Source organism: Ambystoma mexicanum, chromosome 6q (assembly GCF_040938575.1).
Source record: "Ambystoma mexicanum isolate Mex_15411 chromosome 6q, UKY_AmexF1_1, whole genome shotgun sequence".
Taxonomy (NCBI): domain Eukaryota; kingdom Metazoa; phylum Chordata; class Amphibia; order Caudata; family Ambystomatidae; genus Ambystoma; species Ambystoma mexicanum.
Window position 1 is genome coordinate 164,771,652 of NC_090937.1, and position 576,716 is coordinate 165,348,367.

Consider the following 576,716-nt stretch of genomic DNA (forward strand, 5'->3'; position numbering starts at 1 on the left):
GTATCACAAATGCTTAGTCTGACAACAGTTCAATTATCTGGCACAGTACTGATTAGTTAAGAAACACAGACACTTTTGTGCATGGGTACCTGGGGTAAGAGGTGATGGAGGTTGTGACGTTCTCTGGCCATGGAGGGGGAAGAGGGTTCCTTGAAGGCTGCCAACTCGAAGCAGCGAGGAACGAGCATTCTATTTTTAGAAGCTGAAGAGTGTGAACATTTGCAGAAGCGATTCAGCAATTATAATGGAGGGAGCTATGAGGTCTCACAAGGCTCCAGGCAGCTTGCACCAGTGAAAGGCTGCACTGACCACATCCACATTCAGATGATCCAGAGATGTTTCTGTCTGTGAGAACCTTAATGTGAGACATAAACCATCATCAATAAGTGACATTGAATACTACAAGTAAAATATCAAGAATCGCATTGCCGCATTTGAGAGGGGCATCATTCAAAGGTCCCAAGAGCGGCAGCTCAAGAACAAAAGAGTCAATTTACACCAGATACTACAATTTCATCACAGTGATTCCAATCTTCTGTTTGTCCTGATGAAGGCTTTGATAAATTGAGGGGTGATTAAGTCAAATCCCCCCTCCCCTCTTTCAAAGTTCGAAACACACGTTTGTCGACATATTTCTGTTTTATAGTTACACAGTGCATTAAGTATAGTAATGCGGATCTGAGACGGGCACAAAAAGGTATGCAAGCTGTTTATATCTTATGTGTTTGCCGATTTCATTTGGCTAGAAACTTCCAAGATGTATATAAATATTGTACATGGCCAGATGCGGGGAATTTAGGCTGCACGTCCAGACCAAATTCTGTTGTTATTGTGCCACCACTGTTTATATTATCTGTGTTACCAGTTGATTTAATCACTTTTACCAACCCCATCACAATCATTTGTGAAGAATAGTCCACTGACAGTGGAAGCAAGACTGTTATTTTTAGTAAATACTATTTTTGTATATCATGAAATCATTTATTTTTCTGTATTTAATTTAGTGTATAGACATATGCTTTTGTACATTAGATTTGGGTATGTCCCTGCAGCATCAGAATGGTTTGAGATTGAATTAGATTGAAAATGAGAGTTGATTTGTCAGTCAGCCACGTGTCTCCCACAGGGTTGTTTTATTTTCCCCTTTTTTTCGAGCCTTTACGTCTGGGCTCTGCTAGGCCTGGAGAGGGGTTGACTACTGTTTACGACCCCTTGCTCTTCGATCTTGCATCTCAATGTAGAAACACCAACATGCAGTATATCCGTATTCCATAACACATGTATGACATTGCAGCATGGAGCACATGATGTTAGCACAAGGCGATATCACCTAATTTCTTGCAATGTGTGGTTTTTCCTACCAGAGGCCGGAGGATAAACACCTTTTACGCATCTATTATCTGATTGCTTATAATGCATTGTTTCCCTCATTCAACCCCAACTCATGCATGCATGGCCTTTTTAAAATAGGAGGCATTTAAAATACATTTTTACAATTTTCATCACAATGATGTCACATCCACTAGCTTTGTCCTCATATAGTTGTATTTGACGTTTTCTATAAATCATCATATGGGTGCACGTACACGTGCACTCGTATACAAACGCATCGCCCCCTATGCATATTCTCGCTTCTAATGATCATATATACATACAGGCTTTGATTTTGGGCGTTCGTGGACCACGCAAACGGAGACACCATTTGCAAGAAGGGATGATCTGACATGAACTCAAAGGTCCTTGGCGTGCTGAGCGCGTCTCAGCACACTTCGTGGAACGCCAGAGGTTAATGAACAATCACGAGGATTATTTAAGCAAATCTTGTTCGTCTGGGTGCACCTTCGGCGGGGCGACCACAGAACACTGCCTGCTGCACTTTGAGCAGCGTCCCATGTACGGCTTGCCATAGGTCGTAGAAGTGAAAAAAGCACGTGTGTGTGTGTTTACAGCGCGAAGTCCGAGCTGGCCCTGAAGAGTAGTGTCCTTGCCAGGCACGAGTAGGCCGGCGGTGTCGGAAGCATAGACCTGCTCGCTACGCCAAGGAGCAGACATTTTAAGGTAAGACGCAACCTTTTTAATGGCGGAAAGATAAACGTGATGATGAAACATTATACACGAATGCCATGCACAGTAAACACGAATGCCACGCCATGTTTAACCCTTAGCTAACATGTAACCTCCTACAGCATGACAAAGGAAAGCACCAGGGTAGTTTTTGCGAACTACCAAACACTTGAATCTCGAATAGCTAAAAGGTTTATGTTGGGTTTTCTGGGTTTATCCAAATCATGTTTTTAGTTGCATTTGTATCTGACCTATGTGTTGTTTTAAACGAATGTGTCATTCGTGTTTAAATTCACGAAGCTTTGCATTGATACTCTCCCAGGTCTGAGAAGCGAACCTATGTGGCAGTGAATGGAACTAACAGACTAATTGAACGAATTAACGTGTATTAACGCAACCTTGTTGCATTTCTTACTGATGCATGTATAAGGCATATTGCAAACAAGATATAACAATATTCACCGGACCTAGTATTCTTTACTTACCCAGCACTTGAAACCGGAAGACCTAAATGCTGGCATTTTTTACTGGGTGATAAAGGAAATGGCAACAGTACGGCTTCTGTAACAGGGGAGGACGAATTTCACTCCTGAATGTCCAAATTGGGCAATTTACATGCATGCCTGGTGGCCTGGCTGTTAAAACCGCGTGCACACTTAGTCATGAATATCCGCACTTTCCGCATTGCCCATGGTTGATTACAGGGCCTGCGGTAGCTATGGTTAAGTTGCTCAACCCATAGGAACAACACTTTTTTGGCGGCTTATGACTTTGCCCCCCCCTGGACGAATCCCTACTAAACTTTGAAAAAAAAATTATGTGGTCCTGTCAGAATTTTTCTGGGAAGTTTGGTGAGGTTTCGTCAAGGGGGGGAAAAGTTGTTGGGGGGTCCCAAAATTTCTGTTGTTCCAATTGATGCAATGGAAAAACATTTTTGCTCACATCTACAGCCCAAACCACTAGATGGATTTTCACCAAATTTGTGGCAGGGGTGACAGCTTGGTCCCCAAATCGTGCTTTTGTAAATTTGGTGCAAATCCATCCAGTAGTTCTTTTTAAAACGGCCCAAAAGTAGGTAAAAACAAATTAGTGATATCTGGGTTCAGTCCGCGGACTCACTTCCCTGTTTGGTCCGGGCAGGCATCCGATTGGCCTAGAAGGCAACCTGATGTTCGCAGACATCGGGCGCACCCACTGATTGGATGGTGAAAAGCGTGAAGTGCGTTGGATTTTTGGAAACGTCTGCCATGTTGGATTCCAGGACAGCCGCCGGTGTCTGTGATCATTGCGGTAAACACATATTAAAAAACATGACATTGCACTTGTCAAACTTATAAAACAATCTCTGGGGAGGTGAGGGGTGATGAGGATGGGATGGGATATGGACGCAAGAAGCCAAAAAACAGGTATTTTTCATCTCCGTGGTCCACAAACATTTGAGATGTTCGGGGACATCTATGCCTATTTCTGCATTACGAGAGATTAGTGAAAAGCAGTTTATGGATTGCTTATAACGTTGGCGCCACTCAATGAAACTGCATGAAATTTTGGAACTTTATTCTAGAACTGATTCTGAATTGTTTTGAAGCTATTTTGCCAAGAATCAACAAAATTATAGGGGGGGGGTCCCAAAATATTTTAAAGGCTTATAAATGTGGTGCCATTTGACGAATTTGCACAAAAGTTAGCAAAACGACTTTGAATCTAGTAATACAAGTTTTTTTAAAGTTTGGTGGGATTCTGTCAAGAGGGGAAAAAATCAGAGGGGGGGTCCCAGAATAATGTAAAGGGTTATAAATGTGGTGCCATTTGACAAATCTACACAAAAGTTTGCAAAAGGATATTAGATCTAGATATAAATGTTTTTCTAATGTTTGGTAGGATTCTGTCAAAAGGAAGCTAAATTAGAGGGGGTCCCAACATTTTTATATGGCTTACAACTTTGTTGCCGTTTGATGAATGTGTACAAAAGTTTTCAGAAAGATTATAGACCCATTCTTCACTGTTTTTATAAAGTTGGAATAGATGTTGTCAAGTGAGGGCTACGTTATATGACTATTGTATGTACATACATTTTGACACTTTTGGAGAAAAAAAAAACACGGACAGATTTCCAGCAAACTCGTGTAAGGAGCATTGGCAAGGACCTTAAAGCATGGTTTTGCAAATGTGCCTGTGTTTTATTTTGGACAAGTGTCATACTGTAGGTACAAAAAATAGGTTTATAGCCCTGGTGACTGAGGTATAGCCTGTGGCCATGTGCAGTGGCCAGAATGTATGGGTCATGGCATAAGGTCATGACCCGCACAATCTGGCTACTAGCCATGACCACGAGCGACGACAAATGGGGTTAAAGTGGCCATGTCCACCTTGGACCGGCCATGCGGTATCGTTATTTGAAAGTGGGATAGGTTTGAAAGAGAAAAAAATGTGCTTGTGTTAGTATGGTCACAGGGTTCTCTCATCGCCTTCTGCAGGCTGCCACGTAAAGAGAAGAGGGGCTCTTTACAGAGCCCCACCTTCCCTTTCCATGGTGGCCATCTTGGAAAAGGATTTTCCTTCCTACAGCGGGGTGCCGCAGGCGTCCCAGTGTAGGCAGAAAAATCAATTTTTTTTAGCACCCCGGGTTCCCACTTTGGGAACTCGGGCTGCTAATGGCCTTCATCCCCCATTGCAAAGGTTGCAAGGGGGGATAATGGTCCAGAGCCCTAATTATCCACCCTCGCTTCGATTGGACTGATACCTTGGGCTGCCGGGCCGTTATCCCTGTTCCACTCTGTGGAACGGGGAATGAACACCACATTACACCAATAGCATAACCCAAAATGCTCATAGAAATGTTGGAAAATCTTATTGAGTCTATGTACTTTACTGAGAAATGTAAAGTAGATGGAGTCTATAAGATTCTCTTTTAGATCTATTTTTTATCTGTGAAAGGTGGTTCCTAAAAGAACCTTTCTTTTCTTCTTTTTTGATGTCTTTTTTTTGTTGCAGGAGAGGTTAGAACGTAAGGTGGGGAGAGAAATTGTAGAAGAAGCACCAAGCACTCATACGGAGGGACAGGTGGACAGGGGAAGATGTTGTGCATGTGTTACTTCTATGGTAGGGGCAATGTTGCTCATGCTCCTTGATTACAGCTTCAAAAGCACTTCAGAATTGCTTCTTCCTGTTAAGTGGTGTGTTTCAGTATAAACAGAGGACTGCTGTCTTTGAAATATATGGATTAACAGCCACTTTTATTGCTTGCAATGTAGCTGGTGGGATTTTGTGTCTCACAGAAGTAGGCTGTGTGGTTACAGAATTGGTTGAGGAAGATGAGGTGGATGAAGACAGCCTACTACTTGCTAAGAAAGGAACAACCTTTCTGAGAGCATTGCAGTGGTTGCATTTGGTGTGGCTGCTCATGGAGGTGGTCCCGTAGGAGCACTGTCCAGGTAGTTCGCAACTGAGTACTCAGTGCATTTCACTTTTGTAGCTTTAGCCTTTGGTACATTACCAACAGTGGTAAAGAACTGCTCCACCCATGATTCTCTCTAGGTGCTAGAGGTAGGCACTTCCTCTACCTCATCTTCTTGGTCCTTTTCATTGTCTCTGGAAGTACTGCACTTTTATTTTGTGTAGGTCCTCCAGCCGGTGGTGGCTCTTGGGGAATAGAGATGGCAATAGCTGATGCCATTTTTAAGATAAATACCAGTTTTGCTAATATTCTTCCAAGTATATGCTTTGTACTAAATTGTTAATGGATAATGAGTAAGTATAGGTGTAGAAACTGTGCAAGGATAAATTTAGAGCGTCAAAGTTCTTAGATCATTAGAAAATGCAGTTCAATACTTTCCTGTAAGCACGGACCCGATCGCGAAGCGCCAACGTGTTCGCAGGCCCGTCATCATGCCAGGCGTGAGCGCATTGTCACGTGGCACTTTCCGGAAGATCTGTGATGATGTCAGATGTTCGCAGACGTCGACGGATGCAGAAACAGTGAAAAACGTTGCAAAAAGTGTATAGAAGTGTTTAGAATGATGCTAGAAGTTGGGTAATGGCAGAGTTTTAAGGTGAAACTTTGTAAATTGGACATAAATGTTTCTATATTGGGGTAAGTATGATATTAGTAAGTTGTAGGAAAATAGCATGCACTAGTAAAAACTCATGAAATTCACTGAAAAAAACTTTGCTAAAGGGACGTTAAGGTTAAGTTGCACTGATAAAAACCTATAAAATTCCCAATCAGCCCTGGCATCTTGTTACCAACATTATAAACACAAAGCGCTGTAGGGACTTTTCATCAAAATGTATTTCACATGTGATGTCATCTGTGATGTCATCAATGACATTTGTGATGTCATCTTTGATGTCCTGGGTGTTAGTATTAGCAGTACACGGTGGTGGAGTGAGTTATGGTTGCTTAGCTTACCATAACTCGTACATTTCTGAGGTTTTTCAGTTTTACTTAAGTCCCTTTAACAAAGTTTTTTCATTGAATTTCACTTGTTTTTATTAGTGTGACTTAACCATAACATCCCTTTAATAACGTTTTTTCAATGAATATATATTTAGCTGAGTCATTATCCATAAATCCTAAAGGCAAATAGCACTATGGGGCAAAAGTACCCCTTGGATCTGGAAAATGGTACAATGGGTAACACACTCATTGCATTACCCGCGTGGAGGTTCTGTTATGCTCATAAGAGGCACAGATACACTTTTGGAGCCATAAAGAACACACATTGGCATGGCCAATAATTTTGGCATTTACTGCTGTTCTTTGCATTTGTAGACATCAGGGTGCAGGGAGGAGAGTGCAAACTTACAAAGTAGAATGCAATAAGGGGCACAGTTGTGCAAGAGACTGAGAAGGAAGGAGAACAGAACAAGGGAGGAAACAATTGAGAGAGGGTGGCATTGATGATGAGCAAGAGGAAATATGTGCGTGAAATGTTGAGAGTGAGAAGAAATAACGCGAGTGTGTGAGAGGAACGATGAGAGTAAGAAGATAATGGAGGTGGAGTGGGTGGGTTGGAGAGAGAGTTGCTGCTATGTGCCTAGCAGGATTCTCTGTAAGGGGGTGCTTTTGAGGGTACAGGATTTGCAGTGTAGTGAGTGAGATATTAGCAAACATCAGCAAGCTTTGACTGCTGCGCTGTGCTGATAACGCTGTGAGCTCTGAGGCCTTTGCCAAGTTTACTGAGCCACTGCAGTGAATCCAAGTTACACCCTGCATTTGGTTACGGTGGAGAAGTAAAGTCATGCTGGTTGTCAGTTATAGCAGGCCCAGCATTTATTGCTATTGCTGCTCCAGCTGGTCGGTTGGTTTGGAATTCCTCAAACCAATGACTTCCTGTATGTTTCTATGCTTGCCTTGCTCCTGCTTTCTCCCGCTTGCTGTGTGCTGCCACTTGCCATTGATGGTTACGATGATGGTTACAAATATAAACTATATATTGTAAAACATATACAGGAGAGATCTAATAGGCCCTATTAGGAATTACAGGTACTGTTAGAACTGGCAGCTAATCCCAGACTAAAGCTCATTACAGCATGCTTTTTGTGGCATTTTGACAGTCAGATGCTGTCCCTCCTGTAGTACTCATTTCTGCACTTCAAGTTCTTCAGAGTTCGGGGGCCAATCTTCACGGGTTGGCTTGGATCTGAGTGTGACCGGATTGGACACTATCCAAATTGAAGGCAAAGCCGAAGCCCAAATAAAAAAAACAACGGGCCAGATGTGCGAGTGAAACACTCTAGCTCCCGAGTGAAGTATCCCAGGCACACCTTCCAGCCATCTATCAGGTGGGTCCTTTGTAGTCAGAATTGCTGAAGTGCTCCTCATCAGTGGATATTCTGGACCTGGAAAGCTCAGAGGTCGGGAAAAGGCCTGTTGACACTATCGGTGAAATGGTTCTGCCTGGTGGGGCTGCTCCGAGTCTAGGGCAGGTGTGGAGGAGCAAGGGGTTGAAGCTGTCACCTTTGAGCTGTTGGTTTCTCTTCACAATGATCAGACATTACCTGGACATCTCCTGGGAGAAACAAGGGAGCTTGATGCAGGATGCATGGATATGTTGTTCCCTCCTAGACCGGAAGTAAATGATACAGTAGGATCTGATTCAGCACCCCACCTGCTTCCTACATCTCAGTCATCACCTTTTCAGGTTAGCAGGCAGCCCACCCAGAAGTCATACATATCAGACAGGCTCCTGAGAAGTCGATTGGCAGGCTCTTTGAGGAAAACTGTCTTTACTCTGAGACTAAGGGGGCTGTAGATATTATGCAAATACTGAGTTTGGTGGTGGCAGTGGAGTCTGGTGACGCACATTTCTCTGCTCTGTGCTCTCCGAGGTTTGATGTTAAGACAAATTCTGGTATTCCTGCTTTTAAAGATATTATTTTTGACCCATGGAGTAATGTAAGGGCTGCAAGTCAAACTGTTAGGAGTTTGGTACATACAAGCAGCCAGTGCATGGTTAGCAAATGCCAAAAAACGATATCCGAGCAGCAGCTAAGCAACTTGGAGGGGCCATTAGAGGAGCAACGGAATCCTCCACCCTTTAGTGTGCAGATCAAGAGGAGGAGGTGCTGGAGGTCTGTAGTTTAGAATCAATATCCCAACCGTCATTCTACAATAACCATGCAGGACAAATTGTGGCAACATTTGTTTGGGATGGAAGCTGCCTTGGGGGAGATTAAGCAGTTAATATCTATTCAATCAAACTACTGGTTGTTGTCCAAAGTGGGAGATCCTACAGTGTTGTGCATGCTGTACGCTGATGATCTTGTCATCTTTCATTTTACATACAGTAGGATAAAGGCAATGTTTGAGAAATTAGTAGAGTAACAGTGGTAAACGACTTGGCCATAAACATGGGGGAAACTAGGGTCATAATTGTTGCGCCCAAAATAATAAAATGACCAGTTCTCAATTCTAGTCATGGTGTCTTAGAAAGAGTGGGTACATACCCATACTTGTAGCTGGAAAAGAGCCCCTCTAGATCTTACAGTCACATAAAAGAAAGTAAAACCATCAGAGCTAAACGCTTGACTAACCTGATTGTTAAGTTTGCAAACCAGGCTGCCGGATATGCAGACTGCCGGATATGCAGACTGCAGGAAATTCTCTGGAAGGGGTTCTTACACTGTCTGTGCACTATGATGCATCATGGCTTAGCTGCATTGGCTATGGGCGATCAGCATTGGTTGGACCACATTGAGGGATACTTCTGGAGAAGGGTCCTCGGTCTGTCACAATCAATGCCTACTGAGTATATTATGTTGGGAGTATGCCCTGGTATCATTAAAAGGCCAGGCTACTATAAGACAGGGTATATTATATCTGTAAATGAATTCGACTCGAGATGTCAAATATTGGCACTGATGGCTACAACAAAGGGGGATGTAGGGAAATTCAAAGGGAACAACTTCACAAATTGTATGACAAAGTATTTCTCTAATATTGCATGGACCCCCGATTTTAAACATGAGACTAGCTTCCTCACTTTGAAAATACGTAAGTAAAAAAAATATGACAGTGGGCTTTATTAAGAATTACGACCATCTTTCCAGTCTGTGAGATCCTATGTGGACGTGGCAAACGTAGCACACACCTATATTAGGGCACAGAGCTATGTTTTAACCTGGCCAAACCCTGCTGTCAGAAATGTTCTATTGAAACTCAGGTCTTATCAACTTCCTTTGTTGAAAATACTCGGGGCTAGGTATAACATTCCATGCCAGGAACATACATGTTGTATTTGTAAAAGTGATGCACTTCCGGAGACTGCTTAACACATGTTCACTGAGTGTTTAGGCTTAGGCCCAGAAATAATGTCTACGCTCGGTGGCTTTGTATACAGATATGAGTCAATAAAAACAAATCACTTCTGGACATATTGTTTAAATACTAACAATGAAATGGTGCACTTAGCCTTATTGAGGTTATGGTGTGATATAATGAAATCACTGCTGAAGGTTTAGTGTATGCCACTCTTAGGCAATAGAACCTAAACACTGTTAAGGGACAGCTGGTCACCTCAGTGACATCAACTGCATTAATTCTGGGGTTTTAAAATTGGAAGCCATGGTGACTTGCTTTATTTACTATTTATAATGTAATTGTGGCTTACGAGCGACTGTTGAGGCGACTCTTTCTCATATAAAGAGTATCTATGTATAGTGTTCAGTATATTATGACGACGATGATGTTTCATGAATTGGTAATGTGTTTTATATGGTTAAGTTGTTTTGCTGTTTAAATTGTGTAACGTAGTTTTAGTTGGATCCTTTGGAAAAGTATGTAGACATGTTTAAATACTAAATACAAATAAATAAATGAACATCTATTCATATAAAAGAAGCACTTGTGGAGAGCCAGTACTTACTTAAGTCTCCGCAGCTGCTGGCCAATTGATTGCTCAGAGAAGTGTCAATAGAGAAATGTAATGTAAACATAGGTAACACAGCAAGGGATCTGGGGAACCCTCCAAACGAATCACTCATCTCCAGAAGTGGTGGGGCGAGTGGGAATGCGCAAATGTCATCAAAGTCACACTGAAGCTCCTGCTTCCACAGTCCAAACTCAACCCTTGCTACTGATTCTACACAATAACTAATATTTCATATCTCTGGTAGAGTTTTGGATCTGGTTGCCCCAACGATGCTCATGGCCAGTGCCACCGAGAATGAATCTTAGTTGGCTTCGGGAGGTTTGGGGAATTTAAAGACTCAGACACAGGCCACTTCTGGAAAGGTTTATTATAGCGCATTGAGGTTAGTCTTGTGAGCCCCCAACGACAATCAGGATCCCAATATTACCATCTAGTGGGGGGTATGACCCACTTAGAGCATGGAAGAAGCAGAACCTAATCATGACTTTCAAAGGCCGCATCCATGGGAATAAAAACTCTTATAAACCAGTTTTGGCAGTGGTGATCCGAGAGACAATGGGGCTAACTGATATTTCTTTTAACATTTTTAACCATTTTCAGATTTTGTCTTATTGTATGTATTGTGGGGGGTTTAACATTCGTTTTGGTTTTAATAATGCACGTTATTTTTTAGCTTGCCTAATTCAGTGCAGAGATGCCTTGGTGGGAAAGGAATTGAATTTTTTCTTGATGTTAAAGCGAGTAGTGTCATATTTATGATTCATGGTTCAATCGTATAATCCTGGCTCAACTACAAGCCATTGAGAATGCCCATGAGTGCTGCAATAGACCCTCAGGGGCTGCTGCTCTCTTGGAGGTTTCTGGGGTTGGTGTTATTCATTTGCCTAAGCCGGGTGTAGGAAAATGTGAGCGCAGTTCTAAAGTGGTCCTGTCTAGACAGGCAACTGACAGGGTTTATGATTTCACCGTGCTGCAAAGACCAACCCACTTATGACTAGTCAGTCATCAAGAGGACTTCAGGGGTCAACACACCCCAATAATAATGGGGTAGTAGGGGTATTCTCATGAAACACAGAAGGGGTGACCAACACATTATACAATACAGATTGGGTGGATTATTTAACCCAATTTGATATTATCTGCTTACAGGAACCCTGGATAACAGCTGATTTTCTCCTACCTGGGTTTCATGGGCATGCATTGAGAGCTGAGAGAAGTGTGAGGGACAGAAACATGGGAGGCCTAACTACCCTAGTCCGTGTACAGGGTGAGTTACGGACAAGTTGGTGCAAACCCAATTTTCTATCTATGGTTATAGTCTTCCTTGAGTTTGGTTTTAATCTTTACCCAAGATATTTGTGGTACATTTTTATTTACCTTAAAAAAACAGGATATTAATAAGTTGAGGTAATTGAGAGATTCCCGAACCCAGCTTTCCATCAAGGGGGAGACATGCAGTATACTCATCATTGGCTATTTGAATATAAAATATGGCCCTATGCACATGATGCATAGTGAATCACGCCTTGTGGAAGACTTGTGTGGGGTCCTTGGTAGGAGCCCTGTCTTTGATACTCCAAATGTGAGGGGGTAGGCCTGGTTGCCGACTTGTTGGTTGAGTTCCTTTTGGTGAAACTGAATTGAAGACAAGTGGGTGATACCCTGCCCATGCATATATTTAGAAGAGTGACATACTCCTCAATTTTAGATTATATTCTGGTTGATTGTTATCTTTTTAAATAGGTCAGAGATTTCCAGCTGGAGAGCAATAATCGCTCACTCACTGGTGCTATCTGTTGATTTATTTAGTGCCCAGCCTTTAAATGAGGGATCAGAGGATAGGAAGAGAAGTCGGTTTATTGGTCACCTAAGTAGCCTGAAAGTGTGAAATTGTCTAATCTTGGGTGGCATCTCAGCTATCAGGCATCAAATACTCTATAATGATGTTAACAGGGAGGTGTTGGTTGTGAAATTCTGGTGTCTGGTTGAGAGGATTCGAGAAAAATTATGCAAAGGACCTGAAAGGATTTTAAAGAATTCATCCACTACACACATGCATGCTGCATGGTTTGATGTTGATTGATTGCAGGAAGTAGAAGGGTATTTTCAAAAATGTAATTAGATGTGGAAACATTTTGATGGGCCAAATTTATCATAACAAAATAGCATATAAGACATTTCTAAAAAACAAGACACACCAACATCAATTTAATCCTGCTAAATTTGATGAAGCAAGAGGCTTTCACAAACAAATGTCAAGTTTATGCAGCGTTTATCGATTTGAAGTTAGCTTCTGACTCGGTAAATAGGAAAAGGTTGTGGACAAAATGATCAACATGGCAATGCCAAAAAGACATCCTGGAACCTATTCAGCAATTATATTTGAACACTACAATTCTAATAAGAATGACCAAAGAAGACCTAACATCAAAACCGATTAAGACCTAGAATGGCTTAAAACAAGGATGCACTTTGGCAGCTACCTTGTACAATTTATACACATCAGACTATGAGGAACATACATATTCTACCTTAACGAATCCTCTAAAGATAAATACAGAACCACTTTGAACACTGATGTACGCAGACGATATTACCTTATTAGAAAGAATGGTGCATGGTCTTCAAGTAAGCCTGACAAAGATGGAGGAATAGATGAAGATAAATGAAATAAAAAACAACAGCACTAAGACTAAAATATTTATACTAATTCAAAGAAGGAAAAAAACTGAAAGCTCGCCAGTGGTTGTCCTGGAAAGTAAAACCCTAGAAGTGGTCAAAACTATAAAATACCTCGGTCTATTGATTAATCAATCAATAGATGAGAAGGAGTGCAATGAACAACTCGAGACAGAGGCACTTTCACTAGCATGTCAAGGTAGATTTTCTCAATGTTAATTTGGTACATTTTCACTAAGACCAATTGTTGCATTTTTCAGACAAAAAGTGGTACCCATTTTAAGCTATGGAGGTGAAACAATGCTAAACCACCAGCACACAGAGTGGCAAAAATGCGAGCCGATCTTTTGGAGAAAAACCCTTCCAAATGCCAGGAATCCGCTTTGAATTAGCACTTCAATCATTCCAATCTATAATATTATGGAAACAACTGGATTTATACAGGAAAGTGATTACTCTGGAACACATACCAGCAACAGAAATACTCTGGACAAAAGACAAGGGCACAAACGTTAAAGTTTTGGATAGCTGGAAAATGGACATGGAGAAAAAGATGGCAATAGAAGAGATAACTTGTCATGGTTGGCACTCTGTCAAGAGTGGCACCGGGCACCCAGGTAGGTTTTGGGTGGCTGTGCTGATGTAAGGTGACAGATAAGCAGACACAGCAGGAAGCTCAACAAGAAAGAAGAATAGGTAACAGTAGCTGGGAACAAAAAGGGGCAGAGAATACAAAGGTACAAACAAACTGGATTCCCTCTTGGGGTGTATGCAGAAAATGGGAGAGTGTTCCACGGACCTTTGGAAACTCCAGCCTTCTGCACAGATTGCTATTATAGGAGGCCCCTCTGTATGCTCATAGCTGGGAACAACAGCTGTGGGTGTCTGTACAGAAACAGTATAACTGAAATGGATAACTTAAGGGAGAACCAAAGACTCAAGGAAGAGAAGGACAGGGATCAAGAACAGGGGTTGCAAACAAGGAAGAGAGTAAGGGAGCAGTAGCCAGGAAAAAGGGGGGCTGCAAACAAGGAAGCAGGGCTGGAGTAATGGATGGCACAAGGTGCAGGCAAACTGTTGAGGACTGCAGAGAACTGTAGTAGGCTGCAAGGCAGGAAGTCCAGAGGAGCAGGACAGAGAGCTGTAGTAGGCTGTGGACAGAGAGCCCAAAGGAGCAGGGCAGCAAAGGAGCGAGCCCAGAGGAGCAGGGTAGCCGAGGCAGGGAGCCCAGAGGAGCAGGACAGAGAGCTGTAGTAGGCTGCAGAAAGAGAGCCCAGAGGAGCAGGGCAGCAAGGAGTGAGCCGAGAGGAGCAGGGCAGCGAGGCAGGGAGTCCAGAGGAGCAGGACCGAGAGCTGTAGTAGGCTGCAGACAGAGAGCCCAGAGGAGCAGGGCAGCGAGGCAGGGAGCCCAGAGGACCAGGGCTGCAGGCAGAGGAGTGTAGCAGGCTGCAAGGCAGGGAGCCCAGAGGAGCAGGGCAGCGAGGCATGGAGCCCAGAGGACCAGGGCTGCAGGCAGAGGAGTGTAACAGGCTGCAAGGCAGGGAGCCCAGCGAAGCAGGGCAGCAAGGAGCGCTGGCATCAGAAGCCGGATGAAATGGCAACAGGAACAGCATTCAAATCGTGGCTCAAGGCAAAAAGGTGCTGGGAGAACTCTTAATGCAAGAGACTGAGCTTCTGCAGGCAGCTGCTTAAATACAGCCCTGCCCTGTACTGAGGCAGGCTAATTGGCAGCACCTGGAGCAGCACACCTGAAGGCAATCTGCCTCCTCCCTCTCTGGTCCTGAGAAGGTGGAAGCAGCACAGATCGCTCGGGCTTCTGGGGATCGTGGTTCCAATACTGATGAATGGGAATAGCCAGGAATTGATAACTGTAGCAAGGTGCATTATGGTACATGTAGTTAGCTGAATTAAATAAGAAAGTACCAAAGTCGTGCAAATGGAAATTAAGAACCAAAGTGTGAATAGCGGTTGTTCAAAGAGTATTATGAAGATAAATGAGTTCCAAATAGTCCATGATGGTTGCCAATGTGTGCCCCAGTGGCACAGGCATGAGAGTATGCCCCTCTCCATGCCCCTCTCCAGGCCCCCTGAAGACTGACCAACAAGAAGAGCAAGTCCAAGGCCTGTCACACCGTGAGAGAGTCTTATACTAAAAAGACACATCATGAAGATCCAAAAACTGTTTAAGACTGCAAGGTGAGAGTTGTTCAGAAACTTTGGGATTGAATGCAGAAAAGGCAAAGTCTTACAGGCACAAAACACAACAGTGCGTTCATGAACTGAGGAACTGTGAGGATCTGCTGCAGGCTCCATGGTATATATTGCTTTGAAAGTAGTGGTCTTCCTTAGGGCTGGCAATGGTCCAGTGCTGAAAGGTGGAACCAGAGATACAGCTGAATTTGTTGCTCTGGGAAGGTCTTCCAAATCTCAGATCTATTGGTAGTCGGCGTGATCTTTATATTTGAAGACAAATCATGCAAGACAGGAATTTCACTGCAAAGTGTAAACAGGGGTGTCTCTTTGTTCACAAATGGATCTTCAATGGTATTCAGATACCTGGACTGGTTCTTGAAAGGAATGGTATCCTCTAAGCACTCGGTTTCTCATTGGATATGATTGAAACTATCACCCCTAGAGGATAGTTTTAGGGATGTAGATCAGGAAGAGAAGGTGCTGTGGGATCTGGTCATGTAGCAGAAGAAGAGGATTCAGGTGCAGTGAGCATAGCTGCGGAGGAAGCAGAATTCGGGGTATCGAGAGCATCAGAAGTAGTTTTACCTTCAGAAAACACAGCGGCAGGTCCTTCAGAAGCAGCATTGGCAACATCAAGATTAGCAGCAGGGACTTCAGTAGTCACAAATGTTGCAGGGACACCATGAATAGCAGGGAGTTCAGAAGCCACAGCAGCTGGGAGATCAGGAATAGCAGTAGGAAGTTCAGGTGCTGTAGCAGCTGGGAGAATAGGTGCCACAGGAGCACCAGCGGGCAGGGACGCAACTGAGGCTGATGGAGTAGAGTCTGGTAGTTTAGGTGCTGCAGCGGCACCAGCAGGAACAACCGGAGCTGTAGCCTTAATAGAAGAGCTGTTAACTGGCTTAGCAACAGGTACTGTCCTTGCAGGCAGAGAGGAAGGGGGTGCTTCTACTGCAGAAAGAGTGATTTGAGATGCTGCATCAGTAGCAGATTCAGGAGTACTCGCAGGAGGAGCAGCTGAGATTGGGCTTGCAGATTCTGTAACAGGTAGCATGGCTGATGTAGGATCAGGAAAGGGTAGGCTTTCTGATGGCTGGCCTTCAAAGTCTTGTGTGCTCAAGTTGATAGATGGATCTGGGGTATTGACTGTTGGCAAAGCTGGATTCCAGACAGGTACTGGGTATAGTTCAGGATCTGACTCATGGTCTGGTGCACAAAAGTCCATACAAGCAGAGTACATCTCTGACTTGGTCCCTTCAGTAGAGGCTCTAAGTGTGAGTAAAGGACCGCCAACAAGGGTAAGAAAGGGACAATCCTTTGACTCAGCAGGATCTCCAGTCAGATGATTACACTTGATTTGTGGTGTAATGGCAGTGTGAGCGATTCGGCCCACCGGAGGAGTTAATCCTTCACTATCTGAACAACAGCCTGAGTTACTGTGGCTAGTAAGTGAATGAGATGGTCAAGCTTTAGAAGGTATGCCTATGCCAAGTTCAGATCTTCCATCTGCTCTGTATAAGTCTGTATATTCTTCTGTGTTACCATTCCAGGCATTATCATGTCAATCTCTAAAGACAGAATGTCTGGTGTTTGGCATAGTGTCAGATGATCTGGTAAATTGTGTCCCTTTGCTAGATTCTTACAATGCAAATAGACAAATTCATCATAGAGGTCTTTGGTTTGTCTTTTAAGGCGCAAAAGCTGTTCTTGTAACTGGTATTCTCCATTTGCCAGTTCTACAACTTCAGAATCTGGTTTAGCAGAAAAGACAGGTGTTGCAATGTGAAGACTGACCTGGGGGTTATCGTGGTTAGTAGTTACAGGGGAAGTATTAAGACAACCGATGGTCAGTATTGGTCTTTTGTACCCAGGACCAGCTGCACTAACCTCAGGATACTGAATGCCTTGTCCGGTTAAATTAGTGTTTACAGCAGTCTGGGGAGGTTGTGTAGCTTGCCAGGCTGATCTTGAGCATTTCACTTTGGCAACAGCGTATTCTGGTTGAGAGTCTGCCACAATGAGTGCAATGTCTTTGGCTGTAGTAGTGTTAAGACATTGGTCCAGAGACAGGGCAGCCTGGAATAAAGGAATACAAGGTTTGTGTACAGGCTGAATGTCAAATGCAGTGTCAGAAGAAATGCCAGAAAGCGCATGAGTGTTTTCCACTGGTTGGGCTAACAAAATCTGCAGGAATTCATTTTCTTGCTGTAGTTTTTCTACAGATAGGTACTGCGGATCATAGTTACAAATGTCATAGTAATTATACATAGAAGAAGGGTCAGCGAGCCAGTGAGTGTAGTACTGTGCTTGCAAACCTTTGTTTACTAGGGCTAGTCTGTCTTTTAAACTTGGGTTTGTGTTTGCTGTCCTTAGGAAAACTTTATATTTCTGCAGAGGTTTCTTGAAAGGAAAGGAAAGCATCTTTGGTCTGCGTGTGCCTTTCCTGCCCACGGAACAAGAATTTATTAGCTCTTGCATTCTGTCATGGTTGACACTCTGTCAAGAGTGGCACCGGGCACCCCGGTAGGTTTTGGGTGGCTGTGCTGATGTAAGGTGACAGATAAGCAGACACAGCAGGAAGCTCAACAAGAAAGAAGAATTGGTAACAGTAGCTGTGAACAAAAAGGGGCAGAGAATACAAAGGTACAAACACACTGGATTCCCTCTTGGGGTGTATGCAGAAAATGGGAAAGAGTGTTCCACGGACCTTTGGAAACTCCAATCTTCTGCACAGATTGCTATTACAGGAGCCCACTCTGTATGTTCATGGCTGGGAACAACAGCTGTGGATGTCTGTACAGAAACAGTATAACTGAAATGGATAACTTAAGGGAGAACCATAGACTCAAGGAAGAGAAGGACAGGGATCAAATGTCTGGTAACCTAAGGGAGCAGTAGCCAGGAAACAGGGGGACTGCAAACAAGGAAGCAGGGCTGGGGTAATGGATGGCACAAGGTGCAGGCAAACTGTTGAGGACTGCAGAGAACTGTAGTAGGCTGGAAGGCAGGGAGTCTAGAGGAGCAGGACAGAGAGCTGTAGTAGGCTGTGGACAGAGAGCCCAGAGGAGCAGGGCAGCAAAGGAGCGAGCCCAAAGGAGCAGGGTAGCGAGGCAGGGAGCCCAGAAGAGCAGGACAGAGAGCTGTAGTAGGCTGCAGACAGAGAGCCCAGAGGAGCAGGGCAGCAAGGAACGAGCCCAGAGGAGCAGGGCAGCGAGGCAGGGAGTCCAGAGGAGCAGGACCGAGAGCTGTAGTAGGCTGCAGACAGAGAGCCCAGAGGACCAGGGCTGCAGGCAGAGGAGTGTAGCAGGCTGCAAGGCAGGGAGCCCAGAGGAGCAGGGCAGCAAGGCAGGGAGCCCAGAGGACCAGGGCTGCAGGCAGAGGAGTGTAACAGGCTGCAACTCAGGGAGCCCAGCGGAGCAGGGCAGCAAGGAGTGCTGGAATCAGAAGCCGGATGAAATGGCAAGAGGAACAGCATTTGAATCGTGGCTCAAGGCAAAAAGGTGCTATGAGAACTCTTAATGCAAGAGACTGAGCTCCTGCAGGCAGCTGCTTAAATACAGCCCTGCCCTGTACTGAGGCAGGCTATTTGGCAGCACCTGAAGCAGCACACCTGAAGGCAATCTGCCTCATCCCTCTCTGGTCCTGAGAAGGTGGAAGCAGCACTGATCGCTTGGGCTTCTGGGGATCGTGGTTCCAATACTGATGAATCGGAATAGCCTGGAATTGATAACTGTAGCAAGGTGCATTGTGGTACATGTAGTTAGCTGAATTAAATAAGAAAGTACCAAAGTCGTGCAAATGGAAATTAAGAACCAAAGTGTGAATAGGGGTTGTTCAGAGAGTATTATGAAGATAAATGAGTTCCAAATAGTTCATGATGGTTGCCAGTGTGTGCGCCAGTGGCACAGGCATGACATATCTTCAGAGATGCTTGTACAGCTACCCCAACACGCCAAATGTAAGATTCAAAGAAACGATTGGATAAAGACCTTAGTGCAAAGATCACTCTACAAACGCAACCTGACTCGCGAAAGCAAAACTAGAAGTCTGAATGAGCTGCCGGATTACATATCCCTCTTTCCCGAACGAAACATCTATGACTTATTTATGAAATTTCACCTGAATATTCTCCCTACAAGAGAACTACAAGCACAGAGGAAACAAAATTCACCTATGAACCAAACCTGTTGATTTTGTAGCCAACAAGGACAAATAGAAACATTATATCACATAGTGATGGACTGCCCGGCACTGACTGACAAAAGGAACCAGTATAGGGATTATTTTGGAATCTCAAAAAAACAGATGGAACCAAGAGAAAGATGGACACACATCTTGTGGACCAAGACAAAACTTTAGTCTTCAACATTGTACAGATTTGGACCAACATAATGAAGACCACAAACATGGTCCAAATAGAAAGTAGACATCAACTAAAGAAAACAGAAAAAAGTAGAAGTCATAGAACCGACTAGAACCTTATAAATGTAAAGTAAAAAGAGATAAATGAGAAGTTTGGCAACAAACATACCATATTAAATTTAAAAAAAGGAGCGAATATTATATAGAGACTCAGTGTCACCTCTTGGCAACAGTGGTCTTCAAAAATGACTATACACTATTTTGAAAATTGTTTGCAAAAGGTTGTGACCTAGGTCAGAATTCCCATGGAGGGATAATTACTAAGGACACGTGGGTGTTGCATTTTGATGGGATCTTTTTTGATAAATCTAAAAATGAGCTCCAGTGTAGAGTGGGTAACCTTAATGGTGAAATAAATGTTACAAATCCAGATATCTTAGAAGTAATTGATCAAATGAAGTGTGGTAAAGTGGCAGGCCGAGATGGGCTAACTTCAGACATTTTTGTAGCTTTCCCAGACTAGCAGGGGCCTGAATTGGGAATGTTATTTGCAGCTGTTCCAGAGGATGCCAAGGTGCCTGCCCTTTATCTCCTCGAAAATGTTCTCGAAGTGTATTCTATTTCGGCTGGAGGATTGGGTTGCTGAGAAGAATATCTTGTCATCTTTCCAGGCAGGCTTCAAACACAGTTTTCTGACCCTTGATCACTGTTTTGTCTTGATTATTCATAAATATTGTAAGGTCGGGGGAGACCTTGTACGTCACCTACCTAGATCTTGAGAAGACATTCAACTCAGTTGACAGGACCACTCTTTGCTATAAGCTGGATGAAAGGGAGGTCCCATCAGAGTTACTGAAGTTGATTCAAATCTATTTTAGGTATACCAAGACATCAGTTCGTTGTAAAAGCTCTGGGGGAAACACCCCCTACTTTAACACCAACAAGGGGTTAAAGCGGGGATGCCCGCTAGCTCCACTGCTGGGCACACAGATTTTGTCCGATTTTCTTCCGGACAATACTGCTGGTAACATCCTCTGCCCCGAATTAGAGAGGGTGATGTATAGTGTTTTATGATGTGCAGACAATACTGTGTTACTGGGTTTTACTCCTGTTTCCCTAAAATTGGGTTTATCATGTGCTAATACATTTTTTGAGAATAATAAACTAAAACTGAATAAAATTCAAACACAAATGATGATTTTCAGTCAGCTGGAATATAAACATAAAACAACTAGAGTAAATTGACTCATATCTGTAAATAGGTCTACTGTTCCCTAGAACTGACAGTTGGACTGGTCACATAAAATATCAAGCATAAAGGGTCTCTCTCAGGTTAAAGCGATTATGGTGATTTCACTATGTGTTTAAGGCACAGAAATTGGATAGGTGTGTGGATGTCTATAAGATGAATGTCACTTCACTTTTGTCATACGGAAGTGAAGTCTGGTGTTATCAGGATTGTAAACCTTTGGACGTTGTTCAGAATCATTTTTTGTGACAACTGCTTAGCCTCCTGCCTGGTTGCCCAAACAGTGCTGGGACCTCAGGGTATTCCTCTTTTAGCGCAATCTAGACTCCTATCCTATTGGGCAAAGCTTAAATTAGGTTTTAGAGACAATTTTAATTTGCCCTCAGGATTCCTAGAGTTGTAGGCCTCAGTGAGTGTGGTGAAATGCTTGTGGTTCAGGACTGTGTATAGTCTCTGGCAGGAGTTTCTGTCAGTAGTTGGGGAAAAACCTCAGAGGTAGGCTACTTAAAGCAAGTCAAGGCAAGCTTTCTTACATGGTTAAAGGGAAAGGCTCTTGAATCAGAGATGGTGAATTCTAAACCGTTATGCTCTTTGGCTTGGTACACTGATTTGAAGAGCTTAAGCAATACTAAAATAAACCGCCGCTACAGTTAGAAGGCTGTTCGTCCTGGCATGTCTAAATGTACTGTCTCTGTCCAAAAGGATGAGTTGGATGAAAGTGTCATGCAAATGCAAGTGTAAGACAGGGTTTGATGAGAATCGTGCCAACTTCTTTTCATCTGTCCTCATTATCATAATGTGAGGAAGGAATAGTTAAAACCACATTTTTAGGAGTAACCATGCTAGATCTACTAAGGTAGAAATGTCCTGTATTTTACATTCTGAGCATATTCCTTTTTTATATAATTTGGCCACATTTTTTAAAAGAGCCTTAAACTTGAGCCTGCATATCTTGAATAAGACGGGTGAATAGACTTATGTTTTTGTCCACCCTGGAGCCTAACTAATTGTTTGTTTAAAATCTTTTTTATGGCTGGTGCTTGATGATATTAAATTAGGGTTTTGTTGCAGTATTTATTATGTTTGCTGATTGTGGTTTGTTTGGTAACATTAACGGAGAAATGCAAGATAAAAACATGAAAAAATGTTGATTGATTTAGTGGGGGTAGCGAGAGTATGGGTCGTGTGATTGGGGATAGAGAGAGGTGGGCAGATGGGGAGTAGAGGGAGTGGGGGTACAGTGGGTGGCGTACAGAGAGTGGGGTAAGGTGCATGGGGTAGAGAGTGGGGTAAGGAGGGTGGGGGTAGAGCATGTGGGTGGGGAGTAGAGAAAGTGGGGGTAGGGTGGATAGGGGTACAGAAAGTGGGTGAGGATGGGATGAGGCAGAGAGAGTGGGGGTATTGGTGGTTTGAGGTAAATAGTGTGCTGGTAGGGGAGTTGGGATTAGAGAGAGTGAGTGTAGGTTGGGTGGGGTAGAGAGAGTGGCTGTAAGGTGACTGGATGGGGTAGAGAGAGTGGAGGCATGGTGGGTTGTTGGGGGTAGAGAAAGTGGGGGTAGGGTGGGAGGGAGTAGAGAGAGTGGGCATTGGGTAGGTGGATGGGGGTAGGGTGGGTGTTAGGGGAAATGAAGAGTGATGGTAGGGTGGGTGGGGGCAGAGAGTGGGGTAAGGGGCATGGGGTAGAGAGTGGGGTACAGAGGGTGGGGTAGAGAGAGGTGGATCGATTGGGGTAGAGTCAGTAGGGGTAATGTAGGTGTGCATAGATAGAGTAGGGGAGGTTGAGTGGGTAGAAGCAGAGAGAGTAGGGGTACAGTGGGTGGGTGTAGGTGTGGAGATAAGGTGGATGGGTGGATGGGTGGGGATAGAGAGAGTGGAGTAAGGTGGGTGGGAGAAGAGAATGTAGGGTAGGGTCAGTGTAGGTAGAGAGAGTGGGGGTTGGGTGGGAGGGTGTCGGGTGGGTTCTTGGGGAAGAGAGAGTGGGGTTTGGGTTGATATGTGGGGTTAGGGAGAGGTAGGGATAGATCCAGTGGTGGTCAGGGTGTGTGGGTTAGAGTGAGTTGGGGAGGTTGCGTGTGGGGGTACAGTGGGTGGGAGTCGGTAGAGAGTGGGGGTAGGGTGGAGAGGTGCAGAGAGAAAGGGGGTAAGGTAGTGTGGGTAGAGAGAGTGGTGGTTGGATAGGTGAATGGGGATGGAGAGAAGAGTGGAGGCAGGCTGGGTGGGGTATAGAGGGGGTAGGGTGGTTGGAGTAGAGAGAGTAGGGGGTTGGTGGGGCTAGGGTGAGTTTCTTGGGTGGGGGTTTGGTGGATGGGTGGGAGTAGAAAGGGGGTAAGGTTCGTAGGGGTATGGAGAGTAGGGATCATAGAACCAACAATAAAACAACCACCCACTCAAAGCCAAACAGAAACTTACTAACAACTCCACCTCCTCTTCTCCACACCCGCATATCTCCCACGCAATACACATGCCTGAAAGGGCCAGCTAAACTACACACAAAGCACACAAACCACACACCCACCGCTAAGCACGCCACAAGACCAAACAGTTGCAAACAACAAACAACTCAGACACTGGACACTACCCCTCCGGACACAACAAGCACAGTGCACGCAAGAAAGCACAACCAGAAAGCTGACATGCACAGATGCCAGTTTCTCCTGGTTCTGCGAGCATCAACAGAAGAGCACAACCTCTATCGTATCCCTCTTCCCCCACTAACCAACCCCACCCAATTTCTTATAGAAGCACATGAGCAGCTGGAGAGCATGCAAATGACAGCATTGCGTGGTGCAAATCATCTTAACATAACTTCTCATTGGGTAGAACGGCAGAGGAGTTCAATTATACATAAGGCTCCCAGTTTTCCGATTGTACTGATTTTTACACATAAATGGAGGCAGAATTCACTCTGTTTCCTTTCTCTATGTATTTGGAAAAAACTGAAAAAAGCAGAAATTAAGCTCTCTTGCTTCGCTATCCAGGTTGTCACTCATGCCTTTCATCCCAATATCTGTAAGTAAGCCATAGACGTGTTTTAAAAGGGAACTTCTTTCCATTACCAGATGTTTAAATGACTGCAGCAATGTTTTTGGATTGTGACTTGATGTACAAGAACGCAGCCCTGCAAGCATCCCATTACAGGCATCAAACACAAAGAAAATTCAGTTTAATACATGTGGAAAAATACCATTTGCAGAATTTATTTTTACAGATAAGATAAGCAAAAAATAAATATGGATAAATACAGAGGCAAATGGCTTGCCTTAATCATACAGTGGCTCACAGCTATTTTAAATGAAGTCAAGTTAGTGTGGATGAACTCTTGCTTGGTGAATGGAATGGTTCACGAGCTTCGATCTTCCTCTTGCAGCAAGTCATCAGTGGGTGGATTTCTGGAAAAATCTGCTGTATTTGCATTAGGCAATCCATACGAATGAAGTCAATGAGCCTGGATTAGTGAGTAGCAGCTGTTTATCGAAATTAAGTAGAGCAAGTGTAACAGCCGGCGTCCGCTTCATGATGTGGCACAGTTCATATTTCTTGGGCTGATCCTGTAACACATGTCACTCCACACCACAAAAAAACAACTGCTGTTGTTCTGGACCATCGAGAAAGAAAACTGCCAGCAATATGTGGTCGGAGTAGCTATGTCGCAAAAGTTATATTGTCTTGTCCGGCCCATACCATGAACTGTCTGAGAGGCACTGATGCCATTTCTGCACTTGCTGCAACTTGCACCATAGAGAATAAAGGGGTCATGTGCATGGCAACCCCTTGATCCCTCAGAACCCTGTGCAGTGCATGGGAGTCTAGTGGCTACCACAAAAACAATGCCCAAGTAAAGATCTGTTAAAGGCGGGTCTTAATTTGTGTGGCCTTTTTCCAAACTTCACTCCTTCTGTAGTGTTGACCATGCCAAAGCACTGTTGGAGCCATTGGGTTCAGAAAACTGTGCCCGGCACACTCTCAGGCAAATGCTCTCGACACCATCTGCCAGAACCAATAGCAGGTCTTTGCATGCAGACACATTCAGCTGTGAAGACCTCTGTTTAGCATTGGCAAATGTGTTTGTAATATTTATTTTTACGCACAAAATGTTCACCATCTCTTACCTCTTCAAATTATATGTTCAAGGGATCCAAAACCCTCTATTGTAATTTAGGAATGTGTGAATAAGTTGCTCTGTTCAAAATGGATCCAGTATTAAGGGCTCATTTCCACTATCCTGCTAAAGTTGGGGACCCCATTTTTTTTTCTCAGTAGCCATGACTTCTACCACAATGGTATCTCTTCTTTCAGAATACCTGTCACATCTCTTTTCCATCCTCCAAAAAATAGAGGCGTCAAGGGTGTGACAGTCACAAACACTGTCAAGATAATGTTTCTTCTGCTTGCACTGATGCACACACATGCGCAAATCTACTGCTAACTGCAGGGGTTTAACAAAATCATGCTTAAAATGTTCAGAGTTGTGGATCTATTTTATGCAGAAACAATTTAGCATATGGAACTCTTTTGTAGAATTCTTTGCAAAATGTGGGTTAAATGGGTAAAAACAAGTTGCTTACCCGCTTAAATTGTGACTTTATTTTTTAATAGGGATCACTCAGTACTCTTGGAAGTGAAGTTTAAAGAGAAGAGTTGAGAAGCTTTGCGCATGAGCAGAATTCTAAAAAGTCTTGAGTAGTTATGGAAATGCAACTAGTAGGACTTGTTTAGATTGGTGTGACAGTTTGTGTGATCGATTTCCCTCAGCATCATTGTTTACTTCGGTCTGGGAACCCCGATTACGCCTATGGTAGCCTATTGAAGTTTCCTAGATGAGAAATAATTATTAGTTTACTCAGACAGATGATATATTGTGGCGCTAAGCCACTGTTCCAAGGGCTTGAAGGGAGGGAACCGGCCCAGCAGCCCAAGTTAACGTCCTGAGCGAAGCGATGGCCATTAACAAGGGCTACCAAAGTGGTAATCCGGGGTGCTTTGAGAAACCTGAAGGTGTCTCCCTAGCTAGTCTCCGGGGATGTGTCATAAAGGTGGCCAGGACACGACTATCGCTATTGGATCAGTTCCTGGGGGATGACCAGTGAGGCAGAATCATCTGGATGGGGAGGTCCATGGGGAGTGGGACACCGAAGGGTGAGACGCTAGTACCCCCTTCTTCTTTCAACACCTTTTCCTCAGCCTACCTCATAGGATATTCCAAAACACTGCCCCCCCCTCCCCCTTATCCACACAAACACTTTCGTACAACACGAAAGACAACATACTAACACTAGGGCTGTTTTCCTGACGTGTCCCAATACCAGGCAAAGTCAGGCAATAGAACAGAATTACACAAACCTGATGGCCCTTTCCCTTCCCCACAGGGATAAAAGGTGGAGCACAAGAGCAGAGGACGAGCAAGGCAGACCGCACAACGTGAAAGCTAAAAAAAAAATAGAGAGTTGAGGGGCTTGAAACATACAGAAATAAATCAAGTGGAACATAAAAATAAATAAGAAATTAATTCTTCAGTGTTATAAAAACAAGACGAAACAACCTAAAATTAACATGCATAACATGAATAATCAGAAAATGATAAGCACGTATGCAAACGCACCACCAAATCTATTTGGGCTATGATTAAGCAGGTAAATAGTCAGCTGTGAGGGGAAATGCATTCTTCCATATCAGCCAATGAGTGGAAGAAATACTTATTAATAGTATACCAAATACCAGCAGTGTATTCTACAATACTGCATCCAAACATTGACAAAGCAAAAATAGGTTACTGCAAATGGGATTTAGCCGACATCGAATGGGCCATTAAGAAATACAACCATTTTCTAAATCAGCAGACCCTGATGGTATTCCAGCATGTGTTTATATATCAGATCCAGATTTCTGGGCTCCTATCCTCAAAACCAAATTTGAATTAATTTTTAAATCGAAAACAATTCCTGAATCATGATTACTCTCATTAATTGCCCCAATTTATAAGAAAGGCAATCCAGCCATACCTGATTTTAATAGGTCTATTGCACTTACTGATGCGTCTGCAAAAGATTTTTCAATCTTGGTTTTAGATGAATTAGAAAAGCACATTCAAAAACATGAAATCTTATCTAAATTCCAATTGGGATTTCGTAAAAAATGGGCACTGTGCTTAATGCCACCGTGTTGGTGCATATCCTTGAGCAAACAAAGAAAAAAGACTTGAATCCAATGTATATGGCCTCCGAGGAAATGATGGCAGCATTTGATTGTGTTGTTCGTAATATCTTGTGGAATAAAAAGGCCAAATTGTGTATTCCGGAATCTTTGATTCTGATTATATCATTGCTACATCAGAACACCATGTATAAGGTAAGAATCAGTCAGGATGGTGCACTTACAGATGCAATTCCAACGTTCATAGGCGTCAAGCAAGGATACAATCTGGCGACTACTTTATTCAACTTATACCTATGTGACCTTGATGATATTCGGTCACAACTGCACATATTGCCAGTCAGATAAGGTAAGATTTGTATTAACTGGATGTCCTTCACGGATGACCTTATTTATATATATCTTATCTAGCTAAACACAATGTACATCCAAATCCAAATAAATCAAAGATTGTGGTTTTCACTGGGGGGAAGAAAATAAGATATTTCAAGTGGTCAATTGAGGCTATCACTATTGAACAGTCCTTGCAAATTCTGTAGGTTACAATCTTAATGACACCTCCTCATTGGCCATGTGGAGAAATACTTTCGCCTAGAAGTCAAGACCATTACTTTCTCAGATTAAAGTTATATACAGTAAATACTGTACATTTTCCTTACTTCCACTAATTGATTTTTACATCTTTAAGGTAGAGCCTGTACTATTATATGGCTTGGATATGTGCCTGGTAGATATCTGATCGTTTTTTTAAATGTTCTTCAAGGTAAAATCTGGAAACAAATCTTCCGGTTAGCTGTTTCCCTGCCGGACTCGATAATATGTCATGAACTAGGACTTAGCTCACTGCCCTCCAGATATAAATGGAGCATGTTAATTAATTATACTAATCGATCCTCCATCAAATTCATTGTATATTGATCTTCTTGAAATGATGAATGATGAGGGTTCACATTCTCTTGCAACGTTTCCATTATGGTCAAACTGGATGTGTCAAATCAGGATCTGACTCCCGACCGGGATTTGTAAAGATTTGTATTTGTAAAGAAAAACTGTATGATCTAGACTGGCTATCTACTGTTGATGACTTAAAGAAATACAGTCTGTTTAAGGAGTATGCTAAGTTTGCAACAAAAAAAAGAGGTCCCCGATGTGCTTACTTGAGATGCTTTTCATGCAATAAGGCCCATATTTTATACATGTGTTTCAAGCTAAATTAATTCCACACTCATGAAAGAACTGTATATTGGGGTTCCGATGCTCTGGTAAAACGAACAACACAGTGCAGATTTTCATCTTGCAAAGATACTAAAGAAACCCTGATAAATATGGTTATATCATGTCTATTCTTTAGAGAAGCCAGATTGCTTACACTAGGGAAGTTCATAAATGATGAATCACTATTTTCAATGAATTTACTGTATATAAGAATGATGTGGGGGGGAAACATATCATTGATTCTAGCATTGACTAGGTTATTGAAGATAATGAATGATGAAATAACTCTAAAAGAAGCTGTTAATATGACCAGATGAAATACTATTCTGAATAATGTAGGTTTTAAACAAATGTATGTGTATGTTTTTTGCTACTTAATATTTCGAAATTGTATAGAATTTGGGTTGACAAATCTAGAAAGTAGAGATTTTCTAAAGTTGATTGTTAGCACAATTATGTAATCAGAAAGTGTATCATTTTAAAGTTGATGGTTAGTTTAGCTCTGAAATTAAAGTGAAGTACTTTACAAATATATGATATGAGCTTGCAAATCTACTTGGAATGGGAATTGCAACTATTATACACTTGCCTATTTTGCACATATCATTTGTGGACACTATGATATTGCACACTTGCTTATTTGCACATAATATTGGAGGATATTCTGATAGTTGTATTTGCACAGCAGTTATGAGGTTGCTTTTAAATATGGAATTTGTGAAATTGTGAAATTTTAAATTGTAAATATATGAGTTTAAAAAATGTGAAAAATAATGTTAGACATGTATGTTGTAATTTTAAAATTAAAGTTAATATTTGTAAAGGTTTGTAAAAACCAAATGCAAAAAAAAAGAAAAAAGCTAACTCAGCAAGCCAGTTCAAAAGGAGGCGAAAGACGGCGAATACCGCGAGGGTGGCAAGGAGAGAAATGACCTTGCCCTTTTCGACCCAGGCCCGTGAAACCTCAGCAGATGGAAACATAAGACCTTGAACAAAAGTCAACGTGTGTTGCAGCAGATGTCTGCAGTATGCATGACCCTCCTTTGCTGATAACCAAGCGAAGGAAGGACGTTGGTCTTGGTGGTACCAACCTTGACTCCAAGGATAAAGAAAGGGAAGCGGTTCATCACATCTGTGAGTAGAGGGGAGAATCTATAAGAAACGGACCTGTGTTGAACGAAAAGAAGCCAACGGCTAATTTGAACCTTGAAACGCTTGATGATACATTGATACATTGATAAAAGAAGGGGAAAACCAGCAGCAGAGTGAAGCAGGAAACTGTAGGCGATTACCCGAAGGTAGAAACTACTGTAACCAGAAGCCCCTGGGAAGAGGCAAAGAAAGGTCAAAGTGGTAACACAGGGGTCTTGTAAAATCCTCTGTACCGTCGAAAGTCTTTGACCAGCAGATGATTGCGAAAGCTAAGGGAAGTGAATCATGCATGGTGAAAATTAGTAGATGAACTTCATATCGGAAAAAGCATTGAGAGTGAACCCAGCAGAAGGCAACCGACATTGAAGGGTAAAACCCGAAATCCTGTTTAAAAAGACATTAAGATTTGTGAGAGCGAGAAGTATTGGAAGACCAGGGGAAGCAAAGTGTCCCCCTTGTCATTTGGGATCTGAGCCCGGCTGAGGGAGACCCATGGGTGGAACGCTATTACCCAAAGTTCACTGAGTAGGCAACTGTCTTGTCAATTTGTTGAATGCAGTTTCTGAGGGATGCGCACCCAGAAGAGGGGGACCCAGAGGTGAAGCCATCACCTAAAGTGTTCGTAGAACAAAACATTTGTGTTTGCTGAAAGCATCAGGCCTCGAAGCCGAGAGAATTTTATTGAAGGGAGACTTAACCATCGAAGAACTTGATAGCTGATACAGAACTGTTAGCATGTGCTAGGCTCCAAAGTCTCACCTTGTCCCGGGCTAAAAACTTGGGGAATAGAGACATCCTGATTTATTATTTGAAAGGTATACCGTCATTTCATCAACAGGCATTTTTACTACTTCATTTTTACGTGGACACTATTACGAAAAAGTAATCAAAATTTTGTAGGGGTGGGAAAGGGCAGATAAGGGGTTTGGGGGGGTTGGGAATAGTTAAAAATAGGTAGGGGAGGGGACCCCCAACAGGAATAGTTAAACATAGGTGGGGGAGAGGGGCTGTGGGGGAGGGGGCCCAAACCAAAAAAAATGCAATTACTTTTTTCGTAATAGTGTCAACGTAAAAAAGGCAGTCGTAAAAATGCCTGTTGGCAAAATGACATGGAACCATTTGAACACTGTTTCCTTTGTTTTGATACCCTATCCCACACTCTTTGTGTGATTAGTTGTAAGCATTTGGCAATAGGTTTTTCTTAGTATAGGTCCTTTTATTGTGACATGTCACTAGGACTGCCTTATTTTTCATTTCATGGTTGGCACTTGCTCCCATCTTAGATTTAGGTTTAGTTTAGGCGTTTTCCACCCTGCATTTATAGTTCAATAAACACCCTTGAACTGTGATCACTTGTGCCTGTCTTTACTGTTGGCACCATGAGTTCCTTACAGTGCTAAATAAATGTATTTTCTTTCTCTCAACGGGACACGGGTAGAGGTAGCATGCTTGCGACCAGAAAAGAGAGAGGGGACAAAGCACTATGCGGGTTGGATGTGTGGAGAGCGGGGGGACAATCTATTCAGGATTGATAGCACAGCTATCACATATGTACATTTAGAGAAGGAGGATAGAGGGAGCAGAAGCCAGCTAACAGTAAGTTTTGAATATGGAATGGTGAAGTCAGAAGACAAATTGGGTGGGGAGCCAGGGGAAGCGGAATGGGATACCATGGACAAGGTAGGAGATGAAGGTGCCCCAGCTGTAATACCAGAGCATGTGGAAAGTTTATGAGGGCCTCTATTAAGGAACAGATATGGGAGTATAGCATTGACTAAATGGAAGGTGTTGGAAAAGAGGAAGGCGTGGAAGATGTTGAGACACTGACTGCATAAAGGACCAGGAAGGGAACAATATATTCTGTGGCCACATATGGACAAAAACAATTTGATAAAAAGTTTACCGTCTCCTACTGGGGGAGCAGCAAAATGGATTGATGCATTTGAGAAACAAACCGTGGGCATTACACTAGAGGCGGGGGACTTGAAGAGCTTATTTGTTTCTATACTAAGAGACCAGCCCGACAATATTTGGGTAAAAGTGGGGTACACAGGTGTGCGAATGGGAGATGATATTTTTAATGGTGCACACTTTAACGACATCAGTGCACAGGTGTGGGCTGCATTGTGCCGCGCCTACCTCAACAAGCCTGATCTCCAATCTATCATACTACGTACAATGGGAGATGATGAGGACCCCACCAAATATATTTTATAGACTCAGGAGATGTGGAAGGGGGAAATAGCTGAGTCATGGTATCGGTCAATACCATTCTTTTACTTCATGATGAAGAAGGGGCTTCCTAAGGAGGTCCAAACTTCACTTCTTAGGATAGTGAGGATAGAAGCAAACGGGTGGGCAGAGATTCAGTCTATAATTATACACCACTGCAAGTGGCTGAGCGGAAAGGGAAGGGAAATGGCCCAGTGACTTCAAATTGAAGCAATGACACTGGTCGAAAAGAAGTTAGCAAAGATATCAGTGGAAGGGCCCATGATAGCAGCATTAAATGATCCACAGACAGAGACAAGGACGGTACAGGAGGGTACAACTGGAATGGTGGATTACAACCACAATATCAAAGATGCCCCTGGGAGGATATCAATGGGGAAGGGGAGGATTCACTGGCCTAGGAGGGGGTAGGAGAGGATTCAGGAGTATGGAATCAAAGGGGGAATTATGGGACAATGTTGGACATGTGGAAAGATGGGACATTTTTCATGGGAGTGTAGAAGCACGGTAGGTGGAGGTTACAATCAACTGCTCCCGTATGCTCCTGGAGCACCAGACCCCTAACAGTTCCCACCTTATACCCCTGCCCCAGTTCTGTACGGAGCACATCAACCACAGGCCCAAGAGCCGCTGGCTCCACCATTCCTGCAGCTGCAAGCTCCAGTCCCCAACAGTCAGGTGGCATACACTGCCCACCCGACCCTCTTCAGGTCCCTGAAATACCCAATAGTAACGCAATTCCCAATGACACAGTTAAACACTACCAGGGAACGAGTGTACTAGGAGGTGATGCCATGGTTTTCCCAGGGACACACACTTATCCAGACTAGGAAAGCTCACTGAGAGTTCTTGCATGCCCAGTCCTGTCTGTCACTGCCGACCCAAAAGAGGAACCCTTGGTGGGCATGGAGATAGATGACAAACCTTTTATTAATATGGTGAACACTGGTGCCATCAAATCGTGCATTATGGGTGGCGTTTTCCCTTATCAGGCGTGAGCATGGATTCACAGAGCTTCTCTGGGGCAGTGAAATTGGTTCCTTTTATGGAAGTATTGGCCATCAAGGTGGGGGTGAAGACACTGCAACCACCCTTGCTGTTGTCAGAAATGTCTCCCATCAACCTGTTGGGACGAGATGTGCTCTGTAATTTGAAAAATACCATCTCATTTACCGAAAGAGGAGTGTCTTACATACAACCCATTGTGATAATTCATGCTCTAGGGAGTGAGTTAGCAGCCCAAAGAGTTCCTATACACCCAGATGTGTGTATGTATAGAGTAACGTGCTGTTGAATGCAATCCATGGCATAGACAACAAGTGTTGGCATACTTCTTCTGATTTTATTTTCAGGCCTGAGCTGCCCCAAGAACACATTGCAGGGACAATTATTATGCTGGACATTGAAGGAGTATTAGTGTCGAAGACAAGAATTTTCTTTTTAGCGGTAGACACTGAGAGCGTGCAGTGGTGAACGGTGTTGAGTGTTAACTGACTGATTCAGATTTTTTTGAAGACAAGGAGGATGAAGGAGAAATAGTACTAGTATATGTGTTCCAAGTGAAATAATGGTTCAATTTTGCCAGGTGCCATGTCCCATTGTTTGTGGCAGGGGGTGTCCTTTCCTTTGCACAAGAAGAATTCACATAGGTCCCAGATGTTTTATGGATGAGTAATCCCCATGATGTAGGGCTTTTGCATTGGGTTGCCCCAAAACAAATTACCCTCAAACCAGGTGCAGTATTGTTCCGAGTGAGACAGTAACCAGCATCAAAGGAAGCGGAGGAAGGAATAAATGACAAATGTAATGAACTTTTACACCAAGGGATTATTGTACCTTCCAATTCACACTGTAATACGGCCATTTACCGTATTAAAAAATCAAAAGGGTCCAGTTGGAAAATCATTTAGGATGTCCGCCATTTGAATGACATTGTACAAGCAGTATGTCCAGTTGGCCCAATCTCTGTGACAATATTATGTAACATACCCACAAAAGCTACCCATTTTGCTGCCATTAACCGAAAAACAAAATCTTTCTGGTTCCCCTATATCCAGACTCCGAGTATCTCACAGCATTTACCCATGGCGGGAGGAAATTTCATGTTAAAAGGTTGCCTCAGGGGTATTGTGAATCATCCAGTATTTTTTAACAGGATTCTACATGCTGACTTGGGCAATACACATGTACTCAGTACCATTATTCAGTATGTGGATGATTTCCTAGTATGCAGTACAAGTGAACATGAGAGCAGAACTATCAGCAGGAGGATTTATACCTAGGTCATCTTCTCTCTGTTCATGGGAAGAGAATAACGCCTGAGCGTGCAGCTGCCATGTGCAGCACACCCCAGCCAATGACAGTGAAATACATGCAAATGTTTGTGATGCTATGCAACTACTGCAGAGCATGGATCTATGATTACACCACTAATACACAACCCTTACTGCAGGTGCTCAAGAAAGCCCAAAAAGCACTATAGCGTGGGCAGAGGACATGCTCACTACCTTTAATGAGTTAAAAGAAGTGATTGCCACAGCTCCAGTGTTAATGACTCCTGACTCACTTAAGAATTCTATCTCTTTTCATAGTCAGATGGACAAATGATGACAGCTGTACTGACACAGAAGAGCACATTGGGCACACACCCCTCGCATAGTATAGTCGTATGTTAGCTTCAGTCATGCAGGGTCAGTTTCCATGTGAGCCAGCACTCACTGCTGCTGAATTTGCCATAGAGAAGTCTGTGAAGATCACCATGGGGTGCTCAGTGATGGTGTATGTAGAGCATGCAGTTTTTGCCATTCTATAAAGATTGAAATCCACATTAACTATGCAGCGGGCATCAGCATATGAGATTACCTTTTCCATCCCCAATATGTACATCGTATGGTGTAAGAAAGTGAATCCTGCTACCTCATTGACTGAACCCCTTAGTGAAGATGACGAAGTATATGACTGTGCCACGTTTGAGGGAACAGATAATGAAACCCCAATAGCCTTGGATGACAGAGAAGTGTTTTTTGTTGATGGGTCATTGACGATTGAGCAAGAGACAGGGATAAGTCATACATGAGCAGCTGTGGTTTATCCAGTAGATGGAAAGTATGAAACACTTATTCAGAAAAGGCTGCCGATGCATTATTCAGCCCAAGCAGCTGATCTAATAGCACAAATTGAGGTTCTGGAAGCATCAGACGAGTGCAGAGTGATGACTTACTCCGATTCGACATATGTCAATACAGCAGAACATTCTGGTCTAGCACGATGGAAAAGGAGCGGATTTAAAAGAGCAGGTGGGTCCTGTATGGAATGCATTGTATGAACAGTAAGGCAGATATGTGTGACCACAGTTCAAGGGTGTTTATTGAAATTCAATAAGGGTTTGAAAAACGCCTATCTAATCGTAAATCTACAGATGAGAGCTAGCTACGACCATCAAATAATAACGCAGTCCTAGTCAAGTCTGTCAAAATAAAAGGGCCCATGTTAATAAACCTATTGCCAATCCCTACTTCTAAATACAAACAGTGTGGGAAACAGTGTCATGCAAAAGAAAGACATGTTCACAAAATGATATGTCAGGATGTTCAGGCTGTTGGCCTCCCTTCCCCATGTTTTCAGCATGGGACAAGACCTACACTCAAGCTTAGCAAAGTCTCTGGCTTCTCTAGCACGAGGATACAGTTCCATCATTAGCATCAGGGCCTTTCAATCCTTCCATGCGCAAGTCTCTTTCCCTTTCAAAGTTGCTTCTTTCAGAGGGCCTCATGCGACAAACAAACAATAACGTCTTATCCTCTTAGGTTTTCACAAGTACTCAATTTCTCAGGTGATTCACTGTTCACCTTGGATCCCCCTCCGCTGGGCTCAGATCCCCTTTTGACACAATGTTCAACTTTTTGGGTGTATTTCTGTGCACGCCGGATCCCCCTCAGCCGGGCTCAGATCCTCTTAACACAATGCTCATAGGATATTTCTGTATCCAATTTCTCAGGTGATTCACGGCTCACCCTGGATCCCCCTTAGCGGGGCTCAGATCCTCTTTTACAGACTGTTCAATTAGTCTCCCTCACCCGGGCTGGGACCGATTTGAGGTCATCAACTTTCCTTAACTTTCTTTAACTTTCTTTAACATCGAAGACCTATGATTTCACTTAACCTGTTGCAGGACCACTTCAATTCCATATTCTTTGTTGCTCTTTCGCTTTTGTCACCTTTTAGTTGGATACCTTACAGAGACTTTCAAATGAACACCCAGGCAGTGCCGGCCCACTCTGTGTAAGGTATTGTATCTTGGCTTCAAAATTCAATCACTCATTTGTTCTTCAATAAGACTCACGTTTATATTCACATATGCTTCATACACCAGTCTCATCAGCTTTCACTATATAATGTTGCTGCTTGCAACCTTGGCTTCAACACAGACTGGTCTGATATCAGTCTCCGCTCTCATCGGCTGTGCTGACTTTGCTGGCACTGCTTTGTTGTAGGAGCCAAGGACAGTAGCATGGCAGCAAGCAAATCTCCATGCCTTGACTATCAGCGGGGAGAGGCCCGAGTAGCTCTGACACACAATGCAGTATTATTCAGCGTTGTTTCCTGTTATTATGTTTTCCACTCTTAAAGGTTCTTGAAAGTAACTCCCTCATTGAAGTGGTCAAGGGCACTTCCCTCCTTGTGATCCCCTTTAGCTTTACCATCTTTCACCTTGTTTTAAACTGGTATCTTGGAACTGCAGCTTCCTCGTGTGTGTTGCCTGCTCAGAGTGTGCTCTTGTTCTCTGCCTTTTATCTGTGTGGGGAAGTGTAATATAAGTCAGGTGTGTGTCATTGTCAGTAGTTGCCTGACCCTGCCTGACCATTGTATTGGGACATGGCAGGTACATGGCTTGGGTGTTAGTCCATTTTCTCTTATAGTGGTCTGTCATGAGAAAGTGTTCATGTTGGAAAGGGGGGGGGAGTTTGAGTTCCTAAGTATCATACTTGGTAGGATAGGGTAAAGGAGTTAAAGGGAAAGGGATACCGCATCTCACCATCCGGTGTCCCACTTCTACTCCCCGAAGTCCCCTCACACAGGTGATCCTCCCACACTGGTCCACCGCCAGGAACTGGATAAAAAAGCGATGGCCGTGTACTGCCAACCTGGATGACAAGATCCTCAGGGACTAGCGGGTGAGACACCTTCAGGTTTCTCACAGTGCCCCATACAACATGCTTCCTTGCTGGACACAATAATATACCTACTATCTAGGCCAATGTTAGTGGTGGTGGTGAAGTGCATGCCCCACACTAACAACAGTGATGATATTTATCTTGAGAATGCCATAGTGGAGGCAGCTGCTAAACATGCAGCTAACTTCCAATACCTGACATCACTGAATACCCAGAAATTGCAAAAATGGCAAATACACAAGTACAGCTGCCACCACCATAAAACTCTTTACCAACGGCAGAAATAATCAAGTTACAGGGGCAGGTTCAACAAGATGAGAAATTGTTGTGGTAAAAGAGGGGGTGTGCGCAATCCTCAACTGACAGGTTATGGAGGCAGAGCACTAAAGGGAAGGTAGTAATGCCTTATGAATTGATGGTGATTGCATTTGAGCAGCTTCATTATCCTTGTCATGTGACCAAACAACATATTGCTGCAGTACTACAGGAGGACTGGTTTGTCCCCAATCTGCAGGAGCTGCTAAATATATTCATTTTTAACTGTACAGTGTGTCAGAATTACAGTACTGGGCAAACACTCTGGACAATTAGAGGCCCCTTGCCCAGTCCTACTGGGCTGCTCAGGAGCTCTACATCGACTGCACTGACATAGGGAAACGCTGCAACACATATTGATATCTCATTGTGGTGGTGTACCCTGTCTCCCATTGGGTCGAGCTTGGTCCTTATACACATCCAGATGCTAAATAGGCCGCCAAGATCTTGGTGAGAGAGGTGTTTCTTCGATGGTGTGTGTGCGATACATTAAAATCTGATAACGGTGCACACTTCTTTAACACGATTTTTAAGGAAATAACGACCTTAAAGGGCATAACACATAAGATTTGTTCAATTTGCCACCCCAGGCCAATTGCATATCTGAACAGATGAATGGCCCTTGAAGGCAAATGTATCTAAGTTATGTGTTACCCTCAGGAAAAACTAGGTCTATTGTTCGCCCATGGAGATGTTTAGCATGTGAAGACAACCCTATAAGGATCACCATCTATTGTCCCACAAGATAGTGTATGGGCCGGCATATACACACACCAGTGTCACCTATTAGAGGTGTATCTCATGCTCATAGGGATGCATCCATCTTGGGAGACGTGTTTAAGCAGTATTTGTCTGTGTTTATGTGTTCAATCAAACCTATCCCTCAACAGATAGCACCATGATGATCAGAAGAAGACACCAGCGCTGCACCAGACCCTGCGAGCTTGCTACCTATTCAGCTATCACCTGGAGAAAAGGTATACATGCAGAACTTTGTCCACATGTGGAGTGAGCCCAGTAACAACAGTGCATTCACGGTTGTGTATGTGACTCCATTTGCGGTCAAGGTGAAGGAGCTGTGGTATTGGGTGCACTTTTCCAATGTCCGACAGGCCTCCCATATCGCTCTTCCCGTATCTGTCGTAATACCAGCATCAATTCAACAATAATTTGTTTTTTTTTCTCAAAACGTGTATGAATAATTGACACAGTGTTAAAAATCCAACAGATGTAAAAGGAAAAGTGGCCCAGAATGGCATACATATATAACAATTTGTTTCTACAGCACACCAAGCATGCCTCCTTGTTCCAACAACTTTTCAGTGCACTTACATTTATGCAAGTGTTGGTACCTTTAGGTCTAGCATGAATACGAAGGCTACACATGGTTTTCCCCCGCATGATCAAATATGTATATCACTTTTAAAAGGAAAAATGCACAGTATTATGATGATTACAATTTCATAATGTATAGAGTAGTAATTATAGCTGTAGGGCTTATTTTTGGAGTAACACTGTATATGAGTAGTGGTATTGTTATATGGTAGCGGCATATAAATGGGGGTGTTGATGCTGTGTTGGATGATGCCATCATTAGGCTCCAGCTCTGAGCTGTCAATTTAATTTTCTTTGTCGACTGATACTTGCTGGCCCTGCTGCCTTGCGGCCTCGGCAATATCCACTTCCATGTTCTCTCCCTCCCTTGTCCCTCCCTCCCCTGACTTCTGATTGGGTATCCGGCCCTACCTAAGGGATCCCAGTACGGCAGCCCAACTGCTTGTTGCAGCCCCCTGTGTTAAAGGACCATGAGGCACAGGACAGCTCCCACATAAATGCCCCCAGATGGTGTCTGCTGGAGTCAGCCGGGGAACAAGGAGCCGGCAGCTGTCAACTTGCTGTGACAAACATGGTAGGTGTGGTGCAGAGAGGGGGGAGAAATCTCTGCAGACCACTAAACTGAACCACCATTCTAATTACTCTTATTTCTCTTATCTCACCACCTGAAAGCATCTCAGTGCACTGTCTCTTTAGCCATCACTCACATCTCTCTATGAAAGTCTAATTTTGCATTACTGTTAAAAACTAGGCCTTTTTCCTCTTTCTAGGAAAGATGAATCTGGGTGTTTTTTGCATGACAGGCACTTATACTTTAATGCCTTGACTTGCTCTATCTCTGCACTTCCTAGTGCTGACTAATGTTGGTTATTGTTGGCCTATTGGTTTCTGTGATGTGTACCTGCATGTGACTCCTGTCGGGCTCCTTGTGAACCCTCCCGTGCTTCTTGGGGTGCGTGGTTCTGTGCTGCACTTCTTTCTCCTTCCTCACTCTCTCCGCTCTCCTCCTCGCACCCTCTATGGTGCTCTCAATTTCTCCCATCTTCTCAAACTGCTACTCTATCCCTCTCACTATCCCTCTCACTAAGTCTGGAAGGAAAATATTCAAGAGGAATATCCTGGTCTCCAACCCCGGCCTCCCTATCTCCGATACCCACATCAGCACTTCCTTCAGACAGACTCTCACTGACATCCTCTCTGTCATTCCCTCTCCATACCTATGGACTCCTTATATGGTCTTTGTTCTCTCCCGTTTCTCCTTGCTATCCCATTAATGGTGGTCCTCTTGGCCTCCTTCCATTCCTCTAAATCCTTCATTAATGTCTTTCTAAATGGTACCTTTCTGGTCCAGGGCACTCAGATCAATCTCCTCTTTTTCGATAGGCATTTCCTTATCAGCTTCCTACCTTCTCCTGCTACTCCTTCAAATACTTATTTGGCTCGCTGCCACCTCCCCCCCCCTCCGCCTCTCTGGCACCTACCTCCTCCTGTAACCTGGCCCCTATGCCACCTCGGTCTAGTACCTCTGCCCACTCTTGGGCCCCTCTACCACTTCTACTGGGTGTACCTCACTCCTGTACCCCACCCCAGAAGTGTTTCCAATGTGGCAACCTGCTCCACCTCGCGAATCTAAACTCTCGCTCTACTGTCAAACAGTCCTCTAACATCTGCCACCTCCTCAAAGACCTTGAACTGGAGATCCTCACTCTATCTGGGAATTGTACGAACAGACTGCATCCAAAAGTTTGCATGGAAAGTAAAGTCCTAAAAATGCTACCACCAAAGGTTCGAACACCAAACATTTGAACCTTTGGTGGTAGCATTATAGGTTAGTACAAAAAATAAAAAGACTGCAGGGGCTGTGGGGGTGTCCTCACAATACCCCGCTCAATACACTGTGTGGTATAGTTAGCGGGGTGTTGCGGGGGACACCCCCGAAATAAATAAATAAACTGGGGCTGCCCCCCACAACACCCCGCTCACTGTACTTTACAATATAGTAAGTGGGGGTTATGGGGAAACCCTTGCAGCCCCAGTAAAAAGAAGAGAAAAGGACCCTGTGGCACCGGTTCCCGATAACGGAAGTGAAAGGGAACTGGCACTACAGGGTCTCAGCGTGAAGAAAAAGGTAAGTAGGGTAAGTTTATGTTGGGGATGTGGGTGGGGGTGTGTTGAGGGTGTGGGTGGGGCATGTGTCGTGGGTGTGTTGTGGTGTAGGTGGGGCGTATGGATATGTAGGTGTTGTGTACATGTGTTCGCATGGGAAATGTGCTAACCTTTGGTGGTTCGCACATTTCTCATGCAAACTTTCCGGCCGCGGGAAAATCGGCTGCGGTCGGATCACGCAGATACTCTATCTGAGACATGGTTCATGGCCAGCTCTGTCACAAGTTTTGACACTCTCCTCCCTGAGGGCTACTAGATCCTCTACGGGCTAAGAACCAAACCGTGCCTAGGTGGAATGGCCCTGAACTTTCCAGAGTGAGTCCTTGCATCTGTCATTCCTATGGAGGCCTAGTCCTCCTTTGAATGCCTGGTCTGCAGGCTCTCTAACTCTCATGGCCTCTCTCTGTCTGAGGCCCCCATCTACAGAGCACCTGGCCAGCTCACCCTCTTCCTCTCAGAATGGACTGATCTCTCCTTCTCATTCCTTGCCTCTACCTGTCATGATCTCTGCTTCCAAAAGGTCAGGGTTTTCCCAACTCCCTTGGAAGCAGATCCATAACCCAGGTTCCGAGTGCCAACCAGTCCCAATTGGGACCTTTTGGACCCAGTCCTGGCGCCAGTGGTACCAGGCTCATAAATATGCCCAGTCCCAGCGCTGGAAGCGCCGGGCTCATAATGCTTGGGTGGACTTACCTGCAGCAGACCGTGCTGCTTACTTGCCTGCCAGTTGAGCCTCTGTTCCTCTTCTGTTTGGAACTACTTTTCCTGTTGGGTGGGGCTGGAGCCACTCCCTAGATTCAGAACACTGGAACTCTTCTGGAAGACAGGAACTCTTTTTTTATCAGGAACTCTTTTCTTACTTAGGCGTGGCTGTGGAAGGAGACACCTAAGCACTACAGGAGGCTATTTAAACCACACCCGGTGGATGAATCTTGCTTTGCGTTATTCTGCACCCTCTGCAGCAGAACGCTCATCGTGTCTTCTGCATCCGGTCCTGGGCCTAAGGAAAAAGGCTTACCATCCTGAATCCAGTCTTCAGCAACACCTATAAAGACAAGAAAGAACAGGTTAGCATTCCGGCATCTGAAAGGCAAAGGCTTACCTACTCTTCGTGCGCTCCGGAGGTCTTCACACTGGATTCCAGCATCTGAAAGACAAAAGCTTACCAACTCTTCGCACGCTCCGGAGGCCGTCGGCGCTGCATCCCGCATCTGAAAGACAAAACAAGGTGCGTTTAAAGACATTGGGGAACTTTAATACTCACGTGCCATTACTCCTTTCCACATCTAACCCAGTGGGTATCCCGGCACCCTGCAGCCGCTCCGAACTTGTACCTGCAAAATAAAAAGACAGTTAGAGCGCTTCGTGAAGCTGGCAACAAGCGCTTACTTACGTGCTTCCAGGCGCTTCTATTCATCACACGGGCTCCATCTTCAACTCACTTCAGCCCGTCATCCGCCATCGCCGGAACCCTGCAAAACAAGAGACATCATTATTAAAGACTTTAAAGACATTTGAGTTACTCGAAACTTACCGTTCGTGCAGTAAACGACGGACAGCAGTCCTCTGAAGTCAAGAGGCCTGCGCTACCTATCCAGTGAAGAAACTGGTTACAGCACCCTGCCCCGAGGCAGATGGAGAGCTCGGCATTCACTTACCTAAGGTGAGAGCGTTAACCTGTGGGGGTCTACAGGAGAGGAGAAGAGGAAAGAGATAGGGACACCCCAATAACCCCAGTTCATTAACCCCGTATTTTCTATCTGCAGACATCTTACTCTGCACGTCAGGCATACAGGGCACAGAGGTCCAGCCCAAAGAGCCAACCGGGTGCTGCACATCACCTTTGCAGATACGGTAGTCGCCCAGTCAAGACCGGCGCCTCTGCGAGAATCAGGTGAGCGTTACAGAACGCAAAGCCTACCGCAAAACTCTCGCCCAGGCGCTATGGAAACCTCGGATACTGACCACCTAGCCCGGTTACTTGGGGAACTAAGGGCAGAAGTGCATGCAGCTCGTCAGGAAACGAACGCTCTAAGAAGGGAACTAATTATTTCCAAGGAGAGAACGGATGATCTTGCTAGACAATTGCTACAGTCACAAGCCGGACAGACCCCGCTACCCGCATCAGGGGCAAAACTTCCTTCAACATCCTCTATGAATCCAGTGCAGATCAACCTACCTGGGAATGTACCTCTGGCTCTGCGCGAACGATTTTCTGGTGACCCAAAGAGGTTTGCGGTATTTATCAATCAGTGCCGGTTGCACTTCTTATGCCGGCCAGCAGCCTTTCCAACTGATCAAGCTAAAGTAGCTTTTGTACTTTCGTACCTTAGTGGCAATGCGGCAGACTGGTCGATCCCTCTAGTTAATCAAGATGATCCGGTTCTCCATGATTTTCAAGCCTTTCAGCTTAGTATGGAAAAACTGTTCGCAAGACATGCACAGGGGCAGGCCTTGGACAATGAGCTTCTTTCGTTGCGACAGGGTAATCAAGACCTTTTGGCTTATATGGCATCTTTCAATAGACTAATAGTGGAAACTCAATGGCCTGAGGACAAAAGGATTACGCTGTTTTATAGAGGTCTACGTGGAGACCTCAAAGACGTTTTAGCCCAAGTAGTGAATCCCCCACAAGACTGTTCGGATTACATAGACTTGGTCGTTCAAATAGATCACAGACTGCAGAACAGGAAAGCCGATCGTTCCAAGTTTGATGCTCGAGTATTTTCCAAACCGCCAACTCCTTCCAAAGGAGTAGACTCCGGGGAACCCATGCAAATAGGGGGTCTGAAAGGTCCTCTAACACAAAGGGAGCGGGAAAGGAGAAAACAGTTGCAATTATGCCTATATTGCGGAAACTCAGGGCACTTTCTTCGAGACTGTCCGGTGAAACCTGCCAAGAAGGCAGTAGGAGCAGCAGTTACCACAGTTACAAACTCTGAGCAGGGAAACGACCTCGCCCGACAAGAATAGAGGTCCTCTTGCCGAGCGTGAAAACCAGTTCCGTGACCTCGCATTTCGTGATACCTATGGTCCTCATTAGCCCTGATAATCCGAGTCGATTACATGCAATTGAAGCTTACGTCGACAGCGGTGCCATCAGCAATTATGTGGATCATGAAATGGTTTTGAGGATGAATCTAACTCTTTGTCCCAAGGCTGTAAAGGATGTCATTACTACGGTGGATGGTACGGAGATAGCCTCCGGGCCAGTAACGCATACCACTCAAGAGGTGACGCTAGTAAGTCAAGATGGACACCAGGAGAAGATCGTGTTCGATGTGATCAAGGCCCCTCAGTTCCAGATTATTCTAGGAATACCTTGGTTAGAGAAACACAATCCTCTGATCGATTGGCGAGCAAGAACGGTCCAGTTTCCAGAATGTGTCTCTACGTGTCACCCTCCACCTGGTGTTGCACTGGCAGCAATTTCTTCAGAGACTCCCCAGTTACCTCCCGAATACCTAGAATACCAAGATGTTTTCCGGAAGGAGCAGGCTAACTCTCTACCTCCTCATAGGTCTTATGACTGCCAGATAGACCTGATACCTGGATCTACTCCTCCTTGTAGTAGAATTTATGCCCTCACCGAGCCTGAGAACCTTCACCTTCGACAATACCTGGATCAATACCTGGCAAATGGGTTTATTCGTCCCTCCAAGTCCCCTGCCTCTTCAGCTTTGTTCTTCGTTCCAAAAAAGGAAGGAGACCTTAGAACTTGTATCGATTATCGCTCCCTGAACCAGATCACCGTTAAGAATAGATATCCGTTACCTTTGATCCCTGAACTCCTGGACCAAGTCAGAAAAGCATGCATATATACAAAGCTGGATCTTAGAGGAGCTTACCACTTGGTACGAGTAAAAGAGGGCGATGAATGGAAGACGGCCTTCCGCACCAAGTATGGGCTATTTGAATATCAGGTCATGCCCTTCGGACTTTGCAATGCCCCGGCCGCCTTTCAATATTTTATGAACGATGTCCTCAGAGAGCTCATAGATGTGTGTGTTGTTGTTTACATCGACGACATTCTCGTTTATTCGTCATCGGAATCTGAACATCGGAAACACGTGAAAATGGTCCTCGAAAGATTGCGTCAACACAAACTTTTCGCTAAGTTGGAAAAATGTGTTTTCAACGTGACTGAAGTTGAATTCTTGGGATTCATATTATCACCTGGCGGAGTGCGTATGGATTCAAAGAAGGTCGATGCAGTTCTCAAATGGCCATCACCATCCTCCGTAAAAGGTGTGCAAAGCATGTTAGGCTTCGCTAACTTTTACCGCAGGTTTATCCCCGAGTTCTCTCGAATAGTCCAGCCCATCACTGCCTTGTTAAAGAAAAACAAACGTTTTGAATGGTCTAGCGAGGCGGAACAAGCTTTCCAGGATTTGAAGACTAAATTTATCTCTGCACCAATCTTAAAACACCCTCGCCCCGAACTCCCCTACATCGTGGAAACTGATGCTTCAAGCCTTGCCATGGGGGCAGTTCTATCACAAAATGACCCGGTAACCAATCAGTTGCATCCCGTGGCATTTTGGTCCCGCAAATTCTCGCCTCCTGAAGTCAATTACACGATTACTGACAAGGAACTTCTGGCTATCAAGTCTGCCTTTAAGGCTTGGCGGCATTATCTGCTGGGGGCCCGACACACCGTTACTGTGATTAAGCATCACCGAAACCTGCAATATTTGAAAACCGCAAAAGCCCAATCCTCTAGACAACTCCGTTGGGCATTATTCTTTGCCGAGTTTGACTTCATAATTACCTATCGACCTGGTACCAAGAACGGTAAAGCCGATGCCCTTTCTCGGATGGGAGTGGAAGAACACTTGATCAACCCTAAACCTGTACCAATCATTCCCGAACAAAGAATTCTGGGTGTAATCACCACAGAATCCATAGAGGAAGTTAAGGATAAAGCCAGGCAACTTGTAACTCCAGCAGACATACAGAATTGGCATCTGCAGGGAAAGGACTTTGCAGTAAAGGACAACTTATTGTATTTCCAAGAACGATTATACCTACCCAGCACAGATTTACAGAAAAAAGTAATCTCTTGTTATCACGACTCTTTAATGGAAGGTCATCCCGGTATAGCCAAGACCTCAGAAAAGATCAAGCGCTACTTCTGGTGGCCATCTTGGAAAAAAGATATCAGAGACTTTATAATGTCCTGTGGAGTATGCGCCCAAAACAAGAGTCAAAAGGAAAGACCAGCAGGCCTCTTACGCCCTATTGACATCCCACCTCGCCCTTGGCATACGCTTTCTATGGACTTCATCACCGATCTACCTCCATGCTCCGGATACAATACGATTCTAGTAATCGTGGACTTATTCTCCAAGATGGCGCATTTCATTCGGCTCAAAGGCTTGCCAACAGCAGCAACTCTGGCCCGAGAATTTCTCGAAAACATCATCTGACTGCACGGTTTTCCTTCGGTTCTAATTTCGGATCGAGGTAGTCAATTTATTTCTCATTTTTGGCGAAGTTGCTGTCGGTCGGCCCAAATTGATGTGAGACTATCGACCAGTCACCACCCTCAGACCGACGGACAAACCGAGAGGACCAATCAAACTCTGGAACAGTATTTACGCTGCATGCTGCAACAAACTGAAAAAACTTGGAAAGATATCCTTTGGATAGCCGAGTATGCCTACAATAACTCTGTCCATTCGGGAACTGGGAAAACCCCGTTTTTTCTTTTGTACGGCAGTCACCCTCGAACCTCGGAGTTGGATCCCCTCCAAGATCTTGAAACACCAGCAGTAGACTACCTGCATTCTACAATCACCCAAGCCTTTAAGGAAGCTGTTTCTCACCTTCAAAGGGCTAAAGAACAATACAAGAAAGGAGCAGATCAACATCGGAAGGAAGCCCCTCACTATCAAGTAGGGGATCAAGTCTGGTTATCCACCAAATATCTATCTCTAAAAGGGCCACGCACATTCAACCCAAGATACCTTGGTCCCTATTCCATCACTACCATAGTAAACCCAGTAGCGGTCAAGTTGGACTTGCCCCCGCACATGAAGATACATCCGGTCTTCCACGTCTCTCTATTAAAACCCATGCAACCTCAAACCCGACTAACCAAATCTCCAAAACCTATCCTAGTTGATGGAGAACTCGAGTTTGAAGTCAAAAGCATTCTGGACTCCAAGATCTCCAAATCTAAACTATTCTACCTAATTGACTGGAAAGGCTACGGCCCCCAAGAGAGATCCTGGGAACCTGCTGAATATGTCCACGCTCCTCGCCTAATCAACAGATTTCACCGAACATTTCCTGACAAGCCAAAACCCCCGGAGAAGCCCGGTTTGTGAGGAGCCTTGAGGGGGGGTACTGTCATGATCTCTGCTTCCAAAAGGTCAGGGTTTTCCCAACTCCCTTGGAAGCAGATCCATAACCCAGGTTCCGAGTGCCAACCAGTCCCAATTGGGACCTTTTAGACCCAGGCCTGGCGCCAGTGGTACCAGGCTCATAAATATGCCCAGTCCCAGCGCTGGAAGCGCCGGGCTCATAATGCTTGGGTGGACTTACCTGCAGCAGACCGTGCTGCTTACTTGCCTGCCAGTTGAGCCTCTGTTCCTCTTCTGTTTGGAACTACTTTTCCTGTTGGGTGGGGCTGGAGCCACTCCCTAGATTCAGAACACTGGAACTCTTCTGGAAGGCAGGAACTCTTTTTTTTATCAGGAACTCTTTTCTTACTTAGGCGTGGCTGTGGAAGGAGACACCTAAGCACTACAGGAGGCTATTTAAACCACACCCGGTGGATGAATCTTGCTTTGCGTTATTCTGCACCCTCTCCAGCAGAACGCTCATCGTGTCTTCTGCATCCGGTCCTGGGCCTAAGGAAAAAGGCTTACCATCCTGAATCCAGTCTTCAGCAACACCTATAAAGACAAGAAAGAACAGGTTAGCATTCCGGCATCTGAAAGGCAAAGGCTTACCTACTCTTCGTGCGCTCCGGAGGTCTTCACACTGCATTCCGGCATCTGAAAGACAAAAGCTTACCAACTCTTCGCACGCTCCGGAGGACGTCGGCGCTGCATCCCGCATCTGAAAGACAAAACAAGGTGCGTTTAAAGACATTGGGGAACTTTAATACTCACGTGCCATTACTCCTTTCCACATCTAACCCAGTGGGTATCCCGGCACCCTGCAGCCGCTCCGAACTTGTACCTGCAAAATAAAAAGACAGTTAGAGCGCTTCGTGAAGCTGGCAACAAGCGCTTACTTACGTGCTTCCAGGCACTTCTATTCATCACACGGGCTCCATCTTCAACTCACTTCAGCCCGTCATCCGCCATCGGCGGAACCCTGCAAAACAAGAGACATCATTATTAAAGACTTTAAAGACATTTGAGTTACTCGAAACTTACCGTTCGTGCAGTAAACGACGGACAGCAGTCCTCTGAAGTCAAGAGGCCTGCGCTACCTATCCAGTGAAGAAACTGGTTACAGCACCCTGCCCCGAGGCAGATGGAGAGCTCGGCATTCACTTACCTAAGTTGAGAGCGTTAACCTGTGGGGGTCTACAGGAGAGGAGAAGAGGAAAGAGATAGGGACACCCCAATAACCCCAGTTCATTAACCCCGTATTTTCTATCTGCAGACATCTTACTCTGCACGTCAGGCATACAGGGCACAGAGGTCCAGCCCAAAGAGCCAACCGGGTGCTGCACATCACCTTTGAAGATACGGTAGTCGCCCAGTCAAGACCGGCGCCTCTGCGAGAATCAGGTGAGCGTTACACTACCTCTCTTCTTCTCATCCTCTGAGATCTCAACATCCACCTGGATGCTTCTAAACCATCCTCTGGGCTCTTCCACAACCTTTGCAACTCTCTCTCCCAATCCATTCTACCCTCTGGTCCAAAACACTCTGCCCGACACACCTTGGATGTTCTCATCTCCTCTGAAATCCCCCTCTCTATCCCTCTCATGACTCCTCTCTCTTGGACTGACCACCTTCTCCTCTGCTCCCACCTGAAACATCTTGTCACACAGGCAATGCCTACCTCAGCACTGTCTCCTACCTTCCTTCTCAGTCTTTCCACCCAAGAGGTGAGTGTCAGTGGATGCCTTTGCCTCTAGTTTCTCTGCTCCTCCTACTCCTATGGCTGACTCACATGTTGACATAGCTCTCTCTAACCTGCATCTTGCTATCTCCAATACTCTGGGCATCCTTGCCCCTGTCATGAAAATCCATCTGAGCTCTACCTCCAAGTGCAACTGCTAGTATGACACTGGCCTTGCAGCCCTGAAATGCAAGTGCAGGGTGGCTGAAAGGAAGTGGAGGGCTTCGGCACACCTTCTGACAAACTGGCTTGCCACCTACTCCAAAGGCAATACAGACTCTCTGCCCTCTCCAAGAAGATGGTCCATATCCAAGCTTGCATCTTTGCGGCTTCTAAGATCATGGCCAAACTATTTGAAACCTGCAAGGAGCTGGCCAACGCTACTGCGGTCTCTACTTCTCTTGTTCCCTCGCAGGCCCCCTGTATGGCTCTGGCTTCTCATTTCACCACTAAAACTCAGGACATCCCGTCCTCGCTTTCCTTTTCCTCTCCCTCTACCTCTCTCAGGCCCCGTTGGCCACCTATTTCTTTCACTTCCTTTTTCCTCCTTCTCTATGACAACACCTGACAATGTTTCTAGACAAGTCTAATCGATTAAAGTATCATCCAAACATGCGCTCCCCTGCTCTTCCAGAACCATAAAGGACCACATTGCCATCCTTGCTCTAGCTTTGGCCGATTTCTGCAATCACTCTCTTGTGACTGGATCTTTCCCTTCTCCCCTCAAGCACTCTCTTGTGCACCCCCTCCTGAAAAAGCATTCTGCCGATCCTACCTGTCTGGCAGACAATCGCCTGATTTCTATCACTCCTTAACTGGGCAAACTCCAGGAAAATCTGGCCATCTCCCAGCTTACTCTCCACACTGAATCTGTTGGTTGTCTCCATGAGCATCAGTCTGGCTTCACAGCAGCCAGAGGCCCGTAAACGGCTCTTCTGAACAGCAGTGATGATTTTCTCTCTTATCTTGACTACAACTTTCCCTCTGTCCTCATCCTCCTTGACCTTTCCTATGCTTTCGACACAGTCAACCATGCCACCCTGATCAATCGACTCCGCGAGAACCTGGGCATCACGGATCAGGCCCTTGCGTGGCTTACTTACTTCATCCTGCATCTACCCTCCCAAGTCCAACTTAGGTCCTTTCTCTCCACCACCTCTCTCTCCACATGTGCTGGATGCCAGGGCTCTAGCCTTTCACCCTGGCTCTTCAATGTCTATCTGGCCCCTTTGGCCCACTTGATCTCCACCTTCTCCTCTAACATTCAGTGTTAAGTGGATGACACTTAGCTCTCCATCAGGCTTTCCTCAGCATCCTCTCTTCCCTCACTCATTCCTGACTATCCATGATTCAGGATTGGTGCACCTCCAACAATCTCTGCCTTAATGCCAGTAAGATGGATATCCTTCTCATTGGGACCCCAGATCCCACTTTCACTCTCACACTCTGGCCACCCTCCTTGGGTCCTCTACCCTTGCATTCCTGTGAGGAAAAACCTTGATGTCATCTTCGACTCCACTCTCTTCTTCTCTCCTTACATCACAGACCCTGCCAAAAAGGCCCACATCCAGCTGCACCTCCTCAGAAGTATTCTACCTTTTCCCACTTTCCCCCAGAAGCTCACTGTCTTCAGAGCCTTGATTCTCTCCAGACTGGACTACGCCAACAGCCTCTTTCTCAATCTACCTACCTCTACTCTTCGCCATCTGCAGCTAATCCAGAACAGGACTGCAAGACGTATCCTTGGCCTCAGGCCCAGGGACCATATCTCTACAGCCCTGAAATCTCTCCAATGGCTCCCGGAGGCTGCAAGGATCAAGTTCAAGAACCTCTGCATCGCCAACAAGGCTTTCTGAGGTCGGGGTCCACACTACATGCAACTCTCTCTTCTGAAATGTCTTCCTTCTAGAGCCATTCACTCAGCTACCTCCAACTCTCTGAGGGTCAGACGCTTCACCAGACCGAGAGTGGGGATAGATCTCTATCCTCTGTTGGTGCCTGTAGCATGGTGCATCCTGTACTGCAACGATGCAGAATCCACAGGGATTCCAGAAGGAGAATGTGGAGGTGGAATGGGCACTCTGAGGACAGTTGGAGACAGAGAAGCATCTCCCTCCAGAGACTCCTTCCCTATTTTATATACATATATACTTATATTCATATTTAATATATAATCTAATTGTAGCCTAAATAAACCTTATAAACTATCTCCATAACTACTGTGGTCCTGCTCTCAATGCTACAATTGGCGACGAGGAAGTTTGAAAACCGTGTGCCTGGAAGAGCCTGGAGCAAATACAGAAGTTTCCAGGTGAGCGTGAAGTAACTGTGAGGAATTGCAGTGGACTATATGAAATTGACAAGCCTTCGTATATGGTATTGTGTAAAGGCTGAGGCAGACTCACAGTTCACAGTTTTACCTGCGCGTGTACGTCTCAAGCTGCGAGCGAATATAAACACTGCTTGCAAGCCGATCGCGAGCTCCGTGTGCCGAGTAGCTTGCGGTTTGGAGTAAAGGACTTTGTGCGTCGTGACGTGCGTCACGTTGTGGCGGCCATCTTGGGTTTGGCAGATGAATACTTATATGTGAAATGCTCGTGATGCTGTAAAGGTGTGGCAGGAAACTATGAAATAAAGTGATTTAAATTGTCAATGGACAATTTCCGTGGTAGCGCTGACTATAGCGATAACTTTGAAGAATATTAAAAAAATAAATAAATTAAAAAAAAAGATTTTTATTATATCTTGATATTCCTGCTCCTACTCGTCGCAGTACTTTTCATTGGACATTGCACAAATGATAAGGGACATGACAAATTAATAGGATTGTAGTGTTAATGAGGGTAACAAGAGCACATGTGGAAACCATACTGTGTTTTCATTAAGATTGCTGGAGTAACCATTGGGGACAGGGGAGCAGGTGACCAAGTTAGAGCTATCAACATGTCAATGCACACTGTCCCACCACCCGCCATGTTTCTACTGGAAGCTGGGGAGCCCAATTTACCATGGAGGAGATGGTTAAAATCGTTTGAGCATTATGCCTCAGTTGTCTGTGGGACAAACTATAGTGTGGAGAGAAAGAAGTCATTATTACTCCACTGTTTGGGGCCAGCAGGGCAGGAAAAGTATGAGGACTTGCCGAGTTTACCTGGTGATGATGAAGGAGACTTGAATGAATATGAAAAGTGCATTGCAAAATTGAACAAACACTATGAGAAGAAGCTAAGTACCATTCTGGAGAGATATAAATTTGGAAAAAGAGCACAAGAAAGTGGAGAGAGTGTCGAGCAGTTCATAACAGTCCTAAGGAAGCTAGCAAAGAATTGCAAGTTTGGACCACAGCTTGATGAGAGGCTAAGGGATCAATTTATGTTAGAGTGCAACAGTACCAAGATCAGGGAGAGACTGTGGGGAGAAGATGATCCTGATTTAGACACTGTTTTACGTATAGCCAAGGAAGTGGAGCATATGGAGAATTGTGTAAAGACACTAGAAGAAAGAGTGAAAGTTACCACCGTGAAGTCGGAAAGTTCGATAAATGCAATTCAGATGGCAAAAGCGGATGAATCAAATAATCAAAATGCTGTGGTGAGACGGAAAGAAGAATCTAGAACACAGAGCATGTATAGGCATGGTACTGATATGAGAAGTGGCAGTGAGACAAGGAACAGAGGATATGCACGTGGTTTTGGAGTGTACAACAGAGGACGTTATGTGAATAATAGACGTCCTCAGATGAATCAGAGAGGAAGAGGAAGAATCAGGACATGTTTCAGGTGCGATAGTCCCATGCACTGGGCTAACAGTCCTGAGTGTCCAGCTATTCACATAATTTGCAAAAACTGTAATGGCAAAGGTCATTTTGCCAAATGTTGCAGATTGGATAAAGCAAATATGAACTGGATTGGTGGTACAGAAGAAAATGAAGAGGAAGAGTGTGTATTTGCTGTCAGTAGTACAGTAAATGGAATGGAACTAGAGAGTCCGAAGACCATCATCAAGATAAATGGTAATCCAGTTAAGATGATGACTGATTCAGGAGCAAAGTACACGCTACTACCTGAAAGAATCTGGAGGAAAATTGGTCCGAGATGGCTGAATGAGCCTGACATCAAACCAAATGCTTATGGAGGAGTGAAGATTGACATTCTTGGATGGTTTGATGCGGAAGCAGCATTTAAAGATAGAGTCGCCAAAGTGAAAGTTTATGTGTCAAGAAGAGGAGAAACGCCACTACTCAGTTGGACACATCAGGCATGGTTGAAAGTCAAATTGGATGCCAGCGCTGAAGAGTCAGTCTATATGATTGAATCCAGTGAATTGTCTACGGAGGAAGTGAAGAAGGCAGTATTCAGAGATGAAATAGGCTGTGCAAAAGGGATTATGCATAAAATACAGCTCAAAAAGGGGTGTGCACCAGTTGCAAAGAAACTAAGAAATGTTCCGTTGGCAATGAGAGATGAGGTCAAAAGTGAATTAAAAAAATTGGAGGAACAAGGTATAATTGAAAAAATCGATGCTTCAGAGTGGGTATCACCATTGGTTGTTGTGAGGAAGAGCTCTGGAAAAGTAAGAGTATGCATCGACCTCAGAGAACTGAACAAATGTATCATCCCTGAGAGGCATCCGCTTCCTAACATTCAGGAACTGTTATCGACGATGGGTCCGGCGAAAGTGTTTTCAACCCTTGACCTCACTTCAGCGTATCATCAAATTTGCTTGCATAAAGACTCAAGACAGTTGACAGCGTTCATAACTCCAGAGGGTTCATATCAATACAAGAGAATGCCGTTTGGCCTTATATCGGCAGCCTCTGTATTTCAGAAGACCATGCATCACCTCTTTGATGGTGATAAGGGTATTGTATTTTTTCAAGATGATATCCTCATATTCGCGGAAGATCAAAGAGAGCATGATAGAATTTTGGATGGAGCATTAAGGAAACTGCATAAGATGGGCATGACATTGAGTAGAGAGAAATCGAAAATCTACAGGGAGCAAATTGAGTACTTGGGCCATGTAATATCGGAGCGAGGCATTGCACCTAAACCTGATTTATTGTCTGCCATCAATGATATGGCTCAGCCCAGTAACAAAGAAGAATTAAGAACCTTCTTGGGAATGGCTGAGTATTACTCTAAATATGTTAGGAAGTTTGCTGATCATACGGCTGCGTTGAGAGATCTCACCAGAATGAATATTAAATATGAGTGGAGAATTGTGAAAAAGATTTCAAGTACATAAAGAATGCTCTCACAACTGCACCGGCACTGAAGAATTTTACAAGAGGACAGCGAACAATTATCACAACAGACGCCAGCAATGTGGGTCTAGGTGTGGTTTTAGCACAACTGCATAATGGAGAGGAGAAGATAATTGCGTTTTCCTCGAGACTATTACAGGGAGCTGAAAAGGCATATGCGACTATTGAAAAGGAGGCTTTAGCCATAATGTGGGCTGTGGACAAGTTCAGGAGTTTTGTGTGGGGAACACAATTTGAGGTAAATACAGATCACAAGCCACTTGTGGAGTTATTTATGAATAAGGGTTTGGACAAAGTGTCAGCAAGGATACGGAGATGGGTGCATAGGATGCAGGAGTTCAATGTGGTGGTCAAGTATATTCCAGGTGTGAGGAATTATGCTGCAGATTGTCTATCCAGACTCACAAATACCCAAGAAGATAATAAAAAGGATGATGAAGAGAGTCAACAGGAAATGATATGCATGGTTCAAGATACAGCTATTGCCAAGGAGGAATGGCTTACAGGAATGAGTAAAGATAGCAAGCTACAGTTTATGATGGAAAATATGAACAAAAGACAAGTTCCTATTTCCAAGGTCAAGGAAGCAGATGTACAAGGACTGTGGAGTATCAGGGATGAATTGAGTGTACAGGATGGATACTTGCTTAGAGGGGATAGATTGGTTCCACCTGAAGATCTACGGAAGAAAATAATTGATCTAGGCCATGAAGGACATCAAGGAATTTCCAAAACTAAGTCCAGAATAAGGAACACATATTGGTGGCCGGGATGCGATGCAGAGATCGAGAGAGTCACAAGAAACTGTATCCTTTGTAATAAATCGGATAAGGGTTGTATGAGTAATGAATATCCAATGGTGTTGACTGATGTGCCGAGCAGACCATGGTTGAAAGTGGGAATTGATATTCTGGGCCCCATATGGAGTGAAGGCAGCCAGACATTTTGTGTGGTTATGATTGATATTTTAACTAGATGGGCAGAAGTAAAAATGATGTCAAGTGTCACTACAAAAAACATTATTAATTTCATGGAAGAAGTATGTAGTAGGGAAGGATATCCGGGAGTTATATTAACTGATAATGGCCCCCAATTTGTCTCAAAAGAAATGGAAGACTATTTAGTAAAGAGATCAATTAATCATGTGACCAGTTCGATTTATCACCCACAAACCAATGGGATGGTTGAAAGATACAATAGAATACTTAAGGATGCGATTAGATGGGCATGGGCCAATGGTGTGTGTTGGAAAGAGTCAGTTAAGAACGTCATAATGGCACACAGATTTACACCGCACAGTTCGACAGGTATATCACCTTTCGAATTGAGCAGGGGTAGAAAGGCTATTACCAAGCTCTGTCCTGGATGGATGGGTGAGGTGATAAGTATGGAAGTTGGAACCAGTAATGCTATAGATAAGATAAGGCAGAGACAATTTAGAAACAAAGTTGAGCATGATAAAAAGAGATTCAGGTGTAATGAAACACTTAAAGTAGGAAGTTTAGTCAGAGTGAAATTACCTGAAGCATTGAGAGTGAGAGGAATTAAATGGTCGGATCCTATTCAAGTTATTGAGGTATTTAAGCATGCTATAAGAACAAGTGATGGTAGGGTATGGAACAATGGAAGAGTCATGGAAGTGATGGGGAAGAATGATGGTGAAGGTGCAAGTAAAAGTGGTGATAGAAATGATATGGGTGACATTAGACAAAACAAGAAATGTTCCTTACCGATGAACTCCATATATGCCTTGAATGTAACACAAGCTCCGATGTCAAGTTTTGGGAGAAGATACCGAAGACCGGAACGATTAATGGACTATGGAGAGTGAATATTGTTTAGAAAGAAAGGGGATGTGTAGCATGGTGCATCCTGTACTGCAATGATGCAGAATCCAGAGGGATTCCAGAAGGAGAATGTGGAGGTGGAATGGGCAATCTGAGGACAGTTGGAGTCAGAGAAGCATCTCCCTCCAGAGACTCCTTCCCTATTTTATATACATATATACTTATATTCATATTTAATATATAATCTAATTGTAGCCTAAATAAACCTTATAAACTATCTCCATAACTACTGTGGTCCTGCTTTCAATGCTACAGTGCCTCCATCTGGAACGGCCTTGCTACCCCCCTCAGACCTCAGCCAGACCACCTGAAGTTTCAGAAGCAGCTCACGACCTTCCTTTTCTCCACTACCTTCTCTCTCTCGCTTGCTTGCTAACTTACCTGTCTGTTGCCCGACTGGTTGCTTGATTCCCTCAGAGTCTCACTGTGTACCAGGCTCCTCCAGGACCAGTCTTCTTTGAACTGCCTCCTGGCCTACCACGCACTTAGGGGCTGTAACTGTAACACCTAAAGCGCCCCTGCCTCTTTGCACTTACCCAGAGTCGCACTGCCCTGGTTGCACTCATTCAGAGCCATGCTGCCCTGATTCGCACTTGCCTCTATCCTCTCCCTTGCAGTTCCCACTCTGCTTCCCCATGCACTTCTCTTTTCACACTTGCACATTCTAAATGACACAAGGCCTAGTAGGATCATTGTCTTGTCTTCCCTCTGTCTTCCCTCCTTTGTCTTGTGGTGGCTATAAACGATTTTGTACAGGCGCGTTATTAATGCCATATCATATCATATCAATGTGAGAGGGAGTACAAAGCAATTCCCTCCTTTGTCTTGTGGTGGCTATAAACGATTTTGTACAGGCGCGTTATTAATGCCATACCATATCATATCAATGTGAGAGGGAGTACAAATGAAATATATTCTATGAAAATGTACCCTGAAGGATCACTAAGAGCACAAATAATGAGCGCTGCTATAGGACTGAGCAGAATTAAAAGAGATGTGGGTACAAGAAGGAAGTATGATGAATAGCTATCCCTCCGCAAATACCTCCCATCTCGAGCACTCCGCTCCTCTACCTCTAACTGGGTGTAGATCTCTGTCTTCGGCTGGGGCCTCCCTCTGGAACAGCCTCCCTGCCACTCTAAAACTTGAGGAGAACCATCTCCGGTTCCGTAAGCACCTCAAAACCTTCCTCTTTGCTTCTGGCTTCTCCTCCCCTCTCCCCTGTTGATTCTACCCTCCCTCGGCACCATGCACCTGGCCACCCTCTTTCCTTTGGGCCCAGGTACCTGCTCATCTCGCCACCCTCACGCACTGCCTCCGGGCCACCCCCTGCACTGGGGACTGTATATGTACCCATACAGCCCTCCCCTTTTCTTCCTACACTTTCAGACCTACACGGCCTGCTGCCATAAACCCAGCACTTGCCACTTGCTGGCTGCACTCCCATTGTTTGTTGCCTTTTTATTTATAATTTTAATATTATTTTTGTTTTTTTCCTTCTCACTCCGCACTCTCCTTTTGTTCCCACTTCCATGCACTTCTCCCCCTTCTCCCTCTACCCTGCACTTGCACGTTCTCAATGTCACTGGGCCTAGTAAGATCGTTGTTTTTGTTCTCCCCTGTTCCCTTTCCCTGCCTGGTCGCACCCTGAAACACTTGTTTATGAGCGCGATAGAAATAAAATATCAATCAATCAATCAATACAGAGCTCTTGGTTTAGATACATTCGAAGATTTGCATCCTCCTGAATTTAGTAACATGTGGTATAACAACATGCACTCAGTGGGGAAAGAGAGGGCAAATGGAAGCTGCTTCATCTGCTCCTTGATCCCCCACGCATTGGGGCACCCAAGATGTCAGTACCCTAGGAAATGTTGTTGTTAGGCGCTCAGTGTTTATTCCATCTAGCACTATGCAGAGTGCAGAATTTGATCCAGACACAATGGGTATGACTCATGTTAAAGGACAGAGATAAGGAAAGGTGTGCTAAAAACATCAAGGACCCACAACAAACGTTGCACCCACTGATGAAGATGGACGGTGTACTGTTCACATCGAACCAATGGGAAGAAGTGGTGATAAGCTGTAAAGCAGGAGGGCTGGTGGGGTTTGTTGAAAAAGTGATGAGAGAATTAAATAACTTGTGTAAAGACATCTTGCTGGCACACTCATCCAAACTGATGTGGATCGAAGCAAAGGAGACGCCAGTAAAGGCACAGCTGCAAGAGGAATACAAGATGTGCTTCTAAGTGGTCTGAACAGTTTCTGCAGGAGACAACCATAAAAGCAATAAGACTTTGTACATTTCAGACCTGAAGAAAGGTACTGCAGCACTTATTAACATGTAGTGGGTGTGCGGTCAGCAAGGGTACCTGCACCTTCAATCATCATGGAGGGGTAAATGTTTGTTGACTACCCTCCATTCAGCCATCTTTTCGGCTTCTGAAGCACATTTCATGATAACACCTAATACAGTCACAATGCAATCGGAACAACCTACACCCCAGCATCGCAAGCAAGATGAAAGAAGCACTCGCTCAGAAGACAGAAGAGGGGGTCAAACTACTTACTCAAAGATTCTTCCAAATTGTTGACAGAAATTCCTGATAAATGTCGCCTGTATAAAAAAGCTGAGGTCTTCTTATAGGCAATAGAGTTACCAGGGGTCCAGGCTGCAGGATATGTAAAACAAGTTGAAGACACATATGGAAACTTAAGGTGGAATTGAAGGTGTTGAAAGGTTTGACAATATGTTCATGTCAGCGCCATGCCAGATCGGAGCATTGTTGAAGATCTTGGACCCCATTGTGGTGCCCCTGTTGGTGATGTTCTGCACGGGCCAAATTTTTATACGATGCTATGGAAAGACACTTACAAATAGTGTGATGATGATGCCTACAATTGGGGTAAAGAGCACACCTTGTGGTACAAAAGATGGGCATGCCCAAACATATGACCCTAACAAACCCTGTATGGTGCAGAATGAATGCAGAATTGACCACCCACAGGGATGGTAACAATGCCCCTGTCAGACCCTGAGAACTATACCGAACACTGGGTTAACTTGGGAGGTGATGTAGGTTGCACATATATGAGGAGGCACAAAGTATGGCAGTGGACTTTGTTAGTGTAGGATTAACTAATGGGCACATGCTGGGATGCATGCCCAGTTTCTCTGCCCCCCAAGAGGTTTAGATTGAGAGTCATACTTTAGGAACATTTTGTAGATACTAACACAAGGTAGCAGGGTCGAGGGGGAGGTATACACAAGGGATGATTGCATATTGGTGCTTGTAGTAAGTGTAGATATTGTAGTAATTAGGTATTTCTAGTGGCAAAATATACACTGAGCCGCCGCCATTTTGGAAGTTAGGCCTCACTGGCCAAGACCTCAAACCAGAGACTAATAGGTGCGAACCCCAGCAGTAGTGCATGCTCCTTATTTTGCTCTCATCCCAGGCAGTAGACATGAAGGACATTCTATCAAGAAATAGCCTTCATTGTTTCACACTGCAGACCCACGTATCATGAAAGGAATGCGAACAAAGAGCGCAGGGAGGTTTGCGCCTGTCCCTGAAGGACAATGCAATGGGAGGCAGGGCAGTGATCTTGAGCTGCCAAAACACCTATTCCAAATTTAGAGTACCCGTGCCCCGAGACCCACCACCATTCTATTTGAAATACCAGATGCTCAATTTTGGAGCCTTGAATCCCTGAACATTCCATTATTTTGTGTGTTTATTGGGACGGGCTGGGAAGGGAAAACGCCAGGTGGGGAGCTGAGGCAAGAGGACCCTGTGATTTGTATGCATAGGGTGAGAATAACACATTTAGGATATCTATGGGGAGGCATGAAGGGGGAACTGGAGTGTCTGGGATCGAACCAGGTTCCTCACATTTCAGAGAGCTATCTTGACCTTGAGAATATCCACTGGGCTCATGTCTAATTACCAGATGCTCATCACATGGTCAATATGTGGGAGAGTAGCCTTTCTAATTAATAAGCCAATAGTGTTGCAAGGCGCGAAGCCAGCAAGGCCCAAGACAACATGGAAGATGATCGACACTATGAGCAATGGCCAATTACCTGGTGCATGCTATGAGATAAAACATATGTATATATGGATTTACCAATGATAATGATGAGATAATACTGTATAGTGTACGCGTCATGGGTGACTCTGCGGCCCTTTAAAATGTTTTGTCTGCTCGTACCAGTCAGTGCGCTCCATGGCAGTAGGGTTTGAATACCCCTTCTGGCATGTATTTTCGTTTATGAGAATTAAACTTTGGTATTCTTGCAAAAGGTGTATAGCACCTGAACACATTGGGCCTTATTACACGGACGGCGGTAACCATGGTGCTATTAGCGCCATGGTTGCCACCGGTATTTTACCGAGTCCGCCCTGGTGAATGGTGGAATTACCGCCCTATTCCAAGGTGTGTGGGGACGGTAATTCCCCATTCACCATGGCACTTCCCCATTCCCATTTTGGCCCCATAGGGCTCAATGGGAATGGGGAAGGCGGTAATTACGGTACCGCAAATTGCCGTACCGTAATTACCTCCAAGGTCCCTTTGCGGGCCCCGACCTTAACGGCTGGTAAAACCAGCCGTTAAGGTAGGGTCCCACAAAGGGACCTCGTAGTAAGGCGGTAAGAGTTTACCGGCACTGGTACCCTTACCGGTACCAGTAAACCCTTACCGCCATCCGTGTAATGAGGCCCATTGACATTAAAACCAGCAAAGTGGTACTTGGTAAAGCAGTGACAGGTGCAATACAAGAATCCAGACTCACTCACCTGTTATCAAATGTTAAATGCGGAGTAGATTCTTTTCTGAAATGCTTTGAAATTGTGCAGGATAAAACATATATTTATATGGGAGATGGTTTCATGTAACACAAGCTTATCTCCTACACTAAGTTAAGCCATCACATGTCTCAGGCAGCAAAATCCCAAGTTTTAAAAGTGTGTGAATGGGTTAAGTTGCTTTTGAGAAAGTTGCCTGAAACAGGACACCCACGTATTCACCAGAGCAGAATGTATGTTATCACAACATGGTCGTGTTTGGCAACACAGCCATTCATAAGCTGAGTTATTTGCTCATTGTACTTCAGTTTGTATTCACAAAAGTCAGCATTGCAAAACTGTGCATACTCGAGTCTGGGCCTGTTCTAACTGATCCTTTGCCTCTCTTTGTGAGTCGATCAGCGTCTGAATCCAAGAGTCAAGGGTAGGTACCGAAGTAGATTCTGGAAGAACTGATGGTAAAACAGACGTGTGATAACCTTGACTGCAATAGAAAGGGCTGATCTGGAGAGCTGAATGATCTGAGTTATTGTAGGAGAATTCGGCTAAAGGTATAAGGAGAGACCAATCATCTTGAACCTTGGTGGCAAAACAACGAAGATATTGTTCCAGGGTTTGATTTACTCGTTCCGTTGCCCCATTGGTTTGTGGATGATAGCCTGAAGAAAGGGCACGTTTGATTCCTAGAACACGACAGAGATGTTTCCAGAATTGTGAAATATACTGAGGTCCCCGATCCGAAATAATCTTGGAAGGAAGGCCATGAAGACGAAAAATATGTTGCAGGAAATTTCCAGCAAGTTCTGAGGAAGATGGTAGTTTATACAATGGTGTAAAATGAGCTAGATGAGTGAACAAGTCAATGGTTACCATGATGGTTGTATATCCTCGGGAAGGTGGTAATTCAACAATGAAGTCAGTGGCAATAACTTCCCAGGGTCTGGTTGGCAACGTAGGTTGTAGAAGCAGACCCGCCGGCCTCTGATTATCGTATTTGTTCTGACTACAAATAGCACAGGTCTTGATGTATTGAACTACACTGGACTTCATCCCTGGCCACCAGAACTATCTTTGTATAAGACGGAAGGTGTTGGTTACTCCTCGATGGCCGGAGTGAAGAGTATCATGGCATAGACTCATTACCTTCTGTTGAAGTTCTTTTGTCGGAATGACCACTGAATTGTTCTTGAATAAATATCCTTCCTTGATTGTCAGACGCCAGGGATTTTTCTTCGAAATGTCCTTCCAGAGTTCAGATAATTGAGTCTGTGCTCTGATTTTTTCCAGGAGATTGATCGCTTGAGCTACAAAGATTGTGGGTGGAAACATTTTAGGATATATCTTATCCTCCAAGGGAACGTAGTCGGGACGCCGAGAAAGGGCATCGGCAATCAAGTTTTGCGATCCAGGAACATGTGAAATTTGAAATTGATATTGAGCAAAGAAGTAGGCCCATCGAGCTTGTCTACTGTTCCTGCACTCCATGGATTGTAGGACCTGAAGATTTCGGTGATCAGTACGGACTTGAACTGGATATTTAGCACCCAGGAGTAAATGTCTCCATTCAGTGAAGGCATGAGGAATAGCCAATAACTCCTTCTCCAGAACTGAGTAGTGAGTCTCGCTGGTGGTTAGGGTCCGTGAGAGATAAGCAATGGGATGTTCCAACTTATCATCGGATTCTTGTTTTAAAACTGCTACTATGGCGTAATTGGAGGCATCAGTTTCCACTAGAAAAGGACGATTTATGTCAGGTTGGGCCAGGATGGGGGCCTGAGTGAATTCTTCTTTCAAGCGTTGGAATGCCTTGTCTTGTGGTATAGACCAGTTAAATGGAACGTCTTTCTTCAGGAGATTAACAATGAGTTGAACAATCTTGGAAAAGGTGGGAATAAATTTCCGGTAGAAGTTGGCAAGCCCCAGGAAGGATTGTATTTGCTTAACAGATGTTGGGGCGGGCCAAGCCAGTATGGCCTTCACCTTTGAAGGGTCCATACTAATTCCTTCTGAACTGAGGACAAATCCCAGATAGTGAACTGATGTAACATGAAACAAACATTTTTCTGGTTTGGCTAAGAGTTGATTTTCACGGAGACGTTGAAGTACTGCTTTTACATGTTCTTCATGTTTCAAGGAGTCCTTGGAGAAGATCAATATGTCATCCAAGTAGATGATAACATTGAGAAATAACATGTCAGAGAACACCCTATCCATAAAACGCTGGAAGACTGCGGGAGCATTAGTCAGACCAAAGGGCATTACTATGTATTCAAAGTGACCAAAGGGTGTTCTAAAGGCTGTTTTCCATTTGTCTCCTTCCCGGACACGGATCAAATGGTAAGCACCTCGGAGATCCAGTTTCGTGAATATCACTGCACCTCTCACAGCTTGAAGGATATCCGAGATCAGGGGTAGTGGGTATCTGTCTTTCAGGGTGTATTGATTTAGGCCCCGATAGTCCAAGCAAGGTCTGAGCTCTTTGGTATCCTTTTTAGGAACGAAGAACAATGAAGCACCAGCTGGTGATTTTGAAGGTCTTATGGTGCCGTTCTCAAGATTAGTGTCTAGGTATTCCCGGAGGGCTCTCTTTTCGGGTTCTGAAAGGATAAACATCCTACCAAAGGGAATCACAGCTGAGGGTTCAGTATCTATGGCACAGTCTTCGGGTCTATGTGGAGGTAAGGCTTGAACAATGGCAATAGAGAATACATCAGCATACCCTTGATAGATCTCTGGAACTTGTACAATATTGGAAACCATGAGTGGTGTCTCTGGACACCTTGGTAGACTTATAGGAGCTGTGACTGAGGTATCCAGGTTTAAACAATGGTTCATACAGAACTCCGAGCCCAGGAATAAGGATCCGGCCGTCCAGTTAATATATGGATTGTGCCTTTGTAACCAGGGCATGCCCAGAACCAAGGGGTAATGGGCTGATTTTATAATGTCAAACTCAATCCTTTCTTGATGATGATTTATGGAAAGATGGATCTCCCTTGTTTGCAGACTTATGGGTCCTGAGGAAAGAGGTCTTCCGTCAATTGCTTCCACTGGCTGTGAAAAACTTCTTGCTTCATATGGAATGTTATGAATTCTGACCCAATCTTGATCAATGAAGACTCCCATTGCTCCGCAATCCAGCAAGGCCAGTATGGGGTAGACCTTGTCCTTGGATGGCGATAAAAAGGCCTGTAATATCACCAATTTGTTTTGTCCAGGAGAGTTCAAGGATGGAATTGATGTGGAGCAAACATCGCTCTCCCGAAACCTTGCTCCATTTAGGATCGGGAGCTGGCGTTTCCCGAGCGTCGGGGAGAAGCCAGAGGACACTCTTTAACTAGATGTTTATCTGAGGCACAATACATGCATAAGCCTGTGTGTATCCTTCTTAACCTTTCCAGCGGGGAAATTGGTCCACGAAAGGCTCCAAGTTGCATGGGTTCAGAATCAGTGCTCGGATTCTTGGCAGATTCGGTCCTTGTAGTATTCTCTGGGAAGTTTCTTTGAATTGAGACTTTACTCTTTTTCTTTTCGGCCTTTCTTTCTTGGATTCTGAAGTCTATTTGCATAGACAAGTCCAGGAGGGCCTGGAATGAACTAGGACGTGCCACTCTGGCTAATTCGTCCTTAATCTCTTCATTTAGACCTCTGCGAAACAAGGTAAAACTGGCTTCCAGGGGCCAGTACGCCTCTTTGGCTAGCTGTTTGAATCTGGTAACATAGGTCAACATGTCTTGGGATCCTTGTTGGAAGTCAAGTAACTTCTCTTGAGCACCGTGGACCAGCTCTGGACGTTCGAACATGGTCTTGAGTTCCGCGATGAAGCCGTCATAATCATCCAGGAGAGCATCCCCTGAATTGAGTAAAGGAGTGGCCCATGTAAGGGCATTACCGGAAAGATGCGATATTATGAAGCCCACCTTAGCCCTAGAAGTTGAGAAATAGTAGGGCTTGAAGGTAAAATGTACCAAACAAGAATCCAGGAATCCACGTAAGGTCTTTGTTGAACCGTCGTATTTATCAACCACTCCTCCCAATAATACGCTGTCCTTGATCGCGGAGTCACCTGACAAGACAAGCTGTTTTAGCGCTGCATTCTCGGCTTTTAAATTCTGCATCTCTGTGGAAAGTTCTTGCATTCCGCGCATCAGGTCCTGAATAGCATTCTCCATGGTAGAATCCGTATTGATTGTTTGGCGTCTCAAACTGTCGGAAATCTCCCCCCGTCTCACCTGTGATCGGGATCTCCCTTGTTCGGCCGCAGGACTCTTCCTGTGGATGGTTAGGGTCTTGAATAGGCTCGCCCGAGGCTCGTCAGGTTGCAGGACGCGTTCAGAGTTCCGGGAAGTTCGTGGTTCCAGGGTATCCAGGATTGGCGACGAACGAGTAAGTAGGGGAGGAAATCCAGGAACAGGATAGAAGGCAAGGAAGGAAGTAAGAGGATCAAAGGAAATCAATGTAGAGAGTAAGCACACGTCGGGTCACTACCGAAGATAGTGTTGAGACGCGCGGACCCGCAGGGGCGTGACCAATTTATAGTACGTGCCACGACGTGAAAGCAAGTGCGTAGCACGGAGCTTGGTACGGCCATGTTGGGAGGAACCAGGAGTACAAGCCCTTCGTGACAATGACCATGAGGTCCAGAAGGGGCAATTTCGCGGGGTCATGACAATAAATCAACAAATCGAAAATGATTCGGTAAACCCTTGAACGAGTTGGAACCAGGAGGAATCTAAAGCCCAAAATGAAATCACGACCGAAGAAACCCAATGTCGGACCCAGAACAAAGGAGACTCAGAGGAATCCTTTCCTCCATTCTGTATGTTAGAAGAACAGTGGATCAAACTACATCCTGATCTCAATAAGAAATCATTCAACCATCTCGGGACAAGAAAAGTATCTTTCTCATCTAGGACAAACGTGTCTTCCCCAACTCGTAGGACTTCTCAGTTCAGAAAGCCCACTGACCCCGCTCAGAGGAGTAGGAAACCCAGTGGAGACACTATACTGAGAAAAACCAAGCAGCTGAGACAGAACGAAAAATCTTCCTCCGATAATTCGAAATGTCAAACCATCCACTATAAATCCAGAACAGAGACCTATCACAAGTTGACAAGGACCATGGACAAGCTAACATGGGAACTAAAACTGGAACAGCGCGCCGGAAACCATGATGAAATAATCCTCAACCGAAGAGGAGTTTTAAATCTATTCAGCCTTATTCCCACCCTTGGACAAATCAAATCAGACGATCTGAAGATTGTGGACCCGAGCAACAGTCACCGAAGAGCAAAGACTTACTTATACATTCTATCAAGGAGGGTGAAAACTCCAATAAGGCAAGAGTCTAACGAATTCTTGAAACTGGGCTACATACTGACAGAACATATAACTATGACACACGTACCACAATTGGCAGTTTACCACAACACCGCCACAGATTTCCATGCTCAAACCCCACCATAATGAGTCACAGAAAAACTACAGAGGAAAACGCCATCAACCAGAGAAGTCTAAAGAAAAAAGAGAACACAAAACTCACTCTACATCTCACATGGAAGCCAAAACTGATGAAATACCAAACTCAACTCGGAGCGAAAGACGCATAAACCAAGATGAACACGCCAAACTCAAAGCAAAATCCAATGCACGTCACGCAAGTAAAACAGAATCTGCCCAAATCTAGAAGCTCGAAGCTCCTGCAACCAGAAAATGGAGAACACAAGAGCACCAGAAAATTTACAATAAAAGGCCAACTCCAACTGGGCATATGGTCCTGGCTGCCAAAGGCCCTGACCTTAACTCGCAAGAAATAGCAACTCGCAGGTCAGCTACTCCACTAAAGTGACCATTCGTCAGCTGACCACAACTCAAGCCATTTAAAACTCTGTTCGTGCAACACGCAAAGCCATCTACATCTTTCGATGCCATTTGCCTCCAAGAAACTTGGCTACTAGACAAACCAGTATTGGATGGGTACGATCTTGTTCTGGCACCTGCAAAAAAAGGCATACTAGGCCGCCCTTCATCAGGCCTCCTTACGGTGTAATGGAAAGGGTCTCAGGATAAAAGTCCCATGATAAAAACTGAAAAATCAACAAACGTACAGAGGCCGCCCAGAGAGGCCAACAATGGTCCAAGTTAATGGCCTCAAGACACTTGATAAACCTCAACCCTATTTTCGATAATAGAGATTGTCTCGCAAGTTAGGAGCAGGGAGATTTGCGAGGCACTATAGACTACATCTATGTATCCCGTCCATTCTTGGAAATGACAAAGTCTTTTGAGGTTCGAAACACAGCGGAAATGACCACAACCAGTTAATAACAACTTGGTCAAATTACTCCAAAAAAACGAAAAACAGTGCCTTGGGGTGGAACCCAACAACCAGGGAAGCAGCCTAAAACTTACTGCAGCCTCAGTCAGAGAACTAACTAGAAGATACACCACCAGCGGAAGTCCTGAACGAAAAACGAAAACCGACTACGTGTCCCGTGTAGTCCCCTACATTACTAAAGGAAAAGCAAACCTACAACCTACATTCCTCACAATCACTCAAACGACATGCAGTTAGCAGCAAAAAGGCGGGAACTCCAAATATTTAAGAGACTGGCTAAGTTCATGCCACCCGATCAGGTGGAACAAAAATACTGGCAGCCACAAAAGCCTACCGGAACTGGGCAAAAAATAATTGTTTCAAACTATACAAAAGAGACTCTGAAAACATCCTGAAAGCAATTTGCGGCAACAAAGCCAGAGATTTCTGGTCACTTCTAAGAAAAACAACGCCACGAGGAATAACTTGTGAATCAAAATGGATCAACCACTTTGCATCACTCTTTAAACCTCTTCCGCAGCAGAAAATCCAACCTAGGGCCTCTAACACCTCCACATGACTATCCCTCAATGATCAATAAAAAATTCTTGACCAACTGAAAAAACTCCAAAATTCCTGAGCCGCCGGGCCCGGTGGTATAACCAATATGGACCTTAAAAACAATCCCATGGAATGGGCAACCCTTCTAAGAAAAATCTTCATGAGATGCGCGCAAAAGATGTCCATTCCACCATCTTGGACCAAGGCAATAATTGTGCCTATTTATAAAAAAGGGAACACCAGCGACCCCACAAATTTCCGCCCAATAGAGCTTCTCGACTGTATTGGGAAAGTCTTTGGAGGCCTTCTACTGAAAAGATTCCAAGTTTGGGCAAAAACCGCACCATGCAGCGACATCTTTCAAACAGGTTTTTTAAAAATGCAGGTACAACAGCCAACATACTTACAATCAGCATGCAAAAAAGCAAGGTCTTAGAGGGAAAACCAAGAATATTTGTGGCTTTCATAGACTTATCACAAGCCTTCGACCTAGTGGACAGAACCTGACTCTGGTCAAAACTAGTGGAGTGGAATTGCCCAAATGAGATTCTCTCACCCATGAAGGCATTACATACGTGTCGGAGTGTGACTAACTCAACAAGGGAACCTCTCTGCAGAAATCTCCACTGGAAGAGGAGTCAAACAAGGATGCCCACTCGCTCCAGCTCTGTTCCTAGCCTATATGGGCGACTACGGGGAAACTGAAGACCTCTCCAGAAAATGTCCACCAAAACTGGCTAGCGTAAAAATTAGCTGACTTTTGAACGCGGATGATCTCATCCTCTTTGACCAGACCCCAATCGGTTTCCAGAGACAGATAAACAACCTGCTGTGCTACACCACAGAAAACAATCTGAAAATCAACAAAGAAAAAACAAAAATAATGATTTTGGAGAACACATAAAAAAAAGAAAAACCAAGATGGTATCTCAAAGAATGTGAGATAGAAAAAATGAAAGAGTTTAAATATCTTGGCGTAACAATTGACAGTTCAAAACAAGAAACCTCAATGCAGGAAAACTTCAAATGTAAAATAAAAAAGTTGGTAGCCCAAGGAAAAACAATCGACCTGAGATTCGGTCGTTTCTCAACCATTCCAGTAATTCAATTTTACAAGATGAAAGTTGTCCCTTCAATCACATATGGAGCCGAGGCGATGCTCTTAATACCAAAAAAAGTTTGGCCAAGGTTGGAAGCACACTTCTGGAGGACAGTTCTGTCCCTGCCCAAATCAACATTGATGCCTGCACTACGGCGAGAACTCAGTCTTTTGTCCCTTTTGGGAACAATAAACAACAACTCCCTACTTCTTTACCGAAAATGCCTTATTCAAAGCAGCCAAGAAATGTACGCACTGATAGGCAAAGAAATGCAAGAAGAAACGGTTAAAATGCTATCTACCTGGAAAAACGATAAAATGTCCCTTCTGAAATCTGTCGCCTGTTCTGAAGAAGACCTCATTACAAATCCAGTCAGAGTGATCCAAAAGTTGAAAAATCTAGACTGGTCGGCAACCCAAGAAGCTGCGGCTGCAAACAAACTCATTACTCAGCTACCACAAACGTTGTGCAAGCTTAACGAGCTACAAAGATATAGCAAAATTCCCAAGCAGACCAGCCCAAAACTACCTTTGCAGGTCCAGACTGAACCTACTGGAAACAAATGAAATTCGGAAAATACAAGGTATCTTTACCACTAGTAAGTGCCGCCTATGCGGTTCAGAAAATGAGACGATTCGCCACCTGCTCTTGTCCTGCCCAAAAAAACAGTTGATCAGATCTTCTTACCTCAAACAATTTCTTACCGACGGCCCCCAGTTGGAAGAAGAACAATGGTGGCACAGAATGATTGGCGGAGACAGAGCAACCTGGCAAATAGGACTAGTAAAGATTCTTCAACAGGCCATGAAAATGATACCTTGACGTCATAACGTTTGACTCTACATACTTTCCTTTTGTAAAAATCCAATTGGATTATACAGAAAAAAATTATAATAATGCTTACATCCTGTCTTGACGTAGAAGCACCTTAGTTATTACTTTAGGAAAGGAATACACCATAGCACTAACGGTAGTTAGGTTTACACCTTATTTTTTTTTTAAATATGTATTGTGCAATACTTAATTATAAGCTTTTAGCACAGTTAAAAGAAACCATTCATAAAACATCATCGTATTTAAAATACTTAGGTAATACATTTTATCAAACAACACTTCAATAAAATCATTATTTAAATCCCAATAGAAAAATACTCCCTTTTCCAACTGTCACGCCCTACCTTCCTGAATCCCTTCCACATCACCTGGAACTTGGCAGTCTACATGTTCCATATCATAACACCTTCTCTAATGAAAATCAGGCACCCCATGGGGACTGACCTGAGAACACGCTGTCCTTCCTGCCCCTTGCAATATTAGCTTAACCTTGCTTTGGCACCATTTTGGAACTGCAAATGACTGCAGACACTGACCCACAGTTCTGTGGTTTTAAGCATTTTGGAAGCAAGAAGGGCTTGCTGCTCCACTAACCATAATCTGTATGTGCTTGAAAGATACAGTATCGTTCTGATGTTATCACAGACTAATTAATTTCCGAGTTCACTGTTCCGCAAACTACCGCAGTTCGTCTTTTTTCGAGTACATTGCTGTGTAAAAGGAATACAGTTGGAATTATCTGAAAGGTTACCTTGTTCTGCACAAAAGGCTCTTAATATTCTTCCAGTATTACATTGCAGAAAGTATTTCATGTACAGTTGCCCATTTCCATATCATCAAAATCTAATCATATCGAGGCATGCTGGGACTTGGAGTCATGAACTGACTTTACAGGCAAACGCATACCTTTGAGGTCTGAGGAAACGCTGCATCTCTTCAGGGAGAGCAAGCCCAAAGAATTCCACTTCATCCTCCCTCTGGAAGGCACATTTTATAGGGATAGGACCAAGCCATTCGCCTATGGCTGTGCCCCTCATGTGTTATGCTATGCTAGTAGGCTTGTATACAGCATCAAATCACCACCGTAATAGTTTCAAAGTGCCTGTAATAGGATGGATAGTTTTTCCAACTCAACACACTAGAGAGACACCTGCTGGAGGGAAGCACTGCTTTAGTGAGGTCATAGGCTACGCTGCTGGTACGGAAAGCATCCGTGGCCTTACCAGAATTACACATTTTGTTTGTATTGCCTTGCTCATCCCTCCTACTGAGGCTGCGGAAAAATTCAATGTTAAGTCACGTGTAATTTACCTATCTTTCTAGCTGTCACATTATTTTGTTTAGATTTCATAATAGCTACATGGGAACCCGTCCTGATATTGGAATATATTTCAGAGAGAGAGTAGACTGATCATATAGAGACCAGTGGCTGAGACACTGTGTCCCAAGTCTTTGAGAAGCACAAATATAATTGAACTAGCAAACTCTAGACTAGTGAAAGCCAGTCAAAAGAAGACTGATATGATGATATGTGCTCCTTTTTTTGGTTCAGAACAGTAAACATGGAGCAGCTTTATCAGCATGTTCTACATGTCTAGGCACTTCTATTCATGACATAATCAATTTTTTTGAATGACATTTATAAAATCATAACAATAAAGCCTGCCTGAGATGGTTTCTATCAAATCCATCATTTGACAAAGGAATGGGGATAGATTTTTCACAGCTGGGTCAGTTAGAACCAGAGGTTTACTACTAAACACATTTCCTGGGTGAGTGATTATTATCCAAGAAAAACTCCGATTTCAGAACGTGGGAAAGGAGAAGTCCCAAAAACGATAACGAAAATCTGGGTACCCAACATTTCCACCAATACCCAGGTTGGTAGATTGTGTATTGTATTACCCAGCTTAATTCCTGGGAGGATCCCATCAGTCACACTGGTAGAAACCATCAGCTTTTCCACGAGCTTCTGGCCCTCCCACATAGAGGTGTCCTCACAGCTCTGTGTAATATGTGATATTGCATCCAGCGGAGAACAAGCAGGATGCAAATACAATATATTTGGGTCAGCATTTTATTCAGGTTATGAATACAGTTTAGCCAAAGGGGTAGTGACGCCATTTTGACAGACAGCATGAATAATCCTCAAAGTCTTGAGGACGTTTCAAGGGTTTCTTTAGTAGAATCATAGCAGTATGGACGGTTTTTGGAGTAATTGTTAGAAAAGGCAAATAAAAAGAAGGACCAGCTTCAAAAAGCGTGTGGAGAAGTGGCGCTAAGGCTGTCTCTCTCTCTCTAACCTCCTGTGGGATTCCCACCCTAGCCCAGGCTCCCATAACCCCAGTCTAGTGTTATTGCTCGGTAACTCCTACTGACTTGGGCTGATCTAACATACAGATGGCTTCCCTAAGGACAGACTAACTAACTCCCTCAGGGATCTTCTCCCTAACAGTACCCTAGCAATGGTTGGTTCTAGTAGATGGGGTATGTGAGTCATCTGATTTTAAAGCCCTGTCTCCTTTCTATTCTCCTTCCCCCCTAACTTCCTCCCTGTCCAATTCAACCCACCTGCTCTCCCCCAAGTCATTCTCCTCGATGTCTCTGATGTTTCTTTTTCCTCCTCCTGCCTTCACCCTTGGATGGTACTTCTCATCCCACTCTACTACTACTACCACTCCTCCCACTACTGCCACTACTAGCTTCTCCACACTACTACTCTTCCTCTTATACTCCACCACTACAATATACTTGTCATAATAGTACTACTCTACCTGCGCTTCACACTACTGTGATCATCACTCTCACTGCTACTAAATTATCTTCTACATGCTACCACTACCACCACTCTTGCTACTACTCTTCATTCTCTGCTATCCCTCTCAACTTGTACTACTCTACCTACTACTACTGCTACTTTTGTCGCCAAATTTAGGAATATGGTGCCCTACCTTTGCGATACTCTAAACAAGAAACCCAGGGATATAGTGCCCTGCTCTCCCCTTTTCTATCCCCATTTGCACTACTCTATCCCTCACCCCACTTATCGAATACACCCTAATCCTTGCACCACACTTCTACACCCTCCCTACTCACCTCACTGTCTGCTAAGACTGGCTTCCACTTTCACTCCAACACTATGTTCTGTCTTTCTCATTCTCAACTCCTAAACTTCCCCTCCCCACTCCCTGCAATGTAATACAATACAATACACTACACACCACTGATTCCACTCTGTCTCAAATAGATCACCTTTTCAAAATCCACCTCTTCAACACTCAGTTCTGCCTTCTTTTCTCTGCCAGGTCTCTTGGTATTCCTCCAACTCACCTGTGACCTCACCTATACAACCCAGACTCTACCTCCGCTGCTGTCTGTTTTTGTGATCTGAAGTGTGAACTGATGTCACCAATCAATCTTTGATTGGTGACATCATCTCCAGTGTCCATCTTAGATGGGTGGCATCAATTCCTGTGGCCATTTTAGATCTGTTACATCACTACTTGTGACCATCTTCGATCAGCCCCATCTCCAGCTGAAGGCCAAAAGAGACTCCTCTGGGAACACACATCAGGAAGAACTCCCCTCCTCCCAGGAACACCAGGGATAATAGCAGAGAGACCAACCACTGATGGACTGCGCGATCATGTGCTGACAGTGTGTGTCATCCCATCAGAATGCCCTAGGGGCATCCAGCTTGGGGTGTGTCAGTGAAGGGCAAAACTCTGAATGGTGAAGACCAGCCATTGACCAGCCCCTTTGCATCTTAGACTATGAGCCTTTGCCTTCCTCCATGGTGCACCCGTGAGTCCTCGTAACTCCTAATTACTGTGCTGTTTCTCCACACTGTGCCACGCATCTATAATTCATTAACTCATGCTTCCCCTGCTGCTCCTTCTACTCACCTCTCCCTATGCTTTCTCCAATCACGCTACAACTTCCTCCTTTCCTGTCCCTATTATAAAACACACAACTTGAAACTCACTATTTCATTTATCTTCCGCCTCCTTCTAACAAACTATGCTGATGAACTAACCATACCTTCTCTAAGACATATACACCTTACCTCTCTTCCTCTGAGACTCAACTCTACTCTTCCTTACTGCATCAACTAAACATTGCACTCTGAAATGCTCAGTCTATATGCAACAAAACGTCCTCTGTCACTGACTACTTTCACTTCAGTTCTCCTCCCCTAGACCTTCTTGCTATCACTGAAACCTGGATTTCTCCATCTGACACTGCCATTCTGGTGGCACACATGACTCAAACTATCCTTCAATCACTCTCCTCGACTGACTGGCAAAGGTGGAGGCATTAGATACCTACTCTCTTCCCACCACAATGCCTCACAAATTTCCAATGCCACGTCCTCACTTCCTTTGAATTCACAATTTCTACTATTCATGCACCTCACTCAGTTTCCATCACCTCCATTTATCACCCTCCTGGTACCACTGTACAATTCTTTGATGATTTTGGAAAACTCCTTGATTCTCTTTCCACTAAACATGACCCCATTCTCTTAGGTGACTTCAACCTTCCCTCTTCAAATACTTCTCAGAAATCTGAACTTCAGTTTTTTCCTAGTTACCATGCTCTCCACTCTATCCATAATCTACCTATCCACACTGGGGATACCTCTTTGGATCTCTTATTAATCTCCAACTCACTCTCAGCCACTAATACTGTAATAATAATAATGTCACACCATCCATATCTGATCAATCCATCTTTTCCACCACCATCTCTTTTCCAGCCTCTGACCCACTTCAGTGCTTGCCTCACCTATTACTTAAAGGATATGTACAAATTCTGGCATTCCTCCCTTTCTCTCTGACCGACAGTTCTCATTCTCCTCCTTCAAACCTGATGCCTCTTCCATTAACACCGCCTCCTCCAGCTTCCAATCCCTACTATATGACTATTTCTTCTCTCACCTCCCACTGCTTACTTTCACCCCTAAATCTTAGAATCCTCAATCATGGGTCACCACATTTATATGCTCTCTCATCACCGACATGTGTCAGCTGCTAAGCAAATGGAGGGGTACCCAATCACATGAGGACCTACAGTTCTACCTCTCTGCCCTGAACTCTTTCAAGTCCTCTTTTGACAGAGCAAAAAGGGAATTCTACCTAACCCTCCTTGACTCTCACTCCAATCATTCTTGCCTACTCTACCATCATTCTCTGCCTCTATCTCCCACTTTTGTCACACTAATACTGAAGAAGTCCTAGCTTTACTTATGAAGGCTAACCCCTCTTGTGCCCCATCAGACCCTCTTTCTCCTCAGCTATTGAAGCCTATTACCCCTTTATTGGCCTCTCACCTCGTTAAATTCATCAACTTCTCCTTCAAATCTGCTCACATTCCCTCTATTTACAAAACTACCACGGTCAACCCTTTCCCAAAGAGGCTGACCCCGACGTACCAACTAACTTTTGCCCTGTGTCTCTCTGCACACACTACTCTAAAGTGCTTCAAAGGGCTGTGTTCAACCATCGTACCAGTTTCTTAGAAATCCACAACCTCCGAGACCCCCTACAAATAGGTTTGCACTCCTGTCACTCCACGGAAACTGCTCTCATGAATGTCTCCCACTGTATCGCCTCTGCTAAGCACTCCAATGTGTTCTCTTTCCTAATTCCTCTTGACCTGTCTGATACCTTTGACACTGTCAAAAACTCTGATCTTAGTAAGACTCTCTTTTTTCTAGGGATTCACTATCTAGCCCTTGCCTGAATTGAATGCTACCTGGCACCCTTCCAATTCCTTCTCTCATGGAACAACTATACCTCTCAGCTCACGCCTCTAACAGTTGGCGTTCCACAAGGCTCTTATTGGGACTGTTCCTCTTCATACGCTGCACCTCTTTTTCCTGGGGCACTAATATCAAGAGTTCCAACACCAACTCGTTGTGGATGACACCCAAATCTTCTTCTCTTTTCCTGAACACTCCTCTGATCGCTCTATCAAAATGTCCAACTCTCTCTCTGCCATTAAATGTTGAATGACTTTGCACTCTCTGACGTTAACCTCTACCAAAGCAGTGGTGTTCTTCCCTGCCAAGTGGTCTCTCTCATCTCTTCCACTGATTATCCAGTTCCCACCTGGCACTCTCTCTCCACTGCTCTTCTTCAGCTAGAAACCTGCGCATCATCTATGACCCTTCTCACACCTTCTTTACTTTCATTGCCAAAACTGGAACGATAGCTCACCTCAATCTCCTAAATGTTAGGAACATTAGGCACTACCTTCCTTTCAACACTGCCAAGAATCTCTTAACCACTCTTGTCTTCTCTAAACTGGATTACTGGGCCAGCTTCCTCTTTGGTCTCCCCAAATATGATTTCTGTCCTCTCGATAATATCATTAACTTTGCGACCATAACTCTCTTTGAACTCCCTCACTTCACACCTACTTCATTGTACCATCACAAGGCTGGATGACTGATGATGCAAAACATGGTCAGAATCAAATTTCTTCTCCTGGTTCACAAATCTATCCACGGTAAGGCACCACTGTATCTATCCTTCTCAATCCAACTCTACAAGCCTTCTCATAATCTCTGCTCTGCCTCCTCGACTACCATTGTGGCTGCTTGCTATCCCTGTTTTCCTCTCACTTCCCTCTTTCTCTCTTCTTGCTCCACTTGCATGGAATTATCTCCCCCTACATATGAGATGCATTACACACAGATTTTTCAAAACCAAACTGAAAGCATATCCGCTTGCTTCTGAGCTACCTTCTAAACTACATCTCATCTGCCTTCTAGCTAACATTTTTCCCTTGCCGCTAACCTGCCTCTTTCCCTCACTCTCTCTGCCTCCACTCTAACACTTCACCCATCACGGTCACATTCAGAGCACAGCTGGCCGTACAGCTTTCCTGTGCTTAAAAATGTCCAATGTTGATTGTCCTTTATCTATGTATGTGTGGGTTGTCCTTAATCTATGTAATTAATATTATTATTATTTTTTTGTGTATTGGCATAGTAGACCAAACTCATAGGCATCAAGGCGCTGTTACAGACATTGCATGGGTTACAATAGACACAGAGGAAACATTAACGTGCAGAGTCAACGGTGAAGTACACAGTTCAGTTACAAAGGTAAAAAAACAATCAAAGTGCTATGTCCCGGTGTTTTATGTTTTTTTGGAAGGCCAGAAGGAGGTTTCTGCTCTAAGTTGGGTAGGTAAGGCATTCCAGTGTTTAGCTGCTACCAGTGGAAAGCTGTGTTCTCCATATTTTCGTAGTTTGAATTTGGTTGTTAGGAGCACGTTAGATTGGGAGGTTCTAGTTGGTCTATTCGCTTGAGTTTTCTTACATTTCTTGGTGAGGTATTTAAGGGAAGTGTTGGCTAAGCATTTGTGTATGATTCATTTGTGTATTTATGTCCACTTATGTATTGTCCTTGGTGACTGTTCCATTTACTGCCCTACACAACCTGGTTAGAATTTCCCTCAAACTCATCACATGGTAAGAAGCTCACAGTTTCCCATACAATCTGATTTCTTATCTATTGTATGTTATTTTGTGACCATTAATACATTTCTCCTGCCTGTAAATAGATACATGAATGAATAAATAAATACATTATAGTGCAGAACTCTGTATGCAGGGACTGCCTCACCCTCTTACCCCCCAAATTGTTGGCAGTGTTCAGCTTAATCCCTGCTCCAATCAGAGGCTGCCTTATCCCTAGAAGAAGGGCTACACAGCTGTCTTTGGGACAGAATGTGACACCTATGCAAGAAGTCCTCCTGGAAAAAGTAAAAGCTTTGGCCACCCAAGCCAAATGAATGGCTAAACGATACGGATGTTTTTCCTTGATCCTGCTAGTCAGTTATTACAAGGGCAAGGTAGTGCCAGCATTAATTTATGGGGCAGAAGCTGTACCCAAAATTCCATGTAAACTGTGGCCTAGGTTGGAAGGCTTATTCTGGCCAAAGGTGTTAAACCTTCCAAATTCTACTGCTATATCAACCATACACAGAGAAGTAAGCCTTCCCTCGTTACATGCTACAGTGGAGTGGAACAGCTTGGCCCTTTTCTCCAAAATCACATCACCTTCAAGTCCAGTCATTTTCCAAATCATAAATCAGGAACTCTCGAGTGGGTCAAGTAAATCACTAACCCAGTGATTGAATAAAATAAGATCAAAACTTCAACAATTCTGCTGTTCTGAATTAGATCTCAGGTCAAAACCGACTAGGGTCAAAAGGAAATTCATGGACAGTGATTGGATCAGTACGCTGGATTCAGCTGCCTCTTGCAAGTTTACCGCCATCTTACTCTTGAACATCAAAAAATTAAACCAACTACGAGACTATTTGTCAAAGTTTCCAAGCAGATCCTATCGAGACACCTTCCTAAGAATTGCTCCCCGCCAACGAGATTAACGCAATATGGGGCAATTCGGAAGGAACTATCTGCAGATTTCGCGGCATAGTGGATGAAGTCCAATACATTAAGCATCTAGTTCTTTATTGTCATGGCTTGACGAAGGAAAGGGAAAAGCACCTGGCACCTCTGGTGCAAAAACGATAGACTTACGATGAGGACGACCGATGGGCGAATTTGATGAATGGGGAAAGGACAGCATGGGTGATAGCAGCGGTCTCAATTATACACAGCAGACTCCTTGCAGGAACAGAGATATATGGAACACATAGTATAAGAAAGTGGGAATTAAGGTTTAACTACACTGTTAGTATGGCGTAAAGATTTTTCTATTGCCCCCTTTTTTTGTTTTTTTCTCCACTCGATCTTCATTTATGCTGTATTTTCCTCGCTGTCCTCCTCATACTTTGGCGTTTGGTTTAGAACTGGTAGAAAATCAAAAGGATGCAGATGGAAAGAATACAAAGGACTCAGAGAGACTGAAAGAGTGAATGAGATTATTGCTTCTGTTGTGTTCGTTAATTTGTAAAAACTGTAATCAATTAAATCAAATAATAAAAAATAAAAAAGAAGGGCTACATAGCTGGCATGCTATAAAAGCCCTTCTAATTCCTTCCCCTTTTCCAGCATGGTTTTACAAGTATTTGGTGTTTTTCTGCCATGCTGTGGGCTGAAGGTTTGATGTTCTGCATTGCTAATGATATTTCTGCTCTGCTGGGATTTTGGTCTTTACTGAAAGGTTGTGCCGCATGACAGTCTGCTTGAATGATTTCAGTTCTGGCATTCCAGTTGTATGGCTACGGTCTGGGTTTTCCTGGCTGCTTGCTGTGGTATAGTGGATATGTAGTTCTGGGAAGACAAAAAGGGAACTGTGGTGAACAACTATACCAGGAGGCATTGATAGCATATGAGTGGCACCAGTGTTGTCATTATTGGCACAAGAGGGGATTTTTCAGGGACCTGTGCCTCCACAACTCTTACTTTGCATACGAGGGGCAGGGCTTGTTTTGAGTATAGTTTTTGAAAGCCCCCTTCTCCAGGCTGATAAGAGTCACTCCCCCACCCCTTTGACAAGGTCAAGGCCCTGACCCTGTCACTCCCTCTCCTTTGAGTCTGCTTGTTTCCCTCTATTTACAAACCCACCCCGGCCATCCTTCTCATAAAATAACAAGGGGCTGACCCGAAATTATCGACTAACTTTTGCCTTGTGACTCTCCATCCACACTACTCTAAAGTGCTTTAAAGGGCTGTGTTCAACCATGATACAAATTTCTTAGAAACCCACAACCTTTGAAACCCCCTGCAAATAGGTCTCTACTCCTGTCACTCCACGGAATCTGCTCTCATGAATGTCTGTTCTGTTTGAGGAAAGTTATCATCACCTACCAATAAGGAAATCAGCAATTGATCGATTGCTTACCCAATTATTTACTCAACTAAGGATCCACAAACTTCATGAACCGAAGAGTAAATAAATTGAAGGCAAAAACTGAATGACAATTAATTCAGTCATGCAATGAAATAAGGATCTAAAGGCAACAATTTAATGACATTAAAGCCTATTACATATTGAACCAAGGATCCTCAAACTTAATGAATAAGGAAGACAGCAACTGAATGATTTCCAATTCAATTGTCCTCCCTACATCTGATCCATTAAACTAATGAACTTGCATCCATAAACTTCAAGATTGAACCAAGGATCCACAAACTTTATGAATAAGGACGACAGCAACTGAATGATTCCCAATTTAATTGTTCCTCCTACATCGGATCCATTAACCTAATTAACTCAATATAGGATAGGTTTCAAAGAACTGCTAAAGACACAAGTGTATACATACCACAATTAAAAGGCATCAAAATAAAGTACAACACTTGAAGTAACTACAGTGAGAACACTGTCCTTATTTGGTCTATGTTTAAAACAGTCTTGTTTTCTGCTAAAAATGTTCTTCTACCCCAATGTACCTGGTTTAGCAGTGTTTCCTCAATGGTTCATTGACAGATCCTCATGGGTGAACTCCCTTAAAAACAGGAGCCAGACAGCGTTGAGATTACATGATGAAAATGTGAACACTGTCGGCGGGACAGCAGCTTCGGCCTTGGTGGTGCTTGTTGACGATCAATCGTGGATGTCCTGCAAGGTTGAGGCATGCAGTGCACCTCAATGGCAAGAGTTAATTTCCACAAAGATGACTTGACAAAGAACGTAGGCCTGGCAGCAGGCGTCGGGTTTCGGTGTTGGCATTGACGATCTGGACTCGACCACGGCTGGCTTTCGGATCTTCATTGGCATCTTTGTGGACTTTGGGTGGCGGAAAACCCACCGGCGGATTCTCCTCCGTTCGTCAACGACCTCAACTTTCTGCTGCTGGCAAGGGAGTCCTTAGTTCCAAATGTCTTAGGCAAAGGCTGGAGCGTTGCTGTTCCGGTCGTCGAGCAGCACTGCATCAAGCTGTCCCCGCTTCGGGGCAAAACGACTCAACTGGCTTCCAGGGGTTATGGCAATCCTCCGAACCCTGGTCGATGACGATGGACTTCAATGTCTGAGTGATTCACTTCGAGATTCCTTGGTGGTCTCCGTCTCCGGTCGACAGTCGTACAGGACTAGCATCCAGGGTGCCTTGGTGAAGATTAGCTTTTGCAAGATGTTCCCTCGTAGCTCGGGCAGAGCTCTCCTAGCCAGGTCCTCTCTTGGACCAGTATTTGTCAGACACAACAGCTTTTGGTTTTCGACAATGGTAAGATGCAGCAAAACCTTCTTCTTCAAGCTGGGCTTCAAGTTTATGCATCAAGTTTAAACTTCGCTTCTGAACAATTCTGGTAAGTATGAGGTCCCCGGATGTACTGTTCTGGCTCTCATTCATACAACTGAGCCAGGCTCAGGCAGTCAATCGTTCAGAAGGGCATTCAGGCAGACAGGCAACCAATCAGGCGCTCACAGTGCATTCATGACATTCTCTTCAATCCAGACACTGACAACAAGGAATGTGGATTGGGGCAAGCAGACAACCTTTCAGCATACCACACTGAATTCATACAAGTTTCGTGCAGGGCTGTCTAATTTATTGTGTCACACACCAGAAACCAGACACCCATAACATGAAATGTATATTGGTGACTTTTAAGCTCACCTGGTCTCTGCTGTTATGTGGTGACTGGTGGTAATAGGTGATGCTGTTTGGGACTGCTCCTGCGTGGAGAATAGGGGGTGTGAGTATGCCATCTTGTGCACCTGATCCCCTTACAGACCCCTTCTCCCAAATTCTGGTACCCGTAGGATGCGCTGTCCCTGGAAAGCTCACCTGTTGATTAATTTTGGCCAGCACTCCGTTCTGCTGCTTCTGGCAGGGGTGCTTGTATGATCTGGATCAAGTTCCTTCACTGGTCCCTTGCACGTGGTAGTCGAGTCCTGCTGTGACTAAGCCACTATACTTCAGGTAAGTGTTTCTGTTTGCCTTTTTCTTTCCATGTCTGTTTTTGTTGTATTGTAAAGTTTGTTGTCTTGTATTGCTGTCTGTTCCACTTATGACGTTTGCTCTTTTGCTTTCTTCCCTTGCAGGTGATGTTGCCAGCCCGGCAGAAGCTGCAGAGCTCGAGGCGACAGCCGGAGGGAATGAGTGTAATTGGGTTTACCTTCAGCTTCAGTACCTGACAGGCAGTCAAACCCGGTGCAACCTGTGACCCAGTGACTGCAGCCACAGTCAGGGGTAGACCATCAAAAATGAACCCGAACTCCACTAGATCATTCCCAACAAGATGTTGGCAGGCACGTTGGCCTGTACCAGGATGGGAAGATATGCTGTCTTGTCCGCAATCGTGATGGTGACTAGGGCTACAGGAGATAATTTGGGAGGGCCACCAGCTAACCTGGTAGTTCTCAGAGGAGCACCTACATAGTCCTCTGGCATGAGCAGGGTCCTGTCCACCACTGTCAACCTGCGCGTGTTTTGTGGGATAGTAGCCAGTACTTCTGCGTACTGGTCCCAGGCCCCAATGGACACTAGAGAAATCTCTGCAGGAGCACCAAATGTGATTCCTGTAGAGGAGGGGAGGACAGTGGCCTCCACCTCAGGTATGAAGTAAGGCTAGGTCAGGCTGACAGCTTGTACTCCAAGTGACTTACCTTTACACTTGGGGTCACCCTTCTTGTGGTCAATAGCCCCATAGCCCCAACAAGTGCCAGGAATGCGAGGGACGGTACTGGAGCCACTGGGAGCCTGCTTTACAGCAGGAGGACCACTACTCTTACTTCCACCTACATAAGACTTATCCCCACTAGACGTTTGGTTCTTAGGAGAGGAAGATGTTGGTATATTTGACTGTGATTGCTTCAGGAACTCCTCAGACTTCTGAGAGGTCCTTTTCTCTTTGTCCTTGTCCTTCCCACTGGGTTACGGGTCACCCGGTGGGAGACCCTCTTTTCAGCCAGCGTGGCCAGCTTAAAGGGATCTAAAATGTTCTGGTCAGCAAAATACTGACGCAGCTCTGGTGAACAGGTTTCAGAAAAATGCTCAAAAACAAAAGACGGGACAATTCAACACCAGTTTTCACCTTGTATCCATCAATCCATCCCATCATATTCATATGTGCAGCACTCATCCAGTCAATCCAAGACACATTCTCTCTTTTCTTATATTCCCTGAACCTTTTAAGGTATTGGGTAGGTGTCTTGCCTAACTTGGCAAGCAAAGCAGTCTTAATGCGCTCATACTGACCCCTCTCTTCCACACTCAGTTTCAGAATACAGTCATAACCAGTCTGAGGTACTTTACTTAACAAACACTTAGCCCAATCTCTTTTACCAATATCATGGATTCCACAAGCTATTTCAAATGCTTCAATCCATTGGAGAGTATCAACAACCAAATCTATCATAAACTTGGGGGCAGGGGGCCTGACACTCTCAACTGGTTTGGCTGAAGTCTCCACTCTAGCTTTCTCTAGCTGGATTCTCTGACATTCAGTGTCCTTGCTTTTAAGTTCAATATCCCTACCTTTGAGTATCATTTGCTGTGCCAACTCCTCCTTCTCTAGTTCAGATTCAGTGTCCAACTTTTTATATTCAAAGGCCAATTTCAACCTCAATAATTCAAGTTCCAAGGCATTCCCTGAAGAAACACTGCTGGGTTTGGAATAGAGGCAGCAGGAGTGGTGGCAGTCCCAGAAACAGATTAAATGTCAAACCCCAGGGCAGGATCCTCAATGGTTGCATCCCCCACTTCATAAAGAGCATCACAATCAGTCTGGTAGTCCACCAGAGCAGCTATCAGCTAGGTCCTAGACTTATCTTCAAAGTCTAACTCCCTGGCTTCACAGGCACACTTGAGAGCCTCTAAGCTCATCCTAGTCAATTTACCATTGGCAATAGATTCCATTGCTTGTAATGTAGTTATCTAGTACACAACTAAACCTCAACAAAGTGTGGCTATTTTGTAGTGGCACGGTTACACACAGATTCTTAAAACCATTAGCATCCTACCGCCGCCACCAGTGTAAAGACTGGACGAGGGTTATCTGCACTCCTACCCTCTTTATGGCAGAGTAGAAGCACAGACACCCCAGCCAAGGTTCTCTATGTGGTAGCAAAGGAGGAGCAACCAAGGCTTAAGCTTTCAGGAGGTGATATGGGCTAGTTCTTAAATACAGTGTAGGCTCCAAGCCCCCACCAAGGAATGTCCACACTATGTTAGGTGATAACCCAGTTCTTTCTATAAATAAAGTAAAATATATATACACAATCAATAACACACTTTGTACTTTGGCAAATTTGATATGATAAATATGTACAATGTTTATGTGGTACCACAGTTAACTCTTGACTCCTTTAAAATGCACCAACTGCTGACAGTTTCAATGGCAAACAAATCAACCAGTAATGTGTATCAACATCAGACAAAGGAAGGAAGACAGTTAGGTTAAGCAATGCAGAATAGTACTTTAGCTACTAAGTCACAGTTCTGTGTGAGGATCTGCCCACCTGGGCAACCTGTAAATAAATGTATCATCAAGCCCAGTCCATATATGTTTCAAATAGTCGTGTTTCCTGCTAAAAATGTTCTACTACTCCAATGTACCTGGTTTAGCAGAGTTTCTTTGACAGTTTGTCGACGGATCCTCGTGAGTGAACACCCTTTAAAATAGGAGCCACAGGGCGTCAAGGATCCTCAAAGAAAATGTGAACACTGTTTGTGGGACAGCAGCTTCAGCCTTGGAAGTCCTTGCCGACGATCGATCGTGGACGTCCTGAGAGGACGAGGCGTGCGATTCACCTCGATGGCAAGAGTTAGTTGCTGCAGAGATGACTTGATGAAGAACGAGGCAGTGGGTGTCGGGTGTTGGTGTTGGCATTGACGATGGGGATTTAACCACGGCTGGCTTTCGGATCTTTGTCGGCGTCTTTGTGGACTTCGGGTGGCAGGAAACCCACTGGTGGATTCTCCTCGATTCATCGATGACCTTGAATTCCTCCGGTGGGACAAAGCATTCAACGGTGATGGCAAGGGAGTCCTTCGTTTGAAATGTCCTAGGCAAAGGTGGGGCGTTGCGGCTCCGGTCATCGAGCGGCACAGCGCCAAGCTGTCCCTGCTTCTGTGCAACACGACTCAATGGGCTTCCAGCGGTTACAGAAATCCTCCGAACCCTGGTTAACGATGATGGACTTCGGTGTCTGGGTTCTTCACTTCGAGATTCCTCAGCAGTCCCCGTCTCCAGTTGACAGTCTTTCGGGACTGGCTTCCAGGGTGACTTGGTGAAGATTAACTTTTGCAAGATGGTCCCTACTAGATCGGGAAGTGGTCTCCTAGCCAGGTCCTCTCTTGGAACATTCCTTGACAGACATGACAGCTTTCGGATTTGGATGACGGCAAGCAGCAGCATAACCTTCTTCCAGCTGGGCTTGAAGGTTAAGCATCAAGTTTCGACTTCAGCCTCTGAACAATTCTGGTAAGTAAAAGGTCCCCAGATATACTGTTCTAACTCTTATTCACACTACTGAGACAGCCAATCATTCAGAAGGGCATTCAGGCAACTAGGCAGCCAATCAGGCTCACAATGCATTCAGGCCATTCTTTTCCATCCAGACACTCACAACAAGAAATGTGGATTGGGGCAAGCACCCAGAATTTCAGCACACCACACTGCATTCATACAGTTTTGGGCATGGCTGTCTTATTCATTGTGTCACACACCAGAATCTAGACACCCATAACATGAAATGCATATTGGTCACACACTCCATTCACCCAGGTCCCACTCCAAGGGTGTACCCACAACATACAGTCACTGGGAAGGCTCCAGCCATTCTTGCCTGGACTTCCCCATAATACCGTATATGGAACTTCCACCCAACAGCCAGTCATGGGAAGAGACAGAGTCAGAGCATCCCAGGACTTTGGGAAAACAAATTAATAGGCAATAGAAACCATGAGGCCACAGGGGCCATCTTGTCTCCTATCAGGAATCAAATGAGTCCTATGGCAGAGTCTGCGTATCCCAAAATGGAGGATATGCAGAGCACCTGTCAAATTCAGCATGGAGATGCCACCAGCCCATACCCTGCTCTGTGGGCCACACACAGGTGCCCATAAACATACACTAGGGGCACAGGGTTGTACCCCCACCCATGGGTGCCATAAGGGTATCCCAATGGCCTGTTCACTACAACCAAAAAGAGGAAGGTCTGCACTGCCAGGAGTCCCACATGGACTCCTTTGCAGAAAACAATACAGAACACACATGAAAAAGGAGTACAGGACAAGGACTTGGAGTCCCTGTCCCTCCAATGCATTTCCAGCATCACACTCTTCCGATTCTCTGTGTCCTGGATCAACAAAACCTCTGAACTCACTCCTCTAACTGTTGGTGTCCCACGAGGCTCTTCCTGGGTCTGATCCTCTTTACACTCTAAACTTCTGCTCTTGGAGCACTAATATCTTGATTTCTCATAGCAACTCTTTGTAGATGTGTAAAGTATCTGAGCCGGACAAACGTTACACTTAAAGTAAAAGTCCTTCATTCAGGTCAAAACAAATGAAACATGACACACCCAGAGTGATCCATGCGTTTTACTGGGTCCTCGAAATTTTGTATCTTCGGTAAGGGTGTCTCCTCTCTGCCTCCTGCAGCTGGTGTCTCATAGGCCCAATGATAGCTTTTGCCCTTTTCTTCAGCCCGGTCCCACTCCTTAGAAAGTCAGTTTGGGAAGAGAGAAAACAAACATCACTGCCATTGAAGTTAACTTGTCCCTTACTGCCCCCAGGCCAATCAGATTCTCCATAGCATGCCTTTGTACATGCTGTAGCCCAGATGACCCGGTCTCCTCCCCTACGGATGTTCCCATCCATTAGCCGTACGGCTCCAACTACACCCAGCTCCAACACAGAGGGGCACCCGATATCCCAACCGGAGCAGGGACAACTGGAGTATCATCATGGAAGGGTCCATAGGAAACAATCAGTCTCCTCCTCCTAGCCCGTAAGTAGGGTTTTCTACCATAGCAGCTGCAAAAAGGCACTCCGGGCTGATTGATGTCCGGTGTGCCAGAACAGTCCCCTGATAGAAGGTCCAGGGGTGCCTGCCAGCCAGGTATTAGCATGAGAATCGGGACACCCCCTGGTTAGTTCTGTATGTGGCACATCTGTCACAAACTCACAGGATGACACCCAATCGTCTTCCCTGTGCCTGAACTCTCCTCTGATCTCTCTATCAAAATGTCCAACTCTCTCTCTGCCATTTAATATTGAATGGCATTGCACTCGCTGATGTTAAACTCTACCGAAACAGTGGTGCTCTTCTTCTCCGCCAAGTGGTCTCTCTCATTGCTTCCACTGACTATCGCGTTCCCACCTGGCACTCTCCCCTACTCTTCTTCAGATAGAAACCTATGTGTCATTTATGACCCTTCTCACACCATCTTTACTTTCATCTCCAAAACTGGATTGACAGCTGACCTCAATCTTCTAGATATTAGGAAAATTAGGCACCACCTTCCTTTCAATACTGCCAAGCATCTCTTAACCACTCTTGTCTTCTCTAAACTGGACTACTGTGCCAGCTTCCTATTTGGTCTCCTCAAATATGCTTTCTGTCTGCTCTAAAAGATCATTAACTTTTCTAACAGAACTCTTGTTGAACTCCCCCACTTCACACCTACTTCATTGTGCCATCACCAGGCAGGATGACTGATGATGCAAAACATGGTCAGGTTCAAATGTCTTCTACTGGTTCACAAATCTATCCACGTTAAGGCACCACTGTATCTATCCTTCTCAATCCAACTCTACAAGCCTTCTCATAATCTCTGCTCTGCCTCCTCGACTACCCTTGTGGCTCGTTGCCATCCCTGTGTTTCCTCTTGCTTCTGCTCATTCTCTCTTCTTGCTCTACTTGCATGGAATTATCTTCCCCCTACATCTCTGAATTATTCCACACAGTTTTTTCAAAACCAAACTAAAAGCTTACCTCCTTGCCTCTGAGTTACCCTCTTAAACTACATCTCATCTGCCTTCTAGGTAACATGTTTCCCTTGCCTCTAACCTGCCTGTGTCCCTCACTTTCTCTGCCTCCACTCTAGCACTTCACCCATCATGGTCACATCCTGAGCACAGCTGAGTTTGGGAATGTCCTGCTCAATGCAGCACATTGTTCTTTGAGGCTTACCAGAGGATGTGTGGCCATTTTGGAGTCCATGATTCACATGAATGTTTATGGCCCAGTTTGGCATTCTAATGGCTATGGCCTGTAGGCGGGCTCTGCTAGTGTTTACTATACTTTGGGTGGGGTCTTTTTTGGTGTCACTTTGACTGCACCCCCGGCACCATCACACTCAAGGACACTCTCCACCCCCTTCTCCAAAGTCCCTGTCACATACATATCTTCAGGGTTGTCTGATGTTAATGGGTTGTCTCCCTATATTTCGATTAAACATTCCAAAGCAACCAATTTCATTGTGGAGCTCCTCAATCCAACCATCTATAGTATTATCATCTCTCCTACCTGGGCCAGCTGCAATGAGCGGTCGCACTGACAGAGATCTGTAGCAATTTTTACGTCTACTCGTAGACTTGGTAAGACTGCCATCTCAACCTTGTTATTCTCCAACCAATAATCTCAACTGAGCTTTAGGTTAAATGTTCTTATCCCAACGAAACAGGTGAACAGGACCAGGTGTAGATTGTTAATTTCCTCTGGAAAGACAAGGTTCATGCAGATAGTGGTCTGCTGACTCCCCTCCCAGAGTCCAGCACGGCTTAGTCCGGTTGAGCCTCCTCGATGAGACAGGTTTTTGATCTTTCCTGGGTGATCCTGCTTCAGGGTCTCTGCTTGTTTTGCAATTGTAAGTAGTTTAATACTCTGACTCCATCCACCAATTTTCTTTGATGTCCTCAATCTCCCCAGGAACACCATAACTGGTGTCCTTGGGCTAAGCCAGAGGAAAGGCGAGCCTGTAGCTCACCAATGAAAAGCGGGTTGTGAGGACAGCAGGTTCTCTTTCACATGGCTGTTTCAGTGATTCTTTCAAAGTTTTTAAAAATGCTTCAGCTCCTATTTCAGTAATAGATATACAGGTGTTATGAGAGCTCAATTCTGAAAACAGAGGAAAAGGTATAAGTATCTTGTGTTCCACTAATCAAAAAAACTAGCCACCCTTCTCACTTGTCTCCTGCCAGTTTTTTCAGTCAAGGCACCCTCCATCCTCCTGCTCTGAGTCCACTGCAGTGTGACACCGATAATTGATCTGGGACTGGTCACCCCTGCTTAGGTGAAGTCTGACCTCCTCCCCAGGGGGAAATCAGGTAACAGGACAAGTAAAAGGATGAGAAGAGTGTGGGAAGTTGGTCTGGCCTGGTGATTATAAAACCATGCTGTTAGTAGCAAAGTTTTATGATCATGAGCTCTCACTCTAAGTCTTAATTGTGATCTTTCTGTCTGATATGAGGCTATTCTCCTTCATGCACTCCCAGGGGACTCTGGGGAGCTCTTAATTCAGTTATGGATGGGGACCCAAAATTCCCATCAGGACAGAGCGATGTGTTTTCTCTCTCAGTGGAGAGATAATAGTCCCAACAGGCTGCTGTTCAAAATATGGGTGCTTCCTACAGGAATTGGGAGGCCAGGTAGGGGATGGACCAGATGACCAGATTATGCCGGTTGTGAGTTTCAAACCGGTGAGATTTTGGTAGGTGCATGGGACTTCCAGGTTGCTTTCTTGGTATTGGCATTAACCCTGGGTTGCCTAACCAAAATGAGCCTTCTTGATACAACTTTTGAGACCACCAGAAAGCAGGGATCAAGAAGATTGCCAAGATAATATGTTTAGTTCAGCACTTTACTCAGTATGTACAGGGACTAACCAAATGAGGCACTGAAGTCACTTATCCTGAAAGGACCGGTCAACAGTGATCCTAGCATGGAGGTTCAGTGTTGCTACTTGTTGCCAGAGGCCACCGGGCCTGGAGGCTCTGGTGTAAGATGTTCAGTCTCTAGAGTAGTGGGGAGATTTTGTAATTTCCTTGATCTAATGCTGCAAGATGTCAGGGTCCCTGAACCCTCTTCTCTGTGTCCTTATGTATGCCTCTTCCTCCTGCCAATTGTTGGTGCAAAATTCATTCTCAGACCAGGCATTCAATGCTCATCCTCAGGGTAATTGGTGGTTGGACTATCTTCCTTCAGTCTGGTGCCAACCCCTCTTTTTTCCAGTCTTTAGGTACAGGCTTTCCAGGATCTCTTGCTCCTGAGTATGGCCAGTCCAAGTAGGTGTGGGACCTGTTGTGTCATTGTTGTTAGTGGGAGGAAAAGATATATAGAGGCCCTCAAATTTGCTGTGCAATCTCAGAAGACGTGGCCCACTTCCCATCTGTAGGCTGCTTGCACACACCTTGGCTGCTTCTGTTGTTCTTCTAACCACCTGTGCCTAATCAGGGCTCCCCGAACCTGCTGGAACCTGTATCCTCTGGCTAGCTAAGCCCTGAATGTGTTTCCTGATTCTTCATGATTGCAGCTGTCTTCAATATCCTGTCCTCCCCATTACCACTTTTCCCTGATCTTACACTGGATTCAGTTTGTCCCCCGGGCCCTTTGCTTGCTTCCCTACTCCTCTTCTCTCCTTGTGTGACCGCCACTTGCTTCTCTCCCTCTACCATCCAAAATGCCTCCCTCTGACCCTCTGTTATTGTTGTCCATACTAGGACCTCCACATTGCCACCTCCAAATTCTGCTTCATCTCCTCCTCCTCCTCCAGTTCCAATCATCTTTGCCACCACCCACCTCTTATATTTACCACCCCATTCTGCCAAAGTAACTCTCTCCACTGCCTCTCTGCTAACAACCACCTCAAACAACCTCCTCTGTCTCCTCTCTAAGGGATTCTCTCCACTATGTCTCCTCTGACAACCACCTATGATAACTTCCTGCTCTTTTTGAAGTAATTTTCTCTACTACGATTCCTCTAGCAACTATCTTTGACAACCTCTGGCTACTCTGCTTGGTGAAATTCTCTCCACCGCCACTCCTCTGCCACCTCTCTCCAGCATTTATACAATGTTTGCTGCCATCTGATTTCCCTCTGACTCTCACTCACCAGCCCCCTTCTTCTCTTCGGTCTTCCCATCAGATCACCAGCTTCTTCCCCTATAGCCCACAAGCTAGCTACTACCTAACTTGCTTTGAAAATGAGGGTCCCTTTCGCATGAGCAGGACTTGTGTTGATGGTCTGCAGTTTTGAAGTTGAAACATGGATGACTATGTTAGTCAAATGTTTCCCCTCATCGTGGGCCAGAATGAGGCTGTGGGGACCAACCCACAGCTAGATCAGCTGTGACAGGCATTTTCTTTGTCTCCAGTGATTGTTTAGTACCAGGAGACTGTGTAAAGTGGCTGTGTGATTGTGGGCTGTAAGTACCTGCATTACCCTATGTTCTGGAATGTCCTTTTGTATGTTCTAAAATTCTCTTGAGGTTCTGTCATTCTTACCCACATTAATGGGTTGACAGGTGTGAGAAATCAACTGAATTCTCCTTAAGGGGAGCCCCCCAGTCTAGGGAGTTGAGCCCTCTCTGCAACACCCTTCCTAGGGATAGGGGCAAGTTAGACCTCACTGGGAGAAACTCCCCCCTGGGGGACAAGGATTCACGTTCCTGTGAGGAACTGCCTTCATCGGTAGACATGATGGCATATATGGGTCTGTCAAACCCTGTCAACTACCATTTTTGTGTCAAAGAAGAAGGTGGTAAAAGTTGCTAATAATCTATCTGTTTAAGAAAAAGTGACCAATCAACTGAAACAAGTGGATTGAAAGAGGAACACTTGTCAAGGCCAAAAGGGAGACGAGTTGCGAGAGAGGAAGGCATCTCCAAGCAGGGGAGCTACCCTGGTAACGTGCATATAGGAAGAGGCAGAGCCACAGGAGGACACGGAACCTGCAAAATCCAAATTGGTTGGGAAGCAACAGAAAGAATGCTGAGAAGCAAGCCTAACTGAGATCCTGTTAAGGGACGGGTTGAATGGGGCTTGAGAATTGGTAGTGGCATGACTGCGAGAGAATTGTTGTGTAAAGCTGGCCCACGCAACAATGTCGATACCACCACAGGTAGTCTAAAACAAACAGAGCGGTTCCCCGTTGAGACTCCCAATAACAAAGGGGAGGAGCAACGAGCATATGCGAAAGACGCTGAGGAAGAAATGGTGGAGAAACAAAACAGTCGCCAGACCCGTTAGATCCCTGAAGGCGTTTCCTGGTTAGACTGAAGGCAACAGGGGGACAGGGCAGGCACAAGAATATCACAAATTAGTATTAAATAACACAAATAACAAATCTCAGCAGATAAATCTTTCGAATGTTAACTGTGATAAGGCAAAGAGAAGAGCAATATCACACTCTTATGGAGAATTGAATCAAAGTGGAATATTACTGTTGAATGTGAACTGTGACAATCTGAGAAAGAGAACAATATTGATCCCTGAAGGAGAGAAGAATGAAAATGTGATATCTTTGTTAAAACCAAACTGTGCAAATACAAGAAAAGGAATAATAATGATCCCTGAAAGGAGGTCAAGGAGAGTGAGAAATGTTTACCTCAACCTTGATATGATATGATATGATACGGTATGAGTCATTTATAATGCGCATGTACACACGTGTTTCTAGCCGCGACAACACAATGTAGGGATGACAGAGGGAGGACAAAACAAACAATATTACTAGGCCTAATGCCATTCAAATCGTGCAAGTGCAGGGGGGAAGAGGGAGATGAGAAGTGAGAGGGGGAAGGAAGGGAGAAGTGCAAACAGGGTAGCATTGCTCTAGATAAGTGCAGCCAAGGCAGCAAAGCTCTGAGTAAGTGCAAGGAGGCAGGGGACTATCGGGTTACAGTTACAGCCCCTATGGCCCGGAGGCAGTGCAGGTGCTACTGGTCCTGGAGGAGCCTGGTACCCTTTGATGTTTCTGAGGCTACCCAGACAACCAGCCAGCCAGCAGACAAGGCGGTCAGCAGAGGAGCGAGAGAGAGAAAGCAGAAGCGAAAAGGAAGATCTTGAGCTGCTTCCGGACCCTCAGGTGGTCCGGCTCAAGTTTTAGAGGGCCAAGGAGGCTGTTCCAGAGGGAGGCACCTGCAAAGGAGAGGGATCTACCACCCAATCTCTGCCTGGAGAAGCGACTGACCCTAAGAGAGTTTGAGGTGGCTGAGCAAAGGGCTCAAGAAGGAAGATCTTTAGGAAGAGAGAGTTGGATGTAATGCATGCCCCGGCCTCAGAAAGCCTTGTCGACTATGCAGAGGGTCTTGTGCTTGATCCTTGCAGCCACCGGGAGCCAGTGGAGAGATTTCAGGGCTGGAGAGATATAATCCCTGGGCTTGAGGCCAAGGACAAGTCTTGCAGTCCTGTTATGGATTAGTTGCAGAGGGCAGAGACTAGAGGAAGGCAGATTGAGAAAGAGGCTGCTGTAATAGTCCAGCCGGGAGAGAACCAGGACTCTGGATACAGTGAGCTTCTGGGTGAAAGTGAGGAACAGATGAATACCTCTAAAGAGGTGCCACTCAAGGTGGGCCTTCATTGCAAGGTCCGTGATGTGAGGAGAAAAGGAAGAAAAGGAGAGAGTGGAGTCGAAGATGACACCAAGGTTTTTTGCCTCGCAGGAAGTTGCAGGAAGAGGGCACAAGTGAAGGAGGGAAAGCGGAAGCAAGGGTCCCAATGAGGAGGATCTCAGTTTTACTGGCATTAAGGCAAAGATTGTTGGAGGAACACCCCTCCTGAATCGTGGATAGAATTCAGGAATGAGCGGGAGAGGAGAGGAGGCTAAGGGGAGCCTAAAGGAGAGCTGAGTGTCATCCACACTGTATGGTATGGTAATGTTTATATGTAAGGTGTCTATTCACAAGGCAAGTGTTGCAAGGCGCTCAAGGAGGGAGGAAACAGGGGAGAGAAACAACAGTCATTCAGAGCTCTTGAGTTTCTGAACAATAACCAGTCTGCCCAGGCAGATTAAGTGCATGTAATACCATCAACAATGTAGATAACTACAAATAGGTCTGACAACGATTCTGCAGTTTTTCTGCAGTTTTTCCAAGAGCATAGGTGCGCAACCATGCAGGAGGGGAGACAGGAGGTGGAAAAGATAAACGATCTTCAAGGAATGATGCGTTCAGATCGTGCAAGTGCACAGATGGTACAGGAGAAAGGGGGTAGTGCAGGGAGTGTAATCCAGATGCCTCAGTTGGTCAGAACTGGGTAAGTGCTGAGAGATATTTTGTTTGTGCTTTTGTTTTATTATTTAGAACACGCACCAGACCCGAGAGTATCAGAGATGCCATTCTCAATGGTAATGGACCGAGTGCAATATCAATGAGGCATATGAAGGCCTGGGGGCAAGTGATGGAGGACTGGGTGCCTGGGACCTGTGAGATTCTGAGGTACTCCCGGTGGCCAGTTGGCATGCTGTGTGGAAAAGGAGGGAGAGAGAGGGATAGAGCAGAGAGAGAGGTTAGCAGGGTAGAGGGAGAACGAAGGAAGAGGAGAAGAGGAATGTCTTAAGGAGTTTTCGGAACTTAAGGAGATTAGGCTCATGATGGAAGGTGGAAGGGAGGCTATTCCGAGAGAGGCATAACACTGAAAGTTAGAGGAGAATGTTGAGATGAGGTGGGCCAAAGGGGCCAAGTATATGTTGAAAAGCCAGGGCTTAATGGGCTTAAGTATTTTGAATAGAAGACAGAAGGATACAGAGATACCCGAAGGAAGGAATAATACAAAGTGAAATACTCTTTGTCCTGGAAAGAAAGAAAGATAAAACCTGTGTCCCAAGCAGAAGAGTGGGTCCTAAGAAAGAAAGAGTGTGAAGAGCTGAAGACCAGGGATCTTTATGATCAATAAATCTGAACCAAGTAAAACCACATCTAAAGTGAAGACATAAGAAAATAATGAACTGATAAAAAAGAGTTACCAAGAACTACTGAAAAATCACATATTGACAATACAAGTGCTGGAAGCATGGAGCAGGAGAAGGGAGATATTCACCTTCATTTTTTTATTTTGTTTGGAATAGTGATAGGGTCAGATAAGACTTTGTTTTTGGATGGTGGACAGATTCTTTTTGGACATTGGAAAAGACAACTGACAAGCACCTTAGTTATTATTTTAGGAAGTGAATACCCCATAGCAATAAGCATAGTTAGGTTTACACCTTATTTTTCAAAATATATTTATTATGCAGTAGTTAATTATAAACCGTTAGCACAGTTGAAAGAAACCATTCATAAAACATCATTGTATATAAAAAATCCTTAGGTAATATATTTTATCGAACAACACTTCAATAAAATTATTATTATTAAAATCCCCATAGAGAAATACACCCACTTTCTAACCAAAGAGCACCACCCCAATCAAGAAATATTTTCCAATGTCAAAACACGCACATAATAAAAAACAAAACCCCCCTTACGTAGTAGCACTCGTTAGTAGTACCTATTCCAATACACTCTCAGTGACCAAATATTTTAAAATGTCCTTCCAAATCATAAAAACTGCCGATATGACAATGGATTCCCGCCCCCATACAGTGTAGACCAAAATTGATCACTACTGATATTTTCTATCTTTGTAACAAAGGCTGCATACACTTTTATATATTGCTTTATAAGGGCAGGGCATGCTGTTGACAGATGGCGACTTGACTCAGTATCATTTTGGGACATTCGGCATACACCTGTATTATTGACCTTTTTGTTCCATTTATCAGTAAAATCCCTAGTCGGTAAGATATTAAAGTATAGTTATAGAATAACATGTTTAAGTTGCACTTAGCATAATTTTACAAGAGGCCCACGTGGTTTAGTGACAGCAAAACTCTGATGGGAATATTCCAAATATCATTTCTTCGTATTTAATGCATCAATATTACAAGACCTATCCCATAATCTGGCCTTCTTTTTAATTTTACTTTCGTATTCGGGATCAGTCTCCAATATATCCTCATAAAACCCTAAACCCACACGGAATGAGGCAGCACTATCTTTCAGTTCGAGTACACATCGGTTTGTTTCCTGGTCTTTCAACTTAGAACCCAGTTATTTTAACAAACTATTGGAGTTCAAGTTCAATTGCATTATTTTTGCAAAGAGAAAAACTCTCCGAACTTGCCATAAAGAAAAAAGCAAACGCTGCCCAAAATCTAGCCTGAGCGCCTCTATCGGTACCCCTTGAGGCATATTAATGACAGTACGTAATATTTTTGCCTCAGTGTAATTTAACCAAATCACCTGCCTTACAGGCAAAACCACTGTCGCATATAGAATACCCAGGATGATAGCGGTGCAAAATATTTCTAATAGTCCTGTATATTATATCACTCATTATGGATAACATACTATCTTGCAGTCAGCCATTTATTCCAGGTTTTATCTAGTATGTATTCAACACAGTATTACATAGGGGGGTTTATAATGATCGGGAATCCCAGACAGATGTACTCATTAACATTTTTCAATGATTGATCCTTTAATTTCCACACCCATGGCCTCTTCCTAGTAGCTTTTTTTCCCAAACACATGTTTTTGGTTTTACTTATGCTAATCACTATCTCCGTTTTTTTCAGCATAGGTCACCATTGTTTTCAGGGACCGCTGCAGTCCGATTACAGTTCGGTCAAATAAGATAATGTCATCAGCATAGGTGAACCAAAGAAGGGGGATACCATTCATTTTAGGTGGGAAATTATGTATTTTCGTAAGATCTTATTTCATGTCTGCAGTATACAAGTTGTAGAGTAATGGGGCCAATCCACACCATTGTTTAAGGACCCTATTTGTATGACAATAGTTAGTATATACCCCCAAGGTATTTAGGCGGACCGTAATTAAATTGTGGGTGTACAGTTGTTGTATGAAGTATAGTAGTGTCTTATCGATGCCCATAGCATTCAGCTTTTTCCAGCAAATTGTACGTGAGACCAAATCAAAAGCCTTACTAAAGTCAATATAACAGCAATAAAGGTTTGGCCTAAGTTTGTCATTTGTTTGTGCAATGAGGTACTGGAGTATGGATATGTTGGTTATCGTGTTATACCTTTCTGGAATCCTGCCTGAAGGGGACTGTTCATGCATGTCTTTAATGATCATCCCTGTCCACAATAGGTGGTTATCTTGACTATTTGGTCTAGCATTTGTTTCATGGTACCTATTTGTGTAAGTGTCATCACAATACATATCCCAACTCAGAATTGTATGATCACTTTGGGAATTAAACTTTGTCTTAATGAGGGTGCATTTTACAGTCAGCACCTGGGAACATAAGACATGATCAATGTGTGAACTATGCACTCCATTTGACCAAGTAGAAGTAATTTGACCCTTAATAGGATCCTCAAAGTGCATAGTAACTAGGTCCTGGGTTTTCACAAAACTAGGTCAGGGCAAGCTTGATGCTCTTCCATTATACAAAGCACCACTTAGGCTGCTGTGTTAAAATCACCAGCTAGAATTATGGAACCCTGAGGCAATTATTTCCCTTTTTTGGTCCTCCCACTCCTCACCATCGTTTATCTCTCGCTGTTCACTCCGTGGTTCATGTGATGCAATTTTTCTGAGTGCATCTTGTAACATTAAAGTGGTAATCTCGTGAGTTTCCCTGGGGGTTCTCCCAGTAAGACAAACATTTTCTACATCAACAAGATCCACAGCCCACTCCAAACTCCTCAACTTTACATGTGGTTGCTTTTTCCCCCTAACATCTCTAGCTTAATGTGAATGCACCCTTTTCCCCCCGAGAATCCTACAGCTCAGGAAAGAACTCAAGAGCCACCTCTTCAAGGAGTCTCCTCAACATCACCTAGGCCATCACATCACCTCTCGCACCACTTAACACACTAGACGCCACCTGCCTCTCACTTCCCTGCCACCCGGTTCATCTGTATCCATCCTCTATCCCTCTCTGTATCCTAACCCCCTCTGTATATCTGTTCAGTTTTTACCACTGAAAAGCGCTCTGTTATGCATCTGCAATGTTGTACACCCCTGTCAAGTGCTCCATTAGGTATCTGTATTGGTGTATACCTCTGTAAAGCGCTCCATTGCTTCTCAAACTAGGTCCAAGCTCAATAAATACAATAATAATAATAATAATAACAGTACCTCCTCCAAATAGCATTTTGAACACTTCATTTTTGGCTTCCCCCTGGCAATCTATCGCTTTGAGCAAACAAATATAGATTAGAGGCTTTTTGCTTGTGAGAATTCTATCACCCTCCCTGCTGCAAATCACCATGTGAGATAAATAGAAGTTTTTCAGGAGCAGGAGGCACCCCCTTCTTCTGAGAATATTTCTTCTGAGAGACTTTCTCACCAGGTGTGGGGAGGTCAACGTCACAATAATGAGTTCAATCAACAAAGGGTTGTTCAAACACATGTACACAGTTCCTTTCCAAGTTACGCAAACTCTGGTCCAGCTGTCACACTTTGCTAGGCCTCTGAGGGTTTCAATTCCCCAAGCTCAGCCCCCTCTTGAATTCAAACACAAGTTCAGTTGTCAAGATATACCTATACTATTATATGCAGTTCTTTCATACACATTTCACGTGTGGGGTACAATCAGAGACTTTTTTTTTCGAAACTGCCAGGTTCTTTGCTTATCCTAGGTGTGACCACTCTGACCAGTATCCCCTCTCTTTATTTCTTGCTCTTTCCATTTAACCTCTCACCTTCAGGTGCCTACTGCACACCTTTCTTGCTTTTCATTGTTTCTTTTACTTTCGTGTGCACTCTGGCACCTTCCTCTGCATTTTTATCTCGGTGCCGTGTGTCTTGCACACTTTCCACACTTTCCTTTCTTTAACGTGCACACTGGCAATTGGGTAATGGACACAATTGCATATGTTTGTTCTCTTCCAGTGCCTCTGCACAATTTACATACTTCCATTTCCTTAACGTGCACACTTGCACCTGTTCATTTTCTTCCTGTGTCCCTGTTGTGAGAAACCTCAAGGTGTCTCATCCGCTAGTACTGGGGATCGGTCATCCAGGTGGCCAGGACTTGGCCATTGCTATTGGATCCAGTTCCTGGGGGTGGACCAGTACGGGAGTATCACCTGGATGGGGGGGTCCTTGGATAGTGGAAGTGGGGCGTGGATGGGTGATACATGGTACCCCCTTCCCTATAACACCTTTTCCAAATCCTACCCAGTAGGATATTCAGAGGCTCTACCGCCACCATTTCCAGCACAAACACTTTCCTACATCTGGACTAACACCTGAGCTGTTTACCTGACATGGCCCAACACAAGGTTCAGGCAGAGACAGGCAATTGACAATAACTACACACACCTGACAGCCCTTTCCCTTCCCCAAAGGGATAAAAGGTGGAGCACAAAAGCACACTTCAAGCAAGACCGATTGCACAAGGAAGCAGCTGTTCCGGACTGGCAGTACAAATGGAGGAGAAAGGCGTAGAGACCTGGAGGGACGACCAGAAGGGAATTGCCCTTTTCAACTCAGACCCGCGAAGCCTCTGGTTTGGAAAACATGAGACCGGGAAATCCAGCTGGCGTGTGTTGTACCGGTGTCAATGGGACACAGGGCTCTCCCGCGATGATAACCAAAGCAGGAAGAAGTGCTTGCCACCATGGTGCCGTCCTTGACTCCCGAGACAAAAAAATCCAATCGTTCAGCCCAGCAGGTGAGTCGGAGAACACGGATAGTAAAAAGAGTGGTCCCATGTCGCGGTGTCGCTCAGTCGAGGGACTCTGACTGATACCTTTCTGGGTTATGTTGTTTTGTTGGAACTACAAGAGCCAAGAGGTCTTAGAAGAGACCTATGTGAAGTGACGAAGTGGTCCTATGAGGGTTGAGCAAAACCCCTTGTACACTTGAAAGTCTTTGACACATTGAAGAAAACTGATTGAACTGTGGAACTGGCAAATGTGAACCTGACAGAGGAATGCCTGCAAATTGGGGTAAACAGTAATATACCTGAGAACATTGTTGACGACAAGTGTGAACCCAGCTGAGGGATGTCCACTATGGATAATTGGTTAAGAGGTCATTGAGACTGTTGAATGATACGATTTTGAGTGAAAGACCGTAGTGAACCCGATTGAGGGAGGATAATGTAACAAGAAGGATCAGAGCCCGGCTGAGGGGGATCCCAGGGGCGAGGAGCAATCACCCAACGTGAAAGATTGCAAAAGGAACTTTTGTTTGTTATTTTGGGACAGACAGCCTTCTAAGGCAAGATACTTTTGCAGGAAAGAGACTTGGCCACTGAATTTCCCAGCATTAGTGAAAAGAAATGTAACCGTGTGCTGGTTGAGGCCCAGGAGTGTGTTGTGCTCAAAGGTCCTGCCTTGTCTCATGCTAAAAATGTGCAGAAGGGAGATCCAACCATAACATCCTGACTTATCATTTGATGAACACTTCTTTCTTTTCTTGAGAACATTATCTCACACTATTTTGTAAATTAACGGTAAGGATTGGCAATAGGTTTTTAAGTGTAGGCTCTTTTATTTGACATAAAACGCCACTAGGACTGCCTTATTATTATTTGATGGTCGTAGCTTGCTCCCATCTTAGATTTAGGTTTAGCTTAGGCATTTTTCTCACCCATTGTACAGTTTAATAAAGACCCTTGAACCGTGGTCACTTGCATCTGTCTTTACTGTTGGCACCATGAGTTCCCTACACTGCACACTTTTACGTTCTTTACATGTCTTTACTTTTCATCTGTGCCTTGATCCCTTTTCCTTCTTTCTGGTGTCCTCAAATGGCTTTCTTAATCTTCCTCTTGCTTTCCGCTCTCTGCCACTTTATAAACTTTTTATCGCTGTTCCTTACCGTGCTGCTTTACAAACTGTGTCTTTCTCCCGCTGCGCTCCAATCAACCTCACGCTCCTGAGTTTCTCTCTCACTGACATGAAACTCACCACCCAGCGTTGCATTGATCAGCAGTTTCTCTGGATACACAGGGTTCAGGTCAGGGTCTCACCACCTGCCCCTCAGATACCTTGGGACAGGTCCCAGTCCCAAGGGAACAAGTATTTCTCTGGACAGCAACAGCAGGGCGCAAGCTGCTTGGCTCGGGATCCTTGGAGGCACTGCTCCCTAGCCATGCTGCAGTCCCTTCCAACACTGGGCCAGAGTCTCGGCTCGCCGTTGTTGACCTGTAGATGCATGGCAAATAAATTAACATGAATCCCTGTGAATTATGCATGTTTTTTTTCTGTGCAAAAGCTCGAGACATCAATAGGCGTTCCTACATCGCCACCTGCAGAATATTTTGGAGAAGCAGAACAATGTCCCGCAAGAACTGCTGGGGGATGTTGGAAGCAGACTTTACGCTCTGCCATCCACGCCAGTGCCTTAAAAGCATGAACGTGGCATGGTTCACAATTTACCGGAGCTCGTGCCTCTGAAGATGCCCCCATTTCACTGGATCGTGAAAAGTAACCTTCTCACCTGCAGTGCCCTCTGCCAGTAAAAATACACCTTTTCCTTACGTTCTGATTTAATCAACTTTGATCAGGGGAAAAAATGCAGAACAAGCTTCTCTTCAATGTGATGATAGGGTAGCTTCTTAAGCAACAAAACAACTCGTATTTATATATTATGTATATGATCTTAGTGAAATCAAGGTGGCATTTCCTGGGAATATTGATTAACAAATTAACTGATGCAAAACCGTGTTACCTGAAGCGATCAGCGACAAAAATAGACTTGGGAATTGTCCCATTTTGGAATATAATTGAAGACAGTGTAACGTCCTACCTCTATTGTTAGCACGTTCAGAGGAACAGTCCTCTTTCACTGCAGTTGATAGTGGGCTGCGCCCCACGTGATGCTGGGGGCGGGGTTACCGCCTCCTAGGCAGTTCGATGCTTGATTAAAGTCCCGTTAACACCCCTGCGTGTTCGCTCCTGATTTATTGATTACGCATTGCCCGCCGATTACATTTACACGTATTCTCTGAGCGAGAATACATTGCCGGAGGCTAACAATGGCGACGAGGTCTTCCTGAAACGGTGCCGGAGCCTGAAGGTCCTCTCAGCTGGGAGTCGCCGACTCCAGGACTCCTGCCGCCCGACTTGCAGCACCGGAGCCGTTTCACGACGCACGCGGCGCAAGCATCCGCTTGGAACAAGAAGCCCCGACTCATCTCCAGCATTCCATAGAGCAGGTACAATTCGCCAACCCACGTGTTACGCGCGCCGCGTAATACACGTGGAAACCTGCCGCAACATCGCGTGCATCCCGACACGCGTTTGAAGTACTGCAGTCAGGCCCAGCACGAGGAATTCTGACGCAATATTAACATCAAGGGCCAGCCACGCGTGCGTACCCTACAAAGCACGCGGCCCGCTTTGATACACACGGCAAGGCTCGCAGGCCCAACCACGTGCGCGTGCGCCTGATAAAAGCACAGTGCATTAAATCTCCTTCACATTAAGCCTCATTATAAAGCTGCACGCTTCTTAGCAGTCAGTCAAGGCGTTACTGACAGGGATCAGAAAGCAACCATGTCTGATGATAACCCGGACAGTGGAACCCTGAGCCCCTCATCCAGCTCCACACCGCGCCAAGCAACTCACAAAGAGGATCATGGCTCTGAATCACTTCATCTACTGGCTGTGCCACCATTTGATATGACAGACACCAGCAGCCTCGCTCCCAGATGGGCCAGATGGCTCAAAGAGCTGCATGTCTACATAGACGCATCAGGGGTAAGGGAGGAGCGCCGACTCAGAGGAATCCTACTCCACTCCCTAGGACCAGTTGTACGGGACATCGTCTTCGAAATGCCTGAATCTAACACAGACACGTTTCAAGGTATCATTGATGTTTTAAATGCATACTTCGCACCATTGCGAAACGTCGATTACGAACGACATATCTTCCACACCTCCACACAAGACAGCGGTGAGAATATGGACAACTTCGTAATGCGTCTCAGAAAAAGAGCAAAATATTGTGAGTTTGACAGATATTCAACGGAAGAAGCAATAAAGTCCCAAACCATTGCCGGCTGCGCATCTCAGGAATTCAGAAAGAAATTATTGCAAAAGAACAGGACACTAGAAGAGATACTACAACTAGCACGAGCTGATGCTGCCCTCGCGCAACAGACAGAATCACTCGATAACATCAAAATCACACAGTCCGGTTCCACTGCATCGTTATGCCCCATCAGAACATCAAATACATCACACCCTACGGAACAAAAGAAATGCTACAGGTGCGGTTTCAAATTTCCACATGTCGGTCCATGTCCCGCCATCGGACACAACTGTGACAAGTGCGGAGGTGAAAACCACTTTCAATCCGTGTGCAGAAACGTAAATTTCTTCCAGCCGACAGAAATACAGAAGAACACGAGGAGGCTAGACCGACCTTCAACAAGAGAAAGCCCGAGATCTCGCAGGAGACAGTCACCCACAGTATCCAGACACCATATCCAAAGCTCATCCCGTGACACGCCACGAGAAGGGAGAAGGCGAGAAGAAAGAAGAGAACACGCGAGCCATACTAGCGCCAGACATGACTCACAAAGGAGATCTTCCAGACAGAAAATCAGACACCTAGAAAATTCGCCTCTCAGAAGACGAAACTCGTACTCATCATCATCCAGCGGGGACAGGAAAAGGGGATACGTGCACGCCATTGGAAACAGCGTTGCTGCGGAATACAGTCCCACACTGCTACTACAAATAAATGGACAAAACAAAGAATTCCTGATCGACACGGGGGCAACAGTCAATGTCATAAATAATGAGACTTATGAGCGCCTCAACGACAAGAAATCATTGAAGGAAGCAGACACGCTAATATATTCATATGGCTCCAACAAGCCTCTCAACTGCCAAGGAATGTTCATGGCACACTGTCAATACAAAGACAAGACTCAAAAGATTAAAATATATGTCATAAAAGGGGACGTACCAGGTGGCAGCATCTTGAGTTTCAAATCTGCAATTCAAATGGGACTCATTCAAATCATGTATCAGTTGATGTCGGCATACACGACCAGCCCCAAGGACATGATAAAACAAATGTTTCCCTCCCTATTTAAAGGGTTGGGAAAATTAAAGGACAAACAAGTAAAGCTACACATTAACCCTCAAATAACCCCGACAGCGCAGCACTACAGGGGCATACCCCTAAACATACAAAGACACGTGGAAGACGAGATTCAGTCACTATTGCAGCAAGACATCATAGAGCCAGCATCGGGACCAACACCCTGGGTGTCTCCCATTGTACCCGTGCCGAAAAAAGACAACAAAGACAGCATTCGCATTTGCGTAGACATGAGGGCCCCGAATGTAGCCATAGAGCGAGAACGGCATCTAGCCCCAAGAATGACCGACATGATGCACCTACTGCATGGATCCAAGGTGTTCTCCAAGTTAGACTTAAATAAGGGATACCACCAGCTCGAGTTGCACCCAACTTCAAGGTATATCACCACCTTCTCAACGCACTTAGGCTTGTTCAGATACAAAAGACTCAGTTTTGGGGTATCATCGGCGGCCGAAATTTTCCAAAACGAAATCCATCAAGTAATAAAACATATCCCCAACTGCCTAAATTACTCCGACGACATTCTAATTTTCGGCACCACGCAAGAGAGCCATAATGACACACTGAGGAGAGTTTGCATGGCACTAGAAAATGCCCACCTCACACTCAATCCAGACAAATGCGAAATCAGTAAATCCACTCTTAAATTTTTTGGACACATCTTCTCAAAAGATGGCCTAAAACCAGACCCAGAAAAAGTTCAAGCACTAGTGGAGACTCCCACACCCACATCAGCCTCAGCGGTACGCTCATTCCTGGGAATGGCGAGCTACTGCACCCGATATATACAAGACTTCGCCTCAGTGAGCACACCCCTGCGGCTACTAACAGGGAAGCACGAAGAATTCAAGTGGTCGGATACATGTGAAGAAGCATTCCAAGAAATCAAGAAAAGAATCGCAATGGCCTCATGCATGGCCTATTACGACCCGGATTTTGACACGGAACTCACAGTAGACGCTAGCCCAGTGGGACTAGGAGCAATCCTAGCACAATCCAGACGCGGAGCATCACCGGACTCACCAAAGAGAATTGTAGCCTATGCCAGCCGCAGCCTTTCTAAGACAGAATGCGCTTACTCCCAACCTGAAAAGGAGAGTTTAGCGGTAGTGTGGGCGTGCGAGCATTATCATTTATTTCTGTATGGTCGACCATTCACCATAGTCACGGACCACCAAGCTCTCACCACCATCTATGGAAAACCGACAGCAAGAATGCCACCACGAATCGCCAGATGGGGTTTGAGGCTACAAGAGTACTCGTTCAAGATAATACATCGACCGGGCAAGGACAACAATCCTGCAGACTTCTTATCCCGCTACCCACTTCCAGCTCAAGATGAGCGCCAATCACACAAAGCAAACCAATACCTAAGATACCTGATCAGCAGCGCGCTACCCAAATGCATCACCACGGCACAACTGGTGGAAGCAACCCAGAAAGACATACTGCTCCAGACAGTGCAATCGTGCCTAAAATCGAATCAATGGCAGATCAGAGCAAAAGGGGCATCTTCCTTATCCACGGAAGAGGAACTACACTTCCGCACATTCAAGCTTATCCGCCACACACTATCCACATCACCGGAAGGTCTACTATTAAAAGAAAACAGAATAGTCATTCCAGAAACCCTCCAAGATCAGGTACTAGACATCGCCCATGCAGGACACAGAGGAATAGTGTCGACCAAGAGGCAACTTAGAACAAAGGTATGGTTCCCATCCATAGATGAACGGGTAGAACAACTACTACGAAAATGCATAGCATGTCAGGCAGTGGCCCCGCGCACGTTCCCTGAACCTCTCAAAACATCGGAGATGCCGCTGCAAGTGTGGGATGAGGTAGCAGTGGATATGTTTGGACCGCTGGCAAATGGCAAATACGTGCTGGTGATCATTGATGAAATGTCGCGATTCCCCGAAGTACATCTCATCCACTCAACCAGCGCACAATCCGTCATACCCGCACTGGACAAGACGTTTGCCGACTATGGCATCCCCTCCAGGGTCAAATCTGATAATGGACCTCCCTTCACGAGCCATGACTTTGCCATGTTCGCAGAACATCTAGGTTTCCAACACCACAAAGTCACACCACTGTGGCCCCAGGCAAATGGAATGGTGGAACGTTTCATGGGAAACCTTAAACGCACCCTACAAATCTGCTCCATTACAAATGGATCATTCATGCAAGCCATCTGCACCTTACTACGAGAGTATCGAAACACACCGCATAGCTCAACCGGTGAATGTCCATCAATGCTCATGTTCGGGCGCGTCATCAAAACAAGACTTCCACACCATGTACGAGCAAAGGATGAGTCCACGCACACAAAGAAGGCCAGAAGCAAAGATCAAGAAAGTAAAGAAAGGATGAAGAAATACACAGATGCAAGAAGACACGCTAGACCCAGCACTCTTTGCATTGGGGACCAAGTACTAGTACGGCAAAAGCAGATCACGAAGGACATGCCTGCTTTCAAACCAGACCCCATGACAGTGACTCACATCCATGGGTCAATGATAACTGCCGTTAGCCCAAGTGGCACAATCACCAGAAATTCATCCTTTTTCAAGGCGTTCAACAACACTGACACCACCATTGACTCCTCAATAACAGCAACAGATGACTCGTCAAACACGGACTCTGAGTATCATGAAGAGGAAGGAGACGCTGACGACAGTGGCAGTGAAAGCGACAGCACACCAACAAAATCAACCCAGGTGCGCAGCCCGTCCAAGAGGGTCATCCGCCGACCCATCAGATGGATTGAAGAAGTTAATTGAATGTTGTTGAAGTGTTTAGTTAAGGTGGGGGGAGATGTAACGTCCTACCTCTATTGTTAGCACGTTCAGAGGAACAGTCCTCTTTCACTGCAGTTGATAGTGGGCTGCGCCCCACGTGATGCTGGGGGCGGGGTTACCGCCTCCTAGGCAGTTCGATGCTTGATTAAAGTCCCGTTAACACCCCTGCGTGTTCGCTCCTGATTTATTGATTACGCATTGCCCGCCGATTACATTTACACGTATTCTCTGAGCGAGAATACATTGCCGGAGGCTAACAGACAGGCTTAATGCATTTGGCCGATATACTATTATAAGAAAACGAGTCAGTAATATTCGACGTGGTATATCATTGATATTGGAGATATCTGTGTATTATTTTAGTCTTTCTACTAAACCGGCTTGGATGTTATAGATATATGTGTGTGGAATTCTTCATGTATGGAAGAGCATACACACATGTGCTTTACTTACTCTGGTGATATTTGTGCTTGATTGATTCATTTTGCAGTTTTGCATGGATGAACTTGGTTGTTATATGACTTAATTGTGTATTTTTTTTTACATATCACTATACACATAACACGATCTCAATAATGCCATGTTATTGTTGTCCCCTCTTAATACTTGTTTGAAAAATACACTAGAAAATGTCCATGCCAGTTTCAGCACGCACCCCGAAAATGTCCATGCCAGTTTCAGCGCGCACCCAGAAAATGTCCAGGCCAGTTTCAGCTTGCACCCGGAAAATGTCCAGGCCAGTTTCAGCTTGCACCCGGAAAATGTCCATACCAGTTTCATTGTGCACCCAGAAAATGTCCATCCCAGTTTCCCTAAGCACCCAGAAAATGCCCATGCCATTGTAGCACCATTTAAGCACATTACCATGCTGGTCCCACATTACCCCCAGGAAATTGCCTGGTGTCGTTTCACATTGACCAGCCCACCCAATTAACATGTTTTGGCAGGTTACACTGACAGGTGTGTCTATAGATTATGAGAGGTTGTTGTAAGCACATAGACCACCTCTTTTAAACTGTTCAGGAATGGAGCATCTCCTCAACTGTATAATTAGAAAGCAATAATTTGTGGAAAGCATTGCTCAACATTCATTCCACTGCTGCCAACCACTGAGAATGCACCATGTCATTTTCAAGACAGGGTCTCAAACATCAACACTGCCCAACTGTGATACACACTTGCACGACTGAAGGAAACACAAAACAGTAAATACCCCAAAATATGGGTCCCGCTATGTAGTGAATCAAAGATGGAATTACTCCAAGAACGGCCAATTGGTAAAGATGATTTACAGAAAGACACTTGTTTTCCAATTGTCTTTTTCCTACACAGATATTCCGAAGCCAGTTAATCTTCCAGAAAAATCAGCTAAAGTGCCATTAATTAAAGATCCATTAAAGTAGTGTGTTTAAATAATTTCATTTGTTTTATGCAGTGCTGCATTTCAGCTTTTTCCTACTACTAAAATGTGTGCTATTAGATGCTATAATTGTATAATGAAATGGTTCTCATCGTATTCACTCCATACCGACGATGGGCTGAGTCGGCTCTACCAGAATTCCAACTTGTGAGTGTAGGCTTGCCCCATGTCAAAAGCAAGGGCTGATCCAGTAAACTAACTAACACCCTTTAAAAGCTCTGAGCCTCTGCTAACATGCATGAAGGGCTGCAAAGGTATACAGTATTATTTATGAGACAACCCTTCCAAATAGTTTGTGGACCAGCAGCGCCGCAAATGTAGCAATAGTTTCAGGTACTACCATACACAATCATGTTCCATTCAAAGTTCCTTCATCTGCCCAGATGAAGACACTTTCATAGTTCATTAACACAGCGCAAAGTATTCGAGCAGACAAAAAAAAAAGCCATTTAGAAAATAATTGGAAGAGACAATATCAGCGCATAAATACAAACAGTAGATTCAGTATCCTAGATGTAACATTGACATGACTCGTGGATGCTTTGCAAATGTAACCAGGCAATTGGATGCGTTGCGGCACCTAGCAATTTGTAATCAAAGGGTACATTGAGTGATAAGATTTTGAAGGGAGAATATTTTACTCCCATTTTCTTTTTTTTTAAGTTGGAAGGAAAATATTTTTTTAGGGAGTGGACTAGTTATTCCATTTTAAATGGGGAATATTTCAAATAACTTTAAAAAACAGGTATGTGTAATACCTATTTCTTTGCACCTCGTAGATCATGCAAAGAGGTATTTGTTTCTTTTCGGATCAGGCAGTAATATTCAGTCACCTTTCTGTGACTCCGCTCTGCTGGCACCACTCATATCACACCGAACATATCCGTGGACTGTGTTGGTGGAATTAGGGTGCAGGATCCTCTTTGTGTGTTGTTTCCTCTTTTATTGTTCGTAGTGTTTATACTCCTTATTGTTACATGTTGGGAGTATTCGTCTCTTTTTATGGAGTAGAATTGTCTCGCACATCACTTATCTGTGGGGCTGCGTACATTTCTCATAGCTATTCCGTAGCCTAAGTTTGCTCTCCAAGACACCAAAGCCTGCGGACACTTTCACCCATGATGATTTGGAGGAGGATACAAAATACTACCTTACACACCTTCAATAACTTCACTGGAAGCTGAGGAAACAACAGTTGAAAGACTTTCGGTACTTTGTAGCAGACAGGTAAGGATTAAATAAAAAAAGAACCCTAACCCAAACTACAACTAATATCTCACCATTGATAAATCACAACACAATTATGTGCTTCACCTGCATTTGGAATTCATTGGACTCATAAGTCCTTGTAAGACTCACTTGGCCTCCTAAATCATTAGTGACCTCAGAGGAACTTGTCCAAACTCTTTCCCCCTAGTCAGAATTAGATTGCTTGTGTGCTTCACTATCACTTCTAGGCACTGAATGTACTCTCCTGCCCCAAACCAACGCTCACATTATTCATTTCCTAGTAGTCCCTGATAGCAAATGTCACTATCATTGCTAAGTCCTCCCTAGGCATCAGACAAGCCCCAAGCCAAACTCTCTCATCAGCTGAACAACTAGCATTCAAACTTCCGCTATCACCCTCTCCAACCACCATAACCCACTTGATCTACAGACCCCCTGGCCCACTCTCTTTCCTTTGAAGAAGATCTGTCACTGCTGCTGACAAAGCTAAACCAAACTCACAAACCCTCCTCCTCAGTGACTTTAACCTTGCACTTTATGACATCAATGACACAAATGCATCAGAGATCAGCAACAGCATAACCGATTTAGGTCTCACTCAAAGACTTGCACAATCCACACACTCCAAAGGGCCACAATTAGACTGGATAGTTGATTGCAACTGCAACATCCCTATCATTTCTAACCACCCTCTTGCATGGACCGACCATAATGCCATCCTCTTCTCCATTCCGAGAGACACCCGCAATGATGAGAAAACCTTAGCGCCCCTAAGACTAGCAAGAAATACACGAAACATAACAGCCTTCAACTTACACCCACTTCTACAACCGCTCTTACAGGCGGACATTGCCCTCGAGCCTAACAAGGACCCTTCTCATCTAGTTATCTTCTACAATACTACCATGCTAAACGCCATCAACAAAATAGCACCTCAAAAGCTTTTCAAAGCCAAACTCCTCGCCCACCTCAATACCTGGTTCACCCCACAACTGAAAACATTGCGGAAAAACAAAAGAGCTGCTGAATCCAGTTGGAAAAATGTCCCATCAGCTCTCAATAAAGAAAACTTCCTATCAGCCTCTGCCACCTTCAAATCTGCCATTTTCTAGCCAAATCAGACTCTTATAATGAACATATTCAAAATATCAAATCTAATACCAAAGAATTGTTTAACATTCACAGAGAACTAGAATCACCCACACCCGCTCCAACAACTTGCTCTAAGGACGCCATTTGGTGTCAGAACATCCAAAAGGCACTATCAGAAAAAAGTGAGCTCCTACAAAGAAAAATTGAAAATAAAAAAGCAAACATAGCCAATACCCTGCCAGCACCCAGAACAGTTATACCACCTCCTGACCAACTCGCCTTATTCAAATTCGCCTCACTTAGCATCAAAGAAGTACAAGAAATAATACTAAGCCTAAAACCGCCAAGATTCATGGGTGAAATATTCCCTGCACCGATCATAAAAGAAACAGTGAAGGAGATTGCCCTGTTTATCACCTCTCTAATCAATGCCTCCTTCAAGTCCAATACTATCCCCACTAACCTCAAGGACGCTTGGGTTATGCCACTCCTCAAGAAACCATCCCTCGATCCCAATAATCCCTCCAACTACAGACCCATCACCACATTAATAACAAGCAAATAGTGGGCCTACTTTACGACAGGCTATCTTGTATATGTGACAAAACATCGGACTGACCCCTTCTTCAAAAATGATGCTTTCTACAACATAAAAGAGAATATGACTATTGAAAAGTGTGTCTTAAGGTCAGATGTGATAACAGAGATATTCATAACTGTCTGGAGTGTGCTTCACTAAGCTTATTCTAGTAAAGATGTAGGTGGGCATTCGAGATAAATTCCTTATTTCAATTCTTTCATTTGCACCTATTCCGTGGAGAAAATATTTTTTTTAGTTGATTACTTTCAGCATCCCTTTGTACACTATTCATTGCAAAAAACCTATCACTGTTACACAGGTTAAGTTTACTGATGTACCTCTGATAGCTTAATAGGAACAGGGCTGTCCATTTTTATAAAGGTGTGCTCGCGTCTATTCCCTGCAAGGTAATTACAGTGTCCATTAGGTTGAACAGTAAGTGCAGGAAGATATATAATAGTAATGATGTAGTAAGACACGTAGAAGTGACTATCCTATTCATTGTCAGCACAACAGAGCCTCACTTTTCACAAGCAATTACGCTATTTAAAACGGTCTAAACAGTAGTAGTGCATACTGGATCTGCATAGTATAATACGTAACATCGGATGCATTAAATCCTGCTTCTGTCCTTTACGACCACACGGGCATGCGTGACTGAAGTTTGCCGCGATTAGGCTTAATTGTTTAAAAAATGATGTTACAAATTTAAATACCTGTAGTGGGAGGGGAAACATAGGTAGAACCGCCGCCATCATTCCCTGCTCTATGTTCAATGTAATAGAAAATTGACTAAAAATCTCTACGCTTTATATGCGTAATCACTAGAGCCCATTTTCGCAAAAGGTCCAATGGTTCTTTCAACCACCATTTTGGTTTAACTCAAGATGACAATTGTTAGTCATAATTATGAAGCAGACAATTTCCATCAATGTATTTGTTTTGGATAATGCCTGACTTTGGAAGTGGCTCATGTTCGCTTAGTACTACGTGCTTGTGATGGGTATGTGTGAAGAATTATCTCCTGATATCGGCAACACCGGCACGATTGATAGTAGTTCAACCAAGACTTCGCCCGGGCAAAATGAATGTCATTTTATAGCAGAGGCTGTCTCTCAGGACTTTGCACCACTGTGTTGGTTAGGCTTCCTCTTACTACTGCCAAGAAAAGTCATATAGTCAGCGGTGTATCTTACTATAGTAACCTTTGCCCATGCGGCCCTCTAATACTAATTCAAACACGAGCATCTCACTGGGGCTATTTAAATAAATTGTACCTTATTGCCACCAATGGACAAAAGGTCTATGTATTTCAAAGTTATATTCAGGTGTTTACTCATTGCCAGACTACTGATGCATTAACAAATCCCACTCACTATGACTGTTGAGACCATTTTTAACCATATCAAGTTTAAACATCATTTTTTTCCCCACTTTCCTTAAGGCAAGGTCACAGTCTCCACCTCTTACAGAGGGTCCTATGGTTTAGATAACAAACCACTGGAGGTCAGAGAGTGTATGGTTTAATTTTCAAAATGTGACACCATAGGCTTGTCTTCAACTTTATTTTTTAGACTCAGTGCTCACAGATACGTTGCCTTATCTGGCGTTTAGTCTTCCCCACATAGATGAGATTACAGGGGCATTTGATGATATAAATAGCCCATTGGTCTTACAATTAATGAATGATTTTAAATGCCGTTGTAGGCCACATAAATCAACAGTTTTCATATCCTTCATAAGTGAACAGTCGGAAAATTTGCCACACTTGAAATGTCCAATTAGAGGCAGGAGGTCCCACAGGGTAGTTTTCCCGACTGGCGTTCTTTTTTCCTCATATGTATGTACTAGAGACTCTTTAAGATTGTGCTGTCTTCTGAAAGCAAATCTCAGTTTCGATGATTGATAATCTTGTATGTTTAGAAAATGACCGTTTTTTAAGATTACTCTTTTCAAGTTATTGCTTATCGGACTAAATGTGGTGACACAGGTAATCTCATCTACTTTTGTTCTTATATTTGTGCTCAGGCTCTGGGCACATTGGGTATGTCAGGTGTCGTTTGTGCAGTTTGTATTATTTGAGTTGGGTACCCCCGGTCAATCAAACGTTTGGACACATTTTGTCTGTGTCGTTCGTATTCATCAGTTTCTCCGCACTCTTAAAAATTGACCGATCGGTAAGTTGTTTTTCAAACTCATTGGATGAACGCTGTCATATTGTAAAAGCGTGTTTTTGTCGGTTGACTTTATAAACAAAGTCGTGGTGAGTGCACCTTGTTCTGATCATTCAATTTGTAAGTCTAGAAACTTCATTTTGTCAACATTATAGTTCATAGTAAACTTTATAAATGGATCTTGTGCATTTCGTCAAGTAAAAAAACATTCCAAATGAGCACTTGGCCGTCTCCAGACCAGGAAAAGGTGGTCAATGTGTACCACCATTCACTCAATCTGTCTATAAATGGATTTTGTGTACTGTAAATGCACTTCTGTTCAAGATGATCCATGTAAAGGTTAGCAATGTCTGGGGCAAAGGTTGCCCCCATACTTGTCCCATGTCATTGGTTATATAACTCTCCCTCATAGAGGAAATAGTTCTCTTTGAGTGCAATTCTAAAACATTTTAAAAGAAAATCAGTCAGGACCGAGCAATCCGTCCGCTTATTTAGATATTCTTTCAACACCATTAAACATTATAACTGTGGTATGCTCGTATTTAAGGACTCACCATCCTTTGAAACCACTAGGTCATCTTGACCAATTTTGATTTCTGATAGAATATGAATCATTGCAGTGGTGTCTTTTACAAAAGACTGCATCTCTTGTACGATTGGTCTCAAAAAGAAATCATAATATATTGAGAAGGGTTCTAGGATAGACCCTATGGCCGAAACAATTGGTCTCCCTGGTGGATTGATACAATATTTATGTATCTTCGGGAGTAGATAGGTGCAAAGTTGGACACATGTCAAACTTCATGTTTCTTCTACAGGCTTCAGAGGTTTGCAGAATACATACTATTGGCGGGTTCATAACTGTGTATTAAGGAATTTAGAATAGCGCAGAAAAAGCAGCACACTCACACGGCATCCCATACTCTGGGCACTGGTTTCCTTATACATGCAGACAAACATCCTGAACAGCATGCCAGGAAAGATAGACACAATACAATAAAGCTTTAATTGTGGCACAATGAAATCAAGGGCCAATATATGTGCTATGGTCAAGCATTTCTACACTGTGCACAAGCTTTTAGGCAAAAGTATTTTATCAAGTGACCGAGGACACCAAGATGGAATGTCTTGTGATGATCGTAACAGAGACAATGGAAGGAAAAAAACATGTTAAAATTGCAACTAGCATTGTGAATCTGAGGTGATTAAGAACAGACTAAACAAGTAACTCACCCACTGAAGTGTGCCTGAAAAAAAACATTTAATGTGCCTTGCAATTATTGTATAACATTCCAGAAAGACAAATTATTTGTTATGCCTATTCTTTCTTATTTAGGGTCACTGCTCAGTGTTACCCTTGTGGCACCCTGTGTTTTTTTAAAGAGGCCTGGACAAGAAAGCCAGCCACTCCAGAAACAAAGAGCCGCATGGCGCTGGCCACAGCCCAGGAATTTCAATTAGAAGAAGAAAAAAGGTTTTATTTGTATGCGTAGCAGGGGAGACCACAGTGGTAGCAAAGGAGACCCAACTTAAGGGGTCGCAGTTGCTACAATGAAAAGCCCCCAAATGACGTCCCTGTGACAGTGTCAGGCTGCTGTAGCCCAAAGTTCTCAGTGTAGGGTGATAAAGTCACAAGAACACACAAAAACAATTGCCCTCTTCATTCACCCTTAAACCAAAGTTTTATCCTACCGGGACTGTCTGTTGCCTTGACATGGCTGGTGGTCCTGTTACCCTGTAGGTGCTAGATTCATCGCCCAGAAACCTCCATATGTATCCTGCACTGCTTCTTCACCTCCAGCTGGGTGAATGTGCTATACACATGTGTTGCAAGAGAGCACATATTGAGCATGTCTGCATGTGCACTCCTTGCACACTACACTTTCAAATGAAGTTTCTTATATTATTACGTTAAACAAAGAGGTGAAGGACTGGCCACCAGGGGGCGCACGGATGATCTCCTATCCTGTGTGAGCTCTGTCTCTGTAGGTCTGCGAGGTGACCTGAGCCCCCACCCTGCGACCCCCCCCACGTAGATAAACCCGAGGAACGGGCATCGGAACACCCCCCCCCACTGGCCAGAAGAAAACTCGATAAAAATCGGACTCAGGAAGCCGGAGAAAGTGCTGTGTGAAGTCTTATGTTGAGGCCGGCGCAAAAATGAAAGTGAACTAGCACAGAACGTCCGCGCTGGAGAGGAGGGGAACGCTCAGCCTGAGAGGCCCCGGCCAGCGTGCCCTCCCTGGCCCCCAGGCCGCACTTCTGAAGTGCCTTTGACTCCAGACCAGCGCGGGCCCCACGGCGACACACTCTAGCCCGTGGATTGCTGGAATACGCGGAGGACCCTGCCGGGAGGTAAGCTGCTCCTCCAACTGAACACAGCTCGCACTCCATGCTGCGGCCGCGGTGTCCCGGAGCGCCGTGGCCTGTGGATGAGGCCCCGACACTCAGGGAAGCTCTGGGGGCACACACACCAGTGAGCCCCCTTTACAGACATCCTGCGCTCCACAGCCCGTGAATACGCGCTTTGACACACGCGCTTTGACACACGGTGCGGACCCACTGCAGGGCCCCCATGCAGTAAACAGCTCCCTCATCAGACTTCTGAGCACCGCGACACATAGACGCGTGGCCCGACCCGCGGAGCGGCAACATGCGCTCGCTGTGGGACCCCCTGCCTGGTGGGGCAACACGGTCCCCAGTGTCTTAAACCCCACAGCTCAGGCCACCTTAAAGGGCATATAGACCTGAGGTCTGCCACATCCTCCAGACACCTCATCAGGGGCAACAGATTACAGAAGCTGTGAACACGGAAACCGGACTATCAGGGTAATAATATGGCAATGGTCCGAATGATTGGTCCGTGAAGACTTCTGCCCCCCGGATCTCCAATAACAAATGGTATATCCTGGAGCTGCCATAACCTTTTCTCACACCCAAACTGTAATGATGCACTTTATGCGCTGGCCATAAGGAGGTCATCACGCTGCTACCTGGGAGATGGAGACACATGGAGCGCAGTGAACACCGACACCATAAAATCTCCCACCAGCCCCCCACCTGCTGTGGACACACAACCCCTTTCCCCTGCACGCCAGGTACCCCCTCAGTGCACGGGGCAAGGGTCATTGGGACTGAGGGTAGGGCCCCCGAAACAGGGGCATATGCCTTCTCAAGTACCCAGTATTGAATGGAACTGAACCCAGGGAGACACCCCGTGATCTGCTCTACATAGAGGTCCCTGCAACTCACGAGGTCTACCCACAGGAGCGAGTGGACAACACGCCTGTCTTTCAGGAGGTGAGCAGTACAACAGTGTGCATGCAAACAACTAAAATATTCTGGAGCCACGTGGTGTGACTCGAGTGTGAGGCCCTTGCGTCCTACCCACACCACATTCGAACCTGAGACAACGAGGCACAGTTCCCAAATATATGCAAGCCAAAATAAAGCTAGCCACGTACGCTTACGCTCCCTCCAACCACACACCCACCACCCCCAAGATGGCAACCGAATCCGTAGCACACGGTGAGACAGCAGCCAAAAAAGGTGACATAGCAGCCCTTCTCATGGAGATAAAGAACATGGGTGCCAATATAGGTGGAAAGATTGACAAAATCACCCAACACATAGACAAGATTGAAGACAGACTGGAGGGAGTGGAAAATAACCAAGCTTCCATAGATACTCTAGAAACACAACTCGAACACGGAATCACAGATCTTGAACTGCGAGAGGAGGAGTACAGACTGAAAATGGATGATTTGGAAAACCGAGAGAGGCAAAACAACCTATGGTTTTTCGGGATCCCTGAACAGGATGGGGAGACGGAGGAAGGCCTAAAAGCGATGCTTCACGATATCATCAAAATCCTGGCAGCCGATGACGAGATTGACGAACCAAGAACTGAACGGATCCACAGAGTGGGTGGTCCACCAGGGGGCACGAGATCGGTCCTCGCCCGCTTCCACAGATACCAGGACAAGGCGAAGATTTTCGAGAAGGCGAGATGTGGGGGTGTGATCGCCCTTAACGGAGCTCAGGTAACCATATATCAAGACCTATCCGCTATGACATTGGTGCTGCGAAGGATGTGTGTCCCTCTGACGAAATGGCTGAAAGATCGGGACACCCGATATAGGTGGGGATACCCCTTCTCGCTCTCTTTCGAACACGAAGGCACGAGAATTAGATTACAATCAGAGAGGGAGATAAAGGCATGCATATCCAACCTTGTTGATGCCCGTGAACGAAGGGAAGATGGAGACGCCCTCAGGGCCGAAGGGCGAGAGTGGAAACCTCGAGGACCTAAGAGACAGAGGGTTAGCGGATAGATACAATTTCGTCGAGGTAACAATTCCCGAGGGGGACAAGTGAACTAGACCAGCAGCAACTATTTTGACACTATGGGTGCATTTTAGACAGAGGCTGCTTCCAATCCAATGCAAAAAAGCAATTTTCGATGGCTGTTTGTTGTAGCTGAATGGGGGGGTTGGGGTTGGGTCTCAGACTAATGTGGTGTTTACTGTTAACAAAAGGACCGCGAGACGATGGTCCCTACTGGTGGTTCGTTGCTAGTTCAGTGAAGCTAACTGGACCTGCTCGGACGCCGTCATATGGGGGGGAGAGAGAACGAGGGAGGGAAAGGGGGGAGAACGCAAGATGTGAGGGAGGGTAAACAGGAAACGGGAGAAGGAAAGACCGAAAAAAATGTTTCAATTACTGCCAAGGAGAGGAAAACATTGATGCTGGTTAGAGGCATGAACCACGGGGAATGGCCGCTGATTATTATGAATAAACAAATGTTACAAACAGATGGCTACCCCTGAACTCAGCACACGGGACCCCTTGAGAGTGGGGATGCTTAATATTAAGGGGCTTAACTCACCTACCAAGAGGTCTCTAGTATTAAGGGAATTCCGGAGAGCCAAAATGGACATTCTATTCCTGCAGGAAACCAAGTATATGAAGGGAGTGGAGAGGCCTATCCTAGGGAAACATTTCGGCTTGGAGTTTTGGGGCTCTGGACCATTGCGCAAAGGGGGTGTGGGAATCCTTATAAGAAAGGGAATTGAATTTCAGGTCACAAAATCCTGGTCAGATGCGGAAGGGCAGGCCTTATTGGTGGTGGGAACCATTGGGAGAGTGGAGGTAACGATAGCCACAATCTATTCCCCGAATGTAGGGCAACTCAGATTCCTTTCCAGAACCATCCCCAAAATAATGTTGGAGGCTACGGGACATATTGTACTGGGTGGAGACTTTAACCTATGGGCTGACCCCAGCCTGGATAGTAAGGCGGGTAATCCAACTGTCAATAGCGAAATAAGAGGGGACCATAATGATTATGTAAGCATGATGCAGGTATACACGCTGGTTGATGCATGGAGGGAAATGCGCCCTGACGCACGAGGATACACATTTTACTCTCCTCCACACAACACATTTACTCGAATAGATTATATCTACCTCTCACGGGAGCTGTACGACATCACATCACACTCTGAAATCACCCCAATAACATGGTCCGATCATGACATGGTCGCAGTTGCTATACAGTGGGAAAACTTACCGATCAGGGGTGGGAAACGGAGGTGTAATGAGACCCTGTGGAGGGACCCTGTCTTTAGAGAAGAGTTTGAGACAGAGATTAGAGAATATTTCAAAACTAACAACACTGTGGAGATCTCCAAACGGGTAGTGCGGGAGGTGGCCAAAGCAACCTGGAGGGAGATCCTTATACGGGAGGGGGCGCAGAAGAAAAGGGAAGGACACTCATTATTGAAAATAAGCTTCGGAACAAGATATGTCGATTAGATAAGGAAGCCAGGGAAGGGGATACCACAGACCCCGATAAGATCCAAGAAGCTAGAAAGAAACGGGAGGAAATTCATCACCCGGAAAAGGGCCAGATAACACGCAAATTACACTTATTAAAACAAAAGTTTTACGAAAAGGGGGATAAAGCTGACTCACTGCTGGCTGCTAGACTCAGGATGCAACGGGCAGAACGGAGAATGAAGGAAATAAAACATAACACCCCTGTCCAAGGGCAAGACAAACCATCCATCCCTGAACTGTTCGCAAACTTTTATGAATCCCGATACTCCTCTGAAACAGACTCAAACTCGCAAGAGATAGATAACTATCTCGCTGACACCGATCTTCTCAAACTAGCTGAGGAAGACTGGGCCCACCTTGAGTCGGAAGAGGAAGTACACAAAGCGATCAAAAGGCTAACATTGGGCAAATCCCCGGGGGAGGATGGATACACAGCTGGCTTCTATAAGACCTTCAGCACCCTCCTAGCCCCATTTCTGACTGAATTATTCAGACTCCTTCGTCCAAGCACTTATATCGGTCATCCCCAAGGAGGGTAGGGATCCCAAATGTTGCGGGTCATAGCGCCCTATATCCCTGCTGAATCGCGATGCCAAAATGTACACAAGGTTACTGGCTGCCAGGCTGGAGACCCACATGCCCCATCTTATTCACCCCGACCAGGTCAGATTCATAATTGGGCGACAAGGAGCAGACACCATGCGGAAAACTCTTCATTGCAGCCTCCCAAACTATGACCGATGAACCCGCCTTGCTTTCCATTGACGCTGAGAAAGCATTTGATAGGGTTGAATGGGAATTCCTTGCTGCAGTCCTCTGTGCCGTGGGTATAGGACCGAGATTTAGAAAAGGGATAAAAGCGGTGTACAAAGCACCTAAAGCTGCAGTGTCAGTCAATGGGGAGTACTCGAGATGGTTTGAGTTAAAACGTGGTACCCGACAGGGCTGTCCCCTCTCGGCCATACTCTTTGCCCTTTATGTAGAGCCCCTGGCCCAGAACATTAGGAATGACACCCAAATTGAGGGAATGAGACTGGGACGGCTGGAATATAAGGTGGCGCTGTACGCTGATGACTTACTTCTCCATGTGATAAACCCTAACACATCCATCCCCAGGGCACTAAGCCTAATAGACGCATACGGCCAAATTTCAGGTTTTAAAATCAACAGGTCCAGGTCGATACTCTTCCCCCTACTGGGATCAATGGAACTGAACAATGAAATATATGCTCCCCTGGGCCTTACGATAGAGCATGAGAAATTGAAATACTTAGGGATACAGGTCATGAGATCTCTCCGAGATCTATATGAGGCTAATTTCCTGGCACTTCTCCAAAAATGTCATGCTGACCTCGCCAGGTGGGATACATTAACCATTTCCTGGCTGGGGCACCTAAATGCAATTAAAATGACATGTCTCCCGAGATTTTTATACCCCTTTCAAATGCTCCCCATCCAAATGCCGCGCCAATTCTTTACTGAAGTCAAGAAAGCGATTATGAAGTTCCTATGGCAGGGGAAAAAAACAAGAATTGCGTACACTAACTTGACGCTACCTAAAGATAAGGGTGGGGTGGGCCTCCCAGATATTCAAAAATATTATGAAGCGACCCAATTACGAATCCTCATTCCCCATCTCCGTGATCAGAAAACGCCCCAATGGATTGCCATGGACAATCACTATCTGTCCCCGGTGACAGTCTCTGAGTGGCTATGGTCCCCCAGAAGGAGAGTATTAAAGAAGTCTAAAGCACACCCGATGTTTGAAACCATATGGGGAATATGGCGAGAAGGCAGGGACATGAAAAACATCACTAAGTGGCCATCGCCACTAAGTCACCTGTGGTCCCCTGGCATCAATGACCAGATTCCTAACATAGAGAGATTTCAATCCTGGTATGAGGCAGGCCTGGAGAGGGTGGGGCAACTTCTGAAAAAGGACTCATTTATCACACTCCCCGCACTGGAGGAGGCGCTCGGAATTGGCACACTATCTGTATTCCACTTCCTGCAAATTAAAGGGGTCCTGACAAAGCTCGAATGGAAGGAAAAGCTTGAAAGGGACCTCACCCCATTCGAGACGATATTGGACTCTAGAACCGAAACGAAGGGACTGATTTTGACCCTATATAGAACGCTTATAGAGGCAGGGGAAGGATCAACAGAACCTCTTAGACTGAAATGGGAGAGGAACATTGGGGATAGTATTGATCCAGAGATGTGGGACAAAATATGTCGGGCTGCACCCAAAGCTTCGATCTCATGCCAATTTAAACTGCACGCGATTAAACTACTTAACAGATGGCAATATGACCCGCGCAGGCTCTCCAAAATGTACCAGTCATCTAGCCCACTATGTTGGAGGGGTTGCGGATCAACGGCGGACTATTGGCACATGTGGTGGAACTGCCCCTGAATCCAAGTGTATTGGAATGAAGTCCTGGGATGGATTAAGGACCTATATGGGATCCAGAGGATAGCGGACCCCCTCCTAGTACAATTTGGCTTTGAAAACATTGAGGATGAATGGAGGAGGGTCACAGATATAGCTGCACCGCTGCTGCTAGCTGCGAGGGCTCTCTTGGCCACGAAATGGAAATGTCCCACAGTCTCAACCGAAAGAGAATGGGTCAATGTAGCCTCTAACATGTGCACCATGGAAAAGATCACGTCATCCATTCATGGGAAATCCGCACAATGTGATATCCTATGGATGGAGTTCCTTAACAAATACATGCCGGAAATGGCACATTAACGGCCACAGGTCCACCAGCCCCATAACCTCACATTGCGAGAAAACACCTGTCCATGGAATGCACGATCCAAGACAATGAAAATCCATGCTAACTCTCCATACAAGGTGGTCCCCAAAGCTTGCTACATCTACTATGCAACTCACCACGCAATAAAAAACACATTCCTCGGCGGCAGACAATGAAATCCTGTAGGGTGGGAGGAGGGAGGGGAGGGAAGGGAAAACAGGGACTATTGTTGATTATTGACAATTACTGCTATTTTAAGTGGAAGTTACATGCGAATGGAAAGTTCACGAAAGCATCGTTGAAATGAAGATTTGGATTGTGTTATCATTGCTTGGTGACAACACCATCTTTTTTTTTTGATTTTTGTTTTGCTTTTTTTTATGCTTGTTAATTTCTGATGGAAATGCTGTAACCTGTTAAACATAAAATCAAATAAAAACAAATTGAAAAAAAAAACAAAGAGGTGAATAAGGGCCTCATTTCAGTTAGGATCCCTATGAATTCAAAAAGAAAAAATTTGTTTTTGAAGTCCTTCCGCCTTCAGAAAGAAATGATTTATGTTATGGTAATTGGTCCCGTAATGAAAATAATTTCTTTTTGAAGGCAGAGTCACTTCAAAATAAAAATGTCTTTTTGAAGTCACAGGGGACCCCCACACAGGTGACGTAGAGGCCTCAAGGCAAGGTATGAACATGAAGTGTGTGTAAATGTGTGTGTGTGCATGTAAGTGTGTATATGTGAATGAGTGAGTGCACAATGCATGGGTGGCTGCATGGGTGTGTGTGTGAGTGTATGGTGAATGCTCTGATTCCTTAACTGTAATCTGCATTAGTCTGAGTCCTACTCTTCTTCCTCACAGTACTTGATTTGAGGCACTAGCCTCATACACAAGAACTGGGATGAGGTAGATGAATGTGGATATAATGCCTTGTTTAGCTACCTGTAGTCTTCATTACTCCTAATCCCACTGTTTCTCCTTCCAGTACTTACCTATGGGGCAAGGTGCCTCATAGGAAAGTAGTGGGGCAAGGACGAGGGATGTGGAGGTAATGGTGTGTGCGTGTGTTTAATGCCTCAGTTACTTATTGGTAATCTTCATTACTCCTAGCCCTACTCTTTCTCATCCCAGTACGTGTCTATGAGGCACGTTGCCTCATACACGAGTACGGGGATGAGATAGAGGGGTGTGGATGTAATGCCTGGTTTAGCTACCTGTAATCTTCATTACTCCTAATCTAACTCTTCCTCTTTCCAGTACTTACCTATGAGGCACAGTGCCTCATAGGTAGGTGCTGGAACGAGGAAGAGGGGCATGGAGGTGACTCTGGGCAAGGGTGCTGAGTTTGGCGGTTGGGGTGGTAGACTAGGCCATCCCAGAGTGTGGCACAACCAGTGATTTGTTGCTGAGCATGGGGTGGGTGGCCCTCAGTAAGTCTCACAGGGTGGCTCCCAAATTTCGGGCTACGCCACAGTGAGACTGGTGGTATTCACAAATACAGCCTCTTTTACTGTTACGTTTATACCCGTAATGAGGCTCTAACCCCTTTGATTACTGTGATTAGGTGATCTCATATTGGCAGGGTTAGGTCTGCTGGGAAGGAGCGCCTCCACCCGAACTGAATGAACCATCACTGGTCAGTTCCATGAAGATTTTTTGTAATCACAAGAGACGGAATATAACTAAATGAGAGATCTAGCAGACAAAGGCGTGTCCAGGGAGCGTCCCAGAGGTGGCATGATCTACCCCTGCAATTTTATTGGCCACCCCAGGTGCTACCAAACTATCATAAACTATTATCATTATCTGGCGGGACTTTTATTTGAAATGTATGACGATTAGCCAACCTTTCGTTTATAGGTGCCATTCAATCTTAAACCTGAAACAAATAGTAAATTAATTCTATTCAGGGGGGGCGGGGAGGGGTGTGTGTGTGCGCGCACGCATGTGCTCGTACTTCATGCCACCCCTGCATAAGTTGGTGCCCCACTTGGACCACCCTTGTCAAAAGGGTCTGGTCCCGCCACTACTAGGAGAATAAAAGAGTAGACGACTTGGGTGGGGTTCCTCCCAATTTCAAGCATACTGAGACTAATGTGTTACTTTCATTAGTCTTTTAAAATCCAGCTTTACTTAGCTTCTTTCAAAGAGGAATCATATTTAGAGGGTCATAGCCTATATAACTTGGGAACTGTAAAGTATTAACCTCACACAAGCAGGGTAATTTATAAGAAAATACAGCCTAGACTTGCAAATGATATGTTGTGGAGATCCTTATAATTGCCGGTTAGTTGCCTGACTGTATTCATTCTGAAGTGATTACATTTGCATTTTTGTTGTCGGCTCGCAAGTCTGCAAGATGACATCACAATTATAGATGCCTTTGCTCTGCCAGTATTGTTAAATTGACGACTTCATGCGGGACATTGTGCATAGAGTAGAGGCTCTAGAGCCGTGAGGACAAGGGTACAACCCAGACCCATGGGAGCCTCTGCGCGACGGACACTAAAAAGCTTGACGCAGATGATGAAATTTCAAGAATAATCTCACACAAAAAATAAGGTACTGTACGTCTATTATACTTCCTGTCAGATGTTTATCCATTTTCGGCTTTTTTGGCACAAACAGTATTTGCCAATTTGAAAGGAGATTCTTTTCTGTGACCTAGGCTTGTGCAAAGAAAAGAGCGCGACTTGCTACTATTTCCTGAACTTTCTGTCAGTGAGGTTTGCGCCGCTTCCTTCTGTGACAGTCGCTCACAGAGCGGATTCAAATGTCATCTCAGTGAGCTTACTTCTCAAGTATAAATTATGAAAGAACAGAAGCAAAGTGTGAGTCTCAAAAACGCCGAAGGCAGTGCTTGTTGGCAAACTATTCAGGTCTGACATTCACCCAACGTTGTTGCAACAACAACGTGTACCAAGGAGACGGTAGGACAACACAACTGAAAATAAACATGAAGTACGGGATAGGGGGCCTCAGGGGACTGGCGCACTGTACACCTTGGCGTGCAGTAGACTAGTCCCATAGCAAGCACCAGAGGTCAAATGATGAACTTAGATGCGTAAACACGATAAGGCTCCACTGCACGTGCCCTGCTACTACTATCAAGTGGGAAACTGCTGGAATGGACATCACCTGGAAACGGAAGTGCTATTTCGAGGAGAACATTAGTTATCTGTGGGTATACACTTTTTTTTTTTTACCAGAAAACGACCATTTCATTCCATAAACCCCGAATGCAGAATGCACATTTCCCAAGCAAAATTAGTGAATACTTTTTGATGCCACATTATAGTATCTCAAATTGTATATGCGTCAACTGCTAGTTCGTATTGTGTGGGCTAATGGGAGAAGAGATACGAGTCTATTGACCGGCAGTCCCTGACAAACCCTTTCTACCTCCAAAATGTTGTTTCTTTCTTTCTTTCTTTCTTTCTTTCTTTCTTTCTTTCTTTCTTTCTTTCTTTCTTTCTTTCTTTCTTTCTTTCTTTCTTTCTTTCTTTCTTTCTTTCTTTCCTTCTTTCTTTCTTTCTTTCTCTCTTTCTCTCTTTCTTTCCTTCTTTCTTTCTTCAGTCAAACGGTGGATAAAATCAAATAGACCACTCACACCTACAGAACTGCCCCCCAGGCCAAATCCATTGCACCTCGCTCACCACACAATCTATATTTGACTTCCAAAAGGTCTTCCACGCAGACATGCCGACACACTGACCCAACCGATAAGGACATATACTTACTGAGTATATGTCATAACTTACTGAGTACGAACTATGTGCTCTTTCACCCACAAAAATACTCCCTAATAATGAATTACTCCAAAAGGATGCAAGGAACTTCTGCCATATGTCATATCTGGCTCGCAGGGCAGCCACACCTGCAGTAAAGACATTCACTGTCTTACTTCAAAAGCATGTGGAAGGTACATTAGAATTAATCAAGTAAGGCAAAAAGGCCATGCTTACCTTTCTTGAACTCCCAGTGACCTTTGTAATTTCCAACTGCCTCCTCCTTCACCAAAGACTGCAGTCAATAACAGATGACTTCAACACCATCTGAAGTGGTTTGCCTCCATCCTCTCTGGTAGCACTACTACTAGGCTGGTGCATCTAATGTCCCCGCCTCGCCAGAGTACAAGAGTGAATAGGGATACATTGGCACACTCAGCCCTCACACTTCTACAAACCTAAAGACAACGCCATCATGAAGGTAAAACAGTGACAATCAAGAGAGATTCCTCCTTTGCCTTTTGTGGTAATGCAGTAAAGGTGCAAATCCAGCACTGCCAAGGTGGGCACACCTATCAATTATGTAACTGATGGGGGGACTCAGAGGGGAAGAGGAGGGGGCACTCCTGGGCAGTGCTTTAAGGGGGGTAAGAAACTGAGGGGGGGCCTCATTTGGGGCGTGGCCTAAGACATGATGGGCGTGGGCTAATTAGTGGGCGGGGCCTACCGCCTACAGACTTCAGTGACAGATCCTACTGCTTTTTACAGTGGTGGCATGGAATTTTTGTGACTCTAAGGCAGGCTTCAGGACAAAGCATGCAACACATTAGTCTGTCTATACAGTGGACTGGTAGGTGATTACTTTAATTGGACTCAGACCAATCCACTGAACTGACCGCTACTTGACTCTGACCAGCACTCTTGCCCAGACAACTCTTAGGTGAACCACCAGTAAAAACAAGTGGCAGAGTGTAACACCATCACACAGCATCTGCTGACAATTTGGTGTTAAGTTACCATTCACAATTATTCAATTTTTACATTTCAACATCTTTCCATGTTGTGCTGTTTGCATGTTTTGTATTTCCCTGTGATGTCATTGTTATGGGAATCATTATTTTTGAAACTTGAAAAATCGTACACATCTTTTTGGTCACAGAATGTTGGCAAGTATGCGATCCTTCTCGCATGCGAGGGAACAAACAGTAGAAAGTTTGGAACAAAGAAAATAAATGCTCGCACGCATTTTCTTTCATTTATTTTCCTTGTTCCAAACATTCTGCTGTTTGTTCCCTCGCATTGTGCGAGAGAACAAAGAGCAGAATGTTTGGAACAAGGACAATAAATGAAAGAAAATGCGTGCGAGGCTCGCACGCATTTTCTTTCATTTATTTTCTCCGTTCCAAATTTTCTGCTGTTTGTTAAAAAGGAAAATAAATGAAAGAAAATGCGTGCGTGCGTGCCTCGGATGGTGGTCGTCGTCGCAGAATCCAGCGGCAATGCAGGTAAGATATGTCGAACCCTCCCGGAATCTAACTTCCTCTGGTAACCCTCGCGAGGGGTTGCCAGAGGAAGTTAGTTTCCAAGGTGCTCTTCTGGCAGCACTGCAGCAGGCAGCTGTGACTGGCAGAAGTGTCAGCCAGTCACAGCGTCGCTCAAGCTGTGACTGGCTGGCAAGTCTGTCAGTCACAGGCTTGCCTGACTCTGCCATGCCTGACCTCTTGATGGGAGGCCGGCGGCTCATCTCCCGTCGCGTCCGTGGCGGGAGATGCACCCGCCGTGGCTTGGAGGGATCGGGGGGCCCCGGCAGGGCCCCAGCTCAGTCTCACTTTTTGGAGACTGCCGGGGCCCGGCCCCGGCAGGCCCCGGCCCACTTTAAGCACTGCTCCTGGGGGCTAGGACCTCACTGACTGCTGCACTGTGTAAATTACACACAGGTGCAGCCGGCGAAGTCCATGGGGATGAGTGGGATTAGGGGTATAGAGTGGGGCATGGGAGAGAGGGGCACGCAGGCGATAGGGATAAGGGGCAGAGGTAGTAGGTAGAAAAGGTAGTGTAGCTAGGTGGTAACAGCACAATAGCCATTTTGTAGTATAGGCCTCAGGTAAGTAAAGCATTTTTCTTTTCGCAGCCACAGGCCTCATGTCCGGGGTAACCATGATTTTCTCTAGCGTTCAGCTACAGACGTGTGCCAGAGACTTGTTGCAAGTTGGCAGTTCCCAGGAGAATGTAGCCGCAAGGGAGTGGGACCAGTAGATACTTCCGAGGCCAGCAGGCTAGGCACCTGGGTGCTCGCTGGGAATGTGTAGGGTGTTACAGAATAAATACAGTCAAATAAATTCCAACCACAGAGGGGTATGCGGTTTCAAATAGCCCCTTGGCAGATGATCATGGGAAGAGGGTTGTGGGGCAAGGGAACGAGCAATGGGGAACCAATCCCCAGGAAAGGTTTTGGTGCCCGTAGAGTTCAACAGTGTCTTGTTTGCTTGCTGATATCTATGGGGCACCTCATTGGTCAAATGCTGTGTGAATGTCTCCACTTTGCCAAGTTCAGGTTGTTGTGTGTTCGATGAGGGATGTCCAATGGCAGATGAATAAAGTTACAGTGGTCTGCACAATCACGTAATGCTTTGAGACGTAATTGTGGGATGTGTGGCAAGGTTTGTGACGTCACATTGGGAATGTGTTGGACAATGTGGGCAAAGAGGGCATGAACCAAGTACAATCCTTCAATGTATGCTTGGATATAGGGGACTGACGTAGTCCCACTAATAAGCATTTTGCAAGGTGTTTTAACAAACGTTTCATCTGTGTGTATGCAAATTATGTCAGTTGTGCATTCAAGTTTTGCCCACTGTGGGCGGCGTTCACATCTCACTTCACTCAGTTCAGTTCCACAGGGATGTCTGAACCGTGCTTTCCAACTGTTTTCTGGGCCTACATAAATTGTGTTACTTTCGGCCTGGTGTACTCTCCTTTTTGGTTTACTTTGTTGTTCCAGTTGTTAGTTGCCTTGGAGGACCCCTGACACAGTAATGCATGCTGAAGGAAGGCTATACTCTCAAGAGGGGTGTGAAGATGTACAGATAGTGACCCAGATAGTGACCCAAACAACACCGTATCACAGTACAAAATAAAGGGAATGTCCCATCAAGGTTCTATAAAAATATAAACACTTTAATAAAATGCACCATTTGCAAGTAGCACAAAAAGAGATTACTATGTAAAAACCCACCCCAAAGGAGAACAGAGAAGATGCAACAGACTGGAGAAAGTAGCACTCTGAGCGTAGTTCCTGGGTTGGTACTACCATAAAATGGATATTGGGTTAAAAACAGGAGCATCATGACCTAACCAGCAGTCTCTAGGGTCCAGGTAGACCACAGGGGCAGTTTGGTGTCACAGCACCTGCATTCAGTACTTGGTTGGTGGACGCAGCAGATCTGGATTTGAAAGTTGATGCGAGTGATCAGACTCAGTTGGGCATGTAGGGTCATGGAGGCCCTTGCAGCAAGTAAGTGTTGAGTAGAGTCGAATGCTGGTGCTTTGTGCAGTCAAACAGCAGTGGTTCAAAGCTGTAGGTCGGGGCAGTCCCAAGAACACATCACAGTCAGCCAGACCAAGTCAGGATTTGGGTGCTGGGTGAAGTCGGCGAGTGAGGCTCTAGCAGTACAAGTTCCCTTCCAGAGCTGACTCATAGGGGCTGACACATGTGAAATATAAATAGGGATGAGGTGGCCATATCCTATATATTGCCATGCACTAAGCCTAAACTCAGGCATAGCTTAGCCTCTCAGCAGCATGGTTTGGTTACCGGGCCATTTCCTAAATGTAACCACTGTGCTGCAGTGACTTTGCTGTCACTGCAACAGTCGAGTGGGCTTCTTGTGACCTTTGACCCTGCCCTGAACCACGAGAAGAGCAGGTTCTGTGGATCAGGCTACTGATGCAGCAGGCCACATGTGCACTATGCTTTAGGCATGTAGTTCCGACAAAGGGGGAACTGTTTTTCAGTTCACCCCTTTGGAGAAGCAATCACCCATATCAATTAATGCACTAATAAAAATGAAAAAAAACAGAGCTTTGCACCCTTGCCAGATAGCAATTCTACATGTGCCCCCAGCCAAAAAGGTTGAGACTCACACTTCTAAGCATCTGGTTCATCATCCAGGCAAAAGTATCTTCTGAGGCCATCTGCATTGGAGTGCTGCGCTCCCGGATTACGTTGAATGTCCATGAACAATCGCTGTAGAGATATGGATCATCACAACACTTTAGGTTCTCTCCCTACATGTCCATAAACCAACTCAGAGGTTTGTGGTCAGTTTAAACACTGAAGTGAGACCCAAAGATGTAGGGCTTAAACTTACAAACTGCCCAAACTACCTCAAACGCTTCCTTTTCAATTTTGCGCCAGTTGCGCTCTCGCTTGGTCAAGTGCCTAATTAGGTACACACAAGGTTGTTCGAGTGCTTCAGAGATCAGTTGTGCTAACACTGAACCGATGGAAAATCTGCAAGAATATGTCTGTATTATAAACTCTTTTCCCAAATCTAGGATCTTCATTGTGGGGGCCTGGCACAGGCCATATTTCAATCTCTGGAAGGATGACTGACAGGCAGGGGTCCAAGTGCAATTTTTCAGCAGCTTCTTTGAGGTAATGCCTTTCAGTACAATGGGCCAGAGTCCCACTTCCCTTAATGAAAGGCTGGTAATAGCCTGTGAGTTCCAGAAAGGTCCTCATTTGAGTATGGGTGGTGGGGACATCCCAGTCCATGACCGCCTGGATTTTAGCCTGGTGATGCTGTTTCTTGCCACCCCCAATATGGTGTCCTAAGTAAGTCACAGTACCTGGAGTCAAGCCAACCTTCGGCATGAAGCACCTGTTCCAGGTGGGACAGATAATCTTCCTGGGTGTTGCTGAACACGGCAATGCCATCGAGGTAGGTGACACTGAAGTCTTCCAGCCACTTTAGGACCTGGTTTACCATCATCTTGAAAGTGGCAGGGGCATTCTTTAGTCCCAACTGATAATGCCCATTTGGGGTGGAGAATGCAGACCTCTCTTTTGCAGGATCGGTCAGACCAACATGCCAATACTTGGCTGTGAGGTCGAAGGTACTCATGCACAGGGCCGTGCCTAACCAGTCCATTAACTCATCTCCCCGAGGGATGAGGTTTGTACCTATCTTCGTGACAGAGTTGAGCCCCTGACAGTCCACACAAAAAATGGACCTTGATCTTCCCACTACTGGACAGGTACCACTGGGATAGCCCAGGAACTGCGGAAAGGCTCAGTATCCCCCAAGGCCAACATCTCAGAGACCTCCTCCTTATTGGTATCTTGTCTGAAATCCAGTGAATCCTACTCTTCTCCGGTTTACTGGCCCAGTGTTGATGTCAAGGACGCACCAATCGATCTTCCCAGGAGTCAGGGAGAACACGCCTGTTTATTAATCCAGCAACTGCTTGCAGTCTTGCCTTTGCTGTTCAGTGAGGTCTGGAGAGAGTTGAACTCCCTGAAGAGACCCATCTGTGGGTTCTGCGTGTAACAAGTCAGGAGGGTACCCATTGCCAAGCTATAATGGGGCCTTAGCCAGTTGGCGTGAAAGACCTGATGCGTCTGCCTCTGAAGTCTTTGTGTCAATGAGGTAGTTAACCTTACTGACCCTCTAGCTCCATGTAGGGCCCAGTCCACTCCTTGTGCAAGGTACTGGGTTCGATGAGTTCCATGAGCCAGACTATCTGGTCTGGCGTGTACTCTGTCATGGTCGCCTTCTAGTCATGCCAATGATTCATGAGCTCCTGTCTGGCCTTCAGGTTCTGGGTGCTCTGTACTTGGCCATCCGGAAACAGAGGCCGAGCACATAGTGAACTATGTCGTGGGAAGGCGTTCTGGGATTGCCTTGCCTTCCTTCCTGCACCAGGCTTAGCGTACCCCTAACGGGATGGCCAAACAGGAGCTCAAAGGGACTGAACCCAAAACCATACTATGACACCTCCCACTAGAAGAAAAGTAGGCATGACAGGAGAATATCCAATTTTCTCCTGAGTGACTCTTCCAGGACACATATGATGCCCTTGAGTATCTTGTTGAACTGCTTAACAAGCCTGTTGGTTTGTGCGTGAATGCTGTGGAGAACTCATAGGTCACTCCACACTCACCCCACACTGCCCTCATATATGTGAATATGAAGTTGGATCTCCAGTTAGAAATAACTTCCTTAGGGAAACCCACGTAAGAGAATATCCTGATGGGAGCCTTCACGACTACGGGGGCCTTGATGCTCCTCAGGGTGGCAGCCTTGGGGTACCATGTGGCAGGATCAACCATGAAGCAGATATACTGGTTGCTGTAGGAGGTTTGTAGATCCAGAGGACCCACATGTCCATACCTATTGTCAGCAATGGATGACCAACCAGGAGCAGTTGAATGAGGAGGGCCTTGGCGGCTCTGTCTGCCTTGTCGGATGCTTGGCAGGTGTGGCAGGACCGGACAAATGATTTTATCTTTGACACCATCTGGGGCCAATAGAAATGGGCCAAAAGCCTAACGGCTGTCATAGTCACCCCAAGGAGACCTTCCAACAGAATGCCATGTGCCAAGCAAGTCGCACATGAACCTTCTGTGGCACTGGGGAAAACCCAAACAACCACTGGCCACCACCTCATAAAGCTTGTGTTCACTTTAGAGGTACACTTTAAATATTACAGGGGCGTCCCCTTGGGCTTGCTTCTTTGCCTGTTCATGCAGATCTGCCAAAGATGGAAAGTTGCGCTGGACCTGGCAAAAGTCTGCATGACTTGATCCCACAACTAATAACAAACACTTAGCACGGGGGGACCGGTGAGGGCTGAAGCTACTGTATCCTCCATCTCAGGTTCTGGTTCTAAGCCTTTAGGCAACCCTGAGGTTACTGATTTGGGTGCTGCCAAAGCAGGCACATCAGTGGCTATTAGATATACTGTGGCAAGATCAGGTGTCTCTGTGGACTCTGAATCTCGACTAGGTAGTACCGGCAGAGTGAGTCTTAAGCCAGAGTCAGCCAGAAGAGCACCTGCACCCATAACCGCCAGGGCTAATAACTGTGCTGCTTCCTTGGCGTTTGATTGTGTGACTGCGGTGATGATTTCATCATCATGTTTATCTTTTACTAACAGACAGTGACGCAGAGTTGAACAGTGTCTTCCCTCCTACTGTACTCCATAATAGCCAGTGTGTACCAGGTGAGAGCATGGATGATATGTTTCTGTCGCACCCACTGTCGTCAGGCAGCGATGATACTCGCAGCATTATCACTAAGTGCTGGGCGTTGCTCCCATTAATAAACACATAGTCCAAAAAGATGTCTGTATTAGCAGGAACCTAGGCCTCGGTGGGAGACCCAGTACCTTTCCCACTCAGAGATACCAGGGTGCGTTCTGCCAACCACAGGCCGAGAGCAAATGAATCATCTAAGAATCCCATTACTGACTATTTACTCTTATTACTCTTCTTCTATGAGCACAGCACTATGGTCAGCTTGGGCCTACCCTTGAAGGTGGGACTTCCCTTCCTATGTTTCCGATCTCCACAGGTAAAGCATCCTTGAGGGGCTGTGAGTGCAGATGCCCCAGTGCTAGGGAGCCCTCACTTCTCCTTTCTGCCAGAGTGGATAATATTGGTAACATGATTCTCCCCTTGGACTTTTGGGGACCTATCTTGGCAAGAGGGTGTGTAACTTTGTCCTCTTCCAATTTCTGTTTCTCGACCCCTAGTCATCTGGCTTGGATACACTAACCACAGGCTTTTTCTGGACACGAGTAGCCATGGGTATCCACAAACCGATCGGCAGGCTTTGGAAGCTCTGGAGGGTCTGTGATAGTCTTGTCCACTAAATGCTGGTGTAACTCCATCTCACATTGTTTAAACATACGTGCACATGCAATCAGATTAAACATGTCCATAAACATGTCAACCCTCTTACTTTTACGAATTGATGCATACATTACTCAAAGGTTTGACTCCCCTTCTTGGTGAGTTGTCTAAATCTCTTGAGGTACTGCTCTGGGGTTTTGCAGAACTTCTGGAGGGACTCAGCCTTTATCTTGTAGTAGATAGGCTGTCCTCCAGAGTCAACTGAATAACAGCATCAGCTCCAACCATCGGTAGATGGCTCATAAGGGCTGCACCCATAAACTCCTCTTCTACCCCCTGGAGGCAGAAAGCTAACTCCAGCTTTTCAAACCAGTCAAAATACACTACCTCTAACCCTCCTAGTGTGGTTGGTGTAAGTCCTTGGGTAGGTGGCACCTATGCTTTCCTTGGCAGCCACCGTTGATGACACTTACTTCTTGTTCACTGGATGTTTTGGAGGCCTATTTCTGGGTCTCAAGCTCCATCTTGCACTGCATCACAAATTCACTTGGCTTTTTCTCAGCCCGGGCCTTGTCAGCCTGATGTTTCCATTCCTCCAGTGATATTCTCCTTTCCTCCAGATGAAATAGCCTGTCAGGTTAGAGCACAGCAAGATGCCCGGAAGACCTGACTGAAGCATGGGAACCCACAGATGAGAGGCTTGGGACCAGTAGGAGACCACCATGTCCACCCAGTGAGAGTAATGCTGAGAAGCACTATCACTGTCGCTCTCCTAAACAGGTTATACCTCTCCATGTTCATGGACAACAGGGCTAGGGGATCCATCTTATCACTGGTCCCTGGACAGCCCTCAATCACTCTCGCTTCCTCATAAGCTTGCAGATTTTCAGCAGTTTGGCCCTCTTAACCTTACAGCCATAAGAAGACCCCTTTCTCGAAAGAGGTCACACAAGACACTTGCTGTCAAGGTCTGCACCATGCTCATGTCGAGTTCCATGGTTTTAAAAATGCCTTGGCAGTAAAAACTAACGTTAACTGCACACACGTATGTTAGCTGGTTGATCTGTAGGAACGGTCTGCCACCTGTATGAGAAATTGGATTCTGCATCGCAGGAGTACAGGGGTCAGTGGGGGTAAAATGGCCCACTCAACATGCACACGTCTACAAACCAAAACACAATGCAATTATAAAGGTAAAAAAGGGACAATAAAGAGATGTACCTCCTTAGCCTGTTATAGTAATGCAGGCAGAAGGAAGACTATACTCTCAAGAAGGGTGTGAAGGTAAACTAGAAGTGACACAAACAACACAGCATCACAGTCCAAAATAAAGGGAATATCCAATTAAGGTTCTCTATAAAAATATAGATACTTAAATAAAACATATTATCTAACATTACTTTCCAAAAATCCACCCCAAAGGAAAGAACAGAGAAGATGTGACAGACTGGAGAAAATTGCACTCTGAGCGTAGTTCCAGGGGTGATAGTTAAGATATTATTATTATTATTATTATTATTATTATTATTATTATTATTATTATTATTATTATTATTATTATTATTATTATTATATTTGAGTGCAGAACTAGCTTTGAGAAGCAACTGAGTGCTTTGCAGAGGTATACATCAATACAGATACATAACAAAGTGCTGTAAAGAGGTGTACAGCATTACAGATGCATACCATAGTGCTTTTCAGTGGTAACACAGAACAGATATACAGCAGGGGGTAGGATACAGAGGGGGACAGGAGAGGGGTACAGCAGCACCAGGTGGTGGGGAGCAAAGGGGCGGTGGCATCTAGCAAGTAAGGTGGCACAAGGAGTGACGTGATGGCCTACGTGTTGAGGAGGAGACAATCCTTGAAGAGGTGGGTCATGAGTTCTTTTCTGAATTTTAGGAGTGTCGGGACCAGTCTGATGCTGATGGGGAGGAGGTTTCATAATCTTGGGACATAGGCAGAGAAGGCTTGTTTTCTGGTCCTTTCCATTTTGCAGCAGCGGATTTCAAGTCTGCACATGCCTTGGCATCTGGTGGTGCGCTGTCCACCAGAGATGCTGAGTTTTTTCATGATGTAGCTGGGTGACTTGAGGGTGACTGCCTTATAGCTAATGCAGCAAACTTGAAGGTGTTTCATGCATGCATTGGGAGCCAGCGAAGGTCGATGAGGGCTGAGGTGATTTGGTCGTTTCTGCTTAGACATTTGATGAGGCGTGCGGCTGCGTTAAGGACACTTCTCAGGGGCACAAGGGAGGATGACAGGAGGTCTTCGAGGAGTGCATTGCCCCCATCCAGGTGGAATAGAACCAGAGCTTGATCCGTGGATCTAAAGCTGTCTGCAGGGAGGAAGGGTTTGCCTTTTCACAGGAAGGAGAGCTGATAACAAGCTGAGTTTTCTTAGGTATGTGTGTCTTGAAGGAGAGGAGTTTGTTGATGTGGAACCCGAGGGACTTGGCGCAGGAGGTGAGCTTGGGTGTGAAGCCCTCAGAGTTCGTAGTTGATAGCCGGGTATGTTTGTCTGGGTGTTTGGTGTTGTTGGTAAGGAGTAGAAATTTCGCTCTTGGTGGAGTTGAGCTTCAAGTATGCACTGGACATCCAAGATTGGATCATCGAGAGGCAGGTTTTCAGCATATTGATGTCCTTCATGGAGTCGATCCTGAGGTATAGCTGTGTTTTGTCAGCATGTTGGTGGAGGTGGATGTTGTGTTTAGCTAGGAGGGCTACCAGGGGCTCAATGCGTTGATTGAGGATCTCTGGGGAGAGTATGGAACCATGCAGGACTCCACAGGTGACGAGTAGCATTGGCGATCTAGAGGAGTCCATCTGAACAAACTGCTTGTGGTTGACGAGGTAGGACTTGAACCACCATAGGACAAGGTAGTTCAGTGTTAAAGTACATGGATTCAGTTCTTGGTGAACTGATGCATCAGACCAGAGTTTAAATGCTGATGCAAGATGATTAAGCTCAGTCAGGCACAAAGGATTGTCGCGGCCCTGCCACCAAGCACTGACCGAGAAGGGTCGAATATTGGTGCTTTGTGCGATCAAACAGTGACGGTTCAATGATGCAGTTCAGGGAGGTACCAAGAAATATTCACAGTTGTCCTGGCAGAATCAGGATTTGGGTGCTGGGAGAGATTGGCAACTGATGTTGCAGTGGTTTGAGTTGATGAGCGACGGTTGTTGAAGTGGTGATTGAGAGTGTGTTGATGTGCAGTTAATGAGGTAGCAATTCTCAGGCTAACTGGGCCAAGCCATGGTTGTAACCTCCGGTTTGAGTCAGCGAGTGACCCTGCAGAGATTCGGGTGCTGGCGCTGACCAGTCGCTTCGTGCATAGCAGGTGATGTGCGTCGCCAGGACACAATGCACTGTTGCGCTGGTTTAGTTGCAGCGCAGTCGTTCAGCTTGTCTCAGGAACACAGAAACCAACACCAGCTCCTTCCCTAATGCTCAGGATGTGGGGAACACTTAACAACCTATTCGGTGTGAGAGAACAGGGAGATGCGACTGGTCAGGTGCTCCAGTTGCTGTGAGACCTTTGTAACAGACTAGAGGAATGGATGCTCCAATTCAGTGTCTGCCCTTCAGGCACAGCAGATCCATAACAGAATGGTTGGTCCTGGTCCACAGCACTGGTCACTCCTGATGTTCCCTGGAAGTGGTTAGAGGACAGATCTTCCTTCTTCTCGGACAGCTTCTTGACCTCTGGCAGGGGGCTTTGGACAGTGCACCTGTCCCAAAAGACGTCCAGGGGAGAATGTTCAAAGTGTCTCTTCTGCCTTAAAGGATTCTTGAGGACATGAGGGAATTCTGCTGAAAGGGGTGTGATACTCCTTCCTTTAAAGCCAAAAATCCCTGCTCCTGGCTGGAGTCTACTTTGCCCTGTTGATCTTGTGCCCAAACTGCTTTGTTACAGAGGAAGTGGAACAGACAGGAGAGGGACAGAGAGACAGCGACAAACAAGATGGTGGAAAGCTTCCCCCAGTCTCCAGAGCACTCCTGCCTATTCTTCTCCCGCCTCTAGCCTCCTACTGACAACAAAGACCTTTGGATGTGTAGCACCATGATGTGAGGCTACTCCTCCTGAATGGGTGTGCTCCTTTGATACCTGGGCCCAGGACATCTGCCTGGGCCCTCCCAAAGGGATTCAAAGAAAAGCTTGGTCCTCTGGGTTTCTGTCCTGCCATGTGGCAGTATTGGCCCGTCTGACCTCAATACACATTCTTTTTCACAGCAGAGCTGATTCACATGGACTGACACATTTAATTCTCAATTGGGATGTGGCCGCCATGGTCATAAGAATCGCCTTGCACTATCCTTAAACTCAGGCATAGCTTATTATTGGAGATTACCCTGCCACCAGCATGGGGTACCCATGACATTCTACTTTCGGTACAGGGGGCATATCATAAATGTTGCTCCATGCTGCAGAGATGTTGCTGTCGCTGAAGCGTATGAGGGACATTGTGTGACCTTTGAACCTGTCCTGTGCCATGAGCAGAGTGGGTGCCGCGGCTCAGGCTATTGATGCTGCCATCAACAGACCTTCAGAGTGAAAATCACCTCTACTTCAAGACATTTGCTGATGAAAGATAGATATAGCTGTGTGCCTTGGGAAAGGATGACCAACTTTCTTTTGTCACAAAAGGATTGGAAGTCATTAGAGCTTAGATGAGTGTGAATAGTCTGGGTGCAACAGTACCAAAGCTGACATACTGGTAAAGGGCATAAACAATGCAAGAAGCAAGCTGACATGTTCTACCCAGTGCCCACATTCCTCATTATCCTGTGAGGTTGCAACTTGAGCATTCACTGACATCAGTGCTATGGTGCAGGCCTTATTTGTCCAAATGAGTCACTTACAAAGGGTCTCCAGAAATGCCCTGTGAGTCACTAACCCCACATAACAAATTGATGGTGTCAAAAAGTACATTTAAGAAGCATGCCATCAACAATTGGGATTAAAGAAAGGGCATCAATCTCCACCCCAGTAAAGTTTACTGCCTTGCAGCTGCATGACCAGGGAAGATAGACGCTTCTCAGTTATGACAGCCGGGACTCTGAAATGCATGGACCCCAGCACATAGGAAAAGAAAGACTCACCCTGCACTTCTATGCTGAGTACCTAACTGCTGCTGCACCAATGCAAAGCCTATTCTTTCTGGGAGCAACATCACATGACTTTGGACCCCCGCCAGCTGACTGCTGCAAAGTACCAAAAGGCAATTAATTTGGTGGAACGTGCTATAGAAAGCAAAATAAATGCAATATTCTTCATGTACACTATGCTAGGTACTCCTAGTGGGGAGTAAGTGAATTATGGATCTTGAGTTTGATTACCATGTTAGCACTTAGTCCTGCTGTAAGTGTCTGAGTTCCAAAGTTGTGCTTGTATGCTGGTGTTTTCAGAAACTAACCACTCTTACCCCTGCCCTGGTGGACCTCTGTAACCACTTGTTCACCACTGGCTCTTTCCTTCAGCAATTCAAGCATCCTCTTATGCACCCTCTCCTAAAAAAGCTGGGTATAGACCCTTCATGCCTGGCCAACTATTGGCCTATCTCTATCACCCCCTTCTTTGGAAAACTACTCATGGAGAAGCTGGTCATCCTGACCCACCATACTGAATCCATGACCACCAATCTGTCTTCGGAGCATCCAGAGGCACAGAACATGCTCTCCTGAACTCCTGTGAAGACCTGCTCTCATACCTGGACTCTAACTCCCCCTCTGTTCTGATCTTCCTTGATCTGTCTTCTGCCTTTGACTCGGTCAACCACTCCATCCTCATAAACCATCTCCATGATACACTGGGCATCATGGACTGGGCACTGGAAGGGACTAGTTCTTTCCTCTCAGACTATCCTTCCCAAGTGCAATTGGACCCTTTCCTCTCCTCCACCTCCCTCTCTACCTGTGGTGTTCCTCAGGGCTCTATACTATCGCTATGGTCCTTCAACATCTTCCTAGCCCCTGTGGCCCACTTGATCTCCACCTACTCTCCTCACTTCTTAATGACACACAACTTTCCATAAAGCTTCCACCTGCTACCTCCTCTCCTTCCTCTTTCATATCTGAATGCCTCACTGCAATCCAGGTGTGGTGCTCTGCCAATGATCTCTGTCTCAATGCCAGCAAGACAGAGATCCTTCTAATTTGGATGCATGCTCCCTGCCGCCCACCCCAACTCTCTAGCTGCCCTCCATGATCCCCCTGCCCCACCCTCATGTGAGGCAAAAAACCTTGGGGTCATCTTTGATTCCTCTCTCTCTCTTTCTCCCATCACATCAAGGACCTTGCCAAGAAGTCCAACTTTCAGCTTCACCTCCTCCGAGGAATTCTCCCTTTCCACATCTTCCGCCAGAAGCTCAACATCTCCAGAGCTCTGGTTCTCTCTAGGCTGGACTACTGCAGCAGCCTCTTCCTCAATCTTCTTCTTTCCTCCCTTTGCCACCTTCAACTAATCCATAATAAGCCTGCCAGACTTATCCTTGGCCACAAGTCCAGGGACCAAATTTCTCCAGCCCTAAAACCTCTCGTCTGTCTGCCATTGACTGCAAGGATCAAATTCAAGTGCCTTTGCATCATCCACAAGGCAGTCTGGGGCCTCTCTACATCCAGCTTTCTCTCCCCAAATACCTCCCTGCTATAGTTCTTCGGTCCTCTAGCTCCAACTCTTTGCAGCCAGGCGTTTCTCCAAGCAGAGAGTTGTAGGTAGTTCCCTTTCCTCAGCAGGCTCCTCCCACTGGAATGTCACCCCTGCCCCCTCAGACTTTAGCCGCATCTTCTTAAATTCTGGAAACTGCTCAACACCTTCCTTTTCTCCTCTTCCTTTCCCCTCCCTTGCTAATTATCCATCTGCCGGTGTGACTGGTGTTGGGTCCCTTCTGAGGGATACAGGGGCCAGACCTTCACCAGCCAGTCTCCCCAGCATCCCTTACCAGCACTTGCCCTCATGCACCCTTTCCCGGACTAGCCTGAATCTGGCACCTTGTCCATTGCACATGCCTTAACTTCTTATCACCTAATGTCCGCTGGCACTAGCCCTTGTACCTACCTCCCCTTCTTGCCCATACCCTCTGGGCCCCCAAACCTGCACTTCTCCCCCTACTGCAACCCCCCTGCACTTTTTCACCTTTGTTCTATGCACTTGCACAGTATGATTGTCACAAGACCGCTATAACCGTCACTGTTGTTATTGCTGTACTATGTTACTATGGTTTCTTTTTCCTGTGCCCCACCCCCATATTTGTCTTGTGGCGCCTGGATACACTTGTGTATAGGCGCCAAAGAAATGTCCAATAAAAAATCAAATATAAAATAAAGGTCGAATTATAGATGAACAGCTGCCTACTATGGGTATATAGATCACCTAGGCGTTCAGTGTCATTAGATAGACAACATTTCTGTAGCTCGAGTTGCTTATGTCCCTTTGAACGTCAAAATGTAATACATTTCAGAGTTGGATATTTAATTCTCTCCTGTTTTATGTTGTCTACGGCCTTCTCCTGACTCTCTTTTGTATCCACTGCCGTGTCCTGACGGACAAGGGTTGAAACGGGCAAAGGAAAAAGGAAACAGGGATGTGTGGGCAATGCAGATGTGGATCTCCCTTCCACACCCACTAACACCAGAACATTCCAAGGCTTTCTGCCTCACCTCTATCCCTCTACCCCTCTACTTTCCTGACAAAAATAAAGTAATACCTGGCAGCTTGCAACCCGCCCTTAATTTCAAACTGTTTTCCCTCCAATCTCAAATAACTCAAACAAAATCTGGTGTGTATGACTCCCCCCTCTCTCTCACCCGTTTCGTTTGCTCTCCTCCGAACCAAAACAGACAATGTGTATGTCTAATACTTGAATTGAACTGTTCCAATTTCTTGTGCGTCTAGACTTATTTTAGTTTAGCTATGTTTTTACCACAGGATGCAGGGGCGATACCCCTTGCTATCCCACTAGTGCCCTACTCGGCCCCACACCATCCCCACCAATATTGCTGGATCCCCACCCACCATGTTCATTTTGGCGGGAAAAAAAAGGTACAAAATTAGAGCAAACAAAATCGATCATTTGGAGGGTCAAACAAGAGACCAAATGCCGACAATAGCTGCCATCTTGCCACCCACCTACTTCACATTTACCATCCCCTCCCTCCAAGTGAGGCTTGTCGACAGTGCAGATGCAAGTGTCATGTGTTAAGTTATAACATTTATTGTCCTCACACGAAGTTGCGTAACTTCAAGTATATTTATTGGTAAGGAGAGTTCACGTTCCATTAACTAGTTACATCATAACATCATGGTAGATTTGTTTAGCAATGGTTTCCACACAGTCCGAGTAGCGCCTGGGCCATTGGCAGTGTTGGTTCCTCAACACCTTGGATTTATCAGGCTTGTGACTACTGCACTTTCAGAGAGCCACACACCACACTTGGCACAGTGCTAGCGTTTCACTGTTATCTTCCTCAGTGTACGCAAAGGAGCAGAGTAAATGCTCTTTCACCCATGCTGCGACATCATGGCAGGACATTATGATTTCCACAATACTCTGCCATGACATCACAGCAGGAGAAAACAGATTTGAGAAGCTACTTTTGTTGCAAAGGGCTTCTTAAAGATGTCATGCAAAACAATTGCACCCCAAACTCTGCGATAGTTCGATGCTATTTCCAAATCAGGAGACTTATACCTAATTGAGCTTCTTCTGTGTCTCAACCATTTAAACCTGGTATGGACGATGGAGATGGGGTGAATGGATCTGGGGGTTCTGGAGGTGTAATGAGACACAGTATTCTGGATGTTGCTAGTCTACCAGAAAGATTTGGGTACATCATCTAGAATGTATTGCAGCAGCAGCCAATGCATCTAGTTCATGGTAGAACAGACGTAACAGGTGCAATATCTAGCTGCCTAGATGCGTCTGCTGTATGTATTTCTGAGACAGATACAAACACACGATTTAGCTTGTGTTCACCCTTTTATCTGCGTTTGATGAATGTAGTGCAGCCGGTGGAGTACATTTCTGGGTGTCTTTGGTTCAGTGCCTTCTCCCTTATTCAAACAATGTGCATGTGAGATGAGCAAGAGTGACAGAGTGTGCATAAGACCTGTATGAAGGTGGATAAGATGAGGGTCAAGTCAACGTTCGGGTATTAGGGTATTCATCCCTCTTAATCATAATAAGCTGTTCTTCTGCTATTGGTCTGTGTGGTCGAGGCAGTCCGTAAAATGTCATTGATTGTCTTTTTCTTTAGGTTCCATCTTCCACCCAGGAATGTATGTGCTTACTGTCAGTATACTTTGGAAGTGTCTGTACTCTTGTCAGATACCCTGTCACACGTTGATATTAATTAAAATGGCAATATATCTGATGGCAATGCTGCGTAATGTCTCTGAGGGATCTTGTCATCCTGTGAGTTTATGAATCTCATGGTGGATGATGAATGACTGCCCTTAATCTTCACCGGTACTGAGGTCCAGTAGGGTCAGCACTGCAGGATCCCTTCAGCTAAGAAGGGGAGATCATGAAGTTGCCTCGTATCCTAATGTTACAGAAGCATGTCTTGGGCATGATAGGTTGAAAATGTGGGGATAGTTAAATAGCTATGGAGGGTCATGAGACATTTATTTATTTATTTATTTATTTATTGGTCTGTAAGGTACTCCTTTGCAGTGGAGTAAGGGGTGTGCCAGAGCTGTGTCCTGGCACCCCTTCTCTTCCGTTTTTACATCAATGGTTTATATGAGCATCTACTGAGATCCTCACCTGATGTTCCCAGGATGAGTGGCTGGCCCCTGCCAGTCTTCGTATATATGCAGATGATACCGTTTTGATGGCGTGCAACCCAAGAGCTTTGCAGAGGCTAATATCTGGTTATGTCTGTTGTATGGATAGCCTGCCCCTGGTAGTAAATACAATGTAGAACTATGTACTGTAAGAGTGCTGTGCTCCCCAGAGTTGACAATTTCGACTAATTGGGGGTGAGACTCTCTTCTAACTTTGGCCCTACCCCTTATGTGAGAAAAAAGGCTACCCGATTGAAGCAGACAATGGGAGGGGTCATCCGATCTATGAGCATGTTTAAAGCCAAACCAATTGACTTATTATTGAAACTGTACAATGGTGAAGCAGCCTTGGTCAACAGATATGGGATGGAGTTGTGGAGATACATCAATGTCACCTCCATTCAAGTAGTGGAGAATGATTTTTTTTCCAGAAAATGTTGGGCTTGCCGTACTCAGCTCTGAATTCTGGAGTACATTTACAACTGGGTTGAAGGTTGATTGGTGATGTGATCTCTTTGTAGCCTGCTCTTCACTGGCTCAGGTTATGGGGTAATGAAATAACATTCCTTATTCACAAGCTGATCAACTTTATGATTACTAAAGTCATCAGTGGTAAGGTTCTGTGGCTGTGTGATATTAGGAAACAATTGATGGAATTCAACACCACACATGGGTTTCCACCACCTAATGTCTTATATCGAAGTGAAGTAAGATTGTTGACCAGCCGCGTTCATGATCATGTTGGGTCAAAAATAGAAAGCATGGAGATGTTAAAACCCAAGAACAGAGGGTTAATGACCATTATGTCTCTGGTATACAGAAGTACTTACTGTGGGCGGAATCCCCAGTGGACCATGTCCTCATAATAAGGGCATGGTTTGACCGTGTTTTGTTATGGGTGCTGGTGGCAGTATGGTTTGGGGTGGGTGCTGATCTTACTTGCCCTCTGTGCGATACCCCACATAAGGACCTTGCCCATCTGATATTTTCTTGTCCTGCGTATGCAATAGTGACAGGCTCTGTGTTACAACCTTTGTTTCATTAATTGGGTTTTGTTTCGATATCGGCCTGCCTTGTTCTGTTTACTTTGGGTTGAATCTATACATGTTGGTTGGTCTCTCTGAACCTATCTGAAATTACCACTTTACATTAGAAAGTGTTTGCTTAGGATTATGATATGATATGAGGATTTGTATGGTTGCTAAACATTTTATGACATTACAATTTGTATGGTTTTTAAACAATGTACTCGTGTAATTTGCACTGATATGTATTTTATCTGTTTTTTTTTTTTATGGAATGTACATCTCCGAAAATAAACATGATAATGATGATGATGTAAGGTGCTACCTGCAAAAGTAGTCACTTCATAGTGCCTCGAGGGAAAAGGGAGGGAAAGGGAAAGAGAGCATTGGGTCTGAGCCTTCAATGCCTGCGAACGGTCAGGAATAGTTAGATATTAAGGGGATCCTAAGGCGAGACGTGAAGTACAACCAAATGAAGATAACAATCCAAAGACATGGTATTTCATATTCTGAATGTTGGTTATTTGATTCAGTATGGTTTCTTTTACATGTGCTATATGAAAACTTTATTGGGATTTAATCCAATACCTTGCATACTCCTTAGTGCATTGTGATTTGTAGATACACCTAGAGGTTCATTTGCTTGGGTGTAATGTACATTCACACCCAGGAAAGATGGTTTGACCAATCCGAATCTGCCTTTCCGGGCAGTGATTCTGCATTCACCTCCCATGGCATTGAAAAAAAGAAAGTCACCAAAAATAGCCACCACCATAAAAATCGGAAATGACCCTTTTTGGATCACAGCTGCCCTTTGTGACTTTGTTTTCAATGTCGCCGTCATCCGAAAAGGGATATATGTATAGTGGCAGCCATTTTTAAAACGTGTCTTTCATTACGACAGGAGATGTGCTCACTCTGACACCATCTCCCATGGGAATAAAAAAAGAAGAAAATGAAATGATCCGCAACCTGGTAAATCCCGGGGTGCGAATAACTTTCTCACCCACCACTTTGGCATTTAACGTTTAACGGCCCACAGTTCGAGGGCTGTTAAATACCATGTCTGCCCCAGCAGCGTGTGTGAAAGTTATATTGTGATATGCAATTAGTGGAAATTGTCCAAAGACTCTGGTATCTCCCTCATATGTAATAATATGTACAATGACTTAGTTATTGCATTCATGTCAGAGGTTCATTTACCAGGGAGTATTGTTCCTTAAACTCTCATGCAAAGAGAGATAAAGCTTCTTACAAGTAGTAAATGCTTAATCAATCAATATCTTATTGTTTGTTCAGCTCTTATTGTTATAATGCATCCTTTATTAATACTCCCTGCTAACTTCAAGGTTCGTTTTCTTTAGCCATTGCATTTTCAGGGTTTCGTTCTTCTAATCGATATGAGTCATACAAGTCAGGGTGATGTTGTGCATGTGTCAGTGAAATAACTTCTTCAAGACTCCCCAATTTAGAATAATCTAAATGTATCTATTGATATTGTGTATGTTCAATTATTACTTGCTGATCTTTCCATTCTAATTGTGTCAATAAATATGTTGTTTCCATAATATACTCAATTCTACCAGCACTGTGACCAGATTGCATCTGATTGCCCAGAGTAACAGACGGGCTTCACTTGTAGTGAGTTTTATCCACCATAAATCCGATATTTGTTTCTTAATTTTTCAATCATCGTGGAGGCGCCATTGAGTATAGGACCTGCCGCAATGATTTTTGCAATGCAAATTAAATAAGCATTGGTTCCAAATGTCCTACTGAGCAAATTAGTTACAAGGAATGATGGCAATACATAACTGCAAAGGCAAATAAGTGTGAGCAGGAGCAGACGTCAAGATGATTCAGCGTGATAAATGGACCATAAATGCAAGCATAACAAAGAATAGCATAATGTACGTCATTGATGTGTTCCTCAACCATTTCCATCACAGGAGATGACTGCCATGCATTCACAATGTGTTTGGGAGGTTGTCGTAAAGAGTCACAGCAGCCCTGTTTAGTGACTTGCCCCGATATGTCTTTCTTCTGACACTCGGAAATGGGAGGGAGAAGGAATTAGCTGACATTAGAAAGCAATATGAGCAGGACTTGATGATTTTCTTTTGGAGTGTTAGAGGGGTGACGGTATGCCATAGGTCTGGAGAATGCCCACCCATTCTGCTCCCAAGTGCCCACAACCCTCTCCCCAACTGATGCAGCACTCATACAGGACATTCAAAAGATCTCCAGATTCTCCAACTCAAAAAGCATGTCACATGTTTCGAAACAGAATGTCATCAGCACCAGGGCCCTCCCCCAAAAACCTATTGCCATTGTTAATTGGGTGCTCGGAGTGGTAGGCAGTATGTATCACCTAAACTCATCTTACTCTATTGGGCCTTCCATGTCAGGTGGCTAGTCTACCCCTACCCCATTAAACAATCTATTACATTATTGCAGTGTAGCAGGATTACCATTGACCCTTGTCTCCAGTCATCCACCCATGGATTTCGGTCCCCTGATTGGATGGAACCGGTCTCCTCAAGCCTAGGACCCAGTTTGTTTCTCACCGATTCAAGGTGATGTGAAATGACTTTGTGTTCCCAATGTATCCGTTAGCAATACCATGTTTGCCTGTGAGAGTGCTCTCCTCATTGCAACATTGCTAACTTGTCTGTGAGAAAACAATGCAGTTCCCCGTAAGGCTGCATTACGATTGCAGAGGTTTATTAGCAGTATATTAGACCCATCCTACCCCATCAGGTGCAACTCTAACAGATCTATTGGGACATTATCAATAGCTCTGAGCCTCTTATACCTTTAAGTACAAATCAAAAAGAGGAACCCACCACTAGGTCTTCCAGCCCTCCTTTTACTTGCAGGCTGCTGGAATGTTGCAAAGCCCCGGATACTGGGAGCAACGTGGGTCCATGTCTCCTAAAGCCCAATAATATTGTGTGTTTGGATGAAGGACAGCCAATCCTCCTCCACCATGTACCTAGACAGCCCTGCAACATTCCACGAGAGCAGAAGGATGTGGTCTGATAGAATGTCAACCACCCCACCACCCGGGGACCAATTGAACCCACCACAAAGTGGGGCAACAGGTGTGGGGGCGCTAGGTGACACCGGGATGGGGTGTAAATCCCATCGATCTATATCACCCAAGGCCGAGACGTTATGAATGGAGGTAGTGGAATGTGTTACACTCATAGAAACTTACACTGTTGGTGGGCGACAGTCGACTCCCCTTTGATCCCCCAGTGGGGACACCAGGAATTCTATTGCTCTGTTTGTTTGCATCATGGTACCAAGGGGCCACATTATTTGCTATCGGTGTGGTTCTGTTGGCAAGTGGTGCAGGGTTTGTTCCTCCATTGGAGCAGCCATCTGTAATAGATGTGATCTTTCAGCCCCAAATGGAAGAAGTTTACTCCCAATTCCATTTGGTAACAACCCATTTACAATACTCCTAGGATTTAAAAAGGATAAGGTTATTTCTAGATGTTTCGGTGGGAGGGACATCTGTTCGAGATTTGAAAGCTCCTCAGTCAGTGTTCCTGATTTCAGGTGTATTTTAATAGTCTCTCACATCATCACCCCTTTTTCTCTCACAGTTATAGATATCCTCTCTGAATTTGGAACAACACCCCTTCCTTGTACGAATCCAGTGGATCACCTTGTTCATCAGGCTCTCCCTGGATTCACAATTTCCCATTTTAATCCTTGGAACATTAAGCATAAAGAATGGGGAGCCCTGCTGGTGAATCGAGTGCCCCCCCTGGAGGGCATACACTAGGTCGTAAGGTCGCAGCATTTTTAGGAATCAGATGAGGGGTCACCTGCGCTAGGTTATGTATAGGTATCGTAATTCGTGTGCCTTAATCAAATGCACTATATTAGCCAAGCCGTCACCTGGACTTTAGGATTTTTCAGAGCACTTTGCAAAATGTTTGGAGTGGTTGCTGGTGCATTTTTCACATTCGCCCTTAAGGAGGCCTTCCTACTTTCCTCCATTAAAATCTGACCCTCTACCAGCGTCTTTAATGTTAATGTTAATGTTAAAGGTATTTGTACCGCGCAGTCAGCGCTCAGGCTGATCTGCAAACAAGAAGGTGGGTTGTTGGGTGGTTAGTAGGGTGGAGAGGGAGTAGGAAAGTGAGAAAGTGGTGTCCTGTTGGCAGCTCCAGTTTGGTTTTCACCGAGCGCCGAGCTTGGGTGCGAATATCGGATCGATGTGAGACATTGTGTGCTTTTGCTGTGACTTATGCCTTGATTGTTTGTTGTTGAGATGTGGTGAAGTGCATGTGGTTTGCTGTGCGAGAGGGTGGTTGTGTGGATTTTTGGGTGAGATAAGTATGCAGAAGTTTGAGCTATTGGGTTAGTGGGTTATTTACAATCTCTGGCTCCCTTCCTGTCTATTCCTTTGGTGATCCCTTACTGCCTGTGTTTCCTTTGCAGGCCTAGATAATATTGACATATACTCCTTCCTCTTTCATCCTGATCTCTTCCTGCTCGTTCTGTGGTATGATTCTATCTTTCTATCTATAAATTGCCTGTGTTTACTTTGCAGGCCAAGATATTATTGGTTTTTGGGTGAGATAAGTATGCAGAAAATTGAGCTATTGGGTTAGTGGGTTATTTACAATCCCTGGTTCCCTTTCTGCCTATTCTGAGTCGGTGATCCATTGCTGCCTGTGTTTACTTTGCAGGTCACTACATTATTGACATATCATCCTTCCCCTTCCTTTCTAATCCCTCCCTGCTCGTTCTTTGGTATGATTCTAGCCTTCTATCCTTCAAATGCCTGTGTTTACCATGCAAGTCAAGTCCATTCTGATCTGTCCCTGATCGTTATTGAATCTGCAAGGTTTTGAATCTCACTGGATAAGGCCAAGTGGTCAGACTGGGTTTTTTCTCACTAGCGACTCCATAAATATAAACAATTTGTGCAATTAGGACAATTTGGATTCAGGCCACTAGTCAGCACCCTGAGGGGCTTAGATAGTACTGGTGGACTATTATGCCTCCTTCCATCGTTCAATGCAATAATGGATGTGGATGGGGGGCCCGGTAATGATTCATCCAAATAAATGAGTAAATAAAACCTATTAAAGTTTGGGATAGCAATTACTGTATCAGAGGCGGGAAGCAGATCAGTTGTATCCTTATTACAAACAGGCTGCAGCACACTGGCAGTGGCATTCTTGCTCATTTTAGGATGATCATTCTGTTCTATTGGAATACTATATCTCTTAACCACCAGTTGTGCCAGGGGTTTGGTTGTCGTATGCCCTGGGAGTATTTTCCCTACTTCCACCAGGAGGGGCAGAGGGGTTTTCAGCATAGTCATGCTTTTGTTTTCTAGATTCTGCATGGTTTTCAAGGACACAAAGGCCTTAGGATTAGGTCTGGTGTAGATAAGACGGGGTTTCCATTTTGCACCCTCACACACCCTATCTTACCATAATTCCCTTTATCAGCCACAGCACAATTTGACAATACCACAGAGGAGTTTTGCCCCCTGCCTCTCCATTTCCCAGCAGGATTACCCCCCCAAACCCCTCGCAGTTGCAATCCTTTGTATAACAGGAGGAGAGAGGACCAGAGGTTTGATGTCACAAAATAAGGAAGCAATCTCCTGAATCATGGCATTTGCTTTCTCAATGTGGGAGGTCGTAACAGAGGCCCTCTTTCCTGGCTGCAAGAGCACTGTTGATTTTGCAAAGTTATATATGTCTATGAGTATTATAGGTATCACTCAGTTAATCCACTGGAACTAATACAAACAAACAAATGCATTAAAAGAAGGGTTCACTCATAAAACTATTCAACATTTATAAGCCTTGCAAATACGTAAGACCAACAAAAAAGTCCAGTGTCTCCAGAAATGTATGCAATGATTATGCTACATTAGTATCCAGAGGGATTAAAAGAGATTAAAAGTTCCTCCAAGGAGAGTGATATAAAAGCAGATACACAGTAAATGAAGTGTAGAGGAACGCCCATTTGGCCCACAGGGCTACCATAGTCTGACTCCCAGCCCTCAATGGAATAATGCACTACTGTAAGGACTCCCATGTTAAGATGGGGTGCTCGTGTTAGACTGGGAGCATAATCAGGCAAGCATAACCAAACAAGGCCTCTTCCCCACACAGAAGAGCAAAGTCCTTTGGCCTCCAGAGCACAGGAATCACAGGAGAGCACTGCTCACAGCCCGTGATCCAGGCAAGGCTGGAGACTATTCAATCCAGAAGAGTCGGCCAGGCGGAGGGACACAGGGCATGCCAATATCAAGTCAATACGTTCATATGGACCAGAGGCATCACCAACGATATTCCAAGGCTCTAGAGAGCATCTGGGGTGAAGGACCGAGTCGATAGCAACCCCATTGTGCTCATACCCAGTGTGGCATCCCGCTACGGGTAGGAGGGGGCGTGAATGCAGGTGGAGACTGCCAATCAATTCCGCCAGAAAAGCAAAAGCAGGAGAGTAAGGGCAAAGATTAGAACAACAGCACTCTGCCACCCTGTGACTCACATGAGCCAGCAATGTTTTGATAAACAATGTTAGGGGGGAGGAGATTACCTTGCTTCACGCTGATGAACCACTCACTTTGTTTCACTCCCCCGGGATCACTGTTCACTGTTTGCAGTCCCACAGGACTGCAAGACTGTCCTTAACCCATCCTTTGGTGTGGTATTCGCAACCAGAGGGGTTTTTGAAGCAAATGAACGCTGGGCAGGTGTGAGGAAGACAGCCCCTCCTCCTCCAACTTGCAAGACTGTCCTGAACCTGTCCTTCGCCATAGGATTTGTCGCCGGAGGGTTTTTTGAAGTAAATGAACACCAGGCAGGTGTAAGAAAGGCAGCCCCTCCTCCTTCAACTTGCAAGATTGTCCTTAACCCAGACTTCACTGCAGTATTTGCCGCTGTATGGTTTTTTTAAGCAAATGAACGCCGGGCAGATGTGAGGAAGGCAGCTCCTCCTCTTCCACCTTGCAAGACTGTCCTTAACCTGTCCTTCGCTGCGGAATTCGCAGCCGGAGGGGTTTTTGAAGCAAATGAATGCAAATGAATGCCAGGCAGGTGTGAGAAAGACAGGCCCTCCTACTTCAAATTGCAAGACTGTCCTTATTCCCAAGAACGGCCCACAGGTGATACCCCTCTTCCTTCCCTATTCTAGAATGTTCTTGAACTATGACCCATCCTAAAGTGGATACTAAATTGCTTGCTGGCGGCTATTATCTCAGATGCTTCAGTTGATGGGCCCCTCTCAGGGGAAGGGGATCTGCGGATAAGCCCCTTCAGGAGAATGAAGCGCAGGAACACCCCAGATGCCTCAGGTCGTTGACCGAAAGCCTTGCACACCAAGTGCGTGAGAGCAAGTCATTGGGGTGTGCACGCAGACCCAAAAGGGTGCATGCGGCTCCTGCTATACACAGTGCACAAGACCCTTTCAGTATCGAATGGGTGCGCACAACCCCCGTATCTGTAAGCCGAGCATGAGACTCTACATACGTGTTAGTCACTGGTGCTCCTGGTGGTTGCCCGAATAATGAGTGGCTTTATGCTTTCTTGACTGTTCAGGCCCTCATGTTCATGGCGATGGGGGGGGTCATTCCTGGGACCCTCTCTTTGACCTGTCGACCAATCCTCCATACTTCATCATACTCTTGGTAGCCATATCTTTGTTACTCCTCCAAGATGTCCATGTTAATTTGCATGAATGCCAAAACTTCAGATCATAAAGTTGCATTCTCCTTCTGGGTTGCACTATACCTATTTCCATCCATATGTCTTGTGTTGTTGTCGAATGGGTTGTCAAATGTTATCATCTCAGTAGGGAACAGTGGACATTCCTTTTTTCTTGTCCTCATGTGAACTCTTCCGTCTACTATCTTGTCCTTTTCTCTCTCCGTTCTCATATCCACCATCACCCTCTTACATGTTGTCTTCTCAGTAGTTTTGCGGCATTGTGTAATGCAGATCCTCACCACACACAGTTCCAAAAGTACTAGTATTAGTGCTTCTAGTAATACTTTCAGTCTGTCTGCCTGCCATGATGGCATCCAGGACTATATGTATGACAACAAGCTCTGTTTTTTTCCTGTCCCCTTGGCTTCTTCCTCGATCTTGGCGTGCAGCTTCGATAATCTTGTCACTGCTTCTGTCAGTGTGCTATTCTCTCCTTCATTTGCAGGCACAAATGTGCAACAGGATCTCCCGATTTTGGTGAAAACTCCTCCTTCCATAGAAGTGAGGAGGTCTAGAACATATCTGTTTTGGAGGGTTATTAACCTTACTGCTCAGAGCTCTTCTTTTATTGCATTGTAGCCATTTAGTGTAGAGTGGATTGTCTGCATCAGCTCCCATCTGGTTATCTGCAACCATTTTGCATTTGTATCTCTCTGGACAGCTGGAACCACTGACGCAAAAACATATTCGTCCCGGTGAATAACTGATGTTCAGGTGGTTCTGTCAGGCATTAACTTATTCACTGACCTTGACTCTCAGGAACCACGTTGCTAGTACTCCTTTTAGAGGAAAAAACTAATGGTATAGCCTGATTATAAAACAGAGTCTAGAGTTTGCTTCCCTTCCCAAGCATAGGGGGCTTTAGGAGAGGTGATGGGTTGTTCTGTCCTCTCCCAGTCAGTAATCGATATAAAACAATAGACTTAGAACATTATAATTGAGATGTGAAGGTTGAGACAAGAAGAGATAAGGAAATGCATAAGATAAAGGTCACAGTGCATATGCAATCTCTTCCCCCTGTTTAACAATGGATTACTTGGAATAGGGGGAGTGGATGCATGTAATTTAATAAGGGCTTTTAGCCTTCACTTCGCCATTCTAACTATAAAAGCCTGTGGGCTGGTCCATTCAACGTATTGTCCCAACAAATAGACTATAACTTAAATGCTAAATACTGATTAAATACCTAATATCTGGAAGTATCCTTGGATGGAAAACACAGAATGTAGGAGATACTCAGCACATCTCTGGACCTGGAATTGGAATGTTTTCAAGACGCAGGACCTTTGCTTGCAATCCCTTTTCTACTGACCACATCCCCGCAATACTACATGGCAACCAAGTTAATGGTGGCCATCTTGGTGAGGTCAGAAACAGCTTTTAGGGCTGCCATCTTAGTGAGGTCAGATACCATTGATTCAATGGCCATCAGGATGAGGGTAGCAGACATCATGGCAACATGATTTCACGGCGTCGACGGTCTGACATAGTAGACTTGGGTGGTGGCCAGATAACTCTGCATCCACAGAGGTTGCCACACATGCCCTGGGAGCAAGGTGCAGTGGCGGACCTGGTCAGGCAGGAGTTTTGTGACAGCATGCCCCCTTCTAACACCCCTCCGCCGGTAAAGGGACTGAAACACCACCCCCGATTTGTATGGATGCATACAGTGGAATCTAGCAAGCAAAGCAGGGGCAAATACGTCCCTGGCAGGAACCCATGTACGGTCCTCAGGGCCATATCCAACCAAGTCAATCAGATAATGAACCGACCTACCTCGACCCCTTGAGTCCACGATCTTCTAGACTTCGTATTCTTGCTGAGGTCCAACAGCAGGAGGGAGCAACAGGCGATGGTTACCGTATATTTGGCATATAGCTACAGGCTTCAACAATGAGACATGAAAGACACAGTGTATATGGTATTTAGTCAAGAGTGTTAGATCCATTGTCACAGAGTTGATGATTCTCTTGACCAAAAAGTACCTATGTATTTGGGTTTCCACTTGTTGGTGCTGGAAGGTATATGAATGTGTTTGGTCGACAACCAGACACTTTTGTCCACGTGATAAGAGGGGGCGATGAGTCTCTTGGAGTTTGCAGATTCCTCAGTTAATTCTTGAGCGTGTTGAAGGTGTTCTCGGGTTATATTAAATCCTTGTTGAAAGGAACGCAGCCTTTCCACAGCTGCCGGGATGGTTGAATCCTAAAGGGTTGAAACTGGAAGCAAAACAGGATGGAATCCATAAGAAGCGCAGAGCGGTGAGTCAAGAGAGGATGCGTGATGGGAATCATTAAATGAGAATTCTGCTAAGGGTAATAACAGAACCCAATTTGTACTTTGGTCTGTGGCATAGCAATGGATGTGCTGTCTGATGACTTGGTTAATCTGTTCCATCTGACCATCGCTTTGAGGATGTTAAGCAGAAGAAAACTGTAGTTGTATCCCTAGTAACTGGCTGACTTCTCTTAAGAATCAGGACACAAATTGCGTACCCCTGTCCCTTATGATAGATTCTGGGAGTCCAGGAATGCAAAATACATACATCATAAATAGCTTTTTAGAGATGTCCGAAATGTGAGTAGATAATGTAGTAGTCACTTTACTTCCCCTACTGCTAATTTCTGTCCCCTGTCATCCTTTCCATTTTGTATATCCAATTCCGTGCACCCACGGTTAACAAGGGTAGCCTACACCTGATGTTTTTTTTGTCTATGGTCCTTATTCCGAGCAGGGCGGTAACGGATACCGGGCACCGGTAAGGAGACCGGTGCCGGTAATCCCTTACCGCCCTACTACAAGGTCCCTTAGCGGGTCCCTTCCTTAACACCTGGTCTGGCCCGGTGTTAAAGAGGGGACCCGTTAAGGGACCTGGGTGCAAATAACAGGCTTGGCATAAGCCAGCCCGTTATTTGCGCCCTCCCTATTCCCATTGAGCCCTATGGGGGCTCAAATGGGGAATGGTTTGGTAAATGGGGATTTACCGGTCCCCCAAAGGTCGGAATGGACCGGTAAGTCCCCATTGTACCAAACCGGAGTCGGTACTGGTAGGGGAGGCAGTCATGGCGCAAATAGCGCCATGACTACCACCATAATCAAAATGAGGGTCTATGTGTTTCTATGGTGTATATTGATGTCCCCCACTCACTTTTCTAGTAAGGGCATTTGTGTGAACCCTATCTCCCCATTCACTCCTCATGTCAATTAAATCTGCCTATCCGATCTCCCAGCTTCTGCAATGTGACCGTCTCCCCCTTCTTCTGTCCTGGGAGATTCCTATGTCTCTGCACATATGGGAGCAAGTTATCAAAACTGTGGGATATGCCTCTGGTCTCTGTCACCCTTGTATTATTTGTGGGCTCAGTATGCTAAATCATACTTGAAGGCACCACCACATTTCCTAGTGCTACTCTGGTTGGCTTGCTTTTGGACACAATGGGCCTCATTACGACCCAGGCGGTAAGTTACCGCCTGGGCCGTGACTTTACCACCATGGCGTAAACTACGTTTACGCCATGGTGGTAGGCGGACTTACCGCCCCATTCCAACCTTGGCGGGGCGGTAAATCCCCATTTTCCCATTTTCCCTTCCCCATTCCCATTTTGCCCCATAGGGCATAATGGGAGTGGGGAAGGCGTTAATTACGCCACCGTAAATTACGGTGGCGTAATTAACTCCATGGTCCCTTAGCGCCATGGATTTTAACACCTGCTGAAAGCAGGTGTTAAAACCTCCATGGCGCTAAGGGACCTCGTACTCAGGCGGTAAGGGTCGGCGCTGTTTACGCCGCCGTAAAACCCTTACCGCTTGAGTTGTAATGAGGCCCAATGTTATCAAGTAACTGTTATCATGCCCAATATCTCACAAGTGGACATACTCACTCCGAAGCATGCTGAGTTTTCAAACCCTGAACAAGCTCTGAATCCCACCTGATCTCTTGAGCGGAGTTTGGCTGAAAGATTGTATGTCAATCACTGGTCGTAGTGTATGAAAAGAAGTAGTGGAACTATGTTCCCTGCTTGCCTGCCCCTGCTCTCCACAAACCCCATCACCAGCCCCCACCCACACACAATACAAACCACCAAACAAATGTGGCTACTGTTAAAGGGAACGTTCAGTGCACTGCACTGAAGTGCAAGTAGCAACTTCATCCTACTCTTTTATTATAAAACAAAACCATTATGGAACCATTTATTTTTAAAATAAATGTCTAAGAACAGTAAAACTGAATTAAAAAAATAATAATTGAGGAGCAGTGCTCACAATCGCTGCCACCCACTTCGACCACTGATGGCAGTGCAAGAATGACATTTCCCAAATGTTCTTTTTTAGGAACATTCGGGTCACCCAATCAGAGTCCTGGGAATTTGGAGCAACTTTCATGGCTGTCTGTGGAGTTTGGGCTTTCATGAAAATGTCAGGCAATTTCTTATTCCAATCGCTGGTGCTCTAGTGCCCAGGATTCAGATGAGTTGCTCTTTGCGTTCCTCCAGATTGAAGGAAGAAGTGGATGGACAGCTGTTGAGATGAGAGACACATAACGAATGGGAAAGCGAGAGAGAGAAAGGGCTGGATTGGTTTTTTGTTTGTTTTCGCTGTTTCTGTGCGTTTTATATATGCATTTATTTTTTGTGTATTGATTTGGTTAGTGTTTCTAAAACCCCTTATTTCGTTCATCACCTGTTGTTGTGATTTGATGTTTTATTAATTTCTCCTTTGCTTGTCAGTATTGTTCCTTGGGGGGTGATGATGATGAAGCAGCTTTCCAGTAGTGGCACAACCTGGCTGGACTTTGATACACCATACAAGTATACCTGGCAGATGAACAAAGGCAATTCCTTGGGTTGTCCTTGCTGCCCGCGGCTGGTGATGTAGTGGTGGCTGGACCCACTCCATCAATTGCCATGAAAATGGCTGTGGAAAGACAGGAGTGAGACTGTTGGAGGAGCTGTGACAGGCATTGTTTGAACAGCTGGTGCAGCGTGGAAGGGTGCCTGCAGAATTGAAGGAGTTGGCTGAGGACGAGAAAGATGAGGTGGAGCAGAGTGTCTGACGGGGAGAAGCCACAGGAAAGAGCAAATCAGTGAGATGTTACTTGATCGAATGGAATATATTGCACCTAAACCAAAGGAGGCAATATTTAAGGACATATTATCATGCGATAACTGGCAGCATTATCACAATGCGCATTATAGGCTCATTATAAATGCCCAATAAATAAATACAAATACATTAAAGGCAATTACATTAATCACCCATAGAATGGCAACAAGATTGTACTGAGACATCCAACAACATGTGACTCCACAACCGTGATCATTGGTGTTAGATGCCCTTGGGGCATCTTTTATGTTGCTTTAACTACAAGAAAAGTCAAAACAAGGTGGATGGAACAGAGCCATCAGACCCATTCACCTGTTGCGTAACATTTTGAAGAGGCACATCAGGTTATAGCTCAAATGAAGTTCAAAATCTTAAAGCAGGTTAGGTCCCCCAAGCGAGAAGAGTATCTGAACACTTTACTTCACCAGAAGGAGATATTCTCGATAGAGCGACTAGAAGCCTTGAGCTCAAGAGGGATGAATTTAGAATTAGATTTGTCATGTTTTTTTAATGAAATGCACTCAAATAAATTATGTTTATACGATATGTTGGTGAATACAATTGGAGAAGGGATATTACTAGCGATGGGATCTGAATACATGTAACAATGTGATAAATGGAATGTATCATTTGGAATTTTGGTGGGTAGTAATAACGAAAAGAGGACATTTGATTATGCAATGATGCCCGTAAACAGATGAACATCAACAAAAATATTGATTCCTATAGCCAATACATGACAGAACAACAACGGTCTCCTCACGTCGTGTGATCCTTGCTAGATTTAACATTAGCTATTATATTCCAGTATGATTAGGTATACTATCTATGAATGTCCACAATATTCTTACCTTAATTTTGGTATTGACAATACCATAACATCAAAAGTTTAACAATGCAGTTTGTAAGGATCTCAAATATAAACTAAAGATGGCCGCCGGCAGACCATATTGAACTGCTTATAGTTTCACAATCCGTGACTGACGTGTCATCTAGTATCTGTTGTATAATATAAGCACAGCTACTATCTGTTGCATAATAGGAGAACAGTTACATTTTGAGCCAAGTCGTATGTGGGTCTCATGATGCACCACCTGCAGGAATTAAGGGGTGAACTATTTCAGTATAAACATTAATGGTGTGATTATCAGATGCACCCTGTCCACGGGGAAAGTGATGTATTGTTATACATTGTTGGAATGACATTGAATTTCATTTAAAGATGGCTGCCATTATAATCAAGAGGCATAATCACATTGAATTTATGACGTTGGACATCACGAGCTACGCAAGTGTCACGTGTTGTACATCTGCCAGTATTTCATGCGGGTGTGGGAGGGGAGGCTGTTTTCACAGCCGTCTCCAAATTCCTATATCCTGCATGCTTTAATTAAGGTTATGAAGTCATATTTGATTGAGGAAAGATCTGTGGCTCATTTTAAAAGTATGTAAGCATTATTGGATGCCCCTTGTCCAATATAGGCATACTAGTGGGCAAATCTGTTTATACCAAAAGAACAACGCTTCTTGCTTTTGATCTGGGAGAGACTAACACTGACATTTTGTTGGTACATTGACCCAAGTAATACTATAGTGAAGCCTTTTCCCGACATTGGGATTGTCTGATGTTTTTGTTACAGCATGTGGTGTTTGAAACAGACTGGAGAGGAGGAGGCTCAGTCTGCTTGACACAATTATTTGGTGATCTGATACTATTGATTAATCAGCTGTACATATTTTGACCATATACAAAAATATCTCTTTGAATAATACAGTGTTTGGTTGGCTCTTGACAACACATGAGCTTGGCTCTTGACAACACATGAGCTCACATGTTAGTGCACAGAATTCACTAAAATGTAGACTGGTTTACTTTGTTTAAATGAGTGATAGGAAATTAGCCTAAATGCTATCCCTTTATATTTATTAGATCATTTGAAAAAGACAATACTTCAGCCTGATGAAGGGATTTGTGTCCCAAAACATGTAGTGAACATGGGCGCATTTCAAAGGAAAAACACATCCTTTTGATATTGAATTGTTCTCGAATGTGTTGTAGAATTGTTTTTGATCATATTAATGCATTTCCAAATAATAATTCATTAACAAGGTATCAACAGATGATGTTGTTCATTTAGAACAGAGTAGTGCTTTGTTCTTCTTCTGTAATATGAGAACATGTTATGTTTGAAAACATTTGAGAAACTGATTATTACTATTTGTGAAAAAGTGTAATTTGGTCCTTATTTCGTTTTCCAATAAATAACTACTTTTCCATTATTGAAAATATTTTTAAATCTGAGAGGATTATTCCTCGAAAGAGTGACTGGATAACTTGTCAAGTGTTTGATGAGCCAGGTATGTTTACTTTAGAGTCTCTGTAACCAGGGGCATATCCAAGGCACCTGAAATTATAGATTATTGTACCTCGAAAATGTTGTAAAAAATTGGAACATAAGCGTGTAAAATAGTCGTGCATCCCCTCCCACATATATACAGAGACGACTTTGCGCATCCTGTGCCCCCAGCCCAGACTTCAATTCTCAGTGCACCCATATCCACCCACAACTTGGACAGCAAAGGTGCAGGACGGCACTTTTGGAAAGTCTAGACAATGCTATTCCCAAATGGATCATCAACTATACAGCATTGCCATTTAGTTTCCACCTAGCCCAGAATGCATCACACAATGCCCTTCTAGGCTAGCTTTATCAAGGAATTGGTAGGGCACACCTGAATCTTCTGCCTGGTATGTCATCAGCCCACGAGCTGAGGAAAGGTTCAGGAGCACCATGCCAACTTCACTTCACCTGATGGGACATTTTAGTAATTGGGGAATGATTGGATGGTCCCCCTGTAAATAATGTTAATTCTGTCATTCTTTGTTTGATGTCCTGTTTTCTAATCCTGGTGTGTTATTTGTTTTTATTTCGCTTGAATTATGAACAAATATGAAATTCACATAAGTACAGAAAACTTACTCCATCAAATATTGTGTGACATTTTTGTCATAAGGCATGTTTGTTTTTGCAGTGTAATGTTTGTCGAGGAGTGCATTTGTTTCCATTTGTTTGTATGCCATGCTATGTTTCTTAATACCTTAAAAACAAACAGAAACATTGAAACTTCTACAACACAAGCAATGTAAAAATGAGTTGACCAACCTACACAAAATCTTATAAGTTGTTGGGGTTTCTTGTCTGTATAATGATGCCCATTCTATTAAAATGTGTGTTTTTGTTATCTGTTCTCGTTTCTAAATACATAAAAACAAGCAAATAATTCAGACAGACAACAAAAAACTAGCAGAACAGCACATAAAAGATGTATTTTGAGGTGCACTTTGCGTTGATGTTCAATCAGAGTCGACTTTTTGTGGGCCTTGCTGAGATGTGTTTCAGTTGTTCGGCAGCAAGCTGCACCATGTGAAGGTATTCAACTCACGCTTGACAGTGGATGTCCTTTTCAATGTGCCTGCCAATGTAGGCTTATGTCTCATGCTGTACACCTCTTCCAACTAGCAGAGGCTTAAATTATGTCGAGAACTTGATGCTGCTACAACTCTACAGAGTCTGAGAGAATGTTGAACCTATGCTGTTGAAACTCTCCAAAAAGTGTCTGAACATAATTTGAGAATGCTAGGCTGCTGTGACTCTTCAAGGAAAGTCTGAAAACTTTTTGAGAACGTGGTGCTGCTGCAACTCTCCTGGAAGAGTCATACAAAGTGGATAAGTTGGTGTCTATGTGACTGTGTTGAGAGTCTGATAGATTTAGAGAACTCCATGCTGTTTGGATGTTCCACATCAAATCTGAGAACTGTTTGAGAACTACTTGATGACGATGTGCTTCTCCAGGAAGAGTCTGCATGCATATGAGAACTTCCTTCTATTGAGACTTTCCAGGGAGATTCTGAACACGTCTGGAGAATATGGACATTATTATATCCTCTATGAAGGATTAGAACAATGTATGGAGTGTAGTTCTCACAATATGTAGAGTACAGTGAACCGTCAACAGTGTTAGCATGTTCTTGATATACCAGTGTCTTACCATAGTCAACTGGAATGTCATGCTTCTTCATCTTAACAAATGTCAGTCATTGCAAATGAGACACAGAGATCCTTCTGATGAGTTCAGACAGGACACTAGCACAATCACATCTTAGAACTTCGATAACCCCCATGCAAGTGATTGCAGCCATACAGACAGCTTAGAAACCCAATGATTAAGTAGCATGTCACCCTGCCCCATCATGCAACAGGTATGTATTCACCATCTGTACTTTACTTTAATCAATTTATATTGTGCAGCCATGAACCATAAGGCGTGAGGGCGCAGAAAGAGACAAACCATGCAAAGAACAGAAAGGACACAATTCCCAGCAGGTTAGAGAGAGCCTTTGGGGGGTATCAAGTCAGTGGTCAATAGAAAAGCCACGTTTTAAGGGCTTTCTTGAAAACTGTGAGGGAGGCATGTTGTCTGAGAGTTCCAAAGTTTGGGTGTGACAATAAAGAAGCCCCTTGTTCTCAACCTTCTTAAGTTTGCATCACGGAAGCACCAACAGGCTCTGGTTGCATGATCTTAATGGCATGCTGCTGGACTTCTCCAAGATATGGTCTTGCAAGTAGGTGGGCATAAGACCCAGTCTACATTTAAAGACAATCGTCAATAGTCGACAGGGAGCCAATGTAGGGTGCACCTGGCCACAGATACATGATCATATCAGGCCAGGCCAGCGACAACTCTTACGGCTCCATTCTGGACTACCTGTAGTCTGCTGGAATCAGCTTTGTAGAGACCAACCAATAGACTACTACAGTAGTCAATCTTTGCCCCAACAATAGCTATGGCAATAGATTCCACATTAGCTTGTGAGATGAAGGGTCTCAGGTGGGCTAATAATTTCACATAATAGATGGATGATGAGATGATATTATTCACATGGCTCTCATGTTAAGTGACTGATCTAATATCACACCCAGTATTTTTAATTTTGGTTGACAAAGAATCTCGACTGAACCTAACCTAAATGATTTATATGCAGGAACAAGTTTGACAAGGTAGTTAGAGTTCCCCACTATCATCAACTCTGTTTTGCTTTTATTCAAAGCCAAATTATTGCTCATCATCCAATTTTCAATTAATGTGAAAATTCTGTTCAGCTCTTGTTCATCCTGGGAATGCACGGCAGAAAGTGGGACCACACACTGTGTGTCGTCAGCATAATTCGAAAAGGAGATACGTTCCTCTTCAAGCATTTTGAAAAAAAAGGGCTGTATAGATATTATAGAGACAGGGAGACATGCTGGCTCCTTGAGGAACCCTGAAGAGAACGGAAATTGGGGAGGCTTTGGGTTCCCCAAGGCAGACTCTACTATGTCTGTTAGTCAAAAAGGATTTAATCCAAGATGCTGCAGAGGGGGAGAGGTTGGCGACCTCCACCATGCTAGAAACCATGATGGTATGCTTGACCAAGTCGAATGCCGCAGACAGATCCAAAGAGACTAAAAGAGAAGCTAGACCGTTATCCATGCTTCCTAAAAGTCTTGCCTTTTGGTCCAACAGGGAAGTCTCAGTGCCGAAACCCTGTCTGAACCCTGACTGATAAGCGTTGAGGATAGGGTGCTGGTTTAGATGAAGTGCAATTTGCGAATACGCAAAACACGGTCAAGGATCTTCAAAAGAGAAGGGGTATTGGTAATTGGTCTGTAGTTGAGCAGGTTGTCTGTGGCAAGGCCAGGCTACTTCAGGATGGGGGTGACCCAGGCTTGTTTTGAGTTATCTGGGATGCATCCCTCTGATAATGAGGTATTAACAAATTTGCAAATTGCTTTTATGAGGAGTGGGGGGCAAGACTTAATGATCAAAGAAGAGCAAGGATCCCCCTTGCATTTCGTTGCCTTAAGTTGTTCAACAATAATCTGCAGGTCATCTTCGGTAATAGGGTGGAAGTTAAATTCAGTGACTGATAGATTTCTGACGTATGATATATTGTGGGAAGTGCTAGAAGTGGTGGATTGTTTTTGGACAATGTTGACTGTAATTCCAAGGAGTTTATTGTTCATTGCATTTTGGACTTGTTGACACCAATTGGCATCAGGCGGCGGGGACTGGTCCGACCAGGGACATGGGTTAACATGAATCTCATAACATGAAACATTGGCAGCTGAAACCCAATCGAGAGTATGGGCCAGTTGATGTGTAGGTGTGTGGATTTGTTGTACAAAACCCACATCTGAGAGGGCCAGTTCTAATTCTGCGGCTAAAGCATCCTCAGTATGTCCAAGCCAGTAATTAAAATCTCCAAGGAGAATAAAATGGGTATTGGGCTTTAGCAGTGGTAGGAGATAATTAGAGAGGGCGGAGGTAAAGTTAGCAGTGGAGGAGGGCGGGCGGTAAATGAGTAGAAGATTCACAATGGATTTGGTGCTCATATCAATTTTGATGTGCATGGACTCAATGCCTTCAATGCACTGACTTTGTACTACCTAGACCTAGAGGGAATCTCTGAGGATGAAGGCGACCCCGCCACCTCTCCCTACTAGGCGGTTGTGGCGAGACAAGGTGTAGCCATCTGGTATGGCTAAAATGAGGGAGAGGCCAGCAGATTGGAGGCCCAGGTTTCCATCAGAGCACATAGATCTAAATCATTATGTTCAATTTAATGGTTAACTTCAAGTACATGCTTAATCAGAGATCGTGCATTCAATAAGAAGCAGTGAAGTTTAATTATGGGTAATGATTGCTTGGCTGCGAGATTTTCTGGTGGGGAGGCGGGTTGGATCTGAGATGGGGGTGAGCAGAAGGCAGAATCAAAAGTTTGTGTGTGCTTTACCAAATTACCTTATGGTCAGCAAGCTTCACGTCAGCTGTCAGTGCGGCGGCTGGAGAGGAAGAGCTAGAAACTCTGGCAAGCATCGCGGGTGGCAAGGGGATTGCAAGGGAGTACCTGTCAAAGCTGTCGAAGGGGATGAGTGATCAACTGGTGTCTTATCCGCGGGTGTAGACGCCCGGCCTGATAAAATAGTGTGTGCTGCAGAAATGGCCGCTAGGACTTCCTGGATGCCCATATTGGCCAAGCGGAGAGGAGCCTTGGTCACGTCGGTCACGGACTGCCACAGACCTCCTTGACACTGGCACATTCACACCGAGTTTAAAAATAAATACGGCGGGAAGAACTACCGGTGATGCTGGTAAATGGAGTTCCCACGGGTGCGTTCAGAGAGCAATACAGCCTATGATTCAAATCGCACTTGGATAGAAGGGAGCTTGCAATGAAACACAATAAAACACAAGTAAAGCACAGAAATAGAACAAACACTAAAATTAGGAAATCTGGAAAATAAAACGCACTAACACGAGCGATGAAAGGAAGCACAAGTTAAAAGCCATGAGGTATAAAATAACAGAACGGCGTAAATATAAAACATGTTTGGCAGTAGGAAAGGGTATCTATGAGGAGGAGAGAAAGAGGGGGCTATATATGTGCAGCCACAGACTGCCTTGACGCTTTCGCACCGGCACATTCGCGCCGAGTATAAAAATAAATACACCTGTGAGTAAGAGAAACAAATATACATGGAGCAATCCAGACTATGGGCTTCATTACGAGGTGGGCGGAATGGGTTTAACGGCACCAGTAATGGTGCTGGTGCTGGTAAACCCATTCTGCCCTATTACGAGGTTCCCTTGTAATATGTAATGTAATGTAATGTGTATTTCTATAGCGCCGGTAGCCCACAGGCATCAGGGCGCGTTTACAGAGACAAACATAGACTATTTGAAAGGCTCCCTAGGCTGTTAAAGTCGCTGTGCTGTGAAAGGTTTACTTAAAAAGGTGGGTCTTCAGGAGTTTACGAAATTGTGCGTGATTCTCCTGTGTTCTCAGTTTCAGAGGCATGGAATTCCATAGCTGAGCTGCCTGCACTACAACTGACCTGCCCATGGCTAATTTCGATTTGTGTTTTTGTATTACCAGAAGGTTTTTTCCTGCTGAGCGCAGTAGTCTCTTTGGTGTATGGATAACTAAGTTCTTTTTTAGGTAGGGGGGTGCGTTTCCAAAAATACATTTATGCACTAGGGTGAGGGATTTAAACTTGATCCTTTCTTCAACTCCAAGCCAGTGGAGTGATTTCCTGGCCTTATTAACATGGTCTCTTCTGGAGAGATGTTTGATTAGTCTTACGGCGTCATTTTGAATGACTTGACATATTTGCAAGTCTTTAGCATGGGCACCTCTTAGAAGGGCGTTACCGTAATCCAACCTTGATAACACAACTGCCCTGGCTATTGTAGCCATGTTGTTTTCACTCAAATAGGGTCTAATGGCCCGCATGAGTCTCAGATAGTAGGCTGTATTTTTTCGCACAAAGTTGGTCTGGGCCTCTGAGTTGACCGATGAATTCATCATTAAACCCAGCGTCTTGACCTTGTCTGATACTATTATGTTGGACTCCCTGATCTGGAAGGATTTATTCTCCTCTCCCAGTTTATCTAGTAATCGGCTGGATCCGAACAACATAAGTTCCGTTTTGGAATCGTTTAGGCACATCCAATTGGATTGCATCCACTCATTAATTTGACTATATATTTCATTGATCTTAGCACTGTCTGCCCTATGTGAACATTCTAACTCTATTATCAGCTGCGTGTCATCTGCGTAGTTGGTAAACGCAACTCCGGATTCCGTTAGAATATCGCACAGAGCACGCATGTACAAGTTAAAGAGCATGGGTGATAGACTGGCGCCCTGTGGCACGGCAAAGAGTATTGGACTGGGGTCTGAGAAGTTGTCGCCCCAGTGGACTCTTGCACTACAATTTGTGAGGAAGGATACCAGCCACTTTAATGCCATGTCAGAACAACCCACGGTATCTCGCAATGCTGTAGCCAACAAGTCATGGTCGACCATGTTGAATGCCGCACTGAGGTCTAACAACATCAATATCCCAAGTTTACCTTTGTCCATGAGATTTAACATGTGGTTTTGCAGGTCCAACATGGCCGTTTCTGTGCTGTGCGCTGCTCTGAAACCAGACTGTTGGCGGTGTAGAGACGCATGGGTCTCTACATGTAGCTGCAACTGCTGGGTGGCGATTTTTTCTAATATTTTAAGTTTAAAATTGGTGTTGGTGATCGGCCGAAGGTTACCCAGATCTTTAGGATCCAATCCTACTTTCTTCACTACGGGTGTGATGGTGACCTTCTTAATTTCCTCCGGAACTGTACCCTCTGTAAATGATGCATTAATAATTCTTAAGAATTATGTTAGGTGGTGGAGCATTTTCCGCGCAGGACGTAGGCTTCATATGTCCCACCACCTCTAAAAGCTCTGTTTCATTTATGGGAGCAAATGTGAAGGACTCCTGGCCCGGATTTTTATTGGTCTCCTTGAGGTTGATGTCCAGTTTAAGTTTATTGTTAGCATCAATGATATTTTGCCTAGCTTTGGTAATTTTGGCCAGAAAAGCCTTTTGAACCCTGTCACAATCTTCTTTCGAAGGCTGTAAGGGCAGAGTAAGAATTTCCGGCTTCTCTACGCTCTTTAATATTTCAATTAGTTTGCTGGTCTTGTTTTCTGCTAGTTCTATTTCCGCGTTAAAATAATTAGCCTTCGCTTGTTTTATTCTATCTTTATACTTCTTGTTTACTGTTTTCCATCTCTCCTTGTTTTCGATGGTTTTGTCTGCGTGCCACTTCCTTTCAAGTGTTCTTTTTTCAATTTTAAAGGTATCTATATCCGGATTGTACCATTTCTTGTGGTTGCCAATCTTCCTAGATAATTTTGTTTTGAGTGGCGCTATTTTGTCTACCAACCCTTGTATGTGTGTATCATATTTCTTGAGCAGAACCTCACAGCTATCATGCTCCTGGAAGGAAGCAATAATTCTTTCTAAGCAGGGCTTAATAAGGTCGGGAGTCAATTTTTGAACATTTCTGCTTGTGACCTTGATGTGGGGGTTGTGTATAATCTGGGGTGCTTGGAGTTCAATGTTCAATGTTACTAAACGATGATTGCTCCAAATACATGGCTCTGTCTTACAATTTTGGCATTTTAGGTTATTAGCTATGACCCAGTCAAGTTGATTCCCTTGGGGTGTGGTAGGCACCTCGTTCACAACCTTGAAATCGAGGTTGTTTAGATCTTTATCCAGGGATATGGCTTCCTTGTCCCTTTTATTCCCTCGCCAATAGTTGACGTCGCCTACTACCAACGTTGATACATTAGTGGATTTCAGGTTAGCTAATTGCGAACATAGTTCATTAGAGAAATCTGTATTAATTGACGGGGGTCTATATACCACTATTAAATTGAGACAGCTATTGGGGGTAGCTGTCAATTTCATGTGGATGGTTTCACAACCATCGCAGCTAAAGGTGGCTTTAAACATCTTTAATGTTTCCTTGGCTATGATGGCTACCCCACCCAAAACTTCTTCTTTGTTTACATTATAAATGATGTAACCATTGGGGACAGCGGTTTCACATGTGGGACCAATTGGGTCCTTCAGCCATGTTTCAGTCAGACAGCATAAATCAAGGTCATGTTCCCGGATTAATTCATTTATGTTGTGTGCATGTTTCACCAGCGAGCGAGTGTTAAGCAAGCCCACTTTTAAGTGTAAGAGTGGCGTGTTGGGGTTTTGTGTCGCCAGCTCGTTTACCTGATTATTATCATTATTTCTGGTAGTCCCGTCTGGGGCACTGTCTATTCCTTCCACCGAATTATCCATTATGTTGCAAACAGTCACACAATAGGATAGAAGATTGAAAAATACCTTAATATAGATGTCAGAGGGGTGGCAGAGCAGAGCACACCCTGAGCAAACCGGGATAACAGGCCCATACGCGCTGGCGCTTACGCACCTGATGTGGAAATAAGAGCGCGCGTGGACTACAAGTTTCCTGGGACTTTTAGTTTGTGTTGTCTGCTATTGTTTAGCAGCACGCGATCAATGTGAAAGTCCTGTCCTGGCCTCAATTCGATTTTAGCAGGTCCTTGCTTGGCTGGAAGTTCTCAAACAATGTATACAATAAAATTACACAGTTTTTAAAAATAATTAGAACCAATTGCGATTAAAATTTCTAAAATATCTAAAACACAAACAGTGCTGCTTTAATGCTGCTTTAAATGCACTTAATCCCCTATATGCTGGCTGGCATAACAACGAACCCTATCTGACCTTAGTCTGCAAAAGAAATGATTAAGAAGCAAGAGGGAAGTAGGGAGCTCGGTTTTATACAGGAGATAACCGGCCCCTACGCGCCGGCGCTTACGCGCCTGATGTGGAAATAAGAGCGTGCATGGACTACAAGTTTCCTGGGACTTGTAGTTCGCGTCGTCTGCTATTGTTTAGCAGCATGCGATCAATGTGAAAGTACTGTCCTGGCCTCAATTCGATTTTAGCAGGTCCTTGCCTGGCTGGAAGTTCTCAAACAATGTATACAATACAATTACACAGCTTTTAAAAATAATTAGAACCAACCAATCTAAAATATCTAAAACACAAACAGTGCTGCTTTAAATGCTGCTTTAAATGCACTTAATCCCCTATATGCTGGCTGGCGTAACAACGAACCCTATCTGACCTTAGTCCCTTGCGGGACCCGCTCAGAATGCCTGGTCAGACCAGACGTCCTTTGCGTGTCCCGCAAGGGACCATGGAGCTAATAACGGGCCTGTTATTAACGGGCCCGTTATTAGCTCCCTCCCCATTCCCATTGAGCCCTATAGGGGCTCAAATAGGGATGGGTTTTTTGAATGAGGAATGACCCGGTAATTCCTCATTCAAGGAACCCGCTCCCAGACGCGAGTTTGGAGGCAGCCATGGCGATAATAGCACCATGGCCACCTCCAAATTCGTAATGAGGCCCTATGTCAGGAGCATGTTCCATGGTTTTGTCTGCTTACCTTCAGTGTGTGGCACTACAGTCACCCAGAGGCAGATAGAGGTGTGGTTGAGAAGAAGGGAGAGTTGCCAAAGGCAGCAGCATCCAAGTGGTGCCCTTGCTAGCAATGCCATTTCAAGAGATGTTCCCGAATGTGCATTCAGCATATGCTTAGTATTTAGATGGGCTTTTAAGCCTCAATGAATTGCATTTTCCAAACTGCAATGGTGCCTTGCTGCAGTAGTGTCTGCACACCAGCATGCTGGGTGCTGCAACACTGCCCCTTATTCCTTGAATCAGGGGTCTCAGAAGGTCGACAACTGGTATTCAACATACTCCACCATGCTAACTATGCATGTATCCTCATGAAAGCTAGCAGCTGGTCCATCACTAGTTACATTATCTCAGCCTCACTAGTCAATTAATGCACCCTCACCATGTTGAACAGTTCCATGTTGATTAAGTACTTCAGTGGTAGCACATCACTCAGAGACAAATTGTTCAGGCTTATGGAGTTGGAGGAATCCTCAAATGGGTGCAATACAGAACAGACAGTCTTATACTAATACAGATTTATCCTGAAAAATAGCCGCTACTGTACTTGCATTAGTCACTGGCCTCACTATATTGCTTGCACGGGCAAACAGGTTGACACTCATGTCTTTAATTGGTGCTGTGGCAAGACATGATGTACCTGTAGTTGGTGCAATGCATTGGTGCCTTGCTGCAGTAGTGAATGGTTTGGTAAATGGGGATTTACCGGTCCCTTCAAGGTCGGAATGGACCGGTAAGTCCCCATTGAACCAAACCTGAGTCGGTACCAGTATGGGAGGCAGTCATGGCGCAAATAGCTCCATGACTACCACCATATTCGGAATGAGGGCCATAATCTGTGGTGATGATGTTAATATGGTGTGGTGATTATTTGCTTGACTGCTACAGCTAGTCCTTATAAAGTTGTTTTCATTATGTTCCATCCAATTGAAATAATGGCTACAGTATGGGACTGTAGACAATTGGTGCTCTCGTTCATCCTAGGCTTGCCTCAGGGCACTTCTTTTTTCACGGCATGCAGGTGGTAACATACTAGTAGTTTTTTGTTGTGTTGTATTGTATTGTAACATTCATTTATATAGCGCTCTTTCCCATTTGTATGGCCTCAAAGCTCTTTGTGGTAGGATCCCCCTCGGGGACTGAAGTCCAGTATGGGAAAGTTCTTAGAGGAAGCTTAAGATGTGTGTGTTCATTTGACCAAGATTAGGACTTAGGAGGGCTAGCTAGGATCCAGTAAGCAACCCGGGAGCACAGACATGTACATAGAGGTCACGACAGAGCGCTAGTGCAGGAGAGTCGATATACATACCCAGCCAGACCACAATGTGTTCTAGGTTGTCACTGTATTCTAATGGCTTAGGTGTTGAGGTGGGTCCGGTGTTTCAGTGCAAAAGCGTTATGTGACCAGCTAGAACAAATTTGTCATAGTCGTAGTTGTGTTTTCAAAGTGCGTGGATGGATAGCCATGGCTGCCTCAGGTGTCCACCGAAGTGGTGCGTTCATACATACCTTAAGCTGAGGTGGAGCTTATCTTTCGTGTCACTGTGTCATCCGATCGTCTGTGGGGAAGAAAAAGCCAGCTACCTTTGTAGACATTATTAGGCACTATGGACAGGCTACCATCAAGTCTACGAAGTCTAATAGGCTGGCTGTCCTCGAACATCTTTATAAGCAGGACAGACAGACAGGCTACCATAGAAATTGGGATAATGGGATTCTCTAAGCGCAATAGACAGTTTACCTATATAATCTTACTACATATCTTCCGAGTTTTGTAAATGCTAACCAAAAGAGTCAACTAAGTGTAATATCAAGGATACCTGCTTATCAACACTGGACGCTTAAGTAGTTATAGGTGCAATGGAGGGTTACCAACATATATCTTCCAGCATCAAGGGCGGGCTAAACATTATAAGGCATACATGCTCTAAGATTAACTCATGTGTTAACCTGCATGTGTTTTCTTATAGATGCAATCACAGGCTACCCGCATATCTAGGTACAACCCAATGACTGTCTTACAGGAATTGAAAGCGTATGAGTGGGCTAATATCAAGAAATGATCAGGTCCAGAAGCAAGGTCCTATGAACTTCAGAGTGCTGGGGATATCCTCATAAAACATCTGCGTAAATGGACAGGCTAGCGAGAGAGTGCTACACCATTCCTGGAAGATGTTCCACAATGTGGCATTACATTAAAGACCCAGACATCGGAAGAGTGAACTGGTTTGGCAAAATGTGAATTGCACAAATATGTTGGTGTGGGTTGAGTTTTGTGAACGTTTCAACCTTTTTGTCAGATTTGAAAAATGTGGTTCAACTGAGTTCGTATATAACCTAGAATGAAAGGGGCTGGAAGCCCGAGGTTTGCAGGGGATAAGCATTATGCAGGCAGCATACTAGGAAAACAGCATGCATGCTGGGATTTGTAGTTTTGAAGCAAGGGTTATGAACAACACGAATAGCGTGAGAGGTGTTTAGGGTTGTGTTAATGGTTGGTGAGGGGAAGCATTATGAGGCATCATCTTTGTAAAAAGAAGCATTTTTCTCCTATGTCAAAAATGATTACATTTTTACCCTGTCTGACGTGTGTATAGTGCAACCGCAGTATTTTCTGTTGCAACATAGCAAAGATGTCTATGACGCAATAACGTTTAGGAACTTGTGATTAAGATATGCAGCCCTATGGGAGAAACAGTCTGGGCCAAATGTCTAGAGGTTCTTGAAGAATTCTAAAAGCTTTCAGTTATGATTTTAAGGGAGGCTTGATGCTTCTTGAGACAAGAATGGACTTTTCCGGGAGTTATCTGCATAACCCAGCAGATTCGACCCTTCTCTGTGTATGCTGAAGTTGCCTTGTCCTGTTAAAGGGTGCAGCAGGGTGACCTTGAAATTCCAATGGTGTGCAGAGTGAATTTACCAGTTGGTATTTTCAGGTTTACCCGGGGCATAATGGCCATTCAAATAGTCTGGTTTCAGCTTTATGCATATTTTGTGTGTGTGTGTGTTTTGTGGATTGCTACATGTCACCTTCTGAATTCTTCAAAGTGCTTGTTAGGTTTTGTAGATGGCATCAAGTTAGAAAGTTACGTATTCGAAATAATCTTGATTGTTTTATCAGCTGATGGCTTAATCATGGCAGCATAGAAAAGCAGCCAACAGAGTCTTCTCCAAATGGTGCGAGCCAGTATGTGGGTGAAAGGTTCGAGGGGCTGTTCCTCCCCTATGGTTATGGTATTATAAATGCAAAACTAAAGGTATCAGAAGACACAGAAAAAGGAAAATGTGGACTGGCTTGGTTGCTTGTGACCTAAGACAAGTGAGCTGTCTGTAGTGTTTACAGCTCCTGGTCCAGAGCACAAGCAACTTGATGGTGTGTGCAGCAGTTCAATAACCCAAATGATCTAATTATGCTTCATGGAAGGAGGAAATGGAGCATTTTGGACTGTTTGTGTAATTGAGTTCTGTTACTTGTAGTGTTATCTTCCCATTATAATCCTGAGTCTGCAAGTGGCAGAATGCAAGGCAACAAGTCAAGGCCTGGTGTGCTATTCAGCAGCGTGAGTGGGCAGATTTAAACTTTTGTAACTGCTCCTTCGGCTTCAGTTCGAGGAATAGTCAGACACCTGCTTTTATCATTATTTGAAACAGATGAGCGACTTATTATGCATTGAACTCATAACATGTGCAGTGAGTGCCACAAAAATGAACGCTTTTCTAGTAGTGAATCAAGGAAAGAACATTGTTAAACGGTTTTAAATGTTGTTAACCGATACCTGGGCTCGGTGCAGCTTCACTGGAAGCACTCCATCATCGAGAATTCACTTTATTAATTGGCATCTTTGTGATATGATAATGATATAAGTCATTTATAACGCGCCTGAACACAAAGTTGTTTGTTTGTTTGTTTTATTATTTATAATGCGAATCATACCCTAGGGTAACAGGGCGCAACAGTTACAAGTATATGCGAAGATTAGTTACACAAAAATGTATACAGTTTACGTACAGGTACTAATTACAAAGGTGCATATACAGAGGGTGCTTATTTACAGATATGGTATACAGGAAAAGAATATGCAGGCAATTTCAAGAGATCATTATATACAGAGTAAGATCAAGTGAGCGGAGATAAGTACAAGGATACCAGCAGAGAAGTGAAGATATCATATCACATAGTGGGTACCTTAGCGGTAGCCAAGTGTTTCTAGGGGTGACAAGGCCAGGGAGGGAAGACAGAGGGTGGACAAGACAAACGATCTTACTAGGCCTTGTGTCATTCAGATCGTGAAGGGTGAGCTGCTTACACTTCTGGGTTACGGCACCATGGGGAAGCCTTGGGAAGTGGGAAGTCATTCCTGGTCGTCCCTGGTGCTACTGGATGTTGCTGCAAGTTTAAATACGGCTGGGGGTGGGGAACTGAGCCTAAGTAACTTTCTACTTAGAGAAGTCCATTTCTCTGTAGACAATGTTAGGCATCAACAGAGAAACATGTTTTCAGGAACTAAGGTGTGGTTCTGAAGTTCACTGCACGTTTCTTCATTCTCTGAAGTACCTTTCTTGCATGCAAAGAAACTGTCTGACATGTCCACATATGGGTCCTCAACAGCATTACAATTCCTTTGATATCTACCGCCCAACCATTCAGTGCTTAGTTGGAATCAACCTACATGTAAATGTCAGGGTGAGCGTGCATGCAAATGTGGCCTATCAGTGAAAGTCACATGGTGACAGACACAGTGCAATGTCAATGCGCATGTGCAACATACTGGGCAATGTTCATGTGCAGGGCGCTTACCCGGACACTTCGCCATTTAACAGCAATGGTATTTTTAAATGCAAACTCCAACCAAGCTGAATCCAAGCTTATATGCAGAAAAAACACTTTTGATGTCACTCATGATGCAATAAGTGATGTCATATGTGATTTCATCAGTGATGTCATTTGTGATTTCATCAGTGTGCCTAGGGCCACCCAATGAGGGCATCATAGTTAAGGTGGTGCAGATTCTGCAGATTCAGCACCTGCCAAATTTCAGGAAATATAAATTAGCACCTTAACGTCAATTCAACTAAAGGTTTTTCATTAGATTTCAAGGGTTTTGTTGCACTGAACGTATTTACCTTAACTGACCTGTAACTCACGTTTTTTTACTGAATATATGTAGAGCTCATGCATATTTGTTTTTCACATCACTTTGCAGCCACTAATGTTCTGACATCTGAAATGTGGGCGCATCATAACCCTGGCATCATAACCCTGGCGGTAGACGTGCCTGTAAAATACCAGAACCCGTCAATGAGGAATTACCGGGTAATTCCGACATTGCCAGACTTGGTAATTCCTGTATTGCCTGGTCAACAATGGTGCATCCGACATGCTGTGCTCGTGGGTACCGCTCTGCCCGCCAGGTCAGACCTGGCAGGCTGGCAGATGCCGTGGAGCACAGCTCGTAGTATGGCGGTCCAGGAACTACAGTACTGGCATGCTTACCAGCACCGTAGTTCCCGGACCGCCATGCTTCTAATGAGGCCCAGTTTGAAGAAGAGAATGTGGCTACCAGCACTCCAACAAGTGGAGTACAAAAGCAAAAGTATGTTGTGTTGACTATTGCACAGAAAGTGGACATAATTAAGCACTTAAAGAAAAATAGAAAGCACATGTTTTATGCAGGATCTGTGCTATGTCATCTACAATCTATGACATCAGGGCCCAGAAATCTGAATTAGTCTGGTTAGGTTAGTAATTAATTCAGAAACAAGCAAAGCAACAGAAGTGCATTGTACATTACTCTTATCACAATTGGAGCCAATGGACAAAGTTATGTATGAATGGTATGCGCTGCAACTTGCAGAGGGAGTGCCTATACTTGACCCACTGCTCATCAAAAACGTGAAAGCTGTGTATCAACAAATGGAAATCAGTGAGGATTATTTTATTTTCAGATGGATGGTTGTATTGCCTCAATATAGTATGAGAAGAATCCAAGTGATTTGCCCGCGGCTGAAATTGCTGCGATAAATCGTTCGCATGAGAAAGGTGCGAACTACCAAAAGTTTGCACCTTTCTCATGCGAACACACATTCAAACACACACAACACACCCATAAAGTCCCCCGCCCACACCCCCAGCACACCCCCACCCACACCCCCAACATAAACAAACCACACTTACCTTGTCTTCACGCTGGTTCCTGCAGCGCCAGTTCCCTTTCACTTCCGTGATCGGGAACCAGTGCTGCAGGGTCCTTTTCTTCTCTTCTTTTTTTTAAACGGAAGACTGCGGGGGTGTACCATAAAGTATAGTGAGCGGGGCGATGCGGAGGACACCCCCGCAGCCCCTTTTTCTTTTTTCAATTATTTATTTATTTATATATTTTTTCAACGGAACGCTGGTGGGGTGTCCCCCGCAGACCCTGCTCACTATACCATGAAGTATAGTCAGTGGGGTGATGCGGGGGGCACCCCTGCACCACCCATTTTTTATAATACTACCACCAAAGGTTCGAACTTTTGGTGTTCGAATCTTTGGTGGTAGCATTTTTAGAACAAAAGGTTCATGCAAACCTTTTGAGTCGGGAAAATAGTCCTAAACCGTATCAGAAGGCTTGATATGTCTGGAGAAAAGAACTCTGCTGATCATGAGGTCGCTTAAACACATTGTACATGTGTCTCGATGTTTGCTGTGGAGCCTAGTTTAACTACAGAGCAGATTTACAGTGTTGACGAAACAGGTCTTTTTTGGCGTTGCTTGACAATGTCCTTCTTGGTGGTGCAAGTGAAGCTGGTGGTACTGGTTATAAGCATAAACAGGCTTAGATGTGCAATTGCAGCAGGCACAAAAAGAACCAAGCTGTTAGTGGTGGGAATATTCAGACGCCCAAGAGCATTCAAGTGAGTACAATGCCCCGCCTAATATATGGCTAGAGAAGAAGACACCTTTGCACTGGTTCCATCAGTTCCAGCAGTAAAGATCATATGAGGAAACTTGGAAAGTTAGGAGGTGCAAAATATCCAGCTTTTAGATAACTGCAGAGCTCACCATCCTACAGAACAATTCATCTCTGGAGATAGTATTACCATCTTCTGCCTCCAAATATGACACCATTCATATAGCCTATGGATCAGGAATGTTACAAATGTGAAACCCCTTAATCAAAGGAGGTAGTTTGCTAATTGATTAAGGCTCGATACAGAATTGAGAAAATTATGTCAAGCAGTGTTGTTTGTTTAGGGTTCTTTTGATTAAGAAAATGTTGATGGTTTCAATTTAAGGTAATAAAGACATTTACTGCAGGAGATTGTGGATGACCTTAAATATTCTGGCACCACAAACACAATCACTGAACTCTGAAACACTGATCTTGAAGATTTAATGTACCTTGATCATGACCTTAATATTACCCAAGCCCTTAATGATGCTGAAATTTAAGATAATGGTCTGCATCCCGAGGGACCTACCGTTTCTGAATAAGACTCACAGACCAGTACCACATTGCATATTCTAATGTGCCTTGGGCTACTACTGCACAATGACTCACAACTTTCTTGACATTTCCTGAACAGCAGTGTTGTTATTTTGCTAAGGAAGTGATGTGGGTCCATATTGTTCACAACAATTTCCCACAGGGAGGGTGATATACTCAAGGCATTTCAAATAGCATGGGCTAAACGTTCAGACCCATATGCACCATCAAAACCAACATCAGGATCTATTTATGTGGGTGTTGCACAAGAGGAGTCACATTCGTTTGATGTGTAGGACCCACAAGCAGGGCCTCATGTCACTGATGGAGAGAATTCACAAGAAGAGCAACATGTAGCACTGCTTCCCACTAAGTCAGAGAATCCTCATGAAGAGTCAGGATGCATTGAAAAAGAGGACTTCTAACAAAACACAAGATTTCCCATTGATATGTGAACTGGTCTCCTCAAGAATCAAGATAAGCTACTCTCAGCTCGCCCAGGTATAAGTAGATCAAACACATCCTGGTGTTACAGTCATATCCTTACTTATGTACAGTGTTACAGTACAGTACAGTATTAGATTACAAATGATCCGTACTTTATCACATTGTATAACACAGTCATTGCACCTTGTTACTATATAGTACAGTACCACTGTAGAGCAAACATGTGTAAACAATCTTCTTCCAAGGGTAGTGCTTTCTAACAATGCAGCATTACACAGGTTGCTTTGAAATTACATTCCGGTAAATAGGAATTCATGTTTACAATAAAAAAAAAAAGAATTGTTATCCACCAATAAAAGAGACATGTATTAGTAATTGCAGTCGTCTAAGAAAAGAAAAGCAAATGCACTTGATATTTAATCCAATTCAGGTACCTATACACGTTTCATTCAGTAGGTCTGACACAATTAACCGGCATACACATTACATTAAATGGGACGTTGCATTAACCAGCAAATGTGCTTCTTCAGCATCAACTGGATATAAAGATTACATTAACCAGCCCATTTGATTTTCTAGTGTATTTACTTATTGTGCATTTACTGCCTCTCTGGGTGCCAGATATCTGAGCTTTAACAGTATTTAATTAACCTTGTCTTTCACAAATTAATGAATTCATCAACTCTATGGTATTTTTGGATTTGGATTTGTCACTCAGATGGACCAACCTATCTTAACAATACAGTCATTGAAGATGTTGATCTTTTTCACTCAAAGGGTTACTGAAGAGGAACCTGCCCTCATGGCCCATTACCCATCCATTGCTGTCTGTTGCCCTGCCCAGAACTGTCAGAAACGCTGTACATGTATACAGCAAGAAGCACAAAGGAAACAAACAAAAGCTCATTGAGATCACAGCAGGAAGCATGTATGGAGGAACCTTAATCATTATCTCTCTGGCACCAATACAGTGTTCGGGCCTCTCTACTATTAACACCAATGTAATCATAAGGAGGCACATTGTCAGTAACCTGCCCTAACGACTGGTAGCAATGACACTGCTGTGGTGTCCTTCTGACAGTGTCAACACTCTTCAGCTTTGGCAGAAGAAGGTCACAGAACACAAGTTGGCAGAAAGAGTGGAGACCAAATGCCACCTTCATGCATTGAAGGTCACCTTTAACCCTCCCGGGAAGTTGTGCTTATGGATAGAGGTTTCTTTTAATCCTATAGATGTCTTGTTGTTATTCATCCGTGGTGTGTTTATACATTAAATTGAATTAAACAAGTTAATTGAGCAGATGCCAATCTGAGCCTATCGAGTAACACTATTAGTTAGAAGCATAAACGTTGTGTGTAATCTCATAGCCATGTGTTGTCTACTGCTGACTGCCAAAAAAGATGTTGAAAAACCACTCTGAGGTTCAAAGAGATGTGATTCAAGTTTTCAAATGTCTTTGAATCTCTTTTTCCGCTGGAATTGTTGCTGAAACGTGACACCGGCAATTATATTAAATGCCATGAGGGCATAGAATGTACTGGGCTAGCCTAGGCTGTAGATAACCATGTCCTGAAAGATCAGCGGTACAATATGTTTAATAATTCACCTGGTGTTGGTTTTCAATTGTAACTCCTAAGGCACAGGAAGATTCACAAAGACCTCCTTGTTTGAGCATCCGATGCCCATGAGATGGATATAGGTGGCAAAGACATGATGACTGCACTGACTTCTTTGGTGTACCTGTTTTCATGAATGAATTTGCTCTGTTTTGGGAGCAGCTTGTCAAGCAGTGATTTGAGGTAGAACTTGATTTTAGATAGAATTTGTAAAGCGCTGCCAGCCATGGGCATCTAAGCAATAGGAAACGTAGACCAACAGAGATCCATAGAGAGCGATGCAGGATTTTAGAAAAGGAGAGTTTTTATTTCCTGAAAAAATGCAAGTGGTTGTTATTGGCCTGGATATTCTACGGAAGCTCATTCCACTGAATGGAAGCCAGGAGCCAAACGGACCTACCCATTGCTCTGTAATGCTTAGCCAGAGGGGGCGTAGTTAGGAATTTATAAGCCGAATGAACCAAATGACTGCACCAGTAGCATTTAAATGGAACTCTATCATGAAGATTGAATGCATTAACTAGTATAGTCAAGGCTTTAAGCTTGACTATGCAGGGTGTGACAAAATGACTACTATTGTGTGATGTACCGGTATGGGTAGTGGCTAAACTGCCTATTCAGCCTCACAGTACTACAAGCCAACAATTATCCAAATCATAAAGGTGAAACAGGCACAGTTAAAGAATGCACATAATTAGCCTTTTGTGGTAACATTGTCTGAGGGCAGGCTATTCTATGAAGAGGGATGTCAATGTAATAACAGTAGCAGCTCAAACAGCAAATCTACAGAGTAAAAGAATGTCTAATCAGTATTCTATAAATTAAAATACCTATATGCAATTAAATATATGGAAAGGCACTAACAAGAACCCACCCCTGTGTGGAGAACACAGAAAATGCAGAACATATATGTGATGGAACTCTGGGCACTGAAGCAGGGGTGAATAATCATGAAATTGCAACAATGCTGCTTGAAAAAAGGATATATCTTTAGAAAAAGGTTAAAAAGTGGTGTATATCAGTTACAAATGTCCCAAAAGTGCGCCAGTGGTCTTTACCTCCAAATAGTACCTTATTCTGTTCTTTGGTGGTTCAACAGATTTTACCTGCGCTTCTCGGTTTTGTTCTTGTGGGTCTAACTGTGTTTGAGTGCTATGAGTCATGTTGATTCAGACAGAAGCATGGCATTGAGTTGGGTTCTAAGTGAAGGTCTGTGCAGTTTGATGCAGCATTCGAGCTGTGCCATTTGAAGAGTCCACCAGGAGTCCACAAGGGTCGATTTGAAGGTGAAGCTGATTTTAGATCATGGCTAACACTGGATCGAGTCAATGAGTGACATGATACTTACAGCAGGAACGTTGTGGTTTGATGCAGAGGTCCTGATGGCTCAATACATTGCTTGAAGACACAGCAGTTTGAAGACTCCCACAGCAGTCAGCGGATGTTCAAGTCAAAGCATGAGGGCTAGAGGACCAGGAGAGTCCTTTTTACCCTTCACTCCCAGTCCAGGGACCTTGGCTGGCATCTGCAGGGATTCCTTCACCACCAGTGGGGAGCCTGCTGCAAGGGCAACTGGTGGAGTAGCAAGGCTGGGTCCAAACATAAGTAACCCCTCGTTCCCTGGGTATGGTTAAAGGACATAGCTCTCCTCTGTCTTACATGCACCAGTCTTCACCATGTGAATGGACAGCATTCCCAACCGGGTCCAGTAACTTCTTCTTGTTGTGTAGGAAGTCCAAAATTAATCAAAGAAGGAGTTGAAGATCCCCACCTTGTAAAGGTAAAATGCCACAGCACATTAGACAAACACAAGCCTGCTGTGAGGGGCCCAAACCCTGTCACTGCAACTAGTGACTTTTGCCTTCACGCATCATACGCAAAGTGCTTTGTTCCCCAGGAAGTGAGGGGAGAGAAAGTGAAGAGAGCCAACAAACAAAATAAAATCAAGATACAGTCATGCTCCTCAGGTTCCTTTTGCCTTCTCTGGCATTTCCAACCCCACTGCCTTCTCAAGCCAGCAGCTTCAAAGGACCTTTGGTATGCAAAACCTGGTGACTGGCTGTAATTTGTTGTGTGTACCTCTTTGATGTATGCCTCCCAGAAGAAATCTGGGGGAGGGTACCTGGGAATCTAGGGGAGGTGTTACTGTGCTTATGAGAGAATTAAAATAGAGCAGATGTCTGTCAATTGTCTCACTTGCTGAAGTGGAGGCAGCCAGACTATCTATACATCCACATAGCCTTCCAACAGCTGTATTGAATTTACAGGGTTGACAATTCTATGATACCAAATTCATGTGGATTTTAATAATTGTTTGCACCATCAGTCACCTTACCAAAATCAGTTATGACTTATTCTTAGAGTTTACCCTCCCCGCCAGATGGATAAGGCTGCAATTATAAGGTTTTGGATTAGAGGTGCACAAGTTAAATGCATCCTCTGTCTGTGGGCTACAGCACATGTCAGAATGTGCTTGTGAAATTGATCCATCGCTGCGTCCCTAAAGAACAGGTGTTGCAGATGCCAAGAGAATGCTGAAGCAGGGCACATGCATTCATTATGCATTTGACACAGAGCTTTATGGAAGCGGGTTCTGATTAGCAGATCACCTTTTCTGAGACAAAACTACCAACATCATTGTATTATTTAATACAAATATAAAAAACGAGGGGATTCTACTCCCTTACCAGATAGCAATCTGTCACACAGCAACACTGAGCAAGTGCAGTTTCCTTAAGATATCAGTTTTGTGGTAATTTCAAGGAGTATTGGTGACAATACATGGAGCAGAATTCGGAATTACATTAAGACATTTCAGGAGGGGCCTAAGGGACATGGTACTGCAATTATCTAATTTACAACCATTGCTGGCTATGGGAATGATTTGTTTGTTAAGCTTTATTTTTACTGCTTTCAGTAAAGCATGTTTCATGAATTCATCTTAATTCATAAATACAAAATTATAAATAATTTCAACAGCAGAATAAATATAAAGATAATACATCACAAATCACAGAAAATGAATGCAAAATAATGTATCGAGTAGTTTAAAAAATATATAGCTCTTCCTTACAAAGCATGTAGGGATAGTCCACAGCAGCATATATGTGTCATGCGCCGCCTCACCTGGCGCATTTGGCCACACAGACGAGTGTATTCCCGTTAGCACTTTCTCTTTCTCCCGGGTGCGGGTATGGGTCTAGTCTTTCTTTGTTTACTTCTGCTCTTAAGCCCCGCCTTTCCGGGCTGACATTGCGTTGCAACTCACTGCTTTCCTCGTGAGTCTGACGCTGTGTAACTTTCCTCTTACCTTCCGTTTTCCTTGCCTTCCGTTCCTTCTGTGGTTTCCCTTGTTTTCTCCCTCCGGCCCCCCCTGGCGCAGCTTCCCCTCCTTTTCTCTGGTTCCTCTTTTCCCCGGTTTTCTACCGTTCACACGGCCCTTGTTACCTTCTTGCGGTTACTTCGGCTGCTTGCGGTCCGGAGCCTTTTCCCCTTTTTGCTTCCTCCTTGGGTCTCCCGATTTGGTTTAGCCATTCCTCTGGACATTTGCAAGTTTTCCACGATCAGCCTTCTCTCCTGGTTCCTACTTACTTCTGCTGCTGCTGCATTCTGGGAGTCATAGTCCTTCACCGCCAATCCACAGCGAATTCCTTACATGCCATCTTCAAGAGGTTTTCTTTGCCGGCTGGCCTTTTTTCCTCTTGTTGGACTTCGTCGGAAGGGGGCCCCTCCTGCTTGCCATCACAGAAAGGCAGCAGAGTGGCTTCTGACCGAGGGAGACCCTTTCTCTTTGATCGAAGGTCTAGGAGCAAGAAGAAGAAAGAAGGACGAAGACCGGACAACACCGTTACCTCAGGTGAGAAGAAGGAAGAGGAAGGGGATATTGATTCCTGTAGTGGCTCAGAGCATAGCACTGACTCAACTCCTGAGACCAGTTCCGAGCACTTTGAGAGTTTGCAACGCCCACGAAACATCATCATGGCTACTGCTGAACAGATGCAGGAGGTTGTGGCTGCCCTACAGAGCCTTACCCAGGAGGTGCAGACTCTGAAAAAAGAAAATGCTGATCTTCGACAATCTATGGCTACTCGTGAATTACTACGTACTGAATTACCTCCATTACCACTCACATCTGGTAAATTTGATGGATCCCCCCAGAGATACAAAGACTTTATGGAAGCCTGTGTAATTCACTTTACCTTTCGCCCTCAAACTTATGTGTCCAGCAAGGCTCGTATAGGTTTTCTAATATCGAACCTAACGGGCAACGCTCTGGAATGGGCAGCACCACTAGTAACCAGTGGTAGCCCGTTACTCCAGGATTATGGTGCCTTCACCGCCCTATTCAAAACCATGTTCGAAAGACAGGAGACAGCCCAGGTAGCCGGTGAGGAATTGCTGGATATCCGACAGGGTACGGCAGATCTACTGTCCTACATTTCGTTGTTTAAACGAACGGCTGCAGAGACTGGATGGCCGGATACGGCGCAATACACTATTTTCCGCAGGGGCCTCAGGGAAGAACTCAAGGATGAGTTGGCGCGGTCCCCAAGGCCAGCTACTCTTTCCGATTTGATCTCCACGGTTCTCCAGATCGATTTTCGACTAAGTGAACGACGAGGTGAACGGCGCAAGAATCGTGGTCTGCCTTTTCGGCTAGAATCTCCTACCCCTATTCCCTCCTCACCTTCCACAGTACCCAACGAAGCAATGCAGATTGGAACCATGAGAGGTCCTTTGACTGCAGAAGAAAGAAAGAAGAGAAAAGACAACAACCTTTGTATGTATTGTGGTTCCGACAAACACATACTACGAGATTGCCCTCTTGTTCCTCCACGGCGCCAGGGAAACGAGAAACCTCGTAACTAGAAGGGGCGAGGCTCCGAGGTGTACCAACAAGTCCCTACGTAACATTATCAGTTACTTCCACCTTATCGTCCGATGACAACCGGCTTATGGTTATGGGAATACAGCTATTATCCAACAAAGAAAGGCTAGAGGTGTTAGCTCTAGTGGATTGTGGAGCGGCTGGTTGTTTCATGGACATATCCTGGGCCAAACGGATGGGTATGGAAACACAAGAAAAGGAAGAGAACCAAAAGGTGGAGGGTGTGGATGGAAAGCCATTATGTTCTGGCCTCATCACCCATTCCACCATCCCGATCATTATGATAGTTACCCATCACGAAGAAACCATCCAATTCGATCTCATCAAGGCTGCACATTTTCCAGTCATACTGGGAATCACGTGGTTACGCAGACACAATCCGGTAATAGACTGGATGAAGAACCAAATGGCATTTTCTTCTGACTATTGTAGCCAGACCTGTCTACAGAAAAGGCACTATACCAAAGTTGACACTACTACTGCGGACCCTGTGGTCAGGACGGCTTCCAAGATTCTCCCCATTCCTGTAAACCTGGAAGATCTCAAAGAAGTTTTCAACAGTGAAGGTCCACAAGCACTTCCTCCTCACCGGCCAGAAGATTGTTCTATTGATCTTATCCCAGACGCTCTAGTTCCTTTCGGAAGAATGTTCTCCCTCTCTCTTAAGGAAAAGGAAGTCCTGCGGTCATACCTCGATGAAAACCTTGAAAACAGCTTGATACAACCTTCCCGTTCTCCGGCTGGGGCCTCGCTATTTTTTGTCCCTAAAAAAGATACCCATGAACTTCGTCCCTGCATAGACTTTCGCGGTCTCAACAGTGTTACCATACAGGACCGCTACCCTATGCCACTGATAAAGGATGTACTAGAAGCGGTACAAGGCGCAGTCGTCTTTTCTAAACAGAGCATATCATCGTTTGCGAGTCCGTGCTGGAGACGAATGGAAGACTGCGTTCCGTACTCCTTACGGATTTTTTGAATACCGGGTCATGCTTTTTGGTTTGGTGAACGCCCCTGCAGCATTCCAAAGATTCATGGACCGTATATTTTCAGACCTTCCTTTTCTCAATATCATTATATATCTGGATGACATTTTAGTATTTTCCGCCACCGAGACAGAACATAAGACCCATCTCCGACAAGTGATCCAAAGATTGCATGAACATCATCTGTTAGTTAATCCACACAAATGCATCTTTCAAGCCTCTGTAGTTCCTTACTTGGGCTTTCTCTTGTCCCATGAGGGAGTCCAAATGGATCTACCGCTATCCTGGAATGGCCAGTTCCCACCTCAGTGAAAGAAGTGCAGAGATTCTTGGGTCTAAGTAATTTCTACCGAAAGTTTATTTCAGGGTTTTCAAGGACGGTTCTACCCATTACCTCTCTTCTCAAGAAAGACGTTCATCCATTTATGTGGACGGAACAAGCCAATCAAGCCTTCGTCCAGTTAAAATCAGCCTTTTCCTCGGCTCCCATTCTTCAACAGCCCGACCAGACCCTACCTTTCATTGTGGAGACTGATGCATCAGCGGCAGCTTTAGGCGCTGTTCTTTTGCAAGAACATAAGGGCTTGGAACACCCGGTGGCCTATCTATCCAAGACACTGACACCCAGCCAAAGGAACTATTCTGTTCTTGAAAAGGAACTATTAGCCATCAAAATGGCATGTGAAGAATGGCGTCACCTACTCCAAGGCTCAATTTGTCCATTCACTATAAGAACGGATCACAAAAATGTAAAAGTCCTGCAACAGATGGAGTGTGTCAACTCCAGACAAGCCAGGTGTGCACATTATTTTTCCCAATTTGACTACATCATTACGTATTTGCCTGGAACCAGGAATATCATGGCAGATGCTCTCTCACGAAATCCTATTGCAGGTAATCTTCCACATAACATGCCAGAATACATGTTCTCCCCCAAACAAGTGGTTTGTGTAGTCTTGTCGTTTCTTCAAAATGTATAGGCAAAATACCGCCTCCTGTGCCTCTTCGCCTCTCAATGTCACCAGCAGAGATGGTTTGGTGTTTCAGAAACAAAGATTGTACTTGCCTGACTCGTCTACCAGGCTACAGGCTTTGAGATGGTGCCATGATAATCCGGTGGCTGGACACCGGGGTGTCGCTGGAACCATCGATCTACTCCAACGACATTTTTGGTGGCCCGGTATGCTTAAGGAGGTCCAGAGTTATGTACAGTCTTGCCCCACCTGCAGCAGATCTAAATACGATACCAGGAGACTGATCGTTCTGTTACAACACGATTCCATTTCCGAAAGACCTTGGAACACAATAGCAACAGACTTTATAGTCGAATTACCACCTTCAGAAGGGTGTACATGTATCATGGTCACAGTCAATACTTTCACCAAAATGGCACATTTCACCCCACTTCCCGGTATACCCACTGCATCCGAGATGGCTACCGTCTTCATCCGTGATATCTTCCAGCCAAGATAATATCGGACCGGGGAAGTCAGTACACCTCACATTTCTGGAAGACACTTTGCAACAAACTGGGAGTACAAAGGGCTTTATCTTCAGGTTTCCACCCCCAGACTAACGGCCAAACTGAGAGAACCAATGCCATGTTAGAACAATACCTCCGATGCTACATCATTTCCCAGCAGGACAATTGGGTGGCATTGCTACCATTGGCAGAATTCTCATACAACAACAGCAGTCATAGTGCCACTTCTCTTAGCTCTTTTTTCTGTTCTTATGGGATTCACCCCCAAGCTATTAATCCTGACAATTTACAAGCCACTGCCATTCCTTCTGTGGAAGATTTACTCGTCAAAATCGCTGACGCGCACAAGACAGCCTATCAAGGTCTTGTTAACGCTTGTCACCGATACTGCGACCAAACCAACCCCCATCGACTCCAGTCTCCCTCATGGCAGGAAGGGACCAAGGTATGGCTCTCTACAAGGTACTTACCCCGCTGGCTGAAGAGATCTAAGCTATCTCCCCGATATCTGGGTCCTTTTTCAATCTCCAAACGGATAAACCCTGTTGCTTACAGATTACGCTTACCTGATCACATGAAACATATTCACCCGGTATTCCATTCCTCTTAACTCAAGGAATGTAGGGCGGATCCCTTTGCTCGGTCTATTCCGACCATCACGCCTTCCAAAGACGCCAACCCTGAAGAATATGAAGTGGCCTCCGTGCAAGATTCCAGATATAGAAGGGGCAGGTTGGAATATCTCATTCATTGGAAGGGTTTCCCCCACTCAGAGGACTCCTGGGAACCGGCATCACATGTCCATGCCCCTGTTTTGGTCTGAAAATTCCATCGATCCCACCCTGGCCAGCCGGGTGGTATCTCTTCGGGAGGGGGGCAAACTGTCATGCGCCGCCTCACCTGGCGCATTTGGCCACACAGACGAGTGTATTCCCGTTAGCACTTTCCCTTTCTCCCGGGTGCGGGTCTAGTCTTTCTTTGTTTACTTCTGCTCTTAAGCCCCGCCTTTCCGGGCTGACATTGCGTTGCAACTCACTGCTTTCCTCGTGAGTCTGACGCTGTGCAACTTTCCTCTTACCTTCCGTTTTCCTTGCCTTCCGTTCCTTCTGTGGTTTCCCTTATTTTCTCCCTCCGGCCCCCCCTGGCGCTGCTTCCCATCCTTTTCTCTGGTTCCTCTTTTCTCCCGGTTTTCTACCGTTCACACGGCCCTTGTTACCTTCTTGCAGTTACTTCGGCTGCTTGCGGTCCGGAGCCTTTTCCCCTTTTTGCTTCCTCCTTGGGTCTCCCCATTTGGTTTAGCCATTCTTCTGGACATTTGCACGTTTTCCACGATCAGCCTTCTCTCCTGGTTCATACTTACTTCTGCTGCTGCTGCATTCTGGGAGTCATAGTCCTTCACCGCCAATCCACAACGAATTCCTTACCTGCCATCTTCAAGAGGTTTATTTTGCCGGCTGGCCTTTTTTCCTCTTGTTGGACTTCGTCGGAAGGGGGCCCCTCCTGCTTGCCATCACAGAAAGGCAGCAGAGTGGCTTCCGACCGAGGGAGACCCTTTCTCTTCGATCGAAGGTCTAGGAGCAAGAAGAAGAAAGAAGGACGAAGACCGGACAACACCGTTACCTCAGGTGAGAAGGAGGAGGAGGAAGGGGATATTGATTCCTGTAGTGGCTCAGAGCATAGCACTGACTCAACTCCTGAGACCAGTTCCGAGCACTTTGAGAATATGACGTCTACTGTGTACCATAACCTGGATTGAAACAATGCAGATGATAAATTAGCTATTCCCTTGTTCCTCAATGAAGGGTTCAAATAACTCATTTGAATGGCAATACATCCTGGGCATTGCAATAGAACATGTTGAGGTTTTCAGGGCTTGATCTTAATTATTTTTTTTTGTTAGGTTGTTTTAGCTGCTGAAATATCAACTTTTCAAACTTTCATTTTTTATATACAAAATCCTTTTATAGCGAACATATACAAGTCATCTTAAAATCACAAAAACCTAAAAATCTGCTTCACATAGATAAACATAAAACCAAATACTTAACATGTATCCACATTAAAAGTAAAAACAACATCAATTAATCTCCACACATGCTGAATGTAATAGTACTTAATGTACAAAGAAAACCCACAATTCACAAGACACATCAAGGTTCTACACTGTTATATCATTCTGTTTTAGTTGGTTTCCTTCTCTGACCGGTTTTGCAGTTCTAGGTTTGTTAAATACATTAGAACTGCAAATACAACTGCTTGATCTTAATGTGGGGAAGAAGTATTAGCATTCTGGATTCCACTTTTTCCTTAATTATGAAATTGGCAAACTGATTTACTGCAATTTTAAAAAAGCGAACAATATTATTATTGTTATATACAAGATCTAAATATTGCCCATAGTATAGCGAGATTTTGACAGGCGCATAGCTTAAAAACAGATCACAATTAAAACAATTGTATAAAGATGTTTTCCTGATGCCATTAATAAACCCATAAATGTGTTGTTTATGCTATTCGGGTTATCCCACAATGCAGATTAGGCAATTTCAAAGAGGATGTAACTTACATATCTTAACCATGATACTTGCAGGACTCCACTTTGAAAGAAGGACATCGTTCAGCACATTTATATAAACCAACAGTTCCTCGAGAAGCATGAATTTTAAGCAATGCTTGACCGGATTTACTGCAATAAGTCGTTCTATAGGGAGCCATCCTAATTTGTACTGGGTGGGCATATTTGCAGCAGACAATTGAAGTCCCAGAAGTTGTGTTAAAAATGTATGTTTACTGCTTGTCAGAGATTTACAATCCGAATAGCCCCAAATTTGCAACTCATAGATGCAGTCTTATCTAAATGTTGCCTTATAAAAATGGTCGTTGCTGGTTTAATCAGCCTGCCCCCTTATTCTTTTTAAACAGGATTAGGGAAGCAGGATTACGTCTGATTGTACACGTTGTTCCTGCCATGTTCCGTTTCTTTTGAATCTAACATAATTCATTAATATATAGTTCAAACAATGAACCTTTCATTTTTCCCACACCCTACCATGGACTCTGTTAGAGTGGTTGATTACAATCCCTTTAGTGTTGCATTAATCACTAAATACCATTTGCTTTTTGAGGCAATTTACTATTTTTGATATGAAAATTGCATCGTTTGACAAAAGCAGAAACCCTAGAGGAAGCCCATTCAAAGAAGGAGAACCAGCTGTAAAATTTGAGACCTGTACTGCAATGCCACTGATGAAAAGGTTAAGTAAGAGAGGGACCCGCATGCATCCCTGCCTTACCCCCTTTTCAATTGGAAAGGCCATAGTATGTAATTGTAATTTGTCATTTGTAATTTTGTAAAATAGTTTATTCTCTCTCAGCCTAGGTTATGGCAAACATTATCCTTGCTATCTGTATATAAATGCTAAATTATCCTCAAGATACCAATTGGTGTATTTTCTTTTTCTGAGTGTACCCACAAATCACTACTTGCAACTGAGACAAAAGCAGTCTTTAGGTCAATAAAAGTGAAGCAATGGTTTGTCTTTTTAAGAATGAGACATTGTACCATTTATAGAAAGCACCTAGACGTCTGCTCTGTTGTACCCACTCCCTTCTGAAATTCATCCTGTAAATTGGAAATTATGTCATTTCTTATTACCCAATGTTCTTAATGATTTAAAAATAGCTTCCCAAATATTTTTCCCACAGAATCCATGAAGAAAATTGGAATGCAATTTGCAGATTTATCTCTCCCACAGTTGCAGATTGTTTATAAAAATGAATGATCTCCTCATTTTTCCAAGAAGAAAGGATTTTGTTGCCAATCATTATAGCATTAACTACTTTCCTCAAATAAGGAGCCCAGATGATGTCTTCAATCTTGAAGGTATCTATCTGGATGCCATCAGGACCGGGGGTCTTTGCAGATTTTTCTGCGCAAATCACAATTTTAAACTCTTGAGGTGAGAACACTTAAGACCATTTGCAACAGAGGTTTTCAATGCCACACACACCAAAAATGCACCCTGTCTTCAAGATAAAGGTTAGAAACGTGCTCATACCAGCTTGTCTCATGAAGGCAGGCTTCTGAACAGTACTTTCTCCCTTACACCCTCTGTTCACAAACTCCCAACATACTACAGTCATATTTCTCAAATGATGCTGTTAAGATTTCCTAGTTTTTAAATGCATGGGCTTTTTTCTCAATAATGATATTATTATAAACACATCTTGCAATTAAAAATGTCTTCGCCATTTGTAGGACTATTCATGTTTAGCCTTGAAAATAACCTTTGTTTGCATTGTCTGCAAGACCTTTCATACCAGGACTCCCTATTGAATGTTTGTTGCTTGATCTGTGATAAGAAAGTAGAGATATGATAAAAGATGCAAATTTGCTACTTTAGAGTCAATTACTAACTCAAGGTCACACAGATCAAAGGACATTACGGGTTCAGTAATCGGAAATGGCTCCACATACAATGTTGGAAGGGGTATATTCTGATCTAAATTATCCCATCTAAATTGCTCTATGATTATTTGAGCACTGTGTCAGAGTATCCTTCGTAGAGAGTATGAGAAGCTGACATACTAGTGCACAGTTATTTTGGAAGAGTTATGCTCTAATCTGTCTTAGTAGCATAACATGGATCTTGATAATGAAGCAGTTGCTTTAGGTCAGGCTAAGTGATGGCTCAAGACAGTCGGCTATAAGCCTTTTTTCTTGATATTACTAAGAATTCTGTTTTTTCTTGGTTGAGAGAAAGTCAGTCCGTTGCTTTACATCCAAGTTTCAGTGGTCTCAAAAAGCTGATTTACATGAATAAGAGACTGTACAGAGATATCACCAGACCGGTTGAAAAACATCAGAATTTCATTGGCATAGTTTTGAAAGGGAACTTGTTGCCTAGCAAAATGTTCATGGGGGGCTTCATTGCAGTAGTATGGCCTGGATCCCTCTAGATCTTCACCACTTGTGTTACAGAGAACCAAGATTATTCAGGATTTGTCTTCCTGGTGTCCAAAGTACCAAATTAAGGCAATTTGTTTAACGTAGCCACTCTAGGGTGAAAGAAGTGGTCAGCAATACATCATTTTGATTTAAGCTGTTGCTTTAAACTTATTTTCTCAAAACGTATTGGTACAGCTTTGGACAATGATGGATATTTACCAATCCAGGTGTCCTGATCAAATAAAATAAAAATATAGATTAAATATTCTATCAATGTGTCAACATCTGATATAGGCTTTGGAATCAAGTAAAAAGTTATTAGGGACATGTTCATCTTTTTGGTATCTTTAATTGATCATTTAGATGTTCACATGTTGTCTCATGTAGAAATATTTGTGGTTATGAAGCTAGTGTTTGAATTTGAGTGAATTGCCTAGAACCAATGCGTTTGCTGAGCAGCACTTTATCACTGGTATTCATCAAATGGATGAATGGTTCACCCTCTTCTGTCAACTTCAGATTGTGTTTCCCTCTTATACGAGCTACGGGGACATTTGGCTTCAACATCTAATGACTGAGGAGAATGTTGTGAATTTCCAAACCCCTAGCTGATTGTCTATGGCAGAACACGTCATTAGCACCCGTGGGAAAGGTGCAAGCCAATTGAGTGGCAAGGAATACAAGAAGAATCTCCCATAACTGCCTGCCCTGACGCCTCTCTCTTGCTTGTCTGCCTCTTGCTCTGCTGCTCCTCGCAACAAGAATGCTGCCTGTTTCCAGGTCATGACAATTGTAAATGGATTAGCTTGCTTTACTATTTCACATGTCAGCCATTTTGCTTTATAGACGTTTATGAAAAATCAGCACACTTGTGAATTGGGTGAAGCTGATTTCCCATGAAAAAAAACAAATAATTTTTTGGGTGATGGGTTGGGGTTCTAGTAGTATTAAGCCCTGAGCTAAGGGGCGGGTATGGGCACTAACTGCTCTGAGCCCTCTGAAGCTATTACTATGTCCATGGCTACCTGGCTCAGTCTGGCAGGCTCTTACAGGCCATGTCCACCCTAATGCTATAGCAACATCTGTCAACATTAAATGCATCACGCTGGCTATTATTATTTGTCCATCCCTTGCCTACCAACTTGTGAAGTAAATGATGTTCCTGAAGTTCTTCATGAGCAGAGTGAGAGTAATAATTCTGACTATCCTGTAATTATAGATAGTACAGATTTTTACAGCAGTTTTCATTGTTTATTTATTTTTGGAATACTTGGAATCCTTCTGTAAAAACTTTGGAAGTCAAAAGTAGAAGGCAGTGAATTTCTGAAAATTATGAATTCTTTTAGCACTTGTAGAAGGGGAACTATGTTCCCACTTTTTTCCTAACAAACAAAGAAGGGAAGGGGAACTTTAGATAGGTGTTTGAGGTTACCTCAGAGGTATCCTTCCTTTCCTCTCCTTCCCCCAGAAGCTCACTGTCTCCAGAGCCCTGGTTCTCTCGAAGCTGGACTACTGTAACAGCCTCTATCTAAATCTGCCTGCCTCTACTCTCCGCCCGCTGCAAATCATCCAGAACAGGACTGCGAGACTTGTCCTTGGCCTCAAGCCCAGGGACCGTATCTCTCCAGGACTGAAATCGCTACACTGGCTCCCTGTGGCTGTGAGGATAAAGTTCAAAGCCCTCTGAATTGTCCACAAGGCCTTCTGGGGCCTTGGGCCAAAATACCTTCAACTCTCTCTTCCTAAATATCTTCCTTCTCGAGCTCTTTGCGCATCCGCCTCCAACTCCCTCAGGGTCAGCCGCTTCTCCAAGCAACGAGTTGGGGGGAGATCTCTCTCCGCAGCAGGGGCCTCCCTCTGGAACAGCCTTCCTGCCTCCCTGAAACTTGAGGAGAACCATCTCCGGTTCCGGAAGCACCTCAAAACCTTCTTCTTTGCTTCCGCTTTTTCTTCCCCTCTCCCCTGCTAAATAACTGAAACTGTACTGAAGCAGCAACTGGGCCACTCACCAATCTCGGTCCTTGGCCCAGCCACTCTCCCCTGCACTGCCTCCCTGGAAACCCCTGCACTTCGGGACTGTCTCTGTATCCCTACAGCCCCCTTCCCTGCACTTGTCTGCACTTATACTGCACTTGCCACCAGCTGGCCCTTACTATTTATCTTGTATTTTACTAATCACTGTGTACTGCACTTTCCCCTCTCCCTTTCCCCCTTGCACTTCTTCCTGTCCCCTCTACCCATGCACTTGCGCGATCTGAATGACTCCTGGCCTAGTAGGATCGTTTGTCTGTCTCCCCTTGTTCCCCCCTCCCTGCCTCGTCGTGCCTTTAAACACTTGTGTATGGGCGCGTTATAAATACCATATCATATCATATTATATCATACCTCTCCCACTTCCAATACCTGCTTACTTCATGTCCTCTGCATAAATGTTCAGACACGGATTCAAAATAAGTGGTAACTCAGATTTGGGAAGGATTGACGGTATAAATAATTGTTACCATTTTTTGACTTTTTCTTGTCGTATGGTTATTATCTAAACTTTAAAAAAATAAACAAATACTGAATCATTGACAAAGTTTTAAGAGCAATACAAACATTCAGAGAGATAAAACACATCTAAATACGAGAAAGAGAAACTGTTTGCTGGACTACAATGAATATCATGGAATATAATTTGCACAATAGCTGCCATAGTAAACGAAACACATGCCATATAAATATACATTAATGATTCATGGAATTATTTGCCTGTAAAACGGGGATTTGCGTGCCATTCTGCCCGCAAACCCCTGTCTGACGAAATCTCCGTTTTACATGCAAATAGTTCCATGAATCAAGGATTAAGTGTATCATTTTCACAAAACATATGCAGTTGTATGGAGGGGGCAGCATACGTTTGAATTGCAATGCAACATTGTCACCTTAGTGCAATTTCAATCGTTTGTACCTCGAATTGCAAAAAGTGATAACACAGACAAGATAAGCTTGCAACATTTTTTGCACTTTGTAGTGCAAAAAGCGAAAATGCCTCCTGCAAGTTATTTTCGTATGATACATTTAAAGTCGATTCTAATTGAATCTGCCTTCTTTTAGCAAGTGCTCAAAATAGGCAGATTCCATAGAAACCATTTGTTTTTGTCCGGGTGTTGAACCATGTGATTTGTGAAGGAGGAACAGTGATTCCATTCCGTGACACCACTCTGCAGCCATGAAAAGGCCCCACAGCGCAAAAAGGGATGTTAAGGCAGATGCCTGATTTGTGCACCTGTCTTTTGCACCACTTTTTCCGGGCACTCTGAAAATGTGCCCCTAGGGTTGAATGCAAATAGGCAGAGATGTATTCCTTTAAGCCTTCGGTTATCTTTGTGTTTGTAATTTATGAAAGTTATCTATGAAAGAAATTATATCATGAAGTAGAGATTATGGCACGCCTTATGTCAACTGGTTATTACATTGGTTGGCTTAACATGAATAATGTGCTTGATTTTAGAATTGCATTGAGATGCTTTTTATCTTCAATGGATTGGTGCAGGGTAATGATTTTTATGAGATTGTGTGTTTTTTTATTGCAATTCTTCAGTATAATGTTCTCAGTGACTGAATGGCTGATTACATGCAAAATAAGGTACAGCCGTCTGTACATTATGAGTATGTTTATATTCACAGATGAGTTCAGTGCCGTATTAAGCATGGGAGTGGGAGCCGAGGGCCTTTTGCTGGTGCCATAATTCCCATGTGACTTTTAATATTCTCATTCTGTGTATTTTGAGGATAAGTTATTCTCCATAATACCAAAATGAAGGTTGTCAAACATAACAGATTTATGTTTAGATTATCTAAAATAACAATGATGTGTCAACTGACATTTTTGGTGTAACCAGCATTTTCATAGTTACTTCGTTTTTTTGCTAATGAGGCATGTGGTTAGTCCTAAAGGAAACGATGCGACTGAGGGCAGGGTTGTGCCTCAGGCCAAAATAGTCCTCCGAGTTGGAATGGTTCTTGTTTAGGGATCGGTCAGGAGACCAAAGAAAGGGATTGTGTGTCAGGGCAAAATGAGCCTCAGAGTAAGAACGGGTCTTAGTGAGGGATTGGTCAAAGGGCCAAATAATGGGACTCAGAGTAGGTTTGTGCCCACGGCAAGGAAAGCTGGAATGGGTCTTGGGGATGGATGTACCCTGAGGTGAGACTGGGTCAAATAAGAGGGAAGGGCCTTGCAGGAGGATGCTCCTTTGTGTGGGAATGGCCTTGGGGCAGATATTGAAATTAGAGTGTGGATGAAATGTATGGGATACATGGACATGCACTATATGTCTAATACGTTGCACCTGACCTTACACCTCTAGAACTAATAGTTCTTAGAAACATATGCTAATTTCTATGAGAATTGTACACTCCCACCATTGTCAGAATCGTTAGCAACCCTAACAATGTTATGGCAACTCTTTATAATGTTCCACAGCAAAGGATCCATTCAAACAGACCAGATATATTTTATTTCCATTGTCCATTTGGTGACCCCAAGCAAAGAGTTACATCCCTGCTTCCTAAAGAAAAATAAGCATCGGCAACTCCAATAGTTTTATTTTGCATAGTGAAAATGCTTTCTGCGTTGACAGCTATTGCTAGCAAATGTGGTGTGATGTCATTGTATATTATGATAATTGGTATTTCCATCACACATATCTCCCATGTGCATATTTATGTAGAATTAGCACCCGGGCAGGGGAGCCGACCAATCAGGTTGCTCTGATCGCAGACTGAATGCCCAGATCCCAGCCCGCATTCCATTTTTTATTTTTATTTATTGAGCTTCCTCGTCCTCTCCCCAAACCCTTTCCTCCCCTCCCATCATTGCTTCCTTCCCTCCCAACAGCCCTGCCCCACTTATCTGACTCCTTTTCGGCAGCAATTAAACCGCTCCTGCTCCAGCCTCCTGGGGCGCCATGGATATCGCATGTGCCGATCTTAGGTAAGTATTTTGTTTGAATGAACAGGACGCCACATAGCATCCCGTTCTTTCAAACAAAATATATTGCTGTCAGTACCCCGGGTTTCTGGATTCAAATCCTGGTGTGGTAATAGCAATAATACCCGACCCGGCCCGCTCAATGGGGTATTATTGTGATATTACACGCTTGCTCGGGTGGAGGGAGTGTGATATTGCATTGCTGTTTTCTGCCAGACCGTAGTCTGAGTGCAGGGGTGGAGTGCTTTTGTTTCGGAACATGTTATAAGAGGGAGTAAAATCTGATGCAAGTTGGTATAATGGGTGAGTATCTGGTAGGATCTATTTTGTTGCAACCTCTTGTATGGATGTGTTTCACAGAAGAGAGTAAGCTGTGTCAACACCGGGCTGGAGGTATCTGAAGTCGTCCTGGGTATTTCGCGTGAGCATGTGCAGGGCTATAGGGATGTGATGTGTGGGTGGGGTAAGACCTATGTGTGCAAATAGCATTAGGTGTTGTGTGCATGTGTGTGTGTGTGTGAGAGAGAGAGAGAGAGAGAGAGAGAGAGAGACAGAGAGAGATGTTCTGCATTTCAGCTGCTGGATTCACATTACTATAGATCGGAGGTCTGCAAACTTTGACATTCCGGAGGTGTTGGACTACACATCCCACTAGCCAGAGCCATCATAGTCAATGGGGAGGGATCATGGGAGTTGTAGTCCAAAACATCTGAAAATCCACAGGTTGCAGCTATAGATGATATGCCCATGAGTCGCAGTTGAGAGTATCAGTCGGTCATGTTAGGCATGCAAGGTTCAAACCACAGAGAGAGAGTCGATAAGTGTCAAAGAGAGGACTGGTGGGGGGTGGTCTGTACTTCTGCTCTCTATATGGTAGAGGGGAGGCACAGAGGACCCCAGCCTAGATTCTCTATTCGGTAGCTATGTTCGAGCAATCAAGCAATCCTCTTCTTGCCCTGAAGCTAGCAAGAGACATGAGACTTCTGCTTGCCGGTGGAAAGGCTTGAGCCTGTTGACATGGAATACCTGAGGGGCTACCCCAGAGGCTCCTATGTCAACCAGATAATTGACTTCGCCCATCTTGGAGATGATCCTGAAGGGTCCAGTCCACTTGTCTGTCAAAGCTCTAGGCTTGGTAGGCTCCATCACAAGGATTTCCTGCCCCGGCGTCCAATCCACTTGCGAGGCTTTATGGTCATGCCAGTACTTATTCAATTCCTGGCTGGCCTTGAGATTTGCTGTTGCCTGACCCATCATCTGTGTCATCCTCCGTCTGAGGCCTAACACATAGTCCCCCACTTGCTTGGCGGGACCTGGAGGGGTGGCTTCCAAGACTTCTCTGATCAAGGCGAGGGGCCCCCTCACGGGATGTCCAAAGAGTAACTCAAAGGGGCTGAAACCAACACCCTCTTGAGGTACCTCTGTGTAAGCAAACAGCAGGCATGGCAGGAGGAGATCCCATTTCCTCCTTAGGGGTTCTTCCAAAGCCCCTAGCATGCCCTTGAGGGTTTTATTAAATCTCTCAACCAGACCATTGGTCTGGGGGTGGTAAGAGGTGGAGAACTTATAGGTTACCCCGCACTCTTTCCACATGGTTTTCATGTAACTAGGCATGAAGTTGGATCCTCTGTCAGAGACAACCTCCTTGGGGAATCCAACATGGGTGAAAATGCCCAGGAGAGCCCTGGCAACCACCTTGGCAGTAACAGTCCGAAGGGGTATTGCCTCAGGGTACCTGGTGGCATGATCTACCAGACCAGGATGAACCGATGTCCTCCTGAAGTGGGAGGGTCAAGGGGACCGACGATGTCGATGCCCACCCTCTCAAATGGTGTGCCAACCACTGGCAATGGCTGCAGTGGGGCAATGACACTGCCTCCAGTCTTGCCAGACAACTGACAAGTTGGGCAGGTCCTGCAGTGGGATTCCACCTCTGCTCCCATCCGTGGCAGTAGAAATGGGCAGAGAGCCTCTGCTTAGTCTTCTTGGTCCCAAGATGACCAGCCAAGGGCACCTCATGCGCCAACTGCAGTAGGAAGGGCCTGTAAACCTGGGGTACCACCAACCTCTTGAGGGCACCAGGTTCAGGCTTAGTGGGCTCACTAACAAGGAGCTCACCCTCCCAATAAATCCGGAATGTCCTAGGCACGTCTCCTTGTGCCTGGGACAGGGCCTGTTTCCTCAGTCCCTTGAGAGAGTGGCACTCTCTCTGTCCCTTACAGAAGTCTGCCTGGGAGGCTCCCCCTTCAGCTAACAAGCATTGAAGGTCGGGGTGATCCTCCGGGTTGAGAACCTCTCCCACAGGAGAGTCTTCTGTCTCTTCTCCCACAGGAGTTGAGTTTGGGTTTTCCACTGGACCCAGCCCATCCGGAGCATGGATCCCAATGGGTGCTGTCGGAACAGCAGGAAGAGAAGGTGTTCCCTCCACAGAGGTGGCCTCCTTGGTCTTCCTTCTTCTTGCCTTAGGCCTCGCCTTTGGCTCGGGTACCTGACTCACAGCCAGACCCGGTGTCACCTGTGACCTAGTGACTGCAGCAGCAGTCATGGGAAGACCATCCGAGATCAACCCCAACTCTACTAGATCATTTGCTAACAGAATGTTAGCAGGGACATGGTCCTGAACCAGGACAGGAAGCTTTGCTGTCTTGTCTCCAATCATGAGAGTGACTAAGGCTACAGGCGATAATTTGGGAGGCCCACCAGCTAACCTGGTGGTTCTCAGAGGAGCACCTACATAGTCCTCTGGCTTGAGCAGGGTCCTGTCCACCACTGTCATGCTTGCCCCAGTGTCTCTCAAACCAGTAGAAGGCTGGCCATTCAAGAGGACACTTCTCAAAAACCTACGGGTGTTCTGTGGGAGAGTCGCCAGTACTTCTGCATACTGGTCCCAGGCCCCAAGGGACACTAAGGAAATCTCTACCGGAGCACCAAATGTGATCCCGGTAGAGGAGGGGAGGACAGTGGCCTCCACCTCAGACACGGGGTAAGGGTAGGTCAGGCTGACAGCCTGTACTCCAAGTGCCTTACCTTTACACTTGGAGTCACCCCTTCTGTGATCCAGAGCCCCACAGTCCCAACAAGCGCCAGGAGTGCGGGGTACGGTACTGGAACCACTGGGAGCCTGCTTTGCAGCAGGTGGACCACTACTCTTATTCCCACCCACTGATGACTTATCCCCACTAGATTTTTGGGTCTTGGGAGAGGAAGGTTTAGGTTTACCCGACTGTGACTGCTTGTGGGACTCCTCATCTTTCTGAGAGGCCCCCTTTTCTTTGTCCTTGTCCTTCCCACTGGAGTCCTTAGGGGACACTCGGTGGGAGACCCACTTGTCAGCCAACCTAGCCAGCTTAAAGGGATCCAGACCGCAGCTCTGGTGAACAGGCTTCAGAAAAATGCTCAAAAAACAAGAGGTGGGACAATTCAACAAAAGTCTTAACCTTGTATCCATCAATCCACCCCATCATGTTCATGTGCACAGCACTCACCCAGTCAACCCAAGACACATTCTCTCTTTTCTTAAAATCCCTGAACCTTATAAGGTATTGGGTAGGTGTCTTGCCAAACTTGGCAATCAAAGCAGAGTTATACACTCATACTGACCCCTTTCTTCCACACTCAGCTTCAGAATACAGTCATATCCAGTTTGAGGCACTCTGCTTAACAAACACTTAGCCCAATCTCTTTTATCAACATCATGAATCGCACAAGCCATTTCAAACGCTTCAATCCATTGGAGGATATCTGAACCCTCCACAAATACACCAACCAAATCTTTCATAAACTTGGTGGCTGGGGACCTGACACTCTCACTGGTTTTAGCTGAAGTCTCCACTCTAGCTTTCTCTAGCTGGATTCTCTGACATTCAGTTTCCTGGCTCTTGAGTTCAAGGTCCTTATTCTTGAGCTCCACTTGTTGAGCCAACTCCTCTTTCCTAAGTTCAGCATCTATTTCCAACTTGCAGTATTCAAAGGCCAATTTCATCCTTAATAACTCAAGCTCCAAGGAATTGCTGGGGTTTGGAACAGAGGCAGCAGGAATGGTGGCATTCCCAGAAACAGATTCAGCAGAAACCCCAGGGGCAGAGTCCTCATTGGTTGCATTCCCCCCCTCATCAAGAGTTTCACCATCAGTCTGGTAGTCCACCAGGGCAGCTATCAGCTCAGCCCTAGACTTATCCACAAAGTCTAACTCCCTGGCTTCACAAGCACTCTGGAGAGCCTCCAAGCTCATCCGAGTCAATTTGCCATTTGCAATAGACTCCATTGTTTGTAATGCAGTTATCTTGTACACAACTAAACCTTAATTTAATAAAGTGCAGATATTTTGTAAGTGGCACGGTTATACACTGATTCTTAAAACCATAAGCATCCCACCGCTGCCACCAGTGTCAAAGAGAGGACTGGTGGGGGGTGGTCTGTACTTCTGCTCTCTATATGGTAGAGGGGAGGCACAGAGGACCCCAGCCTAGATTCTCCATTCGGTAGCTATGGTCGAGCAATCAAGGCCTAGCTTCTCAGGAGGTGATGCAGGCTGGTTCTTAAGTAAAGTGTAGTCCCCAAGCCCCCACAAAGGAATGTCCACACACTGTATTGGTTAGAACACAGTCTTTATATAATCAATATTCAAGGTTATGTACACTTATCATAATAACTCACTTTGTACTTAGGAAAATCAACAATGGCAAATATATACAATTCTAAAGTGGTACCACCCTTTGTATTAGATCTCATTAAAGTGCATCAACAATACTGTAACAATGTCACACAGATCAATAGAGTGAAACCAGCAATAGAGAGAGGAGAGAAAATAAGATGGTTGAGCAATAGGCAGAATACTGGCCCCTACCACTAGACACAGTTCCGTGTGGAGATCCCCCCACCTGGGCAACCTGTAAAATAAAGATATAGCACAAGCCCAGTCCATATATTGTTCTGTAAGTCTTATTCCCTCCTATAATGTTTTTACCCCCCCAATGTACCTGGTGGAGTCGAGTTCTTCGAAGAGGCGTCGACAGATCCTTCTTGAGCGACCCCCTTTCAAGCGGGAGTCACGGACCGTCGAGAGGCGTCGAGAAGCGTCGAGGAACTCGGCGTTCGGCGGCGGGGAATCGACGGCCCTTCTTGAATGTCTTCCCTTTCAAGCGGGAGACACGGGGCGTTGAACGTCCGTCGAGGAACTCGGCGTTCGGCGTCGGGGAATCGACGGCCCTTCTTGAATGCCTTCCCTTTCAAGCGGGAGACACGGGCGTCGAACGTCCGACAACAAACAGGGTAGAACGGCGTTGATGAGGCGGCAGCTTCGATCCAAGCGGTGCTCTTCGACGACGGAGCGTTGGCGTCCTGAAAGGGAGAGGCGTGCGGGGCACCTCGATGACAATTGTTCTGGACCGCAAAGATTGTGGAGATGGGGGCCCAACAAGGGCATCGAGTCGTTCGAGTCTTTGTGGTCTTCGGGTGGCGGGAAACCCACCGGCAGGTTTCTCCTCGGCGCGTTGGTCGTCCTCGACTTTCTCCGGCAGGATAAAGCGCTCGACGGTGCGGACGAGGGAGTCCTTCGATTCAAATGTACTTAGGCAAGGAGCGGACGGCTCCGGTCGTCGGCGGCACGGCGTCAAGTGGTTCCCACGGCTGGGCAACACAACTTCGACGGGCCTCCAGCAGTTACACAAACCTGCGAACCCTGGTCGCCGGCAATGGACTTCGGCGCCGGCGATGTCCGGGTGCTTCACTTCGATCTCCTCGGCGGTCCCGTCTCGGGTCGGCAGCCTTTCGAGGGTCTGTCTTCCATGGTGCTTCGGCGAAGATGGAGCGGTGCTCGATGGTCCCTCGGAGCACGGGAAGAGGGCGCCTTACCAGGTCCTCTCTCTGGTCAGTCTTCGACGATTTCGGCAGCCTTCGGATCGGTCGAAGCAAATGCAGCAGCAAGTCTTCTTCTTCCAGCTAGACATCGAGGATCAGCAGTTCCAGTTACTCTTAGAGTGGAGACTCAGCTCCAGAACGCTTCTGAACAATTACCAGTGGTGAGAGGTCCCCAGATATACTATTCTGTCTCTCACCCACACTGCTGGCACACATTCAGCAGCCAATCATACAGAAGGGCATTCATGCAGTCAGTCAGCCAATCAGGCACACAGTGCATTCAGGCCACACTCCTCCCTTTCAGACACTCACAACAAGGAATGTGGATTGGGACAAGTACCCAGCCATTCAACACTACACGCTGCATTCAGGCCAGTTTCGGGCAGGGCTGTCTCAGTCTTTGTCTCTCATGCCAGAAACCAGACAACCACAACAAGGAGTGTATATTGGTCACACACTCCATTCACCCAGGTCCCACCCACAGGAGGTACCCACAACATACAGTCACTGGGAAGGCTTCAGTCAGTCTAGCTGGGCCTTCACAACAACACCATATATGGAACTTCCACCCAACAGCCAGTCAGGGGGAAGGGACAGAGTCAGGGCTTCCCAGGACTTTGGGAAACAAGGTAACAGGCAATAGAAAGCAAGAGGCCACAGGGGCCATCTTGTCTCCTATCAGGAATCAACTGATCCCAATGGCAGGGCCTGGGTATCCCAAAATGGAGGACACCCAGAGCACCTGTCAAATTCAGCATGGAGCTGCCACCAGCCCATACCCTGCTCTGTGGGCCACCCACAGGTGCCCAAAAAACATACACTAGGGGCACAGGTTTGTACCCCTACCCATGGGTGCCATAAGGGTATCTCATGGGTCTGTTCACCAAACCAAAAGAGAGAGCTGCACTGCCAGGAGTCCCACATGGACTCCTGGGCAGAAAACACGACAGAACACACGATAATAAGTAGTAAAGGACAAGGATTCAGAGGCCCTGTCCTTCTGATGCATTTCCAGCATCACAATAAGGTGGCTGTGCATTACTGACTATCTTAGCCGCAAAAACCTGGAACAACATCCCAAAAGAAATAATAAACACTGAAGATCACCTAAAATTCAGGAAATCACTAAAAACCTGGCTCTTCAACACCACAGACTAAATCTGGAAACCAAAACCGGAAAAAGGATGACTAAACCGGAAAGGAAACGCACATCCCCGACCCGAGAGGGCGGCTCCCACGGCACATGGACGGGTGACACCGGATAGACTGGAACACAGGTGGCACGCACTGAGACTGAGTCAACTATCCTAGATAATCACAACAACACTTTCGCCCGCCCGTTAGTTATCGCCAGGTACCACAGTGGTGTGGAATTGTCGAAATATTGGCAATCACCACACTACCTAAGAGGTTGACATTGGCAAGTGTGCACTAGCCACAGGAGTATGAAGGGAGGCTAAGTGGAGCTATGAGAGAGCAAGTTAGAGGTGGGGGGCCAGAGGAGTAAGGAACCTTGTATGCCAGTCAGAACCAGATCAGGACAGAGCCGCATCAGGGGAGACTACGCAAGCCGAGTGCCTCAACGAGGATAGAGACGCAAACTAACCAACCTTACTAACAATTTCCCTTTCTACATACACCTCTCAAACTCCAAACCAAACACAACCAAAACCTACAGCACAACAAACCGCACAAACTTCACTACATGGCAACAACAAAACAAAAACACACATAGTCTTGCACAACAGTACACGACGACTACCGGCCGCAAACACCCCAGGCCCAGCCAACGGACCCACCGGGCTGAGGCCGCCAACAGCACATCACTGCTCTCTTGCACTTTTCCTGCTTCATCCCACTAACTCAACCCCCCCTTCTCTTTCAGAGCCAGCAGAACGCTCGGGGACCACTCCGGTGGTGATAGTGCGCGGTACAAATATCCTTTAACATTAACATTAACATTATCCTCCAGCAATCACAGTAGTGCTTTGCAGGGGCTTGGGATATTTTGATCATCCATGAGCGTTCTGCACGGCTGCCCCTCTGTTGCACCATAAGGGCCTTCGTCTTCTTAATTGGATTTGATGGTCAGATCCTCACAGAACCCTACAAACCCATGTGTTGCCACGATTTTCATTCTCTTACAACCGCCCAAAAATGAATTAACAGAATATATATCTTGCTTTCTGACAACTTTTATTCTAATCCATTCCATTTTTTCGAAGGATGTTTTCCCGGCCAGCATGAGATGGGTGCTGCTACTTCTGCGTTTAAGAAGCATTCAGCCCCTGCTCTACCTCACCCTACTCCTTCTTCATTGACTTTATTCCGGCAGTACTTTCAAATCCCAAAACCCATGCTTCTATATAACGTTTAGGGCCTGATTCACAGAATATTTGCACGGTTCAAAGTGACTTCGGACTGCCGACACACACCCAGGTTTTTGGGACTGTGCAATTTGTATTTTTACAACAGTTCCATGAATCAGGGTTTGTGCCGGCAGTGAAAAGTCACTTTTCCCCTTGAACCGTGCAAATATTCCATGAATCGGGCACTTAGTCTTTAAAAACCATCCCACGATGTAATGCTGTAGACAGAACACATCCCTTGTTCTCCTAAGTATTTCCCTGCTCTGCAGAATCAGCGAAGAGGCGTTGTTTGGCCTGGTTATACTTTGGATTTCACGCAGGAAATACGTTGGGCACTGACCATCTCCCGACTGACACCCTCACCAGGCCCGTCTGACAGCTCCCTTCCAACTAACTGGGCCACCTATTGTCACAGGGCCCTATCTTAAACCACCTCAAGAAATGTTTTTCCAACAAATATTCTGTTTTGTATTCTCCCACAGTCAGCATAGAATGCGACCACAATAATATGTATCTATTTTACCCTAACATTTACCTTGGTCCATTCCAAGAGGTAGGAATAATCTTTTGCCAACAAAATTAGCTTGTTAAATGCCCAGCAGGCATTGTTACAGCCTGGTCATAAAGAGGAAAGGGTGAAGGTGAGTACAGCTCTCCACACCACCTACATCAGCCTAGTCCGGCCTAACTGTCTTGTCTCCACAGGATCCTTGAATGCCATATCCAACCACTAAATCAAACACTTTTGTGTCCCTCACAGCCAATGGCATTGTGTGATGTCTTAAATGGAAGGCATTTCCAGATTACCCTCAACGTTCCCATTGGCCCTTTTATGAAGCCTAGTAGGATGTCTTCAATAAGTGCAGCAGTGGGCGGGGCATGTAGTGATACATCATAAAAATTAATCTCAAACAAGTTTGCTACTAGCAACTGAGGGGTTACAGCTGAAATAAGCTTCCCATAAATGACCTCGTGTGCTTTGATTTTCTGTTCTGCTCTGTTCATACAACCTTTATTCGACGTTAGTCTAGAGGTACAACATATAAAATCAAGCATCATATAACAACATCATTCCAGCATATTTAAAAATACTTTAAAGTTATCTGTGCATACCAAATTTGTAAATGAGAAAACTTAAAATAATTAAAGAAATAACCATCAATAGTACCTAAAATCTTATACTACACAATCCAAAACAATTAGACAAATACAGTGCTAAGAGAATCACAACCATGTTGCCCAGCTGCATAGATTAGGCTGAGTTGCAATTTCTTCATTTGCCTGGCTCTGACGCTGCCCAATGAATGTATTTAGCTGCCCAGTGCACCACTTCAAGATTATCAGTAAGCTTGCAGTGTTTCCTTGCATTAGTGGTGCAATGACTGGCCCAGGAATTTAAAAAATGGTATAACTAGGCTCTTCTCATATAATAATATCGCCTATGGCCTTACCCCACGACCATATATATGGCGATATTATTGGTGCGGATAATATCACCTGATACCCTTTTTTTCATCGAGCTATTGTATTGTTGTGAGTATGTCTTGTACAATTATGTAAGTTAATTTTCCCTTCGCCAGCAGTTAAGGCTGTGGTTAACAAGTCTGAATACCCAAGATGGTGAACCCTGATTGTACTAATTGACCACCCCTCTCCGCAAGCAAACACTATTATTAGTAGATACGAGGGGCAAAGATAATTCTTGTGACTTACAATAGGTTGTGATCTGGAAATCCCCAATTGAAATTCTAACACAGCCTGGTCACCAACACCTTTCAACAATATACTGTAATTAGGACAGAGAGGAACAAGGTTGTCAGAGACAAAAACATGGTCAATCCATGAAGATGATTTGCCCCTTCTCAACGATACCACCCTCCCTGGATAGTCTTGACAGGAAAGAAATAGCAGGTTGCATTCCCAATAGTTAATAAATTGATTCCAGAGGAGGGCGTTATTAATGGAAGACCTATTAGTAGTATTAGTATCGCCATAGCTAGGGAGCCCTTTATCTTCTCCTAAAAATTCTGCACATTTTCTATTAAAGTCATCTATGATTAAAATCTTGTTCTGATGAACATCACCTATCCACGTGGATAGAATCTCGCCTATCTGCTCCTGAAGTACATCTATGGCTTTTTGAAGAGGATTAAAGTAAACAGTCACTAGTAAATTTTTCCTGCAAGTCCACATTGTGCCCAAAGGTTATACTGACTGCTATCAATAAGTTGTTATGGAAAGCTATAAGGCTTGAGGTAATATTTAACTTGAAATCTATCACCACCACCACACCCCTCTTGAGTCGCCCCACCATTCCCCTCGAGGCCATAGTAAACACATTATTGAGCCTTCCATTTCGAGAGGATATGCTGCAATAGAATAACATCCATATTAAATGTATAATCACTATTAAAAGGTTTAATTATGTTTGTAAAACTGCAGCAGATCCCGGAGGAAAATGTTCAAAGTCTATAGACTAAATGCAAGTTGGAGGGAAAGTTAAGCCCAGTTTCTTCACCAAGGCTTTCATAAGGCAAGACCAATCCTCCTGTCTAACTGGCTGCGGTAGACATTGTGTTTTGCTTGCCATGAAACTGCATTGAGTTGGGAAACTTCTGCAAAGTGGACTATGTGTATATAATTGTGTCTGACATTGCAGCAAAAATTGACAGCAAGTTAAATCCAATAAAGAAGTGGTGCATTAATAAAATCGTAACTTGTGGCGACGTGAAAAAACGAAGAACCTTTTCAACTTGATCACCAGTGTGTATTCGTGGATTTTGCGCAATTATGTTCATGGTAAACGACGAACTTGGTCCGCTCCTAGCTACAATGAAACATCCCAACTGCAAAATTACTGTAACACCTACTATATGACGGAAAACCGGGCACTCATTTCAATCTGGGTAGGTTTCACTCCTCTGTCATCACAATAACATGCACTGTACGCCAAGGCTCCACAGTATCATTCTGGCACTTCGACACATGCATACATGCCCTGGCAATCGTGCTAGAAGAATATCTCAAAAGATGCCAACTCTATGCAGATGGTCTGCAAATGCTTTTTGAGATACAGGACACTGAGGAAGACAAATGCCATTTTGCCCATTGCCTTTCAACTATCCGCTCTTTGGTTGGCAACAAACACATTATGCCAAACTACATTACTAATATCTAGCAAATTGACAAACTTGATACTCTAATTCACATGACCAGTTTTCCTCAGAACTCGGAAGCTTAACACCTGAGGAGCCTTTTTCGGTCATACATGTACTTCATGCCCAATATAAATGCCCTCATCCTATCAACCCACTACCAATTTCCTGCCCTGAAGACAATTTCTGAACCATGAAGTAGAGCAAGCACAGGAGTAATACTACATGAATTGGACTACTGCAATAAAATCTATCTGGGCCTGCCCAAACACAAACTAAACCAAGAGCACCTCATAGGACTCATTATTGGCCTTAGGAAACAAAAATACATGTCCACAGCCCTAAGCCTGCTCTAAAAGATCGAGCTAATTAACCTCTGCTAGACTCACTAGATCTTCTGGAAGAAGATCCACATGTTCTAATAAAATATTTAGAGCACTACTCACCCTCATGCCTCCTCAGATCAGAATCAGCCACAAATGATTGCAAGTTAACACTGCAAATAAAGCTGAACTGTGGCTATTCACCACTCAAGGCCCATCTTTCTAGAATGACACCCTGATGAATACAAATAATGTAACCAACCCCCAGTATATATTGGTGCCAATTGAAGAAAGCGCTTCACAAAAATGCAGCAGTCACTTAATCCATCTAGATCTGCTTCCTCACTAAGATACTTTCCTGCAGGCCTGTGCAACTTTCTTACAGAAAGACATACTGCCTTGCCCTAAAGTGATTATATTTAAGCAGGTAGCACCTGAATAGATCCAATAAGCCAACACACAAATAAATAAGCAGAACCCACAGCCTAATTGCTGTGTTGGCGGGTTGAAATATATTCACCCCCACCCACTCTCCATAGAATATTACTTTTCAGAATTAAATGTTCCCCCAGAGGAATAATTCTGAGATACATGATTCTGGTGGAAGTAGGTACTACTTTCTCACCCCCTCTGAAATTAATGCTCTCTTTCATTCGGTTAATAGACTTTATCCTTAAGTCAAACAAGCTTAAGACAATGTAAAAGAGCAGAATGTATGCGAAAAGCCAAAGCATAGCTAATTGAGCTTTCAAACACAGATGTCTGATCTAGTAAAAACTCCTCCTTTGGCATTTACAGACAACAGCCCACCAATGAACTCTGCTGGACTGTTTGTATTATTTTAAATGCACATTTTACTTCTGCACATCAAGATATGCCAAATTGCTCAAAAAGCTCAGAACTATCCCCATTATAAATGCTGATAGTTTGAGTCCCAACTGCAGCATTTTTAATAAGATTTTTAGATTTATACAGAATAAGTATAGCACAAATCCCAGGGAATCTGTGGCACAGCACATCTGCTGTCTGTGTGGTATTACTGAGGAGTGTACTCTGACATGGAGTCCACTCTTGCACTTGGAAATAAAGAGCCTCCCTTCATAGTGGACAGTGTATTCTGACACAAAGTCTCCTCTGTCAAGAGGGAGGTTTATTCTGATTAATAGTCTCCTACTTAGGAAGAAAGTTCATTGAAATGCAGGTTCTTCCCCTTCAGTTGGCAGTTTTATGCAGCTATGCAGTCTCCAAATTTAAATGGAATGTTTTCTTTGGATACAGAGTTGATACCTTTAAGGGAGAGAGTGCATTCCAATAAATAATGTATCTATGCAAGGAGAATGTATAATTTCGATAAAGAGGCTATTCCTTCCAGTGGAGAGTTTACTAAAGATGTGGGGTTACTCTAGTGGAGATTCTCCCCCTTTAATGGAAAGGATTTTTCTGATTCAAAGTCCCTACCTTGGAGGTGGAGGGGTTATTCTGATGCAGACCTATACATTTAATGGGGAATATGTATTTGCATATGTGGAAGGGAGCTCAGCCAATCAGTTTGCTGGAACAGTGAGTGAAATTCCACTGTGTACTGCCTGACATTTCCAGCCACCCAAGGCCCTTCCCTGGTTGGCACCATCTTGATTGTGGGGAGGCAACAGGCAGCCTCCCCTCGTCTGCAACATCCTTCCCACCACCAAAAACAAACCTTACCCTCTCCCCACCACACTCCATTCTTCCCAATTTACCTGCTGGACCAGAGCTTTGTGCTCCAGTACTGCGGTTCCTCCCGTCTGCGGCCATGATCAAAGAAATGGAAAAGGGACTATGACCCTTTCCTATGGTGACAGACATTTATTTTACTTTTTTCACGACAATGGGCTTGCACAATAGGCACAGAAGCCATCTACCCAATTTTTGTTTAATTATTTGCATCCAAGATTAACCCCAGGGTGCAAGTGGCTATAACCCCCATTGTCAGGAGTGTCCACACACCACACTGAGGCCCTTACCCTGAGTAGGCTCAGGCTGGTGGGCCATTACTGACCATGTCTGCTCCCTGACATGGAGGCAATTGCTATATTTTCTGATATGAGGTATCCCCCCTTGAAGTGAGTTTATTTATTTTATTAGAGAGGGCCTGATTTACAAAGCATTTTTCAATGGGGGTTTCCCATAGAAAAAAACGTTTCAAAATCAGGCCATGGGTCTCTTGCAGGTTCTCCTCCTTCAAGCGTGAGGTTTTATTCTGATTTTGAATCCTTACCTTCCAGGGTGATTATTTATTATAAAATAGACACCCCTTGAAGGGGCAGATAGTAATCTAATACAAACTATTTTACATATGCCCCTCCCATTAAAGAGAGATGTTTTATTGTGATAGAGAGTGCTAACCTACAAAGGGCAGAGCTTAATCGATTACTGAGTCTGCCCCTTCAGCGGGGCTAGAGAGATTGTGAAGGAGTGCCATCTGGCAGGAGTGTAGAAGCCATAGCCTTTTCATTTGTATTCATTATAAAATGATATAAGTAGTTTTGTCTCAGAAACAGTGCCTGCTAACCAGGCTCCCCATTCAGAAAACGAAAGTGCAAGCATATGGTGTACACCTGTGCCCTGCTGAATTAGCATATTGATCTGCAGTGCCTACTCTTCAGTGGCACAGGGCAGGTTCAGGTCGCAAGTGCCCTTTTGATGGCTGACGTGGCAGCCCAGTGCACCCCTGTTTCCCAACTACATAACTGTGAGCATTATTATCCTGTGACAGCAGTAAACATACCCATTCCTGACTTTGGGGTAAGGTGGCTAGTATGTCTCGTGCTTATTACAGTCATATCAATTTGAAATCATACATGTGAATCCAGCTCAGCTGTGAAAGGGTTATGTGTATTGTGGTCAAACAGCATGAACCTGCCTACTGACAGGGATGCAGAGTGAATGGCTATGCCTCTCTGTTAATCCTTTGTGAGGGCAGTTAACACTTCTCTCCAACAAGACAGCCACCCAGCAGGAGCAGTTCTGAGAAACAGGCATCAAAGGGCACACCCATCCTAAAAGGGCCTTTGATGCTATTGTCAAGAAAAGAGACAGAGTTAATGTAGACAGAGAGTTCAGTATAGCTGGAAGAGGATTCTACCATCTTGTTTCTTTCTGTATCTCTAGTTCCCTCCTGTCTCCCCCACTTCCATTAGCACACGGCTCCTCGGGTATGAGGTTAGAAGCCAAAACTACTTGTCTTAAGAACAGGGAATGTACGCCTACACAGAGGTTTACTGTAGTCCAATCACCTGTGGATTTTTTCCTTTAAAGGAATGGTTCACCCAAAAAATGTTATTGCAAAAAAAGATGGGCAATAATTAAAAAAATCGATTGCCACTTTTTTTTTAAGTCCCTATGTACAATTTTGAGAAAATGAAGCTCACAATTTTAAAAAGGAAGCACATGGGGGCATCCATTTTGTGAAATGGATGCGCACCTGTGCTTGCTTTTGCGGCACTAATGAAGGAAAAGCCAGCCAGCTGTAGTAAACAAAAGCTACCACTGGGTGGCTTTTCTTTCATTGGTGCCGGGACTCGGAGGACGCAGACCGGAGACTACAGGCAGAAAAGCTGCAGCTGCTTCTCGGTAAGTGCTATTTATTTTTTAAAACATAAGCACTAGGAAAGAAAAACCGCAGTGTTGGGTATTTTGTGTAGATTTGGGGCCTGGCGGTATTTTCTTACCGCCAAAATAATTTAGCAACAATCACTACTTGTACTCAGATTAGGTTAAGTATAATAATAACACGGTGGATATGCATTATTTCAGTACACAGACATGCGTGGTTGGTATGCGTGGTTGGTGGTATTTCTGGTGAGCATAATTCATTTGTTTTATTTTTGGCCCCAATATCCAGAACCCCTTATTTTTGTTTAGATTGTTCGTGTGATCACTAGAGAAACCTCAGGCCTACATTTCAGAAATACCACATTTTCATTTTTAGTGTGCCACCATGGGCAATTCTCACTGAATTATTTACAACAGCGAGCTAACATGTGCTACAACACTCACTATTTTATATACATTAGTGAACTATGTCCCGGGTCTCTATTTCTGCTGACTCATTTACCTTCAGCAGGCTATTTCACACACACAGTTATATATAATTGCTCATACTGAATGAAATCATGCACACAGCTGCAGCCAAGTCTTATTTTTAGCTACCTTAAAAATGACAATTGCACTGTCTAAACATCTCCCCACATCATCAGCACTGTAATGGTAAATGCACAAAGGAAAGAGAAAATAAAACACACTACCCGTCAGCTTTCAGAAATTTTTGTGTATTATAAAAATTGCATTTAAACACGATCTTACTCTTTTTACAGAGATAAATGAAATAGCACAGTCAACATTATCTGTAACAAAATGAGAAGAGGGCGACGAGAACAGTCGCAACATTCAACCTGATGATAAGACAGTGGAATTCTTTCTTCTACACTGACTGAATAGTTTCGCACTCATGCACACTGCCCCCGTACTTTGCAATGTATAATTACCTAATCTGTTCAGCATGTGAAATTCTTCGGCTGGTCGCCTTCTGGATGTGGCAATTCCCTCTTCAAGCACCCCCAGTGAGAACAGGCATCTGCCGTCACTCAAACCGGGGATTATTGTCTGGGATTCCCAGTCTCTGCAGCAGTGCAGCTGGGATCTGATTTTTCAATCAGGAACTCCACAGCCACCAGTCAGGTCTTTCTCCGAGCTGTGTAAAAATGTATTCTGCCTTCTTCTCCCCCCAGATTCTACAGGAAAACTTGGTTACAGCCTCTAATATGATGCTTGTCCAATAAGAATCCCTCATGTTCTATCCTCCTCCTGCACACAATAGAAATCTTTTACAGTAAGCAACTGTAACAAAACTGATTTCCTGCTATTCGAGTCTTTGTTTCCTGCAAATACTGTGGACAGAGCAGCACAGAGCAGCAAAAAGAAAAAAAAATATGGATGCGCATTTAAAATTACTTTCAGAGCCTGTCTCATTTTGCAGTGGAGAACACATTATTTTATTAATGAGTTAGCATGTTAGTTTTTTGTTAATGAGGGTAGTTCATTAATCCTCAAATGTGTCTCCTGCAACAGAGGAATTTCAGGTAAAAAAAATATATGCTTTTAACTGTGAAAAAAATTATTTGCATTTTATATGTAGAAATCGTTTTTGACTGCATCGCCTGTTTTCATTTACATGTCCATGTTATACTGGCAACACATGCCTTCCTGTACCACCTTATAGCAATGCACCAAACCCATGCATTGGTGCTGCACTTCAAAAAACATGATATACATTGATCCTGTACAGTGGTGCTGTGCTCTGTGCTCCCAAAACACGCTAAACAATCCTACATTTCAAACACAACCGCGTTGTGTTTCTGCCTGAAGCTGCATTCCCATTTGGGGCTTTCGGGCTCCCCGTAGGGAAAACAGCTTTAGGCAGAAACACCTCGGCATGGAAGCACAACACTCCCCTGGGGGAGCTCCGGAGACCCAAAGAGATAGCCACGGCAGCAGAAACACAAAGCTGTTGTGTTTCAAAACGCTGCAGTTTTTCTTTCCAAGTTTCTCAGGCTCCTCCGAGCCGGAGGAGCCTGAGAAACTTGGAAAGAAAAACCACGGTGTTTTCAAAAACAATAATGTTGTATTTATGTTTGCAGTAGCTTCAAAAGCTACCGCAAACATAAATACAACGTTTTTAAAGCTGCGGTTTTATTTCTAAGTTTTCCGGGCTCCTCCAGCCCGGAAAACGTAGAAAAAGAAATGCAGCTAGTGTTTATTTTTATTAAAAAAATAGCACTTACCGAGATGCAGCTGCAGCTTTTCTGCCTGTAGTCTCCGATCTCCGTCCTCCGAGTCCCGGCACCAATGAAGGAAAAGCCACCCAGTGGTCGCTTTTGTTTACTACAGCTGGCTGGCTTTTCCTTCATTAGTGCCACAAAAGCCAAAGCAAGCACAGCGGCGGGCATCCATTTCACAAAATGGATGCCCCCATGTGCTGTCCTTTGAGCTTCATTTTCTCAAAATTTTACATAGGGACTTAAAAAAAAAAAGTGCCCATCGATTTTTTTTTATTATTGACCATCTTTTTTTGCAATACATTTTTTTGGGCGAACCATTCCTTTAAAGAAGGGGTCTCCAATTCCTTCAAATTCTTTTGTCTCAAATTTTCCACTGAACAACCTATCCTTTTGAATTCCTTAGTTGCTTATTGTCTTCTTATTGCCCTTTCACCCCTGCCTTCATTACCAAGAGTGCTGCATCTTTCTATATTTTTATTCTATGTGTCAGTAAGATAGCTCAGCGGGTTGAGCACTTGCTGCTGCGATCTGAACATCGCAGATCCGAATACCGGCAAAGCCAACTCATCCTTCCGAGGTCGATAAATGAGTACTAATTTCGGTTGGGTGATATTGTATGTAAATATGTGCTCTGTAAAGCGCTTTGGATTAAGGCGCTATATAACACATCATTATCTTTGCATAATATGTATTCTCTCATACAGGGATGGGCCTCTACAGTGCTTTAATAGTTATTTGTACATTGGTGTGCTTAATTAAAATGTACATATTTTTATAGAACCATGATTGAACATTCCTTTATTTTGGAATGTCATACTTTGCTCATTGATTTGCTATTGAACTACATTCCCACCCCATTTAAGACGATAAAGCCTTCCTTCGGCCCACATTACCACAATAGGCGAAGGAGGTATATCTCTTGGCTGTGTCTTTTTGTCTTCATGATTTGCATCACTGTTCGTTTGCAGAAGTGTGGGGGTTGAGAAGGTGGTTCAGCCACTGCCTATTGTTATACTCACTCATAGCAGAACTCATTTAATCACAGATATATTATTTTTTTTTATTCTGATACAGAGCCTTCCCCTTCAAGAGTTCAACACTATTTGAAATCAAATACTACCCCTTTCTGACTGGTCTTTTCCAAAATCCTCTCTGGAAGGGAAGATACACTGTGAAAAAATAAGCAAGATGGCAGAGGGCTTCAAAAGTGGGAGAGTTCTGTTCTTGTCATGGGGATGAATATTTCTCATGAGAAGATAACATTCCCGAAGAAATAATCCCCAGGGGGCTGTTTATCAGAATAAGGTCATCTGGTATTGTTATGGGTGAGGGTTTATTTTGTGTCTATTCAGTAAGGAGAGTGCGCTTCCAGGGACGTCATTTAGGAGTCGCCAGAGGACGCAACTGCGACCTCTGAGGTCTCCCTTGCAACCTCTGAGGTCCCCCTTGCGACCTCTAGAAAAAAAAGAAAAAAAAACTTTTTTTTTTTGTAGTAATGCAAGCTCATGGGCTGTGGCCAGCACCTTGTGGCTCTTTAGTTTTGGAGTGGCTAGCTTTCTTGTTAAAGCCACTTTAAAAAAAGAAGAAAAAGCAGAAAAGGAGTAACGTAAGTCTAACACTTTCAGAACTGACCCTAAATAAGAAAGATTAGGAATACCAAATAATGTGTCTTTCTGGAATTCTATACAATAATTGATAGACTAATTAAAGGTTTATTTCAGGGACACTTCAAGGGTGAGTCACTGATTTAGTCTGTTCTTAAACGCCTCAATTCAGCCTTTCATCCTTTTGAGGTGAATAAATGAGTACCTACACAGGTTGGGTGATATTGGGTGTATATTTTTTCTATATAAAGCGCTTAAGCGTAAGTGCTATATAATAATACATCATTATCATTTGGTCATGGACGTCTGCTTGCATTCACAGTAATTTGGTAATATGGGCCTATACACACTGATCTTAACGATACATATGGCGATCCATTCTTGTATGAAATGTACATCACATTATAGTGATATCGTAACCATGTTTTTTGTAGTGTACAATGCTATGTGATTGCACTTCTTGTTTTGTCAACGGGTGAAAGTTGCGTGCCATCGCATCCCGTGATATCACTTTGGGGTGGGATCAAATGACATCACTTCCTGTGATGTCACCAGGGGGCTCAAGGTTCGTGTGATGTCACTTCCGCTACTCCTGGCATTTTGGTGAAATTACGTCCCTGTAGTGCTTCATACCAAGAATTGCGCGTTCAACCCTTTACACATTTCAGTTTTATTAATGGACTTTCACATGTGTTGCTTCTCTGAAGCACAGGTAACTTAAAAAAGGGTCATTTTTGCCATCATCCATGATTTTTTTAAATACCCTCCTTAATGGGAAGCCCTTGTTCTACAGTCCCAACCAGCTGTACATGAAACACTATGTGGAGACAAATGTTCCTGCTTCGTCTGCAAGTTGTACAGCCCTGGAATCGGCCAGCTTCTCCTTCAAGTGAATCCACTGTTTGTTTCGACAGTGGGCCGCCCGCCAGTTGCCACCAGTAGCATGTCTTTGTAAAACTGCACAGAGAGATCCATTGACTTTGCCAAACGAACACGAACTCCCAGCCTGGCGCCTGGCGCCTGTACTTCTCAGGAATACTATTTATTCCAAACAGAAAAGCGCACGTTTCCAGAAACCTCAATGACGAAACATGGTGGATGCTATTAGTGGGTTTTTTGTTAAACGTGTTAAATATATATATGTCATGTATAGACAAGCTCTATAATGGTTTAAAATGGCATCTTACAGGCGTTTTATCTGAGAATACTGTTTGCGGAAAATGGTTTCTGCTTTTATCCAGGCCAACTTTGTGTATACTGCTTTGTGGAGAGTAGGTGTTGGGGGCCTTTGACTCAGCAAGCCATATGTCCACCAAGCTCCTGCAGTTGGTACCCTGTTTTCTATGCGCTTTTTTGCTCCCGGTTTTATGAATGATTAATGCAATGTTTGAACAGATTTTTGAGCTCGAACTCTTTCTTTATTGTCCCACTTCAGGAGTGAATGAAGTGCAAGTAGGGTGCCCCCCCCACATTGTCGTTCTTTCCCCTTTAAATCAATACCACTGCCTTATTCCTTGCTGCATGATGTCTGCTTTTGCAAAGGAATTTTTGCAGAGCGATGTTTGTAAGCATTTGTTTTTTTTTTTCCTGTTTCAGTTCTTGGGGTACCTTCAATATATCACCAGGCCCCGCTGCAACACGGGATGGGTTTTCTCCATAGCCAACCTCCCCGAAGCTGAAGAAAGGGCCCCGGCAGCAAAAGGGAGCAAGTAACCCTGCTGGCAGCACTTCAGCGGCAGTTGGACGCGGGAATATTATCACACACGCATAATTGCCCTTTACACAATGTATTTGGCAAACACCTTGTATTTAGAGCCCTTTAGGATAAACAAGACAGGGTCACGTGTAGAACCAGCCCCATTGGCCCCAGCAGACTTAACATTGCTGAAAGCTAATTGGTAATTCCATTTATCAAAGGCGCCTGTGTGTGAACGTGGTACTGCCCACCACGCCACGCTTTTATTCGTATTAATCTCAACCTTCATACTTGCTTTCCGCAGGCTAATACTGTTCCGCTGTGCGCAAACAACCACGTGCGGGTAAGACAATCTTTTCAAATATGAATCTTCGATTTGATGAACTTGTGCACTATTTTATTAGCGAGATCCACGGCACTGCCCAAGATTGATGGAGCGTTCGATCTAGTGCTGCAGGGACACAGTAGTAGCACTAGGGCAAGCTAAAATGTTTGGAAAGAATAAGGAAATGCACTGGGGAAATGCCTGACCTGGTAGTAATACCATACAAAATGGCGCTTGAACTGGTACCGAGATTTTGCAATGAGTCCCCTGGCGTTTTAACCTTTTAGGCCATGACGGTGAAATGCACTCTGCGATATATACGCTAGTTGCACGTATTGTCATAGTTGTGCTTAATTACACGCACCTTCAAGATCTGATTGGGGATCACCCAGTAAAGAACCTAAGACTAAGTTCTGATTGCCAGTAGGTGTGCAGTTTTGAATTCCTGCCAAGAGGAAATCAAGACTCTTGCTGAGTTCCCAGGGTGGGTTTGGCTAAAAGGTCTAGTGGGAATATGTTTGAGGCTTAGAGGCAAGTGCATGTGCCAATCTGGTGAAGATTCTTTTTTGATAGCCTCCATTTTGATTTGGCAGGTTAATGTTTCTCCACTATATTGTGTTTATTTCATTTTAAGAATCATATAAAAATGTTTTGAGACAGGTTTTCTTGTGATGTTAATGGCATTTGCGAAAAGGGTGTGCCACCTGAAACCTGTCATGACCATAAAGTATCATTGATTTTTGGTGGTCCCTTTCATGGTCTGAAATATACATCAAGGATGTGATATTGAAACCTCAAGTGATTATTTGCACACATTGGTAAGCATTATTGGCAGTGCTGCTGAAGACTAGTGCATGCATTGGGATACAGCTGCTTGATAACATTTGCATTTTGGCACCCACCCCCTTAGTTACAGCAGTGTGGGTCACCATCTTTTCTAATCTGACACCATCAGGAGGAGAAAACATGGGATGTTTACTCAAACATGCATGTGTCAGCAAAGACACAGTGATTTGTGTAACTTGGAATAATAAAGTTAAGGGGCCAATTAAACTCGGCGTGAACTGTTGTCAATCCTTCTGATTGTTGGCTTCTCTGGGGGCAACTGAGTGCTTGCAGCCTGAGGCTAAAGCACTACACCCTCTAACTCCTTCAGGATACCCCACTATTATAGTTAAGAGGTAAATACCTCTTAATAGTAGGCATGAATAGCAGCTAATCCACAGAGTAAAAACTCGATTCTAGTGGAATGAAATTGGCAGGCTTAATGTGCATCTTCAACTGCCACCAATATTCTTTGGATATGTAAGTATTTATTTGAGATGTCGTGGAGTTGAAGAGGTGCAATCAAACGCTTCCTTTATGCATAGATCCAGGGTAGGAAACGGTCTGGAACAAGACATAGGTGGTCATTATCAGTTTGTTGGTATCCCAATGGTAATTCCGGCGGGATTCTGGCAAACAGACCTACTGCTAGTGCGCCTGATATCCCGGTATTTCCAGGTTATTCCAGGTGCCAGCAACGGTGGTTCTTCCCCATTCCATAGGACTCAATGTGGGGGCCTGATTCACCTCGAGGTTACCTGATCTTGCCACCTCTTTTACCAGTGCTCCTCCAAACCCCCAAGGCGGAGAGGGTTCCCCAGTATTTGTATTTCTCCATTTCCAGCACCATGTAGATCACTGACTCGAAATCCATGCCATTTTTAGTTTTGAACTTTGATAAGTTAAAACTGCCCTACTCGGTCCCTGCTTCTTGAAAGTACTTCAGGACAGGTCGGTGTCATGTTGCTTTATCATATTTGTTAAACAAATTCCCACAGATTATGGCTCATATTGCGCACTACAAAATTGTGAAAGACCTTCCATAATGGTCGATCAGCACATTACAGAAGGAGAGTACAGTGATATTTTCTAAAACATATTGAGGTGGACCAGTGTGTTTGCTGCTTCACTAGGGTGAAGGACATGATATGGCTTTGTTCATAATAATATTGTAATTGGTCTGAGCTTCTTCTGCATAGCAAATACAAGATGTCAAGATCAATGCAGACTTCCCCTCAGGAATCTTTAATATCATTCACACAAATTCACGCTGTGTATATAGACCAAAGTGGCACATTTACAAATGACGGCGTAGAGTGGAGACAAGTCCGGGTGTAGAATGAGAAGTACGTGAATACTTCAGCAATTGTGGCATTAAATACATCCATTCTGGTGTCATCCCATTGCTATATTTAATGACCTGACAAAAGTCCTGCAGACAATCATACAAACTCACACTGAAGAAGAGTTTATTTGTATTGTTCTTTTTATTGAAGACCTGGGGCCGCATTACAAATTAGGAAGTCTGGAAATAAAGGTAGCAACGTACTGGCACCCTTTCTGGACCGCCAAACAGCAACTATGCCGGTAGGGGCCACGGATCTGCCGGCGTGCCTGACCTGCCAACATTTCTGGCCCCTACCGGAATGGTTTTCACTGAAGCACCGGCATTGTTAACAACAGGAATGGGGATTTGCCGGTCTGCCGTCACTTTTGATATCCCGATTGCACTGGCATATCAGGCAGCGGAAACAGTGTTGCAGAGTTGGCAGCAACCCACTGGTACTACCGGCAGGTTACCAGCAACATCGGCATGAGGCCCACAGTGTTTCAATGCAGAACACGCACATACGTACAGCAGTGGTCAGGACAGACCTCTGAGCAGTTGCGTTCCAAAAGAGATTGGGATACGGACAATGATGCATGTGATGAATGGGGCAAGGTAGAACATGAACTACGGATTATACAACATAAATGTGACAGGCCTGGAATACACATTTAATATATATATACTATGTAGAAGGGGATGTCAATGAATTTCCAAAGATAACAGGGGAGATGGAGAATGTGGTGGGGGTGGTGAATTTGCTGAAAGAGAGGCACATCTTTGATTGAGAAGGATATGAAGCTTGAGGGCTGTATTGAAGTATTGGATGCTGGTAGTGATGGCAATCTTAGGTTAGAGAGAGTTCCAGTCACAGGGGTCTGGAAGTTTAAAGTACAAAAGTGTGAGAACGTTCAGTAGGTTGAGGAATAGCAAGGGTGAAGTGGCTACAGGGTGGGTAGTAGCAGGTGAGAGAAGTCCATGAATTAAATTGATTTAAAAAGCAATAGTACACGTTTGTAAAGACACTGGTTGTGCAGGGACCTGTCTTTACAATGCAGTGAAAACATTGATGCATTTGCACCTTTCTCTTTTGCATTTGCCAGTGCATGAATCGAGAGTGCTGCATGACTCAGAAGGAAGCCAAAGAGGAGGTGGCACAGGGTAATGGAGGCATGGAAATATTCCAATATGGAGAGGCCATGGGTGTGGAAGGAGCAGAAAGGCAGATCAGGGTGATTGACGTCTGGGGGCAGGGGGAATCAGAGGCAAGGCGAATTGAACAAGGGGTTGTCGTGGAACCCAACTCCCTCACCGGTATAATGACAGAGGACAGCGGAAGGGGTTGGACCCCTGTAGAGATGTTGTTTAATAACAGGGCTCGCGCTTGCCGTCACTCGCTGTTCCGCATCATGACTCACCGAGATTCTATTGCGGGCGCGAGGCGAGACGCGAGTGACGGTTGGCGGAGCCACGGATTGATGTGTGCTCCCTGCGGGCCTGCTATAAAAATAAAGCTTATGCTTTAATTACTTACCCGCCTCGACCCAATCTTTTCAACCCCTCTTCCCGCTAGAAGAATGCTAAATGTGGACCACTGCGTAGGTTGTATCGCTACTATGCCACCAATGTAGTGCATGTCAAGGGAGACGCAAGAATGGGAAACACATGGTGTCTGTTATGCAAAGAGAGGCATGCAGAATGAAGTCAGCGAGTAGAGGTGGTAAAAGAACAGGAGAGGTATACAGGATGGAATAGAACCCCGTATAAGTGGGTTTTAAGTTGGTGAGAGAAGAAGTAGAGAGAATGGCCGTAGGGGAGTGTCAGCCCTTTTTGTGCATAATCTGTATGGGCTAAGCTATGACTGGGAGGCAAGGTCGCTTCAAGACAGAAACTTGCTCAGGGTGATGATGAAAGTGTCACCACAAAATGTACCTGGGCCATCTTCACGTACTCCTGTAATACTACAACACTCAGGCAGCCTGGCAAGCACACGTGTACATCATTCCTGTAATGTGAACTGCAAGTATACACTTTGTAGGAGGAACATCAAGCACATGACCTACACATTCATCATCATAAATACATTGGGCCTCATTACAACTGTGCTGGTCCGGTAACAATGGTGCCGGTAAGCCTATCAGCACCGTTGTTACCGGACTGGCACAGTACAACTCTGCAGGCAGGTGCCGTCCCGCCCGCCAGGGCAAGGCCTGCTGAGCGGGGTGGCGCCCGCTCACAGAGTTCTCATGGGAGCACCAGCACTGTTGTTAGCAGTGCTGGTGCTCCCATGTCCCCATTCCTGGCACTCCATGGGAATGGGGACTAAAAAAATGACCGGCACATGACTTCCCGGCCACCGGGGTTGTTATACAACAGTGTTACAGGGAAGTCAGGCTCGGGTAATTATTTTCATGTCTGGCGGCATCACGCCGGTATCACTGGTAGGGTTACCGCCAGACCCGTAATGAGGCCCATAGTCAATAACATCTCATAATGAGCACATGCCATTGTGGTTGTTGTGTCTGTGTTGCCCATTTTCTCTGCACCGTTAGTTCCTTCTTGAGATTGCTGAGGTCAGAGCTTTATTTTATGGGCAGATGGGCCTTGGTTCATGTGCCCACACCCTCTTGACCAGGCTCTCCCATCTCTCACTGATAACATTGTATTTGTCCTTAATTGCTCATGATAAACGTTGCCCCTTGTCTCAATAAATAACTGACATTGGGGGTCATTACGACCCAGGCGGTAATTACGCCAACTTTACCACCATGGTGTAAACTACGTTTACACCATGGTGGATGGCGGAGTGAGTGGGGCGGTAAATCCCCATTTCCCATTTTCCCTTCCCCATTCCCATTTTTGCCCTGATAAGATAAGACGCGAGGCTAGTAGAGGCTTCTGGATACCCTGAGTGGGGTGGGATGGTAATCCCTAATGTCAGCAAAAAAAGTGCTGGATGCCCAAAGTAAATGATTGAATAAAGTCAACAGAAGTGGCAGGTGACACAGGATTGGCAAAGAGGCACATAAAGGAGAGACAGGCAGTAGGAGGGGGCTCATGGGAAGTAGCCCGGAGGTTGTGCCTCATTCAGACCCGTAGATATAGACTGAAGTTTATACATCCACCATGATTCTTTGAAATTCAGGGAGTTTGTGATGTTACTGGTGTTGTATACTTTGTCTGCAACCCACCAAATGAAGTTGTCTGGGCCATGCTAGAATTCAAGAAAGTGCGGTACTAGTGGTGCCGTGAGGGTTTTGCAACGGATTCTGGACCGGTGTTCACCAATTCTTTAGTGTACCGGTCTCGATGTTTGTCCCACATATCGTAGCCCACAGGGGCATTCTATGATATAGATCACATTGCATGATTTGCAATTTGAGAAGTGCCTTAATTTCCACTCCTTGCTGCCTATGTAGAAGGAGTTCATTTTTTTTGTCAGTTTGCATACTGTACAGTTTCCGCAGGGATGGTGCCCATTGATTTCTCTTTAAATTCTGAGATGTCTGTGCAGTTTCTGCGGACTCTTAAAAACTGCCCATATGGGAGGTTATTTCTCAGGTTACGCGGGTGATTACTTTTGTAATGAAGCACTGTATTGCAATCGGTCTCTTTTTAAACATGGTGCATTCCAATTTGTTGTTTTTGGGTCTAATAGTCAGATCCAGGAAATTGATACTTATATTACTGCTGTTGATAGTGAATTTAATCTCCTCCGTGCAATTATTGATCCAGTTAAAGAAGTCAGTGAGGGTGTTGTTCTCTCCTTTCCAGATAAAAAGAATGCCATCGATGTATCTGTGCCATAGCAATATGCTGTCAAGAAATGGATTGCATGTGTTGAGTACATGGTTATATTCATATTCTACCATGAAGATGACGGCCATCCTCGGGGCAAATGCCGCCCCCATAGCTGCACCACGGATTTGTAAATAGAAGGTCTCCTCAAATTGGAAAAGGTTGTTGCTAAGGGCTAGTTCCAACAGCTCAACTATAGAAATAACATTATAACAGCAGGGAGAACATGAACCATACCACTGAATCAAGCAAATAAGCAAGAAGAGCAAAGCAGGCTGGAATGTAATTCACCCAGCGAGAAAGACTGTCTGAATAATTGTATCCTACTCGGATACGCTGTATCGGACAACCAAAACTCCATAGCTTGGAACCGAATCCCAAAAGGGGATCCCAGGAAGAAGGGAAAAGTACAGAAAGCAATTGAAGAGTTACACAACTTAATCAAAGAGATCTCAAGAGACTATTGGAGAATTTCAAATCCATAAATAAGTCTACAGATTGTTACTAAAGTACGCTCAAGGAGAAGGGAACCATTCCCTAGATATATGTTCGTTTTCATAGTGATAGTGTCAGGTAGGAAAGTTTTGGACTATGGTCTATTTCCTTTGGACATTCAAGACTGATTGACAAACATCTTAGAAAAATAGGCAGAGACCACCCATAGAGATAGGGAAAGCTAGGCCTTATCCTTTACTTTAATACAAGTTTGTGAATCATGTCCACAACGTGCCTTTGTACTTTTTCTGCCTCGCCACAAATAATGTCAGGAGTGGGGTCCCCACCAACTGATAGAAGCTGGTGACCCATAACATTCACAAAACTAAGTTCAAAGGCAATGGACCGCCGCATAGCCACAGCATAGTAAATAGGGTTTGACCTACAAAGAACAAGCCACAGATCTTTACCTGTCACATGCCAATTGCCCTGAACAACTGGAGCCAAGCATCATGGAAAGAAACTGTATTGAGTTACTTTGCAATGGACACGTAACAAGCACAGGTTACAACCTGAGATTTGAGTCCTAAAACAGTGGTCAGATTGGAGGCTGTCTCCAATTCTGGCACTTCATCGCTGCAGGCCAATATGAGGCAGCACTGGCAACATGTTTGGGGACACGACCACATGCGTCAACAATAGGTTCACTCAGTCTTACAGTCACAGTCCACACAGTTACCAGCATTACAATGTAAATGACAATTTCAAACCTTAATATGACCCCAATGCTGCAAACTACAGAAGGTAGGCTCAACCAGACTCACCCTCCAAATTGTCGTCCCACCTTGTCTATCGCATTTGAGAAATGCAGAAAGCTCCATAAGCCATACAAAAGGACACATCAGATAAAACCTAACCGGTCAGCAATGTTGGCAATGCAGCCGAATGTGCATGATAATTAAATCTGTTTAACATGAGACATCTCCTGGCCTGTGTACTTTCTGCAACATATGTGACAATGTTTACAAACCAGCAGGAAGGGGGCACTGTAGTTGCTTTCTGAATGCATTCATTTTGCACACAGCAAAGTGAGGGCCTGACTCTGAACTTGTGATAAACTGTGTGTGGAAATACGACATTCTCCCCTCCAGTTTCCAGCACCATTATTCTGAGGTGGGTGGAAATATTGGAGGGGAGATGTCACTCTTTCAAGCAGCAAAAGCTGCTAACAGCATACATTGTGGGGGAACTATGTGCTCTGGTAACATTGCGAGCATGTCTTAATAGACTGCCACTTTTCTAGTTTAAGAACGTTTTCTTAAACTTTCATTACATTAGAGAAGTGGTGGAGCAATCTAAGAAATGCATTGAGAACCAGGATTATCGACCCAGCCCTTTAAATCGAGGTAGCAATACTTTTACATGGATGGTGTAAGAGATTTTGTCTTATTGACGTAAATTCGGGATTTAGCGGTATTTTCTTACCATAAAAATATTGGCTGTAATTTTGGCAGTAATCTAGCCTTACATTTAGAGTGGGTTTGGTATCACTCTATTTTAGTGACTATCTTGTTAGCTTGTATTAGGGGTCATTTTAGTGGTATCATATTTCGTGGTATTTTTAGAATGATCTTATTCCTGTGGTATAGTGGTAAGCATTTTTTTATACTATAACCCCATCATAAAACAAACCTTTCCTTTCTATTAGAATGTCTTCTAGTCGCCTGTCGAGAGCCCCAGACTTAGAACACTACAGAGAACCCAATGAGTTTATTCAAGGTGCCACCTATAGTTTGTGGCTGATATTACTGGTTTATGTACATCCAGTAATCTATGTGCCGGATTAGGCACCCCTTCCCATCAGAATGCAAGGGAGGAATCACTCATCACATTGCACACAACTCTCTACTTTGTAGATGTCTATTACTAACTTTCTCCTGTTTGCTATTTAGTTACAATGATAAATTGGTAAATACACTACTGCACTGGTATAAACATCACTTTTGCGCTTCATATATAAATGACTCACAGATGCATGAATGTCACCAAAGTCTCAGTTTATTTTTTTTATCTGCACTTTGTTTTACATGGCATTTACAGACCATGAAATCTTACCACATGATATTTACAGCATCACCTGCAAGATAAAAGAACAAAACAGAACAAGCAGGTATTTTGCAAACATACATTTTTGTTATTACACTTTGAATATAGAGAGAGAAAAATAAACATACAATTATTTCTAACCTCTCTGCACTGCCAATGGATTCTAGCAATACACATGCCCCATACATTTTTTTTATGTGTGCTCTGAATGCCTGCAGTTTCAAACTGGGCCTAGCTCTGTTTCTCTACTGTACATTGTATGCTGGCAAAAATGCTGTATTTTGTATGCTGGCAATAAAATCCCATACATGTTCCTACAATAAGGATGCAGAAGGTACTCAAACATGAATAATCAAATTAACTCAGGAAGTTGGCAAATCAAAATGGTTTTATTTGCCATTGTTTAAAACATAGAGTACAACGGACATCAACGGACATCGCACAGCATGATCTCAATGCATTTCATAAAAAACATGGGTAGTAGTAAAAACTTGTCATTGCTGATGGCAATCTACGTGGCAAACTACAAAAATCTATTGGGGAAAGTGATTGGGTCTAAAGGAACATCTAGGTATACGTTCCATACTTGCCTAAGAGAGTGATAGGGTCTTAAACATAAGGTGGGGCAACTAAGCCCTCCCCTTAAACAGTTCGCTATGAACGTCATCAAATATACAATGTCCCATTGGCTACACAAACTATAGGGCTCTTTACTACGTGGCCATCTATAATTGGTTGGAACCCTTACATCCGTCAGTACTTTTCCAAATCCGCCAGCAGCACGCAGGCTGGCCTCCATGTGCTGGTGGGTTGGTCTTTTGGCATCGCACTTCCATCCCAATACAACAATTCAAAGTATACCCTACAGTCAGCTTCTACGCTACAAAAAAATCATTTCAGAACCACTGGAATTTGATAACCAATCTAAGAATTTGCAAGATAAATTCCTTAAATGGGGGTACTCCCAAATTATGCTAGCCATGGCCACGACTAAAGCTTCCTCTATCCCAAGATCGCAAACATTGCAGCAATCTGTGAAAGCGGACACCGATCCTCTGGTGTATGTCACGACATATTCCCAACAGAGATATAAAATCAAACAAATCATTAAAAGAAATTGGCAAATGCTCAAGATGGACCCATTACTAGCTCAACTATTTGTGTCTGAACCCACGTTCGCATATAGAAAAAGTAAATCTATTAGAGACTTTTTAGTCAAGGCGGACAACCTACCACCGTCAGTTCACACAAATCCACACAAAGGCACTTTACCATGTAACAATTGTCAACATTGCCATAACATAATTAAAGGCTCTAGTATCAATCATCCTCACACAGGCAAATCAATTTCATTGATTCATACCAGTACATGTGACACCAGCAACGTTATTTATGGGATAAAATGGTATTTTTTATGTTGGACTTACAACTAGAAAGGCGAAATTGAGGTGGACTGAACACAAATCTAACAACCGATTGTGTTCAGTCCACTCACGAGTAGCAGTAGCACAACATTTCAAATGATTTAAACATTCTGTTGCACAAATGAAACTTATGATCCTTGAACAAATAAAATGCCCAAAGAGGGGAGGCGACATCCAGTTGCTGCTTTGTCGAAAAAAGAGATAGAGTGGATTGACAGATTCGACTCTCTTGAGCCAAAAGGCATGAATAATGAGATTGATTTGACATGTTATATCTGAATCACGTTTTCTCTTGTTTGTGTTTGCCCTCAATGATTTAATTTCTTCTGATTTTTTTAATTTTGATTTTTGAGTGAAAAACTCATCGATGTAAATAGGGTCTGTTTCAGTTTGGGTTTGTGTGTATCAGTTTTTTATTGAATTTGTTATTTGAAATATCCAAATGAACAACCATGTCTTCAATGGCAAGGCTTGCTTTTTTCCTTTTTTAATCATTTGTGTCCTCACGATATATGTGTTGAAGTATGGGTTTATACCCTTCAAGCATTTAGTCATCTATTGCCAATCTATAATAGCATTGACACCTCTATCTGATTCAGTCTTTTCCATTCTCTGGAACTATTTGACGGAGCCACCTCTGTGTGCCATTTATATACAGTGTTTAGTTGAGGATTTTTATACTTGATTTTGGCGTTCATATTATTTTAATGTATGTTTTTTTCATTCTAGGTAACTTCATGTAATTTACACTACACATTTAGCAACGTTCACTTTTTTCTTTAACATATCACGTGTATCCTGGCACGATATTTTTCATTAGTTATTTTAATCTTTGATACGGTTTCGTACCCTTTAAAGTGGCTGTGACGTCACGAGATCAGGTGACTATCACGTATAGTTTTCCTCGCGTGCATTTAGGCCATTAATGCAATAATGTGTCTGCATTTTCACTATTGAGTCAGCGCTTTGAAGTCATTTACATCTCTGTAGTGCTTAATCACGAGTCTTTACTCACCTTCGTCTGTAGATTTGATCATATACAGGATATCCACACATTACTTACTGACCACATGACCATCTTCCGGTCATGTGACTCACTTAAAGAGTGAATTTAAATGCGATGTGGGATGGGAGGCTGTTCCAACAGCCGCTCCTTCATTCCCGCATCACATTCTGGATAACCGCCAGACAGGTCAGCTCAGCTTGTAGCCACTGGGGACTTTAGGACATCTTTGGATTGCAATACTGTGTAGTTTATTCAGATTGGAGTCTGAATATATTCTCACGGCTTATTGTCGTTTTTTTCTGTTTTCGTTACTTTTAGATCTGTCTAATATTGCTCGAAGCAGTTGGAGAATGGAAGTTGTGGCTGCCATTCAAGGCACATATAATTGTGTATAAATCTGATGACTTACGATTCTGGCAGAACTGTGTTTGTCACGTTCTGGAGTTGAGATTGAATTACGACATTTTCAGTCAGAGGTTAGTCTCATTAAGCACTTGTTTTGCCATTAATAGTACATGGTTGTTCAATTGAACCATTATGATTGGAACAGTTACACTATATATACTCATTTCATTGTATTTCTTGTAGAAATTGAAGCAATACAATCAACATCCACACCGGAAGAAGGGGCTGATACCCTGAAACGCGTAGTGTTTTCAATATGATTGTGTGCATGTATTTTGATGCTAGTTACAGAAAAAAATAATCATCTGTGTAGTTTTGGAATTTCATTTCAGTTTGCATACTTACATTTCAACTAGATTTCATCCAGACTTTATTTTTGGGTATTTTCATCAATATTTTACCTATTTTTGTGATGACATTATTCATCGAAGAATATGTCTAATATATTCATTAATAATTTTTGTTGAAAAACCAAGATTCTGTGAATGGTATTTTCTTTAATTATTCAAACTACTGAATCCTATGCCACATGCATTTAAGTGAGTTGGAAGGGTCTTATTCCCAATTTGAGTTACCAGGTTTTTACCTCCGTGTTTTCTGAGGCTACAATTTCCTTTTGGTGGGTCGGTCTTGACCATATCTTCTCACCCAATCAGCATGTCATCTATCATCACCTCTTATGGTCTGCACGTCAATTACAGCTTTGAACACAGCTTTGGAAATGTTCCTTGCTCTGGAGAATACGAGAGAGTATAGCATGATCTGTCTCCCTGCGTAGGTGTGGGTCATCACGATTGACCATTTTCAGCCATCCATGTGACTGAAGACCATGATTTTGCAGTCTGGCGTATTTAAAATACTACTATTTAATGAACCTCTGATGTCTTCATTGTTTTCGTGCCCGTCTTCTGAACAGGAGTTTGTTCTTTCACACGTTTGTAGCTAGTGTCTGATCATTCCAGCCTAGAGTGGCCTTGGCTTTTTTGAGGCCTGTCCAGCCTCACCATTCTTTGATTTGCCTCTGTAATTCAATTGCTTTTCAGCTGCGACGCACTGGAAAAGTCTTCCTTTGTCTGGTCAGCTCTGCTAAAATGCGTAGTGGAATCGTCTATTGTTCACTCACCAGTATATATATATATATATATATATATATATGTTGTTGCATGCCGCAATCTATTCACTACATAGCTAGCCTCAAGAATACTTTTGTCTGCTGGGGTTTCTTTGCATCTGTAAACATGTAAAATGATGTGATATTTTCATCACTTTTGTAACATAAACATATTCATCTCAATCCCGAAAAGCTACTTATCTTTGATACTTTCTTAATGCCTATAGAATATATATGATCTCTTGTCTCTGCATCTCTTCTGGGTTCATCGGTCTTACTTCGTATGACATCACCAATCTGCTCTTTTGCTCACTTTTCACTCTTCTTCTGGTATCTCATTGAAATGGCCATCATATTGTCATGTATGTAGGTATGGTTTTCTCAATGGGAACCTTGCTTCCAGGATGCACATTGGTATTGGTATCTTCACTGACAATGCACATATTTCACATTCTGGTTCCAAGCATATAGGCAACATGGGTGCGATGTTTGATGTGGGGGTACTTGGATCCTTCTCTACACTCCCCCCTCTGGGCGATTCATCAACAACTCACCCATCATCCTTCACATCTAGACATCCTCTTATGAAGCAATACTTTTCATCACCCATATCTTTATTACTCCTTTCCGACATCCAGCTGATTTTGCACATTTTTCTTTGTTCCAGTGTAAGTGATTTCAACCCAGCACTCCACCTAAGTTAATGCCTAGTGTGTGATGCACAGTTGGAACCCTTAATTATATATGTTTATGTCTATAAGTTCTTTTATTTCTGAATGATGTACCCTTATATCACGTCCCTTTCTTTGAATCCCCCCATGGTCTCACTGTACCAGGAATCAGGCTGTTTTGCAAAGTTAAAAGATGTATTTTATGGATTTGAACAATATATCATACTATTAATATTTATACAATGATCACCATTGGGTGATGTCACAACAATCAACAATCTCTTTAATAAGGATGAGCATGGATAAGAAAATAATGCAGCAGAGAATAATACTTGATATGGATAGGAAAACAATGCAACATAGAATAATACTTGGTATGGATAGGAAAACAATGCAATGTCACTTTTCCCCCTGATACTATTCGACACCCCTGCACCCCAATATGCAATATAGAGATGGAAGAAGAGCACACAGGTTTCAGGAATAAACACTCAACAAATGCAGTTTCAATCCCAATTCCCCCAGCAAGTATAGAGAGAAACAGGAATGATTTCAAAACAAGTTCAAATGCTTTTGAATGTGGGTTGGAATGAATGGGAAAAACACTGAAAAATGGTTTGTTTTGATTCTCTAAATGGGATTCAAAACTAGTGGGAGCCGCTTTGTATAGTTTCAGGTAAACACTAGCAATAAGGATTGAATAACTAGCAGATTGAAAACTGAATTCTGAGGTCGGATGCAAAGAATAGCTATTGTACACATGATGAAATTGAAAAGCAATTCTACACATTTGAAAGCTGAGGATGTTTGCTTCAATTTGACACTTAAATTGTGTTTCTAGCATGCACGGTTCAGACGTTATAAAGGTTTTAGTAGAGGTTGTTTTTTTTCCCAGAAAAGAGTCAAGATTTCAAATGAAAGATGCGCTTTTGAATCCACAAACAAGGATTTCTTTACACTAGGGAGTCTATGAAGCCACAAGCTACATGACAGCACAGCCACCGATACATTGATGCCCCCGGATTGTTTCTACCTGCCGAGACGCTTACCTTTCTTCAGCAAATATATTAGCGCAAAGATGAATTTATCACTACAATTAACAAAGGACTATATGGATGAGGGAAAGATTCAGAAAAGACAAAATAGATTCTAAAATGCAGTTCTGGATATGACAGAATTGTTTTGGATTGGATTATTTCAGAATAAGATACTGGCGATGGACAACTCTATGTTATAGATACTCACAACTATGGTTTGAACTAGGCCTGTCAATGATCTGGTCAAAGGGTTCTGGACTGGAATTCTGCTAGCCCGCCGGACAGGATTCAGGGCCTCGGTTCTTCACTCAGCACGGCACTCTGGAATGGATCTGACAGGTTGGTTCTGGGTTGCAGCTATCAGGTTTCAGTTCTGCTCTACTGGTTTGGATCTCTAGGTTCTGGCAAGAGTTCTTGGCAAGAAACAGAAACAACATTGCCTGGCTGTTCTATTGGTTTTGTTGTGTTCCCCTTGGAAGTCTGGGGTTGAAATCAGGTTTCAAGATTTTAAAGGTCAGATGAGAAAGGTTCAGCTTTGGAATTGGGCCTTCTGCTTTCAGAATTCTGGAGTCTTGGATCGGGGTTCTCCTGCAGAGCGCTTCGCCAGTAAATCAAATGAAGGGTGAATCTGTGTGTGCCTCTAGGTCCTAAGCAGTCTCTATTTATGTATTTCCCTAAGAGGTGGGTAGGCTAAATTATACTAGGCACACGTTCTAGGAATTCTATTGGTTAGGGTCTGTTGTCTCTCCTGATTTGAGAAGGAACACATGGTTTCATGATGATGTGGCATTTTACAATCCAGGGTGTACCTCCCCTTTGTTTCAGTACAGTAAATGTATTTTTCACATAAATCATATTTACAATATCACCAACTTGCTAATAATACATATTCACATCACAGCTTTAGTAGAGCATGTATACGTCCGAGTCCCAACTCAGTGAGAGCTTTGGTTCAAAATTGACAGTTTTTCACGCTTTTGGTTGGGGACCCAGTGTCAGATCAGTCCACATTTTTCTCCATACATACGCATGACATCTGGGCATAATCCTGTGAAATTTCATATTCCTAGCATTATCACAATTGCTACAACATCAAAATATTGGTAGTCCTGTCTCTGAATATCGCACAAAGTTCAGAGTAGTTTAAAACGGTGAGCAGCATTTTCATATTAACAACCTATAAATTACAGATTTTTACCAGTTTTACACAGTTCTCTATGAGTCTTTTTTCGACAAGATATTTCCTTGTGAATTAAGATACACAAATCTGTCTGATCCCACCCCCATGGTTTGCTGGGCCCAGCGCAGTCCAGGGCTCTCTTCCTGCTGGCATTTGGATTCTGTTGACACCTGAATTTGCATTCCCTTTCAGTCCAGGAAGCCTATTGTCTGTGCCAGAGAAGTAGAGCAGAATCTCCTCCTTTTTTAATTAGCATCTAAATGATAATTCCTGGGCAGAGAGCAAAAGGGAAGGCACCTTTGTTTGGGGCAAACTGTGGAATGTGCCTTTGAAGTCCAGTGTGGCTGGCCTCAGTTCACTGTAAAACACTTTGTTCAAAATTATCTTTTGCTAAAATAAACCTTACATTTTCAACAAATATACACACACATCTGTTAATTCCAGTCTTTTTAAAACATAGAAATTGAATTGTAGCAACCTATATTGCTTTTAATGGCAAGTCTCTTCTTTTCCACAATTTGATCTTAATGTACAAGTTTAAACTACAGGGGAAGTAAATGACAGCTTTGACACAGGCAAGAGGCGGTACTGCACCCATATCTGGCAGGTTTTTCCAGGCAAGCACCTTTTTTGAATGGGGATATTTTTGTGATGAAATGTGCTTCTCCTGACATTGTGCTTATGGGGATTCCTTAAATAAGGTGATGGTGAACACCCACAAGAATGTTGGATCTTCTATGCTTTTTGAGAATCATTATTTTGCAAATTGAACAGCCAAGAAAAAACTGATTTTAGAGCACTTCTGAGTTTTCCCAGCAAGACTGCACTGCCTTTTCAAGTAGTTCCATTTCACTCTGTGGGCAGCCAATGACAGGTTTTGGCAGTGTGGTCCCTTGTTTTACCACTGACATAGGCAAAATAAATTGGCTGACTATTTTTCCGGTTTCCCTTGCGCACTTCTCAAAGATTTTTAGCTCGCATCAGGCTCTAAGGCGGCCATTCTGTTGTTTCTGATGAAAGCAGCACACAGTAATGTTGTAGGGCAGAGCCTAGAGGGTCAGAACATCCCACAAGCCCCCCCTTGCGATTTGACGTTGATCGTAAATCAATGGGAAGTTGCAAGACTGGGATGATCAGTCTCTTTTCTTTTGGTTCCAAAAATGGCAAAGTTCATCATCTTTTCTTCCATCAGGGGTGGATCGACCAGTCCTCCTTGGCCAGTCCTGATGTGGGTATGGAGTGATACCCCGGGTCCCTTGGATCTTTGCTTCCGGTCCCTGGGTAGTCCTCCTTGGTTTTAGTCTCCATTATTTCCAATTCTAGGATGACAAAGCAAAAACCTATTTGTAGACATTTCCCCACCACTATTGAGGTAGTGGGGCGGATTCATACATTTGACAAATCAGGACACATTTTTCTATTTGCAATGTATTGACTATATATGGAATATTTTATAGTGGGAATTCTAGGGAGCTGGAGTGACCCCCTCTGGGGTTCCAGGAGACTTCTCCAGTTGCTGCAGAGTGTGCCTAGGATGGCAACACTTTAGTTGGTTAATATGGGCCCACTTATCTTCCCCCTCTGCCAAACTGCCTTTGGGGATGCAGATTTTGCAGGCGACTGGTGAGATTTTGTCTACTATTTCAAAAGGACCCCTCCAGGTAGGCAGACATTTGCGCTGTTTGGCCTGGTTCCTTTGGAAATTGTATAAGTAGACCCGGTCTCCTACATGGTATTCTTTTCTAGTAGTCTTTAAGTCATAGTGGGTCTTCATGCTGTCGGCAGATCTTTTTAGATTTTGCTGAGCATAGGCAAAAGCATGTTGAAGGTGTGTCTTAGATTTTCATACTCTGAGTTGTGGAGGCATTGATCAATGTCTGCTCTTGGGGTCTGTAGAGCAGATGCTGGGGAAGCACCATCCTCCATCCAGGCATCAGCTCAAACAGTGACATTTTAGTTGCAGATGAAGGGGTAGATCTGATGGCCATTAGGACAAGAGGTAATCGAATATCCCAACTTGGCCCACAATCTGCCACCATTTTTTTTTAATATGCTCACAATTGTCTTGTTGTATCTCTCTACTGAACCACTAGAGGCTAGTCGGTAGGCAATGTGTAATTTCCTTTTGACCCCAAGTATCTCCCACATCTTTGTCATTACTTCGCTAGTAAAGTGGCTACCTCGGTCTGACTCGATCCTTTGGGATAGTCCAAAATGCGAGAAGATGTGGTTGATCATCAGGGAAGATGCTGTTTCTGCCTTGCAATTTGGGGCCGGAAGACATTCTACCCACTTAGTAAACAATCATGTCACTGTCACATGTACTTATTTCCCCTAGAGGAGCGAATAACGGGCCTGATATACTCGACTTGTAAATCTGAGCAAGGCAGTGTCATCCCCCTCTTTTGGAGAGGTGCACGGTGTGTGAGGGATGTTGGCTGAAATTGTGCACACACAAGACACCCCTTCAAATATTGGTCGAGGTCCTGCCCCATGTGTGGCCAGTATGCAACCTCTCTTAAGATTTCAAGTGTTGTATGAAAACCCCTATGACCGGCTGTGGCCGCATCATGGGTGTGACTTAACATCAGGCTTCAGAATGAGGTAGGAACCACCCACTGATCATGGCCAGCTAGGGATTTCCTCACCAACAAACCATCTTGGATTGGGAACATTTTTGGACATTTCATCAACACTCTGAGGTTCTCTTTCCCAATGTAATCGATATCCGTCAGGGGAAAGTTCTCAGGGTCCTCAATGTGTTGATAAAACTTACCAATTATTGGATCCCCTTTTTGAGCCGTAGTCAAATCAGCATCTGGGGTCTCCCTACTCCATTGTGCAGTTGAGAGTTCATTGTGAGCCTTTGTCTGGGGCCTAATGACAGCAGTGACCTGGATTTCCCCCAACAGGGACTCAATCTCAAGTAGATCCCCTTGAATGGCTCTGGTTTTGGCCAGCTGATCAGCTAAGTCATTTCCAGTTATGTCTGATCCCTCTATTTTGGAATGACCCTTGATCTTTTTCCAGTAGATGGTCATCCCATTCGAGGTGACCAGTTCATCAATTTTTTGAATTAATTTTCCATATTTCACTGGTTTATTATTAGCACATAAGATGCCTCTGTTTTTCCAGTTAACCAGGTACTCCACGAACCCGTTCCGTACATAATCCGAATCTGTGATTATGACCAGTTCAAGGAGTTGATGTTTGACAGCAGTGCGGCTGGCTTGATGCACAGCCATCAACTCTGCCACTTGACTACTTCTGCGACCAATCTTGTAACCATGGGAGGGTTCTGGGGTCTCATTCACCCATGCATTCCCTACGCCAGCTACAAGTACTTTTTCCCTGTTGTTGTCAACATGATAAGAACATCCATCCTCATAAACAGTGGGCATTCCCTCACACTTGTCTTCTTCAAAGACGTTGTGTGGGGAATTGAGGTATGCCTCCATGTTGTCCTTGATTTTAAGACTTTCGTCCTTGAGACAGTTTTCTCTGGCACAATCATGCAAGTCAGCCAGACCTTGTGCGAGGGGACTCTTCTTGTTTTTGCCATATCTGACCTCTACAGGAAAGCCTTGCATTAACAGAATCCAGGAAGTAAATCAGGAATTACTCACATTTCCGGGCCAGATTCTGTCACTTTGGAGATATTGGAAAGGCTGGTGTGGAGACTCCACTATGATGTGTTCCCCCTGGATAAACGGGCGGTAATTCTTCAATGCCCACACCGTTGCCAGGAGTGCCTTCTCCCAGTCGTTGAATTTTTCCTCCACAGAGGATAAAGTTTTACTTGCATAGGAGATTACTTTATTGACATTGTCATGCTTTTGGTACAATACTGCAGTCAAGCATGAATTTGAGAACCCTGTCTCCAAGAAGAACTCCTTGTTTTTGACAGTGCAAGCTAGCCAAGGTGCTTGTGAGAGGCTTCTTTTGAGTTGTCTTACTGCCTCAGCTTGTTCTGGACCCCACTCCCACTTGACCCCACCGTTCAAAAGATGAATTAGGGGTCTTGTGATCTCTGCATAGTCCTCAATTAACTTTATACTGTAATTAGTTAGTCCAAGGACTCTCCTTAGTTCCCGCAGAGTTGTGGGGTCTTTTAATTTCTGGAGTGCTTCCACTTTCTTTTCCTGGGGACAGAAACCCTGAGGAGTAATCTCATGCCCCAAGAAATTGACATGGGTTCTACACCACTGTGCCTTTTGAAAGGAAAGTTTTGCTCCAGCAGCCCTCAACTGTGTCAGAACATAACAGATCTCTGCTATGTGTCCCTCCACAGTCGAGCTTTTGATGAGAACATCATCTACATAAGCCAGGTTACCCCGCTCACCCAGGTCGGGTATGGCCTTAAGAAGAAAAATGTTGAATTCATTGCCGGAGTTGATGTATCCGAAGGGAGTCTGGGTCCATGTGTACTGCTGCCCCCGAAGGTAAAAGCCAGCTTGTATTGGTCCTCCCTACTGACAGGTACAGTCCAGTATCCATTGCTCAGGTCTATTGCAGTGAATACCTTGGACCCCTGGGATCTGGGCCAGCCCTTGGTCAATGTAGGTAACAGGCCATCGGAAAGTATGGACCCGTTTGTTAAGCTCCCTAAGTCTCCGTTTGGCTTCAAAATCCCCAGCACCGGATTATTGAAGGCGCTGTGGACTGGACGGATTATCCCACGGGACTCAAGGTTCTTAATTATTTCAGTAAGGGACTCCATTGATGCGAGAGGCAAGCGATATTGCTTCACAATCACTGGAGTCATGCCAGGGTTCATGGCAATTGTTGTAGTGTGGATGTCGGTGCGACCACAGTCATATGAGTCCACCGCAAAGAGATCTTGAAAATCCAAGAAAACTTTTTTCTCTTTTTGCTTTTGCTCCAGAGTCTCACAGGCATCATCTAGGTTGACTCTCTCTTCAACCATCTGCCTGAAGTCTGGAAAGACTTCGGTTTTGCTATCTCAGCGGCCTCCTCCAGCTGGGTGGAGAAGTCCCTGGTCAAAGTGCTGATGTGGACTGGTGGCTTCAGGTGGGATAGACAGTCCTCACAGACTTGGAAAATCACCTCATCCCTCCTGAAGTCACAGGTTGCATCTTCCTTACCATAAGGGCAGGAAGTGTACACCAGGAAGTTCCCCCCATGCTGGGTAAAGATCCTGTCTGATGTTGTGTTGTCATCACTATCACTGTCAAAACAGTCCTTGGGGATTGGTCGTAACAGTTCATTACCTAAATCTATGGAAAAATGTCAGTCATCAACCGCCATTCCAATAATGGTGCCTGCGGCTAGAGTGATACTCTTTAAGTCGCTGTTATCCACCTCTATGGGAATGGTATCATGTTCTATGTTGACTGGTGTTGTTGGGTTTACCCCCAACCCTTGCTGTTGGAAATAGGCATTTAGATGAATATAGGCATCAGGGTTTTTCAATTGCTGTCCTCTTTTAACTTTCACTTCCAGGGAGAATTGTCGGGTCCTTTCTGGGATGGTGACTTCCTCTCCAATCTGAATTTCAACTGCACAAGGCAGCAGTTGGGCTGACCTAAATGCTTTCTCTGGGTCATCAAAGCCCATGGGATTATCCGCTAATCGGGACCAAGCTTTGAAGTTTATTAGGTCCAAACTAATGGCAAAGCGATTGAGAATGTCACTGCCTAAGTAAAAGGCGGCAGTGACGTCTCGCACGACCCAACAATTATGGACTATGCTCTTATTGCCTATGAAGATTTTGAGCATACACCTGCTTGGCAGGAGATGTTTGGAATTGGGTGTTTCCAGATCCATTTCCCATTTGTCTATCAGTTTAAATGTGGGAATGGCTGGATCTTTTGGGAGTTTGCGGAACATGGCTTCGCTGATTAAGCTCTTACTGTTGTTCACACAGACTCAGGCTAGACCAGAGTTCTTCCCTTCATTTAACTGAATAGGGATAAAAAACTTCTCTCGAATTTGCTGAATATCAGCCAGGCTTTGAGCTGATTTCGCATCTTTCTGGACTATTGGAGTGGGAATGTCTGATTGTGGATTTGTAAAGAATTTCAGAGTGTTTCCTTCCAGTGTAGAATGCCATCTTAGTCTGGAAGGAAGTTTGATTTTCAGAAACAGAGAGGAACCCCCCATCACCAGTTTGTTGTCCTACTGCTTTGACTGTCATGTCTGGGATTTGGTTGTTCTGGAAGTTAAATTCTACTTGGTCAGATTTTTGTTCAACCATGTGGCAGATGCTGTTTAAACTAACATGGTTGACACTCTGTTTTAATTTTATTGGTTGGCTAGTCTGGGTCCAGAGGACCTTGTTTACACAATCTATTAGGGGTGAAAATCTTTGCAGGAGATCATTCCCTAGTAAACAAGGGGTGCCCCCTGGAGTTACAACTATGACCGGGTGCTTCTTCTTGTGTTGCCTAATTTTAATGTCCAAATCTGCAGTCCCCTCGATGGGAATTTCCTTCCCGTCGAAGTTCTGAAGTTGTCCAGGAAGATGGGTGAGAGGAATTTGGTAATTCTCCCCCCTTCCCGAATTCAGTTGGTCAAAGGCCTTTTTGGACAGAAGGGTAGTTTAGGATCCAGTGTCCAGCAGTGCCAAATTGTACCCTGCCCCTGTATTTGGACCGGGGCATATAATCTTCCCTCCTTCTCCTCAAGAGGGCACAGATAATGTAAATTTTTGGACAACAGGTGGGTTTGTTTCTAGTTTTGGACACTGATAGAGAAGAGATTTGGGCAGCACTCTGTGGAGAGTCTTGGGAATCTGAAAAGAAAAGGTGGCAACTAGATATGGGATAAGTTCTGGGTTCCACTGGTTCCGGTTCTGAGCAGCCCCCCCTTTTTGGAGGCAGTCACCAGGATGGGTTTGAACCAGGGGATTTTCATGCTGTTGGTTCTGAGTTTGGATTATGGGCGGAGCTAGCTCAGTCCCCACATCTACCCAGTCTGTATTTGAATCCTTTGGGACCCATTTGTCTTTGGGAGGAGTTCCCCCATCTCTGAAGGAGAATATCCTTTCCCTAGGATCCTCTGAGAATCCATCTCCTTCAAATTGGAAGATTTGTACCTCCTCCCCAAAATGGGTTTGTTTGGGTTCTTTGTTTCTCCTACTCCCCCACCCCCGTCTGCTCCTTGGGTTGCAGACTTTCAGGGGCAGGACATTTTGGTTCCAGTTACTGGGTTTCCAGGGGCTTTTTACAAGTGGGGAAGGAATCTTCCTCCAAGTCTTTACGCCCCCCCTTACCCTTGTGCCTCCTCCCTGGGAACCGGTGGGTTGTCAGGGTTCTGTCCCGTCATTGCTCTGGAGCACCAGGTCCGGAGTTTGAGGCATTCTGCGCTGACATGCTCATCTGAGGGTTCTGTTGAGCCCTCAGTATGTGACCCAGATCCTGTGCCATGTTTTGGACCTGGCGCTCTAGCTGTGACACCCGCTCAGGCTGATATGGGGTTCTGTTGTCTCCCCCGGGCTGATCCCGGGAAGGGTAGCTATCCCTTCTCTGAAAATACCCCAGGTTTGGAAAATTTGGATACCCCTCCACCCCTCCACCTCTCCCGGATTGGGTTGCCTGGGCTCAGCAAAGTGGGGAAAGAAGGATGATGGTTTTGGGGTTGAAAGTTTTGCGGGTAACTGGGGAAGAAGTTCTGTCCAGGATTTGGGGAATTTCTGCCCTCCTGGGGGAAGTGAGGAGGGAAGTTCACTGGGTTAGCTGCGGTTTGGTTGGATCCTCCCCCTTGGGCTTGAGGAGTCCAGATATAACCCAGGATGGGTTGGTTCCCCTTGTAGCAGGGACTTATGTAGTCAGGAGAGTGAGGGATCCCATTGGTGGGGCTACCTCCTTGGCTCCCTGTTTGTGACTGGCCCAAGGTCCTTCTGTGTTTGGGATTATTCTGATTATGTGCAGGCAGGTTTTTAGGCCCCCCCATCTCTAAGTCTAAAATGGGGGCAACTTTCACCTCTGCACCTTAGCAGCAGCAGGGGTGTTGGTTGGTTTGGGGCTTTTTGCATTATTTTTGTTTTCTATGGGCTTTTGCACCTCATAAATTTGCGTGGCCTGTTCAATGACCCAGCCTACTGATCTTTTCTCATGAAAATCTCTCACTAGCTGAGTCATGATGTACTTGGGGAGAGTGTGGAAAAAAGTATTCACAAATTCTTTGGTTTCCGTGCGCACCCTTCTGGTGGTCTGCGCAAAGGCACCCTTTAATTCCTGCACAAATTCTTGTGGGGCCTGATCCTCCCCACATTGCAAGTTGTAGGCTGCCTTACGTGCCTTCTGAGGATATCTATGCACAGAAAAATGCTTCAAGATGGCCGCTCTATAGGTGGACCATCTAGAATGATGTTGGTCCTCCAGCCCCGCAAAGAAGCTGGAGTATTCTGGTGAGAAGGTCCATTACACACATTGAATACAGCTTTGGCTTTCCTTCAAATGGAAAGTTTCCCTCATCTGCTCAAAGAGCTTTAAGTGCTCCCAAACAGAATAATTTGCGTTCTTATGATAGGGCGTGATGACGCTCCTTATCGCTTTGATTCACTTTAAGGGGTCCTTAAGCAGGGCCCTTTTTGCCTTATTGGCCTTCTTGGTTCGGGTAACGCTGGTCCACTCCTCCTTGCTCCCCACTAAATTTCACCATACTTGGGAACGCACACCCAGATGCCAGCCCATCCATTCCTGGGAGGTGCTGGTCTATGAGCCCCATATTTCTGATTGGATTGAAATCTGCCATCCCTGTGGCCCTTGGCCCATGTGTGCCAGTGGACATGGGGGTGGCAGAGTTGAGGGATTGGAAGAGATGAAGGCCTCTGGTACTAGGGTTCCTGGGGTTATGTTCAAGTGTTTCCCATTCCCAGCGAACCTCATCTCTGTCAGCCCCTGCTCCCTGTTGCCATGCAAGAATCTGAGCTTTCTGTTCCTCAATCAAGGCCTTGCTAGTTTCTGTCAATCTCTCTTGCATGGCTACCTGCCTGTGGAGCCTGTCATTGTTCTCACAGAGAGCCTCATTTTCTCTCTGTGCTTCTTGTGTTGTTTTAGAATACTGGGCCAGTCTTTGCTGCAGAAGGGTTACCTCCTGAGTCCTGTCCATACTGGCCTGGTCCTTCCTTGCTAGAGCATCTTCCACCCTCCTGGTGTGCTCTAACAATCGTTCATGCTCTTTTTGGAGGTCACCCAGTCCCTAAAAGGGCCAGGTGATTTTCATGTGTTTTCTCTTTTAAATGACAGACTTCCTGGCTTAAGGCGCCCCTCTCCTGAGCAAGAGCCTGCCTCTGTGCCACCAGGTCATCCCTCTGTCTTTGAAGCATACCAGCTTTCTGGCGCTCTTCATCAAATTCTGCCTGTGTATCCAGGTCTTTCAGGATTAATGTATTACTCTTTTCCTTCTCTCCATCTAGGTGGCTTTGCAGGGTGACTAGCTGCTCTGCGCATGCCCTGTTGACATTTATTTGTTGTTCCAGCTTTTTCTGGCTCTGCAGCAGAGAGTCCAAACTTTCTTGGTACTCCTTCTGCAGGGCCAGCATTCTGGTATCCTGTTCTACCTTTTCCTGCTGCAGGATACCCATGTCCTCTTGTATTTCGGTTAGGTACTGCCCACTTTCCTTTTCTGATTCCTGGCTCCTCTGTAGCCTCTGCTCAGAAGAGCCCAGATCAGTTTGGGCCTTTTCTAATGCCTGCAGTTGCCTGTTTGCCAGATCTTGGCCCTCGGCAGATTTATCCTGTATTTCTCCAATATATAGGTATAGATATGCCGCTATTTTGGCAATCTTGTTTTGCTCTTCCTTTGCCTTAGGGGCCATATATAGTTCACTCAGGGCCATATGTATTGGACCCTGATATTGCCATATATCTAACACTGTTGTAGTGATCTGTTCTGTGATTGCCTGCAAACACACATTCTGATCCTGCTCTGTCCATTCACCCCTTACAAATAATGTATGCAATAGGTGCTATTTAGCCATATTCATCTCTACCAAAGTCGCCATTCTGGAAATATTAATTTCCTTCTTGATTTACAGAAGTTTTCTTTTATTTTTGCAAAACAGACCAATTCCTTAGAGCGTTCCTATTGAGTGGTGCTTTTCACAGTGTAACACAGCGTGGTAGCCCAATAGAGATTTACGTACCCTGTCAGTTAGCACACTTTATTAAACTGTCAGAAGTGGAAAATCTAATTCAGAAATCCCGGATGAGCCCCCAATCTTGTAAGTGATTTCAACCTGGCATTCCACCTAAGTCAATGCCTAGTGTGTGATGCCAAGTCGGATCCCTTAATCATATATTTTTATGTCTATGTGTTCTTTTATTTCTGAATGATGTACCCTCCTTATATCACGCCCCTCACTTTGAATCCCCCCGGTCTCACTGAACCAGGAAGCAGGCTGTTTTGCAAAGTTAAACGATTTATTTTATGGATTTGAACAATATATGTATATTACACTATTTATATTTATACAATGATCACCATTGGGTGATGTCACAACAATAAACAATCTCTTTAATCAGAATGAGTATGAATAAGAAAATAATGCAGCAGAGAATAAAACTTGATATGGATAGGAAAACAATGAAACATAGAATAATACTTGGTATGGATAGGAAAACAATGCAATATCACTTTTCCCCCTGATACTACTCAATCCCCCCCAATATGCAATATAGAGATGGAAGGAGAGCACACAGGTTTCAGGAATAAACACTCAACAAATGCAGTTTCAATCCCAATTCCACCCAGCAAGCATAGAGAGAAACAAGAATGATTTCAAAACAAGTTCAAATGCTTTTGAATGTGGGTTGGAATGAATGGGAAAAACCCTAAAAAAATGGTTTTAATTCTCTAAATGCGATTCAAAACTAGTGGCAGCCGCTTTGTATAGTTTCAGGTAAACACTAGCAACGAGGATTGAATAACTAGCAGATTGAAAACTGATTTCTGAGGTCGGATGCAAAGAATAGCTATTTTATATGAAATTGAGCCAAATGCAAATTTGCGGCAAACATTTCCGCGTGCGAGAAACACGATTGCGGAAAACTATAAGGAGTTGGGGTTCGTTTGGGGTCAATTGGACACTTAAATTTCATTTCTAGCATGCACGGTTCAGAAGTTATGAAGGTTTTAGTAGAAGTCATTTTTTTCCCAGAAAAGAGTCAAGATTTCAAATGAAAGATGTGCTTTTGAATCCACAAACAAGGATTTTTTTACACTAGGGAGTCTATGAAGCCACATGCTACTCGACAGCACAGCCACCGATCCAATGACACCTCCGGATGGTTTCTACCTGCCGAGACGCTTGCCTTTCTTCAGCAAATATATTAGCGCAAAAGATGAATTTATCACTACAATTACCAAAGGACTATATGGATGAGGGAAAGATTCAGAAAAGACAAAAGAGATTCTAAAATGCAGTTCTGGATATGACAGATGGTTTTGGATTGGATTATTTAAGGATAAGATACTGGTGATGGACAACTCTATGCTATAGGTACTCACAACTATGATTTGAACGAGGCCCATCAAAGATCTGGTCAAAGAGTTCTGGACTGGAATTCTGCTAGCCCACCGGACAGGATTCAGGGCCTCGGTTCTTCACTCAGCACGGCACTCTGTACACTGCACGGCCTCAGGAATGGATTTGATGGGTTGGTTCTGGGTTGCAGCTATCAGGTTACAGCTCTGCTCTACTGGTTTGGATCTCTGGTTCTGGCAAGAGTTCTTGGCAAGAAACAGAAACAGCACAGCCCGGCTGTTCTATTGGTTTTGTTGTTTTCCCCTTGGAAGTCTGGGGTTAAAATCAGGTTTCAAGATTTTAAAGGTCAGCTGAGAAGGGTTCAGCTTTGGAATTGGGCCTTCTGCTTTCAGAATTCTGGAGTCTTGGATTTGGGTTCTCCTGCAGAGCGCTTGGCCAGTAAATCAATTGATGGGTAAATCTGTGTTTCCCTCTAGGTCCTAAGCAGTCTCTATTTATGTATTTCCCTAAGAGGTGGGCAGACTAAATTATACTAGGCACACCTTTTAGGAATTCTATTGGTTAGGGTCTGTCCTCTCTCCTGATTTGAGAAGGAACACATGGTTTCATGATGATTTGGCATTTTACAATCCAGGGAGTACCTCCCCTTTGTTTCAGTACAGTAAATGTCTTTTTCACATAAATCAAATTTACAATATCACCTACTTGCTAATAATACATATTCACATCACAGCTTTAGTAGAGCACGTATCCGTCTGAGTCCCAACTCAGTGAGAGGTTTGGTTCAAAATTGACAGTTTTTCGTTCTTTTGGTTGGGTACCCGGTGTCAGATCGGTCCACATTTTCTCCATACATGCACATGACATCTGGGCATAATCCTGTGAAATTTTATATTCCTAGCATTATCACAATTGCTACAACATCAACATTTCGGTAATCCGGTGATCAGCATTTTCATATTAACAACCTATAAATTACAGATTTTTACTAGTGTTGCGCAGTTCTCTATGAGTCTTTTTTCAAAAATATATTTCCTTGTAATTTAAGATACACAAATATGTCTGACCCCTCACCCATGGTTTGCTGGGCCCAGAGCAGTCCAGAGCTCTCTTCCTGCTGGCAGTTGGTTTCTGTTGACACCTGAATTTGCATTCCCTTTCAGTCCAGGAAGCCTATTGTCTCTGCCAGAGAAGCAGAGCAATATCTCCTCCTTTTTTAATTAGCATCTAAATAATAGTTCCTAGGCAGAGAGCAAAAGGGAAGGCACCTTTGTTTGGGGCAAACTGTGAAATGTGCCTTTGAAGTCCAGTGTGGCTGGCCTCAGTTCACTGTAAAACACTTTGTTCAAAATTGTCTTTTGCTAAAATAAACCTTACATTTTCAACAAATATACACACAGATCTCTTAATTCCAGTATTTTTAAAACATAAAAATTGAATTGTAGCAACCTAAATTGCTTTTGATGACAAGTCTCTTCTTTTCCACAATTTGATCTTAAAGTACAAGTATAAACTGCAGGGTAAGTAAATGACAGCTTTGACACAGGCGAGCAGCGGCACTGCACCCATATCTGACAGGTTTTTCCAGGCAAGCACATTTTTGAATGTGATGAAATGTGCTTCTCCTGACATTGTGCTTATGTGGATTCCTTAAATAAGGTGATGGTGAACACCCCACAAGGATGTTGGATCGTCTCTGCTGTTTTAGAATCATTATTTTGCAAATCTTACAACCAAGAAAAAAACTAATTTTAGAGCACTTCTGGCTTTTCCTGGCAGGGCAGCACTGCCTTTTCAGGTAGTTCCATTTCACTCTGTGGGCAGCCCAATGACAGGTTTTGGCAGTGTGGTCCCCTGTTTTACCACTGACATACGCAAAATAAATTGGCGGCCTATTTTTCCGGTTTCCCTTGCGCACTTCTCAAAGATTTTTAGCGTGCATCAGGCTTTTTGGCGGCCATTCTATTGTTTCTGATGAAAGCAGCACACCGTGATGTTGCAGGGCAGAGCCTAGTGGGTCAGAACATCCCACACCAGCTCATAAGCATGCACTGTCCACTTGGATTGCAAATAGATTCACTTCCCCACATATTTCCTATGTTTATTTGGGTATAGCAATTTTGTTCCCTCAGGTGCATGGATACTATTCTCTACATAATCTCAGATTTCTTCATATGTTAGCTCTTTAGTCATACATCCTGATTCAACATCAACCATTATTTTCATCTCTGTAGCTTTCTTTGCAGTCTTCTTGCATTATGAGATAGCCAATCTGATTACAGAGAATCCAAGCATCAGCATCACTATCAGGGATCCAAGGAATCTTCTACTTCATCTACCATCTGGACGTGTGACTTCATCAGCATCTCTATAGCCTCTGTCAATGTGCCAATCTCGTCATCATGAGAAGGTAGAAACGTGCAACATGATTCAACACATTTTGGCACAAACACCTCCATCCATAGCTGTAATCATGTCGAGGACTTATCTGTTCTGAAGAGTCATTAGTTGTATGGCTCTCAGCTCTTCCTTAATAGCATTCATTGAATATCCTTATGGTAGTCTTGATTGTCTGCAACAACTCCCATCTGGTTATCTGTACCCACTTGGTGTTTGCATCTGTCTGGATCCTGGGCACGAAGATTATTGTGACTATCGATGAAGTCTTACTAAACAATCGGTGTTCATATGGGATGGAATCAAAGGATTCTATTGACTTGGCTGAGAAGTAGTTCTCACTTCATTCGATTCAAGAGTTCAACAGATTTCTTCTTCCTCAGATGAGCATCTGCTTTTGAAAAGTCACCAATGTTCCAGTCACTTTTAGGAATCACCAATGTTGGAACATGAATGTTTACTATAAAACATCGTCCTCCACAATCTTTGGGCAGCTTCATGTAAGCTTTGGATCCACAAGTCAAGTAGTGATCCATTATCAATGCTGTCCCAATGTTCATCCCTGGTACAGCAAAGACTCAGCCACAGTTCTCTCCAACCTTTCTTGTACAGTTGTTTCAGAAACACAACTTTGCATTCGACCAAAGGAACTATATTCACAGGCCCTCCTTTGTCTTCAACCCATGTCAGTAGTTTATCAAGTTTTGGCCATAAAGATTTGCATCCATTTTGTACTAAGCTAATGGTTGGTTTGTAGAAACCAGTGACTACCCACCCTCTGCAGATGAACACACCTTCTTCCCATCCATCTGGTGAAAGCACTGATCACAAAATCTGCACCTGGCCTCTATTTTTCCATCTTCAAATTTCTTCTGAAGACTTCCCTGTACTTTCAAGTTCTCTGTTTACTTCCCATTTGATTCCAGCTCCTTTTCCTCCAGGCTGTTGGTATCTGATCACATGATTTTTAGTATGAACTCTTAGCCTTGTCTTTGTGTTTTGGACATAATCATCTTCTTTTGGATCCATCCATTCAGTTGCCCATTTTAGGCAGGCTGTTCGGCCCATGCACTGACTTCTTGTTCGGCAGAGTGCAATGTGTGATAGACAATGTGCTGGCTGGACATCTATTTATATAGCTATGAAGATCTCAGACGTCCACATACTATAAGGCAGGAATGCGCATACATAGCATTCCTCCTTCGAGGTCCTTCTTCCCACTTCTTTTATAGGCTGATACCCCATGTTGTTTCCCAAATGTGCTGTATCCAGGTAATCATTCATTTCATGATCATCCTCCCTAGCACTTCTTTTTGGGTCTCCTTCTTTTCTCATGAACTAATCTTCTCATAAAGTATGTCAGCATAATTCCTTCTCACTGGGGGAATCATAGGGACATTTGTCAGTGAAATCACAGTTTTTACATGTGCTACTGGTGTATGAACAATTACATAAGGCCTTGGTTGTCTTGTAATTGCAACATCTGTACCCTCCTTCTTTATAGGAAGAAACACATGGACCCTTGCCTTATTTGGGTCAACATAATAGACAGTATGTACTGTAAGTAGAGAAGAATCACAATAAACAAGATGCAGGTATAAATGATATACCAGTAGGCCCACTTGACACAGCAAAAGCCCCTTTCTCATCATGGTGGCCTCTCATTGCTAGCCACGTTATTGTTGCTGTCAATGTTGCCCATTCTCAATCATTTCTAAAGAAGTAAATATCAAACTTTATTCAGGCAACATCATAAAATACTCTGGCCGCATATGAATCTGCTCCACAAGCTCTTCAAGCAGCTGGCTGATTGCAGGATGATTAACAGGATTCCTGATATACACAAAGGAGTCATCATTTCTCCAAAAGCAATGAGGATGTGTTTCCAGTAAGAACTAGAAGACCAAAGATTGTAAATTCTGAATGTCTTCCCTTGAAAACCTCATTCAGGATTGTTATTTATATTCCCTCAGAAAATAGACGTACTTGTTCAATGATATCACGTAGTAATTGATTAAGTGCCACTAGATTTCTTCGATCTCTCAGGAAAGTATGAATGTCAGTTTGCCTTCCAACAAGATGAGGATGTTCTTCAATCAGGAAATAAAAGACCATTCCAACTAGTCTATTAGTATTGTCCTCACATAGGGGCATTTGTGTTTTCCAAACTGTACTCAGGAGGATGAGTACTTGCTCATCTTCCTGAGTACAAGCAAGCAAGCAATCTCCTCATGATTGGACCATTTTTAGGATCCTGCAGGAACAGATGAATGCTAACAGTTCTCCCCACAGTTGCAGGGTATGCACGAAGAATGAAGAGAAAAACAGTAAGAATGATCCGGTGAACGTGGCCATCAGGCACTACCATGGGTGCCTGCAAAAAGAAACTCAGTGAGAAAGAAATCGGGGAACTGTTCCCTCCTCCAGATGTTGAAAATAAATTCCAAATCTGGCATCTCTTCCTTCTCAATCAAGACTTAAATGAGTCTCAGTCCAATGTTAGCAAGCTCCTGTGGCTCAAGAACAAATAACTTTTCTTTTACTCCTTGTTTAGCAATTTCAAAGAGTGTCCCGAATGAACCACTGTCCAATGTACTCTTTATCTGTCTTATTGGACAGTCTCTGTGTCTTTCTTCCTCCTCATCGTTCTAGTCTGCATGAGCTGAACTTCTTCTTCATTGCTTGCTTCCGACTGGGGAGGGTGTGAAGGGGACTCTCCGGTGTAGATCTTTACATCTCCAAAGAATATCCAAGCTTGTCTTCCTATGAACTTCACTGCTGATGGTATGATGTCTTCTATGACAAACGGCCCGTTGAATCGGGGCTTGTGCCACTTCCTCGTAAAGTTCTTTATTAAGATTTCATCTACAGGGCAAATTTTGGGAAGACGTAATTTTTCAGGTGTGGTTGCTGTATGATATCAATCTGTGTTTTCAGCCCAACACCCCTTACGCTTGAGTTGTTCTGAAATGACAGAGATACTTGTAATCATACACGTTAAGTAGGCATGTAGCTCCTTTCCTAAGAGTTCTGCTGTTGTCTGGGCATCACTTCTAGTTCTCGATGGAGGAGGGAGTGGTGTCCTCATTTGCCTCCCTGTCACTATTTCATGGGGCGTAAAATGATGGTCAGAGCCTGGTTGATTCCTCAATGCATATACTCCAAGGGGCAGGAAATGTAACTGCCCTTTTTCAATGTAAGCTTCAATTTAGCTTTCCTTTCCTTAAGCAAGCCATTCAGTCTCTCACAGATCCCATTTGATTGTGGGTGATAAGCCGAAGAGAAATTCTGCTTCATAGTCAGCAACACGCTTATTTACTCAAAGATTTGTTTACAAAATGGGGGCCACTTTCTGATCTTAATATTTCACATATTCCCAATCTAGGAAAACTTCTCATACTAAGAATTTCACTGCAGTGGTGGAATTATGATGTGTACAAGAACGAGCTTCAATCCACCTTGAAAAGTGACATACTACCACTATCATATATATCTATCCATTACAAATCTACAGCATATCGACATATCACTATTCTACATCTGACTATTTTAATCGCTGAATTCGATATGACCACCTCATAGGCAGAAGTCATTTGAGATGTCAAAGTACCCTTAGGTTTTTCCAAAATAGCAAACAAAGCATGTTCAACAAATAACGTCATGGGACACCCCATCACTATGCTGGCAGCTTTCTCAATGGCGAATGCGGCGGCTGCCAAAGATTGTTTACAAGGGAAGTGACCTGTCATTACTGGGTCCAGAATCCCACTGTAATATGCTAGAGGCTTGTACCCCAACATAGTTCTCTGCATGAGTACTGCTGTCATGACTGTACCATTTTTGTGCGAAAATAAGAATTCCTAAGCATAACTGGGAATCCCTAAGACTGGAGCTGTACAAATTGCTTTTTCCAACTCATCAAACCCTTCCTCCAATTCCTTAGTCCAGACAATTTCTTCCTGAATTGCCTGTGCCTTTTTCAGAGATTGTAACAAGGGTCATATATTTGAACTATAATCGAATACCCATGCCCTAACATTATTGCATAGTCCCAACAATCTTTGCATATGCTTTATCATGTGTGGCTTTGCTGTTTTCAAAATAGCCTCAGCCCGTTCAGGTGTAATTTTCTTTCTTTCATGTAAGATTATCTGCCCAATATAGAACACCTCTTCCTGGCAATACTGCAACTTCTCCTTATCCACTTTCTATCCTTGCTCTGCTAGAATAAATCACTAGCTCAACTGAATCACGTCTGTACTCTTTCTCTGAGGTGCTGCAGACCAAAATGTCATCTACATATTGCAACACAACACTTTGCAAATCAATATTACTTAAGTCCATCTGCAGGACTCAGTTGAAAATCGATGAATACCCCTGTGGTAATCTTGTGCTTTTCAACTTAGTCTGTCTGAACGTAAATTACATCAGATCTTGAGAATCCTTATGCAACGGGATTGAGAAAAATGCATTTTTCAAGTCCTTCACAGTGAAATATCACACCACAACAGCAATACTACATAAGATTGTCACTGGATTCGGAACTAGAGGAATCTCTGCCTCTACAATCTGATTAATTGGGTGTATGTCCTGAATTAAACACCACGGGGGCGTGGTCTGAACCCCTGGAGTGCGGAGGTCCCTGCGAGAGCTCCCGCCAAGATCTTCTACTGATCCTACAAACTAATGGTACAACCGAAAATATGCCTCAAGAAACCCATGATTGCCTGTGAGAAGCAATTCTCTTGACTTTGCCGTGTGCAGTGGACAAAATCGGAGAGTCACAGTGGAAGATCTGGGACTGCGAAGCCGAGCACACTGGGCGAACAAAATGGCGGCCGCAACATCAGCCCTGCAGTAAACTGAAGGAGGGGCCGAGGCTGGGAAAGGGACTGACTGGAGCCTGCATAGCTGTGGTGGTGTGCGCTGTTTTGACTCACTGGAAACACCCTGGGCTGAAAAGGAATGAGCAAGGTGTGCTGGACCAGTGGTGAGGCTGCTGGGGGACTCGGCTGCAGGGAAGGGTAGCCGAACGCACCCTAGACGTCGCTTGCAGTTGCCAGATCCTACAGCGGAGACTGTGAATAGACGGAACAGACAGATTACAGGCAGGGTGCCAGGAGGAAGCTGACGAACCCTGCCACTGTGAGCGTGCTCACAGACTGAACTTCTGCAGCCCCTGGCCATCACACAGACGATTCAGGCACCCCGGGACCAGCCTCACACACAACGCAGATGCAGGTGAGACAGGCGCCCCGATGGGCGAACACAGAATACCTGACTGGGAGGCTTGGATAGAACTGGGGTCAACGCCGGAGTACGGTGGGGCCGACGCAGCCTCCTCATGTGAGCCCTAGCGCCTTATAAAATCACTGTTTGGCCCCACTGTCACCAGTGCCCAGGAACCAAATAATCACAACTGGAAATACAATAAAAGAAGATTGTAAAGGTGTGACCTGGGACCAACAGAATGGCGATTGAAAGCGTGGCTTAGATGAGGAGCGGGCGAATGACTAGAACCACGGAGTGAGCAACCTGATTCTGACCATATTGCCGCAATGGTCGCCTGCCTAAACCAACGAACACTGTCTGAGAGGCAAAAATGTGGGCTGCGGATAACTGAGCGAGGCCAGGACTTGCCCCCGGCTGCAGCCTGGATGTGCGTCATGCAGCAGGAGCAGTGCTGGATTAGTTGCAGAGCTGCGGGACTGGCTGTCACACTAATTATCCAGCTTGGCTGAGGCGCGGAGATAGAAGCAACTGGAGGGTGAATCAAGGGATGTGAGGAGACCGTGAACTCTGACCATTAGGAGGAAGGCACCCACAGGTACCATATAGAAAGCGATAGGCCTGGGAAGACGGACAATCAGCGACGCTTTCTTTGGCATACATAGTGGAACGCCTCCATACTGTCTCGACCTCCTTCTAACCTGCGCCAGCAGAACTACGTTAACAAGCGCAACATCGGCGACCCAAATTGAATCGACTGCCAAGGGCAGCACAATGGACACACCAGGAAAACAGCCCCAACGAACAGGCCGGAGCAAGGGATGCATCGGGAGAACACGCAACAGTAGGCTGCACTGGTGAGTGATTGACACGGGCACTGGTGGACGATATTTTCCTCTGGCACTGACACTCACGGCACCACTGCATAGGGTGAACAGCGTGAAAAGCAATCCCTCCCTTGTGGTCCCACGACTCCCCCAAGGTGCCCAGCTGGATAAAACCGATTAGCACTGGGGATTACAAGCTTGTAGTCGGCACAGAATTATTGCGACACACTGCAACAGCGAGGGCGGCTTGCTGGTAACACCAATCCCTGCAGTATCCAAGAACATTTGAAACATCAGCGGGTCTCTCCCCCGAGGACAAAGGAACAACGGCTAGTGGGGATCCCTACCACAAAGCTGCCTGGGTGCCACACTTTCAACTGGGGAGAGTCAAATTGGTGTCCAGACACAATACTCAACAACACATACAACGGGGGGATAGCCACTCACAGGGAGCTGCTGGTCTGCCGGGAGAGCAACTGGGACACACGAATAGAAGGCAGCCAACAAGACCTGAACACTGAGCCAGCATTACTAGAGTGGCCCTCTAGATCGACATGTCAAAGGGATAATTACTTCTCGCGCCACTGCATTTACACGGTAACAAGGACACAGTGTGCGGGACAACAAGAGTACAGGAAGGAGCGCAACCTGATCTGCTGTTAGACCACGAGCACGGAAGTGAACGACTATACTGAAGAGGGAGGGCTACGCATCCGCCACCTATTGGGGCACACTCCTGGGGCACAAGAGCAACTGAGCAGAAACCACACAGCTTTCTGACGGACGGCACCCACTAAACCACACTCGGAGGCCAAAAACGCTGCAATGCCCTTGACTAAGGATAAGAAAGACCCCACAATTATAGCCGCCTTCAATGCATCTGAACCCCGGGAGCAATCGCAGAGCTACCCCACAGCAAGAACAGAACAAACGGCTCTAGAGACTGAAGCCAAAGAGAATCAAGTACTGGAAGCAATTGCAGCGCTGAGAACATTCATAGATACCAAAATTGAGGAAGTTAAGGTCGATATGCAACTGATGCGGCAGGACATTCGCAACCTCACTGACAGAGTAATGACAACAGAGACGGACCTAGCGGGAACAATGGAGACCACTAAGGATCTGAGGAAAAGGCTATTGGAACTGGAAAAAAGAAACGCAGCACTGGAAGCCCGAACAGAAGATGCGGAAGGACGCGCCCGGATAAACAACGTCCGACTGCTGGGCATTCCAGAGGGGATAGAGGGACTTTGTGGGAAATGTGCTGATACAGGAAGTAGGTGCAAGTAAGCTCTCACAGGGCTTTGTGGTGGAGAGGGCCCACCGATCCCTAGAGAAGCGGCCACCGCCGGGCTCACATCCCCGCCCAATAATAGCAAAAATATTAAACTTTTGCGATAGGGAGGTCATCCTGAAATTCTCAAGGGAAGGCGGGAAGATACGACGGGACAACTTCAACATAGCTATATACCCGGATTATATGCTTGCTGTCCAAAGAACGTGCATTTCTTTTGTACCAATTGACGCCAGACTCAGGCAGTTAAACTTTAAATATATGCTGATGTACCCCTCCAGACTAAAAGTGATATATACCAGGACAGACTACCTATTAACAGGCAAACACACCTACCCCATCTTGAATCAATGCTATATTTAGGCATGTCAATCTCAGACCACTTGCCATTACTTATGGAGTGGAAAATGCGTGGCCCTAGACCACCCATAAAATTATGGCGAATGCCAGCAGACACACTGACTGATGGAACATTTAGAGAGGGCCTTTAGTGGAGTACAAAGATAATAACGTGGGGAGCGTGAAGGGATGGGACATAATCTGGAATCTGGGAGGCACCGAAAGTTGTAGTTGGAGGGGAGGTAATTGCTAGTGCTGGGGGCATCAGAAAGTCGCTGAGCAACGAATTGGAGGTGAATAAAGGGAAGATCAGACTGATGGAGATGGCTACTGTCAAGCTCTGATGTAACTCCCTTCCCCTCTTCCTCACCTGAGAGATCTGAGGAATCGTCTTGGTACTCTGTCTTCTTCTTCAGTCTCTCTTGCCTCTCTGTGTTTATCTTCTTCCTGGTCTTTTTATCGTGCAAAAAGGGACGAGCTCCCTGGGATGCCACGCTGTCGGTATATGATGTAACCGGACAGGGGGGTCTCCCGGGAGCCGGTTCCGGAGCAGGGAAAAAGCCAAATGGCAGAAAAAACCCTGCTAGTTGGTTCCACGCTGTGCAGGCCGGTTGGAAACGTATGCAGTTGAGTGGAGTCCGGATGAAAAGATACTTGGCATGCAGGAGATTCTGGAGCTGATAATGGAGCAGATCCACGGGAGATTCCAACAAGAGAACTGAGAGGTAAGTTTGCCCAGAGGGGAGGAAACCCAGACCGGACAGCAAGAAGAGACGGGTAAGTAGCAGGGAAACACAGGAGGGGAAATACGAGATATCCGAAGCGGGTAACAGGGCTGAAAGGAAGGGACGCAAGCAGCGTCAGGAGCAAGAGACTGAGAGACTCGGGGGAGAAGCAATAGCATAAGGGAAGCGAAAACGAAGGATGAACACACACAGAAGCGTTACCTTCGCAGAGCGTATAAGGTTCAACGCAAGGAGGAAAGGATCGAACCGGCGTAAATAGATGCGGCGGCCATCTTGGGGAACAATTAGACCGTTGAATCCGAACGGCCGCTGACGTAACGGAGCCGCTAATGGCGCTTCCAGATCTCCCACAAACGCCTCCATGCGGAATGAATGACAGTATGCCTCCTCCACACCGGGGGCCTCCCGGTTTGCCGGGATGTAACATATGGAATCTCCTGATTAATAAAGGTGCGTGTATGTGTCGCACAGGTTCCCAAGATCGTTCTGCCACTGGATACCCCTTCCAATGTACCAGGTATTGTAGTACACCATGATGGTAGCGTGAATCCACTAGATGAGAAACTTCATATTCTGCAGGCTCTACCGGAACGGTTCTGGTCGTTCTGCTAGATCTTCTCTTATAAGGATCTGGTAGATAAGGCTTCAGAAGTGAGGCATGGAACACAGGATGAACATGCTTCAAGTAGGTGGGTAGTTGGAGCTTAAAGGCTACCGGATTGATCTTCTTAATGATCTGGAAAGGACCGATATATCTCGGCGCAAACTTCCCTGTATGTGTCCATTGTGGTAGGTACCTAGTAGCCAACCAAACCTTGCTGCCCTCGGCCCAGGGGGGGGGGGGCCTTCCTCTTCTTGTCGGCCCAAGTCTTGTACAAAAGGCGACTAGCATCCAGAGTCTCCCTGGCTATTCTATGAGAATTCTTGAGCTCCTGCAAGAGGTGTTCAATGGCAGGCAGTTTAGACGGTCTCCTCGGGGCAAAAGGAAGATGGGTTGGGTGGTAACCATAAGTGCACAAAAAGGAGACATTTGGATGGCGGTATGTCTGGTGTTATAGGCGAATTCGGCCATGGGGAGGAAGGTACACCAGTCTTCTTGCTTCTTGCTGCAAAAACAACGGAGGTATTGTTCTAAGGTGTGATTTAGTCTCTCGGTCTGCCCATTGCTTTGGGGATGAAACCCAGATGAAAGAGCCCGCTGGACACCCAGTTGCTTGCAAAGGGATCCCCAAAACAAAGAGGTGAACTGTGGTCCACGATCCGAAACGATAGTGTCGGGAAGGCCGTGTAACCGTACAATTTCCTTGAGGAACACTCTGGCCATTTCAGGAGCTGTTGGTACTGCTCTTAGTGGAGTAAAATGGGCCAACTTACTTAAGGAATCTATAGTCACCATAATGGCAGTGTTGCCTTCTGATCGGGGTAGATCAACAATAAAATCCGTAGAGACATGAGTCCAGGGTTGCTTGGGCGCTGGTTCCTGTTGAAGTAAACCAAGAGGTTTAGAAGTAGAGTATTTGTTAGAAGCGCAGATGGGACAGGATTCGACATATGACTGGACATCTTGGCTCCAAGTAGGCCACCAGAACAGTCTCGAGATGAGATCCTTGGTAGCGCGAATGCCCTTGTGGCCTGCTAACGGTGCATCATGACACCAGGAGAGGGCCATTCTTTGATGTCTACTATCGGGTAGATACAAGGCTCGCCCCTTGAATAGGTAGCCCTCTCTGTCTTCTAACCGAGGATCCACAGATTCCTTCATGAGTTTCCCTTGTTGTCTGAGTTGTACATCCCGTAGGAAAGCATTAGCTATGGTCTTGAAATTCTTGCCTGCTAATATCAAGTCATGGACTAGGTTCTTTTCAGCATCTCCTTGATATCCACGGGATAAAGCGTCGGCCAGGATGTTCTCTTTACCGGGAAGATAGGTGACTTCAAAGTCGAACTGGGAAAAATAATAGGCCCATCGAGCATGACGGGCGTTACGACACTCCATCTGCTGAAGAACTCGAAGATTGCTATGGTCTGTGTGGACAGTAAACCGGTGTCGGGCCCCTTGAAGGAGGTGTCGCCATTCCTCACAGGCATGCTTGATGGCTAATAGTTCTCTTTCAATAACGGAATAATTTCTTCCGCTGGTAGAGACAGTCTTGGAGTAATAGGCCACTGGATGTTCCAGACCATCTAAGCTCTTTTGGAGGAGAGCAGCCCCAATAGCACCTCCTGAGGCGTCTGTTTGTACGATGAAGGGCAATGCTTGATCAGGCTGGATTAGAATGGGTGCGGAAGTAAAAGCCTTCTTAAGAGTTTGAAATGCGACGTCTGCTTCTGGTGTCCAGTTGAATTGTATCCCTTTCTTGAGCAAAGAGGTGATTGGAAGGACCAAATTGGAGAAACCAGAAATGAATTGTCTGTAGAAATTCGCGAGTCCTAGAAAGCTTGAGTCTCCTTGACGTTCCTGGGTACAGGCCACTGAATTATAGCTTGTATCTTCCTCGGATCCATGCGGATACCTTCTTGCGAGAGAACGAAACCCAGATAGGATACAGAAGGGGAATCAAAAACGCATTTTTCTGGTTTAACATAGAGTTGATTCTTCATTAGGCGGTCCAAGACCACGCGAACATGTTTACGGTGTTCAGTAGGAGAAGAAGAATAAATCAAAATGTCGTCTAGATAAACCACTACGGAGGAAAACAGAAGGTCTGCTAGAAGTTTGTCCATAAAGCGTTGGAACACCGCTGGGGCATTCACAAGACCGAAGGGCATGACCCGATACTCAAAATGACCCAGGGGTGTCCTAAAGGCTGTCTTCCACTCATCCCCTTGCCTAATGCGGAGCAGATGGTAAGCCCCTCTTAAATCCAGTTTACTGAAAATTGAAGCACCTTGAACTGCCTCCAATATCTCTTTGTTCAGAGGCATCGGATAACGGTCCTTTATGGTGAGTTGATTAAGACCTCGGTAATCAATGCAGGGGCGAAGTTCACAGGAGTCTTTCTTAGGTATGAAAAACAACGAAGCTCCTGCAGGTGACTTGGATTCCTGAATGAGACCGTTTTGCAGGTTACAATCAAGGTATTCCTTAAGGGCCTTGCGCTCCGGTAGAGACAGAGGGTACATCCTTCCAAATGGTACGGAAGCATTGGGAATGGTGTTAATGGCACAATCTTCGTTCCTGTGGGGAGGAAGGGAGTGTGGCTGCTTTTCCATAAAAACCTCGAGGAAGTCTTGGTAATGCTCTGGAACCAGATGTAAAGAGGCTGCCAGTAACAAACTCTTGTTGTTGGATAGCCTGGTTAAAGAAGTCTGATGAAGGCAGTACTCTTGACAATAGGAGGACTGGAATTGTATGGTATTACCTGACCAGTCTATGAGAGGGTTGTGGCGGCGCAGCCATGGAATCCCCAGAATCACCGGAAAATGGGCTGCCTTTATAAGGTCAAACACAATCTCTTCCTTATGTTGGAACAATTGCACCTGTATTGGAAGAGTCTCTTGAGTAATGGGTCCGGACGACAAAGGTGTGCCATCCACCCCTTCAACCGGGATGGACCTGTCCTTAGAGTGAATGGGTATCTTCATCTTCCTTGCCCACGAAGCATCAATGAAATTCCCCGCTGCCCCACAGTCTAACATGGCAATAACATCCCAGACTGCTGAAGATCCCCTGGACAACTTAATCTGAAAAACCATCAGCCGATGATCTTCTTGAGAGGAGAGAGGCAAAGAGCTGTTACAGGGATCCTTGCAAACTTCCCCCGACCTGACCCTGTTCAGGTTCGGGGCAGACCATTTCCCTGACGGCGAGGAGGAACCTCTGGACAATTGCGCAATAAATGTTTATTGGAGCCACAATACATACACAATCCCAGATCTCTTCTTCGCTTCCTTTCTTCAGCTGTTAGGGGACCTCTGGCTGTGCCAATTTGCATAGGTTCTTCCCCTAACTGGGATGCAGAATGATTACTAGCCGCAGGTGAAGACAATGGCCGGAGAGGGAGTCTTGGTCTCCTTCGTTCTTGTCTCCTCTCCCCTAATCTGAATTCAATTTGTAAGGCCAGAGAGACAAGTTCCTGAAAAGACTGTGGTCTAGCTACGTGGGCCAACTCGTCCTTAATGTCTTCATGAAGGCCTCGGCGAAACAATGTTTGTTGGGCCGAGTCCGGCCACCCTGCCTCAGTTGCTAGGCGCATGAACGTCGATACATAAGTCTGGACATCATGAGATCCTTGTCTGATGTCTACAATGGCCTCATAGGTGGTGTATAAAACTTCGGGTCTTTCAAAACGTGTCTTAAATCGTTGGATAAACTAGTCGTAATCATGAGTAGAGGGGTCTGACTGAAGGATTAGCGGTGTTGCCCAAGCAAGGGCATTCCCATCTAGATTAGAGACTAGAAACCCCACCTTGGCTTTAGCTGTCTCATAAGCCCTAGGACGAAAGGTGAAGTACAGTTGACAGGCGTCTAGAAACTTTATTAAAGTCTTGGGGTTCCCATCATATTTCCCAAATGGGAAAGGAAGCGGGGGTAATTCTCCTCTGGATTCATCTCGAGCAGTAACCTGTTGCCTCAAGGTTTGGTTTTCAGCGCGAAGGGACTGAACTTCTACAGTGAGACCTTGAATAGCAGCTACCAATTCCTGGTACTGTTCCAACAAAGCCATTGTCTTTCTTGGGCGTTGCACTCTGTCAAGCTCTGATGTAACTCCCTTCCCCTCCTCCTCACCTGAGAGATCTGAGGAATCGTCTTGGTACTCTGTCTTCTTCTTCAGTCTCTCTTGCCTCTCTGTGTTTATCTTCTTCCTGGTCTTTTTATCGTGCAAAAAGGGACGAGCTCCCTGGGATGCCACGCTGTCGGTATATGATGTAACCGGACAGGGGGGTCTCCCGGGAGCCGGTTCCGGAGCAGGGAAAAAGCCAAATGGCAGAAAAAACCCTGCTAGTTGGTTCCACGGTGTGCAGGACGGTTGGAGACGTATGCAGTTGAGTGGAGTCCGGATGAAAAGATACTTGGCAGGCAGGAGATTCTGGAGCTGATAATGGAGCAGATCCAGGGGAGATTCCAACAAGAGAACTGAGAGGTAAGTTTGCCCAGAGGGGAGGAATCCCAGACCGGACAGCAAGAAGAGACGGGTAAGTAGCAGGGAAACACAGGAGGGGAAATACGAGATATCCGAAGCGGGTAACAGGGCTGAAAGGAAGGGACGCGAGCAGCGTCAGGAGCAAGAGACTGAGAGACTCGGGGGAGAAGCAATAGCATAAGGGAAGCGAAAACGAAGGATGAACACACACAGAAGCGTTACCTTCGCGGAGCGTATAAGGTGCAACGCGAGGAGGAAAGGATCGAACCGGCATAAATAGATGCGACGGCCATCTTGGGGAACAACTAGACCGTTGAATCCGAACGGCCGCTGACGTAACGGAGCCGCTAATGGCGCTTCCAGATGTCCCACAAACGCCGCCATGCGGAATGCATGACAGCTACAGCAAGGGAAGACTGTCAAAAGGCCTGGTCTAGACTAACAAAATTTGATTTCATCGCAAAAACCGCCAGGGCGCACTCTGAGGGTGATAAACCCAACAGGTTGCTGTCATGGCTGTGCAAAAGGGAGAACCATAGGCACTTGATTACAGAAATCAAAGATGATTCTAGCTCTGTGCATGAGACACAATCGTTGTTAATGACGCTTTCAGCGATTGTACTGCCACGACACGCTAATACCCCAGGATGAAATCCTGGAGACATTGGAAGAAATAGGCCCACCCTCACTAGATGATGCCCAATGGGAAATACTGAATGGCGAGCTATCAGTGGACAATATAAGTGAAGCGATCAAGGCCTTGTCCACTTGCGGGAAGTGATGGGTTACCCCCTGAGTTTTACAAAGCGTTCAGCACTGAACTATTCCCGGTCTTGCATGAGGTCTATAAGGAATCATATGACATAAAGGTGCTACCGAGGAGCATGAGGGAGACACTAGTGGTCCCAATACCCAAGCCTAACAAACCCACAAATAAGTGCAGCTCATAGAGGCCGCTGGCAATGTTGAATTATGACATTAAAATACTGAAGACCATACTGGCTAAACGGTCATAGGGACCATAGTGCACAAAGACCAGACCGGGTTCATACCAGGCAGAAACACAGCGATAAACCTACGCAGGCTGAAACACATCATTGCACAAACAGCAGACTCGCAAGAGCAGTATGCTGCATTTTCCCTAGACGCCATAAAGGTGTTTGATTCCATATATTTAGAATGGTTGATAACCGTTTTGAGGGAGTTCGGACTGGATGAATATTTAATATCAAGATATTCTACGAAGCACCGGTGGTGAGAGTAAAGACAAGCAGAATAGTATCAGCACCATGGGATATTCAAAGGGGCACCAGGCAGGGCTGCCCGCTGTTGCTGATGCTCTACATCCTGGGGCTAGAACTCATGGCAATATACATCTGGAAACAATTCTTCGATGCTAGTATCAGAGTGGGAGGGATCTACCATGTTGTGTCCTTATACGCAGATGGTGTGCTTCTATATCTGCAGGACCCACACTGCAATGTGCCAACGATAATAGAGGTACTGAAGAACTATGCCAGGGTGTCGGGATATCCTTCAGCCGGGAAAAGTCTTGCATATTTCCACTAGCGGGGCTAGCACAAAAATCAGAGATTGCTCTCCCGAAGGTGGGGATCCGATGGCAGCAGCACTCATTTAAGTACCTTGGGTGAATGTCTGGCACAGGCCTGAATTAACACATGAAGGAAACACTGTATTGGATGTGCAGGGATCAGAAAGTCCATGAAGTTCTGGTCCAGGCTCCCACTATCAGTGATGGGCAGGGTCGCCATAGTTAAGATGATAGTACTGCCAAGATTCCTTTACGTCTTTCAAAATGTGTGCTGCTACGTCCCAGCCTCCTTCTTTCGACTGCTAGAAAAACTAATAAGGGAACTACTTTGGGGCCCTGCTAGGCACAGGCTATCCCTGACCACACTAACACTACCGTACAGAGAGGGTAGGGACAACTACCGGACCTAGAGAGGTACTATCTGGCAGCACAACTCAGCTTCGTTGCCAAATGGCTTGCAGACGAGGTAACCTCTGAGACATGGCTGATAAGGCAACTTGTAACAGCGATACGTCTAAAAGAGACACTGTGGGTATCATTGGAGTATATTGGCAATACCCCAATGGTTTTACGACTAGGCAGGAAGGTGTGGGACAGGGCCCTGAAACTGACAGGACGAGAACACCCCTATTCACCCGAGACCCCTATCACAGGTGCAATTTTGCGTAACTAGAGCGGACCTGTTAACCATAAGGCAATGGGAAAGATATAGCATATACACTTGGAGGGAAACATACGAAGAGGGCGTTTTCAGGGAGTTTGAACCCATGAATTAGAAGGAAGGGTTACCGAAGGGCAAGTTCCTATGGTACTGGAGGATTAGGAGAGCAGATAAAAAGTACTGGAAGGAATGGCCTGAGGAGCCTGAGACGGACCCGCTGCTAACGCTACTCCATAACCTGGGAGATGGGTAGAAACCTGTTTCCAGGATCTATAACTTGCTGGCAGACAGACCTAACCCCAAAAGCACTAAGCTAAAGCAATGGTGGGAGTCAGACCTAGGGAATGCCATCGTGGAGATGGAGTGGGAAAAGATACTAGCGTACCCCCAGGAAGTGTCAAGGAAAGCCTGTTTTCGGTTAATCCAACTGAATGTCCTACACAGGACCTACATGACCCTCAGCAGAATAGCCAAATTTAGTAAAAACACAAATCCAGGCTGCCCTTGGTGTGGGTTAGAGGGAGCAGAAAGTATGCACACGTTCTGGGAGTGTCTGAAGTACAATGTTTCTGGGTCAAAATAGAGAGTGCCTGCAGGAGGGCTGGGGTGGCTAGGTACGAATGGACATCTAAAGAATGCCTCCTGATAGCCTACCCAAGAATCAGCAAACGTAGACATATAATTAAATTTATGGATATGGTGTGCTTGCTGGCCAAAAGGTCCATTGCAATGGTGTGGAAGAAGGTGGGAGGCCCACAGTACACCAAATGGCATAATGAACAGGAGCATTGGTCTAGCGCAGAAAAAAGGGTATGGGGAGAATGGGTGGCCAGGGCTGGAGAGGAAGCGGGTCCTGCATATGAGGCCTGCAAACCATTGTTTTGGGACATGTTCCACCCATCGGATGATGAGCCCCCGTTAATATGATGTGTTCACGCTCGAGAGACCCAGGACCATCAAGAGCTGGCCTACTGTGATTGGAAAATACAGCCAGACACCCCCTGGTCACAGATGAACCAGATAACACCCAGCACAACCTGACTCCCTTAAACCAAAGTATGTGTAACTGAGGATTAGAACCAATAATGAAGACTGTTTGTTTTGTTAAAAAGTTAATTGTTTTTATAATATAATTCTATAGGCACAAGTACCAAAGATGGTAAATAGAGTAGCAAAATGCTGATGTATGACGTAAATGCCACATAGCATCCCTAACTAGTATTACTATGTGTATATGTTTTAGATGTGTTTTTACTCTGGTATTGAGTTTTTTCTAGCTATTGGTCCTCTTGTTTGCTGATCATTATAATCGATTCGATTTTGACTCTTTGCATTGTGTGGATGTGTTACTAATAGACATTTGCTATTTACACATTCCAATTATTTCTGGGTCACTGTGGGTTTCCCCGGTCGAGTGATCCCCTTCACTCATCTAGGGATACCCTCGAGTCATCCTTGTGTTTATCATCGGGATTTATTACGATCGATTTATTTCCCGTTGATATCACCTCGAGGTTTACAATTGGCACTAGCACTTTACCGCAGTATGCACTTTATTTCGTTATCTCTTTAATTGTACGATACAATTTTGTGTATTGCACAAGTATTGTAGACTATTTAATCCCTTTTTAAACTTTTTTAAATAAATTTATAAGAAATGTAATAAACATGTTATCTTTTATCATGTGTTGATTGACGTATGGTGATCTGACTTTTGACCAGCAGTGCTGTTTCTATCTCTTTAACGGTAGGACGATGTCCTTGAAGTGAATTAATATTTTGGTTTCCGCTGACTTGACTCTTCATACTACGTAAATGCCAATAAAAACATTTAAAAATGAAATTGAATTAAACGTCACAACCCCCTTTAGGGTTTTTGATAGGGTATGCTGCGGTATTGCATGGTGACTCTGATGTCACTAAGATGCCTTGATCCATCATGGCGGATATTGTCTTAAAAATACCCTTGTATGCCTCTCGAGACATGGGATTCTGTTGTGCTCAAGGAAAAATTGCTCCAGGCTTTAGTTTAATCTAAACTGCTCTTACCCATTTTAATAGGCCTACATCATTAGGGCCTGTGATCCATAATGAAACTGGCCCTTTTGCCATGTCTTCATCAAAAAATGCGGGACGTTGTCGTACTATCATCATCTTCTGAGGAACTTTGTGTCTTATTGCCCTCACCCAATAAGAGATACCCATTTCAAATACTACTTCACCATCTGACGGTTGGTCTCTCAACATATCCTCGTCAGTGACATTAGTCAATCTGTAATCCTCTCCAATGGCAATCACTGTGCTCCATCATCTGCCTTCATTATCAACTCCATCAAGCATATCTTATTCTCCTCGCACTATAGCTGCTTGTAACTTTAAGGGAAAGATTGCCCCCCCCCTCTTCATCCATAGGTATACTTGGCCTGAATAAAAACTCATCAGGTAGCCTCACAGTCTTATCCACTAAACCAGGTAACCATGTTAACAAAATGAGTACCCCATAGTGAAAGACTTCTGGTTCTAACGGTATTCCTCATATGGCCATTTGCCCTATAAATGCCATGATAAATTAATTCACGCTTAAATAATGCATTCCTGGAGTTGAACACACTATGGGCCTCATTACGACCCTGGCGGTAAGGGGTTAACGCCAGCGTTAGCTGCGCCGACCCCTTACCGCCAATTACGAGGTCCCCTAGCGCCATGGTGCTTTTAACACCTGCTTTTAGCAGGTGTTAAAATCCATGGCGCTAAGGGACCATGGAGTTAATTACGCCACCGTAATTTACGGTGGCGTAATTAACGCCTTCCCCACTCCCATTATGCCCTATGGGGCAAAAATGGGAATGGGGAAGGGTAAATGGGGATTGGGGACTTACCGCCCCGCCAAGGTCAGAATGGGGCGGTAAGTCCGCCAACCACCATGGCGTAAACGTAGTTTACGCCATGGTGGTAAAGTCACGGCCCAGGCGGTAACTTACCGCCTGGGTCGTAATGAGGCCCTATGCCTTCAAGACTAAACAAAATTGTCATTTTTAACTTTGTCATTAAATCGCGGCCTAGAATATTAACTGGTGTCTGCCTTGAATAAAATAATTGCACAGACATATCACATTCTCCTATAGAGACTGGCAATTTCTCAGTAAAATGAACTCTTCTTGTAGCTCCTGTGGAACCTTGAGCATTCATGGCATTTCCAGATAATGTAAACTTCTGCTCTCATATACATGATCGTGTTGCACCCGTGTCTACCAAAAAAGAAAAAGATTTGCCTCCTATAGTGACATCAACCCTCGGTTCCTCTTGAGGATTGGGAGTCACAGATAGCATTGAACACATCAAGTCACCCAGTGAGCTGTCCTATTGTGGGTACATGCTTATCCCTGTGCCCGTGAAAGGATTCCCTCCCTCGACGGTGATATCCCCTATCCTAGGAGGCATTAACTGTCCTGTGCTTGGGTCCTGCTGTATCTGCATGGGTGCGTGCTGTGATTGCCCTTGTGGCAGATTTAATGGTGTCTGCTGTGTTTGCAAAGTTTGTTGCATTCTCAGCGCTTGTGCTTGTTGCACTGTTTGATTTTGGGCAAACCGCTCCCTACCTTGCTGGCTATATGCAGGCGGATGAGTGGTCCCCCCTCTTGAGAACTGCCCATTTTGCACAAACCCTTGACTTCCACAAATGTGTGCTATGTGCCCTGTCATTCCACATGTCCAACATACAGGAGGGAGTCTCCTAATTTGCCCTTCCTGCATGCCTTGGCTATCATTTTGCATATCCTGAAACTCACCTCAATTATTCTGGAAATGTCCCTGATTATTCTGGAAGCCTCCATGATAATTCTGGAAGCCTCTTCCCCAGAAAACTCCCCTACCTCTTGGTACAAATCCATTATTACCTTGGTCAAATTGCCTTTGTTTATTCACCTGTGGCATACCTGCTGCTTACTGCGAACCGGACTCTTCTCCGCTAGTCAACAACGCCCCTTCAATTGGCATATTTTGACAATTTCATTTGCACCAATTTTGCTTCTTCACCTTTCCTAACATCATCTTTCTTTCGATTCTTCTCCAGTAGCAGTCTACAGTAATGCGCAATGGTCAGCTGTATTTCTGACAAGGGTTTTGCCTCCATACCCACCAGTTTCCTGAGCTGTTTCTGCACTTGATCCGGCAGCCCTTGACATAATATATGGTAGAATACAGGTATGGATTTCCCCCATGGTTCCTGTGTTTCCAAAGACCACTGCTTTTGAAAATTCTGAATGTAAACAAGAAGATCCTCCCCTTCCTCCATCTTCTGGGCCATTATAGCTCCCATACCTGACGTGTCTAGGTAGTGCACTCCAAGAGCTTTCCAGACTGCTGCTCTACAGCTATTAAATGGTGCTCCATCATGAGCAGTGTTCTGCGCAGTGAAACTTGCGTGTCCAGCTCTCTACCAAATTTCGTCAGCGCTCTCCCCAAGAATAGCGGCTAGAAGACCTTTAATGTCTCCTATGGCTAACGTGTTTCCACCTATTATTTTCTCTAACTCATGTATTCATTTCCGAGCACCGGAAGTTAAACTCAGAAGTTTACACCTTCAATTATCCTTATCTATTTGTGGCAATGGTATATACTGCAGTCTGGCCCCTTCTTTCTCTAGTAAAGGAAACTGTGAGATCCCAAACTCATATTCATCCCCCATCGTCTGTCTGTCCATAGTAGGGACAATGGTTCTGCACCGCCTTGTTCCCGGTAGCGACCTTAACCTGCTCACATAAGTCCCCCCTCTCACTAGGGGATCGCCCTCCGGGTCGATCTAGCCATGGCAGAGGTTCTGACGCCCGAGATTTCGGTAGGTCTAGATGTGACCTTATCACTTCTCTGTCCGTTGGAGAACATCCTTCAGGACCACACACACTATCTTCCTCCTCCCCATGGAAGGCTTCTCTGTCCTCGTCTGACATATCCTGTCCCCAACTCGTATGACTTCCCTCTTTTTTGTCTCTATTCAGTTAGCCTGCCCAAATAAAAAGCTCTATGCTCGAGATTGTACAAACTTCCCTCCTTGCCGTGCAGCTCTGTACTTTTGAGTCGATCAGTTTTTCCCTTTCCTTTCAGTTCTTTCTTGGCCCTCAACTCATGATAGACCTTATCGATTTTATCCCCAATGCTTCTCATCTCAAACTCATCCTCTAGATTTGCTCTAGATGAACCTGGTATTGGCTCATGTGTCAGAAAGAATTATTCTATATCTTCCCATGCTACTACTGGATTAGGCTCCATTAATTCTTTCCCTTTGCAATCAAGGTCGCGTACCCTCTGTCTTCTCTTGCATTCTATTTCTATGTCAAATTCTCTTTGCTTCCTTGATTCTTCTCTTACCCTTTACTCTTCCTGTCTTTTCTCCTCTCTTCTCTCGTTTGCCGTACGTATCTCTTAGTTTCTTCGTCTTTGTATTCTTTTATCTCTTAATTTTTGCTCTTCCTCTTCCTCTCTCTTTCTTTCTAGCTTGTCTTGTTCTTCAATTACCTTTTGTCTATTATGATTCTTTCTTTGTTCGTCTGCCCTTTCCTGCTTTTTTAGCCGCTCATCTTGGTACAGCTGTTCCCTTCTTTGTCTATCTTTTCTTTAAGCATCATCTCCTTTTAATCGTTCCTCTCGTTCTCTATCTTTTCTATCTTGTTCACATTGATCTTCCCTTTGCCTCACTTTCTCATTGCTCTTTCCATCTGGTTTGAGCAAAATCTGACTGCCCATCAATTTGTTCTGTATAAGCGCTACCTCATCAGTCTTATCTTTCTCTCCTTTCCATCTCTTTATTTCCCATCCTATATCTAAGGATGCATTTGGTCGATCACTTCTCTCCTTATCCCGTGGGATTTTAGAAATGACATCTCTTTCTGGAGTCTTTTCTTGACTCTCGTCGCTGCTATGTGCAGGCGACTCATATGTCGGATTGCTGTACCCTATTGCTGCCATAAGCTCTCTCAATGGATACAGTCCATCATCCTTCGTATTATCGCCATTTATTTCAGGCATGGCAGGGGGAGCAGAAGGATCTTCACACCCCCCTTCGCACTCATTAAGCATCCAGTCTTCAGGAGGTTACTCTCCCCTATCCTCCTGGTACATTTTCCAGAGATCTAAGCTCGCTAACCTCTTTTCTAACTTTTTCTCTGTGTATGCTGTGTGCAAATATGTTGTCATGTGTTGTAAAACTGCCTTTGAACTTCCTTGTAGCCATGGCATGAACATCTTATCTGCCATAACTTTAACCCATACCGCACTGTGCTGTTTAAGCTTGGGTGCGTGTTTTGGCAACTGCTTGCATGGATGTATAAGCAGAGTAATATCCTCGATTTTTTGTACTCATCACACTTGACTGTCAATTCTCACCATTGTTTTACACTGTATTAATACGTTTCAGAAAAATAACACAATATGAACATGCACCAACTGTCGCAGCTCCAGGCCTTTCATATCACATTCTATTTCAATCTACTTATTCACTAAACATCATCAATTCAACTAAACAAATAAATAATTAATGTTCAAATCTCTATGCTTTCTTTTCACGTCTCTTACATTTTCACCATTTCTTCACCACATATACATTATACAACTCATAAAACACACAGACAAACGGACATACTTGGCCGTCCTACATATATCTCAGTCTACGCTCCTTGTGACTATTTTCTGCCCCTACAAATACTCCCACAGAGTGTGAGTCGTTCCCTTTAAACAATCTTTAAAAGTGTCCGTAGTCTACGTCATCCACTATTGGGACTCTGGATATGACTCCTTCTGAAAATGTGCTGTGACGCAGGGCTTTGGTCTTAATCTACCTCTGATGTACCTCGTCTCACAGTTTCTTAATTGATTGACGCTCCTCATCTCAAGTCAATTACTTAATAACTCAACGTTCATCGTCTCGAGCTATTCATCTGTTAGGCAGAATCCTGTGCAATTACCTTAGGGAACACTGCAAAAATATTAAGACTACAGGAGTAAGCAGTAAACCCAATTGGTAGCAGTCTGCACCACCCAGATTTACCTGGTAGCTGTGGCTGAGCAGTCAGACTTCTCTCAAGAAGAGTAGGGCAGTATATAGAGTATACACAATAGGGCTAAAAACACAGTAGGGCAAACAAACACTGACCAGAGCTTTGTATAAAAAGTATATAATTATTTATTTAAAACACACTTTAAGCAATATACTAGCACTCTAAATCAAACGCAAGTTAAAACACAGTCAGGTAAAGTATACACACCTCCCTTGATAACTATTAGACAAGTCAGAATTAACACACCACGAGTTGTTAAACAGATGTGAGCGCGTAACCTGATGGCACTCCAATAGTTCAGTTAAAGTTAGTGAAAAAGGCAGAGCATAGAAATAAAACAGGTCCCAACACTTTTAGGAGTTCTCAGCAAGGGAATAAAAGCAGTATATAGTGTAGAGCCAAAGTTCATAGGACACGCCCACTTTAAATGGAGAAAAGCAAAATGTGCCCAGGATCACACGGTTTAAAATGCACTAAAAGTCTTTGCAGAATGTTCAAAAGAGGTTGGGGCAATTCAAGAAGGTAAAGTTAGAAGATCTGGGGCCAACCCAGTTGGAAAGCCAAGGATGTAAGGGTCACCTTGGGCAAACTGAAGAAAGGGAGGCCAGGCAGGACACAGTACCATAAAGAGAGAGGAAGCTGCAGCGGTGGCAGTTGTTCCTGGCAGTGGTTGCAGTTCATTGTTTCGACCAGGGGAAGAGAGGATCTCGTGGAGGAGGAAACATGGAGTCATTGCACTGCACAGGGATGAAACCAGCCACGCAGTTTGTCGATAAAAGGTGCGTTCCTTTTATTAGCGGTCAAAGTGGTGAAGCTTGGCTATCCGGCCGCCGGGGTGCTTGGCACGGGCGATTCGACCAAGAGACATCTTTGGAAGGCGAAAGGGGTGAACTGGTTGGCCCCACTAGCTCAGAGGAAGAAGACTAGTCCAGCAGAAGATCTTCTCTTGTCGTCAGGAAAATGGTGAGGTAGTTGCAGCAGAGCTTCACCGGTGGTGTCGTCGTTGAAGATGGCTCAGCTTCTTCCCTCTTCGGATTCTTAGGTCCTGTGGCGACTTCTGAAGTTCCAGTCCAAAAGACCCTGCTTTTATGGAGAAAAAACCCCATTCAACAGCCTAGCTGTCACTCAAACATGCTAAGTGGTGCGCCGGGCGGCTCACCACTGGCCCAATCAGAACAGAGTGCGACTTGAGTTGCTAAGGCAACGCAGTCCAGGGTGCCAATTCCCATCCCCACCCATCCTGTGGAACCCAGACAGAGTGGCACCATTTGGAGGGCTTCTGTGGAGAAGCCTGCCAAAAAGTGGAACAAAGGGCTCGACCTTGGTCAGAGTTACAGAGAAGGACACAAACACCATTTTAGAAAGGAGTTCTGGCAAAAAGACCCAACCGTTGATTTAATATTAAATACATAAACCGGCAGTATCTTTAACATTGAACCAAAAAGTGGTGCATTTAAAATCAATGGGAAAATCCCATAGAGAATATTCCGGTGGATGTCATCTTTGATGTTCTGGGTGTTAGTCTTAGCAATGCACGTAGGTGGCGAGAGTTATGGTTGTTTAGTGACCCATATTTAGGGATTGTCAAGTGTTTTTCGGTTTTACTGTAAACTATAATGTCTCAGTAACAAAGTTTTTTCACTGAATATACATATATATATATATATATATATATATATATATATATATATACGGCAGTGAAGAAAAACAAAGGGGCGAAACATGTGATCTCGTCAGTGATGTCCTCAATGACATTTGAGATGGCATCTTTCATGTTCTGGGTGTTAGTGGTAGCAGTGCACAGTGCTAATGGCAGGAGTGGGTGCTTAGCCTACCATAAGTGGTGAATTTCAGGGTTTTTTAGGTTGTAATGTGAACCGTAATGGCAGGCTGCAAAAGTTTTTAGCGAAGTGCACAGGTTTTTGGTATGGCAACTTAACCATAACGTCCCCTTAACAAAGTTTTTTTTGTAGTGAATTTTACAGGTTTTTAGTAGGGCAACGTAACCATAACGTCCCGTTAACAAAGTTTTTTTTCACTGAAGTCCATAGGTTTTTTGTAGTGTAATTGATTTATAACATTACTTTAACAAAGTTTTTCTACTTCATTTATCAAGGTTCTAATAGTAACACATAAGCATACTGTAAAGGAACATTTGAATTAACTGCCCACCTTCCGAAGAATTCCACATTATCATATCCTGGCGCACAGCATGGGGGCGTGTTCGAAAACTCATACACACTTCACAATAACATGTGTGTCTGGTTGATAGTGCGGAAGTACATTGTGTATTCTTGTAGGAACTTGTAACTGCAAAATTTCCGGCGCAGAACTCCACAGGGAATCTTTGCAGCACAATAGAAGCAAGAGTGCATACCGACGTCTCTGGATCATTAACCCCCATTCCTCCCCAAAAAATGGGGGATGAATGCCATTAGCAATCGAGATTTTACAGCAGTAACCCGTGGTACCAAAAAAGAGGATTTTTTTGTCTTCGACCGGAACGCCTCTGGCGTTCCCGGCTGAAGAAAACAAATCCTTTTCCAAGATGGCCACCATAGAAAGGGAATACGGGTGTTGGATAGAAACCCTTCTTTGCTTTCCATTACAGCCTGCAGAAAGCAAAAATGAAACCGTGTGACCGTAATGGCAGGACCACATTTTTCTTCCTTGTGAAATGTGTCGTTATGAGCAAGACCTTTACCAGAAAGCCAGTCCCTGGAGGACATGGCGACTTCAATGCAATGTTTTTTCCCTTCCAGTAATGGCCAGTACCCACATCCCCGACATTGTAGCCACTAACCATACCTAGAGCCAACCCCTCAGAGACGGAAGCTGTACCGTTGATTTGTTATGTACATGACACTTGTCAAATACCAAAACACTACCACATGCAGAACACAAAGCTTTTCATTCGTTGCCAATGACCTTTACATTCATGTGTTGTACATGCAGTAATTTTATTTTGTAAAAATGTGCGTAGAAATTGCAAACGAGTACTCTTCTTATGTCTGTACAAAATCCCAACAAACTCTGTGATGTCAAGCGCAATCACATCAGAAATACTGCAAGCAATACCATTACCACTCACCTTTCGACACATAATTTCGTAAGTGGCACAGGTCGGAAGGTGTGAAGATATGTGTATTGGGAGGGTCTAACCATGTATTATTTTACAAACATTTCTATACAGCAAACACTTTCAGTGCACCTTACCTCATGTTTCCTCTTTTAGAAAGATACTAATCATTCTGAACTAATGTTGGTTAATGGGGCATCTGGGTGACAGAAATTGGCCTGATGGCACTAAAGCATATGAGATGGGCCTGACCCTCCCATAGCCAAAGCAAGTGGTATGCAATACCTTTCTCCATAACGTTCCTTGGCAGCGTAAACAAATGCATCACCTACAAAAGAACACATTATGACCTGCAATGTAGCACGCCACATTTTGAAATAGGAGAGTAAATTTGTAAAAAAAAACACTAACATTTAAGAATCAGTAAAGTAGTTTTATTTCACAATAAACTGTGCAAAATCATCGCCCTATGGAATTAGTAAAGTAGTTTTATTTCACAATAAACTGTGCGAAATGATCGCCCTATTCACATTTCCATAGAAATAGTAAGTTTGTCTCTTTGGTCGACAATGAAAATGTTAATGGTGATGGCCATGTTGTTGTTTTCCCACACAGAAAGTATGCGTTGCCGGCACAGTAGTCGTTTTCCTCACACATTGATTTGCAAGACGATGTCAATCGCTGTGATCTACACCACCAGAAAGGATGGAATGTTACTCCTTACGGCGACAGCAGCGTAAGGTCTTAGAGGTCCGACACGGTCATCCCACTGAATTATAACGCACAGGCAACCGGTGACGAACAGCTGCATTTGACGGTAAAAAAAGCCATCACTCGGCAGCTGCAATCCGTGACAATCACAATAGGGAAGGAAGTAGCTGAGGGGGAAAGGGGAAATAAAACATGTATCAATACGCAACCTTTGGACAAACCAAAGTTGTAATACATAACATTTTCAGTCAAAATTAATTTAATAGGAGGAAATGTAGTGGGACCCTACAGACGGCGACAATATGCAATCTCCATAATGGGAAAAAAAAATTCAACAGCACAGAAGGGTGGTACTTTATTATTAATAATAACATTTTTGTTTGGAAGTAGCTAAGCGGGGAAGGGGAAATAAAACGTGTATCAATACGCAACCTCCGCACAAACAAAGTTGTAACACAAACCATTTTTACTAAATATGTGGCTGTACTGAGCTCGTATTCAAAAGTGAAAATCAAGTGACCTTCACTCCCAATGCAAATACATTGTCATTTTGCAACAACATATCAGCAGCTATTCATGAGAACCGCTCCTCCCGTACACGCGCAGAAGTGCTGTGTGTACGAAACAATGCAGGTGACTGGCTCAGATTCCAAACTGTAGGATGCCAGTCTGATGCAGTAATGTTGTTTATGTATTGTAACATGGATGCAGTAAGTTCATGTCGTACAATGAGAAGCAAGTCCCACTGTACCGTATGACACTGGTAACAAGAATACACCAATGTTTGACTTTCTACTGCCACATCTCATTAACGCTCACCTTTCGAAAAAGTGTTCCATAAGTGTAACAAGTGCATTGGTGTCTTCTTCGTTTATGTATGTTAGCGGCGATGTCCGCGTACAACAGAAAACAAAGTAAACACGGCGGCCGTATCAAAAGATTATGACGCACTTCACGCTGTGGCACAACCAATCGGTGAAAGCGTAACATGGTCGTGGGTAGCACGCCACGGAATAGACAATTGAAATGTTCTCCACGGAGCGAACAGGGAAGTGTGACCGCGGAGCGCACATATATATCACTAGTTTTTAGAGACATACTTTTTGATCGTTTTTAAGGAAACTACTGGACGGATTGTCACAAAATGTATAAAAGCATGCTTTTGTGACCAAGCCCCTGCCCTTGCCGCAAATTTGGTGCAAATCCGTCCAGCGTTTTGGCCTGTAACCATGCGCAAAGTTTTACCCCATTCAGTCTGTGGGAAAAAAAGACGTTTTGGGACCCCCCCTATAACTTTGCCCCCCCCCCGGACCAAACATCACCAAACTTTGCAAAAAGAATTCAGAGTGCCCATATACTTTTTTTTCAAAGCTTGGTGAGGATTCGTCCAGGGGGAGCAGAGTTATAGGCTGCCCGAAAAAGTGCTCTTCCTATGGAAACATCAACTTAACCATAACTACACAGCCACTACCATAGCTGTGTAAAATATGTATATATATATATATATATATATATATATATATATGTTGGCGCATGCCACAATCTATTCACTGCATAGCTAGCCCCAAGAATACTTTTGTCTGCTTGCCTTTCTTTGCATCTGTACACGTGTAAAATGACTTGATATCTTCATCACTTTTGTGACATAAACATCTTCATCTTGATCCCGAAATGCTACTTTTCTTTGATTTCTTCTTAATGCCTATAGAATATCTATGTTCTCTTGTCTCTGCATCTCTTCTGGGTGCATCAGCCTTGCTTCATATGATGTCACCAATCTGCTCTTTTGCTCCTTGTTCACACTTCTTCTGGTATCTCATTCAAATGGCCATCATAGTGTATGCAGGAATGGTTTTCTCAATGGGAACCTTGCTTCCAGAATTCTCCTTGGTATTGGTATCTTCACTGACTCTGCATGTATTTCACATTCTGGTTCCCAGCATACAGGCAAAATGGGCGTGATGCTTGAGGTGGGGGTGCTTGGCTCCTTCTCTACACTTGTTTAAAAAGGTAAAAGGTGTGTAGTGGAGTTTAACGGCAGCTCAAAGGTACCATATGTTTACTCCTATTTTTCTTGTGCGTTACCAGTGCTGCTGGGAGGGGAATTGCCTCCACGTGGCTGCCCTGCATTCCAGATAGTTGCTAGGGCTGTTGTCAAGCCATAATTGAGGCACATGCCAAAGCCAAAGCTTTCATGTCCCTCCACCACATTCTTTCTTCATCAGAATATGGTGTCCTTCATGGAGGAGCACTTTCTTCCATTTGCAGGCACCTCAGGATCGGCCCTTCAATCGTTTATACAAGCCGCATAAGAACTAGGAAACCCTATGTAACAAACCAAGGAGGTCATTTTCTACCAGGTGGAGCATTAAATAGAGGTATAAAAGTAAGGCATAATGCTTTTGGGCCTCCATTTAACTCCCAGGTCCATCTTTGGGCCTTTCCAAGGCATAGGAGTTAAGAAGACTTTTCATTTCCTCTTGGCTTTCCTCCTTTGTCTTAGAAGAGCATCTGGTTTTAAGAGTTTTCATGCAGGCGTAAAACCAAAGGATTCCTATGCAGTATAACTTGCAGAAGATTGCAATTATATCAAAGCTTTCTTATTCCACCTGGCAGTTCTCTGTTCGTAGAGTTGCATAGCTTACTCTTGGCAGATGCCTGTAAATCTTTCTCTGACTGAGCTAAACAATTTATAATAATGCTAGATGGGGGCATCTCTGAGGAACGGCTTGTGTGTAGACCAAGTGCAGCCGAGAAACTCCTGTTTGAACTGGACTGCGTTAATAACAGGACGCTGTTGTCATCATATAAGGTGTTTGAGCACTTTATGTTTGATATAAAACCTAAGGGATTTAAAGCTAAACTAATTTGCCACAGGTGACATAGGGGCCAGAAAAAAAAGATCAGAGATGCGAGAGGTTATGTCGCCAGTGTCATAAGGAAATTGAGACCCTCTTTCACTTGGTAATGATTGCTCCAAGCTTACAATTTTGCGTTCATACACAATAGGAAGATTTGTATCTGCTACATTATTAGAAGGCACTGTGACGATCCTGACCAACTGTCCTATTAAACATAATTGTTTGGAGATTTGAATCGGGAAATATGTGCAGAGGTTTTATATTTTGCACATTTGCACTGTAATCGTATTTGTATATTGAACTGTGTTGATTGGTGTAGTATTTCTCATACATTTCTGCTTTATGTATTTCTTTTTTATTGCATACCTTGTTGTACTGATGATTGCGCTTTGTCTTCTGAATAAATGTGTTCTTAATATTTGCTTGTGTTACCTGTGTTTTAAATTTGATAGTCCGTGTGAAAAGTGTACTTCGTGTTTCTCTTTTAAACTGTAGCACACAATAAATAAATACATAAATAATAACTTGCATATGCACCTGGTAAATGGCATGTGGTCTCCATCGGAATTCATTATAAAAAACAGCCTGCAAAGCATAATTTGCAGGCAGTGTTTTATTTCTCACAAAATATAGAGTAATCATGAAGAGTAAAGGATTTTGCCTTGGTTTACTCTACATGATTACACACCACTTTTCGAGTAACGAAAATTGTATGAAGGAGAACCAACAGCACACACGTTGGTAGTCCCCCATGTTTTGAAAAATGACCCCCACAAAGGATATCCCTGTTATGTAAATCCATTGGGCTGCTAACTAGGCGCCTTCTCCTGATGTGTGTAAACACTGCTTCTGAATTCCAGCTCCAGGGCTGAACATTAATGCAAAGAAGCTGAACTTTGACACAGTTCCTGTTTGCCTGAAGCTTGGATTAGATGTTCATGATCACCGCCAGCAAATTCCCTTTTCCTGGGCAGTCTGTTCCCCCAGAGTTCGGTTACTGTGTTAACTATTGTTCTCTTAGCCCATTGATTCATTCACAGCACCAAGGCTCCCACGTCTCCCACAATGCACTCTGTGCCCATCTTGCCACCCCTTCAGGTAGATGGTTGAACAGCAGTGGGGGTACACGCTGAGGCATTGGGCTTGATTCATGGAATGTTTAGCGCAGTGCAAAGTGAGCCTGATTCATGGAATTTTTGCCCGGTTCCAAGTGACTTTGCACTTCCGACACAAACCCTGATTCATGGAACCGTGAAAGGTGTATTTTTGCAATGCAAAGTCTGGACAACGTCAGCGCATAGTCATTTTTGAAGTACTAAATGACTTTTGCACGGAAAAAAAACACTTTGCACGGTTCCATGATTCAGGGTTTGTGTCGGCCGTGCAAAGTCACTTTTCAGCAGTGCAAATTCACTTTGAACCGCGCAAATATTATATGAATCAGGTTCTTAGTGTCAGCGGTCCAGTGGTGGCTTCTTTCAGTAGGCACCGTTATTGGTGGCGGCATGAGGAGATGGACTGAACTAAACACCACATTCCAAACCTCCTATGCTCTGTGTACACTTCAGCACGTGATGCAGCGTACTGAGAAGTCTACGCATAGCATCACACGCTGCAGGGTGTATGCTCACCGAGGCACGAGGAGAGGCTGATGTGCCCAGTCGGTCTACACAGGGAGTTACACGCTGCACATCTCGCAGATGCATTCCACTTTCAGCCATACCTGGGGAATGGGACGAGTGCCAGGGCATCTGACAGCAAACCCAGGCAATGATGGGAGGGCTTGCTGTTTTCATGGCAAAACTTGGCACTGGAGTAAGTGCGGGTGCGCTGGGGTCAGGGTGCATTTGATAGCAATACAATTGTGCGATGTGAGGGCCTCCCTAGCATGGCAATGGTTGGTAAATGTTGAATGCCTGGCACACAGCGAGATAATCTACACACATCGGTTGGCTTTCCTTGAAGCTTTTTTTTGTCCAGATGTTGTTTTCCCTTTAATTATAGCATCAATAGCAAATATATAACATTAACACACTCAGTTGAATATCGAACTTGATGACATTAACTGTACTGATGTGTGCATGGGATGTAGACCAGGATGTACCACAGTGGCACATGTGTGATCTAAACAGGACCAAGGCATCCCTGGAAAGTAAACAGCATAGTACACAACATTATGAAAAACCGGCTGTAATAACAATGTTCTTTCCATTTTTTTCTAGACAAAAACGAATAATTAAGACAGAATGAATGGTCAAATGGAGTCCCATCAAATGGAGATCGACTCCTACTGCCCTGTGCACATGGAAAGGAAGGTTAAAATAAAAACGAAACTACAAGCATCCATCAAAGCGAAAGTGAAAAAGAACTGCACCTGCACCACAGGGCAGCTGAAAAACATGCTTTTGGATTTCTTTCCAGTACTACGGTGGCTGCCCAAGTACAAATGCAAGGAGTACATTTGGGGCGACGTCATGTCTGGCCTCATCATTGGAATCATTCTGGTACCCCAGGCCATAGCGTACTCCCTCCTGGCAGGCATTCAGCCAATCTACAGCCTCTACACATCCTTCTTTGCAAACGTCATTTACTTCATCATGGGCACCTCTCGGCATGTGTCGGTGGGCATTTTCAGTTTGCTGAGTTTAATGGTGGGCCAGGTTGTGGATCGAGAGCTGCAGCTGGCGGGCTTTGATCTCAACGAAGATGACCTAAGAGCAGCAGGCAGCCTGCCCACCTGGAACGCCAGCGAGACTAATGCGACCCTCTTCAACTTCAGCATCAGCCAGGCCAACTTCGAGTGTGGCAAGGAATGCTATGCCATCAGCATCGCCACCGCCTTGACATTCCTTGCTGGAGTGTATCAGGTAACACGCCCTTTAACAATGTCAAAGCATATCTGATCTTTGAAATCATCGGTACTTTGCAAGTGCAGTGAAAGGTCCACCTCCAGCATGCATTCATTCATGGGTGATAGGCACTCACACCTCGAACACATATGACACATATGACAGGGCCCCTGCCACAACATTGGAGATCAATAAGAGGTTATGCTGGGCAATCCTGCCTTCTTCCCTCTGAAGACTATTTCCCAGTGGCTCATAAAATGTAGGAAAGTGCCTTGAAAAAACATGTCCTTGTTAATTACATTCTGCTCGGGCCAATCCAAAAAGGTTACATTTTTGATTAGTAGCCCTGAGTAACACAACATATTGCTGCGCAGGTAGATTCAGGTAGGGCTTGCATTTTTAATGTGGGGAAGATCTATAATGTATGGTATGACAACTGTTTGTTGTACATTCTTTATCCCTTTTCTTTTTTTGAATTTTCCTTTTAAAAAAAATAAGTTTATTGATTTTTAATCAAAGGAAACAAATTATTACAATACATTATTCAACAAGAATTCATAAACCGTATTAAGTAACAGCAAAGCAACATTACTTTAAAAACAGGCCTCATTACGACCCTGGCGGTAAGGGGTTTACGCCAGCGTTAGCTGCGCCGACCCCTTACCGCCAATTACGAGGTCCCTTAGCGCCATGGAGCTTTTAACACCCGCTTTTAGCGGGTGTTAAAATCCATGGCGCTAAGGGACCATGGAGTTAATTACGCCACCGTAATTTACGGTGGCGTAATTAACGCCTTCCCCACTCCCATTATGCCCTATGGGGCAAAAATGGGAATGGGGAAGGGTAAATGGGGATTGGGGATTTACCGCCCCGCCAAGGTCGGAATGGGGCGGTAAGTCCGCCAACCACCATGGCGTAAACGTAGTTTACGCCATGGTGGTAAAGTCACGGCCCAGGCGGTAACTTACCGCCTGGGTCGTAATGAGGCCCAAAGAGACCAAGGAAAAGAAAGAAAATAAATGGGTTGAGGTGGAAGAACACATGAAACAAACACATCTTTAAAACTGCCCCAATTGTCATCAAATCTACTCAGTAGTTGTTTTGAATCCAAAAGACTCTAATCGGGGTAATTCATGGATTATTTGCGCAGAAAGAAAACGGGATATGTGCCCCATTCTGCCCGAAAATCCATGTTTAACAAATGGGGATTTGCGGGCAGAATGGCGCACAAATCCTGTTTTTTTCAGCGCAAAAAATCCATGAATTACCCCCTCTATCTCTATTGGAGAGAATTGTCAAACTATGCAGCCAATCATCCACAGTAGGAGGCACATGAGTTTTCCACAACCTCAGAAAGGGCTTTTTAGCCATCAAGAGAGTCCTGTACTCCCAAAAGAACTTACCAGCAGGGCAATTAATAGGGGAGGGAAGAGACCCAGCACACGGATTAGTGGTGTATGGAGGAGGGAGAGATTCAACACCAAGTGCCTTTTCTAGAGTTGTCTTTGATGTTGACTGGTGTAGAGTAAAGATGCAAGGACAGTGAACGATTAGAATTAAAGTAGCTTCCAGAAAAGCAGTGAGGTACACTTATTTGCAAAATGACATCCCATTTGATCCCTACCTTCCGGCACAGAATGCAAGCCCTTGCTAGGGTATGGATCCCCAAGTGCAGTCTTCAAAAGGTATAGGTATGTATACACATCAGATTGTCAGGGTAAATATCTTCCATTTAAATTCACTGGATTCAAATGCTTTTTGACTGGCTGTCCTGGAAACATGAAGTTGATTTACCTCTAAACGACTAGACCTGAAATCTTCTGTTCTAGGGACTGCCTTTCAACAGAACCAAACGTTCACACCTCTCAACATTCCCAAGTGCTCTTTCATCTGTTCTCATGGGCACAAGACAATTGTGATTTACCTCTACCCTGTTGCCCTTGAGCTATCCTTGGGAGGATAGCTCAGGGGCAACGTGCTCGTCTTGCAAACAAGACGACATGGAACAACACAGGTTCGATCTCCGGATCCACGCTTAGAAACCTCTGGGTATTAAGCGCGTTATAAATAACCTATCATATCAGATCAAAATAAAGTGTTTGTTTTGTGAGATGTGAACGTATGCATGTTTGCATATGTCGAGTTTTAAATAGTGCCAAGCTAGCTGTGAAACAACAGAGCAGTGTACATATCGGAGAATCTGCATTACGGTACAATTTGAAGGCGTGTGGGCTCCTCATCTCATCCCAGAGTAAAGTCAAACTGAGGGCTGGGCTGAGGCCGACAGCTGTTGGCTGGCAACATGGGAAGTCGGTGCTTTGACTCCCGTGCGCATGTCACACACGAGCCAGGAAGAGCAGATGGAGTGCAGGTGGCTTAGGGGTGTACTGAAATGGGTCCCACTGGTCTGCCGGATTGGAGTACGTGGGTGCCTGCCTGCATGGTGGTCTCAGCTGAGAATTTCTGCTGATGGGATTTGTGTGGTCATGGACCCTGAGAAGCTCCACTTGGGTCCAGGTTTGGTGTTTTGGACTCGTGCCTTGTACGTTGGCTTTGGGTGTCTGGCTTTCCTCCTCCTGCATCTCTATGGGGTTGTTAGAACTTGGTTTGTTTGTTGTCATCTAGCTCTGAATGCTGCCTGGGTTGTTTATTGGTATCCCTTGTATTATTTACATATTTTTAGACTCTCATACATTTTAATATGTCCCACCATTTAAGATGTTCTTGTTGTTTGGGGGGCTGATTTTTTGTATAGCAACTTCTTTCATCTCATCTTGTCAGGCTTTCATTTTCATACAGTATTATTATTATTCATTACATTGCTTGCTTTATTGACATTCTTTTGTTCTATTCCTTTTATTGTATCATTTTGTTCTTGGTCATCATATTGTCTATTGTACTAACTAATTCATTTTTGTAAAGTGCATTGGCATAAACAAAATACATGAATACACATGTAGGAGAAGGTGTATTGGTGAGTGACAGTTGGGTGACTGGGTATAGATGTGATTATTTTTGTGTGTGAATGTTCTGGGTTCTGGATTCTGTGTGTGTTTTAATGTCTAGAATGCAGTGTGAATGTTCTGGGTTCACGTGTGAGAGAGGTTGTATGGGTGGGTGAATGGTATGATATGATTGTGTGTTTGTGTGTAATTGCCATCTGGCAAGTGTGCAACGCCCTGCCTTTTTTATTTTTAGTGCGTAAAATGATGTGGGTGATTCATTCTCCAAAGGGATATTCCGCCAACCACATCCCCCTCTGTCATAACGATATGCCAAAAGCAGACCACACCTATGCCCTGCTGCATTAGTAGCTCTGTTTGTGGCACAGAGAAGGTTCAAAAGTCACAAGATGCCCCAATAACCGCTACAGCAACAATAAAGTCACTGCAGCACAGGGGCAACATTTAAGATATGCCACATGTACCCAAACTACGATGATCATGAGCACCCCATACTGTTGGCAGGGTAATCTTTAAGAATAAGATATGCCTGAGTTTGGGTAAAGTGCGTGGTGATACTTATGATCATGTCTGCGACACACCAGTCAACATTGCACATGTGTCAGCCCATGTAAGTCAGCTCTGATGTGGAAAGGAATGCGTTTTCTGGTCAGATGGGTTGATACCACCACACAGCAAGACAGAAACTCCATGACTCAGCGTCTCTTTGATTCTCGTTGTGAGTGCTGGTAACCCCATCCCCCAGCAAGAACCACACACCCAGCAGCTGTCCTGGGCCCAGGTATCAAAGAAGCAAACCGATTCAAAAGAAAAAGCCTCACACCAGAAGTAGAACAGTCAGGAGTGCTCTGGATAATGGAAGAAGACATTCACCATTGTGTTTCTGAACGTTTCTCTTTCCCTTTCCTGTCTCCTCCCCTTCCTCTGTAACAGAGCACTCTGGGTGCACGATCAACAGGGCAAAGTCCGCTCCAGGCAGGAGCAGGGATAGGTCCCCTAAAGGAGGCTTGCACTAGACCAATCACTTGAGGACTTACGCCTTTAAAGGATGGGGTCTCACACCCCTTCAGCAGAATTGCCTCAGTTACTCACAGATTTGTTAAGGTGGTCTTAACATCCCAAATAGAGCCAGAGGAATGAGAGTCAGTCCAAACCACACTGAATGATGGAGTAGACAAAGTACACAGCAAACCCCAGCTTTATTATTATCAAAACAAAGCCAGGAATCCATACAAGCACTGAAATCTGGTCACTCTCAACATTTTATTAAAAAGCAATTACTTAAGTACTATAAACATGTCATCAATGATGGCATAACATAATCTCAGTGTACAAAACCAATGGGAAATGGGGATAGGTTAGTGGGTTTGGCTGCATATCTGCCCCATATAGGTTCCATATTGGTTAAACATTTAATTGGGTTACAAGCATCTGATGGCTCCATCATCTCTACGACAAGTGGTTAGTGGGCATACTACTTGATGGGCTGAATGACACTAGGGAATTTGATAGGTTTGGTCTCTGATAACCAACCTTTAACACTTGACAGGTCATCAAGATAGGAGCTAGGCGTGGAGTAGGGGTCAGAGACCCATGGACTGTTCTTTGTTCAATTAAAAGTTAACATCCCTCATGCTCAGGCCATGAGACTGGGCAATCCCTTTGTACTTGGCCTTGTGTGGCAGCTTGCATCTATGTATGCATTTAGGGAGTACTACAGGTGTCCTATCTATGTTGGCTCCTAATGAATAGTCAGTGTTCTCCAATTATGGAGCATGTGAAGACTGTGCATCAAAATGAATCACCTTCTATTTCTTGAGGTTTAGCTAATATTTATGTGTGTGTCATGGCCCTGTTGCCACCAGGGACACTCTTGAGTTATTCTTCACAGAGTCATTTGGCTTACTGTTTTACTGCACCTGGCTAACAAAGAATGGTTTTACTCTTATAAACCTTTAATTAATCTGGGAGTATACTGCTTGCGTCTTGGGAATTGTTATCTTGTGTCTTCGTTCTGCCGTTCCAGTCCTCCCTTCTTTCACTTTAACCATGGCACTAGTTGCCAGATGCTGTCTGAGCTCTGCATGGATATTTATTTCTGTGGATTCAGCTTTTTGAGTTTTCCCAAGGTCATGAGGCCTTTTATCATTCAAAAGCATGCTGTGGCTTCCATTTTTAAGAAGATGGCTGCCCAAGTATACTCTTGTTTCTATTTTATTGATCTATATGTTTGTTTCGTCATGTTGCATTAACCTTATACATTGGTCATGTTAGTGTTTCTTCATGTATGTGGATGCTATGTTAATATTCTTCATGTAAAAATACATATATTTCCTATTGTATGCATTCTTCATGTGGAGTGCATGTGTGCTTTGTGTCTAATGAATGTGCTTGTTACTGTTACTTCATTAGCTTGAATGCTTTTGTCATCTACAACTCATATTGTCTCCACGTTCTGCTGTACCTGCATTGGATAAGGGTGGGACGGTTGTCTCAGTGAGTAACGTCTCTCACTTTTGCGGTATTGGGGTGGGGGAGGGGCAGAAGCTGTGGGTGACGTATTCATCTGCCTCCCAACAGATCCTTTAAGCAGAAGAGATGTTCTGAACATTGTCACCTGGATTTCCTTTGGAATAGTTGCAGTTGAAGTAGGAGCTGTAAACACAGGAGGAAGTTTTGTTCCCTAACTACTCCAAGGTAACATCGAGAGTGACCAATACTGGGGACCAGGACCAAATGTTCTACAACGGATCATCTTTGTCAGAAGACCAGATCGTGAACTGGAGTATCCTGTCCTTGAGACCTTTGTGAAGGCCTCACAGCAACTGAAGGGCCAGACCAGAATTGTGTCATGGTGAAGAACGTCACCTGCTAGGCCCAAAGCGTCTGCACAGTTCCGAAACATAAACCAAATCTCTGGGGGGTCACTTACTGACTCTCACCGGGTGTTGCAACTATGGCTCGGTACAGCTAGCCTTAGAAATGCTGCATCATTGACTGCACATCGCCATGCCCTTGATTACAACTTAAACAACCACCGCCCCTTTACTCAAACCACTGTAGCGTCACTCGAAGGCCTCTCTGGGCGGCCAATGTCTGACTTGGCATGGCCAACTATACAGTGTTCTTGGGACCACCTAGACCTGCATCATTGAACCGCCAGTGTTCGACAACACAGAGCACCCGCATTTGTCCCTACGTGATGCCCGCTTGTTGCCAGGGCCTCTACAATCCTACGTGCCTGACTGAGCCTGATCAAGCCTGATGCATCAGCCCATCAAGAACACAATCCATGTACTGTGACACTGAACTGCCCCTACGGTGCACTTGGACCCTAGAGACAGTTTAGGTCACAATCTCACCTGCTTTCAGCCCAATATCTGTTTTATAGTAATATCTTACCTCCCACCCCTGGAACAATGCTGGAACTATGCTTAGAGTTCTGCTTTTCTACAGTCGGCCACATCTCTTCTGTTTTTCCCTTTAGGGTGTTTTTTTTGTATACTAATCCCTTTTCATTCTACTTGCAGTTGGTGTGTTTTATTGAAGTGTTTATATTTTTATAAAATCTTCATTGGACATGCCCTTTATTTTGGACTGTGATACTTTGTTGTTTACTTCACTATTGGTTCACCTTCACACTCTTCTTGAGAGTATAGCCTTCCTTTGGTACGTGTTACCACAAAAGGCAAAGGAGATATATCTCTTCATTGTCCCTGTTTTACCTTTATGATTGTGTTGTGTTTTGGTTGGTAGAAGCGTGAGGGCTGAGTTTGCAATTTTACCCCTACTCATCCTTGTACTCTCACAGTGTTTGCGAGTGTGTCAATGTTCTTGGTATGTGCCTATGTGAAGAATGCAGTGTGAATGTTCTGGGTGCGCATGTGAATGAATGTGAGAGAAAATGTTTGGTTGAACGGCAGATTAATGTTTATGAATTGCATTATATGTGCATGTGAGACCCTACAGGAATTGGTGAGCACTGCAGCATTTTTGACATTCCTTAAATTGGCTTGCCATGTTTTACTGCCATTTTGTAGCAAAACCAACTTGATTAGCACTATCACATGGCTTGACTGGCATTTTAATGTTGCCAGGTTAGCCATTTCTTACTGTGGCATGGCATTTTTTATTGGGCATCTATGATAAAGCAATTATGATAAGTGTTACTATGTGGCTAGACTGGTATTTTATTGCAGCTAGTCTGGCTATTTCCTACTATGGCATAGTATGTTTTAAAGGGTATCTATGATAAAGCAAATATGGCTAGTGTTTTTCCATGGCTAGTCTGGTATTTTGATGCAGCCAGGTTAGCCATTTCTTATTGTGGCATGCACATGTTTAAAGGGCATCTACGATAAAGCCAATATGGCTAGTGTTGTTAATGGCTTGTCTGGTGTTTTGATGCAGTCCGTCTAGCCATGTTTTACTATGGCATACGATTTTCTAAAGGGTATATAAAATAAAAACAAATGTAGCTAATGTTGTTACATGGCTAGTCTGGTATTTAGATGCATCCAGGTTAGCCATTTCTTACTGTGCCATAACAATTTTCACTGGTCATCTATGATAAAGCAAGTATGATAAGTGATACCATGTGGCTAAACTGCCATTCTGCTGCAGCCAGTCTAGTCATTTCTTACTGTGGCATAACTCTTTTGGTTTTGGGTAATGTTTGTGGCGCATGCCTCAAAATTGCCAAAACCATTGTCACAAAAGAGAGAGAAAGGAAAATTGGGTTCTGAACTGAGAATATCTTGTTGGCTTAGAAACCAGCAATGCAACGGGATGAAACAGTCAACTCACTAAAATTTATTTTTACAAAACTCCTCTGCCGTACTAGCCAATGAGTAGCCCCCTGACAGGATTTGTTCAAATCAGCAGCTTTGTAAGAAGCAAGTCAGCCACGCTTTCAATCCTTTTTTATTCCTTCTGAGGCTGCCTCTCTACTACCACCTACCCACACCATGCCAATCTCTCTACCCCCACCCTCACTCACCACACTTCCACTCTCTCTACCCTCACCGAACCCACCCCCAATTCGAGTGTTGGTTGGGCTATGTTTGGACTGTTTTGGGCTACATCTGACAAGACCTCCTGAGGCTGCTTTGTTGTTCATGTTTCCTTCCCCCATTCAACTACCACCACTCAGCCACCCCCACACAACCTACGCCCACGCTCTCTACACCCACCACCCACCTTAAATCCACTCTCTTGACCCACACCACCTCATCCCACTCTATCTACTTCCACCCACCCTGCCCCTGCTCTCTCTACCCCTACCCACCCACCCTATGACCACACTCTCTACCACTACCACCCATCCTACACCCACTCTCTCTACCCCTACCAACCCACCTAACTCATACTCTATCCCCACCTACCCTACCCCCACTCTCTCTATCCCCACCCACCCACACTACTCAGACTCTCTCTTCCCTCATCCTCCCCTCTCATCTACATTAACCCACCCGCCAGACCCCAACTCTCTCTACCCCCACTTACCCACCCTACCCACATTCTCTCTACCCCAACCCACCCACCATACCTCTATTCTTTCAAGCCCCATGTTCTCTACCATACCAACCCTACCCTGTTTTCTCTACCCTCACCCACCTTTTCCCTCTCTCTACCCCACCCACCCTACCTCATTATCTCTACCCCACTATCTTTACCTCATCCACCCACCCATCCTACCCCAGGTATCTCTACCCACCCCCACGCCCACTCTCTCTAGCCTCATCCACCCTAACCCCACCCACCCACACTATCCCCACTCTCTTGACCCCCCCACCCTATCCCCACTCTCTCTTCCTCCACTCCCTTATCCCCACTCTCTCTACCTATTCATCAACCTTACCCCCTCTCTCTCTCTAGCCCCAACCACCCTAACCCCACATGCTCTACACCTACCCACCCATGCCTCACTCTCTCTACCCTCACCCACCCAATCCTCACTCTCTCTACCCCACACACCCCCACTATCCCTACCTCCACGCACACTAACCTGCCTCTCTCTACCCCCATACACCTACCCATCCTACCCCACCCTATCTACCCCCACCCACTACCTTAGCTACATTCTTTGTACCCAAACCCACCCTACCCACCTCTTTCTACCCCCATCCAACCTACACTCTCTCCATCCCCACCACCATACTCCCACTCATTGTACCTCCACCAGTTTGGGTCTTTTTGACCTAAAATATTTGACCTAATCACATTTGATCAAATTTATTTGACCTTTTTTTGGTCTAAAATGCAGGGGGAGACCCCCCGCAACCACCCTCCCCACTTCCCCTCAACCTAATCTCTACCCTTACCCACACCCATATATATTTATTTAATTAAATTTGACCGAAAAAAAGGTCAAACAAATTCGATAAAATATTTTAGGTCAATTGTGCTAATACCACCTCCACCCACTCTACCCTACCTATGTCTACACCCACCCACCCAACCCCCACTCTCTCTGCCCTCACCCATCTTACCCACACTCTTTGTACCTCCACCCACCCTACCTCATGCTCTCTCTACTGCCACCCAACCATCCTACCCTCACTCTTTTTACATCTACACACCCACCCCCAACTCTCTCTACTGACACCCGCCCACCCTACCCCACTCTTTTTACCCCCATCCACCAACCCTACTACACTATGGCTTCCCCACCCACACCACCCCAATCATCTATCTCTACCACCACCCTCATAACTCCTATATCTCTACCCCTACCCACTCATCTTTCCCAAATCTCTCTACCCCTAGCTACCCAACAAACTCTCTCTATAACACCCACCCAGCCTATCAAACCTCTCTACACCTACCACCCAGCCTCCCAACTCTCTCTGCCCTCACCCACTCTACCAACTATCTCTACCCCTACCCACTCACCCTATCCTCACCCTCTCTACCCTCACCAACCCACCATAACCCCTCTCTATCTACCTGCACTCACCCCAGCCCTCTCTTCTACTAGACGATATCCCCATACTTACACCAGCTCAACATTCCAAAGTTCAGTCTAAAAACAGCAGGGGGAGCTAGCTTCCCTGTATTAGCAGTGAAACACTGGAACACGTTGCCCATGACAATCGGAGCAGACACATTATTCTGGTCATTCAGAGCGAAGGTAATGGAACTACTCACTTCCCACTAATAGTCTATTATCTGCACTTAGCGAAAGCCGGCATCCGCCATTCCTGGATCTTTGTTTAACAACACTGCGTTGGACTATTCTGTAACCTGTCCATTTACCACTGAATTCTACCTCTTCCTGGACCATTCTGTAACCTGGTCCACTGTACTATACTTTTTCTAATATTGTACCCGACCTTTGTATGTGCAAACTGTATGTAACATATGGCTTGCCTAAGCCTAAGCGCCCAGCTACACCAGGGTTTGGCTGGGCTATATAAATAAACAAACTAATCTAAACTAAACTACCCCATCCACCCACTCCACCCTTTCTCTCTGCTGCAACATTTCCAACCCTTGCTTTCCCTTCTCATCCCTACTCCCTCTCCTTAACCCCACCATGACCATATTCCCTCTCTCTCGAACCCCACCAACCCTGCACCCTTTATTCCCCTGACCACCAAAACCCACCGTAGCCCCTCTATTCCCCCACCCAACGACCTTATTCCCTCTCCCTTTTCCCTCACATCCTTCCTGTTACACTCTCGCTTTCTTTCTTACCCTCTCACTCTCACCCTTTCTCATGCATATTAGTTCTTGCTCATGATCGATGGAACCCTGTATCAATGACTTCCTCCCTTGCTCTATTCCCCTTCTAATTTTATTGCCCATCTACACACCGTATCACATCATCCTTTGAAACTTTGCAATCTCCTCCTTTCACCCTGGTGTCTATAGATGCAAAATACAAAGAACAGCAGCCAATGCCAAAACTATTGGCATTGCCAATTCTTGTTTACTGAGCATCAACTACAAAGCAAGCATGATTAGTGTTCTTACGTATCTAGACTGGCCTACATTAGAGCCAGTTCGGATATGTTTTTTTAGTGTGGCATGCTATTCTTAATGGCAAAGCACACAGGAGTATATTCATAAGTGAGTGTACTGGCATATATAGGCTGAGCCAGCTTGGCATTATGTGCAAAGCTAACATGAGTATGTTCTTAAATGGTAATACTGGCATATATTGGTGCAGCCAGCATTGAAATGTATGGACTCAGCCAGTATGAACATGTTTTTTATACTGGCATATATTGTGGGGAAATGCATGACTTGTATCTTTTTACCTAATATGTCACAGAAAATGTGCTGTACAATGCATCATTTTAACCCATTATTCAAAACATTTCCTCGGGGGTGAAGATCCCCAAACTCCCTTTCACAGGTTTGGGCTCGTTTGCTTTGCTCAATCGTTCTCGCATAATTGTGGCAACTATGTAGACGCCTCCAAATAAAAAATTCACCAGCAGCCACTCGCGGGTGGTACATTTGGTGCCAGGGGCCAAGCACCGCCCCCTGTTTCTATGCCAGATGAAAGACATAGGGGGTCATTCCGAGGTTGGAGGTAAGTATTGGTTTTTACCGGCATGGCGGAAAGAGCGAGTCCGATCTGGTACCACGCCGCTATTTACAGGCTATTTCGACCTCGCGGGCATGAGCTTTCCGCCATGCCGGTAAATCCCCTACCGGCATACCGCTAAAGGGCCCGTTAAACCCCTTACCGGCATGAAGCGAGACGTTCTTAACAACACCGCCATCGAAGCTTCGCCGTCCGTAATTAGCGGTGACCGTAATTTACGGATACCGTGAATTACGGTCACCGCTAATTAACGGATACGGAAATTACATCATCGCACAGGAACGGGAAGGAGCGCAGCGGCCATCTTTAAAAACACAATCCATTGCCATCCTCTCCAGGCAGCACCCTTGGGACGAACCTGAACCTCGGGAAAGGCCTACACAACCACCAGCTGTGCCCAAAGCCCCGAAAAAGTCAGAGGACCGCCTCCGCAAGCAGCGCTTCAGCCCCGAGGAGCTGCAGGCCATGGTGAGCCACCTGGAGGAGCACGCAGACGTAGTGTTCAGCAGCGACATGCGCAGAGAGGCAGTGGTCCGGAAAAAAAACATATGGGCAGAACTTGCTCAAAGGGTGAGCGCAGTAGGCACCACCCCCCGCATCCGCAGGGACTTCCGCAAGCGGTGGGACGACTTGCGGTTGAGGGTGCGGAGCATCCTCGCAGCCAACCGCAGCCAGGCACTGCTGACTGGATGTGGACCAAGTTCACCAATGAAACTAGCGCCATGGGAGGAGACATGCGCCGCATTGATTGGCACAGAATCAATCGAGGGTATCGGTGAAATGGAGTGTGGGGCTCCGTCATCTGTTGATGGAGGTGAGTGTCCAAAGTCAACACCGCCAATGGCAAATATATGCTGAATACACTTCCAAGCCCCGTCCAATGCACCTTGTCATACTGCCCTCCACCCATTCTGATAATGGCAAGACAACTGCCACCAAGGGACAAGTGCTTCCACATAATGCCCACCAACCACAGTGCAGTAACTAGCACATCCCAATAAGCACACTGTGCAGCAGACTTGGCAGTGTGCGAGTCAAACTGCACATGACCAGGCCAGGATTAGTGACTCCCGCAACTGCGTACATATCCAACACATCCGTAGAAACCAGTGAAGTAGTAACGGCCAAAATGGACTCCTAACCCACTGTATACACCCCCGAGCCCTGCAATGTCCCCCAGGTGTCGTGAGGGACTCTGGGGAGGGTGACAGACCAGTCCGAAGTGCACGTGGCGATGCACCGGGAGACGCAGATCCCGTGCCCAGTACCCCATTCGAGGCCCTGTCAGGGCATGTCGACCCAATCCCCTGCAGGGATGATACGCCATCCCAGGAAGCACTACGTGCAGGACAGCTCACTGCCCTCATCACTGACTTCAATGAGGAAAACTGCCAGGGCAGGTTGGAGTTACTCGAGGAGCTCAGGCAAATGCGTCAGGTGTTCACGGAAAGCACCAACCGTGTGTGTGAGGCACTTGGATGCATTGCAGACACCCTTGTGGCAGCACGTCCCATTCATGCGACTCAGCAGGAGGACACCCCCTCAACCAGTCCCCCCACCCCAGCAAGCCCAGCGCGCCACTTGCTGCGTTCTCAGCGGCGAAGGAACATACCCCCCCGGGCACCGGGAGCATGGATCAATAGACAATGCTGCCACATGTGGCCTCAATGTGCCACACGGGACTACTGTTGCGGAGTTGGTGGGAGGGGGGTGAGGGCGTGTATGGGAGTTGGGGGGAGGAGGGGAGGGTGTGTATGGGAGTTGGGGGGAGGGGGGGGAGGGTGTGTATGGGAGTTGGGGGGAGGGGGGTGAGGGCGTGTATGGGAGTTGGGGGGAGGGGGGTGAGGGCGTGTATGGGAGTTGGGGGGAGGGGGGTGAGGGTGTGTATGGGAGTTGGGGGGAGGGGGGTGAGGGTGGAGGTTTTGTTGTTCACGTGTGAACCTACTAATACAATACACCGGTTGTGCATAAAAAATATCAGAGTGGACATTGATCAATGTGCATGTGTCTTTTAATGACTCACAGTGCATGGTGTACATGTATCCCCACAACCAGTGCCCGATGCCCTGTCATCCTGACACCCTCAGTTGACTTGAGTGTCAGAAATATTGTCCAATCAATGATTGCCACACGGCATATCCCTCCTGTGCATCTGCACTGTGATGCTGTCCTGCCAATTCTTCATCCACCCCCTCATCATCATCTGGTGGTAGCAGTCCCAGGTCAGGGGGCAGTGGCACATTCCGACGGATGCACATATTGTGCAGCTTTACACATGCCATGGTGATCCTGGCCACCTTCTCGTGGCTGTTGATGAGTGCTCCACCCGAACGGCTGTGGCAACAAAATGGTGCCTTCAACAGGCCAAATGTCTGCTCTATGGCCACCCGTGTATAGGTATGGGCTCGATTGTAGTCCTCCTCATGCCTGTTCTGTGGGTTGCGGATAGGGGCCATGAGCCACGGCTTCAAAGGGTAGCCACCATCACCTTCATGGAAGGGGAATGAAGGTAAGTGTTTGTACATTGATGGTGGCGAACTGTAGCAGTCTTGCATGGCAGCTGGTGATTCCTGGCCATACACACATGTCCCTGGTTGCATCAACCCCATTACTGGCCCGGCTATGTGTCCTGTACCATAGAATGATGGAGGGGTAGCTTCTTCAAGATGGTTTATGGTGTGCACTCACATCTTGTTGCACGTGCACCGTATGTGCGTGCAGCAGTGTTGGCCTGAATTCATTGATGTGTTGGGTTCTGTGAGATTTGGTGGCAGGGGGTGTTGACTGTAGTCAGTAGCATACTTGTCTTACTGCACAGATCAGTACCATGTTGACTTGCACCACTACTATGGGTGTGCGGAACCAGTGAGACGCTGCTGTATCCCTGTTGGGCTCACTTCTATGCACTCCCAGGGACGTCTGTCTTGTGTGGTGGGATGCAGGAGGCTGCGAGATAGTGCATATGCAGTGCATGGTGCAGGATGCCCTTACGGTGTGTGAGGTCCGCCGATGAGTGGTGCTTGTGTTGTGGTATTGGGCCAAGTTACCTGTCGGACGAGTAGTGTTGTATTTTCTACATTCTAGCATCGCTGTGAGGTTAGGCAGTCATGTGCCATATCGATTGCCTTGGGGCACTGTGTTCTGTGGGGTGCACATCGTGCACCGGCGTCAACATTCCCACACAGGTGTAGTATGCACCCCCCCTTTCCCACCAAGTTGTGGTATGCATCCACCCTACTCATGGCCCCAATGCGCTGCCATGGCCCAATCAGGTGACTCACCAAGCAGCCAGGCACGTTGTCCAGCATGTTGCTCCATATAGCGTGGTAGCGTGGAGTTCCGCAGGACCAGGGGGTCATGTGTTGATCGGGGGTATCGGGCACAGCAATGTGTGATGGCTTTACTGGCATTTCATACCATCTGGATGTCAATGGAGTGGTATTGCTTGCGGTCGCGATATGCCACCTCCATTGCATGTGGAAAGACCAATTCCACGTGGGTGCAGTCGAGGGCACCTATGCAATTTGGCATGCCTGCCAGTGCATGGTAGGCAACTTATGTATCCAATATCTCCCGGGGTGTCCAGGGTAGGGATATGTAGTCCCTTGTGTGTTTGATGAGGGCATCCAGAACTTGGTTGAGTATCTGTGAAAATATGGCCTGTGGTATGCCATGCATGTGCCCCACTGTATGCTGCTATGTGCCTGTGGCAAGGAAGTGGAGAACAGACACTACCCTGAGTAGAGGGGGGATTGCAGTGTGGATTTCTATGAGGCTCACTATGTCGTCATGTGTCAGGTCCACTATGGTGGTGATGGTGTCCCGATCAAGGCGGTACAGGGTGTGGATCTGCTCTGGTGTGAGGTTGAAGGGGGAGGCTCTGATGCGAGGGATTGGGGGCTGCCGGCGTGGTTATGGTGGCTGCACCGGTAGGGCATGCTGGGCCTGTCTCACCCTCCTTCTCCTCCTGTGTATCCTCTGTGGTGGGGGCTGTGGTTGTTGTTGCTGTTTTTGTCGTTGCTGCCTTACAAGCAGGGCCTCCAGCTCCAGTAATCCTGCTACAATTGGTATCATCTTGGTGTGAGAGGGGGTGTGGTGAGTGGGTGTGCTCCTTTTGTGCTGTGCCAGACTCCATTGCCTCCACCTGTGCTGATTGAGTGCACCTGTGCCTCTTGGAAACACTGCTCAGGGTTCTTAACACCTTCTCGGCGATGCCGGTATTTACTCCATGCTGGTAAGGTACTTTGCGGCCTTGAAGAGGCCGTTTTTTGCATGTCTGCATGACTTGGGATCAGCTCCGGTTTACGCCATGCCGCTAATTTCGGCATGGGGTGTCGTGCGCGCGCCACGAGACCGCTATTTACGGCCTCGTACTTTACGGCGCCGTAAATAACAGTCTAGAGGGTCAGAATGGCCCTTAAAGGTATACGATGCCGGTAATCCTTTACCGGCATCGTTTTTCCCTTAACGCCCAACTTGGAATGACCCCCATAATCTTTGATTAAAAAACATACTTACATCTTTCACCTATTCCAGTGCGCACGTTCATCTGCAGTGGCATGATCATCATGGAGATTGCTCACACGTGGTGGTCCAAGCCGGCTCCGAGTGTGGCACATCACATGCTTTGTTGAGGTGCATTGGGAGGAGGCACAGAATGGCTCGCAGAGGGGCCCCCCCATTTTGTGTTATACTACGCCACTGCTCGAAGGATAGACTATCAAAAGCTAACTTGAAAGTGCTTGGAGAGAGCAGATGCAGTAATTTACATGTGTACTATCACACTGAAAGCCTAGCACACCCCTTGCTTTGAACACCACACTCCATCCGCATATTTGAACAGAAACTGGCAAGGGTTGTGATTATTAATGCACTGTGTAGATAGAGCTTGCCTTATGATTGTCAATAGCATCCTCACTATTTATTAGGGAGAATGTTCAGTAATGTGCTAATTCCCTTTAACCTTTGAGACCCTCAGCTCGTTTGCTGGAATCTGGGATATTTAAGATTTTTAACCTCCTGAGTGAGTAGTACTTTTTGCTACTCACTCGTGTTTTTCTCTGACTAAGATTTTTAACTGGTTAATGGAGTCTGGTAAACTCCATAGGCATCTGCTTTTTGCATAGTGACACACAGCACCCTCTGTGCAGTGCCATTGATAAGGCCCTTGGACTTTTCTTAATGTTTAAATACAATTTCTTGTGTGAACTACAGTTCCCAAGAATAGTGAGTTAGCTTTTATCTTATTTACTTTTTCCTTTTGTGGGTCCAGAACACACCACCCAGATGTGGAGTGCTACAGTGTTACATACTAACTCCTTATCCCACTCCTCATGTAACATTTTGTTACATTAATCAACTTGAATGGATGGTGGCAATGGTTACTTTTCACTACCTTTTGTGCAGGGTACTTGCAGGCAGATTTTTCAGCTGCAGTACAGCACCCATGCGTGACCATTTTTGTAAAACGGCCGCTGTCTTCTTTTTTTCACCATTTCTTGTTTGTTAGTTCCTTATGGGTTTTTACTCTGTTGTTTAAACTAGGTTTGAGTCCTTTGTGTGTTTGGCCTTTGGTGGGCTTCAGTCCTGAAGCCTGCCCATGCTCCAGTGAGTCTGGGAAGGCAGGAAGTGAGGGAGGAACCCCAAACTTCAACTGACCTTTGTTTGTAGATATGCCTGGCTGAAACCAGTTCCAACTGGGCGGATGGCCGTCCTAGAGGACAGCCCCCCTGTGTGATTGACAGCTGTGAATTAATGGGATTTCGCTTAAAAGGTGAGGCATTTGGGACAACAGGCAGAGTCCACCGCATCATATCAGAAAAATAGCATTGGCGGCTGGTGAGTTTTAAAGCTGGTGGGGCGGTAAATTCCCAGGGTGAATTTCGGGAGCAAGCGAGTGCGCGCAGCGCGCGAACCCACACCACCCAAGTGGTATGGGGGTTCTCGCCCCGCGAAACTTGTCGAAAAATGGCCTCCAAAATGTGCTATTTACTGTCCCAAAACCACCAAAATATGACATAAAAAGCATTAAGTTTTACATACTAATGGTGGTAAATTATTCTTACGTGTGCAAGTGTATTTTACAGCAGCGTGTATTGAGATGTGTTTGAACATTTGGGGCAAATTGTGGGGTTGGGAGTGTGTTGCCTACTATCAAACCGGAACAACTGGTGGATACATCTAAAAGGTCCCCTTTAAAGATCAGTTTATCCCGTGAAGCCAATGCACTGCACTTTGTATATAATATCGGTGGAAACAAAGGTGACCATGTAAAAGTGAAGAGTGTGGATTGGTCCACCATAGTGAATTCCTTGCATCATGTGAAAGGTTTTGAAAAAAGTTAAACCGGCTGCTTAAACTGGCTTTTCAGAATACTGGGGCCATTCACACCTTTTGTTTTCCTCGTTCAAAAATGTGTATGGAGATGATCACAAGTCAAAAGGTGAAAAGGTGGGTCAATGGTATCGTGTGAAGACTAGGCCAAGACTTTCAATAGTTATCATAATGTAACATTGCCATAGGTAGATACACATAGCAACAGGAGATCGGCCATCTTCTCTAGGCATTGACCAGCCGTGCATGTAATGAAAAGGTTTTGTGAAAGAATAAGCGCCTGAAGCCAGGACTCGGTACAATACTAAGAGCTATCTCCTAGACATCTTAAGACACACCTTTTAATGAGCCTCTAACAAGGCTACCCATGATGTGATGCTTGCTTGGAGGATGGAGGTATATTCACAGTAGAGTTGCTCTCTGGGGCATATTCCACTCCCATTTCCAGACTGTCTCTATATTTTAGAGTAGGGAAAAATAACAGAAATATTTGTGGGGAAAATCTGGAGTGTGAAGTCCACGGAAGAGCTGTCATAAACACTCGCAACACATGCCACTGTGCTCCAGTGGGCATGGGCACACTCGAGGGATGGGTCTCTTCACCCTAAATTCCAAGGCAGCCCAGTTTCGGTTGGAGGCCTTTTGAACAACACACAGACAACGTTTTCATGTTCTGCACTGGGTTCAAATAAATGCGCAGTTTTTTTTACTTTCGGCACATGTATGCAAGGAGAGACAGCCCCTATCAGAAGCCTGCTCACATTTGGACTTCGGCAAAGGAAAACATGGCATAATAACTGAACGCGATTTCAAGCCGACACAACTTGAGTTGGCATATTCACGGCTGGTGTACCATATTACAAGGGTGTGAATGTAAAACAGCACTGCCAAGTAAGTCATTTTTTGTGGGACTTAGTGAGTTTGAACAGCATCCCATTGGTTGCTTTAGTAATATTTTCTTCACTTGACTCACCTTACTCAGACTGCTCCCACGAGCCCCGGGTCATACAGGCACCCCTCATTCAGGCGCACACCATGGTCTGCCAGATCAGGCTAATCCCATTTGTGGAGATTTGAGGGAGTGGGATTCATTAAAACATTTTGAGTACAGAGCAAATGTTTGCGCAAATGCAAATGAAGCATTAATGAGTTGTGTTTGGAGAGTAGGGTTTCTTCTGAACACTGGAGGGATGGTGGCAGGATCAGGGCTGTAAATAGTGTGATTGGAATAGGGGGGAGCGCTGCGGCAAAGTAAACACTTCAAAGAAAACACTGAGCAAACAGCAGTGCTGAACACTACACATATTGTTATCACTGCCCCACGGGCTGTCATTACCCGCACTCTAAAACCCATCAGCTTCCAAGAAAACACGTTCAACTTTTGCCGTTAACTCGGGAGAGCTCCGGTTCAGGCAACCTTTACCCATTCACATGAGATGGGGGAACGGTTCTGTGTTGGCCCAGGCCCACTGGTACTTCATCACGATAAATACACAAATAAAAATGCGGCAACACGTGATACACGTACACAAAACACCCCCACACACATACACATCAAAGAAGAAAGGCTCTGTCACACCAACACAGCTGCACGTTTACATGTGCTGGCTTCACAAAACAGTTATATTAAATCACTTTCCGTTGCGCACCAAAAGGACGTGCTCACTTTGCTGTAAACTTACTTTCTTGTTCAGTAGGCATTTGGCAGGGTCCCGGATTTTGTGCCGGCCAGCATTATCAGACATCTTTGCAGTAAAAATTCCAACTGATGACCCTCATCGCTCACACGGACAGAGCAGAAAATGGTAAGTATTTGTAAAACAGGTACAGCATTCTCATTGGCTGTTTGCCAGCCATTGGCAAACAGCCAATGAGATTTCTGAATCTATGCAGAGAGGGAAGGAGACTCCCTCCCTCCCTGCAGATTACAGATCTTCGCTGCGCTGTTTGCGCACATAGTGATACTGGCGGGGCTACCCCTCAAGCGCCCCGCCAGCATCCTACTTAAAAGGCTTACGTAAAGTGCGTGGAGCTACGAGCTCCACACACTTTAGTATAACCAAAAGCAATGTAAAACGGGACGCGCCCCGCTGTTGTAGCCGGCCCATGAAAAGGAATCCTATTCATAGGCCGGCTGCAACAGCGCCCCAACGCGGTGGAAAATAAAAACAGATTCAGAAGAAGAACTTCTGAACTTCTGAATTTGTTACAGTACTCACACCTGGTGGGGGGGCTAATTGTGGAGCGAGGTGCCCTGACACCCTATGATAGCTGCTGCCACTGAAAAATAGGATGAGCAGAGAGGCTAGCAGCACCTTCCAGGACCACAGAAACACTGGTGAAGCCTTGCAGATGTGCTGACCCTGTTTTCATTTCGACAGGGAAGATCCATGCAGGATGACTTCCTCCTTTGGGCTAGTGGGACCAACTAGCCTCAAGACCATATTCATTTTGGCTCATCCCCCAACATGCTGCAGCTTTCCTAGGCTGGAGAATCCCAATTACTGGGGACCCCTGACCATTATCAAGTGCATCGTCTTGCAGAGATCAAATTCGGTCAAAACTTTGCGGACACCTTCAAGGACCTCTAGAAGCAGGACATATTTGTCCAGAGTCCCAACACCAGAGTCCAGGACCGAGGGACTGAGGAAACTCCAACCAGAGCTATACATTTTTCTTTGGCACTGAGAATAAAGGTGCCAAAACCACAAAGAGACGCTGAATCATGTGGATTCAAATGCTGCTGAGTCCCTCTCCAGAGTGCTTCTGCAAACGCCCGTCAGACGTCCTCCCTTTTGTCACCGTGACCAAGGAGGAGGAAGAAGGGCCTGCATCACTGCATCAGGAAAGCATCCAGCTGGAACCACTTTTTCAATTCTAAGGTACTGCGGCACTTGGGATATAACTACCTTTTGCCATTAGTAATGCTCCCCGGCTTGGGCAGTACTATTTTAACCACTTTGGAGTTCATATCAACTCACCTGTGCAGGACTTCCAGCTTGTGCTTCATCAAGTGGGCTTCCCTTGAGCTCCAGGGATTTTTCATAGAACTCCTGACTGTTTGATAACATTTTTCTAAGAAAAGTTGCATCAGAACTGGAACTGTCCCATTGACTTTGGTTGTCCAGGTTTCTTAAATGCTCCTCTTCTGAACCCTATTGGATTTGGCAGTGGTTGTTATCTTACAGGTTTTAATTGTTGACACTATTATTGGTTTGATAAAAGACTGCCTACATCCCTGTGGGACAAACTAACTATTGAACCAGTTGAAAGTGGGTTCTACTTTAACCATTTTCCCACCTCAACCCAATGTTGTAATGGTGAACACAAATAAGTGCTAATACTGACCTTGATTGATGTCACTCTGTGTACTGGAACATCTTTAGCATAGAAAAGAATGACTCACCTGCACTATTGGTTCTTGTTTAAATGAATTCTATGTTCCATTGAATGTTACTATTTGTTGCTGCTTTTTAATGATTGCTTAATTTGCCTTGTGTATACATAAATAAATAATGTAATTAAGTGTGTGTTTACTTGGTGTCTTCGGTTTACTGATTTCATTGTGCTACTCTACAGCTCACATTACCCCTCCGAAGATAAGCCTAGCTGCTCAGTCAGTCTACCAACTTGTGTAGTACAGGCCTATATTAAAAGTTGGGTCTGCCTGATACCAAGAGATAACTCCTGTGAAGTCCCACACCAGTCAGACTTTACAAAATCTTACCTAACCCTAGTATTCCCTCTGAGCTCATCTTGCCTCAAGACTGTGACACCGGTAGAGCAGACATGCCATGTGGAATTTCGTCAGGCTGCCACTTTAAAGCTAAGACCAACATTGGAGTTGCCACTTAGAATGTCAAGTACACTTTCATGTGCACAAGATGGAACATCCTTGGGATTGATCAAACACTGTGAAATTGGAGATAAGTATAGGTATTAGTAGTAGGAGGGAAGGATCCAGCTGGTCCAATGCAGAGAAGTATTTTGGAATGGCCGAAGACACTCATAGCACCCGATTATGCATCTGAGAGCGAGCAAGACCACTGATAAGGACATTCTTGGCCTAATGCTAATGACATAAAAAATGCACTTGCACTAGAGCAAAGTTTTTTTTAATGAGGTCCCCAAATTGCTCCATTGCATGCGCAATCAATCAGAGAGATCCATGAATAATTGCAAATTCTATTTCAATGCAAACCAATTTCCATCCTTTTTGCAGCCGCATTATAAGCAATATTTATCAGTGGCGTCACAATAGTGTGAGCATCTCATGGGACATACATAGCCATTCCAGCATTTGTTATTAATCCTACTACACCATTAGCATCTGCAGCGGTGCACAGCACAGTGATTTTGTTTGCATGATTGTTTGGTGCATGATTGTTTGGTGTAGGAGCAGATTTTGCCCTGGACTCATTCCAAATTGATGCCATTCTTTGAGCTGATCACACCAAATGGTGCAACTCAAGGCTTCCATTGTAATGTATTGCAATGAGGAATTGTGAGCTGATTCACAAGGTGATTGCAATTGCTTTCAATGTCCTCTTATCATTGCATGGGACATGAATGTATTTTTATTATCCATTAGAGTAAGACAAATCACCCTTATTACCAGGGATGATGGATGATACACCTGACATCCAAATTGTACAAACAAAATCATGACTAAGGGCCTAATTTACAAACATGTTTTAACATAGGAAAGTCCCATTGAAAACATTTTTGTAAATCAGGCCCTCAGCGACATAACACATTTCCTCACCAAATGGTGGCTTTAATTGTATAAGTATGTTTATTTTATTTATCGTATGGTACTACATTAAGTATGTGATACTTCTGGGTTTTATCAAAAATCAGGTTCACATATTTAATTCATGTCAAATGGTATGACAAAGGGATGATTTATTTCATAAATCATGTTTCACTAACACACACACACACACACACACACACACACACCCACACACACACACACCACATACACTCATACACTGCTGCAGTACACCGTGCATTCTCCTCTCCTTTCTGAAAGGTATATAACTCATAGCCACCTAAACAGTTGTTAATGAATAAAGTACCGCATGTACCAGGTTCCACCTCTGTCAGTGGTATCACTGACTTCATCCTCAGTCCCTGAAACAACAGAGTTGAATCAACAATATTGAGGGTGTACCTCCAGCATAAATTACCTTTTTAGTATGGTTTCAGATGCGGGAATAGGAAACCTGACCTACTTGTCCATCTAAAAGGGCCAGTGTCTCTCCCTCCTTGACTATAATCCCTTTTGGCTCATGCGCTCTGGCTCAACCCCAATGGCCCCTCCTCCCCTCCTCCAGATCTTATTGAATCAACTGCATTCATAGCTGCCCTACTTAATGTCAGATTAGCAACAAAATGCACTATATTATCCAACTTTATTCCCTTCAATTCTTGTTTGTAATGCAGACTAGGTTCACTGATTTAGCTGCCACTGTTCTTTCAGTCCCATTTTCCAGCCTAATATAGTGCCTGGTACAGCAACAGGGCTATAAATAGGTGACACAAGAGGTTGAATACAGTACACATTCTCAGAGTTGAATTGCTGACACGGGCTCTTCTGCCAAATGAGTAGAAAAGAAGCACAGATGGACAGTGATATGTGTTTCCTGACTGCCTGCAAACAACGGAATCTGATTGCAAAAGGACTCAGAATTGTAAACCCACTGAGAATTACCCATAACATTGTATATGCTGAGCAGGTTTGCAGGAGAATATCAGAGACAATAAGGAATCCTCTCATACACCATCTCTATTCCAAGAGAACGAGACTGAGGATTGGGATAAGCAACTTCACAACATGGCTAAGGTAGCAAATAAATGGCCCAGCACCACAACTAAAACATGAGCTCGAAAATAATTATCTAAAGGCATTGATTTTTTACTAATTCCGAAGAACAAGAATCTCCAGGACCTTCAAGGGATGACACAAGGTACTGTTCGAGGACAGGAAAGATTCACGGTTTCCTGTGAAAAAGTGATTCCCACACTGAACAGGATCAAAACTAAAGCCACGATGAGAGAACTCCCCACCAATCAACTAACAACAAACAGTACCAACACTGAGGACCTGTTGGGAGGCCGCTCCACCAATCGACTCTCAGTCATCAAACTCTCTGGGCATAAGCTTTCACATGCTGAACAGTTTGTACTATCCTAAGGACTGATCTTCTACCCCAGCCAAGAATTAGACAAAATTAAACTCTGTGGGGGAATTGAAGACTATATACGACACTTGCATCTCAAAGAATACTTCCATTCGCAATGCAACCAACAAAGGGCTGCTTCACGTTGTGATGGCACAAAAAAGCACTCAAACTGGACACTGCCGTGTGGACGTAGCTTACAACTTGAAAGTTACATCAACTGTCTCCAAAAACGTGTAAGATCTGACATACTCAACAAACAACAGGTGACTAAACAGAACCCCCTCCCCCCCCGAGACAGGAGTGCAATAAGAACATTCAAAGCAAACAGGGAAATTATAATAAAACCAACTGACAAAGGTGGTGCCGTTGTGGTCATGAATACACAGGAATACACATTGTAAGCATACAGACAAGTCTATGACACAAATGATTGACTGGAACTTAGTGATTACCCCACCATGGAGTACAAATAAACTCTAGAACAAATTGTCAAATCCGTGCTAAGCAGAAAAGAGGAACAACTAAACATCTAATACTGGACAATCCAACTCCTAAGGCCTTTTATTTGCTCTCAAAGATCCACATGCCAGGAATCCCAGGCTGCCGATCATCTCTGGAGTAAATGCATTAACCAAAGCCATATCTGGACACACTGAATCCATCTTGAAACCTCTGTTGTTGGACACAGAGCGTTTCCTACAGGACACAACACACTTCCCCAGAAAGATTTAAGAGCTAGACGATGTGCCACCAGATGGACTTCTACCACATTGGATGTCACTGCACTTTATTCCAACATTCCACATGAAGATGAGATTGTAACATGCCAGAAATTCCTGTGAAAAGTGAACATCAAGATAGACACCCCAACTACAGCTTTAGCGGATCTCATGCGATTCAAATTCATGCACAACAATTTCTGCTTCAATGGAAGAAACTTTCTACAAAAGACAGGAATGGCCATGGGAACAAGAATCACACCTTTGTATGCAAACCTTGTCATGGTGGATCGTGAACATGAATTCTTAGAACACCAATCCCTGAAACCAGTAACATACCTGTGTTACATTGATGACACCTTTTTAATTGGGACGGAAGGTGAACTCTCTTAATCATTTCCATGAATCACTAAATGGCTTCCACTGATGCATTATGTTCACCATGGAATACTCCAAGAAGAGCACACACTTCCGGAATGCAATCATCTTGGATGGAAGAAACAGGCATCTAAAAAAAGCTGTATACAAGAAACCCACTGACAGCAATAAATACCTGCACAGAGCAAATTTTCACCCAAGCCACACAAAACGGTTCATTATCTACAGCCAGTTTATCTGATCACTGCATATGCTCCAACAGGAAAACAAGGGACAGGCAGCTTGCCACTCTACCCGCATCCTTGCTAAAAAAAAGATCACTTTGTCAGACAAATTGAAAGGGAATTTGACCAAGCTTTGAAAATAACAGACACCATGCTACAATACAGAGACACTAGGGAGATCAAACAAATACCTTTGGTTGTCACCTACCACCCGGCACTAACCCAACTAAATAAGATTGTTAAGGACCTACAACCAATTTTTAACAGGGATGATGAATTGAGAGGCATATTAAAAATGCTCCCCTAAATGCACACAAGCAATCAAGAATCCTAGGACAGCTTTGATCAGGAGTACATGTCCACTAGATCAAGAACACAGAAGACTTGGAACGTACCCTTGACACATCAGGGGATGCAAGTCATGCCAACACATCTGCACCAGATCTGCCATAACAATTGCGCAGAACTGAAAAATACAGATACAAGGAACATACAAATGCACATCATCCAATGGTGTATACCTCATCCAATACACAATATGCATTCATGGGAATTACTCGTGTGAGACCTGCAAAAAGCTGCATGAAAGGTTGAACCTACATAGATACACCATCTCAAACCACAAACCAGAAACACCAGTGGGTCAACACTTCACACAGGATGCGCATTCATTACATGATCTATCTGTGATTGTTTTAAAAGATGGCCTCTCAAATACTGCACGCAGAAGGACATGGGAGTTCAAGTACCTGAAGATGCTTAACCTAAAAGACAGCGGTCTTCACATCAGCATTGAGTTTATGACACACTATGGCCAACTTTGAGCCCAGCTGCAGCAGTGCAATCACATCCACAAAGTCAGAAGACTCCCCTCCAGCACCATTTCTCACCAACAGCTGTAAGACACTACTCTTCAGGATCCCTGATGCATAAGGTGCGCAGGACAGACAAAATGGAAATCTTGGGTGTCTAAGCTCAAATGTTGGGCAACCATTACCGAGCATAGATAACAGGGGACAATGCAACGTCCAAAAATGGGTTGCATTTTATTTTTCATTTGCCATGCTGTATGCAATCTAGGAAACTATTGTGATGCTTCAGGCATAGTGAGGTAAAATTGGAGACTGTTGGCCTCATCAGGGGTTGGGCGGAGTAGCAAAAATGCAGTGGTAATGCTATTACCACTGCATTACCACTCCACCCAATCTTCAGCTTTCTGGCCATTTTTGGCACTATTACCACTGGCGTTGATTGCGCCAAACCCCCCATAGAATCCTATGGACTCATAACAAATGGGGTCTAACAGCGCAACAGCAACGCGGGATCTGGCGCAAATTGCACCGGACAGAGTTCCGGTAACGTTAATTGTGTTGGACAGTAAACCAGTGCTATTACCGCTGGGATACCGCCCAACTCATGATGAGGCCCTGCAGTTAAACCTTGGAGCACATTTTTGTAGGGCCAAACTGTATAACAGCCAGAAAGCTTTACCTGCTGCATTAGATTCACTAAACACCCGGGCGCTACTTCGAGGCTGCAAAACAATTTTTTAGACTCTGTGATTAAAACACAAAATGATGCCATTTCCCAATTATGCGTTTTCAAACCTCTTGCTTTAATATGCATTTTAAAATAACATCAGTCATTTTGGGAAACTAGCAAGGCCCACCTTAAGACTGTTTCCACCTAACTCAATGGTTACATTTGAAAACAATCTGGTGTTTTTTTTCGCCTTTTTCGTTTAAATGCAACTCTCAAAATGTGTACACTTTTCAACCCTTTGTGTTGCCTACTTCCAGGAGTGTGTATGGCCTTCTAGATAAGAAAGCAATTCCAGGCCCACATTCCATTCATTCTGCTGCTCCAGTCAATGAAATGTTCTTTTTATTTCATTTTGAGAATGATATGTGCTGTGGCTTTCCTTTACATATCATTTCACTCAGCAGCATCTGATGAAGAGGTCTGTGGGAATGCATTGTTTCACAAATTGTAGCACAAAATGTGAAATATTTGTGGGGTAAACTGAGTTCTGTGCACACAGATATAGTGTCAGCAAGAAGATTACTATCATCAAGAGGGTTCTTGAATACTACTGTGCAATTGCTGTGTGGCAAGTCAGTGTAGAGTGTAGAGTCACTCCACATTCATGGTGTCCAGTAATATGTCTCTTGGGACAGTAGGCTCAGTATGTTCAGTATATCAGTGGTGTCCTGGATGCAGTTAGAAGTCCTTGCTACGAATGTCTTCATGATGTCCTCAAACCATCCAGATATGCTCCCAGTTAGCATGCCTGATTCAGGGCTTATTGGGTGTCCACAGTGGTTTTCTTTGTGTATCTTGGAGAGCATGTTGAAATTACTAGTTACTGGGTTACCTGATAGCAGACCCTAAATGTATTTCATGATGTCATTTAGAGACTTAAAACTTGTTCAGTTGTCTTTTATATCAGTTGGTTGGATCTTCCTGCACCTTTGCGTAATATCTTGTGTCTGAAACTTGCCCGTGCCTTCTGCATTTAGCCACTGGTCTACATTATGACAAACAGCTCATTGTTTTTCAGAGACGTCGCAGTCATTCTTTCTGTTCACTATAGCTTATAGGTCTGTTAATATGTTTGCCCCGTATGGTAGATGTTGCTCTTTGTCTGAAACTATCATTGTATAAGTTCAGTTTTGGTTTGTGTCCAGTTTCTGCATTCCAGTTGGGTTTTTGCTTTTTTCTTGTTTGTGTCCCAGTTGCTAATCTTTCCTGGCTTGGCTGTCAGCCTGTTTGTTATGTAGGCATTCCTTCAGGCAGAGTCATCTGAAGAAGGCTTTGAGATCACTTTATACTTCTATCTTTTTTGTCCATAGGTTCATGGTGGCAGACTGTCTGCCCCTGGATAGAACTGAATGTACTACCTTTGAGATGCTGGCAATGCAGTCCTGTTGTTTGAGAGTGTGTCTTTTCCCTGTCCATATGTTGTCGAGCGTGGCTCAGTATTTCTCATTCTCTCTTTTAATCTTTCAAACGTCTTCCTTTCATAGTTTAATAGACATTGAAAGAGTCTTTTTGTTGAGACTTGTAGTTCTTTCCATTTGGTGTGTGCAGTCTATTCTGTTCCCAATATAGTTTTCATTCCTTCTTGTGTCATACTTCGTTTGTTGTAGCAGGCACTGATAAGGTTTTTCCATAATCTTTCCTGCTCTTTCAGTCCTGATGCATACTTGTGTTAGAATGTTTTGTGTAGAAACAAACCAAAGGCATTTCGATGATCAATCAATTTGCTATCAGATTGTTCCATTTACATTTGTTTGGAAAGAGCAGGTCACCATCGAACTGATTTGTTTTTTTTTAAATGTTTCTTCAGAGTCATTCTGATGTGGTACATAGTGATATTTTTAAGTTCATTTTGCCTGTATACTGTAAGCTAAGGGTTATATACAAATTCTTAATCCAAAAAAAGAGAACAGGTTGGCACTTCTGACATTACCCCATAGATTGCAGTCTGAACGATTTAAATGAGACACTGCTTATATTTTAAGGAAGTTTTTCTGTTACGCTGACCTTGTACAAATCGAAATGATTAAATACAAGTAATACATTTTTTTTTTTTAAATGAGACACTGCTAAATACACTGTTTGGGGAAGAGCAAGAAGTACTGTTAGGCTGCTCTCAAAACGTAAGGAAGGATTGAGTTTGTGCCTTTCATGGCATGTGCAATCCTATTGAAGGCCAATAGGGTTTAAGGAGAGCCAGGTGCGAGCCTATCTTGACTGATTGTGTTGCCACAACACCCATGCATGTGTAAACTGGTGATTGGAAAAATTGTGCATCGCAAGACAGGCAATTGAATTTTGAAAAATAATCAAATTGTTGGTGACATACGCAGAAAAACACAATATACGTTGGTGTTTTTTCACGGTACCTGGCCAATGCTATTTCTTTTGGTACTCTGTCCTTTTGCTGCCTCATTGTGGAGGGGCAGCTGTGTCCAAACAGTTGAAATGACATCCTGCAGGACACTTTTTATTTTGATCACAAAGATACACCCATATTTCTGGGTGGAGTATCGATGGCTCTGTCCCTTTTCCATTAGTCTCTGTTCTTTAGCAGCAATTTACCCTGGAATCAATTGCCTGGCAAAAATGTAACTACAAAGAAAGGGACTTGCATTTTTATACAGAGGTGTTAAACTCTCTGCCTACTGCATCCATAAAATACGTCTTGTGGGTGAACACGTCATCAGAGTTGCACTGTAACTAACACACTAGTCAACCTCCAGCGGCACAAGGGCACCTAGACAAATTAAGTTATCAATGACAAGGATGACATGAAGCCAGTGCGGGTATGAAAAGGATGTCTACCTCGACCCACTCCCACACACCTTTGAAAAATATATGCCAAGGTTATTCCTAAAACTTGCTTTTGATATAAAATCAAGTATTAACATCACCTTTAGAAGAAAAGAAGAGGCACAACGGTGTTTTAGCCACTAACCAACTGGATAGCATGCCGGGTTTCAGAAATTCCTGTAGACACTGATATATAGAGTGCAGTTTGTTCTGCCCTGTAAATGTAACTGCCTGCCTTAGTGTATCTGTTTGCCAGAAAAATGAAAGTCCTCTGAATATGACTATAATATACATGTAGTACGTACGTAGTGGGTGAGTCACAAACACTGGTGGCTACAGAATGCTACGAGAAAAGTACTCGTCACATCCTGCTCTCTCCAGTGTTTTCACAAAGGTCTTATGATTCACGGAAGAGACCTGTATGTAGATGAGTTCTGGGCTGAGGCCACACATGCTTTGCAGCCGAGACTCCATTACATCTCGAATTGTTGAATGTAGATCCGACATCCAGGGTCGGACTGGGACAAGAAATAGGCCAGGGCACCTGAAAAGAACGATCCCTCAAGTAAAAAACGGTCTCTCACACCTCATCCGTCAATCGCGTCAGTTCACGACTTTACAGAAAACGCTATTTATTGAGGGTTAGTGGGGGTTGTTGCATGTAATGTTTCGTGTAAACACTTGAGAAAAACAGTCATAATAGAAGTTGCGGCTCTTCCTTAACACCTCCATCCACACACCCGGCACTTCTCACCCTACCTGAGCCTCGGTAGATCTGCTCTACACTTTCTTCCCCAGTGCTGCCAATTATCCACCCTCTGATGTTAGCTCCCTGCTCTGTTTCTCTCTGCGTCCCTCACTGTGTTCTTCCCCCATGATTGTAAAGCACTCTGTTGCTTCCTGAAGCGAGGCAGCACTCAATAAATACCCTGAAAATAATAGCCCTAACAATAAAGTGGGTCAGACAGGACCCCATTACATCACACTGTATTACAGGCACACAACTACTAGTGGTTCCTTATCCACCTCAGTTTTGGGCTTCCCTGGCTGTTGGTATCTGGAGTAGATGCTTGAGGTTTTGTCTTGCTGAGAAAACAAACCTAAAGAGATTAAGAAAAATATAGAAACACATTATATAATGTATACACATATATAAACAGTTCAGGGATGATTGTAACAAAGAAATGACAAGCAGCAGGTAAAATAAGCTCCTGAATATCAGGCATCATCCAAAACACAGGTACTTTCCCAGTGGCTGCAGAGTGAAGAGCTAGTAGTGCACACCATAGCAACATTCCAGAAATCTAGCTAGTTCCAAATGACATGTAAACTATCACAATTCCACAATTAAATGAGTCTTGATACTGCAGCATTCCAGCAGGGCAGTGAGAAAACCAACACGGCAAGCGGAAAGCATAGAAATGCCCAGACCAGACACACTGCATTCAGGCTCCCGCTTCCCTGATCATTGGCTTTGCATTCTTACAGAGGGTGCTTTATACTTGCATCTGATTCCACCTGCTTGTAAGTGCTGTAATAGCAGGTGCTTTTATTGTAATGAATTGTGGTCAGTCTATGAACCAACCACCTCAGAAGGATGAAAGGCTCTGATGCAGGATACACACTTGTGAAGTGCAAGCTGGCTCCAACGTGCACGCAACAGCAGGTGAGTACTTAACTTGAGAGTAACCCATCCAGCTACTCCAGGTAGTAGCCATACCTCTAGCATTTGATAATGATTTGTTATTTATATAGCACTTTTGACAAAGCACTGTACATAGAACACATTTACATAAAATTATTCTCAACCAAAGTAGTTGGTAATCATTTATCAACCTCGGATTAATGAAAGGCTGAGTTGGCCTTGCCAGGCTTTGAACCTGCTACCTACAGATCACACATAGATCAGAGCAGCACCAGCGAGTGCTCAACCTCCTGGTCTCTACTACTGGAGTAAGATAGGAGGAGAAATAAGGTCCTCCCTCCCTCCCTCCCTCCCCTCCCTCCCTCCCTCCCTCCCTCCCTCCCTCCCTCCCTCCCTCCCTCCCTCCCTCCCTCCCTCCCTCCCTTCCTTCCTTCCTTCCTTCCTTCCTTCCTTCCTTCCTTCCTTCCTTCCTTCCTTCCTTCCTTCCTTCCTTCCTTCCTTCCTTCCTTCCTTCCTTCCTTCCTTCCTTCCTTCCTTCCTTCCTTCCTTCCTTCCTTCCTTCCTTCCTTCCTTCCTTCCTTCCTTCCTTCCTTCCTTCCTTCCTTCCTTCCTTCCTTCCTTCCTTCTCTCCCCTTTCTTTCCTGGGCATCTTGCCTCTCCTCCTTTCCTTCCTCTCTAACATTGTTTCCTTCCTATCTCTCTACCATCTTTCCTCTCAACTGTATTCCCCATCTTTCTACCCTCATTAATGTTTGTCTCTCCTACCATCCCTCCTTATTCCATTACTTCCTTGCTCTCTGTAAATCCTACCCAAAAGACGTGTTGGGCAAGATGGGATGTTCAAGGACTTGCCCTTGCAAAGCACAAAAGAGATCCCTTAGAGAAAGAGAGGTAAATGCACAGGTCTTTGCTCCAGTCAGAGTGTATCAAGGCCAGACCCCCAGGACACTACTCATCATTGGGGATCATCTTCAAAGGCAAAGGGAAGAATGGTGCTTGGGCACCTAAAACATCCCCCCAAACAAAATGAATTAGCACTGGTAGTGGGCCCCAGACTCAGGACCCTAGGTCCTCTTAGCTAATGTCTTTTACTGCATTACATTGAACCTTCAATCCTGATAATTCTTCTTTAAAAAAGTTACAGAGTGAGAAGGAAAGAGACGGAGAGATGGGGAGAGAGCTAGAAATAGATTGAGAGAGAGCGATAGTGTATGTGATATAGATGTTACTGGTTGGGGCAATTAAGCAACTAGCATGCTGAAAGAATATTCTTTACTGGGGTAATGTGGAAGCTTGCATTAAGTCACGGTGGGCCCCATCACGAGCTAGGCCTGAAATCCAGCTGTAATGATATTAGCACCAGCAATACCGCTCCGCCGGATCAGGACCCTGTGCAATTAGCGCCGGATGCAAAACATACTAACGCTATTACAAACGGTGAAATTCCAGCCAGCGCAAATAGCGGCATCAACATGTAGTGCTATTACAGCCAGATCACAAGTCCGTATACTGCGGTATTAGTGCCAAAAACCAGCACTAATCCAGCTGAGAAACACATCCAGCCTGCAGCTGGAGGTAATTTAACCCAGGTGCCATAAATAAAGCTACAGGTGCGCACAATGCATGCCAGAGGCCTACAAAATACATACCCAGGCCCCAAATACTGCTACCAACACCATGCAACCACCATTTGCTGGAATCTGGGACAGACAGCTGCTCATTCTGTGCCTAGAGCTTGAGATGCCGGCCAACCAAGCCATGGCACAGGGAGTACCAGGGTGCAGGGTGGAATGAGGAGGAAGAGGAAGCAATGGAGGAGGAGGAGAATGGCACCAGCAAGGCGAGCACCCATCTCCAGGACCAGGCACTCACTCTGGGTGGTTAGCGACACCCAGTGTGTTACTGAATACCGCCTGAACAGGGAGACAATCACAGAACTGCTGGCCACAATCCAGGATAACATTGGGAGCAGGATCAGGATCTGCATAGCAGTGCCCCAACTGCTGAAGCTGGTGGTAGTCCTGCAGTTACTGGGGACCGGCAACTTCCAGCACTCTGTGGCCATGATGCAAGGCATGGCATAGCCCACATTAAGTGCAGTTCTGGGCCAAGTGCTGGATGCCCTTCTGCGCCATGGCCACCGACACATTGCACTGCCTGCCACCCAGGCCCAGGTCAATGACTTGAAGACATGGTTTTATGCCACTGCACACCGGTCCAATGTGATAGCAGCCATCGACTGCACCCATGTAGGGTTGGTGGTGCCCCAGTCTCATGAGGCCGCATACCGGAACCGAAAGCACTACCACTCCCTCAACTTGCAGGTGACTTGGGGCCCTGACCTCATTATCATCCACTGCTTTGACGCTACCCAGGTTCAACACACAGCTCCATGGTCCTACGCAACAGCACACTGCCAGGATACATGCAGAGGCAATGAGGACAACAGACCTGGATAGTGGGTATGTACAAATGCAGTCACATATGCACTGTGAAGCACAAGAACAGAAATGGTGGAGGGATAGTCACAACTAAAGGGAGAACTGCATGTCAAGAGGATGCACTGGCAACAGCCGGGCAGCACCTGCACCTATGAAGGTGGGCATCCAAGGGTGCATGCACACATCATACACACCTGTCCACACTCATGCTGATGGACACACACCGCTGTCATCATGATGATACATCAAACCACGTGGACCACAATGCATCTTGAATGTGGCACATCGCAGATCCTCACAGCAGCACCCAACAGCATGCACACCCGTGCCACAGCCATCTGCCCATGTGCAGTCACCTGGGACATGCCACAGAACACCCACCACAATAACACAGGGTGCAGGTACAGGACAAGGAATGTGTGATATGAAATACAAAGGATGCACACCCATCCACATACGCATTGCATGGGCAGGATGCACACAATAATGCTCACAGCTGACAATGGCCAGATACATCGAGACTGCAGACCCATGCATGAGACAAATGACTGACGTCTGTATTTCACACCATGGAGGTGACTCTGGATATCCGAAGATGGCGTGGCTGATGACCCCTGTGCATGACCAACGTACACCACATGAGACCACCTTCAATCAATCCCGCAGGCAGACCGCTGAATGCATAGAATGCACCTTTTGACTCCAAAAGGCACAATTCGATGCCTAGATCGCACTGATGGAGCCCTCATGTATGACCCAGAGGAGGAATGTGCCCCTACTCCCCGACACTGGCAGGCCACACCCAGAGGAAGATTGAGAGGACTACCATATGGCAGAAGTCAGAGCACATGCTCACGGGGATGACATGAGGGAAGGGAGACTTGCCCGACAGGCACTGCACACTATGACTTCTACAACGGTGACCTGACTCAGTACATAACCAGCACAGTGTGAATAAAGTGCAGAAGAACACAATCATGAATGTCCTTGCATGTTTTAAGTTAAACAGATTTTAATGTAGCTTGTTCAAATACTATCCCCTAAACACTATTGCTCCGGCAAACCCAGTCAGTGAAGCCGTGCATGCTGTGATGACATTCCTGGTCCTTGCATTGTAACGGGCCATCCGCCTCGTGGCCCCATGGATGGCAGCATGCATGGCCTCCATATGGTCACTGTGTGCAGTGGCAATTCTCTCCATTTGCCTCTGCCTTGCCTCCATTTCATATAGCAGCCCATGACAATGCCCAGAGTGACTGTAGACTGCGATGGTGAGGTGGTATGTTGCCTGGTGTGGCTGGCAATAGGGGAACCTTAGGAGCTAGTGTCAGTGTCAGGTCGGGGTGTGTGTGTCCGCCGGCAGCGCAATGGCCTCCGTGGGATAGGGCTGTGCTCCATGACATGGACTGGGCTCTCGGTTGTGGTGGGTGGTGGATGGCACAGACTGTGGCCTGGTGTTGGGGGCGCTGGCGCATGGTGGCTGTCACTTCTGCTGCTTTTCCCTTGTTCCTCAAAAGACATGGTAGGTGGGGGGGGGTCCTAACTGGTGGTGTGAACTGCCACAGTGGTGTCCTCAGTGGCAACGTGTGTGCTCTTGGCCAGCTGGGTTGATGGTGTAGGCAAGCCCCTGCTGTGGCGGGGTGTGGTGGCTTGTGGCTTGCACCTTGGGGTGACATGTCATCCCCTTTGCAGGGTGCCTGTGGTAGTGGTGCGGAGGAAAAGTAGTTAAACATGATACAAAACTGACATTAAACATTTCTTAAAAATGAGGAATAACTTACTGGAAGATGTATACCAAGTGATATACACAGGGGTTATGGAAGATCAGGACACATGGAAGGTAGGAGTTTGGGTGCCTGGGTAAGGGGTGCATAAAACCGCAGTACTCACACAAGAGGCACATGATGTGGAGGCTTACACAGCAATTTTCAAGAGTTCCATCTAGACTGGCCCACCACTGATGGCAAGGCAGACAGAGTACTAAATATACCCCTCAGTGAAGGGTAAATGCCCCTATGCCTTGCATGCAACATTGCAGAACAGCACTGGGGATATGACTTAGGGGCAACACTTTTGTGAACAAGGAATGCACTCTGTGCACTCTACACACCCAAAGGATTGCCACTTGCACACAGGTTACACACAAAGGCCAAGACACATGTGCAAAGGCATTTTTCTTTGTCATAATCAGCCCTTACGCAACTTCATGCATTTGGCCAATATGCACACACACATGACACATGACAGTAGGACATCTGAACAGTCAATCGGCCTTTCAGTAGTGTGGTCGAAATCATAGCAACACGGACGTCATTCACCAAAATGCCAGGGATAACTGAAGTGACATCAGCTGAAGTGACATTACATGACCTCTGATGTCATCACAGGAAGTAATGTTGAGTAGCATAAAAGTGGCTATATAGCTGGGTCTATGCTTGTTTGGCGTACAGGTCTGGAGTTCCTTTTGGCCAAAACAGAACCATAATAATTTTAAGAACATTGTAAATTGGAGATTATAGACCAAGTCTTGTTCTAGCTGGATTTTGAGCCTTAAATCTAAAAGCTAATAAACAATGTTTTTGTTTAAAGTTTGGCATTTACCACCAATTGCCATAAATTAACAAGATGGTAGTTACATCACCACACCAGTTACTGTATTGATACAGATGTCAATGCCTAAGACTGGATGATCTCTTTGATTTGTGAGAAGAGGAAAAAGGCAGGAATCTTTAAAATAACTGAAATCTGCCTATAAAAACTAGTTAAGGTGTATACAACACTCAGGGACCTTCAACCTACGAGTCATTGAGGGTACCTTACTTTGGATTTTCAAAGAAGAACGTTTTTAACAAAACAGGCTTCATACACAAGACAATACATGCCCCTGAAGAATGTCCTACATCTTTGTGCTTAATGGACATAAACTTGTACAAGTCAGGATACTATGAATTGGATACAGCAAATAGGATCACAGTGTGAATGAGCCACACAATAGTCCTTAGAAATACTACAGAAATAGGCCCCACTTATATCAGTTTACTTGTGTTGATATGTTTTTTTAGACTTTGTAAAAATTATGTGCCTTATATATGTTTTATGTGATATGATCATTTTTATTATTGCTCTTATCAATATGTTTTGGCTTGTTTATGTGAAATAATAACATTTGTTTTTGGAAAAAAGATACAATGGTATTTTAGAACTATATTTTAGGATACCCAGCTATATAGGCACTTCTATGATACTCAACTTCTTTTTGTAGAATACACAGTCTTACTCCACATAGTAAGACATTGGTTAAACCTCCCCTTTGTGGGTTCAGCCGTTTGAGACTATTATCACAGGAAGTAATGCCATTTGACCCCACGCACAAGTGACATCACAGGAAGTGTTGTAATGCCATTTGACCCTGCCCCAAAATGGCATCAAAGGAAGTGATGGCAAACAACCTTTCATCCCTTGATAAAACAGGATGTAGCATCACACACCTTTGTTCCTCAGTACACTAAGAAAAATATAGTTACAATATCACTGTAATATGATATACATTTCATACAAGAATGGAGCATTAAGATCAGTGTGTATAGGCCCATAGGCCCATTTTACCAAATTACTGTGAATGTAAGCAGACACCCAAGGCCAAATGATGCCATGCAGTGGAAATAAAATACATCTGGCTGTTGCATGAAAGAAGGTGTGTCAGCAAATTCAAACTTTAGAAACCAAGCTAGAACCCTGCAAATCTACAGTCATCTCCTGTTGGGATAATCAGCCAATCAGCCAAAAAGCAAATATTTTGGAGCATGGTATATATATTTACAGGTGTTTGAGGTTTGCTGAAGCAATGGCAAGGAAGAGAGAGAGAGAGAGAAAGAGAGAGAGAGAGAGAGAGAGAGAGAGAGAGAGAGAGAGAGAGAGAGAGAGAGAGAGAGAGAGAGAGACCCTCATTTGTTTCCCCCCTTTGACTCCAGGCCACATGGAGAAGAGACTAAGTTAACATAATGAGCCAAGGCCGGCCACAAGCCCACAAGCCCACATTCGTCACTAACAGTTGTGTGTAGTCCAAGGTGGCTGCACGGATATGTGCTGTGTTTCCTATATAAGAACATACTCATGTTTACTTTAATGCCAGTAGCCCCACAAAACAACATACTTATGTTGGCTTGGCCATTAAAAATGCAATGCCATAATGAGAAAACCTGTCCAAACGGCTCCAATGTAGGCCAGTTTAGACACACAAGAACGCTTGTCATGCTTGCTTTATCATAGTTGCCCAGTAAAGAAAGTCATGCCATAGTATGAAATGGCTAGACGGACTGCACCAACATGCCAGAACATTCATACTGCATTCTCCACCTGTACACCCACCCAGAACATTCACAGACAAACCTGTTCATACCCATTTACCTACCAATCACTTACCCATACCTCTTGGCTTACACTGCATTCTCTACACATGCATCCACCCACCCAGATAATTCACAGTCACATGCATACCCATTAACCCACCAATCACTCACCCATTCACCTTCTCACATTCATTCACACTGTATTCTCACACAAACACCCACTTGTTGGAGATTCTTCAAACAAAAGAGCATTTTTGAAATGTTTCATGTGCCTTGCAAAACAAGAATTGACAAAACCAAAAGGTATGGACCCCTTTTTCAAATCCGGTCATGGGTGTATTCAGGTTACTGTTAATGTAGTCAAGCAAACATAGTTATTGTTCCAGTTGCAAGCAGCAAAAATGCTGCGGCCAGCACAGGGCAGCCTTTGCATGCGAGGCATGTCCATTATCTGACAGACAGAGCTAGGAGCACAGCAGCATTGGCATGCAGAGAGCAACCGACACCGCAGCATCCACAGAGGGACAGCCAGTCCAGCATGTTTTATAAACATAGTCACCAGATCTAATGATTAATTTAGGTATAGGAAACAAAGGGGAAACGTTCAGCATTATATACCCCCGGGGGGGAAGGCATCCTGCCTGATTTACTTTGTGAGCCACAAATCAATGTCCAAGGGAGCTTTATATTTCATGGCAGATATGTGTAGTAAAAAAATGATAAAAAGTGGGAAATGGAGAAAAAGTACAGTAAGTAATGGACAAATGGTGGAGTACGCATAATGATGTGGCTGGACAGAAGCGGTTATTTAACAAGAGGTAATGATAATGATGTGTTATATATATATATATATGTATATAGTGCTTACACCTAAGCACTTTACATAGAACAAATGTACATACAATATCACCAAACCTGTGTTGGTACTCATCATCCTCGGAAGGATGAAAGGCTGAGTTGACCTCGATGGGATTAAAACCTACGACCTGCATATCACACACACTGACATCACAGCAGCGAGCGCTCAACCTACTGAGATATCTTACTCGCTAGAGCTATCTCACCGGATATAGTAAAAAATAGCAATTACATGTCTGAATGTATTCAAATTCAGAGAGCAAATTACACTCTGTAGTGTGCTTAATTAAACTGGTAACTGAGACTTAACAGCAGGTTAGTCCATCTGCTGGTCTGATGCAAAGAAGGCCACACGTCAAACCTTCGGGGATCTATTTTTCAGGATTCTGAGGCTGGTAAAATACATACCATTGGGAGGGTTCAAAGGGTATGCATATCCATAACCTCAGTTGATTAACGCACAGTAAATATAGCATTTAATAAGTAGGTCTATCATCCTTCGAAGATCTCCTACAGGAGTATACTCAAGGTTGGTTATACCACAATTATAGCATTAATGAGAAGCAGTTTTGAAAGACATGGAGAACTAGGGTAGAGTGAGTCACATGTCGATTGTGAATGATGCATTATTTCATATTTCAAAGCTGCTTTCATTAATACCATTAGGATCGACATTTTACAATGGGACGAGTGCACGAATGGCTGGCAGCAGGACTGAACTTTTGAAAAACAGCACACCATCATTTTTGCATTGAGTAATTTTGAAGGATTATTACGGCAAATCTTTATTTTCCTCTGAGATAAACTGGCAAAACAATCGAAGACATTTAGCTCTGCGAGTGAGGTCTTTTTCCTAAAACAACTGCAGTCAACAAATGCTCTTCAAGTCACAGCGAAAGCAACTACTTAAATTAATCTGCCTGCCTGGAGAAAAACAATTAATCTTCCGCAGTGCAGCAGCTAGAAGAAGGAAATGTTCATTCGTCATTGCACAGGGATTTTCAAAGCGTTAAAGAAACGGAAAAGGCCCTTCATCTCTGGAGGTGTTTTTTTAACATGGTGTGTCGTGTGATGTAAACAATAAACAGTGCACACGGATGAAAGCTGAAACAGCTTTCAATTGCTGATACGTGCGGCAGTTATCCATTTTCATGTGACAGTAAACACCATTTGAAAGCAGTTGTGTCTGCTCACATTGTATTTTTCTTAAATACCCTCAGTATGCAAAGTAAAAAGCAAGGATCAATCAGAATCTTGCAAACAATCTGATTGGCCCTCGCCCGGTCCATACCACACGCAGAATCCCTCAAAGCTTTAGCTTCTTTCACGTCCCAGTGGGAGAGGGGGGCAGGTGGCAGCCCCTCAGCCAATGAAGGGGCTCGGAACAGGGTAATCCCTGCTCCGAGCCTCTGCAGGGCTGCTGCCATCCTCCCCGACCAGTGATTCAGGTAAGTGTTATCCACACCCCCACCCCACCCCCCAAACCTTCAAACAATCCCCTCCCCGCCCTCCCAACTTCACTTACCTTCTTTTTCTTCTATTTTCGAGATCAAATGTGCTGGGAACACTTCAGTCCCCAGCGTGTCCGCTCCCAGCAGCCATTTTATTTGACTTTTATTTTTCTCTGTTCTGAAACACTGCAGCATTTCAGAACAGAAAAAGAATGCTATTAGTACCCCGGCCTTGGGGTTTATTGCTGACTCGGTAATGGCGCCCGCCGAGGGGTTTATTGCTTAAGTGTAGGCTGAGGACAAAATTCTTGAGAGTAGATAAGTGTGGAAAGATGAGCTTTGCCACAGAAAAGATGGCCTTGCAGGCAAAGGGCAGTGGTAATGTTCTGGGCCACAGACACAGGTGAAATATATATATAAATCCTCTAAAAATGAAAATTAACACTCATAAACCACCCCTCCCCTTTACTACTTACATTTGAAGTTTTGAAGAAGCTGCACGGTCGCAAGAGTCAGGCTGCTAACAAAATGGAGCCCAAAGAGACTGCATCCCCGCTGGAAATAAAAAGATCAAACAGTGCAACCTCAAGCAAATATGTCTCATTAGTACCCGGCGAGGGTCAATCAGAATGTTACAAACAATCGGATTGGCCCTCGTCCGGTCCATACCCCGCACAGAATCCCTCGAAGCTTTAGCTTCTTTCACATCCCTGGAGTGGGGGTGGCAGCCCCTCAGCCAATGAGGAGGCTCGGAACAGGGTGATCCAGGGAACAGGGTAATCCCTGCTTCGAGCCTCCGAGCCTCAGATCCTCCGAGCCTCTGCATCCTCGTCCACCGGGGATTAAGGTAAGTGTTTTCCACACCCCCACCCTCCAAACACCCAAACAATCCCCTCCCTGCCCTCCCAATCCCACTTACCTTAATTTTTCTTCTGTTTTCGAGAGTGAAGGTGCTGGGAATACTTATGACCCCAGCGCATCCTCTCCCGATGGCCGCCATGCAAAGGTAAAACTGACTCTGTTTTTCCTTCCCCAGCGGCCATTTTTTGTAACTTTTTTTTTTCTTTTTCTGTTCTGAAACAAACATAAAAATAATGCTATTAGTACCCTGGTCTTGCGGGTCGGGGTACTTATAACAAAAAGCCCCTCGCCGCGGGGCCATTACCGTGTCAAGTAATGCCCCGGGGCCTTTGTTTACTATGGTCCCCGGGGCATTACCTGACTTGGTACTGGCCCGCAGCTCAGGGCTTATTAATTAATTAAGTATTATTCTTTTGATAACCTAATTGCATATCTACCGATAATAAAAAATACAATATTCTAATAAAAAAGCCACTTTATGTATTTCATCAAAATATGTAATTGATTCCAAATATTCTTGAAAATATCTACTCACTATTTCTACCTAAAAACAAAAAAGACTTCCAGTGAAGGTAGAATCAACATTTTCCCTTGATTAGCATTGTAATCTCTTAAATGAAAACTGTGCAATGATTGGTTGCCTGCAGCTGTGAATTCTGTAGATTCAACAAGGGTGAGAGAGCCCCTCTACTGAGAGCAAACATGGGTCAAATGCCCTATTCTATGGAATTTCTCCCACTCAAGATGGTCTACAACCTCATTTTAGCTCACTGCACTCTTCACAGAGGTAAAATGCACATTTGCATATCAGTCTGGACCCACCCACAAGGGAGTCCAGCACCAAAAACCTAGTCAATTCTCCTCTTCACTAGAGTACTATCAGCATCCAGAGACACATGTTTTGGCCTTGTTGAACCTTCTCAGTGAGCTGAAGCTGAGCCACTCTAAGGCACAGTACACCAGGGGTTCACATCTAGATTACCCTGGGTTACCCTTCTTGAAACCCCAAGTTTCACAAATAAGTGTAAGGGAGAACCTCCACTGAGAAGGTACATGGGTCAAATATCCTGTTCTATGGAATGTCTCTCAGCATTGGCAAATCCAGTAGGTTTGTCTTTGCCACTTCTTGTTTTTAATTGTAAAAATGGACAAAAAATGGACAAAGCATTACTGACCAAGCAAGACATCAAGGATTCTCTTCAGCCAGCACTATGCAAGACAGTTTACCATACATTATATTAATTTCCTCTACCAATCTGGTAGGTTGATTGGGTCTGTGGCTTTCAGACTAGTACATTACAATAGGTAGAGTTGGGTACATTGTGTTCTGATCCTCTCACTGTACCATTCTGGTACCTCAGGGATGAGGTTAAGGGTCATGTTGTTTAATAGCTACATGAATGTACCTGTACTTCACTAGACAGACAAAACCCAGTTGTAACTAAGTATTTGTTCAGAAATGACATGCATGCCATTATGGACATAAATAGGTTGATCAAGGAGAATGCATTTCTTTAGGTAAGAGTCTTTATTTGTTTTTCTCAATTTCTACTTGTGGTTCATGATGTCCATGTTTCTGTTATCAACAGTAGGAACTCTATTCTTCTGGTCTTCCACAAGCAATCAGACCTTCTGAGGGCTTCCATTCATGATGCGCTCTGGTAACCTGAAGCTGCTTCACATGCTATCTCTAGGTACTCAAGTACAGTTTACTGTTCCATGTCTTGCTTATAGAGTTGTTTTTTGGTCAAACACCAACTAGTTGGCAACAAAAGTGGTCATATCAGGTGGTGTCATGGGTTTTAGGCTCTGTGAGGTCTTGGTTTTTGGGGGTCCCAGATTTGTTCTACTTCAAGGGTTTAGTATTCCTTTACTGGAGTTTCTTGCTCATTCCACTTTGTCATTGTTATGATTTACGGGTGTCCCACAAATCTACAAAGCCATCAGTTCTGATATTTTGACTTATCTGATTTTTATGATGTCCACCTCTTTATTGCCCAACTCGTTTAGGCTTCCTTCAGCATATAACATATTTTAATTGCTTCTTTGATTGTTTTTTGTTAGCTTTAATTTGTATTTTATTTTTCATATTATGTTTGCTAGGTATGTTTTCTGTACAGTACCAAATTGTTACATTGTCTGTACTAACCGTGTACAAGAGTCATGCATTTCGTAATACTATGCAGGTTCAATATTATGAAAAATAATTGGAATTCAACATAAGCTCTTTAAACATATATTTACCATTAATGCCTTTAAGGACTATTTGTATTAAAAATGGAAGCTTCATTGAAATACTAGAATGTGTGGTGCTATACTTGTATGACAATGATTGATCATTATGTTTCCTATTATGCTCTAGTTTCTTTAATTATTGTGTGACTCAAATGTGTTGTCCACCCTATGAGGTTGTTGTGTTCTTCATTCTTGTTTCTTTGTTGTAAAGGTGTGCGTGTAAGTGTACTGGGGCTTTCAGTGGAAGTTGATCAACCTAGTTGAACTTACAAAATAGGCACTCGAGGGCCCCTTAAAATCATTTGCCATGAGTCATACTTAAGCACATGTGTGCAAGAGGTTTTTGGCATGTATTTATCTAGCTAGATCTTTCCTTGAAGCTCATTAATCATCTATGTCTGGCCCTATTAAACATAGCTTTTGTTTAACTTTCATTTACCATAAGAATACCAATCTAAGAACTATTATCCTACTTGCTCCTTCCCCTCCCTATCACCGTCAACTATGGATGCCTTCTGCCCTGAGATAGATGGTAATATCTTCAAGTCTTCACCGTCTCTGCTGGCGCAAAACCTGTTCTTCTCGCCTTGCATCCGTAAAAAATCCTTCTAGCTCGCTTCACTGTCCTGGGCTGTGCACAGTCCATGTTCTACAGGAACTCTTCTCCTCTGTCCACTCTCATCCTGGGAAACTATCCATGATGCGTTAGCACTGGCTTCTCGCCCATGGCAGAACTCTCATGCTGTGATGGATTGCCACTAAGCAAGGGTGTAGAAGTCCTGACTTTTTTATTTTTATTAATATAACAACAGCATACTGGTAATTCCATCTTCGGAAGGGTACTCTGCCAATGAAATTCTGACTTCACATGTTCCATTCCAAAATGCATATTATGCACCTGTGACCTGATGCATGAGTATCCTGATGTGCAGTGCTTCCTCTGCCAGTGGCACAGAGCAGGGTCAGTGGTCACAGGTGCCAATTTGACAGCCGCAGTGACAGTCAAGTCTCAGCAGCAATAGGACTGCATTTAAGGCATGCACACCTATTCTGTTCTTGTGGCAGATACATCTTTCAATAAATGCCATACCTCAGTTATGGTATGGTGAATGGTACTTCCCATAATTATACAGCCACAGCAAATTGGTATCACACAAGTTCAGCCCTACAAGCCCAGCTCCGTTTTGAAAGGATTATGTTTGTTCTTCCAAGACAACGCTTGACCGTGCCACTCCTGGAAGGACCTTAACCTTGAGGGATTGCCTGTATTTGACCAAAACAGCCAGGAACCCTGTGTTCATCAGTTGAACTACTTTAAACCATGTTCCAGGAGAGCGTGTTTGTGTCTTGGCTTGAACCAGAAGTTCTACTTTGCAGCCGCCACCTTCCAACCAATGTCGAACCACCAGCATCTTTGTTTTCTCTCTTCATCAACTGTCGACCAGGCCCTGGGCATGCCTTTTTACAGTGATTTTCGAGTGCTACATCAAACATCTCAAACATATCTGCGCATGCCAGTCCCCAGCATTTTTGCCATCAACTAGACTATTGAAACAACCCTGGTTACCTTCACGATTCGCAATCCTTTGATCACCAATCATCATTGTTTGCTGCCAGGAACCATGCAACTACAGCACTCTAACTCTTTGGCCGATCGTGCTTGCACCCATTGAACCAACTCAATTGCACCTCACACCTTGCTTAGCCACTGACCAGTCCTGGTTGAATCAACTGCTGCTTGCCGGACCTCCACTCAAACTTCTGGGACACAACTTGCTGACTTCCCACCAGCAGTTGCCAAACAATTTGAATCTGCTCGACCGCAAACTGCTGCTTCATCTAACTGCACACTGGATCATCAGGGTCACAGCTTCAAACACATACCAGAAATTAACTCCTACTTCTGGAGCATCATTCATCGACCCTAACCTGCGGTTAGCACATCTCAAACCAGTTTGACAATAAACAGATTCAGGTGAACACTCTGACCTGCATCGGTCGAGTGTTGCCTTCAAACCTCTGAGCTCCAGTATTCGACCCAGCTTACTTGGATCAAGCACAACGCAGAGTCCTCGAACTTGGTTCGGTGCACTTGCACAACAGCTCGAAACCTGAGTCAATGCTGTTGAGCTGCCAAGAGCCACAAGAAGGCACTATTGACCATTAACTGCCACCTTGGCCAGTTTTGGGTCCTATAGACTGGTTAGGACACTAATCCCCTTTTTGCATCCAAGAACATATCCATTGTACAAATATTGTGGTGTTTAATTGCCTTGCAGCTCTGATTCGTGACCCATTCTACATTGTTCTGTATGTACATACGGTTAATGTTAGGGAGAATTCTCAGAAATGTGCTAATTCCCCTGTCCCTTAGAGACCCCCAGATTTTTTTCATGGACTTTAGGATTTTTTATTTCTAACCTGGAGGGAGTGAGACCTTTTTCCCACTCTCTCATGTATTTTCTGTGATTTGGACTCTGTGTTTCTTTTTTAACTTGGAGTCTGACAAACTCCATAGGCATCACTTTTTCATTGTGACACACAGCACTTTCAATACAGTGGCACAGGGAAGTCTCTTAGATTTCCCAAAGGTGTAAATACATTCTCTTGGTGAAACTACTGTTTTCAAAGGTGAAGTGAAATTGACTTTATTTACATTTTGTAACTTTCTAGACCAAGCACACACTATCTTACCATAGGATGCTGAAGGGGTTACTTAGTATCCCTTTTGTCTAGTTTCTCATGCAAACTTTGCATGCTACCCTTTCTATTATTAATGGCTGGTGGCAGTGGTTTACTTTTTACTACCAATGTGTGTTTTTCCCGTTGGCTGCAGTTGCAGCTGCAGTAAGACATCCATTTGCTATCTCCCATGCACTTACGCGATCTGAATGACACCTGGCCTAGTAGGATCGTTGTCTGTCTTCCCTCTGTTCCGCCTCCCTTGCGTCGTCGCGCCTCAAAATACTTGTGTATAGGAGCGTTATAAATGCCATATCATATCATAACATGGGTGCCCATTTTGTCAAAATGGCCCCGGTCTTCATTTTTTCAGCATTTCTTGTTGGAAAGGTCCTTCTTGAGATTACTCTGTGCGCCAAATCAGGTTTGGTCCCTTTGTTAGTTTTGCCTCTGGCGGGATTCAATGGTGAAGCCCGCCTTTTGCTCCAGAGTGTCTCGCAGGGGCAGGAAGTGAGGGTGGTGCCCGAAACTCCCTGTGCTTAATCCCCATGGTTACAGGAATGCAACCATAGGCGATTGGCCGGCTGGCTGTCCTTGTAGGACAGCCACCCTGCTGCATGATTGACAGCTAGGCTGGAATGAATGGGAGAAATCTGCATTAAAGGTGAGGCTTTTTGGCTTGGAGGGCAGAATCGACCACTGGATGAAGGAATCTGAAGAAGAACTTGGAAGAGACGCCTGCTGCAACTCCTGGACCATTGATTTGCCCGGTGAAGCCCTGCTGCTGTGCTGAAGCTCCAAATTTGTTTCGACTAGAGAAGCCCTGCAAAGACGACTTCTCCCCTTGGGTTGGTGGGACCAGTCAGCCCCAAAGTGAACTCGTTTGGACATCCTCTCGGAGCTGGCTGTACTTCCATTGCTGCTTCAGGAACCGAAGTGCCAGGGAGAGGAACACCAAACCGAGTGCATTGTTTTTAAGTCAGACTTGTGTTTCAGGAAGATCCCCCGGACTCCCTTGGAGCAGGACTGACCAAGCCTACGCCACCTCAACAGAGTGCTGGACCCCAGATGCAAGGAAAGTCCAGAGTGGTATCCGTGAGACAGCGGTGGTGCTATTTGCTATTGACGCGAGGAGCTGAAACCGCTTAGTACCACTGAATTGAAGTATGCCCATTGCTGCTGCTGACCTTCAAGTTGTAGCGCAGGAGTCCCCAGATGTCTTCCCTCTTGCACCCATGACTGAGGCCCAGGAACAACAGGGTCAGCAGAGCTACACAGGAACAGAAGCCAGCTGGAGCCATTTCTTCTAACCAAAGGTACTGTAAAGATTAAGAGCACTTACCTCTTGTGGTGTAGCCTTACTTGTTCTCAGTTGAGACATGTCTTGGTTGACCTTGCAGAGTTGCTTGCAGTTTTGCCCCTCACAAGCCTCCCAGTATGTGACCCTTGACATGATTTTATTCCTACAAACTTTTCTAAAAACATTGTGCAAGACTATTACTTACCTGCAAAGAAGATCTTCAGCTCCCCTAGACTTTGCTCAACTAACATTGGCTGTTCTGGCTCCCCGAGAGACTCTCCCTACCTCTGACTTTGTGCTTTTACCTTTGTCCCAGGAAAGGTTTAATTTACTTTGCATTGAAGGGTCAAAAACTGCTTACCAGTTTATGAGTTATTTGTTAACCTTTGTATTATTCCCATATCTAACTTGTGCACCAAACACAGTATTGCTCTAAATGTACAGTGTCCTAGCTATTTAAGTCACCTGAGGGTGTAGGAAGTGTCTATGTTCCATCCCCAATGGGTATCATCTGATTAGAGAAACTAAAAGTGTGTTTTGAAGTATATTTTGAAGTGTTACATGTTTTGCTCCCTTCTGAAGAAAGCTTATATAACTGACCGTTAAATAAATTAATAATTGTTTAATCAAGAAACCTTGCATTTAAGAGTTTATTTGAATACTTGTCACTGTGAATCTCTGTGTAAAAACCCACTGCTCACATTGACCCCTCTTGAAATAAGCCTGGCTGCTCAGCCACACTACCAACCTGTGTAGTACAGACTCATACCAAAGGTTGGGTTACTTAATGCCAGGAGGACATGGTTGCTGTAGTCTCCCAAAGTGTACTGCACACAATCTTGCCTAACACTTATGTACATGTTTTTCCTCAGGAGTGGTTTTGTGTAGCATGTTCTGTTTAGTTATTCTTTGAGATGGTGCATTTAATTAAAGTACATATATTTATATAGCATCTTAACTGGACATTCCCTTTATATTGGGCTGATGTACTATTGCTGTTTGGGTTGATATTGAATCTCTTTCACACCCATTCTGAAAATATAGCCTTCCATCGGCCCACATTATCACAAAAGATATAAGGGGTATATCTCTTAACTGTGCCTGTTTTACCTTTATGTTTGCGATCCCTCTTGGTTTGCAGCAGTTTGAGGGTGGACAAGGCGCTTTAGCCACTATCCACCCTTTTACTGCTGCAGGGCAGACATCATTTCGTCACTCCTGCCTCTTCTCTCTTTGCTTATCATATTGCCTACTGCTTCTCCACTAAATGTTAAAAAAAAGAAACACTAACATCTTTGCCTCCCTCTGTCCCTCTCCTTCTATCTTTCTTTTCTCTTCTCTTCACCCTATTCCTCTAAATTGCCCGTTGGGATCCTCCAAGACTGGTCCAAGCTCCAAGAGTCCCGATGAAATAGCTCCCATCTTCGTATCTCCCAGCCCATCCTCTTCTTCTGATGAGCCTACAGAACCTTAGGAAGAGAACTGGCAACTTAAAAATGATAGTTCTTTTCTCTTCTCGTCATCATATTCCTCTAAAGTGACCATTGGGGGCCTCCAACACTGGTTCAAGCTGGGTACTGAATGGTGCACATTGAGCAATCCTACTGCTGCTCACTGCATCCCTGCCAAATACTCATCAGTTTTGCTTTTTCATCGCTATTCCATATCACTGGAGCATGTGTCCTACCTGGATGCTGAAGGGTTGAACAGCCCCTTCAGATCTGGTTTCTTCAGCAGACCTCCACAGAAATGCTGTGCACCCATGTCTCTAACTTGTACATAATTAATTCAGCATTTGATGCTCATCTGTCCCCATCCTTAATGATCATGTGCCACTTTTTCCACTTTAAATCATTCCCCCTCTCCTTTGATGTCTTGGGTTCCAGGGCACTGCATTCGCGTGGATGACGCCCTGCATAGTCGATAGCGAGTCCTCCATTTTCAGGATTGATGAAACGTACATCCCCTTCTCTTTCGCGTCTTTCCCCCCTAAGCCACCCTCTCATTACACTGACTGTATTTTCACCATGCATCACTGGATGGCAGAGAGCGGCCTGCTGATCAACTCCTCTGGACTGGCCCATTCATAGGAGCAGAGCGGAATCAAAGAAGCAACCCAAGGTCTGTTGCAGTTCGGATTGTCCCATTATAACAGCTATGTGGAATTAGGAAAATCCAAAGGGCATTGTGTTACAAAGGGTCAGAGGGGGTAGAATGGGTACAAATGAGTGGGAGAAGGATTACATTAAGAACACGGGCATGCTTTGAAATTCCCCTACCCGTTATGATTTTATCTTCTGACTGTAAATGCACCCAAACATAAACCCTTATATATAAATGTGATGCAACATCTCTGAAGTTGCAAACATTTACACCACCTAGAGATTTAGCTGAAAAATAAAACAAACTAAAGCCAAATCTCCAACTTCCTGCATGGATTGTGAGGGTTATGTGAATGTAACATAACATCCGCTCTCTACCCTCGCCTGGGAAAGTTAATAGGGGTTTTTCAATAACTGATCCCACAAGAGATGCTAGAGCAGTCCCAGGCCATTGCAGTAATGGCTAAAGAACTGTGCAGGTCAACGTTCTGTTAAACCTTCTGCGTCTTTAACCCGATGCTCTCTAATACTCAGAAAGGCTGCATTTCTAATGTCTAGTGTGTGGGCTTGCACCTCCTCATTTGCAGATATGGACTTTGCAAATTCTCCGTTTTGTGAGCCACGGCCCAAATCCACCTGTTTTGGAGCTAGCCAGTGCTGGCGATGATCTCGTGAAACCTCAGGATCATGAGTAATAATCTCCGGCCCTGGCCTTACCGAAGAGATCTAGCAACAAGTTGGTTGCTGGCTGTGTGTCTTCGAACCAATAGTCCTTCTTCATATTGGACCTGACTGTGTGATGTGGACATAGAAGGAAGATGTTTCTAGCGATTTCCTAGTGCTCTGAATCACAAGTGGAGGCATGAGCAGGGATTGGAAGAACAGAGAAGAAATACTGCATCAACATCCAATTAATGCACAGTTCTTGGCGATCTATGACTACCTCCGTGGACAATTGAAGCATTATGAATACCTCAAAGTATAACATAACCTCACCATCAAATGTGCCCCATATCCAAACAATTACTATTGCCATATGCCCTCATAGAGGCTCATCCCATTGTTCAAGCCAGCAGCAGAGTGAAGATAGATGTGGGCTCCGTTGGGGTCGAGAGCCTGACAGGTGCCTTGCCACTTCTCCCCTACCGTATATCCTTTCTGCCTGACCCCCTGACCCTCATCCGCCCTCACTAGGCATCCTGGAGGTTCTTCTTGACAGTAATTGTAAACTTCAACAGTTAATTCATTCAGTTGCTATGGCCACAATGCTCCCCCTACTGAAAATGACGAATTATCAGAATATATTACTTATCGATCCTCCCCCTGGGACTCCCTCCATATTACTTCACCCCCTCTGCAAAGTACTAAACTTGACACATGCACTCGACGCCATGGATACTCACCCATCTCCACGTTGCAACACCTCACTGTTAACTTGCTGTCGATGCACAATCCCTCCCTTTTCAAATTGGAAAAAAACGATCCATGGACTATCGTGCCCAAAATGGCTGATTCAGTCTCCTGCTACTCTTCCTCCTTTCACTGTTTGATCCAAATCCCTCCTCAAGTTGACCAACCCCAGCCCACACCTCCCAGTTTTGCTCCTTCACCCTATCAGTTCCCCATCTCTTGAACTCATACGTCCCAGAAATCCAAAACATCCCCAGAGTGATGACGTGTAAAAACGCTCTTAAGAAATTCCTCCTGATACATCAAGGTGCTCCTGTGAAGCATTCAGACATTAACCCTCCTCGTACAGACGTGTCCTTGCATATTTACGTATGCGCAAATATTGTACATTTTTCAATAACCTCAATGTCCCCTTTCTCTGTTCGTGCAGTTCCCTCTTGCTTCTCATAGTTACCTCCCCTAAACTCAAACTACCAAGTCCATGTACAGTGTCAAAAACTCTGACTTGCAAAACATCTAGACATGGGACTGCTCCCATCTCTAATACTCCCGTATGTGCATTACACAGTTTCGTATGTGCATTACACAGTTTCGAAGTGGTATGTTTGTGCAAAAAATAAATAAAATACAAATCAAAGATAGTCATCTGTTCTCCCTTCTTAGGTTTTCCAGGTGACAGAATCTTCCCAGGCGGGTACATATTGTTCACCCAGTGCTGTATTGCATAACTCTGAAAGTGCAAAGTGCAACTGAAGTTATAAGCTGACTTATTAGGCTCCCTGGGAGAATATTTTGCAAAGTCTTCCATGGAGATCTGCAAATATCCACCGGAAATTGTGAATAATTTGTTGACCTTTGCAAAGTATTAACACTGTCCGAAATTGCTAAATCAGTGCAGAGTGCCTGGAGCAGCCATAGACGTTTGTGCCCTAGATCAGAAAGCCAGACATCGGGTGCAAAGCAGAGAGGATTGTGCTGAAAGGGATACAAGATTTAAGGGTTAGTGGAGTTGCTAGTGAAATCAGGAATAGATGGAAATAATGTCGAAGGTACTACAAAGTGGGAGATGTATCTGATAATGTCTGCGGTCGCTGAACGTGATATCTCTGACAAGGTTGTAAGGACTGTTGAACAGTGGGCTGTATGCCTAACCTCCCTGACCTCCCACATTCTAGCGTGTCCAATATGTTCCATCTATGCTACAGCAATCCAACTACAGGTACTCATATTATCACCCTACAAGCTAAACATCAAAACAAGAAAAAGCCTAGTCAGTCACGCCCGACTTGATTTTCTATGCTCATGACACCACGAGATCTTCCGAGCCATAAACTTGTTAGGAAACGTGTCTGTCGTTACTGAACTCGATTGTGCGTGTATCATTAACCTTAGAAGGAACATGTGAGCCATGGTTCAAGCATAAATCACATGTGCGTGACTCTTCAACAGCCATGACCACCCGCAGAAGCAACATCATGCCATTAAATTCCCAAGTACAGTAATACTCAACCACACAATTTTAATGTTGTTAAATGCAGCAATATTAAAGATTGGGCCAGAAACATGTGACACTTAAAACAGACTCCCCAGCCACCCAGGCCATCCACAGGGAATGTCCTGTTAAATATATATTACACGGCCTGCGGCAGTAGCCGTGTAGTTATGGCTATGCTGCTCAACCCATACGAAGAACACTTTTTGGGCCGGCTTATAACTTGGCCCCCCTGGATGAATCCTCACAGAACTTTGCAACAAAAAAAGTATATGGTCCCATCAGATTGATTCTGTGATGTTTGGTGAGGTTTTGTCCAGGGGGGCAATGTTATGGGGGGGGGAGTCCCAAAATGTTTGATTTTTCCCGTAGATGCAACAGAAAAACATTTTTGCCCATGCCCACAACACAAACCACTGGATGGATTTTCACCAAATTTGTGGCAGGAGTGGTGGGTTTGTCCCAAATGTGTGCTTTTGTAAATGTGGTGTAAATCAGTCCAGTCATTAAAAAAAATAAATGGTCAAAAAGTAGGTAAAAACAAGCGTTGACATCTGGGTTCGGTCCACAGACTCACCTCCCTGTTCGGTCCGTGGACGGGCCTCCGATTGGCCCGGAGGGCGGCATGAAGTCCACAGACATTGAACTCTCCTGCTGATTGGTCAATAAAAACATGAGGGGTGCAATATTTTCTGAAACGGCCACCATATTGGATTTGTGGACATACGCCAGTGTCTGCGGATAGCCCGGTGAAAACATATTAAACTAATGAAACAATCATTGGGGAGATGAGGAATGGATGGGATATGGCTATGAAAAGCCAAAAAACTGGTGTTTTGCCCTTCTGAAGTCCGCAACCAGTTTGGCTGTCCAGGGCAGTCCTGCAATGTCTGCAGACATCTCAGATGTTCAGGGGCATGTATACATATTTCTGCATTGCAGGGTTGGTGAAAAGCAGTTTATGGATGGCACTCAATGAAACTGCATGAAAATTTGCAACTTCATTCTGGACCTGACCCTGAACGGTTCTGTAAGGTTTGGTGCTGTTTCGCCAAGGTGGGGAGCGAAATTAAAGCGGAGGTCTCAAAATATTTGAAAAGGCTTACAATTTGATGCCATTGGATGAATCTGCAAAAACGTTTGCACAACGATTTTAGAACCAGATTTTAATGCTTTTGCAAAGTTTGGTGGGATTTTGTCAAGAGGGGCCAAAATTAGAGGGGGGATCTGAACATTTTTAGATGGCTTATAACTTTGTTGCCGTTTTTAACAAATCTGCACAAACGTTTTCAGAAACATTATAGATCCAACCTTGAATGTTTGCAGGAAAGTCTAAATGGATTTTGTTAAGTGAGGGCTAACTTATATGACTATTTTATGTATGTTCATTTTGACACTTTTGAACAAATAAAATATGGATGGGTTTGTAGCAAACTCGGGCAAGGAGTATTGGCAAGGACCTGAAAGCATGGTTTTGCAAATGTGTCTGTGTTTTTTTTTTTTTAAAGTGTCATAATGTAGGCACTCACAATAGTGATATACCTTTGGTCACTGAGGTATAGCCCGTGGACATGGGCAGTGGCCAGATTGCCCGAGTTATGGGCAAAGGCAATGACCTCGACAATATGGCTACTGGGCATGAGCATGAGGAACTGGCAATAGGATTAAAGTGGGCATGGGCACCATGGATCGGCTATGTGTTAAAGTTCTTTGAAATCGAGACAGGTTGCAAAGTGAACAAAATTCTGCTTGTGGATACAGCCCTAAGTGCTGCAGTAGTGCATGGACACTGCAGTAGTCCACGGGCAGAGTCTTGGGTGGACAGCTTGAGACACACATTTGGGGTCATTTGGTGACTGAAAGAGAGCTAGGTCAGGGTAGGGGAGTGGAATCTAGATGATATGGGGATATTCTCATAGGTGAAAAATAGGGTTGACTGTCATTTTCGATGTCTGCAGACGTCATTTGAATTGGGAGGTTCAGGGTGAGTTGTGGTGTGGTGGTTGTAGCCAGTGGCGAGCTTCTCTATATATTTGATTTTAGTATTATCAAACTAAATGGAAATCATGTGTTTTCATCAGAGGAATACAAGTTGTGTCAGGCACCCCTAATTAGTGCCAGACATTGGACAGACCTCAGAACTTCCGGAGGTGCTGTACTGTCAAAAAAAATCTACAGTTATATCTTGTATGATTTAATGTAACTAATTTATTTTGGTTTACAAGAAGAAAGAGCCTTTTAGAGATTCATCCTCATCTATAGTTAGCAGATTTCATGGTGCTCAGTTTCGGAAAAAGAATAGTGTGAGTGTATGAACCAAGCCTGTTCGGGGAGGCCAGAACATGGCAGTCATTTAGGATATAGCCTTGCGATTCTAGCCGATATTGCCCTGAGTTTTAAAGCTCAACCAACTAAATGATAAAATATAAAAAAGGCATTAAAAAAAATAACAAAGGGACTTGGAAATTTGACGATAAATATATCAGCCCATTCTTTTAAATCATAGTACATATGTGTAACTTCTCAACTTTTAAGTGAGAAATAACCACTGTAAACCTGCATCTTGGGAATGCCCAACACACCATTATGACATATAATGCTTTGTTTACATGCCAGACCCACTGTAAAATCAAGCCTGCCTATTTATCATCTACTACCACGAACCAGATTGATACACTGTACCCAAATTAACCTTGGTTACCAGGTGACAACCTGTCCCCCATAATATACTTAATACCACAAAATAATACAATTGTAATCTTGACATTGTAATAATATGTATAGGTTCTGCTAGCGCAGCGGTAGTCAGACTTGTTCATACTGAGCACCCCTGACCCCCAGGAATACAAATATTGTTTCTGGGTCCCCCCACGTAGTGATTGGCTCCTCCCCACAGGGGGCCCAAAGGCAGGGGAGCCCCCGGGTCTTTGAAATATAAGCAGATTTTCTGATCCTTGAGCATTCACTGCAATACTTTTTTTTATATTAAAACAGTCATCTTAATCCCTTTTCAAAGAGTCTGGGCCCCCCTGGATACCCTGTGACTCCCCCCGTTTTGAAGACCACTGTGCTAGGGCAACATACCTGATATCACACTCTCTGGTACACAGTCACACCCCACAATTTCGGGCAATAAACAGACAGTGTTTTTATCAAAATTCGAAATTCATTCAAGCAAATGGGCTCAATTTAACCAATGCAGAACACCAAACTGTTATAGTCTCATTTACAATTTGTCACTCAAATTAATTTTACCTGCATATACAAATCTTGTTACTGTTTTCCCACAAGCATTCAATGTAACTTCATATAAATAGATATATTGTAAAGGCTTCTAGGCATTATGCGTTCTGTGTTTGTTTCTATCTAGTTTGAGAAACCTGAGGGTATTCTCACTCCTACTCCCCTTGGATCCTCTATTCAGGTGACCAGGGAAAGACAATCACTTTTGGATCCTGATGCTGGGGGTGGAAAAGCAAGGAAGGATCATCTGGGTGGAGGGATCTTGAGGATTGAGAGTGGAATGCTCCTAGGTGAGACATGGTATCCCTGTGTTCCTTGTAATAGTCAGCCTAACCCTCCCCCAACCCTTTTAGGCTGTTACAAGCCAACTCCCCTCATGATTCCACACACAACACCTGACGGTAGTGAGAAGAAGAAGAGGCAACTGAGAGCAGTGAAGACTACCCCTCTTCACCACTTAGGTACTGAGATGAGCAAGCTACATCCCAAACACTGGGAAGGTCAGGCAGGTCTGCCTAACTATGGTCAGGCAGGTTTAATTAACTTGACACACCTGCAGCCTGTTAGAGGGCTGCAGGTGCATAAAATGAGTGACCAACGAGGAGAGAGAGAGCCCGCAAGGAAAACCTGCAAAGATAGCCCTGAAGGAGAAGAAGGGAGACCAGCAGGGGACCCACTCTTCAATTGACAGCCAAGGTAGAACTGGATGCCAAACCAGGATGCCGGCAGACCCACGGCTCGAAGAACACTGTGTGCATTTGCAAGAAAGCAGCAAGTCAAACAGGGCTAGCATTGGTGGTGCTCCCCGCCCAGAAGCAAAGCAGAAACCGCAACAGAAGCTGTTTGAATCATGAGCAGGCCACTGGTGAGTCTCAGAGGGACACGCAAGAACCAGGGAGCTCTGAACAGGACCGCAGGCAAGTGCCCATCCACCTATTGAATGTCAAACTATATTAAAGCTTAATCTTGCAAGAAACCAAGGTGTACTGAATACCGAACTACATGAAATGTTTTCATTGCAAGAAACCAAAGTATACTGAATACCGAACTACATGAAATGTTATCATTGCAAGAAACCAGGTTATACAGAATACCAAACTACATGAAACCTTCACATTTCAAGAAACCATGATATACTGAACACCAAACTACATTAAAACATATCATTGCAAGAAACCAAGGGATGCAGAATACCAAACTATATGAACACCTAACAATAGAAGGAAATGCAGATATACTGAATACCGACCTATCTGAGACTTTGACTTTTGGACATTGCATCACAAGGAAACTTCCCATTGAATTAAAGAAGCACCTTGAATTGCAAACCTTAAAGCACCTTTACCTGGACACAATGCAAGTGTGCCTTCATACTTGAATTTGATTAAGAAACATAAGAATACTTTTGAACTCTGAATTGAAGCTCAAATCATAGTAACGTTGTGTTGCACAGTGAATCACATCTAACCTTACAATTGACCCCGGTAAAGACTAAAGAAAACATGAACAATAAACTTTAATGAATGAATGCAGTATGGCAAGACAACTACTTGGTGAAATTTGTGTGATACATGGAAGTAAGGGGGACTTGGCGCACAGGAGCAAGGAACAAGGAACTTGTATGTTGGGCTGAAAGTACTGGAATCCTGGTTGCCTGACCTGTGATGGGTGGACCGTGTGGTCTGACAAATGCACTTAGACCTGAGTACCCTGAATGATGAAAAGTAAGGGCACTCCAAAACCTGCTCAATGCAAGCCCAGGGATCCTGGTTCCGTGAACTTTGATGGGTAGACAGTGTGGTCTGAACATTGCGGGTTGACCAGAGAATACTAATTGGTGAGAGTTAAAGACATCATGAAACAAGCTCAACAAAAACACTGCAACACTTTTGAACTACACTTCCTGTCTTGGGAACAGAATCCTGAGACCCCTTTGTTCTGGATTGTACTGCTTAAAACATGGGGAAAGGAACCTCAAGGTAACCTTTAAGACTTTTCTTAATTGGAAATTTCCTATTCTTGATGAAGGGGAGCTGGGAGAAAGCTGTGAGCTAGAAGAAGCTCAGAGCTTTGAGTTAAACACTGTTTTGTTAGATTTTGACATCCCGACTTGTTGGTTTATTATATTTGCGAGGGCATGGATAGGTTTTGGACACAAACAGCAGCTGGCAGGCAGGACAGTCTGCCTTTCCACCTAAGGCCCTGTCTGCCCTAGCCTACACTTTACTTCCTTTCCCTTCTTACCTGGGCACTCATCTGGCTCTCTCCCTCTCACCCCCATGAGACGACCCGACCCGACCAGGAAGACCTTCCAGCAATCTTCAAGGTAAGCCCACTGGGGCTCCGCTCGACTTACGCGCAACCTTTGATGCAATTTTTTGTGGGCTGTGGCTGCAAACTGTGATCATGCAGCACCTGCAGTGGCGCTGCATCGTGGGCCCGGATATATTGATTTCATGCTGGTCGGCCTGCCCCAATCCATCATGGCCGCCAGCACCTTTGTTCTTCAGACAATAGAGTGCCTTTGCCTGGCTTGCACTGCAGCAGTGCTGATTGGCTCTCTTCCACTTCATCTGTCCAATCAGCAGCCGGCAGGCTGGGACAGCCGGCCCTTACACCTAAGTCTGTCATCATCTTCTACGGTTTATGGTAATAAGACCGAAAAAAAAATCTCGAAACAAAAAATCTCGAAAAAAAGGCCGAAAAAAAAGTCACATTTTTTTAATGATGTTTTTTATTTTTTTTACCATTTTTTTTTTAATCCCGGACCCCAAAATAAATATATATTCAATTTCAATACCTCTGTCTTGTCTACAAATCTCTCCATGACTTGGCGCCCCCCTACCTTTCCTCCCTCCTCTCATTTTACTCCCCTTCCCGCTCTCTTCACTCAGCAAAGCTCTACCTCCTCACTGTACACCCAGCCCCATGTGCCTCCACATGCTTCCGCTATTTCCAACTCTTGGCCCCCCTACACTGGAACTCCATCCCGCTCTCCATCCACTCCACCCCTACCTAGTCATCCTCCCGCCACTCCCTGAAAGTCCATCTTCTTCACTCCCCCCCTGACTTTCCTTCCCTACCCCTCCTCTCCCCCCTTGCCCGTCCTCCTTTCCCCCATCCTCTCTCCTTCCCCTCTGACCTTAAATTAGTAACAAATACTACCCAAGGGCAATGAGGACACCAGATCACTCCCCCTTCCCTTGCCTTCCTCTCCCCCCTCCCTCAACGTCCCCCTACCTCAAATCCTACTCCGTAACTCCCTTCACCTACCCCCTCCTCTACCCTCCCCCTTCCCTTCTATCCCCCTTGTAAATAGTTCTACTCATTGTTCTAATGACCTGTTTATGTTTGTATATAGGCCTCTCTCACTTTTGTACCTGTTGTTTTAGTGTAAAGCGCTTGGCTTAAAACGCTATATAAATTTAATAAACATAAACATAAAGGCCCGTCTCTGCCCTGGCCTAGACTTCACTTCCTTTCCCTTCTTACCTGGGCACTCATCTGGCTCTCTCCCCCTTCCCTCCCTCCCACGAGGCAACCCTACCAGGAGTATCTTCCAGCAATCTTCAAGGTAAGCCCACTGGGGCTCCGCTCGACTTCCGATCACCCTTTGATACCTTTTTGTGTGTGCTGTGGCTGCAAACTGTGACCTTGTAGCACCTGCAGTGGTGCTGTCTTGTGGGCCCTGATTTTGATTTCATGGCAGCTAGCATCTTTGTTGTTTCAGCATCAGAGTGCCTATGCCCAGCCGGCCTTCCAACTAAGGCCCTCATCAAAGGACCCTGTCTGCCCTGGCTGAACCGTTGCCCCCCCTTTTCTTCTATCTCCTCTCGCCAACTCTTAGTATCCACCTAGATAGTGGGCTGACTGTGACTCCCAGGCATCACACACCAGAACGTTTGGCACCCAGCAAACTGATTTCATTCGTGAGTTAGCAGCACCTAGCTCTTCAATTGATATTGCATATTTGCCTCTCTTCGATTTGTGTTTTTATACCTCTGCATAAAATCGATTCTAGGAGCTTATTGGATGTTTCTATCCTGCCTCCATCTTCCACCCCCCACCTATCTTCTGTTTGTCTCTGCACTTACTTGTTTGTCTTACCCCTCACCCCCCTTCCCTCTCTTCCTATTTCTTGTTTAAACTCTTACATAGTGTAACGAATATCAGGCACGTGCATTAATGTATGTCTTGTTTAACAGTTTGTATTCTCCATGTCTGATGTTGTACCTCTAAATGAATTGCACTTGCCCATTCTGAATGTACCAATGACTATTAAGAATGTTCAATCCGAGTCCACCAGGGGGAGCGCAGATGTGAGCAGCTTCAGCGTGTCTCTTTCACATTAGGGTTCGGAGAAGTGGATTGAGCCCCCACTTATTGCCCCCCATCTAATGAGCTCCACTGTCCGGTGTATGTACCCGAGCAGTACCCGTGAGCGAAGGCACGAGCGAAGTCATCCCGTTATTGAGGGAGAAATGATGTCCTCACTCCACGAAATCGAAAGCGTTTCTCCCCACGCGGCTGGCGTGGCAATGAGGGACATGCAGCAAGGAGAGACGCCGGAATGTGGAGGGCAGCAGAGTAGACTGGGTCTGGAGGGGAGGTAGGCCCCCCCCCGCAGCGCACACTATACGGAAGCACAGTAGCAGTGCTGAGGACCCCCCCAATTGTCACCTATGTGGCCGGTGCATCCCAGAAAGCCGGTCTGCCGAGGGAGGGGGGCCTCTCTTGATATTCACGACAGGAGCAGAGGACCGCCCAAGCACAGGGGAGTGTCTCAGAAGACAGCAGGAGACCCGCAGAAAAAAATTACATGGCAGCAGGTAGGAGGAAATTGGACTGGTGCCAGGCAAGCCCCCTGAGGTGCCCCCTCTAGACAGAGGAGTGGCGCACGGCCCTGGAATCATCCCTGAGCTCATTGAAACGTTCTTGAGGATCCCAGGAAACAAGGGGCCTGCATCTTGTGACATGGGAAGGGAGTTCCCCATGGTGAAGCACAACCCAGGAACAGGTGGGTCTAAACATTGACTGGTGTTGGCTGTAAATATAAGGAGAGGGGTACAGATGGGAGTGGTGGACGGCCACAGAGAGGGAGCACAGAGAAAGCCTGAGGGCTTTGGGAGAGAAGAGGCCACCCCACCCAAACGGAAGCCCACTCGCCTGGTGCTGTGCCCTGCCTGATTTGTAGAAAACACCCCATAGACCTAAAAGAGAACTATTTAGGTCTACCACTAGGCGGTCCCGGAATTGTAGAGGCTGAAAAGCAGAGGCGGAGGCTGGCAGCAGGGTGTGGACCCCAGGAAGAGGGTGAGCTGGACTTATGAATGAAGCGACAAATAGCAAGGGAACAGGGGCTGAGGTGCGACCCGGCCAGTTAAAACAGGGCCCTGGCCCACCCATCAACTGGAGGGCAAAACCTGGACACTTTAAGCACCAAAAACCGGATTGGTAGAGCAAAATATCCAACCCCACCATGGCAGAGACATGGAGCAAGGCCATGTCCACCAAGAGAGATATCGCCTTCCTTCTGGAAGAGATTAGAGGCATGAGGGCAGACATCGGCGGAAAAGTGGACAGAATAAATGTTAGAATTGATAGCATAGACAAGCGGTTACAGGCAGTGGAACACAACCAGATCTCCCGGAACAGTGGAGATACAGATGGACATGAGGTTGGCGGAGCTGGAGAGAAGGGAGGGTGAAATAGCCCTAAAGATGGATGACTTTGAAAACCGGGAGAGGAGAAATAACCTGAGATTTTTTTTAATCCCGGAGAAGGATGGCGAAACGGAAGAAGACCTTCGGAGAGCCGTACACAAGGTGGTTAAGATGCTGTTTGGCGATGAGAACATGGATGTACCCAAACTTAAGAGGGTCCATAGAGCGGGAGCATCCGGGAGTAGCAAGCGCTCAGTGCTGCATGCTTCCACAAATACCTAGATAGACAAACAATCCTCGAGAAGGCAGGGAGCTGAGCGCTTTGTCCCTCGGAAACCTAAAGGTGTGAATTTATCAAGACTTATCTGCGCTTACATTGGCAAAGAGGCGCCTGTGTTCTCCCCTCAAGAAGTGGCTTAGCGAGTAGGGGGTGAGATACCGATGGGGTTTCCCTTCTCTGTCTCCTTTGAAGTTGAGGTCTACAGCTACAAATTGGTGACTGAGGAAGACATAAGAAAGGTCACGTAAGAACTGCTGGGAGGTGATGGGCAAAAGGGGGCTGATGAAGACAAGGACCAGGCAGACCGACATTGCCGCATAAAGAGTCCGCATAGACGTAAAGTTCTGGGCTTAAGAAAATTCAGGAAGCTTGTCTCACCCCAGGCGGGCCCCTTTTGAGACATACATGAGACTTGCTGAGGATTGTGGCGCTGATGTGTGATGATTACCATAAGGGGGGGAGATCGGTGGTGATTTGTAAGTTGCTAGCAGAAAGGGTAGGGTGAGGGCTCAAATTAGATTTATTAGTTAAAATGGTCCGTGAATGGGGAGGACCACTGGTGATTCAATCTTGTCAGAGGAGATGGTTTTGTGGGGATTGGATGCCGAGGGGGGAGAGCGAGGAAGGGGGATTCAGGGGGAGGAGGGCAGTTTATGTTCAATAGGTGAATGTTCTTGATCGATGGTGTGGTGTAGAGGCCTGGTTACTAGGGTCACAAACATGGACTTTTCTTGGAGGAGGCGGGAGTAGAGCGTTCCCTTGGGAAACAGGGGATGTCTGGCCTGGGTGATATGGGGATTGGCTCTCTAAATGTCAGGGGCCTTAACTCACCTTCCAAGAGATCTATGGTGCTCCGTGAGTTCAAGAGATCCAATATTGATTAAATGTGTCTACAGGAAACACACTGGAAAAAGGGGGTTGACCCAGACTGCACTCTTGGGAGGTAGGGGAAGTGATTATGGCCTCCAACATCAAGCAGAGGCATGGGGTTGCTGTCTTGATCACGACCCGGCTGAACTTCATGATCGATGCAGTCTTGACCAACCCCAACAGGAGGGTTCCATGTGTTAATAACCCCGCAAAAATATCGCGATACAATAATATCGCCATATTTTTGCAGCAATATTCACCACAACCCCCCTATTATTTTAAAATGTGTGGTGGACAGCCCCGCAACTCCCGCTCCCACAAAATATCCCCCCCAAAAATATCGCCTATGGCGAGACAAACGGCCATATGTACGGTGATATTTTTGGTGGGGATATTTTGTAGGGATACCAACAGGAGGTATGTGTTTGCAAAGGGTCAGTTATATGGGGTTAAGTTTACGATTGGTTCAGTATATGCACCAAATGTGCAGCAATGTGAGTTCTGGGAGAGGGTCACGGATAAATTAATCCATTTCGTTGATGATGAACTGGTGGTGGGTTGGGACTTTAATATGGTGCTGGATCTGCTGAGGGACCGCAGGAAGATGGGGGGACAAATGAACAGGGCTAGCCCAAGCGAGTCGGAGTGCTTTAAAGTGGTTAATTATGTACTTGGGTTGTGCGACTCCCTCTGCCCGATGCCAGAAGGGAACATGCCATTCACTTTCTCCTCTGCAGTCGATCATTCATTCTCGTGCATAGATTTGATCCTGGTGGACATGACCCTAAACAATCCGATCCTGCAATCCTGAGTAGCCCCATTCCTGAGGTCAGACCACAATATGGTAACAATTCTGGTACACATGGGGGGACACAGGGGCCCTCAAGGGAACTGGAAATGTAATGACTTCTTGCTAAAGGATAAAGTGCTGCAACAGGAACTGCATAGGGGGATTAAAGAGTATGACACAGGGGAGGTGGAGATTCAATTAGTCTGGGACGGTTACAGGGATACTGTTGAGAATAGGCTCAGAGAAAAAGAGAGAAAGGGAGGAGAAGGGTTCCATCTCTTGGGCTCAATCCCACTTGCTGCTGCAGCTGCTGCTGCCTGGGACCAGGGCACGAGCGCGCGTGGGATTGAGCCCAAGACTAAAAGTGCTTCATTTACAACAAGTACATTATTCTTTGTGTGAACCGTAATGACACATTAAAGGCCTGCATTTGAAAAAGGCACAGGTTGTACGCCGAAACACGTGTCATCCAAGAGGGGCTGAAAATTCAAAATAAAAAACGTTATCAAATACAACAGAACTTTTGGATTTGTCATTCATAGCAAAAGGACATACACCAGTAATTTATCTTGGCGCAAATAAGTGCAGGCACAGTTGCAACTTTTCCTACTCTTTAAAGCCATGTTAGCGCAGCACTTAGTACAGGTATTTAATGCGCGCTTAGACAGAGAATCCCCCCCCACGATGATGGCGGCTGCCATTGTTGCAATACCAAAGGAAGGGAAGGACCCCGCTAGATGCTTGTCTTATAGGCGCATCTGCCTCCTCAATGGAGGTGTAAAGATATTGGCAAAAGTCTTGGGAACGAGATTGGAGGGGGGTATGCACTTCTTGTGCATGGAGACCAAGTGGGATTTATCAGAGGAAGGCAAGGATCAGATAGAACAGGGAGACCATCAACCTGATTTATGGGGCACAGGTGGGAGGGCTGGAGGCATGTCTAATGACGTTGGACTCTGAAAAGGCCTTTGACAGGGTGAAGTGGCCCTTCATGCTGAAGGTTCGGGGGAGGATGGGGATGGGATCAAACATCCTGAAATGGGTGACAACACTATACAATAGGCCCAGGGCGAGATTCTGGGTAAACGGGGGACTTACCAAGACCTTTGAACTTACAAGGGGTACTAGGCAGGGATATCCCCTCTCCCAACTTTTGTATACCTTTGTCTCGACTTCTCCCACTGGGGAAAATCTGATGTTCATGTATGTAACAACCTCTTACTTAAATTATGCGCCCAGATGCCTCAGGGCAAGGTGCGCAATACAAATAAACAAAATACAAAATACAAATGGAGCCATTGACAATTGTAATTCGAATGAATGACCAGATAAGGGGCACAGCGGGGGGTGAGGTTGAATGTAAAATGTTGTTGTTTGCTGACGATATACTGGTCTAACTTACCAATGTCCCGGTTTCCCTCCCAGCACTAATGACCCAGATTGCAGAATATGGTAGCCTCTCGGGACTTAAAATTAATGTGGGAAAGTCTGCTATTTTGACTTTGCTGAAACAGAGTTCCTCCTAGACACAAGAGAGAGCTATCGTGGCATGACGATTAAACAGAGGAGTATTCAATACTTGGGCATCAGGATGACAAGGAACCTAGAGGAGATGGTGGCAGCTAATTATGACCCTTTCGTACGCAGCTCACGGATGACCTTAAGAGGTGGCTCCTTTGATACTGACTTGGTATGGCAGGGTGACCGCTATAAAAAAATAATGTGCTCCCCAGACTGTTATATTTGTTTGTAGCTATACTGAGGCAGCACCCAGATACGTTTTTCCTAGAAGTCACAAGAGAGCTATGCAGATTTATATGGGGTAACAAGATCCCAAGTGTGAAAATGGTGACCCTCACCCTTCCAAGGGAAAAGGGGGATTCAAGTTCCCAGATATCCACCTGTATTATAAGGCGGCAGAGATCAGGGGGTTGCTGGAACATATGAGGGAAGAGCGTAGGACTTACTGGACTTATCTGGAGGATCTTGCTGTGCACCCTCTGAAGGTCAGGGATTGCATTTGGTCCCCAATTATAATCAATAACAGAACATCTCCGGTCCCACCCTACACTGGGGTTTTCTGGTCAGTCTGGCGGGAATCTAGAGACACACTGGGTTATATATTGTAGCCCTCCCCTATGTCCTCAGTATGGGGGCCCCCGTTTGAGTTGGGTTGCCAGGTATTTGCACATTCACAGAGGTGGTCGGATGCAGGGCTCGAGAGGATGGGACAACTGTTTGAGGGAGAGAGCTTCAAGGAATGGGGTAAGGTATGGGATGTACTGGGAGGGCACTCAATCTCAATATATGAATAATGTCCAAGCTATACAAAGCTATGAATGAGACCTGTCTACAGGGGAGGTAAACCTTTCAGATATATTGGGAGGAGTTGGTGGGTGAAGAATTCCCTGAGGAGGAGTGGGCACGAATATATAAAGTGGTCTTCCAGGGGGGACTGTTTACCTCCATGATAGAACACAACTTTAAACTGCTAATGGGATGGCACAGAGACCCGGTGAAGATGTCCAAAATGTTCCCGGGAGCATCTCCATGGTGCCCCAGGGGTTGTGGGAATTGGGGGACCTTGGCACACATATGGTGGCGATATCCCAAGGTACAAGTGTTTTGGAAAGCGGTGTTACGCTGGATGGAAGAGGTGACGGGGATAGGACTGGACAAGACCCACTGCAGTTGCTACTAGGGCTACCGCAAAAAGATAGGGAAGAAAATAGAATTCCGAGGACGTGGGAAGCCATGTTAAGGGCGCGGAGACTGGCTATAGCCTAAGGTTGGAAAAGAGAAACAGACCCCACGAAAGAGGTCTGGGAAGGAAAAGTGCAAAACATGATGATAATCGGTAAACTTACAGCGGTGGTGAACGATAGAATGGGAGAATTTCAAGCTGAATGGTCTAGCCTAATCCTCAAATGGGGGCTGGAGGAAGGTAACCTGGTGGACGGACCCAGTGGGTATTCTTAATGGTAGGTGAGCCGACAAGGGCTAGATATAGACACTATGATAACCTACAGATCAGAGACACGGATGGAGGAAAATTGCACCATTGAACAAGAGTTGATTTACATGAGGGGTTGGGGAGTGTGGGGAGGGGTTGTGGTAGGGGGGTGAGGAGGACACATGGGAGGGGGGGGGGGTTGGGAGATCTAGACTGTTTTTACCTAAGGAGATACACTGGTGTTTTTGTTGTTATGTTGCAAATGTTTGGTTCTCTTGATAAATGCTAGTAAATGCAAGTTTAAAAAAAGAATGTTCAATCCTTGTCTTCCCTCCTTGCATTGGAACACTTTGAAACGCTTGTTGCTAAGTGTGCAGGCGCTACATAAATGACCAATAAATAAATAAATAGATTTTCCTTAGTTTCATTCTGGTAGGAAAAACATTAGCATAGGGCAAGTTAGGCCTTCAACCATCCTGATATTTCACTTAATAAACCTCTTTTGTTGCTTGAAGTCTGTTGCCTGTGTCGTACTTCATGATGCCTTCACACTAGGCAATTATATGCATTTATTCCTTCAAACAATACCCAGACGCTTGATTTTCACAGTATCCAAGAAAGTATGATACCAGACAAAAGTTACTTAAATCATTGACATTTATCTGAATATATATTTGCTGTAGATAAGAGTGGAGTTTGGATGTATTGGCTATGTTCATGTCATTTAAATGTAGACAATGATTATCTTGCAACTGGCTCCTGCAGGTTTGAATTACAAAAGTAATATTCTCAGGGATTTGTTTACCCCGCTCTAAACACATCTATGTGCAGTCTTCTCACAATAAGTATGTGCAGCTTTCAAAAAACATGCGTGTGCAACTTTCACTAAACATGAGTATGCTACTTTTAATCTATATGCGTGTGCAACTATCAATCTATGTATTCCTGCAGAACATTAATTTTCCCGTTTGGTAGTTTTCAGCCGGCAATTGTTTTCTAAGCTGGAGATATACTATTGCTAAGTAACATTTACATGTTGAACCACCCTTTCTCTGTCTCATTACACATAGGACTGTCTGTGCATTCAGAGATAATGTTCTCAGAAGATACAGACTGGGACTATAGCTCAGGTGCAACGCGTTTGTCTTGGAAGCAAGACAACACATACCAACACAGATGGAATCCCAGTTTTGCGCTTAGAAACCTCTCTGGTATTAAGCGCGTTATAAAAGAACATTTACAATTATACTCATTTTATTGATGGACTCTGTTAGTTCTAAACACAAAAAAAGCGTCCCCACTGGGAATCATTCAAAATTAATTTCTGAATTAATGGAAGACTAGGCTTCCTATATCTCCAAACGGAAGTTACACGGTTGCACCCATATAGTATTTCATCTGGTGAGAATTAATCAAAAACAAGAAAGCAAAAGAACAAATTCATATAATTTCAATGCATGTAAATAAAAACCAATGAAATGTATGTACATCAGTATAAACATGTAAGGAAGATTGACTCTGTTAGTTCAACACCCCAATGTAATGACCCATCAATATATAGTCCAACTCCACAATTCTGAACAATATATACAGTAACTTCAACTAAAGTGTCTCCAGCTTTACCCTAGAAATCGCTACAATCTAAGATTCCAAAAACCCCCAAAACAATAATCATCAAACCTAATTTCCCTGCCTATTTGAAACTCACTGGTATCAGTCCATAACACATTATTTTGAATATTCTACTCATAGATATATTGTGCTCTAAAATAAAGAAGGCACTTTAACATTTCTACTGCTTCTTGCTAAGCAACCCAGTGCTTTAATGATAGCACAACAAGAAAGGTAAGGGCTTCTTAAAACAGTCAATATTCTCCAGTAGAAAAACAAGTATGGTACAGGAGAAAGTTATTTAAATAATTAACATTTAAGGCACAATTACATTCAACTTGACTCAACTGTATACTTGCGTAAGTGTCGGGCTGTGAATGTGTTGTCTATGTGCAGATCATTTAATGTAGACAATGGTGAACTTAATTGAGCTCCAACAGGTTTGAATTAAAAATGATACTTGAACATTTTCTTCCACCCAGCTCTGAATATAGGTGGGTGCAGTCTCAAAATAGGGATGCATAGCTTTTCTGAACATGTGCATGCTACTTTCACTAAGCCTGAGTTTGATATGTCCAGTCTATTTGTGTGTGTGTGTGTGTATGACTTTGAATACAGCTGTGTGAACAGCATTATCATGTGCATGTTTGGCTGTTCACTGCTTTCAATCTATTTACGTGTGCAACAGTCAATCTTTGTGTGCATTGTGGTAGGTCAGATTCAAGTGACAGACTAGGAGGCATGATTGACACACGTTTTATTCTTTCTTCAGTGGAAAATGGCCTACACTCTCCCTAAACCTATGGTTCTAGACCTCTCTTTAAAAAAACAAGATTCAAAAAGAATGCTCGTCAGGATGTGAGGTTGGTAACATAAATCAAGTCCTGGGTTTGGAATCCTGCTCTACCCTAGCTTCTTTCCCCATTACCAAAATATGGAACACACAATAACCAATTCATACGTTTGGGCCATTGCACACTGAAAGGGATAGCTGCTGGCTTCTGATCCACATCCCTGTGTCTCTTTACCGTAGTCCTTGGCCTAGGTTCATAGTTTGAAACATATAGTTCATATGCTGCTGCTTCTTCCAGTTATAAGTCTCACAGTCTTTCTCCCTTCGGGGAGAGTTTTGTCTGTCTTGATCCCGAACCAGGGTCCTTTCAGTCTCTTCCTCCCCACTCTCGGGCTCTGTTCTTTCTCACTCCCGACTCTGGGGTCTTTCCCTTCTTTCCCCAGTCCATAAGTTGTCACTTTCTCTCTCTCTCTCCACTCATGCTGACTTACCGTTCTCAATCCACACCAGGATGTGTTTCTGTTTCTCTCTCATCTACTATGGGGTTTCTCGTTTCACTCCCCAATTTAGGGTTTCTTTCTTTCTCCCCACTCTGAGGTTTCTTGGTTTGCTACCCACTCCAGAGTTTGCTTCTTTCTCTTTCTCTACTCTGGGGTTTCTTGGTTCACTCTCCACTACAGGGTTTGTTTCTTTCTATATTCCCACTCTGGGAATTCTTGGTTTGCTCCCCAGTCAGGTATTTTTTTTTCAAACAATCTTTTTATTTGATTTTCACAGTGAACATACATCTCAAGATCATTTTATTATCTCTTTGTCACCACGCTATGGCTTCCGGCTCTTTGTCCCAAACCGGGGCTTCTTCCTTTCTCTTTCCCCACTCTGGAGCTTCTGGTTGTTTCTCCCACAAAGTGGGTTGTCTCTGTCCCTTTCCCCACTCTGGGGTTTCAGGCACTTTCTCCCACAATGAGACTTGTCACTGTCTCTTGGTGCCTCCATTCTATGCCTCTTCAGCCACAGCGTACTTGCTTGCATCTGGTGATGCTCCTTGGGAGTTTTCTGCAGTACGTTTATCCCTTCGCTTGCTGCAGAGTTGCTTATGCCACTCATCAACTGGACTTGTGTTGGCCAGTGTCTCCTCTCTTTTCCTCTCTCGCTCAGAGCAGAAATCTCTTGGCGGCTTCCACTTGGAATGTGGCCTCGAGCATCTGAGGTAGCTTGGTCTTGGTTATCCCCTTGGACGGTCCAAATTACGAGTCTGTAGGGCCAGGTTGAATTATCCAAGTGCTGCTGTGCGCTGAGGCACCACGTCTGGTGCCCTCTCTTTTTCCCAGCCACCCATCCTCTGTGGGCTGCAGCGCTCTTGAAACTTACAGGCTTTGCTCACAATCTCTCCTGATTGGTTCCTCCCACAATGTGCCTTCAGGAAGTTGGCCTTTCTGCCGCTCTACTGTCTTCCACAAATACTAAATAAAGTTTGGGTCTGAAGCTGAGTCAGCCCTTGTTAAAGGAGTCATATGATTACCACACCTTGTAGTTCTTACATACCCTATAAAAGTGTGGATGATTATTGGGGAGGGATGGTGACTTGCGGTCCTCTTGGGGGTTTTCCTATCCCCTATGTCGGGATTCACCTCCTGCTGGATCCTCCTTACAGTAAAGAAAAAAGCAACCCAAAACCCAAACGTTAAAAAAAATCCAAAAGGTCAAATAATCATTGCACCTCTTTTTTCAGGTGAAAACAAGGATTTATTACAGGCAAAATGTCTCAACTGGCCCCGTAGAACCGAACTGACACAGAGCTCGTCACTTCCCACAAAGTTACAGGTTATATAGCGGTAAACCGCCAAATTTGAATATATGGGGTACAATTTTATCCCACCACCCTTATTGGCTACTGCCTATAGAACATGCTAATGTCCCCCATTTGTCCCAGGATTGATTGGCCATATATTATATAATCCCATTTCCCTGAACACTGAACATGTGGTCTACTACATCGTCAATATTGAATCCAGGTATGGGATTGGTGGTTTAAACTTATTGACACATTAAAGAATCGAGACTGCCATGTTATGTGCACCCCTCCAATCCAGACGTGATCAAAGTAAACTGGCGAGGGCAACTCTGCTTTAATAAGACAATAGGCATTCTCATTATCCCAGATGTGATGGTACACACAAGCTGGCCTTGTAATACAATTATTGGTATCGCCTCTGCTCCTCCTATCCCAAGTCACAGAGTGTTCCAGACACAGTTCTCCCTTATCTCCTTCATAACCAAGGTGTTCATTAATGCTATAACTGAGGCACCACCCTTGAGTCTGAATTTCAGGGTTTTATTTGATTTAGTTGTATGTGTGAATGTGATTGAAATTTGATGACCACTATTGGGTGAGGGTAGTTATGCTCTATTCTCATGAATTTGTCCTTCAAAGGGTGCATTCCTAGCACCACCCCCAGCAACTCACATTCCGTTCCCACCACGTTCAGGCCCTGCAGCTGAATACAATTAGTATTTATCTGTGCACAGTGGGTGCCGCTGACTTTGGTTTCTCTCCTGGGGAATGGGAAAGGGGATTTGTTTTTGAAGCTGAACTGAACAGAGCTGCAGCTCCACATCAGGGCTAGTGTTCTATTCTGTTCATGTTATAGTAGGCCTTCACATCCAATTTGGCAACACTTCTGCCATGTTAACATACTGTCCTCGCTTCTACCAGAGTACCTGTCTGACTCCATGTTTCACCTGTTTCAGCTCTTCCCACACACCTCACTTTGGACCATAACCTTGGATACAACAACTATCCTGCCCTTTCTATAACCCCATGCAACCGCAGAATTAGTACATGTGTTGCTCTTTCTGTGTTGCTATATGTGAGCATCTAATATATTTCAGACCTAACTCAAAACAAGACATGCACCTTCTGCTGCGCAAACCTCTGTCTGCTCCCACGATAGTATGTGCTAATAGGTTTTTCTGAACCTGAAACTTTTTGCCTGTCTGGGATGTTGTACGTGCATCCCAACATTACCCTGTCTTCTTGGGGTTGTTAAGCATAAGAGGCTCACCTTCCTAGTCCCAAATGGGGCGACTCACCCTTTGGGAGAGGTGACAATCTTCATGAATTTGTCACAGCACACACAGCATTTAGTGTGTCTATGTGTATTTTTCAGCTTGCATGTGTTTTGTGGCTGGAGATGTAACCTCCTAAATAACATGTACAATGTCAAAATCCCCTGCCCATCCCCATTACACATGAGTCTATGTGTGCATTTAAAGACAAGGGACTGTAGGGGTTTAAGACTTCAAACAATTCTTATTGAATAGTACAAACTACTTATACTCATTATTGTTGCACAAACAGCTGACCTATGACTAGGCCTACCCCAGCTGCTTTAATGCACACTGTCCCATTAGGCAATAGTGTTTTTGTGACAACGCTTTGTCCCAAAACGACCCTACATCTGCTTAAGCCTATAATTATATTCTAAATGATACTTAATTTTACAAAGGCAGTTTAGTATTAAAATGACACCAAAATGCATTCACTTCAAAATTCTGCTTCTCAAAATAAACTACATTAGCATTTAAAGAAATGACTTCTAACTTTGTGTTCAATCTAGAACAAATCATCTACGCTCACAATGCACTTACACGTGTGAGAAGAACTTTCCCCATTGCCTATTGCGTACCGGTTCTGGAGGTTACACAATGCTGTTATGTTAATGATTCTTCTATAGCACTAACGCATGGGCATGAAAGTGCTGATGAACAGGTCAAGTGAATACTGCCACACAAAGTCAGTTCGAACAGAAAAGTAGGAGTGAAAAAAACATGTTTTAGTTGTTTTTTAAAATGTATGTACCTAATGTCGGAAGACTCGGAAACAAGGGATTCCGAAAGTTCCTTCCAGATGTTTTTCTCTTGATCTGAAAATGTTTGACCACCAGCTGGAATCACATGGGGGGTCATAAATGTCAATGGGAAAAGTGCATGTCTCCCCCATTGATAGGGATTGAAATGTATTCTTAAAGTTTACTATGACTGGCACTTTCAGAACCATCATGTTGAAATGTGTTTTCAAAATAGGATTGCTGTATTTTGCCAACTGTAGGCCTGATTTATGGAATTTTTACCATGATGCAAAGTGACTTTGTACTGGTGCAAAGCGACTTTGCACTGTCAACAAACACCCTGCACCCTAATTTACAGAACAGTGCAAAGAGTATTTTTGCAGTGCAAAGTCACTTTGCACTGAAAAAGTACTCTGCAGCATGCAAACTGTTCCTAATTTACGCATCAGGGAGTTTGTTGGCAGTACAAAGTGACTTTGCACCAGTGCAAAGTCAGTTTGCATTGCGCAACATAGTCCACAAATCAGGCCCTTTACCACGTTAGCTGCATGTATAGTAGTACCCAAGGTCGTACGTTTACCGACGTTTACCGCAGGACTTCATGTCACTTGGGGGACTCAGCCCCAGTCCTGGGCTTTACTTTCTCCATCAATAGCATTCTAGGCGTTGTAGTCTTTACTCGCCTGAATTGAATAAAACACACTGAAGTGAACCTAAAGAAAAAGCAAAAACCACGACTGGTAACCTTAAGCCAATGAATAACTAAGTACTGGGCATGTGTGCTAGATACTTAGCACCTCAAAGGAGCCTGGCTGTGCATTGTTGGATTTAGGTGCATATCCATGTCACCCACAATTTGCACATTACTTTGGTGGGGACGTGAGCTGCACAGATTTTTGTTGTTGTTTTTTTTTTTAAATAATAGGTACATTTGGCAAAGTGCGTCATTGGCCCTTCACATATATGGCCACATGCACGAATCTGGCGCTAAACCTATCCCAAGCAAAATAGGATTAATGCCATACATTACAATAGAATTTGCTGTGTCAACCCTTCCCAGAACAAAATCTGCAGCTGGACACAAACGTACATATTTCATGCAAATAAGTCAGACCAATTAAACATGTTGGGCCCGATTCATGGAATTATTTGCGTGGTGCAAGGTCACTTTGCACTGGTGCAAAATGACATTGCACTGCCAACAAACAACCTGATTGACCGAGCGGTGTAAAGTGTATTAAGTTGCACTGCAAACATATATTTTACAACGCTCGGTCAATCAGGGTGTTTGCTGTCAGTGAGCCTCCTTCCGACTCAGGCGTTAAGGGGTTTACGGCGCTGTAAACGGCGCCGACCCTTAACGCCTGATTACAAGGTTCCCTTTGTGGGATGGCTGTTTAATGCCTGCTTTTTGCCGGCGTTAAAAGCCATGCCACAAAGGGACCTTGGCGATAATTACGGCACCGTAATTTACGGTGCCGTAATTATCGCCTTTCCCCATTCCCATTATGCCCTATGGGGCAAAAATGGGAATGGGGAAGGGGCCATTGGTGAATGGGGAATTACCGCCCCACTCACCTTGGAATGGGGCGGTAATTCCGCCATCCACCATGGCGGAATTGCAACCTTAGCGGCATGGACCATGGTGCTAATAGCACCATGGTCCTCCGCCAAGGTTGTAATGAGGGCCAGTGACTTTGCACCACGCTAAAAATTCCATGAATCACACCCATTGCCTTTTAAATACACAGGTTTCCAGTAATCTCTACTATAATCCTGCTGACAAAGAACACGTGCATTTAGCATCTAATTTATTATGCAAGCCATCCCTGCTGCAATCAAATAATCAGATTTCTTCAGAAAATGTAATTTTCTGTCCCTGCACTTTTTCATTCATGATTGCAAAGTATTGCTTGCCTGCTTTCATGATTTCGTGTATCTGAGAGCAGCTGGCCGATGAGACTTTCTTTTATTTTTTCATAGGTGTAGTGACTTTGGTCATTATACCTATGGAAAAAAGTATCATCGGGCAGTAGGTAATCAGCTGCTCTCAGATACATCGAAAAGTCCTTGACCAGGACAAACGATTGAGTCTGTCAGTTATTTTCAAAACGTCCAAGTGTTTCTTTACTATATTGATTCCTGCGTTGCTTGATTTTGGCAGGCCATTTTTAATTGCACATTGCCAATCTGTATTAACTACTTCAGTGTCTTCTGTCTGTGTGCTGTTGTTTGGGAGACTGCAGACTGCCTGTCCACAAAGCAGCTCACGCAGCAATCCCCAAAGCCACACGTTATCATCGGGGTAATTCATGGAATAATTGTGCGTCGAAATTTGTGGCACAAGCTGGCGCAAGCGTGAAAAAGCTAGCGCATGCATCCGACTCGCACACTTGCGATACATGGAAGGCCCTGTGCGTGTTTTTCCCGGGATGTCCACCAAATCTGCACTTACCTTACACGTCACTGCGACTTTCCAAACGCGTGCGCTGCAGGAATGGGGAAAGCGCACAACTTCTTGCGCACACACCTAAAAAGTGGGCGGAAGACGGTTAGTGGGGAACAACGCGTGAGAATGTAGACATAATGTTGGAAGTACCGCTGGGAAACACACGCAATGCCCACACGCTAGTGAACAACACATATTCATGGAATCGAATAGGAAAAACCTGCACATGTCAAAACCCACGCACACGCATAAATACGTCCCCCATACGCAAGCAGGCGGAAGCGCTCCCGCGCAGCATAAAAGTGCACGCAAACAACAAACAAGCATATACAGCTACGATGAATGTCCCATTCCTTGAGCAGTGTCTGGGACACCGCGGGAGGAGGAGAATAGCCAGGCCCCGCATTATTTTTGCCCAGGACCAGCCTTTTTGGGATGTCTGATGACGAGGTCTATGGCAGGTATAGGTTTCCACCTCATATAATCCTAGAGCTGGTCACTGAGTGGGAAGATGAACTCACATCACCCACCCTGTGCTCCCAAGCTTTGAGCCCCTTGGAGAAGGTGCTCAATGTACTGCATTTTTTGGCCGTTGGGTCATTTCAGCGGACAACTGTCATAGTGGGGGGCGTCTCACAGCCAACACAGTCACGTTGTCTACACCAGGTGTTGGCAATCATCACTACGTGCCCCCCAGTCCGCAGGCACATATACATGCCCAGAACACCCACAGAAAGGCAGGCCGTGGTCCAGGACTTCTACAGGGTGGCACACTTCCCCAAAGTGCTCGGTACCATAGATTGCACCCATGTGGCACTACATCCACTTAGGGCCACTGAAAACATCTACCGCAACCGCAAGCACTGGCATTCCATCAACGTGCAGGTTGTATGCGACGCCAAGGGAATCATCACCTCAGTCTATGCAAACTATCCAGGGTCCACCCATGACAGTTTAATATACAGAATGTCCACCATGAGCCGGGCCCTGGAATCGGGAAGCATTACGACACATGGCTTATAGGTGAGCACAAATGCCTGTGCACATGCATGCATAACACACATGCACAAATACACAAGCCCAACTAATGACAAGCATTATCACCTTACCATGGGATGGTGCTTACCCTCTGAGCACCTACATGATGATGCCAAAATGGAAAACCACCACACCATCCAAGGTAAGATACAACACAGCCCATATTGCAACCAGGGCATTCGGAGTGCTCAAGTCATGCTTCCGCTCCCTTGACCGCTCTGGCGGACAGCTACTATGTGCACCCCCAGTAGTGTGCAGGATCATTGTGGCAGCATGTGTCCTGCATAACATTGCAACACGGTGGGGCATACCGGTGGACATCGTGGTGCCCCCACATCCCCAACCACATGCATGGCCGCTGCGCATGGGAGGGAAAAGAGCATGTGGCGAGGCAGCCTGTACCCAGGTTGTGGCCACCTTTTTCACCTAAACTCCAACCCCTGCAGAGTGCACACAGGCCTGGCACATACCAGGTGACAATCGATGATGAGAAAGGGACAGTTAACTGTCACAACCTTACCATCCTGAGAATGTGTCCACGGAAGTGCCACATTGTGTGCATCCCTAGCTGCTTAAACACAACCAATCCCATGTGAGCAAAAGGAACACTGCAAGGTGCATATCCCACCCACCCCCCTGCAAAACAGGGAATGAAAGTTCTGGTATAACACCCAAACCCTCCCAACCCCCGTGTGCCACACCATACCATGGTATGCTACGGCAAAACATCAAACCATATGCACAACACATGACACAATAGTCATGAAGTGCCACGTGAGAACTATAAATCGCCACCAGACATTTACACCTGACATGGAATCTGAAGAAATGACTGACCAAAACCTCACACCCTGAAAACTGTGGCACAGATGCATGCCACCAGTGGTGCAAGCAACAAAAGTCAGAATACCTTTTGCCACGCTCATTGGACAATAGCAAATTGGCATTACAAACACTGTGTGCTCCGTATGTGTCCCCTGCAACACACCACTCCCTGGACAACACAGTGAGTGTGCATTGCATTGGGGAAAACCCTTGAGCATCATGAAAAATAAGTACAATCAACAAAATAGTAGCCTGTGATGCATGTACACGATCAATGAATCGGAGGTGAACATGGATTGTAGGGACACAGCATGCCTGAGAAGGCAATCTCGGTGCACATATGTGCATGGTGTTGCCGTAGTTGGTGTGGGGGGGCCTTGCCTAAGTGTTTGTGTCAGTAGGGACATGCATCAAATAGATGCATGTGAAATGAAGTGAGCCTCAGTGTCCTGCACACAGCACATGTGAACACTGCACTCAAGGACCCCCCTGTGTGTTAAACCACACCAATTCGCTGACACATCAAAATCAAACCCAAAATAGGATCAGCCATTGACCAGCAGAACATATCATGTACAGATTACTCCACATCGACAATGGCAGAGCAATCACTGATTCATAGAAAATCCTTATAGGGCCTACACACAAAGTGCATCAAAGCGCCTCAAGGAGGGAGGGAACAAGGGAGAATAACAGTACCTTCCTACAAGTCCTTCAAACAGTCCAGAATGTGAAAAAGAACAATCAAATCAAAGTAGATAGTACAAGTGCTTGTAACAATAAGGGAGAGTCTAGGGAGGGAATGTGGGAAAACAAAACTAGCATCAACATTGCTATGCCTGACGGCAATAGTTGCAGTGCAGGAGTTACACAAGGAGGGGGGGCTGAGGGAAGAGGAAGGAAGAGGTGAGGAGAGTAACAAAACAAGTGACAAACAATGGATGGTCGATGAATAATCAAGATAGTGCTGGGGAGGGGGAGAAGAAACACAGAAGGGAAAGGGGGAACAGATGACCTGTAATCAGTAGTGGAGAGACTGATGATAAAAGTAAGTACCAAAATAAAACTCAAAATGGTGGGGGGGTGGATGGACAGAAGCAGAGGGGGAAGTGTCTGCAAAGAACAAGCGGCTACGTATCACCATGCCTGATGGCAATTGGGGCAGTGCCAGAAAAAGACAGACAGAGGACAAGGAGGGGGAGAAAGGGTGGTGGAGAGGGAGAGGGAGGAGAGAAGGGAGGATGGGGCCAAGGTGTAAAGGCAGGAAGGGGGAGAGGGGGAAAGAAAGCACACACAGGGGGCAGAGGGATAGAAGAGGGTGCAGAAGGGGGGGGTGATGGTGAAGGGGGGAGACAGAGGGAGACTGGCGGGGGCAAGAGAGACAGGGGAGACTGGCAGGGGGCAGGTGGAGACAGGTGGGGGCAGGGGAGACAGGGGGACAATCAAGGGACCCAGAAGGGTGGTGGACAGGGGTAGACAGGGCCTTCATTTTGGGACTTTGGTAATGGTGGCAGGCTCCTGCCTCCTGGATGGCCGGATTGTCACAAGGGCCAAGTGCAACCAATGGGAGGGGGGAGCAGGTCCAGGCCACAAACAGGAGAGTCAAGTCAAAAGCAATTCAGCCATATTTCAAATGGCACAACAAAACAACAGGCATTGCTACAAGATGGCCAAAGCAGAGGAAGCAAGGAATTGGGGGTCGTTGAAACGCGTGGTGACAAGGATAACTCAGCATGCAGCGTTCATGTGGCATATCAAAATCAATGTAGGCCAAGTGTCCCAATGCAACATTGTCAGCACACGGACCCCTCCCACCATCAGTGTGTGTTACACAGCCAAAGGGTGCATGGTACTGCCTACAGTAGGAAGTGCATGAACATAGACAGTCAAGTCATAAAAAAATCATAAGCAATATGATGAAATGCACAGTCAACAGAATACTCACCAAAATGAAGTGCAGACATGCATTGGAGAAGCCAACCGGAATACCCACTAGGGTTGTACACACAAGTAGGACTGCAGGCTGGCCACAGATATGATGGAAGCCCAATGCCCCTGTGTGAGATGCTGTCACGCCGAGCCATCCTTGCGAGCCCATGGAAAGGGGAAGCAGGAGTAGCAAATGTGTCAGTACCCCAAGCAAAACACATGCACGAGATAAGCCTGAATGGGCCCTGCTGGAACACAAAGTGGATGCCTTCAAATGCCAAAAAGCCCCACTTTGTCACATGAATGCACACTAGACCAAAAAAATAATAATAAATATTTGCAGGAAATAAAAAAATATAATGGCCACATATGACTTGGGGGGTCGGGTGGGGGAACCCAGGATGGGGGAGGTACAGGGTGCACCTCAACACCCACATGTATAGATGTTGAGATAAAAAAGAAAACTCACTGGGCTCAGCGCCTGCACGCCCCGACCTATGTGGGATATAGGTTGTCGTTCACCTTCTGGATGGAAATCAGAAGGTGGACGCGGCACAGTTGCCTCACCACGCCTATCCGCGCCTTGCCCCTCAGCAGCAGCAAGCATGCGGGTTTGGTAAGCCAGGTCCTGCATGGCAATGACACGTAGGTCTACATGCATTACCTCACATGTTACACGTGCTTCCTCCTGAAAGGACTCATGTGTAAAACGGAGTTCTGCCTGCATGGCCGCACATGACATACAGAGTACCTCCCAGCTTGCATGGAGTTCAGCTGGGATGGTTCTTTCAAGCCGCTCCATCCTGTCTTATGCCCGCCTACTTTCGTCCATCATGAGAGCACCCAGAGTAGATCAGATGGTTTGGTGTTCGACCCTCAGGGCCTCACGGTGTGCCTCTGCCTGAGCAGAAATTGCTTGATGCAGAGCCACCATTTCAGCCCGGTGCGCCCTGTCAGAGACCGCCATATCCAGCCTGAGTGAGCGACACGTAGACCGCGTAGCCTGCTGCTGGAGCTGCACTTGCCTTTAAGTGGGGAGAATGGAACGGGCCACACTTTCCATACCTTGAGCCATGATCTCAACTGCCCCCCCCGTTGCTGTGCTATGGCAATAACGACATGCTCCCACTCAGTTGACCCCGGTGGCGCACAGCCACCGCATTGACTGACACAACACCTGCCACGCCCAAGGAGGCGTGGTCCTTGCTGGGTTGGTGCCGCCCGCGGCTGCAGGACTGCATCCCTCTGTTGACCTGATGCCCCAGGAACATAGCCAACTGGTGTGGAGTGTGACCCTGCACCGGTAACCACCACAGGTGGACATTCCATCCCCGCCTGGCCCTCTACTGCAGAAGATCATCCAACACAGGATCACTTACTGGCGACGACACGTCATGATGCAGATCCGGCTCAACATAGTGGTCAGAGGATACATCAGAGCTTGATTCAGAGTCCGCTCTCGACATGATGGCCTGGAGCACCAGTGGGTTCTGGTGGGCTGCCACCCCACGACCACCACTGGTGCCTGGTCGGTCATGTGAACTGACCACCATGTCTGGGATAACATCTTCATCCTCTGCCTCCAGTGCTTCATCACCTGCAACATAAACAAACAAAAAAACAAGAACACGCATGTCAGTAGCACATACCACACACATACAGATCACAATATTGACAATCAACACATGAAGCAGACATGTCACACGCAACTCAACGCCCAACATGCATCCAGTGGCATTGCAATGCAAGGGTATCCCGAAAGCAGAAAAGGATGTGTGCAAAATGGGAAGCCAACACATGTTTTGCATGTTGCCCATCACCTGCATCACACACAACCTCTAGCAGGCACATATCCAAGGCAGAAATGAGAGATGGCAACAAAGAGATGGCACCCAGCATAAGCATGTGGGAACACACAAATAGCCACAGCTGGCAATCACACCAAACACACCATGACACATGTAACATGCATGTTCGCGTGCAGCACTCAACAACCATTGACTATGCAGAGTACATGTGTCACAGGTAGCACCTAAGCTACTGCGTTTCGATACAGTGAAAGGAGGGACATGGGTACATGCATGGCCGGTCACCATCACACAGGAGCATTGTGTTGGCATGTTGAAGGGCTGAACTTACCACAGGCGTGGATGTGTGTGGTGCAGTGCATGTGTACCCCCTCAACTTCCAACATCAGCACGTATGTAGTGATGTCAATCTCGAAAACATGACGGCAGCGTAAGGGCAATTGCAGCCATCATGTGCAAATGGCATGCACTATGTAGCATGGATATCGTGAAACACCCACCCTCTGGGCAATAGCAGGGAGGCAATGCATGGCAATGAAAGATTCACCACAGAACTGTGCATTTGCAGACAATGTTGCGCACATGCTGGTGGCGTGTGTGCAGGTGTTCGGCACTCCCCATGTTGCTTGTGATGTCATGCCAACCTTCGTATGTTCATGCTGTTGTGTGTGTATGGATGCTGCTGCCTGCTGCATGATTCAGGTGAATTTGTGCATGTGTGTGGGTTCAAATGATATGAGTGTTGGGGAGTGTGATGCCATCTGTGAAGTTTGACACTGCCACTCAGGTGCAACTGTCATGTGAGTATCAAACCATTGTACAGTGCCCTGATGCCTGTGTTCTGTCTCTCCCTGTCTGCAGCGTTGACTGATGAAGAGGGCGGAGACGGTGCTGTGGAGCACAGCGACAGGGATCCCTCCAGCAGCAGGAGACGCAAGGCCAAGCTCCCCTCCCAGCTACTGATATCTTCCGGGAGTGAGGAGTCTGGTGCCGCGTCCATGGCCGCAGCTGCCGAGGGAAGGTCCAAGAGGCTGAGGTTGGAGGTGGACCCCTGGCAGCAGTAGGGGCAGCTGAGCCCACACAGGGGCCTACGGAGGAAGATGGCACAGAGTCATCCAGGTTGGTGAGGGGTTTGGTTGAGGAGGAGGGCATGGAAGCCCCACGCACAGGGCCTGGAAGGGGGGATTCCACTGGTGCTAGTGGTGCAGTCCAGGGGCAGGGACAGGAGGCAGCACATGCCGCCTCGCAGGTGCCTGTGTGTAATCCTGTCCCTGATCCCGTGACTGCATCATCCGGCACCAGAAGGGATGCCTCCGTCCAGACCCATTTTCAGGGAGGGGATGCACATACAACAACTGGCCTTCCTCTCCCTGCGGACGTGGCAATCCATGACCGGATTGAGCCTGTCCTAGCTGGTGTGGTGTTGTGCCAACGTGGTATTCAGGATGACGTGCAGGGTTCTCGTGAGGACAATGCACGTCATTTCGAATGCCTGTTTGGCCGCGTCGCACTACTAGGACAGGTCGTCGGCACTGGGTTTCTCCGTGTGCTGGATCTTCTTGCGCCCTCCTCCTCAACTGAACCCCCTATGCACCAGTCGTCCTTCGTGCCATCTTCCCACCCAAGTATCACCTGGGCCCCCTGTGGAACTGCCCCTGAGCCAGCAGCCACGCTGCTAGAGGACACATCCCTGCCACAGTCGGGAGTAGGAGATCCAGCAGGGGTGGCCACCCCACCAACTGGACCCCAGTAAATGAAGGACGTGCAGGCATCAACAAGCAGGGCATGTGCACTGCAGCAGCAGGCTCAGGGTGGGAGCGATCATGGCTCGGGGCCATCAACATCCCAGGGGCAGGCATCAGCCGGCGGGCAGGAGGACCCAGGATTGGGAGTGTCTTCCGTGTGGCAGCGGTTGGGCCAGCAAATAGATGCGGAGCGGCGGCAGGCGGAGAGGGCACGGCTCACAATGGTCAGGGCGGAGAACTCGATGCACCGGCCGTTAGGCGGGCTGAGTGCCTCGAGGCAACTCACAGGGAGTTGGGGGAGGCCATGGCTGCATCCCTGCGAGACCTCGACATGCTCTGGAACATCGACATGGAGTTTGATGATGCCCTGGCCCGGGACATCAATGAGTGAGCCGTCAGACTAGCCCGCCCCTTTTGCATATAGTTATTTAGGTTCAGGTATCATTTGGTTTTTATTATGATTTGGATTTTGCTCCACCTTTTGTATATAGTTGTATTTTAGATAGGTTTCATTTTGTTTTGAGATAATGGACCCTTCAGACTTTCGTTTTCAATATTCCGGACATGTACACACTTTATTATTTTGATATTCACATGGAGTAATTTTTTATGCTTTTCATTGTAGGATTTATTTATATGGACTTTGGGGATGGACCATTTTTAACTTTTCATGTTTTTGGATTTTTCCTTGAATTTCACTTTCTTTTTCATATTACAATCATTATTTCTTCATTTGCATGTGTGATTTTCAGTTTGTCATTCGTTTTAATGTTTAATACATTTCATTATTCTTCATTCTTGGTGTGGTCTACTATGATTTCTTTTGTACATGTCTCGATGAGCATTGGCTCAGTCATGTGTTGCCACTGTGTGGCACTGTAGGACATTTGTTGAAGGGCATGCTGGTTATTTTCAGACTCTCATGGCATGGGTAATTTACTATGGAGTGGGTGCAGTGAATTTTTTGGTGTTTGCACTGGGGGGTGGAGGGTGGGATTTGGGTTGGCACTAGGGCCATGGGTCTGTGTATTTATGATGTGGTGTTTGGGGGGACATGAGTCGGGGCCTGCTGGCAGGTTGCCGTCAATGGAGATGGGGTGGGGGGGACATGAGTCGGGGCCTGCTGGCTGCAGGGCATGGTCAGGGGTGTGGGGGGTGGCCTGTGGTGTGGGCTGACTGTGATCCATGAGGAAGGGGGTAGGGCACACCCGGGAGGGCACACACTGCCAAATTGCATGTAATTCTCACTTGGTACCCCGGAATACACATACCCCGCTCGAACCAGCAACATTGCGTGTAATTCTCACTCCTGTACCACAGATTCATGCAGCAGTTTGGTGAGGAGCCACTTGCACCCCCTGAAGACAGACCACACCACAGGGGTCCACCCTACACCCCTCCCCATGCCCTTCAGCCAGCCCATCATCCCTCCCCATGCCCCGCAGGCAGTCCATCAACCCGGCACATGCCCCACAGCCAGCCCATCACCCCTCCCCAGGCCCTGCAAGAAGTCCATCACCCCTGCACATATGGGATTTGTGCAGATGTTTTTGGCGCACGGAGCGGGGTGGGGGGCGTAACTGGTGCTGCTGCAGGGTCCCTGCACCACACTGTGCCACGGCTGGTTATGGATGTAAGTATCCATGAATACGCTGTGCGTCAAAATGGGTTTTGGAGCAAGCGGCTGGCGCAAGCTCCATCTCTGCGCCGCCCGCGTGGGCTACTTCTGTGCTGAATTCTATGAATTACCCCCTATATATTTTCATCCCAGCAGGATGCATTCTACAAACTCCCACCCTTCAACTTCAGACTCTGTATTTTTGTAGACAATGCCATAATCTGACAGGGGGTGTGTGTTGTGAAATGCAGGTCATAATGCGCCATCGGTTTCTTAGAAGGGTATTTATTATGTGACTACTTTGATGGCCACTGTCTTCATCTGAACAAGCCATCTCTTCATCGTACCTCATGGTCAGCATTGCTGGAAACCACATATTTCTATTCGGATAACACAAAATGATTTAAGTGGACTTATTTTGCGGTATGCAGTGAAAAGACATCCACACAATAATATTGGCGTCAATTTTACTGATAAGTCAATCATATCCCAGAGTAAAATATCCGCAAGCCAAATTTGAGAATGGAGCAAAACTCATCACCCAGCACTAGGGGTGTGTGAAATGTTCATCCGTGAAACGATAAGCGTGGAATCCGCACTGGAATCTTCTTCCGCCAGTTCTGCAAAATCGGCATTACGGTTCTACCGCCACTGAAATTCCACCTGGTTTTGTGGTGTTTCACATGGAGCGTGGTATTTCATTCCCATGTTATTTTCTTGTAGCGCGACGAGGAACTTCGCATGGGTCATTTTTTTCAATACATGCTAGTTTCATGCAGCCAGACGAGAAACTTGTATAGTTATTCGATTCGTGATAGGTTCATGCAGAGTCACGAGAAACTTTGTGCAGGCCTTTTTTTGATATGTGCTAAGTTCGTGACATAGGAAACGTCCTGCAGGTCTTTATTCGAACCACACTAGCTTTGTGCAGCGGCACGGGAAGCTTCATGCAGGACTTTTTTAATTCATTGTAGTTTTGTGCAGTGGCACAGGAAGCTTTGCATGGTTTTCCACGATCTGTGCTAGCATAATGCAGCGAAACGAGAAACTTTATGCTGGCTTATTTTAGATCTGTACTAGTTTCACCTCATGGCCCGTTAAACTTTGCACTTTTTTTTAACCGTCCTAGTTTTCCACAGCAGCACGAAAAACTTTGCCCATTTTTTGTTTGATTCGTGCTAGGTTTTCTCAGCAGTACGAGAACATTTGTGACACTCTTTTAGATTCATGCTAGGTTGGCCCAGTGGTACGAAAAACTTTGTGCAGCTTTCTGTAGATTCATACTTGGTTCACCCAGTGGCATGAGAAACATTGTGCCGTTCTTTTCAGTTTGTGCTGGGTTCCGCAGCAGCACCAGAAACTTCATGTCGCTCTTTTCGATCCATGCTAGGTTCGTTAGTGCGTGGCTCATTTCGGTTTGCGAGACAGCACGAAAAACAGATCTCGCTTCCAAGGCTGACAGAAGGCAATTTGATAATTTCACCTAGCCCTACCTACCAATTTAGGAGCGTGAGGTGCAGTTAGAATAATGCATGCAACACACATTATTAGACTTTGACAGACCTCTGGAGAAAACGTGTAATGCAGTGTTTAGAGTTATCGCATGCAGACCCATGAGTGTTCCTGCATAATTATACCCTTACCGCTGGTCGCTGGTCGTGCAATAATAGTAATTACCCGGATTAGAAAATATCAGAAATTCTCATTCTGTAATGGCAAAAGGCTGTAGCCACATGCGTAAATACAGTTACTGCATGTTTGTGTTCTAGTAAGCATGTGGCAGCCATTTTGGATTGAATAATACATTTTGAATCACACCATTCTTGCTGCCCTTAAAGCAAGATGGGGAGTCAAGTCAAATCAGGAGGTTAAGTAAAAGATGGTCACCGGTCAGGGGCCAAACTCAGCCTTTCATCCTTCTGAGGTCGATAAATGAGCACCACACACCGTGGGTAATAATTAGCAGCGCTCAGATACCTGAGAGTTCGTAGCGCTATATAAGTGCCAAATTATTAAAAATTATTATTAATTATTATTAATTATTATGATGATTGGGATGAATGCCAGTGCAGGGGCGGCCAATGTTTGTAGAGAAAGTAGCATGGATGCACCCCAGACTTTTATCCACCTCAAATCACAAACGCGCAAGAGCATCCGAGACATGGATTATTTCTGTGGCAGGGTCCCAGCCATCGCTACCCACTGAAGTACTATAGAGGAGATCAAAAACCTATGGACTGGTCAGTGTCCCAATGCCTGTCCTTTGGCCAAGGGAAAAGAGTGCTGCATCCATCCTGGACATGACCAACTTTGAGAGCATTGGAAGTCAGGAGTTAGAACCCAGAACATTTGCAGACAAATCTGAGTACATTTCAAAATGAAACCTGTTGTAATCATGCAAGTGCAGCTGCTACAGCAGTGTGCATCACCACATGTCCTCTTCAGAGCCATACAGCAGCCACAGGCAACACAGGCCTAGGCTGATTGCACCAGTCTCGCCTAGACCTCTGACACATCTTGTGCCACTGCATTTAGGTGCAAAAATATTCATTGACAGGATGAGTACATGCCCCAGAACACAAAGATAGAGGATTTTCAAGTGCATGATCAGTCTTGGCAATATATCTCAAACAATTATTTAGATGGTTCAGTTAACAAAGAACCTTATGTGGAAAAACTGTTCAAAAGGGGAAGGTGGAGTTCATAATAGTACATTCCAAGAAATTACCATTGTGCTAATCTATTATAAGTTGTATGGTCTGCGGTTCCCAAATTATTACGATCTTAGGGTATCTTCATGTAGTTATTTATTTATTTTATTTTTTATTTATTTTGCATTTATTTCAGCGCACAAAACCTTGATGCACCTAGGCACTAGTTACAGAAAGTACGTGGTACAGTTCATGAAGTGTGGGAGCGCGCTTAACAGTTATACATAGTAATGGGTGGAAAACACACATTGACAGGCCTCACCTCCTGGAGCAGGGTGCTCCATTAAGCATGCAGCTAGTAGAGAGGACATTGTGGGTGTGTGTACAGCCTGGCAGAGCCTCTCCTCATGGTACGGGGGGCTACTTCGGGCATGTAAACCGTCATAGGGTACAAAATAGGTAGGTGTGTGAAAGCAGACTGGCAAAGCCTCACATCAAGGTACAATGGGCTACTACAGGCATATAGAAAGCATGGTGTACACATGTGAATACAGACATACAGAGCCTTATCCGTGGTACAGGGGGTAGCATCAGGCGCGTGCAGACAAGACATTAGCAGAAAGGAGAAGAGGCACAAACCGCGCCAGGTATGCTGGGGCCACTTTGGTGGGGCACTGCAGCTTGCGATAGTAGTCCCAATGCAGTGTGAAGGATTTGTCGTTCTCTGGTAGGGTCATGACAACGAGGGTACTGAGCTACAGTGGTGCCGCACGGCATGGTGGGCTGGAGTCAGAGGGGTCTGGTGGCATGATCGCTTTGGGTTGCATGGCAATGGAGTCGTATGGCCGCAGGCCAGTGGCAGTGGGGCGTGCAGGGGGCAAGGTACACCTTACCCGGTGTAATTGAAAGACAGGGCTGGATGTTCGTAGACAAATAGTCTGCAGGTCCAAGCGACAGCCAGCGGCTTTGGAGGGGGGGTAGACAGGGAAAAGAAACAGATGGCCTTAAACGACGGCCTTTAAGAGGGCTTGTGCCGCCTGCCAGATCTAGTAACGAGGGTAAAGAAAAATCCATGCTTGCCAATGAGTGGCAGGCAGAGGCGGGACAGTGAGGTGTTGCAGGCAGGATGTGATGGTTGTCTCAATGCCAGCAGCTATAATAACAGATCTTTAAGTGCACTGGCCCAATGGGGATTACCTGTGGCTTGCTGGCATGAGAGATGCTTTCAGCAGGCACTCCACTACCAATGTGGCTATGCTGTGTTACTTGATATTTGTATAGTGCCTACTGACATTTGGTTTGGCTTTGAGACACTGAAGGTGCAACGGCCAATCAGCAGACCGTAGTCTGAACAGGGATGTCATTTGGAGGTCACTAAGGGTTGCAACTTCGACCCCTGGCAGCATGCCTCTGAGACCCCTGGGGGAGGGCTCGGATTTCAAAAGAAATCATTTATTTTAAAATTTTGTTCTGACTTCAAAAGGAAATAATTTCTGTTGTATTTTTCCGTAACAGAAATAATTTATTTTTTAACAAAGTCAGAGTGACTTCTAAAATAAATTATTTGATTTTGAAATTCAAGCGCCCAACTGCCCAGGACATGGATGGTTCTGGATCCGGTGCTGTGTTGCGCATGACAGCCCTTGCATGCGAGCTGGAACATGCGAGCCAGAGTCATGTCGTCAAAGGATGGATTCTGGAAGGTAAGGACATTCATTTTTTTAAATGAAAAAGTGTGTGCGAGTGTGTGTGTGTGTGTATTATGTAATGTATGTGTATGTATCATGTCATATGTGTAATGAGTGCATGATGCTTGAGCGGCTGGGCGTGCTTGTGTGAGTGAATGTGTAAAAAGTAGTGTGTGAATGTGTGTGCTTTTGTTAAATACCTGGAATGTTTATTATTGCTAGACCCACTCTTCCTCGTCCCATTACTTCATTTTGACAGTACTTGCCTCATACATAAGTACTGGGGCAAGGAAGAGGGATGTTGAGGAAATACTGGGCAAAGGACTTTATTTTAGGGGTTGGAGGAGGAGAGTGGGAGGGAGAGGCAACATGTGGGAAGGGTGTGGCAGGAGAGGGGTGCACCAATACATAAAGATCATCAATGATAAAGCAGAAATGATATGTATTAGTGGCTAGATTGACATTTTGGTACAGTCAGTGTAGTCATTTCTTACTGTGGCATGCCATTTTTACAGGGCAGCTATAATAAGATAAGCATAATAAATTGTATTACCTGCCCAGCCTGGCATTTGGGTGCAGCCTGTTATATTTTCTGGCATATATAATGAAGTAAGCATCATAAGTGTTATTACGTGGCTAGATTAGCATTTTGATCAGCTATTCTAACAATCTCTTACTGTGGCTTTACATTTTGTGCTGGGCATCGATGATAAAGCAATCATGCTAAATGTAATTACCTGGCTAGACTGGCCTTTGAGTGTTCCGAGTCTAGCCTTTCCTTACTGTGGCATGGTATATATTTCTGGGCATCTATGATAAAGCAAGCATGATAAGTGTTATGGGCAATGCCGCAGGGCCGCCCAAGGCGAGGAAGGGTAACTGCTGTTACCATCTGGCAGGCCAGGGAGAGGGGCAGCCCCCACCCCCATGCCTGCTCCTCTCCCCTCACTGTCTCTGTGACACACAGTCTCTGGTACACAAAGCAAAGGAAGGGTGAGGTGTGAACAATCACCTCACCCTTCCCAAAGCAACAAGGTGCTAATGCACCCGGAAGTAACAACAGGCAGGCAGGGCTTAGGTACAAAGAAATGCCCCTCCCCTCAAGGGGTGGGGGGAGGGCCAGATAGTCGGCTACATCAGCCTGGGGGCTGGTCTTCAGCCCCCACTACGCACTACAAAGGCCCAGGGCTCCCCATTGTCTGTTAAATAAGGGCAGCAAGCCCTAAGAAATCACAATCTGTTTGTGGACCCTGAACGGGGACCCAAACAATCAGGGGGTTTGCTGTTTACTCAGCGTCCTCCACTCTTTGCTTCTTTTCCACAAAACCTTCCCAACCTACAAAAGAAGGGAGAAGAAGAAAGAGAAAAAGAAAAAAAGAAGGACACTGTACGGTGACCACTACATGTCATGGGACAATAAGGTGGCTCGGGCCAGAGGGGGTAACCTCAGGACCCGGTGCCCAAAAGTATAATATTATTATGATATGTGATAATTGTTATTCCATAACCATATCTCTACAATAAAATCCTACAGTCTTTTATTGCCAACACTTGACAACAGTGTGCCCTAACTTATTTCTGGGGAGGGTAATGGTCCGGCCAATACAATTGCATGAATATGGGTTCAGCAGTTATTACATTGTTAGATTGACATTTTGGTGCAACCCACCTAGGTATGTCGTACTGTGGCATGGAATTATTTGCTGAACATCATTAAGGCTACAGCAAACATGATAAGTGGTATTATGTGTCAGGCCTACATAGTACAGCCAGTAGCGGTAAGATACCTCCGCAGATGAGCTCTCGCTGCTGTGATCTATGCGTGATTTGCAGGTTACAGTTTGAATCCCAGCAAGGCCAACTCAGCCTTTCATTCTTTCCGAGGTTGTAAATTAGTAAGATTTTGGCTAGCATGATAATTATATTTAAATATGTGCTAAGTCTAGTGCTTTGGCAAAGGTGCTATATAAAGAAAAAATCATTGTCATGAATCAAAGTCTTAATGCCCCTGTGCCCTGTTTGTGTGGCTTGCATGAATTGGATTTTTGGAAACTGCATTCATTTAGCAATTGGAAATGTAGGGGCTCTACTTATCATATAATGACAATACATGCCATGCAGCTATAACTGGCATAATATGGAAGTACCTGGCCATACAATGCTAACGTGAATTATCTATGGCAGTGCCTCAGCCTATGTTGATTCTATTGGGTCTAACTAACCCTATCATATCATGACCCCATACATGTCATTTGAAGGCAGCATCCTTGTTAAAATGTGCTTGTCATCTAAAATGTTCTTGTCTGCTTTTGTATGCAGTGCTGAAAAGTGACTTTGCTGTGCAAAGTGTATATTTGCAGTGCAAAGTCCGTACAAAGTCATTTTTGCAGTACACATGCACAACGAATGCTAAGCAATCAAAATCAAATGACATGCGCAATTTGTCAGATATGTCATAGATACAGTAACAGGATGCTCACTTGTCAGGTCAACTTTGAAAATGACCTGAGCTATATGACATCCAAACGGTGGACAACTGGTGTCAGGCCATGCATGCATGCATGAAGAATAATATATGTTATTTGAAACGTTTATGGGGCCTTACCATTGTATCCATGGTCTGAGAGAGCTTCGAATGCACGGCCCTTTGGCAGACCACAGTCATACTCACATGATACAGACAGAGCAATCACTTTGAATCAACTAAAGAATTAACAATATTGGAGAAAGTCCATCCACTAGAGGAGACACACCACACAATGACATTTGGCCTGCAGCAATATGCACACTGTTATGGCACATTGTGGGACGCCCAGTGAAACCATTGAAATATAGTGTCTGCAAGGAATCATATAACATGGTGTGAGTCCATGAATGAAAGGCGCATTAACGAATGACATTTAATTTTCTGGACTGCTCAATTCCTGTGCTTCAAGGCACTGCGAGACCATTTGAATACATGTCCCCTTACATGTTACAAGACTGGTACATTCCCTAAAATAGGCCCATTGTACGATAGAGGAATAGGAGGAGGAGGTTGATACATATTTGTGGTGAAGCCATAGGGATGTAATAGAAAGATAAGATACTGAATTATTATGCTTATTGTATAATAAATATAATAATACAAATGCAATGTTTATTTCAAGTAGGGATATGACAATATAACCCCTAGTTCCACTAAAAATAAAATAATTATACAATATATTGACTAGGTTTATTATGTTTGCTACCATTGCCTAGCTCTTTTATCCTCTACCTCTAACTGCCTCAGGGTCAGTCATTTTTCTAAGAAACGAGCTGGTGGTAGATCTCTGTCTGGGGCCGGGGCCTCCCTCTGGAACAGCCTCCCTGCCACTTTAAAACTTAATGAAAACTATCTCCAGTTCCGGAAGCACCTCAAGACCTTCCTCTTTGCTTCTGCCTTCACCCACCCCCTCTCCCCTGCTGATCTGTTCTCTCTTGGCATCGTGCACCTGGACACCGTCTGTCCTCCGGGCCCAGGTCACTGCTCACCCTGCCACCCTACTGCACTGCCTCCGGGCCACTCCCTATACTGATGTTTGTATCTTTACCCATACAGCCCTCCCCCCCTTTTTCCTCCTGCACTTATCAGACCTACCATTTCTGCTGCCTTAAACTCAGCACTTGCCACTTGCTGGCTGCACTACCACTTTCCACTTCTCCCCTGTCCATGCACTTTTCCCCTCCCCCTCTCCCATGCACTTGCGCGTTCTCAATGTCACTTGGCCTAGTAAGATTGTTGTTTTGTCTTCCCCAGTTCCCCTTCCTTGCCTTGTCGCACTCTGAAACACCTTTGTATGAGTGTGATATAAAAAAATATCAATATCAATACTGGAGTTCTGGGTTTCTAGCGCCAACCAATCCGCGTGTTCAAAATGCAGGCTATATTTTCTGATGCAGTCTCGCATTCCATACTTGCAAACCCTACCGATTTAGGCGGTAGGATACCGCTTTTTAAGCAGTCCTACCGCCTACCGATTTTTTGACAGCAAATACCGATTGTTTTTGTAAAAATAAAAAATAAAAATGTTTTTTTTTTACATTTTTTTTTCCACGCCAGCTCGGGGGAGTCTTTCAAGGGCTCCCCCAAGCTGGCGTACCGGGAGAATGCGCGGCATGCAGGCTTTTAATGTCAAAGGCACCCACGGCGGTGGGCTAAAGCGCCCCTCTGCCGCGGGTGCCTTTGGCCAAAGGTGCCATTAGCCCCCCACCACGCCAGCTCGGGGGAGTCTTTCAAGGACTTCCCCGAGCTGGCGTAGCGGGAGAAGGCGTGGCATGCAGGCTGTTAATGTCAAAGGCACCCACAGCGGTGGGCTAAAAGCGCCCCTCCGCCGCAGGTGCCTTTGGCAAAAGGCGCCATTAGCCCCCCACCACGCCAACTCGGGGGAGTCTTTCAAGGACTTCCCCGAGCTGGCGTAGCGGGAGAAGGCGCGGCATGCAGGCTGTTAATGTCAAAGGCACCCACGGCGGTGGGCTAAAAGAGCCCCTCCGCCGCGGGTGCCTTTGGCAAAAGGCGCCATTAGCCCCCACCACGCCAACTCGGGGGAGTCTTTCAAGGACTTCCCCGAGCTGGCGTAGCGGGAGAAGGCGCAGCATGCAGGCTTTTAATGTCAAAGGCACCCACGGTGGTGGGCTAAAAGCACCCCTCCACCGCGGGTGCATTTGGCCAAAGGCGCCATTAGCCCCCCACCAAGCCAGCTCGGGGGAGTCTTTCAAGGACTTCCCCGAGCTGGCGTAGCGGGAGAAGGCGCAGCATGCAGGCCTTTGATGTAAAAGGCGCCCACGGCGGTGGGCTAAGGGTGCCCCTCCGCCGCGAGTGCCTTTCACAAAAGGCGCCATTAGCCCCCCATCACGTCAACTCCGGCGAGTCTTTCAAGGGCTCCCCCGAGCTGGCGTGATGGCAGAAGGCGTGGCAGGCGCCTCATTGTCATTGAATGCACCCACGGCGGAGGGCTCATTCAATGACAATGGGCTGCTGACGCGCCCAATTCCTATCATTACCTCCCCGCCTGACTATTTTTGAAACTTTAAAATTCCTACAGATTTTTGGTCACAGAATGTTGGCATGTATGGCATTCTACCCTGCTGGCCGGCTTTTCTTCCCCCAGGCCATCATGCTGCACTCATTTCTGGTCTGTCTGCAGGCCACTGCCCTGCTTCCCACGCTCCCTCACCACCCGGCCGTGTCCCCACTTTACATACATGTGCTTATCACCTCTCTACCTGAACTACACCCCAGCGTGCAGGCAGACATCTCCTCAGTCTGCCCTTCTCCAGCATGGCCCCACACCTTGCATGGACATGGAAAGAGGTCCTCTGTGGAGAGCCTGGTCTGCTATTTCAATGATGGCCATTTTGTAAATATATAAGTGAATTCACGAACCACGTGATTGCCTATGTTCCCTCTTTTTCATCACCTTTAGCCCCTCAGATGCTTAGCCATGGTGGTAAAAACCTCATGCTACGCTTCGGTGTATTACCTTGTGCCCTAGGCCATTACCACCCAGTACGGCCCAAAGAACGGAGTACTACTGCTTGACAATCACATCGAACTGTTGGTAACTCAACGGAATGCACTGGAGAGGATGAGCACCTGGCATGTCACCTTAGTCCCAACATTGTAGTGCTCCTTTCTGTCTCTCCCTCTTCTCGTTTCAGCATTTTGCCCTCATTTTATAGGATGTTGTAATATTATGTACATCTTCTGCCTTGGACCTCCTGGCCACTTTGACCTCACCCTTGCAACTCACACCGATCTGGTGCTGTGTGAGTATGTAAGCTCAGAATGTCCAGCAGCAGCAGGCTGCAATGCCATATTATTGCCCTCGCTCAAAGGAACTCGGTTTTTCAGCCACAGAATATAATGAAAAGAATGATATCAAAACAAGAAATGGTGATTCAGCAGTGAAATAAGGAACATAAAAAGGAGTGTCTTTGAGTGGAAGGTTACTAACCTATGGTGTTGTTTTTATTCTGATTTCAATTCTTCAAATTAACAACCAAGCAGATTCTGATAATTGACTGCATTTCTCATTCAGAAACAATTGGCCTCATTACGACCCTGGCGGTACGGGGTTAACGGTGTACCACCTCAAACCAGGTGTGCTTACCGGGTCCCGCGAGGGGAAGAGGGAGCAAACAACAGGCCAACTCGTAATGGCCCGTTGTTTGCTCCCTCTCCCATTCCCATTCAGCCCTATGGGGACTGAAATGGGAACGGGGAAGGACCGGATCCGGGTCCTTGGAGGGAGGAATTACTGGGCCTTCCGAACTCGGAATGGCCCGGTAATTCCTCATTCCGTGGACCCGGATGCGATTTCGGCGGCAGCCATGCCACCAATAGCAGCATGGCTACCGCCAAGGTCGTAATGAGGGCCAATATGTACAAATCGTGCATTGTTTTGGTGAACAATCGCATAGGTGATGGTGGAAGCTATTTTCCTCACAAGGTTAGGTACTGCGCTGGGAGGCCTGTGGGGAGTTGATTGTTCTGCCGCTGTCTTCTTGAGCATGTAAGAATGCTTAAAGCACAAAGTCTAGCTTGTAAACAATTGACACGGTCCAGTAAAAACACACATTACATGTCAGGGAGTGGTTACAAGGGGCATAGCAGAACTGTATGCCATTGGTTGTAATGTGTAACCACAACGCAATCACTGCCTCTTTGATAGATATGGCTGAAGCATGCCTAGCAAACTGCTTCACAAGATATGTCTAAGTCATACAAAAAGAAACCAGGTATTCATACCAGACATCTGGGATCAAAGCCCAATCGGCCTGAAAGACTGGACTGGGCGGATATGTCAGGTACAGGGTAGGATATGCTGTGCAATCTGCAGCTCTGGAAGACAATCTTGCCAACCTTCTCGGGGCTGAACGGCAGTCCCCCATCTGTATGATGTAGGTAGAGGACTTCAGGATACCAAATAACCACTTTACAGGGGCACAGGTCTAAGTGTAGATATGGATTGGGATTCCAGGTATTACAATGAAGACTATTTGAAGATGTATACACTTTGCAGAGGTTATAGTTAATCATAATGTTTATGGATTGTATGTTGACGAAAAGCATTTTCTTGAACTGTTGGAACTTGGGACATGTTCACTATTACCTGATGTTTACTGATATATGCAATTAAATAAAGTATGTTAGAACAAAAAGAATAAGCTGTGTTTTCCACTTGATCTACATCTTCTTGTAGCATTAGAGAAACTTTGTTCTCAAATTTTTGCAAGAATCATCATCCTTGTTTTCATATTCCTCCATGAATTCATCTGTGTTCATATCCATTCCATAATATAGTTTTTGATCCCTATATATTGAAAGGGTTATTGTTGTAGGCCAACTCTTCTGTTCCCAAATGGATTCAACTTGCTAAGTCTCCTACTCGTCTACACTTTGTATTTGCCACTGTGTATTTTCTACACTACACATTTTCCTGAGCCACCTCAAACACCTTCTTGGTGATGCTTCCACATGCTCTAAACCCCCTTATCTACTGCTACATACCACTCATTCCTCAATGGAAATCACCCTCTTCCAACAGGTGATTTGTATAGCGTCCTACAGAAATATAACCTTCTCCCATTTTGAAATCACATCATAATCTGTGTATCAATCTCCCTCTTACCCAGTGAAGATAATCCTAATTGAAAGCAAGAAAGGAAAAAAGGCAGGAACAAGAGAAAGGATGAGAAAAACAAAGAAACGAGGGAGGTGTTTTTTCTTCCTTTTCCCTCATTTCCCAGAGGAACCAACATCTCCCGTTTGGCTGGTTTTCTGATTAGGAAAGTGTAAAAAAAAGATATACATTCTGTTTGAGGGTGGTTGGGTCTGTCTGTTGAGCCATTCCCTCAGTTGTGACATATCCCTTGCTCCATGCAAGCCACACACGCCTCTCCACCTGTACTTCTGACATCCCTGGCATCCATCTGCAACAGCTGCTGTCACAGATTTTGACCCCTCAGACCCTCTTCGAATCATTCTTTTCTTTCATTCAGCCCTTGGGCTCATAGTATGTTCAATGAGAACCTGGAACTGCCATTCCCTCTGCCTTCTGGGTGATCCTGGCTGCAACAACGACGACATCTCACCATAGTGTTCCACTCCTGCAGAGCAGGCCTGCGATGCCTGACCATCACACATCTACCATCTACGGCATCAAATCATCTGGTGAGGCTAAATCATGGCTATCTAGCCTCCTTGTACCCAGCTGCACCTGAATGCTGAGCCCCGTCGCCTCCCAGAGCGTTATCTGTGCATTTGCACACTCCGGCACAGGAGATCCACCATTTTGTCCCAAGACCCTGCCTGATCCCAAAATGGCGGCCGCAACACGGCACGAAAACGAGGCTGCCGTTAATTGCTGAGCAACCAGCTTGCTCATACACCAATCCTGTGCACCGGTAGGCGGAAGCCGGTACCAGGAAGAAGGCCCAAGGAAAAAGGCCCTGTTCTACCCTGTGAGCCTCATTTATCCGCTCACAGAAGGGTGAGAGGGCTGGAGCCCTTCCCTGCCCCTCACGACGACATCTCACCGTAGTGTTCCACTCCTGCAGAGCAGGCCTGCGATGCCTGACCATCACACATCTACCATCTACGGCATCAAATCATCTGGTGAGGCTAAATCATGGCTATCTAGCCTCCTTGTACCCAGCTGCACCTGAATGCTGAGCCCCGTCGCCTCCCAGAGCGTTATCTGTGCATTTGCACACTCCGGCACAGGAGATCCACCATTTTGTCCCAAGACCCTGCCTGATCCCAAAATGGCGGCCGCAACACGGCACGAAAACGAGGCTGCCGTTAATTGCTGAGCAACCAGCTTGCTCATACACCAATCCTGTGCACCGGTAGGCGGAAGCCGGTACCAGGAAGAAGGCCCAAGGAAAAAGGCGCTGTTCTACCCTGTGAGCCTCATTTATCCGCTCACAGAAGGGTGAGAGGGCTGGAGCCCTTCCCTGCCCCTCACAACGACATCTCACCGTAGTGTTCCACTCCTGCAGTGCAGGCCTGCGATGCCTGACCATCACACATCTACCATCTACGGCATCAAATCATCTGGTGAGGCTAAATCATGGCTATCTAGCCTCCTTGTACCCAGCTGCACCTGAATGCTGAGCCCCGTCGCCTCCCAGAGCGTTATCTGTGCATTTGCACACTCCGGCACAGGAGATCCACCATTTTGTCCCAAGACCCTGCCTGATCCCAAAATGGTGGCCGCAACACGGCACGAAAACGAGGCTGCCGTTAGTTGCTGAGCAACCAGCTTGCTCATACACCAATCCTGTGCACCGGTAGGCGGAAGCCGGTACCAGGAAAAAGGCCCTGTTCTACCCCTGTTCGCCCCGGGACGCCAGGACTAGGCGACCTGATTACGCCAGGTGGCAGACCTGCTTAAACTATCTCCTACACTGCCTGGATGCCACATACTACTATCGCACCTCCCACACGTACCAATGATCGACACAACACTAACTCTGCGCATCGCTCCCTACCGCCGGTAGGCTGCCTGCTAGGAACTGCACGGCCTACAAAAGCTAGCATTGCTATACCCTCCCACGTTACTGCCGATCGCTTTTAAGCGCAAGTCTATTTGTGTAAAGCGCATGCTTGAAAAAGAAATATTACGCTGCATACTTTCATGAACAATCCATTTGCTCATAATGCTAAACTTTACCTGATAGACACATGACTTGTATGCACAACTCTAGTGTGATGACATTGTGTGAATGTACTCACTGCTCTTAAATCAGACAAAACCTACCTGCCGATGTGTATTTGCTAAAGGAGCGTGACCTACCCACACTTGATCAATGTGATGTCTACATAGTATGCTGTATTATATTGTTGCTAAGAATTAACAAGCAACTATTGTCACACCACATGGATCAGCCAGTGGTGCCATTAGACCCTATATCTATAGTCATTAGACTCTAGACTTACTACCTTTAGAATACACTTTAGCTTTGCAGCTTTAGGCACGACTCGGAACTCAGTTGCTGCCCTCCTGCACTATTAGCTTAAGTGTCCTACCCGAACCCAGGCGATGCCTAACTCCTCTTCAGCTTACGTACTATTCTGTACTTAGATGCTGCCACACTGCATCAGGTGTTGTGCCCTATGGTCGCCTACAAACTACACTTGATTGATTAGTGTTGTGCCTATGGTCGCTTACAGACCACATTTGATTGATTTGTGTTGTGCCTTATGGTCGCCTACAAACTACACTTGATTGTTTAGTGTTGTGCCTTATGGTCGCCTACAGACCACATTTGATTGATTTGTGTTGTGCCTTATGGTCGCCTACAAACTACACTTGATTGTTTAGTGTTGTGCCTTATGGTCGCCTACAGACCACATTTGATTGATTTGTGTTGTGCCTTATGGTCGCCTACAAACTACACTTGATTGTTTAGTGTTGTGCCTTATGGTCGCCTACAGACCACATTTGATTGATTTGTGTTGTGCCTTATGGTCGCCTACAAACTACATTTGATTGTTTAGTGTTGTGCCTTATGGTCGCCTACAGACCACATTTGTTTAATTTGTGTTGTGTCTTATGGTCGCCTACAAGACCACATCTGATTGATTTGTGTTGTGCCTTATGGTCGCCTACAAGACCACATTTGATTGATCTGTGTTGTGCCTTATGGTCGCCTACAAGACCACATTTGATTGATTTGTGTTGTGCCTATGGTCGCCAATAGACCACATTTGCAACCCCTGCTTACTAGCAACACTGCCCATATCATGTATTGGTGCCTATCTACTCTCATCCACCTACTGTATATCTACACTAGACGTTGGACTAGTCAACCTAATCCATTTCCTAGTCAAGACACTTACACCTGCACACTCATGTTAACCACCACCCTCACCTCGTGGCCTATCACCATGACACCTGCTAACCCGTATTTGGATGATCCAGCTCTCTGGATACGCCACTTTGCTACCAGACCAACACCTAACCAACCTTGTACTACGGCCATTAGAAACACTAGATTGAATTCTAGAACTAGCCCACCTACCTTTCCATGCTCCCACCACCCTAGCATTTTAACCAGAAACTTTAGATTAAGAGCCTGCACCATGAAACACTTGCATACTGACCACAACCCTGCCAATTCGACCACTGACTCAGTCAAGTTAGCCCATACCCATTTGCACGACCTACCTGTACCACCTGAAAAATCTTCCCAAAAAGACAAACTCATTAAAGCAGCTCTGGTGAATGCTAGGTCTCTTCCTGCCCATGCTCTCGACATCGCTGACCTTATATCTCACGAAAAGCTCGATCTCCTCGCAGTCACGGAAACTTGGCTTAATGCTGCCTCCGGTCCATCTCTGGCCCTTGCTATACCTAATGATTATGCTATTATTAGATGCGACAGAAACACCACTCAAACGAAGGGAGGTGGACTCGCCATCATATTCAGAAATACATTCGACATCAAAGTCATCCAGGACGCTCAAATCCCCTCTGCTGAATCCTTGTCTATTAAGCTACCTCTATCACCTAACCACACGGCATCTTTGCACCTTATTTACCGACCACCAGGTCCTATCTCCTCCTTTATAGAGGACATTGCATCACTCATAACCACAGATACCAAACCCAGCTCTCAAACGATCTTACTTGGGGACTTTAATCTTGGTTTTAACGACCCTAAGAACACTAACGCCCATGACCTAGCTAACACCTTATCGGATTTGGGTCACACGCACATTATTCACGAGCCCACTCATACCAAAGGCAGAACACTGGACTGGATCACTCACCTCAATTGCTCTATTGACCTCCTATCCAATGACCCGTGCATTTGGTCGGATCATCACAGAATAACCTTCTCTATCAAAGCCAATACACCTCACCTGGCGCCTATCATCGCCCCAGCTACCAGCACGAGAAATAAGAAAGATATTACACCTGACAAACTCTTACCCATACTACTCCCCATCCTGAACAATATCGACTCAGAGGCTGACCCCACAGTCTCAGTGGATATCTACAACCAGGCTATACTTAAAGCACTGAACACCATTGCCCCCCATAAATTGCGGAAACCCAAACCACAGCGTCACCTTAACACTTGGTTCACGCCGCAGCTAAGAGAACTACGCAAAGCTAAGAGAACCGCAGAGTCACATTGGAAAAAACATCCCACAGCATCCAATAAGACTGAGCTAACCCTAGCCTCCTCTAGTTACAAAGAAGCCATCTTTATTGCTAAAAAGGACACATATAACAAAAGGATTACACAAGCGGAATCCAACACAAAGGAACTCTTTAACATTTTGAAAGAACTAGAATCCCCCATTGCCCCCATAGACAAATGTGTTACAGATGCTGCTACTTGCTGACCCGGACTACAAACAATTACCTAACAAATCACCTACCTTTAAGTCAACTTGTAAACCTTTCAGCTTCTCACCCCTCTCAATCTGGGAAGTAGAAAACATCATCAGGAAACTTAAACCTTCAAATTGCCAAGGTGATGCCTGCCCTGCCCCGATCATCAAAGCTGCTGTGCACGACCTGGCACCATTCATAACCAACCTCATCAATGCCTCCTTCAAAACTGGAGTAGTGCCTGATAACCTAAAAGATGCGTGGGTCATCCCACTCCTTAAAAAACCTACTCTTGATCCAGCCAACCCGTCTAACTATAGACCGATAACAACTGTACCTTTCTTATTAAAAATACTGGATAGAGCAGCCTATTTACAAATACAGGCCTACTTAGAATCAAACAATCTCCTAGGACTTAGGCAGTCAGGTTTCCGACCGAGACACGGTACGGAAACTGCATTAATAGATCTCACTACCCAGATCCAAATCCTGAAAGACAATGGTAAACTTGCACTCCTCTTATTGCTTGATCTGTCAGCAGCTTTTGACCTGGTCAACCATCAAACACTCTGTCACCACTTGAAAACTGCAGCACACTTCTCAGACGCAGCCACAGCCTGGATCAGTTCCTTCTTGGCGAACAGAACCATGAGGGTCTTCTCTCCCACTGATTCTGCTGAACCTTCACCAGTACCCTGTGGAGTCCCACAAGGCTCCTGCGTGTCCCCGACACTCTATAATATATTCACAAAGCCCCTCTTTGATATCCTTGACTATCTGGGTGTCACGTATACCAATTACGCGGACGACACCCAGATACTCATTCCTATCTCGGGGAACTATGAAACAGACAGCAAAACCCTTAATGAAATCTACTCAGTAATTCAAGCATGGATGGCACTTCATGGACTCTGTCTCAATGACGAAAAAACCGAGTTGATCATCCTTGGCACTCACGCCAAACTCAAAAATCTCAATCCCGCATTTAAATCCTTCACCATAGATGGCAATCTCATCCCTGTGTCAAATAACACCAAAACCCTTGGGGTTTACATCGATGCCACCTTATCCTTCTCCAAACAAACTAATGCAGTAGCATCATCAGCCGCTTACACCTGCAAGCTGATCACTGCATGTAGGCCGTTCATCTCCTCACCCAATTGCATTACTCTTGCTAGAGCATTAGTCCTATCCAAGATAGACTATTGTAATGCCCTTTACTTAGGCACTAGCTACAAAAATATCAACAAACTGCAAGTAATTCAAAATAATGCCATCAGAGCTGCCCTCAACATCCCCAAAAAGATGCACATCTCGGAGACCAGACGCAAACTACGTTGGCTTCCAGTCAAGCACAGAATATCCCTTAAAACTCAGGCCCTTACACATAAAGCCAGGGCCAACCTTGCACCAACCTACTTCACCAACCAATTTACACCTCACACTTCTTCAAGACCACTTAGAGCAGCACAAGCTAACACTATGGCCATACCGAGATTTAAACTTCATAACTCGGGTGGTGCTAGCTTCCCTGTACAAGCCTCTAAATTATGGAACACAATACCTGCGCTTTTGCGAGCAGAACCTTCATTTAACCTATTTAAACATAACACGAAGTGTTGGCTTCACAACATGGACTCTATGACACCCTAACCGCCTGATCCCAGCATGATCGACTGTCACTGGCACACTTTTGTAATTAATGTACTTATACTAGACTATGTATATATGCATTTGCATGACTAAGTTTGTACCCATCTGTAACTGCAATGTAACGTAACCCTTAACGACTGCTTTCAATTGCAACTGTAACCAGATCTAACTTATGCGCCCGTATGCCCCTGGGCCTGGCTGCGCTTTATAAATAAAATAAATATAATATAAATATAAATCCGTGGGGCTCTCTCTAAAACACATCTATCAAGAGACAAAAAAGTGTTATCCCATCCTAATAGAATTAAGTCCTTAGTAGCCTGTATTCAGGAGTCGCATCTCTCAAACAAAGAAGCAACCAAACTTAAGAGTCACTGGGTGGGTCACGTCTTCTCAAGTGCTGCAAATGGTAAAAATAATGGTGTCATTACACTTATTAACAAGGCCCTCAAATGCAAAGTATTATCCAATGAATCTGATGATTTAGGAAGATGTGTTCTTCTCAAGATTCTAGTGGAATCTAAAGAGTATACTGTCTTTAATATTTATGGCCCAGCATCTGCAGACCCATCCTTTTGGCGACAATTTAGGAATCATCTGCTTCAATGTAATCCCCATAATTTGATTGCCTGCAGAGATTGTAACCAGGCTATGGACCCCTTAATTGGTAGGGAATCTATGGTGTGGTACATTAACACCATTTTTCACACACAATTTACCAATTTTGTCTCAGAATTAGACTTTTATGACACATGGCGAATTACTCACCCTACTGCCTCCGAATTCACGTTCTACTCAACACCCGATAATTCCTTCTTGCGACCTGATTATATTTTCATCCCCAATTCCATGGTTAATGTCCTCCTTGCTGCCCAGATAGAATCCATATCAATCTCTGGTCATGCCCCAGTCTACACCCAACTTGCATCCCCACTGAACTCTTGTAATTCCAACAGATGGAGATTCAATACTAATCTGTTGAGTGTTGAATCTTTTACATCGTTCATTGCACAGCAACATAATAACCTTTCAGCTGAAAACAAGAATCAGGACACATCTATTACTAACAATTGGGACTGCTATAAAGCGGTTCTCAGAAGCCATATCACATGCTTTGTTGCTAACAAAAAGAAAAAACTAAAACAATAATCAGACTCCATTCTCAGACAGTTTAATCCCTGGAAACCCAATTTGCCCGTACTAACTCTACCTCTACTCTTAAAGACATTCTGAAGTTAAGATTCCAATGTAATCAAATCATTACACAATATTTGTGTACCAACCTGCTCAAATATAAAACTAAGATCTATCACTTCTCCAATTAGATTAGAAAATGTTTGGCATCATACATTAAACTTAAGAAAGAAAAAAACAAAGATTGTAGTTATTAAGGATCATTTAGGGAACAGAAAATTCTCTTATAAGGAGATTGTCCAAGCTTTCGCTAAATTTTACTCTAATCTGTACACCTCTAAAGCCCCCCCACTAATACTCTAGTTATTGATTGTTTACATAATATCCCCATGACTCTTACCCCAAGTGAACCTTCAGTCGCTTAATGTTCAAATAACTGCTTCCGAAATACATTTAGCCATTACAAATCTTGAAAATGTTAAAGCCCCGGGCCGGTTGGTGTCCCTATTGTCTTCTTTGCCCACTCTATTAGTTCCTAAACTTAATGAACTCTACTCCCATTTTATTTCAGAAAATATGGCTCAGGGCTCTTTTCTAGAAGCCATGCTCATCGTATTCCCTAAACTAAATAAAGATCCTGAACTTCCCCAAATCTATCATCCTATTTCTCTTATTAATATCGATTGTAAGATATTCGCCAAGATCATAGCCAACAGACTCCTTTCCTTCTTACCCAATCTACTCAAGCAAGACCAGGTTGGTTATGTGAAATGCAGGGTGTCTTCCTCCAACATTAGACTTTTCCTTGATATTATAGATTCAATACACAATTCGAATGATCCCTATGCTACTGTTGCTCTTGATGCAGAAAAAGTATTCAACAGAGTTGAATGGGATTTTATGTTTGAAGCTCCTAAGTGGCATGGTTTAGGCCCTCCTTTTCTTTCAGTGATTAGCGTCCTCTATTCTAAACCCATAACTGCTATCTATGTGAATGGACAAATGTCTTCTTTCTTCCCCTTATCTAGAGGGACACGTCAGGGCTGCCCTCTCTCTCTGATTATTTTTATCTTAGTGCTAGAACCCTTCTTAGAAGCAATAAGACAAAATGATAAGATTCTAGGAATTCAATATGAACACCTAAATATTAAAACTGCAGCATATGCTGATGATGTACTTTTATTTTTAAGAAACCCAGAGCAAAGTGCCCAACATCTACTAGATATTATTTCAACGTTTTCCAAAGTATAGGGTTACAAACTTAATACAGACAAGTCTGAGGTTCTTCCCCTGAATATACATTGCACATCACATCACACTCTTACCGTAGGCATGAAATGGTGTCCCAAAGGGTTCAAATACATAGGTATTCATATTTAAGCATCCAGTAATAACATTTACAAACAAAACTCAGAAATCTTGTTGGCTTTAAGGAAATAGTGTCCTTGTGGTCGCCTTTCTACCTCTCCTGGTGGGGGTGTATGGAATCTATTAAAATGATGATCTCACCCATTATTCTATACCATCTCTATATGTTATCAATCCCCCTTTCTTCTTTCTTTTTCAAATCCATCAATACCTGCCTAACCAAATTCCTATAGGGGAAAAAGCAACACAGAATATATCACATGTTTTTTTGTTTCAAGCAAACACATCGATGGTTTACTCATGAAGAATCAGCCTGTGTACCTAATTGGGTATGTTTGGAAAGAGCTATGGTTTCCCCATTTTCCCTTGCAAATCTTTACCTTATTAAAGGTAAAGGTATTAAAGGTAAAAAACAACATTTCTAAATACTCCTGTATCCACCAATCTGTGCCTTTTCTTAGATTATATATGTCTCCATCTATAGTTAAACAGTCCTTATTTATTTCTCCTTTCATATGGCTTAATCCCCTGATTAAAATTAAAGGTAAATCTATTTGTTAGAAACCATAGCTCTTCAGAGGTATCACATTTTGTAATCAATTTTTCCTGCAGGGTATTCCGATTACCTTTAATGAATTTGCTACCAAGTTTCATATGCCTTCCTCTTTCCTCGAACAGTATCTGGATATTATTGCTGCAATTGTGGAAAACTATGAGATGTTAATGTATTGCTCCAATATTCCAAATGCGTAGAAGCTACTACATATGCTTAACTTTGATACTACCGCTTCTATGTATTATAAAACCCTACAGCTGGCTTCTACCACTCCAATGGTTGATCTTCTTCAGAGTGATTGGAAAAATGACACTCTACTACCTGACACTGAACTACGATGGCCCCCACAATGGAATTGCTTCTCTGACTCTGCCAGTCTAATCCGAAGCCTGTTCTTTTTTATCACAGAGCCTTTATCACCCCTGTTCCTCTTTTTAAATGTGGCTTAACACCTAATGGTAATTGTTGGAGTTGCTTACATTCCCAGGGTTCATTCGGACATATGTTTGTAGAGATTCAGTATGTCGAACCGTTTTGGAACTCTGTATGGAACACCATCAGGAGTATTTTCAACTTTCACCAGGATTTTTGCTTTGATTTCCTTATCCTTGGTAGTTCTCTTTTACATAATACTTCCATTAACAACATGAATATGTTTTGTTCGATCTGTGTTTAATGGTCGCTATTCAAACTATCACTGTTAACTGGAAAATCCTAAGCATTATTCATTATAATTTATGGTGGAACTCTATTTGTAACATCCACAGATTAGAAAGTTGTAATGCCTCCTCTCTTGACCTACTATGTAAACATCAGTTGAAATGGCAGCCCTTTCTTAACTTCCTTTCTAATGCAGACTCTCATTAATACCCTGTGATCATTACTTTGTTATGATAGTTGCTGCATCTCCTCTTTCCCCCTCCCCTCTTGTATATGTCCTGTCCTGTCTGTCTTGTCTTCTTGTTTTTTATTGTCCTCCCCCACTCTATTTAAAAGTTCTTAATCTTTTCACATGATAGTGTACATGCGTATACTTGGCTTGTATGTGCATCAAGTATCTATTGTTTTTTTATACTTCCTCCTTTCATATGTAATATATCATTCATATCTCTGGTATGTATTCGTTGCCATGTATACCCAATTCTTCTAATAAAATCTTTAAACACAAAAAATACAGTTACTTATTTAAATCTGCTATGAACCATCTTTTCAGCAACTTCTACTTAAAGTGCATGTCATATATAACTGGTGAAAACAGTACCATTCAAACTTAAATCTGCTGAACCCAATGAGGGTGTTCAATAGCATAGAAGTGGTCAAAGGATGGAGGATTTGCAAGGTATCACAAAGATTTAACAAAGCAGCTGCTTTAGGATCTCAGCACAACTGTTCTATGTGATATTTCCGCATTCTGAAGGCTGTACACCAAAAGACCGATTTATTTTGATCATTTTGGTGTAGCCTCTAAAATGCTGAGATATCAGCTATAGGGCCTGACCCCCTCTACCCCCACCCATCCCAGTGGTTGTGTTAGTAAAAAGGGGTTTCACCCCCCCGACCTCCCTTTCATCCAGCTTCACCCCTTCCCCTGCCCGCATCAAACCGTCCCTTCACATAAACAAACTAGCATTTTTTAATTTGGTTATAATTAAACCTGGACAGGTGTGTTTTAGTTCAACTTGATCCCCTTGAATTTTGGGTTGTTCAAAGTCCCACACACTTCTGAACTTTACCAGATCTGCATCTAATCAAGTATGAGATGCACCCATTTTTCATGAACGAGAGCCCTGACAGGGATGGCATCTCCTTCTATCCACACATGTCCTCTCATCCTGCTCAACCTGGGACTGGTAGGGCCCTGCAGTACGGTAGGCATGTTGACCTTTCTTTCTATTTCCACTGTAGGTCATTTTGAGGGGGAAGCATATGATGGCTGAAGGGGGCAAAGGAATACATTATGGAGAGGGTTTTGCCAGGTTCCCCCCCAGAAAGTGATCCATATATATTCACTGTTCAAAGAGCAGCTGCCCACAAATATTCTGGGTGGCTTCACCCGACACTGACCTTATATCTGATTGGTTATTGTGAAATGAAAATTCAATAATAAATGAAAATTCAACATGATACATTAAATATTACAACATAAACCTTTTCTGTTGCAAACATGTTTTTCATGTTCTCTCTCAAATACGCATATATGTGAAAATGTGAATCAATGAATCTTTTAAATAAAATTCGATGAATTAATCTTTTGAATCCAAATTTGAATTGCTCTCAGTTTTCAACTATCATTCCAAAAGGTCTTATCCTCATCTCTGTTTCTTCTTGTTTTTCTTTTTGCAGGTGATGATGGCCATTTTTCATTTAGGATTTCTGTCAATATACCTTTCTGAGCCAATGCTAGACGGATTTGCCACTGGTGCTTCTTTGACGATTTTAACAGCACAAGTCAAATACCTTCTTGGAATAAAAATTCCACGCAGCCAAGGCTTTGGGATGATCATAACCACGTGGATAAACATTTTTCAGAGCATATCCGGAACAAACGTTTGTGATGTGATAACAAGTGCCATTTGTATTGCAGTGCTAGTGGCCGCTAAAGAACTAGGAGACAGATACAAAAAAAAACTGAAGATCCCCCTTCCCACCGAACTCGTTGTCATTGTGGTTGCCACCCTCATATCACATTTTTGCAATCTCAACAAACTGTATGGATCAAGTGTCTCTGGTGACATTCCAACCGGTTTTATCGCACCCAAAGTGCCTGATTTTGGACTAATGCCCCGGGTTGCGCTTGACGCTATTCCGCTTGCTGTGGTGAGCTTTGCCTTTACGGTTTCCCTTTCGGAAATGTTTGCCAAGAAATATTCCTACACGGTGAAGGCCAACCAGGAAATGTTTGCCATTGGCTTCTGCAACATCATCCCCTCCTTTTTTCATTGCTTCGCTACTAGTGCCGCATTAGCAAAGACCCTGGTCAAATCATCGACTGGTTGCCAGACACAAGTCTCCAGTGTTATTAGTGCAGTGGTGGTACTGCTGGTTCTACTGTTCTTTGCCCCCCTGTTTTATTCACTCCAGAAATGTGTTTTGGCATGCATCATCATCGTGAGCCTAAGGGAAGCCCTACGGAAGTTTAGAGACTTACCAGTCCGATGGCAGCTCAATAGAGTGGACACTGGAGTCTGGCTCGCTACCGTACTTTCCTCGGCCTTGATCAGCACTGAGATGGGCCTCCTAATCGGAATCATTGTATCGATGTTGGCCATCATAGGCCGCACGCAGAGACCTCACGCGTCCTTGCTCAGCCAAATACAGAACACCGTCTTCTACGAAGACAGCGGCAAGTATGAAAATCTTTGCACCGTTGCCAAGATCAAGATATTTCGTTTTGAGGCGCCATTGTACTATGCCAACAAGGTCTTCTTTCAGAATGCTCTCTACAAATTGATTGGGCTAGACCCTGCACTGGAATTAGCAAAGCGGAAGAAAATCATGCGGAAACAAAGAGAATCTATAGACAAGAAAAAGAGAGAAATAGTTACGAAAAAGGGTTTGAGTGAAGCCGAGTCATCCCTGGTTCTCGTCATGAAGCAGCTGGACGTGCGGACCATCATCATTGACTGTTCTTCCATTCCGTTTGTAGACACCGCTGGGGTCAACACCCTCAAAGGCGTCCTAAAGGATTACAAGGACATCGAGATCGGTGTTCTTCTGGCTTGCTGCAACCCCTCCGTGATAGATTCCCTGGAACGGGCCGGATACTTTGGGAAAGACAACACCGATCTTCACCAGCTGTTGTTCTACAGTGTACACAGCGCTGTTCTCTTTGCGAGAGAGAACATGCTTCTGTCTGCAGAATGCACGGTGTGAGGTTGCCAGCGGGCTACCTGTGCAATGGTTAAAGGTGTGAGACATAATGGCATTTAAAGTGCCCCTCAAAAAATATAAGGCCTTATTCAATGATTTGCAGAGGAGCAAATGAGAAAATGCCCACAAGCATCTATGCTTTACACCTTCTACCTGACCCCTGAGTGATAAAGGCGAAAGATGGAGTGACTGTAGAGGCCTGGAATCACTTCACTTAAAAGGTAGCAGGTGCAAATATGAAATGCTCAAAAGCAGCTCATGTGCACCATACACATTGTTGTGCACCAAACCACAGTGCATACGCCCAGAGTGCATCAGCTACACACGTGCATGTGTCCGTTTTCCATTATGTTATACACGCTAATACATTTTTGCTATTATCTAAAATATGTGTCCGTCATTTGCACATGATTAATCGTCTTGACCATCTCTGTGAAGGGATGTCAAACCCGTTTAAAGCCTGAGACCATGGTGTCAAATATGCCTTCGCCTAATGGGCCACGATTACAATGAAATTAAAGTAACCTCTTACCTCACATAGAAGCATTAAGACACACTGGTGGCCTTGTGTGGTGGCGAACATGTCAGGAATGTTCTTGATTGCCCTTGGTCTGAAGAAACAAATCACTCTTAAATGATTAGCATCATTCCTCTTCCCTTTTCCTGGAACATCAGAATTAAAAGTATACGCATTATATATTTATTTAATGAGCGATTGCATAGCCATTTTTCTTGCCTGTTTTTTTTACAAATATGGCAAGGGTGCAAAATGGTTGTGTATCAGGGCATTGTGACAGTCCCACTACGAAGTTGTATGCACGAGGACACCCCTCAGTGAAGTTTGATAGAAGTCAATGTTTTCAGTCGATTCAAAGTGAAAGTCGTTGGTTTACATTCGACTGGTCTAACGCACATACTCGTTATTTGGATGTTCATGAGATTGCTTGAGCTCTTGGCACTTTTGTGATTCAGACCCTGGGAATGGTAAATCTCAGTGGAGCCAAAGTTAATATTGCTTTCATTCGTGTGCCACATCTTTTACTGGCATGGTCTGTGGAGGGCATACATCTTTTACATAGAGGCGATGCTATGGTATGTTATGTTATGCCGAGAGACTTTTATACCACTCCAGTCATCATCGTAATCGTTTTACTGTACCAAGATCTTGCCTGTTAAATAGGGGAAAAGAGACCCTGCGAGAGATAACACGACTTGTCTAGAGAGAGGAAGAATAAAAAGGATAAACATAACTACAGAGGCAGAAATAATGACGTTATCAGATGCATTGAGACATAAGGGGATGAGGACGATGGGCCGGGAGGAAGAGTTTGTCATTACGCGTAGATTTATGCGTAGTAGCCGGTCAAGTGGCACAGCGAGCAGTGCGTTTGCTTTGCCATCCTGCTGGCGCAGGTTCGAATCCCGGCAGGGCCAAACTCAGCCTTAGATCCTTCGATAAATGAGCACTACACACCGTGGGTAATAAATAAGCAGCGCTCAGATACCTGAGGGTTCGTAGTGCTATATAAATGCCAAATTATTATTAGTGTGAGATTTAGAATTGGTCATGAGAAGGGGAAAATGTGATTCCTGAGGTTGCTGGAAAATTAGTGAAAAAGAGGATAACATAAAAGATGTATTTGTAACGTGCACGTTTAGTCCCAAAGGAGAATCTTGTCTCTAATAACAGATGCTTATTGGTATTCATTTCATCAAACTCGGAAGGATAAAGGGTTGAGTAGAACTGCCGGGATTCGAACCCGTGACCATGAGGTCAAACATGCATTAGTCCACTGACCCACAGACACAGTTGGCTTATGGTGGAGCCTATTTAAGTGTTGGCCAACGTTTATCAGTTAGCTTTCATATGTCCAAGATACGTAAAACAGCTTTGCAGGCAGTTTGTCAGAGAAGACATGGCCAATAAGTGTGAAAGGCATGTTAGGCATGCAGGGCATAAACAAGGAAAGCTGTAATAGAGAAGTTATGTTACTAATATCCTCTAAGGGCCATAGCATCATAGCCTGTTGGTGAGAGTAAGATGGTTAGGGTAGTGGTGTGTTGGTCCTAATGTGTCTTAAAATTCTGGAAAGAATGAACACGAAAGAAAGTAGTGGGTTTAGCACACACACCCCATCCCCCCCCCCCCCTCCGCCCCCTGCCCCTACTAAATTAACTGAGCTTCGTCCCCTTCTGAAATAACATCCTGAAAGAAATCCATCTCTTGCATGTCACTGTCTGTAGAATATCATGACAGGGGAAATAAGGGTGCAAAGTTCAGCAGTATGAAGAATAGCTATATTATACAATAGAATCGCACAACATATGGAATAATCAAAACATGAAAAAGCAAGGCAACTAGCATGGAAAGTGTTTTAATAAGAACATTGTGAAAGGAAAGTTTGGACATACCCCTTATGGAGCAGAGTCATGTGTGGATAGGCAGGGCATGATCAGGAACTGGGCTTGAGTGACCCAACAGACAGCCACACAAGTGGCAGCACAGTCGATATTGAAGCAGCAACACCACATATGCCTTTGTGACACCAGGAGAAAAGTCACAGGTGGAAATTGGACTGCAACGTGCACACGTACACGTAAGCTGATGCATTTCTGAAATCATAAGAAGCTGGTAAGGCACTTACAGAATGCATGTGTTAAAATATAATCTCTGGCTCCATTAATTCTGGCCAGAAAGACTTCTGTCTAGCAAATAAGATGCTAAAAGGGGCAACCATCTGGCACAGGTCATGCATTTCCAATCCTGCTGTCCTGCTGTCCTGCTGTCCAGGAAATGGAAAAGGAGTATTCTGGTTGAACTTTTATTAACTCAGCCAGGGGAGTTGCTAGGTCTGGAAAAGACCCGGGGCTAAGCTGTTGTGGGAACTGTTGGGACTGGGGGCTAGCTAGTCTTTTGGCTGTAAATCCTGAGATTCTATCCGGGGCTACAACCAAAAGATCAGGGGCTATAGCCCCCTTAGCCCCCCCCTAGCAACGCCCCTGAACTCAGCAAAAGTACAGGTGACCGGATGTTGGCTTCTGACCCCCATCCTTGTGTGTCTTTCTCCATAGGGGCTCCCTGCCCCGTGTATAGCAAAGACACGGTGGCTGACTGACTCTGCTGGCTTCTCTTGGCTGCACAGTTCAAATCAGTCTCAACCATTTCTCTTGTCTTCAGTCTCATGGGGGACGCCTGCCCTGTGTTGCCCCCCTCTCTGACTGTTCTCCTGGTAGTCTTTCTCCCAAGAAAGATTCTGGTGTTCTCTTCCCCTAGGTAGTTATTGGGGTTTGTCCCACCTTGTGATTAGATTTAATTCACACCACCATGTAGTCTGGTTTCTATCTCTGGTCTTAAAAGACAACTTGGGGTTTTGTTGCTCTTATCCAACCTTGGGGTCTCATGTATTGCACCCCACCTTAGGGTTTGGTTTCTCTCTCCCCATCTTGGGGACTCTGGTCTTCAACCCCGCCTTTGGGTTTCTCATCTCCCACCCTTCTTTGGGGTCTAATTTCTATCACTGCACCTTGGGGTCTCGGGTCTCCCACCTCACCTTGGGGTTTTGGTTCTCTCACCCAGCATCGGGCTCTTTCGTCTCTCCCCTGCCTTTAGGTCTCGTTTCTCTCTCCCCACCTTGTGGTCTCTGGTCTCTCCCCCTACCTTTAGGTCTCGTTTCTCTCTCCTCACCTTGTGGTCTCTGGTCTCTCACCCTGCCTTAGAGTTTCTTGTATATCCCATCCCACCTTCGGGTCTCTTATTTCTCTCCCCTCCTATGGGTCTCTGTTCTCTCACCCCATATTGGTGTCTCATTCCTCTTATTCCACTTTGGGGTCTTGTGTCTCTCACCCTACCTTGGGGTTTGGTTTCTCTCTCCCCATCTTGGGACCTCTGGTCTCTGACGCCGCTTTGGGTATCTCATCTCTCACCCCAACTTAGGGTCTCACTCCTCTTATGCCTCCTTGGGGTGTCAGGTCTCTCAGCCCGCCTTCTGGTTTCGTTGTGCCACTCCTCACCTTGCCCAGTTCACTGGAGCCATTGTGTATCTTTGTTCCCTGGGTGGTGCTCCTGAGGAGAATCTAGGAGTTTAGCCACCACAGCACTACCTCTTCGGTTCTGTTCGGCTCCTGTGGAATAGGCAGAGTTTGTCCCCTCCCCCGTCAAGCTTCCTGCTGCTGGTATCTCGTTAAACTGTTTCTTCGCTTCTCTGGGGAGATGCTCTGCGTTGCTCATCAGGTTCAGACGTTTCTGGTTCCTGGACTGGCAGCGCTGTGAGTATTCCCTGGGATGGGTTGTGGTTCCCTTCTCCACACCTGGCATACTCTCTTCCTGGCACTCCTCCCAGGAGCAGGTTCCCGACCTTCTCGTGCTCCCTTTTCTCTTTCACTTCACTGCAGATTGGATCTGTATAAATCCCTGTGTAAGGTGTGTTATCCATGGAGGCCCTCCTTCTAGGTGAGCCTTGTTCATACAAAGCATCAGAAACCATACCAGCCAGTTTTACAGGAATTATTAAGTCATGGCACAATTTAGGACCCATATAGCCAACACAAACATTAGGATCTTGCAAATAGGGAGGATTACTAATATCGCTTTTGGGGAATATGATATTTCCAGATGGGGGGTCACCCCCAGTGGGGTCCCGCTTTCTCTGCCCCCGTATGTGATCTTAAGTTTAGCAGGATCACTTCCATAATCCCAAAGGGGTGGCTCTCCCTTGTGGGAAGGTGACCAATACCCTGGATTTGTCACACCACTCATGGCTATGAGCAGCCTCCTGATGCTGTAGCATACATAATTTGAGGGAAGATATGTCCTCATTCTTCAATGTGATGACCACACATAGGGGGGAAGGGGTTACAGCTTGCATTTGGGATGGTGAGACCTCAAATAAAGGTAATGTGTCTGTCCTCAGATACAAGCAATAGTGAATGCAGACTTTAAATCCGCCACTGCAAAATGGAAATGACAAGAAAACAAGCCTTCTCTGCCTACGCCCCAAGACATTGGAACCTCCTCCCTGTCAGCATCAGACTTGCCCCCACGCTCCTGCAATTCAGAAAAGAACTCAAGACCCACTTATTCAAGGAGTCTCTCCTCCTCAACCGCTAGCCCATCACACCGCCCCATGCCACCTGACTCGCTAGACGCCGTCCGCGCCTCCCCTCCCCACCACCCTGTAGAGCTGTTCCCCTCCTCTGTGTCTCTCTGTATCCTACCCCCCGCTGCATATCTGTACTATTGTATACCTCTGTAAAGCACTCCGTTGCCACGCAAAGCTAGGTCTGGGCCCAAAAAATATAATAATATTTATAATAATAATAATAATAATAATAATAATAATAATAATAAATACCTGTGTAAGAAAAAGGCCAGTGTCTCTTCCTGATATTGTTATGTTACTGTGGTTTATATAGCACACTCCTGCCCTTTGCATAGTCTACTAGTGTTCCAACCAATCGGAAAAAGACAGGCACTGGTTAGGTTACTGGTAAGAGTGGAACATGCAGCATAGCTTTGCTGATGTGTTGTTAATGGACGCAGATGGAATTGCACGGAGCTCTCTGTGATCTGAAAAGGAATGGCAAATAACACATCAAGCTGCATCCACAGGGTCACACCCTATACACGTTAGATACATATTTCTTCGGGTCAAGGGCTGTACTCTTGCACTGGTATGGTGTTCCCGGACCTTCTCCACAACCCACCAGGGGCACTCAAATATACATGAAATAACGTGGAAGCTCCTGGAACCGTGGAGCATCTCATCGAGAGAGTTTTGCAGCTTCCAACTTGAAAATGTATGAGTGGAGGGACACTGCGAAAGGTAATGTATTCTGAACCCCGGTGAAATGTGCAAATAGGAAAGAAATAGGGTGAAATGCACTTTTCTGATAGTGAAAAACTATTTCAATACAAGGGCACACGTTTTACAAATACATTCTAAAGGTTCCCTGTATTTGTTTCACACGATATGATTCTTTTACATAGGCATACCTATTATGCCAACACTTGACACTTTGTTCACATGTCGGGAACATTTGTTAGAGACCATTTGCATTAACTGCGCAAGATTGCACTGTGCCCAGTGCAGTAGGAGCCGGCATGGACAGAGCAAACACACCTATGTTCAGTACAAATGTGCCAAATTCAGCCTTTCAAAACTCGCACAAAACCTACCAATTCTGAGTTTCAAAATGGAAACTCGCTGAAAATGACCTGATGTTGGCTGATGGAATTTCCCTCCGCACAAACCCATTACTGCATACATGAATACTGCATGCAGTATTTAACATGCAATCCCAAATGCAGTTCAACAGGATTCCAAGATCAATATTAGCCGAGGGTGCACATGACTCCGAATATTGTGAACCCTTAGCATTACCGCAGGAATACTACATGCAGAAATGTTGCAAGAGTTTAGCGGCATTACCATATGTAATGCCACCAAAATATTTGTGAGTCCCCTAGTGGACTACAGGAGCCCTTAAGTCTAATTTCTTGAAAGGAATGGTGTTGCTAGTTTCTCCTGTGTCTAATACTAAACTGGGTAAGAGACAACACATGTCTCACTTGTCAACATTCATTGAAAAAAGTCTGCCACGATTTGCACGTGATGTGGGAAATGGCCTACTACTGCTACAAGTTGTGGCACCCTTTTTCTTTGAAGAGATGGGGACTAAATAATATTACATGGCACTGATCTTACCTTTGGTTTAAAAACGTAGCAGTACTTTTAAGGAGTCGAAAAGTAAATTCTCTGTTTTCACAATCCAGATAACTTTACAGAACCTATGAGGCCTGTTACACAAAGTATATTTCTGCCAGGGTACAGTGTGCACAATCGCATGTCGCAAATTGTGTCTGACTCAGAAAAGATGAATCAGGGAATATGCAATCAGGTGCATAGAATGTTTTTATTTTTTTATTTTTGATAATAATGCGTCACAGCCAAACATTTGACTTTTCATTTAATACAAGTGTAAAATGTGTACATTCATACATTGCAATTCATAGTTCATATTTCCAACCAACCAGTTCTCAGAGTTATTCATTACACAGTTTAAGACTTCTCAACATTTTTATAAATTCAAATGTTAAAAATATTTTGTTCCCTGAGGACAGGCGGCACCAAATGACCATGAGACCATGAGTGACTTATATTATTCAAGTGTGCAGGTTTTGCTGGCCATGACTGCCTCTCTTCAAACCTGTCATAAGGTCATGGCCAAATCCATAGGAACAAATGTCATTTAAAAAAAAAATCACATAATAACAAACTTTGATTCAATTCCTGTACAGTTTGACAGCACTTTAAATTAAATGTGTTTCACAATTTCCATGTTGCACTTTTAGGGACATTGTTTGCTTGCTAGTACATTTTGTGTTTGATGCTTTAATTTGCCACATAAAAGTTAATGGTTGTGTAGATTAAATAAAAATGTGATCTCAGGGCAGCATAGATATCATTGAAAACTGGCATTCCCATTTTCTTGAAAATCAAACTACCTACTGGCGTATTCCTGTCATAAATACATATTCATGGATTCATGTTACATTTGCAGATATGTTTTTGCATTTATGTTCAATTCCTCATATATGTTATTTGCAAAAATATTCTCTCTTTTTGACTGTTTTTTAATTTCATCTAGAGTTTAGACATTTTCCTACACTTAGAATTCAGAAATGCATGTTTTCTGGATTTCTATAGTTCATCGTTAAACCCATCTGTGGATGTTTAGAAGAATATACAAACATGCAAAGAATTAAAGCTAAACCACCTGTTACAAAAATGATGAATCATGAAGGATGTATGTTATCTCCACCTGATCTGTAAACAGCAAACATCCCCATTTGGACGATAGTCAAGACATTTCTTGAGCACCATTAAAAAAACAATAAATTAAATACTTGTTCATATTGTTTGCAAGTATGTCAAAAGACAATTACACATTCTGGTCAACCTATGTAGCTTAGAGACGTTTGTCAAAGACAGCTTTAAAGAATCATAAGGAAACGTTTGGCAGTATTACCAATGTAGTGTTCATTGCAAGAAACTAATAGCACTTGCTTTTAAGTAATTAAGTAACATAACTTGTTTCATGCCTTGCACTGCTGGTACCTGCAGACAGTAGATCCTTTGTAGAAACACTGGGTATAATGGATAATGATAATACATATTAATAAAAACGTTTTTTTGGATGAACAGAGAGCCCAGCTGCATGTTTGATGTAATAGATATATTGTATGTATTTGTATACATGTCTGCAGAGGGATGTGTTGCTCCACTGGTTTTGCTAAAAATAAACAATAGAGTCAGGCAATTGTGGTAAAAAAAGCTATGTCATTAATGGTTGAAATACATGGTTTTAATGAAAGTTCAACTAATCATTTTGAGAAAATGGTGTTTAATTATTTTTTTAGCATTTCTAACATATCTATCCTTTTTCACTCATTTCATTTATGATCAATGCATAAGCATATTATGGTTCTCTCACAGATTAAGACAAACACGTTGAATATTATGTTTATTATACCATTAACTAAGTCCAGGACACTCATCTGACAGTAAATATGTAGCTTGACCGAATATCACACACATTTAGAAGAGTTTACATACCATGCATACAAGTTCCAAATTAAATAAAGTCATATCAGTCCTTTCCCATGTAAATTCCAGGTTTTAGGCATTTTCTTCATAGTGTTTCCCTTATAAATGTGAAATACAATATTTCGTAGCTTTCTTAGAAAACATTAGAAGTTTACTTCACGTAATGTGTATCAGTACACATTTAAAAATGCCCTTTGTAGAGATGTTGCGGACACAGTGCATTGTGAACACAGCACTGACAATGAACATTATGTGTAATATGTGCACATATGCAATTCTAAAACAACAAAAATCAACTTACAGATGTCTTCTATCATGATCTGTTATGCCCAATTTAATGTTATATACTTATTTATATACCCTGGAGATATGCAGTCCTATCACAAAAATGAACTTTAATGGTTCAAAACGTGACCTGTTATACTCAATCTAAGTATGTACATATTGCTAGCATCCGGTAGCCTTCATGTAAATGCAAACAAGCGTATCTTGTAAATATGTTATCGCTGCATGCTTTTCAATGTACATGTTAGCTCCTTCAATTTTCATAACACATGCCTTTCTTCCATTGCTTACATTTGAATTGCACAGCGTCTTACGTTGAAGATATTCTCTTTAGGTCTCTTCTCGTCATACCCATATATTACTGAGATATTACATGCACCCTTTGTTCTTCTTTTAAATGGCACTGATGCCTTTGCAGTTTATTTCAATGCATTATGATCTTATATATCACCTTTAACATACTCTCTTGTTTGATGTCCATCAGCCAACTGAAAAAATGCATTTTTTCGATGATAAATAACATTATTGATTACAATTGTACAGCTTATTTCAAAAATGTATTTCATTAAGCTCACTGCAATAATTTTAAAAACATGCAGGATACATGAATCATAGAGCAAGTTCATACTTTTTTTTTTTAAAAAGCCACTATATTCAGAAAATGTAGAACTGAAATAAAAAAAATAAAAAAAATAGGAATGTCACATCGCCCCGTCCCTACAATACCAGAAAGCCTAAAACGTAATCATTACAATTTCTAACTCATAACATGGACGTCAGTATTCAATCCAGCATTCAATCGATATATTGCACATAAAAATATATTTGGACACAATCTCCTCTATGAACACAATTCACTACAATCATATTTCACTTTCTTTTTTAAAACTTAATTTCTGTTCATGATACAAACTTTAAATATGCTATTCGCCCTGGAGAGGCCATTTGGTTGGAATTCCAATACCGTATTTTGCTGATCAACTCGCAGAAGCCTCGCTATTCTCATTAAAACTCCTGGTGCAGCCCAAGGGTGTGTTCTATAAAATATGATGTCCCTTGAAAGTAAAATATAAAATAAAAAAGGAACTCTTGACTTTTGTGGCTGCTGGGAACCTGCTAGTTCGTGATGAGAAGGAAGGGCAAGTGTTATATGAAACTGCACCATCTCTGCCACGTATGGGACAACGAAGACTGCTGGCAGCAAGGCAAATGGGCGAGCCCCCCCAAACAAGTGAAGGAGTGGGGGTCTGGGGTGGGTGACTTCACATGCAAAAGCCATATATGTGAGGTACATACCAGGCAGGAAGATAGCAGCACTGTGAAGGGGCCCTTTAACCGCCTCTATAAGATAAGTGTCAAAGAGGGTGGGTGATTTTTCATGCTGGGGCAGCATCCGTCATGCACGGACTGGGGTGGAGCACTGTGTACCCCCGTGACCTCCTCGGGGCTCTCAGTGCTGTACTGCCCTGTTTAGAGGCAGCACTGCGCTGACAGCCCACCAGATAGAGCCACACTGAGCTCTGCAGCTGCTGGAAAGCTGTCAGGGCAGAATTCCCAGGATGAGAGGGAGTGCCACACTTAGAGCTCTGCAGCAGCTTCAGGGATCTCAGAGCTGTGATCCCGCTCATCATGGTAGCACTGCAGTGACAGCCGCGTCGCTGCGCTGGCAGAAGGACTCCTGAGATCACTGCCTCCTGCACAGAGACACTGGAGGAGTGAGGCGGCTTGCTCTAATTGGCCAATTTTCAGGCCATACAACATTTCCGAGCCATACCGACTTGTATCTCCTGCAAATTGCCCAATGGGGGAGCCCAACATCATTCCCCAGGACACCATTTTTCATTAATCATACAAAAATTGTGTCCACTAATGTAAATTTAGGCAATTTAATTTTCCCCTTTTCTGACAAACATTTGACTGGAAATGATGTGCCTTTTATTTGAGTACCAATCTTTCACTGCCATTTTCATTCCTACAACATGGCACCACTATATACAGAGACTAAAATAAGTCTTTTGACATTATGGAGAACTCTACAATTTTTCCCAGCCTGCGGGAGGTTCCCCTTAGCCCACCAGTTGTCTCCAAGATTCTTCTATTTAGATAAGCAAATGGTGCCCACAAATGATTTATTTTTTATTCTTTCTCTTTAATGTATACTTATATGAGGCATACAACTAAATACAGGTGATCCCATCCCTGCTTGAGCCTCTCTCGTTGCCACAATCAATGGGCCTCATTAGGAGTTTGGAGGTAGCCATACCATTCTTAGCGGCATGGCTACCCCCAAACAGGGTACCGGGTCTGGCTCCCAAAATTATGCCGACTTTAGCGGGCCCGGTAATTCCCATTCTAGGGACCCGGTACATCCCCATTCCCATTTGAGCGCCCATAGGGCTCAATGGGAATGGGGAGGATGCTAACAACGGGCCCGTTATTAGCATCCTGTACTGCTAGCGGGTCCCACTCTTCACGTCTAGTCTGGCCAGGCGTCCAGAGCAGGACACTCTGCAGACCTTGTGGTGGCCCGGAATGAACGGTGCCGGTCCCTTACCGGCACTTTTCATTCCGCGGCCACCAGCCTCGTAATGAGGCCCAATGACTATTAATAAGAGACATTTTACTATTCTCTCTTTTTCTACAGTATCCCTAAAACAGACCCAAGAAACTGCTCTTTCTTCCGTTGAAGAGTTGATTGATATCAATCTTTTCCAACTCAAGAGTTGTTCTTATATTGACAATTAGTACCTGGCGAGAGTCAAGCAGAATGCAACACGCATTCTGATTGGCTCTCGCCGGGTCATTACCCGGCCGAGAATCCTTCGATTCTCGGCCGGGACTCCAGCTGCCTTGTCCTCGGCGGGGGGGCATGGCAGCCCCTCAGCCAATGAGGAGGCTTGAAGCAGGGCCATCCCCGCTCCGAGCCTCCCCACGGCTGAGAGACTGCCTCCGCCCCCCGCTGGGGACGTGGGTAAACTTCTTTTTTTTTTTCCTTCACTCCCTCCTCCCTACCCCATCCCACTTACCTTCTTGCTCCTGCGTCCCTGGTGGGGGACGATGGCAGCCTCCAGCAGTGTGCGCTGGAGGCTTCCATCGTCTCCTGGCAGGGACAAAGGTAGGTTTTTTTTTTCTCCCCCCTTCCCCTCCCTCCCGCCATCTCAACCCCACTTACCTTCTGCTTCTTTTTTTTTCGGGAGCGGACGCGCTGGGAACACTTGTGTTCCCAGCGCGTCCGCTCCCGAAGGCTGCCATGGAAAGAGAAAATGGACTCCCGTTTTCCCTTTCCTGGCGGCCATTTTCTGGGTCGTTTTTCTTTTCTGTCCCAAAACGCTGCAGCTTTTTGGGACAGAAAAAAATGCTTTTAGTGCCCCGGTCACGCATATAATAATTAATTATTTCTCACTTAAATGTTCTATGTTCTATATTGACTGTGTGCATCAATTATGACGTTCAGTCCTCAACACTCACTTCTTAACTCATTTCTTTGTTTTCTCTCTTTTCTCTCCTCCTTTCCACATAAACGATTACAGCACAGTAGGTGTACTACTCCATTGCCCCCCTTGGGGATGAAGTTGATGCAACACAGCAAAACATGTTTTAAGGACAATGCCTCATTACAAGGTTGGAGGCAGACTTGCCGGTAAAACCGGCAAGGCTGCCTCCAAACCGGCATGAAAATCCAGCACCCGCGAATGGGCAATTACTGGTGCCATAGGGCTCAATGGGAATGGGGATGCCTGTAGCACTGGCATGGTTCATTATCGTGCTGGTGCTATAGGATTGCTGTGCTCGTGGGTACCTTTCATTCCGCCAGGTCATGACTGGTGGAAAGAAAGGCACCCACGAGCACAACTCGGAGTTTGCCGGTCCGGCAACAACGGTACCGGCAAGCTTACTGGTACCGTTGTATCCGGATCGGCAAACTCGGAAAGAGGCACAATGTGTATATTATCTGACTATTCACACTTTGAGAAAAACATGCACTTTTTGTCAAAGGCTTAATGATGACTAACACATGAAGTAAACATCTACTGCTTTCAAAGCACGACTCAACGGATGTCATTTACAATCAGAAAGGAAAACACTATGAGAAATAGCACCTCAAATTGGTAGTTATATGGTAAAGAAAGACTGATTTTACTCAGTTCTAAATTTGGTGCTTGGCCCTGGCATGCAAAACCTTCTAAAATATTGTAGTATCTACATTGTTGCAGTAAGGTTTTCCTTCCTTTTGTGTCGTGCTTACATCAGAAATTACCTTCCTTAAAATCAACAACTTTAGGAGCACTTACCAAAAGCATTTACATGAATCTACTGCCTTCAAAAAACAAGCATTGAGAAGTCTGCTGGTCACATGACCATGCTCTGCCACTTAGTCGTTTCTCCCACCTCTAGTTTTCACTCCTTCCATGTCTCCTCATAAGGACCATAGGCCAACTCTAGGCGGACAGCATTGATTAGGCTGCTGATCACATAACCAGGCCCTGCCACTCAGTTACTCTGCCCACCACCAATTTTCACACCTTTCAAGCCTCTACTTAAGCTCTGTAAGCCAGCTCCATCCAGTCAGCATTGAGTAGGCTGCTGGTCACGTGGCCAGGCTCTGCCACTTAGTTTGTTACTTACTGCTCTGGTTGGAGCTCAGGGAAGAGGGCCTTCGGTAGATCTGAGGAGGAAGCAGAACAGCAGACCTTCAGGACTCCACTTACAAGCCGTGGTTCACCCAGAATCTAGGCCTGCTCAACTAGAGGGAACTCTTTTTTATGATATGCCCCTCTGCTGGTAGGTGTCAACAGACAGAAGAGTAAATCACACAAAAGAGCGGGGAACACGTGCACCGCCAAACCAGGCTGTAAAAGAAATAATAAAAGGTTAAAACAAATGCCGGAAAAAAACAAGCCCAGCGTGTTCCCAAGAATCTCCCGAGTACGACCTTTAATTGAATATGTTTTATCAAATGGATTGATGACCTAGGAAAGATCAAAGATAAATTGTAATCCCCTTGTTCAAAAGTGTGTAGTGGAATCAAGGTAAGGGAGAAGGAAGTCTTACCACAGTTGGACTTGAGCAGGAATGAGGAAGGATGAAGATTAGAAACACAACGGTATGGAAAAAATAACAAACAGGAACTTAGTATAGGTAACTACCACTGCCGGCATGAGGGTCGCACTAGTGCCGGGTTGGTGCACAATATCTGCAGAGTGTTCGTCCATGCATGTGTGATTTGACAGGATCCGAGTATGGTTTGTTATGAATGTCACTGTTTTGCAGTCCGAATGGTCAGAATGTGAATATATGATACTGGATGGCAGTGGACGGAATACTGGATGACAGTGAACAGAATACTGGATGGCAGTGAACAGAATACTGGATGGCAGTGAACATAATGCTGTCAGTGAACAGGAAATCAGGAGGACGTGAGGCACTGACGGTAGAGAATGGCAGGGGATATTAATACTTGGACCTCCGTAAAGGAAGAGTGTTATCCATAAAACGTGTTCCTTAGTTGGCCCAGGTGAAATGATAACTGTTAGTTCAGAGAACACTCACCTTGTTTTTACCCATGCTAGGCAGCAGGAAGAGCCAGAAAAGCACAGAACACTAAGCGGAATGGAGTCCGCGCTGATGTTGAGGTCAGCAGCAGCTGAGCAGGAAGAGGCTGTCGTATACGAGACAGTCCGAGAAAATGTAATCCACATCGGCAACACGAGGAAAACAGTCAGAGTTCAAAATACAGGATAAATGCTTGCTGAGAACTAAAGGAAGTAATGCTGCAATTAGAAGCAGCCTTCTGCTTCAGAGTACATCCTTTATGTGCTGTTTTGGAGGCAGAGCCTATGAGCCATCTTGTGGGTGAAGTCAGCTGATGCGTCAGGTGATGCCGTATACACGCTCGCAGCAAGGAAGCCATGGCTGGTGTACGTCGCCAAGGCAACTGCCAACACTGCCATACAGGTGCAGCAAAGCAGCATGTATACCAAAGCATATGCTGAACAGAGCGAGGGATCCGCTGCTCCCTGAGTCTAACAGCATCCATCCCTAAAGACAGCGGCAACCGACTCGGGGCATGAAAAGAACGCCGGAGATCCGGAGCATGAATATGAGCCAAAGGTTCCGAGGTCCTGTCTTCGGGGCCGAACCCCTTCCAGTCAACAAGATAGTACAGAGATCCCTGTCTCCATTTGAAATTCAAGATAAGGGACACCTCATATTCCTCCTCACCTCAGTGTACTTCTTGGCCCATACCTGGGCGCGCAGCAGATGTGAACGGACATCGCGATGTATATGATCCATGTCCCTGACACAGGAAAGAGCAGATGGATTGTCAGTAGGAAAAACCGGCTCCAGAGGTAAGGCATTGTGTAGAAAGGCGAAACACCAGTATCAGAATGCACCAAGATATTATATGCTAATTCCGTAGGATATAAAACCGATAGTCAGGTGCTCTGGAACTGAAGACATAGGCACCTGACACATTGCTCCAGGGTGGCATTTGCTCGCTCCATCTGGCCATCTATCTGAGGATGGTGAGAAGGCGAGTACTGGTCATCGATTAGTAATGATGCTGTGAGGGCTTTCCAAAAACGGGAGGTGAATTGGGCACCATGGTCTGACACTATTATGGATGGAAGACTGAAATGTCGAAAGATGTTTTCGAGAAAGATTTTGGCCAAAGCAGGTGCTGAAGAAAGGCCCGAATTAGGAGCAAACACTGCCAACTTGTTGAAGTAGCCGACCAATACCCAAATGGTGTTGAAACCCATGACTTCAGGAAGGTCGACAACAAAGTCCATTGAGACGATCTGCCAAGGCTTGTATGGCAATGGGAGAGGTTGCAGAAGACCCATCTGTTTGGACCTTACAGTCTTGCACTGAGCACAGATGGAGCAAGTTGAGAGGTAGTCTGTGACGTCCCGAGACATGGATGGCCACCATGCCCACCACTGTAGAGATTCCAGGGTTTTATGTTGCCCAGGATGCACAGCCGAAATTGAGTCATGAGCCCATTGGAGCGCAAGTTCACGAGCTGGCACAAGTGGTATGAATACCCTACACTGTATGTAGGGGAGTCCTTGGACCATGTACAGATTTAGCTCATTAGCTTGTGTGGGGTGTGAGGTAACCCAATCCTTTATAAGGGACCACAGTGATGGTTTAACAGAACACCCACACACAACTCTGTTTGGAAGGAGAAGAGGCGGCTCCTTCTTTATGGGTGGATCTTCTACATGCAAGTGAGATAGTGCGTCGGCTGATGCGTGGAACCAAGCACGGTGATACGTGATGGTACACGGGAACTGGGACAAAAATAAGTGCCAACAAGCCTTTCTAGCAGTCAGAAACTTAATGGACTGAAATGCCAAAAGGCTTCAATGGTCTGAGTAAACTGTGACTGGGTACTGAGTGTCCAGCAAATGTTTTCTTCGTTCGGCCAAGGTGTCTCTAATGGCCAGCAATTCACACTCAGTGATGGTGTAATTCCTTTCATATGTTAACAGTCTCCTGGAATAGTAGGCTATGGGATGGATCTCGCCGGAGTGAGGACACGCCTGTGATAGAATGGCTCCTACAGCAAAGCCCAAGGCATGAGCTTCAACAAAGAAAGTCAGGTCAGGATTAGGGTGTTGCAAGATAGGTGCCAATGAGAAAGCAGCCTTTGATGCTTCAAACGTGGTCCGGGCCTCAGGAGACCAAACAAAAGGTACCTTGGTGCTGGTTAGAGCCGTTAGTGCTGCAGAAATAGCAGAAAAGGAATGGATGAAACACCTGCAAAATCTGTCGAAACCAAGGAAGGAGTGCAATGCTTTCACCGATTTGGGTGCAGGCCAGTCCATGACAGCTTTAACTTTGGATTTGCTCATACGTATGTCATGGTTAGTTAAGTCATATCCGAGAACCTCATCCTCAGTCGCAAGAAACACGCACTGCTCCGCTTTGTCAAATAAATGGTTTTCTCTGAGGCTTTGCAAAACCAAACGCACATGGTGGATGTGGTCCAATAGATTGGGTGAATAGATAAGGATGTCATCTAAGTAGACAACAAGATACTGGTCTATGATGTCATGAAATATGTAATTCATGAACGCCTGGAAAGTGGCGGGGGTGTTGCAAAGGCTGAATGGCATCACCTGATATTCATATAAACCGAAGCTGGTTTTGAAGGCTGTTTTCCATTCATCACCTTCCATACATGCACAAGATTGTAAGAGCCCCGGAGATATAATTTGGTGAAAACCTGGGAAGCCCCAACTGATCAAGGAGCACCGAGATCAAGGGAAACGGATATTGTTTTTTTACTGTTACTGCATTTAAGGCCCTGTAATCAATGCAAGGCCTTAGATCTTCTTCCTTCTAGGGCACAAAAAAAAAGGCGAGGCCGTGGGTGATTTAGAGGAATGGATAAATCCCATAGCCAGTGCTTTGTCTATATATTCCATGAGGATCTTATCTTCCTTGAGCATCAGTGAATACACCCGCGCTGATGGTATTTTTGCACCCGGTACAAGATCTATTGAACAATCATAGACCCGATGTGGAGGAACAGTTTCTGCCATGCCTTTGTCAAAGATGTCGCAGAAGTCATCATACACAGAGGATATACTGACTGCTGAAGCATCCCAAGACCATCCAATAAGAGAGGATGTGGCTGCCAAGACATGAGAGGGTGTCCCAAAAGAAACAGCATGAGAGAGCATACACTGCCTGTTGCATATCACAGATGGAAGCTGTATCAGATTCAATGCCAAGTCGATGACCGGATTATGATGTTTTCGGAGACAGGGAAGACCCAGAATAGTCTTGTAGTCTGGGGCTCTGATGAGATCGAAGGTTATAACCTCTGAATGGCCCTCCGATGTGCACATGGTGATTGGAACCATTTGTTGTGTAACTAGGCCTGAAACAAGAGCAGATCTGTCCACCTGGTTGACTGGCTCAGGTTGAGATTTAGGCACTATCGTTATCCTGGAAGAAACGGTGTAGTGCTGGTCCATGTAATTACTAGTAGCCCTGGAATCTATAATAGCTGAGGTAGAGAAAGGCGCTCCTGATCCCACAGTGAAAGTAACTGGGAGATGGAATAGTATGGATTGCTCAGCAATGGGTGAGTCCAAAACGGTTCTTCCGAGTGTAGGGACTCTGTCTACTGCTGGGATTTGGCATTTCCCACCTCCTCTTAGGTTTTTTTGTGGAGTCAGGCAACACATGCTCTGATGAGCCACAAAACATACAGAGATTATGGGATCTGCAGTATTCCCTCTGTGCCAGAGTCAAAGGACTGCGGACGGCCCCGACTTGCATAGGTTTGGGGGCAGGCAACTGGGTTACAGCAGTATCATGTGGCACAGGAATCAGAACCGGTTTCTTTTCTCCTCGTCTTTCAGCCCTGCGGGCGTCAATCTCTAAGACTAAATGGAGTAATTCCCCAAAGACGGTGGGAACAACTGGAACCGTGGACAAGGTATCCTTGAGCTCTTCTGAGAGACCCTGATAAAAACGTCAGACTTCTTTTCTTCGGGCCAATAAGTTTCTGCTGCCAACTGGTTAAACTTAGCCAGGTAGTTCAAGAGGAAAGCATTACCTTGTCTGAGCTTAAGGAATTCCAGATCTGTGGCTTGGGTGGTATAACGAATGTCGTCATAGACGAGACAGTCTGAGAAAACGTAATCTGTGTCGGCAACAGGATGATCTGCACAGAATAAGGAGCAGGCAGAAGAAATGAGAGAAAACAATCCGATTTCAAAATGCAGGATAAATGCTTGCCGAGAACGAAAGGAAGTAACGCTACAATTAAAACCAGCATTCTGCTCCGGAGTACAGCCTTTATGTGCTGTTCAGGAGGCGGCACCTATGGGCCATCTCGCAGTCAAAGTCAGTTGAGGCATCAGGTGATGCTGTGTACCCGCTCGCAGCAAGGAAGCCATGGCTGGTGTACATCACCACAGCAACCGCCAATGCTGCCATACAGGCGCAGCCAAGCAGCGTGCATACAAACTCATGCGCCGAACAGAGCGAGGGACCCGCTGTTCCCTGAGTGTAACACTGTTGTTCTGCCCCCTTCCAATTTTCGCACCTTCCACGCCTCTACTTAAGGACTCTACACCAGGTTCAGGCAGATAGCATTGAGTAGGTTGTTAGTCATTTGACCAGGCCCTGCCACTCAGTTGCTCCACGCACATCCAGTTTTCACGTATTCAAACCTTTTTTTATTTTTTATTCATTGTTGTTCGGTTAAAATAATTAACCTTTAGTAGTTTAAAAATCATCTTAAACATCTGTGTATCAGTACAACAAAATATATCCAAATGTATAACAATTTTCCAGGAAATACAAACATATATAGTAAAAACACATTAAGGGTCATTACGAGGAAGGAGGTAACAATGCCGCTAATAGCGTAACGGCATGGCTACCCCCTTACCGGGTATCGGGTCCGGGTTCCTTGAATGAGGAATTATCGGGCCATTCTGACCTTGGAGAGCCTGGTAATTCCTCATTCAAGAAACCCAGACCCTGAGCATCCCTATTCCCATTTGAGCCCCCATAGGTCTCAATGGGAATGGGGAGGGTGCTAACAATGGTTAATAACCGGACCCGTTGTTAGCACCCTGGTCTGCCTGCAGGAACAGCTAAGTAAAACCAGGCATCCTTAGCAGGTTCCCGCGAGCAGCCTCGTAATGGGGAGGTAAGGGCTTGACTGCTCCGGCACCTTTACCGGCGCCATTAACCCCTTACCGCCTACCTCGTAATGACCCCCACTGATCCCAAAGTAATCTCAAATTCAACACTAAGTTACAGATAAGATTACCCTACTTTAAAAACCTACTCTTCCCATTAATATAATCACATTCTCAAAAAGAAAAAGAAAACATATACCTTTGCTCAATAAGTGACCAAATTACTATTAGTATCCACATTCTGAGAAATTCATAGCCCTAATAACGCATGCCACTGCATTAATATCAGAGGTTACTTCCCCTTCCAGGCATCTGTCACAAAAATACTGCAAATCAACCCATTCCAAACTATGAAAAAAGTGTTTAAAATATTTCACTCCGTTTCCAAATGCTTAGTTGTTTCTCGCACGTTCTCCATGTTACAAAATCTACAATTGAATGTCTCTGGCCTATTTTGTTATGCCTAAAGATGATTTCTTAGTTGAGATTAAGTTCCAATGGAATCTCAAGAAATCACTCCTTACCGCTCAAGTTGAATAGATGGATAAAAAATGGGCCAATGTTCCCAGTTTCCTGTGTAGTCACACAAGATGAGACACATATGGATATCTCTGCATTTTATTGATGGTAGTGGTCCAGTCCCATATTCCCAGATGCTTTTTACTGCAGTCTGGTCTCAAAAGTATCTCTTCACGACTGGACCAAATTTCCGTTAAAACACCATCGAAGAAAAAGCTTCAATGGACAGGAAGAACTCTGATTCAGTCCACAGTTCATCACCCCATTTAGGTCCCAATAGAGGGTATCAACCTCTGCATTCATAATTTTATGTAGTAGATTTAAGATATTCCATAATCACCTGCCCCTTAATAATCAAATCCCAAATTCAAATCTTATCAAGGCAATGGGGAATGATTTTAGCAAATTAAGTAGTCTTCCCTTGATATGGCCTTCAATTACTGGCAAATAATTTAAAATAGATGCATCATAAAGTTCTATGCCATATATAACGTTGGGTACAATTTTCCCCTTATAGCATTTTAAGGCTGGAAGGATGGAAACTGTGCCGTATTTACCATCAACCTTACTAATCTAGTTAGCTAATCCAGATAATGTTTTCAAAAAGATACCCCTTCATACCTGATTTTGTAGATTTACAAAATATTGAGAATCCCAAATAAATGAAGTGATTAACCATCTCTAATCTTTGAGAACCACACCACCATGCTGGAGATTTAGATTTCATCTTTGCAGTGAACTGAATCACCTTTGTCTTATATGTATTGATAGACAAGGAATCTTCCTGCGTATAATTTCCAAAAGCGGTGATTAATCTTTGTAAATCCATGGGAGTGAAGTAAAAAAGTTAAAAATGTGCATAGGAGAGCCAAATGAGCTTCTGATCATTCAGCTCAGAAGGTGCAAATGTCAAGTGAGCTAGTGACTCCCCCACATCTGAGATGTATACATTAAACAAACAGGGAGAAAGAATGCACTCTGTCTGACTCCCATGAAAGTCAATATTTTGCGTGATACGTCCCCGCATAATTGATTCTAACCTGAATATTGGAATGAGAGTGGAGGGAAATTATCAACTTCAGCAATCTGTGAGAAACCACAGGGTGTCTCAACTCCTAGTCTCTGGGGATCTCTCTCTCAGGGGCCAGAGCAGAGGCATCACCTTTGGATCCAGACCCTGGGGGTGTACCAGTGTGGGAGGATCACCAGGGTGAGGGGTCTTCTAGGAGTGGGTGTGAGGTAGAGGATGGTGAGCGTGGTGTTCTCACATTTTTGTTCATCAAACCCATCCTATTTTTTAGGATTCTCTGAGGTTCGAACCCGCCTTTTTACACAAACGCTGGGTCGAGGAAGAAGGTGACTAAGAGTAACAAGACAAACTCACATACATCGTACTTGACCTGTCACGCTCATCGGGTCAGGCAAAGTAAGGCTCTTGACTTTAAGTTCATACACCTAATACCAATTAGCTCTCCTCACACGGATAAAAAAAGCAGAGCCTAGAGACACATTCTGAGCAAGGTGGAACACGAGTACGAGCACAACTTCCGGGGCTGGGTAAAACCTACTGAAGCAGAGCGACGGACTAAGGGACGAGAACAGAAGGTCAAAAGCTCCAAGAGTTCCCAACTGGTGGATGTTGCCTCCGACAGTCCACGACAGACACGTGGAGAAAGCCACATCCCACTTCAGAAGGCTGCATTGTGTTTCAAGGATGCCAGTGACCCTCCCAGATAAACGGCAGCATTGGGGATGCGAGGCCAAGCCTGTGCTACTAACCTTGATTCATGAGTGGGAAATCGTAAAACCAAGAAAGAAACGCACATAGCCGGTGAGTTGGCAAGTGACCTCAGAGACCGGTGTGTGTTAAAGAAAGCTTAAAGAGGCAACATTATATCACAAGTGAAGGCTGCACATGTGTGGATGAGATGCGAAGAAAGGCACACCTGTGAATGCACTTTGATGTGAGCACAGCTGTGAAATCAGTGATACTGAGTCACAGAGTGGTCCCGCAAAAGGAAGAAGCCCACTCGAAAGTCTCTGTGAAAGGTACATTGTTTGTAGTGATAAAGCAAATGAACTGCAAAAGCTAAGTAAGCAAAATTAACTCCTAGAGAAGGGGATGGCGAAAGTTGAACCTTGAAATTTTAGTAGAAATGGTCCTGCGGAGGTCTGTAAAGAAAGCCATGCAAATTTGAAAGTCTTCGACATCCGAAAGTGGTCTGAGACTGATTGAGGGAGAATCGAAGTGTAGTAAGCTTGGGGAAGGGGGCCCCCTTGCACATTTTGTTGAACTGTGTTCTGAAGAGGTCTGAGCTCGACAGAGGGAGACCCACGTGAACTGTGTTTTGAAGAGGTCTGAGCCCGAAAGAGGGGGGCTTACGTCAACTTTTTGTTGAAACATTATTTGGAAGTGGAAAAAGAGACATTAACATGGAAGGCCAGTCTGGATTTGATCCATGTGTTGGAACTGTTTATTGTGTTGAAAACCCAAGCCAGAGGGTATCCTCCTGCCTAGAGGGACCACCTTACTGTGTGTGTTCTAAAGTGGGTAGGAGTGCTGATCCAGCCACATTTATTATTTTGAACACTGCTGTTTCCTTTGCATACATTTCCCCTTTGTACACTTTTCGTAGAAAAGATAGGGCAGACATTAGTTTTTTTAGCATGGGCCATTTTGATTTGACGGACTCCACTAGGACTGTTTTGTTTATCGTTTGATGGTCAAGACTACTCCCATCTTATTTATAGGGCAAAGTAGGAGTCTTTCCAACCCCAGAAACCTCAATAAAGGTTTTTCAAATTGTACCTATTTTGTCAGTGTCATATTTGTGATACCATGCCTCCCCTACAATTCCCACAGGAATATTGTGCTTATGCAGTTTTTGACAAATTAAATTCCTTTTAACTTTGTTGAATGCTGAGGCTACATCAATACTGGCTACATAGGCTGCTTTCGCCCTTCCACATCAGGCCAATTTCTGGACTATCCACAGAAGCAGACCGTTCAAAGAAGTACTGTGATTTTTATGAAAATCGGTCTGACACTTTTGGATATGCCCAACTCTGCTGCCCAGGCTTCTAGATGCCACAACAGCAAGACTGCAAAGACCTACTAGGTCTTTAGGTCATTACAATCCCCTTTCAGGAATATGGGAATGAGATGCACTGTGCACCATGAAACCAGCACAATCTGTGCATCCAAAATTTGCCTAAAGTAAATATCCAAGATTGAGGCCCAAGTATTGCGATCATCTATACCTACCTAATTGGGTAATCGGTTTGGTCACGGTGCCCTGGAAGTACTAATGTTCAGAGTGACAGTGAGTATAGTTTCCTGGCAGACATCTGGACACCAGTCATCTTATTCGTTGTCCACCATTCAGAGGTTTTTTTCCAACCCCATATATTTGTCCAAAAATGTACTCAAAATACCCCACCCATTGATCCTCTCCAATCGAATGAAGTTGTGTGTCAGCTTGGCTCCTGCCAAGGTCATTGGTAAGAAGCCAAAATGATGCAGTGTTGATATTACATAAGGTACCCAGCATAGTTTCAGCATCTTTTTGCAGTAAATGTGTTCAATACATGCAACTCCAGGTACAGTATGTTTATCTTACCGTTCTTATAGCTGCAGAACTGTCAGAGTGATCCTCCACAAACCTGCTATTAATGGCCCTTATCTCTGCTCTTAACAGTTGCTTGTGAACTTTAACCTTCTCGTCAAATTGATGGAGATGTCTACTGGGAGATGGGAGCGACTGAACCATGCCTCACAAAGGTCAGGCTAAACACCCCCTCACTCAACCCCGCTCATTAATACCCTTCCTGGTCAATGAGCTAGAAACAAACTTTGCAGACTTCCCCACCACAGGGAATGCCTCAGGCCTTCTGGTATGATTCAGCAACTCTGCTATGAAACTGCTGGATACTCATGCCCCCCAAAAATCCAACGAGGCAAAGACCAAGCCATTCGCCCCATAGTGCACGCTGAGCTAGCCTCCAAAGGAGTGCCATGCCAGGTTGTCAAATTCAAGAGGCATTTCTACATCATTATTCTTGTCATCATAGGCTTTTTTGTTTAGCACTGATTTTGATGTCATGTCTTCCACTCTTGTAAACTCATATCCTATTTCATTAAATGCCTTCACGTATATTAAGGTAAGAAGATTCATAATGCTATTGAGATTGGAATTTTTGTCGACTTTGTCGAAAACTGGTGCACTGGAAAATATACCATAATCACAATGGTTTTGTAAATTATGTAATTGTAAAATCGAAACTGCTAGACATCTCTTAACATAATGTGAAAAATTAAATGTGATACATTGCAAGGGATATCTCAATATTAGATACAAACTGGATAATTATCGTAGTGATCAAATCTGGAGCCGATTGTACTCAGTGAAAGCACAATATAACATTTTACTATGGACGATATGTGGATGTACATTTTAGAATGTTTTAAGGAATTTGTGAACAGTCATTATTATTAACTTATGTTATGTATTAATTCAAAATAGTGTATTAATTTTGAAATTCACTATTTTATAATGTTTGCAAATATTTTTTATTCAAGAATATGCATTTTTATTTTTTATTGTACAAAATGTGAGATGTAATGTGTTTGGTTGTGTTATAATGTTAATTCAACCATAATAGAACACATAAAAAAACTAGCCTCCAACAAACACTCAATCAGAGCCTAGAGAACTGCTGGCATTAAAACAATAACTCAGGAGACCTCACCAACCAGAGAACATGCCTCTCACAATCTAAGACAAAGTGGCTAAAATGCCTAACTGAAGAAAATAAAACTCTACAGAAGGCTCTAGACAAAGCCTATAGATTAGCTATCCACAAAACAAAGAAAAATGTCTACAATAAACAGATTGAAGAAGCCAGTAATAACACCAAGAAGCTCTTCGATATTGTCAAATCCTTAGAGAGATCTAGGACTCTTTCTATGCCCATTGATATTACTGACCATGAGCGTCTCGAAATACTACGTGCTTTTCAAGCAAAAGTGGATAATGCACGTTCTAGAATTGGGATCGCACCCCCTAAAGATCCGCCAAGGCCCTCTCCCTGTCATGCAACAGACACTAAAGATTTTACTTGCAAATTCAGTTTTACATCCATCATTGTTTTAGACATGATGAATATTCTGTCTTCCTTATGCCTCTATCAGTGTGTGGAAAATATTGTCCTTCCCAACCTTATTTTGTATCATAAGGACATGTTTGCACCCTTATTTGTTTGTCTAGTTAACTCGTCATTTGGCAACAACCAAGTCCCTGATTCCATAAAAAAACACCATCTCCCCACTTATTAAGAAGTCTGGTCTAGATCCAAAAAACCCAAACAAACCCATCACTAATTATCACGTTCTTTTTAAAATACTGGACAAATGTGCCACCACTTGACTTCAAGCTTTCATTGAAACATCTAATATCCTGAACCCTAGACAGTCCAGTTTTCGGCCCCCTATGACACAGAAACAGCAATTCTGGACCTTCTGGACCTTCAAACTCATATGCTGAGAATCTCCGATGTAGGTCACACCGGCAGGCTGATCCTATTGAATCTATCAGCTGCATTCAACCTTCAACCTCCTAGACCATGATCGTCTATTGCTTACCTTACAAAAATACTGGTCAATGCAGCCTAGATGCCATCCAATGTATCAAACCCTTTCTCGTACGTCGCTTCTCCAGAGTATGCTGCAGCAATGCCACTTCATATTTTGCCCCATCTCTTGTGGGGTTCCTCAGGGCGCATGCATGTCACTGCTGCTGTTTAATCTGTACATCTGACCTTTTTGCAACCTTTTGAGCATGCTCAAAGTGTTTTTTACTAACTACATTGATGACATCCAGTTGGTTGTTGAACTCATAGGAGACTATGGTTGCATCAAAGCCTAGATGAACACCAACTGTATGTGCCTCAATGGGAATAAAACTGAGCTGCTGATATTTGGTACTACACAATCCAGATCTAAGCTTGACCCCAAATATCACTCTTCCCACATTAATGGATGTTCCATCTACGTCTTTAGGTTTTCACATGGACACTCCGCTTAGCGCTGAGGCTCATGTTAATCAGGTCATAAAAAAGGTACCTACTATCTCAGGTTACTAAGGAACCTATGCCCATTTATGTCCGAATCCATCTGCTCATCTGCGGCCCGGGCAGTTATCCTACCCAGTCCCGACTGTGGAAATGCACTCCTGATTGGGGCTCATAAGAAGAATATCGAGGCCTTACAAGTGATCCAAAACAATTCTGTCAGCATTGTAAAAAGGAAATCTAAAAGAGGCCACATCTTAGACAGCCATGGAGACCTCCACTGGCTTCTTGTTGCTGTGCACCTAGAATTCAAAGCAGCCTCGGTTGTTCACAAGTCCTTGCATGGAACGCCTTTCATACATCAAAGAACTTGTCTCTCCTTATGATCCCTCAAGAAAACTATGCTCATTGGCCCTCGCATAGGTTAACAACCCTAGATTTGACCTTGCTAACAGTTTAGGTAGACCTTTCCCCTTCATGGCTGCTAAAGTTTGGGACGCCCTTCCCTTAGATCTTAGAATTTTGAAGGAATTCAGTGTTCCATCGGAAATTGAAGACCGTTCTATTCAGCTAAGCAACCATATAAATCCTCCTGCCGCCCTGTCTTACTTTTGTCTGTGTGGTCATGTTCTGGTGCCCTGATGCATGCAGCCTTCAGCACCTTATGAATAAATCAATAAAACAAAAAATAAATACAAAAATAAAACCACACATTTCTGCACAAACACCGTAGTATTCTGATTACTGAGGCCACAGCTGCTTACAACTCCACCACCATTGTGTCAACCTCTAACAGGAGCAAAACCCTCTTTGAAGTAGTAAAGCATTGTACCAAACCCTCACCTGACCCGAGGTACCAGCAACTAAGGAAAAATGTGACAGAATCAACACATTATTTATTGAGGAAATATAATAAATCTGAGAGATCATTGGATCAACCTCACAGCATTAACATCCCCTGCATCCAAGCATGCTCACTGCCCCTCTGGACTGAATTACCCCCACCCCCCATAGCTCCTAAATATTATTGGCTCCTTCAAAACAACTTCTATCTCTGACAATATAATTCTGTCCTCCATCATTAAACAATTGATGGGCCGGCTCTCATTGTGCTCCTCAGCATCATCAATGTCTCCCTCAAAGAAGGATTATTCCCGGACACCCTCAATGTTCTCATACAACCTCTTTTGAAAAAAAAAAAAACAGATCCAAACAACCTGAATAGCTACAGGCCCATTACCAACCTCCCATTGATAGGCATAATCTACATAACTACTCACCAGAATTAAACAACACCACCTCCTAAATGATCATCTGTCAGAGTTTAGCCCAAAGTTTAACATTGAGACAACCACCATCCTGGTGGCAGATGATGCTCTCCAAGTTATGGATAAGGTGGACTCATGCCTCCTCAACTCCCTTGACCACTCAGCTGCATTCAACACTGCCAACCACCACATGCTTTCTTCTCCAGCAGCTCAAGACCTTCATTTTCTCCCCTGCTTTCTCTCTCTCCCGCCCCTGTGAAACTACCTGTCTGCGGCACTGACTGGTTGCTTGGCTAACCTCAGAGTCTCACTGAGTACAAGCCTCCTCTATGGTCAGTCTCCCCTGCACTGCCTCTGGGCCTACTTAGGGGCTGTAACTGCAACCTCTACAGTCCCCTGCCTTCTTGCACTTACCCGGAGCTGTGCTGCCATCGATGCACTTACCCAGGACAACGCTGCCCTGATTGTGCTCCCCCTTCCCTCTCCCAGGCACTGAATCCTCTCCCTTCCCCCTGCACATAGCGTTGTCGCACCTGCACGATCTGAATGATATAAGGCCTAGTAAGATTGTTGGTCTTGTTCTCCCTCTGTCTTCCTTCCCTTCCCTTGTCTTGTTGCACCTAGAAACACTTCTGTACAGGCACTTTATAAATGACATATCACACCATATCATATCCTTCTCTCTTCTAGCTGACAGGATGGGATTCTCTGGCACTACCCTGAATTGGTTTACCTTCTACCTCTCAGGCAAACACCAGGCTGTCCAGATGAACGTGTTGTCTTCTAACCAACACCAGGTCTCCTACCGAGTCCCCCAATTCTCCAACCTCTCATCAATCCTGTTTAACCTTTACATGGACCCTCTGGGCACTCTCCTCAAAGATCCCAAAATGTCCATCCACCAATGCGCCAATGATACTCAGTTGAATATAGGATTAAATGGGGTGCAGAATATCAACTGTCTCCACAATTACCTAGCCATCAACCAGTCCTGGATGTTGACTGACTACATCAAACTAAACCCATCCAAAACTGAATTTAGTCCTCAGCAGCCCACCAGCTAAAAAACGTGTCCGACAATGGCACAATGATATACACCTAGAAGGATTTGATTCACAACTCTCAGACTCAGCAAAATCCTAAGGCTTCACCATTAACAGCAATCTCTCCTTCCAGAAGCAAATAGCCAAGATGGCCCAAATAGCCTGGATCAGAATCTCTACCCTTTGATAAAACAAACACTTCATCCCACCGCAGGCCCTTGTGGTTTCACACATCGATGGGGGAAATGCTCTCCTGACAGGGCTCCCAGATGCTCACTTGGCTCCCTTCAGGTAGTCCACCTGGCTGCAGCACGTCTTATAGCGCGAGCATGGAAATGTGACTGAATTACCCCATCCTATGTGAACTACATTGGCTTCCACTCCAAGACAGGATACTGTTCAAGACTGCATCCATCATCTACAAAGCAATCACAAGTAGCACAGCAGCGTACATGGGAGCTAACCTCCACATATCTGGTGGCACACTCTCCTCATGCAGAAAATCGATCAAAGGGTTTGAATCAGAATTTTTCCGCAAAAAGAGGACATGAAAAACAATCCTTCTCTTGTCTAACACTCACCCTCTCAAACGTGATCCTGGTGTAGGCTCGGAATGCCCCCACAATTCTTCAATTTTGAAATCTCTTGAAACATGGCTCTTTCAACAACACCTGGCCATGCACTAATTCCAACGGATGCACACACCGACACAGAGGCCTCACAGAACTGCACTACTGTTAAAAGATGCCAGCCCAAATGCAGGCTACGCCACTCTGTACAATGCTCTGCTGCTCTCGAGCTACGTCTGTGCTTTAAATAATCAAATAAAATAACAAATACAATAGAATCCCAGGACATGTCAATGCACCATACTCTTTTTAAAAGATGGGGCATTCTTTTGGTGATAAAGCTATGTTAAAAGCACAGTTTAGAGTGACAGTGGTACCTTAAAATACATCTGAACATTGATTATGCATACACAGTAAACAGTAATTCCTTGATTATTTAGACATTTGCACTACAGTTAAAAAGTTCAACAGGGAGCATATTTTCATTCAACATATCTACACAATGACATAGCTGCTTTCAATAATTAATAACTATGCCAATTAGTTTGCTTCTACAATAGTGGCATTGATTTTTGTAATTTGTGACAGAGTTGAAAACTCGGGAACTACATGCATACATCAGCATAGCAATATCTACATAATAAATCGTCGAGGACAACTGTGTCATGTATATTCATAGCTTGCTTAATCTCGATGGGGTTTATTAATATTAATGTAATTTCAGTTTTTGATGCTGCTCCTTCGGAGACAATCCTGAAACATATCTTCAGTTATATCACCAGAGAAAGTATAATTCAATTTTAACGCAATCATATTCCTCTCTAATTCCATGTCCAGAATGCAGTGCAAAACATATAGAACTGATACCCATTAAGGTAGGGGCTTAACATCTTAATATGCGAACTAAACCTAACAAAGGAGGGCTCAAAACAATAGTGTGTATTACTCTTATGTAATTGGACAGAATGGGTAGACACAGTTTATTCCCTGGCTACAAAAAAGTTAATTATGAAATATCAGATGCAAGCATCTGTGTAATTTTGCTTATAGGGTGACATATATTTCTCAATTATGTAGACTCTCCAAACTAATTTCTTTATAAAAGTTAGGTTCTACTAGACTTTTATCAAACTCCATAGTTCTCCTTGTTTTCACACACTGTGGATGGAAGGGTTTTAATCAATCAAAACCCCGGCATTGTTCTGGGAAAGACTTCAAACTACCGTGTGCAGCCTACTGATCCATTACAGAAGAGAAAGTAACATTCACATCGACTTGAGTTCAGCCCCAAAAGAGTCACCCCAGAAAATGATGGATTACATCCCTTTTAGACAAAATGATCTGACAAGCAAACCCTGAGAAGTGTATGTTTGCTGAGCTTTGGTACATTTCTGGAATCCCGGGATGATCTGTAATCTACTGCTTTACCTAGTTTGAAAAGTGTGACGGAGAAGAACCATCATATTGACCATCATCCACATCTGCAATGGCATACACATGTGGAATTAGTCCTGTAACTCAATGAATGTCGAGAGTTTGAAACCTAATCAGATTTAAAAAAAAAAAAAAAAGGAAGTAGCAACAAAAGCCAGGTAGTGGAGTGCATGTAGTTTAGCAAGTGTTTATATTTTGCATAGTTGCCCAAATAGTTGGAAATGCGGAATTGCATCCCAGACATCACCACAATCATAACAGCACCGCCCAATGACTTTTAATGTTTTTATCTCCACAAGAGGGGACACACTTGCTTGTATTAAACATATTGACCAGATCATCGCTAAATTTGTGAATGCCTCTTTTGGAGATGTGTGGTTTCAGACAATATTTGTATTTGTATTTGTTTTATTTGTAACGCGCACAGTCCGGCCCGGAGGCATCAGGGTGCAACTTTAGACATGGTTACATAACGCGCATACATATATTCAAACTTTAGATACAGTGCAAAGTATTCAGAGCATACAGCAGTATACATCATTTACAGAGTAGGGATTAGAGCAGGCGTTTTACTGGGACAAGGGCTCCCAGGTAGATAAGAAATCCGAATTTCAAGGCTGATTGAAGAGCCAGGCTTTCGTTTTGGACTTGAAGGCACTAAAGCATTCTTCTGATCTGATGGTGAGGGGGAGGGCATTCCAAAGCTTGGAAGCTAGTACGGGGAAGCTTGATCCACCCGCTTTTTGTAGTTTGAACCTAGGGATAGTTAAACAGTGGGACTGGGCGGTTCTTTGAGGGCGGGTAGGCGTGTGGTGGGATAGCTCAGGCCTGAATATCAATCAGGCCTGAGCTACTTCACTGATATACTGAAAAAAACTTTGTTAAAGGCACATTATGGTTAAGTTGCACTAATAAAAAACCTATTGTGTGTTCGAGGTGTGCGTATTGCCCCATGTATGTGCACTATGAACTCAGATCATACTCTAAGGAAAGTACTTTAAGAACATATAAAAAGGTTAACCTAATCATGTTGGTAAACAGAAACAAGTAGGCCATAGTGTGATGTCATCAATGACATTTGTGATGTCATTGTTCATGTCCTGGTTGCTAGTTTTAGCAGTGCACGGTGGTGGTGCGAGTTATGATATGATAGGTTATTTATAATGCATTTAATACCCATAGGTTTCTAAGCGCAGACCCGGGGATGGAACCTGTGTTGCTCCGTGTTGTCTTGTTTCCAGGCCAAGCATGTTGCCCCTGCGCTATCCTCCCGATTGCTTACCTTACCATAACTGGTGAATTTCTTTTTTTTTTTGGTTTTACTTGTAACCACAACGTCCCTTTAACAAAGTGTTTTCAATGAAGTGCATGGGTTTTTATTAATGCAACTTAACCATAACGCCCCTTTAACAATGTTTTTTCAGGGAATTTCATGGGTTTTTACCAGTACACCATTAATTTCCTACAATTTATCAATATCATACTTACCCCAATATAGCAACATTTGTGTCCAATTTACAAAGTTTCACCTTAACAATCTGCTATTCCCCACCTTCTTGCATCATTGTCAACACTTCTATACTCTTTTTGCAACTTTTCCCACAGTTTTTTATTTCTTCGACGTACGCGAACCTCTGACATCATCGCAGAGTTTTCGGACAGTGTCACATGACCACAAGCTCACGCACGGCATGATGATGTGTTCACACATGCATCTGCACTTCGCAAATGGGTCTGTGCTTGGCGAACAGTTCGGAAATGGATTGTCTGCTGATCTAGGAACTTTGCAGCTCAAAATGTACCCTTGCGCAGCTGCTACACCTATTCTTACTCATTATCCTTTACAATTTAGCGCCAACCACATACCTGGAAGAATATTAGCAAAACTACTATTCATCTTAAAAATGGCATCAGCCATTGCCAGCCCTCCTCCCCAAGAGTCAAAACCACCACCACCACCAGCTGGAGGACTTGCACAACTAAAAAAGTGCAGTTCTTCAAAAGACAATGAAGAGGAGCAAGACGATGAAGTAGAGGAAGTGCCTACCTCTAGCACCTCTAGAGAATAATGGATTTGGCAGTTATTTACCACTGTTGGGAATGTACCAAAGGCTAAAACTACCAAAATGGAATGAACTGAGTTCAGCATTGTACTCAGTCGTGGACTACCTGGACAATACTCCTACGGGATGACCTCAATGTGCCACCACACCAAATCCAACCACTGCAATGCTCTCGGAAAGGTTGTTCCTTTCTTAGGAAGTAGTAGGCTGTCTTCCTCCAATACATCTTCCTCAACCAATACTGTAACCACTTAGCCTATTACTGTGGGACACAAAATCCTACCAGATACCTTTCAAGCAATAAAAGAGGCTGTTGATCCATATCTTTCGAAAACAACAGTACTCTCTATATACTGCAACACACCACTCTGCAGGGGGGAGCAATTTCAAAGTGCTTTTGAAGCTGCAATCAAGGAGCATGAGAAACACTGCCCAGTACCTTAGATGGAACGCATATGTGACATTTTCCCTTGTCCACCTGCCCCTCCATATTTGTTTTTGGTGCCTCTTCTCTCATTTCCCTCCCCAGCTTACTTTCTGACCTCTTCTGCCAAAATACATTAAAAAAAAAACATCAAAAGAAAAGTTCTGTTAAGAACCACCTTTCACAGTTAAAAAATAGATCTAAAAAATAATCTTATAGACTCCATCTACTTTACATTTCTCAGTAAAGCAGTTAGACTCAATAAGATTCTCCAATATTTCCATTAGCAATTTGTGTTATGCGAATGTGAATAATACGGCAATAAGCCCAGAGACTACAGGCCATTAAAGCATATGGCCCCACATATGGTCAATTCTTTTGCCCTGCGGCATTAACTTATGCAGTAATGGCCCGCAGTCAAGGGGCTTCTTGCCATTAGTACCCCGGCCTGTTAGACTGGGGTACTAATGGTGCTTTTTTTCGGCTGCAAGACACGTTGCATTTTGCAGCTGAAAAAAAAGAATATGGCTGCCGCAGACTGGAAAACGTAGTCTGTTTCTCTTTCTGTGGCAGCCATAGTAATCAAAGAAAATGGCTGCATGGAACGGGAGAAGGGACTACACATAGTCCCTTCTCCCTTTCCATGTTGGCCATTATAAGTAATGGGGAAAAAGGTAACTAAAAAGAATGGCCACCATGAAACAGGGAGAAGGGACTATGCGTAGACCCTTCTCTCTTTCAATGGCAGACCAAGCCCCTTCGTGGGGAGGCAAAGGAATGAAGGGGACTGGGGCGAGTTCTCTGCAGAGACTGGAGGGGGGAAAACCATACAGTAAGACTCAGAAAAAGACCAATCACTGAGTAGAACAAACAATCTTTACGTGCACAGAGTACTAATTACAACTATAATTTTCTGTCCCAAATACTTTTCACTATTGAACAATAAGGACCATAATCGATGGACCTTTATAACTATCCGCAGTCTCAACAGTGCCCTTTCCAGGCCATGGATCATTAGAAGACCCGGATGGCACGTACACACCATCGCACAGGGCAGTCCTACCATTTTTAATTTGATATTTGTAACACTCCCTCAATGTCCACTTTCAAACAGTCACACATCCATCCACCAATAACTTCCAAAAACTATACATACAACCCCATGTCCATATTGCTCTGCCACACACCAACTGCCACTTATCAATCTTCTACAAATCTTTTGCATCTGCATTTCCCTTACTTATAAAATAAAAATATACACAGTGCTCCTGTAAATTCACATATGGATTGTGCAGTAAGAGAAGTTCATAAATGGAAGGGGCAGTACGGATGGCAAGTGCTCATGAGAACCCCGGAGGGAAATGCCAAGGGATGTCAAGGTGGGATATCACTGGCTAACTAATGGAGCAGAGGAGTCCCAAGGGTGGGATGCATCTTAACCTTAACGTCAATTTAATAGGTTTTTATAAGTGAACATGTTTGATGGTGTTACTGTATAGTTATTAATAATTCCTCTTTTCATATACATGAAAGAACTATAAACCTCCTTTAAGAAACATATTTTTGCAACGCATACTTATGTCTGTCGATATCAACAGTGCATGCTAGGGATGTAATTCGTCGTTCAATTGCCTACGGCATAGGGCTCTTCATGACGTCAGCACATCCAAACCACCCCTATTATTCACTGCACCTAACCTGCATCCTAGCTCAGTGTCCACTATACTCTAATAATGTAAGCAATGGCCAGTGCTGATGGCTTGCAGCCATGGCCAGTCTCCAAATCCATGGGCTTCGGCCATGCTGCATTCCCCAATAAGCACATTTTCATTTACCGAAGGCCAGATCCACTACCCAGACACCAAATATATATCACTAGTTGTTCTGCTTACATTCTTACACTTTAGAAAAATAAAACACAAGACATATTTACAAATACATGCTTTCAGGTCCTTGCTAATGTTCATCGTGCAGGTTTGTTGGAATCTAATCCACCACTTCAGGCTGTAACCACAAGCAGAATATTTTTTCCCATCCAAACTTACCACTTTGGCCATGCTGCATGCCTCAAAAACCAAATTACAGTACACATTTCTCCTTGCTGATTGCCAGTCCCATTGCCCAGACACCAATGTTATACCACTATGTTGTGTACTTACATTTTCACAAAATAAAACACATATTTGCAAAACATTGCTTTGAAGTTCTTACTGACCATCCTTGTGCATATTTGCTGTAATCCCATCCAGTACTTCAACCTGTACCCACCAGCAGAATTTATTTTCCAATTCAAACCTATCCCAATTTAGAAAAATATTACCACATAGCCTGTCTCTGGTGGTCATGCCCACTTTAACCCCATTAACCTCATTGCTAGTCCCTCTTGGTCATGACCAGTAGCCAGATTGTCCGGGTCATGGCCCATGGCCACAGGCTATACCCCAGTCACCAAAGGTATATCACAATTTTTTATACCTACATTATACCTACATTATGACACTTTTCAAAAAATAAAATACACATGCATTTGCAAAACCATGCTTTCAGGTCCTTCCCATTGCTCCATACATGGTTTGCTGCAAATCAGCCATGTTTTTTTTTTTAAAGTGTCAGAATGTACATACATAACATATTCATATAGGTTAGACCCCACATGACAAAATCCATTCAGACTTTGCCCAAAACATTCAAGGCTGGGTGTATAATCTTTTTGAAAACCTTTGTCCACATTCCTCAAACAGCAACAAAGTTAGAAGCCATCTAAAAATGTTGAGAACCCCCCTCTTGACAAAATCCCACCAAACTATGCAAAAACATAAATATCTAGGTCTAGAATCTTTTGTCAAACGTGTGTGCTGATTCGTCAAATGGCACGACATGTATACGCCTTTAAAATATTTTGGGAGCCCCCTCTAATTGAGTTTCTAGTTGGCAAAACAGTTCCACACTTTGGAGAACCATTCTGAGTTAGGTCTAAAATGTAATTACAAAATGTCTTGCAGTTTCATTGAGTGGTGCCAAAGTTATAAGCCATCCAAAACTGCTTTTAACAAACCCTGTAATGCAGAGATAGGCATAGATGTCCCTGAATATCCCAGATGTTCGAGATTGGTGCACATGCAGATTGTTTGCGGACATGGGATTTGAAAAGCCACCCATTTTTTGGAGTTTTTCAAGGCCATATCCCATCCTCATCACCCCTCACTTGCCCATACATTCTTGCATGGCAACATTTTTCCAGGGCCATAAACACATGGAACCGTCCTGAGATGCCAACATCTCCATCTGCAGGCCTCTCCTCTGTGCCACTGCATCACGATGCAGGGAATACAGCGGAGACACCAGATCAGCCTGATGACTTTTGATGTTGGACTCCACACCCAGTTTGTGGGAGAGCCTTGAGGACTGCATCTGTGAATGCAATGTACTCGTCAGGCTGTCCATCAACCACTGCTGTGCAATCTGTCCAGCTAGTGAGGAGATGTTGTCAGCCAGGTGATGGATGTCCCTGGCCATCTCATGCCCTACCTCACCACGTTGGGTGGTCATTTGCAACATCTCCTGCTCCCACTCTGACTAACTGTCATGCACACGTCCACCATTTGTGTGGGCTGACGGCGGTGGGATGCCGGGGTACAGGCCCATTGCAATGGGACCCCTGTCCTTGGCTGCACGTCTGCAATCATCCATTGTCCATTAGTCTCACAGACATGATTTGCAGTATTTCACATCAGAGGAACAATGGAGGTATGTGCCTCATCAGTGAGCTTATACTCCACTCCGACATTTTCTTGTTGCAACTTGTGGAAGTGTAACCTGTAAATCTGCTGATCAAAATTACAATGCAGGCATGTAAGTTACCATGATCTCCCCAATAACCATTGCAATATTACCCTCGCTAGATACATGGTTGGTTTCAATCAAGTGCATTGTAACCATGTTTGAGGAGAATGCAACATGCCACTGACCAAGGCACGCCTGCCGACCCACTACTTCATTGACACTCAAAATGTGCAATGTACTACACTGAAACAACTATTGGCCATCCACATCTCGGCCCGTATGGGAGACAGCATCATGCGTCTATGCACAGACATTGGCGCTCATCCATGTGCATCGGCAGACGTTGCTATTGAATGGATGACTGTGACATAATGCACACATTGCTTTGAGTCTATGTGAGTCATGATTATCTCCACCAATAGATAGTTTGCATGCATTACACTGAATTTGTACAATGTTATGTGTGTTGCATGCCATTGCCACTCATGAAAGTACTGGCACAGCAGTGAAAGCTAGCAGACAGTGACATGTACGGTGACACCAACAAGTACCATGCACGTAAACCACACAGCCTCCTCCATTAATGAAGGTCATGTGATGGAAGTGTACATGGCAGCAATCATGCAGGGCCCGTGCTGCCAAAAGCAGCCAACTGTACCCCAACTCATATATGAGCATGTAATGCAAAATTGTGAACACATACGATATGGGCAAATGCCACTCATCAGATGTCTCCATATAGTCGTCCATTCCTCCCACACCTTGCACCTGGTTACTGTTGATCAGTCCACTTGTGACCTCTTCAAATGGGGTCAGCTCCCCCTACTCTGGTGACCACTCCAGTGGCCTGGGTAGAGGTCATGTTGGCACTGGGTTTATCCTTGCTCCTTCAAAGGAGGTGCTCCAAATGCTTGTGGACCTCTAGAAGTGTGCCACTCCACACAAAGGTGTTTATGTGGTCTGTGACCTCCGGTCATTTCCTCATACACTGTGAGGATTTCAAGCTACTCATTGGTGAAGTGTTTCTTCCTCAGTGGCCCCTTCTCCTTCACTTGTGCCTAATCATGTGGTAGTGCATCTTCCTGCTTTACAGGGTGTCCTCTCTTGGCCCTAGTGGCTCTTGGGGGTGCTGGGCCACCTCTAGGCCTACAGTCGTGTCCTCATACAGGTTTTGGGTCACCCGTGGGGTGAGGCTCAACAGATCATCCTCCTTGGCTGAGTCACATGTGTCCTCACCATGTCTCTGTCCCTGTCATCTCCCTTTCCCTTTTGGAGCCTTCCCATTCAGGGTGCAGGTAAAGTGAAAAGCACCCACAAAAATAGATCACACCAAAAGTAAAAACAGGCTACATGGTAAACTACGTAGATGAGTGGTCCTGCAAGGCTCCAAAGCACCCCAAAGCCAAAAAGAGTGTTACGCGAGACCTAGAAAGCATCCAAAAAAAACATTTTGCGATACTCAAAAAGCTTCCCAAGACCAAAAAAAGCAGTATGCGATACCCAGAAAGCCTCCCAAACCCCAAAAATGCATATGCGGCACCGTATGGGCTCCCCAAACCCAAGAAATGTATACATGAAATCACATGGGCTTCTGAAACCGAAATAATTAAGCACATGATATGCAGAGGCACCCCTAAAACAAAACATACTGTGCAGGATGCGTAGAGGCACCGCAAAAGCAAAAAATACAGTACGCGATGCATAGAGGCACCTTCAAAACAAAATATGAGGTATGTGTAACGGCTTGCGACATACCCCCAAATATATCTCTGCTGTATCAAATCCTCTGTCTCCCCTTCTAGCGCAGAACTGGTAATATGTGTTACACCTCTTAAATTCACCCATCATTGCTCTGTGCCGCGTTGGCCTGCTATGTGCAGTGCGTAATACGTTACTTGTGCAGTAAGGCCCCTTACTCTGATATCTGCTGCCGCCAATGGGACTAATGACAGGAGCACCCCCTTGCACATACAGACATGCAATTCACCAGCCAGCATTTCCAATGAGCTGTGCAAGGCTTGCATGGCTCATTGAAATTGGGCAGGCTGGGGAAATATAACTGTGAAAGAGGAACCAGGTTTCCCTTTGACAGTTCAGAGAGCTGTAGGGTATTTTGTGGAGATTTGGGGCCTGACGGTATTTTATTACCGCCGAAAAATAACTTAGCAATAATCACTCTTTGTATTCAGATTTGGCCATGTGCAACAATAATACAATGGACATGCATTATTTCAGCACCCAGACCTGCATATTTGGTATACGTGGTTGGTGATATTTTGGTGAGCATAATTCCCTTGTTTTATTTGTGGCCCCAATGTCCAGAATCCCTTATCTTCGCTTAGATTTTTCGTGTGATCACTAGAGAGACCTCAGACCTGCATTCTAGAGATACCACAATTTCCAGTGATAGTGTTGGTGCGCCACCATGGGCAAACTCACTGACTTATTTACGACAGAGAGCTATATGTGGTAGTCTTGTGGTAATTTCCACTACCTTATATACGGTAGGGAGCTATGTTCAGAGAGTCTCTCTTCCCGTTGGCTCATGTACCTCCAACAAGTTATACTACAGTCACTCACAATTATTCATACTGATTCTGACATACACACATCTGTCTTAAAATGACCATTGCACTGTTTAAAAATCTCCCCACATCATTGGCATTGTAATGGTAAATAGAAAATAAACCACCCGTCTGTTTTCAAATATTTTCTGTATTATAAAAGTTGCATTTAGACATGATCTCATTCTTTACAGCAATAAAATGGAACAATCAAAGCATTTTCAATGACACACTGCAATTATAGTGGCGGAGAACAGAACTTAAATTGCAACATTAGCACTTGATTAAGACACGCACGGGACTTTCATTTTTCTACACTGACTGCATACTTTCGTGCACACACACAGCTCCCCCAGTTAGGTAATTACCTTATCTGTTCAGAGGCTTCTCTCTGTGAATGTGGCTCTCTTGGCTTAATTCCAGCAAAAAGGAACGCTTGCCTTCTCAAGCCGGGGTCATTGCCTGGAATTCTCAGCTTTTTCAGATAGGACTGCCTCTGCCAGTGGAAAGGTAATTCTTTCAGCTTTCCCCAGTCTCGACTGCAGCAGGACACCCCCACAGCCAGGTCTTCTCCCCAGTAGTGCAGAAAGATGTCTGCCTCTCTTTTTCCCTGCTACTGCCCACTAAAACTTTCCTCTCAGCCCTCTTTATGACGTGTCCCAATGAAATCCATCATCTCTCATCCTCCTACTCTTCAACAATAGCTTCGCTTATACATTTGCAATTGTTGCAAATCTGACTTCCTCCTTCCTGCCGTTACTGTGCACAACAACACGGATAATCAGGCAGAGAAGAGAAGAAAAAAAAATCTGCACACTCATTTAACTGGTTTTCAGAGTATGCCTAATTCTGCAGTAGAGAACACATTTTATTAGTGGGTTATATTAAAATAAGGTTTTATTAGTCAGGTTAATGGTTAATAGGTTAGTTGTTAATTTTCAAATGTGTCTCTAGCAATATAGGCATTTCAGGTGAAAAATAGTGTGTATTTTTAAATGAACACGTGTGCTTTTAACTGTAAAAATAGCTTTGCATCTTATATGTTAAAATCGTTTTTGACTGAATAGCCTGTCTTTCCTTGTTAATCTGCTAACCCATATAGCAATGCACCGCACCATTGTGGTGGTGGTGCTGCAAAAAATTGTGCTACTTGTGCAGTATTGCTGTACTGTGTACTGTAACACGCCAAATATCCTTACATATACCCTCCTTTTTTTTTAGAACTTGGCTATAATCCAAGCCAATTCCTAAAAACAACTTGTTCTTTCTTTTTCTCTTAAAATGCATGTGTATTGGGATATCTTTCTCTTCCTGACGTAGTCAGTAAAATCAGTAACATTTTCATTTTTACTGATAGCACAATCAACCATCCACCCATGATTAGCACCAGGATAGCCAAACCCACTATTGAGCGTTCCCCCCAGGTTCCCCAATTAAATCTTTCCACTTCTATTATGCCCAGATTACTAATTGTAATATTGTTTTTTCGCAAATTCATTTTCATAACATGTCTTTCTTTGTGATTCAATAAATATTCCACATCTGGATCTATTGGAAAAGTATCCCTTTGAAAAAAATCGATATTTTCCACTTGGCTTTCCCAAACATCATTTGTTACATGGAACAATGTTAATCCCCCAATTGACACAATTGCATCCTTTGGAACCTGTAAATAAAAAACATTATATTTTACCTGTTTAACCACGTATGTTCCATGGTTTAAATGTACTACCGTCATGTTCTTTAAACAGGTGCTGACCAACCATTTACCTCTGACCATCTTAGCCTGTGCCATTTCTTCACTCCCCATATTACTAATAATCACTTCACATCCCTCTGATATACTTGGGTCAGATTTCAATCCACAAATAGCATCTGTGGCATCAGGAACAAACGGTTTACCTGGACACATATAATTTTGTTCTTTAAATGTTACACATGTTTCCAGGTTTGGTATTAAATAAACTTCAGGTTCCCATGACTGAAATGCCACCACTTCTGGAGTCTTAATCTTAATGAATTTGTCCTCTTGCCAAAATCCCACGTTGTGTACCCACTTCGTTTGATAAATAAGTTCAGGGGCTACAAATGGGATGCATAGCAAAAATCCGATCTCTAGTCTTTCCAAGTCCACATATAACGGCATTGCATTCCCCATTTCGAATGCAATTTTTATCTGTATAAGGTCAATTTCCCTCCTGGTCAATCTTTCTATCATTTGACGAATGATATCCTGCGAAACAAAATACAAGGGAATATGTCCTTGAATCAATTGTGAAACTGCAGTTTGAACTTCTCTCATATAATTCGTTAATAGTCTATCAACAGGACTCATTATGTTCAATATTTCATTTAAAGTTCTGTCATGCTTAAGTATTATTTTAGTCGCCCGTTGCATCACATCCGCTTGTTCATTTAGAATGATTGCAGTTTCATTTATGAATCTTACTTGTTCATCCAGTCCCCCTCTAATTCCATCTAATGTCTTTTGTATTATTTCTAGGTCAATACTCAGTTGTTGTGCTTTAGTACTCAGTGTTCCTACCGAAATAGAATTGGCTGTTGATATTGTAGTACCTATTATTGCTCCAATTATAGACATTACCATTGATATCGCGAGCATCACCGCACCTCTCTTTCCTCTCTTCTTCTTAATGTCTGCTGAATTCACGAATGTTTTTTCCAATTGCATTAATATATCTCTTATTGACTGCTTAGTGTCCTCTTTTCTTATTTCCAGCCACTCTTTAGTCTGTTCAATCTTAATTCCGGTATTGTTCAAGTGTTTTTCAATCAAAATCTCAGGATTTAATGGAATGTATATATTTTGGAAAATCATCCTTCTATCACTCATGATGAATCCTGGTGCCTCTTCCACCGCGATACCAGATGCTGGTCCAGGTTCAATGACAACCTGTGCTTCTGAATTCTTGAAGATCCCTCCAAATATCACCATCGTTAAACATGTCATCGGTATCATCTTCAATGCTGATCGCTTTGTAGCCTTGGTCTTCACCCCTCTTTGGGGCTTTCCCGGAATCCGTCCTCGCGGTCTCCAGGACTCCATCGTCTCCCGTGGCCTCTGGTCCCAGAACCTCCGACCAAATAATGTTAATTGTCTAAATCAAAATAGAAAATAAACAGATTAAGTACATAGCACAATACTAACTTCATCCTTTTGCCAAAAATAAAACATGCTTGGTAAAAATACTTCGTTTTTTTTTTTTTTTTTTTTTTTTTTTTTTTTCTGAAATTAAACACAAGTTAAAAGAAAACAAACACATATAAGACAGCATTCAATATTTAATACACTTTCTCTCTGCACACCAACCACGAGCTTCCGTTATATGTGCATTTATTTATTTATTTATTTATTTATTTATTTATATTATATATTTTCACAGATATTACAGTGTTTATGTGCCATCCTAACAATCAACTTTTTTTTAACTTCTTTGTCACTGCCTCCTGATCACACCCATTTATTTTCTCAAGGGACTCTATCCGTTTCCACATGCTCAAGCTGCCTGATCTCATGTCTGGGATGGCATGGTTTGATTTGATTTACATGGACAAACTGCTCTATTGCTGTTTCACCTTCATTTTTCAAAATTTTATACACTACAGGAGAGACTTTATCTATAATTCGAAATGGCCCCTGCCAGGCTGCCAGAAATTTAGAATTTTTCTGTTTACTTTTTCCAAAATGAAACTTGTACACCTGATCCCCTACATTGTATTCCTTTACTGATGTCTTTTTGTCATAATATGACTTAGCACTGTCAGCAGCTCTTTCCAGATTTCTCTGCACAAAAGCAAATGCATGTTGCAAATGCCTCCTCAGTTCATCAATATATTCATGAACTGTGGATGCACTCACTAGAGTTTGCTCATGTGTTCTGTATAGTAGGTGTTGTGGTAACACCATTTTCCTACCTGTTAAGACCTCATGGGGGCTAACACCTGTTGCTTTGGCAGGAGTCGACCTGATTGCCATCAAAACCAATGGTAAACGCAAATCCCAGCTGGAACCTGCGTCTGCCACAAATTTCTTTAAAATGTCCACAACAGACCTATTGCTTCTTTCAACTGTACCTGAAGACGCCGCCCGATATGCGATATGTAGTTTCCTTTTCACACCTAGTATTTGCCATACCTTACTCATTAGAGTACTTGTGAAATGACTTCCTCTGTCTGACTCAATTCTTTGTGGCAACCCAAACCTTGAGAACACATGGTTCACCAGCAATGTGGCTGCTGTTTGCGCACTACAATCTGGTGCGGGAATGCACTCAATCCACTTTGACATCAAACATACCACACTCAAAATATAGCGGTGTCCCCTGCTCGACCTTTTTAAAGGACCTACATAGTCTATTTGCAAATCTGACCATGGGAGAGTTAGGCCTCTTTTCATCAATGGTGCTCTATGCATTGGTGAAGCAGGTTTAAATTGGGCGCATACTAGACATCCTCTAGTATATAATTCCACATCTTGGGACATATGTGGCCAGTAAGCATAATCTTTTAGTATTTCTAATGTCTTTTGTGAACCTCTATGGCCTGCAGTTATGGCATCGTGTGCATGGTGTAGCATTAGTCCTCTGAATGAAAGGGGTACTACCCACTGTATTTGCCCTGTTATGGACTCTCTAATCATGAGTCCATCCTGTAATCTAATTCGTGTTTTGTTCTTTAATAACACCCTCAACTCTTCTTTTCCCATACAATCATTTTCTGTTAAAGGATTTTGTTCAGGATCTATCAAATGATTATAATAGATTCCTAAAATTTGATCATTCTTTTGTGCCTCAATCAAATCTTGGTCTGGCGTGTCATGACTCCACTGCACCACCGGTTGATCTACCTCCTTTGGTGCTTTAGAACGTGTGACTGCATCAATTTGTATTTCACCCATTAAATAATCAATAGGTAGCAATTCTCCCATCACAGCCCCAATCTTAGCCAGATGGTCTGCCTTATCATTTCCCTCCTTATCCTCTCCTGGTGTTTTTAAATACCCACGAATTTTTCTCCAGTATATTGTTAAATTATTTTCTGACACCAATTTGTCTATGGCTTGTATCATTTTTCCATGTTTAAGTGGCTTTTTGTTGTATGTAACCATGCCTCTTGCTTTCCAACCAGGCAAATATTCCACAAAGCTATTCCGTGCATAGTCAGAATCAGTCACCAGGACAATTTCACTGAACTTTTTATCAACTGCAGTAGCAATTGCTTTATAGATGGCTGCCAATTCCGCCACCTGACTGCTCCTATCTCCAATCCTCATCCCTATACTAGGAACGCCTTCACATTTCAACCAGACATTTCCTATTCCTGCCACTAATTGTTTATTACTGTCATTTTCAATGTGAAAAGCACAACCATCCACATATACAGTTGGCAAATCCTTGCATGTTTTTTCATCAAAAGCTTTGTGTGGTGATTGTTCAAATTCCTGTAAACTAGCTTCCACATCCATTTCATTTGTTATTTGTTCAGCTGCACAGTCATGTAAGTCAGCTAACCCTTGAGCAATTGGGCTCTTTTTATTTTGTCCATATCTTACTTCTACGGGAAAACCTTGTAATGCCAGTGTCCATGAAGTGATTCTGGATTGCGCTAGATTGCCTGATCTAATTCTTTTACTCTCTAAAAATTGCAAAGGTTGATGATTTGTTTCAATAATCACCTTTTCTCCCTGAATAATGGGGCGGAAATGTTGTAGCGCCCACACAGTGGTTAATAGGGCCTTTTCGCATTCATTAAATTTCATTTCAACTTGGGAAAATGCCTTACTTGCATATGCAATGGTTTTGTGATTCAAATCGTGTTTTTGTGATAACACTGCTGACATACAATGTTCAGAAAAGCCTATTTCTATAAAGAAATCCCTGTCCTTTATGGGGTATGCTAAACATGGTGCCTTTACAAGACATTCCTTCAATCTAGCCACTGCATCAGATTGCTCTCTTTCCCATCTCCAGGGAGTATTTAGTTTAAGCAGTTTAGTCAATGGTTGAGTGATTTCTGCATAATTCTCAATGAACTTTCTGTTATAGCCTGTCATCCCTAATAAACTTTTTACTCCTTTCACATTTTTAGGATCTTTTAATCTTTGTATGGCCTCTATTTTCTTCCTTTGTGGATTTAGCCCATGTTCAGTCACTTCATGCCCTAGAAAGTTCACTTTTTTCTTGCACCATTGTGCTTTTTGCAAAGATACTTTGGCGCCTGCTTTCTGCAATTGGCCAAGCACATGTCTTATTTCATCAAAATGGCTTTTAAGGTTTTCATTTTTTATCAAGACATCATCCACATAAACTATTGTCCCTCTTTCCGCTGCATCCGGCATGGCCTTTCTCAAAAATATGCCAAATTCACTCCCACTATTGATGTACCCGAACGGAGCTCTAAGCCAGGCATATTGAGTCCTGTCAAATGTAAAGGAAAATAGGTGTTGTATCTCCTCTGCCAATGGCACACACCAATATCCAGATGTGAGATCTAACGTGGTAAATACATTTGAACCATGTATCTGCATAGCCGTATTAAACAGTCTTTCTCTGCACTTTTATCGGCTGCATTCAATAATCTTGTAAGGCAGACCTGAATTATGCTGCCTTCTGCAAAAATATTGTCTAGTTTTTCTTTCTGCACCTCACCCTGAATGCGGTTACTCCATTCTAAGGTACTGTTCGAAGACCAATTCCCATGTGCAAATAACTTTGCCTCTAAATATTGCACTAGATCTGAGAATGTGGTTTCCCTTTGTGACATTCTGAAATTCGTTTTTAGTGGCACACTGCTATTATAAAATGGGTTCCCTTTAATGTGCAAATGGCAGTGTGAGACACGCTTGCCACGCCCAGTAGGTACTCTATGATCACTTTCCCGGCCTGCAACGCACCATAAATATGTAGGGTATTTTGTGGAGATTTGGGGCCTGACGGTATTTTATTACCGCCGAAAAATAACTTAGCAATAATCACTCTTTGTATTCAGATTTGGCCATGTGCAACAATAATACAATGGACATGCATTATTTCAGCACCCAGACCTGCATATTTGGTATACGTGGTTGGTGATATTTTGGTGAGCATAATTCCCTTGTTTTATTTGTGGCCCCAATATCCAGAATCCCTTATCTTCGCTTAGATTTTTCGTGTGATCACTAGAGAGACCTCAGACCTGCATTCTAGAGATACCACAATTTCCAGTGATAGTGTTGGTGCGCCACCATGGGCAAACTCACTGACTTATTTACGACAGAGAGCTATATGTGGTAGTCTTGTGGTAATTTCCACTACCTTATATACGGTAGGGAGCTATGTTCAGAGAGTCTCTCTTCCCGTTGGCTCATGTACCTCCAACAAGTTATACTACAGTCACTCACAATTATTCATACTGATTCTGACATACACACATCTGTCTTAAAATGACCATTGCACTGTTTAAAAATCTCCCCACATCATTGGCATTGTAATGGTAAATAGAAAATAAACCACCCGTCTGTTTTCAAATATTTTCTGTATTATAAAAGTTGCATTTAGACATGATCTCATTCTTTACAGCAATAAAATGGAACAATCAAAGCATTTTCAATGACACACTGCAATTATAGTGGCGGAGAACAGAACTTAAATTGCAACATTAGCACTTGATTAAGACACGCACGGGACTTTCATTTTTCTACACTGACTGCATACTTTCGTGCACACACACAGCTCCCCCAGTTAGGTAATTACCTTATCTGTTCAGAGGCTTCTCTCTGTGAATGTGGCTCTCTTGGCTTAATTCCAGCAAAAAGGAACGCTTGCCTTCTCAAGCCGGGGTCATTGCCTGGAATTCTCAGCTTTTTCAGATAGGACTGCCTCTGCCAGTGGAAAGGTAATTCTTTCAGCTTTCCCCAGTCTCGACTGCAGCAGGACACCCCCACAGCCAGGTCTTCTCCCCAGTAGTGCAGAAAGATGTCTGCCTCTCTTTTTCCCTGCTACTGCCCACTAAAACTTTCCTCTCAGCCCTCTTTATGACGTGTCCCAATGAAATCCATCATCTCTCATCCTCCTACTCTTCAACAATAGCTTCGCTTATACATTTGCAATTGTTGCAAATCTGACTTCCTCCTTCCTGCCGTTACTGTGCACAACAACACGGATAATCAGGCAGAGAAGAGAAGAAAAAAAAATCTGCACACTCATTTAACTGGTTTTCAGAGTATGCCTAATTCTGCAGTAGAGAACACATTTTATTAGTGGGTTATATTAAAATAAGGTTTTATTAGTCAGGTTAATGGTTAATAGGTTAGTTGTTAATTTTCAAATGTGTCTCTAGCAATATAGGCATTTCAGGTGAAAAATAGTGTGTATTTTTAAATGAACACGTGTGCTTTTAACTGTAAAAATAGCTTTGCATCTTATATGTTAAAATCGTTTTTGACTGAATAGCCTGTCTTTCCTTGTTAATCTGCTAACCCATATAGCAATGCACCGCACCATTGTGGTGGTGGTGCTGCAAAAAATTGTGCTACTTGTGCAGTATTGCTGTACTGTGTACTGTAACACGCCAAATATCCTTACAGAGCACAGGGGCACTCCCTCAGATGGAAAAAGCAGCTGATGGAGTGCTTGCTGTTTCACCAAGAACCATTGGTTCAATACCCCTTTGCCCATTATGGATCAGCCGACACTGTCAGGAGGCAAAAGAGGGTATAACGCAGCATGTGATGTATAGTGTTCTTTGTAATGCATCTTTCTGACATGTCTATTTGTTTTGCTGCACCAGGCCTGGTAAGAAAATGAGGAAAGAGTTGTTAGTGGGATAGCAGAAAAGGCAGAAACAAAACCTGTGGTGTTGATGGGTGCAGGTCGGAAGTACTGTTTGACGGAGATAACATGTGGAATGTAGATTCTATGAAGTTATCTATGTGTTAGATAGAAAGAAGGTGCCAAGGCAGCAGGAAGGTGAAGAGAGGCATTCTGGCAGTGAAGAAAATACATTTAAAGGCTGAGTTGGATAAAGCAGAGCAACAACACAGCAATCCCTAGTATGCTAAATCATCAACCCCTCACTAGATGCTGCTTTATGTCAGAACTCCTGATATTTGTAAGATCTAAAAAATAAAATCATGTCAAGGAAAGAATGCAATATGTACCTAAATGTCTACTATTTGAATTGACTATTGCACCAAGGGATATCTACTATATCTATCTATCTGTGTGAATTACTTTTACTTACCTGAATTACATATTGATTTTAACATTACCTTAGTGTATACATCAAACAACCAGAATTCTATATAACTGGAGTGTGTAAGTGTTTCCTTGTCTATAAGTGTGCTCAAAGGTCTTTGTACTCACGCACAGCCCTTCTCCCTCCTAGACTTAGCCTGGCTGCTCGACCATAGCTACCAAACCTTTTCAGTAGTTCAGGCCAAACCTAAGAGTTGGAGGCCGGTACTCTCAAGAGTGAGTCTTCTAAAGCCCTACCACAGGTGTACTTTAGTAAAACGTCTTAACAATGCACTTCAGATATTTTGACTTCTTCCCATGTCTGCACATGGCACTGCAGAATATAGTAAAACAGAAAGGTGATGGCTGGAAGGATTTGAATTAATCATAACCACTGGCAAAGCTCTGGGCAACCCTCCAGACCATCGTTTTTCAGCCTGCCAAGCCATTACAGACGGTGAAAAACCATATGCAAATCAGGCTTCGTCCTACCCCAAAAGGAGCAGTCCAGCCTCTGGCTCATATGGGTGCTGGCATGGTGTCTCAATGTGTTGATCCATCACTGACTGGTTTATCACCCAACACTTTTAGTGTTTATCTCACTAGCTTCCCTAAGTAGCTCCCTACTGTCACACACTGAAACATATCATGTTAACACACTACAGGAGACAGACAGAGACTGGTGCATCAGCTGCCTTCCTGAATCCCTGCTTTTTCCTCCCACAAAAAACGTGTCAGCATAAGTATTGCACTAGCTTCCCTGCGGGAATCTCTTCTCCTCATCCTATGTATCACCTGATGGCACATGTCGCATACACTCTCTACCATGTCTCATACACTCTCTACAAGGGATTGCCACTAACTGGTGCATCACCTGACTTCCAGAGTCTCAGTTGTTTCCTCCCCGAAGAATTAAGAGTTTGAGTCTTGAAATAGCTACCTTGAGGGATTATCTTCTCCCATGCTTTTCCCTAGTGTGAAGCAGAGGATAGACATAGATTCTCTTTTCTTCTCATGGCACATGTGTCACTTACAGTCACTTAGGCTGAGAATGGATGCTTACTCCACCTGCCTCCACTAATTAATGTTATCTTATCCAGACCCTTAGTGAGGTTGCACAATATCGCATGCATCTGTCTGTCTCTGTCACCCAACCTGCTCTCTGCTAAGGATTCCCTCACCCTGAACTTACACCAGATGGCACTGTGCTGTGCATCCTCTTCAAATTACTGAATGCTTCAAACAGCTCTACGTTAAACAAAACCTTTGGCTATCCTTATTCTGAGTCCCCCATCACTTACCCACTATCCCCACCCTTCTTCCTACTCAACTACTGAAGTGTACTGCCCCTTTACTAAGCCTGCCAACAGCAAAGACATATGACTTCTCTAAAAGCTATCTCGGACTGACAACGAGCTTCAAACACGTTTGCCCATTTAGAGGAAGATAAGTCCAACTAGGAGGAATTGCTTGAAAAATGTGTCCATCATTCAACCTGGTTGAAGCATCCACACGTCGTGTAATTTGAGGTTCCTTTGAATGTATTCATCAAGGTCTAGTGCTGATCCTATAGCCTTTGAAATGCATAGGTGGTAATGGGACATGACGGTGTGCCTCACTTGCCTGAGGGCACATCACAATGTACTGCTTTGTAGTAAAAGTAAAAATGTATGCTGGTGGAAACATTGACTTGCACAATAGCGTTTGTCTGCTCCCTTCCCCCATTCAGCACAATGCACTCTCCCCTCCCCCGATAGCCTGCAGGCATTTGCAAAAGGAAACGTGCCTGCACATCAAAGAGACTCTCCCCAAAATAAGGGAGATTTTAGAAAATAAGTGGTAGCCTTCGAGAAGCAAATATTAGCCATTGGCTCTTATAGCCACTGTGGACCCAGAGAAAGGCAAACATGTTTTTTTAAGTGAACACATAAAAACATAAAAGGAATGCTAAAGCCTCATCAAAACCAAGTCCTGAGTGTTCTTATAATTCTTCTGAGTATGACTGGTTCAGAATAGGGTTGTTGTTTATGGGGTTTATTTCATCTCAGGCAGGGTTTCTTCTATACTTGAGCAGTTCTAAGTACCTTGGTGCGGTAGAAAGAGGAGGGTAAAGCTTTCCTGGAAAGACTTGTGATAAATTACCAACAAGGAGAGTGGCTGGGCACTGGTGCAGGCGCGAGTCAGAGAGCGCACTTTTGGTTGGCTGTAATGGGAAGTGCTTGGGAGAGGGATAATAAAGGAGGTTTATGTTGACAGGTAGTGCTCACCAGAAGAAGCCAAAGCGGACTTGAGGAAGGGGACATGAAGTCAGCTAGTCTAGCATTTAGGGGTATCATTGTGAAGGACCACTTAGGTCTGGGTGAAGAGGCCAGGCTCTTTGCATCTCTGTTCGGTTGGGATCCTTCACCCGGATTTTCATGTATCTGGAAATACATTTTCTCCACTTTTCAATCATGTCTGCCCCATTCAGATTGTCGCTGCATGAATATTTGGTTACTTCGGAGAAGAAGAGGGATCTATGTAGGTCACAAAGCAACAACGAGTATTTGAAGTCTTTTTCCAGGTTATAGGGTGGAAATCATTTTGCCAGAGTGCTTGTTCAATACATTGCCTTTTGAATTAGCTCTAGAAATGTCGTATAATAAACATTTCCTATTTAAACATAGCAATGGATTTGCACATAACTATTATGTCTCAGAAATGTGAGACATGATTCACACCGTGATCTTACTTGTTTGATGCCTTGGCTGTAATGCATTGATTAGTTGCCGGCAAACCTCATTAATCCTAACCTACTCTGACATGTTACATAATCCTCCTGTCTACACCAAAGAAATAAGGATGATCTTATCAACGGGAAAGGAGAGGAGGGTGTCAGTAATGTGACGAGGAAGAGTAGGACGAAGAGTAATAAATATTACCTGTAAGTAATCATTGCATTAACTCTCTGTCCTTCTTCCTGGACATATTACTCACTATACCAAATATTCAAGATCAGATGGAAACAAAGTTGGACTGTGCAGCGGAAGCAGTAGCCGTCCCTTGGTAAAACACAAGAACCCGCCCTTCAAGGTGTGAAAGGTAGTGTGGAGGGCACCACACTCAAAGAACAGCAATGTAGGGGTCAAAAAGGCAGGTGATATGGATAGGCATGTTTCCAGGTTACTCAGCGGGACTAATTCAGAAGAAGGCATCTGCAGGCCAACTTCTTAACTGAGGAGCCCCAATGAACAAACCCAGCAAGACAGGGCCAAGCGCTCCCATCAGCATAAAAGGGCAACAGCCCTGATTCAATTCCTAGGGCCAGATAATCAGGAATAGCCCTCTGGCAGAGCTCGCCTTATCAGAGTTTGCTCCATCAACTACTGGCTGGCGGTAGTCCAAGTGTGGGTCCATTCTACCATTGGACAGTTGGAACTAGCAGTCTTCCAGAAAAGGTTGTCAGAGTCCTGTGCTGTCGACCAAGGATTAGGTCAGGCACTACCTGTGAAGGTTGGACAATTAGGAGGGAGCTGCTAAGACGCTGGCCCCAAAACATGAACCTAATCTATCAAACAGAGCCCCTTGTATGAGGAGGCTGCACTAAAGACCTCCCACCCAAAGTCTGCTGCTAGAAAAATAACCAACACGCAATCTTGCCCTTCAGCCTGCAGCCTAGAGTGGCATCTCAGGTGGGTTGAATAAGCATGAAGAACCAGGTGCCAAATGTGCCAAGATTCACACCGACATCGACAGCTTCAAAAATGTCACCCAAATCTAAACATTTTACTACCATTTGCCCAAAAGATCAGAGGTTTGGAAGAACAGGAGGACATAGGCGAATTCAATTCAGAGAACAGACATTGTAAAACCACTGAAACAGTGGCGGACAGAATCCTCCAAAATAAACAGTGTAAAACTGGTGCAACTAACAGAACAGTGTCAGAAGACTGCCAGGGAGATCCATCTCAGCCATAAGGCAATCTTCTAAACATGACACACTACAACATTCCAAAGAACAGACCACATACCTAAAAGTAGAAAAAAAGAAAGAAACACAAAGAGGGTAGGCAGCCCCCCTTTTCCTCACAATAGAGGTGGGAGAGGCTCAGGAGAACTCAGAACATTCTATTCTCCTATTGCAGTGTCAGATTTAAACATAGACTATAAAGTACAGAGGCCAAAACTACCTATCCATACCATGTGCCCACATCTTTAACGGGCCTGCTACGAACAGGCAACCTGTACCCATTTTATCGATCATTAAAGGTGAAGCAAGGGTTTGGCCGAACACCCTAGAGGACCCTGCACATGCCACTGACATCTAGGTCCCCTCTCAGACAGCTTGGGGGCAAGTAAACATCAAGTAATCCTAGAAGGGTCCACTGATATGCGCCATGAGCTTACCCAGCCATAAACCGCAGAGGTCTGATGCTGGCACGGTACAGACAGAATACCCTAACTCTCAGGAAGTCCCCAAAATTATGGGGGCAGCGTAGGTTAAAGGATGCCCCTCAATGTAAGAAGGCCAGGGCAAGGTATTATCAGGCTGGAGCAATCAACATGCTGGCAGGACTGAGTCCTCAGGTCACCAAATTCACTCCTCACTGGAATAATTAATGTACAACTACGAGACACCCTATCTGGCTCAGACAGGAGGCAATTCAGATCACTCAACCTGTAACTACCTAAAATCGAGAGAGTTGGGAGCATACCCCCCTTTCCTAAGACTGAGGTCAGCAATGTGAGAAGGGCATCCAGAAGAGCACTCATGCCCACCCAAATTACTGTGCTGTAACTCACAATAATGGCAGGTGGCCCAACCTACCAGTGCTGCCATGACCAACCAAGGAAAAATATCTTCAGGGCAGCCTATAAGAGGAAGGAAGGGCACCTGACAAACATACAGCCGGTGCCAACACCTGGTGACAGCTGAAATAAAAGGAAAGCATGAATGTAGCACCTGCACAGCCAGAGGGAAAGGATTCAGGTGAATCTACCTGCTAGACCGCTGATTGGATTCAGCACTGAAAGACCAATGCAAATAGGGGAGGGGTGGGATACAGATGTCTGTGCTGTGGGAAGATTCACAGCCAAAATGTCACTCACACCCCACGTATGCTCAAGCTACCATTGCCGCAACAGCGGGCAGTGCCCAGGCCTGCAAAAGGTCTTGTCCGGTGGGAACCAGAGATGGAGGAGAATGGTCAGACCCCAGTGATAACATACATGAGACATAGGGAATAACACAGTGACGGCAGTCGTATTCTCCCCTGCTCATTGTGACCTCAAGTCTCCTTAGAGGGGCCGTCTGCAATCCATATATCCCCAGAAAGTGTTCCTTCCTTCATTTCTTTTTTTTGGGGGGTAGGGTTTTCCCAGAACCACTGACAGCCTGTTCACGGTGATACGGTCAGTGCTCAAGGTGCCACTGCCACGACAGGGGACAACACCTTGAGATGTACCCCCAACGTGCAATAGGTAACGTACCTGAGACACGGAGAAAAACTCAGTGACGCAGTCCTAATCTCCTCTGCTGTGACCTTAGAGCGGCCTGGAGGCTGCAACCCACACGCCTGCATGCAGCACTCGGTCCCTAAATCATGGCCAAAGAGTGTGCTCCAGTGACCCCGACGATGTTGACTTCTTTTGCCCAATCCCAGTACCTTGATCTTTGCACGCCCATGGAGAGCCACCCGCCGCCACCCGCAATCCGGACCACCCCTGGTGCTCAGCCCAGAAGACACTTCCGGGGTGCTGCACAGCCAACAGGCATTGGGCGGCCTCCACTCTTCCAGTCCAAGCTCAGAGGGGAGAAAGAAGTAACTAACACAACAGTATTTTCAGACCCAGAAAGCCCAGCCGGGGTCAAAGGTCATGCACACAGGAGGCCAGCGCAGCAGGCCTCTCCAGGGTTCACTGTCAAACAGGAGTATTATGACACATGTCCGGTACGTTGTACCCGGGGCCTGTGAGTGGCAAGGTTTTTTGCGGGGAGAACTCTTTCAGAAGGCTTATCTCCTTCAATAAGTGAAGTCTGTGATGAGGGAGAGAGGCATAGAGGTAATGGCGCTCTCCATGTTTATATTAATTATTTCTGCTTTTGGAACTGCGTTTGCATGACTGAAATGCATGTGTCTGTTTTATACCATGCGCCGTCACTTGATACGAGCATACACTGAACTGAATTCGATTCCCAGTTGAAATGTATTTTTTTAAAAACATTCTCTCGTAACATCTGTAATGAAATCGTTCTAAGTGTATATACCTTTCATTGTAGTGACGAATCATTAGTGAAATTACTCTACACGTGGATTGTTCATACACAGCTCCCACTGTTGTTTGCATTCTGCAATGCATGCACGAGCATTGTTTTTCTAGTATTTGAGCACGTTGCCCTAATTGTGCAGACATCCTAATATCCACAGCAAGAACAGCATCCCACTAGCTGCTGCCTTTCTCCCAGAGTTAATGTTGGGATTGGAACACCCCGCTCATGGAGAAAACCCACAGTGCAGCAAGAACAAAAACACAGCTGGGGTTTATTGATTATCTAAACTGCCGAGGCCAACCTTGGTGCAACGTCGAAGCTGATTACGAGAGGTCATTAATCTAAGTCCAATGGTTTATCAGAAAATGAAATCTCATAATGGGGAGATAACCTTCTTTGTATCGAATTTGAAATGAGGACAAACCAACAATCATTTGGGCAGTACCACGTCAAGACGGCAGGTGGAAGTAGTGCATCACTGGCTTCAAATATGGCACAGTTGACCAAATACTCTTTGAAAAAATGTTACTGATGTAGCACGACATTTGCATTTTAAATCTACATGTTTTTTTTTTAAGTGTGCGAGTCAAACGCTTATTTTAAATGTTACCTTTGTCTTTGAATGACGATGGGTCCCAAAGAAAACTGCTCCGATGAAAATGCTCAGAATCAGCAAACACGTGATGTGTTGGTCCTATTTCAAGAACCTGATTCCTTCTGCATTTAGCCAGTGACCCAAACCTGGGACAGCATCGGTTTACTTCTCTCATGTTTAACACTCTTTTTTAGCTAAACATGTATGCCCGAGAGACATACATGCTCTGCTTTCCATACATCTACCTCAAAACATAGAACCTTTTACTGCGAGAACCATTACATTTTGTTTTCCTCATTTTAATCAATGCCTGCGCCAATCCCCCCACAGCACCCTCCCACCTAGATACTCCACTCTAATTTATATCACAACCCCAGCCCCTTTCGATAATTTCGGTTTAATACAATGATAAAAATCCCATGTTGTGGGATTCGCAGTAAAATGGTTGGATGCTTTGGTACAATACCCTTTAGATGACATATTGTGGCTCTTCACAGAGGCAATCTCAGCTATCACTCAGACACTTATGATATGATATGGCATTTATAAAGCGCCTATACACAAGTGTTTCAAGGCACGGCAAGGGAGGGGAAACAGGGGGAAGACAGACAACGATCCTACTAGGCCAGGTAACATTTAGATCACGCAATTGCAGCTGAGGGGGGAAGGGGAAAGGTGCAGGGCGAAGGGGGGGCAGTGCAGTGGATAGGATAACAGTAAGTACATGAAGACAATAAATAAAGGCAATAAAGAAAAGTGCGTCCAGCTGGAGGCCAGTGCAAGGGTAAGTGAAGACATCAGGTGTCAAGTGCTAGTAGGGGCTGTAGGGATACAGAAACAGTCCCTGAGTGCAAGGTTTGCCCAGGGAGCAGTGCAGGTGTGTAATTGGTGGGGAGAGGACCTGGGCCCGAGATCAGAGGGTAGCCAGGTAACCAGTGCAATTACAGATTCAGCCAGGAGATCAGCAGGGGAGAGGAGGAGAGAAGGCAGAAGCAAAGAGGAAGGTCTTGAGGTGCTTCTGGAACCGGAGATAGTTGTCCCCACTTTCAGAGAGGCAGGGAGGCTGTTCCAGAGGGAGGCCCCAGCAGAAGACATAGATTTACCACCAACTCGCTGCTTGGAGAAGCGACTAACCCTGAAGGAGATGGAGGCGGATGACCGAAGAGCTCGAGAAGGAACATATTTAGGAAGAGAGAGTTGAAGGTATTGAGGTCCCAGGCACCAGAAGGCCTTGTGGGCAATGCTGATGGTTTTGAACTGAATCCTTGCTGCCACTAGGAGCCAATGCAGAGATTTCAGTCCTGGAGAGATACGGTCCCTGGGCTTGAGTCCAAGGACAAGTCTTGCAGTCTTGTTTTGGATAAGTTGTAGAGGGCAGGCAGATTTAGAAAGAGGCTGTTGCAGTAGTCCAACCTAGAAAGAACCAGAGCTTTGGAGAGAATGGGCTTCTTAGGGAAGGAGAGGAAGGGAAGAATAACTCTGAGGAGGTGCAGCTTCTTAGAGACGACAGAGATGTGAAGAGAGAAGGAGAGTGTGGAGTTGAAGATGACCCCAAGGTATTGAGCCTCACAGGTGGGAGCAGGAAGAAGGCCAAGAGAGGCCGCCCAGAGAGTGGCAGTAAAGGAGGGAGCGGGTGTGCCGATGAGGAGAATCTCAGTCTTACTGGCATTAAGGCAGAGATCATTGGCGGCACACAACTCCTGGATTGCAGACAGACAGTCATTGATGAGAGAAGTAGAAGAGGTGGTAGAAGGGAGCCTGAAAATGAGTTGTGTCATCCGCATAGCACTGGAAGTTGGGGCAAAGAGCACCAATGCGCTGGGCAAGAAGTGCCAGGTATTGGTTGAACAGCCAGGGAGTGAGGTTAGACCCCTGGGGAACACCACAGGTAGAGATGGAGATAGAGGAGAGGAAGGACCCAAGTTGGACCTGGGAGGGTTGATCAGAGAGGAAGGAGGTCACCCAAGTCAGGGCCTGTTTGGTGATGCCCAAGTTGTCACGGAGACGGTTGAGCAGGATGGCATGATTGACCGTGTCAAAGGCAGAAGAGAGATCAAGTAAGATGAGGACACAGGGGGTGTTGGAATCGAGGTTGGAGAGCAGGTCTTCACGGATGTTCAGGAGAGCAGTTTCCATGCTTCTGGCAGCCCTGAAGCCAGAGTGATGGTCATGGAGACAAACAACAGATTCAGAGTGGTGATTAAGCTGGGAGATTAAACTAAAGTATACCAGAACCATGCGCTTTGCTTGTATGTACTACCAGGCAAGCATATAGTGCTTCAATGCTATACATAAAAATAGCAGGTGGACACTATAACAATTCCAAGAACATATCATAACAAAAAAAATCTTTAAAAAAAGTCACAGCTTCTATTTCTGTAGGGCAAAGAGAGTATTGGACAACATGAATACATACATTCATACATACATTGAAAAAACGTATTTGAAGTGACGTTAAGATGAGCATTTAACACAACAAAAACATTGAAATTCAGCAAGTGTTGGAAGCTACACCACCTTAACTCTGATTCCCCTGCGGAGCAGCCCATGAGCACACACATGACATCACAGGGGAAATCACTTATGACATCACATACTACATTATTACTAGAATCTGGAGAACACGCATGACATCACAGACAGCTCCAGCACACACCATGGGAAACTACCAGTCAAGGGTTGACGGTAATCAACCTATGATATATTCCTTGTCTATAAACATTAGTCTTATCTGGGGGTGATGTCCCAGCTCATCTAGGCTATAGCGTAAGCCCTACCAGCAAGTAATCAGGAGGCCACACCTTTCAGACTGGTCCATCTAATTCCACGAGGGTCATGCATTTCAATGTAGAAGCCCAAGTGATGGAGTTTGTGATTTAGTTAATGTCCCATAAATATGTGCTAAAGTGAAAACCTGCCCCCTATCAATATGCTTGGCCTCTTATTATCAATGGGAAGCTGTACGGAGTCGCCCAATTGGAGGACGCAGTGTGTCTCTCCAAGAATACTAATCTCACTATTGATTGGTAGTAAGTGATTTGGTTTTGATTTTGAGTATTTATAAACACACTCAAGACAGACTCAACCCTATAAAGGTACAGTTGGTATTCGGCAAAGATAACTCAATTAGCATAAAAGAAGTGCACATGGACGTTCTCTTGATAAAAGAAAGGGGGAGGCCCACCAATAGACCCCTCTCTACTATTGAAACAGAAAGGTCTTAAGGGCCTTGTGAAACTGAAGCAGCGTATCACAAGGCCAAATCATTCTAGGGATACTGTTCTAGAGGTTCATAAGTCACACCCTCAATTGACGGTATTGAAACAACCACAAATTACAAATTAGAAGGCAGAGCCATGTGAAGTCTGGCTAGCATACTAATAAAAACACATTAGCTAATTCGTGGCATTTCCACCCATCTCCATATGGAATTAGATTCCACAATTTCAGATAGTGATTAAGATAACTACAGGGTAATGTTTCTTGAGAAATGTCAGTTATATACATAGGTAAAGGTTCCTCATTATGTAAAGTGTGTTAGAGGACCACTTGGCAAGAGGTGGCACAACCACCAGGCAGTATGTGCCACTCACGCACTACATAAAACCAGTGATCTTAGTAGAGTTTCTTTCCGGAAGGAAGAAAGACTGCCAACCAGAGCCTCCGCCCAGTGCCAGCTCAGTTTTGTTACTGGGCGGATTAGGGTCTGTATCAACGTGGGTACATGGCCAATGCTGACGCACCACAGTGTATCGGCACAGCCACCTCTGAATGCTGAATCAGTAATACTGGTTGCGCAGCTTGGCTTTTCACCTAATTTAGACAGGCAGTTAAAATTGCATAGATATTTCTCATGGGCACCCGCGTATCTCGCTGAGACCCATGGTGTGGTTGGGCCCCAGCTGACAATAATAACTTGGGAAAATTCAGCAAATTGCTAGCACCCCAATCACCAAATAGACATGGGTGATACGAGGAAACAAGAAATGTATGCGATCATTCAATACAAAGCAACTAAACTAACAATGCCTCTGGGGAAAAGATCGACCCTCAGGTGTGGTGTTGTGCCACCTATCTAACAGGGATAGAAGGAGAGAGATATCCCTCCACTAAAATCAAGAATTAACCAATCAGACTTTACTCATCTGGTGCCTGTAGGGCTGTCTGTGCCTTCACCCAACTGAGCACGTCTCCTGTTAATCAGACCAGTCCCCAGTGGGACCTTTCCCCTCCAAATGGCCGTCCTCCAACTGGCAGAGGTCTTTCCATCGACTGCTGGCTGGCAAAGTCAACGTGCCTATGGCCATTTTTGCCACCTGCACAAATAGTGTGGATTACTTTCTCTAATACAAGTCTCTGGGCTGAATTCTGATGGAATCGGGAATCATTAAGACCCTTATATCATCTATAGCAGAGAAATTACCATTTCAAAATAATATACATTCTGCTCGGCCACTGAAAATGGAGGCGTTGGCTGCACGCTTCCGACATTTAGCTGTACCTTGGAACATGCTGCAACTACCCCGAGATGTGGCAGTGCACAGACCATTCAGGATGTTTCACCCTTCTGCGAATCACGCCTTCCCTTGAGCCTGTTCTCGAGACGACCATCCATTTTGTGTATATTCTAATGACTGACCTCACAAATCCAAGGACATGCCTTCTCCTGACCTACCACATGTGGCCAACTGTTTGCAGGTGTGCAGTGAGAGGACATTTGAGTGTGCACCTCAGTGACAAGGCCATCTTAAGCACTTTTGGGGCCCCGGGCATGGACATCTCTGGGGACCCCCTCCACCAAATCAAAGGAATTAAGTGATCAAGAATATCTGCCCGCCCCCGCTGCAATCACAACCCATAGGTTGATATGCAGCCTCACAGCATTAAAAATAAGGATAAGTCCCCTTACCCTCTTCATTATTGCTCTAATCAGAATGATAAACAAGCAGGGTCGAACTGGGGCAAGAAATAGGCCCGGCACCCAAATAAAAGTGGCCCACCCCTCACCTCAAAAAAAGTGGTCCTCAAACCATCATCTGTGAATCACGTCAAATTCACGACTTTACTTTGCTACTTATGGAGTGTTCATGTGTCTGTTACATTACATCACATCTCATAAAATAACATGACTTTGCATACAGTTCTGTGACAGGGTCCACAGCTCCGGGGCGCAGGAGTGGCATGAACCGACCACCCCCATTGCGGTTTTGGGACCTGCTGCAAGCTATGCTTATTAAGGGCTCTTCAACACCATCAGGGAAGGAGGGTTAGGGTGACGATGGTTAGATAGGAAGGGGTAAGTAGGGAAACCGGAATGAGGTTTAGGGGGAGGCTATCGATAGGTCAGAGATGTTAGGGTAAGGTTTTGACCACTGCGTGGTCATAGGATGTATCATAGTAGCTGTTGAAATGCTGCAAGAGAGAGAGTGCCAACCAGTTCCTGCCCCTCCCTGTCCAAAACACCACTTCATGGGAATTATTTGAGCTTGCTTTAATCAAGCCTTACCATTAAACTTTGCAGTGTTTTCTCAGAGCACCCTTCAAGAGTTAATGACTTAATTATAGCTGCAAACCTGCACATGGTGTAATAAAAACTGTCTTAGACAGGTCTGCCTTTAGCCCACATGTGTGTCCTTCACTGAAGTCCCGTTAAAACAAACACCCACTGCATGCCCAATCTAGCTCCACCTCTCACCGCCTCTAATGTAACGAGGTATCTGGAGTGATGCTCCCAGTAAAGGCCACAGAGGGGTCTCTGCGAGCTTTCATGTAAATGCCACGGAGAGGTGTCAGGAGTGACGCTCTCCAGTAAACGCCATAGGGCAATGCCCAAATCAAAAGCACAACATTTTAGTGTGGGCCAGTATTTTTGGTCAAAGCGGGCCACATGTTTGGCCAAAGTGTGCCAATTTGTTGAGTTGCTTAGCCATACGGCTAGTAGTAGTTATGACCGATGTTACTGAATAAATATGTTTTTAAATGCACAATTTGCATCAGATTTTATTGAAAAAAAACTCCCCCTTGGGTACTATTCAAACGGTCTGTCACAAAAGCAATACATTGCCATTTGCCACTGTGGGCCACTTTTTCATTGGTGATATGATATGATAGGGTATTTATAATGCGCTTAATACCCAGGTTTCTAAGCGCAGACCGGGGATTGAACCTGTATTGCTCCGTGTCGTCTTTCTTCCAAGGCGAGCACGTTGGCCCTGAACTATCCTCCCGAGACGTGGTGCCCAGACATTATGCCCCAGTCCGACCCTGCCTGCAGTGGGACTTTGAGAGGACCCGCCCATCAAAGCACACTACCGCCTAAGACTAAAATGCAAACACGGATACTGTCACAGAGGTGGGGGACATGATTGGGGATGCCCCTTTTCCAGTATTAAGCCAACGTACCATGTAGCGTGGATCCCGGAGGCTCAGGGCTGTTTGGCCATCTCATGGTCAACATTCACAGTGTTTATTTGAAGGCTGATACAAAGCCACATATATGGCGCCTGTCCGTTTCTCTAAAATAATTCACCATCCAGTATCAGGGTGAGAGAAGTTCCTATTAACCCTATACGGTTTAGCATTGAATGGGCGGGTACAGGGAATACACTGGGAGAAAAGCATTGAGGTAGTGCTGCTCTAGTTGAGTGCTGGAGTGGCTCACTTTGCCGGCAAGTGTTTACTAGTTGGACCCCTTCCTCTGCTTACTGCTCCTAGTCACAAACAGAATGTCTGTGATGCTGCAATAGCAGCCCATGGGGTCTAAAGCAAACCTCACTGGGAAGGGAACTGCAGTGTTGCCTTGGGATCTTGGGCAAGCTATATGTTCTGTGTCACTTGGCGTTTTGAAAATGCATTTCTACTACTATTTGGTGATATAACAGAATAGACCCGAAATGCCTCTTTCTCCCTTTTAGCTTGTGTTTCCACACGTGAGGTGCATGGCATTCCAATACATTGTGAAATTCGCGTGGCCTTAGGACACACATTGTCGGATTAACCAACTCTTAAAATAATGAGGTGACGTGAAGGGTGTGTAGAAATAGGGCCACACTACTCTCGCTGAAATGCCTCAGGTACATTTGCTTGGCTGGCGACCAGAGGGTGCTTGACACTGACATGGGACAACATTCCAGAGGGAAGAGGCACGAGGATATTGTTTGCAAAATCTATCAACTAATATTATCAATGTATCTTGCTGCATTCCCCATAATTTCCAGGGAGGCGGCAGTAGGGGTCTTGGGACTGAGGACAAAGTGGGAGACGGCACAGCGGGACATTGCATTGCGCTTTACATGAAAAGCAGAAGTTGGGGTTAATTGCCACAGCTCTCAGCCTTAGTCAACACATTTGGATGGGGTGGCCTTTATCATTAAAATGCAGGTTCCCAATCTCTTCTGGGTTATGATAGATAACAGCGCAAGGAGATACCCAGGCAGGGTAAATTAATCAAAGTGGCATGTTCTGGCATAAATAACTGGTAGAGTGCTTACAATGATAATCACTTTCGATGTTTGAATTGCAGCAGCTGTTGCTGACAGCACACTCACATCCTTAGCTTCACTCACCTGTGACTGTGTGTGTCTCTGGACAGTACCGCACTCTGGGTGTGCAGGGTGGGCTGCAAGGGCCCCCAGGCAGTGGACTGTGTGGAAGGCTGGCTTAGAGAGCAGCCTGGCTCAGAATCAATGCACCGGGGACATCCGCATTCAGTCAGGAGCCAGCCAGACAGTGCGTTCCCCGGCCCCCACCCAGAAACAAAACCCACTCCGCCACTGGGTGCAGTCCCTCGGCTGCCCTAGGAGCTCCTCTGCCACCTGTTCCGACCGCTTACATTCCCAGCAATGGGCAGGAAGCAACACACAGCAGCACCCGATCAGAATAGGCAGGGCCTGCATGCAGCCTTGAGCTAGCACGAGACACCATGGCACACTAACAAACCGGCCCAGGCGTGGGTTTCAAACCGGCCCCTTGCACGCCTCCAAGTGATTTTGGCCCGACAATGGGCCAAATGGCCGATGGGCCAATCCAACCCTGTAAACACGTACCATTTGAAAGCCAAGATTATCAGTCTACAAAGAGGTTACTTCTGTTTGAGCAAAGATTCAGGAGACCTTTTATTAACAGAATCGAGGAAGGTATGCAGCCTGTAGTATTAATGCAGGACTGTATGTAAAAGGTACATGTAACCCAGAATAGACAGAGAACTTACATTTGCTGCCTCCCAGAATGCAAACGTGCTCAAGCATGGATAGAGGATACCAACTGGTATGAAGGAGAAAGCTACACATACCATAGGATGGATAGTGGATGCAGATTAGAAGCTACCAGGAAGGTGTCTGTAGCCAGACAGAAAGAGATTATAAGTGGGACCTGGTTTTCAAATAGTGTTGCTATTAGAGATCAAAAGAATAAATGCTCACTATTATAGTGGAAGCAACACTACAGCCAGTGAAACCATGAGTGAGACTGTTTTGAAGATCATACCCTCAGAAGGAAATCTCTCTGAAGGGCTGACAATTTTGAAAGGTTCAGGGACTTGCAATTTCAAGAGGCTAGGTAATACAAAATTACATTACATGGACAACATTACACACACTGGTTAATGGGTGAATCTTGATTTGTGCCAACTCTGCAATTTCTGCATTTGAACACTTTCATTATCAGTTGTTACCATGAACTAAAATAATCTAATTTTATAAAAATGGACTTGGAAAATACACCAATCACATTACCAAACGTGACCATTTTTAAAAACAAAATATTATAGAAGGGTGTAATACAGAATGATTCTAGCTTTATTCTCTCCATCATCAAGGGAAGTATATAAGTACCATCATACCAGCATATTTTAAAGCTTTACATAGTTCCAAACCACAAGTTTGTGAAATTGTCATTTATAAACGTTCAGAAAATCCTTTGTCTTTTACAAAAAGGTAAAGCGTTCATTTCGTCAAACGAGCAGACTTTAAAATATCCGTGCCCGAGTCCTGCACCATGTGGTCCACTCCCTTCTGTCCACCACCCCTTCTACTCAAATGGCCTATATAAGAAATAATATATACTCATGGGCTAAACGATGCCACCAGCACATTAGGAGTCAAACTTCACACAAGACAAATAAATAAACAAACAAACAAACATTAGTACCCGGCACGCTCTGTCGACGGGAAATACTAAACGTGAATTGGCTCTTTTCCGAGCCATACCACACTGTATTCCTGTGGATGTACGAGCGTGCTGGTGTTTGTTCCCGGCGGGGGGGGGCGTGGCATCCCCTTATCCAATGAGGAAGCTCGAAACAGGGCAATCCCCAGTCCGAGCCTCCCCAAGGCTTGAGGCTGCCTTCGTCCCCCGCCAGGGACTCAAGTACGTTTTCTTTTTTCCTCCGCCACATCCCCTGCAAACTGTCCCCTCCCTGCCCTCACAACCCCACTTACCTTCTTTTTTCTTTTTCTCGGGAGCAAACGCGCCAGGAACACTTCTGTTCCCAGCCCGTCCGCTCCAGATGGCCGCCATGGAAAGGGAAAACGTAGTCCGTTTTCCCTTTCCCGGCAGCCATTTTATTTGACATTTATTTTGATTTTTTTCTGTTTCGAAATGGCATCCCGTTAGACCGGGATGCCATTAGTATCCCGGTCTAACGGTGATGCCTAATGTCTAACGGCTACTCTCGGGCCTGTAACTATGGCCCAAGGGGCATTAGTTGGAGAGGTATTGGCCCGCCGCCTCGGGTCTTATTGCCACAGTAGTGTATGAGATATTAGATGATTTGACCAAGATAACTGTATTGTCTGCTGGCAAAGCCAGGATACAAGCAGAAATGCTTTGGTTCCAAATTTGGAAAATTATTCATCCAAATTAGTCTCGGGAGCATAGCTCAACAGCAACATGCTCGCCTTGGAAGCAAGACGACACGGAGCGGCACACTTAGAAACCTCTGGGTATTAACCACGTTATAAATAACCTATCATATCATATCGCTTGGCCTAACAGTTTATGCTCATCATTGGAGGTGATGGCCTAGGTTTTACAACATCCCATCTGAACAAACACATTTCTAGACCTTGACCATAAGGAGGGCATGTTTCTTTTTATAGCAAGCCCTATCTGGTGCAGGTACATTGCAGATAATAGCACCTGTTGTGCTGCAAGACCAAGTTCATCCGCAGGCAAGTTTATAAACTTCAGACATAGGAAAGGTTCAGCCAGCCTTACAGGAATGTGCTATTCTAATCTTGCATAGGAACACATATCTCTGCAATTAGTCTTTAACACACTGAGCTAATTTCTGAACCATTGTAGCACTCGATTTACCAATATTAATTTCAAATGTGGCTATTGCACATGATCAACATAATTCCCACAGGAAGGAAGGAATGCTACAGGAGTTGTGCCACAAGAAACAAACACACAAACTATATATACCACGGTGAACACAGAAAGCATTACATAATGAATTGATCAAGGCTGAATGTACTTGCCAAAACAGACAGGCAATGGGTTTAGAGCCTCAGCACCATGCCAGAACATATCCTGACATGTGCTATTTAAATCTGGTGAACAAAGGAATCTTGCTTCTTTAGATCAGGCAGCCTTGTGGGGCCCCCTCCAAGGTGGAGGCCATGGGCAAGTGCCCCTTTTGCCCTCCCATAAAAACGTCTCTGCTCAGTGATCCAGACGTGAAAAAGCTCCTGGGCAGTTTGTGTTTTGTTTTCGCTTGTGAAACTCCATACTCAAAATAGAAAAAGATAAACCGTGTCTGCTTAAGTGATTTAGGCCCTGAAACAGTCGCCATGATCCTTAGTGCATAGTGTAAAAAGCATGCATAAAATGCCTACATAAGACATGTATGCATGCTGTTTATGCCAAGCCATATTTTCATTTGTTTGTATGGCGGAGAGAGGGCACAGAGCAGAATTACCTTTCCTGCCTCCCTCCCTGGAGGGCACACATTTGCGACAGCATGACATTTTCATGGTCTGTGAATACTTTGGATTGCTTTGGAATTACACTATATAAAAGCAGGCGGATTGCAAAGGAATGCATTGCAAACGCTGCTTGCCTTGTGTACATTACAGGCTGCATTTACTCTATTTGCACTATGAAGTGCAAAAAGAGATGTATACAGACAACTACACCTGCATTCCTACCCTTACTAGAAATGCATGGAATGCCCTGCTTGCATTGAAGTGCACATTTAACAGGCCTCCTTCTGGCAAATTACGCTTTTAATTAAAACCACCTCTCCGAGTGTACAATCTGGACAGGCAGATTTTCTGTTGAAACCACAGATGCTGCCTTTGAAACCGAATCGTTGATCTACCACACACACTGATATTGACCTTACTTTTTAGCTAAAAGTCATTTCTTGCGTGGCAGTATTGATAATAGGATGAGCACTGTGTGTGTGTCTTCATCTTACAGAACAGCAAAGATCATTTTATATTAAGTGTCTCCTTTCGTTTAATGTCCACATTTGTGAAGCTACCAGTGTATAGGACTTGACTCATTCAATGACCAAGTAATGAAACCCAGGCGCACTTTAAACCTTCCCAGTATGACTATGTTAAGAACAATGTACAAGTGATTTTTGAATAGAGCTTCTGAAGCGTGGACTGGATTTTGCTATCAGTTGGGTTGACAATCCAAGTCTTACTACCTTAAATCAAAAAAGTTAACGATCCCTCGTTACAAGGCTTGTCTGTGAAATGAAGAGCAATTGCCTTGGCAGTGGCCAGCGACTCGCACTGAGGCACAGGGAGCAAAAGAGCATAGGATTTCTTAAGGAAGCACTACAACTGCTTAAGATCATAGATGACCATGGGGACCTGATTGAGAAGGGAGGGGGCAACGTTGATGAGTTAAAAGACTTATGGATTCGATTTTTGGCAGTGTGAAATGTAATTGGTTCTCTTTAAGTTTCTGTTTTCGTAGCAAGGGTTTCACTGATTATGTTTAGAAATGTTAGGAGTGACATTTTGTTATCATAGGTGGCGGACTGTGTGGGTCACAGGAGTTGGTTGTCTTTATTGTTTCTTTTCTCCTGTAATTACTTTGCTTTTTATTGCCATTACCTTGGAAAGTCACAATACAAATATATTCTCTAAAAAAAAAAAAGAACAACATTTGGCCACTGGATTCACATGTTGTGAAGTCGTTAACATGTTTCTTTTACCGTTATAGTTGACTTTATCTAACAAAGGCATTCAATCAAGCAATCAATGGGTATGTATTTCATTTCGGGTGAAAGAAAAGTAAAATTCCATACATGCACATAGTCACAGAAAGTAACACACGTTACTTTACACATTCTAATACTGTCATGAAAAAAATATAAAACGTGTTTTGTGTAAACAAGTGTCATAATAATTCTATTTCCTTCACCCTATTGTGCATAACAATCTCAGTCATTCATTATTTGCAATAAAACAATTATAAAATTAGACGGATCACATTTCTAAATGCTTGCACATTTCTTTATATAGTTGTCAGGTCCTAAATATGTGCTCCTGACATCATGAATGTATGTGGTGATAAGACAATGGGGCTCACTACAAGATCAGCATAGTAGGAAGGCATGGGTGGGTATTCATCGAATTATCATCACTTTCACACTACAGCTAAACTACATGTTTGACCTTAAAGTGGAACATTTTCCTCCAGCATCATTCTGGAGTTAGACCTGTCATTTTAAGGCCAGATATTGACAGAATTATCAAAGGCAGAATTACTGCTGGTGGTAATTCCACCAAAATCACAATGGAGTCCATGGAGATAATCACCACCCTACCACCGCTTGTAACCCCATGGTAAACCCACGGTGCCAAGTGACAATAACGTAAAATGAGTTTTGCACTAATTTGGCAGGTTTACCACTGAATTGCACCAAACCTGTAAAGAGGTTCTTTGGCATCATAGACATTTCTGGAGGAAGTAGGGTCAATCTACACCGGCTTCGGGTTCCTTTCATGTTCTCTTGCTTTTAGTGCGGAACTAAGATAACGGCAAAGGGCCCACAATGGTTCCTTTTCTATTAGAAGTTGAAGTTACACAAAAGCCAGTCTACAGTGATAAAAGCCAGACGATTTTATATCTGGTATCACGTTTTTTGTTTATTTTGCTATAGCGAGGGCAGAACAAGTTAAGGAGCATGCTGGTTTAACTGTGGTCTGGACAAAAAAAAAGGACAATTCACACCGGGGTGATTATGAACAGACCATCTGGTAAAGGTGCTTCCTAGGGGTAGGCTATTAAATCTGGGGAAGACCAGTACCCTGCTCTGATGCATGGACAATGTCCCACATATATAGGTTTGCATTTCATTAGGGCTTTTTATTATTGCATGACTCTTATTTTTTGTTTTGACTAGACCCGATATTAGTATTGGATAATATTATCTGAAAAATTCTGCCAGGGATCACTTGATAACAGTAATCATGTTCTAAGTTAACAGGGTCAGGGTATCCTACCATTGTAAGGATTTATCTTTAACAAATACCCTTTTCCTTAGTTTGTGATCCCAGCTTGTGATGTGCTGACTTCCACATACGGCCATAAAATGAATAATCACTGATCTATGTTATGTTTTCCCTAGAAATAAATGTTGTAAATAAATGGGATTTCTTTTAAAATATTTGCTACATAATTTTCAGCCAAGTCTTCATGAACAACAACATTAAATGCTGAATATGGAAAGATGAAAAAATAATGTTCTACAGTTTGAACCGAGTTTGCCTTTTGACATCCTTGGACATTGACCCCCATGCACACTCCCCTATATCATGGGGTTGTGGTTGTATGGTCACCATCCAATGGGCCTCATCACGACTTCGGTGGTAACCCTTAAATTCGGCGGTAGCGCATTTACCGCCGGATTTAAGGGTCCGCCGAATCAGGGCTTTGGCGGATTTCGCCCCAGCTCTGAGCTGGGGGGAACTCCGCTGAAAATTTGCGCTATTACCGCCAGCGTGAAATCCGCCGGCAGTATTAGCGCGAAGATTCCCCATTGAGCCCAATGGGAAATGGGGCATTCCCGAATGGGCTCAGTGGGGAATGGGGACTTACATTACCGCCGAACTCGTGATCCAGCGCTATTAGCGCCGGGGAGTTCAGCGGTAGGGCTAATACCGCCCGCGCTAATAGCGTTACCGTTACCGCCCAAGTCGTGATGAGGTGCAAAGAAAGGATGCATTCTTTTTGTTCTTTGTACCTACGACCAACTCTTGGGACTTGGCTATATTTACTGATAGATCATATTGATGTCTGGAAGAGCCGTGAGGATTAATACACGGCCGAAGAGTGCTAAGTGTGCAGGCCATGGGGATGGCATTGTCTGCATAGCTTTAGACTGGTATCTTGCCGTATCCTTAGCAGTTTGTCTCAGGGGGAATGTGTGAATAGACTATATAATAACATTGCAGAAACTCACCCTTGACGGACGCAAACGAAACAGGGACATTCTCAGTTCTTTCCAATGCACTGCTGAACTACAGCATGGCACAGATTCGTACATGTAACTCGATCCCTAAGTGAAAATGGGGCATATATGTATATATATGCCTTATTATTGCAAGCATGTACAGAGTGGATGTACGTGATTATTTCGTTAACGAAATTTTCGAAAATCACAAATTCGAAATGCCCTTACCAAAATAATCACGTACATGACCCCTGCCTGCTAAGCCCCCCCCTGCGCCCCCTCACCCTTAAAACATGCCTCCTGGTCCTCACATACCTTATTTTCCTCTGCACCGCTCCTTCCCTGCGAGGCAAGCTCCACCTTATCCATTGAGGGGCGGAACAACCGACGCAGGGTCTGTTTTTTTAAAAAAAATGGTTCTTTTTCCCCCGCTTTCCTTTTAATGGAAGCGGGGTACAACCCGGCAACTCCAGAATGACCATATTGTTGATCAAGGGAAGCGTGGGACACCCCCGTAACACCTGCCTTCCTTGACTGACTATATGGTTTTAAGCTTTTTTTTCCAATGCCGAATTTGGCATTTTTGGCCGTTGGTCTTTTTTTGTTGACATTTCCTGTGGCACCCGTAAAGAGTTTGGTTCTGTTCACCTTGTTAAAAGCCAACGAGCGGTACATGAGTGTGATGAAAATGGATCCCCTTCTTAGTTGACACATATTTGGAAGCTAGTGATACAACATAAATGGCCTGCTCGACCCACGCCCATGAAAAATTGATACTGGGTGTTTGGTCAAAATGTGTTTTTCACAAGCCCAATCACTGAGTTGTTGTTAGAACACGGTTCCACATGCCTAAGAGGTGTAGTCAAGCAAGGAGATGAGGCGTTAGGAGTTGGTAGGCTCCTTTCCCCTTGAACATTGCAATATATAACCCAAAGGTCCATATCTCTGCAAGTTGGTTGGATATTATATTTCTGCAAAATTAATTTCTTAACAAGGAAACCCAAAAATCGTTGTTGGTTTTGTATAGATGGATGGGGATGCCATCGGGGCTGGGACTCCTATTTAAGGCTTATGATTGAATAGCTGGCATTTTTTATTTATTTATTAGGAATTTATAATGCGCCTATACAGCAAATGGTGTTTCAATGCAGAACAAGATAAGGGGGAAGGGGGGAAAGGGATGAAGGACAACAAAAATGGTTCTACTAGGCCTTGTGTCATTCGGATCATGCAAGTGCAGTAACACAAAGTGCAGGAGAGTGGGGAGGGGGGAGAGTACTGATCAGAGTGGAATGTGCAAGTGCTAAGAAGGGAAAGGAAGTGCAGGTAGGAGTGGAGAGTGTGCAAGTGCTGGAGGGGAGAACGAAAGGAGGAAGAGGGTCCCTGGACTAGGCAGGTGCTAAGGAGAGACCAGGTGGACAAGTGCCAGGGGAATGCAGAGACTGCAGGGGGATGAAAGTCCACATGCTAAGTGCGAGAATGAGGCTGGGTGGGCTTAATAGGGTGCAGGGCTAGCAGGCTAGTGCAGGTCGAGGGAATCCCTGCAAGTGTGGGTTGAAGGGGTCAGGGAAGACTCATGTGCTGGCGTAGACTGGGCGAGGAGGGCCTGTGATGAATCAACTTCTGGGGACACCAGTGATCCAGGGATGAATATTGGTTTCTAAACAATCAATCAGCCCCACACCTCTAGACACCGGAGGGGATCTGAACATATTGGAAACACAAGTAAATTATAAACCTTCTTGTCCAATTTTGGTAATGTGGACGGAACGGCAGGCTTATCTCTGCAAGGTCGTGGATCGTTGGTTAGTTGCAACACAGCCAAAATACAATTACCCAATGATAAAAGGGACTGCCCAGTCAATGATTTATTACAATATCTACTTTATTATTACAACAGACAGGTCTAGCACTCTGCAAAATACTACCCACCCTGTAAATGAACACAGAGGATAGACATTTTAGCGAAGAAAAAAGGGATGCACTCTGGATACTGACAGGAGGGTAGTTGGTAAATCATTCAGCCTTAACTGTTCAAGGTTATTTGATTTCAGCACCAAGGGAGCAAGGGGTCATAAATGTCACTAAGGACCTTTGGAGAAGGACCAGGTGGACAGAACCACAATGTACATGGTTCTTGAGATGATCTTGATGCTCTACAGTATTGAGATGGTTACATGACGTTTCGCAGCTCCTGCAACAGAGTTCAAGACAGGAGGCAGCTGCGGATATCGGGCAGCAGGCAGTTCGGCAAGTGAGGCTGGACAGACGGCTGCAGACTGGCCTACACAGCGGCTCAGGGGCAAGAATCGTTGTCTTTCTGCTGGATGGCAGATCTGAAATACTGGTCAAGGTGCTCGGACGGCTTTAGTGACTGCACAGCGACAAGTCAGTGGTGAGCCGGTCTCGAAAATGTCCTTGAAAGATGGATGCTGGTTGATGCTTGTTGTGGCACTCCTAGCTTCTATGCAGGGCTTATGACCCAAAGCTGACGAGAGTGTTTGCAGGCAATGGCCTTGTCCGTTGTTCAGAGACTCTCTGGCACTTCCTGCCTAGGAAGCTTTCTGGCAGAACCTAGTAGGGCACGCTGTGTGCTGGCTGGGTACATGTTCTGGAGCTGCTGGACGGTCCCTCTAAGTCCGGTATCTCCCTCTGTCTCTGGGAGATGTTAGGGGAGGGATCTTGCTGGGCCTTCTTTCACTAATGGAAGCTGTAAGGCAGACTGTACCTTCAGGCAGGGTCCAAATGGGTCCTTCTTCTTACTCCCTTTGAAGTCATCGGATGATCTGCTAAGTGAGGGGCCCAGCCCTCTTTAAAAGCCATATGGGCCCCAGTTATTGGTGCAGGCTAAGCAGACCTTAATGAAGAAATTCTGGGTCCCCACCGGCAATCTTCTGTTATGCGTGATCTCATAACCAGAGAGCTTTTCAACAGGAAATGTAAGGGGTAACATGTAGTACTAAGTCCCACCCATCGTCCTGTATGTTGTGGATCAAAGTGTCTCTCAGGTTAATTTAACTCTTTGTGACTCCTGATCAAAGCGCAGGTCTCTCTTGAAGTTTGTGGCAGAAAAGACTTTCTGCCTGCATCAAATCACATAGTTCTTACCTCTGAAAGGGGGTTCCCCGCAGGGGATTCCTGCTGTAAACAGTTGTACCATGCATGACATTCACTGCCCTACATACAGAGGGGTGGGTCTCCTGTCCCTTTTGTTAGGTCTTTAACACGGCTTCTTCACAGGGCAATTTTTGTTTAACTCTCATCAGTATGTACTGCCACCATGCAGAACTTTGACAATCGAACAGGGCGGATCCATGGAGTCTTTGATATTTTAATTAGGATGCCAATGGTTGGAGGAAGGTGTTGCCTTCCCCCTTCAGAGATGCTTTGATATACCCCTGGCAGGTAGTCACATTCCAACTAAATGTAACAGGGAGGACTGTGCCTGTAGGCTGTGTCCCCCCAGAGTACACATGACTATGTATTTGTTGTGCGATGCGCATAGGAAAATGTGTGTGGATTATCCCCACACCTTTTCTGAGGTTGACCTCCCATCATTAATTTTCATTACAAAACTTCCAAAAAGCCCAGGCGTGCACACACTCCCTGTGTGGATGGTCAAATTCCTCACAGGGCCTGGTGTCCTTTATGAATCAGAAGGAACTGGGCAGCCAGACAATGCGGCAGAGGGGAACATTAACACGGGAGGGGGAGAGGGAAGGAAGAAAAGAAAAGGAGGGTCTTTAGAAGCTTCTGGAACTTAAGGAGATACGGCTCAAATCTATGAGGGACAGGGAGGCCATCCACAAGGAGGCTTCTGCGGAAGGAAGAGGTCTACCCCCACTCTCTGCTTGGAAAAGCATCTGATCATTTCAAAAGTTTTAATACCATCAATGTATTGCCCCACTGTTCCAACCTGATACTGCTCTAGCTGTGCGATCGCAAGCACCAATTCACCATAGAGGTCACTATGATGTTTCACTCTTGTAAGCCCCTACATATGGGCAACCAATAGTGGATAACCTTTATCTGATTTGGGGAAGTGTACAACCATTTTCCAGAACCTTTTGCTGTCATTTGCATTGGTACTCCCTTCAGGTTTTTTTCCATGCATCATGGGACAACTTGACCTTGGCAATCTTCAGTGTAATCCTATACGTCTTTCTATGTTCATGAATCACCCTGGCTCTCCTGGGTTGGTCCATTAATACCTCCATTAGATTCTAGTTGGCTCTTCTATAAATTGTATCAAAACAGTGAGGCCCCATATAATTTGTGGATTTCTTTAATGGTTTTGAACCCTTAAAGAACAAAGTATGTTACACTTACCTTTAGTGTGTAATTGCCCAATCCTCTGCAGCCCCCTCCCTCCCCTTCTCCTGCACTTCTCCTCGCAGCACTTGCACGCCTGAATGCCACAAGGCCTAGTAGGACCATGAATGTATTTTACTGTGTTTCCATTGTTGTTTTCCCCTGTTCCCTTCCCATTTAGCCTTTTAGCACTTTGAAACACGATTTAGTTGTATAAGTGCCTAAAAAATGCTCAATACAATAAAAATAAATAAATAAAATAATGGAGTAGTGTAAAATGTTCACTGAGGAAAATATTGACTTTGTGTTTTATACTACTTACCATATCTGTCAGGAATCTGTCCTCCTTAATTTCTTCCCATTTTAAACATCTCGGTATGGATTGCAACCCATTTGATTTGTTTTATATACCTTGCTAACAACCCATAGAAGGGGGCAGGGGTTACTCTCTAGACCGTTACTTCTCTGCATTACGAAATCATGAATGCTGGATTAGCCATTGCCATTTCTAAAGGTGATTTTACATGAGCTATCACACCTAGTGTACCTATTTATCTACGACAGTGCCATTAATTTAAGAATAATGCATTAATTTAAGAATAATGCATTGCAACCATTTTGCATTAATTCTTTCAACAACCATTGGGGTATTCAGGATTCCCTTCACACATCCTCCTCGATGTTAACCTGGGCTCTGGTATCCCATTTCCTAGTTTTAGGTTGCAATGCCTTCTAACACTAATAGTTCTGTATTGGTGGATGTGATGCTGGAAATGCATTGGAGGGACAGGCCTCCATGTCCTTGTCCTGTAGTCCTTTTATCATGTGTGTTCTGTGTTATTTTCTGCACAGGAGTCCATGTGGGACTCTTGGCAGGGCAGCTTTTTGATTTGGTGTACAGACCCTTGGGATACCCTTATGGCACCCACGAGTGGGGGTACAACCCTGTACATCTAGTATATGTTTTTGGGCATGTGTTTGTGGTCCACGCAGCCGGGTATGGGCTGATGGCAGCTCAATGCTGAATTTGACAGGTGCTCTGAGTATTCTTCATTTTGGGATACCCAGGCCCTGCCATTGGAATCAGTTGATTCCTGATAGGAGACAAGATGGTCCCTGTGGCCTCTTGCTTTCTATTGCCTGTTTCCCCAAAGTCCTGGGAAGCCCTGACTCTGTCCTTCCCCCCTGACTGGCTGCTGGGTGGAAGTTCTATATATGGTATTGTGAGGAAGTCCAGGCCAGACTGGCTGGATTCTTCCCAGTGACTGTATATTGTAGATACACCCTTGGCGTGGGACCTCGGTGAATGGAGTGTGTGACCAATATGCACTTCTTGTTATGGGTTTCTGGTTTCTGTTATGTGACACAAAGACTCAGACAGCTCTTCTTGAAACTGGGATGAATGCAGTGTGTAGTGCTGAATGTCAGAGTGCTTATCCCAATACACATTCCTTGTTGTGAGTGTCTGGAGGGAGGAGAAAGGCCTGACTGCACTGTGAGCCTGATTGGCTGCCTGCCTGCATGAATGCCCTTCTGGATGATTGGTTGCCTGAGGGTGAACCAGCAGACTGAATGAGAGACCAAACAGTATATCTGGGGACCTCTCTCTGATGGAAATCGTTCAGAAGCGGAAGTTGATACTTGATGCTTAACCTTGAAGACCACTGGAAGAAGAAGGATTTCTGCTGCTGTCCTTCACCAATCTGAAAGCTGATGTGCCTTCAAGGAACTGATCCAAGAGAGGACCTGTCTAGGAGACCTCTCCCCGAGCTATGAGGGACAATCGTGCATCAGCTAACCTTTGCCGAAGTGCCCTGGGAGTCAGTCCTTGGCAAGCTGCCGACCGGAGACTGGGGCTGCCCTGGAATAATGAAGCGAAGCGCCCGAACATTGAAGTCCATTACTTCAACAACCATCATCGTTGACTGGACCTGCAACACTCCATTGATTAAGAACCATTTGAACGAAGGACTCCCTCGTTCATCGACGATGACTGCTTTGTCCCGCCGGAGAAAGTCAAGGTTGCCGACGTGCCGAGGAGAATTCGCTGGTGGGTTTCCTGCCACCCGAAGACCACAAAGACGCTGATGACCCGACACACTTGCTGGGCCAAAGTTCTTCAGTAGCTCTTTGCAGCAACAAACTATCATCATCATGGTGCCCCGCAAGCCTCATTTTCACAGGTCATCCATGACCGATCGTCAATGAGCACAGCCAGGACGAAAGCAGCTGCCTCAAGGCCTTTGTTCACCATTTCCTTGTGGGATCTCGACGATCCATGGCTCCTGCCTTAAAGGGAGACACTCAAGAAGGATCCGTCGTCCACCCGACGTCAAACTCTGCTATTCCAGGTACATTGGGCTGGTAGCACCTTTCTAGAGGGAGTTAAGACTCTTAGAAACACTATATGGACTGGCCTTGTATTATATCTTTATTTACAGTTTGCCCAGGTGGGGAGATCCTCACACAGAACTGTGTCTAGGTAACGGGGCCAGTATTCTGCCTTTTCTTTAACCAACTGCTTTTCCTCCTAAACCTATTGTTGTTGCACTTTATTTACTGATTTGTATGACATTTGAACTGAGTACCCGTTAATGCATTTTAATGGAATCAATGAGTAATTGTGGTACCACATAGAACCTGTATATATTTACCATTTTAGATTATCTGGAGAACAAAGTGTGTTATTGTATGTGTACACAATCAAAGCCTTATTTATATAAAGAACTGTGTTTTCACTAATAGTGTGTGGACATTTATTTGTGGGTGCTTGGGGACTACACTCTACTTAAGAACCAGCCTGCATCACCTCTTGAGAGCTTAAACCTTGGTTGCTTATCCACAGCTACCAAATAGCGAACCGGGGCTAGGGTGCTCTGTGGTTTTACTCTGACATATAGAGGGCAGGAGTACAGATACCCCCCTCCAGTCTTTACAGTGGAATGATTTGTTTATTGCCCTATTACATCACTTCCTATGTTTTGTAACCGGGGTGGAGGTGTTTGTGGCAAATCCTTTTTCGGAAGTTGTAAACATTCAGCACCACAAGGTCTTAATGTAAAATCTTTATATTGCTGGAATTACTTTAACTGGAAGGAGATCCATATGCTTAGGGCCTGATTTACAAACACCTTTTCAATTGGACTTTCCCATGTTAAAATGTGTTTGTAATGCATGTGTGGATCAGGTCTCCTGTATACGTTTTTATCACATTATTTAAAGAACCGTATTAACTCCCACGTCCCCATTTTCCTATCCAAGCCACCAACATTCTAAGATAAAATACACAATATTTTTTTATAAGCTAATTTCGGTAATGAGGATTGCACTGGGATCTACCTTGTACCTACAGACTTGCTACTGGGAAATCATGTGTGATTTTCAATAGTTATCAAATTCCTCATAAGCATTGAACATTTGGAATTATTGTCCCAATGTCAGTTCTTGTGTCTTCTGTGTGACTTTATGATGCACTTTGAAGAGAAGGTTTTCCCTTCCACTGTCCAGTCCGGTGATGTAGCCCAGTGATGTAGCCCGGTAATGTAGCCTAGTGATGTAACCATCTATGAGTCTCTGATCTGTGCGCCTTTTCAGCTGCACATTTGCAGGGTTGGTACAAGCCCAACTCATGGTAGCTTCTGTCCAAATGTGCCAACACATTCTAACATCCTTGTTATCAAGATACCTGTGCATCATTTTCTCTGACATACATTTCAACAAATTAACTGATTTATTTATCAAAGACCTAGGGCCCGATTCATGGAACTTTTAGCGTGGTGCAAAGTGATGTTGCACCACCAACAAACACCCTGATTCACAGAGCGGTGCAAACTATATTTTTGCAGTGCAAAATGACCACGTTTGCACCCGTGCAAAGACACTTTGCACAACTCTGTGAATCAGGGTGTTTGTTGACAGTACAACGTCACTTTGAACTGCGCTAAAGGTTCCACGAATCGGGCCCATGGTGTTCACAAAGTCTATATTTTTAAGCCCTAGAAAAGTAGTTAGAAGTACCTCTTAAAGATTGGCTTGAGTGAGGAGGTCCAATCTAAAATTCGAGGAACCAGTTAGCATATTTCCAGGTGGCCTCTCCCTGATTTTCTCATCAGATGGGTATCGCATTGGCACTTTTTAGACCAATTACAGAGTTGACAGCATTTGGACTATGTACAACCTCTGTGTTGTGACTAGTTGAGCCAAATCTGCCACTGTCTATACCTGTGTTTTGTAAGATTCTCCTTCAACAACCTGCTACTGTTACTCTTTCTACACAACTCAGATTAGCTTTTTTCTGGATACTACTGCAAATCCACCCCTGAGTGTGTAATGGTATACCCATTTAATCTTGAGGGTAATTTATCCTGGCAGATTGAAACATATGTAGGTTTAAGACAGGGATGCTCCTTAGTGCCCTGTCTTTTTAACCAATATGTTTCTGATATTGGTGAGATCCTATAAGAGGTTGGCCTAGTGATGCCGAAACTGGGTAATTTATGCATCCCATGGTTGGCCTACGTGGACGATTTTCTACTTCTCGATCGCACCAAGGTAGGCCTCCAAAGATTGATTAATACATTTGCGGATTATACGCTTAAGAATCGATTGACAGTTAATCCAAGGTAGACTCGTATTATGGTGTTTTTGAGAGGCAGCAGAAGGAAAACATGGGGCTGGAGTATGGTTGGTGTCCCTAAAGAAATCACTTCAAAGGTTTTATACCTGGGTTTCCCATTAATGGTGCAGGCATCGAAGTATGGGATCCGTGCCTTTCTTAAGCAGAAAGCCCTCCCCTTAGCAAATCAGTTGATGAAATCAGACCACAAATTTGGTCGTTTCTCTATGAAACCCGTAATGTCCTTCTATGAGGGGAAAATAGGGCCAAAAATAATATATGGAATGGAGCTCCTCTATGGTGAACTGCTACATTTTCGGGAACTTTTGGAGGGTAGGTTGTTGAGGAAGTGGTTAAGGGTACCTTATAATATTCCAATGGTGGCAGTTAGGTTTGAACTAGACATAGCATCGCTGGAGGTTTGGGTTGAATGGCGATTGATGTCACTGTTTCGTAGCATGATTAAACACTTAGAGAATACTCTGTAGATTTGGGTAAACTAGTCCCATTGGGTGTAGTGGGGAGTGCCCTGAGTAAAGATATGGTTAATATTCGGGATATCTTTGACCAATCAATGTCGGACCTGGGTTCAGACCGGATGACTTTGAAAACTATTCCCGATAAAATAAAACAGTTTCTATGCAAAAGGGACTGGGTTGCCACAACAGATACAATTCATTCATATTCCTCCTTAAGCCACCTACAGTGGGAACATAAAAGACATGGGTCTATATCATCCTTACTCACTCAAGTTCCAAATCGATACTATCGTACTTTACTCCTGAAATTACGCTGGAACATTTTGCCAACAGGGGAGGTCCTTTGGAGAAGGAAAACGGTAGATCTGGTAAACCCCTGATGTCGATTCTGCGAGAAGGCAGGGGAAATAGAAACGGTGAAGCACCTGCTACTGTCATGTCCAGCGTTACAGGTAAAGAGAGTGAGTTTCCTGGAGAAATTTGTGAAGTGGGGAGTGAGGGGTGATAATAATGATATCTGGTCCAGATGTATTTCCATTCAGAATAATTCGGAGGGTTTGGCTGTAATATCTTTTATTAAATCCCTAAATATGTATATGGACAAGGATCTGGAGCAGCAGATTGGTACCTTTTTTACACCAAAGGAGATTAATAGGCTCCTATATAGATGCCATATTTTATTGGTACCTAGGGCACATTACGCTGTTATTTTATTGAGTTTAAGCTATGGGCTAATATTAATTTCAATCAACAACTCCATTTTAATATGTTGATATTGTAGGTTCTTTATGATTGTGGTATATATTTATTTAATATGGACTCAATTCTAATAAGTGAATATATATTTCCTGAGTTCTCCTGTATTTTAAAATAATATAATCTAATGCATTTATTTTAATTTGGTTATAAGTATTTAAAATTGGAGTGAATTATGTTTTTAAGTGATCAATGGAATTACTTGGTAATTATATTTGTGTGCTGTGTAACTGGTGTGGTAATATTGTTAAATTGTGGAAATCTATATTAACTTATGTTTTCCCTTGCCTTCTGTGTGTTTTTTTGAGCTCGAAAGCTTTCTTTGTAAACCGTATACAATAAAAAAATACTCATTTTACTTTCACTTTATTGCCTCTTTCCCTTAGCAGCAATTGTTTTGCAGCAACCCATTCCGTAAAAATCAAAATCTAGGATTCAATAAAAGCAAAACTTTAAAGAAATACACTATATCATTGTAGCCCCTTGTAGCTTGGTTCTTGTAATAGAAATCCATGTGCTGGTTCCCTCACAAAGGACCTCCTGGATCTGTGCAATTTAACTCACCTCAGAGCTCACACAACAACAGTGGGATCTTTGGTGTTTAAATGATGTTTACGTAATGTTTAATGGGCACCAAGACCAAAAGTGAAGTTCCATGTTCGCAAAAAAAAAGAGGCTCAGTGACAGCCGTGACCCTGGGGTTGCCCATCCCAAAATACTTTGCGCTGGGAAGAATACATGGTGAAAATACAAGTTCCATCATTCTACCTTTGTTGTAACACTCTGCCATAATTACTGAAGTAAATGAATCAAAGTAAATCAGTACCTCTATCATGGTCTCTCAGCAATCATGCACTCTTGAGCATGCTAGAGCGACGCACGTGCCCAAAGTGGACCACTGCCGACTGCCCTTGCCTTCCTTTTTGAACATTGTTGATTGGCAGATTTTGAACTTTGGGACCTCCTTCAGACCTGCTGACCACCACTGATTTTAGCACTCCTTGGATGTACATGTCAGCAGAAGCTTCTGCAGACTGTCTTACATTATGACCTTATTCGTCTACCTCTTTGAAAATTTGAGGCAAATGTAAGTGATTTCAATCCGGCACACACCCAAGTCAATGCCTAGCGTGTCATGCACAACTGAAATCCTTATTTATTTTTGTCTAAAAGTTATTTTATTTTGAATGATGTACCACTCATATCACGTCCCTCTCATGGAATACCCCCCCCCCCCCCCCCCGGTCACACTGACCAGGAATCAGGCTGGTTTGCAAAGTTAAAATATTTATTTATTTATTTTTTTATTTTTGTTTTTTTATTTCTTGTTTTTAATCAAAAGAGATTTTTTACAAGAATACCTCGAAATATAAGTAAAATATGAAAAAATAAGCAAAATACATGAAATACATTAAATACATTAATGCCATCATAATTTTTACAATATATTATAATATTACCTTAAGCCTCATGAGCTTAAGCATATTAGTGCATCTGACATGTAATTGTAACTAGGACAGATTTTATAAAAGAATCAAGTGTCGCATGGTGTATACAAGCTAAGATTGTTCAAAAACTCAACAGAAGCAATAAATAGACTCATATTCGTTGAGTTTAGCAGATAGGCCCATCTCATATTCTGCTGTACATTAGCAACCACAGTCATGTGTTTCTTGTAAGCATTGTTCCTTAATGGGCACAGCGCAGGGCAGTCCACTACTATGTGTTCTAAAGTTTCTTTTTGTGATGTCTTTTGGCAGAACCTACAAAAGTTATCTGACTTGTCTATTTGTTTCCGCTGTGCCAGTAAGTCTCGGGTCAACCACAAGTTAAAACGCATTCTCAAGATTGCCGTGCGAAGTTGAGGAGATGGTGATTTTAACAGGTAAGTTTCAACAGTTCCCATTTTTTTATCTGGAAACACATAACTACTAAAATATTTGTATTGAAGACAAAGAGTACGATTCGCCAACCAGTCCTGATAGAAGATTTTTTTTTTGCTCGGTTAGGGTTCTGTGTTAGAGTTTCTACGTCTACTTCAGCTACAGCCATTATTTGATAGACATAGGTGGCCCATTTAACTATAAATCGATGATTTGAGTTAAATAAATAAGCCGCAAGTACAGCTAGAATTGATTCAGTTTCAATGTTCAATAAGCATTTCCTAAAAAATGCACACAGCTGCCAATGATATCTTGCCTTGAGCGATGTAAGACCAAGCTCATACCTTATGCATGATACCGGGGTTGCTTGTGGAAGGTGTAAGATGTTTCTCCAAAATTTTGCTTCCATTCTATCTAGATCTTTCACGTCAGTTAGAGCTCGTGCCTCCATCCCATATAAAATTGTAGGAGTTACTTTTTGTTGCCAATAATATAGGGCAGGCTTGATCGAAAATTTACCATATTTATAAAGTATCAATTTAGACTGGGAAATTGCTATATTCAATTTACTTTGTAGTGAACGATGATGGTCAATAGTCAGTGAATTGGCTTCAAATTGAGTACCCAGATACTTATAGCTTGAGACAATATCGAGGGTAATATTTTTGACCCTCCATACGAACTTAGTTCTTTGTGATCTCACAGGAGTGTCAGCTACAATCTGGGATTTTTTTATGTTCATTGATAGCTCATTATTTTCAAAGTAGATTGAGAGTGCAGTTATTAACTTTTGGAGGCCTATCGGTGTCTTATAAATTAGCACAAGGTCATCGGCATACCATAATGCTTGTATTGTAAGACCATTCATTTTTGGTGAGTCAGTAAGTAAATTGTAAAATATTTCTTGAACATCATGAATGAAAAAGTTAAATAGTGATGAGGCCAAGATGCACCCTTGTTTCAAGCCTCTTGATGTGTTGATTGCTTGAGAAAGCAGGCCAGTAGAGGACAACCGAATTTGAATGGACGTGCCTGAATATTTATGTATGTATTTACAGTTTAACCACACTATGGTTCAATGGGTATACAATAATCACCAATGGGGTGATGTAACAATGAATAATCTCTTTAATACACAAGGAGTAATAGTGAGAAAACAATTCAGCACAGAAATAATACTTTTGTGTGTGTGTGCTGATCAGATAGCACTATGGTTAGAGGTTCCCCCCGCACACCCCTCAACCCCCCAATAGTCAATGTAAAGAGATAGGAGGAAAGAGCAGGTATTCAGGCTTGGCTGAATTCAAACAAAATAACAATCCCTGTATCCCCCAGCAAACACAAGAGAAAACAGAATTGACTTTCAAGCTGTCTGAATGGCTCTTAAGTTATCTTGAGAATGTATTGGGCAAAAACATTAAATATGGTTTAAATTGCTGAAATTGTTATAATTCTTATGGGAGCCGCTATGGATAGTTGCACACAGACACTAGCAATGATTTAATAACAAGAAACAATTTGAAATCTTAAAATAAAGGTCGGGAGCAATCATAAGCTGTTTTACACATTTTAGAATTTCCCTAAAACGAAATTTGCAGCAAACTTTTCACTGCATGATAATCGCGATAACGGAAAAACTCTAAGGATTTGGGATGCGGTTTTAGATGCGATTTAAAGCTGTGAATGTTAGCTACAAGCAGAAGTTGAAATTTAGTGGAGGTCTTTTTTTCAAGATAGGTGCAAGAATGGGAAAAAACGGGAATGCGCTTTTAAAATGACAAATGGGAAAACAAATCCCCACAAGAACACAGCCACTTGATCAGGGTGACTGCCTGCCCGGGACTCACCTTTTTCAGATGAGAAAAGAGAAGTGCAAAGATAGTTTTAGCAATACTAGCACAGGAGTAAGATAGGAGGGATAGGATAGAGAGTTCAGGCAATTCAAAAATATTTCTAGCAACTCAGGTTCTGAAGACAAGATAGGATGGATTTACGATAGGGATTGGACTAGGCAAGGTACATATGCTAGTGACATAGTTCTATCTATAGATACTCACTAGATATGTTTCAAACGGAACCGTCAGGATTCTGGTCAGGGATTCTGGTCAGGGATTCTGGTCAGGAATTCTGGTCAGGGATTCCAGTCAGGACAGACTGCTGGGCACATCGGATTTTGGCAGCGTCAAGGCGCTCTGGACACTGCACGGCACAGGACTGGATCTGATTTGCAATGCACTCTGGTCACAGCATGGCACAGGACTGGATTGGATCTGCCCTTTTTGGTTCTGATGATAATTATTTCAGCAGGTAAGCAGTACAGCGCAGCCCATCTGTATTTTAGTTCCCCTTAGGTTTGTGGGGTTGGTTCTCGTTCTGGAAATTGAGGCCTAGCTGAAAATGATTCAGCTATGCAATGGGTTCTGCTTTGCCAAGTTTCTGGAGTCTGGAGCAAGGAAGATGGAAAGTTCTGCAGCAGGGTGCTACGCCAGCATTCGGATCGTGGGTGAATCTGTCTGTCTTTAAATGCCCTCTGCTGTCTCTATATATGCTATGATGAAGGGGGTGTGTGTGCTGGTTTAGCCTAAGTGCACCCCTTTGACAAAGATTGGTCAGAATCTCCTCTCTGCCTTGATAGGAGGAGAAAAACAGGGTGTGACCTTTATGGTGTGAGTTTATGAGGCTTAGAGTCCACCACTAGCATCTTGAACACAAAATCTACTTTTGACACAATACATATTTACACATATGCAACCTCTATAACAACCACATATATAGGTCACATACTTTGTACAGCAGCTACTCCTCCAAACCCCGTAGCTGTGGGATCTCGTGTCTGCTTTTCCAAACATTTCGCCCTTTTCATCAGGAACACAATGTCCCATTTATCAGCAAATTTATGCAAGTGTGCACATATAACGTGGGCATAAGCGTATTAAGTTTCATACTTCTAGCAGAAATATATTTGGTGTAAAATCACATTTTCTGCCGTTTCCTTACAAATTATGTCACACGATTTTGCCACCTCTTGAAATGTGCAGCCAAAATTTTGATTTACAATTCTGTTACTTTTGTGTTTTTGACAATTTAAAGTGGCAAGTTATATGTATTTAAACAAAATATTATTTATGAATGTTGAGCAACAGATGGTTGTTTGTCTCCGCCTCTTTTTGTCTCCCTTCAGTTCAGGAGAAGTCTCCTCCCTGTTCTCTTGGCAGAGGCCATTTTACGACAGTCCTCACACTTTCCTGCTTTGCAGCTGTTCATTGGTTCCTTCCCCACTGCAGACCAGGTTCTTCCTACACCCTATAATTATCACTTAGGTGTGATTTCCTGGAGGAAGGAGCTGGAGGGGGAGGTCTTGCCTCTGTGAGGAAAGCTGTAATTCCAGTTTGGTTGCTTTAGCCAGGCTTATATTTAAATGTTAATTCTGTTGCATTTTTCCTTAGCATATAACAAACCTGTGGGATCAATCACAGCTAAATACGTCTTCATGATTTTAAACCATGGAATCAAAACAATTACAAGATGGGTTACTCTCAATAGCAGGCCTCTTAGCTTGCAAACATTTGATTTTACTTTATACATGTTTAAAGTTTTAATCCTGCAGGCCATCTGACAGCTGTCATCTAGGCAGCCGAGGGTACTGCACCCAGATTTTGACAGATCCACAGCCAGGCCACTTTTGCTGTGGAAATCCCTTGATGCTTTCAGCTTTTCAGGACATTGTACGTTCACAATGGTTTCTTGTACTAAATGAATTGTAGCACCCAATAAGAATTTTGGATGTTTGAGGGTGTTTTGTACCGACATTCTGCAGTTTCAGCAACAAGAAAAAAAGGATTTAAACAGGATTTAGATAAGCACTGCTTTTCCATCTGTCCTCCACCTTCACATGTTGTGGAGCCCAGTGACATGTTTCAGGAGTGAGATCTCTGGTCCACCACTGACAACATGCAAGACTGGGCAGCCCTCTTTTTGGGTTTTGCAATGTGCGATTTTCAGAGATTTTGTCGCGCACAAGGGTTTCACGGCCAGAACACAGTGATGCTGCATGGCAGAGCAACAAGTGGGTTGAATTATCCCACACATGCACCTCAGTTGAATCGAATACCCACACTCCACTAATCCCCACCTTTTAATTGTGTTTTGATTCTGGGACAAAACCTCTTGACAATGTCCCAATACTTAGTGGTCATACTGAATTGAATGCTCTTGGAAAAGGACACACCAAAAGATGATTGATCAACCCCTTTGAGAGTCAATTAAAACAGGTCACATTGTTCCGAAATATCAGAAAACTTTAAATTCTATGAACTCTTTACCTTTAAGCAATGTTATTCCTTCTCTAACCCAGACAATATACATCCCATGCAGCCATAAATTCATGGATGTCGATCTCAACCTAGGGTGGGCTATTTGCACCATCCATTCCTTGGGGAATTGAATATGTGGTTAAACAGAGCACCTGCCCTTCTGCCAATGCCCTGCCCTCTAAGCTGGAAGATGTGCCTCAATGAAATACTTACAGGATCCACACACTGGGCAGGCAACATGTTTGATGGAATCACAATCCCATAATGGTGACGCCATCTCTCTCACTGGTACTAAATGAAGAAATCGATTTAGTAAAATCAATTCCTTCAAAGACCGATTTACAAAGACCGCTCGGAGACTGCTCCGAACAGTCTTTCTAAATCGAACTGTCCGTCTCTGTGACGCACATGAGTGCACTCAGAGGCTGACAGGCACAGCAGAGCCAGGAGAGGGAAGTCGCTGGGAACCAGGTAAGTGTTTTGTTTTTGTGAGTGCTGTGTGTGTGTGTCTGTGTGTGTAAGTAATATTTGGGGAAGAGACAGAGAGATGTGTGTGTGCGTGTGTGAATGTCTCTCAGTGCGTCTGTGGTGGGAAATGCTATCGGCAGGGAAGGGCGGATGAGAGGGAGTTAAGGGGGCGGTGAAACCCCTGATTGACAAAAAACTTGCCAGTGTGAGAGGGGTGGGAGGGAGTGGGGTGGGGACGGATGGAGTTGTGGGTTGGGGGATCATGTAATGTGATATTTTGGCATATTGTGGGCTGCACAAAGTCGACCAAAAATACAGTATTTCTTGTGTTTGGTCTTCAATATGCTGACCACTGTGCTGTTACTGTCCTCGTCGTTATACCTTTGTGTACCCAACCCTGCCATCGGAAAGCCATAGCAACAGCTAGAGCGCATAGAAGTTCAATCTAGATGCCAATATTGAAACATAGGTAACTCAAGAACTATAGTTCCTTTGTTTATTGTAGTTTACTGTACCTTGTCTCTGGTTGAACTATCATTCCTGAAGCACTTATATTTATATGACAAACAGGCTAACAGGTGGTGCAGAACAAACTGAGCAGCTTTAACACACCAAATGTAAATTGCGCCAAGCATGGATTAGGACTAGTGAAATTATAAAAAATTAGTACCCCACAAGAATCAGATTGTTACAAACAATCTGATTGGCCCTCGCCGGGTAATTACCTGGTAAGATAAGACTCTCCTGCTACTCTGTTTGCAGCACTGAGTCCGGCAGAGTTCCTTTCCTTTCTTCCACGGCCGCCATGAAAAGGGAGACGGGACCAGGTGTAGTCTCTTTGCCCCATTCCATGGCGGCAATTTTCTTTGTTTTCTTTTTTTTCAATCTTTTTAATGGCCTCCATGGAAAGGGAGAAGGGACTTCATGTAGTCCCCTCTCCCCAATCCATTTTGGCAATTTTTAAAGTTTTTGCTTGAGTTGCAAAACGTTTCCATGCTGCTTCACAACTCGTGAAGAAAATGTTATAAGTACCCCATTAAGACGTGCCAGGGAACTAACAGCAATAGACCCTTGGAGGGGGGCATTACCGGTCAGATAATGCCCTTGGCCAGTAACACCCCCCACTCTATTGGTTTAGTCAGATACCAGTGACTGTTACCATTAAGGTTGGAGGTATTAACATCAAAAAAGCCAATAACATCAAGCACATATAATTAATGCTGTGACTAATCAAGGAGATGTTAAAGCAGCAAGAAAGTCAGAAACCCATGCAGCAGCACCTCCAAACTTGCCAAGATCTCTGTGACATGATACTCCACAAAGTCAAACTAGTTCAATATGGCCTAAATGAGAAGCAACCAATGTTATAATGTGAATTCATTGTAGCAATAACACAGCCAACACATATCTAACCCAAACTAACACTTTCAACCCCATCTGTGCAACTGAAAATATAAAACCTGTGATTTCAAGCAGAATGGTCAATTCACACAGTGCACTGTGATGAATCCTGCTGAGTCCTCACATAAACCCTACCTATAATCTCCTCCCAGGTTACTAGGGAAAGGCAGACGCTTCCTGAACCGGGTCCTGGTGGTGGTATTAACCGGGTGGATCACCTGGGGGAAAAAGGTCCCCAGGGGAACGTGTGGACTTCGTGGGATGAGACACAATATTTGTCTTCCTCAAGGAAGGAAGTATCTTTAATACATGAAAATTTAAGGGCTTGTTGTCATCAAAAAGCTTTATTTTCTCTCTCTAACAGTCAGACTGAGGATGAAGACCCTGGTTATCTGTGGGGTGATAGAAATAACAAACATCATTTAAAGGTTAATGACATGTATAGAAGTGCAAGCTTTTTAAGTGCCAGAGAAATAAGGAAGAGGAGTCTATAATTGCCACCAGTTTAAAACCTGAGAAATCCCATTCTTTAATAACATCACAAACTTTGTGTAATCATTATGGGATTCTATGTGTTAATATATGTGAGAAAAGTACTGAACTTAATGAGGTTAATCTCACTGTAAAAACTAAATTTGATGTTCGGGACTTTAAGTTCCATAATTTTCAGAGTACTGGGATGAGGAAGAGGACTGCAGAAGCACAAGACTGCAGGTTGCCGTCAATCAGAAGGTATGACCCAAACCTGAGGAGGACTGGGAGGCATTAAAAGCAACCTCAGATGCAGGCCATTAGAAAAGGAGCAGGAGACAGCAGTAGTTTGCAGGTGAAGCAGTTTTGTATACTCCATGTGGCAGCAGCAGCCAAAAACAAACATGAACAGAGGCACCAGGACCTCAAAAGTGTGTAATTGTGATGCAGATCTCAGAAACTAGAGTTTGCAGCTGCAGAGGGCATGCATTGGAAGACATACCATTTTGCAGCTTTTCCCTCTTTCAGATGCGCAGAGGAGTCGGACGAGTTCCACGTTGCTGTAGCAGCCGGGAGAGCTCTGACACTGACTGACGCCGTCAGCAGGAAGCCGTGCATAGGAGATTGCCGGTCCGTAAAAGGGACACAAAGCAGAAGACCTGAAGGCAGCGAGGCGGACGTACGTGCAGACCCAGCAAGTTCACTGTCACATTGTGACCCTGGAGCGCTCCGTAACCGCCCACTTGACAAGTCTAGACAATTGAATCTCACAACTGAGATTAACAAAGTAGCATTAAAGCGGAAGAAGTTACCTGAAATAACGTGGTACCATAAACCAACACCCAGACCAGCAGGTAAATTACTTGTAGGTTTATTGGTGGATAGTTGCCAGGAAGACACCGGTACGCCCCTCCATGCCAGCTTACACTCTCCAACTGTAACTGTTGGAACCCCTGTTCAGAACATAACACCATAGCACTATACACTCACTAACATCACAACATTCCAGGGCCAGTGATGTCACCAGCACTCAGAGATACACTACAACACTTCTCCCAGTTTACATTTCTGAAACAAGAAGTATCTCACAACTCTAATACTTCCACCCAGAACAATACCCCCACATATACGTGTGGCGAGCACATAAATGCACCAACACAACAAACCCCAAATGGACACCACTCACATACCTCGAAGACACAGACTACATGGAGCTCACTCACCACCCCAAAACAAACACACCACCACCAAAAGACCGGATGCCAACTAACCTAAAACAGCACCACAGACACTGTGCCTCACTTAACACCAAAACCACAGCATAACTATAAACCTACGTGGCACCCCAAGAATTCGTACCAACAAAGAGCATGGTACAAAAGAACCTGCACTCTAATACCTGCACTCTAATCATGCCGAAGAATACACAACGCCCCCTCACCACACCATGCACAACCCATGCCAAGCACGAGACAGATGACACATATGAGCATAGCATAAAAATTTCATATTGCTATGCAAATAGTCCCAATAAGTGCAATATCACTGAACGACGAAAAGCTGCACTGCAAAGTCCTTCCAGAACTCAGTTAACAACGCTGCCGTTAACCACAGAATAAAAACCACGAGTTCAAACAACCTGCAAGTCCAGCTCGAGAAGACCAATTCGACACCACCTGCAGAATAAATCATGTTAAAGCAACACAATAATAACTGGAACCCGCAATCCATGAGTCCAAACACCTACAGTTTTAGCCCACCTGCAAGAAAAACACGTTACTCATCAAAATCCAATCCGTATTCCGAAACATATTCAATTTAAAATGACATTTGATTGAAATAACATCTGGGCCACAACAAAAACACACGCATCCATACTGGCCGTGACACAGATACACTGGTACAAAACATATATGCAGGCCACAGCACATGACAAGACATCACACAAACCGGCCTGACACAATATGCTCATTACTGTCAGGCACCAAAACATGTTGTTCTCCTCACGAGGAACTGCCAGCAGTCACAAACAACCCGTTACTCCTGGGCTCCGAAGAAAACACTGCCGCTCCGAGCGATGACAAAATTGACACATACACCCTCCTTACCACACAGTGCATTGTCCTTAGTTCCTTCCTCATGAGATGCTCCAGAATGCAGTTCACTATTCCACAGCATCGTGCTGCTACTACGCAGTTCCTCCTTGTGGGGTAGCCCAACGTTGTGCCACCTCCTATGCAGAACAGGCCAACAACTCAACCAAAACCATTATTCTTCACACACGGGGCACGTTCCACGCTACCTCAGTGCTCCAGTTCCTTTCGGCATTCCAGCTGTCCACGCTGGAACGCTCCATGACGCCCCCTCGACGTCATCATTTTGTCAAAGACGCCACTTAGTGTGCATCACCAACACCCTGCCCTCCGGCGACCTGGTCGCAAAGCATGGCAGTGGATAACCACTTCTCTAGTGCCCTCCATAGTCACGGACACCTTTCACCAATGACACGTGGCCCCTTGGTCACTCCAGCACACGGCAGCTGACCACTCTATTTAGCGATGTCTCCAACATGCCTCCTGCTGACTGGACCGCCTGTCCTGCAATCACGCCAGCGCCGGGCAAAAACTCAATTGCTCTCCTCTCCCACACTTCCAGGTGAGAACACTCTTGAACGGCGTGCCTCTTCCTCCGTCTACACCTTCCGGCCACGGGTCTCCGCCGACACACAAAACTCCTTGTTATCCTTCTGCGCTGCCACCCCGGAACCGGTCCTCAGCCAAGACCGGCAGCTGGCTCAGCGCGAACTCGGGACACTGCCTATGAGCTCCTATCATCCCGGAATCACAGCTGTGCAACTCCAACACAGCACCAAAATGAAGTTTTGTCCTTTCAGCACCTCCCGGCCTGCTGAAGACACAGTCGTGGACTGGCACCAACAACGTGGGACATGGACATAATGGAGGGCGATGTTCCTGGACTCAACTGCTGCACCCTCTTCAACAGGATCCCATCCTCGTCACCAGTGAAATAACGTGGTACCATAAACCAACATCCGGACCAGCAGGTAAGTTACTTGTAGGTTTATTGGTAGATAGTTGCCAGGAAGACACTGGCACGTCCCTCCATGCCAGCTTACACTCTCCAACTGTAACTGTTGGAACCCCTGTGCAGAACATAGCACTCTACACTCACTGACATCACAACATTCCAGGGTCAGTGATGTCACCACCACTCAGAGATCCACTACAATATTACCTTTTGAATATCGAACTAACACAAAACAGATTAAGGGGGTCATTCTGAGTTGGGCGGTAGCCATGGTGCCATTAGCACCATGGCTGCCTCCCATACCAGGTCCGGGTCCGGTCTGGTTGAATGGGGATTTACCGGGTTATTCCGACCCTGGAGGACCCAGTAAGTCCCCATTCAACCAACCATTCCCCACATAGGGCTCAATGGGAATGGGGAAGGCGCTAATAACGGGCCCGCGAATAGCAGGCCCGTTATTAGCGCCCTGGTCCCTTAGCAGGACCCATAAAGGATGCTAAGGGACCTCGGAATTGGGTATCCCTTACCGCCCAACTCAGAATGACCCCCTCAGTCTTCTAATGTAAATCAAGCTGATTTAAGAAGGCGTATAGGGCAAATTAAGAACTAGATAATCATACCAGAGAAGTGTGATTGTGATATTGTCGGGCAGAGCGAGAGCCAACAATCAGAGAGGGCAATATCTGAATGCCGAACAAGTGACATTTTAAGGCCCAAAGATATCCAACAACAACAGAGGTCAATAAACCTAGACGAAAACAGAAACCATCATTGTCAAAGTCAAAAGAGAAATAACTGTAGGCAATTACTAAAGAACCAGAATTGCCCAAGCCAAAAGAAGTTGGTTAAGATGTTGAGCAACGATAAAGACTGTTGCCCCTTCTAGGAAAGTGCTGTCACAGGAGAATGGTTTAAGTCACCATTGCCAAAGCCAAAGAAGCGTGAAAGTGGAGCATAATTCTTATTAGCAGTTGGTTGACAGAAAATGGAAGAAACAAGAATTGCAGCCCGCCGCCGTTCTAGAAAAGAACATTTAGAGGGAGATGAGCATAACCTGCAGAAAGGGTGGCAGGTACAAGCGTGGTTCTTTTTTTCCTTAAAACATTTGCTGTAATTAAGATTGTGAAACATAACTAACTTTGACCACTGAAGTACACCAGGTCAGAGAGTGTTTTAGTACATTGATCTGTGCTGGCAGAAGAGTATTCCAGTACAGAGAACATGGTCGTAATAAGCTTGGCAGATGATTGGACCAGGTGGAAGTTATTCAAGTACTGTGGTGTGGTTAATAATCACTATTGTATGTTGGTGCATTAAAGCAGAAGCTTCCGGACAAGTTGAAAACATTGACATATGAGTTGGTGGAACTACTGCAGAAGTGTTTAACATTGTCAACCAAGTGGTTTTATTTATTTATTTATTTATTAGTATTTATAAAGCACGCCTCAGCCCATGGGCATCGTGGCGCTGTTACAGACAATCATATTAGGTTACACAAGAGAATGTTGGGCGTGTTCACATGAGGAGGGCACCTTGGAGCATATGTTGTGGGGATGTTCGAGGGTGAGAGGTTTGTGGTTCGAGTTTGATCAGATCTGTGAAAAGATTTTGGAGGAGACGGTTCATATGGATTTTAAGACAATTGTACTAGGCTGTGGGGATTTATTGGACGACCTGACTACTTCCCAGAAGAAATGGATCTTTCGTGGGGCAATGGTGGGGAAGAAACTAATTTTGAGACATTGGAAAACGTCTAACCCTATTACTATTGAGGAATGGATTTCAGAAATGCATTCTCTAGCGGATATGGAGAGAGTGTTATATCAGAGAGAGAAGAAAACTACATTATTTAACAAGATTTGGGGTAAATTTCTGCTATTATATTAGACCAGTTCATTGATTGTTTTGTGACTCCTGGGGGGGGGGGTTTCAGCGGTATATAGTTTTGTTTGCTTTGTTGTCATTACTTTATGATGTAATTTTGTGTACATATTATTTCTATGTTGTGGTATTCTTGAAAATAAATAATTTAAAAAAAAAAAAAAAAGCTGTAACCGCAACCTCCGTCCAACATCGGAAAGGAGCCCCAAGACTGTGCAGAAACGGTGAATGGAATATGAGCCACCATATCTAGTAAAATGTTGAGCGTAGCCTTTCTGTACATCAGAGACATCATCTCACTGTACCTAGAGGGGTCAATGAACGGATTCATCAGCGCATTTGGGTAAGCCTTCTCACTTGTGTCGCGGGATTGGGTCGTACTTTTCTCTTAGTTTCTATCCTGCTGGCAGGCGTACTCTAGTCTGTGCCAGCGCAGGAAACAAGGTTGCCTACATGGATACCATTGTGCACACAGCACATTACACTCTGCTGCTGGCAGCTCTAAGTGGAAAGTGGTTGGAAACAATTTCAAAGAGATCAGCAATGTCTTCGGAGCTGCTTATATTTTGTGACTGTGCCATAGGGGCTTAGCCCTTTGAAGCTTTAAATGTTTATTTAATTACCCCACACTGAACATTCTTCTAGTGCCGGTGTACAATCTAGGTCACTTTGTGCATGTTTCCTCAGGTTTTTTGTCTCCATCAACTCAGTGTACTAATCGTGCTACGAGGACACATATATGGTCATTTGTTTCTGATGGGAGACGATTAACTAAGTGTTAATTCCCAAACTGCTTGAAGCGAGTTTGTCCTGGATGAAAGGAATTTGTTTGCTACACAATGAACTGACAATTGTATATCTTTCATCAAGCGTCTGTAATCCCGATCTTGCTATATTACTTTTAGTTTCCCCAGCTATTAATATGAATGTAGTATTTATGTAGTGCTATTGTTTACGGCTATACGTATACGTATATGTATAGTTATATATGAGACGATACTGCTGTGAAAATAACAGGAGATGGGTGGCACTCTTCGGAGTCACAATGGTGCTTAAACAGGAATAGCAGTCCAAAAAAAGGGGTAGCAAAAATGCTTTTATTCGTGCATCCAACCAAGACAGCTTAAAAGCCATCAACATTTGGCGTTCCCACAAGCGGTGGAACCCGAAAGTTTGGCAGCATGACGCGCTTCGCGACAAACACGTCGCTTGATGCTTATATGTATCCATTTATTCAACACCACACGTGTTTTATCAAGAAACTCTTGCACGAATGGCATATTGATGTCTGGTGGAGTCTAACCACTAAATGGTTTTACTTAACGAATGAATCATGGACGCCAAGTCACGGGCAAACATTTTAAGTTGCAAGGTGCCAGTCCTCGTACGTCCCTCACCCCTCTCAATTATCCTTATGAACAGAGAACGCCATGTTTTACTCGGCAGAGCCCGTCGTCACTTGTCAAAGGCAGTGAAGAGTGTACATTCGGGGGCCGCCCAAGTGCTGTTGCTATCCAGCACAATTGTGTTATACGTTGCCTAGCAGAATGAGGAGAGGGTAAGTAGCAACACTGCGATTCAAATCTATAGTTGCAGGCAGCACTGACCTGTTAGCTACCTCAGCGGCAGCTTTGCTTCTGTGAAATGTGTCTACGAGCCCTGCCGATGATCCATATGTTATTATGAGCCGCATGCTATTTCTCTGATTGTGGGGTCATGCTTTGCATTTTCTTGGGGTGTTTATGCTTCCCGAAATTCCAGTCAAAAACTGATTCCACTGCACTCACTTGCATTATATGGGTTTTTGGAAATTTAAATGTATCTGACTGTTAAGCGCCATGTTGCTGCTGACTAAAACCAGTAGGTAACAGTAACACGTAGCCAAATACAGCTGCAATGAACAGGAATGCTCTTCACAGCATTTCAGCAGATCATTGGTATGATAGTAATGGAGAGAGAGAGCAGAGACAGTCCTAGGTTAAGTTGCCTTTACGGAAGAGAATTGTTTTTGTCACATGTATCAGGATGTGAAGGGGCAAGAGTATATACAAGGCTTAGGCACTGGAGGACATAACTATATTGTTTAGTCACTTCATTAAAGGCAGTGTGTTTGAGTGAAATACTGCCATCCACCACAGAATCTGGAGCATCATCTGGACTCAGTCACACATGATTGTTTTCAGACCAGCACTTAAGGTCAGGTTTTTCAATTGCACTGTATAAGCCTTTATGCAATTCCCACTTTATGTTCCTGGCCTTGTCATGCTATTGTTTATAAACAGAATGTCAGGTTCTGGGCACCGTGAATTATGGTCTGTTGAAATATAACCTTTTTTAGTTGTATTTGTTCAAATACAAGTAGATAAATCAGTCATCTGCTATGCTGCCTGCATCATCCTCTGAACTGTGTGCCTCTCCTGACAATCTCTATAAAGTCTACTAAGAAGGCACTTTTCTTTTCTGTTTTTGTTTCAAAGCACCAAACCATACCACCCACTTCCTTCCTGGACTTTCACCTCCACTGCCTACACCCCTGTACTGTTGTGCTGCTATACCTGTTGACCTAAAATGAACATCAAATTTAGCTGTGTTCACATCCTGATTGTCTTGCTACTGTTTAAAATCGAATTTAGCTGTGTGCATATCCTGATTGGCTTGCTACTGTTTAAAATCAAATTTAGCTGTGTGCACATCCTGATTCTCTTGCTAATGTTTAAAATCGAATTTAGCTGTGCTAACATCCTGATTGTCTTGCTACTGTTTAAAATCATGTTTAGCTGTGCTAACATCCTGCTTTTCATGAGAATGTGTTGACAGGTTTACCCACCCTCTGTTCTCTGTCTAGTCTGCTATATGTTCACTTACCCTCGTCATCTCCCATTCTCTCTTCCCTATCCTGTCTGCTTGCCCCCTTCTTGCCTATCTCCTTGCACGTACCTCAATTGCTCGGCCTAGTTAAGTGTACCATACCCTGTGCCTCTCACTATGGCACTCTCTATCTTCCCCATCTACTCTAACTGTTTCTCCATCTCCTTCACCTCTCACTAAGTCTGGCTGGAAGAAACTCAAGGACATACTTGGCTCCGAACCCAGGTGTTCCCATTGCTGACACCTACATCAGTGCTCCCGCCACAGAGACTCTCATCAACATTCTCTTTGTCGTTCCTTCTCCTGACCTATGGACTCCCCATATTGCTGCTTTGCTCTCTCCTTACTCTTTCTCACACATAAAAAGTGGCACCCACTGGGAGGCCCTTCTTGCCTTCTCTTCCACCTCCAGTGTCATCATAAATCCCTATCGAAACAGTACCATCCCAGTACAAGAACCTCAACCCAACCTCTTACTATTTGATAGGCTCCTTTCTCGCCTTATCAACTTTCCTCTTTCCTCTTCATGGGCTCCCTTGCCACCTGCCTCTATGGCAACCCAGGCTTCCTTGCCAACTAAGCCCACTGTGGCTACCTTGCCTCCTACTAACCCCACAACTCCCCCATTGTTGCTCCCATGTGTAAAAGCTCCCTTGCCTACTCACACTAAACTAACAACCTTGTCAGCCCCCATCCGTCGTGCTGCCCTGGCTACTCACTGCCACTTCATCTGGAGCTCCCTTGCCTCCTCTGCCTACTCCTACCTCTAGTGCTCAAGCACTCTTTTCTGCTTGCAGGGGGGGGGCCTCTGTCCCCTGCGTCCCCCCAAGTATGTCCTTCAAAAGTGGCAAACTGCTCACTTTCGCCAAAACAAACTCTCGCTTTGCTGTCAAGCTCTCCTCTGACATCTGCCACATCCTGGACCTCCTGGAGCGTGATGTTCTTGCTCTTACTGAGATATAGTTTAAGGACAGCTCTCTCATGAGTTATGGCTCACTCATCCATGAAATTTACAAGATCCTCTCCGTACCCAGGCCCAACAGGCCAGGAGGTGGAGTAGTCTTGATCTTTCCTGATTGGATTCCCTGTTTCCATTATTCCCACTCTGGTCTACTCCTCCTTTCAATGCCTAGTCTGCAGGCTCTCTCTCTCACCTGTCATCTCTCTCACTCTGGCCACCTTCTATCGGCCACTGGGCCACTCCAGTATTATCCTCTCGGAATGGACAGACCTGGCCTCTTCTCTCCTCTCTTCCTCTTCCCAACTCCTCCTCCTGGGGGATCCTAAAATCCAACTAGATTCTCCTTACTCCTCAGGAGCTTTCCAAAACCTGTGTCAATCCCTTTCTCTTTCCATTCTACCCGCTGGTCCAACGCACACTGCTGGCAACACCTTGGATGCTGTAGTCACACAGACATCCCACTCTATATTCCTCTCACTACTTCACTCTCATGGACTAATCATTCCCTTCTCTCTTCTCACGTTAAGCTCTCTTCTCCTTTGGCAATACCACATCCTACACCACCTCATGCCTTCAACGTCATCGGAACCATGAAAAGACTGTCAGTTGCTGCCTTTGCCTACACCTTCTACTCCTGAGGCTGACTTCCACCCTGATACAGCTTTCTCCAACTTTCATCATTCCATGTTCAGAACTCTTGAAATTCTTGCCCCTGTCATGAGGGTCCAACTGAAGCCTGCCAAAAAGCTGAAATGGTGGTATACTCTGATCTGGCTGCCCTTAAACACAAGTGCAGAGCAGTGAAACGGAAATGGGGATCTTCAGGTGCACCCTCTGACAAACTGTCCTGCCACATTCTTAAAAGGCAATATAGACTCTACATCCACTCTAAGAAAAGAGTCTACCGTCAAGGCCGCATCTCTGTGGTGTCTAACAACACAGATGCACTCTTCAAAGTCTGCAAGGAACTGGCTAACCCTACCACAGCCGCATCCTCTACTACACCTACACAGGCCCTTTGCTCGGCCCTGGCTGCACACTTCACCACCACAACACAGGACATCCGGTGCTTTCTCTCTTCTGCTCACCCTTGCACCAACATCTCTTGGGCACCCCTAAACCACTACCACCCCTGCCCCTTTTCTCTCCTCCCTCTCCCCTGTCACACGTGATTCGGTCTCTAGACAAGTCTAGTCTATGAAAACCTCCTCCAAACAGGTGGACCCCTACCCCTCCCAAACCATCAAGGACAATATTGACACTCTCGCTCCAGCATTGGCCGACCTCTGCAATGCAACCTCTCTTTAACCACTGGCGTTTTCCCCTCTCCTCTGAAGCACTCTCTTGTGCACCCTCTGCTAAAAAAGAAAAACTCTGCCGACCTGTCCATTTCGGCAAGCTATGCCCGATCTCCATAACCCCTTTCCTGGGAAACCTACTGGAGAAGCAGGCTATCACTCAACTTACTTTCAATACTGAATCTGTTGGTTGTCTCCATGACCATCAGGCTGGCTTTAGAGCATCCAGAGGCACAGAACACCCATGAAGAGCTGCTCTAAAATACTGACTCCAACTCTCCCTCTGTCCTCATTCTTCTCTACCTCTCTTCGGCTTTCAATAAGGTAAACCACAACATCCTGATCACCCATCTCCCTGATACCCTGGGCATCACAGATCAGGCCCTGGCCTGGCTCGTCTCCTTTCTCTCTGACCGGCCCTCCCAGGTGGAACTCGGGCCCTTTCTCTCCTCTACCACTCTCTCTATTTGTGTTGTCCCCCAGGAATCTTACCTTTCCCCTTGGGTCTTCAATATCTACATGGCCCACGTGGCCCACATGATCTCTACGTTTACCTATAATTTTCAGTGTTATGCAGATGACACACAGCTCTCTTTCAGGCTACCTTCAGCCTCCTCCTCATCCTCTCTCATCCCTGACTGTCTATCTGCAATTCAGGCTTGGTGTGCTGCTAACGATCTATGCCTGAATGCCAGTAAGACAGAGCTCATCCTCATTGGGTCCCCCTGCTCCCGCTTTCCCACTTTCTCAATGGCAGGCCACCCATGGCCCTGCGCCCTCACCTACCAATGAGGCAACAGATATTGGGATCATCTTCACCTCCACTCTCTCATTCTCTTTTCACATCTCAGACATCTCCAAAAAGTCCAACCACCAATTGCACCTCCTCAGAGGTATTCTATCTTTTCTAACTTTCCCCCAGAGGCTCATCCCTTGAGAGCCCTGGTTCTCTTTAGGCTGGACTATTGCAACAGCCTCTTTCTTAATCTTCCTACTTCTACTCTCCGCCCTCCACAACTCATCCAGAAAAGAACCGCAAAAAATGTATCCTTGGCGTCAAGCCCTGGGACCACATCTCTCCGTCACTGAAATCCCTCCACTGGCTCCCCATGGCATCAAGTTAAAAACTCTCTGCATAATCCACAAGTCTTTCAGGGTCTGGGGCCCGTACTATCTACAATGCTCTCTTCTTAAATACTCTCCACCTAGAGTCCTTCACTGATCCTCCTCCAACTCTCTGTGAGTGAGCCACTTTCACAAACAGGGATTTGGGGATAGATCCTTAACCTCTGCAGGTGCTTCCCTCTGGAACAGCCTCCCTGCCTCTCTCCATCTTGAGCCGGAGCACCTTAATTGCAGAAACTCCTCAAGACCTTCCTTTTCTCTTCCTCCTTCTCGCTCCCTCTCCTCTGGTAACCTCCTCTCTTTTCTCTCCACCCTCCTTTTCCTACCTAACTATGTTCTGTTTTTGCAGACTGTTTGCCTGGTTCACCTCCAGAGCCGACAGGACCCAGGCTCCCAGCCAGTCTGTTGCACTTGCCACCAGGCCTCTGCACTTCGTTCAACATTAATGCACTTTCAGCTTACATTCCTTGAGCGGGGCAAACCTCTCTGCACTTAATCCAGGGTCCTGCTGGACCGGACTCCTTGTCCCTTCCCTACCCCCCCTTCTCTGTACCTCCATCTGTACGTATGCATGACCTAAATGTACTAGGACCAGTTAGTTTGTCTGTCCTGCCCAACCATTTTCCGACCACACCCCCTCCCCAAGCCTGCTCTCAACTGTATTCATGGAGTTGCACTAAAAGAAATGTTGTCAGGCCTAGTATGTTAGTTTTTCTGTTTAGATCATTTGGAATCTTCAAGGCCTAAGGATGATTACTGTATTCCCTTGTTCCCATCCCGCCTTGAAGCACTTCACCTGTGCATAAGCACTATATAAATAAAGTAATAAATAAATAAAATAAATATAGAACCTCAGTTTGCCATCTTATATTCAACAGTTGTCGCTGTAATTTCTCTTACTGTGTATTATTATCCTTTCCCAAAATGACTTTCAAGTTTAGCAGGGTACTAGCTGTTGCAGTGGCAAGGTTAACTCTAACTCTAACAAGGGTAGTAGGCTTTGGGGTGGAGTCAAGACATCCTAAAATCAGTGTTAGAATCTTAAATACAGTATCAGTTACAATAACCTCTGCACACAGAAGGGATGGACTGTGGTTGAAGTTTCATTAAAAGCTTGGGGTGGGTCTGTGCAGCTACCCAAGCTGATTTAGAGCCAATAAATTTGGCTACGGGGATCCCATTTTTATATTCCTGTGGCCTGTCTCCCAATGTATAAGGAGAGTCTTAAGGAGTATCAAATGAATTCACGTAGGACATATTAGCCTATTCTACTTTCACATTTCAGGTTTAAGGGTTTTTCTTCAGCCTTTTTTAACTCTGACTAACTTTGCTGGTGTTTGCTACACATACCCAAATGCTCCAACCACAAGGCTGTCAGACTATACTGCTCCGATGATCCTGAAAAAGGGTGAAACTAGTATTCAGTTGTCTGCAGCCTTGTCAGATATTGGTCTTGGGTTGAAGAAGCTTGTATAGAATAGAACCGGCCCGTAAGACAAAGACAGTTTTCTGGATCTAAATACTGGCCGTTGGGCTAATTTGCATATTGTAATTTAACAGTAGCGTGTGAGGTTTGTGCATTGGTATGTGCATCCATTGGAATTAGTCCTACATCAGGTGTTGTTGAAAGAACAATTGTTTTAGAGACTTGTGAAAATTGAGAATTATGGGGTTATTCTGAGCCAACACGGGGATTGAGTTCCAGTGGGTGGGTGCATGACGAGTTGTGATTCAAGCAAGTTGGTTGATTTTCTGTGCAAGGAGCATGTACCACCACATATGTGGAGCTTAGCTACCAGGTACCATGGTCTGCTACTTGTGACTGCTGTGTAGATGATACATGCATCCTTGAACAGTATCCTGGCTTGGTGTGGAAGCCAATGTAGTTCAAGTAGGATGGGGGTAATTTGGTCAAGGTTCTGTGCTCCTGCAATAAGGCTTGATGCAGCGTGGTGCAATGCTTTTAGGAGATCCAGGTGAGCATCTGGGAGCCCTGTCAGGAGAGCATTTTCCTCTTCGATGTGCGAGAGCACCAGGTCCTGCACTATGGTCTGGAAGCCATGCAGTGGGATGAACGGTTTGAGTTTTCAAAGGGTAGAGATTCTGAGCCAGGCGATTTAGACTTTCTTGGCTATGTGTTTCTGGAAGGACAGATTGCTGTCAATGGTGAAGCCTTAAGATTTTGCTGAGTCTAAGAGTTGTGGATCAAATCCTTCTAGACGCATATCATTGAGCCATTGTTGGACAAGTTGTTTTTTAGCGGGCAGACCAATGAGGACGAATTCAGTCTTGAATTTGTATAGTTTGAGGTAGACAGTCAACATCCAGGGCTGGATTATTGCTAGGTAATTGCGGAGACCAATAATGTCCTGTTCGCTATGTACTCTCATGAACAAATGAGTATCATCTGCATATTGGTGGATGGCTATATTGGGATATTTGAAGAGTGTTCCCAGAGGCCCCATGAAAAGGTTAAAAAGGATTGGTGAGAGGATGAAGCCTTTGCGGGAGACCTGGAGTCAAGTAGGATACAACAAATTAATCTGGATGATCTGGTTTCGGCCTGAGAGGTAGAAGGTAAACCAATTCAGGCCAGTGCCATAGAATCCTATAAAGTCAGCATGGAAGTAGAGAAGAGAGAAGGATGCCTGCTCAACACTGTCAAATGCAGCCGAGAGGTCAAGGAGGATCAGGAAGCAAAAGTTGCCCTTATCCATGATTTGGAGAGCATCATCCACCACCTATGGTGGCTGTCATGATGCTACACTTTGGGTGGACCCTGATGGATAGTCATTTAGGAGGTGGAGTTCTCTGATTCTGGCGAGTAGTTTTGTAGCAACTACTTTTTCCAAGATTTTCCAAGATTTTACCAATAAACAGGAGCTTCATAATGGGCCTGTAGTTAGCCAGGTCATCTGTCAGTGATCACACTGAGGAGCACGTTGAGCGCCAGACCCGTAAATTGTGTATTGATGTAGGCTAGAAGATTGTCAGGGTAAGAAGTAGTTTTGAGGGAGGCAATCATTTTTAGGAGATCTGGGGTAAAAACAGGAGAGAATTTGGTCCAGAGGGACAGTGTGCATGCAGGGGATGCTAATACTGTGAGAGGTTGATTCGAAGGTCTCTCAGATTGTGTCTATTTTTTCAACAACCAAAAATGTTTTGATTCTGTCACACCTTTCCTTATTTGCTGGTACCTTGGTCTTGGGTGAGGGCTTGGTACAATGCTTTACCCCTTCAAATATGGCTATTCTCATGTTAGAGGCTGCCACAATGGTGTCGCCAGTAATCAGAAGAAACATTTTGCACACAGAGATTTGAGGTTGGTGAGGTTGCATACTCACAGTGCTTTAATTATAAATCCCTGAATTGGATGTGGACATAGTGATGGCTTCTGGGTGGAGCTGGTGCATGTCCTGGCACACATGGCTTAATCTAGTTTTTTTCTGAGAAAGGCATGAAGGTGTGCAAGCTCTGAGGGGCAAGCACAGCATTGGCATGACCGTCTGAATTGGTGTGTGTTTGTGTGTGTGTGTTTGTGTGTGTTACTAGCAGCACTGAAGGTCTTACAGGTCTTATGGGGAGGTCTTATAACGCTTGAGCTAGTAAGGTTTGTAAAAAGTGATTACCCTCATATCCCTCTGCCTCATTATAATGCTAACCATTCTAAAGACATTCCATCTTCTGGTCAGTCTCTCCAGTTCTTCTTTCCTGTTTTCATTTTCTGTGATGACCACCCCCCTTCATTAGGACGCTAAGCACCACATCCTCTTAGAGCAATTATTTTTTTCATTTTCTGTACATATCTCTCGCAACGCTGCTGGGGTCTAGTGTACCAACAGATGCATTTATGATCTTTTGTAGTCCTTACTACGTTAGGGCTGCAGTAACAGGTCAAGAGAAAGGTGCTTGGTGAGTTGGCAGATCCATGGGGTCAGATCAAGCAGTGGAAGCACTGGAAAGGCAGCCCCTGGCTGGTTGCAAGGTAACAAGGCTTTGGGAACTGCCGGATTGTGTGTTACATTTTTTTTTAAAAGAGGATGAAATAGCATATAATGTGTCAGTGACATAAATAAGGGATATGGACTGCCTACTGTGTTGAATCATGGGATGACATTACTTCTCACCATGGAAGCCTTTCCATGAGAGGTTATGGGGGTGTTGCCACTACCCTATATTCCTCCTAGGGGTGGTAAAATGTGGGAGGACCTCACCGGGAGAGACTCCCCTCATGGGGACAAGGACTCATGCGCCATGAAAGAACTCCCTATCCCTCTGCTCATGGCTCTTGCATTCTTCTTATGACTTTTGCTATGCACTTACGACTCCCTTGTAACACCTCTGAGATTCAGCACCTGAATCTACCTGCAATGCTGGTACAATTCACCGACGCCTAGCCTTCAAATATTCCCTTGCATCCCTCACCTCTGCACTGGACTGCATCACTGGACTCTGCCTAATGATCCTACTTCACAAACCTAATCTCCATTCCCAATCACCCCTGCAAACTGTCATCTGCCATCCAGGCTTTCCTCTGTAGGGAAATCGACACTGAAAACAAGCATACGCAGAAAGAAAATGCATTCATTTAACAAATAAAATTTGAGCTGCGGCCTGCACACAGCATCTGAAAAACAGGGCTGAGATAAACAATTCCAAGTACTAGAAGATACCCTGCAAATGTTATTAAAATGGAGAAATGTTCAAATGAGGTGAAAAGTACAGCATTCTAAAGTGACAGGAAAAGTAAGTTTGGGCCTGCATTTTCTGCTGGCGTTTGTGTCTATTTCCTTTGCAGAAATAGAGAGTCAGGGTTGTGAAACCTACAGATGTTGAAAATGTAGACCTTTGATAGGAGTTTGATAAGCCAATACAATGTATGAACTGCTGTGCTTTGTAAAAATGTTAAATCAAGGGGAACAGAAAATGTAACTTTAAGTTGCAATTGTGAATGAAACCAACCTGGATGAAGCCAGGACTGAACTACCATATGGTCCCAATTTACCATCGCCCAGCATCAAGGTGGGAACTGGGATGCCTTGCTTTTTTAAAGGAAATTAAACTCATTTTGAAGCTGAGCAATAAAGAGGAAGACTGTGTCTGGAACTAGGTCCAAGGAAAGCAGACCCTCAAATGTAGTCCAAGTGTTGACTTTACACGCTGCATCTGTTTTTGTGCTTGGGCTTGAAATCTTAAAATTGCAAGTGATTAAGCTTGGCCACTGGGTCTTTCTAATCAGTCTGTTATGTCAAACAGTCAGGCCTTTTCTAAAACAATCTGACACCTGTGAAGACAAAATATCTTACCTAAGACCAGTCAGGCCCTGAGACACATTCCAAGGGGAATGAAGTCCTAAACAGCCCCAGCAATTTAAACTGCAAAAGACTTCACCATTGCCAGGACTCCGAGACTTAAAGACTCCAACTCTGAATGAACAGCAGGGAGACCAAATGTTTTGGTTACCAGGCAGAAAAACCAAAGACTGATATGTTATATTGTATAAAGAAAAAATGCATATGGGAGAAGACAGTGGATTAATATTTCTGTGGAAATTGAAAAATCGTAGAGATCTATTTTATTTTTAAATGTCCACTTGAAAATATCTATTAGACAGACCTGAAACAAAATTGTTCTGATGTCATTTTTATTATGTAAATGAGGCCCATTTGTATTGTGTGTCACACGCTAGCTATTCATATATCCTAGCGTTCATATTCACGAGCCCAGTACTAGAAAACATTATTTTTGCATAAAGGAGTATGTGAGTTAAATGAACAAATATGTAAGTCATCAAACATAAATTGTATTGAGATGAAAATTGCATCATTTAATTTGCGCCAGAGAGATACATCGAGTGAACCAATTAGTAAAATGGTCACATCTGGAATATATAATTTCAGAAAGTACAATGTCTAATGCAAGACATCTGTAAGATCACACCACATCACATGGGAGGGAAACTGGATTTAGAAGTTACTCCCATCAGAATCCCTCCTTCATTAATTTGCCCAAATGCCACAGAATGATAGGTTTCATGTAATGTCCCTTTTGGTACCCCTTCCAATCACATACATTGGCCAATTAGAGAAATTATACAACCTTCAAAAGGGAGTGGTTTGGTTCTATAAAAGTTAAAACCCATAGAGTCTAGACACTCACATGCTCACTCACTGACTGTTGGACCTGAAGGAGGTGAGAAAGGAGAATTGATAACAGGAATGAGATGGAATATATTGCTGACCTTTTAAACCCATTTTGGATAATAAACAGAGCACTGTAAGTGAGGCCTATGAGGAGTGAAAATCCCAGGCCTTCTTCAGTGAAAGAGGCAGGAAAAGGATGTGGAGGAAAGCTGATCCCATCTTTCTGACTGATGACCACCTGTTTCTAGAGGGGGAGAATTGAACCAGTCCTTAAGAGGGTGACCATTAATTTGTGACTAAGCCCAAATAATTTCATATGTGAGTTTGATCTAAAGAGGAAGTTATCCCGAGTGGAGTGAATGAGTATGTGCAGTATACTATGCAATATTAATGCTCGAAAGTGCTGCGTGTGTGCATATGATATAATTATGTGGTCATCTAAACATGTCATGGGCTCTAGCCCCGGATCTTTTACATAGTTAGCAAGGCCCCTGGTCTTTGCCACAAAAAGGAAGTAGGGAACTTTGTTGAGCACTTGTGAACTGTTGGCTAGTTACAATATTGGAACATTTACTATCAAAGTGGACCAAAGAGACTTGAGTTTGATCTTTGTTAAGAACAGGATTACCCAAATCTTTGTTTGAAACTTTTGTGCAGAATCCTGCTTAAACTTGGGGAATGGGGAATTCACCCAATTTGGAAGAATAAAACATTACTTGCAAGTGAGTATACCTACTGCAGTGGTTATTGTTGAACTGCCATATATTGCCTTGTTAAGTTGTGTATGTGTAAGTGTGAGGGACATAATCGTTTTGTTGGAGTCTTAACTTTATTTTATTTTTGCCAGGGAAATCCTAATCAGGGTAGGAATTGTGAGGCATGTATCCAACCGTTTGAGTTAATAAAATGGCATATTTTGAAAAACCTACACAAAGTTGTCCACCTCACAATTCTGACCCCTCACATACGGTTTCTGGAGTGGGATCGGAATCAGAAGATACAAACTCGGGTGGGATCCAATATGTATATGGCAGATTCTGCTTAGACAGAAATTGTGTCAGAAGAAGATTGGTATGGTCATACTCCCCCTCTTCTTAAGTCTTATAACCCCTCTATATTCACTTTCTCTACCACTGTCATTACCGGGAACGAAGAAAACTCTGATCCTCTTCTTATTATAGGGTCTGGAAGAGTAAGGGAGAACCTAAGTAATCAATGGCCTCTTGTAAGGATATTTGGCGTGCTACAGCACAGAGTACAGCACTACTGCACAGGTAGCAATTTTTTTTTTTTTGATGCAGCACCAAATGCCTATGGTGCATTGCTATATGTGTTACCAGATTAACAAGGAAAGACAGGCTATTCAGTCAAAAACGATTTTAACATATAAGATGCAAATCTATTTTTACAGTTAAAAGCACACGTGCACATTCAAAAATGCACACTATTTTTCACCTGAAATGCCTATGGTGCAAGAGACACATTTGAAAATTAATAACTAACATTACTCATATATAATCTGACTAATAAAATTGAATTTAACATAACTCACTAATAAAAATGTGTCTCCACTGCAGAATTAGGCCTATTCTGAAAGTGAACTTTTAAACGCACATTCATTTTTTTTTTTTCGTTTTCTCTGCTGATCTGTCCACATAACTACAGGAAGCAAAAGGGCTTGAAAGAACAGGAAATCAGTTGGTTACAAAGTATTACTATAAAAATGAGCCATTGTGTAGAGAGGGAGGAGATGGCATGATTAATTTCTGATTGGAGCAGTGTCATAGCAAGTATCATGCTAGAGGCAGTGATGAGGGTTTGCTGGGGGGAGTTTGAAGAGAGAGGGAGGACAGTGGAGATTTGGAGAGCTGGGAGAAGGACCTGTTTTTTCCTGGTTGGAGCATTTCTGCTGAAAAAGCTGAGAGTTCCAGGCAATGACCCCGGTTTGAAAACGAAAGGCGCTCGTTTCACTGGGGTTAATCTTCAAGGGAGCCACATTCAGAAAGAGAACAACTGAAGAAAACTCGGGGTGAACAGATAAGGTAATTACATAAGTGTGGGAGCTGAGTGTGTACGAGAATATTCAGTCAGTGTAGGAAAGGAGATTCCTGTGCCTTAATCACATGTTAATGTTGCAAATCGAGTTCTTTTCTCCGCCACTCTCTTTTCAGTGTATCACAGACAATGCTGTTACTGTGCTATTTTATTTATTTCTGTAAAGAGTGAGATCGTGTTTAAATGCAACTTTTATAATACAGAAAAATATTTGAAAGCAGACGGGTGGTGTGTTTTATATTTACCAATACAGTGCTGATGATGAGGGGAGATTTTTAAACAGTGCAATTGTAATTTTAAGACAGATGTGTGCATGATCATATTCAGTATGGACAGTTGAGAGTGATTGTTTGTAGCATAGCTCGTTGGAGGTACATGAGCCAACGGGAAGAGGGACTCTCTGAACATAGTTCCCTACCATATATAAGGTAGTGGAAATTACCACAAAATTACCACATATAGCTCTCTGTCGTAAATAAGTCAGTGAGATCACCCATGGTGGCACACTAACACTAACACTGAAAATGTGGTATTCCTAAAATGTAGGTCTGAGGTCTCTCTAGTGATTACACGAAAAATCTAAGCAAAGATAAGGGATTCTGGACATTGGGGCCACAAATAAAACAGGGGAATTATGCTCACCAAAATACCACCAACCACGCATACCAACCACGCATACCAAATATGCATGTCTGGGTGCTGAAATAATGCATGTCCACTGTATTATTGTTGTACATGGCCCAATCTGAATACAAGGAGTGATTGTTGCTAAGTTATTTTTTCGGCGGTAATAAAATACCGTCAGGCCCCAAATCTCCACAAAATACCCTACATATTTATGGTGCGTTGCAGGCCGGGAAAGTGATCATAGAGTACCTACTGGGCGTGGCAAGCGTGTCTCACACTGCCATTTGCACATTAAAGGGAACCCATTTTATAATAGCAGTGTGCCACTAAAAACGAATTTCAGAATGTCACAAAGGGAAACCACATTCTCAGATCTAGTGCAATATTTAGAGGCAAAGTTGTTTGCACATGGGAATTGGTCGTCGAATAGCACGTTAGAATGGAGTAACCACATTCAGGGTGAGGTGCAGAAAGAAAAACTAGACAATATTTTTGCAGAAGGCAGCATAATTCAGGTCTGCCTTACAAGATTATTGAATGCAGCCGATAAAAGTGCAGAGAAAGACTGTTTAATACGGCTATGCGGCAAAATATGGTTTATTTTAAACAAGTCCCTGCGAATGCAAGAGAATGATACTCAGCTAATTAACAGGTTAAAGACTGAATTAGATGGGGCAAGTAAAAATCAGGAAATGTTGAGAGCAGAATTGGATGTATGCCAAAAAGACATGCAATTAAAATGCAGAGACTTTGATACTCAGTTATCCAAAAGCAAGAAACAATTTGAAGATAGTGAGCAAGAATTGGCACACTTAAAAGCATTAGTGGATCACATTAGACAGGATAAAGATGAGGTTGTTTCAGAGATGCAGATTTTACAAAAAGAACATTGTGAAAAAGAAGGTGATCTCCAGAGCGCAGAACAAGAAATGATTAAAATGATTCAAGAAAGAGACAAGAGAAATAAAGAGTTCAATGAATGCCAAATGCAAATGTGCGACATGCAGGAGGTGATTAATAAGATGAATGGTGAAAAAACAACTATTTGCAAGATGAAGCCAACAGACTCCTTAAAAAGTGTAAGGACTTAGAACAGCAAATGTGCATTCCCAGGTCCCAGGAGAGGCGGCAGGGTACCACATTCAATGGAGTGGAGGTGAATTCTAGCTCTGCCCAAAGAGCTAGTGCTCCAGTGACTGGGCCGGTGACTGAACTTGGTTGCAGCGCCCTTGGGGGATTTGATACTCCCATTGGGGGCAGCCACCAACCTCATGCACCTGAAAACAGGATTGAATCACAAAATAGTGCAATTCCATGCATTGCAACAAGTAGCCCCATAAAAATAATGAAATCCATTAAAGCCCTGATCAAACCATTTAAAAAGGGAGGTGAATGCTGCATTGAGGATCACTTAGAAGCGGTGCATGACATTTTTAAAGCACTCCAGATACCTAAGGAACAGTACAGACAATATTTTCATTTAACTTTAGATGCCCCGATGGCCAGCATCATAAGGGGATTAAATGAACAGCAGAATATGACATGGTTGGAGTTTGAAAAAGAAATTTGGCGTCATTTTTCTCCTTTTCAGTCATTGCAGGAGGCAAAGAAAGTCGCGTACACAATTACTGCTGGACCTAATACATCCCCTCGCCAATTTTTACAAGACTTAAAAAGAGCATTTTCTCGCTTTGATGTATCTTTTGACACAAATTCCAATGAGTTTAAAACTGCATACTTCTATGGGCACCAGAAAGACATCATATCCCAATTGGTCCGTGAATTTGACCGTGACAAGTCCCTTGAATGGATTGTACATCAAAGCACAAAACTATATGAGGTACTCTATTGTCAGGGTAGAGAAAGTGATAAAATGAAAGATACTAGACCTAAATCTAAAGAACCCTCAGCCACAGTAATGGAAATCAGGTCAGCCAAAATGTCCCTTGAGTCTGCTCAAAGCCAAGGTAAAAATAATGTGACACCTGAACAAAGGGGTAATCAACAAAGATCGCCATTTCCTGTACCAATGTTCCAATCACATGATCCTAGTAATAGAGAGAGCTACATCAGCCCTAGGTATTTAGGGGACAGACCCCGGGTAGGATACCGGCCTGATATGGCAGGTATGAACAATAACCAGAGACAAAATCAAGATCAAAGAAATGATGGTCCCTACCAGTCATTGGGGACACAGAGCAGATTTGATCCCAACACCATGATATATGGTAATCAGGATAGGCCCGATATGTGGATCGATTTACTGATAATGGAAATCAACCTAGGGGCCAGTACCCACAATCTGAGAGACAGGACATGAGGCAAAACGTGAACTACAATCCACGCCAGTACAATGATTCCCCACCAGGGGACTATAATCAAAGGATGGGTGCAACCCGCTCCCCTCCACAAATAAATCAAGAGTTCAGAAACCATCCCAACCGACATCAATCACCTGAGAGGTATCAGAATATATCCAATCAGGGGGAAAACAACCAATATCGACCTAGGCCACAGAAAGAGGATCCTAGAGAGATGGAAAGGTTCCAATGCCTTGAGGCCCAAGTGAAAATGTTAGCTGAGCAAATAGGAAAGCTCTGTACAGCGCAAAAACAACCTTCCAAAGAGGGGGCTGATGGCCATAGCAATGACCGGGGGGCTTCCGAAAAGTGACTAAGTACTCATGATAACTGCAGTGCCAAAATGACAGATTGCTCTGATATAATTTTGCATAACGACTCTGAGATGCCTAATGGATTAAAAATGAAAGTGCCAGTAAATGAACTTGTGACAGAAAGTGCAAATACTTCTAAAAAAGAGGTACGATTTAACCTAGAGCTAAATAAAACAGTAAAGATTTGCACAAATGAAAAAGAAACATTAGGAATTCCAAAAGAACAAAGGGACAGATTTAAGAAAAATGACTCATGCATGGGGAATACCAGTGAACAGGGAGTAAGTGGGGATGCTATAGCTCCTTCCCTGGGCAAGCAAAACAATGACCAAACACAGACAGAAAAAGGAAATACTCAAAAGGAGGGTACAAGTCAATCACCTGAAGAATTCTTTGAGCCACATATTTTTGAAGAGGCTGAAAGGGCTGGTATCACACTAAATGATCACAAATGCACAGAATTAAAAAATGACAAATTGCTGAATGATGTTGTTACACATGTTCAGTTGGAGGATTGTAATGTGGTCTCTGATGTTACCCAGATGGATGGGCGAACAGTGGCCACACTCCAAAAAAACCTCTGATCATGGAGAAATGAATAAAATCTCTCGCGCAGAAATGGGTAAAAAGGAGGGAAAAATGTCTTTCCATTTACCAATGTGTTTAGCCAAAAGTGAAAAAGACCTGAGAAAGGTGAGCCCTGAAATCAGTAAGAATTCACATTTCTTATGTGTATTAGAGGAAGTTGAGGACAGATATTATGCACCCATCACTGTAGAAGAAAAATGCCACACCTTTGCTATGATTGACACTGGCGCACATGCCACAATTATGTCCAAGGAGCTGGTAAAGAGTATCAATGAAGGGAGACCCCCACAGAGTCAGATCACAGTGAAGGAAAATCAAGGCCCAGTGCATAACTTTAATGGGGAGGAGGTGCCCATCATAGGTGTAACTGAGGTTGACATAAAAATAGGAAAGCACAGAATGAAACAAGAGGTATTGATCACATCTATTTGTGAAATTCCATTTCTGATGGGGACAGATTGTCTGAAAAGATTGTCTCCTCTAATAGATGGGGTGAATGGAGTGCTGTGGTCCTTAACCAAAAAACCATTGAGGCCTAAGAAACTAAAATCACAAAACAGCAATATAAATGAATGTCACACCGTTGCCAAAACAAATGATGCTGTGGAGGTATATCTCCAGAATAGCTGCATACCTAGTGTCACTGTTATATTAATGTGTCAAGACAAAATGCAGAGCGACAATGAAAAACTACCTGTACAAATATTCTTGGACCCAAGGAAAAATTGGCAGACTGCCATAGATGAGCACACATTACGTTTTTATTTAAAAGAGAAAACATACAAACAGAATATTGCTCCTAAAACAGATTCAGAAAAACACATTACCACTCTGGCAGAAATACACATGGGAGATGAGCAACCATGGGTTCATGTTGGTATAAATGACTATTTTAAAACAATAAAAGCCACTTTAGCGCTTGAACATGAAAGGAGTTTCATTAATGAGAAATTGTTGCAAAAAATAATGGAAAGGGAAGAAATCCCGAGATTTAGGATTAAAAACCAATATGTTTCTGGCTTGGACAGTCCAGACTTTGAAAACCGAATTGCAGGTAGATGCATGCTTAAAATTAGCATTGGGCAGAAAACAATTTACCATAATGTATGGCTAGTGAGTGGAGCACAAAATGAATTTTACATGGGAAATGACATCATGCAGAGAATGTGTATGGTGTTAGATTTCCTTAATCAAAAAATATGGTCACGCCTAGGTGGTCCGGCACCTGAATTTGAAGACAAAAGAAGGGCTTATCATTGTGCACAACTGGTTCCTTATGCAATCGAATTACAAATGAGGAAAGATACTATTATTCCTGCATTTACAAAACAGTTTGCAACAACACTGGAATGCAAAAATGGACAGCAGATGAAAGGCTCTGATGCATTTGTATGCCTGAATGAATCCATAAAACAGCAAGGCCTGGATTATGAATACATTCCATTGGTAGATATTGGTGAAGGATCTGTAAAAATTATGGTAAATAATAAAGGTTGTCAGGATATTCATTTAGAGGAAAACTCCCCATTAGGAATGGCCATACAAAAATCACATTATACGGCAGATTTAAATAACATGGTGATTGGAAATATTCCTGAAAAGTATGTAGATGCCAAGGGTGAGTTACCAGAACACCTGGACTCTCAGCCCAAAGGAATATTTAAAATTCATTCTGTGTATCCTTATGATTCAAATGAGACAGTGTGCTGCCATCAAGAGGATTGCATAATATTTAATTTAAATGAAAATGAAACAGAAAATCAGCCCATTGAAGTGGAAGCTGATATGCCAAAATATTTAAAAGTGGCAGCTTTACAAAAAGACACAGCCACACAGTTAGAGGAAAGCGCCGAGATTCCCTTACCAGAAGATTTTCCAGAATTTTCCAAAATGGTAGAAGAGCAGATCTCCTTAGCGGATGCATGTGAAAGCAATGAAGAGAGGGACAATCTGAGGGAGATATTTATGGAGTTTAAGGATGTATTTGCAAAAGATGCTTATGATTGTGGTTTAACTGATTTACATGTGGCCACACTACCAGAAGGGTGTAGCAGAAATCCAGTGTTTGTACGCCAGTATAGACTACCGCTGGCATGTTTAGAATCATTGGCAGAGATTATTAAAAATTTGGAATCGCGGGGAATCATCAGGCCCATTCATAGCACATCCAATACACCTATTTTAGGTGTGTTAAAGCCAAATGGTCAATGGCGGCTGTGTGCAGACTTGAGAGAGTTAAATAAAAGAGTACCAGTATCTAGATGGCCACTGCCATTCATTGATCAGGGCCTAGCTCAGGTACATGGTTCAAATGTATTTACCACATTAGATCTCACCTATGGATATTGGTGCGTGCCATTGGCAGAGGAGATACAACATTTATTTTCCTTTACATTTGACAGGACTCAATATGCCTGGCTTAGAGCTCCGTTCGGGTACATCAATAGTGGGAGTGAAATTGGCATATTTTTGAGAAAGGCCATGCCGGATGCAGCGGAAAGAGGAACAATAGTTTATGTGGACGATGTCCTGATAAAAAATGAAAGCCTGAAAAGCCATTTTGATGAAATAAGACATGTACTTGGCCAATTGCAGAAAGCAGGCGCCAAAGTATCTTTGCAGAAAGCACAATGGTGCAAGAAAAAAGTGAACTTTCTAGGGCATGAAGTGACTGAACATGGGCTAAATCCACAAAAGAAGAAAATAGAGGCCATACAAAGATTAAAAGATCCTAAAAATGTGAAAGGAGTAAAAAGTTTATTAGGGATGACAGGCTATAACAGAAAGTTCATTGAAAATTATGCAGAAATCACTCAACCATTGACTAAACTGCTTAAACTGAATACTCCCTGGAAATGGGAAAAAGAGCAGTCTGATGCAGTGGCTAGATTAAAGGAATGTCTTGTAAAGGCACCATGTTTAGCATACCCCATAAAGGACAGGGATTTCTTTATAGAAATAGGTTTTTCTGAACATTGTATGTCAGCAGTGTTATCACAAAAACACGATTTGAATCACAAAACCATTGTATATGCAAGTAAGGCATTTTCCCAAGTTGAAATGAAATTTAATGAATGTGAAAAGGCCCTATTAACCACTGTGTGGGCGCTACAACATTTCTGCCCCATTGTTCAGGGAGAAAAGGTAATTATTGAAACAAATCATCAACCTTTGCAATTTTTAGAGAGTGAAAGAATTAGATCAGGTAATCTAGCGCAATCCAGAATCACTTCATGGACGCTGGCATTACAAGGTTTTCCCGTAGAAGTGAGATATGGACAAAATAAAAAGAACCCAATTGCTCAAGGGTTAGCTGACTTACATGACTGTGCAGCTGAACAAATACCAAATGAAATGGAAGTAGAAACTAGTTTGCAGGAATTTGAACAATCACCACACAAAGCTTTTGATGAAAAAACATGCAAGGATTTGCCAACTGTATATGTGGATGGTTGTGCTTTTCACATTGAAAATGACAGTAATAAACAGTTAGTGGCAGGAATAGGAAATGTCTGGTTGAAATGTGAAGATGTCCCCATTATAGGGATGAGGATTGGAGATAGGAGCAGTCAGGTGGCGGAATTGGCAGCCATTTATAAAGCAATTGCTACTGCAGTTGATAAAAAGTTCAATGAAATTGTCCTGGTGACTGATTCTGACTATGCACGGAATAGCTTTGTGGAGTATTTGCCTGGTTGGAAAGCAAGAGGCATGGTTACATACAACAAAAAGCCACTTAAGCATGGAAATATGATACAAGCCATAGACAAATTGGTGTCAGAGAATAAGTTAACAATATACTGGAGAAAAATTCGTGGGCATTTAAAAACACCAGGAGAGGATAAGGAGGGAAATGATAAGGCAGACCACCTAGCTAAGATTGGGGCTGTGATGGGAGAATTGCTACCTATTGATTATTTAATGGGTGAAATACAAATTGATGCAGTCACACGTTCTAAAGCACCAAAGGAGGTAGATCAACCGGTGGTGCAGTGGAGTCATGACACGCCAGACCAAGATTTGATTGAGGCACAAAAGAATGATCACATTTTGGGAATCTATTATAATCATTTGATATATCCCGAACAAAATCCTTTAACAGAAAATGATTGTATGGGAAAAGAAGAGTTGAGGGTGCTATTAAAGAACAAAACACAAATTAGATTACAGGATGGACTCATGATTAGAGAGTCCATAAGAGGACAAATACAGTGGGTAGTACCCCTTTCATTCAGAGGACTAATGCTACACCATGCACATGATGCCATAACTGCAGGCCATAGAGGTTCACAAAAAACATTAGAAATACTAAAAGATTATGCTTACTGGCCACATATGTCCCAAGATGTGGAATTATATACTAGAGGATGTCTAGTATGCGCCCAATTTAAACCTGCTTCACCAATGCATAGAGCACCATTGATGAAAAGATGCCTAACTCTCCCATGGTCAGATTTGCAAATAGACTATGTAGGTCCTTTAAAAAGGTCGAGCAGGGGACACCGTTATATTTTGAGTGTGGTATGTTTGATGTCGAAGTGGATTGAATGCATTCCTGCACCAGATAGTAGTGCGCAAACAGCAGCCACATTGCTGGTGAACCATGTGTTCTCAAGGTTTGGGTTGCCACAAAGAATTGAGTCAGACAGAGGAAGTCATTTCACAAGTACTCTAATGAGTAAGGTATGGCAAATACTAGGTATGAAAAGGAAACTACATATCGCATATCGGGCGGCGTCTTCAGGTACAGTTGAAAGAAGCAATAGGTCTGTTGTGGATATTTTAAAGAAATTTGTGGCAGAAGCAGGTTCCAGCTGGGATTTACGTTTACCGTTGGTTTTGATGGCAATCAGGTCAACTCCTGCCAAAGCAACAGGTGTTAGCCCCCATGAGGTCTTGACAGGTAGGAAAATGGTGTTACCACAACACCTACTATACAGAACACAGGAGCAGACACTTGTGAGTGCATCCACAGTTCATGAATATATTGATGAACTGAGGAGGCATTTGCAACATGCATTTGCTTTTGTGCAGAGAAATCTGGAAAGAGCTGCTGACAGTGCAAAATCTTATTATGACAAAAAGACATCAGCAAAGGAATACAGTGTAGGGGATCAGGTGTACAAGTTTCATTTTGGAAAAAGTAAACAGAAAAATTCTAAATTTCTAGCAGCCTGGCAGGGGCCATTTCGAATTATAGATAAGGTCTCTCCTGTAGTTTATAAAATTTTGAAAAATGAAGGTGAAACAGCAATAGAGCAGTTTGTCCATGTAAATCAAATCAAACCAAGCCATCCCAGACATGAGATCAGGCAGCTTGAGCATGTAGAAACAGATAAAGTCCCTTGAACACAAAAAGAGAAAATAAATAGGTACAATCAGGAGGCAGTGACAAAGAAGTTAAAAAGTTGATTGTTATAATGGCACATAAACACTGTAATATATGTAAAAATATATAATATAAAATAAATAAATAAATAAATAAATATATAATGGAAGCTCATGGTTGGTGTGCGGAGAGAAAATGTATTAAATATTGAATGCTGTTTATATGTGCTTGTTTTCTTTTAACTTGTGTTTAATTTCAGAAAAAAAAAAAAAAAATTTTACCAAGCATGTTTTATTTTTGGCAAAAGGGTGAAGTTAGTATTGTGCTATGTACTTAATTTGTTTATTTTCTATTGGATGTAGAAAATTAACATTATTTGGTCGGAGGTTCCGGGATCAGAGGCCACGGGAGACGATGGAGTCCTGGAGTCCCCTGGATGAAGACCAAAAGATGCCTGCCTCCAGGTGGAGGTGAAGACAAGATAACCAGAATGCTAAAAGAAGATAACTCCTATGGATCTAAGATTGCCAAGATGAAAGTGTACTCGAATGAACCAAATAACATCGCTGGTCGGGACATATCAGAGGCAGATAAGAGTCCTGACATATGGAGTTCCACGTATTTATTATTTTAATTATTTATTTTAATTTGTTATATTAATTATTTGTTTTGGTTAGTTGTTTTATTTCATTGTTTTTAATTGACTTGTAAAATCTAAACTTAGAGTAATGCCACTTCCACTGAGAAGGCAAATGTAGAACTTTTTGTAAACTAATGAACCCAGATGAATACTGTGTTGATTGCAACTTTTTCATTGATGCACATGAATATTCATTTTGTTGGATTGCTATATTGTGAAAAGAAGAAAAAGAACAAATTGTTTTTAGGAATTGGCTTGGATCGTAGCCAAATTCTAAAAACAAAAGGAGGGTATGTAAGGATATTTGGCGTGTTACAGCACAGAGTACAGCACTACTGCACAGGTAGCAATTTTTTTTTTTTGATGCAGCACCAAATGCCTATGGTGCATTGCTATATGTGTTACCAGATTAACAAGGAAAGACAGGCTATTCAGTCAAAAACGATTTTAACATATAAGATGCAAATCTATTTTTACAGTTAAAAGCACACGTGCACATTCAAAAATGCACACTATTTTTCAGCTGAAATGCCTATGGTGCAAGAGACACATTTGAAAATTAATAACTAACATTACTCATAAATAACCTGACTAATAAAATTGAATTTAACATAACTCACTAATAAAAATGTGTCTCCACTGCAGAATTAGGCCTATTCTGAAAGTGAACTTTTAGACGCACATTCATTTTTTTTTTTCGTTTTCTCTGCTGATCTGTCCACATAACTACAGGAAGCAAAAGGGCTTGAAAGAACAGGAAATCAGTTGGTTACAAAGTATTACTATAAAAATGAGCCATTGTGTAGAGAGGGAGGAGATGGCATGATTAATTTCTGATTGGAGCAGCGTCATAGCAAGTATCATGCTAGAGGCAGTGATGAGGGTTTGCTGGGGGGAGTTTGAAGAGAGAGGGAGGACAGTGGAGATTTGGAGAGCTGGGAGAAGGACCTGTTTTTTCCTGGTTGGAGCATTTCTGCTGAAAAAGCTGAGAGTTCCAGGCAATGACCCCGGTTTGAAAACGAAAGGCGCTCGTTTCACTGGGGTTAATCTTCAAGGGAGCCACATTCAGAAAGAAAACAACTGAAGAAAACTCGGGCTGAACAGATAAGGTAATTACATAAGTGTGGGAGCTGAGTGTGTACGAGAATATTCAGTCAGTGTAGGAAAGGAGATTCCTGTGCCTTAATCACATGTTAATGTTGCAAATCGAGTTCTTTTCTCCGCCACTCTCTTTTCAGTGTATCACAGACAATGCTGTTACTGTGCTATTTTATTTATTTCTGTAAAGAGTGAGATCGTGTTTAAATGCAACTTTTATAATACAGAAAAATATTTGAAAGCAGACGGGTGGTGTGTTTTATATTTACCAATACAGTGCTGATGATGAGGGGAGATTTTTAAACAGTGCAATTGTCATTTTAACACAGATGTGTGCATGATCATATTCAGTATGGACAGTTGAGAGTGATTGTTTGTAGCATAGCTCGTTGGAGGTACATGAGCCAACGGGAAGAGGGACTCTCTGAACATAGTTCCCTACCGTATATAAGGTAGTGGAAATTACCACAAAATTACCACATATAGCTCTCTGTCGTAAATAAGTCAGTGAGATCGCCCATGGTGGCACACTAACACTAACACTGAAAATGTGGTATTCCTAAAATGTAGGTCTGAGGTCTCTCTAGTGATTACACGAAAAATCTAAGCAAAGATAAGGGATTCTGGACATTGGGGCCACAAATAAAACAAGGGAATTATGCTCACCAAAATACCACCAACCACGCATACCAACCACGCATACCAAATATGCATGTCTGGGTGCTGAAATAATGCATGTCCACTGTATTATTGTTGTACATGGCCCAATCTGAATACAAGGAGTGATTGTTGCTAAGTTATTTTTTCGGCGGTAATAAAATACCGTCAGGCCCCAAATCTCCACAAAATACCCTACACTCTACAGATGAATGTAGGCCTAACATATTTTAAACTCTCAGGGCACGCGCTTAATCCAGTACGACAACCAGTAGAAGAAAATATGTATCTGTCCATTCCACAAAATGATGTAGCCCCAGGGAAGGATTCCCTTCGATTTCTTTGTCATTAGAAGTGGAATTCCCTGTGTATACAGCTGCCTACATTATACCTAATCAGAGATGTAGGTTTAAGGTGTATCCGTTGGTATCTAGTGGCAAGGAACTGAAGTGTATGCTCCTAAATCTTTCAACAACTCATCATGAGATACATAGAGGAGATAGAGCAGTTTGGCTTGTATATTATGTTGCATGGGAATCTTGGAATCGAGAACAAGTTAAGATCCTAAATCCTCATCATGGGTCAAAACCTTTCCTGTTTATACTGCTATTGAAACTAAGTGTAGGTTTGCTAAAACGTAGACACTATAAGAGGAAAATATATTGTATTGTTTTGAAAAGAAACCACCCAAATACGGGAAATGTTCTTTTACCAACCTTGAACCTCTAAATGGCAAACAGTTAGATAATTAATGGAATACAGAGAGTGACAATACTTCCAACTCAAACCTTGTTAATAACCAATTCCGTTATACTAAAGAAAATGTTAACAACAATGATTTAACATCTAGTCGATTTATTTTCTCCACAAACCGAATATTATAAAGTGTTATCTTCAGGTTCAAATACATCTCAGGAAGCTGTAATAAAAACTCCTAGTAATAATTTTCCACGTTTTACAGCTCCAGGATTTTCTGAAAGTCATGTTTCCAATTAATTGGATTATTTGAGATGTGGATGTTTTAAACATTCTGTATATCGAAGTACCTCACAATTTCTATCTGTCTTAATGGATGAGTGGGAATTGTGAATTTTCTGATGAAAGTACGATACCCACACAGAAAATCTGAAGGAAAACCTGATGTCATGTTTTGTACTTGAGAAAATAATTACATAAACAATCTGGGCTCATTTAGATAAAGGGAGCAGAAGTACTGCAGTATATGTTGAAATTCTTCCATCACATTGGGAAGACCTAGGTAAAAAGACTACAGGTTGTGTTCATGGACAGGCAGAAGGACACAACTTGACTAAACTTGATATTACCATTTTGGGAAGACCCATATTGGTATTGGTGGCAGTGATACCTCATCTTCGTGCACCTATGATCTTGCAAAGTGATATTCCTCATTTTGATGAATGGATTTTTCGAGTAGCCCAGGATGAATGGAAATGTATGAAATCTTTTTTTGACCAAACAGGGAAAACATCTCCTGTGTATTCCCCTCAAGCCTCTTTGATTCAAGAAGAAACATTTTTTGAGGACCCAGTCTGGGACTGGAGGATGGACAGGTGAACCTACTAAACATGCTGGTGAGTCTGGTGACTTAGAAGGGGAAAATGAACCTGGACCAGGAGGTCAGGTCTTTAGGGGAGGGTATGTGATGAATCCTGCAGAGTCCTCAAGGCAACCCTACCTAAAGTTTCTGCCAGGGGGCCAGGGAAAGGCAGACGCTTCCTGATCCTGACCCTGAGGGGTGGTATCATCTGGGTGGATCACCTGCAAGGAGAAGTGCCCCAGGGGAACAGGAGGATTGTGTAGGATGAGACACAGTATTTATCTTCCTCAAGGAAGGAAGTATCTTTAATATCAGAATATGTGATGGCTTCTTGTCAACACAAACTTTTATTTTTCTCACTCTAACAGTAAGACTGAGGAGGTAGACCCTGGTAATCGGTCAGGTGTATAGAAGTGTGAGCTTTTATAAGTCCCAGAGAAACCTGAACAATCCTATTCTTTAATAACATCACAAACTTTGTGTAACCATTATGGGATTCCATGTGTTGATATATGTGAGAAGAATAGTGTACTAATGATGTTAATCTCACTATAAAAACTAAATTTGGCATTAGGGACTTCAAGTCCCATAATTTACAGAGCACTGGGACGGGGATGGGGACTGCAGAAGCACATGACAACAGGTTGCTGTCAATCAGGAGGAATGACCCACACCTGAGGAGGACTGGGAGGCATAAAAAGCCCCCTCAGGTGCACACCATTAGAGAAGGAGAAGGAGACAGAAGTAGTTAGCAACTGGAGCATTTTGGTATATGCCACGTGGCAGCAAAAGCAGAAAGCAAACATGAGTGGAGATGCCGGATCCTCACCAGTGTTCAATTGTGATGTCGGTCCAGAGCGGGTCTCAGAGGCTCCAATTTGCATCTGCAGAGGTTGCGCAGCAGAAGTTCTACCATTTAGTAGGTTTTCCCACTGTCAGATGAGCACAGGAGTTGGAAGAGTTCGGCATTGCTGTGGGATACTGGAGAGCTCTGAAGCCTACAGGTGAGTGCTGTGGGAAGCCGTGCAGAGGAGATTGCTGGGCTATGCAGGGGACACAAAGCAGAAGACCTGGAGGCAGCGAGACGGACAGACATGCACACCAGATCTGGTGAGTTCACTGTCATAGTGTGACCCAGGAGGGCTCCGTAACTGCACGCTTGCCAAGTCCACACAACTGAATTCCACAATTGAGTTGAACAAAGAAGCGTTAAAGCGGAAGAAGTTAATTATTTAATACCGAACTAAAACAAAGCAGATTAATACTTCTAATGTGAATTAAGCTTAGTTAAGAAGGCGCAGGGGGCAAGTTAAGAACTGGATAATCATACCAGAGAAGCGTGATTGTGATATTGTGGGGCAGATTGAGAGCCAACAATCATAGAGGGCAATATTTGAATGCAGATCAAGTGACATTGTGAGGCCCAAAGACAGCCAATGTCAATAGAGGTCAATAAACCTAGAAGAAAAGAGAAACCATCATTGCCACAGCCAAAAGAGAAATAGGCCTAGGCAACTAAAAAAGAACCAGAATTGCCCAAGCCAAAAGAAGGTGGCTAAGATATTTAGCAATGATAAAGAGTGTTGCCCCTTTGCAAACGTTGTCTCAACGGAGAATGTTTAGCCCACATTGCCAAAGCCAAAGAAGTGTCAAATTGAGCAGAATTATTATCAGCAGTTTGGTTGACAGAAAATGGAAGAAGCAAGGATAGCAGTTTGGCTGCCCTTCTGGAAAAGAATATTCAGACGGAGATGAGTATAACCTGCAGAAAGGGTGGCAGATACACAGGTGTAGCAAACAACCCAAGTGTGGTTCATGTGTCTGTTAAAACATTTGCTATACTTAGGATTGTGAAGCATAAGACATTACTGACTTGTTTAACCTTTTCCACTGAAGTACCTACAAGTAGTAGTTTGTTCTGGACTGGCAGGGGAGTACACCAGGTCAGAGAGTGTCATAGTATGTTGATCTGTGCTGGCATTAGAGTATATCAGTACAGAGAACATTGTCGTAATAAACCTGGAAGATGAGTACGCCAGGTGGAAGTCATTGAAGTACTGTGGTGTGTTTAACAATATTGAAGCAGTTGAAGAATCACTTAAGTAGTTGGTGAATTAAAGCAGACACATCTTGACAAGTTGATAACATTGACATATGAGTTGTATGAACTATTGCATTAGTCTTTAACATTGTCAACCAAGTGGTTTTCTGTGCTATGGCTAAAATATGATAACAAAAACCTTTCTTTTGTTGAACTCAATTAAGTAAGGAATTGTTCTAAGCTTATGACAAGGCGTTGTTTAAAGGTATTTTCCACACAAAGGAAGGAGGAAACATTGTTGAGCACCTGCAAACTGTTGCTTAAATACAATCTTGGAACGTTCATTACCAAAGTGAACAAAAAGCCTTGGAACTTTTGTTTGGAACCTTTAAACAGAATCCTACTTAAACCCAGAGAAGGGGAATTCACCCAGGTTGGAAGGAGAAAATATTACTTGGAATTGAATATACCTATTGTAGTGGTTATTGTTGAACTGCCATATATTGCCTTGTTAAGGTGTGTATGTTTAAGTGTGAGGCACAGAATCCTTTTGTAGGAGTGCTTCCCTTAGTTTATTTCAGTCACAGAAATCCTTATCAGGGTAGGGAAATTGAGGCATTTATCCAAGGTTTTGAGTTAATAAAATGACATCTTTTGAAAAACCTTCACACAGTTGTCCTTCTTGACCCCTCACAGCACCTGTTCACATTAGACATCTTTGAGGCATTAATATTTTAGTCAGTTACCTTTTAAGTCAACCAATAGAGCTAGGGTACAGCAGAAAAGGAGTCTGATGTGACGCAGGGGACTGGGGTGTTATGGGTAGTGGCTAGTGATGACTGAGCTGCTGTTGAGGTTTTCTGTGTTCAACCAATTACCATGCATGTTGTTGTAACAAATGGCAGTGCATAGATGTGGTTCATAGCTTGGTTCCCAGGGCACCAATTTCTTCAACGTAGAGCAGGTAGAGATATGCTGTTGTCCTGTGCCTGTGCTTTGGACTTTTTGATGGGCCAATAAGATGTGTCCTCCTGTCTGCATTAGTTAGTGAAGGTGTGTGTCTGCAATACCCTTACGTTTTACATTTAAAATCTGCCTGACTTTTTTTGGGGAAAATCCTGAACAAAGGAGGAAGAAGAGCTTTGCCTTTTCCTCCTGTCTCTGTAAGTGTGCCATTGTCCTCTCCTTCTCATCCTCCGTATCAACGGCTTACAAAATCATGTGCTGTGACCTGAACTTGGATTTCCAACATTCATCTTACCTGTCATCAACATTATTGCCAGACTCATTTGAGGATGTGTGTTGTGGTGGTGAGGGAGACAAGAAATGTAACATAACCTAATCCTCTGCAGTGTGTGTTCTCTCCCTCAGCTCATCAGTTGATGCAGTCTATAAACACACTCCCCTTCTGCCCCCCAAACATTGGGCTCATCCCATTCCTCCAGCAACATCTGAGCACGTGCTACTTTATCTTGCACAGCAGATTGCTTATGAATGTGATGTGGATGACTTCAATCTACCACACTCAGTTGTGGCATCTCAGATGCACATAGCAACTGTTGTGGTTAATGTAAAACATGCTCCAGTTGCATGCAACACTCCAAAATATTTAGGTTCTCCAATCAAGTTAGGAGGCAAAATGTGTACTTCTATGTAGGTACCAGAGGTGGCACATGTATTGTGCAATGTGTTACTGCCATGGAATACAATTTACTCATTTCACCTGAGAAACCTAAGACCTTTTCTATACTATAGACAGGCAGATGGACACGTCATCCGTAGAGCCTACCCCCTCATTTCTGTCATATTGGAAGAACAGCAAGAGAACACTGTGCATGGTTCCTGGAATAATCCCAATACCACATTGAAGGAATGAGAAGCATTATCCACTGAGACAACAGTACCAAATGTACCCTCGAACTGACGCGGTGACATGAGTCTGCAGACACCAATGGACATTAAAGAGCTATAAGTAAAGTCTAACAGGTGTGAAGTGACATCACGAAGTAGAGAAGATATGTGGACGTGCTAAACCTGATATATGGATAACTAGAGAATAAAGATGTGACTGAAGTGAAAAAGTAAACTAATGATCTCGGTGCACTACTTTGTAAAATCATTCATTGATTATCCTAATATTGTAGTAATGTATCAAACTAGTTGAAGTGCTCCAGGTTTAGCTCTTGCTACTCGTGAAAAAGAGCTATTAACATATCAATCATACAACCCCAGAAACCACTGAGGAAAAAACCTGGTCACTCTTATGCGAGGAATTGCCCTCTTCAATAACATTCAATCAACAAGTTTATAGTTTTACTGTTCAAATAAAACATCAATATTTTTCAATACTTCAAATATAGCATATATTATATTCGTTTACATACCAATTAAAATGGAAAAACTTTATATAAGGTAAAATGTGTCATTCACGATATATAGTATTCACAATTTCATAAGATGGCTTATACAGAGGAATTTTCTCCAAATATTAAAAGACGATGCATAAAATACAGTAACATTTGTGTATTGATGCTACTTAAAACCACTTTGTCTGACTAGCTAGATGTCATGGATAGAACTAATACTTCATACAATGCGTTTCGGGTTTCAGAGACCCCTTCTTCAGGTGCAGCTCCTACTAATGACTTCAAACTGTCAAAAAACGACAGACACAAATAGTATAAATTACTCAGAATGAGCACTCCTGGGTAAATCAAGATGATATATTAATTTCACCAACCTTTTTGGACAGAATGGCACAATTTCGAAGTAGGGATGTTTGGTGTATCTGTCACTTGGTTCCTCCCTAATCTGTAAAAAATACCAAGTATTTCCAATATGATGTCCTATTTGAACAATCCACACAAATCACCACTCCAAAACAGTGGTATTCCAATGAAACTACATAGCTAAATTGTTGATAATAAAACAGCAGGACAGTGATTGATAGAACTATAACGAAAAAGCAAAACAAATATTATTGTGCAGGCTTGAAAATGGATTGAAAAATTGTTTTTTGGGAAATGGGCTGTGATTGATGGTGCTTGCCTGGATTGATTGTTGTGATATAATTAATTAAAGTAATAGCGGAATAAAAGTTCTGGTAAGTATGGACAGTTAAAAATGACGTCATCATGGAGGACACTCCTCTTCCACACTTGTGAAAAACATTACCAAGGTACACACCTAACATTAGGAAATATCATGCTGAATGATTAAGAGGCACGGTGACAAAATGCTCATACATTTGCCTCAAGAGGGTTCCCTATCAAGAACAGTATTGCCACACATGAAAACATACTTACATTCTGTGTACACAGATAAGCAGTTACAAAAAAGGTTAGCTATTATAGCATGAGAGAGAATACCCACCTCGATAAAGAGTGGATGCTTAATCAGCATAAAGGGAAGTGCGCAGTACCCTTGGCTCCTCTTTCTCCTTCTGTAAACAATAGTGCAATCACTGGGAAACAGGGATTCTATCCTCTAAAGGAGTTGGAAGCAGCAATAATCTTATATGTGCACCCCCAGATTATAGTAGTGAAGATAGTAAAGAAGGAAGTAAGACTCAAGAATGCAAATATATGTCCAGACATAGTAAAAGTGAGGAACGTAATAAGAGAAGGGACAAACTAATATAGATAGAAGAAGAACCCAAGAGCCAAAAAGGAGGGAAAGATAAAGCCAATGAAGTGACAGTTGTACAGAATGAGTGGATGGGAGGAAAAATATTACTTAAATTAGATGGAAAGGGTATCAACGAAATTAAAGAAACATAAGAGAGGCAAAGGAAAAAAAGGAAAAAGAACTAGGAAGGGCAAACAAAGATAAGAAGGAAAAGCCGATGAAGGGAAAGAAAGAACGAAGAAGGTATAAGGAGCAGGTAAAATAGAGAGAGAGAAAAGATAGGGAAAAGAAGAAATGTGAGGAAATATAAACACAGAGATAGAAAGAAAGAACGTTGCCGAGAAGGCAAGAGAAAGAAAAGAAGAGGGAGATGAGAACACGGGAAGAGCAAGATGCAAAGGAAATGAGAAGGAGTCGGGGACAAAGGGAGGACGAAATAGATCACATTGTTTACAGATGTGTAATACAAGTTGAAGAACAAGAAGGATGGGGAGAAGAGAGAAGATCACATCAGCCCCACAGGTAGATGGGCGAGATACCTAGAGTACCCACATGGGCTGTTGAGCATCAGGTAGAAGGCATAGGGAAAAGGATTGTGGAATCAAATGGACAGATGAGGAAAAAATGGCTATGAGACTAGAGGGAGTTTAGAAGGATCTCCACCAAGAGAAACAAGAGGTAGATCAGATGACGTAATCATGTACAAGCATAGAACACTGTCCTTAAGCAGACTAGATCTTGATGATGAGGAAAGGGATACCAGCCATACTAGTTGGGGTATAATGATGTCAGAAGAAGAGAGGGTCTGAAAATGAGAGAGCGCGAGAAGAGGGTGCGTGTGGCTCTTCGATAGATCCAGGCAGAGAAAATGGGGTAAAATGGTCAGATTTAGGAGAACCAGAAGCAAAAACACCAGAACATATATCATATCCTGAATGACCATAAGGACGGTTGAATAGATAGTGTAGGGAAAATGTTCCCGCATTATGTACGTCTATTTAAGTTTTTGCCAGGGTATAGATGAGTGGGCAAAACTAGCCCCACCTGGAAGACACCTGGAAGACAAGTAGCGTAGGTGGATACGATTATAGAACAGAGTTCACACAATTCCCATTATTAGAGAAAGGAGGATGATCACAATATATACCGTGACCGCAAATGGATAAAGATAACTTAAAATGCAAATTAACTAGTCTGACTGCAGGAGTGGATAAGTGGATTTATGAGTTAGAAAGAATGGCACTGGAGTGGCATTAACAGTAGGGGATGTAAAATACCTACTAGTAGCTATCCCCTAGCTATCCTAGGGGAGAGAGCTAACAACAGGAGCAGGATATGCAAGTGTGGCAGCACAAAACACGACACACGATGGAGTGTCATTTAATAATTGTAGAGCAGGCGTACGGAGTATCCTGATACATCAGAAATAGGCATGATTATGACAAGGAAAATGTGAGAGAATGAAGATCGTGTTGCTCATTTTCAGGAGATTCAAGAATGATGGCATCTTGAGATGAGAGAACCGTGGGATAAAACAGTAGTATTATTTTATCATATTTTATGTCAGGAACTGTTCAAGCCAGTGTAAAAGCTGATTTAAAAACAGTTAGGGATGGAAGCAAAGCCATGTCCAGAAATACAATTGACTATTGTACATGATTGTCGATTGTTACAAGAGAAAAATACGAAAAAAGCAGAGAATCGGAAGGTTGGGTAGCAAAGTTAGTTTAGAAAAAGTCGTCTACATTAGCTATTATTATTATTGCATTTATTTGAATTACAATTTGATGTCCAGGTCAGGTCATCAGACAATGCAACATTTAGTTGTTTATAGTTGTACCCTTTAGTGATGAATTCTGAATTGGAATTGTGTCCCAACTTCTGTAATAGAAGGCCCTTTGGGGTGGTGTTGGACTTAATAACCAATTCAACCCACTTTCTCAAGGCCATTCCTTTCAAGGAAACCAACCACAGCTCTAACCGCAGGTATTCCATTGGTGTAGAAGGGGGTTAATGCCAAAACTGACCTCCAATAGTAGCCCTCTAATGGATTCAACCATTCATAATCTTTCATAGGCAAAGCATCTAAACAGTAAACCATTGTAGGACAGATGGTTTGCTGATAGAAAATCAATATTCCTTCCAGTCAGTATCCTGCATACGATCGGACAAACCTACCCACAAGATGAGGGATCTTCTTGGCATTCAGTGTTTTTGATTCTCTAATTCTACTGTATTACACCTTATGCAATATCTCTAAGCCCAAATACATGTAGCGACCCAGAAGAGGAACCGAGGGTCAGGGTAAAGATAGGAGGCAAGACATGTTTGTTTCTTGTGGACATGGGAGAGACTTGTTCCTGTGTTCAGGAGGGAATGTATCCAATGTCTAGCATACCACCAATGCACAGGGATTCTCTGGGAATATGAGTTTGGTTCCTTTTACTAATAAATTACTAATTTCTATAGGAGGACATGAAATGTCTATGCCACTATTGCATTCCCGACAACCACCAGTTAACATATTAGGATGTGACTTGATGGAAAAAACCTAAAATGACAATATCATTTACAAATAGAGGGATAATATGTTCCACTCCAGGTATAAATGACATGAATGTAAGAGAATGTATGCTAGCATTTGCAGCCCAAAAAATTATTGTAAGGAGTTCCTTTAGACCCAGAAGAAATGTTTGTATGGAGTAAACATTTAGTTGGCATGGCTTCCTGGATTGATAGGTAAAATGCTGAGAATAACTGACAAATGTTTAGGCCATAAATACCTATGAATGATGAGGAAGGACATGTTATTCACATAGAACTAGAGTCAGCAGTGGTAAGAGAGGAAAAGGTGGTTGTTCATGGTATGAATGATGAAGGAGGAGCATGGGGAACAGTAATAGCTCTTGATGAAGGATATAGATTAACATACTTGACAGACAAAGAGTTCTTTAGAGATGATAATTCAGACGATGAATTCGAATTTTTTATAAGTCTCACTTATTGGATTCAAGTTGAAAATAGGGAAATACCCAGAGAAGGGCATTGGTAAGAAAGAAACTACAATTATTTTCAGGAAGATTTAGAAAAAGTGCCAAGAATCGTGTGGACCAATAGTCCATCTGAGGTGGGTCTATTGAGCGGAGCAGTAGCAGTTCAAATTAAGCTTAAGCCAGAAGAAATGTAGCCACGAGCAAAACAGTACTGTCCAGAAAAGCAGATGAAGGTATATTTGAAAACATTTCCACTTTTGTACGGCAGAGAATACTGGCACCATCAGACTCGACATGTAACACAGCTGTGTACCCAGGAAATAAATCATGGGGTGTCATAGAGATTTATACCAGATCTACACCCCCTAAACTATATTGTCGAAGCCCAGATTCCTCTGTTTCTGAACCCAGCTATGATATTATGTAACCTTCCAGCTACAGGTAAATATTTTACAGTAGTAGAATTAAAAATCACTTTCTTTTCAATTCCCCTTCATCAGGACACCCAAGATTTGACCTCCTTTTCGTATCGAAATCAGCAGTGGAAACATAAAAGATTACCATAGGGATACAGTGAGTCCCCATCAACCTTTAATAGAGGCCTTCAAATGGACCTAGGCAACGTACATCTTGACAGAACAATAATTCAGTACGTATATGACATATTAGTGTGCATTGAGACAGAATATGAAAGCAGAGACACCAGTCCAGTTAATGACAGTTTTGACAGGAAAAGGATACAAAGTGGACTGTGCGAAGTATAAGTGATCCCTATGCAGGTGAAATAAATGTCGCAATTTTCGGGCTTGTGCAATTATTGTAGGGCCTGGGTTTTTGATTACAGTACATATATTAGACCACTTTTGAAAGGGCTTAAAGAAGCACAGACAGGTAAAGATGAGATAGTAAGGAGAGATGAGATGACAGGATGAGATGACAGAATGATTTGAAGAATTGAAAAGGGCTATTTGCACAGCCCCAGTGTTTGGGATTACAGATTATAACAAGGTGTTTTATGTATTCTCAATTTCAAATAGAGTGGTAATGACAGCAGTCCTTATGCAGAAAACAACATTAGGACATGGCTTATTACAGTGGGATTCTAGACCCAGTAGTGAGAGGGCTTTACCTTTTCAAACAGGGATTATCTGCTGCTGCTGCTTTTGCAAATGAAAAATCTGCAAGTGTTACAATGGGGTGTTCTATGACGTTATACTTCGCACATTCCTTATTTTCCAATTTGGAGAATCCTAAAAGCATGTTGACAACACAAAGAGTGTCTGCTTATGAGTTGATCATTTCAAACCCAGTTATTAAAATTGTTAGATTATTGAGTCCAGCGGCATTCATAGCAGAACCAGTAGACAAGGAGGTTGATGTACATGATTGTACAATGTATACTGAGTTTTATGACGATATTCCCATTGTTAAAGAAAACGCTCTAGGAGGGGGGAAATTCTATTTATTGCTGATTCTTCAAAAAATGATTAAATGACAGAAGAACGGCATATGGGATCGGAAGTAGAGAAATTAAAACAGAATGGTGAATTTGAAGTAGTGACACGTGCAAGTTTACCTCCACATTGTTCAGTATAGGCTGCAGAATTAGTGGAGCTTATCACCGCACTTTAGAGATATGAGGATGATGTAGTGACAGTGCACTCTGACTCTGCCTATATATAAGTAAACCGTACACGCAGGGTTGTCATGCTGAAAAAAGAGGTACTTCCTCCGTGCAGATGGCACACCAGTGCAACATGTACCACTACTAGACAATCTTATTAAGGTACTAAAGCTCCCATTGGCTATCACTGTGGTGAAGTGTCTAGCTGTAAGAGGATTCAATTCAACACTACAGCTAAGTCAATGCCTAGTCTGGGATACTGAATGGAAACCCTTATTGATATATCTTTATGTCCAGTTCATGAGTTCTGGATGACTACCCCTATATAACACCCCTCTCTTGGAATCCCCCTGACCCCACTGAGCCAAGAAGTAGTTCTGTTTTGCAAGTTAAAAGGTGTATTTGAGAATTTAAACAATATATATATATATATCACACTTTATAATAAATTAATAATTGAATATCACACTTAATCTGAGCAGTAATCAATAATGGATAGTCTGGCACTAGCACACTTCTTTATAATCAATGATGAGTGGTTATAGGATGGATAAGATAGCAACAATACTTTTATGGTTTCAAATGGATGCAAGGTGGAATGAAAATGCAGTACAGAAAATAACTTGATAGGGTTTCAGCAAAAGACAATGTAATCACTTTCTTGGACAATTCACCCCAGCAAGCTTATACAACAGATAGGAGTTTTGAAACACAGGCAAAAGGCTTTAAATATGATGACAACGCAGTGAGAAATATGCTGAAAATGCTTTTAATTCCCTTCAGGAGGTTCACGGTGAGTGGTATCTAGTTAATATGAGTTCAGGCTCACTCTAGCAATGATTCAGGGATGGTTCTTAAGAGGCAAACGAAATTTAGCAGTTCAGGCAAAAACAGCTATCTTTTTACAAGTAAAGAAATCGGGCCAAATCGCAAATCGCGGCAAAATTCGCAAATGCGTGAATCGTGATTGCGGAGAAAGTATAAGGAGTGGGAAGTCGGTTCTAGGCTTGTTGGAAAGGTAACATTCTAAGCTTTCAGAGGAAAGTTAAACCAAGTTCCTAACAAACGGTTACAGAGTTATGAACGATTTTGTGAAGGTTGTTTTTTGGACTTGACATTTTAAAAGTTCAAAGCGACAGGTTACAGCTTGCAGCTAGAAAATGACAGGTGACAGCTTTGCAAATGACAGGGGACAGTTAGGAGGCAGTTCTGGTTAGATTAAAATAGATTGAATTATATTATTTTAACTAAGAGATTGGTTCTGCACAGTTCTGCTAGGTACTCACAATATATTTTTGAATTAGGCCTCGCCACGGATCTGGTCAGGTTTTGGACTGGACTCCGGTTCTGGTCTCGGCACTTCACAGTGATCTGGGTCAGCTCTCTGGTTCTGCTAACAGCGGTCTGGGTCACTCTGGATCTCTGGCCTCTGGTTCTGGATACTGCTCTGCTTTCTGTGGGTACAGCACTGCTTCTGGATCTTTCTGCACAGCTTTCTCTGGACCCAGTGCTGATCTGCACGGCTCCTGGATGCTGCTACCGCTGTTAGGTTTGCTGGATGCTGAGGCCTACTGAGAAGAGTTCTCAGTTTGTGGGTTTAGGCCCTTGCTTTGAGTTCTGAATCAAGTTCTTTGGAGTTTTAAAGTCTAAGTGTTGAATCTGGTATCTTCTGGATGTTGTATGGTCCGGCAGAGCGCGTTGCAGCAAATGGAATTGAATGTCCCTACCTGTCCCAGCAGTCTCTTTTTATGTGTTTTGAAAGTGGGTGGAGAGGCTAGCTTTCTAGGCCCAACCCCTTCAGAGTTCTGATAGGTTGGAGAATTCTTTGCGTTCTCACTGGAGAGCAGGATTGTGTGTCAGAATGATGTCATTTAATGGCTTGCAGAAAGGACACTCCCCTGTCAAATTGCACACAAATCTATATTTGATCAAAATACACATTTCGCAAATACATAGTGGTTTGTCATTGCATGTACATATTACCTATCACATGAGGTATACTCTGTTCAAACTCTGCTCTTCCTGAGGGCTTGAATTCAAAAATGGCAACTTATTTTCGATTTTAGTGGGTTATGCAACCTTGGTTCTTCATTAAAAATTATACACATATACACGGCCTGTCCTTACATACTCCAGTAAATTCCCATGTCTCTAGCTTAAACACAGAGTCTGTAGTATCCATAAATAGCGGGGTTTTGCCCCAGAACATCACACACATTCCCAACGCGTCTTAAAACTTGCACAGAAAATTCACAAGAATTATGGTATCATTTAAATAATTTTGACAAGTCCGCACTGTGAGTTATACATCTTTCTTAGAATCATATTCTGGCCAACAGGGGTGTGTCTTTTCAGGTCACATGGTGTAGAAACCAGTTTATCCAGTTTCTGCCAAGCTCAGAGACCCTGCCCCTCCCAGCTTCTGCCAAGAGGAAGCTATTTTACGGTCCCCCTAATAAACCATCTGCCTGGGCCCTGGAAGGCCCATTGTTCAAGAGGAAGCCATTTATGGCCTCCCCCCAATAAACCCTCTGCCTGGGTCCTTTGTTTAGTCTCTAGCAGTCCCTTGGTAATTCAATCAGAGAGGGGTAACCTCCCCTCAGAATGCAGCCAGGCCTGAGAACTGCTGTGGATCCAGTTTCACTCCAATTGGGGGGAAGTTGTCCGGCAGAATCCAGTTCCTTAAGCCAGGCCCCAGCTAATGTCACTTTTAGTTACCCAGTTTTCTGCATTCAAATACAACTAACAATGTTTACATATGCAGCTAGAATGCTGATTCTAAGTTCAAAACTATGACATTTTAACAGTGACAAACTATGTGGCAGTCACAAGTCTGTCCCTCAGTTTATTTACACATTCCGATTTTTGGTAATTTTAAATCCAGTTTCAGTTTAAGCCGCTGCAGACCTGCAGAGCTCAGCCAGTCTTGTTATAAACCTTCAAGTCACTTCAGAATATAACTTTACATTGTATCCACCTCTCAGTAAGTCTTTCTTTGGCCTGCTTTGGGTTCATTTATTCAGTTTTACACAAAAGTCTGGTGGTTTTAAAACACCGGCTTTCTGATAGTGGTGAGTACTGGTAATGCAAGCATTTTTGGGATTTAAGAAAATGAATTCCCCACAGTTCTAGGTTGCTTTTGGCAATCAGCATTGCCATTCCCAATGGTTTCAGGCTACTGTGTGGGTAGTCCAATGGTGGTTTTAGGCAGTGCCCTTCTGTGCCCATAACATCGGCAAAAATGGGTGGCATCCTATTCTTCATGCATTTCCCTGGGCATTTTCTGGGAAGCTCTGGCCATCATGATGTTTTCAATGCCAGTAATGCACAAGTTTTTTTTTTTTTTTGGTAGGGCTCGGATGCATGGGTAAAAACATCCCACAAGCCCCCCTCTTGCGATGGCCATTCTGTTTCACTGATGGAACTCGCAAGATCTGGGATGTTCTCCTCATCTTCATCCAATAGATGGCACAGTTCAGCATCTTTTTCTCCATCCGGTCGGATCGATCGGTTCTCCTCGCCGGTCCTGATGGGAGGGTTGGGCGGTACCCCCGGCCCCTTGCGTCTCTGCTCCCGGTCTCCGGATCGTCCTCCCTGGCCAGTCTCAAGGTTTTCTTTCTCCTAGGACGACAAAGGAAGAGCGGCAATACCTATTCATAGACATATTTCCCCCACCATTCATATAGTGGGGTGGCATATAAATTTATAGTCAAAACATATGAACATGCACATTTCTTTTTGCATTCAAAAACCAAAACACCCACACTGAGAAACTCAGAATTTGATAGGCGATATGTAGGATATTTTAAGTTAGAACTGAATTAATCTGAGACAGTACCCTCTAGGATTCCAGAGGATTCCTCCAGTTGTTGCAGAGTGTGCCTGGGATGGCAACACTTTAGCTGATTTATATGTACCCACTTGTCTTCCCCCTCTGCCAAACCGCCTTTGGGGATGCAGATCTTGTAGGCCACAGGGGAGATCTTGTCTATAATCTCAAAGGGTCTCTTCCATGTAGGCAAAAAATGTTGCTGTTTGGCCTGGTTCCTTTGGAAATTGTGTAGATAGACCCAGTCCCCTACCTGATATTCCTTCCTGGAAGTTTTCAGGTCATAGTGGGTCTTCATACCCTCAGCTGATCTTTCTAGATTCCGCTGAGCATAGGCAAAAGCATGTTGAAGGTGTTTCCTTAAATTCTCCACATACTCATGAGCTGTGGAGGCATTTATTAGTGTCTGCTCTTGGGTTCTGTAGAGCAAATGCTGGGGAAGCACCATCTTGCGTCCAGTCATCAACTCAAATGGTGATATTTTGGTTGCAGATGAAGGGGTAGATCTGATGGCCATTAGGACCAGAGGTAATCGGATATCCCAACTTGGCCCAGAATCTGCCACAAACCTCTTTAATATGCTCACAATGGTTCGGTTATATCTCTCTACTGCCCCAGAAGAAGCTGGCCGGTAAGCAATATGTAACTTTCTCTTGACCCCCAGTATCTCCCACATCTTTGTCATCACTTCACTGGTGAAGTGGCTACCTCTGTCTGACTCAATCCTTTGAGGTGGACCAAAACGGGAAAAGATGTGGTTAATCATCAAGGCAGCTACCGTTTCTGCCTTGCAGTTTGGGGCTGGGAGACATTCCACCCACTTGGTAAACAAGCATGTCACAGTCAACATGTACTTATTCCCCCTAGCGGAGCGAATCACGGGGCCTACAAAGTCGATTTGTAAATCTGACCATGGGAGTGTCATTCCCCTCTTTTGGAGGGGCGCACGGTGCGTGAGGGATGATGGCTGAAATTGTGCACACACAAGACACCCCTTCAAGTATTGGTCAAGGTCCTGCCCCATGTGTGGCCAGTATGCAACCTCTCTTAAGATTTCCAGTGTTGTGTGAAACCCCCTATGACCGGCGGTGGCCGCATCATGGGCGTGACTTAACATCAGGCTTCGGAATGAGGTAGGAACGACCCACTGATCGTGGCCAGCTTTGGATTTCCTTACCAGCAAACCGTCTTGGATTCGGAACATTTTTGGACATTTCATCAACACTCTTAGGTCCTCTTTCCCAATGTAATCGGTATCCGTCAGGGGAAAGTTCTCAGGGTCCTCAAGGTGTTGGTAAAACTTACAGATAATTGGATCCCCCTTCTGAGCTGTAATCAAATCAGCATCAGGGGTCTCCTTGCTCCATTGGGCAGTTGAAAGATCATTGTGAGCATTTGTCTGGGACCTAGTGATAGCAGTGACCTGGATTTCCCCCAACAGGGACTCAATCTCAATTAGATCCCCTTGGATGGCCCCGGTTTTGGCCAGCTGATCAGCTAAGTCATTTCCAGTTTTGTCTGGTCCCTCTACTTTGGAATGACCCTTGATCTTTTTCCAGTAGATGGTCATCCCATTAGATGTGACCAGATCATCAATGTTTTGGATCAACTTCCCATGTTTCAAGGGTTTGTTGTTAGCACATAACATGCCTCTGGTTTTCCAATTAACCAGGTGCTCCACGAACCCGTTCCGTACATAATCAGAATCTGTGATTATGACCAGTTTGTGGAGTTGATGTTGGACAGCAGTGAGGATGGCTTGATGCACAGCCATCAATTCTGCCACCTGACTACTTCGGGGACCAATTTTGTATCCAGCGGAGGGTTCTGGAAACTCCTTCACCCATGCATTCCCTACGCCAGCCACCAGTTCTTTCTCCCCGTCATTGTCAACATGGTAAGAGCATCCATTCACATAGACAGTGGGCATTCCCTCACACTTGTCCTCTTCAAAGACTTTGTGTGGGGAATTAAGGTATGCCTCTGTGTTGTCCTTGATTTTTAGACTTTCGTCCTCCAGACAGTTTTCTCTGGCACAATCATGCAAGTCAGCCAGACCTTGCGCGAGGGGACTCTTCTTGTTTTGGTCATATCTGACCTCCACAGGAAAGCCTTGCATTTACAGAATCCAGGAAGTAATTCGGGAATTACTCACATTTCCGGCCCGGATTCTATCACTTTGGAGATATTGCAGAGGCTGGTGTGGAGTCTCCACTATGATGTGTTCCCCCTGGATAAACGGGCGGTAATTCTTCAATGCCCACACCGTTGCCAGGAGTGCCTTCTCACAATCGTTGAATTTTTCCTCCACAGAGGATAAAGTTTTGCTCGCATAGGAGATTATTTTATTGACCTTGTCATGCTTTTGGTATAATACTGCCGTCAAGCAGGTATTAGAGAACCCCGTCTCCAGGAAGAACTCCTTGTTTCTGACAGGGTAAGCTAGGCAGGGCGCTTGTGAGAGGCTTCTTTTGAGTTGTCTTACTGCCTCGGCTTGTTCTGGACCCCATTCCCACTTGACCCCCCCCTTCAGGAGATGAATCAGGGGTCTGGTGATCTCTGCGTAGCCCTCAATGAACTTTCTGCTGTAATTAGTCAGTCCAAGGAGGCTCCTTAGTTCCCACAAAGTTGTGGGGTCTTTCAGTTTCTGAAGTGCTTCCACTTTCTTTTCCTGGGGACAGAGACCCTGAGGAGTAAACTCATGCCCAAAGAAATTAACACGGGTTCTACACCACTGTGCTTTCTGAAAGGAAAGTTTTGCTCCGGCAGCCCTCAACTGGGTCAGAACATAACGGATCTCCGCTATGTGTTCCTCCACAGATGAACTTTTGATGAGGACATCATCTACCTAAGCCAGGTTACCCCTTGCACCCAGGTCGGGCATGGCCTTGTGTAGGAAAATGTTGAATTCATTGCCGGAGTTGAGGTATCCGAAGGGAGTCCGGGTCCATGTGTACTGCTGGCCCCCAAAGGTAAAAGCCAGCTTTTATTGGTCCTCCCTACTGACAGGCACAGTCCAGTATCCATTGGTCAGGTATATTGCAGTGAATACCTGTGACCCCTGGATCTGGGCCAGCCCTTGGTCAATGTAGGGCAGAGGCCATCGGGAAGTATGGACCCGTTTGTTGAGCTCCCTGAGGTCGGCGCAGAGTCTCCACTGGCCGTTTGGCTTCAATATTCCCAGCACCGGATTATTGAAGGTGCTGTGTATTGGACAGATTATTCCCCGGGACTCAAGGTTCTTAATTATTTCAGTAAGGGACTCCATTGATGCGAGAGGCAAGCGATATTGCTTCACAAACACTGGAGTCATGCCAGGGTCCGTGGGAATTGTTGTTGTGTGGATGTCGGTGCGACCACAGTCATATGAGTCTACCGCAAAGAGATCTTGGAAATCCAAGAAAACTTGTTTCAACTTTTGCTTTTGTTCCAGAGTCACACAGGCATCAGCTAGGTTGACTCTCTCTTCCACCATCTGCCTGAAGCCTGGAAAGACTTCTGGTTTGGCTATTTCAGCGGCCTCCTCCAGCTGGGTGGAGAAGTCCCTGGTCAGAGTGCTGATTTGGCCTGGAGGCTTCAGGTGGGAAAGCAACCCTCATGGACCTGGAAAATCACCTCATCCCTCCTGAAGTTACTAGTCACATCTTCCTTACCATAAGGGCAGGAAGTGTACACCAGGAAGTTCCCCCCGTGCCGGGTAAAAATCCTGTCTGGTGTTGTATTGTCATCACTGTCACTGTCAAAACAGTCCTTGGGGATTGGTCCTAACAGTTCATTTCCTAGATCAATGGAAAAATGTTGGTCATCAACCGCCTGCGGCTAGAGTAATACTCTTTAAGTCGCTGTTATCCACCTCTATTGGAATGGTGTCATGTTCTATGTTGACTAATGGAGTTGGGTTTACCCCCAACCCTTGCTGTTGGAGAGAAGCATTTAGATGTGTATAAGCATCAGGGTTTTGCAAATATTGTCCTCTTTTAACTTTCACTTCCAGGGAGAATTGTCGGGTCCTTTCTGGGATGGTGACTTCCTCTTCAATCTGAATTTCAACTGCATACGGTAGCAATTGAGCTGACCTTAATGCTTTTTCTGGATCATCAAAGCCCATGGGATTATCCGCTAATCGGGACCAAGCTTAGAAGTTTATTAGGTCCAAACTAATGGCAAAGCGATTGAGAATGTCACTGCCTAAGTAAAAGGCGGCAGTGACATCTCGCACGACCCAACAATTATGGACTATGCTCTTGTTGCCAATGGAGATTTTGAGCATACACCTGCTTGGCAGGAGATGTTTGGAATTAGGTGCTTCCAGGTCCATTTCCCATTCGTCTATCAGTTTGAATGTGGGAATGGCTGGATCTTTTGGGAGTTGGTGGAACATGGCTTCGCTGATGAAGCTCTTACCGTTGTTCACACACACTCGAGCGAGAACAGAGTCCTTCCCATCATTTAACTGAACAGGGATGAACAACTGCTCTCCAATTTGCTGAATATCAGCCAGGCTCTGAGCTGATTTCACGTTTTTCTGAACTATAGGGGTGGGAGTTTCTGATTGTGGATTGGTGAAGAATTTCAGAGTGTTTCCTTCCAGTGTGGAATACCACCTTAAACTGGAAGGAAGGTTGATTTTCAGAAATAGAGAGGACCCCCCCATCACCAGTCTGTTGTCCTACTGCTTTTACTGTCACGTCTGGAGTTTGGTTGTTCTGGAAGTGAAATTCTACTTGGTCAGATTTCTGTTCAACCATGTGACAGGTGCCGTTTAAACTAACATGGTTGACACTCTGTTTTAATTTTATTGGTCGGCTAGTCTGGGTCCAGAGGACCTTGTTTACACAATCTATTAGGGGTGACAACCTTCTCAGGAGGTCATTCCGTAGTAAACAAGGGGTGCCCTCTGGAGTCACTACTATGACCGGGTGTTTCACCTTGTGTCGCCCAATTTTAATGTCCAAGTCTGCAGTCCCCTCAACGGGAATTTCCTTCCCGTCAAAGTTCTGCAGTTGTCCAGGAAGAGAGGTGAGAGGAATACGGTAATTCTCCCCCCTTCCGGCATTTAGTTCCTCAAAGGCCCTTTTGGACAGAAGGATAGCTTGGGATCCAGTGTCCACCAGTGCCAAAATTGTACCCTGCCCCTGTACTTGTACCGGGGCATAGTATCTTCCCTCCTTCTCCTCAAGGGGGCACAGATAATGCACATTTTTGCACAACTGGTGGGCTAACTTTCTGGTTTTGGACATTGCTAGCGAAGAGATTTGGGCAGAATTCTGTGGAGTGCCTTGGGAATCTGAAAGAAAAAGTTGGCAACTGGAGATCAGAGCCATTGTAGGTTCCCCTGGTTCCGGTTCTGGGCCGCCCCGCCCTTTTTGGAGGCAGTCATCAGGATGGGTTTGAACCAGGGGATTTCGGTATTGTGGGTTCTGGGATGAGATGATGGGCGGCGGTAGCTCAGTCTCCATATCTCCCCAGTCTGGATTGGAATCCCTTGGGACCCATTTTTCCTTGGGAGGAGTTCCCCCATCTCTGAAGGAGAAGATCCTTTTCCCAGGATATTTTGAGGATCCCTCTCCCTCAAATTGGAAGACCTGTACCTCCTCCACAAAGTGGGTCTGTTTGGGTCCTTTGTTTCTCCTACCCCCCCTCTGCTCCTTGGGAGGCAGGCTTTCAGGGGTAGGAGATTTTGTTTCCGGTTCCTGGTTTTCGAGGGGCTGTTTACAAGTTGGGAAGGAAGCTTCCTCCAAGGCTTTACACCCCCCTTCACCTTGTGCCTCCTCCTTGGGAACCGGTGTGTTATCGGGGTGCTGCCCCCGTCATTGCTCTGGAGTACCAGGTCCAGAGTTTGGGGCATTCTGCGGTGGCACGCTCATCTGAGGGTTCTGTTGAGCCCTCAGTATGTGACCCAGATCCCGTGCCATATTTTGGACCTGGCGCTCTAACTCGGAAACCCGCTCAGGCTGATACGGGGCTCTATTTTCTCCCCTGGGCTGATCCCGGGAAGGGTAGCTATCCCTTCTCTGGTAGTACCCCTGGTTGGGAAGATTTTGGTACCCCTCCACCCTTGGCCTCCCCTCTCCCGGATTAGGTTGTCTGAGCTCAGGGAATTGGGGAAAGAAGGATGGATGATTTTGAGGCTGGAAATTAGGTGGATACCTGGGGAAAAAGTTCTGCCCAGGATTTGGAGAATTTCTGCCCTCCTGGGGGAAGTTAGGAGGGAAGTTCCCCGGGTCAGGTGCTTGGCTGGATCCCCCCCCTTTTGCTGGAGGAGTCCACACATAACCCAGGATTGGTCGGTTTCCCTTGTAGCGGGGACTTACATAGTCAGGGGAGCGGGGGACCCCATTTGTGGGACTACCTCCTCGACTCCCTGTCTGTAACTGGCCCAAGGGATTTCTGGGCTTAGGATTATTAGGTGCAGGTAGGTTTTTAGGCCCCCCCATCTCCAAGTCTAAAACGGGGGCAACCTTTACCTCTGCCACCTTGGCAGCAGCAGGGGTGCTGTTGGTTTTGGGGTTTTTGGGCGCATTATTTTTATTTTCTATGGGCTTTTGCACCTCATAGATCCGGGTAGCCTGTTCAATGACCCAGTCTAAAGATCTTGTCTCGTGAAAATCTTTCACGAGCTGGGTCATGATGTATTTGGGCAAGGCATGGAAAAATGTATTGACAAATTCTCTGCTGTCTGTGCGCACCCTTCTGGTGGTCTGCGCAAAGGCACGTTTCAGTTCTTGCACAAATTCTTGTGGGGCCTGATCCTCCCCACATTGCAAATTGTAGGCTGCCTTGCGAGCCTCTTGGGGATTTCTGTGAACAGAAAAATGTTTTAATATTGCCGCCCTATAGGTGGACCACCTTGAATGATTTTGGTCCTCCAGCCCCGCAAAGAAACTGGAGTACTCTGGGGAGAATGTCCACTTTACATATTGGATACAGCTTTGGCTGTCCTTCAAATGAAAAGTCTCCATCATTTGCTCATAGAGCTCCAAGTGTTCCCAAACAGAGTACTTGGCGTTCTTATGATAAGGCGTGATGACACTCCTGATTGCCTTAATCTGTTTCAATGGGTCCTTAAGCAAGGCCCTTTTTGCCTTATTGGCCTTTTTGGTTCGGGTAACCCTGGTCCATTCATCCTCTGACTCAGAGGCACCGCTCCCAGAGGTTCCTGTCTGATCTTCCAGGTTTTCCCGGATTCTGCGAGCCTGCGAGTGGCTGGAAGAATGTGGGGACCTGGTCTCCTGTGTCCTGTACAGCTCAGAGGAGTCTTCAGATCCCTCCTCGCTGCCAGGATTTGATGGGTACCCCCCCACTGACCTAACTGGGCAGAGGTTTTCAGGATGCCCTTAATGGGCCTACTCTCCTGGGGTTCCCCACTAAATTGCACTGTGCTTGGGTGCCCATACCCAGATGCCCGCCCCTCCATACCTGGGTGGTACTGGCCTATGAGCCCCATGCTTCTGGCTGGATAGTAATCTGCCATCCCTGTGGCCCGGTGCTCATGTGCGCCAGGGGACATGGGGGTGGCAGAGTCCAGGGACTGAGAGAGATAAAGGCCTCTGGTACTAGGGCTCCTGAGGTTATGCTCAGGAGTTACCCTTTCCCAGCGAACCTGGTCTCTGTCCGCCCTTGCTCCCTGTTGCAATGCAAGAGCCTGCGCTTTCAGTTCGTCAGTTAAGGCCTTACTAGACTCTATCAGTCGCTCCTGCATCGCTACCTGTTGTTGGAGCCTATCATTGTGCTGACAGAGAGCCTCATTTTCTCTCTGGGCCTCCTGATTGGTCCTGGAGTACTGGGCCAGTCTCTGCTGCAGGAGGGTTACCTCCTGCGCTGTGTCCCTATTGGCCTGCTCCTTTCTTGCCAGAGCATCCTCCACCCTCCTGGTGTGCTCTAACAAGTTATGGTGTTCTTTTTGGAGGTCACCCAGTCCCTGGAGGGCCAGGTGATTTTCTTCCATTTTCCTTTTTAAGTGGCAGACTTCCTGGCCTAAGGTATCCCTTTCCTGACTAAGAGCCTGCATCTGTGCCGCCAGGTCGTCCCTTTGCCTTTGGAAGGCACCAGCTTTCTGGCGCTCCTGGTAAAACTCTGCCTGGGTATCCAGGTCTTTCAAAATCAGTTTATTGCTCTCTGCCTTCTCCCTATCTAGGTGGCTTTGCAGGGTGACTACCTGCTCAGCACATGCCCTATTGAAGTCTAACTGTTGCTCCAGCTTTTTCTGGCTCTGCAGTAGGGAGTCCAAACCTTCTTGGTACTCCTTCTGCAAGGCCAGAAATCTGGTATCCTGGTCCGCCTTTTCCTGTTGCAGCACATCCATATCCTCCTTTATTTTAGTGATGTACCGTCTGCTGTCATTTTCTGACTCCTGGCTCCTGAGCAGCCTCTGGTCTCTGATCTGGACTCAGAAGAGTCCAGATCAGATTGGGCCTTCTGTAGTGCCAGCAGTTGCCTACTCGCCAGATCCTGGCCTTCAGCACATTTGTCCTGCATGGCTCCCATATGTAAATATAAATATGCCGCTACCCTGGCAATCTTGTGGTGCTCATCCTTGGCCTTAGGGGCCATATATAGTTCACTCAGGGCCACATGTAGGGGACCCTGATCTCCCCATATATCTGACCCTGTTTCAGTGACCTGTTGCGCGATTGCCTGCAACCAGACCGTTTGGTCCTGATGAGTCCACTCACCTCTCACAAATAGCTTATGTAAGAAGTGTTTTCTGGCTATTTTCATATCTACCAAGGTCGTCATTCTGGAATTTGAGTTCCTTCCTGACTTACAGAAGTTTGTATTTTATTTTTGCAAAACAGACCTTTTCCTTAGAGCGTTCCTTTGAGGAGTGCTTTACAGCGTAACACAGCGTGGTGATCCGACCGGATATGTGTATCTGGTCAGCTGGCACACTGTATTAATCTGCACAAGTGATAGATCTAACCCAAACGTCCGGCTCGAGCCCCAATTTGTAAGAGGATTCAATTCAACACTACAGCTAAGTCAATGCCTAGTCTGGGATACTGAATGGAAACCCTTATTGATATATCTTTATGTCCAGTTCATGAGTTCTGGATGACTACCCCTGTATAACACACCTCTCTTGGAATCCCCCTGACCGCTTTGAGCCAAGAAGTAGTTCTGTTTTGCAAGTTAAAAGGTTTATTTGAGAATTTAAACAATATATATATATATATATATATCACACTTTATAATAAATTAATAATTGAATATCACACTTAATCTGAGCAGTAATCAATAATGGATAGTCTGGCACTAGCACACTTCTTTATAATCAATGATGAGTGGTTATAGGATGGATAAGATAGCAACAATACTTTTATGGTTTCAAATGGATGCAAGGTGGAATGAAAATGCAGTACAGAAAATAACTTGATAGGGTTTCAGCAAAAGACAATGTAATCACTTTCTTGGACAATTCACCCCAGCAAGCTTATACAACAGATAGGAGTTTTGAAACACAGGCAAAAGGCTTTGAATATGATGACAATGCAGTGAGAAATATGCTGAAAATGCTTTTAATTCCCTTCAGGAGGTTCAGGGTGAGTGGTATCTAGTTAATATGAGTTCAGGCTCACTCTAGCAATGATTCAGGGATGGTTCTTAAGAGGCAAACGAAATTTAGCAGTTCAGGCAAAAACAGCTATCTTTTTACAAGTAAAGAAATCGGGCCAAATCGCAAATCGCGGCAAAATTCACGAATGCGTGAATCGTGATTGCGGGAAAAGTATAAGGAGTAGGAAGTCGGTTCTAGGCTTGTTGGAAAGGTAAGATTCGTAGCTTTCGGAAGAAAGTTAAACCAAGTTCCTAGCACAAACGGATACGGAGTTATGAACGATTTTGTGAAGGTTGTTTTTTGGACTTGAAATTTTAAAAGTTCAAAGCGACAGGTTACAGCTTGCAGCTAGAAAATGACAGGTGACAGCTTTGCAAATGACAGGTGACAGTTAGGAGGCAGTTCTGGTTAGATTAAAATAGATTGAATTATATTATTTTAACTAAGAGATTGGTTCTGCACAGTTCTGCTAGGTACTCACAATATATTTTTGAATTAGGCCTCGCCACGGATCTGGTCAGGTTTTGGACTGGACTCCGGTTCTGGTCTCGGCACTTCACAGTGATCTGGGTCAGCTCTCTGGTTCTGCTAACAGTGGTCTGGGTCACTCTGGATCTCTGGCCTCTGGTTCTGGATACTGCTCTGCTTTCTGTGGGTACAGCACTGCTTCTGGATCTTTCTTCACAGCTTTCTCTGGACCCAGCGCTGATCTGCACGGCTCCTGGATGCTGCTACCGCTGTTAGGTTTGCTGGATGCTGAGGCCTACTGAGAAGAGTTCTCAGTTTGTGGGTTTAGGCCCTTGCTTTGAGTTCTGAATCAAGTTCTTTGGAGTTTTAAAGTCTAAGTGTTGAATCTGGTATCTTCTGGATGTTGTATGGTCCGGCAGAGCGCGTTGCAGCAAATGGAATTGAATGTCCCTACCTATCCCAGCAGTCTCTTTTTATGTGTTTTGAAAGTGGGTGGAGAGGCTAGCTTTCTAGGCCCAACCCCTTCAGAGTTCTGATAGGTTGGAGAATTCTTTGCGTTCTCACTGGAGAGCAGGATTGTGTGTCAGAATGATGTCATTTAATGGCTTGCAGAAAGGACACTCCCCTGTCAAATTGCACACAAATCTATATTTGATCAAAATACACATTTCGCAAATACATAGTGGTTTGTCATTGCATGTACATATTACCTATCACATGAGGTATACTCTGTTCAAACTCTGCTCTTCCTGAGGGCTTGAATTCAAAAATGGCAACTTATTTTCGATTTTAGTGGGTTATGCAACCTTGGTTCTTCATTAAAAATTATACACATATACACGGCCTGTCCTTACATACTCCAGTAAATTCCCATGTCTCTAGCTTAAACACAGAGTCTGTAGTATCCATAAATAGCGGGGTTTTGCCCCAGAACATCACACACATTCCCAACGCGTCTTAAAACTTGCACAGAAAATTCACAAGAATTATGGTATCATTTAAATAATTTTGACAAGTCCGCACTGTGAGTTATACATCTTTCTTAGAATCATATTCTGGCCAACAGGGGTGTGTCTTTTCAGGTCACATGGTGTAGAAACCAGTTTATCCAGTTTCTGCCAAGCTCAGAGACCCTGCCCCTCCCAGCTTCTGCCAAGAGGAAGCTATTTTACGGTCCCCCTAATAAACCATCTGCCTGGGCCCTGGAAGGCCCATTGTTCAAGAGGAAGCCATTTATGGCCTCCCCCCAATAAACCCTCTGCCTGGGTCCTTTGTTTAGACTCTAGCAGTCCCTTGGTAATTCAATCAGAGAGGGGTAACCTCCCCTCAGAATGCAGCCAGGCCTGAGAACTGCTGTGGATCCAGTTTCACTCCAATTGGGGGGGGGAGTTGTCTGGCAGAATCCAGTTCCTTAAGCCAGGCCCCAGCTAATGTCACTTTTAGTTACCCAGTTTTCTGCATTCAAATACAACTAACAATTTTTACATATGCAGCTAGAATGCTGATTCTAAGTTCAAAACTATGACATTTTAACAGTGACAAACTATGTGGCAGTCACAAGTCTGTCCCTCTGTTTATTTACACATTCCGATTTTTGGTATTTTTAAATCCAGTTTCAGTTTAAGCCGCTGCAGACCTGCAGAGCTCAGCCAGTCTTGTTATAAACCTTCAAGTCACTTCAGAATATAACTTTACATTGTATCCACCTCTCAGTAAGTCTTTCTTTGGCCTGCTTTGGGTTCATTTATTCAGTTTTACACCAAAGTCTGGTGGTTTTAAAACGCCGGCTTTCTGATAGTGGTGAGCACTGGTAATGCAACCATTTTTGGGATTTAAGAAAATGAATTCCCCACAGTTCTAGGTTGCGTTTGGCAATCAGCATTGCCATTCCCAATGGTTTCAGGCTACTGTGTGGGTAGTCCAATGGTGGTTTTAGGCAGTGCCCTTCTGTGTGTCCTGAATGGAAGATTCCGCTAATTCCCGTTCCTCCCCACTCTCCTCACCTGATTCCAAATCCTCCAGTTGCAGCTGTCGGTGGGATAGATAATCCTTCTCCTTTTTATGTAGAACGTATCTGTCTCGAGAGGAAGCCACAGTGAACGCTAAAGTATAGCAAACCTGAGGCCCCCTTCCCGAGTCCAGACAAAGCGAAGGGAAAAAGCCAATTAAGGCAGAAAAAACCCTTCAAGGAGTGTGGCGGCTGGAGGGGATCCGGAGCCAGCAGTGGTAATGGCGTTCTTGTGGCAGGTAGCTGCTGAAAACAGGTGAAGACGGAGCTCCAACGTAGAGAAGAACCCAGAGTGGGAGGAAGGCACTGGAGAACCTCCAAACAGTAAACTAAGGCCGCAAATAGAAAGTGCAGCCGAAGGAAAGGCAGAAAGGGCGGAATGGACGCGGAGGACGGCAATCCGAGAGAAAGAAACAAAACAAGAAGGTAGGGAGAGGAGGTAAGGATAGGCCAGGCAGGGAAGTAGAGAGGCGGAAAAGGCAGTCCAAGGCAGGCGGACCGAAGGTAGAGAGAAGAGACCGAAGCGGTCGAGACTGGAAAACTAGCGTGTTAACCCAAAGAAAGCGAGTAAGCGCAATGAAGTGGGGTTGCAACGCGGCGATCGCTGGGAGAGAAGGAAAGAAATACTCGCCAGCGGCGCCATGTTGAAAAACCACTAGACCGCAGGGTGCGTAACAGAAAATAACGTAGTGGAACATCCGCTCGTCCTACCAGCGCGTAACCGCCAACGCGGATACAAACGCCAAACAGGACGGCGAGTGACAGTATGCCCCCTCCTAGAGCGTAGGACCCCCGGCTTAAAGGGGAAACGGGCATGAAATTAAGCCAACAACCGAGGGGCATGAATGTTGGAAGCTGGTTCCCACGAGTCCTCCGACCTAGGGTAACCCTTCCAGGACACCAAATACTCCAACCGACCACGGTAGTGGCGGGAGTCGCGTAAAGTAGATACTTCATATTCCATGGAGGAATCCACCTGAGGAAAGGGCTGATCGGGAACAGCTCTCTGGTGGACGTCCGGAATGAAAGGTTTGAGAAGAGAGGCATGGAAGACAGGATGAATGCGGTGGAGGTAAGAAGGTAGTTTAAGTCGAAAGGAAACAGGATTTATTTTGGAAAGTATGGGAAAAGGACCCAAAAAGCGAGGAGAGAGTTTGGAAGGGTGAACCCATCGCGGCAAGAACCTGGTGGACAGCCAGACCTTGTCCCCTTCCTTCCATTCAGGGCAAGGCCTACGATGTTTGTCCGCTTGGGTTTTGTTGTACTGGCGACTCTTTTCCAAACATCTTTTGGCAGTGACGTGTGCATCAGATATAGACTGCAGTACCTCTTCAGCCGTCGGGGAATTGGTGGGCGACGGAATGTAGGGAAGAAGAGATCTTGGGTGTACTCCATAGGTGCAAAAGAAAGGAGAGAGTCCAATGGCTGTATGAAATGAGTTATTATAAGTAAACTCTGCCGTAGGGAGCAGAGATACCCAATTGTCCTGAAGACGATTGCTGTAGCACCTAAGGTACTGTTCCAATGTGGCGTTAAGACGCTCAGTTTGACCGTTGGTCTGAGGGTGGAACCCAGACGACAGAGCACGTTCCATACCAAGACGGGAACAAAGAGCCTTCCAAAACTTAGAAATGAATTGGCTGCCACGATCCGAGATGATCTTGTCAGGAAGACCATGGAGACGGAAGACATCCTGGGCGAAAACCTCAGCCATCTCGGTAGCGGTGGGAAGACCAGGCAACGGGGAAAAGTGAGCCAGTTTAGTCATGGTGTCAACTGTAACCATAATACATGAGCAGGAGTTGGAAACAGGAAGTTCTACAATGAAATCCGTAGAAAGCAAGCCCCAAGGGCGAGAGGGTACCTCAGGTTGGGTGAGAAGACCCAGGGGTTTGCCAGTTATGGACTTCGTCATGGCACAAACCGGACAACCGAGTATGTATTCCTCTACATCCTTTTTGAGTTCTGGCCAAAAAAAAGAACGAGCGATAGATTCTGCAGTATTAAGCTTCCCACGATGGCCTGCAGCGAGTGAATCATGACACCAGTTTATGATCTTCAGGCGTAGTGGACCGGAAGGTATGTATAAGCGGTGGTGGAGGAACAGCAGACCCTCCTTCTTGCTGTAGGATCTCTCTCCTCCGAGCAGTGGAGCAGTCCCTTCCGAAGCAACACCAGAACGAACCTCTTCCAAAAAGGTTTTAGCAACTGTTAGGATCCTATTCCTGTGGAACATCGGCTCTGGGGTATGTCTTCTTTCTTCGCCTATGGGACCCTTCCGAGAGAGAGCATCAGCAAGAGTATTGTTTGAACCAGGCAAGTAGGTAATTTGCAGATCGTATTGAGCAAAGAAATATGCCCAGCGAGCCTGCCTGGAGTTGACACATTCCATATTCTGAAGTACTCTGAGATTCTTATGGTCCGTCCTGATGATAACGGTCTGCCTTGCTCCCATCAATAGATGTCGCCAGGTTTCACAAGCTTGTTTTATAGCCAGCAATTCTTTTTCCAGTACGGAGTAGTTGAGTTGGCTGGGAGTCAACGTTTTGGATAGGTAGCAAATGGGGTGCTCTCGTTCCTCGAAAACTTGTAGCAGCACCGCTCCAATGGCCATGGCCGAGGCATCAGTCTCGACGAGGAACTGTCTATTCTGGTCGGGATGGCGCAAAATGGGAGCAGTACAAAAGAGGTTCTTGAGATTGTGAAAGCTCTGTTCTGCTTCCGAAGTCCAGCTAAAGGGATTGTTGGTCTTCTTGAGTAAAGAAGTAATAGGGAGAACAACTTCAGAAAAGTTTGAGATGAATGAGCGATAGAAATTAGAGAGCCCTAGAAACCTTTGGACCTCCTTGACCGAAGTAGGAGAAGGCCAGTCCAGAATAGCTGACACTTTGCTGGGATCCATGGCGATACCTCTTTCAGAAAGGTGATACCCTAAATAGGGCACTGAAGTAGCCGCAAAAATACACTTCTCAGGTTTGACAAGAAGTTGGTTGTCTTGAAGTCTTCCCAGAACACTTTGTACATGATTTTTGTGATCCTCTAGAGTGCCGGAAAATATCAGAATGTCGTCCAGGTATATGATCATGGAGACAGACAACAAGTCTGAAAACATCCGATCCATAAACCGTTGAAAAACGGCAGGAGCATTCACCAAACCAAAAGGCATGACGCGGTACTCAAATAAGCCAAAAGGAGTGCGAAAAGCGGTCTTCCATTCGTCTCCTTTGGCGATGCGTAACAGATGATACGCATTTCTGAGGTCTAATTTAGTGAACCAACGTGCACCTTGAACAGCTTCGATGATCTCATGAATTAAAGGCATAGGATACCGATCTCGGATGGTAACTTTGTTGAGACCCCGGTAATCGATACAAGGACGCAAGTCAGTAGAGTCCCTCTTTTTAACAAAGAACAAAGATGCTCCGGCAGGAGATTTGGAAGATTGAATGAGCCCATTCTGAACATTGGCATCAAGATAATCTCTTAGAACCTTTCTTTCTGCTTGAGTTAAAGAGAACATCCTACAGAAGGGGACCAATGCATTTGGTTCTAAGTCTATGGTACAATCTTCTGGTCTATGGGGAGGTAAAGTCGCTGGTCTTTTCTCGACAAACACCTCCAAGTATGGGGAACAGTACAGAGGTAGAGCATGAACCCCAGACAGCTGTGTGGTAGACCCCGTAACAACCTGAGGAAGACCGTCATCAGAAAAACAGTTGAGTTTGCAATAGGAAGAACAAAACTGTAGCTGGTTATCCGCCCAATTGACATGGGGATTGTGCTTCCTGAGCCATGTGATGCCAAGAATAACCGGAAAATGGGCAGCTCGAATAATGTCGAACCGGATAGTCTCGGTATGTTGAAAAATGGTCACCGATAGATCTTCAGTGGTGTGAGTTATGGGACCTGAAGAAAGAGGAGAACCATCAACCCCTTCAACTTTTTGATCTTCTTTACGAGGTAAGGTGCGAAGACCCATTCTTTTTGTCCAGATGACGTCGACAAAATTTCCGGCGGCCCCGCAGTCCAAAAGTGCAAGGCACTCAACCGCTCTGCCGTTGAACTTGATAGTAACGGGTAGAACCATAAGCCTGGAATCCTCGGGGATGTAAGGAGCCGAAATGGAGAGAGAAACATAGGGACTGGTGAATGAGTCCGAAGCCCCTCGGAACCAGGTCCCTACTGGCGCCGAGGGAAACCGTTTCCCTGTCGTTTCTGAGGAAGAACAGAACATTCCTTCAGGAGGTGTTGATCCGACCCACAATAGGCACATAGACCCTTTTCCTTCCTTCTTCTTCTTTCTGCAGTGGAAAGAGGTCCTCTTGTAGATCCAATCTGCATGGGTTCATCTGAGGTATGGGAAGGAGAGGAGGAGACAGAGGATGGGGCGGAATCGGAAAAATGAACAGAAGTTCGTTGTTTACGGCGTTCTGACCGTCGCTCCTGCAGTCTATATTCAATCTGTAAGGCTGCGGAAAGTAAATCAGAAAAAGAAGGTTGTCTGGAAGATCTGGCGAGTTCGTCTTTGATTTCTTCCTTGAGGCCTCGCCGGAATATGGCAAATTGTGCCTGTTCAGACCACCCAGCTCCCGAAGCCAATCTCTTGAATTCTGAAATATACGATAGAACATCCGATGACCCTTGACGGATATCCAGCAGGTCTTCGCAGGCAGTGTAAGTCAGTTCGGGTCTCTCAAAGGTTTGCTGTAACAGGGTCTGAAAACCCGCAAAATCATGTAGGATGGGATTAGATCCGGTAACCAGCGGAGTAGCCCATGCCAGGGCATTGCCGGTCATGTTAGATATCATGAACCCGATCTTAGTCTGGTCGGTAGAAAAAAGCCGGGGCCTGAAAGTGAAATATACTAAACAGGCCTCCAAAAATTCTTTTACTTTTTTAGGAGTTCCATCGAACTTCCCAGCCGAAAGAGCCATAACAGGGAGTTCTGGGGATTGAGGTTCACGGGCAGTAATCATCTGTTTCAAGATCACATTCTCTGCCTTCACATTTTGTAACTCTTGGGATAATCCCTGGATAGCCTTCCATAGTTCTTGTATTTGATCTTCTGCCGACATTTCTTCTGGTTGGCGTTGCAATCTGTCCTGAATGGAAGATTCCGCTAATTCCCGTTCCTCCCCACTCTCCTCACCTGATTCCAAATCCTCCAGTTGCAGCTGTCGGTGGGATAGATAATCCTTCTCCTTTTTATGTAGAACGTATCTGTCTCGAGAGGAAGCCACAGTGAACGCTAAAGTATAGCAAACCTGAGGCCCCCTTCCCGAGTCCAGACAAAGCGAAGGGAAAAAGCCAATTAAGGCAGAAAAAACCCTTCAAGGAGTGTGGCGGCTGGAGGGGATCCGGAGCCAGCAGTGGTAATGGCGTTCTTGTGGCAGGTAGCTGCTGAAAACAGGTGAAGACGGAGCTCCAACGTAGAGAAGAACCCAGAGTGGGAGGAAGGCACTGGAGAACCTCCAAACAGTAAACTAAGGCCGCAAATAGAAAGTGCAGCCGAAGGAAAGGCAGAAAGGGCGGAATGGACGCGGAGGACGGCAATCCGAGAGAAAGAAACAAAACAAGAAGGTAGGGAGAGGAGGTAAGGATAGGCCAGGCAGGGAAGTAGAGAGGCGGAAAAGGCAGTCCAAGGCAGGCGGACCGAAGGTAGAGAGAAGAGACCGAAGCGGTCGAGACTGGAAAACTAGCGTGTTAACCCAAAGAAAGCGAGTAAGCGCAATGAAGTGGGGTTGCAACGCGGCGATCGCTGGGAGAGAAGGAAAGAAATACTCGCCAGCGGCGCCATGTTGAAAAACCACTAGACCGCAGGGTGCGTAACAGAAAATAACGTAGTGGAACATCCGCTCGTCCTACCAGCGCGTAACCGCCAACGCGGATACAAACGCCAAACAGGACGGCGAGTGACACTGTGCCCATAACATCGGCAAAAATGGGTGGCAGCCTATTCTTCATGCATTTCCCTGGGCATTTTCTGGGAAGCTCTGGCCATCATGATGTTTTCAATGCCAGTAATGCACAAGTTTTTTTTTTTTTTTGGTAGGGCTCGGATGCATGGGTAAAAACATCCCACATAGCCCATACTAAGAGGGCAGACATGATTTCTCGCTGTAAAAAAACCCGAGACGTAGAAGTAAAAAAAACAGCATATTTTCCAAATGTTTCTAATATGTTATCCATTGTACAGCTAATTGAGCTGCAGGGTAGAGCTATGCAAGAAGAACAGGATTAATGTAAAAGACGGGGGCATTCTTTATCCCCCACAGAGGTTATGAAATAAAAACAATTAGAAATTTCGTTAATTCCCAAGTTTTACGGTAAACAAATAACTCTGCACTGTTCACCAAACTATTCCTGAAAGTTAAAAGAGAACAAATGTTGAAGACAGAAAATGAACAACACACATAATACTGTATGCTGCCATTAACTTTGCACACATACTTGTATATTCTTTTCACTTATATACTTTGATCCAATCCCGCTCTCGTGAGATGAAACATTGATATTTTCACTTTTTTGGAAATTCTAAAACAGCCCCTATTATCCAGAGTATTACCATTGCAATAATATGACAATGTTTGTTATAGAAAAGTGTGGGTACTATAAAAAGTGACAAAAGCTAAACGTTGATTAGTAGAGAATGGGGATCTTCCCCTTCATAAGAAATACATTACCTGTAAGAAAACCAATTAATACGAAGGATACAGTATGGTGCATGAATTCCTTTGCAATATTTCTTTACTTCCTTTTTGTTATAGTATTTCGTCAAATGATGTTTTGTAATCTAGATGAAGTATCCAAATACGAGACCATTTTTTTATCCCTAACAAAAGCACAAGTGATATTTTCCCTGATATTTCCAAACAAATTAACTGATTTAAGAGGGATGTTGGAGAATATTATCAGGCTATAAATGCATACCTTGATAAATCAGCCCATTAAAAAAAAAACATGCGGTATCAACGCATGAGTGAGGTGGGGTTAAGAACAAATTGTTGAACAAAAGATACTGGATTGTGCAGATACATGGGAAACACCAGGATTGCCAGGCTGCTGGGAGAGACCTCAGCTATTGGAACATGGACAAATAGATACCATTACAGGATTTGAAGAAGTAATGATGGGATTCAGTGCACACTTATTGTTGACAACACCAGTACAGATAGTGGAAGTAGTAAATCATTGATGTATTAAGGAATGGGCCATGTATTCAAAGTTACTAGCTTGGGTCGAAGATGAAACATGACCTGTACAGATACTACTGATGAAGAATGTGACACTATGTTTCAGAAACAGTGGTCTGGTCAAATTTTGAGAAAATAAAGGATGCAAGCAAATCATTTATTTATTTATTTAACATTTATAAAGCGCTCACACAGCCCGCAGGCATCGAGGCGCTGTTACAGGGATTGTTTTGTTTTTTTCTTAGTTGCGTAATTGTTTTTTTTTTTTTTTCTCTTAGTTGCGTATTTATAACGCGCTTAAACACCCAGAGGTTTTTAAGCGCGGACCCGGGGATCGAACCTGTTGTTGCTTCGTGTCGTCCTGCTTCCAAGACGCGCACGCTGCCGCTGAGCTATCCTCCCGGGACACAAATCCTTGATGTGCCAGGAATGAAAAAGGGAACTGCTGTGCTAATGGATCACTATTGGGCCTGTGGATCCAAAGCTATGTAAGTTATATGAAGTTGCCAAAAAATTGTGTAGCAATATGTTCTATAGTGATGATACATGTACTTGCATTGGTGATCCCCCAAAGTGATCTCCACAACACTGACTTTCTGAAAATGGATGCACACCTAAGGTTGCTGAACCTCACTCAACAGAAGAGAGAAAGCTATTTTTCAGCAAAATCAATAGAGTCTTATTATGATATTCCAGATGAGCACAAATTGTTCGGTAGGAGAGCATTGATATTTACAGCTATATTGATGCCAATAATTCAGGCTGCAGAGAATACCATGTGGTTACAAATAACCAGATAGGAGATGCTACAAACAATTAATACAATAATAAAAATAATTCAATGCGATAAAAGAATAATTGAGGGTCGTCGGGCTCATGACCCTCCAGAACAGGTATGTCCTGGACTTAATTACAGCAATGGAAGGATGTGTTTGTGTGAAGCTCAGTCATTCTTGCTGTACACACATACCTGCCCATGATGGAGAAAATGGACCCCTGACAGAGCCAATATCTATGTTGTCAACCCTGCATATGAAAATGGTGGAAGAATTAGATGAAACCAAAGATGAAGATGGGTCTTCATCTCTGTTCTCGTGCGTTCCAACCTGGATGGCAAATGCCTTCAAAATGTTAGGATCAATACTAGTGTTAGTGTTGCTAGGATTCTGCTTAAAATAATAATCAAAGGCCAATAAAAGAAGACAGCGGAGAAAGCTATTGACATGAAGATAATGATTGATGTGAATCCTGTGGCTGATGAGCACACACAGACTGAAAACACCTTCCAAGAGCACCTGAAAGGAAGTAATATGGTACCCAACAGGAATGAATTTTCATTATCCAAAGGACCACATGAACTATGTGGGACAATGGGTGTTTTGTTCACCGACTGGGGAATGCTGCTACATGACCTGGAGAGTGGATGAGCACATAAAGAATGCTGGTGACCTGAGGGGGTGACAAAGATGTGGATTCTGAAGAAACAACAGTGTTAGGAGAAGGTGAAGACAATTGAAGAGGTGGTTGAGGACTTCACCAGAAGGGGCAATGTAGAGAGGCAGGTGCACACATTATATATAGAGCCTACACCCTCACCTCCATCATATTGGAATAACAGCAAGAGAACACTGTGCACAGCACTATCATCTCAATACCACATGGAAGGTATGAGAGACGTTATGCACTGAGACAACCTTACTGAATGTACCCTCAAACTGATGCAGTAGACATGAGTCTGCAGACACCATTGGAAATTGAAGAGCAATAAGTAAAGTTTAACAGATGTGATGTGACGTCCTGAAGAAGAGAAGATATGTGCACGCACTAAACCTGATGTATGGATTTATAGAGAATAAAAGTGTGACTAAAGTGATAAAGTAAACATATATGCGAAGATGAAGAAAACCATATACACATATAAGCTAAGTAACAATTGATGCATTAGATGTATATATACACAGAAACACAAGGTAGATAAGACAATGGGCCTCATTACATGGTAGGTGGTAAGGGTTTACCGGTACCGGTATTTTACCGGTACCGGTAAACCCTTACCGCCTTACTACGAGGTCCCTTTGCGGGTTTGAGAATTTAACGCTTAATGCTTTTTGCAGGCGTTAAAAACCAAACCGCAAAGGGACCAGGGAGCTAATTGCGGCACCGTAATTAGCGCCTTCCCCATTCCCATAGAGCCCTATGGGGCAAAAATGGCAATGGGGAAGGGCAATGGGGGAAAGGGGAATTACCGCCCCGCCAACCTTGGAATAGGGCGGTAATTCCCCTTTCCACCAAGGCGGTGCCGGCATTTTACCGGCATGGACCAAGGTGCTAATAGCACCTTGGTCCACCGCCATCCGTGTAATGAGGCCCAATGTAGAAGCTTGCTAAAGTAGGAAATATAACGCGAGTAAAGCCTCCATGTTGAGAAAATGGACATCTGCATAGTATAACAGTAAGCAAGATGCCTCAAAGAGAAAGACCAAGGCTGCAGAGCTGACAAGTGCAAGAATACAAATCTGTGCAAGAACAAAGGATATCTGTTTCGCTCATGATCAAGGACGCTGCAGCAAGAAGCAACTGCAAGGTACGAAAGGAGTCGAAGAGGATAAGCTACATATGCAGGACATATTTCGCTCAGATTAAGGAAAGGAGAGAATAATAGTGAGTGCCAAGTATTGAACCAATAAAGATGTAGAAAGCACTTGCAAGAAGAAGAAACCAAGTCTTCAGAGGCTGAGCAGAGTAATAGCATCCAATATAATTGAATCAAAAATCACTAAATAAAAGGACAGAATGGATAAAATCATGGTCTCCTCACATGTGGGACAAGACCAGAAGACAAGACCTATTCATAAAGCTCCAGATGAATTTAGCAATGTACCTTCACTGCCATTAAAGTTATGAGGAAAAGAAAAGTCAGCAAGGTCAACTACAGAGAAGAAGCCTTGGTTTAGGCCCTAACTGATGAGAGATGACAGGCTAATTAGCTAAGGAGGGCAGTTGTCTGACGTTGTTCGCTCTTCACCTGGGTTTCTTTCCATACATGCTGCTAATGAGCCAAATGTCCAAGGTTGGAAGAGAGTGCCAAACAATCATGAGGGTCTATGTAATTGTGGACCATACATTGTTGCAGAAGCCTATCCGCTGCTGTTGTTATGCTGTTATCAGTATTTTACATAGTTAGAGGTTGTTCAAGGCGTGCCTACCAGATAAGGGGCAGCCAATGATGATACTAACACTTATATGAATGATACATATCTATATATGTTCCCTTAACCAATCCCTCTGCCCAATCAGTTTTTATTGTTTTCACGTAGGATGACATCATAGCTGACATACATCGTAGTAAAAAGCCTTTTGCGTACTTGAAATGGGTTGAGAGTGTGTGAGCTACAATCTGTTTGTTCGCCAGGTTACCCTACTTTGTTGAACTGATAATAAAGTCGTAGTTTGCCACATTCTTTGAGTCTGTCTGGTTGTTTGGGCTTGAGATAGTTTATTTTGCTAATTCCATTCGGCACTTGCACCGCTCTAGGTGCTATTGCACATTGCAACTAATATTTAATATGCTCTCTTGTTTTTTAGATAAATACAGCACACTGAGTTAACAGCACCTAATAAAATGATCACCTTTTTGTGAAGAATTCAAATACCTTTAGTGCAACTACAGTTGTTCGTCTCCGGCTTCCAAAGAATTCTGAGAATATTGGCCTAAACCGGAATTTTTTTTTTTGTCAAACATAACAGTAAGCTACAACCATTGGATGTACTTTCCTGCCTCCAAATAACACCCCAAAAATCTCTGCAGCTAATATTTTCTCTTTTTGTCAGAAAAATAGAGTACAATGAGTTACCCTTAATATAATTTGCTCCCGCTTCCAAACAATTGAAATAATGTTTCTCTGCAACTAATATATTCTCTCCTTCATCCCAAAAAAGTGAACTAAGCTATAGCCATTGAAAATAAATATCCTTCTGCCTCCAAAAATAATTTAGACTTTTTCTCTGCAAATATTTGACTTTCTCTTGCGTGTCACAAAACGATAGTGGACCATGTTACTTCTGCTGAAGATATTCCCATCCTGCCCCCAAACAAATATGGAATTTTCTCATCAATCCCTAGCCACCCAAAAGACAGACTCATGCAAGTATATAATGTTAATTACTTGCTGGGATATTCTCCTTTCCTAGTAGTAGACAGTAGGAATAACAAAAAGATGAACTATACTATTGCAAAGTTCAGTTAATTCTTTCAAATGTCGATATGTTTGTATGTCACCCTCAATGAAATCATATTTAAAATCTGTACCTCTATGTCAAGTTAATCGTGTTGATTTGTTACAACTTCCTCAACTAAAACATAGTCCCTCAACTACTCTAGCAATCTTGTTTCTCTGCATACAAGACTGACTCCAAAATCAAACCCTGAGTGCTTTATTTATATTTGTATAGCATGCTCGATCGCCATATAATGTTTGGGTAAAACCTGCATTTACCAAAATGTACACAGTTTGGGTGATTTGGTATAGATTTTCTAATATGTCCGCAAAGGCTCATTTCTAAAACAACTAAAATGTCAGACTCAATGCCCAAAGGGCTGAACACTACAGGATCATCTAACGTTGTAGAAAAGGCTTAACATCTGGTTTATCACAATATATTAATTAAACCTGGGATGTCACCATATCCATTGGATAGCCAAAATAAAAATGACACTAAATGGAGCCACCACTAAAACCTACCTGCCAACAACAAAGTGGCATACATTGGAGAACCAAACTGCACCTTAGCACCTATGCTTGCTGTGGCAAGTCTACCTCTAGGACCACAGCCCAACAGGAAACATGTTGAGGATGTCCAATTAAGTTATGCAAAGGTAGCGGGCGAACTCTCAAGTGGTTAATAACCACTGAACAGGTTATCAGGCCTTGTTCTGTCGAGAGAGGGGCGCCCGCTACCTTTGCAAACTAAATTTCAAGGAACCTGGGATTGGTAACCCTGGGTCTCCTGGGGGCAACCAGACGTGGTCTCCCTCTCACTGTGCTTAGAGAGGCATCAGCTTCACCTCACTGATGATCCCCAACAAGGGTGAAACACGTGTATGGGGTTGCTGGTGGTACTCTTGTTCAGGTTGGAATTGCCATTGCATTTCGGTGCTGGACTGCCCCTGGGTAGAACAAAGACTGATATGCAAATGGATATTTCCCATCTGTGAAAGGCACAGTGAGTAAAAGCAGTGGCTGCGAACTCTCAAGTGGTTAATAACCACTGAACAGGTTATCAGGCCTCGTTCTGTCGAGAGAGGGGCGCCCGCTACCTTTGCAAACTAAATTTCAAGGAACCTGGGATTGGTAACCCTGGGTCTCCTGGGGGCAACCAGACGTGGTCTCCCTCTCACTGTGCTTAGAGAGGCATCAGCTTCACCTCACTGATGATCCCCAACAAGGGTGAAACACGTGTATGGGGTTGCTGGTGGTACTCTCGTTCAGGTTGGAATTGCCATTGCATTTCGGTGCTGGACTGCCCCTGGGTAGGACAAAGACTGATATGCAAATGGATATTTCCCATCTGTGAAAGGCACAGTGAGTAAAAGCAGTGGCTGCGAACTCTCAAGTGGTTAATAACCACTGAACAGGTTATCAGGCCTTGTTCTGTCGAGAGAGGGGCGCCCGCTACCTTTGCAAACTAGATGTCCAATTAAGCTTGGCCAAGTCCTTCCCTTTTGCTCTGACACGACAAACTTCTCCTTTGCCTTCACTCTACACCTTAACTATTTGCCAACTACCTTACCACAATTACACTCATGTACGTCTGAATAAGACCTCCAACACCATCCAGCATGAAGCAACACACAACTCAATACACATTTCATAATGCATAGATGCTTATCAATAGCAGACCAACCCCTTGTGTTCTGTCGTGCACCAACATTTCAGCAACAGCAACATTGTTCTATTCTCGCTACCCACTATCCACCCCATTCCCTCCATTAGAGGACCCAAAGCACAAAATGTAAATGGCAGAAGCCGTGTTATTTAAGACCCACTCAGATAACATACCATAGCAAGCTATCTCACGCATAATGCATCCACCTTGAGAACAGGAGGATGCAGTGCACCGTGGGTCAATATCCAGTCAGATCTACTCATCCATTCATTTCCCTAACCCCACTGGTCAATAAATGTACTTGTCTACTATAGGTTACAATGACAGTAATAACTAACATTGGTTACCAAAGACTAGAAAACTGGAATCTCAGTGATAGCTGCCTTATATAAAACCACAGAGTCATTATTACTGTTATTAAATGGAAACCTGTTGAGGTGAACCCACTGGGTGTTCTATGTGATTTCCTCAAAAACAATTGGTCTAGGAAGATTTCACGGATGTTTTTGTTTTGATTGGGACACTTCAATGCAAATGTAAGCGAGGCGGAGACCAAGCCACACCACCCCGCCCAACCCCACACCTCTTTCCCTACCAAATCCCAACCGCCACTTATATTTGCGTGGAAATTCATCCAAACATCAACGAATTCTAGCTCAACCAATTTTGCTGGAGCAAAACCTCCCTATCCCAAACCACTGTGTATGTGTATTGTAGAACTGCGCACTGAGAAAAAAAGCTGGTAGAATGTGGGGAGGGCACGTTGAAGGATCTATGCCATTACAGTAAGCTCTCACAACACACAAGACCAACCCATCCGTTGCAAATAGAGGTGGGCCAAAGGCCTGTTTGAAATAGCCATAACTTACCCTTTTAGTGTCCACCCAAGAATTAATTTGAGTGAGGTGTTTGGGAATGCATGTAACAATACAGCTACATGTTAAAGAATGAAATATCTGAACATAGTTATAAAAATACTGAAAATAATGTACCAGATACCATTAAACAAATACAACCAAATATAGTGAACGAGGTAACAAAGAAACCTAACCACTTCAAAATAGAGTCTTTTGGGTCAGTCATCATAGTCATTTGTGGGCAGATAAAAGTCTAGTGGTGTGGGTAGTGAGATATACTTTGATAATCCTCATTTCAAATGATCCGCGAATAGTGATAGGGTGGCTCACCTCTGCAGCCATGTTCAGGCAGACAGATTTTGATTATTTCTGGATGTGGCTGTGAAAGTAACTGGTGTTTGGGTGTATCCCAGGTGCCTATGCCTGTTACTGCTCAGTTGAGAAAAAAGATAATTAATGTCTGCACTATGTACACATATGGTTGTCGTCTTTAAAATAAGACCCTAAGGATTGTGGCTACCTTTTTACTTGTAAAAGGCAGCTGGGAGTCTGTAGTGAATGAATCTTCCCCACAGACAGCAAAAAAGATGTAGAAGTAGTGGGTATTTGCTTTCCCTTACAAAGCAGGTAAAAATCAGAGAGCAGGAAAATGTCTGAAGTTTATTTTTGCTGGACCAGAGGAATTTTAACATTGTGTGAATCCTTAAAAACGCACCTTATTGAGGTTACAAGAATTCCTATGGATTTTTTCAGCAGGTCTTGGGTTAATTAGCAGGCTAGCCTTGTGTGGACCAGGCCACGTTGAAGCTGAATATTGGACCTGACAGCATACAAAGATAAGGTAAAAATCTCTATGGGTACAACCACTTTAGAGTGCGCTGTGACCACTTAGGTCTGTGAAGCGGCAAGCTGCGTCACCAATCCCACGAGGTCTGCCCATAAAGACCTCTGACAAATGTATCAAAAGGTAAATTAGTAATGGCGAATCACACTAGGCCTCTGTAATAATAGTTTTGGAAAATTATTGTGACAAACAATAATCAGTCTTGTTAAGTCTTCATCTGTTAGTGATTTATTTCCAAGTATCAGGTGACACGTGTTTCGACCTAAGTCGTCCTCAAGGCTGATATATTATCCATAAAACCATGATCCAGTATTACAAATGATTTCGTGCATATATATGTACAGATGTAGCGATTAGTGTGAAAACACAAAAGAAAATGTATATGTGTTACAAAGCAAAATTGTAAGAATAGAATGTTGGTAAGTAAAATGAAAAGTTACATACTCAAAGTTATGCCACATATGAAGGGAGCTACAGCAGTAGAAAGAACAGACAAGAGCAATATGCCATATTTATTCACATATATTGCACAATTTAATCTTGCAAAAAGGCTCTAAGAATGGACATGCGATGCACCCCATTCTTACATGGCCACTAAAAACATTTCGCTCTGTAAAGTGAGTTGGTGTTGATTTCTATTAATTGCATGTATGGCATCTGGTGAATGTATTGTGAGGGTTAGAAAATGAATAGTAGTGTCTATTATTATATAAATTGTCTCATACCATCAATAGTGTTGAGAGACTCATCATAGGTGCCGATTTAGCAACTCACCAGATCAAATCCTTGAACCCAATAAAGTGCACTTGTGTAAATTGGATAGTTAAGACTAACCCTTCATCTCAATTGCTAGTTTTGTCGGTTGTAGCAGATAAAGACCATAAATAATATATGTGATTGACTCTCTTGTAATACGATACCCCTAATGGGTTGGACAATACCTTCTAGGTGTGTCAATTGACTGGCTTACCGGAATTTTGCAGGCTGGTTATAACAAAAAGTCATTGAACTGTTCTTTCCAAATTTCTTATTATACAGGAGTAATTCCCATTACAGGATCATCTATCCCATCAGTATTGCCAGAATGTAACCAAAAATACCATAATTATTAAAGTTACCGAAATATCATCCTAGATGATGAGGCCAGTGTGTATCACCGGCCATTGTAAAAAGACACTGGCCCTCATTATGGGTCCGGCGGTAAGAAATCACAATTACCGGCATGCTGGTGCTACCGTGTCCGTGAAGTACAGCTGATTGCGTGTTGGTGTGCACGTGCATTCCGGCATGCCGGATACAGTGGCATAAAATCCCAACACGGCCACCCTCAGTGGCGGTGACTCCTATTCCAGCATCATGCTCCCGGTTCCACCAGCACCAGTAACAACGGTGCCGCTGTTACCGTGACCAGAAATACAGTTATCACCGGAACAAGAAATCGACTGGCAGCCATTAATAAAAAACAATCCATTGCAATCTTCAGAGTACAGGACTGATACAGATATCCAGAGTACACATCTTGCGAAATAAAGATGACACCAAGGGTAACTGCAATCCAGAGGAGCAAGTCACACTTTAGCGAGGCAGAACTCACCATGTTGGCAGACACAATTGTGGAGCATGCCGACCAACTATTCAGCACAGACCTACGCAAGCAGGCACAGCTGAGAAAATAGGACATCTGGGAGGAGGTGGCACAGAAGGTTACTGCAGTTGCCACAACCCCCCATACTGTGCGTGACTGCCATGAAAGGTGGGATGACCTGTGCTTGAGGGTGCGCAACCTCCTATCCACACAGCCCACCCTGGGTATGGCCACAGGAGGCAGAAGTGCATCCCCCATCCACCTCGAGCCCTGGGAGGATACCTGCAGCAGTGTGCTGCACCTTGAATCCATTGAGGGATTTGTTGCTGCGGCGGCCAGAGGTGTGACATCCAACAAGGCTGGTGAGTACACGCAACCACAATGTCACATCAACCTCCCTGTGCACCCTGCACAAACTAGAGTTGCAAAACACGTCAAGTGCATTGTGCACAACACCAGTATAGCCCTGCCGGGCACACCCCCTGCAACCTGGTTCCACACATCGACATACACCTTGCCCCCAAACCTCACTCATACCCCATTCACACAGTCAACATATCACAGGCACCCTGTATCGTCAACACAACTTGCTCCTGATTGCACTCAGACACACATCCCCCTGCCACACCTAAACCACCAACAAATGGCCAGTGTTACACACCAAGGAAACATGGCACCTCCACCAGAGCCACCACAGATCCCTGTGGCACCTCCACCGCAGCCACAAGGATTTGCACAAGGGTGTCTTGGAGAGAACTCATCTGACGAGGGTGGTCCCATAACTGGCGACACAGACCAGAGCATTGAAGAGGCCCAGCCCTTCAGCCCCAAGGGCGCAATAAGCCCCCAAACTCAACCCTTCCACAGTGTGAGGGATATAGAAGTCTGTCTAATCAGGATGGAGCAACGCCAGGATGCCCGCACATCTCTGGTGCAACAGTACCTTAATGAGGCACAGCTGATGCTAGAGAGAGTGCAGGCCAGTTCCAGCTGAAATGCACGGGCACTTGGTCGATGCATATGTGCCATAGTTCAAATGTCATGCAGGGTGAGGGAGGGCAACAGCGTCATGTCCTCAATCGCTGAAACTATGGCCATGTTGCTCTAGGTCTTCCTGGACCGAAGGCCCCAGGCAACACCACCCATTCCCTCAACGAGCACCACACCAGAGAGTTCAGTGCAGAGCGCCCAAGGCGGCGCATTAAGCGCTGTCTCGCCCAGCACACAGCTGCACACCGGAGCATTAATGGGGCCGCAAACAGTCCATGGACCCACAGGTGCCCTGTCAATGACTTTTGCCAATGCACATAGTAAAACAGGACAGGAGTTGGCTAGAGACAGTTGGGGAGGACCTGTGGGGAGGGATAGTTGGTGTGGGCTGTGGGGAGGGATAGTTGGGGTGGGCTGTGGGGAGGGATAGTTGGGGTGGGCTGTGGGGAGGGATAGTTGGGGGGAGTTCTGAGGAGGGATAGTTGGGGAGGGGGTGTGGAGAAGGATAGTTGGGGTGCACAGTATTCGGAGTGTATCTATTTCACAATTGTACATATTTTCAAAGCACAAACTATAGTTGGTGTTGAAAACACAATTAATGACTGGACATTGATTATTCAGTGTGAGTGTATTTATTTACGTGCAGTGCCCAGTGCACTAGCTGGCCTGTGCCACGTGTGGGACAGGAGATTAGAAGTAGTGCTGTATAAGTTCATCTCGTGCAACACATCCATCCATGCCATCACAGCGCTGTGTAATTGCCTGATCATCATCACTGTCCTCCTCAGCCTCTAGTAGGGTGCCTGTCCACGGCAGGGTCGGGGGGACATTGGATCTGATCCATATGTTGTGCAACATGGCACAGGCAAGCACTATCTTTCCCACCTTTTCCGGGCTGTACATCAGTGCTCCCCCCGATCTGCTCAGGCAGCGGTACCTCGCCTTCAAGAGACCAAATGTCTGTTCAATGGTTCCCCGAGTATGTACATGGGCACAATTGTATGCCTGCTCATGGATGGTGTGTGGTTGCCTCACGTGGGTCATCAACCATGGCATCAGGGGGTAACCAGTATCACTTGCATGGGGGCAACAGAAAGTGTACGATGTCAATTTAATTTTCTGGCCATGTCATGTTGGCAAAGGCTCTATAGTGTTCATTTGATTGAACGGACATGCACATGCAAAATGTCGTTCAGCTATCATACGTCCTTTATCATATACCTGAAATGCACTATGTCCAAATGCGTGTTGGGTGTGTGGTCTGCAGTGGCATTCACTTGGCCCATTCACAGACAACATGACCACAGACCCTTATAGTACAACTGACACAAATTGAACTGCTGGATATGTCTTTATTGTGTTACAAAGAAAAAATAACAAGATGTCCATGTAATAGGGTAATTTTAGATTTGTAATGAGATCCATGTGTGATTGTGTGGTTCTAACAGGCATGGGACCTGGAGAATTGGTGTCCTGACAAACGCTGTTATGTGGTTGGGTGCAGAAGAATTCTCTGTCTGTGCATCAGGTGTTGTGTATTTGCTTGACTGTGTTATTGCTTCTTGTTCTCCTTTTGTTGTTGTGCTTTGTAGTACATGTAGTTTTTTTTATTTTTTATAGCTGTACACAATTGATGATCTCATGCATGCACTGTATCTATTTCCTAAATTGTAGCACGCCTGTCAAGGCCTTATACTCAGGCAGGCTATTTATGTGTAGCCCCTTGAGTGACACCTGTACACTTCAACATTTAATGCACGCACAACACACAGTAGATTCTTCTAAGCTTTCATTTAGTAACTGTATGTGTTCTACTATTGGCAGACATTATGATCATTGATGTTTTTCATGGTCATCCTTCACCTATAACCTCCCTATCCGGCCCATGTGCAATTTCATGGTGTATGTGTGATTTTCTGAGAGTAGAGAAGTGGGATGAAAGATGGATTGAAGCATTCAATGTGCACAACCACTGGTGATGGGTGTTATACATGGCCATGATTCAACAGTACACATGGCCTTCTAGTTAGACTCACCCAGCAGCCATGCATGCTATGCTGTTTCCTGCCCCCTGGCAATTCAGCAGTGCACATGACCTTGTAGTTAGACTCACCCAGCAGCCAGGTACGCGCTGCTGTTTCCTGGCCCTCGCCACTTAGTTTAGTTTAGTTTATTTATTTGTACCGCGCGCCGAACCCTGGGGTAACTGGGCGCCGGAGACTTAGAAACAGTTACAACATGGTAAAAATATACAATACAGACTGTGATAAAACAACAATAGGTGTAGCAGACCGGGTTACAGGTGGTCAACAGAGACATGCGGAGAGGAAGTACATTAAGCAGCGTTTTTGTTGGAAAGCCATGTTTTTGTTTTGGCTCTAAAAGTCCAAAATGAGGGTTCTGCTCTAAGGTTTGGTGGCAAAGCGTTCCATAGTTTGGCGGCCAGGACCGGGAAGCTGGCGCCACCTGCTTTTTTTAGGGAGAATTTAGGAACGGAAAGGCAATGTGAGTATGGCGTTCTAGTTGGTCTAGTTGAGGTGTGATTGTGGAACTTGTCTGCCAGGTATTTTGGTGCATCATTGGAGCGGCATTTATGGACGATGATGAGGGATCTGAGAGTGATTCTGTCTCGTACCGGGAGCCAGTGAGCATCTTGTCTGATGCTGGAGATGTGGCCGTTTCGTGGGATACTGAGGGCGGCTCTGATGGCATTATTTTGAAGCACCTGTAGTTTGTTCAGGTTGCGTTCTGAAGAGCCGAGAAAGAGGGTATTGCAGTAGTCAATTTTTGAGAGCACTAACGCTCTGGCTAGTGTAATGCAGCTGGAGGGTGATAGGAAAGGTTTGCATGCGTTGATGAGCTTATTGGTGTAAGCTGTGGATGAGGCAGTGGCGTTCACCTGTCTTTTGAGTGAGAGAGTAGAGTCTAGATAAACCCCCAGGGTTTTAATTTCTTTGGCTACTGTGATTAGGTTACCGTCTATGTTGAAGGACGCGTAACGGGGGTCTAGTTTGTTTAGCCGTGGTTGGGAGCCGACAAGAAGGAGCTCAGTTTTCTCATCGTTGAGGCATAGACCGTGCTCTGCCATCCAGGCTTGGATCTCCAAGTAAAGGTTGTTGATTCTGGTGGAGTCCTCATCGTAGCACCCCGATAGGGTGATGAGAACCTGGGTATCATCAGCATAGTTTGTGTATGTGACACCTAGGTTATCTAGGCGGTCAAACAATAGCTTAGTGAAGATATTGTATAGGGTCGGCGAGACGCACGAGCCTTGAGGAACGCCGCAGGTAATGGGGACAGGGAGTGCTGATGCCCCCGGGGAGAAGACCCGGGTGGTTCGGTTGGCTAGGAAGGACTGGATCCAGGCAGTCGCCTGGTTAGAGAAGGCCGATGAGGTCATCAGATGTTCCGTGAGGATCTGATGGTCGACGAGGTCGAAGGCAGCTGATAGATCTAGCAGTAGGAGAATGGCTAGATTACCCTTGTCCTTTGTCTCGTCCATCTGGATTTTTAGGTCCAGTAGGGCTGACTCTGTTCCATGCCTTGGCCTGAAGCCGGATTGTCTGAGACCCAGGAGGTTGTTGTCTTCCAGGTGCTTCTGTATTTGCAGGTAGGCCACTCTGTCTAAGATCTTTAGGATGTAGGGAACGGTGGTGATTGGCCTGTAATTAGTTGGGGTATTGGGGTCTAGATTAGGTTTTTTTAGAAGTGGCATGACCCAGGCCTCCTTGAGGCTGCTAGGCACTGAGCTTGATTTGAAGGATGCGTTGATGAGGGCTGTTATGAAGGGGGCCAGAGTGTTGGCGCCTTCTTGGATGATGGGAGCTGGGCATGAGTCCCCTTGGCATCTAGAGGGCTTGAGGCCCTTAATGATGCTTTCTACTTCTTTAGTGGAAACTGGTGAGAAGGAGAAGGGGGGGCAAGTGGACGTTTGAGGGGTGGTTGACGGTGGATGGTTTGTTTTTTTGGCTAGGTTGAGCTTTTTCTGTCCGATTTTGGATTGTAACATGGTGATTTTGTCTGCTAGGGCTTTTTGAATCCTCTCACACCAATCTGCATCTTTCACGCAGGTTTCAGCAAGTGTGGGGGGGGATTCGAGTTCCCTGAGGATGTTGAAAAGCTCTTTTGTTTTGGATTTGGCGCTCTCAATTCTGTTATCATATGTCTCTTTTTTGGCCTTGAGGATAGCAGTTTTGTAGGTGGTGGCAGCTATCGAGAGTTGAGTTTTGTTGGCGAGGTTGGGCGTTTTTCTCCAGGTGGCTTCTGCGGCTCGTTTGGAGTTTCGGAGGATTTTTAGCTCTGGTGTGAACCATTTGTTCATATGGCTGCCGGTTTGGCTTTGGTGGGTTTGAGAGGAGCGATGGTGTCTATTGCTGATTCTATCGTTTTGTTGTAGAGGTCAGCAAGTTTCTCCGCATCTAGGTTGGCGTAGTTTGTAGGGGTACAGATATTGTTTATAAGTGGGCGGAGGTTTTGTAAGGTAATGTTGCGGTTGTTTCTGGTGAGGGTTTGGGGGACGGAAGGGGTTGGAGTGTTTGGTTGTGATTTCCCTTGGATGGAGAAGGAGATGGCGTGGTGGTCAGACCATGCAATTTGCTCGTTTTTTGTGATGGACGTAGAGCAGTTGAGATCCGCTAGCCAGTCCAAGGTCCTGCCTTTGTTGTGGGTAGGGTCTGTGATTCTGAGCTTGAACTCTAGTTGGGAGATGGTGCTTTCCAGGGAGAGCGCATTGGTATCGTTTGGGTCGCCGAGACCGAGGTTGAGGTCACCAAGTAGGATAGTTTGAGATCCTGTTTTGGTGTTGGTGGTCAAGAGGTCAGATATCTCTTCCTCAAATGTGGTGATGGGGCCTGGAGGTCTGTAAAGGAGGTGTAATAGTATGGTTTGTGTAGCAGAGAGTTGGAGCTTTGCTGACAGAAGTTCTGCAGATCGGAAGCTGGGCGGAGGGGTTGATCTAAGTCCAAGGGATGTTTTAGCGATGAAGGCTACTCCTCCTCCTTTACCTATGTCCCGGTCTTTCCTTAGTATTGAATAACCTTCTGGGATGGCGAGGAAAAGGGCTGGGCCTGCTGCTTGGTGCAGCCAGGTTTCCGTGATAGCCAGGAAGTGTAGGTTGTTGACAGAGATGAAGTCTGCGATATCTAGCGCATGGGCGACCAGGGAGCGGGCATTGACGAGGGCGCCCTTGATTAGTGGCTGTTCAGATGTGCTCAAAGGGGCTGTTTGGGTGATGTTCAAAATTTGAGCGGTGTTCGCTTGACTGTGTGTGGGATGAGAGGAGTGTCTTTTGGCGAGTGTCTTGGGGGTTATGAACCGAGAGCCGAGTCTCAGGTTTCTGTCTTGCAATGTGCATGGGTTCCAAGGAGTGGGCGGAGCAGCAAATCGGCGGATCCAATCTATGGGACTGAGGGCGTCAGGCTGGTCAATATGTTGGGCCTCCAAAAAACCCATAGTCGAGGTGTATGAGGGATGTTGGGTTGGAAGTGATTGTGGACGGGGTTTGTGGCGGGTGGTGTTGTTGTGGTGGAGCAGGGCGAGTGTAGCCGTTAAGGTGAGCGTGGCTAAGTAGAGGTTTGCCATGGGTGGTCAGAGTAAGACCAGGATGTAGTTGGATGAGGCTGACTAGGTGGTAATAGAGTAGTTTGAGGTGAAGCGGGAGCCGACTGGGTCGGGATAGGCAGGAAGGCAAGTAGTCAGGATCAGAATAGGTACAATGGGCAGGCACAGTGGTCAACAGACTAGGGCACAGTGGCTATCAAATAGGCACATTCAAAGGTGAGGCACAGTGGTCAACAGACTAGGGCACAGTGGCTATCAAATAGGCACATTCAAAGGTGAGGCACAGTGGTCAACAGACTAGGGCACAGTGGCTATCAAATAGGCACATTCAAAGGTGAGGCACAGTGGTCAACAGACTAGGGCACAGTGGCTAGCAGATAGGCACATTCACAACAGACTAAGGCACAGTGGCTAGCAAATAGGCACATTCCAGACTGGGGCGCAGTGGAAAAAGTAAGTGCATGCTAAATGTCTGAATCATAGACTAAAGCGCAGGTTGTGGCTCGGCTAGAGAAAGATATGAGGTGTAGGTCACATATATTGAGTATACATGTCACTGATATTCGGCACAGTATGTTGTAAGCAGAAATCAAATATTAGAGAGCAACAGGCTAAATGCGTATTTCAAGCGTTAGAGCATAGTAGGCTATAGGCGTAGCACAGATGTTAGGGTGCAGAGTACTGGATGCATAGCTAAAATGAGTGCGCAGTGGTCTAGGTGCGGGACTCACGTGGGGCAGATTAAGCTTGATACACAGTTCATGTAGAGGGTACAGTAGGCTGGGCTGGAGGTGGACTCTGATGCATGCACGTTAGGCTAGATACAACGACTCACGTGATAAGACACTGTTAACTCGAGCACTGGACAGCATACCTGGCTCCGGCTCAGACAGCTCACGAGAGGCTCCTCGGTGCCTTCGACACGAGTGCTGGCTTTCGCCTACCGGTGGAGAGGTGGGATGGGGGGGTATGGCCGAGTGCCACCAATCAGCCGCTGCTTGGTTGTGATGCTATTTTAAGGTTTATGGTAGTTCAAGGGTCGCGGTGAGGCATGGTAGATGCCTGCAAAGGTTCCTTTGCTATACAGCATCAGGGAGAATATGAGGCGAAGTGTCCCGCGCCGCACTGCCGGTGCGGACAGGTGCAGACAGGAAATGGCCTTGTTCCTTGTGGGCCTTTGTCTGGGTGGGCCGGCTTCCGCCTCCGGCTCGCCGTGCGGGCTTAGAGCTCCTCGCACAGCGGTTGCTAGGCAACCAGGGAAAACAACTATTGCTGGATCGGGGCGGCGGCCATCTTATGATCTCCGTCGCCTCGTGGTGGATGGGCGCTTCATGCAGCGCTGGCCTCTGGTGCAGGGTGAAGGCAGCACCAAAGGATCAAGCCACAGGGGGCAAATCACCGGATCAACGCTCCGTGTGCTGGAGCGTATGAGCAGAGCTGCTGGGCTGAAGTCCAGCTGCCCCTGCAGCACACGAACTCCGTCAGCAGCACAGTGCTGCTGGATGGTGCAGGGCTCCTGCCCTGGGGAATGAGTGCAGCTGTAGGTGCAGACAGGAAATGGCCTTGTTCCTTGTGGGCCTTTGTCTGGGTGGGCCGGCTTCCGCCTCCGGCTCGCCGTGCGGGCTTAGAGCTCCTCGCACAGCGGTTGCTAGGCAACCAGGGAAAACAACTATTGCTGGATCGGGGCGGCGGCCATCTTATGATCTCCGTCGCCTCGTGGTGGATGGGCGCTTCATGCAGCGCTGGCCTCTGGTGCAGGGTGAAGGCAGCACCAAAGGATCAAGCCACAGGGGGCAAATCACCGGATCAACGCTTCCTGTGCTGGAGCGTATGAGCAGAGCTGCTGGGCTGAAGTCCAGCTGCCCCTGCAGCACACGAACTCCGTCGGCAGCACAGTGCTGCTGGATGGTGCAGGGCTCCTGCCCTGGGGAATGAGTGCAGCTTAATAGTGCACATGGCCCTGTAGCTAGACTCAACCAGCAGCCAGGTGTCCTATGCTGTTTCCTGCCCTCATTCAACAGTGGACATGGCCTTGTAGTTAGACTCACCTAGAAGCCAGGTACGCTATGCTGTTTCCTGCCCCGCCCCCAATTCAACAGTGCACATGGCCTAGTAGTTAGACTCAACCAGCAGCCAGGTAGGCTATGCTGTTTCCTATCCCCCAATTCAACAGTGCAGATGGCCTTGTAGTTAGACTCACCCAGCAGCCAGAAACGCTGTCCACTGTGACGTGCCATGTACTGAGACAGAGTGGAGTTGCACAGCACCATGGACTCATGAGTGGAACCAGGAAATCTGGCACAGCAATGGGTGATGATGAGGCGGGCATCACACACTATCTGAACGTTCAGTGAAGGATAACATTTTCTTTTGCAGTATGCAGCTTCCACAGCATGCCTGGCCACCAGCTACACATGTGTGCAGTCCAAGGCACCAATGACATCTGGCATCCCTGCAAAGGCATGGAAGGCTATTTTAGTGTCATTGATCTGGGCTGCTGTCCTGGGTAGAATGATGTGGTCTTGAATGTGAAACAGGAGTGTATCAATGACCTGGAACAGGACTGTGGGATGTTTTTACCCATGCATCCAAGCCCTACCTCAAAAACTGTGCAGTACTGGCATTGAAAACATCATGATGGCCAGAGATTCCCAGAAAATGCCCAGGGAAGTGCATAAAGAATAGGCTGCCACCCATTTTGCCGATGTTATGGGCACAGAAGGGCACTGCCTAAAACCACCATTGGACTACCCACACAGTAGTCTGAAACCATTGGGAATGGCAATGGTGATTGCCAAAAGCAACCTAGAATTGTGGGGAACTCATTTTCTTAAATCCCAAAAATGGGTGCAGTACCAGTACTCACCACTATCAGAAAGCCGGTGTTTTAAAACAACACCAGATTTTTTTAATGTCTGTAAAACTGAATAAATGAACCCAAAGCATGCCAAAGAAAGACTTACTGAGAGGTGGACACAATGTAAAGTTATATTCTGAAGTGACTTGAAGGTTTATAACAAGACTGGCTGAGCTGTGGATTTCAGCAGTTTAAGTAAATTTGGACTGAAAGACACTAAAAAACCTAAATGTTTAAAAGAAATGAGTGACCTACTTTTGAGTGTCACATAGGTTGCAATTGTTTAAATGTCATAGTTTTAAACTTAGAATCAGCATTCTAGCTGCATATGTAAACATTGTCTTGACTTAAACTGGGTAACTAAAAGTGACATTAGCTGGAACCTGGCTTAAGGAACTGAATTCTGCCCACCAGCTACCCCCGACAGGAGTTGAGACTTGCACAACAGCTGTGTTCCCAGGCCTAGCTGCCCTTTTGCTGCTCCCACCAAAAAGGATATGACACTTCCCTGATTGAATTACCTGGGCTCTGCAGGAAATTGAACAAAGCCCTGTCCTGACTCAGGCAAATGTTTTATTATGGGGACCGTAAAAAGTGGCTTCCTCCTGGAAGTAAAGGGGAGGAGCACTGCCTGTGAGAGCAAGCTGGCTTGGCAGAACTGGAAAAACCAGAAATTCAACCTTGTGCTAGGGGGAAACCACACCCCTGTAGCCAGAATATGGTTTTAGAAAAAGATGAATAACTCATAGTACGGACTTGTCATAATTATTTAAATGATACCATAATTCTTGTGATTTTTCTGCCCACATTTTAAGAGGTTTTTAGAACCGGTGGCATGATCTGGGGGCAAGCTAGCAGTTAAGAGGGTATTACATAAAATGTATGCATGTTAAAAATCTGACACTTCATCAAGTAATGTCCATACTCCTTGCGCACATGTGTGTAAATTTGGGGGTAATGTCCGATATTGCGAAACCAGTTAAAAAGTGAAATATGTTGCCATTTCTGAATGCAAGCTCCCAGGAAGAGCAGATTTGGACAGGGTATACCTCCTGTGATATGTGATGGGTGCATGTAATTTTAAACAAATGTGTACCTGTGCAAATATGTCTTTTGGGTCAAAATATAGATTGTGTGTAATTTGACAGGGGTGGGTTCTCTGTACCATAAACAGACCTCATCATGATGACACTTCATTTCATTCCCCCAATCAAGGGGAAGCGGATGAAGTGGCCAATGACAAGTGGAGAGAGGTAGAGCCTAGTGATGCTGCACACACACCCATTTTCAAAACACATAAAAGCAGACAGACAGGACAGATAGGGACATTCAATTCCATTTGCTGCGGAGCATGCTGCCAGACCATACAACATCCAGAGATCCAGACTTCAAATCCATCAATCTCCAGAGAAAGCTGTGCAGAGAGACCCAGACCAGACCAGCAGAGCAGAGCTGACCCAGATCACTGTGAAGTGCAGAGACCAGACCACTGTTAGCAGAACCAGAGAGCTGACCCAGATCACTGTGAAGTGCCGAGACCAGACCAGAGTCCAGTCTAAAACCTGACCAGATCCGTGGCGAGGCCCATTCTATTTCTAAATATATTGTGAGTACCTAGCAGGACTGTGCAGAACCAATCTCTTAGTTAAAATAATATAATTCAATCTATTTTAATCTAACCAGAACTGTCTCCTAGAAGTTGTCACCTGTCATTTGCAAAGCTGTCACTTGTCTTTTTGAACTTTAAAATTACAAATCCGAAAAACAACCTTCACAAAATCGTTCATAACTCTGTAACCGTTTGTGCTAGGAACTTGGTTCAACTTCCCTCTGAAAGCTTAGAATCTTGCCTTTTCAACGAACCTAGAACCGCATTCCTATTCCATACACGTTTGCCGCAATCGTGAAAAACGCACTCGCGAATTTGCTGCGATTTGCAAATTTCTCCACGTGTGACAACAGAAGCTTCCTTAGTTTCCTTGCTAAAAATTCGTTTGCCTCGTAAGAACCATCCCTGAATCATTGCTAAAGTGAGCCTGAACTCATCCCAAGTATATTTCACTCACCCTGAACCTCTAGAGGGAATTAAAAGCATTTTAGCATATTTTTCACTTTATTGCCAGCACATGTAAAAGCATTTTGGGCCTGTGTTTCTAAACTTCTGTAGTCTAAGCTTGCTGGGGTGAACTGAATTACAGTTGATTGCATTTCTGAGAACTGTGTGCTTTCCTTCCATTTCCTTGCATTGCATAAAGGGCGGAGGGGATTGCCAGAGAAAAGTGATTACATTGTTTTGTTGAACGCATATTGAGTATTTTCTGTACTGCATTTTCATTCCACCTTGCATCCATTTGAAACCATAAAGTATTGTTGCTATCTTATCCATCCTATAACCACTCATCATTGATTATAAAGAAGTGTGCTAGTGCCAGACTATCCATTATTGATTACTGCTCAGATTCAGTGTGATATTCAATTATTAAATTATTATAAAGTGTGATATATATATCTATTGTTTAAATTATCAAATAAACCTTTTAACTTGCAAAACAGAACTACTTCTTGGCTCAGTGGGGTCAGGGTTATTCAAAGAGAGGGGTGTTATATAGGGATAGTCATCCAGAACGCATGAACTGGACATAAAGATATATTAATAAGGGTTTCCATTCAGTATCCCAGACTAGGCATTGACTTAGCTGTAGTGTTGAATTGAATCCTCTTACAAATTGGGGGCTCGAGCCGGACGTTTGGGTTAGATCTATCACTTGTGCAGATTAATACAGTGTGCCAGCTGACCAGATACACATATCCGGTCGGATCACCACGCTGTGTTACGCTGTAAAGCACTCCTCAAAGGAACGCTCTAAGGAAAAGGTCTGTTTTGCAAAAATAAAATACAAACTTCTGTAAGTCAGGAAGGAACTCAAATTCCAGAATGACGACCTTAGTAGACATGAAAATAGCCAGAGAGCACTTCTTACATAAGTTATTTGTGAGAGGTGAGTGGACTCACCAGGACCGCATGGTCTGGTTGCAGGCCATCACGCAACAGGTCACGGAAACAGGGTCAGATATATGGAGAGATCAGGGTCCCTTACATGTGGCCCTGAGTGAACTATACATGGTTCCTAAAGCTAAGGATGAACAAGACAAGATGGTTAGGATAGCGGCATACCTGTACCTATATATGGGAGACATGCAGGATAAATGTACTGAAAGCCAAGATCTGGCGAATAAGCGACAGATGGCGTTAGAGAAGGTCCAATCTGACCTGGTCTCTTCTGAGCAGAGGCTGCAGGGGAGCCAGGAGTCAGAAAATGAGAGTAGACAGCACATCATTAAAATAAAGAGGGATATGGACATCCTGCAACAGGAAAAGGCTGACCAGGATACCAGATTTCTGGCCTTGCAGAAGGAGTACCAAGAAGGTTTGGACTCCCTACTGCAGAGCCAGAAAAAGCTGGAGCAACAGTTAGACTTCAATAGGGCATGTGCTGAGCAGGTAGTCACCCTGCAAAGCCACCTAGATAGGGAGAAGGCAGAGAGCAATAAACTGATTTTGAAAGACCTGGATACCCAGGCAGAGTTTGACCAGGAGCGCCAGAAAGCTGGTGCCTTCCAAAGGCAGAGGGACGACCTGGCGGCACAAATGCAGGCTCTTAGCCAGGAAAGAGACGCCTTAGGCCAGGAAGTCTGCCAATTAAAAAGAAAAACAGAAGAAAATCACCTGGCCCACCAGGGACTGGGTGACCTCCAAAAAGAACACCAGGACTTGCTAGAGCACACCAGGAGGGTGGAGGAGGCTATGGCAAGACAGGAGCAGGCCAATAGGGACACAGCTCAGGAGGTAACCCTCCTGCAGCAAAGACTGGCCCAGTGCTCCAGGACCAATCAGGAAACACAGAGAGAGAATGAGGCTCTCTGCCAGCACAATGATAGGCTCCAACAACAGGTAGCGATGCAGGAGAGACTGATAGAGTCTAGTAAGGCCTTAACTGAGGAACTGAAGGCGCAGGCTCTTGCATTGCAACAGGGAGCAGGGGCGGATAGAGACCAAGTTTGCTGGGAAAGGGAAACTCCTGAGCATAACCTCAGGAGCCCTAGTACCAGAGGCCTTTATTTCTCTCAGTCCCTGGACTCTGCCACCCCCATGTCCCCTGGCGCACATGAGCACAGGGCCACAGGGATGGCAGATTACTATCCAGCCAGAAGCATGGGGCTCATAGGCCAGTACCACCCAGGAATGGAGGGGCGGGCATCCGGGTATGGGCACCCAAGCACAGTGCAATTTGATGGGGAACCCCAGGTGAGTAGGCCCATTAAGGGCATCCTGAAAACCTCTGCCCAGTTAGGTCAGTGGGGGGGTACCCATCAAATCCTGGCAGCAAGGAGGGATCTGAAGACTCCTCTGAGCAGTACAGGACACAGGAGACCAGGTCCCCACATTCTGCCAGCCATTCCCAGGCTCGCAGAATCCGGGAAAACCTGGAAGAACAGACGGGAACCTCTGGGAGCAGTGCCTCTAAGTCAGAAGATGAATGGACAAGGGCTACCCGAACCAAAAAGGCCAATAAGGCAAAAAGGGCCTTGATTAAGGACCCATTGAAACAGATTAAGGCAATCAGGAGTGTCATCACGCCTTATCATAAGAACGCCAAGTACTCTGTTTGGGAACACTTGGAGCTCTATGAGCAAATGATTGAGACTTTTCATTTGAAGGACAGCCAAAGCTGTATCCAATATGTAAAGTGGACATTCTCCCCAGAGTACTCTAGTTTCTTTGCAGGGCTCGAGGACCAAAATCATTCCAGGTGGTCCACCTATAGGGCGGCCATATTAAAACATTTTTCTGTTCACAGAAATCCCCAAGAGGCTCGCAAGGCAGCCTACAATTTGCAGTGTGAGGAGGATCAGGCCCCACAAGAGTTTGTGCAAGAACTGAAACGTGCCTTTGCGCAGACCACCAGAAGGGTGCGCACAGACAGCAGAGAATTTGTTAATACGTTTTTCCATGCCTTGCCCAAATACATAATGACCCAGCTCGTGAGAGATTTTCATGAGAAAAGATCTTTAGAATGGGTCATTGAACAAGCCACCCGCATCTACGAGGTGCAGAAGACGGTGGAAAACAAAAACCAGCCCAAAAACCCCAAAACTAACAGCACCCCTGCTGCTGCCAAGGTGGCAGAGGTAAAGGTTGCCCCCGTTTTGGATTTGGAGATGGGGGGGCCTAAAAACCTACCTGCACCTAATAATGCTAGGCCCAGAAGGTCCTCGGGCCAGTCACAAACAGGGAGTCAAGGAGGTAGTCCCACAAATGGGGTCCCTCGCTCTCCTGACTATGTAAGTCCCCGTTACAAGGGAAATCGACCCATCCTGGGTTATGTGTGGACTCCTCCAGCCCAAGGGGGGGGATCCAGCCAAGCACCTAACCCAGAGAACTTCCCTCCCAACTTCTCACAGGGGGACAGAAACTCACCAAATCCTGGGCAGAACTTTTTCCCCAAGGATCCACCCAATTTCCAGCCCCAAAATCCTCCACCCTTCTTTCCCCAATTCCCTGAGCCCAGACAACCGAATCCGGGAGAGGGGAGGCCAAGGGCGGAGGGGTATCCAAATCTTCCCAACCAGGGGTACTACCAAAGAAGGGATAGCTACCCTTCCCGGGATCAGCCCAGGGGAGAAAAAAGGGCCCCGTATCAGCCTGAGCGGGTTTCCCAGTTAGAGCGCCAGGTTCAAAACATGGCGCGGGATCTGGGTCACATACTGAGGGCTCAGCAGAACCCTCAGATCGGCATGCCGGCGCAGAACGCACCCAACTCTAGACCTGGTGCTCCAGAACAATGACGGGGGCAGCACCCCGATAACTCACCGGTTCCCAGGGAGGAGGCACAAAGGGAAGGGGGGCGTAAAGCCTTGGAGGAAGCTTCCTTCCTCATTCGTAAACAGCCCCTGGAAACCCAGGAACCGGAAACAAAATCTCTTCCCCCTGAAAGTCTGCCTCCTAAGGAGCAGAGGGGGGGTAGGAGAAACAAAAGACCCAAACAGACCCAGTTTGAGGAGGAGGTACAGATCTTCCAATTTGAGGGAGAGGGATCCTCAGAGGATCCTGGGAAAAGGATCTTCTCCTTCAGAGATGGGGGAACTCCTCCCAAGGAAAAATGGGTCCCTAGGGATGCAAATCCAGACTGGGGAGATGTGGAGACTGAGCTACCGCCGCCCACCATCTCATCCCAGAACCAACCGCAAGAAAATCCCCTGGTTCAAACCCATCCTGATGACTGCCTCCAAAAAGGGCGGGGCGTCCCAGAACCGGAGCCAGGGGAACCCACAATGGCTCTGATCTCCAGTTGCCAACTTTTTCTTCCAGATTCCCAAGGCTCTCCACAGAATTCTGCCCAAATCTCTTCTCTAGCAATGTCCAAAACCAGAAAGCTAGCCCACCAGTTGTCCAAAAATGTGCATTATCTGTGCCCCCTTGAGGAGAAGGAGGGAAGATATTATGCCCCAGTACAATTTTGGCACTGGTGGACACTGGATCTCAAGCTACCCTTCTGTCCAGAAGGGCCTTTGATGAACTGAATGCAGGAAGGGGAGGGAATTACCAAATTCCTCTCACCTCACTTCCTGGACAACTCCAGAACTTTGACGGGAAGGAAATTCCCGTCGAGGGGACGGCAGATTTGGACATTAAGATCGGGCGACACAAGTTGAAACACCCGGTCATAGTTGTGACTCCAGAGGGCACCCCTTGTTTACTAGGGAATGACCTCCTGAGAAGGTTGTCACCCCTAATAGATTGCGTAAACAAGGTCCTCTGGACCCAGACTAGCCGACCAATAAAATTAAAACAGAGTGTCAACCATGTTAGTTTAAACGGCACCTGCCACATGATTGAACAAAAACCTGACCAAGTAGAATTTCACTTCCAGAATAGCCAAATTCCAGACGTGACAGTAATAGCAGTAGGACAACAGACTGGTGATGGAGGGTCCTCTCTATTTCTGAAAATCAACCTTCCTTCCAGTCTAAAGTGGTACTCCACGCTGGAAGGAAACACTCTGAGATTCTATACTAATCCACAATCAGAAACTCCCACTCCTATAGTCCAGAAAGATGTGAAATCAGCTCAGAGCCTGGCTGATATTCAGCAAATTGGAGAGCAGTTGTTCATCCCTGTTCAGTTAAATGATGGGAAGGACTCTATTCTCGCTCGAGTGTGCGTGAACAATGGTAAGAGCTTCATCAGCGAAGCCATGTTTCGCCAACTCCCAAAAGATCCAGCCATTCCCACATTCAAACTGATAGACAAATGGGAAATGGACCTGGAAGCGCCTAATTCCAAACATCTCCTGCCAAGCAGGTGTATGCTCAAAATCTCTATTGGCAACAAGAGCATAGTCCATAATTGTTGGGTCGGGCGACACGTCCCTGCCGCCTTTTACTTAGGCAGTGACATTCTCAATCGCTTTGCCATTAGTTTGGACCTAATAAACTTCAAAGCTTGGTCCCGATTAGCGGATAATCCCATGGGCTTTGATGATCCAGAAAAAGCATTTAGGTCAGCTCAATTGCTACCTTATGCAGTTGAAATTCAGATCAAAGAGGAAGTCACCATCCCAGAAAGGACCCGAAAGGACCCGAAAGGACCCGAAAGGACCCGACAATTCTCCCTGGAAGTGAAAGTTAAAAGAGGACAACATTTGAAAAACCCTGATGCTTACATACATCTAAATGCTTCTCTCCAACAGCAAGGGTTAGGGGTAAACCCAACACCATTAGTCAACATAGAACATGACACCATTCTAATAGAGGTGGATAACAGTGACTTAAAGAGTATTACTCTAGCCGCAGGCACCATTATTGGAATGGCGGTTGATGACCGACATTTTTCCATAGACTTAGGTAATGAACTGTTAGGGCCAATCCCCAAGGACTGCTTTGACAGTGACAGTGATGACAATACAACACCAGACAGGATTTTTACCCGGCATGGGTGGAACTTCCTGGTGTACACTTCTTGCCCTTATGGTAAGGAAGATGTGACTTGTGACTTCAGGAGGGATGAGGTGATTTTCCAGGTCCATGAGGGCTGCCTTTCCCACCTGAAGCCTCCAGTCCAAATCAGCACTCTGACCAGGGACTTCTCCACCCAGCTGGAGGAGGCCGCGGAGATAGCCAAACCAGAAGTCTTTCCAGGCTTCAGGCAGATGGTGGAAGAGAGAGTCAACCTAGCTGATGCCTGTGTGACTCTGGAACAAAAGCAAAAGTTGAAACAAGTTTTCTTGGATTTCCAAGATCTCTTTGCGGTAGACTCATATGACTGTGGTCGCACTGACATCCACACAACAACAATCCCCACGGACCCTGGCATGACTCCTGTGTTTGTGAAGCAATATCGCTTGCCTCTCGCATCAATGGAGTCCCTTACTGAAATAATTAAGAACCTTGAGTCCCGGGGAATAATCCGTCCAGTCCACAGCACCTTCAATAATCCGGTGCTGGGAATATTGAAGCCAAACGGCCAGTGGAGACTCTGCGCCAACCTCAGGGAGCTCAACAAACGGGTCCATACTTCCCGATGGCCTCTGCCCTACATTGACCAAGGGCTGGCCCAGATCCAGGGGTCACAGGTATTCACTGCAATAGACCTGACCAATGGATACTGGACCGTGCCGGTCAGTAGGGAGGACCAATACAAGCTGGCTTTTACCTTTGGGGGCCAGCAGTACACATGGACCCGGACTCCCTTCGGATACCTTAACTCCGGTAATGAGTTCAATATTTTCCTACATAAGGCCATGCCCGACCTGGGTGCGAGGGGTAACCTGGCTTATGTAGATGATGTCCTCATCAAAAGTTCATCTGTGGAGGAACACATAGCGGAGATCCGTTATGTTCTGACGCAGTTGAGGGCCGCCGGAGCAAAACTTTCCTTTCAGAAAGCACAGTGGTGTAGAACCCGTGTTAATTTCTTGGGGCATGAGATTACTGCTCAGGGCCTCTGTCCCCAGGAAAAGAAAGTGGAAGCACTTCAAAAACTGAAAGACCCCACAACTCTGCGGGAACTAAGGAGCCTCCTTGGGCTGACTAATTACAGCAGAAAGTTCATTGAGGGCTACGCAGAGATCACCAGACCCCTGATTCATCTCCTGAAGGGGGGGTCAAGTGGGAATGGGGTCCAGAACAAGCCGAGGCAGTAAGACAACTCAAAAGAAGCCTCTCACAAGCGCCCTGCCTAGCTTACCCTGTCAGAAACAAGGAGTTCTTCCTGGAGACGGGGTTCTCTAATACGTGGTTGACGGCAGTATTATACCAAAAGCATGACAAGGTCAATAAAGTAATCTCCTATGCGAGCAAAACTTTATCCTCTGTGGAGGAAAAATTCAACGATTGTGAGAAGGCACTCCTGGCGACGGTGTGGGCATTGAAGAATTACCGCCCGTTTATCCATGGGGAACACATCATAGTGGAGACTCCACACCAGCCTCTGCAATATCTCCAAAGTGACAGAATCCGGGCCGGAAATGTGAGTAATTCCCGAATTACTTCCTGGATTCTGTCAAATGCAAGGCTTTCCTGTGGAGGTCCGATATGGCCAAAACAAGAAGAGTCCCCTCGCGCAAGGTCTGGCTGACTTGCATGATTGTGCCAGAGAAAACTGTCTCAAGGACGAAAGTCTAAAAATAAAGGACAACACGGAGGCATACCTTAATTCCCCACACAAAGTCTTTGAAGAGGACAAGTGTGAGGGAATGCCCACTGTCTATGTGGATGGATGCTCTTACCATGTTGACAACAATGGGGAGAAAGAACTGGTGGCCGGCGTAGGGAATGCATGGGTGAATGAGTCCCCAGAACCCTCCGCTGGATACAAAATTGGTCCCCGAAGTAGTCAGGTGGCAGAATTGATGGCTGTGCATCAGGCCATCCTCACTGCTGTCCAGCATCAACTCCACGAACTGGTCATAATCACAGATTCGGATTATGTACGGAACGGGTTCGTGGAGCACCTGGTTAATTGGAAAACTAGAGGCATGTTATGTGCTAACAACAAACCCTTGAAACATGGGAAGTTGATCCAAAACATTGATGATCTGGTCACCTCGAATGAGATGACCATCTATTGGAAAAAGATCAAGGGTCATTCCAAAGTAGAGGGACCAGACAAAACTGGAAATGACTTAGCTGATCAGCTGGCCAAAACCGGGGCCATCCAAGGGGATCTAATTGAGATTGAGTCCCTGTTGGGGGAAATCCAGGTCACTGCTATCACTAGGTCCCAGACAAATGCTCACAATGACCTTTCAATTGCACAATGGAGTAAGGAGACCCCTGATGCTGATTTAATTACAGCTCAGAAAGGGGATCCAATAATTGGTCAATTTTACCAGCACATTGAGGACCCTGAGAACTTTCCCCTGACGGATACTGATTACATTGGGAAAGAGGACCTAAGAGTGTTGATGAAATGTCCAAAAATGTTCCGGATCCAAGACGGTTTGTTGGTAAGGAAATCCAAAGCTGGCCACGATCAGTGGGTGGTTCCTACCTCATTCCGAAGTCTGATGTTAAGTCACGCCCATGATGCGGCCACCGCCGGTCATAGGGGGTTTCACACAACATTGGAAATCTTAAGAGAGGTTGCATACTGGCCACACATGGGGCAGGACCTCGACCAATACTTGAAGGGGTGTCTTGTGTGTGCACAATTTCAGCCGACGTCCCTCACACACCGCGCGCCTCTCCAAAAGCGGGGGATGACACTGCCATGGTCAGATTTGCAAATCGACTTTGTAGGCCCCGTGATTCGCTCTGCTAGGGGGAATAAGTACATGTTGACTGTGACATGCTTGTTTACCAAGTGGGTGGAATGTCTCCCAGCCCCAAATTGCAAGGCAGAAACTGCAGCTGCACTGATGATTAACCACATCTTTTCCCGCTTTGGTCTACATCAAAGGATTGAGTCAGACAGAGGTAGCCACTTCACCAGTGAAGTGATGACAAAGATGTGGGAGATACTGGGGGTCAAGAGAAAGCTACACATTGCTTACAGGCCAGCTTCTTCTGGGGCAGTAGAGAGATATAACCGAACCATTGTGAGCATATTAAAGAAGTTTGTGGCAGATTCTGGGCCAAGTTGGGATATCTGATTACCTCTGGTCCTAATGGCCATCAGATCTACCCCTTCATCTGCAACCAAAATGTCACCATTCGAGCTGATGACTGGACGCAAGATGGTGCTTCCTCAGCATTTGCTCTACAGGACCCAAGAGCAGACCCTAATAAATGCCTCCACAACTCACGAGTATGTGGAGAATTTAAGGAAACACCTTCAACATGCTTTTGCTTATGCTCAGCGGAATCTAGAAAGATCAGTTGATAGCATGAAGACCCACTATGACCTGAAGACTTCCAGGAAGGAATATCAGGTGGGGGACCGGGTCTATCTATACAATTTCCAAAGGAACCAGGCCAAACAGCGAAAATTTTTGCCTACATGGAAGGGACCCTTTGAGATTATAGACAAAATCTCCCCTGTGGCCTACAAGATCCGCATCCCCAAAGGCGGTTTGGCAGAGGGGGAAGACAAGTGGGTGCACATTAACCAGTTGAAGTGTTGCCATCCCAGGCACACTCTGCAACAACTGGAGGAATCCTCTGGAATCCTAGAGGGTACTGTCTCAGATTAATTTAGTTCTAACTTAAAATATCCTACATATCGCCTATCAAATTCTGAGTTTCTCAATGTGGGTGTTTTTGTTGTTGAAGGGAAAAAGAAATGTGCATGTTCATATGTTTTGACTATCAATTTATATGCCACCCCACTATATCAATGGTGGGGGAAAAATGTCTATGAATAGGTATTGCCGCTCTTCCTTTGTCGTCCTAGGAGAAAGAAAACCTGGAGACGGGCCAAGGAGGACGATCCGGAGATCGGGAGCAGAGACGCAAGGGGCCCAGTGTACCGCCCAATACTCCCATCAGGACCGGCGAGGAGAACCGATCGATTAGTCCCGGATGGAGGAAAAGATGCTGAACTGTGCCATCTATTGGAAGAAGATGAGGAAACATCCCAGGTCTTGCGAGTTCCATCATTGAAACAGAATGGCCATCGCAAGAGGGGGGCTTGTGGGATGTTTTTACCCATGCATCCAAGCCCTACCTCAAAAACTGTGCAGTACTGGCATTGAAAACATCATGATGGCCAGAGATTCCCAGAAAATGCCCAGGGAAGTGCATAAAGAATAGGCTGCCACCCATTTTGCCGATGTTATGGGCACAGAAGGGCACTGCCTAAAACCACCATTGGACTACCCACACAGTAGTCTGAAACCATTGGGAATGGCAATGCTGATTGCCAAAAGCAACCTAGAATTGTGGGGAACTCATTTTCTTAAATCCCAAAAATGGGTGCAGTACCAGTACTCACCACTATCAGAAAGCCGGCGTTTTAAAACAACACCAGATTTTTTTATGTCTGTAAAACTGAATAAATGAACCCAAAGCATGCCAAAGAAAGACTTACTGAGAGGTGGATACAATGGGCCTCATTACGACCCAGGCGGTAAGTTACCGCCTGGGCCGTGACTTTACCACCATGGCGTAAACTACGTTTACGCCATGGTGGTTGGCGGACTTACCGCCCCATTCTGACCTTGGCGGGGCGGTAAGTCCCCAATCCCCATTTACCCTTCCCCATTCCCATTTTTGCCCCATAGGGTATAATGGGAGTGGGGAAGGCGTTAATTACGCCACCGTAAATTACGGTGGCGTAATTAACTCCATGGTCCCTTAGCGCCATGGATTTTAACACCTGCTAAAAGCAGGTGTTAAAAGCGCCATGGCGCTAAGGGACCTCGTACTCAGGCGGTAAGGGTCGGCGCTGTTAACGCTGCCGTTAACCCCTTACCACCTGGGTCGTAATGAGGCCCAATGTAAAGTTATATTCTGAAGTGACTTGAAGGTTTATAACAAGACTGGCTGAGCTGTGGATTTCAGCAGTTTAAGTAAATTTGGACTGAAAGACACTAAAAAACCTAAATGTTTAAAAGAAATGAGTGACCTACTTTTGAGTGTCACATAGGTTGCAATTGTTTAAATGTCATAGTTTTAAACTTAGAATCAGCATTCTAGCTGCATATGTAAACATTGTCTTGACTTGAACTGGGTAACTAAAAGTGACATTAGCTGGAACCTGGCTTAAGGAACTGAATTCTGCCCACCAGCTACCCCCGACAGGAGTTGAGACTTGCACAACAGCTGTGTTCCCAGGCCTAGCTGCCCTTTTGCTGCTCCCACCAAAAGGGATATGACACTTCCCTGATTGAATTACCTGGGCTCTGCAGGAAATTGAACAAAGCCCTGTCCTGACTCAGGCAAATGTTTTATTATGGGGACCGTAAAAAGTGGCTTCCTCCTGGAAGTAAAGGGGAGGAGCACTGCCTGTGAGAGCAAGCTGGCTTGGCAGAACTGGAAAAACCAGAAATTCAACCTTGTGCTGGGGGGAAACCACACCCCTGTAGCCAGAATATGGTTTTAGAAAAAGATGACTAACTCATAGTACGGACTTGTCATAATTATTTAAATGATACCATAATTCTTCTGATTTTTCTGCCCACATTTTAAGAGGTTTTTAGAACCGGTGGCATGATCTGGGGGCAAGCTAGCAGTTAAGAGGGTATTACTTAAAATGTATGCATGTTAAAAATCTGACACTTCATCAAGTAATGTCCATACTCCTTGCGCACATGTGTGTAAATTTGAGGGTAATGTCCAATATTGCGAAACCAGTTGAAAAGTGAAATATGTTGCCATTTCTGAATGCAAGCTCCCAGGAAGAGCAGATTTGGACAGGGTATACCTCCTGTGATATGTGATGGGTGCATGTAATTTTAAACAAATGTGTACCTGTGTAAATATGTCTTTTGGGTCAAAATATAGATTGTGTGTAATTTGACAGGGGTGGGTTCTCTGTACCATAAACAGACCTCATCATGATGACACTTCATTTCATTCCCCCAATCAAGGGGAAGCGGATGAAGTGGCCAATGACAAGTGGAGAGGGGTAGAGCCTAGTGATGCTGCACACACACCCATTTTCAAAACACATAAAAGCAGACAGACAGGACAGATAGGGACATTCAATTCCATTTGCTGCGGAGCATGCTGCCAGACCATACAACATCCAGAGATCCAGACTTCAAATCCATCAATCTCCAGAGAAAGCTGTGCAGAGAGACCCAGACCAGACCAGCAGAGCAGAGCTGCCCCAGATCACTGTGAAGTGCAGAGACCAGACCACTGTTAGCAGAACCAGAGAGCTGACCCAGATCACTGTGAAGTGCCGAGACCAGACCAGAGTCCAGTCTAAAACCTGACCAGATCCGTGGCGAGGCCCATTCTATTTCTAAATATATTGTGAGTACCTAGCAGGACTGTGCAGAACCAATCTCTTAGTTAAAATAATATAATTCAATCTATTTTAATCTAACCAGAACTGTCTCCTAGAAGTTGTCACCTGTCATTTGCAAAGCTGTCACTTGTCTTTTTGAACTTTAAAATTTCAAATCCGAAAAACAACCTTCACAAAATCGTTCATAACTCCGTAACCGTTTGTGCTAGGAACTTGGTTCAACTTTCCTCTGAAAGCTTAGAATCTTGCCAACGAACCTAGAACCGCATTCCTATTCCATTCACATTTGCCGCAATCGCGACAAGCTTCCTTAGTTTCCTTGCTAAAAATTCGTTTGCCTCGTAAGAACCATCCCTGAATCATTGCTAAAGTGAGCCTGAACTCATCCCAAGTATATTTCACTCACCCTGAACCTCTAGAGGGAATTAAAAGCATTTTAGCATATTTTTCACTTTATTGCCAGCACATGTAAAAGCATTTTGGGCCTGTGTTTCTAAACTTCTGTAGTCTAAGCTTGCTGGGGTGAACTGAATTACAGTTGATTGCATTTCTGAGAACTGTGTGCTTTCCTTCCATTTCCTTGCATTGCATAAAGGTGGGAGGGGATTGCCAGAGAAAAGTGATTACATTGTTTTGTTGAACGCATATTTAGTATTTTCTGTACTGCATTTTCATTCCACCTTGCATCCATTTGAAACCATAAAGTATTGTTGCTATCTTATCCATCCTATAACCACTCATCATTGATTATAAAGAAGTGTGCTAGTGCCAGACTATCCATTATTGATTACTGCTCAGATTCAGTGTGATATTCAATTATTAAATTATTATAAAGTGTGATATATATATCTATTGTTTAAATTATCAAATAAACCTTTTAACTTGCAAAACAGAACTACTTCTTGGCTCAGTGGGGTCAGGGTTATTTAAAGAGAGGGGTGTTATATAGGGATAGTCATCCAGAACGCATGAACTGGACATAAAGATATATTAATAAGGGTTTCCATTCAGTATCCCAGACTAGGCATAGACTTAGCTGTAGTGTTGAATTGAATCCTCTTACAGGACACGTGAAAAAAAAAGGGTTACAATATCCCATGCAGCTCACCAACTGTGTGTTGTATGTGCCTGTAGCAAGGAAGTGTAGCACAGACACTATCTTGAGCAAGGGGGGGTGGCTATGTGGATATTTATGAGGCTGACCAGGTCGTCATGGATCAGGTCCACTATATGAATGATGGTGTTCCTGTCTGGCTGGTACAGGGTGTGGATCTGGCTTTGGCTCAGGTTTAAAGGTGTGGCCCTTAAGCATGGGATTGGTGGATGTCTGTGTGGTGCAACAGTCTTGACAATGGGGTTTTGTCGGGCCTTGATGTCCATCCTTCTACTCAAGTGCCTCCGCTGCATCTTCTGCCTCCCTGCCTCTTCAAGTAATAGTACTGCAGTCATGGCCTCCAGCTCCAGTACTGCCACTGCTAGCATTGTGGTGCTGTAAGGGATGTGGGGTGTTGGAGGGGTCCTTTTGTCCTGTAGCACTGCTCATTTGTACCACCTGTGCTGATTTTGTGCACCTGTGGCATGTTTCTACAAATATGAATCTACTTAACCCCTGGTCCATGATGCCAGTGTTTCCGGCATTGTTTTCACATTGATACCGGCATTTCCATGCTGGTAATTGCGTGTCTGTGCTGCTCAGAATGTGCACTTACTAACACCATAGTGGTATGTCAGGCACGGCTGCCATGTCTCAACATATACCTGCAACAGTGTTGCCGGATGCGGTGGGTCACTTGCGGTGCCGGTGTTACCGGCATTACAACTCAGACTATGCTGCTCTGAAAAAAGGTGCCAGTACGGAACTACTGCCACCATTGTTTCAAGAACGGGAAGGTTATAATGAGGCCTACTGCCTCTTGTCTAACGTCTCACCTTAATGGTTTGCCTAGCTCCATAGAAATGAGTTGCAGTTCCAGGTGCCGTGTGCGTGCAGGAGCACAACGCGCCATATTTGTTTTTGTTTAGAAGCACGGCTGTGCATGTGATGTCATGCGACTAATGTGCATGGCATCATACATGCAATGCGCATGA

General features: G+C 44.4%; 1 protein-coding gene across 2 annotated transcripts; it reads left to right on the top strand.

Annotated features, from left to right (window-relative positions):
- The first annotated feature begins 1,856 nt into the window (after positions 1 to 1,856).
- On the top strand, positions 1,857 to 395,448 carry SLC26A1 (solute carrier family 26 member 1). Of its 2 annotated transcripts, XR_011282173.1 has the most exons (4): positions 1,857 to 2,058; positions 277,338 to 277,982; positions 385,721 to 389,679; positions 389,754 to 395,448. XR_011282173.1 is itself a non-coding variant. In XM_069630595.1 (3 exons), the coding sequence occupies exons 2-3, from the start codon at positions 277,362 to 277,364 to the stop codon at positions 387,248 to 387,250; spliced, it is 2,151 nt and encodes a 716-aa protein (XP_069486696.1). In that variant the 5' UTR covers positions 1,857 to 2,058; positions 277,338 to 277,361; the 3' UTR covers positions 387,251 to 395,448. The 2 variants fall into 2 exon arrangements, 1 of the variants encoding a protein (XP_069486696.1); XM_069630595.1 differs by having other exon boundaries at positions 385,721 to 395,448.
- Positions 395,449 to 576,716: the final 181,268 nt, after the last annotated feature.

Bases quoted from the DNA above. Each gene is read 5' to 3' on its own strand.
- SLC26A1 (XM_069630595.1), top strand. From the start codon at position 277,362: ATGAATGGTCAAATGGAGTCCCATCAAATGGAGATCGACTCCTACTGC. The intron at 277,983-385,720 runs GTAACACGCCCT...TTCTTTTTGCAG, and splicing joins TCCTTGCTGGAGTGTATCAG to GTGATGATGGCCATTTTTCA.